At 40.7% G+C, this 464,973-nt stretch overlaps 6 protein-coding genes across 14 annotated transcripts; 3 read left to right on the forward strand and 3 right to left on the reverse strand.

Annotated features, from left to right (window-relative positions):
• Positions 1–5,802: 5,802 nt before the first annotated feature.
• Positions 5,803–39,836, reverse strand: GPAM (glycerol-3-phosphate acyltransferase, mitochondrial). 3 transcript variants are annotated; one of them, XM_035133273.2, is made up of 21 exons: positions 39,674–39,836; positions 36,860–36,990; positions 35,155–35,277; positions 34,178–34,251; positions 30,842–30,955; positions 29,603–29,752; positions 28,943–29,039; positions 28,188–28,324; positions 25,703–25,802; positions 23,996–24,208; positions 23,475–23,588; positions 19,492–19,583; positions 17,605–17,720; positions 16,428–16,498; positions 13,909–14,173; positions 13,423–13,565; positions 12,227–12,304; positions 9,401–9,538; positions 8,271–8,460; positions 8,094–8,152; positions 5,803–6,818 (listed from the first exon to the last, which is right to left on the reverse strand). In XM_035133273.2, exons 2-21 carry the CDS (start codon positions 36,959–36,961, stop codon positions 6,702–6,704), a joined length of 2,493 nt encoding a protein of 830 aa, XP_034989164.1. In that variant the 5' UTR covers positions 36,962–36,990; positions 39,674–39,836; the 3' UTR covers positions 5,803–6,701. The 3 variants fall into 3 exon arrangements, with proteins under 3 accessions (XP_034989164.1, XP_034989163.1, XP_034989166.1); XM_035133272.2 differs by having other exon boundaries at positions 9,401–9,541; XM_035133275.2 differs by lacking the exon at positions 8,094–8,152 and having other exon boundaries at positions 6,704–6,818; positions 9,401–9,541.
• Positions 39,837–62,368: 22,532 nt separating this feature from the next.
• TECTB (tectorin beta) lies at positions 62,369–76,239 on the forward strand. The gene is made up of 10 exons (XM_035132403.1): positions 62,369–62,444; positions 63,715–63,905; positions 64,758–64,900; positions 65,004–65,076; positions 68,333–68,436; positions 68,523–68,606; positions 70,168–70,330; positions 72,526–72,595; positions 74,609–74,641; positions 76,187–76,239. Exons 1-10 carry the CDS (start codon positions 62,369–62,371, stop codon positions 76,237–76,239), a joined length of 990 nt encoding a protein of 329 aa, XP_034988294.1.
• Positions 76,240–78,732: 2,493 nt separating this feature from the next.
• Positions 78,733–114,177, reverse strand: LOC118093896 (guanylate cyclase 2G). Its single transcript, XM_060274732.1, has 22 exons — positions 113,968–114,177; positions 110,201–110,549; positions 106,645–106,754; positions 106,023–106,208; positions 104,456–104,600; positions 103,246–103,381; positions 100,377–100,486; positions 99,406–99,560; positions 97,996–98,145; positions 96,376–96,459; positions 95,661–95,765; positions 94,967–95,038; positions 93,247–93,412; positions 89,564–89,719; positions 86,191–86,368; positions 85,577–85,717; positions 84,512–84,704; positions 83,743–83,917; positions 82,659–82,757; positions 81,811–81,902; positions 80,677–80,784; positions 78,733–79,036 (listed from the first exon to the last, which is right to left on the reverse strand). Exons 1-22 carry the CDS (start codon positions 114,160–114,162, stop codon positions 78,968–78,970), a joined length of 3,174 nt encoding a protein of 1,057 aa, XP_060130715.1. The 5' UTR covers positions 114,163–114,177; the 3' UTR covers positions 78,733–78,967.
• A 4,380-nt stretch (positions 114,178–118,557) lies between these two features.
• On the forward strand, positions 118,558–150,857 carry ACSL5 (acyl-CoA synthetase long chain family member 5). 4 transcript variants are annotated; one of them, XM_035132407.2, is made up of 21 exons: positions 118,558–118,616; positions 131,113–131,301; positions 133,161–133,269; positions 134,589–134,653; positions 134,736–134,837; positions 135,575–135,674; positions 138,818–138,996; positions 140,575–140,607; positions 140,711–140,762; positions 141,663–141,736; positions 141,867–141,944; positions 142,303–142,437; positions 142,801–142,935; positions 143,029–143,124; positions 144,025–144,097; positions 144,874–144,962; positions 145,051–145,167; positions 147,197–147,340; positions 147,985–148,086; positions 149,462–149,533; positions 150,673–150,857. In XM_035132407.2, exons 2-21 carry the CDS (start codon positions 131,146–131,148, stop codon positions 150,808–150,810), a joined length of 2,049 nt encoding a protein of 682 aa, XP_034988298.1. In that variant the 5' UTR covers positions 118,558–118,616; positions 131,113–131,145; the 3' UTR covers positions 150,811–150,857. The 4 variants fall into 4 exon arrangements, with proteins under 4 accessions (XP_034988298.1, XP_034988295.1, XP_034988296.1 ...); XM_035132404.2 differs by having other exon boundaries at positions 118,563–118,701; XM_035132405.2 differs by lacking the exon at positions 118,558–118,616 and adding an exon at positions 119,676–123,252.
• Positions 150,858–155,812: 4,955 nt separating this feature from the next.
• On the reverse strand, positions 155,813–166,043 carry ZDHHC6 (zinc finger DHHC-type palmitoyltransferase 6). The gene is made up of 11 exons (XM_035132409.2): positions 165,900–166,043; positions 163,139–163,617; positions 162,271–162,362; positions 161,932–162,091; positions 161,074–161,235; positions 159,586–159,639; positions 158,097–158,264; positions 157,766–157,807; positions 156,893–157,038; positions 156,763–156,803; positions 155,813–156,153 (listed from the first exon to the last, which is right to left on the reverse strand). The coding sequence occupies exons 2-11, from the start codon at positions 163,403–163,405 to the stop codon at positions 156,050–156,052; spliced, it is 1,236 nt and encodes a 411-aa protein (XP_034988300.1). The 5' UTR covers positions 163,406–163,617; positions 165,900–166,043; the 3' UTR covers positions 155,813–156,049.
• Positions 166,044–166,104: 61 nt separating this feature from the next.
• On the forward strand, positions 166,105–390,877 carry VTI1A (vesicle transport through interaction with t-SNAREs 1A). 4 transcript variants are annotated; one of them, XM_035132410.2, is made up of 9 exons: positions 166,105–166,704; positions 168,727–168,785; positions 175,199–175,309; positions 210,150–210,227; positions 216,142–216,162; positions 220,984–221,068; positions 305,718–305,788; positions 307,126–307,187; positions 387,533–390,877. In XM_035132410.2, the coding sequence occupies exons 1-9, from the start codon at positions 166,611–166,613 to the stop codon at positions 387,624–387,626; spliced, it is 675 nt and encodes a 224-aa protein (XP_034988301.1). In that variant the 5' UTR covers positions 166,105–166,610; the 3' UTR covers positions 387,627–390,877. The 4 variants fall into 4 exon arrangements, with proteins under 4 accessions (XP_034988301.1, XP_034988303.1, XP_034988302.1 ...); XM_035132412.2 differs by having other exon boundaries at positions 166,108–166,704; positions 307,126–307,198; XM_035132411.2 differs by lacking the exon at positions 216,142–216,162 and having other exon boundaries at positions 166,115–166,704.
• The last annotated feature ends 74,096 nt before the right edge of the window (positions 390,878–464,973 follow it).

The following is a 464,973-nucleotide window of genomic DNA, read 5'->3' on the forward strand; positions in this document are numbered from 1 at the left end:
GTCATTCTCTGTGGGGATGGAGAGGGAATTAAGAGGTAGTTTTGTTCAGAGATAAGGATATGCTCTTTTACACTGTTTCTGCACTTTAGATATTCGGATTCTCATTCTCCCCTCCCATATTTTTCAGGAGGTTGCTGTTATTAAATATGTATTATGTTTTATTATTGCACTCAGGATAAGTAGGTAATAACTTACGTTATGAGACTCTTACATTATGAGGGGTTGTGAAGTTTATTGCTGGGGTGGTGGTGTGTACAATTTGACATTGCTGCTTAAAATACGTTCATTATGTATTATGTACTCTTATGTATTATTTATTACTATGCATCGCTTATTATTATGCATTGTATTTATATAACTGTTATTAACTTTTTGTATTGTATGGGCATTGCATTATGTATGGGCATATATTGTTTATTATATTCTATGCTGTAAACTCCCCTGTGGTCTTTTGATAAAGTGTGGCATATAAATTGTAAAAGCAAACAAACAACTCTGCTTGCTCTCCAATTGCTCCCCCTCCCCCCCAGCGGCCACCCATGCAAATCACTCCTGCCTGTCCCAAATTAGAAAACAAGGGACTGTTTATATTTTACAGCTGTTTATTATTATGTATTAAATTTATTTTATTTAATACATAATTATAATAAACAATGAGAGCTGGGCCATAAAGAAGGCTGACTGCCGAAGAATTGATGCTTTTGAATTATGGTGCTGGAGGAGACTCTTGAGAGTCCCATGGACTGCAAGAAGAGCAAACCTATCCATTCTGAAGGAAATCAGCCCTGAGTGCTCACTGGAAGGACAGATCCTGAAGCTGAGGCTCCAATACTTTGGCCACCTCATGAGAAGAGAAGACTCCCTGGAAAAGACCCTGATGTTGGGAAAGATTGAGGGCACAAGGAGAAGGGGACAGCAGAGGATGAGATGGTTGGACAGTGTTCTCGAAGCTACCAATATGAGTCTGACCAAACTGCGGGAGGCAGTAGAAGACAGGAGTGCCTGGCGTGCTATGGTCCATGGGGTCATGAAGAGTCGGACAACTAAACAGCAACAATTAAATTTATTAGTCGCTCTTTTTTGCCACAAAGCAATTCAAAGCATGTTAAACACACACACACACACACACACACACACACACACACGAGACATTTAAACCAGCTTTTTAAAATAATCAAAAAAGACAATTTTATTTTAAAAAACAAATAAAACATCCCACCCACTCACAGATGCTATGGATAAGAAAAAACCAAAGACAAACGCAAAAAAAGGGTTATGTAACAATATCTTTATAGTTTTGAAACAAATCAGTTTTCAAATATTCTATGTATTTGAGAGGTCAGTTCAGGAGTTATTCAACTAGTACTTTCTGCTGAAAATACCAAAGTCTTGTGCCACCTATAACCCAAATAATAATAATAATGCAATGGAGCACAATTAAATAGCCAACTAAATTAACATGTGTTAATGGGGAATCAGTTGCTCTTCAGATGTTGTCAAATTCCAGCTCAGCCTCAGCAGGCATAGCTAGTGGGCAATTGTGATGGAAACTGTACCCCAACATCATCTAGGGCAGTGTTTCCCAACCTTGTGCCTCCAGATGTTTTGGGACTACAACTCCCATCATCCCTAGCTAGCAAGATCAGTGGTCAGGAATGATGGGAATTGTAGTCCAAAAACAAATGGAGGCACAAGGTTGGGAAACATTGATCTAGGGAGCCACAGGTCCCCCATCCCTTCTATACAATTTTTCCTGCAAGTCCACTCCATTGAATAGAATGTGGTTTGCTTCTCAATAGGTAAGCTTAAGATTGCCCTTTCAGTTTCACATGCTCAGTCTTGCACCAAGGGAAGCTCTCCAATCCACCCACTTTCCCCCTCATTGCTTATTTTATAGACAACACAACCGGCCTACTCCCTCCAATATCGTACTTGCACATGTCTACAATGTTGTTTCTCCTCTTCCCCCTCTGCCTGCTACCCACTCCCCTTGTCTTGTTTCCTTCTATCCCTTCTATCGAAGGTCCCTTAGGGAAAAGATAATTGTGCAGATCCTTTAAACAGACAGTGTTGCCATTAAGCTTAATGAGAAGCGCAGAATTAAATCCTTTCCAAATGGCTTTGAAAAATCTCAGCCATTGCCCTTCCATATGTTCCACAACATTCTGTGTTCTGTGCTCATTCATACAGCAAGGCAGCAAATACCACTGGCCTGTTTCAGCAAAACTACCCTCCCTTCTACATAGGTTTATACACCTTTAAAGGCATTTACTGATGACAGTTGCTGGGCGTTTTCTTTTACGTGCTTATGTGTATCTTTATTTTTCAATGTACTACTGTAGACATGAAAAGGGTGGGCTGAGCTGGTGGATGTTGCAAATTCCTCTCTCTGCTGCTGCTGCTGCTGGCTAGAGGTCTCCCTGTTGTAGTGAAAAGCTTCTCCACCATCATTCCCACCCCAGTGGTAGGGGATAAAACCAGATATTCTTGGGTGGGCAAGGGCACCATCAGCACATAGTCAGAAGCTGTGGAGACACAGCATCTAAAGCAGGCATCCCCAAACTTCAGCCCTCCTGATGTTTTGGACTACAATTCCCATCATCCCTGACCACTGATCCTGTTAGCTAGGGATCATGGGAGCTGTAGGCCAAAACATCTGGAGGGCCACTGTTTGGGGATGCCTGATCTAAAGCCTTCAATGGAAAGCAGAGGAAGAGAAGATAAAAGACCAAGTACAAAAAGAGAGGGCAAGGGTAATGACAGCCTTCTCTGCTCAGGCTACTGTGAGCCCAGCAGAGCATTGATTTCTCAGCCATGGACTCTCCACCTCCTCCCAAACCCCACAGGATTGCTCTGCCTGGAAAAGCCTCTGTGTCTTTCATCTCACCTGTCTTGTTTGCTCTAAGAGCCCAGATGCTATTAGCGCACCAAGAATCAGCACCAACATTTATTGTTCCCTGCTGCAGTGACTATTGTTTCCTTAGGAAGACCCATCTCACACTTTGAGAACCATGACTCTACAACACAGGTGAAGAAATGGCTCTAGCACATTTCAGTCGGCAGTGATCCAAGTATCATTTATTTTAAAGCTAAAATAGTCTCTCAATCGGTGATTTCAGGGTTGCCAAGGAGGGTGTCTTCCAGCCCTGAATTGCTTGGTAAACAGGAATGTTTTTAAATTCCACCTGATTAATAATGCTTTTAATAAGTGCTTTAAATCTCCTTATCTATGCAAATTCCAACAGTATGCTATGTGTCGGCCACTATATTCACATCACTGCAGTCGTAGATAGAAGGCTCAGTACCATACCATTCACCATGCTTCCCAGAAGAAGCATCATACCAACAATGGTACCCAAGAACAGCATCTTCTTCTGACTGATCTCAAACCCGTTTAATAAAATATCACGGAGAACGAAACTGAATTACACGAAGACTGGAAGATTAGAAGTTGCTTAATCTGACATCTTGCAGGCAAGCAGATTTAGAAAGTGCAAGATGTTGTCATAGAAGAGAATGTGCACTCACTGTCAGTTAAAAGGGGGAGAGGCTACGTAAGCCATTGGCAATAGTAGAATTTTCATTCTGTATCATTCCAGAATTATTGTGATGGATAGTGGATGGGTGCAGGCATAGCCAAAGCCTTCCAAAGCAAAACCAGTTGATAAAGAAGAAGAAAATCATGAGTCATTCACGACCATTTTCTCTCTGGCCCATGGGCCTAATTCTTCCTTGCAGCAATTCTTCCTTGCAGCAGAGTAGCAATGAGTGGTCTACAAGCCACTGAATGGGGACTGATTTTTCCCCCTATTAGACACAACTGGGGAGAGAGTATGCAAACCTATGCTTTAGAGAGAACCTTCAGAGATTCTCTTTGTAATCTCTTAAGTGATATCACAACAACACAATTTCAAACTGTTTATTAAAATAAAATTACTTTGCAGCTCTGTGCTTCTTACAAGAGGTACAGAAGGAAATGTTAAACAGAAAAAGAAATGTGTTAACATTCTTCAAGACAGTGCCTGGCTTCACAAAGCAAAATTATAGAGCAGCTACAGTATTTTACTCTTCTCCTCAAGCCTTCTATGGCTGAAAATGTCATGCAAATACTTAAAATAAAAACCTGTACAGGCAAGGCAATAGATTAAAAAAATGAAAGTGTTGCACTTCAGAATGTAAAGCATTAGAATGCAATAGTTACTGTGGCAGGAAAGCTGTATACCCTTAAGAAATCATTCATATGGGATTATAAAAGGTAATGTTACCTTTTCCCTATGGGGAACAAATTCTACATATTAGCCAACAAGCAAGAGTCCAGTGATGTAAATTGGAATGTTGGTCTTTATACTAACTTGTACAGCTACACTCCCCTAAGTACAAGTTGCAATTGTACTTGCGACAAAATGTAACTAGCTTTATTATAGATCCAGAATCAAATTATCTTAACTTTTAAAAACGTAATTAAAAACCTTGCCTTACACCTATCAGCAAGAAAGATTGTAGGATTAAACCCCAGAAAGGCAGAATTTTATTTAGTAGCTTTATTGTAAAAGAGCTTTGTGCTTTACCTTTGCGGAAAAGCAAAACCAGCCCACATGCAAGTAGGTGCATTGCCACGCCCCCCTCCTGGCATAATATTCACGGCTTGACATTTCCGCACATGCAAAGTCTCTCTGCTGATGAAGCCTACGCTGAAAAGCACCCTCTCACATCCAGCAATTACAATGTACTGCACATACCAACACAACTCAAATGCACACTGCTGTACCCCAGAAACATTTTAATAATGTAGTAAGTTATTATCATTAGCAACAACAAGCTATTTTACTTTCTAGTGTTTAAACTAATTCCCAGCCCCTCATTGCTTTAAAATTAGGCAGAACATTCTCATTAAAATTAGCCAAGCATCATCTGCAATATATTGCTCGGTTGTATTTATTTAAATACACAATCTTCATTCTAGCATATACCAAAATGTTTACTGAAGTGTGGTAAAAACAAAGTTATTTATTTACAAGCACCTACTTATCTGACCTTAAAATGGAAGCCATCAACAATTCTTTAAAAATTGCTACTCGAAGAATACATTCAATTTTAAACAAACAGTGCACATTAGCAAGGATGAGATGTAATTGCCCTAAGTAGCTTGTTGGCTTTATTAGAACAAATGGAGTTCATTTCAGCTGCTGTTCTACTGGAAATGGTAAAAGAACAAACTAATTTATTCACACTTGCTGCCTGCTGCTGTCACTGATATGATGCAACTTTGGTTCAGAAATTCATCTTTTAAAAAATTCAAAGCACCTATTTAGTGTCGAAACATGCATAGCAGTTCCTCTCACAGGAAATTGCGTGGGAATACTGACAAAAATATTGTGATCCATTAATTGTTTTAATCCATAAACAGAGTTATAGAAAACATTACTTTTAACAAACGGGGAGTAAACACGCAATCTGTGCTGGAGTTAATGTGCAGTGCTGTTATCACTTGGGCATGCTTTTTTTTAAAAAAAAAAAAAGCTGGCAGCTAAAAGGCATTTTCATGATCAAGCTCCCAACTTTAAACAGAAAGGGAGAAAAGGAAAGGACTGTACTACAAGGAGAAATGGGGGAGATACCCAGTTTCTCTTAATAAAAATGCCATGCTTATTGCTTATCAAAGGAGTGAATTTGGTGATAACCCACCCTGTGAAATGTCATAGCCTTCTATAATATTACCCAAGAGGATTCCAATCTTAATCTATCATAATTTAGACCTCCACACCCATGTTACGCAGCTGCTTGAGTAGCCTATGCTTTTAAAGTTCTATACTCATTCTCCCACTCAAAATTAGTCAAGATTGAGCAATGAGCTAATTAACTTATGAAACAACTTTAGTGCTATTTTTGAAATTTAGAGAGCTTAGACTATAATCATTTTAGAGATCAATATGCTAGCAAGTAGCGAAATGATGCAAACCTTCTGGTTCAAAGGAAAAGTCAAGTGTTTCTGCAATTTGGGTGCAAAATGCTAGTGATGCAGATATTTATTATTCTAACGTGTAACTTCTCTAATAATATATCTTAATAATACTCGTTCATTCTGCCACTGTGTCATTGGTAGTTATTCAACTGATCCTTAATGAGATACCGGCAGTTAGTCTTATTTTATTTAGCATGTTGCCATAGTAATCAACCACACACATCAAACACCTCTCCCCCAACAGAAAAAAGACAACCTGCATTCAATTCTCCTAAAATTCTCTCCGTTTGAAATAATGAGACCAATGGGTAGGTCTCGTTGACAAGGCTTTCCCCACATTACATGGAGTTTAAATGACATTCAGAACTGATGTATTAACATGACAGATTGCTGGTATATGTTTGTGCATTCGTCACAGCCATTAGTCTTTAAACAAATGTGACACTGGATACATGTAAAAACTTGTGTGTGTGTGTCTGTCTGTGTGTTTGCGTGTTTTCCCCATTAATGACTCTTCTCTTGCACCCAAGATGTTGTGTTTGACTTGGTTACCAAATCTTGTAGTCCCAGGCATGCATATGTATGAAGGCACTTGTCTTCCAGTGGTTTGGGTCAGATAAAGCCTTACCCACAAATGGCACTATACACATTATGGAAGCAGCAAAAGCCCCGAAGCTTTGTGTCACATTCTCCAAGTCTACCAACTTCTTGTCGGCAGACAAAGTCAACCCAAAATGTTCTACAGTACAACAAATCCCAGAATGAATTCTAGTAGTTTTTGCCGATTACAATGAGGTAGAAAAGTGCTGCTCAGCTCCAAAATAGAATCTCTCTTCTGCTTTGTCTCCTTAAATACCTAAAAGGGAAATGCAAAAGTGTGTTTCATCACTAACACCTTCCAGCAGCAAAGTTCACACCAAAGCTGTTCAGCAAAATTGTCCCTCCTACGACCATGTTATCTTGGGCTGCTTTTCCCATTCAGAAAAGTAATCCACTGCTGCAACAACAAAGTCTGCTGCCTAGCAGCTGACAGATATCAGCTGCAACAACTTTCCTGATCTGCAAGGCTATAAACATACGTAACAGCTCTTGCAAGTGATTCTCACAAATGAAAAAGCCCTCACATAGTCCAGAGTGGCCCAGTCATTAAGACTTTCAGGACTGATTCACATCCTTCTCAGAACCCCTTCGCAGGTGGATAGTAGGCTGGTACACGCCTCTAACATTGCATGTCACACTGGCCAGGGACATGTGGGGACACCAATCTAGAACATGACACATTCTTGCCACCACCATGACCCACACACACTTTTTGTGGGGTGGAGAGAGGATTGCAGGGGATGGATTTATGCAGGACTGTGATAAGTCATATAATTACATCCTCAAATGACATACTTTACTCTTGTGCTGATATTAGAAAGTAGCTGCTCAGGTTGTTGTTTTTTTAATTAATGTAGCAAGGTGTGTAGCAGGCAAGAGTACTCTTCCTGAGGCAGACACAGTGGCTATCACCAGACATCTAGATAGAATATCACTGGAGGATGTTATGGTATTTGGGTACTAGCAACAAGTGGGACATGCAGGAAGAGGCTGCGAAGGTCAAACTTTAATTTTCAAATAGCTCCGTAGCAGCATTTTTCTAAATGATTGATATGATAAAGGAAGAAGAAATCCAATGTTTAAATGGGGATGTGGACATCTGTAGAGATGTGTAGTTTGATTGTTGTAGGACTTGGTTATAGATATTTAAAAACTCAAATAAAATATTTAATGAAAAAATAAAATATTACAGGGGTTTTCTTTTTACGTATACCCTTTTGCATAGGGCACAGACTTTCCTCAAGCAAGGAAGTTAGTACTGCTGTTCACGTTGAGTGATGTTTAACACCGTGCACCTTGCTTATATCACAGAGAACATTGGGATAATACAATTTGGATATGATGGGCTAATCTCTTGAGCCTTAGTGCAGCCCTTTAGCCTAGATAAAGGTTAAATTACGATTTCACATCACATTATCCATTTAAGGACAAAGGTTACAACCCTCAATACACTTATTGAAGGAAGTCTCATTAACAGGAATACGTAAGTTTAGTTGTGCTGTAAGGCACCTGAAGCTAACAAAACACTTACCCCCATGTCCTTAAAGACTTTCACTGCGTTTTTTGCAAGGCAATAGGTGGCACTCTCAGCTGTAAACATGGAAAGGCAGGCAGATAAACACAGATCAGGCTGAATACAGGAAACTTTGATAAGAATATGTTGAAAGACAAGGAAGGCTGCTTCACAGAAAGCAGCTGATTGACATACCATATACTGCAACGTTCTTTTCTGTTCGTGTTATTAAGTATCTGTGTAATTTTTGGAGATATTCCGATTCCCTGACAGGACCGCTGAAGTTATGTATGAAGATGGCAGCAGAACTGTAGGCTTCCAGTAATGGTCCCAGAAGCTTCTGAAGGAAGGTGATATACTGCTGGTGCTCCTGAGACTGGCTCACCTGTGCAAAGTAAGAAAGGAAAGGAAAAATAAATGTCACTCAAGCAACCAACATCCAGTCCCGTCTCTCGCACTAGCCCAGGCAGGAGGCGGCAAGAAAAGCAATGGCTTTGTGCTGCAGCCAAGAGGCCTGGATTAGGCCTGCGATAACAGCTGAGCCTGCTCAAGAGCCAGCAGGTCTTTGCCAGCCCTGCTCTGTTTCAGGGTTTTCCAGTGGTAGCTTCTGCCTGCACTGGGGCATTTCTTGTAGGTGGGGCTTCCTTGCCAGTAGAGTTGGGAGGAGGGACACCTTGAGTTCATCCAAACCCCCTCCACAGCAGGGCAGGTCATAGAGGTTTGGATTGCTCTGCCCCATTTCTGATACCATTATTACTGAAGCATTATGCAATATTGCAGCAAAGCGGTAACGGATCTATTTCCCATTCCATATCCAATATAGCAAGGGGTGCACATTATCTATATACATATTAGTGAACTAATGTGCTCGATTATGGTGGCTATGTAACAACAATAAAGCAATGAGAAAGAAGACGGAGAGATGGTTAGAGGAACCCAAAAGGCTTGCAGAAGTAGGGAAAATCCCAAGAGGCCAAAAAGCTCAACAAGGCTCTAGAACAGGCATCCCCAAACTGTGGCCCTCCAGATGTTTTGGACTACAATTCCCATCTTCCCTGACCACTGGTCCTGTTAGCTAGGGATCATGGGAGTTGTAGGCCAAAACATCTGGAGGGCCGCAGTTTGGGGATTCCTGCTCTAGAACAACCAAATGAGGGTTGAGCATGCTCTGATGATGGACTGCAGACCACAGAAACAGGTGGCGTAATAAATCCCCTAGGTCCTTTTCAAAACCTGAGTTTCAAACTCCCTCATTCATTCTGTGCAGCGCAGCTATGAATATGAAGCACTAAGAACAGTATGTGCTCTTACGGCTTATGCAGTACCTTCAAGTAGCAATCTCGTTGTTCTTCGCCAAAGTCACTGTCTTCATCCTCCCCGTCACTCCTCCAAGATAATGGCTCTGGGAGTTTCTTTTCCCAGTGCTGCTCTGCAAGGCTAGGACTAATATCCTCCTGCTCATCCTGCTTAATAAAGGAACGCAAAGCAGTAAACATCAGGCACCTACTAAAACTACTGCATTTTAACCATTTTTTTTCACTTTGATGGCCCTGGAGCAGCTACTGTGTGGATTTTTAGAGCCCATACCGTGGCAAAGGAGCAAAGGGAAGGCAAGCCTTTATTTCCCCTATAAAGCGATCTCCATTTCCAAAAAAGGTGCCCAAGACGACAGTCTTCAAATTAATTCCCTTAACAATAGTTTTCACAAAAGCAAGTCCACACAACTTGTAGAATTACAGCTCCCAGAGACTTCTGTATCAGACCCCAAGGAACTCTGGATACTTTAACCACTGAGTAAGCACTAAAATACTATAAGCAAAGATGTTCATAATATTGCCTGTGGGAGGAAGCAATTCTCGTTTTCCTGCAACAAGCAATGGCAGTGCCGCTTCAAAGGGCATTTAGGAGCCCTCAGACTGTAGAAGAGAGAGCTCTCCTCTTGTTGCTTCTACCGGTTTTAGCTAAACTGCTTACTTGGTTTTTCTAGTTTGCTAAATTTAGCTATTACATTGTTAGCTGCCTTTGAAGGACCTTTTTGGCAGAAAAATATTAATCATTTAGTAAAGAGGAACAATAACACAAACATATAGAATGCATGAGCCCAAAGACCTGATATAAATTGTCATTTTCATGAATGTACGTTCAGACTTGTACCACACACACACACACACACACACACACACACACACACACACACACACACCTAAATGAATCTACCAGTAAGTTGATCTCAGAGTTAATTTTCTATTGTTTACATTGGCAAAATAAATAAATAAAAGTAAATCACACTGAAATGGCCATTTTCACATAAGAGAAACACAGGCAAGCATGAGTTGTATTCAATACAGTGGTACCTCGGTTGTCGAAAGACTGTTCGACATTCGAAAAGCGTTAGAAAAACGGAATTACTTCTGGGTTTTCAGCATTCGAAAACCGAAATGTTCGGTTTCCGAGACACTCGAAAACTGAGGCACCACTGTCCTTTCTGTATGCCAGTGGAACAGAGTTCAGTTTGCACCATGGGATTTAATCTTCCCCTCTCTTGCATACTCTCAGAATTCACTGCAGGGAATAGGGAGTACTCTCGAGCAGATTTTAGAGGTGTACATGAGGCAAGGGAAAGTATAATCCTTTTTTTTTTCCTTCATTCGTCCGGTTTATTAAAGAAAAGACAATTGAACACATTTATAAAATGAACAAGTTGCCCTCATATTTGAGAAGTCAAGACACCGGGAAGGTATAATTCTGTTGTGCAACTGGAAGTCTGTTCCATTCATACAACACTGGATTATTACGATTAAAATCAGCCTCTTTTTTAATGGAGCAAAATGCAATCACCTCTTCAAAATCTAAACAGCCACTTCCCCATGTGCTATCTTTGGGAGGTTTTAAGATATACTGTAGCACATTAAGGTACATTGTTTGGTGTTAGAAACAGTATACACAGCAAACCTCAATTATCTTATAGCACTTTTAAAAGCCCAAAAGTAAATATCTCGTAGTATAACAAGTTCACTAATCACAACAAAAGAGAATATTGTTTTATAAGACTGTTCCCCACTAATCATAACAAATAACAGAACAAAAATATATTGTAACACTTCCCCCATTTTTTTCAAGATTTCCCACCACAGATACAGACACACAAACGTAGATAGTAAAACAGAAAGGGGAAAAAACTATGAACCAATACCAAAGGGAACAGTGCCTTCTAGAGGGCCAAATTGTAAATGTTTTCATCAATGGCTTGTAATGAAAATTAACAAAGCTGCCACAATGAAAAAATATGAACATTCTATAATAAGGCAATGCCACATAATAAGAGGAAAAGAATCAGTGTGAAACTTAAATGAAGTGAATCAGGCAAATGATTTGATAGGATTCTGACCCAAACCAAAAGGTAACAAGACACATTTCACAATTTTCTTGGGGGTGGGGTGGGGGAACCCACTAACAATGTGACCCTATGCACATCTGCTCAGAAAGAGGTCCCATTACATACAAGGAGGCTTACTCTCCAGGATCAAGAACTGCAATCTAGTGTCATTGCTGACATATGCCAAGGTTGAGAAGAACTTATTCTAATAATAGGATTAATGATTTTGAGTTTTGCTTTTGAAAAATAGTGAGAACAATTACTACTTCTTCACCAAAAAGTTCCAAATTGAGATGGTGGGAGGTGGGCTATAGATTGTAATAAATGATGATGATGATGATGTTACATGTTTGCACTGTATTATATTGGTTTAAAAGCTTATTTCCCGCCCCCCTCAAATCCTGATTAAGATCTGAAATTGAAGATTCACCCACCCCACCGAAGGATTGGAAAATTCATTTGACTTCCCCACTAGATTTCATTAATGTCTGCCTGGTTCATGAACTAAAAATAAATTTAAGTTAAAAAGCACCCTGTGCATACATGGGTGTGCAGAACCTCCCCCCTTTTGTATTCCAAGTTGAAGAATCAATAAATACCCAGGAAGATGTGAAATTAGGATCTGTTTAACTGTGGCCTTGGTCCAGCAAGCTGCTTAGGATGCTAAAATTCAGTGTGCAGGAACACTAGGCTGCCTCCTTCTGTGTTATCAAGTCCTCAGAGGCAAGAGGCAGGATATTAACTATTGGAATAAAGCGAACCATCAGCAACTTACCTCCGCTACCAAAAGAATGCCATACTGTATGAACTGTTCAATTGCTTCATGACACACTTGGCATAACAGCTGGCAGGGCTAAGGAAAACAAATCAGGTTAATTATTCATAGAAACTCATCCACTCTATCTTCCCCCTCCCTGCCCCTGGCATTAAATGCAGTGTTCCAAATTGCCCCTTGCTTGCCTGTGGACAGCAGGACTTGCCCCTGGGTGACCCTTCTACTTCTAGAAGAGTTCTCTCTCCCATTTTTACCCCAAGCTCTCCAAGTACCCCAAATAATTAAGAGGTGAGGGGGCTGGGGGGAGGCGGGAGTTGTGAATATTTTTACAAGGACTGTCTTGCTTTTATATTTTCTCTGGCATTTTCCTATTTCATGGAATCAAAGCCACAACAACAATAAAATGCTGCTATGATATCCATTCTAACCCAAACACAGTCTTTATTCTCAAGTCCTCATTCCCTGCCACTTTTTACCCCCAAACAGGTATAATGTTCATCAAGTAGACGAGTTCATGGTTAATGCAATCTCCTATTTTTCCATACTGCACTTCCCAGTTTCTTCTATTCAGCTTAACATTTCACATATATACTCAGGGCTTCCCCCCCGGGGGGTAGGGGGTACTCAAGGGTACATAGTACCGGCACCCCTTTTAGTTGTTGTTAAAAAGTGTATGGTGAGTACCGGCACCTATCTTTCTAGAAAAAAAGCAATGTACAGTGGTACCTCTACTTACGAATTTAATGCGTTCTGAACGCACATTCGTAAGTCGAAAAAAATTGTAAGTAGAATCCCATAGGAATGCATTGGGAGAAAAAATTTGTAAGTCGAAGCAACCCTACCTAAAAATTCGTAAGTAGAAAAAATCCTATCTAAACCGCATCCAAGATGGCGGACGGAGCTCTATTCGTAAGTAGAAACATTCATAAGTAGAGGTACCATTGTATATATTCCACCATATGCAGCTGTTTTCAGAATTCTGCTTGCCTCCTTGTGCAACACGTGTCAAACTATCTTTGTTTACTACAAGGAGCATTAGATTTTTCCTGCTTTCATTTTCCCTTTCAGGTTTTCAAAGAGTTTTAAGAATTCAGATATACCTCTAATTGCCACTGAACACCTTAACACAGTATGAACGGTATGTGGCACTTGGTTTCTGACACACACACACACACACTCCTACACCCCAAACCTACCAGTGCAATAGTGCCTTCATTGGAAAGCAAGTAACACAGGCTGGCAGCTTTTCGGACCAGTTGTTCCTGACTGATCATGTTTGGTGGGATTCCGTTGATGCCATTTTTATGCCTTTTATTCTGTATAGCATGGAGACTACAAGCTGAAGGGAAAAGAAAAAACAAATCAACTCAAAATCGGCTTCAAACAATTAGTAAAATGGTAATTTTTAAATAAACAAAACAAAACAATTCTTGCAAAGTAAGATCAAAATACAATAGATTTTGAAATTAGGACAATGTGCAGACGAGGGAAGGAAACTAGGAAGAAAATGGCTATTCATGCCTTTAAAATTATTCATTGCCTTGAGAAGACACTACACTGCCTTTCAAATGACAGATAGATTAATAATCCTTGCAGCAGCAATCACTACAAGTATATGAAATGTTGGTATTGCTCTATCAAGTGCAGAACTCATAATTTCTTAGTTTGGCTTTGGAACATACCAACAATGGCCTCTTTGAAGAAGACATGCAGTACCCCGTTGCTGTAGAAGTTGAGTTCAAAGACAGTAGGAATGGATGTGCTGGGCGTGATGAAGAACTCGTTGTTTCGGCTGGTGTTTGTGATAGTTATACAGTTCCCCAGCAAATGGATGGCATGCATGACAACATCTTCAGAATTTCCTGAAAATCCCAAGTCATAGTCCCGAGCCAGAACCTCCTCCTTCATGGAAAAAAAATCTTCAACCAGCTTGGAAAGATCAATTCCCTGCAGAAAATCAACCAAAAGATCCAAGATCTTTTTATAAAATACCTTTTAAGAATATGGAAAACTCCATTATCTATACCTCAAGTTTTCAAAATCCATGTATTTGAATTACTAATTGGCTCCAACCTTCCAGGATTGGGTTTCCCCAACCTTTTATGGATTTGGGAGCACATTTCAAATTTTGAGAGTGTGCCGGGGGATCCAGTCACAAAATAGTTGCTAGTGGGGGGTTGTGGCACCACACAAAATGCTTCCCATAGAAGGGCAGGTGTAACACATAGTTAGAAACACAATCTTCCCAGAGAACCTTATGCTTACCATCGGAAGTCAGCTGTGCTCCCGATTGTGGAGATCACACAATATTGATTTTGTGCTTGCACACACACACACACACACACACACACACTTTTCCTGTGTAATAGCAGCAGGGAGCATTCCTCAGTGCCAGGAAAAATATACACAAAATGGCAACACCACACTCACTCTCATTTTACAGAAATCTCTAAGGAGACACCTACTCTATAACTTTCTTTCAGGGAGGGCTGGAGTCTGGCACATCTGCCCAGAGGCACCAGTGACAGCCTTTATGAATGACAAGGTATCAGTGAGCCCTGGTCTAGACACTTTGAGGTGTTTCCAAACCTTTTTCAGGCTGGGCTATTCTATACTACTGTAGCATATCCTTATCATAAATATAAATAAAAGGTCAAAATAGTTCTCAGCTCAACATTATGTATGAACTGGACTCAATTCTAGTACATACTTCATGTCTGCATTTTTTTTTCTGGTCACCTCTTTACTACAAGAAACTACAGTCACACCCAGTCTGTGTCACCATGTTAAAGAAACCTTTAAGGCTCCATAGAGTAGGAATGGGGAACATTTGGCCTAGTGATGATTGGAGCTGTAGCGCAGCAACATCTGGCAGGCCAAAGGTTCTTCACACCTGGCTTAAAGTAATTTCCAAGAAACACTGCAGCAACGATGCTTAATGAAGAAGTTACAGATAGATTCCACAGCACCAATGATACACCTTCTGAAATGCTTAAGAACCACTGCCCTGAACCAATATGGTGTGTTCCACCCCGGTCATAAGCAACTCATCATTTTTGTAATGGCCTCCACAGAAGTAACATTCACTTGTTAGCCTTAAATATCCGAGCCATTGTTACAAATGCCAGCAAGCTGACCTTTTGCGTAATCTTAAACTATTCAAATAGCATTTTCTCCTATGAGAATTGCTCCTTTCCATTGGGTCACCAAAACACACAGTTATTGCCCCTGAATATGCATTGCATTCTCCTTCACAATGTCTAAGGGAAAGGTAGGATGAGCAGATTACATGTTATACTATGCAAGACGGGGTAAGAAGTGAAAGAAATCAGAGTAGCACAAAATTTAACATTAGGGTGGCGCTGTGGTCTAAACCACTGAGCCTAGGGCCTGCCAATCGGAAAGTCGGCGGTTCGAATCCCTGCAACGGGGTGAGCACCCGTTGCTTGGTCCTGTCAACATAGAACTTCAAAAGCACATCAAAGTGCAAGTAGATTACTGTTCTGGCAGGAAGGTAAACGGCATTTCCGTGCGCTGCTCTGGTTTCGCCAGAAACGGCTTCGTCATGTTGGCCACATGACCCAGAAAAATGTCTGCGGGCAAACATTGGCTTCCTCGTCTTGTAAAGCGAGATGAGTACCGCAACCCCAGAGTCGTTCGCGACTGGACTTAACTTTCAGGGGTCCTTTACCTTTACCTTTTTACAGGATACTTAAGCTCTGAGGGCTAAAGTTGTGGATTGGGGCAGGATGCACTTGAAAGCCCCTCCGTCATTGCATGTTTCTTGAAAAGGTCTACAGGGGGGTTCTAAACAAATTCTGTGGAAGACTTAGAAACTTCAGGTTTAGAAACCCCCTGCAGACCTTTGCACTAAATGCACGAGGATCTAGAAAGGAACCTTTGCACATAGTGCTGCTGACATAATGCTGGCATCTAGGAACTACTAACAAGTTTGATCTTCATGAGATGACTATGACCAATTCAGAACATTCAAACAACAACAACAACAGAATGGGATTCCACAGCCTAACTAAATGGCCAGTTTGCATGGGACTCGGGTGAACGTTTTGACACCTCCAACCCTAGAGGTGAGCAGGGTACAGCGTGGATTATAAGGATACAGGATATGCTAAGCATCCCTGACATTTAAAAGCTGTAGTCAAGAGAGATGTTCAGATATGCAGAAGCACAGCAGCCTTACCTGCCTGTGTCGGTAGAGCAGCAAACAGGCAACAATGTGTGTTGACATCACAGCACATGACTTGTTAGCAGCTAAAAGCAAACAAAACAAAATAAAGCTATACAGGCACTTTTGTCATGCAACTGAAGTGCGCTGAAGGCAACCTGGAACAAAATGAACCACGAACAGCAAAAAATTGTGATTTTATATCGAAAGACTTCACATGTTCGACAGCGCAGTGCACGAGACTGGTCAGAAAGAAAGCCAACTGAACGTCAACTGTGACTTAAATGTTTCAAAGCTAGGAGCAGGCAGCATTTTCTTTGTCAAGGGCTGCATTCCCTCAGAGCTAATCTGCTGGAGGTGGGCAGGGCCAGAAGAGATGGGACCACTCCACTCTCCCTAATACTCTATGCCCCCCACTCTTCTGGTGGGGTGCCAAAAAAGGGGCCTATTGCTCTTGCCAGGCCTGAACCGATTACTTGCAGAGGGCTTTTCTCAATTCCTCTTCCTCTAGTTCTTTTTTCAACTCCACCCCACACTCCATTTCTCCCCTTCTTACCAAATGAAATTAGGCAAAGGGCTATGTCACAGGCTCCCCAACCCTGCTATATACAATTGGCTCCACTGACAGCTCCTTTCCGCACTGATATAAACTTCACTGTGGACATTTGTATAATTTACTTTTTCCAGCACTGATAGACATCAGGCAGAACCAATGTGTTTGGTTTTTTAAACAATCCTATACCCACTTACCTGGCAGTGAGCCCCACTTAATTGAATGGATCTGCAACAGGGTTGCAATGCACACATGAACTCAATTTCTTTTCTTTTTTAAAGGTATCTGAAGTAGATAATTATCTTCAGGGTTACTCTAGTTACCCATTACCCATTCACAAGTAATTCAGATGTGGTGTTCCCACAACATCTGGGTTGCTTCCTATAGTGAAGTATTGCAGGTGCAAAGTAAACCACCATAGCAAAAGGAGGTCACTATTTGCCTCAGGACTAGCAGATGAAATAGAAGCCTGACCAAAAGGGCCATTCAAAATAAGACCCTTCAAAAAGGAGAAAAAGATAAAATGTAAATTGTTTTTGAGGATAACAAGTGCACAGGGTACTGAAAGAGGAATGCCCTGCCATATATAAAAACATAATGGAAGCAGAGAGTCATATCTGAACTTTAACAGCTACTTACTGAACATTACGTGCTCTGCCAAGTTAGCGATTAACTGTCTTCTCAATGGTTCACAGGATAAATCCCTGGAATCAGGAAGTGCACCTCCTGTACCTTCTTCTACCACATAATTAGGTCTAAAGAAAGTAAACATACAAAGATGATTTATGTTTACAGTTATAAGTATTACATCTCGTAGGCTCAAAGCACAAAATCATTTCAGTAATGACGTCTTGTGTCTTTGAGTGTAGGCTACAATTCCTCATACTATTTGACTGCTAAAGATCATGTTTGTAAGATGCTTAGAAGGGAGACACCTGTAAAACTACCTGAAAGCTGCTTTAGGCTCCAAGAAGCATTAACAGGTAAAAACAAGCCACAGGATATGTCCACTACTGTCTGCCACTAGTGCTCTCCCAGTTCTCACACACACACATACAGGTGAATCTTTCGACAACTACTCGCATCTTTAAGCCGTTGCATGTTAGCCTAGAGACATTCTAGACTCTTACAGCAGCTCCAAGATTGTATCACAACTCAAAGGCATCATGATGCAACATTAAGGGTGGGATGACAGCTACGCACCAAAATTTATTTATACACATCTTTTCTCTCATATCAGCAAGTCTGCACAAGCTTGTCGTCTTTTAATACACGAGTGTATTTTTGCAACAGGTGCTGCAAAAAATCAAGAAAGAAGCTTTCAGTCCATCAACTTTGCCTATTATAATCCAGTACCTAACAGGCATGAATTACTGAAGATTAATGACTTGGAATTGCTTCCAACAAAATCATCTCCTTAGTGCAAAGGCTTCTCCTCTTGTGCAACTGGACTTCTTCTCCCTTTCCTCTCAGGCTCCCCAAACTGCTCTGGAGGATTGGACGAATCCCCAGTACAGATTTTGGACAGCATGCGGGACAGGCACTCAAGTTGCACAAGCTGAAGTCCAGTCACTAACAGGCCAACTTTGTTGGCTAAAACCCAAGTCTGCAATCCTATGCCCACTTATCTGAGGAAAAGCCCGATTGAACTCCACAGGACTTACTTCTAAGTAGAAATTCTAGGATTAACACTACAAGGAGCATTCCAGTGGTGGTGGGAGATTCCACATCCCAAACCCTGCTGACTAGCTAAGGCCAAAGCAGGCAATGATGGAGGCTTTCTATGCCTTTTTTTCATTTTTAAAAAACATCCCTTCCATTGACTCTTAAGGGAGGGAAATTACTACACTAGCTCCAGTGTTGAGTGTAGGAGGAGAAGAAACCTCTTTCAACAGAACAGTGCACAGAAATGACTAAGGAGCTTTACAACATCAACTCTTGGCGTTCCTTTAAGTAGGGAAAAGGAAAGGAAGCTGGTTTGGCTCAGCTGCTGCTGAGATTTACCAAAGAGCTCTGAGATCTCCTGCTCTGTTTGTGCAGGCAGGCAATGGCAAAGCAACACACTGATGACAGTACTAGTTCTCACAGAGGCACTCAAGAAAGTGGGTGGGCTGGGAAGAAACTTCTTTAATGAAACAAGCTATTGTTTGATTGCCTGTGGGACAACTTGTGGTTTCTTTGCAGTAAGCCTTAGCATTTGCTAAGCCAGGCTTAGCATGACATGTGAACCAGGCCACTACGATCTTGTGATAATATCTGTTTAAATTCAACCTGCTACAGTTCAACAAAGCCTACAAGAGAACATTTCAAAGACTTATAATCATTGGCTGATATAATTATTATTATTATTATTTTATACCCCGCCCATCTGGCTGGGTTTCCCCAGCCACTCTGGGCACCTTCCAACAGAAGTATTAAAATACAATAATTTATTAAACATTAAAAAGCCTCCCTAAACAGGGGGGGGGGGAGTTTATAAAATATAAACTTGTTCAGTACTGCTCAAACTCCGCAGCTCAGTCCTACCTTGAGGGGAGTACAGCTGGCAAGAGAGTTTGCTCCAAAGAAAGAGGGATAGGCATAGGCATAGGCTTCTGGCTTTGGCCATCCAAATATTCCTGCAAATACACAACGTTATTCATGTATTTCTCCCAGAAAAATGTAGCATTCGAAGAGCCATCTGACTCACCACTGAAAGTAGCTTTGGAAAGTAGGATAAAGAAAACATATTTGAGATTTCAAGGAAACAGATGCTGAAGCTGCAACATTTCTGTAATATACTTTGGCCCTCTGTGATGTCCTTAGCATTAACTAATCAATGCTATTCTGCTGTAAGCAGCAAGCAGAATTGAGATTGACGTTTACGCACTTTGAGGGATATAACAACTTTTGGGTATACATGCTTCCCTATGTTCTATCTACGTTAATAAGCACAAGTAGCCGATGGGACAATTCACCCGAGCATAGCTGTCAAGTTCTCCCTTTTTTTAAAGGGAAATTCCCTTATGCTGAATAGGCTTCCTCGCGAGAAAAGGGAAAACTTGACGGCTATGCAACCGAGTGCACCATTTTTGAAAAAAACCCGAACTCTTTAAAAAATCATTGTCATTAGCACTAAAGCATTTAAGTACAATCACGAGGTGTTTTTTTAAAATAAAATAAAATAAAAACTCATTAAAGTCTAAATATTATAGGAAGTGTTTGGGAGTAAATCTGTAGGTGGCAAGGAAGAGGAGGAGGAGGATGCTAAAATGACAGCCGAAAGACAAGCTATTTTAAAAAAAAAAATCTTTAAAATTAGTGGTCTTTAATTTGAATAATATTGCATGAATATTCTAAACTGTATGAGTAGCCCCGAGGCATTGTTGTGCTGATTAAAAGGTTGATTAGAAACAACATGGTGATAGGATGAAGAACAACAACCTGGTAATAAAAGGACTCCCACTGGAACGATAGTAGTCAAGATGCTCCAAATGATCATTATGTTTGTATTAAGTCACTGCACACACCAGAATCACACTTCTTTGAAAAGATGGAAGGGAAGTGCTACGGTGATCCACACCTGTGGTAACAGAACTACAGTTCTGTTCTCTCTTAGTGGTTCTCTCACTATGTATGCAAGCACAGTTTCTAACAACCAAAATGCCTCTATTATTGCTGCCTTTACTAAATAGCTTATTTAGATTTGTTCGCACAACACTGCACGTACTGAAGATACACATTCAAGGCCATATAATCTTACTCCAGATAAGGCTCCATAGCTTCATCCAAGTCTTGGGCATTTGAAGTATTGGTGAAAACACTGTCAAATATTTCTAAAGCATTAACCTTTATTGGAGAGTTTGCACACTTTAAACATCAACAGCTTTGATATACATCCTAGTTTAATTTCACAATGATGATTAACTTTTAAAGACGTTAAGCAGTTTCAGAAGTTAAATAGTTTCCAGATCCGAGTCCAATCTGCCACAGGATCTTTGCAGAGCTGACGGGGCAAAGGGGCATTTCCTGGTTCCTGCAGCAAGCTAGACTGAGTTGTGAGCTGCCCAAGGCAAAGAGGTTTGCCACTAATGACTGCTAAAGTTCCCATTTCTGATCAGAGAAGCCTGTAGTTACAGCTGGTGGTTAGCTGGGAAAGCTTTGTCCTCAATCACTGCAATACAAGGGGGAACACAGCCCTCAGTCCTGTCCCTGCTAGCAAATGACACTACAAATAGCGAAGCCACCCAGACTGTGGCATCTTTGGCTTCATGGAGAATCTGACCACAGTCAAATAATAGGCAGTAAACTAACTGGTTAACTGACAATATTTAACAAGTCAGTCAACTGATGTGCTAGCCATAACCCTTCTGCAAAATTTATTAAACCTACCAAGGATGAAAACAGGGATACAGAATTGGGAGTGGAACATATCTGGAAGTGATCAAAGAAAGAGTTAAGATTTGGGGCCTGCTTGTTGCTTGTTTAGTCGTTTAGTCGTGTCCGACTCTTCGTGACCCCATGGACCATAGCACGCCAGGCTATTTTGGCAGATTTTGGGCCAGGGACAGCTATAAGAAGAGGCTACCGTATAAAAGTTTACAGGTTACACTGAAAGGCAAGCAAACTGCAAAAAGACAAGTAAATCCAAGAAAAGTGGACATGGATATGAAGCAACAGTTACAAAGCATATCACCTGCAGAACTAAGTATTTTCAAACATAATATGATATTGGGCAGTATTTTATGAAGTAGTTCTGCTACTGCAAGGACTTTTGGGCTTTGCATCAGAACTTCCCCTCCCTCTCCTCCCCCCTGTGTCCCTCAGAATCTCTTCTGGGGTTTCAGCCAGTCCTCCAGAACAGATTTGGGGAGGGCACAAGGATGTGCAGGCAGAGGAGAGGGAAGGGAAGCTCTGTTGCATAAGAAAAAACTAGTGGAAGGACTTCATTGGATAACATCCATTATATCCAACTACACACATTTGGATAACATCCATTATATCCAACTACACACATGTTCAAACATACGTACAGCTTGCTGGGTGTGCTGATGAAGCCAATTTTAGGCATGGAGGAGTTGTGATATAATTAAGGCTTTCTAAAGTGCAGAACAAGTTATGAGAACACCTTTATATGAATAAAGAATAGAAAAGAATAAATATATAATAATATTATAGGATATGAGACCTTGCTATCTCAGTGAAATTGACTTATTTATGAACTCATCAAGGAAATAAATCCTGAAGCTACCCCTGTGTAAATGATAGGAGGTACTGGAATTAAAGCAATATGCACTTATTTCAAATTTCTGAACACAGAAGGGGATTATGTTCTACTGGCTTGCTGAATTATGCATACAAAGCTACCTGTCAGGAACACCGCTGCAATAAAACTTAATTAGAAGTGCCCTGCCTATTTCCACCAGCTGAAACAGTGACAAGAAGCAAGGTTTTTCTTAGCTCATACCACATTCCTTGGTGAGCCAACATTTCTCAGGCAGCAAAAGTACATGATGGCCTGACGGGCATCCCACTGATTTCCTTTTACTTAAGAATTCTAATTTGTTTATTATTAGCTCCCTGGAAATCCAGTCCACCGTTATATTTGTACAATTCAACAATGCACACAAAATTGGTATACGGCTGGAAGCGGAGAAGTAAGACCAACGGCTTCTGTGGAATCTCTCTGTTGGAAACTTGCTAAAGACTACAATACTAGATGTGCAGAACTGGTAATAATAGCACCTTTTTGGACATCTTCTTCTGTACTATTAGAGTTGGTACATCTTAAGTGCTGTTATCCTTCAGCTGTAAGTGAATTATATTTTAACTGTAGAATCAAAGATTTATCTCTGCATTCTTCAGCAGCTTTATTGCTATTAAAAACTTCTAACAGTTACACGTATGATGGAATCTGTGGTAGGGGTGTGACAAACACAACCAGTATAAACAACTCAACAGTTTTAGATCCTATGCATGCAATTACAAACCTTTTTAAAAAAACTGCCTGCTATATATCCTGACAAAATTTAAAGTATAAAATTGGACTGATCACGAGTTTCCATTCTGTCCTAGTGACGGAGAGAAATGAGTTCTCCTGTGCTCATAGGTAAGAAGACTTAAGCTCTTCTGAAATCAGGAGGCAAGCAATCATTTCTCTTCCCCACACTGAGACAATTAGCTTCAATCTGTGGGTCGGTAAAACTGCTCCATTGAAGCAACTTTATGGTGAGATACCAAAGCGCAATTAAACAGTATAAGTAAGAAAGGGGTGATGTGGGAAAATACATCCACAGGTAGCTCTGGAAGAAGGAACCAACAAGGCATGCAAGAAAACGGGACAGGTATCGCTGAATGAACTAGGATCCCCAGCTGAACAGACCGCTGGGCCAGGCTGACTAAGACAGAACGGAGGTTCACATGAAGTCCAATTTTTCTTTCTTGCCTAGTGACATATAGTCTTAAGAATATTCTATCACCATAGGTGTAATTCTGCAATAAGAAATTATGTTCATATTATATGAACTTACTTTCAGAGAAAACGGTTGAGCGAAATCTACCCTAACACAGCCGTAATTCTTCCGCAGCATTCGGAAGACTCCTCTGGCCACGCTCCAAAGGCTTTCGTTCTTCTTGGGCTTCCCCTGTGAAACGTTGGGAGAGCAAGGGAGTTCAACAATTGCATCTAAAAGCTACTTAATATTAAATAAGTTCATAAACCCAAACCACCTAAGTATGCTCAGAAATAAATTTGGGCAACAGCTCAAGCATCGTAAAAAGCATTGTGGTCACTTGGGCCATTTCCTCTAAGCCAGACATCTATTTGGATATTTCAAATGCTGTTTATGAAAATCATTATTCAGATGTCATTTTTCCTTGTACTGTATCTCAACTTGCTACAAATAAGTATTTGTGCAGATCAGCATGCAATTTATGTTTCCAATGCCCTGTTTTCTGACCAAAAGGGACACATTTTTATCACCAAAATGGTTACAACTGACAGTGATCTAAAAATCTGCTGAGCAAACAACAGCATTCCAAACACTTTTACCAGTTGTTCACTGTTGTAGTGGCCTTCAATGATTCTATCATAGGATATTCCCACGGGTATGATTAGGATGTCTGGAGTAGCATTTGAATACAGAGCGTCCACCACTACTGATAAAAGGCCTGCCCTTCCACAGGATGTCTTTCCACTCCGGGACCGCGTGCCCTCCAGGAATATCTCTAAGAACTGTTGCTGCCGAAGCAACTCTTGGATATGCTAAATGAAGAATGAACAACAACCAAAAAATCAGACACAAGTTATTTACGTTCCTCTTTTATATCTGTAATAATATCCTCCCTTACTGCATTTTTTTTATTTCTTCCTGCTGACACCCTCATTGTACTCAATAGCCACCAGAATTCCATTAATCCTCCAATCCAATAAGTATTTGTAAAACAACTATATTGTTGTTTTGTAATTGCAAACTATTATATTGCTGCATACCTAAAGAATCTCCCAAATATTCAGAAATCACTTCCTGTCTTAAAAGTAGGGGTGTGAGTGCTTTTTCACAGGAGCATCCAAACTCACTAGCCGGTTTTCAATCCTCATTTTCTTTGAAAGTCACTTTTTTCCAAGGAACAGAAGAAATAGTATAAAACACCCCCCGCCTCTTGAAACCAGTTTCTGAGACTTGAGACACTGGAGAACCTACACAGGATTTCTAGCAAAGTAGATGGCACCAAGCCCAGCATTGCACAATATAATTCTAGTCCATGCGCAGTGATCCCATTAGTTTTATTGGGATTACACAGTAACATAGAAGGACAATGAGTGCTGCAAGTTCATAGGTGTCCTTGACATCCGCTGAAAGGACTACCAATTAAGGGTATCCAAATGGGTGAGACAGCTTCAGTATCTGAGGTACAGTCAAACCTCGGTTCTTGAACGGCTCCGTTTTCAAACGTGGCTCCCAAACGCCGAAAACCCAGAAGTAAATGCTCCAGTTTTCGAACAATTTTCGGAACCCGAACATCCAACACGGCTTCCACTCGAGTGCAAGAAGCTCTCGCAACCAATCGGAAGCCGCACCTCAGTTGTCTAATGTTTTGGAAGTCGAATGGTCTTCTGGAACGGATTACGTTCGACAACCAAGGTTTGACTGTACAGGCATTTCTGCAGACGTTCCATACAACACACAACAATACTAACAACAGCGTCACAAACTTGTGTTAAATGTGTTTGCTTTGTATTGTATTGTTTTTAAAGAGGTTATTTGTTGTTATTTTCTGCTCTGTTTTTAACTGGTTTTATTTTATTTTGTACATTGCCTTAAGACATATACAGTATGTGGAAGGCAATTAATAAACAACAATATACAGAGTAATTCCCAATTCTTTTTCTTCAGAGGGGTATATCCCACCACCTACTGCCAATATAAAGAACACCCTTCTGATTATATTGGAACCTGCAGTCTTACAGATGCCCCTGGACCACAACTTCCATCATCCTTGATGGGTGTTGGACTCCAATAGCATATGGAAGGCCAGAGACTCCCCATCTGTTCAACTGTATCTTACACCACACACGTTTAGATGCAACTAATTCCTAACTATTAAGATGTTTAAAATGCTACATGTTCTTCTTTTTTGCTATTTAACCGTTGAACCTTGCGCAAACCTGCACACCCCACAATCAAGCCTGATCTGGTGCCCTGGCTCTTCAAATACTTTGCAGAGATAAACCTTGAATTAAGAAAAAGATACATACCACATACAACAAGGTTCTGTACAAAATATCTTTACGGCCATCGGGCCTCTCATCCAATTTTCTCCGTATAAAAAACCCTCCAAGCTTGTGGATCAAAGTGCTACGGGTAAAGAAATACCCATTTTTATTAAAAGGCTAAGAATATTAACACTAGCACAGGCTGTTGTGTCCACAGTGTGATATAATAACCGTACAACTCAGTGATTGGTCTCTCTACATGAGAAAGCTACACATTAAGTTATGTGGTACCGCAGACAAATGTCGGTTGTCCATATATGAGCACAAGCTCTCCTGTACACAAAAATTAGGGACAACAGGCTTCGTAGAAATCCTTTTATGGTGACTACTAATATTTACGTTTTTCAAAGCGGTATAATTTTGGCTCCAGCTGTTTTTAAACAACTTTACTTTCAGAACACAATTTACTAATTATTTCCTATGACACTTGTTCTTAAAGGCTAAATTAGGAAAAGTTTTGACACTACAATTTCGTTATTAAAATTGCCTTGTACTAGAGATCTTTACTGGTTCAGCCAGACAAGACTTATTTGGCCTGGCGAAGATTGCAATATTACGTATATAGAAATAAAACAAGCCTGAAGTCCCTCCTATGCCTTAGAATATAAACAAGGTGAAAATTTAAGGAAGTAACAAACAAAAATGTCAGTATGGTATGCATTGGGATAACAGAAAAATTTCACATAAAATTCTTACAGGGTTTGCAACTCTAACCAATTATTCTGGTCAGATCAATGAAAAAGGGGAAAGAAAATGATCAAGTCACACAAGTATTTGTATAAAGGCCCTCCCATCTAGCCAAAAAATTGTGGCCTAGCATTTTGTGACTTAAAATTGTGACTCCCTATTATTTATACCTAATAACAGCATATAACATTGAATAAAAGGCTACTATAGAATTTAGTAAAACTACAGTATTGTTCTACTGACTATATCATCTACCATTTCAGAGATTAAAATCCTATTAACACTTTCTTGGGTCCCTCAACTCACTGAAACATATTTCCAAATAAGCATGCATAATATTAGAGATAGTATCACCACCAGGACTCGCAATTGTATTTAGAAGGTGCCACATACATTATCTTGTGTTTTATGAATATACCAACATGAAGCAGCCTACAGCATATCTAAACGTGGCGTGTGACTCTCTGCTGATACAGCTTTTATCAAGGAAGTTACATTTGCCTCACCTTCTATGGCTGAAAACATTCTGCTCCATTAACTGTGTTTTGTGATAAACCTTCTTCCCATTAATAATGCTCGGCACAGGCGTCTTCACATGCATTGCAGAATAGGAGCAGCTTGATCATGATGCATTTGAACTCCTGAGGTGCCATTTTTACACAACTGGACTTGTGTTGCTGCCGCATGGCCTCACTGCCCCTGCAGCATGTGATCACACCATGCTGAAGCATATGAACTGACACATGCACACTGATCCAGCAAGGACAATACAAGTGGAGAAGTAATGCTTCCGTAAGCACAGTCAAGAATTACACTCTTTGAAGCTCACTAAATAACTGGGTTCCATCGTCACTGTAGATGGTGACAGCAGTCACGAAATTAAAAGACGCCTGCTTTTTGGGAGAAAAGCAATGACAAACCTAGACAGCATCTTAAAAAGCAGAGACATCACCTTGCCGAAAAGGTCTGTATAGTTAAAGCTATGGTTTTCCCAGTAGTGATGTATGGAAGTGAGAGCTGGACCATAAAGAAGGCTGATCGCCGAAGAATTGATGCTTTTGAATTATGGTGCTGGAGGAGACTCTTGAGAGTCCCATGGACTGCAAGAAGATCAAACCTATCCATTCTTAAGGAAATCAGCCCTGAGTGCTCACTGGAAGGACAGATCCTGAAGCTGAGGCTTCAATACTTTGGCCACCTCATGAGAAGAGAAGACTCCCTGGAAAAGACCCTGATGTTGGGAAAGATTGAGGGCACAAGGAGAAGGGGACGACAGAGGACGAGATGGTTGGACAGTGTTCTCGAAGCTACGAACATGAGTTTGACCAAACTGCGGGAGGCAGTGGAAGACAGGAGTGCCTGGCGTGCTATGGTCCATGGGGTCACAAAGAGTCGGACACGACTAAACGACTTAACAACAACCACAAAAATAACTTAATGCTTCTTTTGATGACCTTGGGGAAATGTACCAGGCGCCAAGTGTCATGTGCAGCTACAGATTGGGGCCAAAGCCTTCACTGGTTTGAGTGCAGAGTTTTTTGGTATGCTAATAACAGCATGAGAATGCAAGAATATGACCACTACTGGCATATTAATTGGATTCCTTTGCCAGTATAAAATTATTCCAACAATTGCAGGCCAAGTGTTAAAACTGGGGCACCGCAAAGTAAGCGCAAAATTTATTTGTCAGGATATGGAGGTACATTTAGCTAGGATTTTGATACAGTAATCCACATGGCCGAAATCAACAAAGTGAAAGTATACATGAATAGAACATTACCTGAAAATGGGGATATTCAAATTATTCCCTGCAGCAATGTACGGTGCTTTGATGTTATGACAGAAAAGAATGAACGTGAGAAGCAGGTAGTCAATATGAGATTTGTGAACAGGTAGAAATATAAGCGGCAAATTCAGCTGTAAGAAAAAGAAGAAAAGAAGCAATCATATAAAAACCCAAACAATCTGGTTTTAAAAACTGCATTTTTAAAAGTTTAAATGTGTTTTTGACAAGTAATGCAGGCCAGGTAGGTTAACTTTCTACTCTTTATGCAAAGCATCTGAATTGCCAGCATGGGGTGAGTAGAGGTGGGGAGCAGGTGGCATTTGCATTATAAAAAGTTATTAAGCATCCCCCAAATCATTCTGATTATGTGCAAGCTTTTATTTTCACTGAATACAGTTGTATGCAAACACTACGTAACATTGCATAGTTGAGAAAAGTGCTTTTAAGGATATTATCTATGGCTACAGAGTAGCTGGTTTTAGTAAATAATAAACGCACATATGTATTTCACAACTCTTGACAAATGGATTTCATTCCAAAATGAGCACAGTTAACCCAAGTAATTAGATATAAGTGAATTTGGCCCATATTGACTCTTTTCAGATTGAATTCCAGTGTGCTAAGATTGATTTATTTTGCCAAATTGTTAAAAGGGTCCTGTAAGCCCCAAACAATATTGGAAATGGAACAATGTCATATTTCTCCTCTGAAGTGTGTGTTGTTGTTTTTTGCCTGGGGGATTTTATTACCTCTGTTGCTGCTTTCACCATCTCCAGTTGGCCTTTGTGAATCTGGATATTCCAAAAAAAGCTGTTAAATAATTTCAGCAACACCCATCCCGTTAACCTAAAAGGGGCAATAAAAGTTGAGCCACCATATAATAGTATTCGTGTTTTATATGCATTTTTAGTTTCAAGCAGAATGAAACAATATAACAGAAACATACACACAGAAACACACTGCCTTTAAAACCCACGCTACTGTTAGAACCACAGAACACAAGCAACCAAATCAGCAGTCATGAAAAAAGGATAACTGTTGCAAAAATTCTATATGAAACAAACAGGTTGTTTCTTTTTTAAAAAAAAATCAGTTAGGCAACAGTTGTTGTAGCCTTAGTAAATGTAGCAAAAAGTTTACATCCAGTTTGAAAATGCAGAGAGTAACTTCTGGATGATAACATGAAATTCATTTATAACAAAATGTTATTTTGTTTCATGGAAAAGTCTGTATTAGAATATGAAGCAAGACACACACACACTATATATTCTACCAGGGCTTTGAGTTCAGCTTACACCACAGATAAGAGAAGCAGAAATCTGAGGCAACTAGAAACAGTTATCTCCATGTGAACACAGGTTGTATTTCAGCACCCCCTGACACCAGCAACCATGATCTAGTTTCATTACCTGATCAAAGCAGGCGATACATTTGCTACCATTTCCTGCAGAATTTTTCTAGCTTGCTTCTTGACTTTGTTGACGTTTCTGGGGTCTGGCTGACCAGAGCCACTCACAGCAGACATTTCTGAAGCTTCCTGTGCAATAGCATTCTGCACTCTAGGTGTTACAAATAAAGTAAGATGATTATTAAATAAGCTTGATATTTCACCTGTTTTTGAGATGCATCTCTCATAGACAGACAGACAGATAGAAGGTACATCTACAGAATGTAGGGGAACTTGTCGTGCAATTATATTTACTCATGAGTACTTTTTAAATTGGAGGGACCCAGGTGGCGCTGTGGGTTAAACCACTGAGTCTAGAGCTTGCTGATCAGAAGGTTGGCGGTTCGAATCCCTGTGACGGGGTGAGCTCCCGTTGCTTGGTCCCAGCTCCTGCCAACCTAGCAGTTCGAAAGCACGTCAAAATGCAAGTAGATAAATAGGAACCGCTACAGCGGGAAGCTAAACGGCGTTTCCATGTGCTGCTCTGGTTTGCCAGAAGCGGCTTTGTCATGCTGGCCACATGACCTGGAAGCTATACGCCGGCTCCCTCGGCCAATAATGCGAGATGAGCGCGCAACCCCAGAGTCGGTCACGACTGGACCTAATGGTCAGGGGTCCCTTTACTTTTTAAATTAAGGTTCCAGTACAGTGACACCTTCCAAGTAGAAAAGCACACACACATACACATACCTCAAATGCACAAGGTAAAATATCTCACTATAAAGCCTGTATAAAGCCTATAAAGATTTTAGAAGTTTTCAACATCTGGAGAGCAGTAACTAGTCACTGGAAACAGCCTTCCTCAACCTGATACCTGTAGATGTTGTTGAACTATAACTCTTATTATCCTTGACCATTGACCATGTTAACTGGAGCTGATAGGAGTTGTAGTCTAGAACTTCTGGACGGCAACAGGTTGGGGAAGGCTGGATAGAAAAGCTGGCGTACAACTCAAATTAACTTTACATGTCAGACAATTTGACACATTATACATAGATGCCTTCATAATGGATGCCTGCAGATTCCAAAATTGTGGAAACAAGTATCTAAGATATCAGGCACTGGGCATAAATAGTAGAAACTTGACTTCGTTGATTTAAAAATGGGATTTCTCAAAAAGGACAGTTCTTTTTCAAAGAAACCCAATAAATTGTCATGACAATGGAACTTTACAAAAAACAACGGTATTTTAATTTCTTACCTGTTGCTTTTCAGCACATTTTCTGTCACATTATTTGCAAACATACCCTTATGAACATCCCGTTCTTGCACGAAAAGAACATAACAGAGACGCCTGGCAAGCCAACCTCTGTGCCTACAACAAAACACAATAACTTAGCAAAACACAACAATGAGAAATATTGCATTCAATATTGTCAATCATGTCCCTATCAGAACTAACTTTAATTGGTTAATTGATTAAATACGTAGGGGTCAATCAGAAAGGGTAAATCTTAAATTGGTGAGGCTAAGATTTAAAGCAAACACTTTTTTGTTTTAAGGCTAGTTTGGTCAAAGTGTGTATGTATTACACAGCATGAAAAAGAAAATATTAAAGCAATCTTCCTTTCAAGCTTTTGTTTATTAAACTTGTTAAAATTATCCACAGATACTTCTCACTGTGCAGTTTACATATTGACCCCAAAGCCACACATTCTATTAACTAATCCAAGCAAACACAAATTCTCAACTTGGACATCATTGCACCTCAATAAAAATCATGTGCAGTGGTACCTTGACATACGAATGCTTCAACTTACGAAGGTTTCGACTTACGAAGTCGACAACCCTGGAAGTCTTTTCGTGGCTTCTGCCTGCGCAGAAGCACAAATTCGCACTTCGCACATGCGCAGAACAGGCACTTCGACATCCGAAAACCTCGACTTACGAAGAGCGCCGCAGAACGGATCATCTTCGTAAGTCGAGGTACCACTGTACACATGTAAATGATTATGAACAAGTCTTATGGGGTTTGAACTTTCCAGTTAGCAGACTTTTTCATTTAAAGGTCTAGGAGTTCTTTCAGATTATGTAATTAATTCAGAGATATGCAAGCAAAGTTCTGCTCCTGCAATGGATTTTACCCACTTCTCCTGCTGATGGCAGCATATCCCAGTAACTGCTTGAGCATAAGGAAATCTTACAGAATTGTGAGCAATGATGAAGAGGGCGGGACTGCAGTGGTTGTGGGGGTGGAATGTAGGGAAGCCACACTGCATGGTTGGAAGTGCCTTTCCACTCATCCATAGGTACCACTAGAAACAATCCTCTATCCTTTAATCCAGGTATGGGGCACTTGTGGCCTCTCACATATCGCTCCTATCATTCCTGAGCCTTGGCCGTGCTGAAAGTCGGAGAGTCACATGTCTGTCACCCTTGCTTTAATGCATGGCTAAGGTTCCTTTAAGAATAAAATGAGGACAATGTCTTCGAATCTAAATGGCCTTCAAAGCCATTACAATGTGAAAATCATATGGATGGCTGCCTTAAAATGTGATGAAATTCTGAGGATCAAATGCATTGCATTTGCAACCAACAAATGTTTTACAGCCCGTTAATGGCCAAAATGAGTTTGACCAAACTGCGGGAGGCAGTGGAAGACAGGAGTGCCTGGCGTGCTATGGTCCATGGGGTCACGAAGAGTCGGACACGACTAAACAACAACAACAATGTATTGATTTTGCATGTACTATTTTTAAATGTACTATTTAACAGACTTTCTCTGTGAATAGTGTCCCGAGTACATAAATCCATTTTTATATGACTAACTGTCTACTAAAGAGAACAAAAGAAAAATCTCAGTTGTGCTAACACTGCATTTTGCTGCTGCTGTTGTTTAATAAATGGCTGGAATTTTCAAAGCTACTTAAATTAGGTATTCAGCAATTTATTAATTCAAAAGTACTGTATGTCTATATTCTTACAATCCAACCGATATCTGGTTTTACCATAAGATTTGATTAGAAAGACACGAGTAGCTTTATTATGCCCTTTGGGAGGATCAAGTTCCAGCTTGAAAGAAAAATGCTATAGGCCATCCTTTGCCAACCTGATGCTTGCTAAAACTTGTAATTCTTTCCTCACTTCTGTTACGTGTTTTCTTGGTCAGAGAATGAGATATACATCTTACTCATCAAAATCTATTCTTTCCAACACTCCAGGTTTTGTACCAGAAAAATGCATTTTTTGTGCAGCATTTTAGGTTCCTTTTTTAATAATCACCATATATTCAGAGATGAAAGTCTTTAAAATGTGTAGATGAAAGTCAAAAGCCACATAATGAATCAGATTTACTATTCGGATTTACTAATGTGCAATTTCATCAAGTCTGATGAAAGCAGCATCTGTTACAAAAACTGTACCCAATATTGTTGCAGTACCGTGGTAGGAGTGGACTTCACAACTGGCTGGTAGAAAATTTGGCTGGCAAAAAATCCAGTTACATTTTGTGGATCCTGCTTTTTAGTTGACAGCAACATCTACTTATGTTAGTAGTGCAAGCTCAACCTGTACATTTGTGATTCCGCAATGAGTACCGCAAGTGAACTCATATTTTCTCATTACTGTAAGCCAGAGCTTTCCAAACTTTTCATGTTGGTGCAACACTTTTTAGACATGCATCATTTTGTGACATGGCAATTCAGTTTTATTAGCAAACCGGAGGTTAAACTAACTCCTTTCCAGCCCTGGGAGGGAGCGATTGTGCGGCACACCTACACATTGCAGTCGACACACTAATGTGTTGTGACACACAGTTTGGAAAGCTCCGCTCTAAGTCACTCTCACGTATGTGTGCATGAGCTGCAAGCCAATACGTAGCCTATTCTGGAAGTCAATTCAGTGAAAGAACAGTGTTAACACATCTTGGTTTTCATTCTTCTTGCTTATCCCCAACAATAATACAATACATATTGGCTTGGCTCACACATCACATTTAGCTATGTTTAAAACAACCTATGGTGTAATGCAGGTGTGAGGAACAGAATCCAAGTTGCATACCATATCCACTTTTGAGTGACGTCAGTCACCAGATGGTACATGACGTCAGGCAATTCAACTTCAAATGCAGAACCGGAAGCACATTTTTTCATTTAAAAATCTGGACTGAAGCAGGGATTCCTACTGAAAGCAAGGATTCCTACTGAAAGCAGGGCTTGCAATCTGCCTGGAATTTAAATTTAGAGCCAACTAATAAGACCCACTTTCTGCAGGGATCAGCTCAACTTGCCAATTTAAAAGGCACCAAATACAGCCTGTGCTTGCCAAGGAACAATTGAACAATTGAAAGTACAGTTGCAATATGTCAGGTAAGCAGCACGTGAGCATGGCTGGGGAAGTGGAGAGAACAGCCTCACCGGCCATTTCAGGACCCTTGATACTTGTGATGAGTAGGAGGTTCTCCATCCTGGGCTTAATATGAATGAACAGTGATATGAACCAACATAGTTTCTTTTATGCTATGGCTTAATGTGACATGCAAACTGGGCAACTGGGTTGTGAACAGTAACATTAAGTATACAAAAAGAAGAAGAGTTACCTTGTGTGTGTTTCATTAATATAGATGACATTTCGAAGGCCCAAAGAAGGGATACTAGCATTAAAAAGCTTGTCCTGAAAGTTAACAGAGAAACATGTCTTCCATTTCCAGTCATGGCTCCATAAGTACAGCAGAGTTTATATATTATGGTGCCTTTCTTTAAAACAGGGACATGGAACACAAACCAACTGTGACAAGGTAGAATCTGAACTGAAACAATTAGATGCCAGCTACTGTGAATGTTGACCCAGGTGGCGCTGTGGGTTAAACCACTGAGCCTAGGGCTTGCTGATCAGAAGGTCAGCGGTTCGAATCCCTGTGACTGGGTGAACTCCCGTTGCTTGGTCCCAGCTCCTGCCAACCTAGCAGTTCGAAAGCACGTCAAAATGCAAGTACAGTGGTGCCTCGCTAGACGAATTTAATTCGTTCCACGGGTCTTTTCTTATAACAAAAAATTAGTCTAGCAAATCTCATAGGAATGCATTGATTTATTATTATTATTATTATTATTATTATTATTATTATTATTATTATTATTATTATTTGCCCATAGGAACACATTAATTGAATTTCAATGCATTCCTATGGGAAACCGCGATTCACTAGACTAATTTTTCATAAAACGAATTTGTCTAGCGAGGCAACCTCCACTAGAAAAAAACCTTTCGTTAAGCGGAAATTTCGTTAAGCAGGGCATTCGTTAAGCGAGGCACCACTGTAGATAAATAGGAACCGCTACAGCAGGAAGGTAAACGGCGTTTCCATGTGCTGCTCTGGTTTGCCAGAAGCGGCTTTGTCATGCTGGCCACATGACCTGGAAGCTATACGCCGGCTCCCTCGGCCAATAATGCGAGATGAGCGCTGCAAACCCAGTCGGTTACGACTGGACCTAATGGTCAGGGGTCCCTTTACCTTTACTGTGAATGTTATTACATGGAAAGTGTGTTTCAATTAGTTACCAATGTAATCTAATTTACCCGGCTTTGAGGAGTGCATACGTAGCAACAGCGCCCCACAAAGGGCCGATTCCGACCAAGTAGGGTCTCTTTCCATTTCAGAGTGGCTGATCGGAAGACAGTAGGCCTAGAATTGCACTCTCCCTAGAAAACAGTAAAATACAGTAAGTGAAAATAGCACATTAAAGTCTATACACTCTTTCCTATATATGAAACAGAGCATGCCGAACCCTTTAAAAGACACACCGACTTCAACAGAGATTCCTGTGCAAGCATAATCCTCTTGCTGAAACAGATCAGACTCTTAAGTCTTGACCTAGCCAAAGTTTATTACCCAATTACACGACTAAAGGTTAATCTTTTAATAACAAGAGGTGATCCAAGGCCAAAACTTCCGTGCCTATAAAATCCCAAATTTCTAACCACTGTGCAAGAGGTATATATACACTTGTAAAATGCCAAATGTCCTAACATGTTACAACCCTATTGCACATTTATTAAATACTGTAAGCTCCATTTGGACAGCATTGCATGATGACAAAATGGGAAGTATAAGATTAAAAGTGAATTGTAAAAATTGATGATTGCTGTTAATCTTGTGCTTAAATATTCCATTTACTATATCTATCAATTTATCTTCCTGACACTTGCTTGGGTGCTTTTTTGTTAAGATTGCATGTAGGATTTGCAGGGGAGAAGTTACCACATATGGTAAGTTTTTTTTTTAACAAATAGTGCGATGGGGAAATGCATAAAAACATACAAGCTCTGCAATCCTATGTATACTTGCTTGGGAGTCCCATGACAATCCCATGGGCTTATTTCTGAGTACACATGTCTAGGGCTGGCCTCTAAATACAGCAAGAATTACAAGTAATAGGGGGACACAAAAAAGACTAGATCTAAATTGAAGAGGTTTTAGTAGACACAAAAGTCAGAAAGCCAAATAAAAGGTAAAGCTTAACCAGAAAAAAGTAATCATTCCACACCTTTATTAGTAGCATTTGACTAATATTCACCCAGATTTATTAAAATAAGCAAAGTGAAGACCCTCTAACAATCCTAGTCATTTCTTTTCTTACTATGATTTCACCAGGGACAGTCTGCAACACTAAACAAACTTTTAGCTCATCTTTCCAGCCTTCTCTTTTGTTTGCTCTGACCACGTCTCCAAATCTCTGAGTTTCAGGTTCAAGCTTCTCCTCACCCATCAATATTACATAATAGGTATTTTTCCTACCCTACAATTCTCATCATCTCCTTCATTTCATGAGTATCTTTATGCTCCACTCAGACATATCTGTTCACTACTCCTCATGCCCATTTCAAGTCCAGAGTGTGCATTTTCCGATTTTTTAAAATCTGCATTAGATCGCCCAGAAATCCCCTCCTCATATCTATTACAGTATTATTAAGACCACGAAGACCATTAGTCATGGTGTAAACCCATCTCTTTATGCATTATTTTAAACTCTTGATTTTCCCCGTTTCATATTTAACAGTTACAAATAGAGAATCTTTTGCATTTCAAGCAAAGATTATCACCACAGCAGAGATTATCACCAATAGAAAAACTTACTACCCTTCCTCATAAATGTATTGAGGTGCATTCCTAATTTTCTGAAATAAGCTGAAGTGTAAGCTGATTTTCGTAACACTGGGAGAATAATTCTACACTTAAGCAACAAGGTGCTTATGACAAAACTGAAAGCTATATCTTACATACCCATTCTTCATTGGAGTGTTTACATCTAGTCACAGTGCATTCCGCCAAGGAAGAAGAATAGGAAACATCTATTGCTCCAAGTGACAAAGCAGCGTCATCCATGACACAGAACTTATATTCAATATCATGAGCTAGAAAAGAAAAGAGTCAGTGTTAAAGAAAACAACTATGCAGCATGCCTGAGAAATTTTTCTCATAAGTGACATAGTTTGTTCCTCTTTCCAAAGAACACTTGCTTCTCCTCTTTTTCCCCTGAAGCTACAATCCCATGTACACACTCTGGTATTCACTTCCAATTAAACATGTTCACCATGAGGCTTTGTGGTCGAAATATAAACTTGTTCCCTTTCAGTAGCCTCAACTCATTTTGGAAGTCACATTTGGTCTTCATATCCTCTCCATTCACATATGAAGAGGGGAGTGCAAATTACTACAAGAGAAGTGAACATGAGTGAGCAGAGCTGAAAACCCACACCCTTCTCTAACCTGCATCCCTGCAGCCATATCCCACACTTTGGAACCCCCTGGCTATTGGCATCAGGTCAGCGCCTTCACTTTTTGTCACTTGCTGAAAACATTTTTCTTTAGGCAAGTCTATCCAGACATGTGGGACACGCGTAGCGCTGTGGTCTAAACCACTGAGCCTAGGGCTTGCTGATCAGAAGGTCAGCGGTTCAAATCCCCGCAACAGGGTGAGCTCCCGTTGCTCGGTCGCAGCTTCGGCCAACCAAGCAGTTCAAAAGCATGAAGTGCAAGTAGATAAATTGGTGGGAAAGTAAACGGTGTTTCAGTGCACTGCTCTGGATACACCAGAAGCACCTTAGTCATGCTGAACACATGACCCGGAAAAACTGTCTGCAGACAAACACTGGCTCCCTCTGCCAGTAAAGCGAGATGAGTGCCGCAACCCCAGTCGTCTGCGACTGGACTTAACTGTCAGGGGCCCTTTACTTTTTATCCAGACATGTACAAACTGTCATATGTTGTAAATATGATTTCAGATTTTAAATATTTTAATGTTTTAAAAACCTGTTTTTAACAAGGGGGTTACTTATCATTTTGTTGTTTCATTCTTTTTTCAAACTGCTTTGACGTTTCATTACAAACAAGTGGTATATAAATGTTGAGATAAAACTAAATAACAATTGTCATAGAAACTAGGATATGAAGAGGAAATCTCAAGACTTCAGTACTCAAGAAGCATGCCATTTTAGTATGCCAACACTGACACTGCATTTCTATTCTTAAACATTCACAATGCAATATACTATTCTGCAAAAAGCAAACTAGTGAACATGTTAATTCCCATGATCCAAGGGTGTATAATTTCAAACTGTTTATTTTCAATTCCTTTCCTAATGATCCCTAGCATTGAACTTGCCTTTTTCACAGCTACCGCACACTGTTAATTAGTATGGAAAAAGGTATGCTGGAACTCACCAACAGCAATTATCATCATCATTAGGAACATGAGGCTCCATGGCCAATGAAAAAGAGTTCTAAGGCCATTTCCAGGCTCACCTGGAACTAAGTCACACTGAACCCATTAGGACTTATTCCCAAGTAATCAAGGATAGGGACTGAGTGCACATTAATTTTGAAAGGGGAAATTCAGATGATCTCTAGATAAACAAAAGGTTCCTCTTTCAGACCTGCTCTTTGAGTAGCTTATAAATTATGGACAGTTAAAACCAGGTACTTTAGCCTAATTTGAAGCAGCGTCGAGTAAGGATACACAGCAGGGTCAAAAGCTCTGCTATAAATAAAGCACAACTGCCAGACGGTAGTATCAGGTGTTGAATATCTCTGAGTAGCAGAAGGCTACTGCCAAGGGATTTCACTCAAGCTATGTAATCACCAGGGGAACGGCACCCATCTTAGCCAAGTTGGCAAGATGGTTGAAAGGACTTTCACACAGGGTTACTCAAGTACACCAGTGACGGACAACTGCAGGGTCAAAAGAAAAGGAAAGAAGGAGAAGCAGCCCATATTAAAAAGGAAATTGGCTTTCCTTCCAGCATCTACTCTGAACCAGAGTCCAAATGCACTAAGCTGGTTCTCACAGCTGAAAGAACACCTTTCATCCACTTTTTGTTTCCGTCCACTTTTATGTTTGAGACAAAAGGCACCAACATAAAAACGCAGAGATGCACTGGTGCAAACGGGCCTCAAGCTGCTAGGCTTTTGCAAGGACCACTCTCCCCACCACACACACTTTGCTAGTAACCAAAGCAACATGCATACTTTTGCCAGAAGCCCATTACTCATAACTTTTGAACATTCTAAAGAGCTCAGCTATATGACTACAGAGGACACATTTTACAATGGCACTACCATGCTCCGTTTCTAGTACTCTTGCTTCCTTCCTCCCACAGCTCTTAGGCTGGCCAGAAAGAGGTCCATCTCCATATTCCCACCCCCTCCCGGTGCTGAATCACTGGGCGCAGCTCATCCGCACATGAGCCCATGCATGCTGGGCTCATGTGCTGCTGCCTCTGACCCTTGCCCACCTGTTCCTTATTTCAAGGCACTGCCCTTTCCTTGAGCGCAGCGGGCTCCTTTTCCTCCAAGTTCCTAAGCAATGCAATTCGTATTGTTCCTTGCTGTGTTGTCACCGGCTTGGGGCGCGCAGCACAGAGAGTGGCAGGAGGTGATGCTGCCTCGTTGCCCTTCTCTTGCCCCGAGCCACAAGCCGCTCAAACCGCGACCTCGCCCGACACAAGCCCCGGGCAGCATCCCAGGCGGAGGCAGCACTGCATTGGTCCAAGGCTCCCGCGCGACTCCCCTCCTCCTGCAGCGCCAGGCTCGCCTTACCCAGCAGCGCCCCTTCAACACGTTGCCTTCAACCCGCTACTTCCAGGCTCAGAGCCGTTTGCGGAGGGGACCCGTCCTTGGCGGCGGCGGCGGCGGCACCCAGGGCTGCCTAATCGGGCCGCAGGCGCAGGCTTGCCGGCAATCGCTCTGGCGGACTGCCCGGCTGGACTGGCTGCCTCGCTAAAGCGGCACCGGCAGGGGAGGGCGGATGCTGACGCGATTTCCGGAGCGCCCGTCGCCATGGCGCCGGGGACACGCCGACCCGCCTCTCCCGGGCCGTGCTCGCGGGGAGGCAGCAGAGGCGCCCGGCTGAGCTGATCGTGGGAGCTTTGGGGGAATCGTGCCCTGCTGTTTTAAGAAAGGGGGTGGGGCGGGATCAGCAGCTGCTGGTGGTGAGGAGATCAAGCAGGAAAGAGGGAATCGTAGAGTTGGAAGAACCCCAAGGTTAATCTAGTCCAGTGTTTCCGACCTTGGCCCCCTTCTGACCTTGTTTCCTTCCTGTGCCCCCCATGGATGTAGGCAGTGGGGCAACTGCCCCCCCCCCAAAAAAAATAAGTAAAAAATCAATACAAATCTGAGGTTCTGCCCTCCTAACAAAAACCTACCCCCTAACAAAAATCCTGGCTACTGGTGGGCATCCCTCTTACTCGCTCGTGATTGGTCAAGCAGGTAGCCTGCTAATCAGGGTTTTTTAATTTAAAAAATGTTTTTTACCCTTCGCGTCTTACTTTCCTCTGTGGTCCCCTAGCCTCATGTTATGCGATTTACTCGATTTTCACCTGTGGCCCCCTTGGAATATACTGGGGGCACCGCAGGGAGCTAGTCCAACCCCCTCCAATGGAGGAATAAGTTTCACATAGACATCTGGCTGGCCACAGTGAGAATGGGATGCTGGACTAGGGGAGCAATTGGCCTGATCCAGCAACCTGTTCTTGTGGACAGCTATCACTTTGCTCAATCCCTTGCTGCTGAGAGAAAGAAATGCCAAGCAATTGTGTGGAGACAGCAGCTGCTCTAATGGCCTACTGACAACAGTCTGGGTTACCAACACCTTCCAGGCCCCCACTGCCCTTGCCAGCATTGTTTCCAGCTACTAGCCACCACCACTGTAATTCCCATGCATTACAACCACTTCATGTGTCTTGGCAGTTTTGTGATCAAATCTGCCAGCATCTCTTATTTCTTCTAAAAGGAGCTATAGAATGACACTGATTTGTCATTGTGTTAGGTGTCAGCTTACTTTACTCAAGGCACACTTTTCTACATGTCTAGCATATCCATGCAGGAAAACAACATGCAGACCACGGCTACCCAATGTTGTTGGACAACAGCTTCCATCATCGTCCTTGACCCATGATGGGTGGGACTGATGGGAATTGTAGTCCAACAACTTCTGGAAAGCACCATGTGGGGTATCCCCAAGATGGGACATCATCTCATGAGACATCATATACATTTTTCCATGTGTGTTTTTTTTCATATATAAAAGCAATGGTATCCAAAGGGAAATGATCATATAGAAGATAGCCTTTACTGTGAGTGCCAGAGGAATGTTACTGCGAAGGATGCAATATGTGTTTGTGGAGATAGTGTTGTTTCTTATAACAAATTCTACTGGGGAGTTACCCAAGCACAAATGGCACATTGAGTTAGCTACATTATCTTTTTCTTCATTTTTTCACACTTTTATCAACAAAGTTACTGAGAAAACAACATAAAACTGTATGTGCCCTTGGGAAAAAAATCTCCAGAGCAAAGTGATCCAGCACCCTAAAAATAATATGTGTGCCTAAAAATCATAGGACCAGTACTTAAATATTTGAGTATTTAATAAGCATGCTCAGGATATTCAAACCCCCCCCCAATCTGCCTTGTTTTAAGAAATCATCTTACACATTAAAAGTTATTAAAATGCAATATGAAGATAATGATAACATTTGCAATTACATTTTACTGGCAGAATAATTACAGTTTAACGGCTGAGCAAAATTTCAACTCAATATATTCAGCTGCCAAATGCCTATACTATTTCAATTATGTTTTTCACCAGTTTCTAAACGAAACTTTGCCCAATGGCACCTGTACTGGTGATCCAACTCTGGGTATCCCGGGGGGGGGGTGTTTAATTTTTATAAAACTGTATGCACAAATAACAAGTAAACTATGCTGTGGTTTCATGTTTACATGAATGCTGGGTTAATGGTACACCCAAATCATCCAGTAATACATGGTTAGGACAATTCCACTATTGTACAAAAGCAAGGACAGTCACCCATTTGAAGAGATGTCAAAGGATCACATTCTAATTAGAAGATGGCCTAGATTTGATTGAAGTCAGGTTTAAAGATAAAGGACCATAGGAAGGGCAAGCAGTGACCTTGAAGTTGCCCATCAACAGTGAACACCCGGACAATAGCAAAGTACAGTACATAGATCACTTGGCCACAGTCTATGAAATTCAATTGACATTTACTTGTAAATTTGCATCTCTGCATATAAATTTGCACACAAACATTTTGGGCAAATCCGCACCCTCTTTTTTCCCTCTTTGGCAGTATTAAAGCAGCCACTCTTTCTGTAACTGAAACAACAATATATTCTCCCTGTTTACCACTGCCTGCTCTTCTGTCCCCTATTTCAAATTAAATTGTAAGCTACTTGGAGCAAGGATCTCTTTTCTGCTCTGTAAAGCACGTTGGTGGCACTATTTTGGTTTTGTTTAGTCGTGTCTGACTCTTCGTGACCCCATGGATCAGAGCACACCAGGCGCTCCTGTCTTCCACTGCCTCCCGCAGTTTGGTCAAACTCATGTTCGTAGCTTCGAGAACACTGTCCAACCATCTCGTCCTCTGTCGTCCCCTTCTCCTAGTGCCCTCAATCTTTCCCAACATCAGGGTCTTTTCCAGGGAGTCTTCTCTTCCCATGAGGTGGCCAAAGTATTGGAGCCTCAGCTTCACGATCTGTCCTTCCAGTGAGCACTCAGGGTATATAAGTGACAAATAATTAAAGGCAGAGAGATGATAAGTTATCCTGCCATCGTTAAGAATCATGAATGTAAGTTAAACAAAATGCTTTTATTTTCCTGATGTGCCTGTGTGTGAACACACCCACCAACTATATTTTAACTGGAAGTAGCTTTTCAATTGGGAGGATTTGATTAGATAGCAGATTTTGATAACAATGCCAGTTAAAGGTATGAAAATGTTCTTTTCTGTATAATATGCTACATTCAGCAATGTTCTAGTCTGTGAATTAATTTCTGTGAATTAATTTTTTATGTTTACTCTCTGGGGGGGGAGCATTCTTGTTGTTGTTGTTTTCCTTTTTGGCAGCTTTATTCTTGAATGAATTTCCTTTGAAGTGAATGGTTGCCAGCAATAGTGTACTTACAAAAGACGAAATCCATTAAAAGCTTTGGACAAGAAATCCCTCGGTGTATGTAAAAAGCTCTCCATTTTGTATTCAGAGCATGAGTGTGTGTGTGTGTGTGTGTGCGCGCGCACACACACACACACACACACACACACAATGTTGCTATGGAGTTGAGGAAATGAGAATAGTTTTAGAATGTGCCTAAAGGCATTGGCTTCTAGGACCACATGTTTTTTAAAAAAGAAAAATCAGCATAGTCTTTTGATGCCACTTGAAGCTGTATTCTGTTTTTATTGAAGTGATTTAGATTTTTGACACAGGTAGGTAGCCGTGTTGGTCTGGGTCGAAGCAAAATAAAAAAAAATTCCTTCAGTAGCACCTTAAAGACCAACTAAGTTTTTATTTTGTTATGAGCTTTCGTGTGCATGCACACTTCTTCAGATACACTTTTTGACATTAGCCTTGGTAGAAGCCATTTCCCCCTTCACCTGTCTTTTAAATTGAATATGTTTTCAGTGTTCAGTTGGTATATTTTGAGTTTTGTAGAAAGATTGCAATCTTTTCTGTGGTCATGTGGTGGCCATGTGTTTGCATGGTGACAGGCTATATATAAGAGCTAATGTAAGCATAAAATTGCAACTGATCTGTCTCTTGCAAATAAATTATTACACCTAAAATCTGCCACCTACTCTGTTTCTAGCAATTTCCATGTAACTACTTTCACAAGAAAAAACAAAGACACATTTAAAGAAGAATACTGTATGTTTGTTTGTTTGTTTGTTTGTTTTAAAAATGAAAGTTAAAAGAAATGTTTAAGCACTGTTCAGAAACCAAAAACCCTACAGAGAAGGCAAGTGAAGGAAGGAGTCAAATCCACAAAGGATGTTTTGTTTCCTTTGACCAAGTTTGCCCTCCCAAGAATACAAACAATCCAGTCTATTTGGCAGTAGAAAGCTCCAATAGCAATATTATTGCATTTTGTATCTTTTATATTAGGGACATTTGCAGATTTAGAGAGCTAATCTATGGCCTGATAAGGCTCCATGACAGTAATAGTTCAGCTATCTGTTGTAACCTCTTAGATAAATTATTTCCTTTCTACTTGAAAAAAATAGAACAATTATGAAGACCATATTCATTTTGTCATGGTTTAGAGGTGGAAGAAGTCCAAACATTATCTCAGCTCAATAATGATGGGAACAGAGAGCTCATTCAGGTTATGTTCTAAATGCTTTTATTTGCTGCTTATTTTGCATTAGTACAAAAGGGATTCAATATTACTGGGTTTTCGGATTTAACAGCTATTCAAACTTGCAATCACACCATTGTCTGCCTGTTAATTCATTACTACTAAAGCACATTTACAAAGTCCAGGACTGCAGACTTCTCCATAGTTACTGCTGGGAGGTGGTTGCTTGGAATATAGCAGGATTGGTACGAGATGGGGACCCTACCACCCATTTGAGATTTTCCAGTACAGTGGTACCTCGGTTTATGAACACAATTGGTTCCGGAAGTCTGTTCATAAACTGAAGCATTCATAAACTGAAGCGAAATTTCCCATTGAAAGTAATGGAAAGTGGATTAATCCGTTCCAGATGGTCCACGGGGTACTTAAACTGAAGCGTTCATAAACTGAAGCGAACTTTCCCATTGAAAGTAATGGAAAGTGGATTAATCCGTTCCAGATGGGTCTGCGGAGTACATAAACTGAAGCGTTCAAAAACTGAAGCATGGGTGTAATTGGTTCCGGAAGTCTGTTCATAAACTGAAGCGTTCATAAACTGAAGCGAACTTTCCCATTGAAAGTAATGGAAAATGAATTAATCCGTTCCAGATGGGTCCGCGGCGTTCATAAACCGAAAATTCATAAACCGAGGTGTTCATAAACCGAGGTTCCACTGTATACTGATCTTCCTTTTTTTAAAAAAAAACCCTATGTTTTCTGACTGACAGAAACACTTGGAAAAAACCAAATGTTTTTCAAGACAAGCCTAGCGGGGATCCACACATCGTTAATTCCAAGTCAAACTCAGAAGTATGCAAGGCATTTTGGATTTCCACATACCCAAACTCAACTTTGTTGACAGATGAAACTTCATGGCATAGCCTACATAGATATGGTAGTTGGAATTGTAGAGAGCTCAGTCCAAGCAACAGGGAAGTAATCAAACACCTTCTAATTACTTCCTGGCTCCAGTCAATGATACAAAGACTGCAATTTCCCAGCTGTGGATTGTGACCAAGGCAAAGTCATGGATTTGGAATCAGAGTACGCAAAGCCCTAAAGAAACTGAAGCCTTATCTGAGACAAGAGCTTTCTTTTAATTTTTAAAAAATATATTTCTATGCTACTTTTCCAGGTAAATTGGGCAAATGATGGGTCTCATTACTGAAGGACACCCTACTCCAATTGAATAGTGAATCATCAGAACCTCAGACCATCCAATGGCAAGCCAGGGCTCTGCCAAGAGTATCCAAAATCATACAGTGACCCATGCCATCACACCCAAGTTGGAAACAAGTCCATCAAGAGGAGATAGAATGCCATGATAATGCTAAATCCAAACTGAGCCAGGACTTGAGGTTGTTATGGTTACTGTCAAACTCATGAAACCACTGAAGCTTTCCATTCTAGATACTAGATGTTGGAGGGGTTTTGGATGGGCTAGATACTGTTCAAAATTGGGAAAGGAGTATGACAAGGCTGTATACCGTCCCCCTGCTTAATTAACTTATATGCAGAATTCATCATGCGAAAGGCTGGACTGGATGGATCCCTAGCCGGAATTAAGATTGCCGGAAGAAATATCAACAACCTCAGGTATGCAGATGACACAACCTTGATGGCAGAAAGTGAGGAGGAATTAAATAACCTTTTAATGAGGGTGAAAGAGGAGAGCGCAAAATATGGTCTGGAGCTCAACATCAAAAAAACAACTAAGCTCATGGCCACTGGTCCCATCACCTCCTAGCAAACAGAAGGGGAAGAAATGGAGGCAGTGAGAGATTTTACTTTCTTGGGTTCCATCATCACTGCAGATGGTGACAGCAGTCACGAAATTATAAGATGCCTGCTGCTTGGGAGAAAAGCAATGACAAACCTAGACAGCATCTTAAAAAGCAAAGACATCACCTTGCTAACAAAGGTCCATATAGTTAAAGCTATGGTTTTCCCAGTAGCGATGTATGGAAGTGAGAGCTGGATCATAAAGAAGGCTGATCGCCGAAGAATTGATGCTTTTGAATTATGGTGCTGGAGGAGACTCTTGAGAGTCCCATGGACTGCAAGAAGATCAAACCTATCCATTCTGAAGGAAATCAGCCCCGAGTGCTCACTGGAAGGACAGATCCTGAAGCTGAGGCTCCAATATGTTGGCCACTTCATGAGGAGAGAAGACTCCCTGGAAAAGACCTTAATGTTGGGAAAGATGGAGGGCACAAGGAGAAGGGGACGGCAGAGGACGAGATGGTTGGAAAGTGTTCTCGAAGCTACCAATATGAGTCTGACCAAACTGCGGGAGGCAGTGGAAGACAGGAGTGCCTGGCGTGCTCTGGTCCATGGGGTCACAAAGAGTCGGACACGACTAAACGACTAAACAACAACAACATCAACAGTAGTGGCTACTAGCCCTTCCACTGCCAGCCATGCATCTGGATTAGTAATGATCAGCAAATCCTGTAATCTCATGAATAGATGATATATGAAATGTGTCGATGCACTTCATGTATCTTTTTAATAATAATAATAATAAAAAAGTTAAAATGGCAACACAGAGGCCACCATTCAGGGAATGGGGACCATTGCATGGAGGGAAGGGAACTAACCACCACCGCCAGTCTGCCATGCCATGCCGCAGAATTGCCACTTGCGAAACGTCTGTTTGCTTAGGAAATCTGAGTGAGGGCATCTGCTGTTGGCTGTCTTTCCACTTTGTCTTCCTGAACAGCACTTCTCACAGCTGCCACCGTGCTGTAGAAAACGAGAGGCGCACATAAATAAGGAAGCAGGCAAAAGCAACAGTAATGTTGGGAAACAAACACTCAGGTTTGTAACCACAGTGGTACAGCTAGAGCTGGACCTTGCGGCTGATGCCTAGGAGCCAACAATCCAGGGGCTGCCTAGATGACCATTTGGAGAACAACAGATAATTGTGGAGGGGGGAGGGTATAGCATGGCAAACAGGCCCTGCATCAGCCCCTGTGCTGGGATGCACATCCCGGGGCACTGGTCATTACAGCATCATTATGATCCTTTTTTCAAAAACACATTTTATACTCATGGATTGGTCTGCCAGACATGTACATGGTTACAGATGTTCATTTTATTATTTTTATTTTGAGAATATATTATCCTCTTCCCAGTGCTATTGTTCTAGAAAAAGAGTTGCCAGAACTCACCAAGAACACCTCCCTTGTTCTCTTATAATGACAATTCTACCTACCTGAAAGGTGCCAGAACTGAGTTCCAGTGAGAAGAGAAAAAAGCCCTGCATACACATATAATATATATATTGCTATTCTGTGTAACCACCTGAACTAACTAACTAAAATTGCTTCTTACACCCTTCCCTTGCCACTGCTACATCCATGATATAACCTTATACAGCCAATGTTTTCACAGACAGTATTGAGTTGAGCTTTATTTTCTATATATTTTCGCTTTTCTGTCCCACACAACATTGGTGGTGCTTCTCTAAACCAGGCAATAGAATGCATGTGATTATCTCCATGGCACTTGGAAGGCTTCTGGCACTGATTTCATAGCACTCAATTAATTGCTTTTAATGCTTGTTTAGGCACAGATTTAAATGACACTGGAGGGAACAATCAAATTGATTAATCCTCTGAATCTGCTAAGCTTCTTGAATACATTACTACAGTCATTTCAATTTAGCAAAGGGAAAAAAGAAAATATCTTGGCATTGTTTGGATCTTAACAGCACATGCAGCTCAAATGTAGATATCTAATTACTAGCTCCACTTTCTATTCATTTTTCTGTCCCTTCAAATTTACTAAATTGCATTACCCCATGCTGACTGTTTCACATTCACAGTGTTAAACGGGATCCCAATTCAACCTTAAATTCAGATTCTCATTTTAGATACTGTTAAATTACAACTCTGAGTCTTTGTTTACAAGAATATGACTTGTTTTTCATTTCAAAACAAAATAAAAAAGTCCTTCCAGCAGCACCTTAGAGACCAACTAAGTTTGGTATGAGCTTTCGTGTGCATGCACACTTCTTCAGATACAGAAACAAACCCTAAAACAAACCCTAAAAACATTTTATATCTTTTATATCTTGTGTCATATAGGAATTATAATGGAAAGCATAATTCTTCTTAGCAAATTCATAACAAAAAGAAGGCAGATATAACATCATTAAATATTGTGATTTAATCTGAAATCTATGGTTTTCCCCATCATAACTATCATTAAATGTGTTTGGTATATGTGTAGGTCAATTTACTTCAATTTCAAAAAGATAAATTTATTTTAAATGGCCATGTCTGTTAGAAAAAAGCTAAAGGGTTCTGTCTGAGAATGAAGAACCCATAAAATAAAGACTCTGACTAGTGCATTCCATGTCCACCCAAAAGAAAGCTGTGTTGCTTTTCAATGGGACTTATTATATAGCAGAATCAGGATCCTCGGGCCTGGAGGTCAAGTACAGTCTGCCAAGCCTCTCCATTTACTCTTCCCAGGTCTTGCCCCAACCTTGACCACACATTGCTGCTACTCAATGGCCCTGCTCCATCATCTCCTTGAGTGCTTTCACATTTCTGAAATGTATCATTGAACTGTAGTGATGCCTTTTGCTTACTTGGATGGGTGGCGGATGGAAAGATATTTGTGTGTGGAAACCTCTGGCTTTTGTGTGGCTGGAATGTAGCCTCCTGTACAAAGGTAAGAATTACACCTGTTGCTCCACCCACTTCCGCCTCTGGCTCTGCTCATCGCTGGCGAGAAGCCCCTGGCAAGTTGTTCATGAGGAGAAGTGGTCTTCAAGCGGCCTCGGTCCTGTATACCTGAAGGAGCGTCTCCACCCCCACCATTCAGCCTGGATACTGAGATCCAGCACCAAGGGCCTTCTGGCGGTTCCCTCATTGCGAGAAGTGAGGTTACAGGGAACCAGACAGAGGGCCTTCTCGGTAGTGGCACCCGCCCTGTGGAACGCCCTTCCAGCAGATGCCAAGGCAATAAGTAACTATTTTACTTTCAGAAGACAAACTTCCCTGTTTAGGGAAGTTTTTAATGTTTGATGCTGTACTGTTTTTAATATTCAGTTGGAAGCCGCCCAGACTGGCTGGGGAAACCCAGCCAGATGGGCGGGGTATAAATAATAAATTATTATTATTATTATTATTTTATTTTCAAGCTGAAAAAAAAGGTTTCCCAGCCTTGGTGTATAGGTTCACAGTCTAAGTGCTTCCTTTATCAGAAACAACAACAACAACAACAACAACAACAACAACAACATGAAAATATATCCTTTTCGAAAGGTAAGGTAAAGGGACCCCTGACCATTAGGTCCAGTTGTGACCGACTCTGGGGTTGCGCGCTCATCTCGCATTATTGGCCGAGGGAGCCGGCGTATAGCTTCCAGGTCATGTGGCCATCATGACAAAGCCGCTTCTGGCAAACCAGAGCAGCACATGGAAACGCCGTTTACCTTCCCGCTGTAGCGGTACCTATTTATCTACTTGCATTTTGACGTGCTTTCGAACTGCTAGGTTGGCAGGAGCTGGGACCGAGCAACGGGAGCTCACCCCGTCACAGGGATTCGAACCGCCGACCTTCTGATCAGCAAGCCCTAGGCTCAGTGGTTTAACCCACAGCGCCGAAAGGTAAGGGCTACTAAAAAGGGAGGGAAAAGGAGCGCAAAGCAAACAGAACAAACCCTACTTTGTGCAATTTCATGGCAGAAGGTGACCATACAGTGAGGAGCTGTCCCATTCTAACTGTTATCAACAAGCTGAAAATCACACACACACACACACACACACACACACACACACACACACACACACCTGGGGCAAGAGAAGGATCCTGATTCTAGTGTGCCAATGAAAGTAGAGAGAAAAATTCAGTAGAATTTTGTGACTTGGGAAAACTAGACACCTTTTTTTCTCTCATCTGTAGCCATTCTTGGAACGAGTGTGAAAGTTGCTGTTCATATTTCATAGGAAAACTAACAGAAGATGGAAGTTTGTAGGAGGCGGAGGAAATGCCATTTCCAAAGCATTGAATAACTATGATATTTAAAACGACTGAGGGGAAGCATTATAACATTGCTGGATTCTTCTTTATTCTGAATTCCACTTTGTATGCATGAACAAATCCACTTGATATTTGGAATTTCGGGAAGTTACTTGAAGACTCCCAGTGCTCTTCAAGCTGTCTTTTCCACCCCTTAAGGGCCGCTGCATCACTCTAGCACGGTGTAGAAAAGTACAGCAGATACACCATAGAGATGGGAAGAGGGCAACCCTCCCCCCATGACAACATCTTCAGTTGCTGCTGCTGTTCTCAGTACAGTTTCACACAATTCTTCTGCCAGTCCTCAAGTTCATTTTATTTTATTTTATTTAAAAATCCGTAATTGGAGTTTTATTTATTTTACTCTAGGTATAGGCTGCTCACTATCCCACAGAGCTCAAAGCAAGAAGGGGGAAAAACCAAAATACACATATATGTAGATTGTTACCTGGACATAGAACAAACTAGAAATGTGATTGTGTTTTTTTAATTTATTTGCTAAAAGCCAAGCCAAGTCTCCTCCCACCTTCTAGAGTTACACGTAGTTAAGTGAAAGAGAGGGTTGTTACATTACACCAGTTCTATACCTATGTCAACAGCTCAGCTATACCCCACAGGCAACCTCGGCCTTCCAGATGTTTTGGGACTACAATTCCCACCATCCCTGACCGCTGGTCCTGTTAGCTAGGAATCATGGGAGTTGTAGTACCAAAACATCTGGAGGGCCAAGGTTGCCTATGCCTGCTTAGTCCAGGGGGGTTAGAGGCTGGGATTTAATCCTGCCTGAAAGATTACTGTTGACCTCTAGGAGGAGTATTGGAAAAGGGAAGCCACAAGCTACAGACTTCTAATGAATTTAAGCTCTTTGTTCTTCTTACTGCTTCTCCTTCAGAGAGCTCCTGAGCTGCTGCTGCCTCCCAGTGTTGAGCAGAAGGACCTTATAAAGACAACTAGGCTGCCCTTGTGATATACCGTAGTAACTTCCTTGGGATTTGTGCCCATTTTGCTGGCACGCCCTGCTTTTCCAGGAAAGGCTCACAAATCTTGGGTGTGGTTTGGATGCACTACAGCTGTCAGCATAGCTGCCAAGTTCTCCCTTTTTTAAAGGGAAATTCCCTTGTGCTGAATAGGCTTCCTCACGAGAAAAGGGAAAACTTGGCAGCTATGGGCTGTCAGGTGGGGAGGAGGAGGAAGAGACCTGCCTTGCACATAGTATTGTGCCCTGTTCTGATTCCCTAATAAATCTTACCTCTAATCTATTCCTGAGTCTGAAGCATATGCAGCTACATTGGTTGTCGTACCGCCCAATCCTAAACACTGAATTACTTAAGATTTAAGAACTGTTGTGTGTGTGTTTTTAGGAGTATAGCGTAAAATGTGCTGGTTTTATAAGTTTCTAATAAAAGTTATATTGTAGCAGGAGCAGCCAGGGGACCTGGGTTCCTGGGAAAGCTGAAAAATCTCTTTAGATTATGTTGAGATAATCCCGATTTGCCTATTTAGAGCCCATTCTCACAGAGGGGGTAACATTTTTTCCCTATTATGGATTAGGGTTTGTTTTGTTTTGTTTTTTAAGGTTGTTCCAGTTCCCTTGACATATGCCCAATCGCCTTCCAAATCTGGCCCGTGGACAGTCTACATGAGTAGAATGTGTCCTTTTATTTAAAATGCATCTCTGGGTTATTTGTGGAGCATAGGAATTCGTTCATTCCCCCCCCCCTCAAAATATAGTCCGCCCTCCCACAAGGTCTGAGGGACAGTAGACTGACCCCCCCCCCCCGCTGAAAAAGTTTGCTCACCCCTACGCTTTATCAACCTATATATCAGAAATGACTTATTCCCAGAATGGCACTCCCAGAATGGGCTACCCAGCATATTCAAAGGCTTTCTGGGTATTAGCGGCAGCTGGACTGGTGACTGGGAGCGCTGCCAAGACCACATAACACCAGTCTCGGCTCCCAGTATGTTTCCGAGCACAATTCAAAGTGTTGGTGCTGACCTTTAAAGCCCTCAACGGCCTCGGTCCAGTATACCTGAAGGAGCGTCTCCATCCCCATCGTTCAACCCAAACACTGAGGTCCAGCTCTGAGGGCCTTCTGGCGGTTCCCTCACTGCGAGAAGTGAAGCTACAGGGAACCAGGCAGAGTGGCGCCCGCCCTGTGGAACGCCCTCCCACCAGATGTCAAGGAAATAAACAACTATCTGACATTTAGAAGCAAAATTAAAAACATTCCTTCCCGCAGCACCTTAGAGACCAACTAAGTTTGTCATTGGTATGAGCTTTTGGGTGCATGCTCACTTCTTCAGATACATTTAGAAGACACCTGACATTTAGAAGACATCTGAAGGCAACCCTGTTTAGGGAGGTTTTTAATGACTGATGTTTTAATATATTGTTAATCTTTTGTTGGAAGCTACCCAGAGTGGCTGGGGAAACCCAGCCAGATGGGCAGGGTATAAATATTATCATCATCATTATTACAGAGTTGGGATGTGGATGAGGACAAGCAGGAATGTGAGTATGTGTTGGTGGGCAAGTGACCATCTTGAAATAGTTCTGCCCTAAACAGGATGACCTCAGGCTCAAGAGTATATCTGTATCATGAAGTGGTATTTGTCAGGTAGACCCAACACTGCCACCAGCTAGCTCCATCTTATTGCTCAGATACTTATAAGCTGTTTCACTCCTGCTGTGCTTTCTCTGCATTTTTCTCTTTCTTCCACCAGTGAAAAAGATTCCCCCTCCTTTTTTTTTAGCAAAGGAAAAAAGAAGGGAAAATGGGTCCTTTGTGCTATTCATTAGTCTGTCAGATTTCCTAAGATTGGCAGTCAGCCCTTGTATCAAAGCCATTGTTCTTGGTGTATTTCGTTGCTGGACATGGTCCCAGTAGCACTGGAAGGCTGCCACAGATATGGCCATGGCAGCAGCTTCATAACAGCGTCTCTTTATTCTGGCAACTCAAAGCCAGCCAAATTGTCCCTGTTCCATGGCTTTTAAGTAAAGAAATGCTGTGCCATGTTCTATGGGAATGAGAATACAAGACCACAGTACAGAGTATAACTGAAAATACTAAGAGCCAGCCACTTGGTTTTTGTAGATTGGGGGGGGGGGCAAAAAACTGCATTGCCAGGACAAAATTGGAACATGGCATCAACCTGGAAGATCAGATCTCTTCCCTGAGATATGATAAGAAATAAATATAAGATGAAAGAGACACTGAGCATGTGCAAAGTACAAAGTGCATTTCCTCCTCACTTGTGAGTAGCCAGAACCAACCTTCGTGTGCATCTGGAATAAGTGGGAAAGAAAGACTCATTTATTGACCCACATCAGACAACCTTTTCCACCTGATCACCATTTGTTGTTGTTTAGTCATTTAGTCGTGTCCGACTCTTCGTGACCCCATGGACCATAGCACGCCAGGCACTCCTGTCCTGCACTGCCTCCCGCAGTTTGGTCAAACTCATGTTCGTAGCTTCGAGGACACTGTCCAACCATCTCGTCCTCTGTCGTCCCCTTCTCCTAGTGCCCTCAATCTTTCCCAACATCAGGGTCTTTTCCAAGGATTCTTCTCTTCTCATGAGGTGGCCAAAGTATTGGAGCCTCAGCTTCACGATCTGTCCTTCCAGGGAGCACTCACTCAGGGCTGATTTCCTTAAGAATGGATAGGTTTGATCTTCTTGCAGTCCATGGGATTCTCAAGAGTCTCCTCCAGCACCATAATTCAAAAGCATCAATTCTTCGGCGATCAGCCTTCTTTATGGTCACCATTTAGTGAATGGAATTATAAAATTCAGAATGGGTAGCAGACAGGGAAGTGGTGAGCAGATTGGGCACAAAATTCATGACATGAGCAAAGTGGTAATCATAAGCCAGTGGTGTCCTCTTCTGCTCTGAAAAGAGCCATGCATATTAATAAACAAACAGATAAGCAATGATGCAGCCACCTAGTGGAAACTGCTTGAAACTATGTGCACACCCAGTTCACTACAGTATTATTGTGAGCAACAGCAATGGCTAGTACACAGTCTTTTTGTGAATAGTGAAATTTATTCCAAATAGAAAAACAAAGGCAGACTGCCACATCATGCTCAAGGCCACTAGTTAATCAGATGATGACTCATCTAGCTCTCTAGCGTGATTCCGTCTCCTTTTAACCCTACGCTCAAACACCTCCCTCTGCTTCCGTCTGTATTGCAATTTCCTCTTATCCTGTAACCCTCCCCTCCTGCGTTCTTTTAACCTTAAAGACCCAGGAACAGGCTCGGACAAACTCTCTTCTGAGGTTTGATGAGCTTCTGGCATTTGCTCACCCCTCCCAGCCAGTTCCTCAGCCCTTATCAAAACATGCCTCCCTTCCAGTTCCGGGCTATCAGCCAAGTCCGACAGCTGAGCCTCCTCACTTATCGGCTCTAACCTAACATCATCCCCCCCTCTAGGGGCCTCTTCTCCTTCCTCCTGCCTTCGTACTTCCTTACTTGGGGCGTTATGAGATACCTCCCACCATTCTCCCTCTTCACTTCCCCAATAACTGCAACCCGGTTGAGGCTCTTCTATTTCTTCCTCCTCTTCAGACCCACCATTCATTTCAGCTTCCCAATCTGCCTGTTCTGCCTGCTCCTCTACCCAACCCGGGGGTTTGGGTTTATTAGGGTACCTACGGTGAAACTCTCTCTGCAGCCTGGATGCATGTATATCGCTCGCATTCACCCACGAGTTCTCCTCTGGTCCGTACCCTTTCCAAGCCACCAAATACTGTACCCCCCTGCCTCTTCTACGAGAGTCTAATAGCTCAACCACTTCATATTCCGGTTCACCCTCCACCCAGATGGGCAAGGGTGGTGGCTCCTTCCTCTTCTGATACTGGTGTCTTGGCGTTACTGGAGATAGGAGTGATCGATGGAACACCGGGTACATCTTCATTGAAGCCGGTAAGCGTAACTTATACGAAACAGGATTAATTTGTTCCAACACTTCGAATGGCCCTACCCGTTGCGGCAGTAACTTCCTACAACGTCCCTTGCTCGGCCAATCTTTAGTGGATAGCCAAACTTGGTCCCCTACCCGTATCTCCTTGCCCACTTGTCGGTGTTTATCAGCTTCGGCCTTATACTGAGCCTTCGCCTTTTCTAGCTGTTCCCTCAGAATACTGTGCAGCGATTCCATTTCTTCTGCGAACTGTTCAGCTGCAGGCACTGCCAGACTGTCCCCCTGACCCGGAAACATCCGTGGATGTCGCCCATGGCAGGCAAAAAATGGTGTCTGCTGTGTAGAAGTGTGTACGGCATTATTATAAGCGAACTCAGCCAACGCTAGTTTCCCAACCCAGTCATCCTGTTGATAATTCACGTAACAACGTAGGTACTGTTGCAACGTCGCGTTCGTCCGTTCGGCCTCCCCGTTTGTCTGAGGGTGCCGAGCCGAAGAGAGGCACACCTCCACTTTCAGCAGTTGCATCAGTCGCCTCCAAAACTGAGAGGTAAATTGCGTTCCCCTATCTGACACAATCTTCTGTGGCAATCCATGTAATTTAAACACATGTTCTATGAAGAGTTGAGCGGTCTCCTGTGCTGATGGTAATTTCTTGCAAGGAACAAAATGTGCCATCTTGGAGAACAGATCTACTACCACCCAAACCACTGTCTGCTTCTGCGACTCGGGCAAATCAGTGATAAAGTCCATAGCAATACCTTCCCACGGCGCTTGTGGCGTGGGCAGTGGTTGAAGAAGCCCGGCTGGTGTTTCGCGAGGTCTTTTGGCCCGTTGGCACACTTCACATGCTCGGACATACTCCTTGACCTCCTCCTGCATCCGTGGCCACCAAAAATCCCTTGATACCAGACGTTCCGTCTTCCACTGCCCAAAATGTCCTGCTGTTGGACTGTCATGGCATTGTCTCAGCACCCTAGCACGAAGCTCTCCTTCGGGCACATAGAGAGCCTCTCCCTTGTACAGCAGCCCTCCTCTCTCAGTAAACTCCTTCACCTGGACTTCTCCCTTTCGTATTGCCTTCTTCTTCTCTCTAGCGAACCCATCCTCCTGCGTTTGTTGCAGAAAGTCTGACCGTTCTAGTGCTGTCATTGTTGCTAGCTGCAGTTGTTCGGGGCTCAGGATCAATCTCCGTTCTGACCCGGTCTCTATTCCGGAATACTCCGGTTTTCGGGACAATGCATCCGCCCCCTGGTTCTGAGCACTAGACACATACTTTATCCGGAAATTGAACCTGGCGAAGAATTGCGCCCACCTAATCTGTCGTTGGTTCAAGTGACGAGCCGTCTGCCAGTACTCCAGGTTTTTATGATCAGTGCGTACCTCCACTTGATGCTGCGCCCCCTCCAAGAAATGCCGCCATGTTTGTAGAGAATCCTTTATTGCCAACAACTCTCTCTCCCATATAGTATAATTTTGTTCTGAAGAGTTTAACTTCCTTGAGTGAAAGGCGCATGGTCTCAGTTCCCCTTTGTCATCTTCCTGGAGAAGCACCGCCCCAATAGCTTTGTCTGATGCATCTGTTTCCACGACCATCGGCTTGTACGGGTCCGGGTGAACCAAGTATCTTTCCTCCACAAACAAGTTCTTAAGCCTCTCAAAAGCCCTCTGGGCTTCCTGAGTCCATTGAAACGCTTTTTTGCCTTTCAAACAATCTGTTATCGGTGCTGTAAGTCCTGAATACCTTGGTATAAACTTCCGATAATAATTGGCAAACCCCAAGAATCTTTGTACATCCTTTCGAGTCTTGGGTCTTTGCCATGACACTACTGCCTGTACCTTTGCTGGGTCCATGTGCACCCCCTCTGGGGTGATTCTGTAGCCTAAGAACTCTACTTCCGTTACGTGAAAATGGCATTTCTCCAACTTAGCGTACAATCGATGATCTCTTAGACGCTCTAACACTTCCTTCACGTGTTGTACGTGTTCTTCCAGACTCTCCGAATAGATTAATAGGTCATCTAAATAAGCGAGGACAGAACGATCCAACAGGTCGGACAGCACGTAATTAATAAATGCCTGAAAGGTGGCCGTGCCTGACTGTAAGCCAAACGGCATCACAAGATATTCAAAGGTCCCGTACCTGGTGTTAAAGGCCGTCTTCCATTCATCCCCCTCTCTTACTCGTATCAAATTATATGCCCCCCTCAAGTCCAGTTTCGTAAAAATTTTAGCCGACCGCAATCTCTCCAGTAAATCCCCAATTCGCGGCAACGGGTAACGACTGGGAATCATGCGCTGGTTGATCTTTCTATAATCAACTACAAGTCTTTTCTCAGAAGAGTTCTTCTTATCCACAAAGAAAATTGGGGCTCCTCCCGGAGTTTTGGTAGGCCGTATGAAACCCCGTTCCAAATTTTTTCGCAGGAACTCCCTCAATTCTACCAACTCCGCTTCTGACATTGAGTATATACGACTGGCGGGTATCTCGGCCCCTGGCACCAGATCTATTTTGCAATCGTACTGGCGATGCGGTGGTAGCCGATCTGCCTCCTTCTCGCAGAATACGTCCCTAAAAGACTTATACTGCGGGGGTATTTGACTCTCTTCTCCAGTGAGAGGACCACAGTCTGTCGTACCGTTGGCCTCACCATTCCTCTCCGCCCTGATTCCCAAACAATGAAGTCGGCAATACACCGACGAAAAGGTCATCGATCTCTGGCCCCAGGAGATCATCGGATCATGACGGGATAGCCAGCTCATCCCCAAAATCACGGGGTAGGAGTTCAACCTGGTGATATGGAATGCAATGACCTCTCGGTGTCCCGGCAGTTCTAGACCAATTGGCATCGTGGCCTCTGACACACAGCCAGACAGTAACACCCTACCATCAATAGTTCTTACTTCTAAAGGTTCTTCCAATGATTGTGTCTCTATTCCCAACTTACTCACCAAGTCCACATCTATGAAATCAGTCGAGGCTCCAGAATCAATAAGAACTTCCACACACTCGCTCCTTCCATCGGGGAGTCGTAGCGTTGCGACTGCTGTAATTACTGGTAAGATCGGTCCAGGTGGAAGCCCTTCAGGTCTCTTTCCTCCCAACCCGAGGCCTCCAGAACGGGCTGGGTCATCTCGTTTCCCGACTGCTCCACTCTGACCTCTCCAGGTGTTGTTACATTTGTGCCAGACAGCGCACCTCGGTTTCTTCCTACAGTACACTGACGAGCCACGTGATTGGGGGAGCCACAGGTAAAACACAACCGCTCTCTCCACCTTCTCTCTCTCTGAGCGTGTGTAATACTAGGTGCTTTACCCCTTCTGATAGAACTACGTTGCATGGGTACCTCTTCCTCCACCCTTCGTGATTCCGGAGTCTCTAAGGGCACAAATGCCCTGTGGCTCTCTGACCTTCCTTGGCTCCTACGCAACTTGTCCAGCGATTGGAACCTCAGGTCTAGTTGTAAGGCGACTTGTGCCACCTCTTCCAAGGTATTCACCCTGGGATTTTTTGCCAACTCCAGCCGAATCTCTTCACTGAGTCCCGCGTTAAACAATCCAACCAAGGCCTTTCCTTCCCAGCCCAGTTGTCTAGCAAGCCTCACAAAAGAGGACCAGTACTGCGCTACAGTTCCCTTTCCTTGCTTGAGGCTCAAGAACTCCTGTTCCCACTCTGCCTCTTGTGCAGGATTCCTGAACATGCTATCCAAAAGCTTCAAGAAGGCTGATAAATTGGTGAGCACTCGGTCATTAGACATTAGGTAAGGGGCAATACACTGCCGCGCCTTCCCTTCCAAAAGCCCCACCACCAGGGCCACTCTGGCATCATCATCTCTGTATTCTTCTCCCTTAAGCCTTAAATAATACAAGCAGGAAGCCCGAAAGGAATCATACTCTGCACTGCTCCCACTAAAACGTGGGGGAAGGGGAACTAAATTCTTTGCCACTTGCCTTCCAGATAAATCAGAGAGCTGTCTTGCTTGTTCTGAGGTCACTCCTTCCAGCCGCGCTAATCTTGCCTTTAACTCTTGGTTCTCTGCCCAAAGCGCCTGAGTAGTATCTTCTACCTTCATCTCCATTGCTGTTGCTGGTGCTGTTGCTGATAAATCCCCAGCCGGTTCCTTCTCTTCCATTCTTGCTTAAAACTACGTGCTTCCTCTTCAGCAGCAAGTTAGATGAGTCATGCTGTGAGCAACAGCAATGGCTAGTACACAGTCTTTTTGTGAATAGTGAAATTTATTCCAAATAGAAAAACAAAGGCAGACTGCCACATCATGCTCAAGGCCACTAGTTAATCAGATGATGACTCATCTAGCTCTCTAGCGTGATTCCGTCTCCTTTTAACCCTACGCTCAAACACCTCCCTCTGCTTCCGTCTGTATTGCAATTTCCTCTTATCCTGTAACCCTCCCCTCCTGCGTTCTTTTAACCTTAAAGACCCAGGAACAGGCTCGGACAAACTCTCTTCTGAGGTTTGATGAGCTTCTGGCATTTGCTCACCCCTCCCAGCCAGTTCCTCAGCCCTTATCAAAACATGCCTCCCTTCCAGTTCCGGGCTATCAGCCAAGTCCGACAGCTGAGCCTCCTCACTTATCGGCTCTAACCTAACAATTATAGGCAGACCCACATTGCAATCCATTGCTCATTTAACTGCTTCAGCAATCTGCAACCCTATCTTGGTTTCCGCACATTATAAACAAAGCTTCAAAACAGCTAGAAAAAAGTAGTGTAAAGTCATTAGAAGAACACTGTAAGATATATTGTTGCTAGGTTGCTCCGACACGAGTGTGTTTTCTGTGAGAAGAGGTGTTTTCTTGCTGTAAAATACTGATTATATTATCTCACAAAGTGCCACTTTTTGCATGAACCATACAACAGGTGAACGGCAAACATTCTAAGTAATAGTCGAGACAACAAGGAGAAATTGAAAAGCCATTTCTTAAACAGCATTTTGAAGCCAAGATCACAAGAAGCCATTTATGCGCTTTTTGTAGATGATTCTAGAGATACTCAAATACGTAGTTAAGGTTTTTGCAATCTGCTTAATCTAAAGGGGGCTCTTGGGGCGGGTAATTAGCATCCACAGTATAATTTGCTATTTAGTGAATGCTCTTTTTTAAAATTTGCAACTACTCAGAGAAATACAAACCTCCCCCGAGCCCTCACCTTTTATCAGTGCAGATATCAAATGTTGTTTCACCTAAGAAAGTTTTGTTCAGTTCTTGTTTCTTATGCAAATAAAAACATCTAAAGACAACTCTTCAGTGTAGCAGAAATTGCTCTGATTAGTGCCTTTTGCCTAAGAGAGTATTATGTACTTAAAAACTACTTGCTTGTAATGAAACTTTGGGAATTTTATTTCCTTTGACAATTATAAAATTAAAGTAGTTTATTATCTGAAAAAAGTGGTGAATTTTTATTTAAAAACTGCTCTGTCGGGATTATCCCATGATGAGATTTTAGGCATCCCTTCAAAAAGAAAAAAATACTTAGACTTATCATAAACATTAGGGGCAATATCCAACTAAAATACTCAGAGTAGACCCATTTAAACCAATTGACTTATTTGATTTCTGTGGGTTTACTCTGAAGACTTAGTTGGACATGATGACTATAGGAGAGTTTCAGATTGTTTTAAAATCCTTTATAATTATGGACCAACCAGGTGCTTATAATATAAAACACACATTTTAATAGCTCAGTTGATGAAACTAGATCTGTGCTAGTTGCAATTTTCTTTAAACACTGCATGAAAAAATATGCACATTTTCGTAAAACCATGTCAGTCGCAATAATCAGATTTCTCTTTAGTCATTGAAAAATGAGTCATACTTTTGGTAAAGAGTCCTGTATGTGACACAACTTGACAGTAGAATACTGTACTGAATACTGAAAAACTTGGACCGCTTGTATTGGAAAAGTGAGTGATCTAACCTGTTATCCATCCAAGCCTGTTTCCCCACAAGGGCTAATCGAGGCTGAATACGCAGGGGCTCCTTTTACAAGATGGCCTATATAAAGCAAAGATAATGCCAGCTGGTGCTGTTTGAAAGGACACCTTGGGAAAAGCAAATATCTCACTTTAAACAGAGATAATGAACAGCTTGATCTACAACCTTGTTCCAATGCTGTATGTATGATGCTCTAAACATTTTCCTGGACATAGATAGGCGATTGAAACGGAAATGTAATACTAGTAAAATGTGTGTTTGAAAATATTGTGTAATATATTTTGAAATAAATGATGAGATTGATTGAAAACATCAGATAGATGCCTAGATGGACTACAATGTTAAAATAAAAAATGGTAATGCTAAAATGGCTTTCAGTGTCCAGGGTATGATTTGTGTAATATCAGTGACCTAATTTTTTTTTAGTTTGAAATACATAGCATTATGAGTAATGTATTATGGGTGGGTTTATAACAGGTGTTCTCACAGAAATATTAAGCTTCAGAATACATTGTTTTAGATTACAATTATAATTTGTGAGGTAGAATAGCAATAATTACACTCATGTGAAAGAATGTTTGGATACAAGGCACAAAATCATCCAGTTAACAATAGAAATTACAACTGCCAAATCAATGAATATGTAAAATATTTTTGTTACTTTGACTTTTCTCTTGCCTTCTAATGAGATCTTTTCTTTTCTCCAGTATATGCTTTCTCTCCAATCCCATTCACTGTCAGATTTAGTATTTCTCCTCCAGATCCCATTTCACCTCTGTTTTTTTAAAAAACAACAGCACCTTTGTTTAAAAAATAAAATGAAAGAAGTTATTAGTAATTAATTTCTTATGACACAGATCTCTTCTTAGATAGACGATAAAGGTTGCAATCCAGGACCCTCAAACCCATTGATCTCAATATGATCTATCTATTGAGTTGATAGGGATAAGGTTGTGCTGTAAGAACATGGAAGGGAAGATTCAAAATCCAGTAGATTTTATTAGTTTGTGTTGGGAATTGCACTTAACTCATTTTAGATAGAAGAGTTTACATTTCATGCTTCTGGTAATTCACAGGCACTTCAAAGAAGTTTGATACATGTGAATCCTTCTCAACATCCAGCAGCATTTCGGAAAATCAAGTCCTGGTTTTCTTAGTATTTGCATATCTTTGGAAAGATGATGATGGTGGCTTTCCTTCTGTGGGTCATCTTGGCTCGAGGCATTGTGGCACGTTGCAGTCCAAACAAAGCAGGTAAAATAGCTGCATACTATTCCAGCTATCTTAACCTTTTGCAGTTAAATACGCTTCAAACTGCTTAGTTTTATTTATCAAGAGATCCATTCATTACAACCTGTTTATTACAATGTATATATGGGCTTGGATTGCAAGTTCTCTGACTGCCAGTGCAAGGACTGTTGCATTAGCATAATATTGGTTGTTGCAGTATGAACCTAGTGAAAAATGGTCACACATCAGGTGGCACAATAGATGGTGCAACACAGAGGTGGCAAGCCTTGTTTCACCGCTTGAGGCAAAACGAGAATGTGCTGTGTGCTCCATGAGATCTCATGAGATTGTGATTAGATTGTTTGGACCGTGTATTGGCTTTTCCATTGCCATTGGTCACCTCATCACTGAAACCCAGTAGTGGAACACAAATTGTTGGATTTAAGGGCCTGTTGCTTTCATAAATGGTGGCTTAATGTGAGATGGTATCCCTGTTCTTGCTTTGGAAGTGTAATTTGGAGATTGCGGGGAAATAGTTGAAAGAGGCTAATATCTTTCCCAGCTTCTTTGGAGTGTGTCACACATAATAGTACCTGCAATAGTGCCTTTGTCTAGATAAAGGAAAGAACTTATCTGAATCACTGTCCCTAGCCCCTGTTAAGGGTGCCTGTTAAACTGGTAACGGCAGTAGTTAAACTGAAATGTTTAACTGATTATTATTTTCCTCTTTAATTCAGTGCTTTTTTTTTCCTGGAGGGACACAGAGGGAATCATACCCCTAAACATTTTGTGAATCTAATTTTGCCCTCATTGAGGGGCAGTACAGTATTTCAATATGAGTAGGAAAATGACAGTACCCCTAAACATCTTTTTGAGGGGGGGGAAGCACTGCTTTAATTGCAAACTGATGTGTAAATGTGGAAAATTGAATACGGGAAATGAGAAATTGAGTGAAACTGAAAGTGACAGATTCACCCAGCTGAACATTATGTGGCATGGACATACCTGGCAGGCATCCTAATGAACATTAGGGTTGGAGCCTGCTGCCTTCTACCACATGCATTTACTGTATTGAATGTAGTGCGAACGTCTGGAGAAACTACTAGCTGCCAAGCTGAAAACATGATTTGTGTCCAGGCTTACCAGAGCTAAGCCTTAGAACTTGTGTTTTCACTGATGAGGCCAGGCTGGCATTTGCAAAATAATGATAGAGGCGCATTTTGTAATCACTTAACCATGCTCTAGTAGTGCTTCCTCCCCCCCCCCTTTATTTTTTATTTTTTTTTACTTCTAGATGCCATTTTGGTGTACTGTTATCCTAAAACCATAATTGCAAGAATCCCCGAATGTCCTTATGGATGGGAAGTTAATCAATTGGCTCTTGGAGGAATTTGCTACAACGGGGTCCACGAGTCAGGATATTACCAGTTTACAATCCCAGATTTGTCACCCAAAAATAAGTCATACTGTGGAACTCAATCTGATGTAAGTAGCCAAAGTATAAACGCTTTCTTCCCTAAGTTGGATGGTGACTGTGTCCAATAAATGTCTGAAGCTCTCCATGCCTTCCTGAGACTTTCACCAGTTTTACAACTTTTTTATTTATAATTTGGAAAACAATAGATTCACAATATCTCTTATACCTTTTCAATATTGTTTTATATAGGTCCATTGTTAAAATTTATATTTGATCCCTGATAGCTTCACCCTGATAGAACACACACTGCTGGCCCTATCCATTCAGTGTACAAGCATTTAAAATGACATCTGTACAGCTCTGTGCACTAGGGAGATTTTCACAGTTGCGGCACATGCGCAATCATGGGTCCCACACCACACACCCCTATGCAGACCCTGTACTAAATATGTGTATACCTAGGGCTAACAGTGCAGCTCAACTCCTACTTTACACATTCCCTTGTACATGTGGGGAAGATCTGAATGGAGATTTGGGTGTGTGTTTATGTCTAATCCATCTGATAACTACTGTACAAGACATTTCAAAAAATAAAATAAAGCACTGCAAATCTATTTCACAGTTGCAGAGGGACTCTAGATTACAGAGGTGATATTTATTACCCAGCCTAAAAATATGAAGTTTGGAGCCGAAAAACCCACAGACTTCAATGACCAACTTATTTACAGGCCATGACTTTTTGTTGGCAGAAGTCTATTTCACCAGATCAGTCACAGTGTGCTTCCCGCATGCTCTCTCATGCGTGTTTACACTTTCGGAAACTTGAGATAATGTAGAAGTGAACTCTTGACGTGACTGTGCAAAACAAAAATGGTGTATGCAGTGTCACTGTTTACATCTTGATCTTTTCATGGTTGCAGTTCAAAAGCCCCATCTATCATTTCTACAACTCCATCGTCTCCAATGACACCTCCGTGATTGTGAAGAGCCAGCCTGTAAACTACTCATTTACATGCACATACCATGCAAACTATCTGGTGAACCACGCTGCCTTTGACCAAAGGTAACTCTGCCTCGATTCAATTGGCCTTCGTCTTCTAGCATATGCCTCACTCTGCATTCAACAGTGTATGATTCAGTCATGTGACATTTCCTGCCTCTTTTAGAGTGGCAACTATTCATGTGAAGAATGGCAGCTCCGGTTCATTTGAAAGCCAGCTGTCCCTCAACTTCTATTCTGTAAGTACCCTCTGTGTCTGTCTGCTGATTTCCACTGTAAATTTTTCAATGGGTGCAATGGTGAAGTGAAGAGGCCAAAAATATGCAAATGCATAGGTGACTGCCTCCATTTTACCAAATGTAAATGAAAAATTTGATTGTAGACAATCTGTTAGAAATATTACTCTTTGGGGGTACCATAGGCTACACAAACTAGCGAGCCGTAACAATGGTTTTTAGTGAGATTGCAGCAAATTTTTGCCATCAATCCAGTCATGCATTCTTCCATTCCATTTCCCTTCCTCCCACATTCCCCCCCCTTTTTTAACCCTCTCCAGCATTCCATGGCCTTAAGCATGCTCATCCTCACTGGACTTCCCATCCCTTAGTTTCCCCCTAAACCATTATTATTATTTCTTGTGCTTCCTCCAAGCCTATGGATACCTTCTCACCGGTGTGTGGTTAATGCTGTTTCGGCTATGTGGCATTCCGAAAATGTAGTTTGCTATTAGTATGCATAACAGGCTACAAGCACAAGGGTTTCCTATTAGTCTGTATAATAGGATGTGTGCATGTGCATTCATCACTTAAGCATTTCTTATGCAATATTATAAACAGCTTGTATATTTGGGTTAAATCAATAATTCAATGGAGTTCTGCTTGTGGAATGGCATGATTTCAGGCCTTGGCTCTCCCTGTGCCCCCCAAATCTGCCCGAGGTGGTTTGGAGTCCCTTTAGAGGGCCTGGGGGATGTAGGTAGAAATGGTGAAACTCCCCTCTTCTCCACTTCTGGTCAATGGAGCTTCACCTGTATCCAAACTCATTCTGCAAATGGAAGAACTTCTCCCATTCACAGAATGGCAGCTTTGCATTGTGTTTCTGGTACAGTGGTGCCTTGCTTAACGAATGCCTTGCTTAATGAAATTTCCGCTTAACGAAAGGATTTTTCGAGCAGAGGTTGCCTCGCTAGACGAATTCGTTTTACAAAAAATTCGTCTAACGAATCGCGGTTTCCCATAGGAATGCATTGAAATTCAATTAATGCGTTCCTATGGGCAAAAAAAAAATTCAATGCATTCCTATGAGATTCGCTAGATGAATTTTTCGTTATAAGAAAAGACCCGTGGAACGAATTAAATTTGTCTAGCGAGGCACCACTGTAGTGTGGTGTGGGCTCTGTACTATTCATAGTGTGACAAGAAGTTTCACTTATATAAATCATCGCTTGATGTTGTAGTCACTGGGTGATAATGGGCACGCATGTATCAACTCACTTAGTTTTTGCACCAGAGGCCAGAGCCACAATTTGACTGTAACCATGTAGATTTAAGATTTTTAATTTATGGGCCCCTTGGCTGGCATGGTGAACATATGCCTTGCAGCAAAACAATTCATTACTTATGTAAGCATCTGCTGTATTATAGGCTGGTCTGGTACCACTCAATTATTCTATGGGCTTGAATTATGTTAATTCAAATTTTGTAGCAAACGAACCCAGCATTGAGATTCTTCCCTACATGACACCACACATGCCCTTAGGATCCGATTGTTTATTGAACTGATCATGTAACAATGTACTATGCAGACTGCTTTCTACATCATCTGTATATATTTGCAGTTCCAAACCCCAGTCCAAGTACTGTACTCTCAGCACTAGTGCTGTAACTGACGCCATTAAACCCTCCCGAAAGCCACAAACAAAGGGCAATGACTATCTTGTCTTTTAGGTCTCGCTACGCATAGAAGTTCCTTTCATTCCCCCTGAAATTTGCCTAGCTATCCTCTGAATCGAGAAGATGCTCATTGTTCTCCTGGGATCTTTATTCCGCTTTGTGTTTGGTTCCTTGTGTTTGTTCCAGGTTATAAGGCTTTTAACTGAAAGTTCTAACCCCCTTTCAGCATTTTGGTACAGTATGTGTGAGCACACTCAGTGCCTGAATAGAAATCAACTCCAAATCTCTTTCTGTCAAATTTCAGACAGAGGGTGGCCCAGATTTTGCCATGAATAACTGAAGAGGCCAGACCTCAAGATACTCTAGCAGAGATTCTCTCCATGGGGTCAGGTGACTGACGTTTTCCCATGACCCTAAAGTAATAGAATGTCACGGAAACTGCACTGTGTTGGTGTTTATAATCCTTGTTTCAGCACACCTAGAATAAAAGACTGTTGGAAATTTGTCTATAACAGTTACTTAACTAGCTGTGGCTTGGGGATGAATTGTGCTAAACAGGAGAGGAGAATGCTGTTGTGTTTGTGGGTTTCCTACAGGCATGTGCCTGGCCACTGTGAGAATAGGGTGCAGGACTAGTTGAGCCATTGGCCTGATCCAGCAGCCTTACTTTGTGTTCTTATGGATTTATGCATATTTCACAAGCTTGTGTGGCTTGGCTATTTATCAACTTCTTTTTTCAGAATTAAATTTGTTGTGCCTGAGTTTTTTCTGTTCTTCTGAAAAACTGTTATACTATTAAGAATCGGCTGGAACCCAACAAGTGGTTTGACACTGACCGATGGAGCCTTTTTGAGCACTGAAATAACTAACATAGCTCAGTGTCAGAACACATACTTTGCCTGCAAACCGCCCACAATACTGAGCTAAATGGTCCGACTTGGTATAAGGCAGCTTCTTCTATTCCTAATTCAATGTAATTATCGTGAGAGAGAACCTGGGGGGAGGGGGGAGAGTTCAGTTGCAAAGTCATTTCACTATCTTTCTTTCTGACAATTTTCCACATCACAAATATCTTGCATAGCATGCATCCCTGAATCAATTTTGTACTTTTGTCATCTCACCCAGCACTTTTAGCATTGGAATTTGAGAAGACGTGTGATTTGATGCTTGATGGAGAATTTGTGCCTTGCTCATCTGAGAAATGTGTGGTTTTCCTCATTCAATGCTGCATGGCTGGCTATGGCGAACTGGTAGTTGGACGTTGCCAATAAATGGTTTCCCCCCCCCTCTGATATTGATAAGCTTGTTGCTGTCCTTTTTATGTGGCTGTGATTTGCATGGAATAGTTCCTTCTAAGCCACATTTCTTGAGCTTTCATTGAAGCATTACACCCTCGACTTCAAGGCATCCTGTTGTTGAGCCAACTTAGGGCAAACATCAGAAGAATGTTAAGAAAAACAAATGAAACACAGATACAAAAAAAGGGGGAAACGAAGTGGAAATTGCTGGTGACAGAGTAACTTTGCTGACATTATATCTAATTGTTAAGCTTTTGCTGTCCCTCCTTTGCATTACTAACCCATTCCTCCATTTTCCCTCTCAGAATGCCAAGTTTACAATCAAGAAGGAAGCCCCCTTCGTAGTTGAAACTTCAGAAATTGGTTCAGACATATTTGCTGGCGTAGAAGCAAAGGGATTAAGTAGCAGGTGCAACTTTTCATCAGTCAACTCCAATGTGAAATTATCATTGAAATTTTCACTCGTCTGGTACTCACATCTCTTTGTCTCCTCAGATTTAAAGTAGTTCTGACTAACTGTTGGGCAACCCCCTCATCAGAATATTTCTTTCCAGTCCAGTGGCCTCTGATAACTAAGGGGTAGGTAAATTTGTGAGAAGGTCGACATAAACATTACTCACATGAAATGGAACTGTTGTGGGTAAGCATATCTTAAGAAACCAATGCCACCCTGAAGTTGTTTTTATTGCTTTATTTAATTTTTTAAAAAAGAAAACAACAATTAAAAACAGTTCAGTACATATTCGAACATAGAAATCATAAATCATTTTACAGTTTCAATACCTTCCTCTCCCCCTCCCCCCTCCCCATGCTTCCCTTCACCCATGTATGATCTTCTTTGCCTATTATTCTTTTTGTTATTGTTGCGGTGCCCACTATCTTATTTACCATGTCATTACTCTTCTATTGTATTTTCTATCTCCTTGCAGCATATTTTAATTATAGCATATTAAATTTCAAACTCCAGCACCAACTTTTTCCATATATTCCTTTACACATTCCCACTCTTTCTTATTTTCTTGATTAGAGCACCCTCTAATTGATGCTGTTAGTTTTGCCATCTCTGCAAACTCAGACATTTTAATGCTCCATTCTACTACTTCAGGTGTTTTATCAGATTTCCAACTTTTTGCCAATAGGATTCTGGCTGCTGCGGTTGCGTACAGGAATACATTCCTTTTATCCTTAAGTTAATAGAATAAAATTTAGGCTAGACTTATTGTCACCTGAAGTACTTTTCTAGTAATATTATACAACTCAGGCCCCAAATATATCAAAGACCACCTCCTTCACTCTTGGGTGCTGAGATCGGAAGAGGGGGCCTCTTGGTAGTTTCTCTGTCCTCAGGGGCTTGGAGGATGGCAGCCCGGGAGAGGGCATTGTCTGTGGTGGCCCCTAAGTTGTGGAATTCCCTCCCCACAGAGGCACAACTGGCAGCTTCATTATCCAGTTTCTGGAGAATGCTGAAGACATACCTCTGACTTTTGACATTTGAGGTGCATGGTTTTAGGACCCACCTTATTGTTATTATTGTAGGTTGTTTTAATAATAATAATAATAATAATAATAATAATAATAATAATATTGTGCTTTAATGTTGTAACCCACCCTTGGACCTTAGGGTGAAGGGCAGGTAAAAAATAGTACATAGTGTTTGCCAGGTAGTATATGATGTAGTTTGAGCAAATCATTAGGGGTTTTGATCCAAGGTTTCACTTCCTGTAGTGGTGATTTTTTTTACACCAAGTGATGGCCAAGTTGATGCTCTCCAGATGTTGGACTACCATTCCCATCAGCCCCAGCCAACACAGACATTGGTCAAAGATGATGGGAGTTTCAGACCAACAACATTTATAGGACAAGGACACTGTTTTGGCTACCCTGTTCTCTGCAACATTACTACTGTTTTTAATCGACCAGAAATATATAGGACAGACAGTTCACTCTCTCATTTTTGTCCAATCACAGCTTCTTTTTACACAACTGAATCTAACATTCAGAGGTACTCAGTTTGTCATAGAAACCATGCTATGTTCTTGCAATAGCCGCAATAAATACAGTGGTAGTATTAGAGATAGTAGAAGAAGGAGTGCCTTATTGTTCTTCTCATTCTAAGAGTGCCTGTTATCATGTGACTCAGGTGCCCAACAGATGACACCATCATAGTGCATGAAAATGGGAAAGACAGCCGAGCGACCTTCCAGTTTAATGCATTTCGGTTCCGGAATATTCCCAAACTCTCCAAGGTGTGGCTGCACTGTGAGACGCATGTATGTGACAGTGAGAAGTTATCGTGCCCTGTGGTAAGTTTTTTGTGCGTCACAATTAAGAATGAAGTCTAGCCTGCAAAAAACCACATTTCCGAGGGCCTATTAAAGTGGTGATAAGGAATTTTGATTGAACCTAGAAGAAGAAGAAGAAGAAGAAGAAGAAGAAGAAGAAGAAGAAGAAGAAGAAGAAGAAGAAGAAGAAGAAGAAGACATTTCTCTTTTTGTTACAACAACTTAAGATTTTGCTGGACTGGGTAGACTGCAAGTTTTGGCGCAATCCCATGGTTCCAACCCCTTCCCTGCCTTAAAGGTCCTTGGGCCAAACAGTCACTGTCTCTCAGCCTAGCCCACTTCACGGTGTTATTGGAAAAGTAATATAGAGTAGACGTCACCATGCTTCCCCGATCTCCTTAGGGCAGGGGTTTAGAACCTTTGAGAGGAATTTAACATTGCACTACTATGGTCATTCTATTAGCACAAGCATTTCTGCTTGTCCAGTGCAATGCTCTTCTGGGGTTGTCCCCAAATATTTGGGGATGGACTGGGGGGGGGGGGAGAGGAGAGGGAAGTTCCACTGTGCTAGCAGGATTCATTGTCCTGCTAGCACATCAGTTTCATTGAATCCAACCTTGCGGTCATCCAGATGTTAGACTCCAACTCCCATCTTCTCCAGCCAGTATTGCCAGTACTCAGGGATTATGGAAATTACAGTCTAGAAATATCTGGATGTCCATAAATTCTATATCCTTGCCTTAGAGGAGGACAACTTCAATAAATGGAAATTAGAAAATTATGGTTCTTCTCACTAGGAGGAGCTAGGGCAACACACAGGACAATGTTTGTTTGTGAATAAATTGTTTCTAGATTCCAAACCTACCCAGGGCTCCTCTTGGAGGTGGATTTAGGGGAGCACGAGTCCAGTTCGGTAACCCTGGGCACTGCAACTACAATGTAGAATGGAAAGCAAAAGGGGGGAGGTAGCAAACTTTGGTGTTGCGCGAGGGAGCGGCAGGAAAAAATCCTGGCCATTACGATACCTGCATATGCAACTTCATTCCTCCGTATACCCATGGATACATGTGGCTAAATAGCAGATAATCAGCACACACCTTTTTGATTTTGGAAAGGAACTGCCAACAGTTTTCTTTGATTCTTCGTTTTGGGTCAACTTGAAACAAAAGCAGAACAGCCAAATCTTGTCTGATTGCTATCGCTACCATCTGGCAGCTGGCTAACCTGCTGGAAAAGTGATGGATGGAGGTATCACGTTGCAGCACATCTCTGGGAGAATTTAGAGCATGAAACATGTAATAATAATAATACTTCATTACCGGTATTTATACCCCACCCATGTGGCTGGGTGATAGAACATCAAGCATTAAAAACTTTCCTAAACAGGGCTGCCTTCAGTGTTAAACCATGTGACATTGGAAACTGAATTAAGACACTACTCATTGCCCAGAAATCACCAACTTATCTCAGGCCAGAAAATATATTTGGATGGTATTTTCTTTTATTACAATGAATTTGAATAAACCATGCAGGGAAGAATACTCTGATGTTCCATTAAGTACCCTGCAGTGCTTTGTTCTTAGGAACTATTTGTTCTTAAGAACTATTTACCTTGAACTGGAGTCATACGCCCCCCTCAGCGCTGTATGTTTAAACCCTGTTTTGAGCAGTTACCCTTGATCTTTTCTGACAAAACTGAACTGAAATGAGGCAAATGAGACTGCTGGTCTGGAGATCCCACCCTTAGCCCTGTGGTGACTCTTCCTTCTGTCTCCAAGAACTTGTGATTTAGGCTGAAACCTCTCTACATTTTCCTGGAAGTGAGCTCTATTGAACAACATGGGGCTTGGTTGGACCGCAATTCCAACCCCTGATCTGCAGCACTAGCAAGAGGCTGGTTGAAAGGTCTTCCTCCGCCCTGCCCAAAACAGATCTACTGGCCTCATCCCATGGTATGATGCTGACATCATGCTGGCATGGAACTCCTAGTTCCATCTACTAAAAGTGTAGGCAAGTGGAAGTACCATCAGCGGGACTCCCATTGACAGTAGCCTACAAAAAACTGCAAATAGGTTTGGGAGTGAAAAATAAGCTGGCCCCATGATCCATTGGACCCCAGGCCACCCCTGCTGTCTTCATTTGAAGGCACTGGGCACAGTTCAGGATTTTAGAAATAAATATTGATCAAGCAAATCGTTTTCTTTGTTACTTTTAAGATATGTACAAATCGGAGACAACGAATGGAGCCAACAGGTGGTGTTTTAATGGCCGAACTCACTGTGAACAGTAAGTGCAGAAGGATATTTTGATTTATAATTAGGGTGCTACGTTGTAAAACAGTTTATTCTTTACCTGAAAATGGGAGGAGGCACCACTATATTAATGCTGCCCTTAGATGAAAAGGTAGGATAATTAATCCACCTCTTCAGTAGAAATGCAAAAACTTACTGGGCCTGATTTCTGATGCAGGTGTTTCGGATTAACTGGTGTGGGCTGGTTTCCAATATCCTCCTAATAGATTACATCTATTACTAGGGAAATTCTTCAAATGTGGGGATGAAATATCAACTCTTTTTAAGTTGGACCCAGGAGGTGGGGTCGATCCATTCTGCCCCAGGTGTCATCACTGAGGGGGGTGACATTCTGTGCGCCGCCCACTCATTATTCCCGTCTACTGCGACCTGTCAGGGGAAGTGGGGAGCTGTGCCACTTTGCTGTTTTGAGAGCCCCGTGCTCCTGGGCTGCTGGAGGAGGCAGGCAGGCAGGCAGGGAGAGGACGGGAAGAGGCAAACAAGTGGAGGTTGGAGGGAAGGATAGAAGCTCCCTCAGCTCAGGACCCAAACCCTATAACCCCAAAGAAAGCTCAACAACTATGGTCAACCCTCCCCCAAAGAAGCTCAACAGTTTTGGCCAACCCTTCCCTTAAAAAAAGCTGAACAACTCCTGGCAATGACAATGGGTAGATCAGAGCCAATCTTTTTATACTGTGAGTAGATTGCAGTCTCTTGTGAGTCCAAATAGATTTCAATGTGTGTGTGGGGGGGGACATTTCTGCACCGGGTACCACCTGACCTTGCTATGCCACTGGTTGGATGCAGAACTCTTGGGAGTCCTGCTCCAAATGAAGTTTGTCCCCTTCCACTAACCATTACTCCCATGCCAAGCCAAAAGCAAATATATATTAATCGCGGTGGACTTTGGTAATCTTTGGTAGAATGGCACCCTGAATGAGGCCAAAATCTGGTGCCCCCAAATGAATCTTCTCAATGATGGATCTTCTCAATTTGGGACCCTCTCAGCTCAGCGCCCTGTATGGGGGAGCTGCCTGAACCACCCTAAATCCTGCACTGTATTAAACTTGCAAAAGTAGGAGGAGAGGTATTACTAGACACAGGCGATACCTTGCAGGTTTTATCCTTAGTTGGAAACGATACTTCTGGGCACGTTCTGGTATGTTATTTCCAGCCAGGGATTATGCAATTTGTAGATTCCCTGCAAATGGAGATGGAGAAGATTATACTTCTCTGCAGCGAGAAATTGTGGTCAAGGATGACCGGGGATTTGTAGCTTTCTTTGTCTCATTAATCAGTTCAGAAGAAATTCAGTAGAGTCATTTGACCTAAGGACACTGAGATCACAAAGAAGGGTGTTCCAAAGCAGCCATACAAGGTGTATGGAACATATAATGACATAGGTAGTTCCTATGTCCATCTAGCTCAGAACTGTCTACACAAACTGACAGCAGGTCTCCGAGTTCTACCTGGAGATGCTGGGGATTGAACCTTCGGCATTCAAAACAGATGCTTTACCTCTGAGCTGTGGTCCTTTCAGCAACAGTAGGGTTGGAGGCTAACTCTGAGATTTCAGTAACTCCTGGTGTGCCTCAAGACTTTATAGTCTCCAAGTTTTGAGGGGACCTACACATGTTGCAGGGCACACTTTCGATTTATAATTTTGCATTGCCCAGTGTTTTGTTGAGCTGAAATGGCCTTGAGTTTAGACCCCATTCCAGACCACTTTATTATTTTAACATAGAAATAGGAGAACACATCCACAGATACAGGGCCTGTTAGGAGGGCCCACTTTCAGACACTGATAGATTAAAGGCTAATGCAAGATATAAACATTTTAAAGCACATAAAGAAGTAATAAAATCAAGCTATTCCACCTTGCTGAATGGATCATTACTTTAGCATGTAGTATGTGGCAGTGTAATGTTAATCACATTATTGCATTGATTTATCTTTTTACTTATAAGTCATTTCCTGTGAGCATTCTAACTTTTCTCATTTCTCACAGACAGAGGATTAACCAGGAATTACAACCTTTCAGGTAAAAATTACAAATATTAAACTATCTAACATGTCAGTCAATGGAAATTTATCAGCATGAATGAAAATGCCATATAATAAACTTCATTATAGTTGAAGGATGTCAGAATTATAATAATATTAAATCAAATGCTTTCCTGGATGGAATTTGCTGCCATGTCCTTGTTTATGATAAATCAAGGAAATCAATGTAAACCAATTTCAGAAATTATGATGAGGGATACCATGGAAAGCTGGTGAGGAAGTAGAATGTGAAATGAATATGAATCGGGAAAGTATGTATCAATTTCTAAACTTCTGAAATTCAGAAATAAAATTATAAAAAGGTAAATCAAGGAAGCTTACAAACACCATAAATGTAGAAAAAGCTAATATAAAAACAATTGCAACAGAGGTGGGGGACCTTAGGCCTGGAGGCCAAATGCGGCCCCAGCCCCTTATTTGATCATTGGGACATCACATGCCCTTTCCCCTCCCCAGGCCACATATTTCACGGGCCACTACTCTGTAGCCACTAGGCGGCCTTATCTGGCCCTTAAAACTGTCCCAAGGCCACAACCCCCCCCCGACCCTGCTGCACATCCTTTGCAAGTGTTTTTCCCTAACTGGAATGTGTCCTACCTTGAACTATGATAATGCATACCTCTCAACTGCCCCAATTAAATTGGGACATCCTGTTTTTGGGTGCCATTCTCTCACACAAAATCACGGAGCCCCAAAAAGTGTGGGATCGGAACCTCACGTGAAAGCACAGAACCCCAAAGTGCTCGTTTTCTTGCCTCCACGCTCTCACACAGGTCACATGACTCACACAGAAGCATATCCGGGAACATGCACGTCCCCGTTTTCAGTCTCAACATGTTGGAGGGTATGGTTATTTAATGCCTCCTTCTTGCTTGCCTGTCTGGAGGACAGAGAGAGGTGTCTAATTTTCGCATGGCTAGAATGTGCATCCATTGCTCTGCCTGCTTTTGCTTTTGGCTCCACTCATCACCGGCGCAAAGCCCCTGAAATGTGCTCCTCCCCTCCCCCATGGGACTGTGGCCCTTGAGGTAAAAAAAGGTGACAGCAAGAAAAATATGAAATAATAAAAGTTCCAACTTCACCCAGAATCACCAACTTTTTTGGCTTAATACATACAGGGTGTTATTCAACTGAGTTTTACACACAGTAAACCCCTTGAAATCAATGGGGATCCAGCTCCACTTGTGGCCTTACTGGCATTGTGTGGGGAGTGGGCTATACAACTGCACAGCCCAGCCTGTATCCTAACTAAAACATTTCTGATCATGGCAGATGGCCAACCCAGGCAGATTCCACGATGCTCCTCATCTGGAACAGTTCCACCACAAGGCTCTGTATAAAAACTGAACTCAGCATGATCCAATAACTTAATCCCCATGGAAAGATGGAATGATAAATCATGGCATGGGCCTTTTTAAATGGTGTCAAAACTGTGGCTATATAAAATCTCAAACAGGGCAATGTAACAGAAATTCGCTGAGCAAGACTACTCACATTCTTCTTTTTTCTCTCTTCTTTGCAGCTATCCTTTGCCATTTATTCCTCTTTCTCGGAGTTCGCGCAGTTCTTTTATAATACTCAACCCAACATCAGCTGCTGCTGATCACCCCCATGGTCCTTTGCTGCTATGAAGAGATGCTTGTTTTACCTGCTGCCTTGTTTTACATGACAAATAAATTTCACTTGGCTTACTTCTTTTATTTCTGTGGCAGCTGAGAATAGCAATGGTGATTTTTACCAGCTGTGTGCACATTTTTCAAACAAAGTTTGAGAGCGCTAGAGGGAAGTCCGCTTGCTTCCAAGTGTTAGTTGAAAGACAAGGAAGTCCTCACTTCCTGGCTGTTTGCATTAAGGAGCTAAATCATTCTTGGGATTCTGGGAGCAGTCTTAGCAGAAGACTGCTGGCTTCACTCTCATGGCGGTGGTGTTTTTAAAAAGTACAATACTGTTACACACCACCCCAGGCTCTGAGTGGTGTGAATTCCAGAGGTCCCAGAGTTTGGTTTCCTTCAGAAGAAAGGCCAGTGCAGATTGTGGTATCTTTATGATATATGGTTTATTTGCAGATAATTACAACTTGAGCCTAGGATGGGCTCACAGCATTAACACGCCAAGAGGGTCTTGTTTCGCCCATAGCCATAGGCTTGGATTCTAGGAATAATGCTCCAAGCTTCTACCTCACACACCAACTCTCATCTCTGGCCTTTCTCTTTCTAACTACCAGCGACTTGAGGGGCTCCCACCCGTTTGTTGTCAGGCACAGAGCCACTTCCTTTGTTACCTTAATGGCCTATGCTTAGAGGGCCATTACCTCACCAAGAAGTTAGCCTGGCTATTCCAGGAATTGAATCTGTGCTGGATCCAGGAATTAGAAGCGATCTCAGGCATGCATTCTACCCCCATCAAACTCAAAAACAATACAGCACTATTTGGTCGATGGGCAGTTCTTTTCCCTAGAGCAGGCATGTCCAACAGGTAGATGGTGATCTACTGGTAGATCACTGGACGTCTGCAGTAGCTCACTGGTAGATCATTGGCTCCCCACAAAGAAACTGAACAACTGTGGCTTCCCTTTAAAAAGCTCAGCATTTTACCTCCTTCCTGAAAAAACTCAACAACTTTGACCCGAACCCTCCAAAAATGGGCCTTCCTCCTTCCTAAAAGAAGAAACGACTTTGGCCTGAACCCCCCAAAAGGGGGTAGATCACTGCCAGTTTTTAACTCTGTGAGTAGATCACAGTCTCTTGGGAGTTGGCCACCCCTGCCCTAGAGCATAGCTGTTCCTACTTCTTTGATACCATAGCAATTCTAGCATGCAGTTTTCCATATGGTAGCTTAGCACAAGAATATGTTACATCAAGCATAAATGATGCAGAATTTGCTAGAATGAAAGTCACATGAATTAGGTCACAGCATCTGTTAGCGGGAAGACTGTGTGTGCTGTTGCTTGGTGCTTGAGTGAGCAGCAGTGTTGATTCCATGTACAGTATTGGAACAGGATATCTATTTTTCCGAATCAAGGAACTCACGATGGCTAGCAAAGGTTGCTGCAGGTGAATAAGCACAACATCCACCCACATGATGAATGCCGGTATTGCATACAGTTTGGGAGCAGCCACAGAATGCATTGTGTTTAGTAAATTTGTGTTTGCGTGGATGTTGCATGCCAATCTATGGCGGTATGTCTTTGAAGACTAAAGTTTGCCAGCCTGTGAGAGCCACAATCCAAGAAAGTGTTTGAATTACAGCTGATCTCTGTGCTGTGACATAGCATCAGAGGCTTCCTTAGCACCTGTTCTCACTGTGTAACAGGTGTCCCTTTGACTATCATCATCATCCTTTTATTTGTATGCTGCCTTTCCACAGTTAATACAATGCTCAAGGTGGCTTACAATATGAAGAGAATTACATAATTACAAACATAGCAAAGTAGTCATACAAATAAATAAAACACATCAAAAACTACATAACCAAACTGAACAATTTCCACATAAAAATAAAGATACAAAAAAATTATATCAAACCAGAATAAACTCCCGACAAAACCTTTCCCCAAATACCGCAGTCCTTGCTGAGCAGTTCTTATGAAGCCTGTCAGGCCTCACCCTGGGCCAGGTGGAGAGAGGCAAGAACGGGGCCCTCAGGCTCCCAGCAGGCTGAGTAACCTGTGACACGCCAGATCTTGTTGAGCTATAGCTCCCATCATCCCTGACCATTGGCCATGCTGATTGGGGTTGATGGGAGTTGGGGTCCAGTAGCGCCTGGAGGGCCACAGATTGGGCACCCCTGATATAGTCAAACCACAGCCTGTCTTTATTGGATAGTATCGTTCATGAAAGAAAAAGCACATTTCAGGACATAGTAGAAGAAGTAATTATATGTTTTAATGTAGGTTCCTCCTCACTTCAGAACTTGATTTTTCAACCTTGAACATACATGCTACACACACTTTTATGGAATATGGAGAAAATGAATAGGGGAAAGTTAAACTCTGTTATGATGAAACTCTTTGATTCAACTGTTTTAACTAATTTTTACTCAGTTGTGTTAGGATAGAATTTGTTCACCTTTTTTTTTTTTTTTACAATTTTACCCCAAAGTTGTTGATCTAGGCTATACATCTAGGCAAAGTTCATAAAACAAAGTGTCTGATAACTTTTGGAAACATAATACTGTAGCCAACTAGCTACACCTTTGCAGACTCTCCAAGTGTCCCTGTTTTCCAGGGACAGTCCCGAATTTAGAGACGCTGTCTCGGTTTCTGATTTGATACCGGAATGTCCCACTTTTCCTTAGGACATCCTTATTTCTTCTTCTGAGAAATGTTGGAGGATATGGAGTTATCCAACTCCTGAGCCATCTGAAGGCAGCCCTGTATAGTGGAAATAATAAACGGGGATTTTAATTTAATAAATAATATTGAAAGGGGGGCTGTTTGAGAGTTTGTTCATTAATCCCACTTGCTATTCTCACTGTGGCTATCACTGTAGAGAAACAATCTTCTTACAAACACTTGTCCCCAGGACTGGAATGCATTTGTCAGCTCCCACACTCCATTTGAAAATGCAGAAGGCAACCGATTACACTACTCTGGATTAAGATCTTGTTGATGGTTATGACCATAAATGAGTCCCATTTATTCACTGTTAGGATATAATTTGTATTTGGGCCTTGGGCTAGGTACTGTGAGGAACTATTTGGAAACAGTTTCCAAAATACTACAGTGCCACTGCAAAGAATAACTGACACAACTAAGTACTTGCACAATATGGGTTGTACGGTATCCAGTTCAGCACTCAGTTAGGGTCCCGTTGGCACAAGCATTTCTGCTCAACAGGCCTTTCCCTCTCTCCTCCCTGCTCTGCACCCCCTGCACATACACAAACACAAAATCTGTTCTAGACATGCTGCCTGGAGCATATTGCCTAACCTAGCTTAAGGGATTTGATTCCCCCCCCCCACACACACCTTTTGTATCTCCAGAACTTGGGGGGGGGGGAGAGAGAGAGAGTAGGAGGAACTATGAATGTTAAGGTTAAACTCAATGAGCATAAGGCCCCAGAAAAGCCAAGCTAAAGGATGGTTAGACTAAAGAAGATTTAGCAAAGTTGGTGCCCTCCCCTCCAAAAGTTTGGGCCTACAGTTCTCGTTGGCCCTAGCCAAAACACCCATGTTAACATGACTAATGGGAGTTGTAGCCCAAATCATCGGGGGTGGGGCACCAGGCTGGCAAAGCCAGAACTAATGGAATACTTGCACACCCACTGGCAGATGGGGATAAGAAGAGGACTTATTGTGACAGGATAAATTGTGAAGATTCCCAGCCGTCAAATCAATTAAAATTACCAAAACAATTTCAGCCTTTCGTATGGCTCTATTTCCCCCAATGGTAGATGTCAATGGCTGGCAAGATTCCAAAAGGCGTGTTGAGGAGGCAAGGGAGCTGGAGGAGGATCTAAAAGAAGGAGCCAGTGACTTGTGGGGTTCTCTGCTACTGCGAGGCAGGAATTGGGGCAGAAGGAAGAGGAAGAGATGGAGCTGTCAGAGGTGCAGGAGGAGTTGCAGGCAGGATTGGGAGGAAGAGGCAGTCCCTAGAAGACTTGGGTCGTTAGGATCTCTTCCATCCCCTCCTCCTCTGTCTCCAAGGTCAAGGAGGGGCTTAAAGTGCCAGGTTCAGGGAAAGTTTCAGGTTGCTTGTGCGTGCCCTGTCAAGGGAGGGGATTTGCATTCACAAAGAGACGTGGTCATGTTGTTGCTCCAACATTCAGGACACAAGGCTAGGGAGTAAATGCCTAGCTAGCTATGTAGCAGAAGCGGTGTACCCTGGGAGATTCTGCAACGGAATGCTTTACCAACCAGGAATTCAGCTACCACCCATTTGTGCCCCTTGGGATGGGTGTGCTTGGCCTACACCCAAGCGCAAATCCTTTCCCATGCAAACGCTGCACTTATCACATATAATATTGTCCGATGTATGTTATTGCTTGCCGGGTCTAATAGCTACATGTTTACCTCAGCATTTCCCTTTGGGCGGCTTTCTACATCACTGCCAAACTCTGGTAGGGGCAGATGGAATCCAACCTTTCCTTTCAGCCAAAACGTTCTTAGCTGTCCTTTGCCCTGTCAGCCAAGAGAAATAACATGAAAGCAAAGTTGCCTCACATAACCACAACAAAACATATCCTCCAAATGATTGCACACACCTTGGGAATAGTTAGTGCTTTGAAAAATCAAGGTAAAAGGTAAAGGTGGTGTGGAAAAAAAACAGGGAAGATGGATTCTTGGAATTTTCCATTCTTTCTTCCAGTATCCACATCAGGGAGATTGCTAGGTATTTAGACTCAGGGCACAGGTCCATGACATAGATTTCTGGTTCCTAATATATATGTATAGATGCATATTTAGACTGACATTTTTAGGGGGTGGAGAACTCTGGCTCTTGCTGTCAAGACTTACTCAGAATCATGGGATGCAACAGGATTTTCTGGGCCCAGAACACTGTATGTATATTAGAACCTAACCAACAGGAATGGCTGCTTACGGATATATTATAAATAAATAGTATTGTCCAACATCTTAAGATGACCACCCCCGTCTCATAGTTCAGTGATTGACCTAAATTTGTTACTAGTCAAAGTGCCTGACAATTAGGGTTGCCAGACTCAACAGAGGACAGGACATCTGTTCCTTTAATTGCCCTGCTCTCTTTTGAGTCTGGAAACCTTAAAGAGAAACCAGCAGACCCTTTGCTTGGAAATTAAACAAAGGGTCTGTTGGTTTCTCTTTAAGGTTTCCAGACTCAAAAGAGAGCAGGGCAATTAAAGGCACAAAAGTCCTGTCCTCTGTTGAGTCTGGCAACCCTACTGACAATCCATCACCTAGTTCTGAGGCCAAGGTACCATGAAATTGAAAACTCAACATGCACAACTTCACATAATATTAAGCTACGGGCAGATGTATTCACAAGGTACACCTTTCTCCAGTGCATCTGCTCCTTGCTTGTGGTCGAGGACTGTTGTCTGACTTGGAATTTTAAAAATTCATATGACCAGAAGCCTGTGGCCTCGTGTTTGTGCTGAAGCTTGGACTAGATCACCACTGGGTTCTTCCCAGCTCTATGAACCCCTATTTCCATGAGAACTATACCTTTATTCTTATGGTCCCTCTTTCCTGCAAATCATAACCTCCAATCATTTGGAGAACATTTGCTGTGATCATAGAGACATGGATTTGAAGAGCTAGAGAGAGAGAAAGAGAGAGAGAAGAATTTAGCATATTGCATATTGATTGCCTATATTGGGAAGCAAAACTCTAAAAATGTTCTGGTAAAAAACAAATATGGACAGTTGCTTATATTTATACCAACTAACTCTTTCAGTGTTAGGACCTGGCTATGAGGTAAGAGAAACAGGTGGGCACAAGGAAACTGCAGCTGATTTCAACTAACAACTCAAGTGGCCTTACACCTGCCTGAGCATTGGTTGGAAGCTGGTTGTTAAGGACCACCCACTATAGAACATAGGGGACATGGTGCGTAAAAAGCAGTAGAATGGGGGCAGCATCTCCCAGTGTTGAGTACCACTGTCTCAACTGTGAATTCAAAGGCAAGTGTGGTGTATGGGAATGATGACATTTCTTGACATGAAATGTGCCCACCAACTTTTCATTTTTCTTCCCCTTGTAATACTCTAAAAAAAGAAGAAGAAAATTCCTACTCAGACTGAACAAAGTCCATTAACCTATTGCCAATAATGAGCAACCACCTGCCTTGGGGAAGCACACAAGGAGGGCATAATAGCTATGTGATTCTCTTGTTGCTTCCCAGAAACTGGCCAGAATACCTGCCTTCATTATAGATTGCTGAAGGTTCTGCTTCTCTCCCTGCTCTAAGCTTTCATTCATTGGCTTTTGAAGCACAACATGTTCTCTCGCCTTTTGCAGTTTACACCAACCTTTCTGTTACCTTCATAACATAACAAATACATGCAACGTACGTAAGCTGGTACTTTCCATCCTTGAAGCCACATTCACTGTGTCTCCAAACAGGCAGTAGCGTGGCCTTGTGATCCCCACCACACCTGCAACAACAGGGCCTAGAAAAACAAACACCAGGAAAGGCATTAGCCACGGAGAAAAGAAAGGCAGAATCCCATATGCAATGCTGCTTTTGAGAGTTATGAATCAATGTTTGGATTTTACAGCAATGTGACCCCATTTACCAGTAGTCTTTTCTGCTTCCCACAGAGCAGTCATGTTTTTTTGGGTTTTTTTGGGGGGGGGAGAAGTAGTCAAGTAGAATGAGTTACTCTGAAGTGTACTAACGTCAGACATTTCTGCAGCCATTTTCATAGATACACACAAATGAGAATGTGACATAGACCACATTCAAAAATACACTTATTGCTTTAACTTGGTATTAGAGCAAAGGGCTATAATAGAAACTATCTCAACACATCCCTATTTTTATGGTTCATCAATCTGTAGCCATACTTGATATTTCAGCACCAAATATCAAGTGTTGTGTTTGCAATATCACGCGACAAGATAATTTTTGTCTCAACGTGTTTGTATTTCCTTTAAAATGTGTCACTGCCTCCCCCAAAGTCCTTGGAACAGAGCTGCACACAAACTGAAGCTGAATATGAATAGTCCCTTCGTTATACTATTTAATTGGCACAATGACAGGATTTGACCCTGTAATTTCACTGCAATCTTACTTGCAGCTACGAGTCTCAATTTGTTTTACTAGTTGCTATCCCTCAGTCAAAATCTGGAACATAGTTGTGAGTGGCATTCAACTGAACTACCCATTTAAAGCAATCCCGGTTGTGGCTTCCCCCAAAGAATCCTGCAACCTGCTGTTTGTTAAGGGTGAGGAGATTGTTATAAGATTCCTATTCTCTCACATGGCTGCAATTCCCAGAGTGGTTTAACAATCAATTCCTCTTTCCAAGGAACTCTGGGACTTGTAGTTCTCTGAGGGGGGGAGGGTCTCATAGCAACTCTCAGAACCCTTACTTAACAAACAATGTAGCAAAAGCTTTAAAATCATGCTTAGAGGAAACCACTGCCTTTCACCTGTATGGATACCAATACGCAGGCTCAGTTTCTCCTTCGGCATGTGCCTAATCTTGAAGGAAATGATTGCATTGAGAAAGTGCAAAGACATGGTAGCAATTTCCTCAACATGTTTCTTCCCGTTGCGAATGGGGAGGCCGCTAGCAACCATATAGGCATCTCCGATAGTTTCAACCTGTAAGCAATCAAAGGAATCATTAGCGCTTTTTAAATTGAAAAGTGAGACACGGGAAAATGAAGGAAGCCTTAAGAGTTCAATTGCTTAAAATGGTTATACCCAATTCAGAACCCACATATGACACACACACACACACACACACACACACACACAGCGCTAGGTGACAGTAATCCCTCATTCATTTCTCGTTATTATCTTCAGAGATACTCTACTGATGGCAAGTGTCAAAACATGGGCCATTATTGATGTGTCCCCATTGGTACCGAGAGGAATAACTTGACATGCCCTTCCTTGAGGGGAACTTCATTGTTTTATTTTAAAATTTTAAGTTTTGGAGTGAGCTCATCCCACAGTGCATTGTATCCATGCTAGCCTGGCTTCCAATTGAGAAGGTCAATTGAGAAGGCCAGTTGAGAATGCCTGCCCCGAGGCACTTCAGAACTCCCCAATGGCTAGTTCTTTCCTCTGGGTGAAAGGGAGCCAAGTAAGTGTATGTGGCCAGAACTAGGCAGAGATTAACATCAACAAAAAGAGAAGAATGCCCTTTAAATCAACCCACTCACTCACTCCCAGGGAATGCTGTCTGCCTACCTTGTAGACATCGTAGTTTTTAATGATGTTATCAAACAGACTGTACAGGTCATTGAGGAGATTCACAACCTGTAATGGAGAGCTGAGAGAGCATAGCTTGGTGAAGCCAACAATGTCTGAGAAGAAGACGGAGACTGAATCAAAGCTCTCGGGTTCCACTGATTTCCCAGCAACAAGTTGTTCTCCAATGAAACTGGAAGAAGAACACAGGTAAAGGGCGGAGAGGAAGGAATCCATATGTTTTGGTTTCTCATTTTTCTGTTTTAAATTCAGTTCACATTTCTGCAGCAATCTGGGAAATATTTATTTTTTAATTCCCCATGAAAATTATTCAGTATTTTAGTGTTAATTTCTCCTAATGACCGCTCCCCACATCAAATAGGGGGCGCCTTGTGCATGGTCATGCACAGCCCCTCGGATCCCAGTGCGTCTCCTAGTAGTTCAGGCTGGCTTCATCCTCCCCAGGCTGGATACCTGGAGGTCTCCGCCTACCTCAGCTAATTGTCCAATCCCGCCTGGGGAGGCGTTGCCAGGGGATCGGCCAGGTAAGGGGAGGGACTGCCCTGCCCACACAACAGAAGGTGAATCTTATTCAGGATTTTAGTGTTAATTTCTCCTAATACACACCTTTATGCATAGCTTTGACTAATATACACATTTTTGAAACAACGTCTTCTAATATACTGCATGTAATACCTATATAACATTATAATATACTGCATGTTATACATATATCTACTAATATACGAATCTTTTGTACATATTGTTTGGTTTCCCACCGTGTGTGTGTGTGTGTGTGTGTGTGTGGTGGCCCAATTCAATCTGAGTAATCATATTTTAATATTTCCAAACCTATATCCATAACTATATGCAATAGAGACATGTTCTTTCTTTTTTAAGCTAGATGAAATGTAAGAAAACTGGGGTTCAAGCAAAGGTCTATAGGTTACACTAATGCACATAACTGCCAACACATTCTTGGAAAGGACTTATTCCAAAGGTGAAAGTGTTTCAATGCATCTTCTATTGGAGAATGACTTAGAAGCAGTGAAGGCTTTCCGTTACCCAGGTAGCATAGCAGATAAAAGCTTTTCTGTCTTCTTCTTCTCTGCCATCAGCTGAGTTGTCCTTGATTCAACCACTTCCTCCAGATGATTTGCATATTTTTCCAGTTTATTCACCATGTTGTCCAAGATACCAAAATGACTTCTGGAAATGTTAAAAATATATATATATATATAAACATTTGAAGGAACAGGTGCGTATCCATTTCTACCAAACTTCTTTCCATTGTTTGTAAGATCGTTGTCTCTGGAACTGTTTTGATGCATGTGTAGAGAATCTTTTCACACTCCCACATGGGCAACCTTTCAGGGCCCACATGCCAGCAGTGGGCATGGTAAGAGGCAAAAAATAATAATAATAATAGGCAGAGCAACAGATGTGATCCTTACCTTGGGCATTTGCCCTCACCCAGAAACTCTTGCTATCCAATTACTGTACAGTTTTCTGGCTTAGCAAATGGAGGCAAAGAGATGAGAATACTGAGATTTGGAAACCACACAATTTATGTGTGGTTTATTTTTTTATCTTCAGGAACAGAACCCAACATGAAGGTTAGCTTTCCGTCCTGAATAATAACCACACATACTTGGTTTCTCAGGAAGGAAAATAATCACCCTTCTGGACTGGCATCTCTCAGTGCTCTCTTGATGTTGAAGAATGCTGGCCTCCTCTCTGGATATTCATCCCAACATGCCTTCAAAAGTGCAATGATCCTTTCGTTACATTTCTGTGTCGAAACAGAAGGGCGCAGTGGAACAGGAGAATTAGGGTTCTGGATTCTTTTTATTATCTCTGGAACAAAAAACCAAACAAACAGTATTAGTCAGATTTCAGAATATTAATTCCCCCCCCTTTTTTTGCTTTCAGTTCCTTTAATTTTATATGCTTTCAACATTTGAGGAAGGACCATTGTTCAGTGGTAGAGAATCTGCTTTGCATACAGAATGTCTGAGGTTCAATCTCTGGCCTCTCCAGCAAGGTTTGGGAGAGAACCTTGTCTGATAATGACCGCTCCCCATATAAAAGGGGTGCACATTTTGCGCAGTCACACGTGGCACCCTGGGAACCTCAGGCAGCCCCCAGCAGTTCGGAGGCTGGCACCACCTTCCCAGGCTGGATACCTGTGGTCTCCGCCCACACAGCCATCCATCCAATCTAGCCAGGGGAGGTGTTGCCAGGGTGGGATTGGCCAGGTAGGAGGAGGTAACCATCCAGTGCCCACGGCAGAAGGAGAGACATACCTGGGAAGCAGTCGATGGCTCCAGAGCTTTCCCACCTTCCACTCCAAAAAATTAATGCTTACATTGCAGGTTAACCTTTTTTTCTTCCGCAGGCAAACACGCACGCAGGCGCTGCTACGACAAGGCCGCTGTTGAAGGGCCGGAAAGGACTTTCCCTGCATTGGCAGGTTTCGCCTTTCCTGTAGCAATTCGTCACAACTTTGGCGGGTGCAGGCCTTGGGCGGAATCCTTTAGACATTCACCAAAATTGGGGGGGCCGTGGAAGAGGTGCCCCCCGCCCCCATTGCAGCGGCGATACCAGGATTCCCGTTAAAGGGGTCTAGGGGGGAGGCATTGACCATTCGCCCAGGGGCCATCATTGCCCTCCCCCTCCAGCGGCAGCGAAAAGGGGGGCGGACTATCTGCTTGAAAATATGTTCTCCAGAGCTAGCCCAACCCCCACATATGCTGGATAACCCGGAAATTACCCAGACCCCCGGCTGCGGGGCTGGGAAGGATAAACACCCAATGCCTGTGCCAAGATCTACCTACATCTGAATCTTAATAAAGTTTTGGCCAATTTTAATCCCATAGAATGTTGTCTGGTGTTGTTATTCCGCTCGGGGGCTGCCTGGGGTTTCGAACATGAGATATGTCATAGTAATCTAAATGCATATTGCTTGCAGCCATAACCAATTGGAAATAGATCTGCAATATAGTACAGTAATTTATTCAAATAAATATGGAGTATATTTGGTCTACTGACCGCGCAAACTGGAGAGCTGATGCTTCTGAATGGCCCATGGTCTGGCACAGTATAAAGCAGCTTCCTAAATGTCACAATAAAGGTGGTGAACCCCATTCCTCAGATAACTCTGGGAACCCCTGGTGTGCACAGCCACTCTCCCCAAGAGAAGGGAAAAAGCCCAAAATACATCTCTCCTGTCTCTGGAAGTCACTTCGCAACCTTGCTCAAAAGCAGAGATGAGGAGAAGGCCCATAGAGTCTTTGTGTATGGACAACTTCATATGGAAGAAAACAATGCTCTTCTCAAGCACTGTAGGGCTTTGAATTTTACCCAGAAATGACCCAACAAGCCATGTAGTTGTTAAAGAAATGGCAATATATGTTCTTTTCAGCCAGTTCCTTTCGAACATGAGCTAGACTGAGATTGTTGTTGTTGTTTAGTCATTTAGTCGTGTCCGACTCTTCGTGACCCCATGGACCACAGCACGCCAGGCACTCCTGTCTTGAGACTGAGATATGTCATAGCAATCTAAATGCATATTGCTTGCAGCCATAACTAATTGGAAATAGATCTGCAATATAGTACAGTAATTTATTCAAATAAATATGGAGTATATTTGGTCTACTAGGCATTATGAAATTATTTATGGGAATGTTGGTTTTGGGACTGTGCAACTTAATCTTGTAGACATTATTTAGGACCCTGAGTTAGCCGATTAACTTGTGAAACTCTTGCTAAATATAGGATGAATTTCCATAGCCTGTATTTGCAGTAAACAGTTATTTAAATTTGGATTCTGAGCAAAGCTCGGTAACTTTTTAGATATGCACCCTGTTTTGGAACACTTTCACCTTGTTGACCACGAGCGCTATTTTAAACTTTGCAATTTTGATGAAAATATTAGTATTCCTACCTGTTATTGTTTGTATTGTTGATGCTTTTACTGTGAAATGGCTTTGAGATATTTCTTGAGAAACAATTAAAAAATGAAATTAAAAAAATAGAAAAGAAACCAAGGTTCTAGAACAGGCCCAAACTGCGGCCCTCCAGATGTTTGGCCTACAACTCCCATGACCCCTAGCTAAGTGGACCAGTGGTCAGGGATGATGGAAATTGTAGTCCAAAACATCTGGAGGGCCAAAGTTTGGGGATGCCTGCTCTAGAATATTAGCAATTGTATGGAAATTGTATGGAAATTGCTAATATCTAGAAATTGTATGGAATATAATTCGCTATTGATAGAAAACATGAGTGACTCCTTAAGGTAAAACTGAATCAGGCCCAGTCTTTCTACTAACAAGAGTTTGAGAATCATTTGTTAGATGAATTGCTTTTCAAAGGGAGTTGCATAATGCATATGTTTTCTTTAGTAGCAGTTTTAATTTCAGGGTTACTACTATCTGAATAAAGGGAAGTGGGTGGTGCTGTGGGTTAAACCACAGAACCTAGGGCTTGCCCATCAGAACGCTGCCGGTTCGAATCTCTGCGACGGGATGAGCTCCTGTTGTTTGGTCCCTGCTCCTGCCAACCTAGCAGTTCGAAAGCACGAAGTACAAGTAGATAAATAGGTACCGCTACAGCGGGAAGGTAAACGGCGTTTCCATGTGCTGCTCTGGTTTGCCAGAAGCGGCTTTGTCATGCTGGCCACATGACCCGGAAGCTGTACGCTGGCTCCCTCGGCCAGTAAAGCAAGATGAGCGCCGCAACCCCAGAGTCAGTCACGACTGGACCTAACGGTCAGCGGTCCCTTTACCTTTTACTATTTGAATAAACAAACCACAGGTATAGAATTTCCTAATGTTTTTTGATCTCATCTTCCTCTTCTTCCATTGCTCTATAATTATACTGTATATTGTTTGTATTGTTTCTCTGTTAGTGGACTGCATAATTTTGAGGAAGAGGACATGTTAGATGTACACACACACACACACACACACACACACACACACACACGTGCAGAGGACTTTGTTGCTTTTCCTACACAGCTGGAAGAAAAAATAAAGCACAGGTCAGAACAACCTTCTGCATTCTGGCTTAGATCATGGAATGGACCATCTTCATGATTGTATATCAGTTCTCTCATAATAATAGCAAAGCTGTACACATCCCCCTTCTGGGTGCCATGGAATGGATATTCTGCCATTCTTAGCAATTCAGGTGCTGTCCAGTAAAGCTCTAAAATAAGAAGAGAGAAAATATTGGAAGGATGAAACATGTATTTAAAAGACTCAACAGTCTGTTAAAATTACTGCTATGCTGTAGTTTTACCCCAGGTGAGTAATTACGAGTTTTGCCCATTTCCAAAGGGGGACAAAGCTATCCATTTCTGGTCCGTCTCATCACAAGTTAACCTATTGTTTCATTCTGTTCCGCATTAATTTGTACTTTTAAAATAAATAAATAAATAAATAAAATAGCTATTCATTATGAAACTTTACTCGTTCAAAATGCCAACAAACTGTGTCACTGCATCTCAATCTTTACTCCAAGAGGTGCAGAACAGATTATTTCACACAGGAATCCACAAAGGCAGAAATCCTCAACTATCCCTGTTTCCTTTTTGCATTCTCTACAGATGCTTATTCCTCTCCGTTTAGGCCATAGCATATGCTACATCACAGGGAAGTCCATGTAGATAGTTGTGTCCCAGACACATCCAGTTATGTTGCATGGCAGCAATGAATACCACAGCTTTGTATACAGTGGTACCTTGGTTCTCAAAAAATCAAGGCATGGCTTCTAATTGGCTGGAGGAGCTTCCTGCACTCAAGTGGAAGCCACGTCAGATGTTCGGCTTCTGAAAAACGTTCGCAAACCAAAACACTTACTTCTGGTTTTGCAGCGTTTGGGAGCTGATTTGTTTTACAACTAAGCCATTCGAGAACCAAGGTATGACTGTATATTAGAATTTGTGACAAAAAAAGGCAACACGTAGACCAATGAACGATAGAGGCATAAATTCATAAAGCATAACAACAAAGTATGATGCAAAACCACAATGTATTATTTAGAATAAGGTTCCTGACATAAACAAAGTGAGTACTATAGTCTCTTAATAGTAACTGAAATAATGTTCATCTGGCAATGCAGTCTTTGAAATGCCTGTCAATGCCTGTTGATGCACGTCAATACAGGTGAACTGGTGCCAAGGTGATCATAAGGACAATGATCCGGATAATAACACTGTTTCAACTCAATCTTCCTCAGCGTTAGCTACAAAAAAATAATGATGTCAGGGACGAGAACCCACATGAACATGAGTCCTGATGACCAAAATCATTTACAAAACATACATGATAAAATTGAACAAATTCCATTAAATTAAACCAAACAAATGCACACCTCAGGTTTTCTAGTACAGGTAGCAGTGGTTACATAGGTTTATGACCACTGCTCCTTAGAAGTTCACTTTGTTCATTGTTGAAGTTCACTTTGTTCATTGCATTTATGCCTTTATCGTTCATTGGTCTAATTGATTATTTGTATATTAGAATTTGGCATGGCCAAGCGCTGCCCACCTGCTAATAGGTAATTGCCAGCTTCGACCCCACCATTATGCAGACCACTTCTTGTGGGCACTGCTAACAACTTGAGGACATGGAAACTTGCCCCACACCCACTCCCCAGAGCCAGCCACCAAGGCATGAAGGTGCCATCTTTTATCATGTGCCATGATACAATGTATGAAAACAAGCACCAGGAGATTTCTGTAACTGTCAATCCTAGTTTCTCCCTCTGGGGTTTCCACAGAAGCTTACTCTGTGAACCAGCAGATAACCACAATTAATTATTATTTCATAACCCATCTGTAATTAATAACAACTGTTCATGTTACCAACTGCCTGCACATAATGCTTCCAAGATACTACACCACCCCTCAAAACCTCACTAACTAACATCCTGCCCAATTTGCTCTCCTGCCAGGAGACTTTGCCAGTTGGAGACATACCATTTTTTGTGTGTGTATAACACTCTCCCGTGACCCCTATTTTTGGGGACACCAAATTAAGGAGATTGGGGGAGATTGCCCACAGTTGTTAAGCTTTTCTGGGGGAGGATTGCCCAGAGTTGTCAAGCTTTTTTGGGGGGCGGAATTACCGACAATTGCTCACCTGCCTGACCGCCGCTGACAATCGCACACCTGCTGAAGCCACCAATCATCAATCTGCTCGCTGCCAGCAGCCACCAATCACCCGCCAAATCGCCGCTGACAATCTCCTGCTCGCGACTGACACCAATCGCCCTTCCCCCCCCCTGCACTATCCGTGTATAAGACGACCCCCAATTTTTGACACTTTTTATAATTAAAAAAACTGTTGTATACATGGAAAAATACGGTAATTGCAACATGGAAAGACACAACTTTGCTGTGGGAAAGTCATAAACCTCACAATCACAGCATTCAGCATTCTCAGAGATATTCTCTCTGCACCCACCCCCTGATATTTCACAATATCTGAATGCTATTCAAATCAGTTGCATTTTCAAATTGTTTTCTTTCCTATTTCCCAGTCCTTCTAGCATGAGTGGAGACTCTTGTATTACATACATTAAACAGCTGGGTAGAGAATCATATAATGACAAGATTTTGTATTTCCAGTACTCTGCAATGTGAAATGCAGGTATCTGCTGACTGGATATTCTTATTAAAATGTATAACTCGCCATTCAGCCCAAAGATAGGCCCTTAGCGCAATGAACATGCCTTCAAGCAATGTTAAACATTAGCTTACTGCAACACATTTTACGTGGGGCTGCCTCCGAAGATGGCTTGGAAACCTCAGCTGGTGCTGAATTCAGCATCCAGGTTACATACTGGGAGAAGAAGGTTTGCGCATACACCAACCCTGGCCCAACTGCACTGGCTGCCAGTCAGTTTCTTGGCTTATTACAAAGTGCTATTTTTGACCTATAAAGCCTTAAATGGCTCAGGACTGCAAGAACCGCCTCTCCCCATATGAACTGGACCCAACCCTGCGATCATCATCTGAGGCCCATAGCTCCTTCATGAGAGGTCTGAGTGTGGCAACATGAGAAAGGGCCTTTTCTGCTGTGGCTCCCAATTTGTGGAATGCTTTCTCTGGGGAGATTCACCTGGTGCCTTCATTACATATCTTTTGGCACCAGGCAAAAACATTCCTCTATCACTAGGCTTTGGACTAATTAAATAATCTACAGTCTTTTAAATCAGCCCTGAGTGCTCACTGGAAGGACAGATCGTGAAGCTGAGGCTCCAATACTTTGGCCACCTCATGAGAAGAGAAGACTCCCTGGAAAAGACCCTGATGTTGGGAAAGATTGAGGGCACTAGGAGAAGGAGACGACAGAGGACAAGATGGTTGGACAGTGTTCTCGAAGCTACGAACATGAGTCTGACTAAACTGTGGGAGGCAGTGGAAGACAGGAGTGCCTGGCGTGCTCTGGTCTATGGGGTCACGAAGAGTCGGACACGACTAAACGACTAAACAACAACAACAACAGTCTTTTAAATGTGTTTGTGGGAGGGGAGTTATTAGTTTGTTTGTTTTTGTGTTTTCATTTTGTATCTTTATTCTGTGAACCACCCTATGATCTTTGGATAAAGGGTGGTATATAAATTTAATAAATAAAAATAAAGATAAACCTCTACTAAAACATTTGGATGTAAAATGCTCTGGTGGGTGGTGCCTTTTTCTTGGAATGGAAAGTGCTTAATGTTCTTACCTGCATAATTGCTCTCTTCTGCCATTACCTGATATTTCCTTCCATACTTAAATTCCCACAACCCAAAGCCACACAGCTTCACCTGCATGCGACTGTCTACCAGGCAGTTGGTGGGCTTTAAGTTTCCATGAGAATTCAGGGGGCTGTTGTGAATGAACACCATACCCTAAAATTCAAACACACAGTGTAGACAAAGACATGAAATACATGTACCAAACAAAGAAAGTTAGCTTGGGATTTTGCAGTTTCCACAAACAAGAACTTTTTAGCTTTGTATTCCATTCATTGCATAGATTTATTTTAGCAGGTTACATAGGTAACACTTTAATTTTTTTACTTCAACTTGATTTCAATGTTCTGGATTGCGGCTTTTGTCTCTAGATCAGAGTTTCCTAGTTGTTGCCACCTGTAGGCTTTTCTGGAGGTCATAAACTCATCTTATACATTCTACTTTGGGAGAGGTCACAGTTGAAAAAATATACACACATACATACATCCAAATAAAAATAAGACAAGAAAAACAGAACATGTCATCTACTGAAAACCTAGCACAAAATGCAAGCCCAGAGGGAGCGTGGCTTCTTGGGAACCCACAATAATATAATTGTGGAGGGCCAGGCACACACAAAGTCAATGAGAAAAGCTGGAAGGCAGCTACATGGCTGCCTCTGAGAGAGAAACAGTTCAGCTCCACCCTCCGCAGTCAGTGAGCGAGGCACCCTTTATCAGTAGAGGGGAGCTCGGACATGGAAAAGGGCGTGTCGCTGGATGTGGAGAGGAGGAGAGTGTGCGTGTGATGTCACACGTCTGCATTGCAGTGGTGGGCACCCACAATACTGAGGTCGGGTTGGCAGCCCTGGTAAAAGGGAAGTTAATTCTACAACTGTTGCTAACCATGGAAAACCCTCTTCATTTGCCACTGATGTCTAAACATGGTACAGAAATGGCATAATCAAAAGTGTGTGGCTATTACCGGTAAGATCATGTAACATGCAAAGACTAAGCATGTTATTAGGTCATTGTAAACATTCTCATTAAAAACAACACTGTTCAAAGTGCCGCTTCTGATATTGAAACACTGGTGTGATACGCTCCAAACAAGCCACTTCATCAGATAATGAGCATCCAGCTTCGGCACCATCTGAAGATCCCTTAGATTTAGAATTAGGTTGCAAACTTCATGCAGTTTACACACACTCTCTCTCTAATAAACATCAATGCTTTAGCTACAAAAACAACAGATGCTTGTGATGGATATGAATCTTTCTGGCTTCTTTTCAGCAGTCAGTCACTACAATAACAGCATTTTTTAATGATTGTCCTAGTAAGGTAAAGGTAAAGGGACCCCTGACCATTAGGTCCAGTCCCGGACGACTCTGGGGTTGCGGCGCTCATCTCGCGTTATTGGCCAAGGGACCCAGCGTACAGCTTCCAAGTCATGTGGCCAGCATGACAAAGCCACTTCTGGCGAACCAGAGCAGCGCACGGAAATGTCGTTTACCTTCCCGCTGTAGCGGTACCTATTTATCTACTTGCACTTTGACATGCTTTCGAACTGCTAGGTTGGCAGGAGCTGGGACCACCGAGCAACGGGAGCTCACCCCGTTGCAGGGATTCGAACCACCTACCTTCTGATCGGCAAGCCCTAGGCTCTGTGGTTTAACCCACAGCGCCACCCGCATCCTAGTAGCCGACAGCAATTCCATTACTCCATACTTACGTTGACTATGTCATAGGCAAAGGAGATTTTGAATATCCAGTCCAGTTCAATATCAGAATGCATCAAAACATCCTGGAAAATACACATGTAGAAATATTTATTTTGAGATACAATTGCACTTGCTGCCTGACCACTCAAAGTAGGCATGTAAGTACATATCAGCTGTCTGAAGCCATGCTTAACTCATACTGATGGAAAGAAGACAAACCTCTTTGAAATGACTGAAAAGGCAAAACTATAAGTATTGTGGAAACATTACTGAGGTACACATGACTTTTATGGGGCAAACCCCACATTTAAGGTGGTATTCAACTACCGTACTACATCCCATTAGAGCAAGTATTCCCACTTCTGCATGAGGACTCCCCCCTCCTCCCCCCATGTGCCTTCCAGATGTGCTGGACCACATCCCATTATTCCTGAACATTAACCATGTTGGCTACCACTGGTCAGGAGCATATCTGGAGGGCACCTCCATTGGAGGATAGAAGATAGATAGATTGGAGGATAGAAGATAGATAGATAGATAGATAGATGATAGATAGATAGATAGATAGATGATCAATATAATATTGAAGAGAGCCAAAAATAGCATAATATGATTTGGCAACACATTGCTTTAGTAATCCTTTCTAGGGCAATAAGTACAATCTACTTTAATGTAATAATTGTTCTAAACTTTGATGTACAATACCTTTAGGCTACCTTTCTTGCAGTAATGCATCACAATGCACATGTTTGGAGCTTCAGGACATATCCCATAGAAGGCCACCAGATTCTCATGTCTCAAGTCTCTCATCTAAAGCAAAGGAATGTTGGGAAGTGTGGTATCCAGATTTGACACCATACAGCAAAGCAAATACTGTACTATCTTTTTCACCCTACTCTGCTTCTTCTTACTGGCATTGAATAAGAAATAAGCTATGGGACCACTCTGAGATATCTGGTCAGAGCAAGACAATGCCCTGTGCTGGTGACCTCGCTAATTAAATCTGTTTTCCAAAGCATATTGACCTATAGCCTCATTTAGAAATTTCAGTCAGTTCATGGTTTTTCTGCATTACTCGATAAGCTTCCAGATTTCGGTTGTGAATTTTAGATCACCTGCCTGTTTCAGAAATAGCTACAGTTAGTTTACCCTTCAAATGGAAATTTGCAATACAGTGGTACCTCTGGTTACGAACTTAATTTGTTCTTAACTTGAAACCGTTCTTAACCTGAGGTACCACTTTAGCTAATGGGGCATCCCGCTGCTGCCGTGCCGCCGCCGCATGATTTCTTTTCTCATCCTGAGGTAAAGTTCTTAACCCGAGGTACTACTTCCAGGTTAGCGGAGTCTGTAACCCAAAGTGTTTGTAACCCGAGGTACCACCGTACAGGATGTTAAACTATTTAAGAGTGAAACATACCACCCGAACCTCCTGGAGAACTGATCGTTTCCGGATCCAGGCATCTGTTTGATTATCAATGAATTTGAGAGCAACAACAATTCCCTGAAACAGAAATTGTAAGAGGCACAATACACTAAGATGGAAACTGTTGGAGGGAAATGAACAACGTAGTCTGGTAGGCATCTTCAGGGATACATTGAAGATCTTTCTGTGTGACTGCATCAATTACGGTATGCCACTCTAGGAATTTACAGAGGACTTGGTTAGCTGCTCTGGGTACATATTGGTAGAAATAATGGGCAGACAAATAAGAGGAATATATTACATAATCGTAATGATACATAGGCCCGGGTCATATGGAATGTTAAGCCCAACTATGGCTTGCATGGTGTGGGCTGCCAGAGAGGAAACTGTGGCCGCTTTCCTGCTCCCCCACTCCTGTCGCTGGTGTGTCACTGTGAGTTAAACATGGTTTGTCTTAGTCTGTCGCCCAAACCTGTGCTCATGACAAACCATGAGTGGTAAACTGTAGAACAATCATTACAGCTGATGGCTTTTGTCTGAGGCAAAATGAATCATGAGCTCAGATTCATAAACGTCTTAATAGGTTCCATCTTTTGCAAGTTCAAGAATTATAAAAACCCTAATAAGTCCACTAGAGGGTAAGATGGATGGGCTGAATCAAATGAAGTTATCCCACAGGTGGAATAACCTCTGCCAATGCAGCAGAACTTTGCATCTCTCTCCTCCCCTTTTCTCCATTCTAGCACAGCTGTAAAGCACAATTTTTATATATATATATATTTTTAAAAAGATACATTTAAAAATAAAATAAAATGGTGAGTGGTGCAAGTGGGTGTTTTATGAATTATAGCAACACAAATAATATCCAGTAAGGTCCTATGGTGTTCATGTGTTTATTTTCCTGACAACAGTAGCAAATGCAATAATTGAGAAAATTCTGTTTCCCCACAATTAAATACTGGCCTCAGGGGGTGACTGTGCCATTTAAAGGAAACAAATGTGCACTTGTTTAGCAATAAAAGTTAAAATATTAATGTGGAACAGATCAACATTACAACCTACATCATAATGAGAAACGTTCTGTATTTAAATTGAGAAAAGTGTCAACAGTACAAGTACAGCTTGTACTGGCAAAAGCCCAAGCTAATTTGTGATAAGTCAAGTGTAATATAATGATTAATACTTTTAGAAATATCACTTGCAGATATATTATAGTGCCTACTGTTGCTGTACTATACCATGTGATGCTACTGATAGGAACCAATGGGTCTGGTTTAGCACCTGAACATTCACAACCTTGGAAAACGTTCACAATCTATTACTTTACACCATGCCTACGTTATTCTAAGAACTTTATAAAGACAGGTACTGTCCATTGTGCAATGCTAAAACATATTATGGAAAACCTGAAGAAACTTAACACTGTCATATTTTACAATCCTACCTGTGAACCCTGTGTCTTATTCTGGCTTTTATTCTGTTGGGCAGTTTGTGCCCTGTTCTCCTGTACATAATAGAAATAACACAAAAAAACACAAAAAATGCACCATTAACAGAAGTGAACGGAACACAATTCCGTTTGGCATAATATATTCTGGGTGTTCACATATGCACCTGATAAAGTCCTACAGTGGTGTAAAATACTTTTTTCCCTTGCTTGTTCTTCGGTCCAGAATCATCATTATTAGAAATAAACAAATGGGAGCCAAAGCTCTCTGTTCCTTTGGACACTGGTGTGCTTGCTTGAGACAGACAGAAGTTTTCCTTTGAAAGATAATATAAGGTGCAATGTTACAAGCTGATATATTGACCTGAATAATAATAATAATTAATAACAATTTATTATTATTTATACCCCGCCCATCTGACTGGGTTTCCCCAGCCACTCTGGGCAGCTTCGAACAGAATATTAGAATACAATAATCTATTGAACATTTAAAATTTCCAAAACTGGTGAAGGCAAAAATGTCATTGTCAATGCCATGAGAAAAACTAAATAAGCAGCTTGGCATTTTTGATATGCTATTTGTTTGTTTACAAGATTTTTGAATATATGGTTCTTTTTGGAGACCTATGCCTTTATGAGGGACAAACAAATATTGAACATGCTACAGTGCTCAACTCAGCAACTTTGTATTTCAGTTTTGATTTAATTATTTAAGTTCATTAATGCCGAGATGCAAAAGTTTATTCCAAATGGCCACGTTAATTTTAGCCCCATTACTGAAATACTCAAAACCTGCCATTGTTATTAGCATTATTTGTAATAGTGGTGGCAAGTAGTTAACATGAAGTTCAGTTGCAACAAAGCAAGTACCTACAGTAAGTATGAAACACAGCCATAGTTCTTGTACAAAGAGTACAAGAGGAAATATGTCTCAACTGCACCACTTCACATCATAGGAGGGGGAAATACTCCTATATACAGGAAACTAGCACGTTAAGGAGAAGGCTGGGCCTCAACCTTCCACCCTGACATCTGCTTTTCTTTTTGCTGATACTAATGAATTATGAAATAATGTATTGTAGTCATATGGGATAAAGAGACCTTGTTCATCTTGTCAGAAAAAGAGAACTTCTTGTGGTTTTGATCTTATTGTTAACCACCCAGAAAACCTTTATTATTGAGTGATATTGTAAATGAAATAAAATTATAAAGTTAACAGGGCAAACCAGAGATGTTTCTACTGTCCCCCTTCTTAAGCTGAAGGGCGACTACGCCAAGTGAGGAGCCTCCCCATACGTTTTCCAGGGTTTCTAAAAAGTGCAGAAAAATATGGGAGATTTTCTGCTTCATGCAGTCAGCTACCAACCTGTGAGGGGTCCTGAGAAAGGGGAACAAGGGGGCAGAATGTCTAATGAAGGCTATTGAAAAGACTTGGCTTCAGATCTGTATTAGATCATTATGATTCCACATCCACCAAGTGCTACATGAATGCAATTGATCCCCTCAAATAAGCCCCTGGAGAACTGTATCCTTGGGATAAAAATTTGAGTTTCAGTACACAACAGCTCATCCTTTACCTTATTATCATTTAAAATGATGATATCCTCATAATTAATTCTCCACCATGTATCATTTCGAAGGTTTCCCTTGTGGTTCTTCATATACATTGCCACTCCAATGGCCCCCGATACCGATATTATCAGCAGAATTATCATAACAATCAGGGCTGAACCTTTTAACAACAAAAGAACAGTTCATTAAGGAACATAGAAATGAAGCTGAATCTTGGGAACACATCCAAAAGCAAAACAAAGCAAAAAAGGGCCAAATTCAAGGCAGCAAATCCATCGCACCAGTGCGAAAAGAATATAAAGGAGCTAGAAATCACACGGCTATTCATTATCATGCAATCATACAATGGGACATGTGATCACGGTCCCCGCCACAACTGTAACTTATGAAGAAAACTGATTTATTTGTTTATTTTTAACAAGAACATCCAGGTTTGACTTGGTGGAATGAAAATGGTCAGAACTGCACAGCTAGTTGTGTCAGACAAGAACAGAGCAGCTTTGATACAGCAAAAGGCATAGAAGATACATGATACTGCAGTATGTCCTACTTGCATGTTTTGTTGTTGTTTAGTCATTTAGTCGTGTCCGACTCTTCTTGACCCCATGGACCAGAGCACTCCAGGCACTCCTGTCTTCCATTGCCTCCCACAGTTTGGTCAGACTGATGTTGGTGGCTGTCTAACCATCGAGAACACTGTCCAACCATCTCGTCCTCTGTCGTCCCCTTCTCCTTGTGCCCTCCATCTTTCCCAACATCAGGGTCTTTTCCAGGGAGTCTTCTCTTCTCATAAGGTGGCCCAAGTATTGGAGACTCAGCTTCAGGATCTGTCCTTCCAGTGAGGAAGTGAAGGAAATCAGGGCTGATTTCCTTCAGAATGGATAGGTTTGATCTTCTTGCAGTCCATGGGACTCTCATGTTAGTAGTAATAATAAATTTATAACCCACATTTCACCGGCCGGCATAACATAATCACACTTACTGGTAACTGGAGTTTTGCAGTGTTCATTTTGAAACCCACACAGTGGTTTGTCCTTAGGTATTTCTCCATCTGTCCAACCGATATAGTCAATCTCTCTGGTTGGGCTATGGACAGAGACAATAAGTATGTCAGTATCTTGCATCAGTTATAAAGCCGGAGGATCTTTATTTCCAAAACTCATTAACACACATACTTTGTGATAAATGTACCCATACTACAAAAGATGAATGTATAAACAGCCATAATTTCCCATGTGAAAATGAATAGGAAATTGGTTTTAAGTTCTGACCTGAAACTAAAAGTGCATTGTTATTTAAGTTAGACATAAACTACAAACATATGAATGAAAGTATATAGAGGGATTTCAGGTAGCACATTCAGGTTCTTTCACTAGAGCAGTGTCTCCCAAACCTGTCTCTCTAGCTGCTGTTGGACTACAAATCCCATCATCCCTAGCTACCAGGTCCAGTGGTCAGGAATGATGGGAGTTGTGGTCCAAAAACTGCTGGAGACCCAAGTTTGGAAAACCCTTCATTAGAGTTCCCCTGGCTCTTAGGTCAGGAAAGCTCTTCACATCATCTTGGCTTCCATTTTCCTCCCAGTTTTAAGGGTGAGTTGATTGGATTGCGTTCTGCCATCATAACTAGAAACTGGGGACAGTAGGTTCTGCGGCTTATAAATACAAAATGTGTGGATCCAGAATTGGCCTCCACAGTCACTTACAGACTCACTATTAAGACCATGTTCATGGAAAACAATCTTACTCCGCTAAGAGTGATCGCCAAAGAAGAAAAATTACAAAATGGTTCAACAAACTGATCTGTTATGTTTGAGGATGGCCTATGCCAAATTTGGGGTGTAAAGGTTAAGAATGGCTTATTTCGAACAAGTCCAGTAAGTGACTTACTGAAGTTGACTGTTGGTGTGTGTTTTTCTTCCATGGACTTCGCTCAGCCTTTGCTATCTTTTGGGAAATGGGTTGTTGTGTTAGGTCAAGGTATGCGTTTTTACCCATGAGCTGTGTGTAGCATATCTGTATTTATTAAAAAGGGTACGCTCAGAAAAAAAATTGCTGATTGGGCAGCATATGGTCATGCTCTGGTATCCTACGTTGTGGGTAGCTCAGGCTTCAGCACGACCTTGGACCTGGATGGCTGTCAATAACAGAGGGGCAAACCTAAGTCCTAGATTTGTCTGTTCACTGGAATAGATACATGGAGCCTATGCAACTGAAGCTATCATGCAACTGCTCTGAGGCCAATCCCAAGTGTGATCCTCCTTTTTCTTAGCTGTGGTTTCTTAATCCCCTAATGCAGGCATGTACAAAGTCCATTTCGGGGGCCTAATCCAGCCCACCATTTGGTTTAATCCGGCCAACCAGGTCATTGCTGATATCACTGATAAGTTCTTTTAAAAGTTTGTTTAATATGATGAAATGTTTTTGCAATATGTTAAAGTGGAACATTTGATCAGTTGTTCTTTAGAAGTCTGCCCAAAAAATAATGATGGGCGGCATTCAACTTAAAATTTGCCCTAGGACAAGGATTGGTACTGGCACAATGGGATTTCCTCCACTCTTATCTCACCACATGTGCCATCCCCAAATCAGCCTGGAGGGTTGTCGAGAAACCTAGAATAGATTTAGGGAGGGGTCACAAAGAAGGAGAGTGAGAGAACATTCCATTGCACATGAAGAAATCCTTGCGCTGACAGAACTTTCTCCTCAATGCCACAGTGCATACAACCCATAATCATTATATCTGCTGGTATCAGAATACCACTCATCTTTAATTAACACAAGTTCAAATTAGTTCAAAGGAAGCCATGCAATGCTTATGCAATCAATGACACAGCGATCATGATAACAGAATGAATTTAACACTGACAATGGACTTTCTAGTCCTGCCACCATTTTGTTCCTGAGTGGCATCGAAGGCAAGAAACCTAGTAGTTTTAAATCCACACTTTTCATTTCAGAGATATTCAATGAAAATAGAATTTCAAGATTATCATAAAGAAGGAAGCATTGAATTGATTTAAGAAGGAGGAAGATGGCAGCTTTCCACACAGCTAGCATATGTTACTCTTTGCATGTAAGTAGGTGTCTTGTCCCTCCTAACCTGGTGCTGCCCATTTATGCTGAGTGGGACTATAGGAAATTGTAGTTCAAAATATCTGGAGGAAACCAGGCTGACTTCTGCTGACTTGCTAACCAGAAAAATAGATCACATGCAAAGTGGTTATCTTTGCAAGGCAAGCAGGAGAATTAAAAATGATTTTGTAAAGCTGAATTCAGTTTGCTTTTACAATATAGAATTTAAAGTTGCAGGTGGAAGCATCACAGTAGGGAACAGGGCTGCCCCACAAAGTCTAGACATGAGCAGATGCTGGAGAGTAGACTTCCATGGGATCAGGACATCAGAGTAACTGGGTGTCTCAATTACATGGAGGTCTATGTGTGAGCAGCTGCTTGCTCTCTTTTTGCAGACAACCACAATAATGCATGGATACATGGCAGCTGAACATGGGTCCTGGGTTCAAATATCGCCATACTGTAGAACTCATTCAAATGGCTTTGGGTGAGTCACTGACTCTTGGTCTCAGCTCTTCCCTTCATAAAACGGGCAAAAAGGAAAAGATATTCCTTCACACGAAAGCTCATACCAAAATAAAAACTTAGTTGGTCTTTAAGGTGCTACTGAAGGAATTTTTTTTATTTTGCTTCGACTCAGACCAACATGGCTACCTACCTGTACCTTCAAAGAATGAATACAAAGAAGATTATATGGTAGTTTACAAGGTAAATCTACTGTACAAAAGATTAAATTGCAAAGTACCCATGAACCACACACACAAATAATACCTGATCGTTTTCCTGACACTATCAAAGTTAAGAACTGGAATGAAATGAACTGAGTTGCCAAATTCCTGGAGATCATAGACAGAGTAATCCATGTTCCTCTCACCTAATTCGTCAATGTTGACTGGCCCAGTAATGCCTAAACAAAATATTAAAAATAAGAGCTTTAGCACATTCCCCACACTTCAGCGCACCTGTCCCATTTTGACTGAGGTTATTTTTCTGCCTCTTCCTCAGCATAGGAAGACACAATGCACTACATATTTATGTATCCCGTCCATTTTGCATTAGTCAAAAGCCCACTGGCTAAATTGCAAAGATTTCCAGGATAGCCAGAACACAAGAGCCCTGTTGAATCAGGCCATAGGCTCATCAAACCCAGCCTGTTCTCACAGTGGCTAATCACATGCCTATTTGTAGCCTGCAATAGGAACATGACTGAGCCCTCGCCTGCTATTGTGCTCAAGTGACTGGTATTCAGAGGAATACTGCCTTTGATCCTGGAAGCAGGACATAGCCATCATGATTAGTGGCTGTTGGTGAACTCCATAGCTCAGCTACGTGCTGTTTGAAGATGGCTTATAGGTGGCCACTTTTAATCAGGGGGAAGTTTCTGTGAATGCCAAAGTTGAATAAATGGTTCATTCTGTTATATCTATCAATGTTATTTTGACTGAACATGCAACCAACGTGGAGAGACAATACTTTTAAGGGCAACAGGCAATCTCAGAGTTGCACCCAAGCATTCTCTGTTGGCATCGCATGAGATCCTAAGAGTCACGTGGAAAAAGTTCCTAAGGCTCACTTGACAATAGTTAAAGCAGCTTCCTTTGCACATTTATTTAGAAGATCAATGGATCTACTCCAGATATGTGCTGCTTCATGAAGTACGCAGGATGGTCCTTCTGACTTGGTACTAGGCTAGCAGATGCTCTGTACTCTTCACCGACCTGATATCTTGGACTTTAACACCCATCAGCCTCAGCCAGAATGTCCATGGAGGCTGGGACAAAAGAGAGTTGTAGTCCAAAACATTTGGATAGTACCAAGTGAATGAAAGCTTCTCTGTTGTCTCAGCCCTGCTACTTGAGATGCTTTACCCAAAGATACATGGGAGGGGCATCAACATTCAGAGTATCTGCTCAACTACAGAAGTGTGGCTTCCCTCCCTCTCTCAAGTGACTGTTTTTGCAGTCTGAATCCACAAACTTACCATACATTGGAGTTTTGTTGTAACCTTTCAAACTGTTGACAAGGGCCTTTCCATCACGGAAGTCCTTTTTCCCTTCTAACATTTCTTTTATGGATAATGCATAAAGCAAAACAGCATCGTGTAGGTAAGCAGCATAAGAACTTACCTGGAAAACAGTTAATATAGAACAGTAAGAGTTTTGGCTTCTAACGGAAGAAGTTTCTTAAACTATTCTTTCAGAAGTTGTCTGACCGCATATTTAGCAGTGGAATCATTTGTTCCAAACTCAAAATCCAGTTGCAATCGAAATTATTCAACCCCCATTGCAAATCAGGTTTCTTATCAAAATTTACAGACTTTCCGCTGTTTGCAATGAGAAAATCAAACAAAAGCAATTGAAGTAGTTCGACACAAGGCATCCTTCAAGTGATTCCCTCAAATACAGTGATACCTCAGTTTGAGAACAGTCCGGTTTAAGAACGATTTAGTTTACAAACTGCAATACCGGAAATAGTTCTTGGTTTGAGAATTTTACCTTGGTCTAAGAATGGAATCCAAACGGTGGAAGGGCACCGGCGGTAGGAGGCCTCATTAGGAAAAGCGCACCTCAGTTCAAGAACAGTTTTGGTTTAAGAACGGACTTCCGGAACAGATTAAGTTCGTAAACCGAGGTACCACTATACAGCTGAAATTGCAACTTATATAGGGCTGGGCCTGGGCGGTGGCAGCCTCTTCTCCTCGCCCACACTCCAGCAGTCGCTGTGAGCTGCCCAAGGGAGGAGGCTGGCTGTGGCGGCCATGGAGAGACCACAGAGAGGCCATGGAGGGGCAACGGGATATCCGCTTGCAGTCACAACTGCCACTGCCAACTCTGCTCAGAACAAATGCTGGCTCATACTCCTCCCTGAGCTCGGTGGTGCTGGCACTGACAGAGAAAATAGGAACACTCTGGGATCAAATCAGAAGTTGGGATAGCTTTCATCATTCCAAGACTGTCCCTGGAAAATCGGGACGCTTGGAAGGTATGTGTTATCTGATATGGATGCAGGCTGGCCCATGCAGAGTGTGGTGGGGGGCAGCTGGGCACACTTGCCTTGGAGGGCTAAGCTGGTGGGGGGGCACTGTCAGGGATTGGCTACTTTCTTGTGTGAGTTTATAACTTTATTTTACCACGACTCCTGCCTTGGGCCTCACTGACAAGCTCTGCATGGGCCTGGTTGCAGGTCAAATGAGACTACACATGTTAGTAAATGAGTTGAAAGCCTCAGCTCCTAAAACTAATCAGCATGGCTTTAGAGTGAAGAAAATCTCTCGAGGAATGTTTTGATGTTGTCTACCATAAAAACCAACCATCTATTTCCTACACTTTTAACATAAAGTCAACAATCAATACAAGATCCTTATTCAAAATATTGGATCAGATGATCGTGCCTTTAGAAAATTTGACATATTTGGCCCTTTTTTTTCTATGTGGCATCACAGTGCCCTTTAGGATAATCCAAGTTAGGCAAAATTCAACCTGGTTTCCTCTCGTTTTTTTGTTATGCCTCCTTGGAACAAGTATCTAAGTTGTGGCTGTGAATATGACCTCTCTGTGTGAAGAAAACAAACTGTCCGAAGGCTGCTTCTCCTTCAGTTTGCTGTGGACCTCCTTCACAAAATCAGAATAGGTCTTGTATTCTCTGTAAGATGTGAGAGCTATGAGAAGCACAGGCTGATAGGCATCTAGGTCGCTGCTGTTCTCATTACTCCAAGTCTCTTTCAAAAAATTGTCCTAGAAGACAAAAGAGTGATTGATAGCACTGTTGGTAATAAATACGCAGCTTACCCCATTCCCATAATGCTTAGTAATAGGAATAGAACAATATAGATGCTTGGTTTTATCTTCAAGGTAGGTTAGATGAGAGATAGTGTCTAAGGCAATGGATGCTGCAAAATTTGAACCCAACTCTTCCCAGCCATAGTCTTGAATTCTAAATACTACAGCATGCAAATTTGGAGATACCCATTGCTTTTCTGACCCACCATACATACAACTTGTAAATGAGAACTTGAACCTGAGTTTGCTTTCCCCCCTCCTTTCCCTCACAATCCATTTTCCTGTTGTGTTGTGTCTTTTTAGTTGTAAGTCTGAGGACAGGAATGCTTAAAAACCATGCTTTTAGCAAGGTCATGAAGAAATACTCACCACATTGCAGCTATTTACTGACCTCAAACTGCTGCAGCACAAAGAACACATATGGTCCATTTGTCATACCTAGTTTCTTGGCCTCTAACAAAATAGATCTTGCATCCAAAGCACTGCAGATTATAACAATAACTGCAAAAGAAATACCGGCAGTAGAGATCAGTTCCCAGCGCATCTAAGAAGTCAAGTTTACCCACCAACTGAGCCAGTAGCAGCAACTAAATTAGAGCTGCCATATGTCCAGATTTTCCCTGACATTACCAGGATTTCAAAGGCAGAAATGACGTCTGCAGGGAATTTCCAAAATGCAGCGCATTGTGCTGGATCTTAGGCAAGTCAACCGAAAACCGAGGGTTTTTTTGTGTGTGGCCGTTTTGGGGTTCTTCTTTTTTCAAAGCAACTTTAGGGTTTGTCCTGGTTTTTACTTTTTGAAATATGGCAACCCTAACTAAATAGTTGGTACAACAGCAAACACAGTGGTACAAAACTCAAAAGGAAAAGAAAAGCCAAAACAATGTATTGATAAATGCACATTGGATAATGTGGTGAACAAAGTCGTTGTAAGTATTGGTAAATGACTGATTGTGAAAATGGAAAATGATTGTGCGTAATTCTGGGTGCATCACTATGAGGCAATACAAAATATCTTGGGTATTTAAAACCAATGTAACTTTCGATCATTTCCTCATCACCCAAATCATTTAATAAACTCCCAGGCCCTCAGACACACAAATGACCATCGGATCCCATTGAAATCAGTGCACATAACAAAAGATTAAAGTATTGCAGTCCAGAGAAGTGTATCATATTTCACAGAGAGAGGGGGGAAAGTCATTTATTTGGTCTTTGGAAGTCCCTGTGCATTAAGTGCATGACCAGAACACCTGAATGTAACCAGAAGCTGTACATATGAATACTCCTTAAGCAAAGAAGTATTCCCAACTCCAGTTGTTAGTGGTACTTTTTTTAAAAAAAGTATGAGAATGCTGCCTCCATTTATACCAAGTATTGTATAAATAGTTCTTGTTACAAGCGGGCATTAAGTAGAGCTCTTGGCCTTGTGTAACCATGTGACTTACACACCCATCACCCAGATTTAGACACCTCCACTCCTTTCTTGTCTGTGAAACAGAATGTTATGGAAAGGCGAGAGTTGTGAACATTACAAAGGTTTAGCAATATATAAATATGGAATGTTCTCCTCAGGGAGACCCGCCTGGTGGCTTCATTACGTATCTTGAGGCAACAGGCAAAAACCATTTCTCTATAACCAGGCCTTTGGCTGATTAAACAATCTGTGGCCTTTTAAATGTGTTTGGGTGTGGTTTGTTTTTCATTATGTATTTTGCGTTCTGATTTTTGATCTTCAGATGAAGGGTGGTATACCAATTTTAATAAATAAATAACCTTGGGGAAATCTTTCAGCATGTCCTTAGCTCTGCTCATTAAACGAGTTTCTTGGTTGAAACAGTTTTACACAGAGAAGCCCGTAAGAATTTTCACATAGGACAAAAAAAATCCACAATCTTTTTAGTAATATTTACCTTTTCCCTATACGTGGTAGAAGAGCAAGACCTTGCCTTTCTGCTCTGCCTGCCAGGCATGCGTCCTGGACTTCCATGTGCGCATGCAACATTTAATTAGGGCATATCTGGGTAATATGTATAAGATGAGTCAATAGGCGTAAACCCAAACAATGTGGCCAAATTGCCCCTCAAATCTGATCTTCCATCAGCCCAAATCCTGCAAGTGGTTGCATGACTTAAACCTATGTGGCGTAAGAACATAAGAGCCTGCTGGATCAGGCCAATGACCCATCTAGTCCGACACCTTGTTCTCACAGTGGCCAGCCACATGGAAAACCCTTAGGAGGGTCCTGAACACAAGAGCACTCTTCCTTCCTGTGTTTATTAGCAACCGAACAAGGAGGCACAGCAAACCCAGCATGGTGAGTAGCCTGTAGCAGACTTATCTTCCATTAATTTGTTCAGTTCCTTTTCTAAAGCCATCCAAATTGGTGGCCATCACTGCATCCTGTGGAATTTTATAAACTTCTACCATTCCACCTCTTCCTTGCTTTTCGTCTACGGTAAGAATCCCCAAATCACCGCAACCATATTTAAACAGGACACTGACAAGTGGATATTGAGGAGTGTTGCTAGCACAAGCTTGGTAGGTTGGAGAGAAAGGCGTCATCTTGACCTCTCAGCACATATAAGGAGGAGGTAGGGGGAAATATCTAGAGATGTGAAGCGTTATAAAATAGCTACTGAGAAGCAGTCTGTGGATTGTGACTTAATGCCTTCAGGAGAATGTAGGGTTGCCATACAACCAGAATTCCCTGGACATATCTGGAATACTGAAGTTGCAAGCAGTCAGTGGCTGGGTGGAAATTGGTAAAATGTCTGGGGGGGGGGGTGAAGCTGGATGTATGGCACCCCATGCTGGCAGTATTGTTTTTGCCGATTTCCCTCAAAAGTAGCTCAAAAACGAGGGATGCAGGTGGTGCTGTGGGTTAAACCACTGAGCCTAGGGCTTGCTGATCAGAAGGTCAGCAGTTCGAATCCCCACAATGGGGTGAGCTCCCATTGCTCAGTCCCAGCTCCTGCCAACCTAGCAGTTCGAAAGCATGTCAAAGTGCAAGTAGATAAATAGGGACCGCAACAGCGGGAAGATAAACTACATTTCCGTGTGCTGCTCTGGTTCGCCAGATGCGGCTTTGTCATGCTGGCCACATGACCTGGAAGCTGTACGCCGGCTCCCTTGGCCAATAATGCAAGATGAGTGAGCAACCCCAGAGTCGGTCACGACTGGACCTAATGGTCAGGGGTCCCTTTACCTTTAGCTCAAAAACGCAATTAAAGCTCAACAACTTTTCTTTCCAGATTTTCACTTTTTGAAATATGGCAACCCTAGGAATGCAATGTCCATTCCCAGAAGAAGTTAAAGTGTGACATCTTTTTGAACACAGGAGCCAGGAACACCAGAGAGATGAGGTACAGGTAATCACACAAGTTTAATACAGTTTTCTCTACCAGTAGACAGCACAGATGGCAGCAAGGCATCTTTGGCTGGAGAGCATATCTAGTGGGAAGGCACCACTAGTTGGATCTACTCAAAGGTACACACAGGCACATACAGGGAGAAAAAAGAACTGTATTGAGCTTCAATTTCTGATAAGTCGAGTGGCAGTGTGTCATATTTTGCAGAGGACAGTAAGAGTAAGAGGTGGGTAACTAGTAGTGGACCATGGGCCAGATACAGCTCACCAAGCCATGGGAAATGGATTGGGAAGTAAAATCCCTTTTGTAAGTCCAATCCATGTTTTTATGTGTGTTTCAGTTCACTAGGGTCTGGCACTTTAAGTACCAGGCCGTGAGGCAGCTGAAGACATAGATTTCTGCCAGGCTTTTCTGATGTCCAATGTTGGTTTGAGTTTGTTCCAAATAAAGTGTTTTGGTCACCTCCCTTCATGCACAGAGTTCATGGTGCTGAGAGACTTATGAACTCACATGGAGAATTGTCTCTTTACCTCCAGAGCTCAGAAACCTGTCATGAAAACAAAACAAAAAACTTACTTCTGGCAACTGATGATATATAGTTGAGCTTGTCTTGATGGAGGCTTTGATCTTTTGTGTTGTATCTCACCTTAGCAGTGATGGTGATGTTGCTTTTGAGTTGATTTTCTACAGAAGCCCACAACTCCTCTGTTTCAGCCCAAGTGAAAACATCACTTGAGCTTCCAAAGAGGCCAACGTACCTCCACCCAAAATACTGGAGAGTTCTATAAAGGACTTCCCCGATCATTTGCAGAGGGGTGACAAGGTTGATATAAGTGTCATAAACAAAGGAGTCTTCCAGCTTGGCCGTATGGCCAACAAACCCAAACATTGGGATGTTCCACTGAGAAGCTAGCAAACCAGTAACCTAGGTGGAGAATAATAAAAAGAACTGGATTTAATAGTAACATTCAAGAGGCAATAAGTAAACTTGGTTGACTGTCGCTCATAGCATTTTGTTCTACAAAAAGTGAAGGCATTTGTGTTGGCCCATAGGAAAAACCCCACAATCCATGCCAGGAAATATCTTTATCAGACTAAACACAATGTCACAGAATAGTGTGCAAGCTTTGGAATTCTCGAGAATATGTCACTAGGCAAGGTGGGAAATGAGGCAAGGGGTGGGGGAGAAGAAAAAGTTGGCAGACATTCAAAAAGTTGCATGCATTCAAATGAAGATCTTTTAGGTGCTCTATAGGTTTCAGATTGCATCAAGGCCTTTGGGGGGGGGTATGAAACTGAAACACATAATGCCTGATTTCCCATTTCTGGAAATACAAAAACCAGCTGTTAATCATTTTTCTCTATTCCACTGCCTGCAATAATGGTGCCCATAAGTAATCACAATAGGGTTTCAGTGAATAGGATTTCAATGCAATAGGATTTCAGTGTATTTATTTATTTAACAGAACTTATATACCACTTGACTGTAAAAAAAAAAAACCAATGAAAACCCTCTGGTTTACAAGAAATATCAAAATTATCAATCAAAAGGTAATTAAAAACAGTGGCAAACAAAAAAGAGATTCAAACACGTCCACATCCACATGCCTGGATAAACTTGCCTAAACAAAGGGGCTTTAATTAGACACAGAAAAGAAGAGAATAACACAACATAACGTAATCATAGAATCCTAGAATCATAGAGTTGGAAGAGACCACAAGGGCCATCCAGCCCAACCCCCTGACAAGCAGGAAACACCATCAAAGCATTCTTGACATATGCCTGTCAAGCCTCTGCTTAAAGACCTCCAAAGAAGGAGACTCCACCACACTCAGATGTGAAGTTGTTATATATTAATGCATAAGTAAACACGAGCTAAACTCAGCATTGTGGTGAGATCCTAACACCAATATTTCTCCCAAATCAATTGTGAGACCAGTTATCGAGACCACTGTGAACCATTTACTAGAATTATATGCATGAATACTTAAATCACAATTGAGTTGTACTGTCTCTATTCATGCATATCCACCATGCCATAGCTGCCAAGTTTTCCCTTTTCTCGCGAGGAAGCCTATTCAGCATAAGGGAAAATCCCTGTAAAAAAGGGATAACTTGGCAGCTATGCCACCATGCACTCTACGTTTGGTTTGCTTCCAAGCCCATCTGAAATGAATGCAGGTTGGGCCTTTTGTCATAGATAGGCTCTAATTTAAAGATCTCCATGAGCTCTAATAATATGTACAAATGGTTGCACATTTAACACAGACCCTCCAAGTGTCCCTGTTTTTCAGGGACATTCCCAGATTTACAGAAGCAGTCCCAGTTTCTGATTTGATACCGGTATGTCCTGCTTTTCCTTAGAACATCCCTATTTTCATCAGAGAAATGTTGGAGGTTATGGAGTTTTCTGACCCCCCGAGCCATCTGGAGGCAGCCCTGTATAGGGAAGGGTTTTTAAAATGCTTAATGTTTTATTATGCTTTTATATATGTTGGAAGCCTCCTGGAGTGGCTGAGGCATTCCAGGAAGATGGGTGAGATATAAATAGTAAAATTATTGTTATTGAATAGGACACCCCTATTTTCATTGGAGGAATGTTGGTGGGTATGAGCTGGAGCATAGTACTGTAAAACAGAGTAAGGTTGCAGAGAAAAGCTTTGCTCTCCCAGCTGCAGCATCTCCCCTCCCCAGCCTAATACTAGGGCTCTTTTTATTTATTTTTTGAACTCCCCATCTACTCTCATCAGCTCCAGTCAGCATGGCTAGGAGTTGGGGATGTTGAAAGCTGTGGTCTGGTTATGTATGGAGAACCACAGTTTCTCCACCTCTGCTGCAGGGAATTCAAGCAAGCCAATTCCTCCTCCTCCTCCTCCTCCAGGATCCGAGTTTCTTTTCCAGCTGTTAGTTTGTTTGTGCACCACCTGGTGGAAAGATGGGGTACAGGCAAGAGAGCTCGGGACCAAAAACTGAGCATCCCTATTTCAGTGCCAGAAATGTTGGAGGGTATGCTCATGGTGAGGTCCTGAGCCTCCTGACTGGGATTTTCCTTAGCTGAGGACAAAAGTAGATCAAATGCCCACAACCACTTTGTGTGGCAGCATCCACACTTTGCAAGTACCCTCCTATAATCATCACTTTTGCTGCACTCTTTTCGGAAGCCGCATAAAACATTTATGTTCAGGCAAGCCTATACAGACAGACAGAAATTACATGTTTTTAGTTAATTGTTCATTCTAACTCATTGTGAATCTTATTAAATACCCATTTTAATTGTCTTTTATTGAGAAGCTTTCATATTTTGGTTTTTTGTTGAAGTTTTATTATTGCTTAAGTGGCACATAATGTTTGTTAATTTCCTTTTTAAGTTGCCAAGGTTAAGTTCCCATCAAAATCAAGATTCCAAAAACCACCTCTTGCATAACAACCACAGGTGCCATGACATATTTAATCCAACAATATTTCAAAGCCAACAATATTTCAAAGAGAGAGGCAAGCTTCTCAGCACAGTTTTGCTCCTCATGCCATATTAGTTTACATGTGGCTGTGTGGGCAAGCAATAATTATAGCGATATTATCAGTCACCTTGCTTTTTTAAAACAACAACAAATGTTTTTGTGATTATTTTTTTTGCAGACACAATGAGTGCGGAGCACCAAGTACACAGAACTAATGGAAAGACTAGAAATTAAGATAGGTCTGAGATATAATCAAACTGTGTCCTAAAATACAGTGGAGGCACACAGCCTCCCACCCGCAACATCTTGGCTATGGTCCCTGCAGCTCCACAACTGCATAGGAGAGCACCTCTTTTAGATAAAATAGATTAGTGAACTCCAGTCTTTAAATACAACCTACGGGCTATTCTAGAAAGGTGAGAGAGGTTTGTAAACAGGACTATGCACAAGTGGAATCTGCTCACACAACAGGAATTCACCTTCTTTTCTTCCCTGCCCCCATACCTCACAGCTCTGTATACATCCTCAAAATCTGCCCTGAAAGATTGGGGGACACTCCAGTGAAGATTTTAGGGGTGCAGAGAGATCTGCAGAGGAGAAGAGAGGAATGTAAAGCCCGATTGCATGCATTTAAAGTACATTTAACACACATATAACACACATGGCTTTTCCCCAAGGAACCCTGGAACTATAGTTTACTCCTCACAGAGCTACAATTCCGAGAACTGTTAACAAAATACAGTTCCCAGGATGCTCTGGGGGAAGCCTTGGACTTTAAATGAGCATTGAATGTGCTTTAAATGCATGGTGTGGATGTGTCCTGGTTGGCTGCACACTATAACAAATTAACAAAACAAAAAAAGCAGGATGAATTCATACTCAACCTCCGCTGCCTCGGAGCAAACTGGTCCAAACAAGGCAGAAATGTGTTCTTTTTGAAACTGGTTGATGAAAGCATTTAGAGACTTCTTTGCTTCACACCCGGAGTCGGCATAAATAAACTCCAAGCTGTAATTGCCTAGGTAAGATGGATCCGCATTGACCTTATCGATGGCAATCTCGATAGCAGAGCTTAACATTTGGCCACTCAGGGGATGGGAGATATTCCAAGGAGCCTGAAAGGCTATTACAAGCTTGGACATCCCAAGACCACTAGCAGTGTTAGTGGAATAAACTGCAGTAGCAAATGAGACCACTGACCCATAGTAAATGCGGAAGAAATTCTGTGGGCATTTGCTCATGTGCCACTGCATCACTGGACGAAATACTAAGCTGCTCTCCCAATTTGCAAAGCTTATGTCATCCTTTTCTCTGTGTTACTTATACCACTGCTTGAAATGATTATATCAACACCTCTGCCTGTAGCATGACATTTCATCAACAGTTCTAATTAACAGAATCCTTGATCACCAAAACAGCTTCCTTGCAGTACTACTTGATGTGTCAAAAGGTCAGTTTAAAACTTTTGAAGAGGTTTTTTGTTGTTGTTGCTGCTGCTGACTTTGCTAAACCTTGCTGAAATTAACTGAGCCAACAGGAAACATCCAAGGGAAATGTTGGTGTGTATACTCCTTTCTGTAAAACGAGTGTTTACGGAACACCTTGTTTACAAAATGTCAGGATCTGGCGAAGTGTCAGGTATTATTTGTGTTCTGTTGTTAACGGCAAGTACAATCTAGAAGAATGCAATTATGTGCTTGCAAATAATAATGTCCCTTGTGACTTAAATAAGAGTTGAGTGCAAACCTCTGTGAGGTTCCCCGTCATGAGTAATCCAAAGAATGGAAAATAGTACCCTACAGCTTACTGGATATTCATAGAATCATAGAATCGTTGAGTTGGAAGGGACTCTAAGGATCATCTCAAGGCAGGAATATGAATGGGGATTGAACCTGCAACCTTGGTGTTAACAGAACATTCAGGGATTTAAATAAGTGCCAGCGCTCAGCCAATCCGTTTATTGCACTCTTCACATGGTTGAAACTGATCCCATGGTCATGGTTGACAAAGAGCGGTTTTCACACTGTGACAAAATGTTTTGGTAGAAAGTTTTCAAAACTGAGATGTCAGAGCAGCGCCTTCCATTTCAAAAATATAATGATGTGGAATCTTCTCACAAATGACACTTCTGCATTGCAGCTTAGTTTGAACTCAGTGTAGCTCGTGAATGTGTTGTAGCATCCACAGTATGTTGTTCTCATTGCCACAGTCCCTGAATGGTGAGCCTGGTGGCGGTTCTATGGAGGCTGCTGCTATTTTGCAATTGGTGGACCTCGGAAATGTTAAGCCTTCTCAAATGTGTAGATTTTTTATATGTAAGCTCATTTTGAAATACGTGCGATTAGTATCATTTAACTATCCACAGAAAGGTTCGGTATTTGGTGGGCACTTGTGGCAAAGTTTCTAAGCAGCTTTACTGGAGGGGGGAAGGAATGCTACATTTTTATTGCCTTTTACTGGTGATAACAACATGCTGACTTAGAAGCCTTCCGAATGATCTTTAAACTATTTGTGTCTGGCTGTTACATGTCCAATATTTGTTCCCTTTGAACCAGTTTTTTTTTAATCAATGAATAGTCCTAAAGTCCAAGTCCACTAAGGCAGATGCTTGGGTTCCACTTTAATGTCCCTGTTGAGTCTCTGATATTTAAAATCTCTTAGGGAACACTTGTCACTTCCTGTTGCTGACACTACCTTACACATGCTTTCCAAACATAGGTGGGGACATGTTTTTAGCTTGAGGGCCACATGCTTTGACTGCCACCAATGGGCTACCTGAGGACCACTTTGTCCTGAGGGGGCGAGAAAGATAAGTCAGAACAGCTCACGAGCTTCCCAGCACATAGCTCCCGGTGAGGTGGCCTTTTCTTCTCCAAACCGCCACCACAGGGCTACTAAAGGGCCACCCTGTTCTGAGGGCTGGAGTGTTAAGAACATAAAAATGGAGGCAAAGCCCTGATTGATCAGACCAGAAACCCACCCAGTGGCCAACCAGTTGCCTCTGGGGAGAGTAGTGATTGGTAGTGCAGACAAGGATGCACTGCTGACCTGACTTCCCAGTGCTGCATGTTCTGAAAGGGGTGGGAGGAGCTGAGCTTGGTGTGGTGCGAGTACGATGTCAGATTGTCTCTGCCACTGCACCAGCAGCAAGCTCCCCCCCCCCCGCCCCTTCCTCCTGGGTAAGCAGCAGTAGTATGCAACCCCTGGGAAATTACTATCTGAGAAGCCCACAAGAAGGGCATGAAGACACTAGCACTTTCCTGATTATGTTTCCTAGCAACAGAGATTCCTTATATATTTTTTTGGGGGGGGGGTTAATATTGCAAACAGGTCATTGAGATATCACGATTTGGACACTGGCAACAGGTGTTTTGTTTTTAATTATGGGATTTTTCTTCAAAAGTGTAAATCTGGACTAAATAGCAAAAATGTTACCGTTAAGTAGCCGTGTTGGTCTGCCATAGTCGAAACATTTTTTTTAAGAAAATCCTTCCAGTAGCATGCATGCACATGAAAGCTCACACCAATGACAAACTTAGTTGGTCTCTAAGGTGCTACTAAAAGGTATCCAAAGAAGTGTGCATGCACACGAAAGCTCAAACCGATGACGAACTTAGTTGGTCTCTAAGGAGCTACTGGAAGGAATTTTTATTATTATTTTGTAGCAAAAATGTGCAGTTGCTGCAAAAAACTTATATGCAGCCACAGTAAACGTTCCAGAAGCAGCTTCTGATACTGATCATGACTAATAGCCAATGATAAACTTGAATTTGGTGGTCTAGATCTACCTTTCGAAAAAGGTTTTGTGTCTTTGCTTTTGCTTATCTATGGAGCTTTATTGTATATATATATTTAGTGGAAGCTTATTAATTTCATTCTTTTATGTAAACTGCTTTGCAAAATTCAGATGGAAGGCATTATATAAATAACTTAGATCAAACTAATAGGAGCATAATGACTAGGAAATCCCAGTTGAAATCTTGCCCCATCAGTTGATTAATGAAGGAACCTTTATCCCACCCCTCAAGCATAACTCACATAGACACTCCAACTGAAATAATATTGACCTACTTTCAAGGGAATATTTAAAGATTGCTGAGATAATTTATGTGGGGCACACTGTGTGTACACACACATACAAATGTTCAGTAGTAATATATCTGGTGAATTCTGTAATATACTGTATCAGCAATGAAATATCTCACAAGGCTCAGTGACTCCTTCCCCTGGTATTGTACTGCTATCAATGAATGAAACAGAACCAGGCGGAAAGGGGGCATACTTGCATGACTCACTTAAGTTTTGCCACCGTGTTGGTAGAATCCTGTACACTCAGCATCTCTTTGCTGCCTTTTATGGTGGGACTGAACAGATAACAGGGTGACTGAACAGACTTGCTCAACTTGTCTACGTGTTAATGAGAAACTAATACTAATATGATAGCTGTGAGTAAATACGCATAGGATTGCTCTATGCTTCAGGAAAAGACCATTTTCATACGTACACCATACAATTGTAGAGTTGGAAGGGACCACAAAAGTCATCTAAGTCCAAACCCCCTGCAATTCAGGAATCTTTTGGCCTACATGGGGCTCGAACTCACAACCCTGAGATTAAGAATCTCATGCTCTACTGATTGCGCTATCCCAGTTACATAATTAAAATATGTTGGGCGTCCATAAGGAGCTGGACATTTTTGGCTGTTGTAGCAACATTTGCGAATCCTTGCCACCCTCAAAAGGCCCACCTAAACCCAACACTGAACGATTATTATTTTAGACAATCTGGCTTGTCAAAGAGGGTTTTTTTTTGGTGTGAGATGGTTTCAGTTATATAATTATCCTCTTGCTGTTACATTGAGGCTGTGACCCCTTTTACCTGTTTGTTTGTTCTATGATCAGGATTGGGCAGACTTCTGGCTGGTCCACCAGCCAGAATTAGTCACAGAATGGTGCCTTGAGGGTGAAACCAGCTGCAAGTACCTACTGCCTAGGATTGCCATACAGTACAGTATTTCAAAAAGTTTCTCTTCATGTGCAGTTACATCTTTCACTCACATCACCATGGCACTCATCCTTCCTCAGAATATTGGCTGTGATGCTACATTGTTCATAGGATTTTGCAACAGCGTACAGCCGTTGCTACATAGTTTGGATGAGGCTCTCCTCACACAACTTCCCCTGCTTTCTGATGAGAAAGATACAAAATTCACCAGTAAAAGCATGCTGGGTTACATACTTCTGCTTTAGGTGCTCTGATGAGCAACTGGCAAAAGCCAGCGCTGGTTTTTCAACTTCAGACATCCTACGAATTTGTAGAGCTGTTGCGTAAACATTAACTGCTTAGCCTTTTGCTAAACAGGCATTTTTCACCAGCTCAAATTATTCCATCTGTTTGATCACGTCAAGCCCCGCCCTTGAACCTACCACAAGGTAGGTTCAAAGATTGCCGAGTGTAATGCTGTCACTTTATTAGAGCCCTCTGAGCATGGATGACTGAAGCAGATCAGCTCCAGGAACTACTTGTGAGAGGAGTATGTGCTAAACTTCAGTGTGGGGATCGGGGAGGGGGGGACGACAAGCTTTCACTCACTTTTGTGGTTGATCAACAGGAAGAAGGTAAGCCTTGAAATTAACTCTCTCCCAGTCAACATCCAGTGATGCTAAATAGCTAGTTTTTGCTGTTTAAAGATTATGGGGGAACAAAATAGCTGATAGCTGTTAAACACTTGTAGTGGATTAAGAATTGGTATATCTAAATAATAAAAATACTGCTAGTGTCGGGTGAATACAAAGCAATCTGATGACGAGCAGGTGATCTAACAAACAAGACTGCAATCATAAATGAAAAACCTGATTGTAGACCGCACTGAACCCAAAATTTCATTTCTGTATCATGACATAAGTTTTTTTTAAAAGACTTCTAAGAGGGTATAACAACTCTATTAGTTTTTAAGATGCCATGAGACTGTCTGCCTCTCATTTCCTGTAATAATCCCCCGGGAATTATTCATTATTGAATGATCAATGGTTTATATCTGCTTTGTGAGCCAATCTCGACGGTAATTAATTCCTTTTTTAAAACCTCACTGTGTCCTTTTCTCGAGAGTGAGAGGAAGAGTTGTTCCACTTGTACCTTTCAGTGACTGTTTATTATTATTATTATTATTATTATTATTATTATTATTATTATTATTAAAATTAAACCAAAGCTACACATAGCAATTAGAGATATAGATCAAAATACAAATCGTACACAGCTTTCTCTTTGTACAGCGTTAAATGGTACCAGTTAACAATGTTATACAAATATGCAGGTCATATATACAATCGGTTAAACTGGAAAATTCTGTCATATATCACTTTACCAACTCTTTGATTCTCCTCTCATGTGTTGCACTGATGTTGTAACCTTCAGGTAACATTGGACATAGTACATTCTTCACTTTTTGCCCGATCCTTCTGAATCTCTTGCACTGCATTATTGACATAAAGGTGTCAGTCTGGAAAAGCTGTGAGGATCACAGGCAACAAATTTAATTATGGAAGTACAACTGCTTATTATTGTTTTACTGGGAAAGTTAGGTTTTTTTTTTAAAAAAAGTACTTTTGTACAATTTCAAATCCTGCCTTGCCCCAAGGAACCTTATGCTTTCACACGATGATGAATGAAATGAAAACTCATTGCAGTCTTGTTTACTGCCAGCAAGAGGCAAAGAGTAGCTCCCACAGCTGTTTGCAAAAGCACATGCTGTATGATGTCACAACAAGATAAAAAAGGATAGTGAACAGAATGCTTAGAATGATGGGAAGCAGAACCACTTTTCTTGCTCTGATTTTGATGTGTTAGCCTGAGTCAATGTACTACTGCTAGGGAAATGATGGTATTTAGGGTCACTACCAAGAACTTCAACAGAATTTTCTGGGCTCATTATGTCGACTGGACCCTCCAATTAACATGCAAAAGGGAATACCAACTGGCATATGTTTGGTGTTGTACACAAAATTGTATGCCATTTTAGTGGGTGGGGTGGAGGGCCCCCCAAATATCCATCAGAGACCACACAACAAACTATTAGATGTTTGACAGGCAGAATGTCAACAGGTGAAGCATTTCCCATAACGGAAATTGAATTTCTGCCTGCCACACAGCTGTGAAAAGCACAAGATGCCTGCTTTCCCCCAGTGCCAACCCTGAACAATGCAAAGAATTCAAGTTTCCTGAGCTGTAAACCAGTTACATTACTGTAATGTCTTCATCACTTTGCCTCTGGCTGGCAATACTGTATTCAGTGATGGCGTTTCAGGTAGCAGGTGTGTATGCATGCATCAAAAGAGATTTAAGTTTATCAGCAACCCAAGTTCAGGTGACCATATGTGGATCAGTTCAATATTAAACCATTACAGAACATTTGATGTGCTTCTTTGCGATTTAGACCTCACAGTAACTGCAGCAATGCTATCAACACGGGTCAGTCACCCTTTTATTTTACTTTGAGAAAAAAGGGTGGGTTGAGCCTTTGACATGAATATACTCATGATTTTAGAGTTTAAACCAACAGCAACCTCTTCCACCATTATCCTATTCCCCCCTCATGGTTGAGAAGGCAAATATTCCCCCTCCTCCCCATGTTGCTGCTAAAATCAATTTGACAAACTCCTCCTCTGTTTGTGTTTCCTTAGAGCTGTATAACAACACTGAATACAGAGTGGTAATTCACTACCCTCCATAGCTGCCAAGTTTTCCCTTTTCTGGTGAGGAAGCCTATTCAGCATAAAGGAATTTCCCTTAAAAAGGGGAGAACTTGGCAGCTATGCTACCCTCTCTTAGCCCCCCTGTTCTATGACATTAGTATAATAATACTGCACCACTTTGTAGGGCTGATTTAACCTATCCTTTCTCAACCAGAATACCAACCTCCCTACAATATGGATATAAGGTAAACGGACCCTTGACCATTAGGTCCAGTCGCGACTGACTCTGGGGTTCTGGCGCTCATCTCGCGTTATTGGCCGAGGGAGCCGGCATACAGCTTCCAGGTCATGTGGCCAGAATGACAAAGCTGCTTCTGGCGAACCAGAGCAGCACACGGAAACACTGTTTACCTTCCTGCTGTAGTGGTACCTATTTATCTACTTGCAGTTTGACGTGCTTTCGAACTGCTAGGTTGGCAGGAGCTGGGACCGAGCAACGGGAGCTCACCCCGTCGTGGGGATTCGAACCGCCGACCTTCTGATCAGCAAGCCCTAGGCTCTTTGGTTTAACCCACAGCGCCACCCGCATCCCTACAATACGGATATACTAATGATGAATTTTTGTTGTATATGCATTTGCAGAGTGTTTAAAACTAGAACAAAAAATGTACAGTATATACAAAAGAGAGGGGGAAACACATTGGGCTGATATGTGCATCAAGGAAGACCCAAAATCTGACTAAAAAGGAAATAGGAAGCTCTTCCTTCTCCGTTCAGAACCCCCCTTTTAAGTATTCTTTTGGGAACCCTCTGCATTTCATTCTAGCACTCACAGATCTGACTTCACTTATTGACTAAAAGTACTGAAAGGCAGGGGCAGATTCATAGCTAGCAAAGCAGTTCCTTTAAATGGTACTTGCATATTTTGCTTCACAACTTTTATTTTAAAGGAGCCAGAAACCCTGTGCAGTAACTAAAGTTCATGGACTGAACAAGGGAAGCCCTACATAGAGTGCAGTGCATTTATCCAGCCTTGAAGTTACCATTGCCTGAACTGCTATGGTCAAACAATATATCTTGCTCCAGGAATAACCGTAGCTGCTGTATCAGCCAAAGCTGATGAAGAGAACCTATGTCATTAACAGCCTGATAGGCTATCTATAATTAAGCAGGTGTTTCCAGATGTGGAGATAACAGGGATAGAAAAGTTTCACCTGCTACATTGTAGGTTACTCTTAAAGTAGCAGAGACAACAAACGAGCTGGCAACTTGGAACACAAGTTCCAATGAAGAGACAAAAATGACATAATAACAGACAGGCAAGTTTGGATACAACCAGAGTTTAGTATTACATGCATGTATCTGTTTTGGGTACTCCTTCTTTCCTGTCTTCTCCCACTATGCCTGCAGGGAAGAGATCAAAAGCTTTTGATTTCAGGTAATTGCAGCTTATTATTACAACTTACAACTATAAGTGGTAAATCTTAGATATGGTTTAAGGAAACAAGCCTGCTTGATAAACCATGGTTGGCTTGTTTCCCTAAACCCTAAAACTAATTGGAGTTTGACCAGGTTCCAACAGTCCACAGTTAATGAAAAATCACTGAACTCAAAGCTTGCAGTCTCTTTCTCATCGCTGCTGCCGTGAGCTGCCTGAGGCTCCTTCACATAATGCTAAATCAACCTTTCCCAACCCGATGCCCTCCCAGCATTGCTGGACTTGGGCTCCCATCAGCCCCAGGCACCAAGACTAATGGTCAAAGGTGGTAAAATTGCAGTCCAAAACAACCGGAGGGCATCAGGTTGGGGAAGGCAGTGCTCAGTCATTGTTTAGCATCATATTCAAACCATAACATAGCTGGGACAAAGAGGGCAGATGCAGATGATGGGGGCTGAGTTATACGATTCATGATCCATCCCGTGCAGCTGGGATTAAGCTCCATTGAACTCAGTAGAACTTCTGAATAAATATGCATAGGTTAGGGGGTGAGCCGCTTGGACTTTTACATACAAACCCAACCCTCTTTGCAGTGAAATTAAAAATTATATGTAAGTGAGTTCAGAATAGTTCTTTATCCTCTGCGGGAACTCTGTATTCCCTTGTCACAATTCTAGGCAATTATTTTTGTTTGTTTTTAAATGGAGATGAATGTCTTAAACTGGAAATAAAAGTGACCTGTGTACAACTTAGCTTATTTTCTGGTGCCTTTAGCCTGAATGCGGTTGCCCACTTCCCTTCCTGTTGCAGCTATCTGGAGCTACGTAAGGCGCATACAAGCAAGTCCCTCTGAGTGCAGAGCGATTTCCTTCTAAGCAAATGTGCACAGCATTAAAAAGCCTGAGAATAATTAGTCACTTCCTGCTTGAGAGGCCTCCCTCTCATGCGAGCTGTTCCCAGCACTTCCTGGAAGTGGCTGTTATTTAAGGCTGCGAGTCTGAGTTTGTTGCAAGCGTGTGGTGGGAGGCTTCTAGCTGGTAAGTGGGAGAAGCATTGTCAGATTTAGTATATGTTACATTTCTGTTCTAAAGCGTGCCTGGTTTTTGTCCTCCTCTTGCGCATACTGTTGATACCTTTAATGGTGGCTTGATAGCAAAGGGCTCACCAGATGTCTTTTTGTTGGCGGGGAATCTCGATTGCTATTGTTTTTACTCAGTTGTATTTGTATCTTGAGAGGGTGTTAAAAAGGTAGAGGGTGGTAATATTACAACTCTGCGATAGTGGGTTAGCAACAGTAATTTGCTCAAGACCCCTTTATGCTTCGAAACGTGGCCTTTGTTGCATAGATTTGTGTATCTAGATGAGAATCAAACTCAAAGGTATACCGTGTTTCTCATATTATAAGACATGTCTTATATTTATTTTTTCCTCAAAAAAACCATACTATGGCTTATTTTCAAGGGATGTCTTATTTTTTTCCTCCTCCTCCTGCCGCGGCCGGCATTGCTGCTGTGCCTATCACTATGTCTTATTTTCGGGGTATGGCTTATATTCCTTGAATGCTTAAAAATCCTGCTATGGCTTATTTTATGGGTATGTCTTAAAATATGAGAAACAGGGTAGTATCAGTTGCTTATTCAGTTTCTACGGCAGAGGTTAAAAGGTCAAGGCTTAAGTTATCCTGTTATGCAGCACAGACATGCTGATATGAATAGTAGTGTAGCTCTAGGGTTTTGGTTTGGTTTTGACTGACTAAAAAACGCAATTGAAGCTGAGTGAAAGCTTCCGCTGTTTTTTATGTTTTGTTCTGGGGAATAAGAATGGTCTGGTTGCTGCTGTACATAATTGATGAATAACTTCTAGGTGTTTGCTTGAAATCTTTATAGTTTAGTGTTAACCTTGCTTTGCTGAGGAACATAAAAAATGTCTCATATCAAGTTGGGCCACATGTCCCTCTAGCTCACTATTATCTGCTACACGGCCTGAAAGTAGCTCTTTAGTATTTCAGATAGGAGTTTTACCTGGAGATGGCAGGGATTGAGGCTGGTAATTGCTGCATGCTCTCTGCCATTGAACTATGGCTTGTCTAGTTGAATAAAAACCGAGTAAAGTTACTGAATCTTGGACAATCTTTGTCCTTATCAGACTTCAGATAAGTGGCCTTTCTAGTGAGCAATGAAAACACTTGTAATATACAAGTACTGTGTGAGAGACATGCTCGATCAAAAGGAGGTTTGAATACCTTCTAGAAGTCTTATATAATGGAGGCATGCTGAATGCATGTTCATGAGAGCAGAATTGGGAAAGTAAGAGTACTACGTGCAATGCCTATGGAATATGAAGTGGGTTGCAACAGTTAAAGTGGCTCAACAACATTTTTGCACCCATGAGCATGTTTGGAAACTTGGAAGTGTTTTGTGGGTGAGCACACCCACACACACCCTGCTCTTCACTGCAATTCCTACTCCACATCTCACAACCAGGAGTGTTATTCTTGCCCCACTGAATTGGAGACAATCCCCATCTCTTTGCTTAGCCCAACCTACTAGATACTGATGCAAGCAAGAAAGAAAGAGGCATGGGCCAATTTGCAGGATGATTTCTTGGGCAACACAGCAATGTTCAGGTGTTTCATAAGGCAATACTGGACCAGGACAATGTGGGGCAACTTTGCTCGTTCCAGATAATTCATTCCTCCCATCAGGATTTGCGCCAGAAAGATTAAGAAAAAGTGTAGGTGCATGTTGCAAGCAAGCACAATTTGTGGTGCTGCAAAACATCATGACATGCTTGTTAAGCCATAGTCTTTGGCATCTAGTTTCTTGGCTTTGTAGCGTTTGAGCCATCACGAGGGAACCTTAACTCCATTTTAAACTTACAGGGTTTTTCCATTAAATAATAGTTCATTAAAGAGAGCATTTCAATCCATATAAGACTGTTCTCCATATAGGTGGGGACAGGAAGCATGGGAAGAACTAGCAGTAGCTGGTTTAATAGATTACTGAATATTGTTGTTGATATCCATCTGTCTTGAGACAATGGACTGCGCCTCCTGGGCTGAAGTCAAACTGCTGAAGAATCTCACTTCCTGTTACTTTTGCTATGTTAGCAGCACTGAAGTGACCTCTGTGGGATGCACTTTTGGGCAGTGTGTATGGAGGGTCTGGGCTGCGCAGACAACAAGCCCCCTCCCTCGGCCTCACTAATGTGGTCCAAAGGAAAGCAGAGGAGCACATTTGGCACCAGCTGGGCTGCAGGAGTTACCGGAAGTAGATTGAATAGTATACTTGTCTATTTATTTACATATTTAGGCTGTGTTTATAGGACAAGGTCCTTGCTAGGCAACATACAAACACGCAACAATGTAATCAGACCAGTATAAAAATGACCAGAACTGAATAATTGGCCAACTAAGCAATGCTCTAATAATCAGCAACAACTTTAATAAGCTTCTCTTCATTATACACCAACTGGAATAGTAATGTATGAGATACTTTTTTTGCATAATACATGTGTGTTATGGGATTTGGGAGGCAAGAGTCAGAGACTTGTCTGCTTAGATCGCAGGAGTCAGCAAACTTTTTCAGCAGGGGGCTGGTCCACTGTCCCTCAGACCTTGTTGGGGGGGGCGGAGTATATTTTGGAAAAAAATTAATGGATTCCTATGCCCCACAAATAACCCAGAGATGCATTTTAAATAAAAGGACATATTCTACTCGTGTAAAAACACGCTGATTCCTGGACCGTCTGTGGGCCAGATTGAGAAGGCGATTGGGCTAGATCTGGCCCATGGGCCTTAGTTTGCCTACCCATGGACTCTAGAGTTTTTTAAAGATTTGCCCTCCACATAGTCCAAAACATTTGGAGAGCAGCAGGTTTGAGGATCATGCTCTATTGCAACATACACACACGCACTGGGGTTCTGGCTGGGGTTGATTGGAGTTCTAGTCTAAAGCATTTGGAGGGTACCAGGCTGTCAAAGGCCGCTTTAATCAGGGTGTGTTGAGTGTGAACAAGATTCTGCCTGATAACAGCTATCTAAGGTAACCTCCAAAATGAAAATTAACACACAAGGTTTTTTTTAATTAAAAAAGTAGCACTTTTTCCCTTAAAAGAGCAATATATTTCAGCCATCTTTTCTCTTTTTTTAAAGCAGGCATCCCCAAACTTTGGCCCTCCAGATGTTTTGGACTACAATTCCCATCATCCCTGACCACTGGTCCTCTTAGCTAGGGATCATGGGAGGTGTAGGCCAAAACATCTGGAGGGCCGCAGTTTGGGGATGCCTGTTTTAAAGTGTTCCCATTTTATTATTTATTAAATTTCAATACTGCCCTCCACCTGAAGCTCACAGGGCGCTTCACATTATTAAAGCAAAACAATGCAGCACCAGAATAACAAATCAAAACAACAACAGTTTAAAAGGCCATAGATTGTTTAACAAGATAAAGGCCCATGGGTACATGGAAGAGAACAAGCCCCCCCTGGGCGTAGAGCACTTCATTTGGAGTAGCTGGATAGGCTGCTGTTCCCGCCTCCTCCTGGCATTGTTGGAAGATGATGCCGTTAACTGTCCACTCTAGGCTGCAGATGTTACTGTTGGCTGTTCCAACTGCTGGTCTTCTGAGGTTCCGCAATGGCGACAGGGGAAACTAGCCCCTCTGCTATTGTGCCCAACTTGGCAACCCATTTCAGATAGCAGCCAAATGTGTCGTCTTCTTCGGCAGCTGGGTAAATAATCTGTGTCTCCTGACTCTTCCCAGCAGCAGCAGCGGTGACTGAAGCAGTGTTGGGAGACCGTGATATCTGCCTGCTTCCCGGGCCTTGCCAGGGATTGATGCAGTAGTAGCATAGGAAATGGGATGGAGGGATGTTATGGTAGACCCTCCTATCTTTAAAGGACTCTTGGGCAGGAATCTCTTAATAAATGCTTAAAGGCCCTTCTCTGTATATGGCTCCCCCTGCCCCAATGTCCTCTGATAATCAGAGGCTCTGCTCCAAATCCCTTGCCCTGACAAGGCTGTTGTCAGCCAGGATGAGGATGATATCCGCCATGGCAGACACTTTGTGGAATGAATTGTTGTAAACTGCCCTGTGAATGGACATTTGACATTAAATAAAGAATGATAAATAATGACAAATTGTTGAGTCAAGTGCCTCAGAGCCCTTTTGTTGTATTGCTACAGGTAGTTGGTAAAGACCTGACTACTGTATAGGGAAGTTTTTAATACTTGATGTTTTACTGTGCTTCATGTTTTAATTTGTTGGAAGCCGCCCAGAGTGGCAACCCGGTCAGATGGGTGGCATATAGATAATAAATGTTCATTCATTGAAATAATATATCATTTGCTGACATAGCCAAGTATGTCGATGGCCACCCTGCAGTTCTGAACGCTGTGATATTTGTTGTAGTTTTCATGCTTATATTTTGATTTTATGATGGGGTTTAATTGCGGGGTAGTTACTTTTTGTTTTATCCTTTATCTCATTTGTTAGTCACCCTGGGTACTTCTGGAAAATTAGGCAGGGTAGATTTTGTTTTTAAATTTTAGTAATATAGGTAACTCTCAAGTTATGCACATTTAACTGTGCATTCAGCTTTACAAGCTAGGATTTTTAAAAATAAAATGAAAAGGGAGCAGAGTGAGGGGGTAGACATTGAGGGGGGGAAGAGACTTTGGCAATCCCACCTGCCCTGGTATCCAATGTGTTTTGACTATACACAATTTTGATTTTATATGCTATCCCCAGAATAAGTTGAGAGTCGTCTGAATATAGCCCATTGTCTCTATACATCTACTAGTTCTAAAACCTGTTTTGTTCAGTTCAAATAAAAAAAAAGAAAGCTCTGATTATATGGATGTTCCTGAACTCAAAAGATAGAGTCCTTTTGATCTAGGACTATTCTGAAAACAAAGCAAACTTCTAATTTCTCTTCATAGCTGATCTAAATCTAGAATGGCTAGATTCACACTTGCAAAATGCACCAGCCAGAACCAGAACTTAATTAGATTTAGACCCTCTATGCAAGTAAGTAAGTAAAACTTTAATACGGTCAAAGACCAGCAAAAGAATAATACAACTCAATTCATAAGTTATCTTCCTATAACTTATAATATTATTGAAAACTACACAATTTTAAAATTTTATAACCTGTAACATATAACATGGCTGCTTTAAAAACAGAACCTCTATCGCCTCTCCATCTTCTATGGGTTAACTAGGGTCTTTATCTTTGGGGGTTGCTTTCATCATGGCTTGTCTTGTTCTCGCCACCATATAGCAATATTTAGCTACAGCACTAGTGATCTCTGTATCTGAGTCAGCTAGCAGATATTTAATGTAAGCTTCTCCTGCTTGGCCGGGTTGATTGGCTAGGAGCGGTTCAATTAGCTCTTTTCTCATCTCTCGGTATAATGGGCAGTGGAGCAAAACGTGCCCAATTGTTTCAACCTCTTTGTTGTTACGTGGGCATAGTCTTTGATCAAAGGGAGTCTTGCTGTACCTGCCAGCTAATAACGCTGGACCCTCTATGCAAGAAAAATCAGGAACAAATGAGTTCCATAAAATCACTATGTTGTGGTGGTGATTTGGAGGTTTAATTTGAAATAAAATTAGATTTAAGCTTGTTTAGGGAAGCTTTTAATGTTTAAGAAATTAGTGTATTCTAATATTTCTGTTGGAAGCCGCCCAGAGTGGCTGGGGAAACCCAGCCAGATGGGCGTGGTATAAATAATAAATTATTATTGTTGTTGTTGGTGGTGTCTGGTATTTTCTCTCACACACATCATGGATATTTCCTTATATTACGGATGAATGTTCTGTTTTTATCAATACTATTGTTACAAATTTGTTGAATTTGTTATGGCCTTTGCTTAGAAAAATAAACTTATAAACTAGAACTAGAACTTTGATTTCAATAATTCTGAGCTCAGGAATTTGTTTTCAGTAGGCACAAGTGAACGGAAACAACAGTCCATCTACATACAACCCCCTTTCCTGTTTTCTCCAAGCTTTCTTCATTTCAGTAATGTAATTTAGAGCAGGGAGGGAGTTATTTTATTGCTGTTGCTGAACAGTCCTTGACAATCAACTGCAAATCATCCATAGATCTACCAACAAATCCAGATCTATTGCCCCCAGTCGATATCAATAGATATCAAAGTATGGGACAGTTTTTTGTCTAGCAGCACTTACTTTGTAAATCTGCTTTTGTGTGTTGGGGGGGGATAGAGAGTGAGCTTAGAGGTGCATTGGTATTTGGTTAGCTACAAGAAATGGAACTGTTCTTGGGTCAGATTCAAGACTTCAGTGAGAAACAGACGTTGTCAGCTCACTTCATCGCTGTGTAAACTTTAGCATAGTTCGTAGTATAATGACCTCTCTTGATAAATGGGTGAAAAGGGCTTCCTGTACTCTTGGGTGTGAGCAACTCTTGAATACACTTAGAAGTCGGCAAACCACACATCCAAGGGCAAAAGTCAGTAGCTGTAGTATGTTATGCAATTTGTGAAAGTGCAGAGTCTCCTTCCATATCTCTTGAAAATGCCAGAAAAGTCCTTGCCAATGTTTGATAGAGTTGTCTTGGAGCTGGGAACTCTTTAAACTAATTTTCTCGCTAAGCTTTCCGATAGTGATGTGCCCAGAATGACAACTGCCCGTCTCTTGGGCAGGGGCTGTGGAAGTGGGGAACAAAACCATACAAGGAAACGTAAGTTACATGAACATATGAAGTTGCCTTGTAGGCAAGACCATTGGTCCCTCTAGACAAGTACTGCATGCTCTGACAGACAGTGGATCTCCAGGGTAGGAGACTTTTGCATCTAATTATTTGAACTGCCGATGAAAGGATTAAATATTCAAAGCAGGTGTTGCACCACTGAGCTACTTATGTGTACTTGGAAATGAGCTCTATAGACTCTGTAGGAGGATATGGAGTTAAGAATGAACAGCCTATTCTTGGGACTAAAAACATGACTACAAAGTAGAATATGTTGTTCTTCTTGGAGATGTTGCAGAATCTGCCACAACAAAAGTTAGTTATCTGATGTACTTAACCTAGGTTAACCTAGATGGTGGATTGTTTGTCTTCAGTTTAAATTAAGCCTTTGATAATAACTATCTTGGGAACATTTTGTTGCCATGCTACTAGATAACAACTTTATTAAGCTACTAGCTGGCCCGGCCACGTGTTGCTGTGGGTTTTTGTGTTAAATGGACCTTTTCATGTTAAATGGACCTTCAGAGTCTCCCTATAGAGTCCCCTCATCTACCCTGTCCCAACCCTGACTCCCACACTGTAAGTTTCAAAAATAAGACTCCCCCACCCACGCGTGTTCCTGAAAATGTCCCCACCCCCCACTGCTTTGGCTGACTAAGGGTCCTCCCCCCCCATTGCTATGTGTTTTCCCCCTCCCTTTGTTGTGCCTCATCCCTGTGCCCAGTTGTGAAAGGCCCTATTCTGTTTGTTTTTCCCTGCTTGGAAATGCTGTGGCCTATTGAAAAAGCTGGGCCTTGTTGCTGCAAAAGGACTGTTTTCAGTTGGTTGCTGTGGAATTTTGTGATGTCATCTGGCAGTGCAGCTTTGGAGGCAGCAGCGTGCGATCTGCCTTTCTATTGGATGCTGCTGGAGTCTTCAGAGCTTCTGGTGGTGACGTCTAATTTGGGCACCACTTTTTTGTGTTTAATCATTATTTTAGGTGTGAAAGGTATGGTTTTTTTTGGGGGAAATGATGCCAGATCCCTCCCTGATGGGCATGGAACGTTGTGGCCAAATTTGTTACATTACGGTTCTGCAGTTACGGAGAAAGGCTGTGACCTCTGCACACATAATGCCTATATATATATATGTATGAAAAGTTAATTGTGTTCTAATTGCTGTCTGCCTTTTGCTTTAGGCTTCACCACTTTGGCTGCACTGATCCAACAGGATGATTTGGATACTTCAGTTCTTGTTTTCACCACTCCCGACTCCTGCTTTGATTGGTCTTGTTACTTTCGGAACAACAGTCTTCCTATGGCTGATAACCAAACCAAAACCAATTGCGGCTCCTGTGGACTTGAAGAAGCAGTCGGTTGGCACTGAGGTAAAAGAAAGAAAGGTCATCAGCCACTGTTGGCAAATGAATGGGCTAGGTTAAATGTATGATTTGCTTAGCTTACCCTTCATTGGATGCTGTTGTGTGAAATGCACTTGACTTGCTATGGAAACTGCTCGAGATTTATGACCTTTCTCAGTGAGTATTGTGTGGTAGGTAGGGGATGGTGGGAATCTACATTCTCCAACAGCCGATATTGTTGGCATGTACAGTGGTACCTCTACTTACGAATGACTCGACTTACGAATGTTTCTACTTACGAATGGAGCTCCGTCTGCCATCTTGGATGCTGTTTAGATAGGATTTACGAATTTTTAGATAGGATTGCTTCGACTTACGATTTTTTTCTCCCAATGCATTCCTATGGGATTCAACTTACAATTTTTTTCGACTTACGAATGTGCGTTTGGAACACATTAAATTCGTAAGTAGAGGTACCACTGTATGCTGATTGTGCTGTGCACATCTGCATTCTTTTGTTCTGGGATTCTACTTGAGTGCTAGCCATGAACATTACAGGGAAAACTGACACACTAACCCCCAGAAACATACCTGGGATCAGGAAGAGTTTAGATCTAAATAGAGAGCAGCAGCTGCACAATTTCCTTGATTCTTGTAAATGTTCGATTCCATTGCATGCCAAGGCACCCAAGCAACAAAGTTTCCAGGAGAAGAGGCAAGGAAGAGGGAGCCGGCTGGTCATGCCAAAATTAAATGACCTGTGGCCATACCCATCCTGGCCGCACATTGGCTGGGGCTGTCCCCGGTACAGATGACGCGGCCGGCTGTGATGCAGGGGAGAAGGCAGCATACCTCCCCCTATGCTGGAAAACTGTTGAGGTTCGGCTGACTGGCTGCAATGCCGTACACCAGATAAAAGGTGAACACTCTTGTCAGGTTAATTGTTCTCTCCAAAGGCTGCTTGGTTGGGACAGTATTGTCACACAGCTGACAGCAGTCAAGCGGATCCTGCTGCAGTCATTGGTTAACCATCAGTACAACAGCTTCTGTATGTGTGCCTACAAAGCATCTTTTTGTGTCATGCACCATCTCACTTAACATGGAGCCAACTAATAAACTCTTGAGGAAATGGTGCTCAATTCATGAGGACAGCCAAATGAAACGGCTACAGATCTTCTTGACATCTAATTACTACTGTCTTAGAAACAGATGGCCTCTGAAGGAAATCTGATAGCTACCCCAATGGCCTGAGATGGATGAAGAGGAAGTACATTGGGGCTTCCATACTTGCTTGACTTCAATGCTACAACAGTGGCTCTTAAATCATTTGCTGGGCACTATGAAAAGTGCTATAGGGATAGTATCAATTCCACAATGGGAGGAGGAGAGTTGGAAATCCATGGTCCAGGAAGCCCATGCCAGTTAATAAGGCGAGTTTACTCTCCCCTTGCCTCTGAAATGGAATGAACTTTTCTTGGAGCTAGCCTTCACTGCTGCTGGTTTCCCCAAGCTTACTTTAAGGTGGTGGGAGGCAGGAAACATCCAGAAGCAAAAAGGGAGATCTAGGAGAGGACTATTGCAGGTGGAGACTTCTCTAGGCCTTAAGGCATGGCTTGGATCAAGGGAACATGGAAAGGCTGTTCCCATTAATTATTATTACTAGTGGTGGTGGTGGTTTAGGGGCATCATTAAATGCATTGCTGGTTCTTTTTCAAACTGGTGTAGCCATTTATCTTAGCACTTTGTGAGATGAGAAAACCCTATGTACAGATTGTGAGGAGAAGAACCTTGGGTAGCCTTAATCTGAGTTAAGCCTAATGTGGGGAGTGGGGCCTTGTGGTGCATCATCCACGTTGCCAACTAACCTGAATAATTTCTGAATGTAGGGAGGTGCTAGAAGAAGTGCTCTTGTGCCTGAAGGCAAGCTTCTTTCTTACTACCATGAGGATGCACAGACCTTATATGAAAGTTTCAGAAGAGGACGCTATGTCTCAGGTGAGTAGGGAATTGGGACAACTTGGATGGCCTGTTTTAGCATTGCTTCTTTGAACCACTGTTCTGGATGGAGAGGGTGTTGCCATAGTACTTCTCACCTGAGGAAGCTAATGAAGCTGAATAGGGAAAAGCTAACAGAATGATTTTTTTGCAGAGGCTTTTCCAGGGCTTTTTTCAGGTGGAACTTGCAGGAACTCAGTTCTGGTACCACTCAAGTGAGTGCCATCGCCATTATAAGAGAACAAGGGAGATGTTGGTGGTGAGTTCCACCACTTCTTTTTCTAGAAAAATAACACTGGGCTTTCCATATGGGAATATGGATTCATGGCAGTCTTTTTGTGTGTTTCTGGTCCTTGATATGAGCATCCTTTTCTACACACCGTGATTGCCTACTGAGGATATTCTTCAAAAATGGCTGGCTTGCTTTAGAGATGGCTTGAATATAAAATCAAATCCTCTAACACCACAAAGGTTGCAGGGCTCCTTTATAATTGCTGTGGAAACGAATGGTGTGAAATAGAAAGTCTGACTTTCATTTTCATGAGGTTGGAGCATAATGCTTGAGGCAAACCAAATAATGTGGTAGATCAATGACTCGATATCCTGAATTAAGGAGAGAACACTTCTTTAAAAAGAAGGCAGTGTAAGGCATCCAAACTTTGTCAGAGCAGCAACGCTACCAATTCTTGATCTGAACTGCCCAGCACCCCTTGTTTGGACCTGTTGTAAGAAAGGGAGCTAGACGGGTATAGATTCTTGTATTTGTATAATTCTACTGCTGACACTGATCAATTTCAGACTTGGAGCCTATGAACCTGTGTTGTCCAAATTAGAGATCCAGTCTGAATCTCTTGCATCACATGTGGTTTGGTCCTTGGCCAGCTTCTGATGCTATTTTGATGAGGGGGGTCTACATATCACAGTAATTTATGTGAATGCTGTATAAGAAAAGTATTTCAAACTTTCCCGTAAGAAGGCATTCTAATGCTTCTTGAAATTTGCTTGATTTTCTGCTCGAGTAGTATTTTTTTTTAACTGTAAACCATATCTAATATTAAAGGAAGGTAAATACAATGAATGGGAGGGCATCTCTGCACAAAGCTGTCTAAAGTCCTCTAACGTAGAAAAGTGTTCAGTTGCTCAAGATATTTTAAACTAAAGACAAAATTTAGCATCTAGGCATTGAATCTGGCAGGCAATGTCAGCAAATTAGGGAGGCCTTAAAGCTGTGGATTCTTGTTCAGTATCCTTCAGTTCACTTGAAGACCCTTCTATTACAGTATTCTGGCATATTCATAATCTCATTTTTTTTCTTGCAGAAAATGGTCCTTGCTTAGGATACAGAAAACCAAAGCAACCTTATCAGTGGCTGTCTTACCAACAGGTTGGTTAAAACACACGGAGCTGAAAAATTGACCTAAATCCCTTGCCAATAATGTCAAGTTAACTATCCTTGATATCTCTAGGTGCTGGACAGAGCTGAATACCTGGGATCAGGTCTTCTACACAAAGGATGTAAACCCTCAGCGGATCAATTCATTGGCATCTTTGCGCAGAATAGACCAGAGGTAACTTGTGAGAATCCTAGCTGGCCGTAGTATTCTGGTAAAACCATTCCTAAATGTGTACACTGTTTTGATATTAATGTTTGGAAGCAGCAGAGGAAGTGAATGGACCTGCTGCCAGTTCATGTTGTTGTATCCATGTTCTGGTCTGGTGCTGGGAGCAGTTTTGGCATGTTGCCTGTCTTGCTGGAATTAAGACGTGATGTGTTCACAATTTCCTAATGAGCCCCCCCCCCCCAATTTGCACGATGGCTTGCATATCTACCACAATTGCTTCTGCAGTTGGGCTGATAAAATCAAGCTTCCTTAACTTATTGTGCTCATTGCAATAGATGTGTCATATATACCCTGTTTCTCATATTTTAAGACATACCCATAAAATAAGCCATAGCAGGATTTTTAAGCATTCAAGGAATATAAGCCATACCCCGAAAATAAGACATAGTGATAGGCACAGCAGCAATGCCGGCCGCGGCAGGAGGAGGAGGAAAAAAATAAGACATCCCTTGAAAATAAGCCATAGTGTGTATTTTTGAGAAAAAAATAAATATAAGACATGTCTTATAATATGAGAAACACGGTAGTTCCTGCCAGGTGCAAGCCTGCAAGTTCACAAGCTCAACCCAATTAACACCTGAAGCTCTAATGGGAGGATTACTAGAATATACCTGATCCTTAAAGATGCTGTTCTATATATTGCCACAAAAGACTTACGTGTTTTTCATTCTTATCTCCTGTAGTGGGTGATCTCTGAGCTTGCCTGCTACACTTACTCAATGGTTGCAGTTCCCCTTTATGACACTCTGGGACCTGATGCTATTGTGTATGTTATTAACAAAGGTAAGCTGTTTTCTCTGGCCATGAAATACATCGTTCTGCTCTTTATATTAGGGGGGAAGTTATTTTCTTGACAAGTGACTACTATAAAGTGAAATTTGGTCCTCAGAGGGACAAAAGGTCCAAGAATTCCCCTCATATTTGAGTTGTTGTTGTTTGGTTGTTTAGTCGTGTCCGACTCTTCGTGACCCCATGGACCAGAGCACGCCAGGCACCCCTGTCTTCCACTGCCTCCCACAGTTTGGTCAGACTCATGTTGGTGGCTTCGAGAACACTGTCCAACCATCTCGTCCTCTGTCGTCCCCTTCTCCTTGTGTCCTCCATCTTTCCCAACATCAGGGTCTTTTCCAAGGAGTCTTCTCTTCTCATGAGGTGGCCAAAGTATTGGAGCCTCAGCTTCACGATCTGTCCTTCCAGTGAGCACTCAGGGCTGATTTCCTTAAGAAGGGATAGGTTTGATCTTCTTGCAGTCTATAGGACTCTCAAGAGTCTCCTCCAGCACCATAATTCAAAAGCATCAATTCTTGGGCAATCAGCCTTCTTTATGGTCCAGCTCTCACTTCCATACATCACTGTGCAGTCCCAAAGAGCTCGTGCTGGGTTTCTTGGAGCAGATTGAACAAGCTATTTGAGTTAATATGACCCAAATTCTTCTTAAAAGGCAGAAATGACTCAGAAAAATTATCCCCTGCTTCATTAGTCTGGAGAGGGGTAAGTAAAAGACAGGTGTAAAATCTGAGGATGGGGGAGCAGGTATCCCTGTGTGTCATTAATGGAAATGACCTCTCCTCCACCTCTGTAATTCCAGTCCTGTTGCAATGTGACATAACAATGTTGCTTTGAATAGAGCCAAATGAAAGAGCTTTGGTAGCTGAAGCTCTCTTATGTCAGTACAGCTGTCGGTATGCTGGACCTTTGACTGCAGAAAGCCCCAGAATCCCCATAAGACAAAGACCTTGCTTAAGTAGAGGAGCAAAGCATTTCTCAACCAACTTAAGTCCCTGATCAAATTTTCGGTCCTGCTCCATCTTGAGGTGGGTTTTCTGAGCCTGGCTTTGGAGAACTATTTCAGGCTGTTTGGCAAATAGTCAAAGAGTTTGCTTCTTAGCAAGATACTTGTGACAGTGTTGAACATAATCTGTCTTCAGAAGACTACACAGGGGTGGGTAACAGGGTATTTATTTCTGTAAAGAAATGAAACAATGCAATTATTTGCAACTAGTCTCATCTTGGCTTCAAAATGCTAAAATAGAAGACACCCCCCTTTTTATAGTTACACTTATGCTATCCTGGACGAAAAAAGGCATTATTGAAATGAAAATCGTGGCCATTAAACTCGATTTGCAGACCAAAAAAAATACAGGTGAGGATCATACACTCCATTGCTAGTATTTCAGTTATTAAGCTTTGAACTTCCTCAAAGTTTATTTTGCCCACTTCTTTGAAACCAACTTTTTGAATGCAAGGAGTTGCAGCTTCTTTGAATGAAACTCTTGGAAATGTCTGGAGATAAAATCTGTCAGTGTTAAAATCACGAATGGAATGAAATACAGCTAGCCAGTGATTTTACTGCAATTGTTATAAAGCCCCCAATGCATTTCATGAGAGAGAAAGCCACAAGCTTAAAATCCTAACAGGAAACGTTGTTGAGATTAATTCTCGGAGAAGTAATGTCTCTTGGGTAGCAGAATAGTAGTGGACTTTTGGTACTAGTCTGGACAAGTTGGGTGCTCATTTAATTGTACTCCATTAGTATGGCACAACTTCCAATTATAGCAGCTATGATCCAAGCTACACAAACCATGCAATGGTAGCCTTACTTAATTAAGTTGGTTGGCCTCAATCGGAAACAACAGTGGAAGGTGTTTCCCTTTTCTCCCCCCCCCCAACAGCTCTTTCGTTTCAGTGAAATGCATGATGTTGTAGCTAATGAAACCTGTAGACAAAAGCTTGCTTGGTGGCGTAACGTCAAACAGACATGATGGATAAAGGAGTAAATTCCCTAAATTCTCCTAGAATCCCCAAATGCTCCCTCCCAAAGCAACTGTTTAGGGTAAAGAGACATTTGGCATTTGCATGCAACATGCTTAAAGTGTTTTTACAAGCTAGTACGAGTGGCTGGAATAATAATAATAATAATTGTGTAGCATACTTAACAGGCTCTGAAGCCCAATTGAGAGGCCTATACTCCTCACAGTAAATTTAAGTGTCTGTGTCTTGATAGCCTAATTGCAAGCCACACCTGGCAGGCACACCTAGCATTTCTTGCAGCTCCCAGAAGCTTCTGGCACACAGAATGCTTGCACTCAATGCATTATTTCCACTTTCCACTTCTTAAATGATTGCCACACAGGGGCAGAGCAAGAGGGGGGCGGGGGGCGGGCCGCCCCGGGTACCACCCTGGAGGGGGTGACACGCCGGGCCCCAGGCCCCACCCCCGCGATCACAACTCCAAAGCCGGCAGGCCGAGAACTAGCTCAGTGCGTGGCGGCTGACTTGCTTGCCTGCTTGCTCGGCCTGCTGGCACCTGCTTTCTTTCTTTCTTTCTTTTTTTAAAGCATTTTTCTCGGCGGCAGCGCTGGGCCCTGGGCGGCAGGGGCGGGCCAGTGAGGTGTCATGCTTGTGGCGTGACGCCCCTCCTCGCTGGCCTGTCCCTCCCTTGCTCTGCCCCTGCCCAGTGCCGAGAAAAAGGCTTTTTTTTAAAAAAAAGCAAGCAGGTGCTGAGCGAGCAAGTCAGCCGAGCCACTGCTGCCGTGCACTGAGCGAGTTCTCGCTCTGCTGGCTCATCCTTTTTTGTTGTTTTCGGGTGTGCTGAGCCCTGGGCAGAGAGGCGAGGGGGCAGGCCAGAGAGGCGCCGTGACGCCCCGGCTCGCTGGCCCGCCTTCTATATGTCCAGTCTGCTGGCCTGCCCTGCTCACTGGGGGCGGGGCCGTGACATCACGACGTACACGTCATGACGTCACGACCCCGCCCCAGAGGTGCCTCCGCGCTGCCGCCTCGGGTGTCCTAGGGGCTAGCAACGCCCCTGTTGCCGCATGAAATGGGTATGAGGAGATGTCTGCTTCAGCAAGCTGGTGCTGCTTGTGTGTTCTGCGTAACCTGAGTCCAATGATGGAGCTTGTCAAGTGTTATGTGTGTTCCTTTAGCTGACATTGCTACAGTGATATGTGACAAACCCGAGAAGGCACAAGTGGTACTTGAGAATTGTGAACAAAAGAAGACACCAGGACTGAAGATGATAATTCTGATGGATCCTTTTGATGGCACATTAAAGGAAAAAGCAGCTTCCCTGGGAGTTGAAATTCTTTCATTACAAGAAATTGAGGTACAGGATCCCTTTTGCTTGACAAGTCTGCTCTTGAGAGAGGTTAAACCTTCTAGAAACTGCAAGCATGTATGTTTCATCAATATGACATCTTTTGGGATTTGGCTTTGAGTACATGCTTAAATAGTATCCCTTTGAGTAAATTTATCAATCTCCCTTTCCATGTGGGAACTGAAGCTTCTGAAAAGTGTTGAGCAACTTGACTGGGTGGATATTAAAGCATGGCCATGGTATTCCTCCCAAAGCTGCAGATTCTAATCAAATTACTTGGTATCTTGCCCTTCAGTTTCCACATATGGTTTGTTTGGAGAGCAACAAACCATGAGTGCTGGTAGGCAAATAACATGAAATTAACCTTCGGTTGGTTTGTTCCCCAGCATGCCAAAGGATAAAGGGGGAGAAGCACAGCAGGGACTTTGAGTAGTGCAAAATAAACTATGGTTCAATGCAGTGATGGGAAACCTCAGGCACAGGGGCCAGATATGGCCATCCAGGCCTTTCCATCTAGTCCTCAGGACTCTCCTTAGAACTGTCCTCAGGACTCTCCCTTAGAACTGTCCTGCTTTGCATTCTGCTTGAATATTTTTGCCTGGAGGGAATGTGTCCTTTAACTCCAACACTTCTTGCTTGCTTGGGTTGAGAGGTATGTGTGTGAGTGAATAAACTAGGTGAGATTACACACTTCATATGCTACCTATGTGGTCCTTGGGATGCAAAAGGCTCCCCAACCTTGGTTTAATGTGCCATGAGAACTTGGTCATTGACAATGTTTGGGACTGTGGCTTGGCTGGACGGCAGTGTATGTGTTGGGCAGGTTATCTTTGCCACAATATTAATATTTCAGTTTCACCAGTGATTCTGGCCTTACACAACTTCCAGTGTGGTCTATACACTACATTCCTCTTTCAGTGTTTTATCCTTAATACTCATGCTGATCCTTCTATTCTTGCCCTTTTCCATGCCATTTTTAAAAGCTGCTATAAGGGTATATCAATAAATAGCAGTGCCTATACACCTATATATTGCACAGCATTCCAGGGTGGAATTCTTTTTTCTTTCTCTAAATACATTTTTGTAAACCTTGAAAAACCAGTCACCAAACTTAAACAGAAAAAAACAGTGGAATTATTCATAACATAAATTGATTGATCTGTGTCCTGGGGTCTTAGGACAGACAAAAGATGGGAGATTTTGTGTGTGTATGTAAATTTGTTTTTTTTTAACACACACACACACACACACACACACACACACACCTGCATCTTGAGGGAATTAAAAAATGATTTTTCAGCTATATACACACACTCTCTCCCTCTGCTCACTCTCAAGCCTTGTCTTAATATGTAAAGTGCTATTGTTGGGATTTCTTTCTGCAATTATAAATGCTCCAAATGGCTCTTGTCTATCTAGATTAATCTCAATTTAAATTCAGACCTTCACTTCATACTCCCCCCCCCAACAAACCACTTCAGAACATCTACTTCTTGAGCTACCCTGTACAGTAATAGTTATCACCCCCCCACAACTGCCCCATTCCTTAGTGGCACTGCTTAATTGCTCTTGCTTGCTTCCCTACAGATGCTAGGAAAACACAACTTCAGCAGACCAGTTGTAAGTACTCACCCTCTATTTTACTCAACCAATGAGGTCTATTTACCATGTGTGATTTTAAGAGCTTGAACCCATTTTGGACTCAATTGTTATCTTATTTCAGCTTCCCAAACCAGGGGATCTTGCCTTGGTCTGTTTCACCAGTGGAACAACAGGTAAATATCTTGGTAGAACACCAATAGGCAGCATCTTTTGGGACAAGCGCTAATCCTATTTTTAGATTTTAAGACTTGCCTCAAATGTTGGAGATAATAGAGCCCATCCAATTACTGAAACGAAAAAAAGCTCCAGTCATAACCACCCATGCTGGAAGCATTTGAGGGGTTTTCATACAAATCCTTGCATTTATGCAATGTAATATGTTCCTGATGTGTTTTAGTATGCAAGGAACTGTTGGATTTTCTTTGTATTGCTTTATGCTGCCTGAGCGGGAACTTCAATTTCACAGGGTGAAATTTGGACTCTTCTCAAGGAATGTGGAGAGGGGGCAACGTTCAATTTCTGTGTCCCCTTGATACTTTTATAGGGAGGAAGAGACACAAATCCTATTAAAACTGATGGTTTTGATGTGAAACTGTTGACAGCTCTTCATAGAATAAGACTGCCACACAACTTGGGGGAAAGCAAGGAAAAAGAAGTAGCGCTTAACATCATTTTGAAGATTTCCCACTGGGCCTTCAAAAATGGTTATTTGATGCAGAAATTCAGGGGGCACTTGACTCTACACCACTTGTTCTAAAAGAAAGATTGCACGCTGTCTGTAATAGCTAAAACTGGCCTGGTTAGCAGTATTGCATGCCTGCCTCAAAAAGAAATCTACCGTCTATGGGTAGATTTTTATGCTGCATTTTATGGTTTTTAAACCATGAAGTTGTGTTTTTTTTTAAAAGCTGCTTTGAGTTCACACTTAGTGAAAAAGGGCAGCCCATACTTAAAAAAAGAAAAGAAAATGAAAGGAGTGTTCTTATTTAATGGTGTTCATGTTGGCTGAAACAGTGTGTAGTTCAGCTCTTAAATTCCTGGCTTGAGCTACAAATTTGTTTTTATGTGTGTAGGTAACCCTAAAGGAGCCATGCTAACACATGGAAGTATTGTTGCCAATGCTGCTGCTTTCATGAAGACTATAGAAGTAAGTGACCATATGCATAGGCCAAACTGACTGTTTAGGTTGGTCAGGCTGTCAACAATCGAACTCTACATTTTTGAATGTTTGTAGAACTGGAGCATCCTTGTGACACCGCCTGCTTCTTTTCTTGCAGATGACAAGTCCTTGTGTGCCATCGGATGTATCGCTGTCATACCTTCCTCTGGCGCACATGTTTGAGAGAGTAGTGCAGGTAAAACCCCTTTCTAAGTTCTTGCCGCTCGGAGCAACTGTGTGGTGCTTCTTGGGTCTCTTCAAAAGGTTAAGCAGTGGCATGTGAGTGGCTCTGTAAGCATCCCATCTGGCAATAGGAGTGTGGTCCTTCCTGCTTAATGTGACAACAAGGTGTGCTTGTATATCATGATAAATGTTGCAAGCAAGATCTTGAGATGTGGAGTGTGTGTGTGTGTGTGTGTGTGTGTGTGTGTGTGTATTTATATATATATATATATATATATATATATATATATATATATATATATATAGGGAGTGGGGTCTCAATCCTAATACCTTTTGCATTATAGTCAAAGTCTTCCATGGTTACTTTTTAGACCATAATGTACAGCAATGGAGCAAAAGTGGGGTTCTTCCAAGGAGATATTAGATTTCTAACTGACGACATGAAAACTTTGAAGCCAACTATCTTCCCAGTGGTGCCAAGACTGCTCAACAGGATCTATGACAAGGTAAACATTGTACCTAACGGAAAGCTGCCTCCACTTGAATCCTGTTAAGCACAATTGCAACTGGGTATATTACGCTGGTATTTAATTTTTCCATAGAATAGTTCGATTAGAATCCTTGTACCCTCCCAAGTTCCCACCCCACCAAATTTTGAAAACAGAAATGGCAAGCTCACCCCAACATGCCATAGGGCTTTCTCCTAAACTCTCCCATGTCACATCATGGCTTTAAAATCCATCTTAAGGTTAGGGGGCATAATGGCTGGATGTTTGGGAAGGGCAGAGAAATGGTGTCGCCAGAAATGAAGAGGTTATCTCTGGAGTTACTGTGCGCCTTTAGTAGTACAGTGCCCTGATCTCTTGCAGATTCAAAGTGGTGCCCAAACAAACTTCAAGCAGTTATTGCTCAGAGTTGCTGTAGCCAGGAAGCATGCTGAAGTGAAGCAAGGCATTATCCGAAACACCAGCATCTGGGACAAGCTAGTGTTCAATAAAGTCCAGGTACGTGCTCCCCTTTTCAAACTTCAGAACCAATGCCACAATACCTTTCACGGGGGTGCCTGTACTTACATTCTTCTCTTCCCTTCTCCACAGGAAATCTTGGGTGGGAAGGTGCGAATAGTAGTCACTGGAGCTGCCCCCATATCTTCACCTGTCCTAACGTTCCTCAGAGTAGCCTTTGGGTGTCAGGTAAGGGCAAAGCCCCCATATAATGATAATAATGAGAAGTACATTCATCACCAGAAAGGTTACTGTATATGCATCGGGAAATGATAGGAAGCCACAGGTGGAGCTGTGGTTTAAACCATTGTGCCGCTTGGACTTGCCGATCGGAAGGTCGGCGGTTCGAGGCCCCGCAATGGGGTGAGCTCCCGTTGTTCAGTCCCAGCTCTTGCCAACATAGCAGTTTGAAAGCATGAAGTGCAATTAGATAAATAGGTATCTCTCCGGTGGGAAGGTAAACGGCTTTTCCGTGTGCTGCTCTGGTTTTGGTGTTCCGTTGTGCCAGAAGTGGCTTAGTCATGCTGGCCACATGACCCGGAAAAACTGACTGCGGACAAACGGCGGCTCCCTCGGCCTGTAAAGTGAGATGAGCGCCGCAACCCCAGAGTCGTTTGCGACTGGACTTAACTGTCAGGGGTCCCTTTACCTTTACATTCATCACCAGAAAGGAAAATGATAGGAAGTCTATTCTATGTCAGCAAAAAGATAGGAAAAAAGAGATTGCATAAATTTAATTTAAATTTAATTTTTGTAAACATATATAAGATTATTAGTACATGATTGTTTTCATCTTGGTATATTGTGTATGTTATCTACGAATTTCAATAAAGTATTTAAACTGGGGGGGGGGGAGATTGTGGAACCACTTCACAAATAATCCAGTCCTATAGGCTCCACTTCTGAGCAACGCCACTAGGAAGTACCACCGACCTCAGTGGATCTCTGTCATGACAGAACCTGCCTAGGACTGGGCTTAAGTTCATTGAATTGTTCATGTAGACTCCACGTTGTCAAAAAACAAACCCATCCAAACTGGAACTGGAACTAAAGGGCGCCATCTAATTAAATATTTGTCTTCCAAATCAGATCTTCGAAGCATATGGCCAAACAGAATGCACAGCGGGTTGTACGTTTTCATTACCGGGAGATTGGACAACTGGTATGCTTTCTTAAAATTCTAAGTGAGGCTGATAACTATGATTTGGGCTTCAGTTGGCTTATATTCGCATATAATAGATGATCAGCATGAGTTAAAGAAACATCTTATGATGGGCAAGGTAGTATTGGACGAGTTGTATCTTCTGTGTTTGTGTGGGCCAGGGGGAGATGAGAGCTTTCCTTTGGCTTCTCTGGATCAGGCATCCCCAAACTTCGGCCCTCCAGATGTTTTGGACTACAATTCACATCACCCCTGACCACTGGTCCTCTTAGCTAGGGATCATGGGAGATGTAGGCCAAAACATCTGGAGGGGCGCAGTTTTGGGATGCCTGCTCTGGATGCTTTGCAGTTTACCCGGCTGCTTTCTTCTTTCTATGTAACTGAGCACATAAATATTGTGGGGGTGGTGGGTGGGGAGGGCAACAGATTTTTGCTTCTCCTGCATTTAAATGTGACTTATCCTTCCGTTTACTAGCAGAATGGGCTATACTGGCAAGATGAGTTAGACTTAAGACAACTTCTAATCTGATTATTCAGAGTTTGCTTTTCTGCTGTGGAGGTGGGAGAGACTTTTTTTTAACCGTTTAGGCTTATGGAAGTTAACAGTTACTTCGATATGTAAGTGGTAGCAATAAGAAATGGGTTGATACAACAGCCACTTTTGGCCCTTCTTCATACGCACCTCAATGGAATTTTGGCGATTTGAAACAGCTGCCAAGACAGGTAAAGAAGGTAAGATTGTACCAAGAAAAAACTGCATGGGTGTTCTTCTTTAGGTCACGTCGGACCCCCCCTAGCTTGCAACGTTGTAAAACTTGACGATGTTGCTGAAATGAACTACTTTGCAGCTAACGGTGAAGGAGAGGTAAGCTCCTTTTTTGTGAAGTGGCATTCTGTGAGCTGAAGTTTAAAATAGATGGGGTCTAACACCTATTTTTGTGTGCCTTCTATAGATTTGCATTAAGGGGCCAAATGTATTCAAGGGTTACTTGAAGGATCCTGAGAAAACTAGTGAAGCTATTGACCGGGATGGGTGGCTTCATACTGGAGACATTGGGAAATGGATGCCGGTAAGTTGGTGGTCACTGAGGCAGCTTCCTGACTACATTGCGTTTGGAGGATGGGTGGCGGCTAACAGATTGAGATTGAATCCTGACAAGACAGAAGTACTGTTTGTGGGGGACAGGAGGCAGGCAGGTGTGGAGGATTCCCTGGTCCTGAATGGGGTAACTGTGCCCCTGAAGGACCAGGTGCGCAGCCTGGGAGTCTTTTGGACTCACAGCTGTCCATGGAGGCGCAGGTCAACTCTGTGTCCAGGGCAGCTGTTTATCAGCTCCATCTGGTACGCAGGCTGAGACCCTACCTGCCCACTGACTGTCTCTCCAGAGTGGTGCATGCTCTAGTTATCTCCCGCTTGGACTACTGCAATGCGCTCTATGTGGGGCTACCTTTGAAGGTGACCCGGAAACTACAACTAATCCAGAATGCAGCAGCTAGACGGGTGACTGGGAGCGGCCACCGAGACCACATAACACCGGTCCTGAAAGACCTACATTGGCTCCCAGTACGTTTCCGAGCACAGTTCAAAGTGTTGGTGCTGACCTTTAAAGCCCTAAACGGCCTCGGTCCAGTATACCTGAAGGAGCGTCTCCACCCCCATCGTTCTGCCTGGACACTGAGGTCCAGCGCCGAGGGCCTTCTGGCGGTTCCCTCGCTTCGAGAAGCCAAGTTACAGGGAACCAGGCTGAGGGTCTTCTCGGTAGTGGCACCCACCCTGTGGAATGCCCTCCCACCAGAGATCAAAGAGAATAACAATTACCAGACCTTTAGAAGGTATCTTAAGGCAGCCCTGTTTAGGGAAGCTTTTAATGTTTGATGGATTTCTGTATTTTAATATTTTGTTGGAAGCCGCCCAGAGTGGTTGGGGGAACCCGGCCAGATGGACGGGGTATGAATAATAAATTATTATTATTATTATTATTATTATTATTATTATTATTATTTGAACAGAACAGTATGCTGGCTAATTCCAGGTTGCACCATTTGGAATTCTGATGCAACTAACCCACTTCCAACAAAATAAAATTGTGGACTAAAATATGCTGGAATGTGAGATAACAATTGCTTAACATGATATCCTATAACCTCCCCACAAACATACAGTACATGGACGAATTCCCAAACAGATTATCTAGCAGTGGCCTCCATTTTTGTCTCCAAACTTTTCTGCATCTGGCTGTAGAAAATGGCTCCTAGAAAGGATACTTGAAAATGTTCAAAATGAGATTTGCAATCATTATTCCCTTGCAAGGAAGGAAGCTATTCCTGCAAAGATTGGCACCCAAACACAAATCTGATGTATAAAATAAGATAAAACTTCACTGCGACTCTCGGTATGTTGCAGCAGTAAGCATTCCCCATGTGTCCTTCAAATAGCAAGATAAATTAATGTACCCCAAAGTGTGCACTCTATTACAAGTTGTGAAATTGGTGATGAAGAATACAGCCCAAGGGCATGCTTTCTTGCATATAGTGCACTGTAGATTAGGAGAGATGAGGCACTAAGAACTCTCCCCAAAGCCACTGATTGGGTTTGTTATCAATGCACCATTCAAAGATTGAATTGCTGAATATGGCACTGGTGCCTTATTCTTAAAGCATTCTACTTGGCCTATATTTACATAATGCATTTAAAACCCTATGGTATCGTGGGTTTCCACAAAGAATTCTGGGAGCGGTGGTTTGTTAAGGGGGCGAAAAGTTGTTAGATCCCAATTCCCCTCACATAGCTGCAATTCCCAGAGTTCCCTGTGAAGAAGGATTGATCATTAAACCACTCTGGGAATTCTAGGCCTGTATGGTGTAGTGGTTGGAGTGTGGGACTAGGAGCTGGGAGACCAGAGTCCAAATCGCCACTCTGACATGAAGCTTGCTGGGCCAATCACTGCCTCTCAGCCTAACCTACCTCACAGGGTTGTTGTGGAGATTAAATAAAGAGTGGGAGAACCATGTACACGACTTTGAGCTCTTGGGAGAAACATGTGGGATATAGATAGATTTCTATTCCTGTCTCCACACGTGTTTTTGTACTCTCCTCAGAGTGGTGCATTGAAGATAATTGACAGAAAAAAGAACATCTTCAAGCTAGCTCAAGGAGAATATATTGCACCTGAAAAGATTGAAAACATCTACACCAGAAGTGCTCCTGTAGCACAGGTGTTTGTGCATGGAGATAGCCTACAGGTAAGGGTGCCCTGTTCAGAGCTGTGTCTTCAGCCACTGTGCTAACTAGTTTCTAGGGCCAGGCAGTTCTATCAGAATGGTCAAGACACACACTGCTGCTGAGATGGGGGACTTGCGGGGACATAATGAAGACCTTAATGGATTGCATGATCATAAAAGCTGACTTCTTTATAGTATGACACGACATGTTGGCACTTTGGCCCAAAGATCCAAAGGAACTCAATGTGCCCAAGTGGAAATCTTTGGGAACGAGTACATACAACACCCGCCACACGGGTGGCACTGTGGGTTAAACCACTGAGCCTAGGGCTTGCCAATCAGGAGGTTGGTGGTTCGAATCACCGCGATGGGGCGAGCTCCCATTGCTCGGTCCCTGCTCCTGCCAACCTAGCAGTTCGAAAGCATAGCAAAGTGCAAGTAGATAAATAGGTACCGCTCTGGCGGGAAGGTAAACAGCGTTTCCTTGTGCTGCTCTGGTTCGCCAGAAGTGGCTTTCTCATGCTGGCCACATGACCCAGAAGCTGTATGTCAGCTCCCTTGGCCAATAGCACGAGATGAGTGCCGCAACCCCAGAGGGGTCCCTTTACCTACAACACACCCACACCCATTTTTTCCTGGAGTCTGAATGTTCATTCTTCCTACAGTCGTTCTTGGTGAGTGTGGTGGTTCCAGATCCAGAGACCCTTCCAGAGTTTGCGGCAAAGTTGGGAGTTAAAGGTTCGTTCGAGGAACTCTGCAAAAATACAGTAAGTGCCTTTCTCTCACTTTGTGAAGATCCAAGTTACTGAAGATAAAAGTTCATTTGGTGAACTTTTAAGGGGAAATTGTCTGATTGCAAACTGGATTTCAGAGTTCGATAATGAAAGGGCCTGTTTGCCTCTTGACTCTCATGTGGTATTTGGATATGTAGTTTTGCATGAGGCGATATGGGAGTCTTTTGTGCCATATTACATAAACTTGTAAATAGCTGCTTCATGCTAAAATTATTCATGTATACCCAATCCTACAATACGGTCTACTAAACTAGATTCAAGCAAGGTAGCTTTTAAACCAAGATGGGAGGAAATTGGATATGCGATTAGAACAGTTATTCTAAATTGTGTTTTGGCAACCTAGGCTGGTATAGTGGGTTAAGCGAGAGGAGCAGGCAATTATTATAATTGTCACTGCAGTGAAAGTCATTACTTTAGCAGCATTTTCATGTCTGAACTTGCATGTTAACTTCATATGTATCTTGAGCGTGTCGTTTGATTAGAAAGTTGTGCTAGTAAAACTCCCCATGTTCAAGCTTAACCCACACATTTGCCGAGGTGCGAACAACTGTGTGTTAAGAAATAGGCAGCAATCTTGGAAGTGGAATTTTGTGAGTGCAGTATTTAATTTGCATATAACCTCCCTTTGGTGTTTTTTAAAAAAGGTTTTAGAGGCAATGGTCCTTTCTTTCTTTTGCTCACAAAAGAAAGAAAGCCAAGTACATGGCTTTATGAGGATCTCTTCCCACTCCACCACCAAGCCACACAAATCCCTTAAGAATTAAACTGCTTCATGGTGTCAGGCTTTAACAACTACTGGTAGCGGATTGGGCAGCTGTGGGTGAGAAAGAATGTGTGTTTGGGGTCTGTACATTCCTCTCAGATTTCTAGAATCTAGTGCCTTCCTTAGCCTGAAAACAATCCTTGAAATGGTACTGCATACATTGAAATGCAGAGAACTGAACTCATTAAAAAGTTCCAAGAAACACTTTCTAGCACAATGTGAGATTTGACTCCTGAAAAATACTCCTGCAGAACAAATGTGAATTCATTCCATAAAGTTAAGATTCGTAGAAAGGGAAAACCATTGGCTAAAAAGATTCCACAACCATGCTGACTGGGATAGAGGGGTGACTTACACCAGTAACCTGCTTCTGGAAGTCTCTGTTTTTCACCTTGTTGCTACCATATATAGGTTAGTTACTGGTAAACATTAATCTGTTAAGATATTATGGGACTACTTGCATCATTTCCAGGTCTGAAATGGGTTTTCATTTATGTAGTCTTGGTCTCTAAAGGCATTAAGATAAACTTAAAAGTTTTTCAAACACCCTGGTTTAAATCCTAACAATATATTTTTTGTTTCTAGGCAGTGAAAAAAGCTATCCTGACAGACATAATCAGGTTGGGGAAAGAAGCTGGCCTCAAGTCATTTGAACAAGTGAGTATGTAGTTTGTTCAAGGCTATTGCTGTTAAATGGCTTCTAAGAGAATGAACTCTTAACGCAAAACTCCAGAAGTAGAGGGATGGGTTTGTGCATACTCCGACTGTGTTGGAAAGAAGCTTGGATGCATAAAAGGGCTTATAAAAAGATTTAAATCAGCACCATAATGTTTCCATAGTGCTCTGCCCTTAACCCTTTACAAAAGGCATTGAGTGTCTGTCATAGATACTGGAGGAATTACAGGGAAAGTAGTTGGTCTTAAATCTTTGGACTTCAGTAAACATGGAAATTTGTAAAAGTGAAAATTATAAATAAATAAATCTCTGGACTTCCAAGAGGTTTCAAAGGTATCTTGTCATCCTGGGACATGGAGTTCAGATTTCTATCTCAAACTTTGATCTCTGACAAGTCCAGAGATCTCCTGCAATGCCTCTATTGATGTGGGGCAGGCATCCAACAGCCAAGATTATCACACCAGAAATCTGCATGATACACTCCATACAGTAACAAACGGTTCTAGCACTTTGCTCCCAAGTACATGGGACATGTAAGGACATGGGAGGCGCTGTGGGTTAAACCACTGAGCCTAGGGCTTGCTGATCAGAAGGTCGGCGGTTCAAATCCCTGTGACGGGGTGAGCTCCCGTTGCTTAGTCCCAGTTCCTGCCAACCTAGCAGTTCGAAAGCATGTCAAAATGCAAGTAGATAAATAGGAACCGCTACAGCGGGAAGGTAAACGGCGTTTCCGTGTGCCGCTCTGGTTCGGCAGAAGCGGCTTAGTCATGATGGCCACATGACCTGGAAGCTGTACGCTGGCTCCCTTGGCCAATAATGCGAGATGAGCGCGCAACCCCAGAGTCGGTCACGACTGGACCTAATGGTCAGGGGTCCCTTTACCTTTACCGGGGCACTTGCTGTGTTGTGAAATGGTGGCTGTCAACAACTAGCTCTTTTGATACAAAAACAAAATAGGGGTGGGGCCTGTTTGAGGAAGCACTATAGATTTCCTTGATCCCAAGGGCTAGAGAGTATAGCTTCTCAAAGGTAAAGAGGGAACCTGGGTATAAGGCAAACTGTCCTACCTCAGACAAATGCATGAGGCACAATTATGACAGAAATATTGTCTCCACAACCAGGTGAAAGATCTCTACCTCCATCCAGAGATGCTCACAGTTGAAAATGGACTGTTGACCCCAACACTGAAGGCAAAGAGAGCAGAAGTATCCAAATTCTTCAGAAGTCAAATTGATGCCATCTATGCTGCTAATATGTAGTAAGGGGGCGGGGAGCCTCAGCTAATTGTATTTACAGTGAACTGTGAAAGCACTTGGTAGGCCCTGAACAGCCGAAAAATGAAGGACCTGAATCAACTAAGTGTCCTTTCCTCTTTAAAGAAAAAACATGTTTGGCTAAGGTGACAACCAGCTGTGGTGAATCTTATGTAATATACTATGTTGTTCAAATGGAACATGCCAGACTTGTATTCAGAGCAAATGGTGGAAGCTGCCTTCCTGCCTCATTGACTACCGTTGTCCCTTGTGATTTGTATAAATCTAAATTAAATGGGAAGAACTTGATGATAGTTACCTTCTTTGGAAGATAGTATGGGAAAGTATTGAAGACATCTCTTAAAACTATTGATGGTTCTATCTGCCATAATGAGATTGTATAGGACCAGTATGCTTAAACACTAACTTAATCTAATCTTACTGAAAGGTTCTGCCCCATGTAATATAGTCTTGATTTGTACAGTCATTTACTCTAGCTTTGTATATGCTTTTGGAGAAAAAGCCATGAATGTCATCCTTATGTGATGGGTACTCAAATGCATCACTGGCAATAAATGTACTTAATGCCTATTTTTTAACGTCTGGGTATCCAAATTCCACTAAGGTGCAAACTATTCCTGCTGGCTGAAAGTGTATGTGAAAAAATAAACTGATAGCACTTTCTGAAATTTGCGTCTTTTGACTTCGTACATCTTGCAGTTCTCTGAATTCCATGATGGTAAATGTCCCATTTCCAAGTACGTGGAAGGATACTTCCCTCAAGCATGTATAAAATCTATTCAAAATTTAAGGGTTGTGGGGTTGTTTTTTTAGGGAGGGGGACATCTTGGGGATCACCAAGATTGGTGCCTCATTTCCTGTACAGATTTAAGGTGCCCTTAATGTCAAGGTGCATGGTTATTAATGGGACCTTGACTCTTGCTGGTTACAAGTGCTCCAGCTCTCTTTGCAACTCCCAAAAGCAAAGTGCTCAAAGATGATTACAGGGACAGGACTGCAGATGAGTAACTAGAGTACCTTTGTTATAGGTAGCCGTGTTGGTCTGACGTAGTCAATACAAAATAAAACAAAAAATTCCTTCCAGTAGCACCTTGGAGACCAATTAAGTTTGTCATAGGTATGAGCTTTCGTGTGCATGCACACTTCTTCAGATACAGTGTATCTGAAGTGTGCATGCACACGAAAGCTCATACCTATGACAGACTTAGTTGGTCTCTAAGGTGCTACTGGAAGGATTTTTTTTTGTTTAGAGTACCTTTGATCTGTTGTAGCATAGACTAGTAACGGTAGCCTGTGGTGAGGAGAAATACAGGCATGTTAAACACAGCCTACAAATGGGGGCTGGGGGATATAGAGGGGAGATCTGTCAGGGATGTTTTGCAACTTTTGCTATCAAAGCACCTCTTTCCCATCAAATCGGAGCTATTTGTCTATATTCTTAGTAGATGCTGCTCATTGCATTAAATCGCTCATTTAACCTGAAGACCAAAATAAAACTGAGAAAACTAGTGTCTACAGCTGTACAACTAGCAGCTATCATGATTCTCCATGCTTAGACCACATGACTAAGCAGGGCTTTCAGAACCTGAACTGATGTCAACCAAATTTAGTCCAGCGGCATCGAGAAGTCCTACAAGTATGACGTGAGAAATGGGCAATGAGAAATATGCTATTCAGATGTCTCAATGCTTGGTTGGGTCATATTAGTTAGCGGGTGATCTGGGTAGGATATTTAATTTGCCGGGGGGGGGGGGGGGTTGCCATAAAATCCAACCTGCCATTAAAATTATTGAGGGGAGGGGGTTGAACCAATTTGGAGCAGGAACTGTTGGGAAATGAAACTAAGGAGCTGGTTTGGATGATATATCTGGGGTGGTTTGAAAGAGAAATGCCAAGTACTTCAGATGAGGAACAAAACCCTCTAACTGCAAGTTTGCACGGGATAATTTATATTTACAGAGGCAACTTTAGAATGTGAATATTACAGAAAAGTGCTGGGTGTTGTCTTCGAAGTCCTTAGTGGCTCTCAGAATTTGGCTGCTTGCAGGACCACCTCTACCATGGTTGCAAATACAAAGTTTTAAGTGTGTTTTAAGTGCAATATACAATGTGACACTAGATGGTGATGGTGAGCCTTCCTTATGGAAAAGACAATGTATTTTTTAAAACTTTTTTTTTAAGGATTTCCAGAACGTTTTGTGTGTAGATACACCCATGTGAATCTGCTGGGACTTTACAACCTTCACCGGAGGTCCTCCTGTTTCTCCCACCATCTGATGTTAGGAGGGGCACTGAGGGCTTTTTCAGTTGTTGCAACCTGTGCTTAGAATGCCCCCCCCCCCCGAAAAGCGCCACTAGTATAAACTTTGTCTTTTTGACACCAGAGAATTGTTTAGTTGTCCAAACATTACAACATCTTATATAAATGGCTGTCATTGTTGTTCAGTTGGCTTTTATTGGCGTTGATGTTTCTCCATGCATTTTATTGCTTTGATTATATTTTAACTGTAACCTGTCCTATGCTGAGGGGCAGCTAACAAATTTAGTGAAAAAAAAATAACACCCGTGGCCTATGAGGAAGAAGTTCAGACAACCAGAGGATTTGGCATAGGGAAGAGAAGAAAAGGAGGTCCTGAGTTACGACTGGCTCGCCAGAGAGGTTAAAAGCAACAAAAAGGGCTTTTATGGGTATGTCCGTAGCAAAAGGAAAAACAAGGAAACAGTGGGGTCACTCAGAGGAGAAGATGGTGAAATGCAAACAGGGGACAGAGAAAGGGCAGAACTCCTCAATGCCTTCTTTGCCTCAGTCTTCTCCAAGAAAGAAAAAAACGCCCGACCTGAAGAATATGGAGCAGATGATTCAGCAGGGGAAACACAGCCCAGAATAAGTAAGGAGGTAGTACAAGAATACTTGGCTAGTTTAGATGTATTCAAGTCTCCAGGGCCAGATGAACTACATCCAAGAGTATTAAAAGAACTGGCAGAGGTGATTTCAGAACCACTGGCAATAATCTTTGAAAATTCCTGGAGAACAGGCGAAGTTCCAGCAGACTGGAGGAGGGCAAATGTTGTCCCTATTTTCAAAAAGGGGAAAAGAGAGGACCCAAACAATTACCGCCCAGTCAGCCTGACATCAATACCAGGAAAGATTCTAGAGCAGATCATTAAGCAAACGGTCTGTGAGCACCTAGAAAGAAACTCTGTGATCACTAAAAGTCAGCATGGGTTCCTGAAAAATAAGTCATGTCAGACTAATCTGATCTCATTTTTTGACAGAATTACAAGCCTGGTAGATGAAGGGAACGCTGTGGATGTAGCCTATCTTGATTTCAGCAAGGCCTTTGACAAAGTGCCCCATGGTATTCTTGTAAAGAAGCTGGTAAAATGTGGGCTAGACAATGCTACCATTCAGTGGATTTGTAGCTGGCTTACTGACCGAACCCAAAGGGTGCTCATCAATGGCTCCTCCTCATCCTGGAGAGTAGTGACTAGTGGGGTGCCACAGGGTTCTGTCTTGGGCCCAGTCTTGTTCAACATCTTTATCAATGACTTGGATGATGGGCTTGAGGGAATCCTGAGCAAGTTTGCAGATGACACCAAATTGGGAGGGGTGGCTAACACCCCAGAGGACAGGATCACACTTCAGAATGACCTTAACAGATTTGACAACTGGGCCAAAGCAAACAAGATGAATTTTAACAAGGAGAAATGTAAAGTACTACACTTGGGCAGACAAAATGAAAGGCACAAATACAGGATGGGAGACACCTGGCTTGAGAGCAGTACATGTGAAAAGGATCTAGGAGTTTTGGTTGACCACAAACTTGACATGAGTCAGCAGTGTGATGCAGCAGCTAAAAAAGCCAATGCAATTCTGGGCTGCATCAATAGGAGTATAGCATCTAGATCAAGGGAAGTAATAGTACCACTGTATTCTGCTCTGGTCAGACCTCACCTGGAGTATTGTGTCCAGTTCTGGGCACCACAGTTCAAGAAGGATACTGATAAGCTGGAACGTGTCCAGAAGAGGGCAACCAAAATGGTCAAAGGCCTGGAAACGATGCCTTATGAGGAACGGCTTAGGGAGCTGGGTATGTTTAGCCTGGAGAAGAGAAGGTTAAGGGGTGATATGATAACCATGTTCAAATATATAAAAGGATGTCATATAGAGGAGGGAGAACGGTTGTTTTCTGCTGCTCCAGAGAAGCGGACACGGAGCAACGGATTCAAACTACAAGAAAGAAAATTCCACCTAAACATTAGGAAGAACTTCCTGACAGTAAGAGCTGTTCGGCAGTGGAATTTGCTGCCAAGGAGTGTGGTGGAGTCTCCTTCTTTGGAGGTCTTTAAGCAGAGGCTTGACAGCCATCTGTCAGGAATGCTTTGATGGTGTTTCCTGCTTGGCAGGGGGTTGGACTGGATGGCCCTTGTGGTCTCTTCCAACTCTATGATTCTATGATTCTATGATTCTATGATTCTATGACTGCCTGCTTTAACATAGATGAACAAATGACCCATTGTTAATTACTTCTCATCAACATACAACCTATTGAAGTCAATTTTCACGTCATTCAGCCCTCAGTGCAAACAGGAATAACTTAATGAAGGTACTACACATGCAATGTGATATTGTCTTTTTAGGCTCACGACAAATATAATACAACTTTACTACAAAAATTTACTGCAAAAATTATCCAGCAATTTAGCAGTAAGTTCACCTGCTACTATGCACCATAGAATAATAATACATACATAATACGTGTGTGTGTGTGATTCTGGGGGGGGGGGAATGCACATGATTTCAAAATTTAAAATAATCCTAGGTATCAAATCTTTCACCAGCATTGGCATTCATTAAACCAACTGTTTTTTCCCAGCTTCCAAGGTGGGGGGGTGAAAGGCCAATGGAATGTAACAATTATAGGCAGAGAAAGCAGAATATAAAACAAGCTACTAAAATTAAATACAAAGGAAAACAGGTCAAATGTTCTGTCCTGCAAAGTTTTAATATCAAAAGGCATTAATGGAATGGCTTTCTCCATTTTAGAAATGGCAAAAAGTATTTAAGATTATGGCACTAGGGGAGCCATCCTTGTGAGCACTCACACATACGAAAACACTTTGCTATAGATTTATGCACTGAACAATGTACAGAATATTTCAAGTAAAAGGACAGTGGTCCAAAAGGAACCTTTCCGTTTCCAAAAGCAAAGCAGGGAAAGGGCTATCTTGTTTTCTTCTCCTTGGCCATTGGCTGATCTGTTTCAGAATCATACAGGCATTTCTCTACGCACCTCCTTGGAAACCAGCCTCTGATTCTGTTGGCATCTAGCAGTGAGAGAAAACAGCAGAAATTAGCCATAAAACATAGCATTTCCCAGGCACCTTTACTTCCCTCCCTCCCCAAATCATTGTAGAACAGGGGGAGCCAAATGGGGTACTCTCCAGGTGATGTTGGCTGTTCTCTAACAGAGGTCCAGCAATCGCTAACCAAAACAACACAACACTTGTCAGTTTATGGACAAGCAGTTAATATTCTGGTGAAATCTAGCCTAGATAAGTCTCAGCAGATGGATGGTGAGCACATTGCTCTTGTTTGGGTCGCTAGTAGATGCTGTGTTGATCTGATTCACCTTTTCTGCAGGTTTTACATGCTGTTTGCAAGCTACTCTTAGGTTATCTTCGGAAGGCCTTGCCCTTAGAACTCGAGATCGCTGGGGCTGGCGAAAGCCCCATGTTTATATAAATCTTTAATTTTTTTATTGTATCAGACCCCTACACCTATTTCGCCGACCAGGACCTGATTCTGTTTCACACTTTCTGTGTGCGGAAGCATTGAAAAGTAATGAGTTTGGGGAATCAGTTTTGGATTAAATTATAAGACTGAAATGAAACACTATAGTTTAAAAAGTGTAATGCACACAAATGCAAAATTACCATCAGTTGCCGAGTCAATTTTGTCTCCGTACATCCAGTGTCTGAAAGATAATGAATAAATTAATTGGTAAGACTGTTTGCCCCAGGTTTATATTTCAATGGAACTTTGAATAACAAAGTGAGTACTAACTTCAAGCCTCTGGTGGCTAAAATCTGGTCCCCTTTGCGAAGCGAAATTCTTGGTTCTTCAGTGCATGGAGTTGTGATGAATGTCCTCAAGCCTTTTGTAAGAGGGCAACAGGCACCACTGTAGTCTTCTATTGCTTGGTACCGCACCTGAAGGTTTTGTCAGATTCTGTTAAAAATGCATTTCTTGATGCTACTTGCTGACTACAAAGTGCTTTATCCATGCTGAAAATGAGACACAAGCTCAGACTTCTGTTTCCGACTGGTGTTGTTCCTACCAGAGACCCACAGGAGTCGTCAACTTAAAAAAAAAATTAAATGTGGAAGACTTGGGGGCCACAATTTTTTTGGGGGGGGGCCTGGTAAGTCTATGAGTTAGTTACCCCTGCTATACACTATACCAGGGGTGGCCAACTTCCAAGAGACTGTGATCTACTCACAGAGTTAAAAACTGGGAGTGATCTACCCCCTTTTTGGGTGGTTCAGGTCAAAGTTGTTGAGCTTTTTTTAGGAAGGAGGAAGGCCCATGTTGGGGGGGGGGGGTTCATGTAAAAGCTGTTGAGCTTCTTTAGGGAAGGAAAGCCCTGTTTTGGTGGTTCAGGTCATTTTAGGGGTGCAGGGCACCAGTGATCTACCACAGACGTCTAGTGATCTACCGGTAGATCACGATCTACCTGTTGGACATGCCTGCACTATACACATGCTTTATTTTGTAATGAGACTATCACATGCCTAGCAGAAATGCTTCCCCAAAATATCACTGAAAATTAACTTCAAAATTTTACATTTTAAAAAATAAATTATATTAATAAGTTCATTCAGCCCAGGCAGATTTCAGTGCAATATGCTAAAACACCAGCAGTGCAGACATACTTACACTTCTCACTCGCTTGTCTGCTTTTTGTTTCAGTTGCTCTATCTGCAAAAGGAAACATATAGGAGAATTAAGATTGGCTCAGTTCTGTGGTATTTTTGCTGGAATCATTAAATGGGTTGGAGATTGTTAACTTCCTGCTCTGAATGTATATTGAGGCATTTGGGGTTTTCTTTAGGGGATTACATTTTCTTTTTTTCTGTTGTTACTGTTAGCTGATTTGAGTGTCTTTGGGGAAATAGCATATCACTGGAGCACAATTTCCCAGCTTTCAATATAGTTAAGTTAATCTCATAGTGAGGTGGGGGCAAGGAGGTGAAGAATAGTAGCTTACAGTCAAACTGTACTGATGGCAGCCTTCCTTTGTGGGCCACTCCAAGCCATCACCCTCTGGGTTTCCAGACCATGTGAACACTTGCTTGAAGTTGTTCCACTTGCTTCCCAGGTCATACGGAAAAATAAAGGTTTCTCTCGTTTGGTAATATTGGATGCGGTCTTTGGCCTGCAAGTACAATGCGACAAGAAAATCCTAAAGCTAGTTGTAGGCACAGCCTAGGGACTATATGTACCTTAATATATAAGAAGCAGGGGAGAGTGAACGGTGGCTCATTTGCCTCAGAAGAAATCATGCACAACTCCCAATGAAATGGACAGTGACCAGAAATAGAATTAAAAGGAGCTAGTACCCAGTGTACTTGTCAGGTGGAGGGAAAAAAAAAGAGAGAAACCCAGCACTCAAAAGTACATGCCAGGACATGGATAGCCTTCCACATATTGTGAACTCTTACAGCCTAAAATATCATGGCCAATGTTCTGGGATGATGTAAATTATAGTCCAGTAGTAACATGTGGTTTGCTACTCCTGTAGCAAAAGGAACCTATGAGGAGTCAGAAGCATCACTACAATTTGCAGGGTCCTAGGGGAAGACCCTGGCGTATTTAAGAAGCAGAGGGAAGGAGCTATTATATACTGTAGCTTATTGGCCTACATACTTAGATATTGCTTTCTAAGGCCTAAGCCTCCACAATACAGCAAAACATTACAAATTAAGTTTTAAAAGGGTGCTTTAAAAAAGAGTTCTCTCTCTATATATATATTTAAAAGTTACTTTAAAACATTTTTATTGTTACCCATTTTATTGTTGCTTTTGAACACCATGCTTTTTAAGACTTTGTATTTCAGACCAATAATAATAATAATAATAATAATAATAATAATAATAAATAATATAAAGAACCTCAACCTATAATAATAATTATTATTATTGTTATAGGTTGAGGTTCTTTATATAATGATGTAGAGATTAAATGAATCGACTTTTGCCCAGAGAGATGGCTGTGGAATTTTATGTGAAATATCAAAACCCGGCATTTTTAAAAGATGCAATAATAAGAAAATTTCCACTTCAAAACTGCTTCCATTTCAGAATCACACTAACTTTGGTTTTACTATCTTGAGCTGATTTTGTATACTGCAAATGTTTCACATTTGTACATCTTGAACAAATATTATCTAATACAAGTAAGCATTGAATTCTTTATATTATACTGACCCCTAGTGATACAGTCACAGTGAGGATTAAAAGACTATTTCCCGTTTCTGCTCACTTTATTGCCTGGATACACAACACATATATTGCTTAAGTATGGGAAACACTCGTCAATTCAATGAAAGAGGTAGCCTTGTCTTTATGGATCTTTATGGAGGGAAGCATCTGCAAAGGCTCCCCTCCATTGAATGAAAGGGGGGGGGGTGTTTCTCAGCTGACCGAGCAGCTCTAACGCAAAATATATTTTTAAGATGCATCAGAACGAAATCCTACCTTTTCTTCAATCCATGATTCTATTGAAGTTTTGTTTCTTAAAATGACTTTCATCTAAAAAAGAAAAGGAGAGATTTATCCGCAGAAGTAGATCAAACTAAAATCACTTAACAGGGTCTGCATTCAGAACCCTACAGAGAAACATTTTTGGGAATTATATTCCTTCATTGATGTGGGATATCTCTAGATTGCTCTTTCTTCAAAAAAGCTCAGAGTGATGTACAGCAAAATAATACAAGGAATATAAGAGTATATATAATGTAACATTGCCATATATGTAGGTATGCTGGCTAGAGTGATTTGCCATACCTACATTGCTGCTGAGGAGTAAACATTCTATTACCAGATTACAAAAACCTGTGCAAATAAAAAAATTGTCAGGTGACATCTGAAAACCATCAATGAGGGAGACAGACAAACAAACAAACAAACAAACAATTCGGGTGAGAGACAGACAAACAAACAAACAAACAAACAATTCGGGTGAGATTATTCCAGAGTTGGGGCTTACCAACTAAATCATGGGGGAATCACGAGTTGAGTCTCCCACCCCCTGCTTGATTTTAAGGAAGAAATATTTTATCATCAGAATAGCCATGGAGAAAAAGCAACTTTGTAAAAGCTCAAGCAGTTAGACTACTCTCTGTATTGTTCACCTCTATAGCCATGGTGGGGAACCCCTACCACATGGGTCTAATTAGGCCCAGGAGGGGTCTGAATCAGGCATGTGACCATTTTCCCCAAACCACTCTGACCTGCCCAACACTTGTGGGGATTGTAATAAAATAATAATAATAATTTATTATTTATACCCCGCCCATCTGGCTTGGTTTCCCCAGCCACTCTGGGCGGCTTACAACAGAAAAATGAAATAAAATAATCTATTAAACATAATCTATTAAATAATAAATAATCTATTAAACAATCTATTAAAAGCCCTAAACAGGGCTGCCTTCAGATGTCTTCTAAAAATCTGGTAGCTGTTTTTCTCTTTGACATCTGATGGGAGGGCGTTCCACAGGGCGGCTGCCACTACCAAGAAGGCCCTCTGCCTGGTTCCCTGCAACTTGGCTTCTCGCAACGAGGGAACCGCCAGAAGGCCCTCGGCACTGGACCTCGGTGTCCAGGCAGAACGATGGGGGGTGGAGATGCTCCTTCAGGTACACTGGACCGAGGCGACTGGGATGGGCTGCACCACTTAGCTGCCCCTCTAGAATTCCCGAGTGCGACTGATGAAGCCTATCATCTGATGAGTGCTGAGAACTCGCTTGCTGAATGAGTGCTGTCCGCATTGATCAGCTGATTGGGAATGACGGTGCACCTTCAAATGAACTCATCTCAGCACCAAAAGAAGACCCAGAAGACACAATGATTTGCAATATAACAAGGCTCAAAGAATTGTCGTCGTCCCCCTTAACATCAAGGGTTGGCGTCCTACCAAAATCTCACAGATTTTAGCCAGTTTGTAAGAAAAACCATCAGACTCACCTGGATAACAAACAACATACCAACAGCTATAGTTGTTCCCAATGCAAGCCCCAAAGCAAATAAAGATGCAGCAAATGCAGACAACCCAAATGGAATGATTGGGCGGGGGTCTCTTCTGGCGACACTCATATCAATCTTGACAGAACTCCAGCCAAAGGATACCTATGAAAGGAAACCAGGAGCAGCAATTCAGGCAAATTGCTGACTGAAGAGGCAACGGGTAGGAATCTTGCTTCTGCATGACAGTATTTTGGCAGTGCCTCAAAAGTCACTGAGAAATTTTACCATACACCTAAGCAAGTTGAGCATCTCAGAAATTATGTCTTGCCTGAAGAACATATTTGGTGCGGTCCCCATTTTTTAAAAAAGATAACCCAAGCTTGCACAGATGGCACACACACACTGTTTTGTGCTAAGTACCACTGGGGGAATCTGATCTCCCAAACTCAGAAATAACTTTTGAATGCATTGATTAAATTAAAAAGTCTCTCTCTCTTATTAATATGCTTTGGTTTGCTCTCCTTTTCTACTAAAGCTTAATTTCTTAATTGCTTTAAAACAGTATTAAGCTGTGCCTGTGAGATTATTTGCAGATAAGCAGAAAAGGCAACTTGTGGTCAGGTAGAGGAAAAAATAACAAAGAGGACACCGTCTAGACACGGGACAAAGCGAAAGTCACATGTTTCCGAAGAGACAGCAGCCGTATTGGTGCCAGGATGGCATGCGTTTGATCACACAACAAATGACACCTGTTATATCTGCAGATGTAAAACACGGTAGGGTTAAAGAGGGATGGAGCACCTATATTTCCAGACGTTAATTAACTCAATTCTGTAGATGTCAAGAGCTTTTTCTTACCCTGTTATAAAGCTGAGTGTACATGGTCATGACAAAAATGAAAGCAGCATGGATACATCCAAGAGGGGCTAGCAGAAGAAAGAGAGTGAAGGAGGCATGATTCTGAAACCCACAGCAGTTATTGATCCAGGGACAGTGGTGGTCCATCTTCATCACACACCTAAGAAGCAATCCAAGTTTAATAGTCCTGTTCAACAAACATACCACCAGCCAGTCCTTCTCACTCCCAATCACTAAAGCTTAATTAGTGGCCACTTCCAACCCCATTTTCAGCAGTTCCGGGTATTATACGATTATCAATCGGGCACTCGAACAATATACAGACATAAGCAGTTGTACCTGTTACATTTTCGGCAGTGATGAGAGCGGGGAGCCTTGTAAGACTGGCATATTTTACAGTACTGTAGATACATGCAGTCCTGAGAGTTTTCCTCAAAAACAGAAAAAAAGAAGGCAAATAAGGAGCAAGTCTAATATGCAGTCTATACTTTCTTTTGCTATTCTGTCTGGGTATAGCTTCCTCTCTAATTGGGTTGAGCAGTCATGAGATGGCAATCTCAACCTTCACTCGTAAAAAACCCCTGCACTACCAACTTTGCAGGATAATTCAGTATATTATATTCATTTGCATAATTAAGCACCAATACCCACAAGTATTAACATTTCCACTATGGGGCACCAGAAACTAACAGAAGATAAAACTGAAATTCCTAGTAAGTAAATACACATTAAATTAGGCTGTATGCCCCACTTTGGTCAACAGGACTTATTTACAAGGAAGTCACCAGAAACGAACCTGTTTCTAAACCATCTTTTTCCAAGGAAGGAAGATTTTGAAAGTTCCCCTTAGAAGAGAATAATTTGACTGGCAGCTAATGCACGGTCAGTACACCTTGTCACCTGGAGGCACTTTTTACTCACCAGAGGCCACCAGGTGATCACTGAATTTGACTTCACACATGTGGTGCTGATTTCATACTCAACAAACATTGCTCAAGATGGTGACTGAGTTATCAGTGAGTTTCCTATTGTGCTCTGGGAAAATTCAGCTCCCATCTTGATCCGATTCTACAGATCATGATAAAACTAGGTCCAGAGATCCTGTTCTAGGCTAGGATCTGGTAGGTTTGGGAAGGAGGCTGTGATCACCCAAAAAAAGTAAAAAAGAGAGATGGTGATGGGTTAAAAACATATTTCATTTGCTTACTGGTTTCCATCCAAAGGGAACGTATCCAGGCCCAATAAACATGGCATTGAAGTAATTGTAGAGAATCATAACAGTCCAATTGATGAGCATGATGAAATTGATACTTCCTCCTGTTGTATCCAAGGGCCAGTACCACAGAACAGCATCGATCATAGCCATGGCAGAACATATTGCTATCACACTGAGAGCTATGATGGGGCCCCAGTGGCACAGTCTCTTCAGTTCATGGAGATTTTCAAACCTGATAACTGAACAAAGCATTCCCATTTTGCAACAACGTGAATTCCTATTTCAGGTGGTTCCTTTCAGGTATATGTTTCCACTTGTCGTAAGTTTTCATCTCTATAGCAATGGTTACATGTCCAAATAGCATGTGCAACGTAGCTGGAGTTAAGCCTTTTGCGGTATCTGGTAGACTCATCAGGTGTAGAAGTTCTTCAGCATGAGTGTCTGAAGGAAAGGCTGCCTCTACCACACACCTAAACAGAGAGAGAACAATAGTAAACAATAGTAATAACAATACTTTCAAAGAGAAATTATTTGGATTGGAAAAACAGCTTGACAAATGTAGCGCTGCTTCTCACACAGGCCCAGTTCAGACGTAACAACACCAGACCAATAACCCCCAGTTTATTGGCTTTAAAATGAGCCAAGTGTCCTTCAGACTTCGTCCTTATGCCCTTCATTCCCTCTTCTGCTTATTGCCCAGCTCTCAGATTGTTAAAAAGCACCATTTAACATGAAATCTGATTCATCTATGGAATAAGAACAGTCACAAACTATGATACTTCTTTTGGTTGGGGGGGGGGGGGTAGAAAACCAAACCAGACAATAGCCCTCCTGTCTATTCTGACCAATCTGCTATACACAAAAACAGCTATTTAAGGAAATGAAGCACAATTATTTCACTAAGCAGACAGAACAATCTTCCTGTTTTTGAGTTACTCATCTCAGCCCATTCTTGAAAGCATAAGGAACTCATAATTCTGTATCCTCAGTACTTCTTGGCAAGGATTTCAAGAAACGTGAAACTAGAATCATGTGTCCAATGGGGCTATCTTTCTTCAAAGGGATTTTGAGACTCTGGTAGTTTGTGATGTGACTGTGAGTTCAGCTTTTCAAAGAAAATGAGACTTGGTAGCACACACCCCTTGAAGGTGCTTAAGCAGCTATTTGGATTTCAGCCACTTCTTCCAGTCCATTCAGCCAGCTATGTTTCCCTCTTGGTAATGTACAAAGAAAGAATAAGGTGTCCATCAAGCACCCGTACATTTAAAGTGATTTTGCATTATAACAGATGAGAGAGAAACAGCAGAGGCAACATTCAGCCTGCCATTAAATATAATCAATGGACGGAACACAAACTATTTCTTTTGCACAAATTATAAAATAAATATCCAAACAGAGTGATTTATTTATTTGTGGCCTTTGCAGAAAAATTGTGAAAGTTAAACTTCTTTTAAGCCCCAAATGCCTACTGGGAAATATATTGTTGTATTTTGTTACAGGATATTGCCAACTTCCAGTCAGGCAACAGAAGAGACCAAGAAACTATCACAACTCTACATCAGTTACATCTGAATCACATAATCTACTTCAGGGATTTACTCAACTTTAGGTGGAGCTTCCAGAACAGAGAGGGTGGTTTGCCCAGAGCAGGCAGTTCTTACAATTTTCCCACGACAACATATGAGAACATATGAGCTATGAGAAATTTGGAAAATACTTATTGTGGACCCTGTTGTGGAAAATGTCATCATAACTTGCTGCTACTATGCTCCCACATTCTGCTTGGCCTCGGGACTATCTACTTGGTCATTTCATACAAGCATCAAATCCACCCTTAGAAGCTTGCAGAATTTTTGGCTTCCAAGAGTCAATTTCACCGTTCCACTTGGCAGTATGAAAACACTAAAGGAGAAGCTACTTAGTTTCAGGCCAAGGGCTGGAACACAAAATAAAGGGAAATGTGACAGAGCTGCCTCCATTCTAGCTTACTAGCACTGAACTGCACAGTGAAGGAGAGAAGCCTGTAAAATGCTGGAGAGGAGGAGGAGAAGGAGAAATTATTACTTAGACCCCGCCCACTCTGGAGTCTGGGTGGCTCCCAACAGAAAATTAGAAACACAATAAAACATCAAACATTGAAAACTCCTTCAGATCAAGCAATTTGATGTGAGGAGCACAAACATAAAACTTTCTGCAAATAATTTAAAAAGGAAATTCTACTTAAGAAAGCCACTGGAAGGTTTCTTTAAGCCGCCAGAGGCTTTTTCCCCCCAGGGCTTGTTGCCATGGCGTTGGTCTCCCCATGGGAATTCTTTAATAAAACCCAGATAACCGGATAATAATTAAATGCATCCCTGTACGCGGTCAGAGAAAAAAGGGAGCAGGTCTTGTACCCGCTAACTCTCGGCATTCGGGTCTCTTACCGGCTGCGCAACAGGCAGCAGTTCCACAGGTGAAACGGCACCGCATCCTCTTGCAGAGGAAAAGCGCCACCTGTTGGGTGCCTGCCTGCCTGGCAGCAATCAAAGACCCAGAAAGAAAGAGGCGGAAACCTCATGGCCAAAGCAGGAGAGGAAGAAGGGGCTAAAGGCAGCCAGGAGAGCGGGGCGAAGGCAGATCGCGAGGCAGCCCCTCCGTCCCGCCCTCCCCAGGGGCTGAAAGGGGCTCCGGGATTCCTTTGCAGAAGAGAACGAGGAGGCTCCAGTGGCTCCGCGGCCGCCCTTCCCGCCCGGGGTAGAACAAGGCGCCTTACCCGCGCAGGGCGAGAGTCACTCCAGCCACAGGCTCCGCCGCGTCCTCCCGAGACGGCGCCCGCCAGCCCTGCACCGCGCGCCACCTCCGATTGCTCCCTCGCCTGCTGCTCCGCGCGGCCACTTCCCCGGGGCACCTTGGTAGGACCCGGACGAATAACCCTCCGGTTCCGCCCTCACTCCGCTGTGCCCTCACTAACCTGGCAGGTGCGCTCGGAATTACGTCCCTCAAACACAACAAGCGCACATTGCCCGTGCCGTCGAGATAAACGGGATCCGAAGAGGCCACCGTTTTGTGGCGGAGAGCGAGCAAGTGTAGCTCTCTGTCCATGCTCGGACTAACTTTCGAGTCCGATTCAGCTCGTAGCCCGCCGCCTGATTTAACAGGCTTCTAATTTTAGAAGCCGAGCAGCTTGCCTTGCCAGGAGAGGTTGGGAACCGGCGAAAGGCGGTCGGGCGGTCCAGCGCGCGGTGGGCGAGCGGAACCTTTCCCGGCGGCTCCGCGGGGGAATGTTGTTGATGGAGCGCAACCCGGAAGTCTAGCGCTGACAGGAGCAGCGGCGAGCGGCTGAGCCGAGTTTGGTTTCCTCGGCTGCCGGCGTTGGTGGAGAAGGAGGAGGAAGAGGGTCCCGCCAACTCGCCTCTGTTCCTCAAACGGCCGTTTCGCTTGGTTGTTTTTTCCCCCTTCCAACCCAGACTTCTCCGCTGCCACAATGTCCTCCGACTTCGAGGGCTACGAGCAGGACTTCTCGGTTCTCACCGCGGAGATCACGAACCGCATCGGGAAGGTGCCCAAGTTGCTCGGAGGTGAGCGGTGGCGGCTGAAGAGGGTTCGCCTCCCGGCTGTGGCACCTCTTGGTCTCGGGTGTGAGGCCAAAAGAAGAGCCCCGTGGGATCAGGCCGGTGGCCCCGTTTTAGTCCAGCAGCCTGTTTCCCCCAGCGGCTGACCCACATCTACGGGAAGCCCACAAGCAGGACATCAGCAGAATAGCTCCCATCTCTCATAGGCTGGGTGGGTGGGCTACTCCAGAGTCCAGACAAGGTGCTCTCTTTCTCTTGAGTCCTATCAGTGCCTGGTTTACGTATAAGCTAAACAAGCTATAGCTTAGTGCCCCAGTCACTTGTCCCCCCCCCCATCACTATTAATATACTTCTTCTTAATTGTATTTCAGTTCAACAATTACTTTGATAAAATACATATTTTGTTATGTGCAAATGGCTTTAGATACCTATTAGGTCCGTAAATTACCATATAGCATATATTCAACACAAAAAACAGCAACAATTTGTTGTTGACAAAGGACAGCTGGACATATAAAGGGCCCCATTACCTTCAGTAGCTTAGGGCCTCATCAAACCTAAATCTGGCCCTGGTTCTAGTTCTTGATCCATTTTGCTGCGTTTCATCAGTGTACAGTCCTTAAAATCAAGTTCTTTTTCAGATCTGTAGCCCGTCCGGTTGTTGCTAGTTGAACGCACTATTATAGAAAACCGCATAATGCCCTTTGTACACCTGTTTTGAAGTAAGGCCTTCTGACTTACTTACCAAGTAAGTGTGCAAAGAATTGCAGCCCAAGTGCCCATTTAACTACTTCTGGGACTTTTTCCAGAGGAGACCTGATGGCATCCTCTGCCAGAGCAGCTTTTAGGTTTGATTGTGACACATTAGCATGGGAGAAGTCATGCAATTTATTAGGCTCAGCATGATTGGAATCCTATACATGGTCTCCTGGTAGTAAGCTCCAGTGAACTTAGTGGTGCTGACTTCTGACTGCAAAGGCTTAACCAGAGCTTTGACAAAAGATCTTCAGCCAGCTGAAATGCAACTATTAGATTTTAATTAGAAATGCAGACAATCTTGCAGAGAGATGTTACCATTTGCATGAATTAGGAATGCTATTGGTCAGTATGGGAAAGAATAATAATAAAAAATTAATTTTAAAAAATAAAGCAAAAAACCTAAATTAATTTAATTTGGTTTGATTTGTAATAATTTGGAAAATTAATAAAAATAATTTGGAAAAAAGAAAATAAAGCAAAAAGGCTCTGTTGCTTCAACCATGTTTATCCCAGGAAACTATGTCCAGGATTGCAGTCTGGCTAGTTTTATCAAATTGGGTATTATGATATGTACTGCTGCTTTTTGGTATGTATATAATAATGGGTCAATATATTTGGACTCTCCTTGGGACTACTGTACTGTGATGAGCTCATGTACTTCAAAATGTACCACCACACTGCTGAATGAAAATAAACAATGTTGGGTTAAAGTAGACTTTCCCAACCTCTACCAGGCCTGCTGGTAGTCCAAAATACCATTCCCCCAGTGGCCAACCATATGCCTATGAGAAGCCTGCAAACAAGACCTGAGTGCAACATCACTCTCCCTACTTGTTAGATTACAAATTGCATATTCCCTGCATATTGGCTGTGTATTCTGGAACTGATTGGAGTTGTAATCCAAAACATCTGGAAAGCACAAGAACTTGGGTGTGTGGATTAAAGGCTTTAAAAACCCCCACAGTTGTGTAGTATTGGCCAGACTCTCACCTTATAAAAGACTCCAAAGATATGATCATTAACTCAAAAATCCATGGTTGATAATAGTACAGAGTCCCAGAAAATAAACACCACACTTTTCTCCAGGCACACACAAACAAAAACTTGAGTAGCACAAATGTACCCAAAAGAGACACCCACCTTTCACACGAGTTAAGCTGCAAGAGTCTGTTGCTCTCCAAATGACAGAGGAAGATGAAATTGGTATAGAAGTTCACATTAACAGAACTGTTTTCACTGGTGCTCCCTCTCCACCCCCTTTGTTTTCAGATGAGAAGAAGCAAATGGTTTCAAATGTGGAGAAGCAGCTGGAAGAAGCAAGAGAGCTGGTAAGTTCTCACTTCTGCAGAAGTGCTGCCATATGAGAGTGGGAGCAGGCTACAGTGCTGTGTAGAGGTCCTTGCTTTGGATATTCATTGCCTATTTATCATATAATGTCCATCTTTTATTAGAGGTGGGGAGCAGCTCATGGAATGTTCCAAATGTCAAGGTATGGGCAAGCAGATGAAAGACAACAAAAGTAGCTGCGGAAGGCTGAGAGGAGGTAAATTATCCAAGAAGCTTACTGGAAGAGGCAACAAGAAAATGAAAAGATCCTAAAATGAAAGAGTGTTGGAATATAGTTTTTGTAAACAGTTAATCCCATGCTGAGAGATGGGAGTGAACTCGAACTCTTTGCTGAGTTTGATGGCACCAGTGCACCAGGCTTTCTGCTTTCTCAGCAGTTCACACATTGAGTCATACAGGTTGCATCTGCTGGAAAAACTAGCACTGACTATACAGCAGAACTTTGTATCTAGGGAAAAGAACAATAGAGGCATAATGATATGGGGATTTCTCATTATCCTGTTCTTAATTTTGAGGGGTTTGGGTAAGCGTAGATTGTCCCACAAATGTGGGAAAGGGCTACAAACCTTAAAATTTTCCCCAGAGGGTGACAAAAAAACAACAACAAAAACCCAGGGAAGGTGTTTAACATTGTGCAGGCTGTGCTAGAACAAGCAACTTGTCTGCATCTCGTCATAGCTTGGCTAGAATGAGGAGTGGTTAAGAGATAATTGTAGGGAGAAAGCAATGATGGGTATGTGATCAGCTGTGGATGCTCTTTTTGTGTGAACTGTGCATGTTTTGTGCGTATTATAGTTGCAGTTCATGCACCTGGCCCTTTCTTCACTTCTGATAATGAACTACTGGTTCACAGATCTCTCCCTGGTCAAATCTGCTTCCTGACAGACTTTGGAGCACACAGATCTAACTGGAAATCTGTGTGCCACTGACTTTACATCAAAACTCAGTAGCTATGTAAAGCATGACTGTTCTTTTTTTTTTTGGTACCTGCTGTTTGTGTTTCCATGTAATCAGGGGTCACACAATGTTTGTTTCTCTTGACATGCTTTATTGCCTTGTCACTGACATCATACTGTGCCTCTATGCAAGATCCGGAACAATTCTCTGGTCTCCATCCCAGCTCCAACTTTGAAGCTGGAGCAGGTGCTGGGTTTTCTGATTTAATTGCTTTACATTAGAAAAGGTAGGAGGTGGTGGTCACTGGTTTGGCTGCAACCTTGAATCAGGGAGCAAAGCAGTGTGTATATGCCTGCTGCATTGTTGAGGTCATGGGCGTAGTAAATAACTAAACATACTCAACTAACTGACCAATTGCATTGCAGATAACTCGGTTCTGCCACCCCCTAACATAAAGCCTACCCCCCAAAAAAATAAATCCTGGCTATGCCAATGGTTGAGGTGCGCAGAGGCTAGTCAAGGGTCTCAGCTACACAGGTCAATGATAACGTTATAAGTGTGTTATAAAAATGTGACACCAGATGGTGCTATAGAGCTGCAACCCAAAGTCAACAGTAATTTGCATTGGGTTTTCATATATTTTTTAAATATCTCTGTAGATCCAGCCTAGGAAGCTCCCCCATCCCAGCTTTTTGACTCCGGAGTGAGTGCTGGCAGCTTCCTTTACCGCAGCACAGCTTCTCTGTATGGAGCATGTGGCTGTGGAGTGGACAAACCATTGTCCTTCCCACACACCTCTGGAGCCCAAAGATTGGGCTTGCCACACTTGTCAAAGGGCATTGGCATACTTGTTATGGTGAGCAAAAGGAGGCTAAGAGTAACTGACGGAGTGGGATCTGTGCCTGTATGTATCTGAATGGCTTTGTTTATACAAACATGTGCATGAAATGGTGGGTTCAGTTTGTGGGTGTGAAAGAGAATGAATCTCCTCACTTTCTTCCCATAACCTTCAGTTTTGTAGGGCTACTTCAGTTGCTGGCAGAATGATGAATACCACAGAGTATTGCATCTGTTCTTGGAGGTGCTCAGTGAATGGATTTGTGTGGTACTTGGGCTGTAAATAACATCTTCTGGGTCAGATGAGCTAGTGACTTTTGAAAGTATACTAGCCTCTGTTTGGAGTTTGCTACACATCCACTTGGCAGCGTAATGTGTGTGGGCTGTTCTCTTGTGGAGAGTCACCATGAAAATGCCATGCATTCTTGCACAGCACCCATACTGTAAGGAACACTGTATGTTCTTGCTGGTGAATGAGATGCCGTAGACATGCAGATCCTCTTTTCAATAGCTTCTATGCAGGGATTGTAATATGTCAATTGGCCCTGGTTGCAGGCATCTCTGGTACCACTTTTCCTTTTAACCATCTGGTATGCTATCACTTATTGGGGCAGCAAACTTTCAGCAGGGGGCTGGTCCACTGTCACTCAGACCTTGTGGGGCCCCCCGACTATATTTGTGTGGGTGTGGGTGGGTGGGAAATGAATGAATTCCTATGCCCCACAAATAGCCCACAGATGCATTTTAAATAAAAGCACACATTCTACTCATGTAAAAACACGCTGATTCCCAGACTGTCCACAGCCTGGATTTAGAAGGCGATTGGGCCTTAGTTTGCCTACCCATGACTTAGATAGATAGATAGACAGACAGACAGACAGACAGACAGCGATAGATAGATAGAGTTTAAATTTATTACGGGTAGGTAGCCGTGTTGGTCTGCCAAAGTCGAAACAAGATGAGTCTCATGCTCTACTGACTGAGAGCTTCTGGATCAGCAAACTTGCCTTAAATGTGGATGCTAAATCACAATACCTCTAAAACAAATACCTGTACTTAGTGTTAGGAAAGCTGAGCTATGGTACTCCTTGCCACATGAAAAAATGCTTTGACAAAGAACTTGGCAATTTCCAAAGATGGATTAAATGTTAAGATACCAAACTCTGCTTCCATCTCCTACCATTTTTGTGACTGATGGGCTTCAGTAAATTTGAATTATCTCAAGTAAGCCCTAGGGGTAGCACATTTGAGAATTTCTGTCCTAGGCATTCAGAAAAAGCTATAACCACTTTTATATAGTTCCAAAAGGAATGTTCACTAACTTCCATCATGTTTTGTGCACAAGACTCTTTTTCATCTGTATAAGGATTTTCAGTGGGGCAGTGGAGGTAATCAGATGAAAAAAGGTCACTGGCAGTTTAAAAATATAAGATATACAAGAATAAATAGTACAAGAATACATAGCAGCTAGTGATTTGGCATCAAAACAATCAGAAACTGTTGAAAAGCCTGACAAATGAATAAAAAACCCTTCAGTTGTTACTAGAGGGACATTGTATATATATAGTACCAGGTTAGTCTCAATGTGGGGAGGAAATTCCATAACCATGTAGAATTATTTCCATGCACTTCAAAAAGGAATCTAAGTTTATAGCCTATATTTTGGTACGTCGTAGATAATACAATGTGTCCAAATAGCATTTTTATATTCTTATGCTGGAAAGCTGGACCTCTACAAGACATATATATCTGTTTCATACCTGTATAGAGAAATAAGCTAAAGCATCATCATTAATGGTGTACAGGACCTGTCCAAACCTCCACAATGAACTTTACTTCAGGATATACTGTAGCTCCCTTTACATTTTCAGTCTCATCCAGAAGTGTATTTTCTTGAAGTTTTCTGAGCATTCATTTTATCATTCCTTAAAGAGCTCTCCCTATTTCATGATTTACCTTTAATTTCAGAGGTATGTAGGGTGAAGCTTCAAAGGGTGGTGATAAATGCTGAAAGTCTGATTGCAACCTATTTTTAAGAGCAATGAATGACCAGTAATCCAATAGCAGTCCAAATTGGATTTTGTACTATAGCTTAGATTCTGGTTCTCAATTTTACTATATTTCACGTAGAAAAATAGGTCAAAGCTAATTAAAGGAGAACTGATGTATCCTTCAGCTCTTGAGCTGTATAAGGGAATGTTTATCTATCACATTTTATGAAATGGTTAAAGCAATCCACATAAGGTACTCTGACCTTTGACAGATCATTTAATCTATGCTTCAGCTTCTTTGATCAACATGTAAGGATGACAAGGAAATTTCCTACCTCACGTAAGTGATAAAGGTAAATTATTAATTACAAAAGGCATTGATAACTAAATAACCATAGGACAATCTCTCCTTCACCATAGCTCTTTAAGAAAGAAAAAAGAAAAGCTCCTGTTCATGTTTTTTTTTTAAGGACACTGTCTCTTTGTGGTAACCAATCACTCAGTCTACTTCTTTCTGCAAAATAGTTCTCTGTCTTTTTTAATGTTGGAATGAGTAGAAGTTGAGCTAACAGCTCATTATTTTCCTCCTTGTGTCATAATACGAACAAAATTGGCTGACTTTTCTCTAAGATTAAAAAGAATATCCTGTTTTAACATTTCCATCCTAATGATGATCTTCATTTAATGTACTTCATTTTTTGTTCATACTTTTGTTTTCCGATCTTGTTGCTAACACTTTTAGACAGGTGCTTAAAGCAATTATTGACTTTCAGCAATTACTTAACGTGTTGGTGATTAATGTCAAGGCTTGCATATAAAAATCAATTTTAACAAAACTGGCTAAGGAATACAACTCATTAAAAGGTCTTCTGAACAGGTTGAAGTAAAAATCAAACTTGAAACATTGCCACCCAAAGCATGCAGTTTTTACATAGCAGTCCTATGGTGGGGTTGGGTCTAGGCAATCTAACTCTGCTCAAATCAGGTTGGTGATCGTTTGTTTCTTCAAAGTTAAACTAGTTTATCATTTTAATTGCTTCAGTTCATTTGTTCTTCTTGGACAGATTCATGATTCTTGTCATTGTCAGGAGCTACACATATGTAATATTGCCAGTGTGGGATCCTTTGGAAGAAGGTGTGGGATGTAAATTTAATTAATTTTTATTGTCTATGCTTTCCCCATATCTGCTAACATTTTACAAGGAATTTGTGGAAAGGGCATCTATGTGCACAAATCACCAAATGTGGGTTAATGGGTCCAGTGAATTTGTAAATGAGACAAATAGCAGTTTTATAAACTGATATTGAAGTACTTGACTTCCTTATACTCTCAGGATCTTACCGGTACTTTCTGTATCTTACTATCTGCACAAAGGAGGAACATACAGTGTTTCAGCCTCAATCCCTTATTTTTAGGTTGTTCAGCTATCAGTAAATTAGTAAACTCTGCACATTGCTCACCTGACACAAAGAATGTGAAATTTTTATATGATGCCTTATCCTTAGAGGAAAGAGGCGATTTCCAGTGTCTTTGATCTTTCCAGGGATTTTGTTGTCTCCTAACTTACTGCAACCTGTGTTTTTTCACCTTTGGGGAAAGATGTATAAAAGACGTTTGTGTGAAGGTGCCTTATATTGAGTCACCCGCATGAGCCACCTAACCTGGAACTGTTTTCTTCAACCCCCCAAAGCTCGACATAGTCTCTAGGAGCAGCTTACTCACCCCTGTTATCAGGGAGCTTTTGTTTGTAAAGCATACACATAGATACATCCTCCCCAAACTTCCACTGCCACAACTTTTCTGTGTATTGAAACTCATAACTGAGAACAGTATCACCTGAAATGACACAGTAAAGGAGTGTAGTTAACTGCATATTTTTTCTCATCCTTTCCCCATTTCTTTTATTTTAACGGGCATTTTTAGAACTGCTGGAGAGCAGTTTTTGCAAAACTGCTGTGTAGTTAAAGCAGCTAAATGAATGGGACAGGGAGAAGAAATTTGGAGAAAGCAGTGTGAATATGAAGCTCAGGAACAACAGTTAAATGGAGGGCTCTGAAGCAAAGGAAAAATGGTGTGCAAGTGGCTATTTCACAGGATCACATGTTTGAGAGTAACAGTTCAAGCTGTTATAGCCCAATGGAGTTTGTGACATTATTAATATTATTATATTTATTTATACCCTGCCTTTTCCCCTGATGGGACTCAAGGCAACTTACATATAAATATAAGAACCTCTAAAAACATAGGAAAAGGCTCATTAAAAAGCTATTAAACATCAATAGAAATAAAACTATACACATATATAAAAGCTATTAAAGCCACACCAATAATTACTGTAAAAATAGCATGGCAGCAGCCCTTTCATTAAAAGCTGCCAGTCCACCTAAGCCTGTTGGAACAAACAAGCCTTCACTTGCCAGCGGAAGGACAACAAGGAGGGAGCCAGTCTAGCTTCTCTGGGGAGGGACTTCCAAAGTCTGGGAGCAGCCACCTAGAAGGCCCTCGGTGCAGGGAGAAAAGTTGTTGTCAGGTTATCGCTAAATAGGAAAGCAGTGCCACTTCCCTCCTGTCAACAATGTAGTACATAACTGCCACATGACCCTTCCTGACTTAATTCAGCTTGTCTTTTCTCTCATACACCCTTCCCCTTCTTGTTTTTAATTATTAGCTGGAACAAATGGAGCTTGAAGTTCGAGAAATCCCTCCACAGAGCCGAGGCATGTACAGCAGTAGAATGAGGAGCTACAAGCAAGAAATGGAAAAACTTGAAGCAGATTTTGTGAGTTGATTCACGTACGGTGTTTTGTGAGCGGAAACATGTTGCACCTGCTGCAAACAAGCCTTATCTTCAGTTAGCATTCAGCTGCTGTAGTGCTGAGGTGGGGGACCTTTTTTTAGCCAAAGAGCTACATTCTGCTGTAGGCAACCTTCTGTAGGCTGTATGCTAGGCTTGGGCAGGAACAGATACAAAAATAGGCTGAGCAAAAGATGTGATTTTTATATAGGTTACATTCCGGCCTTGCCAGTGTCAGATGTTTCTACACACACACACACACACACACACACACACACACACCCTTCATTCATCATGGCCATTCTGGGGGGGCCTTTCTTAGGCAGTAATTACCATGTTTTAATCTTTTGTCATTCATTCCACTATATGAATGACATAAGTCTATTCATGGTACAGATACACCTCCCCAGTGCTCCCCCCCCGAAAAATGTTTAGGCGTTCTCTCATTTTGACTCAAGAAAATCACCATTTTATAGTTCAAATAAGGAAAAATAAATACAGTAAATGGACAAAAGTACAAAGATTCACAAAATGTTTAGCGGTATGCGTACCCCTTCATCCCCCCCCCATAAAAAATGCACTGCATCTCCCAATAATTAGCTCTACAATGGTGATCTATTTTCTTCATTTTGGCTAATACATTGTTCCTGTATTCCAGGCAAGAGGTATTAAAGAAGGTGTTATTTAGTACCATATGTATTTTGGTTTGCCTTGCCTTTTATTACACAGCAATAACATACTGACAGAAGCAAAACTGGACTTCAGAATAGCCATATGCTATAATGTAGCTTCAATTCAAGCTACAGGTTCTTCCTTACTTGTTCTTGAGATCTGCCCATGTATTCCAAGAGATAATGAGCCTTCCCGAGATACAGTAATAACAAATTAAGTTGTTAATGTGCCACAGTTATAATTAGGGGAGTCAAACAGATTATTTGGCATTTCCACATTCTAGAATAGTTGTGTAGGAGAAGCAGCTCTATTAGTTCCTGTTGCAAAATAAGGAACTATTTAAGGTACAACATCTAAAGTTCCCCCTAGAAGGCTTAGATGCCACTTCTGTGTGGATGAGTAAAACAGAGTTTATAAGTGCTCCCTTTGAACAGTCATGAAATAACTATTTTAGTACTGTAGTTGCATTGATCCCACAGAATAAAAAGCACAAAGCACACAAGAAAATACTCTGTACTTACTAGTTTTTAAAAGATAGCATGTACATATTGCGGGGGGGGGGGGGGACCAGACAAAAATGAAAGGAAAATAAACTTGTTTTGTGTTTTGCCTGGCTTATATAGTCTGCTGAGATGCAAGTAGGAAGCTGCAGCTAACATGATATAAAATCTTTAGAGCTGTTTTCACTGATTGCAGTTTAGAAAGCCTTATGGAGTTTATTATTGGTCAGGTTTTTTTTATCTACTTTGGAGGCTCAAAAAATACAAATGTGTGTTTTAAAATTGTTTCTTGTTGAGTGTAGTGCAGTTAGTGCTATCTTGTGGCCAAATGTGGAGTTGCAATTTGCTATTTGCCGAAGTCTTCCAAGTACTGTATTGTTTTAAAGGGAAATTGACAGACTGAAACAAGTTCATAACAGTTTTTGCTAACTTGGCTGCTTTTTGGGAAACCAGTGATTCTTATTTCAGTATTGCAGGTATATAAATGAGCATCCTCTTCTAATAATGCTGTGGAGAAAACATCACCGTTTTGCCATTCAAAAACCAATGTATTTTTCATATTATAAAGCATTTGTATGGATGGAACTGGATATAACTTAATTGTATTACTATTTGTTCCATAATGAAAACTATAGACAATACAATTTTTCTCCCTTGAGGACATTGCCTAGTAAAAACATCAGGTTCCAGTTAGTACAGGGGATATAGTCTCATATTTTAACAGAAAGATAGCAGATGATGCTCTGCACAAAACTGGGGGTGATTAAGGGATAGAGATTTCTATGAATTCTGATACAAATTAACCTGATCTGTGCTTCTCAACTATTGTGAGGAATGGAACATAGTTCTTTTTTCGGATTCCACACTTTTCCCAATTTTGTTCCACAGGGTCCATCTTGCCCTCCCCCTTGCTGTTTGACATCTATGTAACAACGACATAAAGCCACTAGGAGCTGTCATCAATAGAATCATCAATATGCAGATTAAACCAAGCTCTGGCTCTCCGTTGGTTCAGCAGTAGTAGTAAAGGTTTTTGATTGGATGTGGACCAATAAACTGCAGCTGAATCCTGAAATGAGAAAGGTGTCCTGAGATCTCAAGTCCAGGAGGTGTGGAGATGGCATGTTCTAGACATGGCTACACTCCCCTGGAAGGAACATGTCCATATCTTGGGGATTCATCACTGTCAGAGGAGGCTCAGATTACGTTACCAGCTAGGAGTGCTCTGGCTGGTTTGCCAGCTATGGCTCCTTTTGAACATAAATGGCAATGATGATAATGATGATGATGATGATAATACCGCTGCTGTATTGACATATAGACTGGATTGCTGTGATGTGCTATACATGGAACTGCCCTTAAAAACAAGTGAAATTTTAGTTGGTCCAAAGTGCAGCAGCCAGATTACTGGCTGAGGTTCCATTTAGAACTCATATAACATCTGTTTTAAAGCAACTGTATTGGTTGCTAGTTCATTTCCAACTTAGGCCTCAAATCTATGAAATACTGCCTACACACTCTCTCAGTTCAGCTCAGGGGGACCCTTTTGGTAGTTACACCACCCTCAGAAAATTGGGTTGGCAGCCTGGCAGAGGTTGTTCTCTGTGGCAGCTTGAAAGTTGTGGAAGTCCCTTCCCAGAGTTCCCATGTCTGGTAGTTTCACAAAACAGTTTTAATTGAATACTGAATATGCTTCTCTTTATCCTGATTTTTGTGGTGAATATTTTTAGGACCCGTCTTATTTTTGTGATTGTAATTTGTTTTAAACTGTTTTTAACATTCTGTTTTAAGCTGTTGTGACCTGCCCTGGGACTTCAGGATGAAGGGCAGGTAACAAATCAAATTAATTGCAGGTTAATATGAAAATGGGATGGAATGAACACATGTGAAATTGGCATGGGACAGGAATAGAGTAACATATCAATCCCTATCCACAACATCTCATAGCTTTTCATGAAGAAGGTCCCAGGTTCAGTCCTCAGTATATCCAGGTAGGCCTAAGAGACCTCACCAGTGCATATTGAGACATTTGGCCTTATTGTTAAAAGCAGCTGGTGTTTGTGTACATTCCTCTTTTTACATACTGATTTTCCTGTATACTCTCTAGGTGAAGCTGGAACCAAAGGGGTTATGCTTTTATGCAGGCCCACCCATGTGCCTGGAGGTCCCCCCCTTCCCTCCGCCCCCAAGCACTCCAGCAGAAAAGGACTATTCCAGGGGAGAGTGACTGTACGAAAGGCACAGGGAATCTCTGGCTCTCTAGATTTTATTGGGCTGCATCTCCCATCAGCACCAGCCAGCAGAGCAAATTCAAGGCTAATGGAAACTACAGTCCAGCAAAGTATGGATTCTCCAGAAGTGAGAGTCATTCATTCATTCATTTTCTTGGTATGCTGCTTTCCCACAAAACAAATCATGCCCAAAGCGGCTGACAAGAAAGAAAACAGGGATACATTTCAAACAACCACAAAAACAATTCAGAATAACACAGCAAATCAATAACATAGTAACAATTTCGTAGTAACATAGGGAAACAATAGCAAACATAATAGCATTTTTAAAAACCACATTTCAATACTATAAATATAACAAGATTACTTAAACAACATGTAGCATCCAATAGCAAAAATAATCAGGGAGCTTCACAATTTCACCTTAGTCCTAGAAACATGCTGCTCAGTGTCCCTCTCCTGCAGCCACTTGCAACTCTTCCAAGAGTAGGTTGTGGGGTAGCTGGAAACACCCCTCCACGATGTTACTGCTATAAGGGTCTTTCAAAATAGCCAAACACCTAAGGTGGCATTGAACTAGTTTTATTCAGAGTAGACTCATAGAAATTGATGCACCTAACTTAGTCATGTTCATTATTTGACTGGGCAATTATTTGACTGAGTATTTTTTTTTACATCCTCCCCCAAACCTGCCTGTTTATTTTAAGAGTATATTTGCAATATACAAATGTACCATGTAATTGTGCATTATATGGCACTTGGTGCCAGCAGCTCTGTCTGCCATTATGTCACAGAAAGCAATAATAAACTTATTGCAGGTGTATAACAATTTGCAACTTAAAGGGGCTCTGATTGTCTATAAAAAGTGTACTGTCACTCTGGAGAGTACTTCTCACAACCTGTGAATAAATAATGATATGTAGTTTTTAGGAGAAACTAAGCATTATAAGACAGCTAGCTGAAACTCAGTGGTATCCCAAGTTTCTGGCAAGCTCAATCCTTCTTCAATTGAGAAGGGCATATTAAATTTTCTTCTGTGGCTTGTATACATGACAGAATTATATCTTTATTAAACTTACCAGTGATTAAGTGATATCGTAGAAGGAAGTGTGAAAGACAATTTAACAATTTAAATTTATAATTAACCTCCAAGGCTATGGATGACTTAATTGAGATTCCTTAGGGAACATACCAAGTTAAGCTCACTTTATTTTTTCTCTCCTGAGCCTTTAGGGTTCTGCTTGCAGAATCTTGTACTATGCATGGTTAGTGAGCTGCATCAAGAAGGATTTTGAGAAAGGGTTGGAATAGCAAGTTAAAAGAGAAGGGTGGATAGGTTGATTAAGTAATAGCATTCCTCTCTAATTAATTTAGGCTACTGTCACTTTTATTCAGATGTATTTAATAAGCAGATAAGTAAATTGAAGTTTTCAATAACACAATCTGGATTTTCAGTGCTATTAAAAATTCAGAGGTGGCAAGTGATGACTTAGACTTCCCCTTCCTATACTGTTTCTCTACTGGCTCCTTTACCCCTTTTGTTCCTTTGTGTGGAGGTCCATTGGCTTTTACAGATGATAGATGAGTAGGCGCAAAAGGCAATAGTGAAAAAAATGAGGGCGGGCAGACTGTATTTCCCAGTGGCTTGGAATTTTTATAATTTTTTTATAAAATTTTATAAAATTTTATTTTTATAAAATTCCAAATCTCTTGGTTGTGATAGGACAATTCTCAGGGCACTTTACTAGCATAGAAGTTTTTTGTTTGGATTGTTATGCTATCTGAGAAGGGATAGATTAAAGATATAAGGTTCTTTCATTGACTGTATATTGGTAATTCTATCATCTATGGTTAGGGTTGATGAAGGATTGCATTCAGTTCTCATTTTTAATTGAACTGACCTAATTTGTAACTCTCGGACTAATACATGGATTGAAACATCATTATCTTTTAGATGTCACATATGTCTGAATTTTATAATAGTTTTTAGCTTAAAAATATTCCAAAATGCATTAAATAAATATATTTAGAAATGCAGACATTGAAATAAAATATGACTTTTATTTCATTTTTTAGTAGAAATATTTGTATGGTTTTTTAAAAGACAGATAGGAGGGAATGGAACAGACTTTTGATCGCACCTGAAATTGACACAGAAAGAAACCAATATTTTCATTTCTATCTGTGAGATACAAACTACAGTAGATACTGTTTTAGCTTAATACAGGCATGGAACACATTTTCTTATCTCTAAAGATGCTCTCGCCCTAGTGTTGGATTGATTACTGTTGTAGTTTATTCATAATTGTTGCTTGTCTATTTGAAGCTACAAGGAAACAAAATAAACAAAGAACCTTACTCGAGCAATAAATCCAGTGCTCCAAGGCTGTAAGTTAGGGATACCAAACTATGACCCATATCTCAGAAGTGGGGCACTTCCAGCCCAGAAACCAGATTTGGCCCGCCAGGTCTTTCTATTTGTTCAGCCAAGCTGCTGTCCAAAAACCATGCCCACCTGCCCCACACCTAATATATGTGGCGCAGGTACATATACAGTTGCATAAGCAGCTGTTTTCTGCAGAAAGCAGGATTTAACATTTTCTGTAGAAAGTAGGTGACCCCCCCAAAAAAATCTGGCTTAGTGACTCACTATCTTGCTCCACCTCTGCAGACCATTGTTGATGGGTGGGACCACCCACTTGTCAATCAGCTGACAATATTATGAGATTTGATGACTGACAAGTGGGTGGTCCTGTCCACCTGCCAAGTTGGCTTGTGAAGTGAAGGGAAGATATAGATCTGGGCATCAGTTAATTCCCCATCCCTGCCATGACTTATATATTGTCCATATATTGTCCCTGGACAGTTAAAAAGTAGAAAGCAAAAGACCTGAGGCTAAACAAAGATGCACATTTTGTATTTCAGCAATAATTGTGCGTGTATCCATAGTTTGTATCTATAGTGAGCATTTTTTGCTTTCTTGTCATATTGCTTTCTTTGCACCATAAACTGCATCCTTCCTGTCCCCCTTCATTTCTAATCCTTTGCCCAACTTCCTTCCATGTGACATTTGGACATAGTCTGATCTTTTTCTTAAGTCTTTTCTTTTTTTTGCGGGGGGGGGGGAGGTTTCTGTCTTTCACCAGAAGAAAATATTTGTAATAAAATGCATGGTGGTTCAACCCAACAACTCATGCCACATGCTGAGGGGAAGCTTACTCATTCCCTTTCTTTCTCTTCCTCTCCCCCCATCCACCTTTCCTGTCTTCAGGTTTGCAAACATTCCACAGGAAAACTCTTTTTTGACATTACCCTTTGAGACACAGATGAACATTTGATAAAAGTTTCTTTGGCTCCATTCTGTAAGTTCCCAGTTGATGATACAAAGGCTCCGTGGTAGAATGGAATATTGTTTCTGAACTTCTCTGTGTAACATACTCAAAAGAGCAGAGGCCACAGAGAATTATGTTGGATCTGCCTCTATAGAAATTAATCAGATTCGCAAGGCTGGGACTGTTTTGATAACCAAAGGGGGAAAAAAATCTAGCTAGCTCACCTAAAAATGTACCTAGCTGTGGTCTTCCTGTCTAAGTGTTGAAATGCACGTCTGTGTATTTGGAAGTTGAATGTCAGTCATTACAGGGTGCCTAGAAAGAGGAAAACCTGCCTTATTCTTTTATGGTACCTGGTAACTGGTCTCTTCTTTCCCTTTTTGTCCCCTCTTTCACCAGTGACCATGATTCAAATGTGTAAAAGGGGAGATAGAACAAGAAAACTCTTAAAAGCAAAGATGCTGGAAATAATTATTGAGCATTTTCAGACCAATTCATCTTGCTTTCCTTTAATATCGGCACTAGATGGCACTGTTTGTTTGCAAAGAAAGTTAGGTTTGTGGATTTTGTGGGTGTTTTTTTTTTTTTTAAAAAAAAAAGCTTTGGTGTAACTGAAATTACTGTTTCATGAATAAAATATTTCTGGTGGGATTTGCATTTCTATATTGGCTGAAGACACTGTGTTGAATGTTTTATTAACCAGCCCAGTGCAACTGTCAGCCTATTAAAGAGATCCAATGGACCCTGTTTAGCTAAATAAATCCAATTCGTCAAATTGTGTTCCTGGCTGTTTATTTTCCATTCTTTTGATGTACAGTTTATTTTAAGTTAGATCCACATAGGTTTAAAAATTAATGGGGAAAATAGAATTTAGTGTTTGGAACATGAAAAGTCTAATTGCCATGGTCAAAAATAGTGTTTCTTTTAAGGTGAAGTTGTGTGCAGGAAATGGACTTCGTACTGGGGGCTGATAAAGTGTCCTATGACAAATTATTTTGGAAAAGGAACAGTTAAACTATTTTCAACCACCTTTAATACATCTTCCAGTATTGTTTAAGAAACAGCTATATATTCACAGCTAAATAATGTTTCAAAACCTTTTGTTAAAGAAATCCCCCATTATACTTTTTATTGTAATTGCATTGTGTACTTATTATTATTATTATTATTATTATTATTATTATTATTATTATTATTTGTACTTATTATTAAAGTGTAATCTGAGTCAGCTCTTTGAGCTGACGAATCAATTGATCTTGTGCCATAAAGCTCAGCGGCTGGGGTATTTTTATGTTGAATCTTAAGTAATTTATTTTTTGTGTGAGTAAAGTTTGACCCCCCCCCCAGCACCAATGGGGGGGGTGACATTGCCAATGTTTGCCCAGTGTACTGCTGCTTTGGTGCCAACTTGGAACATACTCTTTTTGTTGGGTGTTACATCTAGCCAATCAGTTTGGTGTAATGGCATCACATAGGATGAATGAAGTTGTCCTATTGCTGACACTTTGAAGAATTAGGGGGAAAGACATTCTTTCCAGCTTGATAGCTGGATCAGTATTCTCTATGTTTCTGCCCTGCATGTGGTTTTGTTGTCCTATAACAGTATGGTTAGACTGTCCCACCAATCAGGCTCTAGTTGCATTTTTACATGCAGAACATGGGTTGCAGATATGTATTTACATTGCATCCTGTTGAAAATTAAGTGCTGGTGGTCAGCATCCACATTTGGGTATGCAATCTGGGAAGAGGTATTTTGCAGGGTAGGAGACAGCCAAAACTGTTCCCAAAATTCTTTGCTTCCATTTTTGTCCAGCACTAGTTTTAATTAATTAAGCTTAAAGAAGAGATTCTACGCTGCTTGGTTGACTCTGATATTTTGTCCAACTATTTTCTCTGTACTGACTGATAAGGATTTACCTGTTTAGCTAGATGGATTAAGAAAACCCAGTTGGTCCTGCCTTTGGCACTGTAGAAATATTTAATTCTGTTCTCTCTTTTTGCATATTATCATTTATTACTTCATCCTGTAGTTTGTAGCCTGGCTCATTTATTGAAACTGCTTATTTTGCTGGAATACTACTTGAGTGTGCATAACTTCCGTGTTACTCTTGAAAGTATATATAGAGAGGAATCAGCAACATAGGTTTGTTTGTCTATTACAATATACCTTATAGCGAATTATCTCAGGATGGGATGCACAAGTCATTAGAACAGAAATTCCATTTGCAGATGAATATAGTCAAACATCAGTTGTTGAACGCAATCCATTCTGGAAGCCTGTTCGGCTTCCGAAACATTTGACAATCGAGGTATGGCTTTTGATTGGTTGCACTCAAGTGGAAGCCGTGTCGGATGTTCGGCTTCCAAAAAACATTCGGAAACTGGAGCATTTACTTCCGGGTTTTTGGCATTCGGGAGCCGAAATGTTCGAAAATGGAACCATTCAGGAACCAAAGTCTTGTCTAGGAACTCAAACTTAGGCCAAAGTAGAAATGTTAATTTGTGATACGATAGTAAATGTGTGAATTGAAGAATATGGGATTTTAGATGTATACTCACCCATGATGAATATTGGTGAAAATGAATGCCTCACTTGTTAATTGTTTTTATATCTTCAAGGATGTTGCATGCCTTTCCATTTTTGTTTTAAAGGGCCTTGGCTATTCATTGACCATTATTCTTTACTATGTTAACTAAAGTATTGACTGCATATATAATAAAGAAAAGAAAACCTGCAATGTGTCTATTGACAAATAAGCCAATAAATCCAATTTCACTCAGGAAGCTGCAAAACATTTTAATAACTTTTTGACATTTTCCTGTAGTCCTTATTTACCTTATCAATAGTTGTGGTGACATCTGATTGTCAACTTTTTATATTAAACCAAACTAATAAATTATACATGTTGTGTTTATACATGATGAAAGCTGACGTTTTGGAGAGGTGCTAAAATATACTGACAGGTCTTGTTCATAAGCTCCTTTGGTATAAATATGTAGATGACATCTTTAGATATTGTTTGTACATAGGCTGATAGGCAGGAAGCACTGACATCGTAACAAATGCAAATGTCAACCCCACAACTTAACCTTTCTGTGTTGGAAGAGATGTTAGTTTTAAGTTACATGTTTTTTTTTAAACTTTTCAAAGTTTTTTTTTTAAAAAAAATCTGTTATCACTCCTTTTTTCATGTGCGCTGAAAATAATGCAGAAACAAGAAAGATTTGCACTTAAGAGCATCTCTCTAGTGCTTCTACTCAAATGATTCTATCCCCCCAAATGTAGTTTCCCTCCTCCTTATAATTCTTTTTATTTCTTATCTGAGAAATCTTCTTTCGCTTGACTCAACGAATGTGCAGTTCCTGGGAAAGTATGCTCGTGGGTTGCATAAAACAAGGGTTGTCTTTTTAAAAATGCATGCAGTGTCCTACATTAAGATCACTTAATGCTAGGCATGTTTCCTTGACCAAGTAATAAATGCTTGTTTACACTAAATGTAAATAGTGATTTAGACATACTGCTGGTGAACCCACTAACATGATACGGTGTCTGTAATTTTAACAGCTGCATAAAAACAAGCTGATCTTTTTTATGCATATTTTTTGTAGCTGGTTTGATTCTTCATTTCATTGCTACATTTGACACGTACCCACATCTGTGATTTTGGCTGTGTTAGAACAGTAGTACAGTGGTACCTTGGTTTAAGAACAGCTTAGTTTATGAACAACTTGGATGAAGAACACTGCAAACCTGGAAGTAGGTGTTTTGGTTTATGAACTTTGCCTTGGAATAAGAACATATTCCGCTTCCTGTTGACTGTAAATTGAGTTCCCCGCCGCTATGGGAAAGCACGCCTTGGTTTAAGAATGCTTTGGTTTGAGAACAGATGTCCGGAATGGATTAAGTTCGTAAACCAAGGTACCATTGTATCCCATCGTGAGTAAGTTGAGACGTGAATGAATATTGTACACCATCACATAGCTGCTTGGCTTCTCCCTTCACGCAAGTCAGGAAACAAGCCAAGAGATTGTCAGCCAGCTATGGCCTACTATTACACCTGAACCAGGAAAGTAGGATTAATGGCTTCCCAACAAGCCAGAATATTAAGTGAAGCTTAAACCATAGCTTCATAGCTTGGCTTAGTTGAATGCCATTAACCATAGTTGGTTCTGATTGTGGGCCACTTTGCCTTCAGCCACTTTAAACATGAGTCACATTGGGTCCAAAATGGAACTTTGCTTCAGAAAATTGAATGCTTTTACTATCTCCCCATGGAGTACAATGAGGAAATCAAACAACTGTAATATTTTTGACAGAACTGGATGCGAAAGATATAGTAGTGCCTTCTGAGAAAGTAATCCTGCCAAATTTCACATAGATGGTACAAGTGGTTTTGAGCAAGAGCAAATTTTGTTGTTGTTGTTGTGTTGTTGTTTTAAAAATGGATTTGTTTCCTTCCTGTTATTTTGTCGACATTATGGACTCATGGAATCATAGAACTGTAGAGTTGGGGGGGGTAATCTAGTCCAATCCTTGGTAAGTTCACTGTACAATTTCAGATCGCAAGGTCCAGGGGTTTGAGTTACAAATGAAAAACAATTTAAGGTGTTGCTATTTATGCTGTTTACTTGGCACCAAAGTCCCAGAAGGGGCTTCACTCTGATGGAGTAGATAGATGAAACTACTAGAAAGTAGTACCGGTATGTAAAAGTGTACTACCGGTATGTTAATACAGTGGTACCTCGGTTTATGAACACAATTGTTTCCAGAAGTCTGTTCATAAACTGAAGCATTCATAAACTGAAGCAAACTTTCCCATTGAAAATAATGGAAAGTGAATTAATCCGTTCCAGATGGGTCCGTGGAGTACTCAACCTGAAGCGTACTTAACCCGAAGCCTGGGTGTAATTGGTTCCGGAAGTTTGTTCATAAACTGAAGCGTTCATAAACTGAAGCGAACTTTCCCATTGAAAGTAATGGAAAGTGAATTAATCCGTTCCAGATGGGTCCGCGGCGTTCGTTAACCGAAAATTCATAAACCGAGGTGTTCATAAATCGAGGTTCCACTGTATAGTGGAAGGGAGCCTCTAGAGTTTGGCTGTGTGTGTGTGTGTGTGTGTGTGTATGTGTGTATGTGCGTTTTAAGGAATCCCCTTCCTTAATATTCCTATAATATTATTATTATTATTATTATTATTATTATTATTATTATTATTATTGTCTCTTCAACACTGAAAAAATCAGTGAGAGCACCTATTGAACAGGCACCTATTGAACAGAAAGCAATGGGCAGAGGGATACTGTGTACCCCAATCTCAGGCCATTCTCAAAAGCCCTCTTATGGGCACGTAATCACAAATTTCACTGAAAATGCTGGAACAGTTTCGGAACAGGTTCAGCATTCTTTCCCAAAGTTGTATAATAGGAAGAAAAAGGAGAGCCCTGGAAAAGTCCTTAGCTGTTTGGAAGATAACGCTGTCAGTTACAAAACTACATCCCTTCTTCTCTCCCTTTCCCTCCCCTCTGCCTGGTGTTTCCCTTTTATGAAGGGTTTGAGGTAAACTTGATTAGTTTTCAGTGTCTGTGCCTGAGACACCCTGTTTTGTGGACAGCCTGATTAGCTTTCAGTTACTTAGAATCATAGAATTGTAGAGTTGGAAGGGACCACGGGGGTTATCTAGTCCAACCCCCTGCAATTCAGGAATCTCCAGGCATGGTTCCCCCATCCAGTTTGAAACCGTACCTGCTTAGCTTTGCATATGTGCTGGCAGTTTTATTGCTGCACCACTAGATGAAGAAGCAGTAGAAGACGAGTTTCACTTTGGTCAAGGTTCAAATCTCTCTGAAGCAGGCAACTTCAATTCAGGCTCATCTGAAGCAGATGGTCACTGCTATTAACAAGCACTGATGCTATGACTGATCCTGTGTGCTTGTCGTAAACCAAGATGTTCCATACAAGATGTTCCATCTACAGTATCCTGCAGCTCACTATGTTTGCTTCAGTTTGAGTAGATGTGCACAATATCAGGCTGTGGGGGTGCATAATTGCAATCATATCTAGCAGCCTGGGCTGAAGCGGAAGCCTGATCACATTGCAAGCTGTTCTCTTCTACGTGTGTTTGGGGTGAGAGGGAATGATATGGAATGTCATGGAGGAGGGCACACCTAACTGACTGGAACATGGAAAAGGATCACCTTAGGCAGGAAAACCAGGCAGAGGGCCTTTTCGGTAGTGGCGACCGCCTTGTGGAACACCCTCCCATCAGATGTCAAGGAAATAAACAACTACCTGACTTTTAGAAAACATCTGAAGGCAGCCCTGTTTAGGGAAGTTTTTAATGTTTGATGTTTTATCGTGTTTTTTAAATTCTATTGGGAGCCGCCCAGAGTGGCTGGGGAAACTCAGCCAGATGGGCAGGGTAGTAATAGTACTAGTAGTAGTAGTAGTTGTTTAGTCATTTAGTCATGTCCGACTCTTCGTGACCCCATGGACCAGAGCACGCCAGGCACTCCTGTCTTCCACTGCCTCCCGAAGTTTGGTCAAACTCATGTTCGTAGCTTCGAGAACACTGTCCAACCATCTTGTCCTCTGTCGTGCCCTTCTCCTAGTGCCCTCAATCTTTCCCAACATCAGGGTCTTTTCCAAGAATTCTTCTCTTCTCATGAGGTGGCCAAAGTATTGGAGCCTCAGCTTCACGATCTGTCCTTCCAGTGAGCACTCGGGGCTGATTTCCTTCAGAATGGATAGGTTTGATCTTCTTGCAGTCCATGGGACTCTCAAGAGTAATAATAATAATAATAATAATAATAATAATAATAATAATAATAATTCAACATTTTGCTGCATATATTCTTTTTTGGACTTTATTGTGGAATAATTATATTATTGTGATGCAATTTCATTTGTGAAATTGTGTGTGTCACTTCCATTTCAGTTCTGGGTGTGAGTTCCTTATGGTAAGAGCATATTGCAAAGAACAAGGAAACATGGTAGCTTAGCCTGTTGTTCTAGAAGACACTCCAGAGTTGATGGAAAGGAGTGTGGAAGAAATACTAGTGGGAAGACAGGAGGAATAAGTGGTGCCATGGGCAGATGAACACAGTAGGCCTATGTGCCAACAGATTTCTCCAAATCATCCTAAACCTTAACTATTCAAAGTATATCAGTCTGGAATCTTCACTGGTGTTCCTCAATTCAGCCTTATGTACTTTCCCCCCATTGATTAATGAGGCTTTGTCTTCTAAATTTGCTGGATATCATTGTTTTCATTATTCCATTGTTACATTATTTAAAAAATGTGGTTACTTAGCTTTTTATTGCATGTCTATTTCTCAGCAGAATATTTGTTTAGTTAAATGATAAGAGGTTTGCATTTCGGGCAAGCTACTTATTCATCAGGGAAATTTTAATGAAATTGTAAAAATATAATTAAGAACACAAACAAAAAAATGTTTAACTTGCTGTAGGCATCTTTAGGTTGGAATGACTAGGAAGGGTTCTGGTTAATTAGAAGCAATTTGTTAGAAACCTGAGTCGTCTTTTTTTATTTCCTAGATTAAAACTCTGTTCCCAGCTGGATGCTTATAGGTGCAGGAAATGTAATTGTGAGAAGATTAATTGCAAAAAGACAGATAATTAGAGTTCATATGGTATGTCAAATATAGCTCAACCAAAAGCTTGTCTCCCTGTTGAAAGAAATCAGCTGAAATTGAAGTTGCATAATATTGTGTAAGAACATTTGTTGAGATGGATATGTGCCAGTTGGTTGATCTCAATAAGGTTGGTGTCAATGAGGATGAGCTGTAAATTCCCCAACTTTTTGTTCTGAAGTCTTAGTTTAAATGAGGAATCCATCACATTTTATTTGTTGTTTCTTTTTTTAAAAATGCACCGGAAGCCTCAGTTTGCTATAAATTACTCCAGAATGAGTACCATTTCCTTTTAGGTCAATAACTTGCCAGACCATTGCTTAAGACACGTTGTGAAATATAATGGGGAAGGGCCATAATCAGTGTTACAGTACATGCCTTGTTGAGTCAAGTTGAGTCCTGCATCTTTGAGTCAGGTGGGGGAACACCCTCGTCTGAAACCATGGAGATGTGCTGCTAGCCAGTGTGGACACTACTGATTGAGATGAACCAATGATCTGACCTGATGTAAGGCATCTTTCCTAAGAAAGTACACATAGCCAGGGCTAGTAATACTCACAGGTTAACAGCCCAATCCTAGCCATTTCTACTCACATGTCTGTCTTTTTGAATTCAGTGGGGTTTACTCTAGGGTAACTGGAATTAGGATTACAATCAATTTTTATTGCAGGACGGTGGCGGCTTGAATGCAATATCAATTCAGCAGTCCAAGTCTTTGTACTTAAGTATGGCTCACTCAAAAAATAAAATAAAAATTATAGCATGCTCTCTCATTTCCAAATACCGTGGCACCTCAGGTTATGAACTTAATTAGTTCCGGAGGTCCGTTCTTAACCCAAAACCATTCTTAACCTGAGGCGCGCTTTTGCTAATGGGGCCTCATCCTGCTGCTGCTGCATGATTTCCTTTCTCATCCTGAGGCAAAATTCGCAACCCGAGGTAACTACTTCCGGGTTAGCAGAGTTTGTAACCCGAAGCATTTGTAACCCGAGGTACCACTGTATAAGTATGCTTTCTCCCCCCCCCCCACCCAATGAATTTGACATTTTCCCCTACCCTTGGGTGGTTGTGCCAGTTGGCAAACAGTATGCAATTTTTCAAATAAATGATTTGAAAATTCATACCTGTGGCAGTTTAAATTATGCTTCTGGTGTTTTGCATTAAACCTCCCTGCATAATATTTAATCACACAGATTGTAATGGTGAAATGGTTTCTTGTTTTATGTAAATCAATGGCTTCTGCTTAACTTGCTTGTAGGTGCTATAAAGTTCTCAAAAATCTCTCCTGCTAATGGATGCTGTATTTTGAGAGGATGTCTTGAATTTTGGGTTGAAATCTTCACCTTGTCCTTACCAACCTGAAAAAACTTCTTGCCTTAGTAAAGAGTTGCTAACCCTGGAAATACTGCTTTACAAATTCGACTAATGACCCAAATACAGCTTGTTTTGTTGTGTACGAGTTGTATTAAAATAACGCACAGTATTTGTATTGTCATTAATGATATGCTCATTTTGATAATGGAGCTGCAGTCTCTTAGCATGGAGTCCTTGGGGAGATGCTGCATTTTTTTTTAACTAAGTATTGTTCTGGCTCCTTTCCTTGATTGGCCCAGAAATAGCAATCAGCTGGGGAGCAGGATGACATGCCTCTTAGCAATCCCTTTTATCTTTGAGATGCGTATCAACATTGTATGCTTCCTAATGGAAGTGTAATTTAATGAAATCTATTGGGTAAACATACTTCAGATGTTCAAAGGAGGTGACAAAATTTTTGCTGGCAGCCAGGACCTGGCTGGTTTCCAGCTTGCCTTTAGCTACTATGCATATAGCATAGAGAGAGGCATTTAAAATAGAAATACAAAGTATTATATCCATTGTTGTCCTCCACTCACATTTATTTCCCTTAATTTTATTTTTGTGCAGTGCTTTTTGTGCCAACGTCTTTTGACATATAGCCTTTTCTGGTGAATTGATAGATGTATTTGGTGAATGAATATATATATATATATATATATATATATATATATATATATATATATATATCTATATATATACTTTTTTTGATCAAAACCAAACACACAACACGCTGGTTGATAATCTGGAACGTAGCACTGAACTCAAGGGAGGCTGCTGGCACAAAGTGTGCTGTACACATCACAGAAGAGAGGGGGGAAGAAAAACTACAATGCCTTTAGTTAGCAGTCCCGTGAAAGAGAATAACTTTCTCTGTAGACTAGTAAGATTAAACATCCTGATCTAAAGATTAGGAGAGACTGGTTTTGTTTTATCAATAATAATGGCTGGTGCAGAGCTATGTACCTTATTACATCTATAGCAGATGGCTGAATGGAAGGAGAAAGCTATTTAGCTACTGCATTTTCATCAAGAGGGGATGGTTGCTAAAAGAAGGCTGTCGACTGTTGCCTGCATTGTGATTCCACCATTTTCCTCCATCCAAGTCATATGGCCAGGAGGGCTCTAAGATCAGAGCCACAATTTTGTCACTCTAAGCATGTTACATTGGACAATTTATGACTGTTTTTGCTTAGATGGTATAAGATTGCTAAACTCATGGGGGAGTATTTGAAGAGAAATGCATTAGGCATGAGACATTTTTTAATATAGTCGGGGTGTGTGCGTGTGTGTTAAGCATGGGGTTTCATCATCTAATGTAAGGTTTAGGACAGGTAACCTTTCATTAAAGGCATCCATACTCAAGAGAATCTGGGTATTGCTTGGCATCTGCTACTGTTTCAGATATTTATGCATCAATAATATACTGTTTATGCAGGTTCATTTTTTCCTTTGATACAAATATTGCCACATGATTTGATTGTTGTAAAAAGGTATCATTGCTGAACTAATTCTATAACTATGAAGATTGAACTATAATTTACTTCTCAAATACTGAATTGTCAGGGTGCAAGATAAAAACTACAGGAATACTAGATCTTAGTTGGCTACTATGAAAAATGAAAGGCCTTGGTCAATGAAATGGTAGGACTCAGCACTGTTTTCAGTTTGAGGTCAATCAAACTCAATGGATAGACAATTCATTTATTGCATTTGTATCTCAATCTTACTTCAGGGTGCTCAAGATCCCCCCCTCCCCATTTATCATCAGAATAATATTATAAGATAGCATAGGCTGAAAGGCAGTGGCAGGCCCAAGTTCCATGGTTTCAGTGTGAACTTGAACCCAGTACCCCTGGTTGAAGCTGAAAGCATTAGAAGTCCCACAAGTAATAGGTAGGAGAGAACTATATATTCTATATAGATTATGGAAAATAATCTACAACAGAGCAATTGTGATTCAAAGTTTACATTTGGATATTTTATTGAATTATGTTCATTACACATTTATTTCATTGTCATAAATAAACTTAGGTAAGTTAGTGTATTTTTCATGTATTTTATATCAACTGTGTGGTATTAACTTGTAAATGTATAAAGATGTTTCCTTAAGTCTTATACAGACAATGACCATTTTGCACACGGGTTGCATTCCTGACCCTTGCACATGCTGGTGAACCTTACGTAAGCCCACTCTGTCCCGTTATACTGTGCCCCCTTTTCCAGCCACTTCCGAATTGCAAAGTTGCATGCACTTGCAGTTACGTGTCAGTTGGATGTGTGTCAATTGGTTGTTGCTTGTACAGAGAGAGATGGTGGCACTCTCCCCCCCCCCCCAATAAATGGCATTAGCCAGGGTGACTAAAGCAGTTTCAGTCCCATGTCCAGACCTGAAGCCAGACAAGAATGGATTCAAGTATGTACAGTGGAACCTTGGTTCTTGAACTTAATCCATTCCGGAAGTCCGTTCGACTCCCAAAACATTCAAAAACCAAGGTGCGGTTTCCAATTGGCACAGGTGCCCTGGAAACAATAGTCAACAGCTGCATCAGACGTTCAACTTCCAAAAAACATACGAAAACCAGAACACTTCCGGGTTTTTGGCATTCGGGAGCCGATTTGTTCATCAACTAAGCCGTTCAAGAACCAAGGTTCCACTGTTATCAGCTTCCTCCAAACATGCCTGAAGCTGTGCCACCTCCACTGTCTCATGCACCTTACCCAGAAAGGAGTTATTTATCTCTGGGCAATAGTTTGCTAACACTTCTGAGTCCAGGGAGGTTGTCTTGAGAAGAGAGCACAGAATTTCCTCCTTTTTACCTGTGTGTCAAGACAACTTACAACTGTATCATAAAATTAGTTAAAAATAGGTTTTAAACAGTACAAAAATAGCTGAAAGTTTTAAAACAACACAAAATGAACATCTAAGATACAGAGAGACCCTTTCACCCACCTAGAAAAGCTTGTTGAAACAAATGTCTTCAATTGTTTCCAGAAATTACAGACCATCTTAGTTAGTTGTTAGTTACTGGCCTTTATTGGCATAAATTTAAACAATGAATTCATAAAACCATACAAAGTCATCCAAATACAACAAACATACAATATATAAAAGACTGCTGGTAGATAGCCACCATTGAATAAAACAGGCAACTTTAGATTTAGCTTTAAAAATCTCAGCTAAATACCCCGAAACCATCTTGGTAGTTTCAGGAGAATCGTCCATCAACAAATATTGGATTACAGACTCTTTGTAATCAATATTTTAAGTTGTAAAGGAGTCACATGGCCACATTTCTACAGGTACGTTTTCCCTCAAAACAGCGTCAGCCATACTGAAAGCCCTGCTCTGAGTTGCTGTGGAGTGGGCTACTGATATTTTGGAGACTTTATTCTCCTGCAGAACAGTGACCTACTGGGTATGCAAAGTAAGGCAGTCCCTCAGGCAACTTGTTTCTGAGATGCATAGAGGCTGATATGTTAGTACCAAAATATTGAACTTGGCCTGGAAGCAGATCAATATCCGTGTTGATATAAAATATTATTGGGCCAACAATTTCCCCCTCTCACACACCTGGCTTCACAGGATATCTCCTTGTGTGTTAAACTGTAACATCCAAAATGGCATTGTAAACGGGGATAAAACTCTGAAACTATGCTAGGCATATTAAGCTTGCTTACTCCTGCTCCAAGTTGCATCTGAGCTGCACCATTGTCAAGAGAGTTTTAAGAAGTATATGTCCCACATTTAGTAAGCAGATTTTGTCCTGGTTGGGGGCAGGGGATGCAGGAATTACTATGTGACAAAATTATTGAAAACATAGAAGGAAGACTATTGTTATGTAAAATTCAAATAGCATGGTAAATTCACATGTACATTTACTTAGTAGAAGTCTGTGGCTTTTTGTAGATTTGGTACTTTCTATCCCACACGTAGGTAGCACATTTACCAGTACCATAAAACTTTTAATAGTGCTTTTTAGTAGTGTATTGTATCTATATATGTATTTTACTTTTGAGAAAACATTTTGGACCTGTGACTTGATGTATGGTTTGGGCAGAGCATCATACATCTACAAAAACCCGTGCCTTTCCGTGTACGAAAAGTATGTGTAAATCCAACTGGAATGCATTGTGTTTGTATTATGCATAATATCTAACTATCATTGATAGCCTAAAAACATGTAAATATAGGGCAATTTAGTTGGTGTTTGCTCGGCTGTTGCATTTTATAGGATTGAGTTTCTCTGCAGCCCCCAAGTGCAATTGGCCATTAGACCCCCAGGTCTGTTACAAGTGTTGCAACTTGCTAAAGATTTCACTTCTGTCGCATCATTATAAATAGGGGTGCCAAGACAGCCAATGCATCAGATTCCCCAGTATACAGCATAAAAAGGAATATTTGTAAGAAAAAGAGTTGTTCTATTTCATCACTTGTTAATTATATGGTTGTTGGCCTGCCAAAATGTAGCAAAAATTGCAATTAATGATCTATCTGCTAGGTGTCAGCAAAGGTTCTTTTTTAAGTAACATTCATCCATGCATTCATATGGATTTGGTTTCAAGGGGTGTGGGGGAGTGAAAGACCTTTAAACTGGTTGCTAACTGTAATACTAGTCAAAAGCTCCTGCTCTCAGCAATGCTGGAGAGATCATTATAGCGTCTGTTTGACTGAACACTGGGCTATTATTTTTGTTTTATGGTTACTGTATATTAATAACTATAAAATACAGAATGAACCAGCAAACACAATAATAAAACAAATATCTCACAGCTGCAGCAAGTTAAAATTCCCATAGACTGTATTATTATTGTGATGATGATGATGATGATGATGCCACTCATCTGATTGGGTTGACCCAGCTACTCTGGACAGCTCCCAACAAAAAATAGTAAAAGCACAATACGTACAACATCACACACTAAAAACTTTTTTAAAACCACATAACTGTTTATCTGTTTGACATCTGCTGGGAGGGCTTTCCACAGGACGACACCATTACTGATTTTTTTGTTTGTTTATCGAGGTTGACAAAATGTGCTGAGAGTTGTGAAACTACAGCTATTAGTTGTTTCCTAACATTTTTATCTTGATTTTCCTCTCAGGAGCTCAAGGCTGTGTACATTGTCTTCCCCCTCCCCTTTTTATCTTCTTAATAGCCCTGTGAGGTAGGCTAGAGATGGTTGGTTGTTCAGACACCAAACTTGTGAAACTGCTCATACTAGAGTACTTTCTGCTTGTTGTTATTTATCAGCCTTGCCAAAGCTTTTCCTTATTTGCTTTGGTATTTCTCTGTAAATATCAGGACTGTTAAATGTTGCAGAGAAAGCAAGGAGGCTGCTTTTCTGACTTCCATGGGAAGCTGGCAAGCAGAGATACTATAACACAAGCATTTCTGTTGTACATATACTTTTCTGCTGTCACAGTTGCCTTTCTGCTGGGAGAAATGTGTGTCTACCTGTCCTGGTTCTCTCACTATCCTCCTTTGCAAAGGAACAGCAGACATTTAATCACTGCATCTAACTAGGTGTCTTACCTTACTTCAGAACTGCTGTCACAATTTCTAGTGTGGGTCCACACTGCAACAACCATACATTAGTCAGAAATAAGCCCCATTGAATACAATGGGGATTGTTCCGTGATCAGTATATACAGGATTGCAGTATGAATTGGTTACTCTTAAAGCTGCTGCATAGGTCCAAAAACCTAAATTTGCAGGCTGATGGGAAAATATCCCTCCCTCCCATACCTTATCTACTTATTTCCAGAGTATGGAATACAGGGGAGGGATATCAAGTGAATTAGGACATGGGATATCAGGGTTAAGTTCAAAACATAGCCACCAAGCTCACTGTATGACCTTGGGCCAGCCTCTGTATCTAACGTACCTCACCCTAACCCAGGCGTCCCCAAACTTCGGCCCTCCAGAAGTTTTGGACTACAATTCCCATCATCCCTGACCACTGGTCCTCTTAGCTAGGGATCATGGGAGTTGTAGGCCAAAACATCTGGAGGGCTGCAGTTTGGGGATGACTGCCCTAACCCATCCCCTGAACCACTCTACATTTTGTAGTAGCATATAAAGTGCTATGAAACCAATAACAACAGTACTAACATCTTAAAGATAGGAATAAAAAGATGGCATAAGCTTTCTTGCGCTTTCTTGAGTTTATTTATTAATACTGTATGTTTACTAGCCTTTAAAATGTTTTTAGACTATTGTTTCATTTTTGCTCTAAACCATGGCAAATTGGCTACCCTCTGATTGAAAGCGTATCAGAGGAATGTACCCATCACCATACAATAAGCTTGTTGCAGAGAGGATGGATTTTAAATCAGGTTTCAAGCTCCTTGGCTAGACAGGTTTGAGAGACTGAAGAGAGCACAAGTGTGGTGTAGTGGTTAGAGTGTTGGACCTGGGATCTGGGAAAACAGGGTTCAAATCCTCACTTGGCCTTGGAGCTAATTGGGTGACCTTGGACCAGTCACTGCCTCTCAAAGCCATGTACCCCACCTAGACCTCCTTTGAGAAAAAGGTGGGATATAACTGCAGTCAGTCAGTCAGTCAGTCAGTCAGTCAGTCAATCAATCAATCAATCAAGTGTGTGTAAAGACAAGATTCTTGACAATTGACTTCAGAGAAGGAAAATGAGCAGTGGAGTAAACTGTTACCACAACCAAATCTTCATAGCCACCACAGTCTTTTATCACATGTTTGAGCAGGAGGAATCATGATGAGAAACACTGATCCTCAAAAATAAAGGGCTTCAGCAAGAGTAGGCTGCATCTGTCTACTGAATCAGGAACCTCTTTTTTGTTATCTAGTATGTAAGATGAATCCACAACCAAACAGTAACTTCAGCCTGTATAAACCTCCTGTGAAGATGTGAGGGAACAGAGAACCATGAATCTCACCTTGAGCTGTTTGGAGGATGTGACATTCATGATTCCCATGTTATCCTAACAGCTTAACACAGGCATCCCCAAACTGTGGCCCTCCAGATGTTTTGGACTACAATTCCCATCTTCCCCCATCACTGGTCCTGTTAGCTAGGGATCATGGGAGTTGTAGGCCAAAACATCTGCAGTTTGGGGATGCCTGGCTTAACATAAATTCTGTCAAACCGGATCCATTTTGTAAAAACAAGAGTCACAATTTGTCCATGGTGCTTGCTCATACAAAAAGGCTGGAGGTCAGTGAAGCCATAGCAAATAAAACAGCAGGACTGCTCAGGAATCAGACCCGCTTCTGAGGCCCAGCTGTTTAGGTGTGGCTTTCAAGGAAACAGCACTGAGCATGATCTGAGATTATTTTGGATAGGTCTACCCCACTACTACCCTGCTTCTCCAAAAATAAGCCGTAGCCATAAAATAAGCCGTAGCAGGATTTTTAAGTATTCAAGGTATATAAGCCATACCCTGAAAATAAGACATAGTGATGGGCGCAGCAGCAATGCTGGCCGCGGCAGGAGGAGGAGGAGGAAAAAAATAAGACATCCCCTGAAAATAAGCCATAGTGTGGTTTTTTGAGGAAAAATAAATATAAGACGGTGTCTTATTTTCGGAGAAACATGGTAGGTCTGCCTTAGGGTTGTACTATAGCTGTATGCTAATTCTTGTGTCCTGATTGCTTGGAATGTCTTCATGGTCACAGGAGGGGGCAGGAACTTGTAGAACAGCTATGCCTAATACTAGTAAAATGCTGGTTTTTCACGTAGTTACTCTGTTTGGAGGACAGATGGGAGGAACCTCTGACTATAACAGTCGTTTTGGATTAGGATTGGATGAGCAGTGTAGAGAGCTGATTGGCCAGAGAACAGGTGATATTTTGGCCTTTGCATAATTCAGACAAAGCATCAAGCATGGTAGTAGATTGCGAACAGGCAGATATTGTGTCTTCTGGGTAGTAAAGGTTTTTGAACCTCTTAAATTCACCCTTGACACCTTCATCGTGTTTCCCATACCTCTCTTTTCTTATTCATGGGGCCCCTCCTGACATCCTTTATATACTTGCTTGTTGAATAACTTCTCTCATCTTCTTGTGTTCCCCAGTTTGTCAAGAAGAGGGGTGGTTGTATTATTTTACAGTTACAAAAGAAACCCTCTGGAGCATATATTTTTCAAGTGCCATATGGAGGCTGGAAGAGGAGAGACAGAATATTGTATAATATATGGAATGGGAAGTGTGACTTGCTGTCTTTGTTAATCTCTACCACTCTAAAAAAGAATGCTGTGGAGAGATGAAATCTCTCCAATAATGTGATTATAGTTATCAAACCTTATACATTACTTACTATTAAGATATTAAATAATTTTATTGGAGGTGGAAAATGCAGTGCCTTCTATTTCTTTGAAAAAAATTTGTACAACTTCTGTTAAGAGAAAATTATTTTATTTCTGTAATGGAAGCAGAAAAAAATCACATTACAAAATAGCTTGATTTTTGACCTTGTACACGAGCATGTTGATGAATGTATGATTGTTACATAAAGTTTATTTTTTTTAAAAAATCCCCATATTATCCATTAAGCAGCATGCTAGTGCTCAAGGTCGCTATCAAGAAACTAATGCTCGTGTGAAAATGTTTTAACTACGTAATGTTGCATTTTGCATTTCTGTCCCTTATCAGTGATTTATTATGACTTGGGTGGTGTCTTTCTATGTGCTGTGGATTTCCCCCCCCCCTGTATTATGTAGCAATATATCTCAATATTTTCTATTTAGTTATTTATAGAATTTCTATACCTCCCTTCATCTGAGGATCACAAATATTTCTATTTACGCCTGAAATAATGTTGTAGACAGTATGTAAAACACACTAGTGAAACACAGTGGATAATGGTAGATTATACTGGCTCAAGAGTTAACTTTGCCTTGTAAGAAGCTTTCTTTTGAAGCCAATAGATTGCTTGTTAAAATCTAATTGCAATGGGTGACAAGCAGCTTTGGGAGTGCGGGGGCAGGGCGGAGGGGAAGGGAGTCACAGCGGAAGATGGGTGATTTTCAGGTGAGTCACAGCCAAGGAGAGGAAGTTCACCTTCCCCTCCCAAGCTCACTTCTTTCTCAAAAAAAAACCACCCACCCATCCTCCACATCAGTTAAGTTTTTTATTGGCTCCCACAGAAGGCTGCTTTCAAGTGTAATTGTAGTCGTGTGTGTGTTTTCATTGAAGGTCACAGCTGAGATGGGGAGTTTTAAGGTTCTCACCACTGCAGTTAGGACTAAAAAAAAGCCCCCCTCCCAGCTGAATGTAGGATTGGAAAAATGTTAACTCTACTAGTCATATAACATTTTAAGAAGGTTCCCCTCCACTCTTTCTGGATATGAAGCCTCAATATTCCATAAGGTAGGTTTATATTGCCCTGTTTATTTTGCACATATTTCTAATCCAAAAAGTGAGATACTTCTGGCAAAGACCCTTCTGCTGTATAAAGGAATTGTGCATTCAGAAGGTGCTCTATTTCAGGCATCCCCAAACTGCGGCCCTCCAGATGTTTTGGCCTACAACTCCCATGATCCCTAGCTAAGAGGACCAGTGGTCAGGGATGATGGGAATTGTAGTCCAAAACATCTGGAGGGCCAAAGTTTGGGGATGCCTGCTCTATTTCCTGTGCTTTCCTGGACAGGGGCATTTCCACCTGGTTGGTAGGTGTAATAACTTTTTTTCAGGCTGAATGTTGCTGTCCATGTTGGGCAACTTTCCAGATGTAATTGGTGGGTGGGACCAGAGGCAAAAATTGTTGTTATTAGAGCAATAGGGGTACAGTACACTTCATCCCAGCCATGCAAAAGTGAGAAATTTCTAAATACACCCACATTTCTTCATTCAGGAAAGCAAGGGGCATTATCACCATTCAGGAGTATATAGGTTGTGAGCATGATGCATGGCCAGTGGACCGTCCCACAGCCTGAGGTAAAGTGCTGTGGAAGAGGAATTTCCTCATTTCAATGCAAAGCACCGTGGATGAAATATTTAATCATTTAAAGTCTTTGTCCCAGGTGAAATGGCTTCTGTGAAACTTGTCTGTGCCCTCATATCTTCATTTGGCTATGTGAGAGGAAAACCTGTTGTTGGAATGCATGCTTGTAAGCATGTTCACACTGATGAAATTCAGATGCCTAAGTTAAAGCTCGCTAATCTGTTTGGCAAGAGGAACCATAAATTTAAAAACACTTTTTTCATAATTCTGCAGTTTTTGTAAAATGTACAATTGGGATGGCATAGTACTTGGGACTAGCTGGGGTGGTAGTGGTTTTCCTGTCAGTTTTCCTCTTTTCCCCTCCTTTCCTGTGCTTGTCTCTTAAAAGAAAACAAACAAAAACAAACCTTTTATTAGGTGGTGGGTTGGGGTGTTTTTTTGGCCTTTTTCTGTAAGTCTTTCTCAATACTTTTGCTCTCAGTACTGTCGGGGAGAGGGTCAGGTTGACTCCTATGATTGGCCTGATTTTGTAGAAATGATGAAGACTCTCAAGGGCATGGAGCTCAATGGTTCCCATAATCAACACAGAATGGGAATGCCGTTTTCTTTGGTCCTGCAACACAGGATTTCCTGTTCTGCCCTCTCCCTCTCTTCTCATATTAGTTGGTGGTGTGTGTGTGTGTGTGTGTATGTATGTAGCTGGCGGAACCCTTCCAACAACCCAGCATGGCCGGTGGTGAGGGATAATGGGAGAACTGCAACATCTGGAGGTCCACATGTTCTCTATCCCTGCCCTAGACAATATGATAATAGAAAATAGGTGTTAGCAATTATAGTGCCAATGCACAACTGATGCAGAATTGTTTCGTTGTGCTGCTCTGCCATGGTGCTGGGCTCACAAGAAATATGTACTGAAAAATAATGATGGTCTTAATCCTATGTATGCTTTCTTGAGAGTAAGCCCCATCGAACTCTGTGGAATTTTATTCTGAGCAGATACACATAGGATGTGCTGTAAGTAAATGATTGGGTAGAAAAAGTCAATCTGACATATTCTTCAAGCATTTAGAACTTCAACTAAAAATGCTACGGGTTTTGTTTTGTTTTTAAACCAAACCTGTTGAATACAACTTCATTTTGACAAAAACATACAGCTGATCAATTCAATCTGTTAGAATTGCATCTCATCAATATAGAAAATAATTTGTGAAGAAACCATAGGTGAGTTATGGAATACTATATTTTGAAATATGCCTGCTTTTTTTGTATATGTCCCCTTCTTTGAGTAGTCATTGTGTGAATTGTATTAGCCAACTTAAGTTGAGATGTCATGAAAGTATACCATTCCTCAGTTATTTGGCTGACTGCTGAAAATATATTGAACCAAGATGAACGGGCTAATGCTCCGTCTTACTATTATGAACACTGCAGAATACCAGTGATTAATTTAAAGCATGTAATATGGAAACCTAGAACCAAAACTGAATAGAAATGAACAAGTCTGAAATTTGCTGTACAGATGTGGGTGGCTGATAATTTTGGGCACCTTTCCCCATCTACATCTCATTTACTTACTATGTGGAACTGGTCATGTGCCATGAAGATTGTTTCTCTTCCCATTGCTCTTCCCAGCTTTATGTTGTTGATGTAGCTGTATAGCTAGTAATTTAACAAAATACTGTCCACCAGGTGTGGGAAAGAGCTGATTGTATTGTAATACCAGATTGTTGCTTAATTCATATGGAACATAACCTAGCACATGGAAAGTATTATAAATCTATTTACCATGTGGCTGGTCTGATGATAACATTGTATTAAATTCCCAGGTGAAGCAATTTAAGCAATTGCTTTGCCATGTGTGGCCCATGGAAATTAACTTCTCGTATGATTTAGTAATAGGCTAACTTCATTGTTATGCTCAGATTAGTAGTTTAGCAGAATTCTTATAGTTGTGGCTACATGTACTCTGCTACACATGTAAAATTACACACTGGGGTGGTGCTGCAGATCACAGTTCTTAATTAGTTTAAGCTGAATTAATTCATTTCATTTCTAATTTGACTGTGTTTGCCTGTGAATATATTCAGTTCAGTTGGGAAATGTTAAGACTTGGGTCAAGCAGACAGATTGTTTAAAGCCAAATTGCCAGACAGAACTGAGCAAGTGTATCTGTTTGAACAGGGCTTTAAGAGAATCAGTATGCAAAAATCCTGTTCCTTTACCAAGTGATGTCTGCCTGGAATCAAATTGTTCCTTGGTGTAAGGTCTGTGTATTGTGGTACATTTAAAGTAGCTACTGGAACAGTCTTTGAACAGTCTGAGCCTGCTATCTGTGTTTTTGTGGACTTTTAAGGTTATGGATGATTATAAACCAGACTTTGTGGCTTCTTTGCTCTGTGTTCTGAACCTCATAAAAAGGTATAGTAGGTTTAGTATCCAGAATTATGAACTTCCAACTTACTCATCTGCATTAGGCTTGTTAACTCAATAACCATTTTACTTCCGGATTTGAGGTCACATCTCACCAGATTTTAGCCCACTTCTATTCGGAATATGAACTTGGTGTAAATTTTCTTCACCATTTGGTAGGATGGGTGCAAGAACTGACCTTATAAGCTATTGCACGCACATCATGGTAATGCTTGTAAACTTTTATGTTCACCAAACTAAACTATGCCTAGAACTACAAAACTCAGCCAGTTGACCAATCTATTCACTTGAGGAGAGAGAGCATGCCTACTTCTAGGTTGATTTCTTTTCTTTGGAAGGGCAGTGAATAATGTTTTGTATCGTCTAGATGGCACTGTACATTTGGTAGGCATTTGAGTTTGCAGTTCCAGAGAGTTGTCCTAAAGACTTGGCTCATTTAGCAGGTATCTGCTTGGTTTTCTTAATGCTTTTAAAATGCAGCACTCTTGTTAAGCTGAATTGAGATAACCTTGCCCCATTGCTGTGCAAAACTATACTGTACCTTTCTCTTGAACTATAAGCAAATCGTATGTGTATTTCTGTGGCTAGTAGAATTAAGCAGCACTTTTGTGAGCACAATGCATCTTGCGCATGCACACACACACACACACACACACACAGAGAGAGAGAGAGAGAGAGAGAGAGAGAGAGAGAGAGAGAGAGAGAGAGAGAGAGAGAGAGCTAGGATGGGACTTGTGTTTGACAGCCCTTTGCTGGGCAGAATCTGTATATAGGAACTTTTAAGCTCATATCGAGCTGCCCAGAAAAGGCATTGGATTACAGAATCTGTAAAGCTTCTGTCTCTTCCAGAAACATACATATAAAGTAGCAGTAGACAGTGGTAACTGACAACTAAGACTAAAAATGTTGACAATTTCTTGATTTGCCTGGTTAGCTTATGTATAGAAGTCATTAACTATTTATAAAATGCATTATGAATTGGGTTCCTTCAAACTGTAGCAGTGTGTGTGACATTTTCCAGCACAAACTATTATGCCTGAATTTGGCTACAGTACAAATTTACACTAAATACAGAATGGTGAAATTAGGAGCATAAGGCACCTTTTATAATTGTTACAATAAAAGTGAAATCCTATACACATCTACACAGAAGTAAGTCTAATTGAGTTTATCTGGCTTACTCGCAGGTAAGTGGGCATAGAATTGCACTGTAGAATGTGTTCTGCTGCTATTTCTAGTGATGATCTGTTTCATTTAGGGATGCTAGTAAGATTATTTGAAGTTATTATTTTAAAGACAAATGAGAGTACTGTATTGATATTTTAGCTAGATTCTGAGAGAACAAATGGGCACTTTAGTTCAAAGGCCTGGTCTTTTATGTGATCAATTCATTTTGGGATGAAATTGTGATCAAAAGTAGTATCAAATTATTTATTAATGAATATGGCAGAGTCGGACCTAATTGTAGTCAAAAGGTTTAGTTGTTCTATAAAACTGCTTCTTTTATAATTGAGAGAGATCATGATAATAAAGGGACCGTGACAATAAATGTTAGCTGAGCTATTGATGTAGATTATATTGAACTAAAACAAATTTACAACAAAATCTCCACAGAACACAAAGCTCTGTCAAAACAATGTATTTTTTTTCAAAGTGAACAGATTTCTATTTGGATAGATGCTGTTTTATAGACCCAGTGACCACCTCTAGGTTTTAGAAACTTGGGATAAGGCAGACAAGTGCCAAAAGATGCCTGGAGAATTACCACATACATTTTTTTTTAAAAAAAATACATTACTTATTGCTAGTGCTATGTGTTCTTATCTGTATTGCAAAAAGTATATTTCAAATCCAGGGGTCAATATATTCTGGTTTAGCAGCCAACGTTACTGTTCATAGCTGCATATTTTGTTGGCACTCACAGAGGAGCTCCATGACTTCATGATCTCTGTTGAATCACCATTGCTGCTCCCATATGTCTGTGTGAACTTTTGCACTTGGAAGCCTGCTCTACTTTTGTAGAATCCTGGTCAGGGTTTCAAATTGCACATGGAGTGAACCTGAGTAGAAAAGGCTCCCTGTTTGCAGATGAGGGAGGACTGATATTTTTTATTGATGATATCTTTAATTTATTAATTGCTTTCTACACAATCTACTCAAGGCAATGTACCATAAAAACTGGGGGAAAACAGCCAAAAACTGGGGGGAAAACAGCCAATGCAACTAAAACAATACAAAATAGACCCACTGGAAAGACAGATCCTAAAGCTGAGGCTCCAATACTTTGGCCACCTCATGAGAAGAGAAGACTCCCTGGCAAAGACCCTGATGTTTGGAAAGATTGAGGGCACTAGGAGAAGGGGACGATGCAGGACGAGATGGTTGGACAGTGTTCTTGAAGCTACAAACATGAGTTTGACCAAGCTGCGGGAGGCAATGGAAGACAGGAGTGCCTGGCGCGCTCTGGTCCATGGGGTCACAAAGAGTCGGACACGACTAAATGACTAAACAAATCCAGCTAAGCAAACATTTTGGAACAAACTTGTCTTCAGCTGTTTCCAGAAAGTGCAGGTAGTGGGAGCCTGTCATATCTCAACAGGAATGCTGTTCCACAGAACACAATGGCCTGACTAAAAGCCCTGTGCCAAGTTATTGTGGAGTAGGCCTCTGAGAACTTTAGAGCTTGCAGCAGAAACTTTCCAACCGACTGCAGTGATCTACTGGATATATAAGAGATATGGTGGTCTCTCAAATAACCTGTTCCTGAACTGTATAGGAATGTTAATACCTATATGTTAGCACCAACACCTTGGTCTGGTTGCAGACTGGGCGTTCAAATCTTACAAGCAAGGTGTGATACATTGGTGACAGTTTGTCCCCCCCAATCAACCTAGCTGCTGCATTTTGCATCAGCTGCAGCCTCTAGCCTAGAGTCCCACAAAGAACACATTACAGTAATCCAGCTGTGAGTTTGTCAGTGCATAAACAGTGGTCAAGCTATCCCATCCACGAACAGCCATAAATGCTTTAGCAAAAGGCCCTCAGAGCCACTGAGGCAGAAGTTGGCAAAAGGCAGTCCTAGCCACTGAGGTTACATCATTGAGTGACAGAGGTGGTTTCAGGAGTGCCCCCAAACTACACACTTGTTGCTTCAGGGAGAGTAAGACCACATCGAGGGCAGGAAATTTTTACTAATTTTTACTAATTTATTGGAACCAGTCCCCAACTGCATCCAGATACTCAAGGCCATTCCTGCTTCAGATGTAACAAAGAAATAGAGTTGGGTATCATCCCCCTATTTATGACACTTTGCTCCAAAATTCCTAATGGCTTCATGTAGATGGTAATATCCCCTTTCATGCAGTGGTAATCTCACGAGATGAAATAAGTACTGTTTCAACCTTCTCCAAAGCCCAGCATGATGAAATATCCCCCAACTCTTCTCACAGGAACTTGAAGAGGGCTGGGTTATTATTTCATGTCACAGTAAAATATACACCTGTCTGAGTTTTCTCCTGCTAATGCTGGGAGGTGTGTGAACATATGAAGCTGCTTTAAGCCTATTCAGACTACTGATTCATCAAGTGGCTAGATTCTAGTTCAATACCATCTACTCTGACTAACAGTTGCTATGCAAGGTATCAAGCTGTGTCCTTTCTAAACCTACATCCTAAGATTCTTTAAGCTGGATATGTGGGAAATTGAATCTGAGACCTTGTCTATGCAAACCATATGCTTTATCACTGAGCTACAGCTCCCTCCCTTTTATGGTGGAATGGCAGTGCCTCTGACAACCAGGTTCATAGACTTGGTCAAATCCCCATTAGTCACAATTGAATTTCCATGAGCTACCCAGTCACAATACTGAACCCAAGCTACATGGTTGTTTTTTTAAAGAGCCTGCTTACATGTCCAAAGCAGCCACAATGTAAGCCAGGGTCTGGCTTGGAATTCTTGAGCTCTTACTTACTTCACCAACCCTTTATTAGGAATTACAAATTCTTGAGCTCTTCTTGAGACAAAGAGGATGCTGGGAGGAAATTGTGGGGGGATGCACAGAGAAGAGCACACTGCCTGCTTTTCTCAATCTGTCTGGGGTTGTTTTTTAAAAATTATCTCGTGTGTAATTATGTTTACTCATCATCTTCTCAGTCCCTAGAGACAATTAGCTACTCAAGAAGAAATAATAAAATAGACAGGGGGCAGTTAGTGGCTTCTGCTTCCCTGTGTGTTTGCCTGTTATCCCCTCTGGCCTTTACTACTTTTCTCTGAGGGAGCTTTTGAATTCTCAAGAGACAGAGCCTGTTTTATATGTGACTTGCTGTGATCAATGTAATGTGTATTTAGGCTGTAAGCCTTGTGCACACATGCACACCTCATTTTCCTTGATGCAAAAAGCACTTGTTCCTTTCCAAACCTGGACAGTGAATTAAGAGGAAGTTAAACTAAAATCTTTCCCAGCTGTGTGTGTGTGTGTGTGTGTGTGTGTGTGTGTGTGTGTGTGATGAGTATACTCTGGTGCAGGCTTGAAAGAGCACACACAATTAGTCCACTTGCTTAATGGGCAATGCAGGCTATTTTCATATCATTGTGGTTGCATATCTGTAACGGCACAAATACCATTACTATTGGTAGCTATTGACCGTCTATGGTTAAACTTAATCTTAAACTGAAAATCTTAAATGGAAAAGAAAGATTGGATCATGTATTGACATGCATTTGTAACTTCTTTCCTTGTCTGATGTATATCAAACAAAAAATAGGATAATATCATAATTGAGCAATCTATGCCAATTTGTTGGCTTTTTGGTGAAAAAAGAGAAAAACAAAACCCATCTCCATATGATATTCTTGCATACTGCAGAGTGTTTTAGTCCCCCATAGTGATGAAATGAATAATTTAAACAGGCAGCTCTGATACCACAGCCTCTTTAAAGGTTCCCATTTCCTTTAATGCTGTAGAGACTGCTTTTACTTGGTTAATATGAAACTGCTGTGTCTGAGATATCCAAATAGTAAAAAAAGGGGGTAGGATATGCTATGTCCATTATACAAGTTCTATGGTTTGTATGACTGAGGCTTTAGTATATATACTCTGTTGAATACTAGGGGTTTCATAATGTTAAGGGTGCCACAAATAATTAACCATTGAAATTAAAAGAAATCTAAAACTTACAGTTTGCTTGCTAGGTGAAATATTAACTGCTTTCTCATTTGGCATTTTGTTTGTAAATTGATCGGCTTGAAAGTTTTTCTTTTGTCTTGAAAGTTGAAAATTGATATACTGTATCAGATTTAAATTCAATAAATTGAATTGCCAGCTAAATTTGCAAACCTGTTTTCAAATAAGGGAGAAAAATGTAAAACATTGGAAATAAAATTAGTTTACATGTTCAGGATTACATTCTGCATTTTGAATTCAAGCCTCAGCTTTAATCTTGCTTCCAAGGGTGGGGTGGGGGGCACCAAATTGTAACAATTAATGCAGTGTGGTAGCTTGAGCACAGACCGGTTCACATGAGGGCCAGGAAAGAGTGAGACCTTTCAAATATTGTGCTTGAAAGTTTATTTTAAAGCTAGCTTTCCCCCCAGTCATGTTATAATTTTTCAGTTTTTAAGTAATAGGTTTTTCATATGCTTGACTACTGAATGCTGTTACATGCTCAACTTTCATTTGGCACATTCCCAGAAGCTAGCTAGGTGTCTTGCATGGAAAGCTCAATGTTAGGATTCCCCGGTTGCCTCACACACCATGGGAAAAGACCAAATACATCAAAAGGATTTTGAACAAAGCTGCAATTTTTATCACATCTAGTTTAATCCAATAAGAATTGCCCGGTATGATGCCTTGCAATCTAATCTGTGTTAGTATCCCGGTGCAGGAAGGAGATTGTTTAATCATGGATGCCTGCCTCCAATTGAGGAAAAGGCAGTGCATCAGTTCTCCCCAAAGCAGCAGCTCATGAAGATCTCTTACAATCCAGTTTAGCTGAACCCCCCCCCCCCAAAAAAGCTAACCCTTGTTTGTCTGCATGCTTTCTTCCCTTTTGGAGCACTGAGTTCACTATGTGATTATAATCAACTGGATTTCAGGCTTTGTGTTTGGCCTTTTGAGACGTAACAGTTCTTTGTTTAAAAGTTTCTAATACAGTATAGGAAGGAAACTGAATAGGATAAAAAAAAATCTCCCCTGGTCTTATTGATTTGTTGTTTTGATATTTGCACTTCCATTCTTGGTATATCCATACCAAATATAAAGATTAGATTGTAATTCCTGCTTGCTCTCCAATATAAGATCACTTCTCTGTGACCTGGCGTATATCCAAGAGGTTCACATAATCAGACATTTGGTTAAACAGTGTTAGGGAAGTGTGAAATGACATAGGGCTCAGTTGGTTTGAGGGAGGGAATTCAGTGAATGAAAATCAGGATTTGGGGCTTGCTCCTATTGAACTTAATGAGAAAAACTTTTTCTGTGTATGCTGTGCTTTGCGAGCTTCATTTTGGGGAAGGGATTTAATTTAAATATCCCGCCAAAAGTGCTGGTAATTTCTATATTGCATTTGACATCCTGTTGTCAAAACTACTTTGTGATAACTTTCTTTAGAGATTTTTTTCATCAAATGGGTATCCATTAGAGGGCTCTCGAGGTTTTGAGATGATCAGCCTTGATAGTGATGACTCCGGAGCCTTGCTTGCTCACATTTTTTCCCCCTTTCTCTTTTTGTTTTACAGAAAAGGTCACGGATTGCCTACAGTGACGAGGTGCGGAATGAGCTCCTAGGGGATGATGGGAATTCCTCAGAGATCCAGGTAGGATGCTAATCAAGAAGCCCTAGTGGGTGGCTGGAGGGTGAAGGAGGTCATTGGCACACTGGGCTTCTCAAGCTGCTCCTTAACAGCATTAGTAACAACTCATGTGGAAGTGATACTGTTTAATGCAAAGCTGGGGTCTTAATCAACTTCAAAATGTTTCTTGGAGATCTTACAATTTAACCCTTTACCTTGTGATCGCTGTCTGCTGTCTTTTCTTTTTTTTAAAAAAAGCGGGGGGAATCTTTTCTTCTCTTCTTCTTTATTATTTGGTACTTAAGGAATAACTTGAAACACAATGTTTGCCGACAAAGCCAAGGTCTTCACCTCAAACACATGTAAAAGGAATAAAAAATTACATAATGCAGCTTTGATAAGAATGAAGCATAATTAAATCAACACTGGCAGGCAAAACAAATGAAAATGAGCTTTCAGAATCTGACAGTTTCTCTGTTTCTATGTAGGTTGTCTTTTCTGAATTGGATATTCTTCTCTTGAGTAAAGCTGCAAATTATGCCCAAAAGTATACCATTCGAATAGATACAGTATAAAATACTAGTGTTTTAAGGGAAGAACTATATGCCTGTTAATTAATCTTATTATGATCAGTGTTCATTACACTGTAACCAATGTCCTACGGTAGTAGAATCCCCCCCCCCATTATTAAAGAACAAGTATTTTCACAGCTTAACACATTATTGTATCTATATAAAGCTTTATCTATAGTTTTTTTAAGACCTGTTCACGGGTTTGCCTACTTTGAGACCTTCCTACATGAAGAAGTTAATTCAAACTTGACAGAATTAGATTGAAGTTTTAAATGCCTAATAACAAAGAAATGGTGTGTGAAGTTAGAAGAAAGTCTAATAATAAAGAAAGTTTCTTACTGATTTCAATTTGAACTTTCCTTTCATAATGTTTCTAATTCTAAAAACTTGGTAATGCTTTAATATATTTGTATGTATTAAATTATTGTTTCTTTTAACATGTGGTGTTAGCGAAGTTCTATACTTGCCATATGTTGCATAATACATTAAAATTAGCTCGTATACTTAGGATATAGTCTAAGGACCCAGCTACTGCTAATTAAGAACTTTTAAGTTTTATTGTATTGTGACGGAGTTATGCTTCATTCTATTGAAATCATTGGGACTATAAAGCATATAACTTTGGCTAGATTGTGATCCTGCCTTTATAGCCTACAGCTTCTTAATGTGCAATTATTTAATAAGGGTATTGTCCAAACTCCCCATAAGTTTGAAAGGTATTCTAAAAGTGGGCATCATTTTCAGACAAAAAAACATTGGACATTCAGATACCATGGACAAAGTTCAAACCTCAAAAAAGGAGGTTTAGGCTCCTGGATTCAAATTCCATTGCTTGTTTTCAGATTGCACAGTAAATTACAGTACATGTGACACCAGCCTTGAAAGAAAAGTTATGATAAAAACTCTAGTTTAAAACAGAGTTTATTATTTTGTAGAATACTTTTTTTACCTTTGATCTCAACCTTTAAGGAGAAACAAATTTTATCTCCTGAAAACTACTGGCTGATACTTTTTACATATGTCAGCAATATATTTGTAGATTGTGTATTTATGAAAGGAGTAAGAAACTAATTGAAATTAATTCAAGAAATATCATTCTGTGGCAAACGCTGGTCAAAATATATACGCAAGAAAATATTGTTTCTTCATTTTCCTAAATATTAACATTATATGTATATCCTAGTTTGCCAAAATTGACAGAATTGTCTTTTTTGGTGCTATTTTTCTAGAAAAAGAGGTGCTGGAACTAACCATGAATGCCTCTCTTGTTCTCTTATAATGGCAATGGCGCCCACCTGAGAGGTGCTGGAACTGAGTTTGGCAAGTTCCGGCTAAATAAAAGCCCTGGTTGTCTTTCCTGTCAGGGATATTGAACAAATGTTCTATAATACTTTATTTCTTGTTTCATGTTACTATACTACTATCCATAATGAGAAAGCACAATTATTAATCTGTATAACTCAGCTTTTTGGGGGCCTAGATTTAGAAAGCCTTATAGCTTTAGCACCCAAAGAATATATCCTTTGGGTGCTAAAGCTATAAGATTTTCTAAATCTAGGCCCCAAAAGAGCTGAGTGAAAAGTGTGAAGAATTTCAATATGCCCAATGCTCAGATTCATTTCTATAACACTAGTGTAGAACACCTTGATTTATATATTAAAAGTCGTGGATCTGTCAAATTCATTTGCTGCTGTTTGACCGTTTAATCAGGTTAAGGTTAAATTGCAGAAATGAAAGTGGTTTGTCCACCACTCTAATCCCCAAATGTAACATAAATCAATACATAAATCACTGAAAAGCAGATGCTGCATAAAAATAACTGTCTTGGGTTTTGGCAAAGTAAGAGTATTGACCTCTTCACACCACGTGATAAATATCTGAGTAGAGACTTAGCCAAGAGAACTAGAAACTTCTAAAGTCAGGGAGCTCTAGATCAGTGTCAGTAATATTAAACATATTCAGTTTTTGAGAATGTGAACTTTGTGTGTAATACATTTCAGCATATGTGATAGTGAGGAATATGTTACCTGTTGATTCACTCCGCCCAGTTGAGTTACAGAGGTATACTGGTATAACTTTTTTATTCTAGTATGTATACAGAATTGGATCTCAAATAATTTGCGCACGACTCTTAGTTGGAAACAATAAAGAATGTGAAATATTTGAAATTCTATATTGTGGCATTTTGGTTCTGTGCTGTTGACAACATTGTCTAAGATGATTTTCATGATTCGTTGCCTACTTTAAGGCAATGGCAGACCCAAGATAGGTATAGGTATTAATGTATGTAAAAGTTGCTATTCCCAGTCTGTGCTTCTTGTCTGTAAAAAGAAACATCCTTGATAGGGATAAATGGCTTTGGGCTCACTATATTCTGGATTTGGTTAATTTCTTGGCTTTGTGTTGATTAATTTTCTTCCAATTTAAATCGAGTGAAACATAATCAGATGTAGCACATTTTGCAGTACAAAGGCAGGAGGGAAAAACCGGATGGTTCATAGTTGGGTTATCTTTTCCCTCCAGGAGCACACTTTACTAATTTATAGTAAACAATTAAATGTTGTCCATTACACATCACAGAATGAGAATACACACACACACACACACACACACACACACAGTGTAGTGTTTTAAGCACTCTAGTATTTTCAGCTGGTCTTTGTAATTATGTCTGGCTGCATTCATCAAATTGCTTGAAAGGCCCAGTTGCTTCAATGCAGCAATACAGTACTAAGTTTTACCTTCCACTTAATATTTTGCGGTTACTGGAGAGGGTGGTGGGTCCGTTGTTCAGAAAAAGAAGCATATCATTCATTAATAAATCGTTTGCTTGCAAAAATATATTGGGTATATATTTGGTATTTACAAATTCCACCATTTGATATGAAACACTGTTTTCTTTCTGAAATTAGATTTGTTGGGCTAATGTGAGAAAATTCTTAATTAGACTTTTCCAGTGGGTCTAAAATGAAAAAAAAAGTACATCAAGGCAGCATATATGCTACCTATAGAACATAAATATTTTGTGGTGATATGGTTACCTAATTTTTGACAACTAAGCTCTGATAATGTAAGATTTGGACTTGCTGTGCATAAAGTGTGTCAAAACTCCAGAAACAGACCAGGGGGTGAAGTTGGTCAATTTAATTCCCCAAGATCTAAAGGAGGTCTGTATCACTTCATATAGCCCTGGCAGAGCAGATCATTACCAGTCACAAATCTGTTCGTTACATGCCGAGAGTTTATAGCAAAATAAATAGACTGTCATCACAAGTTCAGAAAATTGTGTGTTCGACCCACGATAATGTGTAAAGGGCGTTTAATAGAGTTCAGCATTTATTCGTTATCTGTATGCGGGCAGAGACGGCAGTAGCGTTATCAGCTTCTTGGGCGGGGGGGAATTCGGTAGTTCTCCATGTCACGTGACATGCCTCACAGACGTGCACGAACTCTGCGACGCAGATTTGATTCTACTCACAGCAGAAGGCTTAGCCACAAGAGATTCCACTGGTTCAAACCAGCGTAAACCAGATTTTTTTTTAGTCTACAAAGGAACAGATTACCGCTTGTATCAAATTGGAAAAAAGGAGAATCTTTGTTTCAGAAAATATGCTGATTATCATAACCTAAAATGGTGGCTACACACATTTTAATGCTGTTTGAATTTGACAAGCTTTATATAGTACATTTTTAAAATAGCAGTTGCAGAATTTCATCGAGTGCCATCATTGTTAAATGGGGGAAAATCTTTTGTTAATTTGAATGAATTTCTTTCAGTCATCATTTAAAAAAGAAAATCTGCCATTACTTAGCTTAGTTGCAAATTCTATGCAGAGCTTAAATTCAGCCATGCAGCACAAACAAGATAGAACATTTTTGTTTTGTTTGGGACCTATTGAAAAAACAAATGTGGAGCATTTTAAAACTCTCATTGACTGTGGCAGAGTGTCATGCCCCAAATGGTCTCTATTGCAAGAAAGTAGTTTTAAACTTTGGCCCTTAAAGTATCACAGCCAGCTGAGGAATAGTGACCTCAAGGGTGTGGGGGGTGGGTGGGAATAGTGCTGTGAGAAGTGAGGGGGAAGCAAGAAAGCAAATGAAAGAGTGATTCCTAGCAAAGGGCTTTAAATTTTAGGGCAGGTGGGATGGGGATGGAGAATGCCTGTGTGTTTACTTGATAGCAGGTCCTTGGTAAGCTTCTTTTCTAAAGAGCTATTAACTACAGCAGCTTCCTTTCCTAGTGATCAAGAAGCACCATCTCTTGATTTGTTTGGCAGCGATACATCTTTTAGTTTTAGAGTGACACCTAAGGGGGCATCTTCCGTTTCTTCTTTAATTGGAAACTTCCTGACTGTAGGGAAAAAAATGTTATCTATTTAAAACTAGTGCATAAATTGGTGTGGTCAGTGCAGAAGTGGCCACCTTAATTGCCAAAATAAGGTAGCCACAATGAGAGAATATTCACCCTTGTTTAGTGGCTAGCCATCATTCCTTCTGCATTTGTTGCAAATGAATAGGTGTGCTTCTTTGTACCCCAGCACAACTGGCTAATGTTCTAAATGAAGAATATTTTGAAGTATAACTGCCTAAATCAGTTGAAAGGATTCTTGCTACTGTAGTTTTGGTAAAAGTAGGCAACTAAAAGGGGGGTGGGGTTAGCAGTGATAATAACTTTTGGAGATATTCTGTAAAAGATAGTGTGGTCAAAATTATGTTATGTACATAATTCTGTCCCATTACATTAGTAAATTTGCTCATCCATTCATTTTTTAACTTAGGTACACAAGTAATATGCTATACTAAATTGCATAGGCATATTATTATTTTTAAAAGTAGCTGTGTTAAAGTAGAGCAGGCATTTGCAAGATATACACAATCTAACTGATGCCTCAGTAGCCACTTACTATAGTTATTCTGATCAAGATAATATATGAGAGAAATAAAAAGGCAGGTGTCAGTACTAAAAAATAGAAAAACATTCTGAAAACTTGTATATACAAAATCACTTCTACTGTACTATCTTAGAAGAGAGGAATAGTAAACTTGTTTTCCCCCTTTATATTATAGACTTCTATGAAGTCATTCCCCTTTATTTCATGATGGTGTCTTAGATGTGGTTTAAAAGAGAATTTCACACTATTCTCTTTGTTTAATGTGACAGTGTGAGAAAGTGATCTTTATTCGTTCAAAAAACTCTGCATGTAGTCTATGTTTAGGTTCTTTTAATGTGTTTGTCTGTGATTTTTAAATGCTAAACATGTAAACAGATAAATTGTCAATGTTAATTCTGTATCCTGTCACACAACTGATCTTTCTTTCCTGCCATTTCTTTCCTTTTTATCTTTTTTTGTGCGTTCATGTTGCAGTTGATAAAATTACGTGAAGAGGTGAGTACTTCCCTGCTTTTTGTTGTCTAGCTTTTCCTTTAAAGCTGGTTTTCCAAATCTGAAGTAGATCTTTTTGGTCATTGTTACAGGGAAATAAGTACAAAGCAAAAGATATTGATTACACTGCTTAAAAATGTTCCAGCACACACTCTCTCTCTTTTTCTTTTTTCTTTTTTCTTTCTTTCTTCCTTTTCTTTTTCCTCCTATAATAACTATACACTTACATGGGAATCCCTAGATCAAACCTTTAAAATTAACGTTCTTTGATAGCACAGAGAAAGGGGATAATTTATAGACACTGGAAAAAAGAAGAAAAACTACTATTTGATCTCTATTAGAATACCATGATCTAATCAGATCCTGTAATGATATCTGCATCACACAATCTTTGATGGAGTAAATACCTTTATATCCCAGCATTACTATAGAAGGTACTGTGTTAGGGGTGGGGGGAAAATCTCTGCTTGAAGCAGATACCAGCAATACAGCAGTATGTATACCTGCCAGCATACCAAACAGTATGAAAATACTGCATGCATGTTGAAAATAGAAGCCAGGTAGATGTACACTCAGTTGTGTCTCAGTATTTATTATTTATTTGTGCATATGCTGTGTAGAGAATGCAGATCAGAGTTCCTTTTGCTTGCGCCCTATGAAATGACCTGAAGTGGCAGCAATATGTCTAAGCAGATATAAAAAGCACCTGATGGTCATTTCCTGACAGCCATTAGTATTTATTTTTTTTAAGGTCCCCCCTCAGTCTTATTTTATAGTACAGCAAATGCTTACACTATTATTTGTGTTTTAAAAAAATCAAATTACTTTCTCTTAGAGGTTTGGTATAGTAAACGTTGCTAGGGAACCAGTTTTCTTAGGTGGCTGTGTAGTGACACCTCAGATTTCCTAGCAGCGAACGAGGGGACACAGCAAACTCTGCTTGTTTAGTCTTGCGGTTATGGTGGGTGACACGGTTGATACAATCTAAATGTGTTTAATTCAAAAGAGGTCAGAAGCAAGGGGCACTTTCAAGTGCTGATGCTCATACTTGGCGAGAATGTGGGATGTAGCGCAAGCAAAATTCAGGGGAATTTTTGGTCTAAAGATTTTCTTATTAGATTAAGATTATTTGATCAGTCATTCACTTTTAATTCCTGATTGTTATACAACTTGCAGTATAAAGGTTGGATGGGATGACGAAAGTATCACTGTAAAATGCAGCCAAACAAGCACGTCCTTGAGTTCTTTTCTAACTTCTTAATATTAATGTAGCATCATCAGTGTACACAGTGCTTTGCAGAATAACATAAGCAAAAGATAGGCTTCTGCCCCGAGGAACGTACAGTTAAAATTTTCATGGAGAGAGAAAAGAAGGAAGGAAAAAGATAGCAGAGGCAGAGAAGGGAGAGGTATGGTAATAGGAAATATATAATGGGTTTTGTTTCAGCTGTGGAATAGTCCGTAGACCGTAGTATTTGCACAGTTCTATTTTGAAAAAAACACTTAACATGGTAAGCAAGCATATGAATGTCATGATTTCTTACTTGGCCATTTCAGACTAGAGGTTCAACTTTCATAGAAGACATACATTCTATAAATAAAAATCTAAACTTTTTCCTGAGTATGTATGCATATTTTTTATAATATATAATTATAAGTTGTTGTAATATAAAGCATTCATGGAAATATATGTGACAAAGCTAATTGTAAAGGGAAAATCAAGGTTTATTAATAGATCTTATTATTAAAGTGGTTAATTAGATATAGACAATAATCCATTTTAAATTTTAGCAGACTCAAGGGGAAAAAGTAACTTTTACTGAATATCTGGACTACTTTTTTGTCAGTTTTTTAAAAAATGCCTGCCAATTACATGTATTCTGGATTGTATTTCCTTGCTGTTGGCTCACTTTGTAAGTCCTATCATTTTATCATTTTCTTGCTACAATATTTTGGGGAGCATATTAAATGCATAGCTAATAAAGGGAGTAGAAGTCAAGATCAAAGAGTAGAATGGGAAATGCAGTGCAAGCTTCACTACTGCAATTTCTAGTTACCATATTAGCTGTAGGATAAGCTGTAAAAGGAGTGGTGTTTTATATAGAGTATAAAATGCACATTAAAGCCCAAATGATGGCTATTGCAGTGATTCACCAAGGTTCTAAACTAGTCAAATAGTAAAACATCAAGGCTTTCCCAATTACAGTTCTCCTAAGGAGGTATGATCTTAAAAGCAATTGTGATTTTCCCCATACTGTTTGTTAATAAAATGTACAGTTCCTCTCATTACAAAGCTGTGTTCCAGCGCAGATGTCTTAGACAGAATTCTATGGAGGCTGTGCTGCTCTGTTTTCTTTTAGTTTCTGAGATCTCAGTTTGAATCCAGCCCACATGGAACGACTAAATCTCTAGCTGTAGCTTGCCACTTTGCAAAACTTCCGTCTGTAACTCCGTGGAGAAGCTCTTTGTGAAGCTAAAAGACAGCCTGAGTCACCCCGCACTACTTCATATACAAAAGGCAGGGGATAGGGTGGGGAAATGAATGTGGCGGGGGTGTGTGTGTAGTGGAAGTGTTGAAAGCACCAGCCGCTGATGTTAGGTCATTGCTTTTCGTGACCGAAGGAACAATATTTCTCCGAAACGGAAAAGTAAATGACACAACCACTTACAGGGGGGGGGGGGAGAGGTTTACTGTAGAATGACTTGAGTGAAAAGGACCTGAAATCAGTAGTACGGAACAGCATAGTATAATCAAATCCTTCCGTGCTGTGCTCTGGAGAAGCAGGGCATCTGATTGCTAACAGGAAAGCTAACCTGAACTTTGGATGTTCTGTGGTGGTTTTTAAATTCAATTTTGTCAATTGTGATCTTAGTAATGACAGATGCCATTTAGTAGTTGTGCTTGTGTAGTCTTGGGCAAAATATTTTTTTAAAAAAAACAATTATTAGTTTTAAAACATTTTAAAGTGATTTCTATGTGACTGGGCTGGCTTTTTAATGTACGATTATTTGCGCTGAGTCCATAAGATCTGTGTCACAGGAGTAGTAGAGTTTTTATTTTCTGTTTTGTTTTTTGTTTTTTGGTTCTCTTCTCCACCATACTCCCACCCCCACTGACCCAGCAATCTTCTTATTGGTTCTAGTGAAAGAAAGATGTCCAACTTTTGTTAGGCCAATAAGACTCAACATTTTGTACAAGCTGAGATGGTCAGCTTAATCTGAATATTTTTTCTATATACAATATTATTTTCTTATATAAGAAATGTTATTTGACTTGCTTTCAAAGACGTTTTTATACTTCTATTCTAAAATATAGGGATTCTGTCATTGTGAAATGTTCTTTTTCTTTTAAGTTATTTAATAACTAGTACTAATGATTTAAAATTGTTCCTTGGTCTTATCACACACGTCCTGTAACTTACATTATATAACGCTATTTTTAAAAATTATTTCTGCTCTTCCCTTTGTGCCATGACTGTTCCCCCTCCTCTTCCAAATATAGAATGATTTTTATTTTATTTTTTGCATTTTACTCTTAACCTATTCACTGTGTATTAGACGACTCTATTAATTATTATAGACTGTTATTGCAGCTTTCCTGACCTTCACATTGGGTTCTATCTGTGCTGATCTAAATGCATTGTTTTAATGATTTCTAAAAAAAAATAAAAAAATTCAAGGAAAGCTTTGATGTGGCTTTAGCTGCCTCCATCGTCTGGCCGCATCTCAGAGATGTGTCACCTGTGCCGGGAGGGAATAGGGAAATCACGTTTTGAATGGTAATGATAACATACTAATCACTTCCTTTCTTTGAAGATAGAAGCGAGATATTCTGTCAGCATCCCTGGCTGCTAGAGCTTGGAGGCACTGGTCTAGGTGTATTAGCTTAAGTGTGCATGTCAATACAGCTTGCATCTCCCAAGATCCATAGGGGCTCATTAGAGCAAGGTAGATCATTTCGGCAGACAGCCACTCAGATAATATGGATGGCACCTACTTTTTAATATTATTATTAGAAAGCATTCCTTCAATTTTTAAATGACATCTGTCAACAAGACAAAGTTCCAGGAGTTGTTTTTTGACATGCATCCAAACTGGGTTGTTTTTCAGGGTGAAAAGGAGGCGGTGGGAACATGTGTGCTTGTGTTCAGTTTCTGTATTTTGACAGCTTGATTAGAAGTATAAGTTCAGTATTTCAAAAGTAATTTGAAGAGATCAACATGCAGAAGGAAAATCAGTACAAATGATCCCCCCCCCCCAGTTCTTATCACAGGTCGTGGTGACATAATTATGCAGTACAATATATTTCTTTAAACCTAGTGTGCTTATACACTGTGTAGTATTCTGCTTAAAATCTTGGATCTATATTGCATCAATATTTTGGTGCTAAGCTTCAAATGAGGGTGACAGAATTATATCTTTATATAGCACTTTTAGCATAATACCATATGCTGCTAAAAATAAAAGTATTAACATTGACCACCTGCAAAACCTGGGATGTGCCCTAATAAATTGTTCTAGGGAAACAACTCATTGGTTATGGCAGAATTAGAGGATCCATGTATTAAAATACCTTTTATATGTTCTCCATATTATTGTCATTGATTGGTCGTATAACATCAGTGAAGCATTTACTTTTTGTATTATCCAAATGCTAGGTATAAATAATTTGAATGATCACATAACCAGCTTCCTAAAGTGCTTTTCTTGAGCTATTTCTTTACTGTAAAAGTAAAAATAGAGAAAAGATACTGTATGTGTAGTGGGGGGGGGGGAAATACTGTAGATGGAAGCCTGATTTTTCATTCCCGTTTTCTTTTTCAGAGGGCGCATCTGCTCGATAACACAGAGAGGCTGGAAAGGTCATCTCGGAGACTAGAGGCTGGATACCAAATAGCAGTGGAAACTGGTAAGAATTCTGAGAGTGAGCAAATTGTCTTGCTTATGCACAGCAGTCTTCACAACACATGACATTTCAGGGAAACTTCAAAGGCAAAGCAGAGACAGCAGCCCGAGATGTGGTTTACATATTGGGGAGACAATTGGGAGCTTATTTGCGCTTATCTTTTTTCAAGTTAAAAGGCATGACATCTACTGAAAACAGTTCCTGAGGTTTAAAAGTATACATCTGAAAAGAGATGGAATACTTTGTCTAAATTCTACATTTGTCTTAATATGCAGTTACATGTAGTCAGTTTACCCACCCGCAATGATTGGTAACACACACTGTAGACTCCAGTTATTTTGCTCCTTTTGCTTTTAGTTGTGTACCTAAAATTAACATTTTAATAAATTTATATTTGCTAAAGACAGCCTCTGAATTTTATAAGGTTTCCTGTTCAACCTTTTGCATAATCAGTTTTCCCAGTCATCATTCTGCTGCATCATTCTTTCTGCAATGGAACTACTTAGCAAATGAACAGGAAAAGAGTTCAGTCCTGAAAGGTTTGATTATTATTGATAACTCAGTCAGTACTTTTGAACATGTATTTTATGTTTCTGAGGAAGCACAGCTGTCAAATTTCCAGTATCTTTATATAAGTTTACCCAAAGTCTAGTATCATTTCATGTATTATGTACTTAAAAGTGAAGCAAATGCTGGGATGCAAAGAGACCAACTTAACTTTTATTCAAATCTTCAAGCTATGACCAGGCAAGCAAGCTCTAACAAAGTGAACAGAGACTTATAGCACCTGCCAGACATGTTGAACACACCTGGTGTTATACCATCCCAGAGAGGCCTATATAACACTTTAGAGATCAGCATTAACTGTGGTGCCTTTTCATTATAGACTTGGTGCAAAATTACTGTGTACTTGGACAACCTGTTTCCTTCTCACTTTTTCATAGGAAATTACAAAGGGTCTCTGATAACTTAAAGTGCTTTCTTTCACCTCCCCCATGGGTAAGGTGCTGGAACAGTGATGCTTGCTTCCAGTCTCTCCCATACCTGTATCCAGAGCTGGCCCAACCATTAGGCAGGGTGAGGCCACTGCTTCAAGTGGTAATAGCCTGCCAGGTGAAACATCTATTGGGGCCATGCCTGCCCTGCTAGCCACGCTGTCTGCGCCACTACCGATGGTGCCAATTTTGAGCTAGATCGCTTCCCTTTTGAGTGAGATCTTTCCCCAAATCAGTGCGCTGAGGCCCAAAATTGGCACCAATGGCAGTGCTGCTTCTCAACCAGCGCTGGATGTGACAGATCGCTTGGTGGTAGCAGATGGCTGTACCACATCCCAGATGCATATGCATTCCTTCTGGATTATGGTATGACATACGTTCGTAGCACTTTCAGTAGCCAGATTTTAGTCAGTGTGAGTCTCTGCATTGCAAAATTCACCATTCTGCCAGTGAAAGCACTTGGACTTTCAAAAAAACTTTTCACACCTCACCAAAGACAATTTTATGGTGCTACCAGACTTGAAATACTGTGTATAGTTCTGTTTTTCTCACCTCAGAAAAGATAAATTCAGGACAAACAAAAGAATGCACTTCTTCAGACAGCACTGTGGAATTCACTGTTACAACAGGCAGTGATGGACATCAACCTGGGTGGCTTTAAAAGATGATTGGGCAAATTCATGAATGGTAAGGCTATCAGTGGCCATGATAGCCATGATAGCTACGTTCTGCCTCCACTGTCAGAGGCAGTAAGCCTCTGAAAACCAGTTGCTAGAAATCGCAAGAAGTAGCTGTTGATCTCAGGTTCTTCTTGTGGCTTCAGTGCCCATGTGGCCACTGTGAGAGCAGGAAGCTGAAACAGATGGGTCTTTGGCCTGATCCAGCATGCTGCTAAGTTCTTAGCATTATAATACTATCGGGCCTGAAGTTTGACAACCATCGGATACATTGTTAAATAAGCAGTCAAAACATAAGTAAAACAATAGACACTTATTGCAAAGACCCATTTACTTAGCTGGGAAAGTGTATTGGAACCAACATACTGTTGATTGCATCCAGAAAGTGAAGGTAATGTGTGCCTGCCATATCTCAACAGGAATGTTACTCCACAGAACAGAATGGCTGCACTAAAAGCCCTGCTCTGAGTTACTGCAAAGAGGGCTCATGAGATATTTGGAACTTGCCGCAGGAACCTTTTCTCAAACCACAGTGATGCCCATGGAAAACCCTTAAGCAAGATCTGAGTTTATCGGCATTCTCCCTCCCTGCGGTTTCCAGGAGCTGCTATTCAGAAGCATCCTGGGTACAACAGCAGAAGTAGAACATAGTCATCAGGATTTGCAGATATTGCTAGCCTTACCCTTCATGTATTTGTCTAAATGCACTTTAAAGGGATCCAAGTTTCATAGAATCATAGAGTTGGAAGAGACCACAAGGGCCATCCAGAAAAACCGTTTTCATGCTGGATTTGTAAACTGCACTGATATGCAGAATGGTGCTCTCCTATGGCACATTCTTAGTTGATGTTTGCTAATTCTGCATAGCAGCATATGTATTTTTTTTTAAAATTTTTACAATGCATGACTTCTACCTACAAAATCTCATAACACAAGAAACCAATTAGTCTCTGAAGTGCCAGAGCATTCTTTGTCTGTGATGGGAGCATTGTTTCTGTGTGCACAGATTCCAGTAGAAATAGGCACCTCAAGATGTCTGTTGCATTATCATGTTTTAATAGAAAACCTCGATGATAAAAGGATGCAAAGGTCAGCAAGTTCAAACATCCACAGCTGGCTATGTTCTTAAGGCAAGATCCTCAACACATTAACCTCCACAGGTTAAGGCTGCAGTCTTAAACACCCTTGTAAGGGGTTGAGTCTCAATGAACAGAGTAGGACCTACTTCCAGGTAAACATGCTTGGGATTTTACTATAAGGAGTATAGCTGTGCTAAGATTTGGAAAGTACAGCAGCTGAAGCTTTGTCAAAGCTTGTTTGTTGCACTTATTAATATCAATAGGACCGCTATGGTTACTGCTGGAAGTTTACTTAGTAAGAATGGATGAGCAGCCCACAATCTGGTTCCTAGTATTCCAGCAGAGGTGGCCTCTCCCATCCCCAAATCCTACTAGAGGGTTTAACCAAAGGACTGTCTTTGCCCTATGTGGAGTGGGAAGAGAAGGAAAGGAAAGCTACTTGGGGAGCTGCCTCCCTCGACTGCCACCACAGGGCTTCTCAAGAACCTTCTTGAGACAAGTCTCAGCACACCCATTTTGGGCTTGTCTTTGCTGTTTTATTATATAGTTTTAATATTTTTTAATGTAAGCTGCTTTGGGAGGTTAGTTCAAAAAGGGGTACTTAGTTATCATATATAAGTAGCATGTCCGTGGAAGCCTCTGTATGAGACAACTCATTATTTGAAATATTAAGGAAATGCCTCTTTCATTAGTTAGCTCCATTACAAGCTAACATTTCTTGTGGTACAATAGGGTTTGAGCTTTGAATGTTAAGGTTCTTTCCCAGTGAAGGCCCACCACTCTCATGCCAACATTAGAGAACACCAAAGCAACAACACATGGGCAATTAAGTTTAAGTATTTGTGCATATGGCTTCTGACTGAGGGAGTAGAGAAGTGCCCACAGCATGCTCTGAAAAATCCAAGTGTGCTCACAGGCCCTAAAAATGGACAACCCTTGTTATATCCTATGTGTCCTACCGATAAGCTGTTGGAGCAGAGGAAATACATTTTTTTTAATGCACTGCCTATAACGGGTCAGTGTATGTCATTAGTAACGTAGTAATATTTAAACAATGCCATTAACTAAATATAAAATTTGGAAAGAAATTCCCAGTACTTAGTTACAGAATACCCTTTTCAAGTGGGACTTAATTGGGAAGCTTGGGGAAAGTTATTATTAACATGGGGAAGGGGGAACCAAGCCATTTTGCAAGCTGTTCATATTGTGTTGACTTTCATAATGTTTGCTAATGAGGGCTCAAACATTATGGCATTTAGAAGTAGTTACATATCTGAGCCTGCATTTTCAGAAGGTTGTTAAGGCTGCTTAAACTTCCATATACTTGCTGTTCAGCTTAACACACTGCAACACAATTTGGCTATTGAAAATCTGGGCCCATATTTCAATTGCCTAGTGCTTGGAAGCTGCTCCTATATTTGCACTTAATTCCTGTTTGATTCATCTGTAATGAATTATTCATGCATGCATGTGTGAATACTATATAGGAAGCATTTCATTAGTGAAACGGGACCTCTGAGATTGGGGTACATTCTGATATTTCTTCCTTGGGTATTTCTTTGATATGCCAAAGAAGGGATATCTCTGCTAAAATCTTAATCCAAATTTTTTGCATGGAGAACAGTTGTTAGGCAGCTGCCAGACACTGTCAGTTTTTTTAAAAAATGTTCTATTTCCCATTCTAGGTTAGATATTTTGCTGTCTGTACCCATGTTTCTCTGCTACTGTTTTATTTTAAAGCCGGTTTGTTTCAGAAATGCATATTGTCAAGTTCTAGATGGCATTTGTCAGCTTCCTTTTAATCCATAGCAGCACAATATGAGAGGGGTATAAGTTATACCTTTCTCTCTCTCTCTTTTTTTGCCTTCTCATGTACAGTAATAAGAAAAGTAGAATAACACTGTTTCATATTTTTTATTGAAAAAAACCCAGCCTATTTGGTAGGGGCAATTTAGACTGCTATCCTGTATTCATTTACTTAACTGGGAGTAAACCCTATTGAGCTCAATAAGACTCACTTTTGAGTAGCTACAAATGGGATTATGCTGCAAGTTTCTTTTATTTAGTGATCTATGGGTGCTTACAGACTGTCAAAATTTTCAAGTGGGATCACATTACAGGCAATGACCGATCTAGGCATGTCCGAATGACACGCAATTGTGCACATGCACATGGCGCCAAACCCAGAACTAGTCCCAAAACATCATAAAGACGTCATGAAAGGGGGCAGAGTAGGGTCAGTGCGGGCTTATGCACATTCCACCAACATGCACTGGGCTCTGGAACAGAACTCCCATGCAAAACGAGGACTGCCTGTACTGGCAAACTCTGGATTGCACAATTACAGTTGGTTGGGAGACCTTGTGCAACAACTCTGCTTCCTTCAAAGAGCTGGTTTTTAGCAGTAAGGAAGGTGACAGAGAAATGCATTAGAAAGTGTGGGATAACATTTGCTTGAGACAACATTGTCTGAACCAGCCCACAAATTAATAAGAGTTTTAGCTTTCCTTTCTTCTATTTTTTGAGAAGGGAGCACCTTCAGTGTTTTAGTTAGTAGGCATTGGCTCATATTTTTGTTCCTTTGGAATCTCTACTTTTCCTTCTCCGTTTGCTTATGGCAAAGTGGGGGTACTTTAAGAAGTGTTAAAGCTTGTGAGAGTGGGAAAACATTGCTCCACTCACAGAGGTGCCTCCAATTATTTTTGGCAATTGTTCCCGCTCACTACCTGCAGTTTTCTGGAATGTCCCCCAAAGCGTATCTGGATATTTGGGGGAAGTTCAGGGGGTTGCAGTGGCAAGGAGAGGTGGGATACTTTGGTTATGCAAACAACCTTACAACTTCCTGTTGGGCTAACAGGTTCCGCAACTGTTTTAACACACATTTTCTTCTGCAAATACTGTACACACCAAACTTGCCCCTCAAGCTCTCATATATGTCTGGACTTCAGCCAAGAAATTTAATTATTACATTTTGGATTACTAAATGCTTGTTATGCATATTCCTCCATGGGAAAAATATCCTAAGAAATCATTTGAAATAACAAGGAAAAACATTGCAATCATCAGACTTAAAAAGTCAACTTTTAAAAGTTTTATTTGATAATAAGTGTGTGATACAATGGGCACATTCACACAGAACACTAGTCATGCTTTAGCTTTATGTGCACAAGCCTTAGGCTTGCATACTCTCCTCTTCTCCCATACAGCTGTAATAAGGAGGAGGAAAAAGCCAGGTGCTTTTCAGCTTGTTTACTTTAGCCATTTCCTGGGTTGTGATCATTTTCAACCATGATTCCTGGTTGATACGAGACGAGAAAGCAGAAATCAATTGAAGTGCTGCTGAATCCTAGTTTGTTCTTCCTGTCCACATGTGATGGGGGCAGGACAGGCAGGGGAGGACCAAAGAAGTCCAGGCTTTGCATAGGCTCAGTTTGCTGTGGACATAGCACTATGGTATGGCTTAGTCTTATGTGCTGTCAATAGTACTTTGGGCATATTTGACCTATAAGTTGGCTGTTGCAACATCTAAAGGATTTTGTTAGGATTATTGATACTGAATACTTAGAGATATAGTTTTTGGAATACCAGCCTCTGAATTCTTTTGGTACACCAGAGGGGAAAGATCTGGTTATCCTTTTTAAACGTTCATAGTACATCTTGTAATAGGTTTTGAATTTGGTTCGACCAACTTTTGAGATTGAAATTTGGGACATATTTATCCATTCTTTGGCATTTGTATGACAGAAAAAGATAGTGAGCAGTCAAAGCAGGTAGTAGAATACAACATTCCAATTTACTTTCTGATACCAAACTCACGACCCTGTTGCATTGCACTTTACTTTCTTTAAAAAAAAATCAGCTTCAGATTTTCTTTTGAGTCAGACTTTTAATATTGAGGAATTCTTCTTTTACTTGGTGTTTATGTATTTTCTTAGGTGAGTACACAGAACATTCACAGCATGAGTTCTTGCTGGACTAGGACTTTGTGTACCGCTTTAGATCAAGTGGAAAACTTGACTGGCTTAGGTTAGAGGGGGGAAATATATTTTGCTTTTCTGTTCTTCATGTTTGAAGCCTTTAACCTCTGTTTCCTGTTGGGCTAACAATGTTTTCCTCCATTTGCACAAAAGAACAAAGTTTAGCATTAAAAAATTATTTGTATAGGAACACATCCTTTTCCAAGTGAAGCCTGGTTCAAAAGCATTCTTGTGTCATGGTGGATCATCATTCAAGTGCTGTACTTTGTTATGCTTTTGCATTTGGAGACTCGAAGATCTCAAGTTATACTTACTTGTGTACCTAATGAATAAAGAACAATGAAAAAACCCTCTTGTCTCTGAACAGCACAAGAAAATGGATGTTTGAGAATAATATAGCCTTGGTGGAACATATTAGAGTATTTCTGGTCACGTCTCCCTTGTTTTTCCTGGTATAATCTTGTCTATCTAGTGCAGATATTTAATTTTAAAGTAATAGTTGAAATGAACCATCATATAGACATGCACATACCATCCTGTGTGCAACCATGTTTTTTTCTGAAAGTGATACAGAAGGATTTGTTGCACAAGCTTCTTCACAGGGCTGCAGGGCTATTCTCTCTTCCCACCTCCCCACCCCTTAAAAATACCCCTTAAAATCAAACCTCTCACACCAAATCTCCACACTAATTCTTAAACTTGCGAAAGTGCAAGGAAAGTTTGTAGGCAAGAAAGAACATCAATAAAGAATGAATAAAATGGATTCCCACTGGATCTTGCCAAGGGGCATGTGGTACAATTTGCAATTTCTGTTACGATAGCAATATCCTTTCCCTGCTGTTTGCTTTCCTTCCAAAAATTGCCATGCAGTTTCTGAGCATGGAGGTCATATTTAGCTATCAATACCCATTCATGGGCATGTCTACTATAAATTTGTGCAATCCCCCTTTTAAAAAAAGAATCTCACTCCATGACAATGACCATATATTGTGCCATGTTTTCCTACCTCTGCAAGAAAATCTCTGGGAAGTCCTGCATGTGCCTATGGTGACCAAGAGATTAAGATCCAGCTGCTTCCATTAATGTGGTTCCAACTAACACTTGAAGATGGCTATCATATTTCAAACTCCTGTAGTTGTAAACATCTAACTGTTAATGCTTCTTTAAACTGTGCATATGTTATGGGTATTTTCAGGAGAATAAAGAACTGCCCCACATATTTAATCACCTAGAACAGGGTTGGGGGTGTTTTTAGCCCAAATACTACATTCCATCATGGCAGTGGTTCCCAATTAGCTAAATACTACAGACCCCCAATTTCTCAAATGCCAAGACATGAAGACATGGACCCCCTAATGCATGTTTTTGGGTGCCAAGATCTCATGCATTTTAGGGCACCATGCTGTCACATGAGAACATGCCCCCCATGGGATGTCCCGGACAATAGATGGGTGTGTGCCACGGACCCCCTGAGTGGGTTGTTCAGATGCCCTAGGGTCCACAGACCACCAATTGCAAATCAGTGCATCATGAGCAGCCTTCCAAGGTCTCCATGTCAATGGTGTGCAGGGCCAGAGGCAAGTGGACAGAGCAATGGATGTGACTCTTTCATTGTACAGTAGTCGACATTCCAGCAACGCAAAAGCCAGAGGCTTTTAAACATCCACAACTGGATGGAACAGGACCAGTGAAGGACTTGAGATGCCTCAAGGGCTGCATTTGATTCCCCAGGTCTGAAGTTGTTAGGTTTGATATACAACAAGCCTCATGTTGTAAGGTTCGATATAAAGGAACTTGATTTTGCCATCTACTGAAACGATTTACTCAGGTGGATGGAACACATCTTGCAATCCTATATTGCCTTCCTTGAGTTTCATAATGGAAGGAAGTGAGGATATAAATCAAACAAACAGGCATGGCAGTAAAACAAGGTTTATCTCCAAATATATACAACACAGAGCTGTAGACAATCCTGGCTCCATGATGAACCTATATGAAATATAAAAATACATGTTTCCAAATTGCAGTTTAGAAAGTATATCTCTGGCTTAGTAATACTAAGCTTCCTTTAAAAACTGTTAGGAAATAGATCCAACATAGTATTTTGACTTTTGCACCGTCTATTATTTTTGTATCGTATGGAAATCCTGTGGTTTTAAATGATCGCTGAAGATTAAATGTGCCCTCTTTTTACCTATGTCACATTTATGTATGGATACAAAATAGGCACTAGTATTCCAGAATTGTTGACCCTTGAGATCTAATATTGACCTCAGTCAGTATTAACTTTTCAGATCGATAAATGCTGTTATTGACCTCAAAGGAAGTCAATACTGCTTGTTAATTTGCAAAGTATAACTGCAACAAAATGCTACACATTTTCTTCATTATCACCCTATTTATATGCGTTTTTAACATCATCTTTTTCACCACCTAGAGAGTGTAATGTCGAAACATTTCAATTCCAGTTACAAGAAGGGTTGAAGAGAGAATTGTATTGCATAATATGGAACAAGAGAAGAGAAGAACATGTTCCCCCTAGCATGAAAATAATACCAGTTCTATAGCACTATGGTGTTTTCCCTCTTTAAGGGGAGTTCGGTTACTTTTTCTCTGATACCATTTAGAACAAAGTATATTTCAGCTGCCAAAACACACATTTCTTCATAAAACTATAATGGATGAGTGAGCTAATCCTGAACTAACTGGAAACAATTATTTAAATCATTATTGAATAGTAGATTTTTATCTGTTTATATAACAATGGCAGGTGTGTAGATGAAGATGTTACTATACAGAAGTTTGAAGGGAATGTTGTGATTCAAATTGTATTTAATTGCAATATCTTAGGTTGGTTTTAGTGCTGTGTCTCGTTTCGTTACATGCAAACATAAATGTTAAATCATGCATGTCTTGATGTATGTTAAATTTTATTCCAGTATTCAAATGCCCTAACAACATTATTTCACATTTATCAGTTTGCTATTTCAATTCTAAATTCTGATAAATGATTTATATGCTGATGCTAAAGTCAGCTACTTGGAAGCAAATGCTGTCAATTTCAGTGAGAGTTGTTTTCAAAAGTGCTAATTTCTAGATAGATATAATCTTAATCCCACTTCCTGTTTGATAGACTCTAACTGGCACACAAGACAAACAAAAATGATTCTGCTTTATAAAGTAATAAACCTGTGTGAAGGGTCTTGCGGGAACAGACTTTGCTTTTATACAATATTCCTTTCATCTGTTAACATGACACTAAGAAAGCTCAAACATTGCGTTGTTAAATTCCACCATGTAGGTTGATTTTTCATAGATACTGATTTCTTACACCAACCTCTTTAGCAAACAAGCAGATGCAAAAGGCATTGAGAAAGGGGAGCAAGCTCATCTCTACCCATTAGTTCCAGACACATTACAGAGGCCAAGCAAGGGTAATCTTAGAAGGCCTGGTACCAAATTCTGCTTCTCCATACTCCTGACCGGCTTTCTGCTTGGCACATTTGACAAGCTTGGATGGAGAGTTGGGTGAGGTCAGAAACGGTAATGCTTTATGAATTGGGGAGTGGGAGAATCATCACTAGGGTTTTAGCTCTGTAATTCTTCAACTTTTTTAGATGATTGAACACTTGCTAACATCTTATCCCAGCTTGCTTGCTGTATTGCCACTCCCGCCATGGACACCATATTTGTATTGTGAAAAAGTACCTAGTGGCCTTAGAACCGATTTTGGTGTCTATAAAATGCAGGACATCCAACTACTATCTCTATGCTGGATGCGATAAATGTAGAAACCAGTTGTGATCAAGACTGCCTAGTCATCTTTATGGCCCATCAAGAGTATTGTACTGCAATGGCAGCAAATAAGGTACAGTAGACACCTAAATATCTAGGCTTCCATATTTTGTCATAGGGAAATTTTGCTTTCACTTTTACTATATATAAATGCAGATGAAAAACAGAAAGGATGGTAAAGCAAAGCATTCCCTGTTGATGAACAGGTTTCTTCTTTTGAAGATCACTTACTCCAAGAAGGAAGGAAAAATATACCCTGGTATAGTCCACCTTTAACAAAGATCATCCCCACCCCCAGTCTCTTCATGCTAAGTTGAACAATTTATTCAACTTTTCAAGATAGAGGAGCAAAGCTACACGGCTTCCATTACACTTTCTATACTCTAAAGTGATTGAAATAATTTGTTTTCAGTCTGAAACTAATTAGCATTCAAGGTCAGGCTTACACCACTGAAATTTATTGCTTAAGTACATTTGTACTTTTCATTGCTGCTTCAAGAAGATCCTTTTTGGGATTGTAGGTTTGTATTCTATTTCACCAAGAGTAGCTGGCTTTATAAAGGTATTGGTTTGCTTGCTTAATAGGTCAGGTATTTATGTTGACAGCAATGATACTGGAAATGATGACATGCTTCAGAGACTTTTGAAATTACTTCAGAATTTAGATTATTAGTGGCACTTTTGCCTTTGCATTCCTTCTTGAGGGGAAAATCCAGTCAATTAATTTTCTCAAAGATGTGAATAATAAAACATGGATGTGAAGTTTCACTGAACTAGAAATGAGCAGTACCTTTTGGGTCATAGTTTATAATGCGCAATTTAGTACTCTCTTCCTTCTTCTGCACTGGGAGATTAGTGAAAAATAAGCTGTGTAAATTAAGTTTATTGCAACATTATCTTCAGATGTACAGCAGTGAAGATTATATTGAGTGATAGCAGTTGAGTGGATTTTGTATAAAAAGAATTATCACATAAAACCACATTCTGAATAAAAATATTGCTCAAAGTTCCTCTTATATTATTTTATTAAAAGTTCTAGTCAAACACATTGCAATAATTTGGGAGAAGGAGCCACACTTAAGATAAATACAATCTATTAGCTAATGGGAATCCTACACCCATCCTGTGCAGATCTTGTACCTTGTGTGCTTACAAAGGTCTGATATAGTTGACTCCTATGCTGCTTAAAAGCTCCGCATTCACATTTGCGAAGAAAGGGCCAAAACTGGCAACAACGTCACCTGCATTCACATGGCACGCAACATCCTTTCGTTCATCAATACATGTATAAACAGAATGGAACCCAAGTGAATGGTAGCCCAGAGGAGCTTGCTACCGTTTTGTTACCTCTCCACTAATCCTGGCTTTACTATGTCTTATAAACCAACTGTGGTTTAAAACAAACTGGTTGGCTTCAGAGTAAGCCAACTTCAAGCCGTGGTAATAAAGCTGGCTTGATATCTGGTTCATATGATGCAACAAGTGAGTGAGAAGTGGGATTTGGAAGTGTGAAATCAATTTTTTCTTCCAGCTACATGGGATGAGGAGTGGGGAGCACGTGTACAAGCAAAGCCTCAGGCTGTCCTTCCTGCTCTTACACATAGTGCTAGGCCTCTTATGTGTTAACTGAATGAGTCAGGAAGTTCATGGCTATTCTCTAGTCTAGCTGTTGAAGCTCTACAGCAGGCACAGGCAAACTCGGCCCTCCAGATGTTTTGGGACTGCAACTCCTATCATCCCTAGCTAACAGGACCAGTGGTCAGGGATGATGGGAGTTGTAGTCCCAAAATATCTGGAGGGCCGAGTTTGCCTATACCTGCTCTACAGAATAAGGAATCAATGGACACAATCCAGAGCAGGAATAAAAGTGTCATGCCTTTTTAATTTGGGCTGTTTCTAGTTCCCAAATTCAGTTCCTAAGGCTTTTTCTCCCACAGCAGCTTCAAGCTCCTGTTCAAATATTAACTATTCTCATTCTCTCTCTCTCCCTCTCTCCCCCCCTCTCTCTCATATGCAAATCTTATTTACAGTGTTTGTGTGCCACCCAATAGAGACTGTGCAGGGCAGTGGTTACAGTGTCCGACTAGGACTCGACTGAAATGTCCATTCACCCATGAAGCTCACAAAGTGGCCTTGGTCCATTCCCCAACTCTCTGCCTAACCTACCTCACAGGGCTGTTGTGAAGTTAAAATGTAGGGGATGGCCCTGTATCTTGTCTTGAGCTCTTTGGAGGCAAGGCAGGATATACGTTAAATAAATATATTGACTCACTACAAAACATGAAAACTCAACTACAATAAAGAATATTAAAAAAAACTTTAAAAATCAGCAGCAGCAGTTAAAACAGCATAAAACCAAAGGAAGTGTTACTAAAAGCAGGTGTAAAATTGAGTGGATTGTTGTCTTCTTGCTTTGTTCTCATTGACATGGTAAAAGCCATTTAACTTCAGTGCAATGTGCTACTTAAATGACATTAATCAGTTGCGACCCTCATGACCTTCCCTGACTTGGAAACTTGGAGGGGTGAAAGAAAAGTGAGCCTAAGCTTCCTTATATGGAGCTTCTATCCTGGTAGCAGCAGCTCTCCAGGTTTTCAGATAGGATAATTCCCCACCCCCTCATGGAGATTTGAGAAATTGACCCTGGGACCTTGTGGATGTAAGGCATGTGCTTGAACACTGAGTGGACCTGACACTAAAGTTGGCATGTGAAATAGTTCTGTGTCAAATCACTTAGATATTTAACAACAAATTTGAAAAAAAAAGTTCTTTTGATGAAGGTGGGAGGAATTGTTGAATTGTTTTGATTAATAATTTGGATGGAAATTGCCATTCTCTGGGGGTGGGAGAAATCAGGAAATTAGTCAGGTATTCATTGATCAAAGAGCTGCTGGTGAGGAAGGTGAAGAATGGATGAACTAATACAACTTGATTAAATTGTCTTTCTTTGCATAAGCTATGAATGTCCTGTTGGTGTAAAAATAATAATAAAAAGACTGAAAATAAGTGTGGTTAAGGGTTGGCAGCTCCTGAAGTCTCTTCCTAGGGAGTCAGCTGTGATTGCTCCAAAATCTTTGCAGAAGTTCATGGGGAACCTCTTCCAAGTTGTGCATTTTGTTAACAATGCTCAATTCTTTACTAGTCTTTTGATAAGGAAGTTGCTTCTTCTCTGGAATGACTTTGATTTGCTTTACTGTTTCTTTTCCATCTTTGTTAACCTATTTGAAAGATTGGAATACTAGGCATAATATATGCAATGTACTTCCCTACACAATGGTTATTGGTCCCTCCTATCTTCACTGGGGCGTGGGTGGCGTTGTGGGTTAAAACCACAGAGCCTAGGGCTTGCCGATCGGAAGGTCGGCAGTTCGAATCCCTGTGACGGGGTGAGCTCCCGTTGCTCGGTCCCAGCTCCTGCTCCCAGCTCAAAAGCACATCAAAGTGCAAGTAGATAAATAGGTACCACTCCGGTGGGAAGGTAAACAGTGTTTCCGTGTGCTGCTCTGGTTCGCCAGAAGCAGCTTAGTCATGCTGTCCACATGACCCGGAAGCTGTACGCTGGCTCCCTCGGCCAATAAAGCAAGATGAGCACCGCAACCACAGAGTCATCTGCTACTGGACCTAATGGTCAGAGGTCCCCTTTACCTTACCTTCAGTTACCTATCAGTTGGAAGACCAGCCGTAGTTCATATAATCTGAGTTTCTTTAGTTGCCTTTCATGAGCTATATTGGCAAATTCACACGACCATCTAAATTAGTTACAGGTAGGTAGCTGTGTTGGTCTGACATAGGTAAAGGTAAAGGGACCCCTGACCATTAGGTCCAGTCGTGACCGACTCTGGGGTTGTGGCGCTCATCTTGCTCTATTGGCCGAGGGAGCCGGCGTACAGCTTCCAGGTCATGTGGCCAGCATGACTGGACTGACATAGTCGAAACAAAATAAAAAATTCCTTCCAGTAGCACCTTAGAGACCAACTAAGTTTGTCATTGGTATGAGCTTTCGTGTGCATGCACACTTCTTCAGATACACTGAAACAGAAGTGACCAGACCCTTATATATAGTGAGAGGGTGGGGAGGGGTATTACTCAGAAGGGTGGTGGGAATGGGTGATTGGCTGATAGGTGTGGTAAACCTGTTGACGATTGTTAATGACTGCAATTGGTCTTACAGGAAAAAGCAATGGGTGAGATGGCTAAAAATACCTTTATCATGTAAAGTGATGCCTCACAAGACGAATGCCTCGCGCAACAAAAAACTCGCAAGACGAAAGCATTTTGCGATGTTTTGGTGACTCGCAAGACGAAGTTTTCTATGGCCGTGCTTCGCAAGACAAATTTTTTTTGCAAGACGAAGCGACTCGCGGAACGAATTAATTTCATCTTGCGATGCATCACAGTATAATGAGATAAGAATCCAATGTCTCTATTCAGACCTGCTGGCTCATATTGAAGCCAAAATGACATGAAATGAATTTTAATCTGCTGCTATATATTGTCATGTGAATTTACAGTTCGTCAAAAAAAATTCTGACAATTCAAGTATAAAATGTTTATTGGATCATATCTGTCTAGGTGCCTGGTGACCCATCTTCAAATAATCTTAAAACGTTAGTGAGGCAAGATTATTCATTCTCTCTCTCTCTCTCTCTCTCTCTCTCTCTCTCTCTCTCTCACACACACACACACACACACACACACACACACACACACTTGAAAGTTTTATGTAACGATGAAGAATGACTTCAACCCAAACTTGTCTTGAATTACTAGAAAGATATTTATTCACCTGATGCATATGCAATACAAGGAAATCAACTCATTTAGATATAAGTATTCAGTCTTTCTTATCAGTTCCCATATTACAATGTATTTATAAAATAAAAAAATTAATTGATGCATTCTATGGCAAATTTGCATAATCTCAAAATTCTGATAGCTATTATAATAATAATGCTAAATATATTTAAATGATTTTGCATTTATTCATCATCTCTCCTTTTGACTATCTCAATGTTATTCTGGATGGGTTCACACATAAGGTTAAACTGTGGTTTTGTTAACAATAGTTAAGAATCCACACCATAGTATTTTTTTAAAAAAAGTTTTATTTCCCCCCCAAAATAAACAGAAAAACCACGCCTTTGCTGGTGGTACTCACAAATAGAGTAATCTTGCATAGATTTTGACACAATTAGAAAGTTGAAGTTCTAGCTAGACTCATGGGATGACCTTCGAGCATCTGTTGGTATGTATCGACTGCTTGAGTTAGACGCTATCATAGTAGAATTTTAGATTTGACATTCCCAGACTACCATTCTTTCAAAGCCTATGCTTCCCTTTATTCATAAATTCATTAAGGAGTCTCTCCCATTTGTTGAGCCACTGATCAGATATAAAGATAAGGAGGGTCTGGAAGAGATATAGGAATTTGGGCAGAAGGTTCATTTTAATGGCTGCCACGCAACCCAGCCAACTTAAATTTTAATGTCTCTAGCTTAATAGCTCTATTCTTATGAGACAATGAATGTGACCAAATTTACATTCCCCCCCCCCCCAGCTGGCCCAAGTCATACCCCCAGGTTTAGAAACCTTCCATGGCAGGGACACCATGTCAGTGTTAGGAAACAACCAGTGCTGCTCTGCAACTGGGAGATACACAGTAGCATGATAACCCAGTTTAGAGCAGTCCAGTTTAGAGCAGTATGAAACTGCTGTAGTCTGTTTCAGTGGAACTGTGGCCTCCCTTGGTTCACTCAGAATCAGCAAAAGATAGCAAAGAGGTTCATCTTGTGCTTAACCTGCTGGACACACCTGCCTTTAATTACACTGAGTTTCGAGATGTACCATAGGCTAACATTGTTTTGAGCTCCTGCTCCTATCTGCCATCTGCTCATCACTCAATTTTTGTAGGCCCATTCTCTCTCCATGGTGCAACAGCTTTTTGAGGCAGGTAACAGGCTCTAACTATGACTTTTTTGTGGTCTGTGAATTCAAATATAATAGGAAGCCACAGTTAGCATGCTACAATTTGCAACCCAATTTCAAACTGGTATCACATCCTAGTTTGTTGACCTCACACAAATCATGGCTTGTGAACAATTAACATCCACACACATAACAGGCTCATACATTCACATGAAACCATATTCTGTTTTACAGCTGAACCCCCAGCACCTCTGTGAGCCTGGTACTTAAATCCTGATCACTCAAACCCAGCTCTAGCAGTCTGTCCATGGGATCTCAGTGGACTCTTAAGTTTTGTCTCAGTTTACATGTTTGTTTCATTGGGATTCCTGCCTTTTGAACTTGTTTAAAAATTCTCTTGAGGTTCGCATAGTTGTTTCTGTCTCTCAAGCTTTCTGCTGCTGGTGGAGTACCAACTTTATTTGTTGATTTAAAATTATGTTCTTGGTGATCTCTAATTGTGCTGTCTTGTACAGGGGATTTTATATCCCAGTTTCATCACTATAAGCAGGAGGTTCACAGGTGAAATTTCCCACAAAACGCCCACAGAGAGAAATGATAATGTGTACAGTAACTCCTTTGAAACTGATACAATGTGAAGTCGAGAAGGGTTCAGAAATCTGCAACTTAACACGCGCTCTCACTGTAGATAAATAGCACATTGCTGTGGTCTTTCCTAAATCTCCAACAACGCCTCCAGGAATAAAGTCAAGTGGCTGCAGACTTCCATTTTTTCCCAGATTGATTATATTGAAAGAGCCCATTAGGAACTGATTTAAGCTAGCTTGGATGAGCGGAGTCTTAGTTTCAGCTCTTAAGGCTTTGGCTACTAAAAGTTCACTCTGTCCTGAGCATATACCAGCTCCACAGGCTATTAACTTTATTAGTGTGGAGATAAGCTGATTAGACCTTGTCAATCAAAGATGCCAATATCTCAATTGAGAGTCAGTCCGTCAGTCTCCCTCTCCCTCCCCCTCCCTCGCTGCCTTTTTGAGCATTGGAGCAGGCAACAAAGAGAGATGTGGCTTGCATCCCCATGGTTGTTACCATGCAGGGTGCACGGGTCCTGTGATGATGTGATGGCTATATTAAAGAGTACATCAATTTGTTTTTAAAGTGTTTTGATTTTTTATGGTGGCATTAAGAGAGAACATTGTGGTTGCAGCTTTACTAGAAAGCAAAGAGTTCTAGAAGGGGGAAAAAGTGTTTCTTTGAAGCCTACAGGGACTTTGAGTCTTACTGTGCCTATGGGCGCTGAAATGTTCCCATAACCGGCATACTCTGATCCACCATCAACTTAGGTATGATTCTTATGTTCAAATTATTCAGTTATGTCAAGTGAAAGCATGCTTGCATTTTTTTTAAATCTTTACAGATGTGTGTTTATTAAATAGAGGCATCCCTTGAGCTCCCCCCACTCCTGCTGCCCCCAGTGACTGCACAGTGAACGTTTCCCTGACTGTTTATAGTCAATAATCTGGGAAGATTCATTTTAAGGAAAGGTCACTTATGACTTATGAACTGTGACTGAGCATCTGGAGATACATTTTTGGGTGTGGGATAAGTAGTAAGTCGCAGGTATTTGCATTTCTTATTAACAGGAAGCATTAGAGAAATAGAACACGATCTTTCAAACGTTCTGCAGTATTTCCGCTGTAGTCTTCATCATCTAGTTAGTAAAAGAAGTACAGAGAGAGGGGGGTGAATCTGGGCTTTTGTTCTTCACATCTGTGGTTTTGCGCTCCCCATGTCTCCCTCATACATCAAATGCAAACAACAGAAGCCCATCCTTTTCTTCTGTCGCCTTATACTCACCACCCAATGAAGACTGGAGCTAAAGTGCTACTGAACTACATAGCCACAGTGGATTATCTCTTTACCAGCTATTCTTCATCCCACTATATCAATTTTTCCACTAACCACTCAGACACTTCCCTTCTGAGAAATGGTAATGGAGACTGTATTTTAGCTAGATAAATATATTATATTGCACAAAGGCACATGCATCTGTCTTGTACCTCACTACATATGCTGGTGCTGCTTATCCTGTCTAATTGCCTTGGAGATCACCCCTTTTCTCTTTGGACAGCCCTAGAGAAGAATCTTACACCCTGTGCTAACAAGTTTTTAAAGACCTTGCATCCTTTCCCATAAGCACATTGGTTGCAATCCAGAACTGTACACACATATCTCAGGCATTTCATTCACTTTTATTATGCTCCACCCCTTCTAAGCTGGAGAATCTTAAACAGTGGTTTGTGCAGAAGACTCCTGGCTGTGAAAACTCTTTGGATGGGCACTATAGACTTTGCTGAATCACAACATTTTTACAATATTTATTTCCAAACATGTCTCAGAATGTAAATTCTGTAATTATTCAGTTTGCTATTATGTTGTACCATTCAGTTGTATTACAGTGAAAGATCCTATGTCCTAGTTCTTTTGGCGAAGTATGCAATACATGATGCACATTTTTTTCTGCCTGCATGCTGGTAGTAAACAGTGGGTTTTTCTTCTGATGGCTGCTCTTGAGTAATTAGCTGGGGATGTGGGGTGGAGAGGAAGTAGTAGCAGGCACCTGACACCTTTAAGCTTATTGGATTTTCATAAGTGTATTCACAGGCTTGAATTTTCCACCATTATTCCTTGGCTAGCTGTGTGCAATCTGGCACTTGGAATAAATCAAAAACAATTGACAATTCATGAAATGGTGATATTTTTCTTCAAGGTATTTCACATACTGAAACCACTAAGTTATTTTAAAAAGTTTCCAACACCTAAGGCTAAATGAAAACTTTCCCTGGGACTCATAGCTGCCAAGTTTTCCCTTTTCTCGCGAGGAAGCCTATTCAGCATAAGGGAAAATCCCTTTTAAAAAGGGATAACTTGGCAGCTATGCTGGGACTAGGCTTGCCTTTTACTGATAACCCCTGCTTTCATTGGTTCACTTTCCTCTTCCTGGTTTTGCTTCTAAGTGGCTCTGTAATCTTGTTGCCTTATGACTTTGTATTGTAGTATGTCTTCCTACTAACAATATTTTATTACACCTGAATGAGGAGTATCAAGAAGTGGTAATCATCAATAGTAATATTGATTATAGTAATATTGCAGGCTGGTTAATATAGCAGAATATATAATTTCAATGGTGCTTAAATATGGTGCAGATTAGAAATCGTAAAATATGTTTTTAAAAAAACTTATATCATTAAAATGTTATTGGATAATTTTTCCAAACTGTGAATAAGTATACATCATGAATTTATTTTGGTTCTTGAAGTTTGCTCATGAATTTTTTCAGTTTTTATTTTAAAACTGAAGTAGATATGGCATTTTATAAGAACTGAATATGGCATTTCGTAATGTGAGAAAGTCACCATATAATAGAATATAAATTCCTTTTAAAATAGCATATTAGATTCTGCTAAGTGAAAACATGGAATTTACATCTGTAAAAATAGTTTATGGGAGCTGGATGTCTCTTGAAACATGAAGTGACATATAAATTAAATGAATAAAAATATTTGAAAAGAGGTGGGGACAAACAAGCTATGTCTGAACTCTGTAGTACAGTCCCTAACTGTTAATTTCCGCATTACGTTTGAACTTTCACCCAACAGACAAGCCACTTCCAGAAATACAGTAGAGTATAGCACAAGTTCAGCACTCATTTCACATTTGCAAACAGATTTTTCCCTGGGAAAGCGGAATCTGGGGCCTCATGCTTCGTTCAATCCCATGCAATTCCCTTGTGGGAGACAGTTCCACTTGGGACTTTATTCTGAGTAAATATGCACAGGATTGTTTGTGATATAACCTTTGCCATTGAAATACAATATAGCATGTTGCTAGATGCAGCCTTCAGATGGCTCAATATGTAGGTGGTCATATAGAGCTTGCATGATTAATATGAATACCCCATGCTAGATACATATTATGGTGTTTGATTTGTTTTAAAGCTGATAAAAATGATTAAAAATATTTTGTATTACCAGCCTTCAGAGTATATTGTATGTTACAGAACTCTCTCTCTCTATCTCTCTCCCCTCCCCTGACCAAGTTCAAAAATGATCAAGATGTAATCCTCATTCCAGAGGCAAATTAGCTCTCATTTTTTTGTCTTCTGAGTGTTTTATTCACTGAGTTCAAACTCCTCTATGTGAAATAACTTCTAGACACAATGGCCAATGCCTATTAATATACAAAAATGCACCACTCATGACACTAGAGGCCAGGTTAACGGTAGCCTCTGTGAACTATCCAAACACAGAAGCAAAGATGTTTTAGTAATAAAAAAAAGAAAATCAATATTTGTTTTATGTTCTTCCTTGGAGCATTAGTACATCTTCAAGCATTAGAGGGCCACAAGCAGCTGCTTTCCCCTGTTTATTTTGCAGCTTTTTAGCTTTCTAAGCAAAAGGGAAGCATAAGTGCACATTGGAAAATAAGCTAGTCTAACCTTAGCTTTCCTTTTATTCTTGATTTCCGTGACACTCCATATATATATAACACAACTATTCTTAAAATGTTATGATCATTTTGCAAAGTATAGTGAAGTACTTTCACTATTGTAAGCACGTTAAAGGATCGTTTTTTATTCATAAGGTTTTATCTTACAAATCAGATGTTTTCAGTAGAATTCTTTTTTGCTCATCAATATTAACAGACACAATGACTTTAAGAGGCACAACGGTTGGTAGAAGTACACCCCCCCTCAGAAATAAATAAATAGAATGAGCATCTTTTTTGCGTTCTACCCTGAGGCTGAAATGTTTATCACTCCACCCTCATTCTACAGAAGTGAATTTTATTATAAAATTTCCCCTAATCGGGCTCTGTCAGTGAGGTGTCTTATCGTTGGGAGGAAAATGACACCGATCCTATCGAAAAACAGAGACGATGTCACTGTGTCTCCAATCACAGCTTCTCAGCTTCCATATCTACCTTCTCCACAAACACCAAGCGCTGCTTTTTCTAAGAACATCAAAACCCAGCTAAGTCATTAAAATTGCACCCGCGTAGAGTTGCAGGGATCAGCCACACTGGCGCAAAATGGGATGTGGGAAAAGAGACTCTCTAAATGTGCTAATTCCATTGTCACATGTTTACGGCTTAATTTTAATCAGTTAAAAAAGCCACAGATTGCAATAAATTGGCATTATCTTCTGTGACACCAGAGGACACAGTTGGTTCAAGGATTTAGAGGGTCTCTGGCAGCAGCATATAGTGCTGCAGACAAAGTATTTTTACGCTTGAACTACGGTAGCTAAGGTGCAATCCCCAGTTAAGACTGCAAACAAAGACTATAACCCGCACAGTGCTAAGTTCAACATGCAGACCACCTTCAGTTTAGAATGCTAAACCAAATACTGCTGGAGAACCCTTTAAATGAATGACCGACTGAGTTTTGGTTGCTGAAATTTTTAGGGGGGAAAGTAAATACCATTCTCCTATGTGAACCCTCCAACAGATTACCAATAGCTCTTGTCTAAAAGACCTGTTCCTGGTTTTACCCCCCATTTCAGTTCCCAAATGTTGTTTGAATTAGTTATATTTTTCTACAGGACATGCATCTGCAATTCCCAGATTGTCTTGCGCTCACGTTCAAGCACTAAAAGATAAACATAAATTAGCCATCAGGAAATTATGTAATGTTTCTTCAGAAAATGCAAGAGATTTTGAGTGTTGGTGTTCTAATAAGATGCAATTACAGGTCATACTTCGATTGCAAATAGTATCACTTTCTGATTTTATAAGCTTTTCTCTTTATCTTTGTTTAGTGTGCTTGTAAGTTGGAGGAGGTGACTGACATCTTGTTTTTGACTAACAAGGAGTAAGCAATATAGGAAATATATTTAAAATTGGAAAATGCATATATGCATCTTCAAATATTTTTTTTAAAAGCCACACAAAGCAGAACTAGAACATTTTCTTTGAGGTAATGAATTAATCTCACACTGGAAATGCATGGCCACTGCAATGATAAAAACTATGAGAAGCTGAAGTAAAAACACCTTTGGAGCAATCATTCAACTTTCTATTCAGATATGTCTAGGTATTTAGCAAAACAAAAGTGTTTATTTGAATTAGCATTATATTGCAAGCTATCATTTTTTCAAAAATATGAATGCATTTAGTGCTATATCAGTCATGCAGTTTCTAAACATTGTATTCTGGCTTGTCAAATTTGATGGCATAGCACATAATTTCAATGTTTCATAAACCATAAAAGTGGTTAAAAATGAATAGAAAAGATGGCTCACACCACTTCTCAAGCTAAGTTGTTGTAAAAAGATCTGCATAACAAAATATGAATAAACTCTTGAAAAATCCCCATTGGACAGATTTGTTCACTTTGCTTATATAGCAATTCCTTCCTATAAATAAAACTTGGAAGCACTTTGTAAGACTAGAAGTAAAAAAATATGAAGTTTCCTGATACTGTTGGAGAAGAGAGCATTTGATGATCTAATTCTTGTTTTTAAGCCGGTAAACCCAACAAAAAGAACAATATGGTTTGCATTATATGCATCTTCCACCTCACCCTGAATTTTCTTGTAGAAATGAATACAGTCTCTTGCCAAACAGATTACAAAATGCATCTCCATTTTTATATACCCATATCAATATACTTTAATTCTGTTTTATTGACTGTTATAACATTATGCTGTTTAAACCATATTGTATGTTTACTCAGCTTGAGTAAATTTGTGGGGGTCACTTTTCTGGAATAATAGAAAAAAGGAATTCAGAGCAATTTTTGAATACTGTTCTTTGCACTGTCTGGATTAGGATGTTGCTCTGCATAACAAAGAATGAGACTTCTTTTATATTAGTATTCTCAGCTTCTATAAAGGCTAGTGTTACTTCAGTTCATAAAAGAAAATATACAAAGTTAACTTTATGGAGAAATTTAGAATACAACATCATCTTGAGAAGACAATGTCTAAAGAAAGGAATAAAAGTGTTGAAATCGTTTTTTTTCTTTTAAAGAGGATTGGGCATGTATTTTGCCATTCAATATTTTTAACTGACATCTCATGAGGTTGTGATTAAATAGGGAAATATTTGTTCCTCTCCCTTGAATTAATAAGTATATATTTCTTGTACCTTAGTCCTAAATCCATTAACATGGAAGTAACTCCTATTGATTTCATTAGAAGCTACTTCCAGGTAGGTTTACCTGTACTTGGGGCACTAGATAAGCTTTAAGAAAATGAAACACCATACTTAATTTATTCTTTTTATAATGCTCAACTTTATGATGTTAAAAAACCCCAAAAACTTCTGGATTTATATCAGTGGTGTGCAATTCATATTTCTCTGAGTGCCATACTAGAAGCAAGTTTGATTCATTCATAACCATCAGGCTTAACTAATATCTCCTCAAAGGAATGTATCATATTTTGACTTATTTTTAATATGAAGTGAAGCATAAAGAGCTTTCATGCAGCACAGACATATGCAAGTGAAAACAAAAGGGTCTGTTTGCTTTTGCAAAGTACAATGCAGAACGCTTGGAAGGAAAATGCTACAAAATATAGATGAACTTTCTGATGGTTTTGCAAAATAGAATCACAGTGCTTGATTGTTGTTTACAATAACTTGTATAAACTGGTCCTATTTTAGTTTAGATAGCTTGTAATTTGCTGTTGAGCTTTGATTACTAAGCTGGAAACTATATGTTGAAACAGTACAGCAATGTAATTATTGTCAGTACCTGTGGTAACTTTGCAAAAGCTTTCTGTAGTTGTCTGTAGTTATGCTATAGTGAGATGCCTTGACTCCTTGCAATACTGTACATTTGGAGTGTGTTCTGCTTTTCTACACATAGGCTGCGCCATTGAGCCACCAGTCAAATAAAATGTTTTCCTTCTTAACATTGTATAAGGAATGAAGTTGAAAATGCACTTAAGGGAACTGGCTATCAGCATCTTTTTGTGTTTGTTACCATAATGGAATTTGGAAGAAATGCCACATGTTTTAAGTACCTAATTGTAACTTTTGTGAGTGTATTATAAGTTTGACCCTATTAAGTCCCCCCCCCAGCTGTAAATATACTATTGTTACTTTTTACTACAATATAACACAGTTGTTCTTTTTGAAATGTATATCAATTTTGTATTAAACATTTATTCATATACTGGGGATATTAATAATACATTTTATAGAAAAAGTAGCATCTGGATTATTTGACAGTTATGAATAAAGTGGTTAATCTTACAAAATATAGTTTAAAGGTGGTATGATGAACAGGATTTAAACTTGATTAATTTAGAAAAAAAGTATCTGTAAATGTATTTAAAATAAGTTGCAGTATGTCAAGATTATTATTTTTCTTTTAAAGTGTGCTTTAATTTTGGTATTGAATTTTACTGTGCAGTAACAACCAATTAACCTTCTGTATCTGTGAAAGGGATTTGTCGAAGTCAAAGTGAATACTATTACTGTTCATCTAATGGAAGATATAAAATGTTCTATAAGTCTAGGGAAAAGCTCCTTTTGTTCTGATTAATGTGTGATACACATTAGTACAATATTTGCATAAACACTAGCTACATCTGATATCAGGGTCTCTAAATTAGTGGCTTTGTGGTATTCTGTATTTTGGTTTCTTTCTGATAAATGCTAGATAGTTTGACTCTGTCATGAGTAGGTTATATTGCATGTAAAATAGCAGAATGTTCACATAAAGTTTTGACTCATTTAATGAACTGAAGAAATCAGGAACATGCTTTTTAATTTAACTGTTACTGGTTCGTGTGATGATGGGACAGGTAGACAGCTTCCACACATTGTAATGTTTAATATAATGCATTCAGGCAATTACCATTCATGGAATAGACTTTAATGTTCTGGAATGTTCACTTTTTACATATGGATTACCAAGCTGTTTGTTACAGAGATTTACTTTTATTTTTGATTATATAAAATATTGTTTTTGCATAAACTGTGTACAAAATATGAATGCCATTTCAGAAAGAATACAGATGTGTTTTTAGCGCAGTTTTTCTTTAAAAATGATCTTAGCATGTATATTCTGTCTTACATGTAACCACCTATTTAGTGATGCATCTGCAAAGGCAAGAGTATTTTATATTTGAAATAGCCATCTCATTTGGACATTATAATAACGCAAGAAAGTAAAATAGGCTGAGCACATTTAGCACACCATTTATTTACTTTATTATAATACCAATGTACTATAGGGGCTCAGTGCACCCCCCTTAGAAAACTAGTTGGAAATAAAGTTAATTTTAAATCACTGGATCATTCCTGTTTAACATAGCCTTTGTATGATGAATGTAATACTAATAAAATCAAACACTAAAATTGTTGGCGTGCATTTGACCCCCATAATATTAACTTTAATTTATCAGCTGCATATTTGATAGTCCCAAGTGAGAAAAGAGAAGAAGAAAGCAAAACAAACTTAAAATGCCTGGTTGAAATACTGAATTTATAGTAGATAATAGAAAGGACCCAATACCCTATATCCCAATAGCTTAATGAGGTCCCTCCCCCAAAGAACATTTCAGAAAGGACTACAATGTTCCAAGTTTGGAAGATGAGTGTATTAACTCCTGTATCATGATGCATCCAACTTGGAGCAGAAAGCATGGGAGAACTTGTGGATAAATAGGTCCTGGGTCCAACAAACCCCTGCATTTCATTGTAATGTTTTGGTGTTTTTGCACGCAGAAAATAATCAGGAAATCTAAGTTGTGTTACAAAATCTATTTTGAAAAGTTGCTGGGGATAATAAGGGCTCAATTAATGTGGGTGTTTGGTAGTTTCACTTTCCCATTCATTGAACTCCTTATCAATAGCTTAGAAAGTTAAATGTCAGTTTCCCCCAAAAAAGATTGAAAAAGGAAATATCGCAGGGTAATTTTTAAAGTGTAGTGAAACAGCTTCCGCCACTAGTTCATAAAGGTTAAAATTCATTGCCAAAAGAATATTTGCTCAATATGCCATAACAATGTCATGTAATTTATTTGAAACATTCAAGTAGGATCTTTGACCATTAATACAAGTTGCTTTGTACTTGAGATGGACTTCTTTAAATAATAATATATTCTGGAAATGCACTGTCACCTAAATAATGTATGTGCTTAGTTTGGGTAGGAGGCGCACGTCTTTGAAAAGCAGAAAAACAGAAATAAGAAAGTAGAGAGAATAATTTGTTCTCTTTGGAAAAGGCACTAGGAAACAATCAACCCGGCTATATTGAATGAGAGCATTGGTAAACAATATACACATTCGGATGATCAGATTAGAATCTGTATCTTCCATGCACATTTTAGTGTTTAGGAAGTTGTCATGAAGCCTGGTACATGCACTGCCTGAAATCTGCAAGAGTAATGGAAGATAATACTTCTCCAGTTTACTTGACTGTGTGGCATGATAGCGGACGAAGATGTGTTCCAAATAAGGCTGATAGCTATATTCACAATTAATAAAATAGGTATACCTGATAAAAAAAGAAGAATGGTGGTGGTCAGATGGTATACGAAGTCATGTTCACTGTATGATTTTTTACAGTGCGTAGTTGTAACTTGTGTGAGGACCACTTACAGTTGGCCACATACTGTTGGTCAGTCACCACTGGAGAGATGAGGGGCTTAACCAATCAGCAAGTCCACCTTATAACAGTTGCGCTGCTGTGGTCTCTCTGCCTTCCCATTTTATGGCCAATGGGTCTCCAGTTCTGCACCATAGCATGCCAGGGAAGAGGGAGCATGGTGAGCACAATGTACCACTCCTGAAGGAAGGATGGTTGGATGGATGAGCAAGATCAATGAACAGGGCAGACCTACAATGGTGCAGGAATTCATCTGCCTAGAAATATTGAGGTTTCCAGAAACGGAAGCAAACCTAGTATATCTGCTGCTTTTATCTCAAGTGTTTTATGGGGTTTTTAAAATTAGGGCTCTGGTCATAATTTGTTGTTATAATGTGAATCTCCCAGGAATCAAGTGAGGTCAATATAAAAATAGTATCTCAGTGTTACCCATCTCACAGGACTGTTGTAAGGATAAAATGAGGAGGGGAGAGCTGCGTGTGCCACCATAAGCCACTTGGAGGAAAAGTGAGGCATAAATGTAATGACTAAATGAAAATAGTTCATTAAAATAAATAAATACAGCACAAAAGAAGTAATGGTAAATTCACAGCATGTCTTAACCGAGTACCTATGTCAGTATTGGAAAAGCAATAAGAGGATAAATTGTAGAGGTAGAAAGCGTAATCTGTAGGGCAGTGAAGAAGCTTCCAGCTTCCAGCTTAGTTTGGAAGTGTTCCCCACTCCCCTGAATCTTTGAAAAGTCTCATGTTGATTTCCCACATCATTGTAAAATCCTCCAAGATTCTCTAGATACTCCCTCAGGCACTGACAATGTAATGATGGTGCTTGTTTCAGATGGCTGAACTTGCACTTGGTGTTTCTGTTCTCTACTTACTGAATTCTCAAAGTGCTGTTCACTTGGAGACAATCCTTTCAACAACCCTCACTGCTTGCACTGAAATTTGTCATTGCAGGGTCTGTAACACATGAGGGACATAACCCAAGATTTAAAAAAACAAAACAAAGAACATTGCTGTGTTTTCTGTCTTCACCCTTTGTCTGAAGCTTCTTGTTTAAACCTGATTGTTCACCTAGACCTGTTGTCCTGAACCTTTAGGTCTTGTCTTCTGTATTTCACTGTGTTTTTCTTAGAGTAGCTAGGCCAAGGAGATACTGCCTACATAGCCTTCAGCTGGAATTTGAAAACACCTTCATTCTTGATCCATATACATATCCTCAAACATTACTTACAATTTATTCAAGGCCCAATTTATGTCTTCTTATAGGGCTATATTTATGATGCGATGTTAAGGGTGAGCTTGTAATGATGAAAGGGTTAGGCGTTGTGGCTTATAATTAACATCAATTTGATATTTGCCAGTGTATGAGAGGGACGTTTTAGGATGATCCATGTTGAATTTGGCGTAGAAAGTATAAAAAATGTCTTAGGTTGAACACGTTAAACATGCGATAAGTGACTAGGAAGTTGACAGGTGGTATACATTTTCTTCCATTGAATTTGATGTGATGGTTTGGGGAGAACTATTTTTCCATTTATACTGCACCTTTTGGGAAAGTGTGTTAGGTCAAGGAGAATGTTTTGTATGTGCCATTATCCATAAGTTATGTAATATGCTTTTAGTTTTAATTTTAAAAAGGTATTTTGGTGGCCAAAATGAACAGTGGGGGTTCATAAGGGTGGCCTGGCACATGCTCAAAATAAAACTGTTGTGAGTGAAAGTAGTCGAATGAGGGGGGCGGAAATAGGTAAAAGCATTCCCAAACGTGGCCTAAACCTTGAAGGGTTTACAGTTCAGGTAGGTCAAAAGATTTAGAATTTAGGTACGAAAGGAGACAAGGAGAAGAAATCACAAGAGATCAGCAAAATCAAGAGAAAGAGGCAAGTGTGGAAGGAAAACATCTCTGAGGTACCCAGCAGCTGGTTTTATTGTGGGTTGCTTTTAAAGGCACAGGAGATAACTTGGGGTGGGGGAGAGAGATTTAAGGGGTTTGTTTGCAGAATTTCCTCTTTTTCTACGGTAACCTTTTAAGGCCAGGTTTGCCAATTAGTCTGAAAAGCCCTAACCTAACCTGTTCCTACCCGTTTACTGTAACTACAGTTGGTTCAAAATAGAACTGCAAGTCTATTAAATAGGATTGAGCATTTTGATCATATTTTGCTTTACTGACTCCAGATCCATTTCCAGATCCATCTTAAAGTGCTGGACTTCACATATAAAGTGCTGTGCTGCTGGTTTTATAATTGAAAAGGTCTAAAGGGCTTGGGACCAGTTTGCCTGAAAGATCCCACACATGCCTAGCTGAACCTTGAGACTCTGTAGTTCTGAGTACCCCTGCCAAATGAAGTGACGTGAATAGGTACCAAGAAGAAAGGCTTTTTTTGGTGGTGGCATCCTTTGAAATAGCCTCTCCAGAAAGGTTCACATGGTGCGTTCTCTTTTACTTTTTGGCACCAAATGAAAACTTTTGATTCACTTAAACTTCTTAATTTAATTTTAACTTCACCTTTGACTGTTGTGGCTTAGGTTGGTTTCAGTCTGATTTGTAAACTGCTTATGCTGCATCTGTTTGAATAAAAGTTTTGTTGCTTTTTATTGCTTATTCTTGATTTTAAATACTGGGGTCACGTGGGCCTCTAGTGACAAAGCTGGATCCAGGAGAGCCCTCAGGCTATGTACCTGTTCCCTCAAGGGAGCGCAATCTAATCCAGAACTATTCATCTTTCAGGATGATTGCAAGGATTGGAAGAAAAACAACAAGTACACTGTGCATACTGTATATATATTACAAGTACATATGACTACATGTGAGTTTTGTTTTTTAGCACTGGGTTTTTTAAGAGTATTCCCTCCCCACTCCCAAAGAAGCCAGCATTGAGGGAAAGGCCAAAAGTTCAGCCAAAAGCTACCAACATACCTGATTTTGACTTGCCTTCATTAAACCTGGATAGCTCAGTTTTGATCATGGTGGTGATAATGCCAAAGGTTGCACCCTTGGTGCATAGCTGGTATGAGACACCTGCATATTCCTTCATTACAGAGGGTTGGACTAGATGATCTGCAGGGTCCCTTCCAACTCTACAATTCTATAATTCTAAGAACATGGACACGAGCAGCTGTAATGGAGGATCCCGCAGAGGCCAACAACAGCAATAATCTGTAAATGTAGCTGTAGTCTTGGGAAAGATTGGCAAGCATTTCTTTTACAACTGTTCGAGTTATTTTCTTCACAGTATCCAATCCTTCATAACGAAGGAGGAAAACTAGGCAAAGTTATGTGAGTAGCTTCCTCTTGTGAATAGTTCGGATTTCTCAGGTGATACACCCATATGTATTTTCTTTAAGCATTCTCATATTATTATTTAATGTGTTTGCATGTGTTCACTGTATTGGGAATGTGGTACTATTCACTTTTGTTGTCCTAAATGCTTTTGTTCATACTGCATTCCATGCAGTTCAGCCTTCATACCCATGTATTTACTAACCATTCAACGCCTCACAGTATTCACACATAGATTATGTAAAAAAAAAAATTATTTTTTTTTAAAAAAACATTATTAAGGCTGCAGATGCTGTGAATGGATGATTACAATTTGCCTATCATGGTAATAGCACCTGTTAGAGGTGTGATACAAAAGGCAGTGACAGGCGGTGTAATTTAGTAATTGTAGCCATTGTACTGCATAGCTGGTCAGTTCACCAGGCAAGTACAAAGAAACTAGTGTTATGGCAGAGCAGGGGTGGGTAAGCTTAATAGAGAGAGCTAGTTGTGTACTGAAAGAGACTGTTGGTGGAGGCCTAAACTCCCAGGGGGCAACTTAGAATGAGTTGAAAAGAATGAACAAAAATGTGCAAAAAAGTACAGGTTTTCCTGTTTCACTTCTTAAAGTGACAGACATCTTTTGCTGATGAGCCTTGCTGACATTTGTTTAACTTGCTGGGGGGAAATAAAGGATAATTGAGAGTTCCTTTATTGCAGGGTACCCTTAGGAAATGTACGAAACATAGACGGTAGGTGTAGCTTAGTGGCGATTAGGTATGGGCTTGGCAAGATGGTAATTTGTACAAAAAGAAAAGGGAGGAAAAGCAAAACTAGCTGAAAAGAGAACAAAACTTGTAGGGGGAGGTAGATGTGGTATTAAGTGAAAAAGATAGGCTTTATATAACAGGAAAGTGAAAGGCAATAAGTTAAAAAAACTCAGTGTCAGAAAATTTTATTGTGGTTTTTACCACGTAGCGGGGAACATAACTATCCCCTTTCTCACTCTCCATGCATTTCAAGAATGTGTGGTGGGGGCTGCGTGCATTAGCCACCCCACCCATACATTTCTTTCCCACCAACTGAATCCCCAGACCTTCTCATGTTGGGTGGAAGATGTGAAGGAGAAATATTTGCATGTTTTGGTTCCAAATCAAGGTTCCCGATCATGTGGAGGACAGGTTCCCTCTTTAGCTGTTTCACCCAGCATCTGGTGATGCCGCTAACTGTAGGTGGGACCAGTCAATGTCGCCCTTTCATGTGTTCATGGAATGCAAAGAGGGTTACATCTAAAGGGAGCTTTTAGTTTTAGGCTTCTACTCTTTTTTTGCTTCTACGTAGCAATGTTCAAGATGCCATAGTGCTTGAAATGCAGATATAACAACTGCAACTTGAACATTTGCATTTTCTTTCTTAAGTGCCTCCTAAAAATATACTTTGAGTCCTTTTGTTTTTGAATTTGAAAGACAGTTTCATAAGTTGTTGTTGGGACTTGTCTGTCTCGAAAGACAATGGAGTGCACCTCCGGGGGTGAAGTCAAACTGCAGCTTGCTGTGGCTGCAGAGACTAGTAGCTTGTAACTGCTGCCTCCCACATTGTTTTTGCTGCATTAGCAGCACTGAAGTGACCTCCCTGGGGCAGTGTGTATGGAAGTCCTGGGCTGCCCAGATGACAAGGGCCCTTCTTGGCCTCGCTGGTGTGATCCAAAGGAAAGCAGAGCAATACATTTGGCGCCAGCTTGGCTGCGGGAGTTGCCAGAAGGACACATACAAGATGCCACACAACCGCCTTAGGGACTCCACTCCAGATTTGTGTAGGGTTTACCCGTTAGCTTTTGATTCTCCCAAAGATATCCCGGAAGGCAGCAGGTATGGATTTTTTTGTCAGGGTTTACTCACAAAACCTTTCTCACGAATGAGTGCAGCTGCAAGGCAGCAGAGGTTTAGGATCAGAGTTTTCCTGTATAGGTTACCTTCCCACGTATCAGTAGTAAGCAAATAACTCAATATATCCGCAGGGCTTGATTCTATCCCCCCATGTTGTTTAAGATCTACCACTGGGTAGGGATTATCCGGAGGTTTGGAGTGCATTGTCAGCAGTATGCTGATGACACTCAGCTCTATTTCTCCATTACATCTGCAGGTGAGGCAGCGGAAATGCTGGACCAGTGTCTTGTCTCAGTAATGGACTGGATGAGAGCCAACAAACTGAAGCTCAATCCAGATAAGACTGAAGCACTGTTAGTGGGTGGTTCCTCAGACCAGATGGTTGGGAGGTCGCCTGCTTTTGATGGGGTTACGCTGCCCCTGAAGGAGTAGGTTCATAGCTTGGGGGTACTCCTGGATCCTTTGCTGTCGCTTGAGGCCCAGGTGGCCTCAGTGGCCTGGAGTGCCTTCCATCAGCTTCGGTTGGTGGCCCAGCTACACCCTTATCTGGACAGGGATAGCCTAACTACTGTTGTCTATGCTCTGGTAACCTCAAGGTTAGATTACTGCAATGCGTTATATGTAGGGCTGTCTCTGCAGACGGTTCTGAAACTTCAGCTGCTGCAGAATTCAGTGGCCAGGTTGCTCACCGGAGCAAGACGGTTTGAGCATATTACACCAATCCTGGTCCAACTGCACTGGCTACCAATTAGTTTCCAGGCCCAATTCAAAGTGCTGGTTTTGACCTATAAAGCCTTAAATGGCTCAGGACCACAATACCTCAAGGATTGCCTCTTCCCATATGAACCTACCCTGATAACATCTTCTGAGGCCCTTCTTCATGTGCCTTCTCAAGATGTCTGGAGGATGGCAACACGAGAACGGGCCTTCTCTACAGTGACTCCCCTTTTGTGGAATGTTCTCCCCAGGGATGTTCGCCTGGCACCTTCACTATACACTTTTAGGCTCCAGGCAAAAACGTTCCTTTTTAACCAGGCCTTTGCCTGACCTGATCTACACCCTATACCCTTTTAAAAATGCTGGCTCTTTTTAGTGGGGTTTTATTGGTGGTTGTTTGTATTTTGATTTTATGTATGTGATCCGTTATGTGAACTGCCCTGAGAACTTCAGGTATAGGGTGGTGTGTGTGTGTGTGTGTGTGTGTGTGTGTGTGTGTGTGTGTGTGTGTAATCTCCATCCATGCTCAATGTATTGCTTGCTCATCTCCAGACCCTCCTCTGTTGATCTGATCTCCATCTCTTTGATGTCTATCATATAAAACACCTCTTTTCTCTTCCAGTCTTAAAAAAACTTATTTAAACTTTTTATCTTTCCCAAAGGCTCATCAGGACCAGAACAGTATCAGCAGCACACTTTGCTGATAGTTTGCCCCTGTTACTTCTACTGTTAAATCAATCACTATATTTGCTTCCTCTCTGCTTCAGTTTACAATCCATCTTTATAAGTTCTTGTTGACAGCGTAACACATTATTCATGCTAACTCTTATTGTTAAATAGCCCAGGTGTTAAAGAAGCAAAAGTTGTCAAAACTATTACAATAAAGAAATAATTGGTGCAGTACTATACTGTATTACATCTATCTTAGAAAGGCGTGTGGTGATTTGGAATACTGCAGATAAAAGGGGTTTGTTTCCCCCCTCAAATGGACAAGGAACTGGATCAAAGTTGACAACACCTTAGCTGGAGTTCAGCTTTCTTTGCCAAGGTTTCCTAAGGACTTGAAAGCAAGGATGTGGCTACAGACCTGCTTGTGGCCACACCAGGCCTTACTGGAGTCAGACTCAGTGTTTGTATACAGTATTTGAAGGGTAATAGAGTTAAATGCTGCTCTCAGAAACCACAGTAATTACTTCTATTGCTGAAATAGACCCAGGCCGTGCACAAAAATATCGTTGGGAAGCTATTTCTAACACTACGGCTGCCCTTTACGGCTAAGTGGCAGCCATCATTATTTTTTCTAAATTATGTGTTCTTGTTTCAAGCATTTAGATGATGCAAAACAGATTTTTGTGGCAACGTGTTGCTCCAAGCCAAAAAAGCATTCAAGGAAGCACTGTGTTTCTCCTAAATTGCCTTTTTATTGAGAACCCTTTGAGTTGTTTATCTTCTTTTACTCTCCTCACAAATCAAGTAGCAGCTAGATCCTTATTTTTTTGGCGTAACCAGTCTTCTTTTCTTTTCTTTTTTTGTAGAAATACAAGCTTTATCATTCTATCAGTGCATTTTAAAATAATTAAATGGGTGGTGGTTGTTTATTTGTTCGATCAGTTGGTTTGGCTTGTTCCCAGATGAAATCCTTCAAAAATAAACTTTCCAAGCTAACTGCAGAAATAGTGGGTGAGAAATCCCATGGCTCTGTTCTAATCCATGTCACTATGTACTCGGATATTATGGGAGATAAACTGAGAATAAGTTTGTTCTTAAATATAAATAGTTCAAGATAGCCGGGTCACACTTCATTTATGGATTGGCCACCCCACTCTTCCATTTGCTTGTTTTTTTCAAAAAGCCTATTTGCAATTCAGTGTAACCATATGTGAAGTGATGCATATTGGGGGTGGGGTCCTTTATTCCACATACATGCTCATGGTACCTAACCGGAAACAAGACCTGGGGATCATAGTAGATAACTTGATGAAAACATCGACCCATTGTGTGGCTGCTATGAAGAAGGGCAAGGAATGCTAGGAAAGGAATTGAAAATAATAGAAAATAAAACTGCCAATATCACGATGTTACTATACAAATCTATTGTGTGATTATATTTGGAATTCTGAGTACAGTTCTGGTCACCTCACCTGTAAAAGGATACTGTAGTGTTGGAAGAGGTTCAGGAAAGGACAACCAAAATGATCGAGGAGATGGAGCTTTGGGACTTTTTAGTTTAGAGAAATAATGAGTAAGATGTGACATGATAGAAGTTTATATAACAAAATATTAAAAGGTAAAGGACCCCTGACCATTAGGTCCAGTCGTGTCCGACTCTGGGGTTGTGCGCTCATCTCGCATTATTGGCCGAGGGAGCCGGCGTATAGCTTCCAGGTCATGTGGCCAGCATGACAAAGCCGCTTCTGGCAAACCAGAGCAGCACATGGAAACGCCGTTTACCTTCCCGCTGTAGCGGTTCCTATTTATCTACTTGCATTTTGACGTGCTTTCGAACTGCTAGGTTGGCAGGAGCTGGGACCAAGCAACGGGAGCTCACCCCGTCACAGGGATTCGAACCGCCGACCTTCTGATCAGCAAGCCCTAGGCTCAGTGGTTTAACCACAGCGCCACCTGGGTCCCAAAATATTAATGGAATGGAAAAAGTGGCTAGACAAAAGTTTTCTCTCTCATAACGCTAGAACTTGTTGATATTCAGTGAAGCTGAATGCTGGAAGTTTCAGGACATGTAAAAAAGGAAGTGCTTCTTCACACAGAGCCTAATTCAGCTATGAAACTTGCTCACACAGGAGAGTTTAGATCAGGCATCCCCAAACTGCGGCCCTCCAGATGTTTTGGCCTACAACTCCCATGATCCCTAGCTAACAGGACCAACGGTCAGGGATGATGGGAATTGTAGTCCAAAACATCTGGAGGGCCGAAATTTGGGGGTGCCTGGTTTAGATAGTCCTCTCCTCTGTCAATTCAACTAATCCTCTTAAAACTATCAGTGGCTGCTAGCCATTATGACTATGCACTGGTTCCATGGTTGGAGGCAGGGATGCTTCTGAATGCCAGTCACTGAAAACCACAAGAGGGGAGAGTGCGATTGTACTCAGCTTCCCATAGGCATTTGGTTGGCCACTGTGAGAACAGGATGCAGTTTTGAAATGAAGCCATTCATTTGGTAACTTGTGCTATAATGAGTTTGGGATTAAACACAATTAATTTTGGGGGTCCCCTCCAATTTGATTTTGTTTCCACCCCTCTGGTGATTTTATAGCTGTAGGATATGATTCTGCCAAAAAGAGAGAGAGAGAGGCTGCTAAAACTTCCTTTAATTGAATTTCTAGCCCAATCCATTAAGTATCTGCTTTGTGGTGTAAGCTATGGCAATGTGTTGTTTCATAAACTAATAGCTGGAGCCCCTTCTGAAAGGAAAGAGGAAGAGGGCAGACTCCCACACACAAGCTGGAGGTGGTTCAGAAAGTTGTCGGTGTTTGAAAAAGAACAAAGGACAGTTAGTTTTGGGACTGGAATTTGAAAAGAGTCGGGGCTGACTTGCTTTCTATGTTGGATTCTATGTTGATGTTATGAACAGCTGTATGACCCCCTTGAGTTTTTAATTGTTCCTTTCCGGGCAATTGCGATATAACATTTATGGAGTGTAGGATCACATTTATCAAATGCATCAATGTATCAAGGCAAACGTACTCCTTGATATCAGCTTCTAACTCTGCTTCCACTGAGTGAGACATAAAGTTGTCCCACTACTACTGGTAGGACAATTAGTGGAGGATCCAGCAGAAGGAACACTCACAGGTGAAAATTGTGAAATCTCCCCCAATCTCTCAGTTGAACTATGAATGTCTTTACATGTTTAGAAAAGGGTAAATGTGTGTGTGTGTGTGTAAGTGAAACCACAATAAGAGGCTGACTACGGTATATATGTCGCAGATTAGGAAAGCCACAAACAAATCTAAAAGGATGCCAGTGTGGTTAATGAGGCGCGTCAGGGATGCTCTAGTCGAAAATAAAAGAACTCTTTTTCAATGAGGATTGTCATTGTGCTTCACATTTCAAACCTCCTGCTGCTTGAAGCAACAGCAGGATCGTTTGGGCTTTACTTTTGTTTGTTTTCTTACTGTAAAAATAAATGTGGACTAAATTGCTAGTCTCTACTGCCTTGTATTTTCAGATAAGTCTCCTAAAATCTTGTCCCTTCACCTGAAAGTACCCCCCCCCCAATGTTCTGTTACTTTGGTAGGAAATGAATGGCCCTGCGAAAGGGGAGAATTTTTTCAGCCCAGCCTTAAAATATGGTACGTTTGAAACCATTTGGGCTGACATAGCAACTGTTCTTTCTGTTTGTCCTGTGTTGAACTTTTTACCATCTTATCTAATCAACTATAATAAAGCTAAATTTATAAGAAGCCAACTTCTACTTAGCTTTCTCTGACCCATAATTGTGTCTGTTTGTGCATGTGCTTATTTATTAGGAAATGAGACAGGATTTGTTTTTATGGGAGCAGAGTGTGCTTCAAAAAGGATAATGATTCATGTTTTTCTTCCTTTTTATAGATTTAATGTGTACAGTGATTGAAGAGCAAAACCTTAATGTTGGTGTGCTATTTATGCATAGATTTATAGTATTTATTAAACAATATTTTTGCACGCAGGCAAGTGGATGAAAATAATTTCTTATTCCCTGTGAGAACTGTTTAATATTGCAGCTATCTAGATGCTCAACTAAACATGCTTCCTAAAACCTCGGCAGACCAAGGCTCAAGGAGCGATTAAGGGTCATTGCATGCTTGTATTGTTTGGGAAATGAGTCCAAGACATGTTTGTATAATGCGAATGGCTCATAGTGCTTATCTAGAATGGCAAGCTCTGTAGAAAACATCCATCTTCTTTGACCTACCTTCTTTCACTCCAACTTCTGGGGTTTAAACCTGCTAGGCTGTGGGACCTTGACCTACCTAAAAGTAACTGCAGTGTACCACCTTTTAAAATGCATCTAATTCCAGCAAGGATACAAAAGGAATATACCTGCTACTGAAATATTAAGCAAGCATGTATTTCATTATAATGATCAAACTTTCTGTTAATAATAATAATAATAATAATAATAATAATAATTTATTTATACCCCGCCCATCTGGCTGGGTTTCCCCAGCCACTCTGGGCGGCTTCCAACAGAAAAATGAAATAAAATAATCTATTAAACATTAAAAGCCTCCCTAAACAGGGCTGCCTTCAGATGTCTTCTAAAAATCTGGTGGCTGTTTTTCTCTTTGACATTTGATGGGAGGGCGTTCCACAGGGTGGGCGCCACCACCGAGAAGGCCCTCTGCCTGGTTCCCTGCAACTTGGCTTCTCACAATGAGGGAACCGTCAGAAGACCCTCGGTACTGGACCTCAGTGTCCGGGCAGAATGATGGGGGTGGAGACGCTCCTTCAGGTATACTGGACCGAGGCCATTTAGGGATTTAAAGGTCAGCACCAACACTTTGAACTGTGCTCGGAAACGTACTGGGAGCCAATGTAGATCTTTCAAGACCGGTGTTATGTGGTCTCGGCGGCCGCTCCCAGTCACCAGTCTAGCTGCCAGTTAACATTGTTTGGGTGCTTTCTTATCCCATTCCCCCCTTTCTTTTCAAATAACACTCTGGGAAAATTGAATTCTATTTGGCATTCTAGTTTAAAATATGCACAACCACTAGCACAAGACTTGCACAGCAAAATATCTGGGACTGCTATATGCGAGGGGATTGTGCAGCTAAATGTATGTGCATAGTGTTTGTTCAGTTTGTCATTACAATGCAGGCCCTAATGGCAGGGGTACAGTTCTTAACTCAGTTGCCACACTGTGCAATTACACTAGCCTTCTCTGGATTAGCACCATTCTGTAAATACAATGTATGCCCACAAGTAAGTACTACCGGTATATATGCTTGTGTGTTATTTCGTTGTTTTATGAATGGGTTTAATTTGGGGTTTGCTTTTATTCAGTATATGAGTTTGGTGCTGTGGCTTGTTAGCCACCTTGAGTGTAGTGGGTGTAGTGTGGTGTAGTGGGAGAGCCAGTGTGGTGTAGTGGTTAAGAGTGGTAGACTTGTAATCTGGGGAACCGGGTTCGCGTCTCCGCTCCTCCACATGCAGCTGCTGGGTGACCTTGGGCTAGTCACACTTCTCTGAAGTCTCTCAGCCCCACCCACCTCACAGGGTGTCTGTTGTGGGGGAGGAGGGGAAAGGAGATTGTTAGCCGCTTTGAGACTCCTTCGGGTAGTGATAAAGCGGGATATCAAATCCAAACTCCTCCTCCTCCTCCTCTTCTTCTTCTTCTTCTTCTTCTTCTTCTTCTTCTTCTTCTTCTTCTTCTTCTTCTTCTTTGGAAAATAGGTGGGATATGAAGGCATAAATATATAATACATAAAAAACACATCCATGAATACATCTAAAATTCCTTGAAAGTCAACAAAATAACTGGTGTAGTCTCTTTACAGAAGAAATCATGTAATAAATGTAAATGGATTGTTGTTGTGCTTAAAATACTGTGAACTGTTATTTTACCATGTTCATTTTTTTTATATTGTAAAGTTAATTTTTTTGAAATCCATTAAAATAGCCCATGGATACTGCAGAAGAGGTTATCTTTGGGGCTCTACCTAATTAATTATGATATATTTTTCCTCCATGTGATTTGTCATTACCAGTCCTGAAAGCTCACACATACGAGAGAAGGAGGGGGGGGAACCACTTGTTTAATCTGACTGGGACCTTGTGGCATTTTAATTGTAAGCATAAGTGTGACAGAATAAATCCAAATGAATTTGGACAGTGATTAACAAGTAGCCCCTTGATATGGTAATGAGATTTTTTAATAAAAAAAAACCCCTGATCCCTAAATGTTTCTAAGGGTTTCATTAACACTTGTACAACTAAACCATTTTACAGACCTAAGCAGTTAAGGGAAATCCTCCTGCACTAACAGAGCTTAGCCTATTTAGCAAGTAGGTGTCAAAACAGGCTAATGAGAGATATTGCTGTAACTCTTTGTATTTCTTCATCTCCGGGGCTTGCATGGTGGTACCATTGATGGAAATTTACCTAGCAGGTACATTTCACATCACTTAGCCAGATTATCCATTTTTAGACACTCAAAAAGAGCCTTGTGGCCAAACCTGGTATGATTTCAGCAGATGTGTGGGTCCGAATCAAGTTGATGTTGATGCCCTATAAAGCAAATATGGTCTGTGAGAGTGGATATACAGTATATTGCGGATGTGGAACCTGTAGCTCTCCCACCATTGTTGAAGTCCAACTCCCCTCAGACTAGCCAGCATGGCTAATGGTCAGGGATGATGACAGTTGTTCTCCAGCAACATCTGGAGGGCTGGAGTCCCCACCCTAAATTTAAAGTTACAGGTAGGTAGCCATGTTGGTCTGACGTAGTCAATTTTTTTAAAAAAAATTCCATCCAGCAGCACCTTAGAGACCAATTAAGTTTGTCATTGGTATGAGCTTTCGTGTGCATGCACACTGTATCTGAAGAAGTGTGCATGCACACAAATGCTCATACCAATGACAAACTTAGTTGGTCTCTAAGGTGCTGCTGGAAGGAATTTTCCTAAATTTAAAATAAAACATGAATGAGCTGGAGAGGTGCGTCTAAACCCTTCTCAATCTAATACTTACTTAATTATTTTGATCTATTTACCTGTGCTTCACCCTAAGTCAACATTCACCAGAAACTGTATAGCAAAGTTGACAGACACACCTCTGTGCAGAAGGAGTTTACAACTTGGGGGCTGCCACAGAGAATGCCCTCTCTTACTGCATCACCCCTGAGCTTCTGATGGCAGAGAGAGCCCCACCCACCACACTTAACACCAGAAGGGTCTGTAGCATGGGTAGGCAAACTAAGGCCCATTGCCTTCTAAATCTGGCCCGCGGACGATCCAGGAATCAGCATGTTTTTACATGAGTAGAATGTGTCCTTTTATTTAAAATGCATCTCTGGGTTATTTGTGGGGCATAGGAATTTGTCGTCGTCCCCCCCGAAAATATATAGTCCAGCCCCTCCCCCCAGGTCTGAGGGACAGTGGACCGGCCCCCTGCTAAAAAAGTTTGCTGACCCCTGAGAGGAGATATGATAACCATCTTCAGATATCTAGAGGGCTGTCACATTGGAAGATGGAGCGAGCTTGTTTTCTCCTGCTCTGGAGGCTAGGACCTGAACCAATCATTTCAAGTTACAAGAAAGGAGATTCTAACTAAGCATCAAAAAGAAATTTCTGACCCTAAGAGCACCTAATTGATATTTACCTACTTTAGGAATATAGGAACCAGAAGCATTGGAGAGTAAATCAGTCTGAATTACTGAACAGTTTAAACAAGTGAAAATACTGGTCTTAACAGAACAGGGCTGGAAGGGCATATGATTTTTTTTAAAATGTAGTTGCCAAATTCCTCTTTTACTGGAAAAACAAGGGGTTTGGGGTTTGTTTGTTTTTTGAAGAAATGTGGGTGACAGTTATATTCTACCCCAGATGGCTAGTTCCTTTGACAAGCAGAATCTGGGTCCCAGAGCTAATTTCTAATAAGGGCAGGTGGGGGGGGGAATCCAAAAGAGTGAACTGCTTAGCATATCCAAGGAAGGAGAATTAAAATGCATTTAATTACAAGTGGAAGCCACAGAACTAAGTAGGATGAGTGATCAGGGGCTGCTAGATCAGAAATCCGAAAATGATGTGAAGGAGATAATGATGCGGCATACAATAATTTGTTAAGGGAACCAGAATGCCAGGGAGTGGGCAGTATGAATTTTATAGTAACTTTTCTGTCTCTGAAGGTTTTGCTGTGTTTACCATTATGCTGAAGCATAATGAACATGGTAGCCTTAGTCAGCAAATTGATAAACAACCTAATCACTTATTTTATTTCTCTTATTTTATTTCCTAATCACTTTTTTTGTTGTTGTGACACCTTTGTATCAGGTGAAGGGAAGCATGCATTATCTTGTGCTCTTTACACCTATTATTTCAGTAGCTTCCCTAAAACAGAATTTGATACTTTTTTAAGCATACTTTGTTTTTTACAAAACAAGAGAAGATATGGACATGCCAATCTTTATTATCACCAAGAGTTAGACTAGGTTGCTAGGTTAGACATATTCTTGCACTACCACTGCCAGAACATTCTGTGAGTGGTGAATCTTCTTTGCCATTGTTGTTAGTGATCTGCTAGGGTTGTTGTTGTTGTTTTTTTGACATTGACAGAATTTTATTTTAGGTGACTTAATTGTATGTTCTCGGTGAGAGCAGGAATAACAACAGAATGTGGTCTGTGACCTTGTCCTGTCAGTGCTGATAAGCCAAACTATACAATCAGATTTAAAAGAAATGAAAGTTTCTGTCAATAGTTCTGGGGATGGTTTTCTAAAACTTCCTTGACATGAATACCAAGAATCTTTCTCAAAACCTCTCTTTTAAGAATACTGAAAGGGAAGGCTGTCTTTACCCTAGCTATTTGTAACGCATGGGCCTCAGCTCGGAAACAATGACAGGTGCTTGCCCTGAACAGAAAACAATGGTAGAAGAATGTCAGAGTGGTTTACCACAAGTCGAGTAGAGTCAGCAATGGCCCGTGAAAATGAATTCTGTGTGCTGAGCTAGTCGGGAATTGTTAGATTTGTGTAAAATGTTTATTTGCTAAGCTTTGTGGCCAACATCATTACTCTTCATTTTATTCATTATTATGTCACTGAGCAGTAACTTGTTAAAGATTAAAGGTTCCAATTGGTTGCTCATGCTTAAGGTATGTAAATGTCTTGGAATCCTGACAGCAATTTACTGACTGGTTCTGCCAGCTAGCATGGAAATAGCGATATTAGAAACCATGAAGTATAATATCCGGCGCTTAAAATGACTGGTCCTGCACATACAAATCCTATTGATGTCAATAACATTTGCCTACTAAAAAAAATTAACAACCACAACAACTTTACAATGGGTCATGAGAGAGAAAACTGTCCTGAACCTTAAAACATAGCAGTGACCTTACAGATTCTAGTATTATTACAGTAAACCCTGTGTGAGGAGACACTCTGAGCTAAACAGATTTAAGGCAATGTAAATAAGGTCCTGTTCTGATAACACTTTTTCAGTGCAAATCTCAACCTTATAAAAGAAGATTCAAGCTTCCATGTGCCAGTCCCTTCCAATGCCATGTTACAATGCAAGGAAAGTAGTGAGCAAATTGTACATTCTTGGATGACAAAGATTATTTAGTTCCATTCCAGTCCGAGTTCACACCTGGCCATAGGATTATGTTGCCCTGATGGGAGATGTTTATAGAGAGTGTAACAAGGGAGTGAAGCCTTGCTCCTGCTTCCTTGTCTCTCTGCAGTTTTCTGCCCCATTGACTATGGTATTCTAATCAGCAGTTGCATGGCTTCATGGAAAGGGATTTGGAAGCACTGTGTTAAAGTGGCTCTTTCTGGTCCTACCTTTGGGGCTGAGATCAGAGAATAGCACTGGGAGAATGTGTTTTCTGTCCCCTGGCAGTTACATGATGGATGCAACAAGGCACTGTCCTATCCACAATGCTACACTTAAGAGCTCAGATCTAGTTTACTTGTGGGGTTGCCTTGCCGCATATATATCCACTCAACCACATGTTACGGCTTTTATAGCCAGCACGGCTTTTATATCCAGTGATATAGTTCAGTAGCACCTACAGTTTAGAGTTCCCTGCCTATTGACCTTAGACCTTACAGTAGTTGTATTATTTTTGGTGCCTGCTTAAATCATTTCTGTTTAGGCATAGATGCAGATTTAAGGCAGCACAACTGGTTGTGCTGCACTAGGTGCTGAGCTTAGGGGGCACCCCAGGGCGTCACAATTGTGATATAGTGGATTGAGCGGAACGGAAGGCAAGAGGCAGAGAGGCACCAAATTTTGGCCTCACACAGGGCACCACTGAAATTTCCAAAAGCAAAGTCGGCCCCTCTTTGGCAAACCTCTCCAAACATGTAGAGGTTAATGTGTTTTATCTCTTTTTAGCTACTAGTGATTTTAAAAAATCTTTTAAATGTTTGTAAATGCCTGTTTCTAACTGTTTTCATAATCTTAATATTTTGCTTTATCTTTGTAAGCCATTCAGATATTTTCTTACAATCAATTTCGTTTAATAAGTAAATATGCTGCATTTCTATTTCCCTTTTAGTATCTATCCATCTTGAAATATAAATACAATACAGCACAAGTTGTTTGCTACTTTCTCTGTACAGAAAGATGAGAATGCTGGGAGGGTGGAGACTCTTAAGATACAAAGTGCCATCTGGACATTGTTTGGAGTTTTGCTCTACCTTTTCATATTCATATTTCCATAATTATAAACAATACTAGCTTTCTGTTTGAGCTTTATAGTAGCTCCTAATAAACATTCCTTGTCCATTAGCTCACTGCAAGCTTCTATATCACAGGACTACTATGAAGTCTGCCAACTCCAAGAAGTGAGCTTGCAAGTGCTAAATTTGGAAATTCCATCTTAGAAGCCAAGATCAGGTGTCAAACATTTATAGTATGTTACCCATCTCCTTAGAGATTAGATATTTCCTCCTTCAGGCCTGTGAAACTGTAACAAACTACATGAATTGAGTTAATGTGGGGCATGTAGGAAATCAGACTATTCCCCATAAGTTGAAATCACAGACCTGCCATAGAAGCAGATTTTTGGAGCTAATAAAATGAGTTTATGCCATTTGTTTTTCCTTTATATTGGCTGCAGGTGTTCACCTCTTCCTCCCAAGTTACAAAAAAGACATTCTGGACCATTTTTAAACTAAGTAAACTAAGACCTGGGGCCACATCTATTAAGCATTTATAGAGATTACAAAAATATACAGCAATTTCCACCCCCTAATGCAAGGGTTAAAACTGTTAAATATATTCCCTGCAGAGTTGCTTGCAAGCAAGGTGAGTTAACATTTTCTTTTTAAAGAGGTACACACAAATACCTATTCATGCAGCTAGCCGAATACAAAAGCACATGCTTGAAATTAAATCTATGTTTATTATAAGTGAAAAGTTTCCTACTCTCCTCCCCCTGTAAGCCCTCTAAATCTGTTCTGGGGGTTCAACAATTGCAATATCGGAAATTATAATACTGACTTAAAACACAGGGTTATTGTGCGAATTACAACTTGATAACGCATGTGAATGACTTTGAATACTTGAAAGCACATTACAAATGTTAAGAATAATAAAATAATAGTAGCAATATGGCATAATGTTAAAGACCAGAGCACCTGGTACTACTACTTATTCATGCTGAAGTATAAAATAAAAAATCCTAAAAGCATTTAACATTTATTCTCTATATTCCTGCCTTTATTACTTTATATTGGTACTTAAAAAAATCCCAGATAAGCTAAAGTCACACAAAAAAGAGCTGAATATTTTATCATGTCCAAGTAATTGCATTTACAATGAAGCCATCTAAGCTAAAATTTGGACAAGAATAAAAAGTTGTTGTAAAATGGTGCTGAATTTTCCTTTTAATACAACTTGCTTCATTTTTATTTTGTTCTGTTTGTGATTATTATATTAATAGCACAAAATTAACTGATGGTGTCCTGGACACTTAGAATCTTAAGTAGAGCAAATTGACAGGCTAGATCAGGCATAGGCAAACTCGGCCCTCCAGATGCTTTGGGACTACAATTCCCATCATCCCTGACCACTGGTGCTGTTAGCTAGGGATGGTGGGAGTTGTAGTCCTAAAACATCTGGAGGGCCGAGTTTGCCTATGCCTAGGCTAGTTAGATGGCTAACATCTTTAGCAGGGAGGCTGAATTCTTCCCAGTCAAGCTTGGAGTCTAGAGACAACTGCCTTTGCCTCAACACAATATTCTTTATGACTCCCAGAAATTAAACCAACTAGTGAAAATAAAAGTGGTGGAACAGATTTTCTCCGACTGGCTGGAATTCCCCAATGTAAGGGGGGTGGGGTTATTACCTGATTAAAAACATGACCCTAGGCTAAATTTTCCCTCAGCTCAATTGTCCTAAAGATGGTGATGGGCACTTGCCAGCAAGCTACTAGTTGGCCATTTCTCAGCAAGATACTGAAAACTGACCCCCTATCAACTGTTCAGTTTGAAATCTTTGCACATATGTTCATGTTTCAGTAATGTTTTTACTCCAAAAGTGAAATTCATTGAGGGAATTTGATGGGCAGTTTGGGAAACCTGGCATTGCTCTTGTTCTGAATTTCTTTTGTGGTTTGATGATAAATGTCTAGAACACAGTCTTCTTTTCATTAAAGTGTGTTTTTATTCATTTATGCTACCCACTCTCTTGAAGAGAGAGATGGGCATTTTAGCACTTCTTACAATTATGATTAGAAACACACACATTTTTCCTTACTCCTTCATAGCTTTTTAGTTTCTTTCTTTCACAGAATTCTGGGCACTGCAGTTTAACCCTCACAGTATTACAATTCTCAGCTATCTTTAACAAACTGCAGTACCCAGAATTCTGGGAATGAATGTGATTCAAATGTGCTTTGAAGGTATAGTGCATACACAGCCTTCATCTATCATTTTTTGAAATAAATTCTTAATCTGTAATGAAAATTTAATTGCAGAACATTTAATTATCTTGTGAACTGCCCTGAGATCTTTTGATGAAGGGTGGTATATAAATCCAATAAATAAACATATAAACAGTAGTTGTAGATATTTGTCAACTGTTAAGAAATACTTCCCTTCTTAATGCCTAGTTAAGTACATTACCACCGTATTTCCCCCATACAAAAAAGTTGTCTCTATTGCAGTGTAACCCTAGTTTATATGAGAGAAGAAATGTGAATTGTTCCAAGATTAAATTTTGTGGATTTGGCTTTCAGCATTCTTGTTGAACAGTTAAAAGATTTGATAAAGTTTCCATAAGTAATTTTAAACTTCAATGGAGATAAGTATGTATATGCATGAATCAGGGTCTCAAAAATAATGTCAGGTAAATTGCATGGCATGAACCTTTCCCCCTGAAATCAAGGATCTTCCCTACATAATGTTGATAGATGTCTTTCTTTAGCTGACTTTTATTCTTCCTTGTTTCTTTGCAATTAATAAATGAATAGCGCTATGAATTTCTTAACTATAGTTGGTTAATTCTCTATTCTGGGCTCTCCCCCCGCCCCCAGTGCCTCACATTGTTCTCCTCTAACACATGCATACCCACAGAGCTACCAGCTTTTAGTTGTCTAACTTTAAATTGATTAGAACACATTAATTTTTAAATAAGTGTCACATATCCTTAACCAAGCACTACAAGGTTGAGAAGGCTTCATGGTGTTAAAGTCTGAACCAAAACTAAGTGAGGAGAATTTTAAAAATATGGGCTGCCCTTCATTAGCCCTCATGATATCTCCTGACAGGCAGTGTGCGCTGATGTTGCCATGCCAGGCAAGGGCAAGACCGGCTGCCATGCACCATTTACCCTCTGTCAGCAGCTTCAGTCAGTGCCTGGGCAATACCGTACACACGAGTCTGTCATGCGTCAGCCTCAATTAGGCTCAGTTTGCTGCGCTTGGGAAAAGCAACAGCCCTACTGTTAACCATTTTTGTTCTCTCTGTCACTCTCATTTTCTTATTTCATTCAACTGTCTTTGCAAACTGTTTTGGATTTGACAGTAGTATTCCTGTGGTAATTCCTGCAATATAGTCATAGCAATACAGTGTGTAGTAAAATGAAGTATCTGTAAAATCCCACTATGCTCTGTGGTGCTTCCTTCCTTCAGTGGAAATATTTCTTTATGACTTTGCCACATGGCAAAGACTGGCTGTCATCTGAGTGGATCAATGTATCCTGCAGCTTTAGAGTGTCCCAAACCTTTAATCTGCCAATACCTGGGAATGAATGGAACGGAATATTAGTCTATTTTATTGGTTGTCATTTGGATTGATTTTCTTACCATATTTTTACTTCTGTTTTGTTCAATGCTTTGAATATACTTTATGCAGAAAAGCAGCCTGCACCTTTACGTAAGTAAATAAAGGGCTCTGAGCAAGTGAAAGTAACCTTCTTCCAAATAACCACAGAATCAGCAATGGGGGCAGGCAGGTGGGGGATAAACTGGGATTGGGTAACTTAAAAATAATTCATGACTCAAAAATCAATTTTAAGTGGTTTTTTTAAAAAAAATTATATTGAGGAATCCTGTTCACTTCAGTGGGTCTACGTCAGTTGGTGGTCTGTAAATTTCTCCTAGGTTTACTGTTGCTTAGTCAATGTGCTCATTGAACATTATAGAATCCGGGAACTGGAAGGAGCAACCTGCTGTTCAGTGCAGATAGGGGGTAGCTGGGGTGAAGCTGGTGGAAAGCACTCCAGGCCACCTGAGCCTTGAGCAACAGCAAAGGATGCAGGAGTATGCCCAAGCTACGAGCCTGCTCCTTCAAAGGAAGAGTACCGTAACTCCATCAAGAGCAGGTGATCTCCCACCTATCCGGTCTAGGGAACCACCCACTAACCACCCATTATGTTCAGCCTTTCCACATAGTTCTTATTTCTCATATTGCTCTTCTCTGAACTCATTCCATTTTGTTTGCATTGCTCTTAAAGTGTGATGCACAGAAGGAGACCCTCCATATATCTGACTAGTGTAAAATGGAACTGTTACTTCTCATGACTTGGACATTATGGTTCTTCTAGTGTAGGTTAAAATTGCATTCGCCATTTTTGCACCTGCATCACCCAGCTGACTTATCAGTTACAACCAGCTTCTGATCAATTACAACCCCCAAATCTTTTTTGCATGCACTGCTGCCAAGCCAGATGTCCCCCATCTTGTACCTGGATTTCATTTTGTTCATTTGCTTTAGCCCAGTTTTCCATCCTCTCAAAGTCATTTTTAAGTTTATTCTCCTGAGATGTTAACTGTTGCTCCCAGTTTTAAGCCATCTGTAGATTTGATAAGGATTCTCTCTATCCCTACATCATTGACCGAAGACAGTGAAGCATACTGGGCTCAAACCAGAGTCCCATGGTACTTCACTGGAAACCTCCTTCCAGTTTGATGAGGAATTGTTATGGTAGTTTTAAATGTCTCTTTTCTTTAAGCACAGGTAAAAATTACTAAATCGTATAAGAAAATTTACAGTTGTGGGCAGTACCATAGCTGCCAAGTTTTCCCTTTTCTCACGAGGAAGCCTATTCAGCATAAGGGAAAATCCCTTTAAAAAAGGGATAACTTGGCAGCTATGGTCAGTACAGTATAGCAAACTCCTCATTGTGAGGTCTTCCCATATACAGTGGTGCCTCGCTAGACAAATGCCCTGTAAGATGCATTTTTTGCTTAACGAAGATATTTTTCTAGCTGAGGTTGCCTTGCAAAACAAATTTGTTTTGCGAAAAATTCGTCTAGCGAATCGCGGTTTCCCATAGGAATGCATTGAAATTCAATTAACGCGTTCCTATGGGCAAAAAAATTTCTAAATTTTTTTCAATGCATTCCTATGGGATTCGCTAGACGAATTTTTCGTTATACGAATTGACCCATGGAACGAATTAAATTCGTCTAGCGAGGCACCGCTGTATGACAGTAGTAGGGAATAATAAGACCACCACCATGGGTTCTCTGAAGTAGGTTACACGGTGACCAAGCAAGATTTGCTGATATGAAAAGTTCATTAAAAGTAGTAGAAGCTTTTTCAGCCTCCCCAAGCTCCAAATGTGGAACACACATGACTATTTATGTAATAAAAAGGGGGCTACTGTGCAATTTAATGGACAGTGAGACATTTTTACAGCTCTCTATCCATGAGGGATTTATAGAGCCTTGTGGACCTGGTCAGTGTGTAAAATCACGCCAGCCCAAGAGACTGTTGTCAGATGTTGGTAACAAGTCAGTGTTTGAAAGGAATCAAAACAATATAAATCCTGTGAGATGTGTGGCAGCAGGAAGTGTTTTAATGGGGAGGAAGACGGGGTCGACCACCACACAAGAGAACAAGGAGAATAAAGTGTTTTCTCCCCTTTCATGCATACAGCGCCAGCAGGGGTAAGCAGGTTTCTATAAAGAATCTCCTCAGTGGATCAATCCAGCAGAACAGATGGAGTGCGTCGATATTGTACATCAGATTTCCATAGCATGTGGCAAAACAATACAGGAAGGCAACTGTTTAACTGCACAACTTTTGAAAGCAGCCATAATTATCAGGAGTTAAAAAGATTTGTGGGTGTAATGATTTCCTAGTAATAACTGTGTAGATTTTGGTGCATAGTACCTTCCCCTAGGAATACATTAGCAGGAACCGTACAGTTGTTCAACATCTTGGAACATAACTTTTAACTACTGTACTAATAAATGCTTGGCACAATTAATTTTCATAAAGAAGGGGTTTAATTCCCACAAATTTAAAACCCGGTATAGTTCTGTTTTTAAGTCAGTGTCATAGGTACAACTTCTATCATTGGCAGGTCTGGCCATGCAGATAGATGGTTTGGGGACAAAATGGAAAATTTACCTAAGATCATTCAACTGTCCAACTGCATCTTAATCACATCCTTCTGCTGGATGTAATATTCTAAAACATTTGGTTGCCTACCTGTTTCTATGAAAATTCAGTTTCTATGAGAATGAGTTGCACCTAATTCAGACTTTCCCCTTTATTAAAATGGGGACAATATTCAGACTTTCCCCTTTATTAAAATGGGGACAATACAAATGTCCTCCCTGGAAGGACAGATCGTGAAGCTGAGGCTCCAATACTTTGGCCACCTCATGAGACGAGAAGAATCCTTGGAAAAGACCTTGATGCTGGGAAAGATGGAGGGCACAAGGAGAAGGGGACGACAGAGGACAAGATGGTTGGACAGTGTTCTCGAAGCTACGAACATGAGTTTGACCAAACTGTGGGAGGCAGTGCAAGACAGGAGTGCCTGGCGTGCTATGGTCCATGGGGTCACGAAGAGTCGGACACGACTAAACGACTAAACAACAACAACAAATGGTTAACCAGGTGGTAGCTTTAGGAATATGATAAACATTGTCTAGAGCTATCATCCTGAGTGTTTGTTGAATCTTTAAGGGGGGACGTAGCTAATGGATTTGCTTTTAGAAGGTCAGAGGCTTTTGTTCACTTAGGAAAAAAGCATTTGGGCAGATGGGAATTGTTTATCTATTATTGGAAGTTGTTGAAAAATAATTATTCTATGGCTTGGCTAAGTCTAGGAGCATGAGGCACTTGGATCAATTTTTAAGGATAATCCTGCTATGATACGGAAGTAACAGGAGCCCGTTTGTCATAGAATCATAGAATTGTAGAATTGGTAGGGACCCCAAGGGTCATCTAGTCCAACCCCTGCAGTGCAGAAATCTCAACTAGATTGTACATTGCAGGTGGCCATCCAACCTCTGCTTAAAAACTTCCAAGGGAGTCTACCACTACCCTGTCAGGCACAGGGATTTTTTTTACCGGTATATAATATATATTTTTGTGGCGGATGCCGAGGGGAGCTCAAGTAAGCATCCTGAATGCTTAAGCAATTAAAGATTCCCATACTTAAGGACATACGGTGAGCTCCCGATGTCATCATCATGCATACATTTGCAGAAAGCCTGCCATTTTTAATTAACTACCCACATTTAAAATAAGTTATTTAATTTTCTCTAAAGCACTTTTTATTTAGTTGCCATTGCAGGTGAGAGAGCTGGCATGAGGAGAATGAGCTATGACTCAGGAAGTATTCAATTAAAATTGCTCTTCCACTATGAACTCACTGGATGGCCTTTCTCTTAGCCTCTCCTCCTCCCACTTTGCAGTGATAGAATAATAATCTTGACTTACTTTACCTTACTCTGATTAAAAGTTAGTTGAGTACCACCCAAAATTACCCCCTCAGTAACTTGAACAGTCATTTCAGCTCGGGAAATGGGAGCTGCAGTGGAAATGTGGGGAGGAGGCTCAACATCCTCAATTCAGCCCCTACTCCATGGATACCTTTAAGGGCTTTACAAAATGGTAGCTCTAATCACGCATATGCCACATCATACCTGTTTTGGAAAAGTCAGATATACATACAGTCATTAAAGAGATATAGTTTGTGGTGTTTTGAAGCAACTGTAATAGAATCTTATATAAAATGTACGAGAACTGAAACACTGCTCATGGCATTTTAGTTACAGCTTAGTACTTCAGAGAAATCTCCAGTTAATATTGCTGCACCAGCTACTGTTGAATATCTCCAAGCTGCCAGCAGCTAACTGGAGGCCCATGGGTGGGGCATAATGTACACCCAAAGAGTTTTAGATTAAAATGGGGAGGTGTCTCTGTATTCTAATGAAGCAAAGTCTAACTAGAGCACTGCTTATGAGAAGCTCAGGTACAAAGTCATGTTCCTCTATGAAGCTCACAGTGGGTTTAGACAGCTATTTCTCTCTCAGCCTAACCTAACATCGGGATGTGGTAAGGCTAAAATGCCACTCGAATCTCTTAGAAGGAAGGACAGGATAAAAATAAAATAAATAATGGATCTGTATGATCTGTTAGCCCTTCACCTGTCAGTGCATGATTATGTACCACAGATTGCCAAAACCAACTAAATTATGTGATAGTTGCACAACATAAACAGAGATGCAAAATGTCTAAGTGCTGGATATAGATTTAATTTCCAGACAGTGGTTTGTAGCCCATAGAGGACCTAATGTTGTACACAGTGTTTTGTGGATTTATATTTTGCATATGCCCAAAAGAAAACAAAGTATATTGTGAAACAACTTTGAGAGGTGGCGCCATGATATTAAATACATGTTGTTGTTTGGTCTCTATGGATCTTTGGTTTTGGAGTTCTTGTAGAAAAGGGTTCTTTCCTGCAGAACCTTTTACATCCCATAGCTGCAACATATATTCAACATACTGAGTTTAAATTCTTAGACTGCAATCCTAAGGATATTTAATTGGGAACAAGCTCCATTGAATTCACAGGAACTTTTTTGCTTAGGATTGATTCCTTAGTGAACACAAAGTTAAAGAAAACACCCAGTAAGCTGTCAGATTTCCATCTTTCGTTGAGTGGGTAGGGAGTGTTGAGGGACTAGAGATACTTAGCAAAAATGCACTTAGGTAATTTGTAACATTATGAACAAAGAAGAACAATTTACAATAAAAAGCATAGGCAGTGAGTAGGTACAGGTCCTGTGTACAAATCTACTGAGAGTGTTTAATATCACTTTAAGATTTGTATGACAAGACCATTTGTCTCCAGTGCAGAACTATACTGTAGAGGCCATATGGATTGAAGGCCAGGAGGATCATGGGTGACAATCTGTTCCAAGCCACTGACACTACATGACCCCGGGCAAGTCACTTGACTTTCTTGTGCCTCTCTCAATCCAGCTGGAAAATTGGGTAACAAAAGCAGGACCTCCCTGAAAACCAGATGCTGCCTTAGAGTTGAACATGTCCGGGATAAACAAATTATAAAAGCACTGATAACTGCTGCCCTAGAACAAAAGCGAGTTTGCTGACTCAGTATGAAACTAATGAAAGATCAACCTGTAGCTCAGGGATCTTGAAGTGGTAATTTGTCTTGGATTCAGCTGAAAGTTCTCTAGAAGAGATACACTATCTGTCATTATGGAAGAGGCTTGAGAGTGTCAGTATTGGGAAAGAGTCAGATTAAGAGAAAACATGGAAGGTACCACAGTAGTCTCAGCGTTGAAGCAGAATGTGTAATATGCCCAAATCAAAAGAGTGAAAAGTATAAGGTATAGGTCCAGCCATCTTCCACAAGAGAATTTCATATAGAGTCACAGAGCCAAACAAACAGTATTTCTGAGTGCATATCCAAACATCTAACCATATACTGCATATTAAACTAAATACCCTAAATATTACAGTGTTTTGGGGGGTATATCTAGCAAGTCACTTGAAGAGTGATAAAATATTGAGCAACTGTTTGCATTAATATTTTAAGGCAACCTGTCTGAGACAGGTTTTGTTGCAGGTGGGGCAGATGAAGGCACCTGGTTTTTATGCTACAGGTGCACCATGGTGTTTCTGCTCTCTGCGCTCTTCCCAGTGCTGGTCACTGCTGGGAATACAGAACCTGACTGGCTGCCTCCAGGCACTGTGGTCGTCTGCAGGGGATTCCCACATGGCAGGCTTGATGTATATCCAGCAGTTCACTTGAAGAATGATAAAGTATTAAACTTCTGAATTATTATGCTATTATATCTCATGTGTGTGTGTATCTCATGTGTGTGCGTGTTCCCCAGTCTGAGAGGTGTGAGGTTTCAGCGATTCAAGGACATTTTCTTGGAATGAAGGTCACGGCAGACTCACAGCAGCAACATTCTGTCAGATTCTAGCTTTGGATTCTCACAGAAAGCAAGACAGGCCTCTGTGTTTCTTTCAGTCCCAGTTCGAATTGCCTGAATTGCTTCTCTCTCTCTCTCTCTCTCACACACACACACAGAGAGAGAGAGAGAGCAGGGCCGTCTTAAGCCCACCCAGCGCCCTGGCGCTAGGTCCCTCCAGCGCCCCCCCCTCCAGTGCCTCTGCAAGGGCCCGGGAGTGCCAAGCGGACCGTGGCAGCAACGGGAGGCCACCTCTGAGGACTCCGCGCTGCGCCTCCTTCTCGTTTCCCCAGCGCTGGGTTCTGCTCAGTCAAGCTGCACCACCAGCGCGCACACCGCGGGACCAGCAAGAGCTGCTTGGGCGCTGTGCGCGCGCTGGTGGCGAAGCTCGACTGAGCAGAACCCAGCGCTGGGGAAACGAGAAGGAGGCGCAGTGCAGAGTCCTCGGAGAAGGAGCGCAGTCCTGGCCAGATCGCCGGAACCCTGCGCTCACTTGGCGCCCTTCCAGCGCCTCCAGAGCCCGGCGCCGTGGTTCTCCGCGCCACTAGCCTCTATGGCTAGGACGGGCCTGAGAGAGAGAGAGAGAGAGAGAGAGAGACCTTGATGACATCACTTCCAGTGGGGGAGACATGTCCCCTTCTGCTCACTTTTCTCTGTCTGCTCTTTAGAACGCAGAGAAATCTTTAATCTCCCATTTTAGCACTAATCACCACAGAGCTAAGACCAGAGATAAAGACTACCTGCTCCTTAAGAATAACATACAGCATTTTCACCCACTCCCACCTCAATGCTGGAGTGGGAGTGAGGAGAAATCCCATCTTTTACTGTCAAAGAGTAGGCAGAGGGGTAGTCTCCAATCAGAGAGCCCTCTCCTGCCCTTTTCTCTTAAAGAGAGATTCTTTCCAGTCATAGCATTAGAACAACCATAACTGTCCCATGCCTGGTGTTAGGTGAATGGCAGGTGGGCATAGTCTGATCGCAATGTCTTTGCAGACCAAATGCAGTGAGACCTAGACTGGAGGTTTCACACCACTACCGTACCTCATGTTACAAAGTAAATCCTCAGCAGACCCGGCAGGGGCTATTTACTTAACTAAAGAACTGGTTTGGCCATTTTAGCAGTCTCCTTATTCTTCAGAATCCCATAGATACTCATCACAGTTCAGAGATTGTAGGCAGTGCAAAATGCAGCTGCTATGTTGTTAACTGGTGTAACATATAACACCGGTCCTTCAAGATCTGCACTGGTTGCCTATTGGCTACCAGGCTCATTTCAAGGTGCTGGTTTTGATGTATAAAGCTCTTAATTGACAGAGGTCCTGTTCTGCTCCTGATTTGGTTTACTTTGATTTACCTTCTTCATATGTATCTGTGTGAACTTGTGTTTAACTTTGTTCTACTCCTGACAAAAACCAGTGATTCAAATATATTTGGTCAAAACACCCTTTGCTTTTTGTTATACACCAATCCTTACTATGTATCAACATTTGTTTGTGTTGCCTATACTCCATGTGTCAAGGCATTTGTTTCTAAATCATTATGCTTACAACATTTGAAATATTTAGCTCCTGTGGGTTTTTTGTTTTGTTTTGTTTTTGAGGTTGGGCTATATACATGTTTCTTTTGTTCCCATTTAGGTTATACAATTGCCAAGCATAATCCTGTGTTGTGAAATCTGAAATAAGTCTTGTTCAGTGGCACACTTCAGACTCTCCCCCATCAGGCTGGCACTTTTTAGTTTTCTGTATCGTTTTTGCTAGGCCTTCTGAGTTAGCAAGCAGCAGCCATTCAGCAGTCTGTGACAGATAGAGACATCTGTATACTTTATTGTGGTTTGTAATTGTAGGTTTTTAATTGATTGGTGTTGTGCATATTTTGGTATCTTATAACCTACACTAAGATTGCTTTTTTGTAATGAAGGGAAGAATATAAATTTTATAAATAAAAATAAGATTGGGAGTCTTCTTGGTAGGAGAAGATAGAGCAGTCTCTAGTTTCTCTTCCAGAATATTATCTAATCTAAAATTGCTGTTTGTGCATGCTAGTATGGCGAACAAGAAGCCTTGGATTAAGTCCTGGATGAAGAAACATACCGTATTTTTCCGTGTTTAAGATGCCCCCATGTGTAAGACACCCCCTTTTGGGGGGGGGACTCCAGATTAAGAAAACACCCCTCAGCACTACCCATGTATAAGACAAGTCCCAATTTTAAACCTAATTTTTTGGTAAAAAACAACAACCTAGTCTTACACACGGAAAAATACAGTAAGTGGCATGCATCACCAAGACCTGGGTAGATGGTGGACAAAAGGCTGAGATACAAATATTTCAAATAAATTAATCCTTTTTGAAGAAAGCCCTCTGAGCATTTCAAGCATTGTATTTTCTAACAAGAGGGTTAATTGTTGGGGAAAAGAAAAGAAACCCCACACATTTATTTAATGTATGGAAAGACACCACAAGTGTGTGTTGAGCTGGGGATCCAATTGCCAAGCAGTCGGTGCACACAGCAGCCTCCCACACTTTGTGCTCACAAAGGAAAACATTTGCCACTTCCTTCATATGTAACAACATGCATAATTCTTCCGTCACAACTTTTCCACCATGGAAACTAATTTAAGTATAAAGTGGTCCTAAATACTTTGTCTAATTAGACAGTGTGAGGTGATTTAAGGAAATGGTATGGCTCCCTGTTTCTGAGACAGTTTTGTTCTGTTGTTGTCTGGCATTCATGACCCTAAATACATACTATTAATGTTGTTTTAGCACAGTTCGTTTTATTTATAGCTATTATAAAAGTGGTCATAGACTGAACGTGGGGCTGCTTATAAACACACCAGACAACATTTTTTTAAAAAAGCAAATGGGACAAATTAGGGAATATTTATGAAACAGAGATGAAGAAAGATCACATAAGATTTCAGGCTGGAATGGCTGGTTATCTAGGGGAAGAAGAAACATAATCACTAGCTTAAGTTGATGGGATAATGATAAAGTATTTGGTTTGATTGTTACCTTTACAGCTAATTCCATCTTTTGCCTTTCATCTCTGTGCTCTTAGCAGCAAGTTAGGATATCAACTGTTTTGAAACACTTTTGGGAGGCTATATAAAAATGTTGTTCAAACATTAGATCTATTTTTGGTTGGAGTAAATCATTGTTTTCTAGCATGAAAAGCAAAAGTGATTAAAAGTACTAAGTAAATGCTGTTATTAGAAGCTGGTTATGAGCAAAGGAATAAGTGAGAATTATAACTAAGATCTCTTAAAAAGCCGGTTGTAACAATTGAATGTATATAGTGATGCTGAGCTAATAGCTCTTAGAGTTTATAGGCAATTTAATAAAGAGCTGTATAGCTCTTTAAAAAGAGATGATAAATTGCTACTAATGGCATTATGTATATACACAGAGGCTGTTTCTTCACTTCATTTAGGTCTAGCAAATGGGTGGTACACCTGGAAAGACTTGCATTTTAAATGGACCTTTTTTAGCACTTCTTTGCTTCATATGTATATAAGATTATATAAGATTGATGACTTGAAACACAGTGGTATGGAACACATTGAGGTCTTAATGCTTTTAAACCATTTGCTTCCCAGTTTGTGTAAAAAGATCTTTGTGTTTGGGGGTCACTGTTTATCCTTCTCAAGTAAACACACTCATAGTTCCGGGGGTTTGCCTATTAACTGTGTAAATCCAGTACACTTTCAGGAGAGAGTGTCAAGTGTTTTTTTTTAAGCACTTGTAATAAACATGTACTGTTTAGTCCTTGGACAGGCTTAATCTTTGTTCACACACTACATCTTCAGTGGTATTTCACAAATAGTCCACCAGCCAATTTTAAACATATGAAATGTGTACTGTGACTAAGGTTCTCAAAGTATTAAGGATCTGGCCCTTTGCCTCATTGCAAAATCTATATATTTCTCTATATTTTATATAGTCAATTATAAATAACACCTTACTAGCATGACCTGGACAGCCATATATATATATAAGTGTGTAAAATGCTAAACTGCCCAATTATTCCTTTTCATTTCTTTTTAATGTTTCCCATGTTTTTGAAGGTAGAAAGTTCAGCCTTGCCTAAGGTGGATTGTTGCAACAGTTCTGCCACTATACCAACATTAAAAATGAGTTCCTACCCTATGTTTGTGTCAAAGATGGATTCCTTATTTTGTAATTCATACATTTTCCAAAATAAACATGCTTGCTAACTGGTTCTTAAGACAATCCATTCAGTACTTTGGATACAAAGCATGTTCTATTCTCACACCAAGGATCATTTTCTGTTTAAGCAGGTGTTATGGGTGCAGCTCAGTCATAGTTTGCTTTGGAAGAACTGATAAATACTGTACCGTACTTTTGGCAAGCCACCTTTCCATCAATTGAACAATTGTGGTATTGGGGGAGACTTGTGTGCCCTCAATACTTTCCACTCCATTCAGAATTTAATATGAAGCCTCTTATGTAGGATTCTGTGCCTTTGGTTATCTCCAGAAGCCAATGTGTAAGAAGCAGGAATTGTATTCACTCTATAAGCGAAAGTATGCGCTTGTCTCAGACTTCAGACCAGCTCAGTTCTTGCCTCACCAAGGCATTTTGTCCAGAGTACTCTGTCTGAATCCTTTCTATAAAATGGACCAATGCTGATCATCCTTACAGAGTGGTTGTGAGGATGCATCAGAAAGGAATAATAAATCGCATTACAATCATGAACGAAGTTTACAATAACAGGTAAGGATGACAAATGTATTAAGGGCTTATCTTCTGAGCCACATATTTTGAACATATTCACCTTTTATTATGCTGCTGGGTCAGGTGATGATATGTACATTTTCAATGCCCAATTAGCAATTGGAATCAGATACTTCATTTAATCTTAGACTCAAGATTTGTGTTCTGAACTTTCCCATTCTGAGATACTATTTGTCCCTGCTGAATCTGTTGTATCTTCCATTCTGAGCCATGTGAGGTTAAAACTGTAAAAAAAGAATCTATTTTATTCACGTACCAGTGAGAGAGGCCTCTGTGTAATAAAGAAGCAACTTTATTTTATTTTTTTTTGCTTAAAGGGTGTTTCAGGTTGTTGTTTTTTTAAAAAAAATTCCCACTTAGCTCCCTATTGATCAAAGGATAGAGGTTTAGTCAGCATGATGGCTTAGAGGGATAAGATCTTAAAACGGTGAGATAGAATCTTGCTTCTTACTGCTTTTACTGCATAGGCTGTGGGGGATTCCTTCTAGTGATTTTTTAAAACTTTATTTTTAGATATATAATTTGTGAGAAGTGATAGCAAAGAATACAGTTTTAGAGAGATACAAAACTGAGCAGGGAGGACAGTTTTTGGGGAAACTTTTGCATGTATTTATCAGTGCATACGCCTCAGTATTGACCAACAGCCACATACTTTTTGAATATGTAATGAAAACATTTGACTCTGTTGTGGGTGTGAACAACTGTCAGGAGTGAGCCAGCAATAAATCACACAGAGTAAGTGAAGTTAACTCTTACAAAGAAGAAACAGGATCTGCTCAGGAGTACCAGATCCACAGCCACTCTTTTTCAGTAGGTCTTGCCCCTATGAGGCAGTCCCTGCCCAGGTCTTTCCCAAGCAACCTGAGACTATGCTGGTGTGCTTGCCTTTGCTCCTCCTGCTTCATGCCTCTCCTGGTCCTGGGAGACCAGTGGGGGTGAGCTTGTCGCAGTATGAGGGGAAAGATGCCCTTGCTTCTTCACCAGCCTGATTCATCTCTGCCTCTTGGCCTCCAAATATTTCTGTAAAGCTTTCTGCTAAACTATTTCCAGGGAGCTTCTGGCCATTGAATATTGGCTTGAAAATGGAAATTATGGAGGCCCATGCCTCATAAGAACTTTATTAACAGATACATTTAGGGTGACAGGAGAGAATGAAATACCCTTGGAATAAGAAATTCATTGGCTACTGATATTTATCATATACATAACATGGACGCAACTTCACTTCATCTAACAAGAGGATGTGATATTTATATTTTATCCAGTATGACACTTTTGTTTCTAAGATTTAGTAGTATAGCAGAAAAACAGGATCTTGATGTCTCTATCTTCTCTATGGTATGCTTTAGTACGTAAATTTCCTTCGGCTCCCCTTTAGCACCGTAACAACTGCAGCACATTGGCTCCCATCACAGTATTTGCTACACTTGTTCCATATTTTATTTTTGAACCCACTATGTGAGTTCCTTTGCCTTACATCCATGTCTCCTCTATGCCCAGTCCACTGGGTGTCATTACCTTCTACATTAGTTTGCCTCCTTCCTGAAAGCTGGGCTGTTAAATAAGCCTCTCTTTCTCTTTTTCCCTGTAACATGTAATAAAACAAAAAGATATCGTGTGATATCACTGCATGCAAGGCAATAGCAGCCAATGAAGTGGAATGGATATGGTAAAACTCCGAGCACAATGATTACAACTTTAACGCACTTTTCAAAGGAGGGGGGTGCTCAGAGGAGGAAGGTGCTGTTTTTGGGTTGTAGCCACTTGCATTCAATAATGCTTGGCTTTGACTTTTGTATATACACGAGCTGCAGCAACTCCTGATGCCACCATGTGTGTATTGTCTCCATTTTAAAAGCATTATGAAATGCACCAGACCAAACACAAAACTGTGCTGTGACTGTTTCTGCTGAACTATGCAAAGAACTGCTCTCAGCAGCTGCAATAAGGGTTTATATTAACAAGGTCCACCCTCCAAAAACAGTTGCACTAAATTTATTGTGGTTCTTTGAAAACATTCTTACAATCTTGGTATGTCATGAGAGTAAGGCCTCTCTCGCACACACATGCATGCATGTACACACACCAAACAATGTGAGAGCTATTTCTGCAGAGTAAAGCTCTGGAGACATTGGGCGGTTTCCAACTACCACAAGGAGTTTCACTTGTGCAATAGAACTTCTGCTTCTCTCCTCTCCCCAGTGCCTCCCATGCCCTTCCCAAATCCGCTCTGGAGGGTTAGGGGGAAACCCAGAGCAGATACAAGGGGTCCCCAGGGAGAGGACAGGGAAGGAAAGTACAATTACACAGTTGGAAGTCATTGTGCTAGTGGAAGCACTTTGCCACATGCTCAATATTCCAACCATGTGGCTGACCACATGAATATTTTCCATCCAATTGTTTTCCTTGAACTTGGGAGCGTGCCATTCGGCAGTAAAGGCCCTTGCAATTTGACCTCACCCATGCATATGATATTCTAAATTGCAACCACACTCACACACGTGCATTGAAGAATGACCCACCCACCCACATATGAAAGCAGATGCTCTGCTGTTCAGAAGTACGCAAGAAGGGAGCCTGTATAGCATAATTTAGTCTGAAATCTGCCCCACTTGTTCTGCAGGTGTCCAATACAGCTTCCTGTTTGTCTTCCTAACTCCTCTCATCCATTAGCTTGAGCCTTTTTTGAAGCAGGACTGTCAAATCTCTTTTCAATCATTATGCTATGGCATGCTTCTACATAATGTCTGTTTCTTTTTACTGATTCTTTCCTCGTATATTTTCTTATCCTATGCCTACCTGCACTGAATAACTTTTCAACAGCCAGTTATCTCAATTAATGGTGAAGGTAAAACCACAACTAAAAGATTTGTCCTTACATTTTTGCTCCATATTTCAGAATGCAGAAAATACAACAAAAAAGGAGCATTTAGAAAATATAGCAAGTTGTGTGTGTGTGTGTGTGTGTGTGTGTGTGTGTGTGTGTGTGTGTGTTTAGAACCTCAAAATCATCTTAATTTCTTCATACTTCTATATTCTCTCCCCCCCCCAATAGCATGCTAAGAATAGCATTAGTTTCCTTGTAGCAGGATGCCACCACTCACTGCATTTCTTCACAAGTGGGGGGAAATCTTGCGATTCAATTTATATTAAGGATAAAATGTAATAGGAAATTAAGATAATCCTACATCCTAGGGGAGGCAAGTCAACATCCTTCAATGGCTACACCCAGTCAGTTTGGTTTAAAACATTTAGCATAAATGCTAATGTGTAGCTATTTTCTGAAATCATCATTAACACCACATGCAATTTCTTCTGAATGACTTTCCAAAAGAAGACAACACAAGAGTGGGCTGTTCACAAGATTTTGCAGGAGACATTTATTTCGGAACTCTATTTACTTTTATGATGTTTATCCATCGCCCACTGAGGGGTGTGAACCTTACTGGTTTTACACTCCCCAAAGCAGTTACCTATTTTTATGTTGAGCATTTCTTTTTCAGACTACACAAAGCTTTCCTTTAAGTAATCCCAAAAAACATACAAACAATGAAGCTCAACTCAGTGCTACCCAGAATTATATATCTATAGCAACCATCTTGGAATTAAACATTAACCAAGACCACAGTCTATAGTATTAGAGAGAAAGTGTGGGTAAATGAAAGGTTTTACATACATATGACATATGTGCTCATCACAGACAGCTGCTTTTAGCTGCCTTATAACAGGGAATCAAATTCCAGTACTGATCAGATGTAATTCAGTACTGTACCTTTGGATAGGCTAGTGGTCTTCATTCTTACTACTTGCTTTGTGCCCTAGTTAATGTATTTTTGGATCTTTCAATACACTAAGCATCTTTTTTCCCTCCTTTCATTTGCACCAGTACTTAGCAAATGTAGTCCTTAGTCTTGGTACATTTTTTCTGCACTTTGCAATTCACACACTGCATTCATTGACAATGTTGGCTGGGGCTGATGGAAGTTGGAGTCTCAACAGCATCAGGAAGGCAGAACATTGGCTATCCCTTACAGTAAAATCTGGAAAAAATTAAACAAGACCTGTAGCTTGCATTTGCTGGTGGAAGTCAGAGCCATGTCCACCAGTCTTCTGGTTAACACACACACACACACACACACACACACACACACACACACACACACTTTATCCCTGTTTCTCAGACCAACCTTTTGATCAATTTGTATTTAATCACAAGGACTCATGTGTTGGTGCTTTGCATCATATGTTTATGGTTCCACATTGTGTGTAATGACCAAGGTCTCCAAGTAGACACCACTTTGACACACACACACACATTATTGCTTCCTGGGGAAAAAAATAAGAAAGTTGGGATGAGAGGAGGTCAATTTTTGATATCTAGGTCTCCAGGGATTGTATTCAACTCAGGGGGAATCTTCCATTGGTGGAAGGTTTTTTCCTTGCATAACAGGAAATTCTCAGATGACTAACGGATCTCTTAGAATAGTATGTATAGCTAATTTCTCACTGGCAACATTGAGTGCCATTGTGAAGATGATGCTTCTTCAGTAGTGGGGGAGCAGAATCTGGTCATAAGTTATCTGGTCATAAAGACACTTTCGCTTGGGAACGTCCTGGTGAATTGTACGCACAGCTTTTTTAGTCTGGTATGTACATCATGTACATCACTTGATTACACTTGATGGTGCTCCGCTTTATATGAGAACAGAATCCAGGGGAAACATTTGCGTTTGAGTTGATGTGACATTTGATCTGTGTTGGCTCATTCTGAGGTTTGTGTGTGATGAATGTACAGGTATGACTCAAACCCATAGTACACTGTATTTCACCTTGTTTTTTGTTAAAAAAAAATCACTAGCTTCATAAACAAACAGGGAAACTCTTTAATCTCTTCTAAAATACCCATAGTTTGTAAGATATTAAACTATACAATTGTTATGTTCTTTCATGCAGAAGATGTATGGATGGTATAAAATTGCCTTCTAATCTTCCTTGTTGAAATAAGAATTGAGTTTTCTCTTTGAAGAAGAATTAGCAGTAGTATTGAGGTTGCAAGAGATGTTGCTACTGGAGGGACAGTTCTCTGTGTTCTGTGCTGTTTACCTGAGGTTATATTCCAGATGCTCTCAGAACAGCTGGGCTGATTATTAAAAATGCCTCATAGTAACTTCCAGCCAAAGTTGATCGATACTTAGTGCAAAGCTTTACATGTGAGAGAGTTATTTAAACACTGAGTGCCCCCAGGATAACAGGGAATGAAAAAATAATGCAGAACAAATATGTTGAAGGGTTCAAAAGAGCGGAAGAATATCTTTTTTTTCTGTATGTGTCTGGGGGAGCGGAGTTGTTAAACTCTAAGGCACTTCAGATACTTATACTGTATAGATATTTTTTTCCCAAATGTGCAAATCTTCAGTTGCAAAACTAATACAGAGTGGGCATGTATTTCCAACTTAAGCATATGTACCAAAGGCATGTCTAATCCAGCATCCTGTTTTCACAGTGGCCAACGAGATGCCTATGGAAATCATGCCTGGGTCCTGCTTGTGGGACATGACTCCACACTTATTATGATCTGCAGCAAATGGTATTCAGAAACATAGTATCTCTGAAAGAAAGCAGTATGAAGCCTTTGGTCGCAAATTCACTTTGGTGATTTATTTGACACCATCTGAATTGTTATTGCATTGTTGAGTATATGCAGGGCTGTCCCATCTATAAAGCAGGGTGAGGCAGCTGCCTTGAGGTGGAAGCCCTCAAGATGACGCCTGACCCGCTGCCTCCAGAACTGGTGTTGATTTCCGGCAGGATCTTGCAAGATCTCGCCAAAATCTCATGAAGTCTCATGGAATCTTTGTGAGATTTTTTAGCAAGGACTTGGTGAAAATCAGTACTGGCGCTGCTTCTCTGGCAACAACAGAGGTGGCACAAGTGGCCATGCCGGTGGAGATGGGTGGCACGGTGGCTGAGGAAGACGGTGCAGCAGCAGAGTGGGGCAGCGCTTCCTGTTTCACCGCAAGCAGCGAAATGGGACGCATCACCCCTGAATATAAACATAGTGTTCGACATACTATGACTGGTATGATCTACCCATCCTTACAACATCCCTCTTAAGTATTGGGAGTTGGATGGGGCTTGAAGATAGAAACTTGCCTAAGACAACCCAAAGTCTTTGGCAGAAATTTTGCATAGAACCCTGCTCTCTTAACACTACTCTACTTACACTACTCTACCTCTTGGATGTGTTTGCTCTTGTTATAAATGGCTCTTCAGTCAGTACTTATGCTTCACTTCTCAGGTGTGCCTGTCAAAACTCTACATACCTGTAACGATGACTCTGAAATGAAGAGCATTGTATTACAGGCAGTGCTTTTTTCTCGGGGGAGGCACAGGGAGGCATACATTTTGTGAATCGAACGGAAGAAGAAACTAAAAATATATATTCATTTTTAGCTTCTTCTCTAGCATGGTGAATCGTCAGTTCCGCTGCTACCACCGATTGGCAGCCTCATTTCCTGTCACGGTGTTTCCTGAGTCTCTGACGGAAGCGAGCGTTTAATGTGTGAAGTAGGAGTTGGAATCAAGGACAGCGATTGGTCAGTTTCGTTGTTACTACCTCCAATGGCGGCTCCATTTCCTTTCCCAGTAATTTTTTTGAGTCAAAATGAGAGTGCCCCTAAACATTTTTTAAGAAAAAAAAAGCAGTGTATACAGGCAATGACCATTTTACGTGTGCTCAATATGTGTATGATTGCACATGCATGCATTGCCACAAACCATGATGTTAATAGTAGAAGGGCAAAAACAGTCCTAAAATAGCACCGAAAGAGCAAAAACAGTGCCTAGCAATCCCACAAGCCTTTGCAAGTGCAAACCCACGAGCTCTTGCCCTGACCTTTGAGGCCTGTGGAAACTTGGCATTTGAGCAAGGAGAATTGGAGGGAGTGATTGTGGTGGAGTTTGGTGGATTTTTGGTTTTTAAAGGGTTTTTCAGGGGTTTCCGGAGGTTTAGCAGGTATTTCCCAACTGTTTCAATGGTGCGCCCAATATACATGATTTCACTTAAACGTGGTGCTTCTGCGTAAATGAGGAGTTGCGTGTGCATTTTAAAACCTTGTCATACACCATGCTATGTGAAACAAAAATGTGTAGAGTTGCACCAAGATTTAATTCCCATTTAGCTGGATACCGCCCATAGTATTTAACTCCTTTGACTTCATTTTTTTGAAATACCATTGTGAACCCTAAGGTTTTAATTTGCCTCTTTGTCTGGAAAAACAATTTCCCTCTTAGATTGTATTATAAACTGGTTAGATATGTTGGCATTTGAAGCTCCTGATTTTTGGTTTAAAATGATGCTTTATATGATGGTTCAGCATTGTTAGCATCCCACCACATGGAATCAGTCACCACATTAAGCAGTGTGTATGAAGGGATTCAGCCCTTTTGAAACATCTCAGTATATGTAAAATGATTTATCCCAATGTATACTGCTTAACAGTTTTCTATTCTGATTTGTTGCATTTTCGTTCTTCAGTCATATATTATAGGAAGGCCCTTCTCGTGTTCTTCATGGTGTGCTTGTGTTTTTGTTGTTCTTCTTGTTGTTTTTATTATGTATTTTGTGTTATTATCTTGTATTTTTATGTTGTGAACTGCCCTGAGATCTACAGGTGAGGGGTAGTATAGTTATTATTATTATTATTCTTATTATTATTAGCTGAAACACTACAAGATTTTTGTAAATATCCCAATCTTATGAATTAAGTATGATGTAATTGTTTTCTATGGCTCTGATTTGCACTTTTATGCAAGACTACTCTGAAGCAAGTAGACTACAGAAATGTTTAATTAATTGTGGGCATTTTGTTGTTTTTAGATAATACATAACCTACAGGTAACATTCTGGTATACTCACAGCAGTCTTTTTGTACCCAGAATGCTGCTAATTCAGATATTCAAACCGTAAATCCTCTGTGGGCATGCAAGCTATTGAGTACATGGTTGATCGATATGAACACAGTGAAAGATTCTGTTAATTAAAGCATCTCCCATTAATTTCTAAGGCAAGAAGAATTGAAAGAAATTTCAGTTACATCTTCTCTTTTTCACCAAAACTGTTCGCAGGTCCTAGCAAGCATCTGTTCATAAACTGTGGAGAGCAGGTGTGGGGTTGCTGAACTATAACTCACATCAGCACCAACAAGCATGGCAAATGGCCAGGGTTGATGGGAGTTGTAGTTCAGCAACCTCTGAAGACCCAAAAGTTTCCCCCACCCTGTGTATAGTATAACATAACAATATAGATTTAAGGTTTAAATTGTCACATAGAATTAAACTGCATGATATAAATGATATGCTATATTATTGGTTGGATCTTAGACACTGTTTCCACAATGGCACCATTTCTAAATAATTTCACCAATATTTTCACTTTGAAATTACTGTAACCCATCCATCATCTCACCCAAGAAGAAGTGGGACTGAGACCATGCTGGCTCTGGTTGGGCCACTGATTTTGAATATTTTAAAGTTTTTATAGTTAGCTCTTTGTACTTTCTTAAACTTCCCCACTGATACCAATGTCATGTGTTGCTGCTAAGCTAATGTTGGTCTTCACACTTCATTAATAGTATTTGAGGAGACTAGTGTATATGATTCTGTGATTCTATGTCTTCAAAATGGGGCAGATCTTTCTTCACTGTATATTGTCAATCAGATAGGCATAGAATGGAGAGAGATTTTTTCCCTAAGGCCTAGCTTCTCTCCCTTCCAGTGCTTGAAACTTCTTACATGGGCTGCAATTTATACCACTTTCAAGTTACCCTCAGAATCAGTATACACCTCTCAGTTAATTTAGAGGTGCCATGATGGTGTGAGAATTCTACTTGGTATGTTTTAAACTATTCAAATCAAATATTTTCTCTGCCACCCAGATTTATTTTCATGCAGCTTTAATGTTAATTACGGTGGATTTCAAACATAAGTGAATAACTAGGCAATTGGGGCTGGCAGCGTCAGCATCTATTGTCACGAAGCTGTTTGACAATGGGCACAGCCAAATGCGTCACAGGCATTCCTGTGGCAATGTTTCTCACAGACCACTCCCTCTGGGGAATTGAAGCAAAAACATACTTGTGAAATGAGGGGGAATTTCAGGGGCAGATGAGCCTGAGACGTGACTCAGAGTGGACATCAGGGATCAAAAGTGGACAGAGAGGATAGGCTGTGCTCTGTTCCACACGGAGTTGCTCAAAATCCATAGTCGTTGGCATCCATCTGACTGCAGAGCCAATGGAGTGTGCCTCTGGGGGTGAATTCAAACTGCTTTGAACATCAGTCCTTTACAGTAATGTGTTTGGTGATTAGATAACAACCCTGTATTTATGAGATTTTGAAAGGATGGGTGGTTTCATACTTCAAATTTAAAACTATAGATACTGAACAAAATCTTTTCATGAGAATTGTTAAATTTCATGGTCTAGCTTCAGCTACTTCTGGAAAAAAGTGTAATATCATTGTCATTCTGTAGTTCTCAAAAGTGAGGTGATTGCTTTGAAATCTGACCCATATTTCTTCCCATATAATGTACTATACAGTACATATAATGTATCTAGAATTAACAAATAAGCATCTCTTTATATCCATTTTTTTAAATGACCTGTAGAACTCCAGCTGCTGCTCTTCTGTTTCTAGGAACTCTCCTGGTCTAATTGTGACTATCAAATCAGTACATTGTACGACAGAGAATTTCTGACTAAATCAACAGATGATATTTTAATGAAGGAAGAATTGGAATTGATGCATTCTTTCTGTTTGTCTGGGGCAAGCTGATCTCTCTAACTGCAGTGCTTGATTAAGTTTAGAAAAAGGCAGGAGTCAGTATCTGCTTATTATATTGATATCATAGTTTGCTTAAGTATTAAGAATACCTTTTGAAATATGTTGTTTTATAGTGGATTAAATTTTTTCCTTTTGGCTTATTTATTTTCTTTCACATATTTTATTTCTTCCACCATGGAACCCAACGTGGTTCCCAGGAGGCCTCCGATCAAGGCACTGATCAGACTCCCAACTTGCTTAGCTTCTCCAAGGTGGAGGTCTCACATGGCTTCAGACCCATAGCACAGCTATATCTCGGTACTTTCCTTCCACATCCTTAATGTTGACAGCTACTGCTAAGAAGATCACATTTTTAGCATTGCCTCAGGAACAACTGAATTGCCACAAGGGTTGACTGATTGTTACATAATCTGTAAAGAAGAAGAAGAAGAAGAGTTTGGATTTGATATCCTGCTTTATCACTACCCGAAGGAGTCTCAAAGCGGCTAACATTCTCCTTTCCCTTCCTCCCCCACAACAAACACCCTGTGAAGTGGGTGGGGCTGAGAGACTTCAAAGAAGTGTGACTAGCCCAAGGTCACCCAGCAGCTGCATGTGGAGAAGCAGAGACAGGAACCCGGTTCCCCAGATTACGAGTCTACCGCTCTTAACCACTACACCACACTGGCTCTCAGTAAAGGCATTGTTACACAATCTGTAAAGGCATTGTTAACCATCAGTGGGTAACCACCAGCCCATGGGCCAAATTAGGCCCAACACATCCCTAATTTAGCCCATGAGGCCGTTTTCCCCAAACCCTGTCCATGTAGCCTACACCTGACATTGTGTGTGACATCAGGTGTAGGGCAGTGGAACTGCAGTGGAACTCTCAGGATCCTTAACGTGCACTCCTGATTGTTCCTTGGCAAGCAATTAGCACTTACAATAAACCCTGCAGGGAAACATTTCCTTCGCTTACATAGTTTGAGGTCAACCACTGCAATTCTCACTTTCTTTATTGTTGTTGGCGTTGCTTAAAATATTGCCTAAAATCACAGATCTCTAAACAATTTACAATGGAATGAAATATGGATTAGCATGCATCCTTAAAAGTGATCAGATGAAATTAATATTTTGGAAATGCTTGCTGGGGGGAGAAAGTGTTTTCATGTCAACACCATGCAATGCTGGCATCTGCCTCATCTCTACTTGGATGTGTTCCACAATACAGGACTACTGCACTGATTGCTCTCTTCTGAGTGTAGAGACGTTTGATTTCTGAGACATGAGGAACCTCTGAAAGCTCAGTCTCTGACGATCTGTGATCTAGTCTGATGATATGGATTGCATATATCATGTATCAAATACTGCACCAGATATTACTTACTCTTGGAAAACCCTTTCCAGGGCATGTTTTAGACGTGCAGCTAAGAAATCATTGCCATGTGATTTTTAAATACAAGTTGTTTCCTTATTAAATTGTTTAAAGATAGTTCGGAACATATCCTTAATGGCGCAGAGTTCAATCCTATAGTGCCATCAGAGCATACAACTGAATTCATGTCCCTGGTGTAGCACAAGGTGATTTCTTGTTTCCTTGGTCCAATGCCAGCCATCTTCTCTGTGGTGTAGAAGAAATAGTAGCTACCGTAGTTTGGTGCACTGCTGGTGGCAGGCATCCAGAAAATCAGGCAGACAACTGAAGAGCCTTCTGGGAGAGTGGCCCTTTCCTGGTGCATAGCTACCGTATATCTTCAAGAGGGTATGCAGAAAAGGGACTTTGAGAGGCAAGTGTCTAACCTGCCAGCACTGACTAACCTGTCCCACATAGGACTCAACTGTAGGTGTTGCAGGTCAAGTTTGAGGCTAGGACAGTGGCCTCTCTTGTATGCTTATATAAAGCACCACTGATGGTGTACATTGATGGCAATTTATAAATAAAAATAATTCTGATGAAAAATGGCTGTATGCATTCGTAGGATCAGGCTGTCCCACCCAGCTGCGACATCAGAACCTGAAAAAGCGGCATACAGGCTGTGGCATTAATCAATGTATCTATGTGCATCTACTGTCAGCGGGGATTCTGTAGGCTCTCATTTGTATCAGGTAGACTTCAGATGGTAAAGAATAGGTGTCAGCAAAGTACAGAACTGATATGTGAATTGGTTTTGTATCTCCTTCCTAGGATGGAAACCATGGTTGACTTTGTTTGACAAAAATGGCAAACAATTTCATTTCCCATCATTACTAGTAATAAAACTTATTTAATAAATTATTTACCTGTGACAGCAGGATTTATTATTTGTTGATGAGCTTCCAGGGGATAGTACTTGCTCATAAAAAGGCAAAAATGTGACACTAATACAATCATACAGTGAATATGTATGATTATATGCATACTGCACGTATGCTGTGTTAATAAGCATAGCAACGTTAAGTAATTTGTGTTTCTTATGACATCTTATCACTGTTTCAAAACTAATATAGAAGTACTCTTGCTCCTATTTGCCTATCATAGCTTATCATCATCATCATCATTTATTTCATGCATAAATTTTTAAACAACAGCACAATTGTTTTTTTTCAAATCATGCCTAATACTGAGATATATTCAATATTCTTAGAAGAATTTCTGCTCTCATCATTCATCCAAAAGTAAATCAATATCTTAGATGATAACAAATTATGACCATGAATTTGTGTCTGATTGAGATCTAATAACAAATAAAGGCAATTATTTTTTAAACATTCTTTATTCTTTGGACGAATAAACATTGGCTGTGAGTCCTGCTTCCTGCCTTGCAGACCTTTTTCCACATGGCCTGGGAGGGCATGGCCCTGACTGACTCCAGCTAAGCATTAAAATTCTTCTGTCTCTCTGGAAATTATGGCAACCTCTGACAGGGATCTGTCAGAATTCCAACATAATGAGGGTTGTGTGAATATTGGGTTTTGGTAGCATCCATATGCTGAGTGTGGCATGAATTGAGATTATCTGGAGACATATCAGGAGCTTCTGGGTTGCTGAGTCAAAAGATTCCTAGTGACCAGTGCCTATCACGGTTTCTCTCAAACATTCTGGTACAGGCAGCAGCCTGCAAGTTTGACCAGTTATTTGCCAGTCTGCTTTCTTTCTAGAATAGACATCACCAGTCTTGTTAGACCAATGGGCACATGTGAATTTTTCAGAAAGGGACCCAGGTGGTGCTGTGGGTTAAACCACAGAGTCTAGGGCTTGCTGATCAGAAGGTCGGTGGTTCGAATCCCTGCAACGGGATGAGCTCCTGTTGCTTGGTCCCAGCTCCTGCCCACCTAGCAGTTTGAAAGCACATCAAAGTGCAAGTAGATAAATAGGGACCGCTCCGGCGGGAAGGTAAATGGCGTTTCCGTGCGCTGCTCTGGTTTGCCAGAAGCAGCTTTGTCATGCTGGCCACATGACCCGGAAGCTGTCTGCGGACAAACGCTGGCTCCCTCGGCCTATTAAGCGAGATGAGCGCCGCAACCCCAGAGTCGGACACGACTGGACCTGATGGTCAGGGGCCCCTTTACCTTTACCTATCACAAAATGACTATGGGGGGTGACTAATACAAAATGGCTGCAACATATAAATAAACAGAAAACAAAACAAAATGTTGTGGGCATATTCCTTTATCAGCTGCCACTGCACTTGTTCATGGAGAAAGGCTCTTTGAACCTCTCCTCTTTTTAGAACAAGAGGGAGGGAGGCTGTCCAGTCTTGGCATACAATGAAATGTGAGCATGCTTAATATAGGAAACTCTGAGCCAATGCAAACATGAACTGAGCAGGAAGACTGAGCTTGTCTTCTCGCCACTAGCATCTGGGCTGAGGTCCAGTCTGTCTGAGCACTAGAACAGAAACTCTAATTATGGCCTATGCTTACTCAGCAGCTTACAGGATCAGTCTTGTAAATATGTGCATTTTGTTTTGCTAAAGGGAAGAAGACTCGTTATTTTAAACTGATGCATGAAATTCTTCCCCACTTTTCTGGAATAATCAAAGATTATTTAATGATATGTAAAATATTCATAACACAAGGAGATTGTTACTCCTGAGACCGTTATACAAAGCAGTAATATGTGTTAGACAAATGACAGAAACCTCTTCATTTCTTTTTTTTTTAAAATGAGTGAATGAAAGCAAGTAACTGTTGTTGTGCCAATTGCAGTCCAAACTGTCTTACTATGTATCATGGACAAATCTGATCCCTGATGGTGTAATACGAAATGAGTTGAATAGTGCATAAATATTGCATTTTGTTTATGTGTGTATGAATCATAATTGTACATTTTTATTTTATGTTATTATCATAATTTACTGGAAATTCCTCTTTGCCTTCCAGTTAATTTTAAGAATTTGTGTTTTACACCTTAATGTGGCAAAAATGTTGCCATAAACCTGACTAAATGCTACTTTGGTTATTCATCCTTTTATGAAGTGTTTGGTAACCCCTATGAAAACATTTTACAAAGCACTATTTTCACTACTGATTGTCATTAATTTTGCTAATTGCTAAAGAAAACCTGAAACCTGGGATGTACAGTCTTTATCTGCTGCTCATTATGTGTCTGCAATTATGAACATAGATGCATATGTATTTGTGTAAACTTTTCTTAAAAAAATCTAGCCTGGCATTGTAATCATGACTTAAGCTATTGTTACTGCCCGCAGGAGCCATGCCAGCAACTGAATGTGGCAGTAATATAAAATACAAGTAAGAATGTCTAGAGTCTTGATGGTTGTCATTTGATTAAATATATGTGAATTCCGTTTGATCTTGTCTTTTTATAATTCAGAGGGGCTTCGTTGTATATGTCTCACCTTTCTATAAAGTGTTTCTGGCAATCAAGTCTTAATTTCTCTTCTTATCTACATGCTTGCTATAGGCACGTAGCGCCTATGTTTTTTGTTCAAATGTTATGGTTGTAAACTGTTCTTAATTTCTACTATTTGTTCTGCAGATGTAAAAAAAAAATCCATCTTAAGGTGGGGGGAAAGAAAAATCCATTATATTTGAAGGAATTTGATAATTTTGTTGTAGTTCATTGCATGGCAGGTGGTAATAATGTCTATGCCAGCGCTGTCAAAATATGAAAATTAAAATGACGATGGGTTTTAATGAAATCCATTTGACAAATATAATTAAGGTGTTTTAATATGAAGGCCTGTAATAAAGACTACCGGTGGACTCCCTGAGGTCCTGACTAATTGTGTAGATTGCTTTTAAGCTTTGAATAGTTTTATTGGATAATGAACTGTTAAGAAGTGTTAGATCTTTCTTAAGCAGAATTTGGTTTGAAAAAGAAGAGGAGAGACAGGCCTGAGGTGTGGCATTTTAAACATAATTAGAAGAGAGTTTTAAGTTAACATCTTTGATCTTGCTGTCAGGTTTTGATTAGAGCTGTAAATGCTTTAATCAAGTGCAGTGTAGTCATTACATTTCTAACTGTTTTAAAACTGTGAAATTACTGAGATGCTGACATCAGTTTAACACATTTTGAACATTTGCAGCAAAGTTGTGTTGGTAAACTCTTGGTTTATATTAATATGTCTGCTGAGTGGCCCCCAGTGTCAGAGTGTTGTGATTTTCCAATGTATAGTGTACGTGCATAATTATAATATGATGAACAAATAATTTTGTGTTTTAAAAATACATCTAAACAATAAAGGAAGGTTCATTGTATTTGATGAGACTATCATTCACTAAATTTTGTAAGATTTGCAGTTGGACTATATATAAAGGCTTGCTGATTCTACTGTTTGTGTGTGTGAAGCACAGCCATGTGCAAGGTTTTGTATGTGGAAGTACAGGGTGAAATCTTACATTTTGAATCACCCCTTCATAAGGAAAAATGAAGGAAAAACGAAGAACAGATTGTTAGTGTAAGAGCTGTTACAATACAGGCTATGTTTTCTTGAAGACTGGCTGTATAGATTCTGCCATTATGCACCATAGGTGCAGTTGGTACTGGGTACAGAAATTAAGTATGCTGAGAACTTTGATTTTCTTTTCTGTTTAAGAAAATAAGCTTCAGGCTTGGAAATATGTGAATGATCTAGAGAAATATCTGGACCTTGAGGGTGCAGATGGAAGAATGGATGGGAAATGAAGTGATCAGGGCATATAATAGTATAATAGTACTACTTCAATTATTTGTAAAGTTCTTTGCCTGAGGATTAGCAGAAACAAAATACATTTTTGGGGAAGAAGAAGAAGAAGAAGAAGAAGAAGAAGAAGACGAAGAAGAAGAAGAAGAAGAAGAAGAAGAAGAAGAAGAAGAAGAAGAAGAAGAAGAAGAAGAAGAAGAAGAAGAAGAAGAAGAAAGCTCTGCAACTTTGTCCTTTGTCTGGATTTTCACTTTGGAGAATATGGCAACCCTAGATAAAAGAAAATGCTTTTTAAATGTGGCTCATGGTTAAAGTATGAAATTTGCTCTCACATGAGGCAGTGGTCGCCACCATCTTGGAAAGCACTAAAAGAGGATTGAACAAATACATGGAGGATGAGGTTATCAATGCTTACTATCCACAATGGCTATTCTTTGCCTCTGTGGTCAAAGGCTTCTGAATATCAATGAGTCTGATCATTTTCAATGCTGCATAATTAAACTGTAGTTCTGGTATTGTTGCTGAAGTGATAAATATACAAATATTTGTCAAAGGTAGTCAAAATATGAATGGAAGAATCATAATAATAATAATAATAATTGTATTTTTATACCCCACCCATCTGGCTGGGTTTCCCCAGCCCTTACAGTACTGTATATCTAAAACCATAATAAAAACATCAAGCATTAAAAAACCTCCCAATACAGGGCAGCCTTCAGATGTCTTCTAAATGTTATGTAGTTCTTTATCTCCTTGACATCTGAAGGGAGGATGTTCCACTACTAAGAAGGCCATCTGCCTAGTTCCCTGTAACTTTGCTTCTTGCAGTGAGGGAACCAGCAGAAGACCCTTGGAGGAGGACCTCAGTGTCCATGCTAAGCGTTGGGGGTGGAGACGCTCCACTCCCTGCATAATTCTTCATAATACTGCATAATTCAGGTATAAGCATAATTAAAAATCATGATCAGGCCTAAATATTAATTCTGATTATAAAAAAAAAAACTTTCCCCTGTTTTACTGTAAATTTACTTCTGAAATAAACAACATCCTGTTGATTTTTTTTGACACAAAGTACTTTTTTAGGAAGAAGTATTACATTTTCATACAGTGCTGAAGGCTCATGAATAATTTTGAATTCATTTTCATTCTTTTATGTTTCCACTTTTAAGACATCTTTTTTATGTGTGCTAAGAACCTTGAACAATCTCTTTACTCAGCAGTCTTCCACATTTTGTTTTCTCTCTTTTTTTAACCTTAGAACTCTGTGTCTCCAACTTTGCAATACATTTTTTATACGTGACATTTTGTTTTCAAGCAAGAGTTCATTCTGGAAGGAAGAAATCGAAGCTAGTGAAAGGATTGGCTAATTATCATTTTTCTCAGGACAACAGAAACATGCTGTTCTGTTGACTTGCAGTGTTTGTAATTTATACCCATTAAATTGATGTTTTATCATCTATTACTGATTCCTACGCTTCTGTTTGCACTTATTGGTTGTAACAAGCATTTTGTTTTTATACAGGAGAAAAATGGTCTCAGTCACTTCTACTGTATCCGAAAAGGAGAATGGGATTTGTAAATGATAAATGGGGAAGTTGACTAGCTAACTAATAAAGATTTGTCTTAATCAAGTATGATTTGTCAGAACAGGAGCGCGTTGAGGTCAGGGCACATGCAATGAATAATACAGCATTCACAGGAGAGGAGGACCAGGCAAAAGGCCTCATAAATATGCTGTGATTACCCAGTGCTAATTCATATTCAAAGAATGAGTGGCATTGAAGCCAGCTCCTAGGTTTCTGAGCAGTTAACCTGTGCTGTGGTGTGTTTTTTCCCCAGGTCCTCTGGCCTTATGAAAACTTTAGCATATTTTCTATAAGTATCATGTTCGATGCAGCTCTCATTGTATTGGATTAATGTCATTGTTTGTGGTTGCTGATTTGAAGCCTCAATTATTATACCCCCCCCCCTCTTTATTGCTCTCAATTTCAATAACTTCTGTATATTGTTATTTAGTATGAGTATTGGTGCAACAGGGAATGTGCTGCCCTTTCCCATTTTGCATGTATTTCTAAAGCCTGGATGTTTTGTTACAAAGTTCTCTTTACTACCTTGAAAGAATGTAGAATAAAACAGAAAAAGTAGTTACCTATCTTTCGCCACATTTTTGAATATCTAATCAGATGCCTAAGTGTAGTTACCTAAAGTTAAAACTTTGTGCAGTTTGGATTGTTGGGTACTTGGTGGTCAAGTCCCTTTGGAAGTATGTGGACCTTGGGGGTTAGTGCAGCTTGGAGTAGGGCACAAAGGAGCTCCAGGTTTTGTAGGTCCTTGGGCAAGATCACCTCCAGGAGCTTCCCACTGGCTCTTAGTGAGTCCTCTCTTTTCACTGAGCCATTATTGTCAACTGCTGCTACTCCTTTTCAAATTCCCACTCTTTTAGAGCCTCTGAATAGAGAGCAGAGAGATGATAACTGCAGAATTGTAAAGGTTTCTCAAGATGGTCAGCCTTATGTATTTATTTACAAATTTTATTAGTCCAATTGTCTGCCCAAGCTAGTTCTCTCAGAGAGAGAGAGCGGGGGGAGAGGGAGAGATGCATAGCCGAACTACCCTAACGCAAATGTGTTGGCATCATCTGGAGCAGAAAAACATGTGGGAAAGACATAATCACTGTTACCATATTTATATTTGTATAGAGGAAATTGAGATTGAAAAGGAATGAATAGTTCATGTGTGACTGACATGAAATGCATACTGTGCAGATTTTAGCCAATTTTAGTGACTGATAGCCTACTAATGAACATCCAAATAAGTTTACATATTGTTCAAACTACCTCACTTAACTTGTTTCCTCTAAGCCTCTGAAATGGCTTTCCTTAAATTGTTGTCAGTGGGACGGACTACTCCAGGAGTGAACAGTTGAAGGACATCAACTGAATACTTTAATCTTCATCTTCCTGCACTGGTTTTAGACTGAGAGCAACAGTTTCTGATTCTTCTGCCTGGTTAAATCAGGGGTGGGGAACAGTTGATCCTCTACACAGTAAGCGTGGCAAATAGCCGGGGATAATGGGAGTTGTAGTCCAGTAACATCTGGAGAGCCACAGGTTCCCTACCTCTGGGTTAATAGATTCACCACACTTGTCCCACCATGAACTTTGGACATAGCCTTGGGATTATCTACAACTTGCAGTTTCCAGGGTAGGTTATTGCAAATCACATATGCATGATGGTTTTTCAATGTAGCAGCTATAATGGTCAGCACATGTGTTGTACTGTGTAGCTCTAATTTGAACATTCCTGTTGGTAGCTGGTGCTGAGTGTCCATATAGTTTGAAGTATCCACATGATTGGCTGTGGTCCAGACTGGAGCATGACAATGGTTACTAAATAATGTGGGTGTGGAGGGGGGGGACACAGGTGTATCGCTCAGTATGTATTGCTCAGTCGGTAGAGCCTGAGACTCTTAATCTCAGGATTGTTTGGCAAAAGATTTCTGAATTTCAGGGGTTGGACTAAGTGATCCTTGGAGTCCCTTCCGACTCTACAATTCTATGATTGATTGATTGATTGATTGATTGATGCATTTCTATCCCGCCTTTCCTCCAAAGAGCTCAAGGTGACACACGGCTTTCCAATTCCCCAGTTTATCCTCACAATAACCTAGGCTTAAAATCTGTAACTGGCCCAAGATCACCCAGTGGGCTTCATGGTTGAGTGAGAATTTGATTCCTGGTTTCTGAAATCCTAGTCCAGCACAACACTGGATTTCTTCATTTTTGTAATTTAAGATAAAAGCATTAGCTGCTTTCAATCCTACATTTTAACCTATTCTTTAATTGAAGCTTTTAGCACAGCCATGTAATTCATTTTGTGTTGAATGTTGTTAAGCTGTCATTTTCTGTGCAATGAATGGTGGATAATATGCTCCATTTTGGAAACCCACTACATATCTGTTTTATTTTGTGCAATTTCTCAACTGCTTATTTATTGCACAAGCTCGATAGTAAAGTTTAGTGAGTTATGATAACAACTATTTTACTCAACATTCTACAGTTTGCTGTGTATTGGCATGTAGTCATTAACTATTATTCTTTTTAGCCATATAACCACCCCTTGTCATCTAAGAACTTCATGATCTAAATACTTCTATCTGTTAGCACTAGTTTCCATATCTAAATATGTCAACTGAAAAGCTATAAATTACAGCAGTTTCACTTGTGCCCCAACACTTAAGATATGTCAGCACTTCCTTTAATTAACATGCTGTTGTCAGAAACCTAATAATTTGGCTCAAACCTGAACTTTTTTGCTTCAAACTGTGTATTCCCAAGTCTATAAATCCAAGTTGTCACTTCAGTAATACTTTACATTCAGTCCTTTCCTAAAAGCACCACTCCCTCTTTTACCCCCACCTTTCTAATCTCTCACTGATGTGATCAGCTTTTAAAAAATTTCATCTGTTACCAAATTTAGCCTCTTACAATAGAGTAGTTTAACTTCAGCTGAAAGACAAAATCTCATTGACAAAAAAGATCCTTTACTTAACTTTCAAGCATAAGTCGCTCAAATGTTTTAACTCATTTCTTATTAATTTGTCAGCTGAATAGATAGATCTTATAAAACATCTGTTTCTATCCTTTGCTGTCTTATTCTCATTGCAAATAAAAACGTTATAATACCCAGTGACAAAGATTCAATCAGACTAAAGAAAGTTGCTAGAGAGAAAAAGACCTACTGTGAGACTGACTTTTATTTATTTCATAAAATGCATATACCACTTATTTTTTTATTTTAAAAACCCTCAAAGCTTAACCATGTTGCATTACTTCTTCGAATCTTCGAATTGTTGAGTTGGAAGGGACCACAAGGATCATCTAGTCCAACTTCCTGCAATGCAGGAATCTTTTGCCTATTGTGGAACTTGAACCATGACTGAGATTAAGAGTCTCATGCTCTACCAATTGAGCTATCCCTGAGACTCTTAAATCCTGATTCTATACATTTGAGCAGGCATTTCATTTGCTTGTGGTGTTGATGTAGCATAGCTATAAAACCTTACTCTGCCATGTTTTGGGACACTGGTTTAGTAACAAAGCTTCCATTACTCTGACAGAGGAGAAGGGGTGCCCTCTGATGTCAGAACTCCTCCTGCTGAACAAAGGCAACCTCTGGATCCAGTCCATTGCTTTCATGTCAGAAATTATATAGAATAATTCTAAGAATTTGTTTCTCATCCACCTGAACATTCTTTGAAAATAAAATCATTTAATCCAGGAGAAGTATGCAACTCAGAGTATAAATGTAGTAAATTGTGCAATGTAGGATTGTGAATTGTGGAAAGGATACTCAGTCTCTACCTCAGTAAATTTTCTGTATTGGGGATGTACCAAAGGTGCAGCCAGTCAGCTACAAATTCACTCTTTAATTTTTAGGATTGGACAGCAACTATGCCACTATAAATGGTAAATGTAGAAGGCCTCAAGCTAGTTAATCTAATGTGAAAGTTTCCTATATCCACAACAGAAAAGAAATGGGAAGGGGAAGGCATGTGAGCCTATATCTTGCTGGGGCTCATTCTTATAACCCTAAACTGTGGTTTAAGTATTACATTTAGTATGGCACTCTTCTTTGCTTAGCTGTTCAACTTCCCAAGTTATCTAACAATATGAAGACAAGACAATTCTGGATTTTAAGAAGCTTGATTCATTGTCCCTCTAAGGCTTGTACTAGGACTAGGTGATAAATTTACACTTGCTGATGTGTTATCATTTCATTGCAGCGTAACTCAAGAATGAGATAATTTGTCTGTTGAATGTTCATGCTTTTTTCAGGCAGCACATAAATTATACTGGTGGCTGTGAAAGTATTTGAACTTTGCAATTCTGGATATTTTATGTATCTTATTACAATAAAATCTTAGTCCCTTTATGGAATTCTACACAGCAATGTTTAATTATATCATTGTTTAATTGTAGTGAAGAAATAGATGGATGGAGCCTTTGTGTATTAGGGCTCATTATGATAAACAAATGCTTTCATTTGTTTCTAAATGCCCCTAGAGTTTAGAATATGTCTGGATTTTGTAAAGGGTTTGGTATGCCCAGTGTGTCTTTGTTTTTCTTTTCTTTTTCTTTTTACAGCAGGTCACCATGCTGCATGGAAAACGGTGTATGATCTAGTGGTAGGGGGAGGATGTAGCTGTTCAGCTACTTTAATCATAAGCACTATTCTATTCTTCAGCTCTCTGAATTTTGCCCTGAACTCTAATTGTGAAGTTCACCATACATTTTGTAAACCTGCTCCAAAGTTCCCAACCACCAATATTGTTTGCTGGGGTGAATTATTTCTAATTATTTAGAGAATCTAAGCTTAATCATTGGATGCAAATAAATATACCAGAGTGCACATTTTAAATAAAAATGAGTTTTAGGCATTGCACCTTTCACTAAATGTAATAATTGAGGCCAAGGGTTCTAGACTAGAACATTACAGTTTATCTCCCAAATGCTGTTTGAATGATTAGAAGGATCATTGCTGGAGTTCTGGAAGATGGCCGTTTACTGCCAGGAATTTATTCAAATTCGACTGCAGGTAGCAAATCAGGGTTAGCCAACATGATGCCCTCCAGATGCTGTTGGATTACAGCTCTCATAGGATGCTCTGAAGGCATAGGAGCTTTAGCCATCTGCTAAAGCTAAACAGGTCTACATCTGTTCAGTGCCTGGATGGATGACTGATTAGGGACCAAGTGTATGTTTCCTTGGGTACCATGATAGAAGAAAGGTGGAATATAAATGTAAGGAAATAAATTCCCATCAGTTCCTGCCAAAATAGCCAATGATCAGGAATTATAAGAATCTCAGTCCAACGTTTGGAGGGCATCATGTTGGTGATTCCTGTGCTACTTCATCATTTTGGACCTGATGACCGTGGAATCCTGCATAAATATATTTTTAAGCAGTTGTATACATTATCGTACCTAGTACAAAACTCGAAGTCTCAATGTAAGCAACCATGTAAACAGTGGTTGATTGATCAAATTTGAGAGATTATGATTATGTACAAACTAATTCAGCAAGTACAGCAAGCAAATGATGTTATGGCATCCTAGTTTCCTTTTATTTCCTGTGGGAAAGCTCTTGAGGCTTCTCATCAAATTCCAATCAAGGACAGATGTCTATATATTTTTTCCCTGACTATAATCTCTCTTTCTCGTTTATATGAAACATAGATCCCATCTTTCAATAGTTAGTGAGCTTCTCCTTAGGCTGTTTTACTGTAGTTGCCCTATAGGCATGTACAGGATAGTCTAAGGATTGTAATCAGTGAGTTTCTTTATTCCTTTAATGGTGTTTTAGTATTTTATGAGTGTTGCTTTTTGTAGATTTCTTTTTTCTAAAATGAAATTCCATAAAACTGTGATTGAAAGGAATTTGCTATGAGAAGAGAGTCGTTAATTTCTGCTGAATCCCATCCACCCTCCATCTTTGGCTGCATCCTCCTGCACCATAGTGCTACTATATCAGCATGACCCTCAGGAGTGGCTTTTCAAAGAACTGCAGAAGGAAGGAGACCTCCAAACCTCTATTGCCCAAACTCTTTGGATTTAAGCCTGTGTTTCAAGTGCTGCATAATTAACACTGTTAATTTAACTTTGGTTTACTTTGGTGGCATCTCTGAAATTGTTTTTGGATGAGAATGTAGCTAGTAGTAACCATTTCAGCCCAAAGGTGTTTGAAGCTCTTAACACCTTTGGGCTAAAATGGTTACTACTAGCTATATTCTCTTCATAAAATACTGAGCCTTCTCTTTAGTTGTATATGTTTGCTAGGAGGCAATGCAGCTATTTCAGTTCTTTGAGTTTTCTGCCAGGTTGAAATTCATGGCTGAAAGTATTGGCCCTAAGTGACGTATCAGCAATTCATTTTCTGGTATTCCAACTGACATGGTCTCCATCCTTTATTTATTGATATCTTCAGTCATTGGCAATGAGAGGAAAATACACTATTTGTCAAAGCTGACAGCGTTCTACTCTTGGTTGATGACACTGTTGTCTTGATCAGTGGACAATAAACTTGATGACCATTGGCAAAGTATCTTTCTTTTCGAAAATGTGATAAAAAGTGATTTTTTTTAGCTCTGTTTGCAAAACATCATACTTCAGCATCTTTATTTAGTTTTTTAAAGGAAAGGGTCCCGTTCCCCCCTGTTTTAAGGATTGGTTTGCATTGTATACAAGTGAGATTTCATAGTGTGGTACTCAACTGAGTTTTACTCAGAGAAGACCTATTGAAAGCAATAGACCTAATTTAGCCATGTTCGTTCATTTCAGTGCATCTACTATGAGTAAACCTTAGTTGAATACCACCCATTGCTTTGAACCTGGGTAGGTTGAAGAATAATATTTATTAGATGTATAGCCTTGAAAGCTTATGGCAAGTACAAACAGCAACAAAACTAGAAGGAAATTGAATTGACTCATATTCACTGAATTTTCTCTCCTTTTTCAGCTTAATCATGAGCTTCAAATGATTCAGTATTGGTTTATGTCATATAAGACGTTGAAAGAGGATGAGGAATAGATATGTCTTCAAATATTAATGCTCATTTCCACAAACAATAGACTAACACAATAATGGTACAAAAGATTAAAGAGTTTCAGAAATACTTATACTGTTCTTCCATCTATATACTATAATCTGTCCTTGTAGCATATATTGTACCACCTTTCACCTCTGGGAGGCATTATATATGCAGCTAAAAATTAAGTCAAGCCAGAAAGAAACTGAGAACACTATGGCTGTATAAATTCATGGTTAGCTCTCTGAGGAAGTATTCATGTTTATATTATTCTATCAGGGACTGCTACCAAAATATAAACTCCAGTAACTTATAAAATGTATACCATATTAAGGTGAAATATGTCAATTTAACTAATAATAGCTAAAAGAACTATCTGGGTAATATGCATCTATGCACACCTCATCAGTTTTGATGTATAAATTCAGTAGATATAAATCACTGTAGTATGCTGTTACTGGAATAATCCCGTCTCCCATCAAATGGGTGTGGTCCATAGTGGCCCGTAAGTGATCATGTGAGACAATGGATATTTTGTTTTTTACTGGATATCAGCTCTCACACCTTGGAGGGGCCTACTCCTGTGGGGAAGCTCCAGCTTCATGGATGCTTTCCATGTGTATGGCCTGTTGCCAGAAGGGGGAGCTTAAAAACAAAACAAAAAAATGCCTATGTTTATGCAGAATTTCATCCATGATACTTGGGATCCTGACTACTGTGGTATGTGTTTTGCCCAATACAGTATATCAGTTCTGCATCGGTTTTCAGTGGTATATGGACTGCATGTTTTTCATTTCTGTGGCTTAAGATTGTTCTTAGGATTTTATTCAACTAACATACCCAGAGAAGACCCATTGAAATTCAACACTGACTAACACTGACTAATGTTAATGAGTCTACTCTGAGTAAAAGGTGGTTGAATACAACCCTGATTATCACATTTGGAGACTTAAGTTTCATAAAGTCTTTGCTAGATTTTATCCTTCCCTTGCCGTTTAAAGTGATATTCTCTATTTTTCATGGTTTGTGACGTTCCCACCCTCCTTTTTTATTTTCTCCATGCAGAACAGATTGGCCAGGACATATTGGAAAACCTCAGCCATGACAGAGAGAAGATTCAGCGTGCTCGAGAAAGAGTAAGTTTGATAATGACAAACAAATTTGCTGCTCCAGATGTATTTAGGATCATCACCAGAATAAGTTTATTATGGATATTTTGAGGAAGGGAGTGAGTGTTACTGCTCTTTCTACAAAGCTGGATAAAGATGGAAGTTCTCAAATGTTTCATGCCTCCCTTATCAGACCATGCTGCGTTCAACTATTTAAATCCAAGTTTTCAGGTAGTGTTCTTTCCCAGCCATGCTACCTGAGATCCTTTCAACTCGAGAAGCTCTGGTTCACCTGGGGTCTTCTGAATCCATAGTGTTTGTTCTGCTGTAGCTTCTCTTCTTACATTTTTTTAAATTATTTATTGATAAAGTCCCACTGTAGGTTCCTGGTTCACCAGACAGAATCACCAGACAGGCGTGAGAAGGATTCAGGTGTGAAGCCCCAGAGATCTACTGCCAGCCACTGTTCACAATACTGAGCAGATGCCCTGACTAGATATAAAACAGATTCCTACATTTACCTAAAAGTCTACCAAGTCATTTTATAGTTTCACCATATTAAAGGCAAACCAGTAAGAATTAGGGGTTCCCAATGCAGAGACTGTGGGCACCACTGTGCCCACCAATACTCATATGTTATTTGTGAAAAGTCTCAGTAAATATTCCTTCATCATCCACAATGGATGAGAGACTGCTTACTCTCCCTGCTCAGTTCCTATTATCTCAGCCTGTGCTTCTTTGAACATGTTCCCTTAAACATGACCATATTTGATTGGATGCTACAATCAGGCAGCCTCCCATCCTTCTGTTCTGAACAGAGAAGAGGTGGAAATAACTTCTCTCAGTAAGCAAGCAAGCAAGCATAGCTGTTACTGTAGTTCCCTTTCAGAGCCGGCTCTTCATAGACCCCCGGTGGCGCAGTGCACCATGGCGCGGGGCTGGTAAGCTGGGCACCGGCCTGGCAAGGAGGGCGCGCCATGCGGAAACCAATTGCGCCCTGCGAGGGCGGGGCGGGCGGCGGAGCGATCTCCGCCCCTCAGCACCAGGGCGCGTGATCTGCTCAAGACGGCCCTGTTCCCTTTTCCCCGTTGATAGGGAAAGCATGCTGGCACAATTTTGTGGCCCTTTCCCATGTTCTGTTCTTTGAGATACACAAAAATGCAAACCACAGTAAGAAGCAAAAAGAATAAACCCCCCCCCCTACTCTCTTGAAACTCAATTGTTTTTGAAAAATGTGAAGTTTGAAGCACCAGCATATTTCATTAACATGTAAATAGATTGCTTTCTTTTTTTAAAAAAAACACCCCACAAAGGTCTCTCTACCTATTGGATTATATACAGTTTTACAACATTTCCCCTCACAGCTCAGAGAAACAGATGCAAACCTGGGCAAGAGTTCAAGGATCCTTACAGGAATGTTACGAAGGTAAGGGCAAGGTAGGGACCCTCTCTCTTTTCCTTGCTTCATATAAATTGTAAGTTAGATAAAATCTATTGACGTTTGTCATAATTTTGAATCATTTGGAAATCAGCCAGCTTGGTGTAGTTTTGCTAAGGGCAGTTCCTCTGACAATTAAAATTATTTTGGTTGCTGTAGATTTCTTTCTCCCACCACCACCAGCCTGAGATATAGGCCTATAGTTGAAACTTTTTTTTTTTACTGCTGCTTGTTTATATGGATGGCCAACCTTCTTCGCAACACAACAGCCACCTGTACATGAACGATCACCCACTGTCTTTCCCCTCTCTGATCAGGGAAACAGGCTTCAAGCTCCCATGCCCTGACTGAGCAAGGAATGGCAGACTTGATCGGGAGATTTCCTATTCACCTTAATGACCTGAGATACTGCCTGCAATTCTTCACATATATACACGTGCAGAGCTCTGTTATGTGATAAGGAGATCCTACCATATCTGTGTATGACATGTGTGAGGAAAATCAAATACGCACGTTTCTTCCATTAGCTAGAACCACCCACCCCTCCAAAACGCAGGGACCTAAATAATTATTTCATCCAATTCCAAGGATAACTTTTAGCAGGATTCTTATCATTTGGGTCTGTCAGATCTTTATTTAGTATGATTACATGAAAAACCACACAAGAGGAAGCATTTTCAAGTTCTATTTTTTTGACATTAGTCAAGCTTTTATGAAGGAGAGGCTGGATGGACAACATGCTTGACACTGAGAAACTGTTGGCGTCGTATGTGCAAACTTTTTGGACCATGAAAGATGGCCAGTGGTCAAAGCTTAAGGGAACTGTAGTCCACAACAAGTGGAGGGCACCAGGTTGGGGAAGGCTGCTTAAAGTTATTTGCGTGCAGCCGCTTGCCATGCAGATCAGACGGTCGTTTTCATGCTCCCACAAATGGGCAAAGGTCTGCTGTGACATGGAGAAAAATTGCCTGAGCCATATGGCAAATTACTGCACATGAGCAACTTCCCATGTGGAAATGGCTGCACGTGAAGTGATTTAAACTATACACCAGTCCTTAATCTCCTCATGAAAATAGCTTGGGTTTGTTTTGCTTCCCCCCCCCCTTCCTTGTATATCCAGCTGACAAAGGGTAAGATAACGGCACCTCTTGCTTCCATTTCACAAACTTCTCACAATTCAGACTCTGAACCGTAGCATACAAAATTTTCTGATTAAGAGTAATATGTAAATGACACCAGCTAAATTCAAAATCCATAGAGAAAGGAGGCAGCAATTGAAAGAGATGGTTCAGCGCCTGTAGACAATCAAAATAATAATAATAAAAACTCCATGACCAAACCTATATCCTCCCCAGGAAGGGCCCTGCGACATGAGCTGTAACGAATATTCTGCATATGTCTCCGTTTTGTCAAATCTCATTAAAGGGTTTCCTTGCTTTATGTCAATTGAGCTGTCCAAAAATCATTCATCATTTTAGTGTAAAAAAAGTCATGCAGTTATTTAAATAATATCATATTAATGTTAAAGTTCAGCTGTCATTTAATAGTATGGCTTAATCAGACATAGCATTTAAGAAAAATAGTTTTTTCAGGCTTTACTTCGCTTTCAGGTTGGCAGATTCAAATAAGGATTTATGGGTTTCTAAACCAATGTATTTCTTCCCCATGTTTATGCTTGATGTACCTCAGTTTTTATTTCAGGCGAGTGCAGTCTGTTATTTTCAGTAAAATAAAATATCATATTGTGTTTGAATACATTTGCAAGTAATTTACTGAGGGTGAAACAGAAACACATTATAACCTTTGACATTGCTGTGTGCTTTGGAGTAGCAGTTAGACTTCCTAGTTTATAAGTGTTCTGTAAGCCAAATAAAAAAGTGACCTTTGTGAAATAATCATTTATTCTCAGACAAATGAATTATGTAGTCATATGTTTAAAAGGACATGTATTGTGTGTGTGCTTTTGTATTTGAGAAGGGCATTGCTTTTCTTTTTCTTATACACCCCTCCCCCAAACACACACTTAGGAAGATTTACCCATCAGGATATAGAGAAATTAACGTTTCAATTCAGCAAATGATTGATTGGTGCGGAGTCCTATAGATTTGCATGTTTCTGTCCTTGGGTTCACATGTTTTATATTAAAAGTGGAGTGCTTGGTCACATTCCAGAAAAATAATTCCCTCTCCTGGACAGGTAAATACAAGGAGTAATTTACATTTGTTTTACATATGTAAGGAAAAAGTTGAGTAGCAATTTTCAAGAGTCAGCAGTTTCAAATGAGAATTGTTCAGAAAGCAAGCCAGAAGGGATAAAAATAACTTTCAGCAAAGATCTAGATCAAGTACAATTTCTGCAAAACAATAATTATCAGAGAGTTTGGTTTCCTGATATTGCTCATTTCCAGATACCATGCAAATAAGCATTTAATTGCTGAATAGAGTGGCTTTATTCCATCTAATTACTATGTGAAAATAATGTCACTAGGTTAAAGTGGAGAACACTCCCTTGCCACATATTGAATCTGCTGGTTTTTTTTTTTTTTTTAAAAAGGCATATGCAGTATTTACCATCTTGGTTAAGGCATGATATTCTGCAGTGATTTTCCATTCTAATTACTGAAAATATTTATCAAAAGCATGGTGCCTTTGTTTGGGGTTTACCTTCTGTCCTGAAATTCCATATCTCAGCAATTACTTCTTTCCCTCTGCCCGCAAAACCCGCTGTGAAACTGACAAGAATAAGTTTTTTAAAGGAGCTTGCTTGAAAACAGGCTTGGGTTTTTGGGGAAGGTGGTGTTACAGAGCTTCATATTATAACTTCATATTATTATTTTTTCCATGTTTATGTGTGTGATGCATCAATATGCACTAGATCAGTTGTGTGCAATCATCACCTAATCTGTGCATGCTAGTTACTAATGTAGCCATCCAGTTTATGACACATCCTCAGTCTCCTTGTGACCCTCTGCTGAAGTCACAACACATCGTTTGGTAATCATTTAGGTATTTGGAGAAAGGCTAAGTCTATCCTGTTGAGTTTGAGCAATAATATATTATGTGCCTATACATATTTGGCACTGCATCATTTAAAACAATATCATCCCCCCCCATTCCTATTTCTTAAGATCAAAATGTGGTCTAGAGAGCCTTGATCTTGTTTCTGTAGTTAGATGGAAGGGAAGTGTGCTGCCATATAACATAAGGATCTCTATACTGCATGGGTTACAAGACCTATCAATTATTACTATATGACCATTTTCATTGTAATTTTTGTTGTCATAGCTTCCTACCAAGCCCAATTGGTAGAATAAAGTCAACTCTTCAGGGCTTTGGGAGCAATAATTTTTTTTTCACCCACCGTTACTGTTACTGTTACATAATGAGAATTTTGACATCTTTCCAAAATGTAATACAATAAAATACAAAGTAGTTAATGTAAGGCTCAGCGACATTTACAAATGTCTCCCACTCAAGATAATAAAATTCTACCTGGTAAGAAATTCTGAAACATCACATTTAAATTTATTTCCTCACTCTCCAACCCCCATTTACAGTTATGAAAGACCATCAGAAAATACAATATCGGATTAAATCCATGTTTTGAGGGAACCCATCAAATTTCCATTCAGTAATCATGAAAAGAACTTAATATGTTCAGTGAGTTTCCAAGGAATAGATAATAAAAGAAAACAAAGCTTTATGTTTGTTAGGTGTATATCATCACACACCCTAATATGCCCAATGGCTTATGATCTCAACTAACTTTATTTGGGAGAATTTGCAAAGTCCAAGAAGCAAGATGAAAAACAACTACATCTCAGCTAAATGATGTTTCCCCATAGCAGAGCATCCCACTTTGGAAATACCCCTAGCTTTTGAAAAAAATAATCTTGAAAATTGTTACACATGAGGTGTTAGGAGACTGATGAATGCATTTGCCTGTATAAAAAGACCCCTTTTCAAATTTAATTTTAAACAGGATAGGGCTTAGAGCTCTGGCTGATGAAAATAGGGCAATGTACATTCAACACGCTGGTGATAAATTGGGTGATTTGCCAACACCTTCATAACAACCACTAATATATGCAAGAATAAAGCCTGCTTTATCCAGCAGTCTAGCTGGTTAAAATCCTTGTTGCCAGTGATTGGAATGAGTTCCATTCCTGTCTAGGCTTCCAACCATTTTATTTTTTTTACATATACTTAGCTTTTCTCCGTCGCTGTTATTTTTATTTTTATTTTTATTCACACACACACACAAACACACACGGCAGAGACAGTGTGATTGGGGTTACAAATAAACACAGAAAACATGATATTCTATAAAAAGTTTTGACAAAACAGGAACATTTATGTTGGAAAATTATTTAGGAAGAGGCATCAAAAACAATACATTAATTATCTAAAAGATCAGAAGTTTTTCAGCATAAAAAGCTGAATATTTGTGCTATAATTAGGAAAAATAGAAAATTTATGCTGCAGTTTGGAAAAATATTTTATTTCCTTTTTCTGAAGTGATGGACAAAACATCTGGAAAACTTAAATGCAATCTCAGTACCATTCCTAAGGGTAAACATATTTCATTATTTGTCATTCCAACAAGTAAACCTTTGATAAAGTTCAAATAAAAGAATATAGTTATCTTGGGGATAAAGGAATATATCAATTGCATTTAAGAGGATGAATTTCTTTAAAAATGGATCTCATATACTGGATCTCAGATTTCCTCTTTAAAGACATAAAATTATTTTTAAAATATTTTAAAAAATTCTATTTTGTAAAACATAAAGTAGTTTTGTAAAGTGGAACAAATAACTTTGCCTCCTTTATATATGCAGAACAGACAATATTGTTTTAATGTAATTGAGCACAGTTCCTTACATTTTATGGTTGCACATCCAGGTTTGAGACTGTGTTTTTATACACTTAACTGGCTTTCACCATCAGGGCAGATTACGACAACTAAAGATTTAATTTTAAAAATCGCTTAAGACAAATTACAGTCGCAGGGATGGGGTGGGTCCTGAAAACATACATTTCAGGTGGCAAAGGCCAGAGAAAAGGTGTGCATCTTCAGCATATGATGAAAGTGTATAGTGAAGGTGCCAGATGAACTGTATTGTGTGTTATGGCTGGAATGGGTCTGGGGTGGCAGTTGCTGGAGGATGAGGAAGAGGAGGAGCACACAGAGACCACCATCAGTGGGGAGAAACCCCAGAGGGAGGGAAGAAGGCCTGTCTGACTCCCTATCCTGCTCCATTCATGGGGAGGGCATTGACCAACCAGGAGGGAAGGCTGGACATCTAGAAGAGAAGGATCCAGAAGAGCTGGCCCCCCACCCCCACCCCTTGGCCAAGAACTCAGCACCACTTCCACTGTTGGTAACACATTCATACCCCTCAGAGAAACATTCACCTCCAAGGGCACCTATCTTGCAGGGCAAAAGAGTCTTACGAGTGAACAGGCAAAGTCTTGCCTTTAAAAACTGGTGTGAGGGGCATGATTGTTTGCTGAGACATATTTAGTAGTTTTCATCTGGTCTCAGACTCCCAATGAGGTTCTCATATTCTCTAGCTATGCCTTTGGCGATCTGTACCCATAGCCTGACCGTACCATTGTAAGCCTTGAATAAAGCTTTATTTCTTACACATAAGAGCCATTTGGGATGGGAGCCTTGACATAGTGAAGGTGCCAGGTGTCTGTATGTTTGTTCCAAATAGCGTTCATTCATCAATTACAATTTTTGGTGCATACTTCAAAACACTTAGGTGCAGGCTTTAAAAACAGCAAGACAAATATGTGTGAAATAGCAGTGCTAGCTTTATCTGCACATTTCTGGGTATTGATAGTGGACCTCAGGTAGGATCTTAGCACTGGACTGTGTTAGGCTGTCATGTTCATACAGTAATAATTGCAACTTGAGGGATACTGTAGTTCTAAAGGTGCCTTCCTTGCAGGAATAAAAAGGAACTTATGGTCATGGCCCCTGTGAATTCTGCTGATTCCTCTTCCCTCTGTTGTGCCCCTTGCATCCTATCATTTGCTGCTCTCAACTGTATATTTCTGACAGAGAGGGAAGAAGAAGGAATGCCCCATAACATTCAGTCACACTTCTTTTGATTCAAACCTTATAAGTGCTTTCAAATAAATAAACCTGTAGTGTTATATTTTTTTAAAAAAATAAGGTATGTAAATAGCTATTTAGTGATTCTGCTGAATTCATATTACATTCATAACAAGGTGTGAAACCTGATGTTTGTTTGGACCGCATGCTTGGTTTATTCCTGAAGTTTTGTTTTTGTGTGCACACATGTTTATGATCTAAGTACATCTCTTCATCTGTTTTTACATTGTTCTAAGAGTGTACAATATACTTGTTTTCATTATTTTTCCTTTCTATATCGTCTGGAATTATTTGCCCTCCTCCATCAACCTTGACCATCTGTACAGCTGGAAATACCATTATCCAAATCACAGTTATGCTCCTACAAAAAGAGTAGGGTCCCAGTGGATACTTTCCTGTGCTAGTTCATTCAGACAACATGTAGAAAGAATGTGATACATCACACTGGGTTAAATATCCTCTAACCCCTGTGGTTGCACTGTTCATTGAGACATGCTTAGTATCATTAAAAGGTTAGAGCCTTCAAGAAGATTGCAGTTTGCAGCCTCAACATGTCAAAATGCACAGCAATATGCCAAAGTAGAAATGAACGTCCTAAAGCACATCTGCATGCTTCATAACAATGTGGAAATAGGTGCTAAAAAATTGTTTGCAATTTGAAGAAGGAATTTCAGCATAGGAGGATTTGTCCAATAGTTAGTGCTTTACATGGTGATACTAAACTGAGCTGAAGAGCAATCAATTGCAGTGTCTTCATTAAGTTTTGCCAAACCAAATCAACCATGAATTATATGTAATGTCTTGCTAAATGTCTTGGAAGAAGGGCTGCAATTTATCTAACTTTAGCTGGCTACGATTAGAACAGTAATCTATGTCTCTGTAGACATAGCCTACCATTTCAGAACTTGCATTTTGGTCTGGAAAAGGATGCATGTGGACAGATGACTAATTTAAGACTAATCAAGCACTGGACTGAAAGAAGGCTTCAAGGATGAAAGGCAAAATGAACTCTCTCTTTTTTCTTTTCTTTTTCTTTTTTTGCTGCTATGCCAGGCGAGGAGTACGGCCTTGGTAGAGAGAGCCTGACCTGGGGGGGGGGAGAGATTTGAGGGCCAGATAGATGGACCTGGAAGACTACATGTGGCTCCCAGGCTTGAGGTTCCCCATCCCTGATTTAAACGTTAAGAACCAGATTCAACTAACCTGCCACTCTAGTAGAAACCGGGGCAAGGTGTCTCACTACTACAACAGAGCTTACCCCCTCTCCTGCCCCCATATGCCCCCCATGTCATCACCAAATTCACTCTGGAGTGTCAGAAAAACCCCTAGAACACAGTACTCATCCATACAAAGCAAGTTTTTTGTGAAAGTACTTACCCATATGTGCTATCATTCACAATTTTTATCAAAACATGAGTACAGTGGTGCCTCGCTTAACGAATGCCCTGCTTAACGAAATTTCCACTTAACGAAAGGATGTTTTGAGCGGAGGTTGCCTCGCTAGACGAATTTGTTTTACGAAAAATTCGTCTAGCGAATCGCGGTTTCCCATAGGAATGCATTGAAATTCAATTAATGTGTTCCTATGGGCAAAAAAAAATTAAAAAAAAATTCAATGCATTCCTATGGGATTCGCTAGACGAAATTTTCGTTATAAGAAAAGACCTGTGGAACGAATTAAATTCGTCTAGCGAGGCACCACTGTACTGGCATTCTGATCCTGAGAGAATCCCATCTATTTCATAATGCATTATACTTTCTGTATGCAATTATACTTTATTTTTTTTCATTATAGCTTTATTATAGCTTTAAAGACGAAATGTCATATATGTTTGGGTATTTATAACATTAGATCATTTGTACGTTAGCCTTAAGCAAACGAGTCCTGCAATAAGTGGCCTTTCAGAGTAAATACTTGATGAACAATTTAAAATACCAATCCTGCCATTGTACCACATGATTATTCACATGAATCCTTTTTAGCACAAACTATTACACTTTATGCAGGAGGGTGAAGACCTTTGGCCATCTTTTCTGTTTAATGATATAATCAGTAAACAAAATATACATGTTACATGCTTGACTATTAAAGGAGCCTATATTTTTGATTGAACATTTGCTCTGTAAATTGGTGCATTCACATATCAACTTGTTTCTTGTTTAAAATGCCTGCTGTGTTCATAAGATGGTACAAAGCAAGCTCAGTAACAGCTCGTATCTCATGCAGGTGGTCGAGCTAGTTGCCTCACAGATCAAAAGTCAAACTACTGTGAATCTTCCTTTGAAATGGCAGTTAGTGAGACAAGGCTGATCTTATCTCCACAACAAAAAGAGTTATAGATATCCATCATGAATTTCTGGGAACAAAGGGCTATTTCATAATCGTACAGCATCAGTACTGCTGGAATTTCTGAACACATCATTGGAATATGCACACTGCCCTATTACATGGGGTAGAGCTAAATAAATATTTTAGTTATTACATATGAGATAGCATCTCTATCACTGAAAGAATCAGTGATATAAAGTCCTTGATTAGACAGGAAGTTGTTTCCCTTCATAGTGAAGTCACTGGGCAGGAAGAGGGGACGACTCCACTCTAAATTGTACTGTAGCCCCATTATCTGACACTGAGTTATATGACTTCGTAATGGGGAAGGGCTGAACTGGTAAACCTTTTTCTTCCTGAAGCTGGTATTAGTACCTGTCAGGGAGTTGTTGCGGCTACTCTCGAGTAAATACGCTCCAGTCCATTGTGTCTTTAAATGTTTTATTGTGCATACTATTTACAGTGCAGAGATAACAGAAAACATGACCTCCTAGTCACTTTCAGAATCCGGCAATAGTGCCCTTCTGCTTCGGGGCCAGCATAATAACCTGGGCACCCCGAAATGCCGCCCCCTAGCCCTGCGTTTGGGCGCGTGCCTCAATTCGGGCGCCGGAATGAGCTGTGCCCCTTCTTCCCCTTGCTGGCTGGGGCAGTGCCTGGGCTCCGACGCCTCCCTGAGCCGTCCCTCCTCCACTTGTTGGTCAGAGTGGTGCAGGGGCTCTGATGCCTCGCTGAGCCCTTCTTCCACCGTCTGTTCCCCAGAGCAGAGCCAGGGCTCTGATGCCTCACCGAGCCTTCCCTCCTCCATTCCGCTTCCCCCTGACCCGCTACTAGCGCTGTCGCTGGGCGAAGTGCTGGTCAGGATGATGGGGGGGAGGCTCCCTGTAGGGAGTCCCCCTGACAGTAAAGGATGGAGGCAACATGACCAAGTGTCAACATGCCTTGCTTTCACTGCATATGGTCCACTAGCCAGCTAACTGCAACCCACTTAACCATGTGCCAGCAACAAAATAATTTTTTCTACTTATTTTAAAATGAGGTTGCTAGAGGTTAGTTATGTAAGGCCAGGAATGTACAGTAAGTGTTAGGGGTGGGGTGTACCTGCTGCTGCTGTGCTGCTACTAAATAATAATAATAATAATAATAATAATAATAATAATAATAATAATAATACTGTTATCTTGATCATAATGTTTGCATGACACATATAATAAGAGGTGGCTGCTTGACTTAGGAATAACCTACCTGAGGATGTTCTCCTCTTTACAATCATTTAGGTGCCATGCTAAAACATTTATGTTTTCCTAGGCTTTCAAGGACTGTGAGCATTTTTAACTGTGAACATTTTTAACATTTAAAACACTTTGATTTTACCATATTTGATTAGGCTATTGCTACTTTATTTATTGCTACTATTTGCTGTACAAGTGATGACCAATTTACACACATCTGATTGATGCACCACTGTGTGCACATGCTTGTTTCCTCTCAACATAGCAGGAACCCAGTGGGCCTGAGTTTGAAGGTCTGGAAGCCACATTAGCTGGTCCTTGAGAGTGACCAGGAGGCCTCCCTACCTTCTCCCCTAAACTGCCTTACCTGGGTACTGTTAGGGAAGGAGCAAGGGCACTTTTGCCACTCGGCTGCAGTCCACAGCCCTTGAAGGGCACCCTCCACTTATTTTAATAGAGCGCAGCTGAGACTCCAGTAACTTTCTATTCCCCGGTAAATCTGTGCATCAGATCCCATGCCTGCTATCAATATTTACTTTATGTTCGAGCTTTATGAAAAGGGAGAAAAACAGTTTCTCAAAGTAGAAGTTTCTAAGAAAGCCCTCCGCTGAGATAAGCTGTTCTGTTTTGAGCAAACACTTTGAATAAGACAGGAGGCAAAAGCTATATTGAAGGCAAATAGGTTAAAAGGGTGGAATTGTTGGCTTGCTCATCCTTATTGTATTTTTAGTGACTGAACTGCACAATCAAGGCAACATTTACTAGAATTCTGTGTGTCTGCTTTTGGAGGCTGAAAAGGTTGGAACCTGCAAAGAGCATTTGTTTTGATACACTGCTTGCATTATCTATGTGTGAGGCACTCAGTGTTGTTATGAATGGTTGATGCATTAGTGTATAGCTGTTGAAGCAATTAAAAGGTCCAGTATTGGAAATTATTGGGTTGATTCCATTAATACTAGAATAACTAGTAAGAAATTCATTGAACAAGGCCACAAACAAGTTGAATGAGGCCACAGACATTCCTGCCTTTAAATGATGCCTAATGCTTCCCCACCCACCCAAGCCTGTAGGAAAACCCTTGTCGAGTGATAAAAAGCTTTGTTCAGTTAGTGGTGTCACTTTGTTTTTTCACCCCTGTAATAGCTGGGGTTGTTTTGCTCATAAAGTTAGAAGCGATGCCATTTGAAGAGGTAATTGCTCAGTACAGTTTCAAGATATTGTGAAAGTTCTCATGTTCATTTAAAGAAAAGGAGGAAAGGCCTAGCTTGGTACTTCAGAACTGTTTTTCTTTTCTTCTTTTAATGTTTTCTGTCTCTTCCGCCATTTGACACAATTGGCAATCTTAAGAGCCCTAGTCTGAATGAACATTCAGAGTGAACATTCGGAGCTTGCACAACTTGGGTTTACATTTGGGGGGATCACTATATCCTGAAAGAGCAGAAGGGGCCGATCTACTGCAGTATGTTGCCCTATTGTAGAAGTGCAGAAAAAATGTAATTGAAATAGCTCGAGCAAATGGTATGCTTAAATATTCCTTTTCATGAGGTAAAATCTGTGAGCTGTGTGAGAAGACAAGGATTCCTATTGAGACCAAAACTTGAAGTCTTCAAGCTGAAGGAGTTAGGCCATTCATTCCATGAAGTGATATATAAGAGAGTCCATAACCAAAGGATTAGTTCACTGAAAATTAATAGGAATCCATGGATAATCTTAGATACAAGGCTGTTCAGCCTGAATCATGGCTGAAGTTGTGCAAGTTTGACAGAGGAATATTCTTGCCTTGCCTTATAGAAGCAGAATAATTTTGTCATTGTCAATCCATTGCTGAGTGTTGTAAACAAGGATGCATACTCTGAACATGTGTCTCATCTCCTGCTGTGCTTTAACCCAGAAAAGTGGCATTGTGAGTGTTGGGTCTGGATCAGGCAACTGACATATTTAAAAGGCTTTCAGCGACAGGGATAGTAGAGAGGCACTGAGCATTCTAGCTTCTTCCTTCCCGGTCCTCTGCTCCAGAAATTAGAAGATAAGTTCATTTAGTGCTGTAATCCATTTAACTTTTCTCCTACCATTGTGACTTCAGTCATGTTTCATAGTTTTTATTTAAAGCTATATTACATTTTCTGTGGTCTCACGTAGAAGTCTGAGAATTCTTCTATTCAGTTACCTTTCCTTCTCACTCTCCCCGACTATGCATACCACTAGGTTTGAACCAGGGCTGTAACTCTCAAGCCATGATTTCTCAATAATCACTTCAAAAGGAACAAGTTTTCTTTGTAGATATCAGCTCCACAGTAATGGTTTGTCACCATATTTGAGAGAAGGAAGGAACCTCTGGGCATATATTTTCACCTTCTAAACTGGCATGTGACTTTGGCAAATTTAGACCTTTTTCTACAACTTGTAGCATGCTTTTCATGATCAAACCTGAGCATGGCATATTGCTTGTTCTGTTGCGGCCAGGTGCATTTTGTTCTCTCCTCTTTTCTGTTAACCATTTGGGTTTTCTTCTCTTTTCTTGTATGGGCAGATCTGGTGGGATATTTATGGAAGATCATGCCTTAGTACAGGTCATTTTACTAGGTGTGTTTCATTCCTCCTCCTACCTGTTCCTATTATAGTATTCTGTTGGTTTTTTAATTTTTTAAAAAAATCCATCATGGGAAATCTCAAAAAAACCTGATTAGCAGGAAAAAATATTGTTTTTAAAACTAGCCAACATTAGGACATTGGACCTTATTTCCCCCCTGGTTACTCTCTAGAGATAACTACTCAAAAATATCATGGGTCAAAAGTAAAAATAACATAGTGGTCATGGTATGTTAATGCCTTGTTTACATGAGCTTCTTATAGATGTTATAGAAATGTCTTCTTCATGAACTGATCGTATTGCTGACAAATACTCAGTGAATTCTCTCTGAGTTGGAAAAGTATGCTTGTTTAAGTTACACAATTTAAAATATGCCTCTAATTAAAAAGCATAAGGAGCTAATTTTCAATTTTCAAATCTTATTTTGAGTTATTATGGGGAAACAGTATAGCAGCCCTGACAGAACTGCAAGCTTTCTTGGATGTAAGTCCCAAGTCAGCATTCACAGGATTGCAACAGTGGAGTATAATCCTATGTAGGTTTACTGAGAAGCAAATCCTACTGAGTTTAATAGTGCTTAATCCAAAGGATGCATAATCTTACTGTCTGCCTCGAGGCACTGTGGCACAGCCAGATGCCTTCATCTGCCCCAGCTGCAACAAAACATGTCTCTCCAATATCAGCCTCTGCAGCCACTGCAGGCACTGCAGCCTTCCAATGGTTTGACTTAACCCGAAAAGTCACGCTCCTCTAGTCAACAAAGTACAACTGCAGTGCATGAAATATGGCAGTGTACTATCGCTCCAACAGTTTTATAGAGTTAAAATAATAGCTGTCCCAGTATGGAAAGAAAGTTGGTCATTGTTCAAGCAGATCACTTTGCTTAGCTGCAGTTACAAGGGAAGATCCATTGTCTTCAATTAGTTTTAAACATTGGCTTTGAGTTAAACATGTAGATCAGGGATAGCCAACATGGTGTCTTCCAGATATGTTGGACTACAACCACTATCAGCCATGGTGAAAATAGGAATTGTAGCAAATAACATTTAGAGGTTGTATTGCTGATTAAATACTATCTCTCATATGCTTTTTCTGTGGGACATGATAGCATTTCACTAGTTACCACTGGTCTATGATTCCAGTTCACTAGGCTGTTGATAGATTATATGGGTTGTTTAACAAAGTAGTTAGTATTACATACGAGTCATCTCTTGGTTCTACAGACTGTGTTAATTTAAAATAAAATAAAACAAGGCATCACCCTTCCCAAAAGAGTTTTTCAGAGTTCAGATAAATGATCCCAGTAATGATATTTATCAATGGCCTTTAATTGAACTATGATACTGGACACCATCTCAGCATTAATCATTTAAGTTAATCAAAAATTATATTCAAGTTGACATTGCTACTAATCCTGCCTAATGATGTTTCACTTACATTTGACAAAAAGATAGTAGAGTCGCCTACTTGGGAATAATTTACTGGATTTTTACTTAATTGGGCTGGGGCAAAACATACTAAATTTGTCAATGAAATATTATCTATCTATATGTTACATTTATATCTCACCCTTCCTCCCAAAGAAGCCCAGCAAGCCAACAAGTGATAAAAAAATAAAAACATATTTAAAATAATTCCAGTACAGATGCAGGCAAAAGTTATTCAAGATGTGCAGTCTAGATCATTTCCAATTAGTGCTGAGGTCTTGAAGGTCCAGTCTTGGCTTTTTATTAATATGTTCAGTTTATTAATGTATTTTTGATATATGCAGAATGTGACTGCCTGGTATATCTCATGATGTAACATAATTACAGTCCTTTTAATTTGCTTAAAGCAGGCCTGCTTTTGTTGCTTAAAATTCAGAAATATTTCACAGGATAATAACAGAATAACTCATTAGAAAGCCATGGCATGTACTTGAGGTTATCTCAAAGGCTATCCATATTTAACAATAAACTTGAGATAATTCCTTGACTATTTGACTGTCATTGACCAGTTTAAATATTTAAGCTTTTAATTTGACCCCTTTGTCTACATTTTAACCATGTATAGAAATTGAAATGAGTGCATAGAGAAATGGAATACCTTTTAAATCAAGTTTTAATTTTTAAATAGCCTACAATTTAAATTTCTTTTGTGGATTAATAACATAGTGTAGAACTACAGTGCCCTAATTATAAACTTAAATAATTGAATGACTTTAATTTCATAATTAGCTAAAGCCAACTTTCCTTCTACTTTATATCTGATTTATTTTACCTCTTCCTCAACTTCTCCATTGATCCAAGCCATTTTCCAATCAGCTTTGAGAACCTCTATTGGGTGTGCTTGTATTGCAATCTTCCCATTACCTGGGTCAAGTGGTGGCCCCACTATCAGTGAGGTTTCCATACAAATGGACCTTGGTGGACAAGTTCTGGTAGAGTTCAAAAGTACTTACCCAAAAGTTTTAGAAACTTGATTTAGACATTTGGATTATTGGAAGCTGAACATCAGCCAACCAAAGCAAATTTACAAGATTTCTGAAAGATGCTTAGTTTCATACTGTAGAAAGTATCCAAGGACTACGAAGTTCAGGTCAGTAGTGCCCTTGCCAAGTAGATTTGGTGTACAGCGGAAATGAGCAGTGTGTGAACTTCCCATAAGGAAGTGACAAGAATGTTAAGTCTGCTTAAATACTATTGTGTTAGAGAGGTATTTTCCTTTCACAATATTAATGGTTTTTAATTTATAATGGCCTGTATTTCATTTTCTTTAAGGTGCAGAAGAACAAACCTGCAAATCAGCAGATAGTGATTATAGTTGTTTAGTATTCAAGGTACCATAAGATTCATTCTTTTTCTTTATTCAGTTCTTAAATTCAGATACTTTTCTTTTCTTCTGCCTTCTCTGTAAAAAAAACCTCCCTTACAGTGAAAGGGTGTACTTTTAATCGAGCCATTCCTATCACTTTCTTTGCTGTTACTTCTCTTCCAAAATCAGAAGCATCATTATATTCCTGTTAATGCTGAATGCAAAGAAAAGAAATGAAAAGTTTGCTGAAATATTATAGTCTTTCTCTTCCCATCTATGGCCTTTGGAGAGGATGTAACATGAATGCTCCAGAGAGGAAGCTGTGAAACCACTTACAGTCTTAGAGCCCTTGGTAGTTGAAATGCTTACAGCTGCTCTTGAATATTTGTTTCAGATACTATCATTTCTTTTGCAAAGGGTTATATGTCGCATATAATCAGGATCAGAATGCATCTTGAAGGGCTATTAGAGGCCTAGTTATGGTATGCATTCGCACACTCTTACCCTAGTGAAATATGAGATACCTCCAAGGAAAGCTTTAGGACCTCTTCATTCCCTCCGTATAAGTTTCACTAAACCCTTTGTGTACCCAAGTTAGTGTGTTCGGCTTTAAATGGTTTTTTTCCCAACTTCTTCAGTTACATACGAACATAAGGAGAGCCCCGTGGATCAGTCTGAGGGTTCATCTATTCTAAATTTGTTTCTTTGTTTTGTTTGTGTGTGCAGTATTTATACCCTACCTGCTAACCAAAGTTCTCGAGACAGCTTACAGAGTGTTTAAAATACACCAAGACAGACAAGAGTTGCCGGGATAGGGCCATGGTGTAAATAAGTTTCCCACTCAGATCTTCTGCTGCCTTTTTGCTGCTAGCACTTTTTGCACTAACTTTATGTTGAATTTCCCAAAAAGGTGCACAAAATGGCTGACGGGTTGCATGCCTGCACACCACCAGCTTTCCAAAATACTGCTGAATCCAGATTGTAGCTTATTTTTCAGATAAATGGTGTTTTGAGCCGAGGGAAGAGACCGAAACAGTCAACAGGACACACAAAAATCAACAATAAAAAAAAATTAAAAGTGTGAATTAATATTTTCTGTCCAATTTGTAATATTTAAAATTCCCTTCTTGAAACAATAGAATGGTATAATGCTATCAATTCTTTTTCAAAACAATTTCTTCTCAAAAGATAACTCAGATGTTAAAGCATTTTTATCATTTTCTCTTAAATTGCGTTATAAAAACATACATCCTAGCCTTTATTTACTTCTTGGTAACTTAGGTGATAGTCCTTGTCTGATTACTTTTATCCACAATGCTCAAAGGACATCAATTATTATTCCTCTAATGTTACTAAGGTGAAACCTCTTTGAACAAGCAGCTTGCGGTCAACTAGAGAGTCAGAGATAAGTGCTAGAATCCAGATCTTCTGTCGCCAGCCTCAGTTTCTATTCTATTCTGTTCACTGGGTATTTCGTTTGCAGGATAATATCCACCTCTTTAGGTTTCAGACAAGACAGGAATACTACAGAGGCCCATTGTAAATAACTTAACATTTAACTGTGTAGTTTTAGATACATAAATGTGCCATCTTCATCCTATGTAAGCACACCATAATATTACTTTAACATTTTAATAATTTAAGATATACATTTATTTATAAAATAGTTTTGCTCACATAATTACAGTATGTACAATTAATACCTTTGCATCTGTACATATGTACATAACTTTATGTACCGTATATGAGTATTTTTCTTTCTTTGCTCTGTTTGCTGCATGTTTCTAGCACAGGCTTGTAGACAAAGATTCCTGCTGTGTGAGTGAATCTAATTTTTACCTTGTCTGTGAAATAGCCCCTCCCCACCCCCAAAAATTCCAGTGAAAACTGGCTCAAGAGGTATGGGAGCAGGAAGTTGGGATGATCCCTCTTGCACAAGTCTAAGTGTTTTTTTTTAATTTAATTAATACAGTGTGTGACAGGATTTGCTCAGGGATTAATGTCCGTCAAACCTTGCATATACTTTTCTGTTCTCTAACAGGCAATAGCAGTAGAGCCCTAACTAATTTCATGAAAATATCTGTGGCTAGTGGCATCGCTTGTGCCACATAGCAGAAAGCTTGTGACGCCTAGATCAGATCTAAAATGCAAGTAACACATATTTATGTCTTTGGTGACATTTGTGAGTTTGGTTTTTTTAGTTGCCCCTTGGCTTGCTATCTCAGCTGCTCTCAAACGGCAGTAAAAAAGGCATAATTCACAGATTGCTGAAGACTTGCTTGCTTGCTTGCTCCCTCCCTTCCTCTGTCCCAAGTTTTGGATTGAAATAACTAGTTATGCTCCTTGTACTAATGATGTCAAACTTAAGCCAAATGGCTAATGTCCACCAAGTGTATTTGAAAGATTTTAGGACATGGTGTACGTACAATTCAGTTGTGAAAGCTGAATTCAGGCCATGGTTTTTTTTTCCATTATAAAACTTGTGCTGTACTGTATACAACACTATGAGTTCTCAAGTTATTTAGCATCACCAGAGGGCGCTGATCTTCCAAATTATTTTAACTTGGGTTTGAAGTCTGGTCCTGGAAATGCACATTAGTTTATTAGAGTCTGGGGCAGTTCTCCAGTTATAAAAGGGTAGAGGGGGTGCCCCCTTTTTGTGATAGCCCCCTTAGCTGCTATCTTAGAAGACTAACATAGGCATGGTTTGGCTAACACTGGGCAAAGTCTTAGTGAAAACTGGTATATCAGATGGTGGGGCTTATGGATTTCATTAAGGCCCATGCACACACACCTCCCCCCAAAAATTCAACTCCTAGGCTAGGGCTGGAAGGGATCTAAATTCTTCTCACTCAATCCATACCAATCCCAAATTTCCTTCTCCCTCATAATTTACTCCACTGTGTGCCACAAAGAGAAGGGATAAAAGCAAGGTTTCTCCTCTTTCATTTACTGCATTTTGAATAGCTCAAGCAAATAAGCCCAGGCACGGACTAAGGGAACAGTGGGGCGTTGCAGCAAAGCAATGTCACTAAGCAATGCTGAGAACAATTGAAGAAGAGAAATACATACCTACAGTACGTTTCCGAGCACAATTAAAAGTGTTGGTGTTGACCTTTAAATCCCTAAACGGCCTCGGCCCAGTATACCTGAAGGAGCATCTCCACCCCCATCGTTCTGCCCGGACACTGAGGTCCAGTGCTGAGGGCCATCTGGCGGTTCCCTCACTGCGAGAAGCAAAGCTACAGGGAACCAGGCAGAGGGCCTTCTCGGTAGTTGCACCCACCCTGTGGAACGCCCTTCCATCAGATGTCAAAGAGATAAATAACTACTTGGCATTTAGAAGACATCCTGAAGGCAGCCCTGTTCAGGGAAGTTTTTAAGGTGTGACATTTTAATGTATTTTAAATCTTTGTTGGAAGCAGCCCAAAGTGGCTGGGGAAACCCAGCCAGCTGGGCGGGGTACAAATATAATAATAATAATAATAATAATTACATATATGCAACTGATAGCCAGCAGTGCCGTTGTGCTTGCCCAACAGACTTCTGCTTTCATAGCAGGACTTCCCTTTCCTTGACTTCCCCTGCAGCGCTCAAAATCTGTACTAGATGGTTGGAGCACCCTTTGGAGCAGATTTGGGAGGGGGTATCAGGCTACAATGGGTCAGAGAGTGGGAAGGAGAGTCCTGCCACATCTGCTGCCATGATAGTGGATAGGGCGCATCCCCCCCCCCAAGCATGGACACACCATACAGAGTTCAGTAATATGATTGTTTGCTGAACGATGTGCAGAGAGGAGAGTTCCAATCACAAAGTGGGACTTCCCAGCCTTCCTTCCTTTTCCTTCGGCAGCTCACTGAACATCCCCAAAATTTGCATCTGAAGAGGATGCCATGTGCTGCAGGATTGGTTTTGCATTAAACAGAAAACCACTACCAGCCCGTATGAACATTCCTCTTGTGTAGGAGCACATTAGGATTCAAGTCCATATCTTTACTTTGGGGCATTATTAGGCAATCAGATATTTCAGTGCTATATGTGAAAACACCTTAGCTCAAATTTTAAGTATACCAGTTTCAATTCTGATGCAACATTTTTTCATAGAGATCCTCTCTTTATACTGTGGTCTGGACTGAAAAGGTTAATATTTAGGGGATGATGGATTGAACCAACCTGAAGAATGTCATTTGACTTCCACTTTGTGCTACAGGAACACCTTAATGCAGTGTATTTTAGTTGGTGTTTGGAATCACATACCACATTACATTTGTTTGCTAATAAGGTACAGGAAGAAAGGCATGGCATACTATGTCATTTCTCCTTGCGGTTGTGGATTGATATTTGCAAGAAGTTCCACAATTACTTTTGGTCAAATATAACCTTTTAGCCTCCGGCTGATTATAAAATTACAACAGCATAGTAATTTTTTTTAGCAGTTTTAAATTACTACCTTGTCTGTTAGTCATTCAAAATTAGCCAATTAGAAAAGCAAAGATAGTTAAACTATAGCACTTGTTCCTTGTTTTGATCTGACTACAATTTTATTCAGGCCTACTTAGAGATTGTAGAGTTTATTGAGCACAAAAAGATTCATAGCTAACCCCCTTGAAGCAGGATTAACAGATAAAGCAACCCCATTTAGCAGCCACATGTTCCAGTCTAGGAAAAGTCCCTGTGTGTTTCATTACATTTTTGTGCCACAGATTAATATTTTACGGCAAGTATATCCAATTTTCCTAGAAGTTATGTGATTTTCCCTGTCTCTTCTATGCAACCAGGCAATGGAGGCCTGAATTGGTGTTTCCCCCAGTGTTACAAAAGTAGAAGGGACCTGTGTAAGAGGCTCCTTTCCTGTGTTTTCTCTCTCAACGATATTCATTGTCATTTGTTGACATCTGTCTGGCTTGAGAGGCAGTAAATTTATACAAACAATATCACCGGAATCTCCCATACTATTTACAACCAATGTATAATGTAGCTCATTCATCCTGTTCCTACAGATAATGCTTTGCTGTTGTGAAATGCCAAGCGACTTGTCTAAACATAACAGCCTGGCATTGATGGATAGGTACGTAGTGGGACCAGATCCATTGAGTTCCTTCTAAGTAAGGGGTCAGCAACCTTTTTCAGCCATGGGCTGGTCCACTGTCCCTCAGACCATGTGGTGGGCCGGACTATATTTGGGGGGGGGGTGAACAAATTCCTATGCCCCACAAATAACCCAGAGATGCATTTTAAATAAAAGCGCACATTCTACTCATGTAAAAACACGCTGATTCCCGGACCATCTGCAGGCCAGATTGAGAAGGCGATTGGGCTGCATCCGGCCCCTGGGCCTTAGGTTGCCTACCCCTGTCCTAAGTCTATGCTGCTTTGCACTGAAAGAAAGACACACACACACACACACACACACACACACAACTCTCAGAGTCTTGGTGAGACAAAGGAACACATTTTGTGGATGATGTGTGTTTTATAAATATCACTGTAGATATCCCCTACCGTTTCTTATCTGGTTTTCCTTTTAATATGCCATATTATTTGATGGAGACATTGTTTTGTTGATTGTTGTGTAAATCACTTTGTGATCATCTTCGCTGAAAAGAAGTCTATAAATATTGCAAATAAAATAAAGTAAAACTATACTGTATATTTAACTGCCAAGTTGTTGCTTTTACAGTTTTGGGTTGTAATTTTAAAGGTTGTTTTAAAGCAGAAATGTAGAACCATAGCATGTCCAGACTCTGTCAAACCTTATCCTCCAAATGAAGTATAAAATAAATTTGAAACTGCAAGAAAAGAAATTCATTTTCCCCTTAGCAAGCAGAACATATACAGAGAGTATCCACAGAATACTTGCATCTGTATTATGCTTGCAGATGGAACTCAAATTCAGTAAAAGTAAAATTAAATAAAGGATATCTGTTTATTTTTAAATGGGGGTCCTTTTTTCTTTCTTTAGCAAATAGCAAGATGTCATAATAAAACTACCATTTTAAGCAAGTCTTATAAAGTTTGTTGAAGTAAGTGTACTTCATTACAAAAGATAAAAGTTTCTCCTTTCTCACAATGAATACAGGTAATTTCAGAAGCCAGCAGCTCATAATTATTCACTGTTGAAAAGCCTTTAAACGGTCTACAATGAATACAGTGACCTCCAGTTTTCTCTGTGAATGAATGTAGGCACAAATTCTCATTTTGCTAGAATGTGAGTTGATAAGTGAGTTAAGCAAAACATGCATTTCTTCATTACACTGCCTGTGGGTTCATTTAAATAACAATATCTGGCATAAAAGTCACAAAAGAATTATCTAACAATTTCAATATGTAGAAATGTATTATTAGCGTTGACAATAGAAAATGGGGTAAATAAATGAATACCTTTTTGTGTGTGGCATTATTTCAATTTATTTAGCTTTATGGAATGTCTGGCTTTGCATTTAACATCTTGGTCAAGAGTATTAGCTTGCATAACTTTTGACCTTGAAATTGACATTTTAAAAGTCTTTACCATATTCCCCCGCCCCCAGAACATTCCTATATACAGACATAGCCCATGAAATGAGACAATATAGAAGACATTTGAAGGCATGCTTGAATGTTTAAAATAAAAGTAATAAACAAAGAAATATATTAGTGTGACAAATCTTGTCATATTGCACAGACAGGTGTACTGCAGACTCGGAGAATCATGAATTAAGACAAAATCTCTTCTATTAACTAATAAATTAAGCATAGTGTTTCTAATCATCAGCTGTTTGGTTATACAGTACCTATAATCTTAGATACATTTATGAAACAAATGTTATAAAAAAGTACATTTTTTCTAAGGTGATTAGTAGCTATTCCATTGAGAGAAAATGTTCTAGTTACATTATCCAGATCCACTTTTAATCCATTATCATATGCTTTTAGAAATTACAAAATCAAACCAGAGCAAGTCCATAATAGCCTCAATTTGTAATACTCATGTATTTTTTCCTACATTTTTTCACATAAATAAAATGAATAAAAGGCTAGATTGACTAGAAGATACTTAAAGTATATGTATCTATTTTGTTCCACATTAGAAGTGGCACGTTTCAGATGAAAATCCTTGCCATTGGTTGAGAAAATGAATCAGGTTCACACACCTTAGACCTGCTAGTAAGAAATGTGTTGTAAAAGGAATGGTCAGGTGGCAAAATGACCTTGTTACAATATTTAGTGCAAAGATTGCTTTAGAATTTTTGGATATGGCTGAAATATGATATAAATAGGGGACTATGATTCTTATTAAATTGGTCCATTTTAGTCCATTTAACACAAAGATTCTATTAAGTAACCATGTGTTTTAATTTTGCAAGGTGGAATATTCCTGTAAAGCAGTACAAAAGATTGTACGGGCTGAATAAGTTCATTGTCTGAGGAACCAATTTAGGGTGAAAAATATCCCACCATCACCCCTCAATGTCATTTTTCTTTTAAAATATTTGTGGTTCACCATTGCAGACTCTGCATAGCTCTAAATCTAAGGCAGTCACCATGTTATCCATTGTTTGCTAACTGTGGTCAGCTAATTGAAAAAACCTGACGCATGGCTGCTAAAGGTCCCCACAGATTTATTCTCATATCAAATATAGTATTGTTGCTTCAGCCCCAATCCCCTCTTGTGACAGAGTTCATTAGAACATTTTCGTTTATAATAGCATTTGAAATGCTGTACATAGAATATTGTAATTGTAGAATTATTTTTTTCAGTTTTAAGTTTTCCCTTGTGACACATGCTGATACTATTTTACATGAGCTGTTCAATGCTTCTTCCGTGTAGAAAGCTATATTACTCCCATAGTGCAACGAAGTGGCTACCCAGTTTGGAATCCACCACTTTTGATTTGTTGGAAATGCTAGAATGGATTGCACAACTTCATGAATTGCCCAGCCAAAGTGTTTCAGGTGGTAAATGGGCTGGTTAAGTCCAACTTACAAATTGAAAACGTTGTTAACTCTGTGGCCTACAGGAACAATTTTTTCCCCCAATTCACCCTGAACTTGAGGCCACGGTTGAAGCAAATCCCGGTGAGATCCTCAGAGCACTCTAGTTGGACTTTGTAGGATCAATCTGAGTTGCTGCAGCCTGAGGATGTGGACAGAACATTTGGAGGTGCTCAGTCAACCACTTGCCTTCTCAGCCCATGCTCAACTTGGTTGCGCTGATTGATTACTTTATCAGGAGAGAATCAGGAGAGTGCTTCCTTGTTGAGTCTCATTGACCTCTTGGTGGCTTTCAGTACTGTAGACCACATTATCCTTCTGGAGGTGCTCTACAATGGATGGTGTTTCCCATCATTTAGATTTCTTTGGAGCAAATGAAACTAAGCTGGGGGAGGAGACATAAGAGACATTTTTCAGGAAATGAAAGTTCAAACATCAATGATGCCCCCCCCCAATTGCACATTTTGATCCCGGATGGAATGCACACTGCTACATTTTGGGAGTTTATTAACAGCAAAGTGTGTGTCGCCGTGATAAAAAAAACAACAGCTTTCATATTACAGCTACATCAGGAGGAGCACATCGGTGTGTGCTGTGTACGGAGACCTAACCCTGCAAGGTCTCTGTTAGAGCTAGGCCAGCCAGTGTTGATGTCAATGTCAATTTTATTTATATACTGCCTTTCTATATGTATTATACTCAAGGTGGTTTTCATCAAAGCTAGCTGTCAGAGCTGGAAGGCAAGATTTGCCTTCACTGAAAGTGTGGCACTTTACTTTCCCCCATAGGAGTAAATGGAAACCATTTACTTTGCAGGAAAGACTAAAGGGATTCACTCAGGTACACCACCAAGGGGAGTGCTCAACCTGCTCCCTGCCCTTCATGATCCCAGCCATGGTGCTACCCTGTTTCTCATATTTTAAGACATACCCATAAAATAAGCCATAGCAGGATTTTTAAGCATTCAAGGAATATAAGCCATACCCCGAAAATAAGACATAGTGATAGGCGCAGCAGCAATGCCGGCTGCGGCAGGAGGAGGAGGAAAAAAATAAGACATCCCTTGAAAATAAGCCATAGTGTGTTTTTTTGAGGAAAAAATAAATATAAGACATGTCTTATAATATGAGAAACACGGTAACTGAATAGCTCTCCTTCATTGGTACTGTTTTTTTGGTATCCTCAGATGGGGCAAACTGCTTTTCAAAGTGTGTTGGGTAGTATGTTGGGGTTAGGCTTTATCTATAGGCAATGATGAGCTGATATTTCATGCAAAATATTGGGATATATTAAGTCAACAACATGTGGAATGTATAAAACCTTTACACTAGAGGGAGTAATTATTTTTTTAAGAGAGAACCCAGGAGCTCAAGATTGTTTTTGTTCAATGCTTGTGTGAACTAGAGAAAGGGGGAAATAAACATAGAATCAGTGTAGACTTTAAAACTAACAGAATCCTGGGATTGGCTAAGTGTCTCTTGCAGTTTTTATTTTCATGAAGTTAAAAACTACCAAGGGGCAAACAGAATGTTTTACAGCTTAGCATTCCATAGGAAATCTGTATCTGATAAGAAAATCTACAATATATATTCACTGGGAATGCAGCTTTCTCTGTATTGCAAATTTGTAAACAAACAAAGCAGTTTAATCTCTTCCTTAAGCATAGTTTGAGAAAGGAATGCACAAAATTTACTGGTTTCTTACCTATGTAATTGCTGATTGCAGCTATCCCTTCTGGGCTTGAAAGATTGTAAAGAAATCATAAATAAGCCATGGCGTAGTTCTAAAGGAGATGAGAGTTGTATTGGCAGCAGCGGGCAGCATGGTGGGGTTTTGCGGCTCACGTGACCTCCACCTGGCTGACCCACTGCAACATACCAGGATGAAGAGGTGGAGATGTGCAACAGTTGCGAGGTTAGGGCTCTGCAAACAGGCTGGCAGGATTGGCGGTTTGGCTGGCACTTTGGCACTGTGCCTACCTTACTGCCACCCTACCCCTCCCACCTCTGTACCTGTATGCTGCAGCGATTCAGGTGGATGAAGATCAGGTGAGTGGCACAGCATCATCATGCCAAGCACTATTTCAGGGTTTCCGAGATTTGGTGTAAGGCATGGCTCACATATCACCCTAAGCCAAACCACGTCTTAGCATGAACACACAGGTTCACAGAGAGGAAACCACATTTCGTCTTTGAGGGCTTCGGACAAAACATTTTGTATCCTGAAAGGTGAGGTATTAATAATTGTGGTAAAGGTAAAGGGACCCCTGACTGTTAAGTCCAGTCGCGAACGATTCTTGGGTTGCGGCGCTCATCTCGCACTATAGGCCAAGGGAGCAGGCGTTTGTCTGCAGACAGCTTCCGGGTCATGTGGCCAGCATGACTAAGCCGCTTCTGGCGAACCAGAGCAGCGCACGGAAACACCATTTACCTTCCCGCCGGAGCAGTCCCTATTTATCTACTATTCTACTTGCACTTTGATGTGCTTTCGAACTGCTAGGTTGGCAGGAGCTGGGACCGAGCAACGGGAGCTCATCCCATCGTGGGGATTCGAATATATTCACTGCTGAGTGTGTTCTCAAATTGCAGAATTCCTAAATGTGCATCAATAGAAAATGAGTTTGTTTAATTTTAAAAAAACTTCAAAATAATTCTTTTTGCACAATAATTTAGAATTCTAAATGATTGCTGGTAAGACTTGGGAAAGAAGAATGATGCTTGCCAGATCGCCACTTACCAGTATGTTGTGAATATGAGTCCTATTTTTGCCATTCAAAAACCTGCAGAACATGTTTACTCTAAAAGAAACATGGGCACATACTGTGAAAAATTAAACTTTATTAAATACTATTGCTTATTGCAAGTCCAGAAGTGATGAAAAAGATGCTTCTCTAACTACTTGTAATAACTTCCTATCCACCTTTAGTAGAGAATACACAGACACACACACCTCAAATTTAGCATACTGTATTCAAGTTGTAGAAACAGAATGGCTGCCTCCTTACTTTTAAAGTACCTTTAAAAATTGAAATTGATCATAAGTTATATCTTAAGTTAGACCTTGATACCTAGTTAAGCTTGATACCTAAGTTAAGCTTGATACCTAGAAAATACATCAATACCTGTAGAATTTGGTCAAGGGAATTTCGTTATCTCTGTGAATTGGAGGGTAGCAATTTTCCTGTATTTGGTGGTATATCTTTTGGTTGCTTAGCATCTGTCTGTCCGGGAAACAATGGAGGGGCGTGCTTTTTGGGGTGAAAGATTATATGGGCTCCAGACCAGGGACTGTGTTTCCTTTTGGAAAATAAGGCACGGTGGAGACCTTTTTTTGGGGGGGGGGGAAGGAGACCACTGTGTCTTTATGATATATGGTTTATATGCAACCTGAGCCCATGACAGCATTCACACACCCTCAAGAGATTTTAACTTGTCCCATGGCCACACCAGCCTTGGATTTAAGCAGACCTCAACCACTACTCTCAAATGTTGGTCCCTGACTCTCTCTCCAGCCTGTTGATACTAACTCTGTTGCATAACTCCTAGCTGCATTCCCTAAACTCTCTCCCCTGAAATGCTGCCTTTGTCTTTAAAACTAACTCTCAGTTGAGGGGGAACCAGTCCAATCATTTGCAAATGAGATTTGCCATTGATCCTTTGTGTTTTCTTAATGGCTTATCCCCAGGTTATCACCTCAAAAGGAAATTAGCCAGACTTAATTAGCTTTTAACACTTGGTGATTCTCTGGGATTAAAGAAGTGTCTGACACACAGCTTAATGCACACAGGTCTTGATTAGATTCTAACATGGGAGTCTGACACACAGTTTTAACCAATCATAGGCAAACTCGGCTCTCCAGATGTTTTGTCACTACAACTCCCATCATCCTAAACCACTGGTCCTGTTAGCTAAGGATGGTGGGAGTTGTAGTCCCAAAACATCTGGAGGGCCGAGTTTGCCTATGTCTGGTTTTATCACACAAGCCTTAATTAAATTCCAACACTAGCTTGATTCTGAATTTAGGATGTCTTGCACCCACAAACTCATAACATTTGTATTGTGCATGTGTATTTTGTGTGTGTGTGCGCGCGCGCATGGTGGGAATGTTTAAAGAATTTAGCATGGGACCTGGTGTTTAACAAAAAAGTTTGCGTATACCAATCTCTACATAATATTTTACTGCTGATCTTTCTACTGAATATCTGATCTGGTTAATGCATGTAAAAAAGTGTGTATGATCATACTTGCACACTTGGAAACATGTGCCATTATATTAAGTAACCGGATATTACTGAAGAAGATGTAGTCTTCAGATTGACATAAAATCAGTAGATTTCACAGCATTATCATTGCTTTGCTAATTGACTAATACATCGAGCTGTTTTGACATGTGATCTGTTGCCTTTGGCGGCTCATTTCTTCACACTCAATTATATCAACTGTGTTTGCTCCCTAATTATAACAGCCTCCACCTTACACAAATACCATTTTTTCCTGCACAGAGCTGGCTTTTTCTCTCTGTAGATATGTTAATGTATATTCATCCAACGAGAGAGTCCATATTGTTTGTGGAATCTAAATCTAGGTAGCGACGCTCTAATGTTCATTGTCCTTCCAAGTTTGCATGAACAAGAGGCAGTTGCCCATGTAGAAAAGTGCTGAGAGGACAGGGGAAATAATCACTTGACATTGTGGTTTAGTATCTGCGTTGTTCTTGTTGTTGTTGTTGTTGTTGTTGATGATGATGTTTAGTCGTTTAGTCGTGTCCGACTCTTCGTGATCCCATGGACCAGAGCACGCCAGGCACTCCTGTCTTCCACTGCCTCCCGCAGTTTGGTCAAACTTCATGTTTGTAGCTTCAAGACCCCTGTCCAACCATCTCATCCTCTGTCATCCCTTCTCCTTGACTAATGAGAAGGAGGTCTTTAAGCAGAGGCTTGACAGCCATATGTCAATAATGCTTTGATGGTGTTTCCTGCTTGGCAGGGGATTGGACTGGATGGCCCTTGTGGTCTCTTCCAACTCTATGATTCTATGATTCCTTGTGCCCTCAATCTTTCCCAACATCAGGGTCTTTTCCAGGGAGTCTTCTCTTCTCATGAGGTGGATCTGCTACAAGTCTGCTATTTGCTGCTGCTCCAAACTACCTGTCCTATCTACCAGAGAAAACTCTGGGGATCTGCCTTCTTTATTTGGCCAAAACAGTACCATCCATACAAACACAAGAAGTATTTGTATCATCAGACTTAGAAAGCCCCAAGGTTTGAAGTACAGTTTGCTTTTAAAAAATGCTGGGGAGGGGAGAGATTTGCCAAACAACCTAATAAAAATTAAGCATGGGATACTAATTTACTATGAGGGGGGGGGAATGGCAGTGGGAAATGATAGATAGAGGGAATGCTGTTGCACTGAATTCACTGCCATTACACTAAACATGTTATTCACAGCAACCAGATATTGTTTCGTATTTGAACTTGGAGCACTTGTTCTAGGCGTTCGTTCTTATGCAAGCTTCCAACGCTGAGGTTTATTTCAGCAGAAGTGAGCTGCAAGTTTACTAGACAATCCTAACTACAGTTCAGGAGTGTCTCCACTTGTCATGAATTACTTGGGTGTTGCGGCAGACTTGGGTCTGCAGCAGTTCAACAAGGGGGAAAGATATTATAATGGGTTTCCGTGGTCCCATGTTGCATTTGTAGGGTGAAGTTTTGTTCTTTACTCCCTTGCAAAGCCTATATTGAATATTAGAAAAGCTGTTCCTTGATCTTGGGAACTATCATGCAAAATTTGATTATATCTTAAGAGGTGTCCAAGGCATAACAAACAGACAAGCAACTTTCCAAAATATATAGCGGATGTGAGCATGTATGTGTATGCCAACCAAGATAACCACACATCCTTGTGGTAGAAGGTGCTACACTTGTCTAAAGTGAGAATACATAGAATTCACTTTTTAACTAATTCCAAGTAATCAATCAAAGTTAATATTACAGTTAAGGAAAATACTCCAACTTTTTTCTTCATATACATCCAGTTCTCTGCATGCCAGTCACTCCTGCAATACATATTGGAATTATTTCCAGAGTGAAGTCCAATCTGCAGTAATCATGCTTTTATGAAATATAGAAACTTATTCTATCATATCAGGTGCCAAAGGCAGACATCAATGATAGAATCGTGCATGAAAAATTAAATATAAATTAAAAGACTATGCCTTTTTTGTATATTGTTTCACGTCCATCTTGAGTAATAACAAAGTATTAATTTATTGCATTATCAAGCTATCTGCTAAATATTCTAATGTGTATTATTATAGATAATTACCAATATATATTTTTTTCTTAAAACTATATTTTTATTCTATTTAGAAGTTAGATTTCAGTTTTTATCTCTGTAGGGAGCTGATCCAAGGTAGTTTTATGTAAATGACTTAATTAATTGGTACCCTTCAGTTGAAACGGCAACTCACAAAGACTGTAATCCTTTTCGAGTGGCATAAGCTGTTTTAAAAAGACAAAAAAACAATGCCTTACTCAGGCACCTTGTCACACAATTAAAAATTATTTGACAGAAGTAACAGTAATAATGAACAGTGTCTTCCAAATTATTTTTTTCAAGGTAATTAAAATAACATCAACTCTGAGCTTGTTTAGTAGTTGCAATAAAATCAATATATTTTGTACAAAAAGGGAGACGGGTGGCGCTGTAGTCTAAACTACTGGGCCTCTTGGATGGCTGATCAGTAGGTTGGCGGTTTGAATCCCTGTGATGGGGTGAGCTCCCATTGCTCTGTCCCAGCTCCTGCTAACCTAGCAGTTCAAAAGCACACCAGTGCGAGTAGATAAATAGGTACTGCTCCAGCAGAAACGGCATTTCTGTGCACTCTGGTTTCCGTCTCAGTGTTCTGTTGTGCCAGAAGTGGTTTAGTCATGCTGGCCACATGTCCCGGAAAGCTGTCTGTGGACAAACGCCAGCTCCTTTAGCCTGAAAGCGAGATGAGCTCCACAACCCCATAGTCGCCTTTGACTGGACTTAACTGTCCAGGGGTTCTTTACCTTTTACTTTTACCTTTATGTAAATATACTGAACTTTATGATGACTTGTGCAGTATGTTGATGGAAAAAACACTCATCAAGAAACCCTCCCTTAATTTGGAAAATCTAAGTACCTACTGGCCCATTGCCGATCTCCCCTTCTGGGGCAAGGTTCTGGAGCAGCTGGTTGTGGGTGAGATCTAGGCACTCTTGGAGGGAAACTGATAATCTCGATTTTCTAGATCCATTTCACTTCGGGTTTAAGCCCAGTTTTGGCACAGAAACTGCTTTGGTTGCCCTATGTTGGGAGAGACACAGAGGAAATGTGTCCTAATTAATTCTCCTCAACATCTCAGCGGCTTTCAGGACCATCAACCATGGTGTCATTCTGGAAAGGCTGGCCAAGTTAGGGATGGATGGACATTTCCAGAAGGTGGTGTTCTTCAGCCCTGTGCAGCCTTCAGTGTGAGATTCCTCAGGGTTCTATTTTATCTCCTTTACTGTCACTTGAAGCTCACATGGCTTCCGTGGTGCAGAGTGCCTTTGATCAGCTTCAGCTGGTGGCCCCACTACATAACTATCTGGACAGGGATATCCTAATTTCTGTTGTCTCTGCTATGGTAACCTCTAGGTTAGATTACTGCAATGTATTATACCTAGGGCTGCCTCTGAAGATGGTTCGGAGTTCAGCTGATGCGGAATTTAGTGACGAGGTTGCTCACTGGGACAAGGCAGTTTGAGCATATTACACTAATCCTGGCCCAACTTTATTGGCTGACAATTAGTTTCCAGGCACAATTCAAAGTGTTGGTTTTGACTTATAAAGCTTTAAACATTCAGGGCTGCAATACCTCAAGAATCGTTTCTCCCTACATGAACCAACCTGAACCATGAAATCAACATCTGAGGCCCTTCTTTGTGTGCCTCCTCTACAAGAATTCTGAAGGTTGTCAACACAAGAACTGGCCTTTTCTGTGGTGGCTCCCCATTTGTGGAATGCTCTCATCTGGTGTCTTCACTACTGTACATATATGTGTCAGGCAAAAACCTTCCTCTTCAGGCCTTTGGCTGATTAACATTCTATGTCCTTCTAAATGTGTTTGTCAGAGGGAGTTACTGGGTTTTTTTAAATCTTGTTTTATTATGTATTTTGTGTTATTTTGTATTTTTATCTTGTGAACCATCCTGTGATCTTTGGAAGATGGGTGCTGCTGGTGGTGGTGGTGTTGGTGGTGGTGGTGTGTGTGTGTGTGTGTGAGAGAGAGAGACCAACTTATTAAATTTGTAATAGTTAGAAAACAATTAAGGGATTAGCCACATTGCTTAAGTGCTGTTGATGTAACCTCTAGTTAAATGTAGATTTGAGATCTTGCACTGATTCACATATTTATGGTCAGCACTTGTTAACACTCAACCACACTCAGTTCAAGAAGAAAGTATTTTTTGAACTGACATTAGAGGAGATGCGACTTCTGGTAATTAATCTGCAATGTCTGAGTCACTATGAAAATCACCACAACGTGCTTTGTTCCATGAGTAGTGAACATGCATATTGATCTGGCTTTTTGTGAAAGTAAATAGATTTGGGGGAAAATATTGCCTCACAATGCTAAAATTTGTTTCTCAATTAAACTCTTGGTCTGTGGAGAGTTTGTGTGTACAGTTCAGGACGGTACAAAAGCAAAGTAAGAAATCATCAGCATTTAGGAAGATCTCTGTACAAAAGTATGTAATAAAGCTAATATATGATGCAAAATTGTGGCTTAACTGGTGACAGGACTGAGGAACCCTCCAGCTGTTGTTAGACTCCAGTTCAATCTACCTTAGCCAGCATGCCCGATGGTCACGGAGGATGAGAGTTCAGTTTGGAAATCTAGTTCAATTTCAGCTTCATCCTCAGGAGGCTGAGGGTGTGTTCGGGCAAGTGCGTATGAATTTAATCTGCAGATATCCTGACTCTTGAGGATCAACTGAGAAAAGTGGAGTTAATTGGTGTAAAGGGATAGCAATGTGATAGAAGGTCCTGTTTGGCCTCTGCTCAATACATATATATATAGTGGTGCTACCTTCCAAAATAGTTAATAGTTCTCTCCAATTTTTTGTAGGAAATCTTTCTAAGAAAGTCATTGCTCTGCAGCTTCAGGTACACTTGGATAGCGCTAGAATTTAGGATCCCTACCACATTGGTTTTTAGCCTTGGTTACAACTGTACATTTAATTCCATTTCAATTTCTTCTCTTAGAAAACAAAAGGATCACTTGCAATTTCTTGTTCTGGCAGATCCTCTGGAAGCATTGTGGGGTTGTGGTATCTGTTGGACTTTGTGGGCATTGTTGAAACTGGTTTAATTTTTTCTCCTTGACTAGGAAGTCCTAGAGCGTAGTGATGGATAATTGTCCATGTTTTTTCTCAGGATGTCCTTGTTTGATGGAGGGTAGTATGAATGCTCTGGCTGTTTGACGTTTGACCAGCGATGACCGTAGTTATGTACACATTATGAAGTTATCTGAAATGCACACAAAAGAGAGTGTATTCTGTATACAGTAGGGATGGTAGAGGAAGATGCTTAATACATTGATACAGTATTGTGAAAACAGTGCCAGGAAAAAACAGTAAATCAGCAAACTAATGCATCATAACATCTTGCATAGGAAGTCTGTCTTTCATGCATCTGAGAGTGCTCCTGTGTATAAGAGTTACAAGATGAGATCTATAAATATTGAACTAAAAAAATGCATCCAGGGTATTTTCATAAAAAGTTAATATGGATCACCAGGGAGGTCGAGTATAGGGGTTAAAGCACTGAGGGAATGGAGAGTATGAGTCATTTTGTTCAGACTGAAAAAGATCTTTTAGTACGAATCACAATATAAAATTTTAAGGGCTTGATCCTGCCTTGGGGTGTGCTGGTACATATTGTTACATATCTCATAAAATCAGCTACTGTTACAAGTCATGTGACACTGGTTCACCCTCTTAGCTCAGAACTGTTCTGTTTTTCTTTTATAGTCTGGGTGTGTGTTTTTAAATAAATAAATAAATAACTATTAAATGCTGTACCACTTGGCTCTTTTCAGAATATTGAACAGATGCAGCAAAATTTTCCTACATTACTTTCCCATTTATTAAAAAAAAAAAGCAGTTGATGTGTGGTATCCTTCGATAAAGACTTCTTTAGAGAGCTACTCAATGAATGAAGCCAAACAGAATGTGCCATTGTTGCTGTTGCAGGTTTTGAGTTTATTTGTACATTATGTGTACTGTAGGCTACATAATAATGAAAAGCTATATGCTCTGGTCTGCTGGTTCACTACACAGTCTGTGTGATTACAGATTGTTTGAATAACAGTGGCCTATTGAAAATCCATCCAGATGTGCGTGTTGCTAACTGTGGGAATACCCACAAAGAAGGATTATCTCTTTTGTTGCCATTTCCAAGCCCTTTTAAAAAGTGGAAAAGTGAAAGCCATTGAGGCAACCAATGCCGAGGAGGTGGGTGTGCTGGAATTGAAGAGTTTTCATAATGAACTCCCAGCAATCTTATAACCCTGCAAGATTTCACTTCTAAAGGCTAAATAGGCACAGTTTAAGGCAGACCAAGAAAGCCCAAAGGGGCCAGATTGCTATACCATTTCACAAACTCATGAATACCTTATTCCAGACTTGACTTTGCTGAGCAAAGCACCAAGCAAAACTTAGTATCCAAAAAGCTAGCACCAATTTAGTATTACATATTGGAATATCTTTTAGCATCACTATAAAAAGAGATGGGGAAGAAATTTTGTTTAGTTTGCATTTGATCAATTTGATAATTTCACAAAAGTAGGTTGAAAAAGATCCAATAAAATAATGATACCTTTTCCCCCACAAAAAGAGGGCATGGTACAAACATATGGATATTCTTGCTGACATCACTAAGTACTAAAGGCATGAAGTGCAAAATCTCTAGCAAAACCATCACAGTTGATAAGCCCTCCACAGCAGGCATAATGCTCAGAAGTCCAGGAACATTCGCTACTAGCTTTCTACAGCAAAACTTTTATTTTCCCATTGAACTCTGGCATAATGTGGGTACAGATAAATACCACTGTTCAATTAAGATGGGTTTTGTTTTGCTGGTTCATTTTATTTTAAAGTTCATTGACTACTTCTCAAATAAAGAGTTCACAATAAACAACAACAACTATAACTGTTAATACTAAATTATGCCTTCTTCGATTAAAACAAACCAGAGCATAAAAAATTGAAGAAGCCTGCTAAACCAAGTAAACAACAACAACAACAACAACAACAACAACAACAACAACAACAACAACAACAACAACAACAACAACAGTTCATACTTGATGTCTAAAAATGGGTAAAGAGTTCAGATGGACCTCTTTATTGAAGGTTTCCAAAGTGCCAAAACAGAGAATGCTTGAAAAAGTCTTACCCCTTGTTGGTGAGGATTTGGATAGTGCTGCCTTTTCTACATGGACCCGTTTTCTGACTGAATTAGCATACTCTCGTCATTCCCTTGTGGAGTAGTTACAGGCAGGTAGCCGTGTTGGTCTGACGTAGTCGAAACAAAATTTTAAAAAAAATTCCTTCCAGTAGCACCTTAGAGACCAACTAAGTTTGTCATAGGCATGAGCTTTTGTGTGCATGCACACTTCTTCAGATACCTTGTGGAGTAGTTTGTCGTGCAGTAGTCCAACCAATTTTCAACAAAGACTGGATGGATGCCACAAACCTAGCCAGGAACCCATCTTTTAGCCTAGTTTTTCCTCAAACATTTGTTGTGAGGGGAGAAGCACATATACTGTCTTGAGCTCCCCAAAGAAATGATGGTATATAAATGTAATCAATAATGACTATAATTTAGGGTATTTATATTTTACCATTTCGGTATATACAGGTTGATCTCAGGTGGAGATCAGAGTTTTGAGTGCCTTGTAAAACTTAGATTTGTCCTTAAGAAGCCTGGTGCTTCTTAAGAAGAAGATAGAGTTTATAAACAATTGTTTGCAAATTGTTGCTTGCAATTTTAGGATGGTATGTGTCTACTCCCCAAATACATGATTTTGTGACATGATTTTGAAGAATATGTTTCTTGATAACAGTGAAGTGTAAGATATCTTTCACATACAGTTTCTTAGGAGTGGTGTGATTTATTTTCTCTTATTTTATCAGCAAAGTGACCATTAATTGCCCAGTTTGGTTAAGGCATCTATATAGTTCAGATACAATGTACATGTATTTTATATGGAAAAAGATAGGTGGTGGCTGCTAATTTCCTATAGAGAGAGCTATCTGTTCTGACCAGTTCTTTCAAAATACAGAGTACTGTACTATGGCAATATCTGAAGTTGAAATAGCTTGTTACTTTTTTTTTGTTTTATTTTTATTTATTTTTCTTGCTCGCTTTTTCTTGCTGAATTATATTGTGTAATGCCATTTTTTTAATCCAGGAGCTACCTGTTCTTTATTAGAAAATGCTTGTAGAGAGGTGAAGTAAATACTAGATAAATTGAGCTAAAACTGGCAACTGCAATTTTAATGGTATTCAGATTCAGCTTTAACTCTACTGTGAACAATTTAATTTAAGGAGGAAAAATGTTGAATTTTCTCTTGAGTGATTAATAGTTAAGTGAGGCAAAATACAGGAACTGTGAGCTTAACCTTCAAGGTAAAGGCTAACAGCTATGTTAAAGGTGATTACACAATTTCCTTCAAATAAACTGACAAGCAACATACACATTTTCTGTGACTTCTGCCCTCTTAAATGCGTACTTGCAAATTATTTGCCTGTTTACCTAAAAGAAGTTTGACTTAAACGTAGCATGTGCTATGGTCCATATAGCCAACTGGTGGTTTGGGAATTTATGAAGTAAAAGCCTGATCAAATTTCTGATCTGCCAGATGATCAAAAATCATAAAATATTCCACATGCTAATCCAACCTTTTTATGAATCCACCTTCCCAGAATTTCCTACAAGGAAAAGCTAAGAGCACTTTTCTTTGCTGTTAGTGCACACAAACCATGGAGCAAATGTTGTTTCTTGCTCAGCTGGAGGATGCCAAGGAGGTGTGAAAGAAGACATCAAAGCTTCTCCACATAAAGTATTCATAGATGTTTGTAAGGAAATTTGAACAGCTTCTAATAGCCCCAGGTAGTTAGATTTGGGTCCTCTTACAATTCTTTTTTTTATCAGTTTTCAAAGTATACAACAGTGATAGAAGATAGATAGATAGATAGATAGATAGATAGATAGATAGATAGATAGATAGATAGATGATAGATAATTTATTGCGGTCAGAGACCAGCTTACAAAACACACTTAGGGGTACAATCCCAGAAGGAATACAAACATTTAAAACATTGTACAACAGTAAATTTAAAATTTATAAATGCGATAAGCGTATAGACACTTAAAAACTTTGAGCTAAGATACCGCAGAGAAATCCCCCAGAATCACACAAGGAACCAAGTTTGGGGGTTTTCTTAACATACTAGTTTGGCTCTGGTGGTGGTCTGCGTCTACAGATCTGTACACAGAATCTGGCGACCATCCAGGTCATCTTTTGATCTTTGCCTAACAGGAGAAGATCGAATTTTTGTTTTTCCGGGAGGTCAGTGAGCCTCACCAGCAGGGGGATCAATGGTCTCTCGTGCCTCTTCATAAAAAGGACATCTAAAAAATAAGTGCTCTGGGCTTCCTTTCTCCCCCAATGAACAAGCGCAAATTCTCTGAGCATATGGGACTTTTTAAAAGGATCCTTCCAGGACCGGCGAGGGCAGAGCCGAGCTTCTGGCAAGAGTAAAAGCCCTTCTTGCATTTTTGGATATAAGAAAGAGGAGATAAGTTGCCGGTGCGACTATATCTCTCTCGATTTCTCCATTTTTGTAGTTGGGGCACCTTGAGCAGTCCTGTTGTCTCTCGGTGTCTCTGATTCTTTGCCTAACCGTAACTTTTGCTTGGCCCAACCCCAGACTTAGAAGGGCTTGAGGGGCAAAACCCAGTTTCTGAAGGGTGGGGCTATTCCACGGGGGAGCAGATTCAATGTCAGCCATTTGTAGATTGATGTTAGGCAGATATAAGCCTCCACTCTCATCATCCCCGTTTCTAGTCTGACCCATGCGTTTGAAATGCATCTGGGGACATGAAGGAGAGCTCTAAGGAGTTTGGATTGAACTCTCTCAAGGAGGGGCAAAGGAAGGCGGGCTCAGAAAGGATCCATAAAGGAGCTGTACCAAAGTTTTGGCCTTGTATGGCTGACCTATGTGCTCCTAGAAGCACTAAAGGGTCTTCAATATTTTCAAAGAAACGGTGCACAAGCAAACCAGCCTTCGGGAAATTGTCTTTATTTGAAAGGGTCCGTTTAGTTGAGAGCACATCCTTAAAAGTCACTACAGACCTATTTTGGCTGTTTCATGTGGGAGGAATTTTACATTGATATTTTTCGGGAAAATTTACTTTTCTTTGAGCATACGATGGGCGACCTCTATTTGTGGGTAGAATTGAGAAGGCAAGTTTGTGCTTATTTAACGTTAGCTTCCAGCAAATCTGTGTTGTTTTGTCTTGAACCTTTTTTGTTGAGTTAGGATAATCAGGATTTCCTTGTGGCGCTGTGAGAAGGGTTGATTGCTTGGGAGCCGAGATTTCCTTCAGCTTTCCCGTTACCCCACTAGAGGGCGGTGTGTGTTCTACTAGGGCGTGGGGCTTTTCCTCAGAGTGCTTCATTGGTGCACATGAGTTTGTGATTTTCTTTTGGGTTGTAGAAGCCGAGTTCTTTGCTTATCTGTGTAGAATGGCTTTTGAGTAACTCTTCATACATCCCTGACAGGTAGAAGATAAAGTTGTCAGGTGCTGTAACCTTGGGCTCTTTGGCCATTCCTCTGTCTCAGTTGGCTCAGTCGGGGGAGAGCGCCTTAATTTCTCTCCTGATCATAGCTGTCAAGTTCTCCCTTTTTAAAAGGGAAATTCCCTTATGCTGAATAGGCTTCCTTGCGAGAAAAGGGAAAACTTGACAGCTATGCTCCTGATAGGGAGGGTAGGGGAGGCTCGTTTAACCTGGTTTCTAGGTTTTACAGGAATAACTCCTGTTCCAAACTTGCCTCGGGGCCCTCTTTGGCTAGCTCAGCTTGTTTTAATTCAGTTGCCAGGTCCACTCCTTCTCCTCCATGGATAGTTTTTTCCTCCCTTCTAGTCCAGGTGTGGTCAACGGACCACTCATGAGAATGGAGGTTTCCTGGATTATTTGCTTCATCAGCCTTGGGTTGAAAGTAGGTTGAAATTTTGGCATGTTTTTTTTCTTTGGGGGAGTTGTTACAGGTTGTGTTAGTGAAATTCCCTGTTCTTTGCAGCATTGTCTTGTAAGTACCATGCTCAGACTCGAAAATAAGTAAGGCCCACAATTTTAAGGGCTTTGCAAGGGTTGTCAGGGGGAGAGTTCAAAGTTGATTTAAGTAGCTTCAAAAGGGAGGGGAGATTTGAAAGACCACCTGACAGCTCCCAGAGTCTTTTACTGATAAAAGTTGGTAGTTATTTTCATAGGATGAGCCTTTTTATCAGTTAGAGCTCCTACTCATGCAGCAGAAACTCAGTAGAGACTTGACCCGGCGCCGTCATCCCCCGGAAGTCTACAACAGTGTGTAATGGCTGGTGTTCCTTTATTTGGAAAACAAGAGGTGTCTTGCTGGGTAAGCAATGAGCCTTTACATTCAACTTAATCAATTTGCCCTTATGATACACATTCAGGAGTAGAGAAAAAAGCTTTCCTCTAACCTGAGATGGGGTATTTTTATCCCCTGTTGAGATCTACTACTTTTTAAAAACAGGTATATGAGGAAAAGACCACAGAAACAAATTCTAGACATGCTGCACAAACAGGCAATGTAAACTATTTTTCTATTTAAAAAAAAATCCTTTACAACTACAAGTAAAAAATGGCCACAAATTTCCTACAGGCATCACATTTCATAAATATGGCCGCACCACAGGGGTGAGGAAAAGTTGTGTGGGAGAATATCCCTTATTGCAAACTAGTCAATAACAAAATTCAGGGCTCTAGATCCCTGAACTGGTGTCAGTTTCAGATAAAACACTTTCTAGATCTTTTTCATCCTTGCTGGTTCATCAAGTAAACACATAAAGGACTGCAAGAGAATGTGGCATTTGTTTGCATTGTGATTAAAATGTGGCTGACTGATGAAAGGAAATAATTCAAGCCTAAAGATTTGTTGGAAGGATGGGCTCACATAAAGTCCCACCTTGCCTTTGTCAAAGCTGTTAGTTTCATTGGGAACCACATCTGACTTTCTACTCTGTGGAGTTCAATATATTTTAATATTGACAAAGGAGAATCTGGTAAAGTGCACAGTGTTGTTGTTTTTTGCTATGACTTCTACCTATCTTTTCCATGTTATCTTCAGTGTTTTCTGTGAAAACCTTGACATACATACCCTATTTTTATTCCATCCATCCAAGTTATTCAGAGTTATGTAAAGGAGTACAACCTCACTGTTCCCACACCACAACCTTGTGAGATTAGTTTCTTGTGTTGATCTTACACTCAGGGTTTCTTTCTACATCTATTAACTTGGAAAAAGTACTTTACTAGTCTCGAGTTATCAAGCAAATCTGACATTATTCTTTTTCAAGTTGCCCTAACTCCTTTAGTAGCCAGTGTGGTATCCTCCATATGTTGTTGGACAACAACTCCCATTGTCCCTGGCCTTTGGCCATGCTGGGTGGAGCTGCTGAGACTTGTAGCCCAACAACATCTGGACAGTGCCACATTAGCTACCACTGATTTAGTGGCTATGAACTCTTGGAAAGTATACACCCCTTCCTCATACCTGGGAGCTACTTCACGGTGGAAAAAATTGTCCAGGAATGAAAGTGAAACTTTCAATCCATCTGGTGGATTTACAGTGGTACCTCTAGTTAGCACTTAATTCGTTCCGGAGGTCTGTTCTTAACCTGAAACTGTTCTCAGCTGGAGGGGTGCTTTCGCTAATGGGGCCTCTTGCTGCCGCTGTGCCACCGGCAAACGATTTCCGTTCTCATCCTGGGACAAAGTTCTCAACTCGAGGTAACTCTTTCAAGTTAGCGGAGTTTGTAACCTGAAGCGTTTGTAACCTGAGGCATTTGTAACTCGAGGTACCACTGTATTTCCAAAGTCCCTCTCTGAAAGAATTTCCTTGTTTAGTGTGTTCTGCCCTGGGGGTTGTGAGCAAGGTAGTCATTGTGGCTACCACGAACTTTGCTATTCAGGTCATTCCACTTTGTGTCAGCTCTGAGGAGCATCTACCAGTGAGCCAAAATTACTGTTGCTAAGTTTTCCAAGATCAAAGGCGAGTGGTTTTATTTTCCAGTGAACGTTAGCTTGAACAAAACATTTCTGTAAAGAATGCAGTTTAAACGCTGCCTATTACCTCCAGAAGGGAAGCAGCTGAGCAGAGATTCTTGTGTGATACAACACTCAGTACAGCAGGATGATTTGTCCTTTCCTTATTGCTAAGCATGACACTGGAATCTTCCGTTGTTTGTATGTACAGTACCTGTGAATAACTATCTTCAGCCGAATAAATGTTTTTGCTAAAATGACTAGTGAAGTGCCCAGCAAATCCCTTCTTTTTTTTTCAGCCGAGAGGCAGGACAATGAAAATGGCAGAAGGAAAAATAGAAAAAGAGGTTTTGGTATTAACAAGTGCAAGCTGATATGCTGGACTGGTATCAGAGATGTTTGAGCCCTAAGTGCATTTATCAGGTCAGATTTAATTGTGCTATCTAGAGAGGTAGGGTAGGAATAGTGGGGGAAGAAACCTTATTTACCTTCCTTTTCCAAGAAGAAAATAGCTACCTGAATAGCCTCTCGTACTCTGAGAGCTTAATTTCGAGTGAGTACATTTTCTAATACAGCTGAGTAGAACCAATAAGCTGTGTTGTACAACCACATTTTACAGAGTTGTACAGAGGTTACTCAGTGGGCGAACTGGTCTTGTACACCAAGGCAGATTCTTACTGTGTACCCTTATCCCTGCATCATGCAGAATGTGGAAACAGGAATAACTGAATGTTCATTTATACTGCAGCACAATTGGTTTTGGTTTTGGTTTTTTAAAGTATATGATGAGCAAAAAAAGGGGGAATGCAGCACACTCATTAAAAAAAAACCATGAACTTGCACTTTGACAATATCCTAAAGGGTTAGTGAAATACACAGTTAAGTGGCATGGAAGACAGAGGCCTGGGAAAATAGAGTGTTCTTTTATATATAAAGGAGTTCCTGGGTGTTGAGGTGAGGCAGAAGGGCACACTGAAACTGATAATAATGTCCTTTGTAAGCCAATCTCAAATACCTCCTGTGGGGAAGACTGTAAGGAAGTCACTGGGGCATACTGCTTCCCCAGTTGGCACCAAGGTTTCCACCTTAAACCTGTGATACATGTTCCAACTAGATCTCAAAGCTCCTACATTTTGAGGATGGCAATGAAGATAGGGAAGGTTCCAAGGGGTGTGCTGTGAGTCAGTATGTTCTCTATCACTCTGATCACAATCAGACGAGCAGTTGTTTGGAGAGGAGACTTAGAGGCAGCTTGGCTGAGAGTGGAAGTCAGTGGAATATGTTTCAGTGTATGTGGAAGTTTTCCATGCTGCTAGAATTGCCTGCAGATGCCCTACTCTGTTTGGAATGCTTCTATCATAAAGACTGTTGCCCTCCTTTGGGGGGCTGAGAGGCAGAGCCTCACTTGGAGGACGAGGACTGATACCATGAAGGGAACTGGGCTTGAGACTAGATGAAAATGCTGTTTGTATGACTGAAGGAAAGAGAAGCCCCTCCTGTATTGACTTTGGGATGCTTGGCATTCCTTTTGTGGTCAGAAGGCTTTCTTTTCCTTCTTGGTTTTGATAAGAATATATTTCAGAGCCTTCTTCACAAACAGGCATAAGTCCCTGAAACATACTGAAGCTAGGTTGAAATGGTAAGCTGTCTGTATTTCGGTGCCACTTCATTCAACCAAACAACAAAAGTAACCAAAGTGGTGCATAGGGGCAGAAGGACAGAACAAGCATTCCTCATAACTTTTGGCACAAACAACTTCATTGTTCGGTGAAAAGCCAAAGTAGAAGTGTGCACTAGGGTGATGACTTTTTTACAACCTCATTTCCCTGTATCATAATTTGATGAGCTTTCATTAAAGATTAGATAAAATCTTACTTTTGATTTAAAAAAACCTCACGCACAAAATGATTTTAAAAAAATTATTCATCAGTTTTTTTACCATTTTTGAAGTCACTGTAAGCAGATATAAAATTGAACCCAAGCTTTAGAGTCACATATATACAACATTATATAGGGTCATCAAACACACAAGGAAGCTTTTTTTAGCTGCAGTAACAGTATAGACTCCGCTAGAGGACGATGTTTTGCTACCTCTCCTGTAGGTTCTTTTCCCAACATGTCTGGCAGGGTCTGCTGGCTGAGTTTTGAGGATCTAAAAAGGGGCTTTTACCTTGTGCAGGTGTGACATTTGTATACCCTATGTTTCTAAGAACACTCTCCATTGTGGAATGTGGTGTTGTGTCCAAATTTGATACAAAATATATATAGAATTGTTAATACAATTTTATGAAATGGTAAAACGGCATACAAAATAATTAAAAATGGTTTGTGCGTAACCTTTTTAAATATTTCAATGGAATATACCTCATTTTAGTCATTAATAGGCAAATGTTCATCCATTTGTGCTACAGGAAATATTTTTTGAGAAAAAAAATTAAAAAGTAATCACCCTAGTGTGGACCTTTCCAGAAACAAACTTTAAGCTTGATTTTCAGGGCCAGTGCAGCCTAAATGCTAAAATATTGATTGGCAAGGACCAAATTAGGAAATTCTCCTTCCCCTTTCAGTCAGATTATTATCATGGAATTAAAGGAACAGGTTGTAAGAAAGTGTGTATGTTATTAAGGCTGCAGTCTACCTACTTATCAGAAAGTAAGCCTTATTGAATTCAGTGGATTTCATGTCCAAGTAGAGCTGCATAGTATTTTACTTTTAGTTGGTTAAATTAGGATTTGTGTGGGGCAGCCAGAAATTCTGTTTTGTCAAGTCTAATTTTATTCAGGTGCTTGGGCAGCGTAACTTGGTAAAAAGTAAATACTGTATATAGCATGGTAATGGCAGTATAGTGAGTATAAACTAAGCTGTGGAGAAAGAACTCCTTTGTTTTTTTAGAGACTAGCACATCAGATTGTGCTTTTATACAGGCTATTAAAGAAAAACATATCCCTTTATAATTTTCCCCTGAAGTAGTATGTTTCTACTATCTCTTTTCGAATCTCCTGATGTTTTTACTTTAAGATATATATAATCAGGCAATAAAAGATGAATATCTGTACCTGTGAGGAAAAAAAGCATAATACTTTGACATCTGGAACATGTGTGTCTAATGCAAAGCTGCTTGCCTGTCCCTGTTTTCATCTTTCTGTGGGACAGTAGCAAAACACAGCTACAGTTACTTCACTGAATAAGGGCCTTGGGGAAAAAAATATGTTCTGGTGAACACACAAAGCACATCTTTGTTTCCTAAAATGGTGTTTCTAGACAGTATATCTGATTTCCATAACTCCACACCAGCTCTGTGCCAACCACAGCAGTTACATGTAACCCTGTTTAATTCCTCACTTTTTCTTCTCAATTTGGATAGTGGACACAAGAAGAGCTTTGCCTGCTGTGCTATCCCAGTGCAGCACACTAAGGAGTCTACTGATTCCGCTGTTAAGTAAAGGGGGGCAAGCTTTGCAGATGCCCAAGTAGCTCTTGATTTTAGTTTGGCTTGCTCACTCTGTTAGCTTATCCAAATATTTAAGGCCACGTGCAAAAATCCATCCTCCCCTACTCTAGATATCTATTGCAGCACCCTGAAAATACTATGCTATGTATCTGGATCTCCTGAATGTTCAGTTCTCCTGCTTTCAGCCTAGTGGCAAAGAGTGGGAGTTTCCTACACACATCTTTTTGCAATGCCAAAGCTACCTTTTTGTAGATTGATGTAAATATGCAGCCCTTGCATATGCAGCCAAGAGTTTGCTGGCCAGAGACAAAAGTTTCCATCCAGTCTGCAGTAGATGCATGTCAGCTAGCTGCACTGATGTATTTATTTATTATGATGCTGATGATTACATTTGTATCCCACCATTTTTCCCAAATAGCTCAAGGTGACGTACATGGATCCCCGTGTTCTACTTTATCATCACAACAATTATGTGATGTGGGTTAGACTGAGAGACAGTAACTGGCCCAAGGTCACCCAGTAAAATCTGGTTCCTCAAGTCCCAGTGGAACACTCTTAACCACAACAGCAATAATAGTGGTCTCAGGGAACTCTTGACCTGAACAACACTTCACATGCTTGCATCGGCCATCCAACATGGTACACATGAGAGTATTCTTACTCTTCTTTAATATTTCCCATCAAAACAGTAGTTCCAGACAGTAAATACTATAGCTGCTTGTGCACCTGGTGCCAATTTGTTACATGATAAGGCTATCCCTTATCATTATTAATTTTAAACTACAGTCTCACCTACTTGGTTGTCTAAAATGAGAAGAAGAGGAATAATTGGAAACATATATAGTGGACACATTCCAAACAGCAAAAGCCACATACTCATTTAAATTCTACCATTTTGTCAAAGCTTCCCCAACATAATTCTCTATTGTTCCTATTATCACTTGCCTAATGCAAGACAAAGTGTTGGGAAATTCCTGTCTGGCACTTACAAGGTGTTTTTAAAAAGAGAAAAGCAAAAGTCAAGAGGATGCAGAGAGCAGAAGGAAACCACGAAGGGGGAGAAGTATTTAAGAGAAACTTGAGAAAGTTGCAGAGATAGGGTGGGCTGGCAAAAGGGATTACTGCTAGCGTTGGATAAAGAAGAAAACAAGTTTTGGAACAAAAGCAGTCAGCTGTGTACCATCTCACGTTCTAAACTCAAATTAGCAGGTTAGAGGAATGACTCTCATAGAACTTACAACTGTCAAAAGTGATTTATTCCACTGGGATGAGAAAAGCAAATGGAATTTTGTTCCCATCCAGGACATATTGCAGTGCTGTATCTCCACCGCTCTAATGTAATGAATGCCAAATTCAGATGAAAGCAATGCCTTGGACTTAATAATATTATTTGATATGAAACATTCTGCATTAGATAATTGGAACTAATCCTAAAACTTCGGGAATCAATTGCCTATTTTTAGGATTGCAGCTGACATTAATTACTCATAATGCAATATGCCAAGCAGGCAGTTTACACTGTTCTCAGTATAATGTTTATAAAGTTTAAGAACTGACTTGCAAAAGGCAAAGAGACAAAAAAGAGATGTCAATCAATGAAGAATGAACTGAAGATAGAAGGGATTGCTGGGTGAGAAACAGTAACCCCACCCTCCCCCAGATTACTGAAAACCTTCCCTTTAGCTTGTCCGCCTTCAAAAGCTATACCATTCACACACTTCCCAACTGTTCTACACAGCCACATAGATTAGCAATTTGCTTCTTAAAGCCAATTATATGTGAACTTTTCAGCTTAATTAGACAAGCCTTTCCACATTTGATACCTGAATATATGAAGTACACATAGCTCTTTCTAAGAGGATATCAAGGCTTGATCTGAATTCAGGGATTTTCCTCTGAATGGCCAAGTCCTGTACCACCAAATTCTGTACCAAAGATGAACCTCTTCTCCGCATCATCTAACTCAGCAGAAGAAAATGATGTGCTGCCCTGTCATTTCTTAATAACACTGTATTTTTCTGTCATACAATTAGAAAATACATTATGGCCTGCCTGCTGGCTGTTTAGCCTTATTACATTTCCACATTTTTTCATATTTCAAGCAAGCTGACCAGATAACATTAATGAATAGGATGTAGATGGGGGCATTTGTAGAGGGAAATAATAAACATACTTATATATTAACAAGTTAATTCAGTCTGGAGCCAAACAGGTAATTTTCTTAGTAGCATTTTCCCCCTTCTTTTTTCTCATTCAGCTAAGACAGGTTAAACTAGGAGTGCAGTCACCCTGTCTACAGAGCTTGACTTGGCTTGCATACCAGGGGCGAATTTTCCTCAGACAGACAGCAAGATGATCTGATTGGCTTCATTCCAGAGCATGCTCACAAAGGCTCCTTTGATGAAGGGATCCTTGGTAACCACTGTACCAAAAGCTGCCTACCACCCCCTTTTCAAAGATGCCCATTTACAGTAATACAGAAAGGAGGTGGGGGAGATTTACAAGAGAATAATTATGCTGCTCAAGTTAAAGATTGGGAGAGAGAGGGAAGGGGAAGTAAACTGCTGAATGTTGAAGAAGCTGGCTGGCAACAAAGCATGAACATCAGGAATGTACAATTAAGCTCATTAAAGCATCATCATTTTGCTTATCAAAGAAGGTAGAGTGAGAGTATGCTCAAGCTCAGCAGCTATTAGAGATAAGGAGGCATAACTATCTATTTGGCCTCCTTTTTTTTTGCACCGCAGAATGATACACCCAAACTAGCAACAGCACACTTGATTATTTGACTTAACTGCCTTCTGCACTGGAGAACGTGTTAGTGGTAGCTCATTACTGTTTCTATGAAAGGAAAGTAGTAGATAGAGCAAACCGTGGTCAGTATGGTTTTGCTTTACATCTGCTGATATCTTCCTGCCTTTCTCGAGCTTGCACCTCTTTGCAATCTCCCGTTTTTGTTCTCACCACAGATGTCTATCAGGTCAAGACTTCTAAGGCTTTCCCAACCTGTGGGCAAGGTGGCATAGATTGTTAGAGTTTCCTCTTTCCTCAACATCTGCATGAATTATGATCTTCATTGGTATCAGTGATTTAGGAAAGCAACTAGGCTGCCTCCTCAGCTTACTAGAAATGGGGGGTGGGGTGGGTTTGCTTGAGGAGTAGTAATACATGACATAATAACTTGTGTACCTGAGACATTCAAACTCACCCACATTTACCACTCTCCCTTTCTCTCTAGCCCAAGGTTTTACCATTCATAACTTGGCAGAAGACAGTTCACATCAGAGTCCTTTTGGAGCTTAATAGCAAGAGGAGCAAAGTAAACAATGACCTATTGCTAGTTATGGCGGATGGAGTTCTGTATACATGCGGGCTGCAGTCTTTGCCACAGGGGTGAGGAAACCTTTTCAGCCTGAGGACAGCAGTTTTTCATGGGCAACTTTCAGGGGTCCACTTGCCAGTGATGGGTGGGAAGGACCAGAGGTAGGCTAGGCTATGATTGGCTCAGTATTTACCAGAGGCAAAGGTGGATAGAGCAAGAACTGCAAACCTTACCATTCACAGTAGACAATAGTCAACTTACGCAAAAGTCAAACATTTCTGACTTCTGTGGGAACTTTCTGACACCACACCCAACTCTCTGTCTAGGCAGGCAAATGGCATTATCACAATTCTAGGGCCCAGTGCTGCCCAGCAAGGGCATTTGAAGAGGGCATGGGGCAAGGCTTCTGAGGGGCATAGCCTGGTGAGAGTCCAAAGGGCCAAATAGAGAGGCCCAGAAGGCTGCATTTGGCCTCTGGGCCTGGGGTTCCCATCACCGCTTTACATAATGTCTATCAAATGTGTGGTTCATCAAAATGTGTTTTTTTTTGGGGGGGGGTATATCTAAACATGACATAAAATGGTTTTCATGTCTTGGAATTTCCAAGATTCCACACTCCATGTTAGCCTCCCTCTCTACATAAATCCTAAGGTCTGTATTTATACCTTTATAGCAGAGTTGTTAACTTCTGCCTTTTGCATGGCTGGAATGTAGCAAACTGTGCAAGATAAAAGTCAAACCTACTTTTTTTCTTCCAGCCCCACCCACCAGTGGCAAGGGGCCCGCAGAGGGTTACCCATGGGAAAACATGGTCCAAATCTGAAAAAGGTTTCTCACCCCTGCCTTATAGTTATAAAATGCATTTTTACCTTCAGAAGTTTCTAGAATTAATTAGCAATGGATCTTAGTTTCTCCCCTTTGTTTTACTCTGTTGTCAATATTTGCCTATTGGTGTGTGGTTGCGTACTTGTTTGTTTTTGAATAATTTTTGCTTTAGCACATACTCAATTATTCCTTCTCTACATTTAATTAATAATGCATTCTCTCTCTTTCTTGTTAAAAAAATAATTTTAAGTTGCAATTCAAAGAAAGGAAAGGAATATTGGATGAACTATCAGTAAGGAGTGCTTGTTGCAGGGCCATTAGCAAAGCATATAGGCTGTTACTGCAAGACTGTAAATCAGTTCGTTAGTGTGTGAACCTGATTTAAAAAGTATATCCATTGTCAGAAGCTTTTTTCACTAAAATTCTTGTTTTGATTACATATATCTTACAAATATTGTGCTGAGTGTGAGCACAACCCATGTAGGCTAACATGCATATTACTAGATCAGGTGGGAAACCTGTGTTGGGATTCATTCCCCATCTGCAGTCATAGGGTTATTGTGTATCATATGACTTGTATGTGTTTTCATTCCCACAGAGTGGAAGTGACGTAGACAGGATGTTTGTCTTACTGTGTTCCTACATGGGACTGTTGTTTTCCTTTTTTCTTTCTCTTTACTGGCTGTGATGCCAGAGAAAGGGAGCCATGATGTAGAGCTCCCAGTTTGTATATATGTAAATAAAGCAGTTAAGCCTTACTTACTGACTTGTGTGTTGTTCATCACGTTTGTGAGAGCAATCGCATATTTGGCCTGTGGGACTAGTCTAACAGCTGGCCCCCGGGACGGCCGAATTATTGACAACCTGTGACCTTTTGTGGCCTTGGCATTCCCAGGCAGGCAGAAGGAAGAAATGTTTTATTAAACCCTAATCATATGTGGCTGGTAGACAGCATTCAGCATGGCATGTTGCAGATTGTGCAGGCCTGAAGTAAATGATGACTTTGTTGCTTTCCCTATCATGGGTACCCACCTGTATTGTAGGTTTCTTTTGATCAATGAGATAATGTAGTGCCTCCCATATTATTGTTTTGACTTATTTATTTATTTATTTGAAATTATATACTGCCCTATACCCGGAGGTCTCAGGATGGTTCAAATTTAAATTTAAATGCTGTTCCAGGGGGGGGACCTCTTCTCAAAGCTGTTTATGAAAAATATATATACACCCAAATTAAAAGCAAAAAAGTAATATAATATAATAACCTGCAAAAAACAACCATTTCATTTCAGAACAAAACTAAAAAGTGCAAAACTCACAACATAATATAACCCTACAAAAACACAGCACTGTTTCTACAACACATTTTAGTCACTGAAAGTCACTGTAAAAAGATGAGACTTTTAATGCCTGTTTAAAATGCCTGAAGGATAGTACTTACCTAGTTGTGTTCCACAATAGTGGATCCACAACCAAGAAAGCCTGATTCCTGGATGACCAGTGGTCAGGGGTGGTGGGTCTTGTAACCCAACAAAAGCTGTTGTTTACGGCTGCTCTAAGTTGTAGCTAAGCAGTGATGTTGTAGAAGAAATCAGCTCCAGTCCAGGAAAAACAGCATTGTACCTCATTTTATGAATGAGACATACAGCAGTCCACAGGAGTTACAGATTAGCAGCAAATTAGAGAAAGGTGAGAGTATGTAGGGCTTGGGGGGGAGAGAGAAGGGAGTCTACTTGGTGCCAAATTAGAAACACTTAAACTGGGGTGTGAGGAAGGGTGTGTCAAACTACTGATATTTCTGAGTAGTTGCATACATGTATTATCCGCCAACCTTTGAGGCTTTCTTGCCACAATTCATCTTTAGATATTGCCTTCCTCAAAAATCCCATAATACCCATCTAAAGCTCTCAAGCCTTATTTAACTCGCATTGTTCTAGAAATGTTCACATTGAATACAGCAGACTTGTTTAAACGTGTGTTCTGAATACTACAGTGAAAGGTGTGTGTGTGTCATCATACAGTGCTGTTTTATCCTGATGTCTATATGGTTTGGAGACAATGGTAGCCTTCCTTAACAGCACTCCCTTTCCATTCCATCAAACCTTCCTGGTATGTTGCTACAGAAAATCAGTGAGTTACATTCATATCCTGGGAAGCATGTTGATGTAGCCAAAATTTTGAGGTCTTGATGTGATGTGTCACTAACACACACACACACCATTCTGTTTGAATAGTTTCTTCTAAACAGTTAATACAAATCTTCTTTTTAATGAGATATTCATTCATTCATTCATGCCCATGTGAACTGCCCAAGCAACTCTTCAGCACACAAATTCCCCTCCAGCACTTCATTCTGCACATAGCTTAAGACATGTAAAAAGGGTGCTCTCAGAAGATGGATAAAGCCATCCTCATTTTCCTTTTTCATGGTTTAAGATGCAATCTTAATTCACAAATGTTTTGCATTGCACGTTATAAACTGTAGCAATGGCAAGATTTAAAAATGAGAGAGAGAGAGAAGATATTCATACTTTCCAGGCCTTGCAAGTTGGCTGGCTGGTTGAGGCCTCTCTTTTTTTTATATTCCAAAAATACTATATCCTAGTCCAGGACAACAGCAGTTTCAGCATCACACGTTTTTACGTTGTTTGCAGAATTGTTGCTCAACGTGGTGGTGATGACAGGCAGCACATCCAGCTCTGCCTTTTTACATCCTGCCTGAGCAGCACAAACATTGTTATGATTATATTTAGTTATTAGCTAGCTGGTTGATAGAATGCTACAAAAAACGCATTCCATCTAGTTTTCATTAACATTTCACACTCACAACACTTCCGTCAATGTAAACGTAAAGAACAGCTTAACATTTATCAAAAAAACAAACAAATATATTGTTTGGATTCTGGATGGAACTTTAGTTCAAGTGGTATAACCAAGAAACAGTAGCTTTTAAAAACCGTATATCTAACATGTTTGGATATCTTCATTAAATAATAAAACACAACTCTGTCTTTTGAATAAAATTTATCAGTGTCCCTTATACTATATTCCTGATACTGTCATGTTTATTTTAGTAAAGGGTTTTCATGTGGCATATACATTGTAGAAAAGGGGGGGGGACTCATTAGATAACACTACTGTTGAGGAAATTAATCAATTTGCAAGTAACATCTAGCTTAATTCTGTCATTTAAAGCAAGCTTTGAGTTTCTCATCCCATATTACCCAAAGACCCGAAGGTAAAGCAATTTCCATTGGAAGAGTCTGATTCATTTGCCCCCATGCTGTGCAACAGAGGTCATTTAAACACAGTGCTTGAAAGCAGCTGCCTTTTTGTGCCAGTATCTAATTTTCCACATTTGTAATAGATCAAAACATTTAGATTAGGTTGAGCCACTCTATCATGATGAAGGAGGTTTGGAGCAAACTACGTAAAGAGCTGACATAGCGGGAGAATAGATGACTTCTCAAAGAATCCAAAGACTTGTTGATAGGTACCACATCTACCATCACTCTAATCAAGCGAGCAAGGCACATGACTTTTCAATGGAAGTTTGTAAAAATTAATTAGCCGCAGAAATGCTTGATGGAGATTAATGCTTCAGTGAAGTCTCTGAGTAGAATGACCTCACAATTTCCCCCCGCTGCAATGTGACTTTCCCCAATCATAACACATAGGGTAGCCACATGAAATGGGTTCTTGCCAATGGATTCAATATATGTGATAGATTTGTTGTTTATGTGCCTGGGTGTAGCAGCAGCAGCAGCCAAAGCAGCTGCCACTCCACATTAGTGGGCTCCTCTCCTCGGTCCTTCGCCAGCCGTGAGCTCTTGGGACACCAAGGAGTAGCAGCTGTTGCATCACGGGCTACACCAGTGGGGAGGCAGAGGGAGGAGGAAGAGGTGACTCATGTTTACCCAAGGAAACATGAGTGGCATCACCTTCCACCAATCAGGTTTCTGTGTCTCTTTATGTCGCCATCTTCAGCTACGCAGCATTAACAGCAGCTTCCCCTTCGCTTTTAGGATGACACTTTAAAGATGACGCTTTTAGGATGACGCTGATTCACTTTTAGGATGACGTTGGACATAGAGTCAATCAGTGCTTTGCTCGCACAGCCATCCTTCCTCCATGAGCTACAAGGGGTGTACAGAAGAGTTTTTATCAGGGAGCAAATGAAACATCCTTCTTCCTCATTGGCTTCTTCTCTACTGTGTTGCTATGCCTACGGCCCCTGAAACAGTGCGTTGATTGGTCAGGCCACTGTCTTCTTAGGAGGCAGGATGGTGCGAGCCTGTTGCTGGGTCGTTCCTTCTGTTTGACTGGAATTTTGCACTGGCTGAGGCCAAGTTCATTATTATTGCTGTTATTGTTATTTTGTTGCTTCCCTCCTCCCTCTCTCAAGCCAGCCTCCTTTTGATTTAAGATGACAAAGCCAGCGAAGAAAAGGTAAGAAGCAAAACTTTGAGGGGAGGAGAAGGAAAAGGAAGGAAATGGAATCCTGTTTGTACTGAAAATAAAATGCCAGCACCAAATGAAGTACATGATGCTGCTGACATTTTTCTATAATTTTGAAGGAAAATGTAACAATCCCTTGCACATTTTTTCTTTACAACAATCCTGTGAGGGAGGTTAGGCTGAGATGTTGTAATTGGCTCAAGGTGACAGGAGTATGAATGTATATGAGATACACGTGTGCAGGAGATCAAACATGGGAGAAGCTTCCCAAAGTAGAATAGATAGTCCCTATTTTCATCTGAGAAATGATGAAGAGGTGAAATCCAACAAATTCATATGACGTTGATTATAAAGTTTTGGCAAACCTGGGCTTTCTGGATAGTTGGCTCCCATTGCATGTCCCCTGCAGCTAGTACCATTATTTCAGTGTTCCAAAGCTCCGTTACAAAAGCCAACATTTCCAGGAATAGTACAGGAGAAAAATACATTGGTGATCTTAAAGAGTGATAGACTTCACTGGCATCTGCACCCTCACCTTCTCCTGACAACATTTCTGTAACTTACTATGTTTCATCCAATATATGCTGAAAAATATAAACCCTCAAGTAATGAGGGTTGTTAGTATAGTGTTTGTATCATGGTTTACCTATTCATTTGGACCTTCAGCAGCTAATAGTGTTCCTGCACTGAAAGTTGTGTTGCTACCTGAGAAGTGCAAGTAACATTTCCTTTGTCTCCAAAAAGCCCGTAGTAGAGTACGTAACTGTAATGAGATTCGGAAACAAACATAGAGTCCACCAACATTTTGTACAGCAGCCTCTGGCTTTTCTCTGTTTTAGCATCCCAGTGTGATCTTAGGGCAAGTCTGCAAAATACCAACTTTTATGAAAAGGTTAACCAAATAAAGCAGGGACGTCCAACTCCCAAGAGACTGTGATCTACTCCGGGGGGGGGGGACTAGCAGTGATCTACCCATTTTGGGGGGGGGGAGGCAAAGTTGTTGGGCTTTTTTTTAGGGGAGACAGCTTTTAATCAAATAACGAGGAAATCCCAACAGTGGTAACTCCATTTTCCGTTCTTCAAATAATGCGTGAATACAGGAAATAGCGAGGAAAATGTGCCCGTGATCGACTTATATCAACCAGGGGTCGACCTATTGATCATGGTCAACCGGTTGGACATCCCTGAAATCAAGGAATGTCTCTAAATTATAACCTATTAGTACGGTACGTGTCTTCTGTCACCTTTGATTTGTCCATTCACCTTTTGCATAATAGAGTTCTGAGACTGCTTATTGTTAAACAGGGCATTCTAAGTATATCCACTTCATGAATGTCCCAATAGTGCTAGAGGGTAGTTTTTCCCCCTCTGGATTATGTAGTATCTAGCCCTACCACAGTTGGAGAGCAAACAGCCAGATACTTAAATAGGGGCACCAAGAACTCTAGTATCTCTAATACTTCCTAATACCCGGATAGGATGCTGGTGCTGAAACAAGAAGCACTCTTTGATGAGGATTTTTCAGAATAAAACTTCCCCAATGGAAATGAAAATTAAGGCTGTGTAAATGTGCATCTCTACACGTTAAATAAAATAATTGTTTAGCTCTAGGGCTGGTAAGGTAAACTTGAAATTGTGCGTGATCAATGCCTGATAAAATGGTAATGCCCATGGAGTGGGTGTTCTGAGAGAGATTTTCAGTGGTCAGTGGGTTGGGCTTCAGGAACCATCACAGCTGTTCACTCCTGTCTTTGGCCAGCAGACGCAGAAGAGATTAATAATTTGGCATTTCCCTGCCATTGTATTGTAATACCAATGTTACGTTCTAGTATTACGTAGGCATAGATACATGTCCCTGGCTGTATAGAAATACTTACCAAAAAAGAACATCCTGGATTAGACCCCTCACTCTGCCCCATCTAACAAACCATCATGGCAGCAGAAAATATAGCATTTAGGTTATCATCATTGTCTCATTAAGAAAAACAAATGGAAGACCCAATGAATTAAAATTATTGAGAAGCATTGTAACTTGATAGCAATCAGAAATTTTGTAGTTCCCCCAAATAGTAGCAAACTAAAATTAACAATAACAAAAAAAATAATGCCCAACCACTGTTAATAATATTACTCTCCATCAATTTCTTTTCACAGCTACAACTGCTACTATTTTATATTAATTAAGCACCAAATGTGTGCTGAGCATTCAACTACTATTTCCAATGATCATAAGCAGGAGGTGCACTTATTAAAGCCATTATATAAATGGAAGCTTCACAGGCATTATGCCTCAGGATGCCAGTTGCTGGAGGGCCATTGCATCCTGCCATGCTTTCGAGCTTCCTAGCAATATCTGAGTAACTAAGTGTTGGAAACAGGACAATGAAGTAAATGGAACTTGATCTGATCCAGCAGGTCACTTCCTATGGTTATAGGATTTCATTGTTTGATAGCCATAATGCAGCCCACATTTATGAGCTGAGGTACAGTAACACAGTAAGAAGAGTTTGCTGGGCATTTTAACTCAGAACATTCATACCTCATAGAGATGAATCTGCAGACTTAGTTAGTACACAAAGAAGTGTCTACAAAACACTAGCCAGTAGTGTTTCTTTAATTCTACAAGACACGAGTTTTTAACCTCTTTAGTTTTTGTTTTAATTATTATAAGACATGCAAGATTCGGTCCTGGAAAATTTGGAAAGCAAATATATAAGGATAAACATAAACTACGTAAATTGAAACATTTATCAGTCCCCAAAATAGTCCCAGATGTTTACAAGTTGTCTGCTTTCAAAATCCAAGCCTGAAATCATAATAAATAATCACAATTAAAGAATAACTGTGTGGGGGTTGGTTTTTTAAAAAAAGAAAGAAATCCAGCCATTGAAACATTTCAACAAAGCATTCTATGGCAAAGGGAACTTGTTCATTTTGCTTTACATCAGGCCAATAATATTTTAAAATTAAAATACAAAGCTTAAGTTTTTGTTCTGGCTGCGGTTTCCTTAATAAAGCTAAATGATCATTATCATCATCTTAAGAATCAGAACATTTGTTGTTAATTAATTTATACAGCTGTCGTTACAACTCCTCTGTTATTCATACTTGAAGTGTTTGACTGCCATAGATTTTCTTCCCCTTTCTGGCAAAGCTCCAGTGAAAGCCTGGGACTTATTAAGCTGACTTGGTGCAAAGTCTATTGATTGTGGCCTCAAGGGTAATAACTAAATAGAGCTGGAGCAACAAGTCAATAACACCATTGTTGCTACAGACTCGATTCACTTGAGGAGTGTGATTGTTTTACAGTGGCCAAGAGTAATCATAAGCAGATCAGCATGTTCGACAGGCTCTGCACCATGTTAGTGCTGTGGCTTGTTTTAAAGCTTTCAGCAGGATCACTGGAGAATCAGGGTGGGGTACAGGGATTAGGAACCTTGTAAAATCCTTCATTACAGCTAAAAGGTTTCAGCTTTGCTTTTAACAGTGAACAACTAAAGAAAATACCATGCTGTTGCAGTGTAAGCCATGCTAAACGCATTTGATGATCAAATCTACAATGGAACGGCTCTCCCTCACCCCCTCAAGTTACTGTGATTGCACAGTGTAGTAATATGCACTCTGCTTATGGTTTTGTGTTTTCTTTAACCTGTTGACCATACAACAGAAAAGGGAAAGAGGAAACACAAAACAGGGGATGGGAGTGCTGATTTCTAACTAATTTTATTAATACTTAGTTCCAACTGGAATATCACAAAAATCTTCCCTGTTGTACAAAAAAAAGAGAGAGAGATGCAAAAAAGTATAAATAAGTTCTGCTGTAAGAGTGCAGTTGTTAAACATGTGTCTGAGAAGGGTACAGCATGTTGGCTACTTGCATGTTTTTGGCATTATTCATTATGCCCAAAGAAGAACAAACCTTGACTACAGCTCATGGTTAGTGAGGAGAGAGCTTAACCATACATCCTGGTTCAGATGACACACAAAGTCTAGCTTTGGCTTAGGTCAGTGTGGCACAGCAGTATTAAAAACCAAGTACTGTAGGAGTAAATCAAGGGACGCGGGTGGCGCTGTGGGTTAAACCACTGAGCCTAGGGCTTGCCGATCAGAAGGTCAGCGCTTCGAATCCCTGCGACAGGGTGAGCTCCTGTTGCTCGGTCCCAGCTCCTGCCAACCTAGCAGTTCGAAAGCACGTCAAAGTGACCTGCCTCACTTTTGAGCTCCAAAAATATTTAGATGGCTGTAGGAAGTTTTATTTGCCTTTACATTTATTTAATAGTAATTGAGCAACACTAATTATCTATATCAGAGCAAGGAAAGGAAAAGAAATACTTTACATCGCATTAGAAAATTTTAATAAATAGTAAATTTATATAGAAATAAATATGAAGAGAAACTGTGCCCACTCCTACTTGGCACACAGTCACAGGAGCAATTTTCTGTCAGGTTAATGTAGTTTGAATGAAGGTATTCTGTCTAATCTACATAGGTTCGTTTTTGTGATCCAAGCAAACTTTGACATATCAAACCAACCTACAGCTTAATTAGCTCTGACATAAGATGCAAATATGTAGGAGAGATTCTTCTGCAGTCTGACATGTTTTCATTTTTTAAAGTTGATTTTGGGGATAATTTTAATGTATGCAAATGATTATTATATTGGAGCCCGTTTTAAAAACTCAGCTGGGGGGGGGGAGAAAGACACTTTCAAAATATGCAAATCAGCATTTGTTTTGAGCACCTTCCCCCCTTAGAATTAGGTGAGTTGGAAACCATATAAAGACTTACGTTTAAGCTTTACTTTCCAATGTACAAAGTAGGAAGGGAGAATGCTTTTAGAAATGGGAGGCTGCATTTATAAACAAACTCCCCCGTCCAGAGATCCTGCAGCCCTTGTAAGCCAAACCCAATCCTCCTCTAAATGATGTCTCAGCTTGTTCAGTGCCAGTCCTCTCTGCCAGTTTCCTGCCCACCTTTGCCTGTACAATGGTGTGCAGGAGGGGAAAGCTAAAGCAGAGGGCATATTCCAGACATTTTGCACATCGCTCAACTAAATTTGAGGCTGCATAGTTTTATTCTTCCTGATTCGTTAACAAGGATGATTTCCCCCCCAAAAAAAACTACTTTCCAGTGATTGTTCTAAGCAGTTCCTTATTCCACAGAAAAGGCTTCTTAGAATGCTTGCATCCTGCACTGACATGTCTGGGGAAAGTAGTTTTGGCTCCTGGAATTGCCACCGTTCTGCCCTAAGACTTTCTTGGAGGCCCAATGTCATGTTTTGAAATAAGCTCTAACATTATCCTCCCAATTTTGTCACCAGCAAATAAAGCAGTCAATTTCATGTTGTTGTTGTTGTTGTTGTTGTTGTTGTTGTTGTATTGTGTTTTTTTTTTTGTAGAGCAGCTTACAATTCAGAAGGAGTAATTTTCACCAAGTTACTCCTCGCCTTGCCTTAAAACAACCTGTGCCCCCTTAACTACCCCTAGCTAAGGGCATAGGAAGGGGGGGTGCCATCCTTGGGTGTCATCCTTGAGGGGGGTGACAAAATGGCACATTGCGGGGGGCGGTACTTACAGCGGGGCCTGGCCTGCAGCGCACCCGAACCACGTGTCTCTCCTGGGAGTGACGCAGTGGCTCGGGGCCCCGCACTGCCCAAAACAGCAGTGTGGGGGTGGCGGACTCCGTGGGAAACTCGCCGCGGCTCCCCCTGGCCAGATCACCCTGCCCCCACTGCTCCGGGTGCCGGAGCAACTAGCTTCGCCCCTGCCCCCAGCTATTGGCCAAGCTGGCTGGGAGTTGGAGTCCAACAACATGTGGAGGGCAGTTCATTAGGAGCCAATGGGATACCATCCACCAAAAGTCCAAGTTCACTCTACCCACAACCCAGCCTATTTCCATGCTATATGCTCTCCCTTTCTTAGTTTGAAGTCTGTTTTGGATGTGAATATAGCATAATGGCTGATCTTTATTACTTGGGGGAGAGAATCCCATTTAAACGAAGGAAGCAATTTTCACTGAAAACAATAGCCTGGTGTGGCATAAGCAGGGCTGGCCCTACCATGAAGCAGAGTGAAGCAGGTGCTTCGGGGCAAGTATTGAAGGGAAGCAAGTGGAAGGAGTGGTGTGTGTGTGTGTGTGTGTGTGTGTGTGTGTGTGTGTGCACATGCACACCTGTGCAACCTGCTAAACTAAGTATTGCCCTCAGAGTACAGTAGCTGATAAAATGTAATGATTGAATTACAGTCTCGTTCTCGTTCTCGTTCTCGTTCTCGTTCTCTCCTTACTTCTCCCTGCCATGTTTCTCCCCTGCTTTTATGAGTATTTTCCTTTCTCTCCTCCCTGCTATTCCTCCTCCTCTTTCTCCCGATGTTTGCTGTGGGAACTGAACAATGCATACAAGAATGCATTTTGACCTTTGTGATCTTTTATGTTCTTCTTGTCAACATTTTTTTAAAAGGCAAATGCCTTGTAAGTTGACTTTGCTGGCCTGTGTGTGGCCTTCTTTTAATTATATAGCAAGGTTCCTTGAACATCCAATATAAACTAGGATTGTTTTGTGCTGAATAATTAGCAATCTTTTTTAATTGTGAAATTATTGATAATTACAGAGGTGTTACTTTTGAGAATTTAACAAATACTCCCATGTGAGCATTTACTGGATTGCAGCCTTAGGAAGAGGAGGAGGGCTGAAATAGAATCAGGAACTGGTTGTGAGGAAGAGGATGGCTAGATGCAAAAGCAGACATAGCTACATAGCTGCCAAGTTTTCCCTTTTCTCACGAGGAAGCCTATTCAGCATAAGGGAATTTCCCTTAAAAAAGGGAGAACTTGGCAGCTATGCATAGCTACTGCAGCATTTATGGTTGTGCAGAAGAGGTGATTTCGCAGATGAAACTTGGCCTCAGATCTACACCTGCTGAAACATCATCTACACAGCTGCAGTGCAGGAACCCTGCTGCTTTTTGTAATGTTTCCACCCATATTAAACATATTTAAATGATACACAAATTTGATTTAGATTGGGGATATCAGTGTCCAAAATCATGCTTTGAGTGTTTCTATAATACGTATATGCCTTCATGTTAACATTGAATCAGAATATTAGCACTTACTACAGTTGGAAGCATATTACTTAAAATGTTAGACAGTATTGCATTTTTTCATGCACATTGATTCGTATTTTTCCCCACTGCTTCCCTACATGTTTTTTTCTGTGGAGGAGTTGGCTGTGAGAGAGAAATGCCAATGAATTGTCTTTTTCGAAGATACCACTATTATCATAAAAGTCATTAGTTTTGTAAATTATTTGATTGGAGGGCTACATTTTGGAGTTGTCCCAAAAGTTTATTTCTCTTATAAAAGCATTTAGTTACACAAAATAACTTTTTTTTTACTTAAACCTTCCAGAGGACTAGCTGTCTGGGTTCTTAGCGCTCTCTCAAAGGAAGCAGTGAGCCATGCAGGAACTTGAGAGCATCACCAAAGTGCCCAGCTAGCTGCACATGAGGTTATATTGGAGGGAGAGGAAGTGCCTGAAAGCAATAGCTCAGATCAGGGCCTGATGGAGAGCTAGTAAGGGGTTGGAGCTCTCCAGCTCCTATATAAGCTGCCAGTCTGAAGTGCTTTATTGCTGAAGCAACATCTCTCATCCCACGCTCTACCTCTCTAACCTGAAGAAACAATAATATGTTTAGCCAACTCAATAGTGTATATACAATCTAGGCATAGTATCCAACTAACGTCTTCTATCGGCACAAGGATTTTCACTTCTGCAACAGGATTTTCCTCCCTCTCCTCTGCCCAGGTGCACCCCATGGCCTACCCATATCTGCTCCAGAGGATGAGGAAACTTCAGAACAGATTTAGGACAGGGACAGGGGATTCCCATTGTGCTAGTGGAAATCCTTGTGCTGACAGAAGGCTTACTTATCCCTTGGATATAACTCTTAACATTCCAAGGGGAGAGAGTTCCACAGTCTAGACACCATAGCCAAGAAGGCCCTACTTCTCATCCATTTAACAATGAATCTTAGGAAGCACCATGAACAGGGCTTCCCCAGGAGATACTCAAGGCATTATCTGGAGGTTCTAGGGCCCCAAGCCATTTTCAGTTTCAATGCCAAAACCTTGAATTGGGCCCAGAAGCTCACTGGCAGCCAGTGCAGTGCTTTTAAGATTGCAGACATATGCTCCCATTTTGCCACCCAGTTTAGTAGCTGGGCAGCAGCATTCCACACACACTACAGCTTCCCCTACTGTTTGCAAAGGCAACCCCCACAGAGTGCATTGCAATAAATCAGATAATTATGGCAGGAAATTATATAACAAAGCAGTAATAGCCTGACCAGGGGAAATACTCATTTAAAGACAAAGTGCAAAAATTCATGTCAAAATAAATGAAAAAAATTACCTGACACTGTAAAGAAATCACAATGCCAGGCAAACCTCTGGGAAGGGTTCTAAAGGTGAGGCACCATTACCTATAAGGCCCTGCCTTTATCCACAACCCACCTCACCTCTGAAGGCAGTAGAAGCTGGTTGAAGGCACTCCAAGGCAGAACTTTATAGGCACATTAATGTGGAAAGAGGCTGTCCCCGAGGTCCCCAGGTACTAAGGTGCTAACACATGAGAGCAGCACAGACTACACAGGCCGGGGGGGGGGCATAATTAAGCCAAATGAGTTCTCGTTCTCATTAACCTGGAACTGTCTAGTTGCAATTGTGGTTGTGAAGCATCATCACATCTTCAGAATGGCAGTTGAAAGCTGGCATGCATTAAGGTTTCAATTGCTGCTATTAAAAAGCAAGGAGGCAAAAGGAGGTCAGTCCCCCGGGCACACCACAGTTTAAAAACTAGCAGCCACACACTCCAGCGATCCCGATTGGTCAGCCGGGGGACATGATGCTGCCGGGAGTCCCTATGATGCGGGCTGCATCCCTCTGCCCACAGCCGGGTCACTGGGAGGTCCTGGATGCCCTCCCACAATGCTGCTCCCCAGGAAAGGGGAGTGGACTTGCTGCTATTAAAAAGCAAAAACATGGTTATGCCCTTTTTAAAAAAAATCTACTGAAAGCAATACTATGTGCTGAATATAGATCTGCATTTGTCATTTATTCATTTTGAAAAGGAATTTATTTCTCACTTCCCAACTTCCCAAGGAGTTGCTGGTATCAGTGAAAGTGTTAAGCAGCAACAATGTTCTTCTATAGCACTCAGATGGAAGCAGGGAAGGAAGAAGCATGTATCATTCATCTATAATGGGTGAAGAGAGCTTGTCACCTTTTCATCACCACATTGCACATTACAAAAGAAATGAGGAAAGAAAGAAAAGTGCAAGTCAGTTGCTCTTTCCCATCTTCAATGTGCATTTACATCAACCAGCTCTTATCCTTCCCAGACCCTGAGTTAGCTAAGGCCGAGCAAAAACTTTGCTTGGAAACTTTTTTGACTCAGAAGGTGGATTGGGGAGAGACCAACATTTTCATGAAAGTCCCCCTTCAACTTTTCTGCCACCAGTTTATGGCCTTTTGTGGTCGCAGAATTCATACTCCCTACTGTGGGTACCATTTTTAAAATATTATTTTTTAAAAACAAAAACAAAACCAGGACAGGAACTGTTCCTTCATTTTGATTTGGCTTCTCTTGTCATCATGAAACCAAATTTCATGGGCTGTGCGGCACTGTCATCAAGCTAAATCAGAATGAGGACCAGAAGAACTGCCCTCACTTTGATTAACTGATGAAATATGCCTATGTGGTACCCTGTTTCTCATATTTTAAGACATACCCATAAAATAAGCCATAGCAGGATTTTTAAGCATTCAAGGAATATAAGCCATACCCCGAAAATAAGACATAGTGATAGGCACAGCAGCAATGCCGGCCGCAGCAGGAGGAGGAGGAAAAAAATAAGACATCCCTTGAAAATAAGCCATAGTGTGTTTTTTTGAGGAAAAAATAAATATAAGACATGTCTTATAATATGAGAAACACGGTATCTGAAGCCAACTTGGGCTTCTCACTCTGGCATCTTGTGAGTAAAAATGCTTTAAATGGTGTCCACCAGCAGTGGATGGTAAGTTTGCAGTTGCAGTGAATGAGGCAAACAATTTGTCCCTGTTTGCATTGTCTCTCTCTACCTTCCCCGCGGGCTGCCATCAAATTTGACATTATAGTAAAAGGAACAAGTTCAGGGACAGGATGCATCATCTGAAGCCAATCTGAATCAATCTCTAAAGGGATCCTTGAGAATAAAAGGAATGATTTTACTGTAAGGTATGATTATGATTATCTGTCTAGAGCAACCAAAGGGATTGAAGTCAGCAAAACGTTAAATTGCAGAATACAATGTAGAGGTAAACCAGGAAATGAGTGAGCATTTTAACATTGTAATAATTTCCATAATCACTTCAGCTGCATAGTTACTTTTTATTTTAAACTTAAGGTACAGTTTTGAAGTAGATATTTTGCTATAATCTGTAGAGTTTAATGAAAGCTAATTGGAGGACAAATTCTAGTCTAATTAAAATGTGACTGTATAAAATGTGAAGGATAAATGAAGGAAAATGCTCTATGGGGCAAAGAATTTCAAACAATTATTATTCTGAATACTGTCAAGTAATGCTTTTGTACATAATGATCATAGACATTGTTAGAAATAGAACAACCTTGAGAAAGTTATTTTAAATTAATGTTTTAGGTATTTTGTTTCATAAGTGGACATTTAAGTAACAGCTGTATAAGGGTTTTGTTTAAAAATGAAAAATAAAAAGCAAATCCCATTCTCATCTGAAACATACCATGTTTTGTTCGCATGGTACATTCCATCCATGTTCTTTCATGATCAGCAGATGTAAAAGTTTGACTTATGAGTTCTAATGAGATTTCAATACTGAGCAAACAATAAAAATGTATGCATTGCATACTTTTATTGGGCTTTGGTTTCATGGTTAGTGTTACACCCTTTCAACAGCTTTGGTAATATTATATCCAGCAGGCTTTAGAGACAAGGTGAATTTTAGTACTGGGTTGAATTGATGGAAATTAATTTGATGACTTTGTGAAAATAATGACTTTTTATAGCATAATTATTCAGCATAAACTTTGTCTATAGGTATCTACAGGCAGATACGTTTTTCACCTGCTACTAATATATGAATAGTATGTTATGTTCATGATTCCAGTGAAGACTGTTGGAACAAGATCAGGGAGAGCTGACTTCAAATCCTAAATTATCCACACTTACCTCAGATCATTTAAAACAAATTATCTTCACTTTTATTTCCTTAACTGATGATGCACAAAATAATGAGGCACCTTATACTAAAGAGACTTTATATTTTCCTTAAAAGTAACTAGAAAAGTACTATTCAAGTATTCTGGCTTGATTTTTTATTTTCCTTCCTCTGTTGTGGTCATAGTAAGACCCAAAACAAGTGTATTTTATGATAGAAAAACCTACCCTCCCCCCGGGTCAGTGTGAGCAGAGCCTAGGTGCCTTTCTTTGTTAATTTTGACCCTACCCTTCTGCCAGGGAGCTGAAGGCACCATACATGATTGGCTGTCTCCCATTTGAACTGTTTGCACTCCACCTAATAACTGACATTTTCAAGATGGCTTATACAGTCGTACCTTGAAAGTTGAACAGAATCCGTTCTGGAAGTATGTTTGACTTCCAAAATGTTCAAAAACCAAATTGCGGCTTCTGATTGGCTGCAGCAAACTCTTGCAGCCAATCAGAAGCTGTGCAAGCCCCACCGGATGTTCAGGTTCCGAATGAACGTTTGCAAACCAGAACAATCATTTTCGGGCTTGCGGCATTCGGGAGCCAAAACGTCCGAGTTCTAGGGTGTTCAGGATCCAAGGTATGACTGTAATATATTTAGAATACAATAAACCAGATGACAGTAACTGGGAGAGAGAGAGAGAGAGAGAGAGAGAGAGAGAGAGAGAGAGAGAGAGAGAGAGAGAGAGAGAGAGAGAGAGAGAGAAGATTATCTAAGTATTGCTCTAGTGCTCAGATGGTCCATCACACAGTCATGTTAGGACAGCTAGTTGGAAGGCATTATTGGTCTAGAGAAGTTACCCAGTAAGTTTCATGGCTGAGTAGGGATCTAACTGTGGGCGTCTCTGAACCTCGGAGTGAAGCTCAGCCTTTTTGCAGCTGCCTAGCCTAGAAGGCAGCAAATTGGGCACAGGGGAGACAGCGAGGCCTTTGTATGTGCCATGTTTCTGTGTGGCTTGCAAGCATCTCCATTGTGCTGACATATGAGCCACCCCACTTCGCTATATAAAAGGGGTAGGGAACCTCTGGTCCTCAGGCCAAACTCATCCCACCAGGAGTCCCAATTTAGCCTGCAAGGATGTTCCCCCAAAACCATAGATACTGCAAAGAAACCAACAGAAGTTTAAAGTGAGCTCCTGGTTGTTCTTTTGCTGGAGCCAGGTGTTCTTACTCTAGGAGAGGGAAGCTGCTATGAATGGATTGTAATAGTGTTTATTTCATAAAGTTAATAAAGATTATGTTTTTAAAAAGGGGGGGAAGGGGGGGAAAAGAGAGGGAAGCTGTTCCCCTTTTGCAGACAGCCCAGGGCTACTCCTTCCCCCTGTTTTCTTTTTTTAAAAAAAAAATATTTTTTTTATTAATTTTCCAATTAAAACCAATTATATCACATTCAATATTTCAAATTATACACATATATATATCAATCAAACCGAATGTTATGCCAAATCATCTAAAGAATTTTTTATTTGGGTTCCCATGCTTCAAGAAATTGGGAATTCCTCGCAACTGTCCACTGCCGTCTTTTTTCTAAAGTTCAAATCGTCCTCCAAGTTCATAATAATCCAGATCTTCCCCTTACAGTCACATAGATGTTTTCCACTTTCATCCGATTGTTTCCCAGCCGCTGAGATAAATATCAAACAAAGTTTCACAGATGTTCTTTCTCCTGTGTGAGTTAATCAGTCCAGTCTCCCCATAAATCTTCTTAATAGAGCTCCTTGTTGCGTCGAAGCAGCCCGAAGCAGCGCCATCTCAAAAAGCTCAAATCACTTTCGCTTTCTCTCATAGCCATGAAGATTCACGATCATTATAGAATTTACAGCTTTTTCAGGCAGGAGACCCAAACATCAAACCATAAACTCTTGGTAAATTAATGGATCTCCTTGCCCTATAGCTGAACTTAGCTTCAGGTCGCTGCTCCAATTTAAAGTGCGTCACAACTCATAAATCCTCCGAGCGCGTCCAGAACTCCTTCCGCCCGACTAGGGGGAGGCTTTTCTCATCGGCAACTCCACATCTTTAAAAAAATATGCTCAGTAACAACAGTTAAATAGTTCAACTCACACAGTCTTTTGCTTCTCTTTCACTCCAAACAAGCCAGGACATCGCGTCCGGGAAGGTACGATGCAGCAATATGAAGGAAAAATAAAATAAAAACTCACTTCCCTTATCGCTCCGTCCCCATCAATCCTTCTTCCAGATGCAGTACAATCTTTGACTCCTCTCCTTTCAGCAGCATAAATTTCTCAGCAGTAAACAGCGCTTCTTCCCCTCCTTCTGAAGTATGTCCATAGATTTAAGCCTAATTATCTTCTTTAACCATGGAAATCCCCGCCATGCAGATTAGCGTCCGGGAGTCCTGGCCCTCGTAAGTGCTCAGCCCAAGCTCCCCCCACTCCAAAAACAGTCGGAGTGGGTCTGGGGGCATCGCGGGCCAGCGGCCCCTCTCCGTAACCCCCGGAGAGGGTAGGGGGTTGCCATTTACTCCCCTAGCAACCGCCAAATTCCTTACGAAGGTCAGAGAGATGGAAAACAGGTCCGCCATTCCTGTTTTCATTTCCTGACCACTGCAATACCACAGTAGCATCCCTATTGCCACACTGATCTCTCTTTTGCAAGTAGGAACATTTTAGTAAGTCTTGCTGTTTATGGCTTTTGGGTGGCTAAAGCTTATATCACGAAAATCTCATGGCCCTTTAGCTACGTGAAAAGGCTTGAAAACATGGCTGCTCACAGTATTCTACATACTGATAAAGAGTTTATTCTATAAATATGGCTCCTTATGTAGCCAAAACAGCATCACTCACACACAAAAGAAAGGTATCAGCAGACTCAGAACAAAACAAAAATCAGGGAGGAAAAAGAATGGTCAGAAAAACCTCCCAAACGGCCCATTGAGGACTGACAGTGTAATAAAAGGCTGACTCAATGGGGTGGTGGGTAGGGATCACACTGACCACTGCAAACTATGACATTTTGTTGCAGCTCCAAGGCATGCCGACATTGTACAGAAATGCTTCCTCTCAGAAAAGTGTGAGTAAGATCCATTTTAGGGATCTCATCTTATAAACCACCTAGAATGAAAAAACAGGGTTCACCAGCTGCTTTTATCTCTGTCCTGGTGAAAACGTACCCTTTGTGCTTCCAGCTGTATTAAAAAAACTCCATGTCTCTTTGGGAACAGGTATGCTACATTGAAGCTACATTAAGTTCATCTAATATAGCTACAAATATATATTTAGTTCTGTATTTTGTTTGATCTCATGAAGCCTCTACATAGTGTATCAGATACATACATAGTATCAGATACAGATACACAGTATCCATAGGAGGAGACCAGATACTGTATCTATTTTTACTTTGTGTCAAATTTCCCTTATCTGAGTTTAGTTTATCTCTGAAGCAATGGAAAACATGTCTGAAGGTGTTCGCAACACTCTATATACAGTACTAATAAAGAACTTATTGTACAAGAGCAGAACCTTCTGTAACAAAACAGCCTCATCCATGCACAAAACAAAGGTATTTGCAGACTCGGGGGAAACCCCAAGGTTTGTAGAAGTACAAACTCCCTTATAGGGCAGAAAATAAGGAGCAGAAGAGCCCAAAAATTATTCAGTAGGGAAATGCTATGGAATGATGATTGGCTACTGAGAAGGGGAAATAGGCTGTGGAGAAAGAATTTCAACCGTATGGATAATTCATATCTTTGTAAATAGCTTTTCTGTTTAGCCAAACAGTTTGTTATCAGAACCTTGATTAAAGCTTTTGGGGTTTCAGATTTTCCAAGATGTGATGTTTTTATGTATTTTTAACAATAGATTCAGTAGTTGATCTTGTTGCAGAAATCTATTTTGCTATTCTGTTTATCATCCGTCCACGGACTGACCCAGGTAGCTGCACCTGTGACCAGTTTTTGTAGCAATATCTGAAGAAGGGGGAAAAAATACAAAAGTAATCAGTACATTTTTGCCTTTCATTTATCTCTGTCATCTGGGAATCTGATTCTGATAACATCAGGAGCAACGAAAGACACATCCTGATATTGTGGCTGTGGGTTTTTTTGGTTCTTTCTTTTTGTCTAGACATTGAAGAGCATCCACTTGTATCTCTGGAACACACATATGAGAGAGGAGGGGGAGATGGATTCTAGGCTGGAGGCCAGAGGGGAGTGGGAGTAGTAAGCTGTCTATATTTTCTAAAAAAAGAAGTTAAAAACCACCACCTACTCATCATGTGGTTGGAGACTGAGGTTGTAAAAATGTGCTGCAGGCAGAAGTTCTGAAAAATCCCAGAAAGTGTTGAAAACATCCCTAAACAAGGTATTTTTCTCCTGCACCTTTCTTGCTAAAGGTCCCAATTGCTGCCAAGAAAACTAGTGAGAATGTTAGCTGCCAAATAAAAAATTTATGACAGTGTTTGGCAAAGGACTGTATCGCTGCTTGTTTTATATATTTCCACAAGGCTATTGAAAGGCTTTTTTATTTTATTTTTATATAAAAAAACATACACAGTTCACTGATCATTGTGTTCTCTAATGGTAAAAAGTAAACCCAAAGAAGGATTAAACAATATAACTTTTTTATTATTTAATAACTGCCTATAAGTATTTGCCGTGGTAAGAAAATATTTTTTTTCTCTCCAACATTCCTTGTATATCTGTTATATAAAACACCTGACAGGCATCCTTGTGGGGTGAGTCAAGTCTTGCAGTAAACATACATGAAATCATCAATTAAAAATGTATTGCTATAGCATTTTTACTTGTTATACATTTATGTCTGGGTCAGTAAACTGCCTGTTGGGAAATATAAGGGGGCTCATTCACAACTACTTTTGCATGGTATTTATAGTTGAAAAGCAAGAGAAATAATAGGCTGCAATTGTGTGGCTCACCGATATCTATTACACTTTTGGTCTATGCCATTCAATTAACGGTGTGGAAGGAAAAATATTTTTGTGTGTATTGAGTTGGGAAGATGGCATATTTGTAATACAAAGATAGCATATTGATGGTACTAATTAAGCTGTCTAACGATCACGTTAACACCCTTTTAGAAGTTACTGTGCCCATCTGAAGCTATCAGATTATCTCTCTACTGAACAGCAATCAGACTGAGGTTCAAATTGATTATTAGTTATGTTCATGATAAACTTCATCTTGCTTGACACTAAAGCAGAGTTTCATAGCAATCCTCAGGCCCTGGACTTTGGTAGAAAAACCCTGGAGCCTAAAAATTGTTTTCCATTTCTGATGCAGTGTGTCCCTTGGGATGCAGAAAGCTTACTCGTATATACATAGCCCAAGCTTAGCTCCCTACTAGTAGGGGGGGAAATTCCCTTGCCCCACCCTTCAGCATTGCACTAAGGCGCAGTGCTTTTTTTCCTGAGCGTACTCAGCAGAATGCAGTACCAGCACCTTCCCCCCACCTCAAATCTTATGATAAGGTAAATGGAGGGTGGGGAGAGCAAGCAAGCAACCATGGCTAAAAGGGGGATTGTGAAAAGCAGGAGGCTGAGGCGGCAAGGAAAGGGAAGTCTTTGTTGGGGGCTGCAATTGCTGCTGTCAGTCAACAGGTGGCACCCTGCAATGCATGCTCTCCCCCTGGACTCGGTCTCTGCTATACCGCTGCCTCACTGCGCCATGAGCAGCAGGGCGAGCATGAGTGCCATTTCTCTTTTGTCTCTGCTTCCATGTCTGCAGGGGGTGGGGAGGGAGAGAGAAGGGGAAGGAGGCGGAAGCTTCTGCTGTCAGTGCCACCGCCCTCCATTTTGTGGCTGGGGCAAACCATAGAGGCGAGCACAGACTATGCAGCTGGTGGCTGGAAAGAGATGAAGGAGAAGGGGTTTTGTGGGAATGACCTATTTCCATTTTCTCTCATACCTTAATCAAAAATGACCAAGAAATATTATCAAAGGCTTTCTCCGCATCTAAAACTATTAATGCAGCCTGTTTTTCATTTCTCACTTCCAAAGTTCATGTGACGAGCAGGCGGGGCAAGGTAGGGGGAGAGGTTGAAGAAGGCAGAGGGGCGCACAAGGTGGGGTTTTAATTGAGGGGGGACAGGAGAGATTGGGGGGAAGAGAGGGAGAAATGGGGTAAGAGGTTCATGGTGAGTACCAGCACTGGGTTTTTTTCTAGGGGAAAAGCACTGCCAGTAAGCAACAGGGACTCCACCGTTGGTCCTGGCTGCTCTTAGAGGTATAGTCATACCTCGGGTTAAGTACACTTCAGGTTGAGTACTTTCAAGTTAAGTACTCTGCGGACCCGTCTGGAACGGATTAATCCACTTTCCATTACTTTCAATGGGAAAGTTTGCTTCAGGTTAAGTACGCTTCAGGTTAAGTACGGACTTCCCGAACCAATTAAGTACTTAACCTGAGGTACCACTGTATTTATTCACCTTGTGCATAGTTAAACTCTGGAATACACTACTACAAGTTGTGGTGGGGACCGCTGACGTAGCAGATTTTAAGAGAGGATTGGGCAAATTCATGGAGGATACAACTATCAATGACTACCAGTTATGATGGCTACTGCTACATCCAGGATCAGAGGCAGGCACTATGACTCTACATAGGAATTACTGGGAAGCAACAGCAGGAGAGGGCTAATGCTTCATGTGCTGCTTGTGAGCTTCTCATGAACAGTGTTGGATAGAATCCTGGATATGAGCACAAAGGAATCACAGGTTTGCATTTCAGCAGTTGAAACCTGCGCATATATTAATGGATTATTCAATTTTTAGAAGTGTGTGTGTGTGTGTGTGTGTGTGTGTGTGTGTGTGTAGTATCTTCAGTATAGCCCCGAACTTCTTTTCCAGTGGGAAAATATTTAATTGAGCAGATACCTCACATTTTATTCCTTTCTTGAGGAACCAAGTACCTTCAGAGTGTATTGGACTAACACTAAGTGTTTCCTGCAAACAGTGAAAGAATAAGCCATCACTTCTTCCTCAAATTCTCGACTCTGATCTCACTGCCCCTCAGAGACATGGGGTCTATAATTCAGAAACTTCCTTATACTACCCCTGAATTCCAACTCCCCACCCTGTGACTTTTCCCTATGTATACAGAAGGCTAGTTATTTTATTAAAGCACTGCGTTTATAGTGAACATTTCTAGTATTTCTGTCTCTTTAACAGCAATATGCAGTGAGAGAATGACTTTAATAGTAGCAAGTATCTCCTGTCAGCTAATTCTGCCACGTAAACCATTTGTGAATACATCGATCTTTTTTATTCATTTCTTTTGTGCCAATCCCATATTTGCTATTCCCATGATTTCTCTGAATCAGTTGGTCAAAAAAAATGATTTTTATTTGTTCCGCTGGCCTTCTGCAATATTAGCTTGTGAACTGTTTTTTTTTTTTACAGGGAGGCTCAAAGCACACAGCACAGGTTGGGGGGGGGGAGCCTATAGCAGTCAAAATTGTTGTCTGAAATGTCTTCAGACGGGAAGGCTGAATTTATTGCACAAAACAAGTCCTAGCAATGTGGAGGTGTGCAGTCCTGCTCATTATCCCTGGAAAAATGGGGGAACCAAAAAGCACAGTAAAAAAATTAAATTTTAATAATGCTAGTGATATTTTCTAAATCCTTCTTGACAGAAAGATTCTCATTATTTTTATCTGTCTCAGAGTAGGCTCCTTTAATGCCATCTTCACAAATGGCCTTAGCCATGATTGTTTTCTTTTTCTTCAGAGCATTCATTGGAGGGGGGTGGAGGATGAATATATACGATACATACTAAAATGCTTTTCTATCACTCAAAAAGTGCCATTGAGTACTAACATTTTGGATAGCACATTTTCAGGAACAGTTGCTGCAGATACCTCTGCAAAGGGAGTGGGGTATTTCCACCCCCCTCTCTTTTGCTCATAAGAGGGTCCACACACTTAAGACAATTGTAGCCTCCTATGGAAGAAGACACGCAAACACAGAAGGGAAAATAAGCCTAAAAGTGGTGTTCACACGTAGTTTGAAATCACAATTAAAGCAGAAGTAGTTTGGTTTTGTATTGGAGTTCTTGGATTTGTGCTAATAGAGGAAGATTGCCCTTCTGGCTTAGATCAAGCTTCTCTGAAACTGTTCCTTTTGTTTCCTTAAAATTTGTGGAATGTAAATGAAACCATAGTTACTACAGTAGCTAAGCCTCCGTCGTGTTTCTTCTTGTTGGCTGTTTCTGCACATGCTACTGCCAGTGAAATAATTGTTTTATCTAGATGAATGCTTTTCTTTATCACTTGTTCAGAAACCCGTGTGTTTACACACATCCCAGAACCAGACACTTTCTACAGAGTTGACTAAAGGAAAATAAAGGAAAGCCGCCCATCAGCTTCCTTATTTCTAAGGAGCAACTCTTTAGCATATTGTTAAGGGGGTCATCTTTCAAGCCTACCTGTGCTGGTCCTTCTTGACACTTCACTAGGTAGGTTGACTTGAAGTTCAATATGTGATTTAAGTGAGATGCCAAGTGGTTCTGAATATCTGTGCTCACATAGAACACAAGTGTTGTGTTCTAAACACCTCAGGAGGCATCCTCATAGTTACAGCACAAGACCCAGAGCTTCAGAAGGTCTGTCAAGCAGTAGCCCATTTACAAAGTTTGTCCTGGTCTCTGAAAAGACAAATGAAAGGAGGGAGAGAACAATTTTTAATGCACCATTATTGTGAAATTAGCTGTATTTAAAATACTTGACTACCTATGATTTCCTTAGGAGATATTGGGCTACTAGTCATTTAAGCAATGTTGCATTTAGCTATACAGTGGTACCTCGGGTTAAGAACTTAATTTGTTCTGGAGGTCCGTTCTTAACCTGAAACTGTTCTTAACCTGAAGCACCTCTTTAGCTAATGGGGCCTCTTGCCGCCGCACGATTTCTGTTCTCATCCTGAAGTAAAGTTCTTAACCCGAGGTACTATTTCTGGGTTAGCGGAGTCTGTAACCTGAAGTGTCTGTAACCGGAGGTACCACTGTGGTTGCTTTTGTGTGTGTGTGTGTGTGTGTGTGATATTTGTAATTCAAATGAACTCTTAAGTACTTTTTATAGGAGACAATGACAGACTAGCACAGTGATGGTGAACCTATGACACGCGTGTCAGACGTGACACGCAGAGCCCTCACTGCTGGCACGCCCATTCGTGCTGTTGTTTTTTCCCCCATTTGTTCTCCTGCTCCTCCTCACATTACAGCTTGTCTCTGGTTTGTGCTGTTTTTTCTGGCACTTTGGCAGACAATGATTGGGTGTAACAGTGGTCGTTTTTTAACCCGTTCTGTGCTGGGTTTTTTAGCGCTTTGGCAGACTATGTCGGTGCTGCGTGTTAGTTCCAGCGAAGGTATTATTCGTCATTTATTTCTGTTCTCTTCCCCCCCCCCAAAAGCGCAGCAGCTTTGGGGCGCCCCCCCAAAAAAAGCAAAGCAACTTTTGCACCCCCCCAAAAAAACCTCCAAAACTTTGGTCAGCAGCTCCCCCAAAAAAGCTCAACAACTCTGGGCACGTTGTCATAAAAAATGGTTTTTGGGAGGGTTTGGTTTGGTTAAATAATTAGTTTTTGGTTTATTACAGTTATATATTACAATTATACATTTTTGTTATTTAAACTATAAATATCGTGAAATTATGGGGTTTTCCTCGAAGTGACACACCACCCGAGTTATGCTCGGTTTTTTGGCGAATTTTAACACACCAAGCTCAAAAGGTTGCCCATCACTGGACTAGCATAAATGCTCAATATCCAAAAGAGAAGGTGAGTACCTGTAATGTAAAAAGAACTATTGGTCCTTGCTATCTGTTTAGCTTATCCTAGTTGTCATGTGGTTCTTTTGGACAAGATGAAGCACCTGTATTAGATCTCTTTTTGCCATAGAGAAGCTACTTGTATACCCCCTCCCCAGCTTTACCTTTCAATGTTCTATCCCAAGGCCAACATTTACATTTATACTTGAATCATGTCATCCTGTTTTCTGTTGTGCTCCAGCTAACCTTTACCTGAGGACTATGCTTTGCGCCAGTATACTTGCGTAGTATAAAGGCCTAAATAGCCTTTTTTCCTAAGGGAGGCAGAGAACACTGCCCCTTTAACTATTATTACATCTGAATTAGCTGCCATTGTGGCAGAATTAGGGCTGCACTTTGTCTTTTCCAGAGCCTCACAGGTGTAAGTCCCAACTTACACTGTATTTCCAACAGAATTAGTGTGTTCAGAATGCATAGCTGCCAAGTCTCCCGCTGAAAAATGCGGGATCAGCAGTGGCGCTGCACCGGAAGTCACTTCTACACATGTCTGGACATGCGTAGAAGCAACCTCCAGTGCCGGCGGCGCCCTATTTCCGGTTCCCATACATGGGTAACGCGGCACTGGAAATCGCTTCTATGCATGTCCGGACATGCATAGAAACAACTTCCGGTGCCGCTCTGCTTGATTTTTGGTGCCCAGGCATGGTACCAGCACCCAAAATGGAGCCCCCCTGGCAGGTATGAAATCCGGGGGATTTACAGGATTTTTTCCAATCCGGGCTGCCAGCGGGAAACGGTTTAAAATACGGGGGTTTCCTGCAAAAAACGAGAGACTTGGCAGCTATGTCAGAATGGGCATTCAGGTACACCACAATGGAGAGCAGAATCCCAATTTTTGATGCTTGGATTGTGTGGCTCACAAATTCAATCCTTGCCGTTGCCCTGGATATTCAAGAGTCTGATATTCCTGTGCTTATTGTGTCCGGCCATTTTTCTGCTTCATTTGCATGTACCATTTGTTTTATTTTGTATGGGTGCATACATATAAAACTTCTAGGCTTTGACTATCTGCAAAGATAATATTTAGTGTTGCTTACGGGGCTGCAATTCTTTCGTCCAAAACTTCAATTAGTTTAATGCTGAATGCATAAGTTTACAGAAAGCCATTTTGTATTGTGTATCATTAAACTTGAAATATTTTTTCATTAATCTGTCTGTATTCTTGAGAAGACTGCTTTCCCCCTGTACAGTTCTTTGAAAATAAAGCCCTGTGTTGTAATAAAAGCATGTTAACTGATTCATGATAGCCACTTATTTTTCTTGTATTTGTACTGGTGTCAGAGCAGAATGCTTCTTAGAACTTTCTTCATTATTGTAAGCAAAAACTTACAAAACAAGTTTGTTGAGGATTGGTAATCACTTAATTTATATAAACAAAATCCTTCAGTAGCACCTTAAAGACCAACTAAGTTTTTATTTTGGTATGAGCTTTCGTGTGCATGCACACTTCGTCAGATACCTTAATTTATATGATGTTACTTCAATTCCTAATTTTCTTGGCAATTGTCATTGCAGCCATTAGTGCTTAATGTCAAGGAATCATTATCCAGCGCTGGTCAGTCAGGCGCTAAAGCTTGTACAAGACATTAAGATGGACTCTAAACGTTCACTTTCCTCACTAATGAATGCAGCTAGGGAGGGGGGTGTTTTCTAAAGAATTTTAACGCAGTTGGCAATCTTAGTGCAAGAGTAGCTAACATGCTATAATGTAAGTAGTCGTCTCTTCTGAAACACCTTCTGTAACTATGCTACAAATCTCATCAGAGCCATTGTACGCGCAGATTTCGGGAGAGGTAGCTCTAACGCAGCAAGGTCATGCAAACAATGGTTTTGGGAATGGCTCTGAAGGGCAGGCTTGATTTCTGCTGGCCTTGAGATCATTGCAGAGATGATCTGCTTGACCTCTAAGATGGAAAACTGGTCCTGTCATTCCTTGTCTCGCTGAATGAAATTGGCATTGACTTTGGAGAGGAGCTACTAGGAGGTTTATTAAGGAAAAGTGAGGCACTATGGCAATACACAGGAAAAGCAAATCTTGACCGCAAGACCTGATGCTTTATATCGGGGCGGACTTTGGTAATCTTTCATAATATGGCGCCCTGTGTGAGGCCAAAACTTGGCACACCCAAATTATGTACTCAACTTTGTGCCCCCTTGGATCAGCACCCTGTGCAGGGAAACCGCTTGCACCACCTGGAATCCTGTGTGCTAATACAGTAAATTGCATTTCCTTCATTTCTATTTCATACGGTGCACCAACAGCAATCCCCACCTAATTTCAGGTCAAAACTTTTCTAGCCTGGTATGCCTTTCTTCATATGGTGGTTTTAGTATTTTAAGAGCAAACAGAACGTAAGCCTACAAGGCTTCTGAACAGAAGTATGAGTTATTAGTGAGAACTGGTGTGTTGAAATGGATGGAGGGTTGAAACTGTATCTAAGAGGCCACACGTAAAATCTCAGCATTCACTTCACCCCAGTAAGTCATCTTGAGCAGACTACTGTCTAAGCTTTTCCAATCCGTTAAATACATGTAGTGGAAAATCCTTTGTGCATTAAAGTCCTGTGTAAATACCAAATTTGAATATGATTCTATGCAGACATTTTTTTCAGGAGTAATAGCTCAGCCATAACTATTCATGTTGTGTGGTGCAATCATGTGTAGTACTGTGGAACTTATAAACCTTATGGAACTGCATGTAATTCTGGCTGTGGATCTGTGGTTGATTCAGAGATTCACAGAATCCTTTAAATCAAGATGTCCATTAGAGAATCCCTCTTTAGATGAAGGGTAGAAATCCAGCATTTATTTACAATAGACTTTCACAAAGAAGAGCTGGTTCAGAAGCTCACTTTTTCCCCCTGTGCAAGGTGTTCCATCCATCTCTCGTGACACATTTGCACATAGAACTTAATGTATGATCTCCAGCCCTCCATGGACAGAGAGTTGTTACCACAGTCACTGAAAAATGAGAAGGGGAGATTCTAAATGCCTCATCCAGCCCCATCTTATTTTTACAACAACATATAGATTTGTGGGCAAAAACTTCTGTAAATTCGGTACACAGACTGCATCGAATAAACAGTTAATTCGTCTTAATATCAGCAACTCTGTGATTCATAATGCAAACTGGAAGCATCCTTGATGTTTTAGTCACACATTCCTTTTAATTTGGCCATGCATTCTTTTAAAGCTACAGTGTGCTAACTTAATAAAATGCAGCATGCAAATGCACAAGTTTTTGCCTTCAGGCACTTTAGCCATGGATGTTTCAGTGGGTGTCTCCTTTCAAGTATATATTATTTCTTAAATTATTTACCCTGTAAACATGCTTTGCATTTTCAAAGGAGGCTCTGGGTTGCCTCTCTGGGAGATTTAACTGAATTTTTTAGGTAAAAAGAATCCAAAGTTACAAATACCATTTGTGTTTTTGTTGGTGAGTTAGCCATGTGGCTTTTTTGCAGAAGATGCTGAACCCCACTTTCCTCCTTTCCCTCCCACCGCTTGAAATTCCTTGCTGCTTTGCCTGGAGCAATACCCACTGGCAGTGTCTGGCTGTGACAGTACTAGAGGCCTCTTTACAGATGGGTCCTGCCAATGCCAACCATTGTTCTGCCACTGTGAGCTGGTTTGATTACAGAATATTGCTGAAATCCCCCCCAGCCCCCAGCCCTCTTTCTCCATTCTTTCTTTTAGTGCCCTGGATTGTTGACTTGAGATCTGAAATGTGCTGACACCAGAATCCAAGTTCTTTATGTACCATTCCATCCTATCACCCTTCAAAGTGGAGCTCTGCTGCTTCAGAAACTCATTCTGAAGTTTCCCTTGCTCTGCTCCCCTGCTTGAAAAGCTGTAGACTCAACATAACTTTTGCTGAGATTTAAAGAGCATGTTTGTTTTAGGGTTAAATATGAAACAGGGTAATAATTCTGCGGAGGAGCATGTTGATAACATCCTTCCTATTTCATGATTAATTTGTTCTGTTCAATATTGTATTCTTTTGCTGCAGTGGGCAAGCTAATTCAGATTCCTAGAAGTTTGAACTTTGATATGCATAGCCTACATTCGCACTTTAATGGAACATTTAATTAGCAGATACAGGTGGGGGTCTGTACTGCGCCCTCTTTTCCTGATGAGGATTTTAGAGACGAGTTTGCAGATTAAGTAATCATCCAATCAAGTGTGCAGCCAGAGAATTAGAAATGAAACATTTGGAGGACTCGTTTTATTTATTCTTTTTTTCTTACTGTAATTTGGGTGTGATGAGACACTAACTAGGTCAGATACGAGGCGATGGCTTAACGATTCAGTGTGTTAGATGTATGCATTTGCCTAACTATGTGTTCGACTGAGCAAGTTCCATCCACAGTTAATCCTTTGTAAATTAGCATCATGGATGCCTTGGGGCCTTCATCCCACAAATAAAATGGTTGTCAGCACAGTCATATTAGAGGAATATTACTGTATGTTACTTAAGGCTGAATTTTTAAAGAGTTTTCATGCTTTTTAATCTGTTTCTCTGCTGAATTTCAATTTTCCTGAGTTTCTTTTCAGGATCAATGAGGGTGACTGAATAAATATGCACTCTCCTTTTCATGCATTCATTTGGGCAAACAGTTTGCTATCAGGTGTTGTTTTGCTAGAAAATGCCCCAAAAGAAGAGGGAAAGAAAGAAAGAAAGAAAGAAAGAAAGAAAGAAAGAAAGAAAGAAAGAAAGAGTGGTTGAAAGTTCAGGTGTTAATCTGCACTGCAAACTAATAAGAAGCAGAAGCCTCTTTAATTAGCTTTAGTTTGTTAGACCATTAAACATTTTTCCTCTCCAAGAGAGACAGAGTAGTCCGCTCCCTTTGGCAGAGTAAATATTGCCTGTTAAGTTTGAATTAGCTGTCATCGTGGGAGAATTAATGCTGCGCTTTATCCTTTCTAGTGAGGAAGGGAAAAATAAACGAGACAGATCTTAGTTCAGCTTTAAGTGATAAATGAGGACAAAGCAGGCCATTCATCTCCTGCTAGCAAAGTGGACACAAGCACTAAAGCAGTTTTGCGGAAGACGTGTCAGCAAATGTGATCATTTTGTAACCTGTCAGGAGGATAGAGAGCTAGTCCTTTTAAAGTGTCACAGGGGAGTGTGTTTGTCTGATGTGACAGTTTTCATCCATCCATTTACTTTTCTTTTTTTTTAAAGGTGAATGTTGTAGCAGTGGCTGGCATTGTGAAAAAAGGAGGGAGGGATCTGAAGTTGGTTCAAAACTGCATCCTTCCACACTTACACTTGCCTATGCAACCAGACACATCTAGTATGATATCATTTATTTAACCAGGAAATTCTCATATGTACAAAGACAAACAAGCATCCCACCTTACTATGAGCTCAGCCTATTGTTTTTCCTTCTGCCATGCATTGTTTGAATAGTGTTTATGGTTTTATTTTCCATCTTTTGTCTACAAACAAGATTGAAATTTCAATTGGTTTTTTGGGGTGGCGTTGTTGGGGTTTTTTTGGTGGAGAGGGCGCTGTCAATCTGATTTTAATGATGCTATTCTGCAAATATGTTCCCACCATGTAAAGGTCAATATTCCACAAGAGCCTGGTTAAATACTTCCCTGGAATGAAGCTCAGGCGTTTTCTTTAAAAAAAATAATATACTCATTTTTAATAGTTCTGTACAGATGGGTGTCATTCATACTCTGACGACTGATCGTTTGTATGCTGATGAAACAGGAGGTTCATTTCCACAAGTGTTGTGTTACCATTACTCATTTCTATCTGTTCAGTACACAGGAACATAGCATTTGCCTGATTACCATAAATGAATCTATGCAAGTGAGGCAAAGAAAGGTTTTAGAACATAAGAGTCATAGTTTGACACGTCCTTCTATATAGCATCCTTTTTCTTCATCACTATCTTTTATACTTCTCCCTTGGTATTTGGTTCAAGTAAGTACCTTGCCAACATGTTCCCTACCCTTGAAATCTTTTACTTTAATGCACAAATTAGAGACTGCTTTCTCTCTGGAATTAAGAAACCAAAATAAAATTATTTGAAAATCTCCATAGTGGCTTGCTTGGGTTACTGTGGGTTGTATCCGCCTAAAATATGCTCAGGGTAGATGCAATGAAAATGAAATCCATTCGTTCCAGGGAGTCTACTCTGAGTATGACTTAGTTGGTTAAAACTTGATGTGGTGAGCCCCTTTCCAGTATGAATCGCCATCAGGCTTGTTTTACATGTTTCGTTTAGCAGGTTTTAGACATTTCGTTAAATTATAAAATAAAAACAAACATTCAGGTATTAATTTAAATATTAGAAGGCCCAGCCCCTTAACAAATGCTTTCAACTACAGGAAGTGCGGGACAAACTAAACATTACATCATTTCATGTGTTCAGCCATTGCATAGCTTTTTAAAAAAGCAGATATGGACATCTCAGATTTGGACTGTGACATAGCTGCCAAGTTATCCCTTATTTTAAGGTATTTTCCCTTATGCTGAATAGGCTTCCTCGCGAGAAAAGGGAAAACTTGGCAGCTATGCTGTGAGAGGGTTAAAGCTTCCCCCATACCTACCTTTAAAAACAACAGCCACACAATGCTAAAGTCACATCTAGTTTGGCTCTCAGTGACACAAATAACAATCAAGACCAGTACAGACAATAGTTTTAGAATCTAGGTAGCTGTACTCCATGGGTTACTCACATGGAAAAGAAAAGTTAGGTGCTTTACATTACGCTTTTATTGTCTTATTCTCTTTCACCGCTTTCTTTTCTTTTTATTCCCCTAGGATCATTCAAAACCGGATTTTGTTAGTTATCTTGGGGATCATCGTCATCTTTGCAGTCCTGATGATTATTTTTTTCTCTGTCAGGAAACACTGATATCTTTGTTCTTCACTGACCAGCAACAAACTGCTTCAGAGTAATTAAGACAAAGTGGTCACATGAATCATTCTCTTGCACTGAAATGGTTCTCCCTCTCAAAGCCTGCGGTTCAACTCTGGTGCAAGTAGCATAAGCATATTTTGTCTTACTGGCTGCATGTGCATTTGATATTTTTCTTTGTTTTAGGGGGTATGTCATAGTATGACTCTTCTGGTTTTCCCATATTAGCATATGCAATGAACATATTGTTATTAGTATACAAGACCACATGTGTTAGCAACTTATTAAATTCCATGCCAGATTTTTAATGCTGACACTTGCAAGCATTTAAACACTCGACTTGGCTTGAGTTGGTATTAGATCTATGGCAAGAAATTCCCTCTTAGGATCTTGGAATGGGAGCAAACAGAATTTTTTAAAAAAACATAGTGTGACATACTCAGGCTTGAATAACAATCACAAATGTAACCCAACAAAGCCAGAGGAGTCATTGCTTCTAATAAACATATTGTCCTTTTGACAGGATGGCGTAATGTCCACTGTGAACCTAGTATTCAAATGTGATAGGTTTTCTTATTTCTTTCAAAATTTATTTACAGACCATGTATATATGTACATCTCCACCAAGTCCTGGATTGTCAGATAAATTTATTTTGCAGTGTTGTCCTATAACTGTGTTGTTGTCATGCTGATAATGTTGCTTTCCAATATTGTGCTTTTAATGAATGCAGATTCCAAAGCAAGAAAAGACTGGCTAGCAGATTCATAGAGATCCTTTCTGAGTCACTTCTCTGTTTTCTGGATTTAGATTCAACACAATAATGAGATTTGAAATCTGAAGTATCATGCAAGAATAAATATGATGAGATTGTGTGCAAGTAATATTTTGAATGAATTCTGTATGCAATAAATATCTAGAACAAATTGCATACATACTTCCATTTCATTTAAACAAATTTGGTCTTAGCTGGAATGCTGAAACAGTGGCAAGAAAGCAGCCAGTTGACCTTTTTCTGTATGTCCAAGAGAAGAAGGATGCACTTCAATTTGATGTTGTTTCAGCAGCTATTGCTTGTGCTCTCTCTTCTCTGGCCCAGCTTACCACACATTAATAATAATAATAGTAATAGTAATATATTTAGACACCATGAATCAAGTTCTTGTCATCCCTCCTACCATCTTCCTTTGTGCAGCAAATAGAGGTTGATGGCATAGTAAACAGGTTATAGAAAGTTCTACCCAATTTTGGTCTCCTGAGATGTGTATTAAGACAATTACCGGTACAGTGGTACCTCAGTTTAAGTACTCAATTAGTTCCGGAAGTCTGTACTTAACCTGAAGCGTACTTAACCTGAAGCGAACTTTCCCATTGAAAGTAATAGAAAATGGATTAATCCATTCCAGATGGGTCCGCGGAGTACTTAAACTGAAAGTACTCAAACCGAAGCATACTTAAACCGAGGTATGACTGTACTTGAAAACACGTATTTCTCTCAAATCCCACATTCCTGTGTCATTACGTGAAAGGTTTTTACGGTTATCCCTTCAAAATTTAATTTATGACGCAGTCTTCCATGATGAGTAGACACGTGTCCATACTGGACGCAATTGGAATTGTCTCCACCTTTTTGCCAAAATAATATGGGCCCCAAATTGGATCTGGTGTATGTTTGACCCTCATTGTGGGACCCCAACACAAACACTTCCCCACCACTGTCCCTTTTTACCTGCACATGTAGACTGTGGCAGGACTTAAAGTGGGCTCTGCAGTCAGTGGCAGACTTTGGGCTCTCAAATTTCATGGGTGCCCTGTGTGACGCTAAAATTTGGTGCCTCCCTGCCTCTCAGGTTCCGTTCTGCAGCATTGTTGTGGCGCCTCCTGCAGAGTGGTGCCCAGTGCTGCTGCACCAGTCCTGTCACCCTGAAACCGCCTCTGCTGCATAGAGCATCCCTTAGGCCCTAACTGCTGTATTGCAGCATCCAGAGTCAACAGGAATTATGGTTCCCAATGTCCAGTGCTATTTTTCTGGGAAAATAGGTGCTGGAGCTCACCATGAACTTCTCCCTTGTCTTAGAATGGCAATGGTGCCCACTTGAGAGGTGCCGGAGCTGAGCTCTGGCTGGGGGGGGGGAGGAGCCCTGCCAATGTCCCTGAATGTTGGGAAACTTGTAAATTACAGTTCCCATAGTTCCTATAATCCCTTAAAAACTACCCATGAGCTTGCAGAATCTCCTAGGACCATACTGCAGCGCACTGTGAGCTGTCTCTGCACCATTGCATCTAGGTAAAGAAAGGAAAGGGTGGGGAGACAAGGAAGGCTGGACTTAGGTAGTGGAGCTAATCCTAGACTTTGAGGTGTCTGGGTCTATCCTTAAATGCATCTGGGGGTAGGCCTGTCAAATCTGATGTCCATGCCATTCCATTTTCTGGTATTCCCTTTCACTAGACCAATAACTAAATGCTTGCCACTTAGAAACCACAGCATAGCCACTTTTAGCTGTAAAACATTGTGTCTAACAGGCTCCTTCTATTACCTGTGTATGCTAAAGGAGGAGGATGCAGTTGCTTAATAATAACAATTATTACAATTTTATCATCCATTTGCCCGGAGATGAGAGCAAAAGATTTTCATAAGACCTTTTGAAGTGCGTTAATTGGAGTCACTTGCACAGATTATGAAACCAGAAATTCTGAACCCTTAGGGAATAGACTAAACCATAAAATAGTTGAGGGGCACAAGCAATCTCTTGAAGGTTGTAAGAATTTTGTAGCTTTATCCTACCTGGATACTGAGTCTTTATTGACTTCCATGGTATCCCTGTTCAAACACCCAGGGATGGAATTTGGCCCTAGACCTGTTTACTGTCCAGACACAAAGAACTGCATGAAATCCAAGTTGATGTAGCCGACTCAAATCAGACCTGTATAGCGTAGTAAAGAAATTCATGATGAGGAGATTCACAAGAGAAATGCTGTTTATTGAAAAAGGTTAAGGCATGCATGTCTTCAGATAAATCATTTAAGTTGTGTAAACAGAACTATAGCCTTTACCATCATAATAATACGGAGAGACTGAGTTCATGGGATCTGGGCAAATGGGGATGAGGGAGAAGACTGCCAGTGTTAAAAGTATGTATCAAAGCAGGTCAGAAGATGTGCATTTTCATAAATACTTTGTTTCTTCTAACAACTACTGTAAATATAAACCTCAAAGGAAAAATTAATTAAATTCTGTTAGTTTACTGGTTCTTTGTTGTTGTTTTTCATTTATTTGCCGTTAATGCCAATGGTAAAAATCTGCATAATGCCAACTTGCCTTCTGTTCCAGCCTCCCTAGCCACCGTAATACTGAGATTCTCTTCCCCAATATTCAAAAAATCCAACTATGAAATACAATGTCTCACCTCAGCAAGCCCTGCTGAAAGATGCCAGATGAACCACTGTATGCCTTAATTCTAAAATCCACAATGATTTCCATATCACATTCTTTCCTACACTGCAGTTTCTTCTTTCTGGCTACATAAAAGGGGTCTGTCACAATGACATCCACATACTTTGATGATCTGATGATGCAGCGTGTAGCTTCATAGGGCTGCTGTATTTTGCATATGCTTTAGAATACTTAGTCGATGCTCTGTCCTTTTCCTGAAGTTCTTACAAACAGCAACTCCAGGAACAATTCTGAAGAATACGTAGGGTTTCTACCAGGCTTGTAATGTGTCCAAGTATGTATGCAGGCAGTGGTTCACACAACCTGGTTTATAGATGATGGACTGGTGTATGCATGGGTATCTATTTCCCCACTAAAGTGTCCATTTAGAAATTCTCACTGCCATCAGGGTTTCTGCATGACCTATCTCTAGCTGCCAGAGGCGAGACTAGTGGCAACCTATTTAGTCATGAAGGGTCTAGCTCCTAGGTTGCTTTCTATGGACTTAGTAGTAGATAGCAGGGGATGCGGGTGGCGCTGTGGGTTAAACCACAAAGCCTAGGGCTTGCCGATCAGAAGGTAGGCGGTTCGAATCCCCACGACGGGCTGAGCCCCCGTTGCTTGGTCCCAGCTCCTGCCAACCTAGCAGTTTGAAAGCACATCAAAGTGAAAGTAGATGAATAGGTACCGCTACAGCGGGAAGTGGTACAGTAGGAAGGTAAACGGCGTTTCCGTGCACTGCTCTGGTTCACCAGAAGCGGCTTTGTCATGCTGGCCACATGACCTGGAAGCTGTACGCCGGCTCCCTCGGCCAATAACGCAAGATGAGCACCGCAAACCCAGAGTCGGTCACAACTGGACCTAATGGTCAGGGGTCCCTTTACCTTTACCTAGTAGATAGTTTGGCTAGGCACTGAATTTAGCTGCTTTGACATGCAATAACCATAGGAACCATCTTGCAGCAGGAAAAGAACTCCAATGTTCAGAATAAGACTCAGTTTAGTTGACTTGTGGTGCTGAGATGACCACGTGGTGGCTGTGGTAGTTTTCCATTTGTTGACATGGAATGCTGCTCCTTCTCCCACCCACCTACCTCAAAGGAGTCCTTAGTCTTAGCATGAGGCTTACACCAGCCAAATCAACAATGCAGTACCTGAACAATTAGATGCCTACAGGTAGGCGAATTACCACTGCCATCCCCATCACAACACAGGTTCTGACTGCCACTGAACTCATTTGTCACATCTGTAGCAAGTCGGTGAATGAATCAAATGCATCCAAATGTAACCATCAAAAAAACAAAATGTTCTAACGCTGAGAAGCCTTTATTGAATGACGACGAATTAAAGGCACGCACATTAACATGCTCTTCTACAGTGTGTAAAATTCATATTTGCTAAACAGTTCCACTATGCAGAAGCACCAGACTAATTCTGCACTGATGCAGAATCAAACACAGTTTAATTAAAGACGCTTAAGTTTTAAAGAGTTTTTAAATGCTCTACGTTTTGGGGAAAAATATCAGAAAAATGTAGCCTGACTGACGTCAGTTCCCATCTCTGGGATAGAAGGCCATTTGGTATTCTGTTTAAGGCAGGCTGGATTGTCTTATTTTGCAGCCAGCTTGGTGGGGGGTTTTCTTTGCTGCTGCTTCAGAGCACAGAGCTTCAAAGGCTGAAATTAATGGTGAACAAAATTGTGCGGCTCTGACCATCCCATGCGGGGCAAACCCATTGAGGGTTATCATTAAGTAAAGAAATAAAGAAAGAAAAAACCCTGCCAGTTCCTAAAAAAAAACACCTCATCAGATAATGACCTCAATGATTGGGTTTTCATTACCAAACAGCATCCCGAGATTGTCTGCCCCACAAAAAAAAAGCAACTGTGTGTGTCTCCCCTCTCTTTCTCTTCCCCCCCTTTTGCACATCTTTTCTTTAAACCTGTCAGATCATTTCAGTATTTCAAATCCGAGGAAAACAGCCTGCCTGCTGCTGTATTTGAAGTTGTAATGGTGTCAAAAAGTCACGACTGACTGACAGCCGTCAGTCCCAGAGGAGCTCATTAAATCATAAAAACTTGACAAGGAAATAATTGAGCATCACTGGCAGCTTGGCGCCTGTTTAGACGTTTTTATTTTCTTTCATTATTAGTCCCCACCATTACGTTCATTAACAAATTGCATTAAACAAATGTTAAGGGCTAATGATTTGTTTATCGCGGTTTTTATTATTATTATTATTATTTAAACATTAGCTGCGTCATGTGGTACCTCAGCAGCTTCATGCTATCATCTGACTGAATATTTTTCCACTCAGAGCTCTGGGTACTGTTGGAATATGAAATAGATTATTCATTACCCTCCTCTTTGCCACTGATTTGGTTTCATGTAGCGTCTTCCACAGAGAAAGATGAAAACTTGTCAAAAATAGGTTATATCTTATTCTAAGGGCAACAATAGCAGCAGGTACAGGCACACTTTAATATTTAATTAAGGTTGATGTTAACCCCTTTAAATGACTTTAGCTGTGAGTTATATTCAAGTGCAGAAGAGAAAAATAATTGTACTTAATTTGCAACCTGTACAGTAGGCATTCATCCTAGACTTGAGCAAAAAAAAAGAATATTTTTTTTTGTAATAAAAAATTTGAAGTATAAATATTTATACCTTTTTGTCCTTACCCTTGAATTACCCACTTTGGACCACGTCCGAAATATAAACTACCTTGTCTTTCCCTCCCTTTTCTTTTAAACCCACCCAGTAAAAATCTGGAGAGCACTCTGATGATGGAAAGAGTTACATGTGAATCCCTGAGAACTTTGTGGCTGCGGTAATAAAATCCTGTTATTCACGACGGCCTGTTAACTGCTCGGCATGTGTTTTTGAACAAGGAGAGTTTTGTTTCAAGCAGCTGCAAATAAGTGCCTCTTTTTGGGGGGGGGTTGCAGGGAAACATTTATTTTTAATTGTGTATCTTCTTGCATTGCCTGCTGATGGTAGAACTCTAATCCTATTTTGATACAACAATCTAAGCTGGATGACTTGACAGGTCTAGCTAAAATTCTGTTCACATTCTTTGAGAAGGAAGGACATTGTGCAGATTGCTCTCTGTGGTCTAAGTCTCCCAAACTTCAGTAGAACGTGCCAGTGGTCCAATCCCAGTTCTTTCAGCAGATATACCAGTGGGTGACATGGGAATCACTCATAATTATCAGCCTTCATCCTTCTGGAATTAGCAAATATGTCATGTGTACCTCGTGACACACTGCTGTTTTTTCTCTCTCTCTCGTGTGCCCTCCAGCTATTCAACCACACCAGTTCCACAGCTCTTCATGGGAGGCGGCTGAGATGCTCTAGAACTGTGAAGATTGTCCCTGTTTGAGACAGCTTTTTCAAGGCTTCGGTAGAAAGCATTTGGGAAAAGATGCTGTGGTGAAGGGAACACAGTGATGAGGGGAGAGCAAGGGGCAAAAATGTGCCGTCCCACTCAGCTGTTTAATGGTAAAAAAAACAGCCCTTCCACACATAATAATTTGGCTATTCTCTTTGGAAACCCATTTCAGTTCAAAGTATATTTGGAGTTAGGGGCTCCAATCGAACAAGCTACCCGAGGCTTGCTTGCCCAGTGGAACTTTTAAAGTGTTTGGCCATGCAGCTTTGGAGGTTGTGCTTCCTGAAACGCTAGTCTAAAACATCCTGGACATGTACAGCCGATTGAATGACTTTTTAGATTTGGCCGGGAGATGCAATCCATGAGACTTTGCATTGCGCATACCCTTTTCTTTCTATGAAGTCTTCTCTTTCATCACTCTCCTTGCCCAACCTCAAATGGTTTTTAAATGCTTACACGGAGTAGTTTCTGTGTTTGCCAGGATTCTTCTAGCATAGGACAGTGGGGGTACGTGGTTCTTTTCCCTTATGGTGCATCTTACACCAGACCCCATCTTACACCCCCTCCACCTATGGCTTTTAAAAAGGCATAGGAATTTTTAAAAGGTGCCCAGAGGAGACAAGAGAACAAATCTGGTTGAAATTAGTTAGCTATGTTCTACCTTTCATTAGAAAAAAAATTCAAAGCTGTTTACAAAATAAAACCAATGAAATTACATATGAGATATAAGGATTAAATAACATATATAAAACATAAAGAAATCAAAATCCCTAAAACAGAGTTCTGCTCACTCAATATCCACAAAAAGGCATATCCACCAATAATAATAATAATAATAATTTATTATTTGTACCCTGCCCATCCAGCCGGGTCTCCCCAGCCACTCTGGGAGGCTTCCAGCAAAGATTAAAATACAATAAAATGTCACAGATTAAAAACTTCCCTAAACAGGGCTGCCTTCAGATGTTTTCTAAATGTCAGGTAGTTGTTTATCTCTCTGACCTCTGATGGGAGGGTGTTCCACAGGGCGGGTGCCACTACCGAGAAGGCCCTCTGCCTGGTTCCCTGTAGCTTTGCTTCTCGCAGTGAGGGAACCGCCAGAAGGCCCTCGGCACTGGACCTCAGTGTCCAGGCAGAACAATGGGGTGGAGACGCTCCTTCAGGTACCTCAATGTACACATGTACCTCAATCAACCTACATCTACACACATTCCCCTACCCTTATACACACAACAACAATTGCCAATTCCCAAAATTCTCTTGGTCCATATACTACAACACTGGGAGTCTGAGACCAAATTTAATCTAGGCTCCATCAACCCCAATAAAAACCTCATGCTATTCAACCAAACACTCATTCCATAGGGTTACTAACTATGGCCAAGGTATCAACCTCTCACCCTAGTCATCAGCCACCAAATCCTACGCTGCAGCAGAGAAGTGGTTAGTCTTCCAATCCCCAACTGTCCCACATCTCACCACCACCACCCGGGACAGCGCCCCACCCACCACACACCCCGTTCAGCCATATGGAGTGTAGTGACCCAAAGTCATGGTGGCTTTTCACAGCTCTATGGGCCAAAATGTATACTTGCCGCTTCAGGATTTATTTATTTATTTTATCAGGGGAGCATGGGATGCCGGAATAAAAAGGGTATTTCCCTGACCACCTAGTGAGATGATGGAGGAACCCAGAAGAAGACCTCAAATGATGAATTCCAATGTCCAGGCAGGCTCATGAGCCAAGTAGCTGTTGTTTCGTAACCTAGCCCCCAAAGTCATTTATGGAACAAAGAACTGGCAAACTATGTTGTATAGTTTCCAAGAAGTCTCCAGAGGCAACAGCACATGCAACACATTGCAGTAGTTTGACCTACAGTGTTAGTGGGGAACCCCAGGCCTGGGGCCCGAATGCTTCTGGCTTCTCAGTCTGGACATTGGTACTCTCCCCATACCTTACCAGCCTCACTCCACACAATCTTCGAGTGGTTTTGCCTTCTGAAATGTATTCTTGAACTGCAAAACTACCTCTCACTTGCCTGTAGGAAGAGGTGTGCATGTAGAACTACCTCTGACTTCCGCCAAATGTATAAAGGTGAAGAGTTGCAAATGTTGCTCCACCCACTTCACTCTTGGTCTTGCGCATCATGCGCCCCCTAAAATGTTACCCATGAGGCCATACCCCTGACCTAGAGGTTGACAGTGCGTTGATAACAGTGGCCAGGCCATATCTGTCCTCTGCATTGGTGAACTTTCAGGCTGGAAACAGACTTTGCTGGAGATACATGGGTGTCATGAAAAATAACTTTTTCCTCCTCTTTCCTTAGCAACAAGTAATAAATAAATGACAGGGCATCAGTATGCTCAGCATTTCACATCCTTCCTTCATTTAATGGGATGCCTGCTACATGGATTGGGGCAGGATACAAATACGTTGCATCACACATTTTGTTTTACTACTACACATTGAGTCAGGAGGAGAGATGGGTCCCTGCAATAAATAAAATAAAATACTGTAGTCTAGGAAAAAGGGGCTTTCTAAATAAACAAACATACCTGGCATTGGAAGACAGCTCTACCACTTTGGTTGATCTCATGACTGAATCGTAGCAGATCTAGGTGTCATGAACTGGCAGGACAATTGGGGGGGAGAGGATCCAAGTGAAGAATGTAGCCACAACTGGTACACACCAAGGGAAGCTGGTGATGGAGAAGGGGAGGTTAGGAGCATAGAAAGTACTCATGGGGCGACAGAGGGCAGCGAGAGGATGGGGGTCAGTGCACAGGAGCAGAGGAGCAGGACCCAGAGCCAGAGGGGCCTCCATCTACTTGAACAGGCTTCCTCAACCTCAGCCCTCCAGATGTTTTGAGACTACAGTACTTGAACATGGCAGGCTCTGATGCATGGGGAGCAGTGGGAAGGGCACTTTAGGAGGCAGGCGAGGGCCCACAACCTAGATGACCAGCTGTGGCTCATTAGCTCTGGGAAAAGGCGTGAGATTCCTCAGCTGCAGTAAGCTCACAGCTGGTGAGGGTTACCTGCCTCGTCAAGCCCAGAAGCTGCAATCAACATGCAAGGCATAAACGGGAAGCAGAGCTGAGGTGCTGGGACTGCTCAACTTCCCTTGATGGGCCTTGACTACTCCAGGAGCTCTATGGGACTGTTCTTTTTCGGGACAGTATACACCAGTGGAGACTTGCTGCCAGGACCCAGGTGGCGCTGTGGGTTAGGAACCGCTACAGCGGGAAGGTAAACGGCGTTTCCATGTGCTGCTCTGGTTTGCCAGAAGCGGCTTTGTCATGCTGGCCACATGACCTGGATGCTATATGCCGGCTCCCTCGGCCAATAATGCGAGATGAGCGCGCAACCCCAGAGTCGGTCACGACTGGACCTAATGGTCAGGGGTCCCTTTCCCTTTCCCTTTATACACCAGTGGAGACTTGCTGCCAGGTACATTGGGGGTTCAGAACACTAGGCAGATCTTCTGAGAAAGTTGTGTTCCAAGTCTTATGCCTTCATAGTTTCTCAATGGCAAGGACTGCTGCCCACGTGCTGTTAAGTCTGGTACCAAGGCCTTCTGGCAGTTACAGGGAACCAAGCAGAGGGCCTTCTCGGTAGTGGTGCCCGCTCTGTGGAACACCCTCCCATCAGATGTCAAAGAAATAAACAACTACCTGACTTTTAGAAGACATCTGAAGGCAGCCCTGTTTAGGGAAGTTTTTAATGTTCGATGTGTTTTTAATATTCTGTTGGGAGCCGCCCAGAGTGACTGGGGAAACCCAGCCAGATGGGCGGGGTATAAATTTTATTTATTTATTATTATTATTATTATTATTATTATTATTATTATTATTGCTGCTGCTGAAACCCTCAGTCCTGACTGTGTTTCCCTTGACCCCCTGCAATCTTTAATTAATTGCAGTGGTGCTGCAAACAACTTCACAGTTCCCATATTGCAGTTCCCTAAAACATGCTCGCCAACAGGCCGCTACACTAGACTACACTGGGCTCAAAAGTTGTCATGCACTACTTAACAGCATGTTTTGCCTCATATCTTGGGTTCTACAAATGCTAAAAATGGGCTTTTTGAAAATGAACACGCTGGGAATCTGGGGGTCACCCCGGGGTGGGAACTGTCACCATTGCTCTTCCTGCAGACACACCCATGGAAGTTGGTAGCGGCCATGCCGAAAGGGTGAGCACCAGAATATGGAGAAAGACAGCTTTCCTGTGCCCCCTGCCCCCCCCAGCCAATTTCTCTCATGCACTAGTTTGTATTTCTTGCTAATGTGGATCATGACCTTGTCAGTTCTGCTCTCTTGTGAATGGAAGGCTCACACAGTCAAGCAGGATATGGTCACTGCGCAACTATTGTTCTTGATCAGCAATGGAGATGTTTTGCACTGTGGGAGGGCCTTTTCGATGGTAGCCCCGAGCCTGTCAAACACCCCTCCAAGGTGCCTATTGTACTGACATTATACAGCCAGTCAAGATGCATCTATTCCTCCAGATTTTTGGAAGGGTCAGGTGAGATGATGACTTAGTCGTATCTGCTGCTTTGATATCCCACTGTGCTTTTTGTAACATTGTGGTTACAAAGCTATATATAATTTTTATCTGACCCAGCCTGGGATTTTTTTGATGAAGGGATTGTAATAAGCCCTATAAATATATGAACAAATAAATATAACACTCATTAATATCCCTGTTAGCTGTTTCTTCTAAGCGATATCTGTATCCATGTGTTGCCAAGTTGAATTCACATATGCACTCTGTACATGCAAACATACAGAAACTTCTCGGAGCTCTAGAAATAATAAAACTGCATTGTATGCCGAGAGATTAAATTGGCTGATGTTTTTGTTAAGTAATTTCTGTACACATGTATGGCATATTAACTTACAGGTGCAAGCAGATTAAATGTGTCCAGGCCCTACAGAGCTAAACAAAGTATATCTCTTACCGCGAATGCTGAGAGAAAACCACTACAGTAGCTGAAGCTGTTGTATTTGTTGCATATAAATAATGAAGGCATCTAGAGGAGTTAAAAAACCTGTAGACTATGATACAGTGAACTTGTGCACTCAGTCATTCCCTTCATCCAAACAACTGCCTTTGGCGTGAATAACAGCTTGGCTGATATGAAGCACAGTATTGATCTGTTGCTCAAGAAAGTCCATTGATAGTTCTTTGGACTTTTCCTGAGGTATGGCTGTAACAGCTGAGCACGAGAGGGATCTGCTGCTTCTATCTCTAGCTCATCCCAAATGAATTGAATAGGAAGCCGATCCAGAGAGGGCAGTCTGCTCTCAATCTGTACTGTTCAGTCTCACTTAAACACACACACACACACACACACACACACACACACACACAAACAAGCAAACTTTCTCCCTACATTTCTCTCTTTCTGTTACTTAAGGCCGATTTACACTTCAAATTTTAAACTTCAAACCCATAGAAGTACCGAGACGTAAATGGCAGAATAAGTGTGGGGCCATCAAATGGGAAACTACACAGAGCTGTTTAAAGTGGGCAAGGGGAAAGTCTCTCCAATTGATTTTGCCACTTCGATTCAGGTTACTCCCTGTGCCCTTTCAACTGTCAACTTTGAGTCCAACACTTAAGAGCAGCGGAATTTGGTTTTGCTCTTTTCAGATTGTGAGCCTGTGGGCAGGGACTTGCTTTTTATTTCTGGACAGCCCCTAGTGCATATTAGGTGCTTGATAAATAATAAATTGTGTTGATCCTGTGTTATTTTTTGTGCCCCATAACTATTCTTTAACAGGTAACCCAAGGTATACAGACATATATCCTCTGGATACCTTGTCTCAGCCATGTTCTGTGACCATCCATTTCCACATATTTTCTAGTGCCAAGGGAGAAGAGGAGGAAGAAGCAAAAGAGAGAGAAGAAGGAGAAGGAAGAGCTGGTAAATGTGAGTACCTGTGTGTTTTGTGCCCACAGGGCAAACAGTAATTTAGCATTCCTAATCCAAAGGCCACACCATAGCTACTTTGAACTTTAAAAAACAAACCATGGGAGATTACAAATCTAAGAAGAGTTCTGCTGCATCTGACCACAGGCCTATCTAGTCTAGCAACCTGTCTCCCGCAGCGGCCAACCCTCCGGAAAAGCCCAGAAGGAGAACGTGAGGGTAATAATTCTCCTTCCTTGCTCCTTAGCAACTGGTATTTAGTGACATATGACCTTTGAACCTGGACCTTCCTCCTCCTTCTTTCTTCTTGAATCTCCCATATCATGTCTATTTTGATTTGATATGTTTAATCAAGTGCATGCATGGAGAGAGAATACATGGAGTGGTTTATTTGGGTATTAATGTATGTGTAATATATGTAGACTGTCTAAATTGAGCATAGCGTGAAGCAAGCCATTCCATTAGCACAAGGATTTCTCCTCACATGATAGCATGCTATCTTCCTCTCCTCCCCCTGCATGCCCCCTAAATCTATCCTGGGATTTTCCCCAACCCGCTGGAGCAGATTTGGGGACAGGACAGGAGGAGAGGAGGGAAGTCCCATTCTGGTAGCTCCAATTCTAGCTAGTGCAATTGTTTAGCTGAATAAAGTATGGGTGTGTTTGGTAAGGGTCAGTACATTTCAGCGAAGAGAGCTGTTACCAGCAAGGCAATGTTGCAGGAGAAATGACCATGGATGAAACAGCCCTTATCCCCAAATGCTGAAAGATGACTGAGGTGGCCATGTGGTTTGGTAGCAAGGTAACACAGAGTTAATAACCAGACATGAAGCATAGCACTGCCATATGAACATGACCTTCTCACAATCCTATATATTTACAGAAAGGCTAACACAGGTGTTTTGTTTTATTTTAGTTCTGGAAAACTAAACAGCATCCTATTTCTTGACCCAAAAATATGTTGCATTCAGGGAGTTCTTTTAGATGCATGGTCCTAGTGGGAGTCTGGCTGAACCCCATTGAACTGATATGCAACATCAAAAAACACTGTGGACTCTCACACTTTGGCTAGAATAAAATATAACCTGCATCACTTTTAAATGCTTCAACGTAAGGATTAAACAGTAAATAACCACTATTTGAAATAGGAAAATAAGCGCACTTATTCTGGGTTAATGACCTGGATTAATCACAGTGTGATAGTAAAGAAACCAGCCTGGTGAACCACCTCTTTCGTATCTGGTTGTTCATCCTACATAAATGTTTACATATGAGCTCCTGTGCCACTGTGATACTTGCTTTGGGAACCTCTAGGCTGGACTACTGTAATGCATTTATGTAAGGACTGCCTCTGAAGAGCATGCAGAAATTGCCTTTTGTGCAGAATGTAGCAGCGAGGTTTGTTGACAGACCTAGGCCTCGGGGATCACGCAGCGCCAACTGCCGTCCAGTTGTGTGGGTTGTCTACATCTTATCAAATGTGCCTCCACACCATGAGATCATCAGGAGTTGCCCTGTTGCAAGTCCCTGGCATCTGAAATTTGGCAAGTGAGTATTTCAGAGCTCCTCTGAAGCTCTGATCCTAGGAAGCTGCCTAGCCTCAAGGTTTTAGGAGAAGGCTTCAAAAACTCCTCCAAAAAGGCTTTTGGTGATTAATCTGGCACTGCTGATGATGGCGCCTATTGGAACTGGTTTGTTTTTCACTCGTTCAGTTGCTGCAGATAGTCTGTTTTTTAATGAAGTTTTAGTGTTCTGTTTAAATCTGTTTTCAAATATTTCGAAGGTGCCTTGGGAGCCAATTTTGGTTGAAAAACAAGGTATAAATATAATAAACAAGCCTCATTTTCACATTTAGATATGACATTAGAGCATTTTAATTGTCACAACACATTTTGCTCTCAAATAGGTTTTGTGAATTTCAAAAATCAGTTCCGATTAGCAAGTTGTGACATTCTGTTCTCAAACATGTCAGCATTGTGCCAGTCAAAATAGGTGCATCTGGCAGGTAAACCTACAATCTTAGGTACAAATTCAGTATATATCAGCAATTTGTAAACACCACTTAAAAATAGGTACCATGCCCACAAAATAGGTACAGTACACTGGGAGAGTATGTTGTTAAGGCTGCTTCTCTGCACATAGAATTATTTTTTCCTCTACATAAAAAGAGACCCCGCTACAAAGAAAATGTCACTAGATGGCTCCCATTTTCACAAGCTCAAATCCAGGCGTCCTTTTTTAGTGTTATCCCAGCACAATTCTCACTGAAATCAACAGCCTTGGAAATTACCAAGGATACTCATAGACAACTCCTGTTTAACCAATGGTTTAAATTTCCCTTTATTCTGCTACTGCTATAATTGGAAGCAAGCATGTTTGAAACTTTCTTGAATCCTGGATTGTTGTCAACGTAATTGTGCTACATATGTAATATTGGGGTGCAGATTTTCTTCATATTATTTCTTTAACTCGCCTTTTCTACACCTTCAGGGTTGGCTTGTACTAAAACACCACCACCATGCTGTTGAAAACTGTGTTCATATCTCACCCTTACTTTTGCAAGCAGAATCAATAGTTTAATGTGAGGAAGACATACACCCCTCACACACAAACATAATAAAGTTAGCTTTAATCCAGTACTAAATTATAACACTCTGCAACAAACAGTGAGCAACACCAATTGGAATTAAGTACAAGCAAGCCCAGGGGTTCCCAAACTAAGGCCCGGGGGCTGGATGCGGCCCAATCACCTTCTAAATCCGGCCAGTGGACGGTCTGGAAATCAACATGTTTTTACATGAGTAGAATGTGTCCTTTTATTTAAAGTGCATCTCTGGGTTATTTGTGGGGCCTGCCTGGTGTTTTTACATGAGTAGAATGTGTCGTTTTATTTAAAATGCATCTCTGGGTTATTTGTGGGGCATAGGAATTCGTTCATTATTTTTTTTCAAAATATAGTCTGGCCCCCCACAAGGTCTGAGGGACAGTGGACTGCCCCCCTGCTGAAAAAGTTTGCTGACCCCTGAGCAAGCCTATGAGATAGGAAATTTCCCCTACCATGTTAATAGGCAAATCTACCCTGCTCTCCTGGCTCTAGATCAGACATAACTTTGATTCATGCCTGTCATCACCTGCATGAGGTAAAACATGCCAACATACTCCAATCCCTCCAGTATTGATCAGTACTCATTGGGGGGGGGAGCTTATAGTCTCCCAAGAGCCATGCCTCCTTGCCATCCCCTCAAGCCAGTTGGCAATGAAGGGAAGGCTGGAGACTGGTCCTTCACCATACAAGGTGCCTCAGGATGCTTGCCAGGGGCACCCTTGATCCATAATTCCTGCCAGAACTTGCTGCCAAGCAAAACAAGCCCAATTAGCCAAATAAACATAGCAACTCATAGCTAACCCTAAACTGTAAATGCAGGACAGGTCACCTGGCAGCCGTATGAAGCTCCGCAGAGGCTGGGTGTTGTTGTTTAGTCGTTCAGTCGTGTCCGGCTCTTCGTGACCCCCATGGACCAGAGCACGCCAGGCACTCCTGTCTTCCACTGCCTCCCGCAGTTTGGTCAGACTCATGTTGGTGGCTTCGAGAACACTCTAACCATCTCGGGCAGCCTTATATAGTTGAGTGCTGCAACCAAGCCAATTGGCCAATGGGCTCCACATGACAGGGGAATGATAACATGCATCCCCATTCCAGCTTCAATGGAGATGAGGTGAATCCTCACCTGAGGACATTTCAAGTGCAGAGATTCTCCCACTCCTTTGGTTCAGCAGTGAGCCCTTTGGAAGTCCAACCTTATTGGGAGGAAAGAGAAGCTTCAAACTTTGAGCAAGTTAAGGAATGCCTGTGTTTAAGCTGTTAGTAGACCAATCTGCACCCAATAAAAATGGATTCATTGGAAGCAGATAGGCAAAAGCAAGTACGCCTTTACATATAATAGGCGTATGGAATTCAAAGCCAAAAGATGTGGTTACGGGCCGCAGCTCAGATGGCTTTAAAAGGGGATAAGACAAATTCACAGAGAACGATTCATTCAGTGGATATTAGAAATGCTAGCTACAGTAGTTACTGAACACCAGTTACTTGGGAAGCAGGGTAGGGGTGTAACAATAGGACAAGTTTGTCTGCTTCCTACCCTGTCTCTGAGCTCCCTGAGACTTGGTGGATTTTTGGACTGACCCAACATGGCTTTCATGATCCCAGGTAAATACACCCCTTTCTTCCTTCACAAGCATTTCCATGCTAAGATTACAGGAGCATCTCTGAAGATGTTTTGTGGCCATCCCTAAATACATTCTTTGGGAGCACGCCAGAGATTCAAAGGAGGCAGTTGTACACTCCCCCAGATCCCATGGGATGCCTTGTGCCTGCTTCCCCGCTTTGCTTATCTGGTATCTCTGGTTAAACATTATATAAAGAGCCCTTTTCTTTGCTTCATATGTTTGGATGAGAGTTTTGTGCATAAAAATAGTCTTAAAAAAAGGCAATTTTCTCTAGTTCATCTTCCATAACATCCTGAAATGTCAGCCGAAATACAAGAATGAGATGCAGAACTCTAGAGCAAAGTCCAATTCTGGACATTGTGACCACAAGAGATGGACTTGCTATTGCCAAGGGGTTTTTTTAGAGTCTCTTCTTTATTCCACACAGCTTGTCTTTCCACCTTTAAAAACCAAGACTTTGCATACTAAAGATTGTAGAGGCAGCCAGAAGAGAGCAGCATATACACAATACATCTCTAGAAAGGATTAAAAAATCAATGAGTTAGTTGTTTTCAAATTAGAAAATCAGGTAAGAAGCCTTTCTCTTGCTCTGTCCTTATTATTTAGTTTTAAGGTTCCCTAGTCTAGGGCAATAGCTACTCGGCCTAAACACACACAGGCAACCTGCTCAGAGCAGCTTATGCCTCCTAAATAGTTGAGGTGGAATCTGTCTGAAACATTTGCTGAACAGGGGCCCAAAGTCTGTGAATAAACATTCGTCTTGCTTTTGCAACAACCCCCACCCCTATACACACACACACACAAAAAAAACCCCAGCCCACTCCCCTGCAAGGTTTTCTTGAAAGTTGGAGGTTCTTTATAGAAAACGTACGTAACTTTTTGTGAGATGCAACTGCAGTTTGTTGGTTTATGAAACAGGCGGAGTATGACTTTTGGCTGGCAGGGGCTGGTATGGGGGCTTGGCAAAGCACTGTCAGGTTGACCCTGGTGAGCTTGCCTAGCAGAAGCAGTAGGTAGCAGCGCTGCATGACTAGGGAGGCAGCCGTTGACATTCCCACAGGGGATTGAAAATGGCAGCTAGATTGAGTGTCCCACTGTGACTGAGAGAACATTTTTTTAAGGGATAGTAGTTGCTAGTGTTGCAGTCCTGGCAGCTTCCCAAAGATACCAGACACTAGCACTGTCCTCGGTTCCTTTATTGTGAAATAAGCAACACCATTTCACAAGTGTGGTTTAAGCAGGCCCGTTGCCCAATTAAGTGGAATTAGCTGAGCCTTGTGGCTTCATGGGACAAATGAACCCATTCCCCAGCTGCTGCTTCTCCCTTTGCCTTCCCACTTCCTTTCAGCAATGTAGCCAGTTTTCCCTTCTGATTCTCTTCTAGTTCTATTTTCTTGCTAGCTCTTGCATGTTCCTGCCTCCATTATCCTTTCTGTCTATGCCACACATACACACTTCCTGCTTTTCAGCACACTGTCTATGTTACCCCACTTCTGCTGTTCTCCATCCACCCAGCGTTAAGCCTCTTCTTCTCCTTTGTGCTGTGAAGCATTGCAGTGCATCTGACATTCAGTGGAATTGCAGCACTAGTAGGTTTTTTCTCGATTTTAAATGGTATTGTGAATTTAACCGGATCGCTGTTCTGGTTTTAATTGTATGTTGCTGGTTTAGTTATTTATTTTATGTTGGTTATGCCGTACATCTCTTTGAGCACCTGCTTGGGTGCAAGAGTCGTATTAAAAAAAAAACAAAGATAAAAGGAAATTACTAAAAGGCATAAGCAAAATTTGGAGTATTGTGCACATTAAGTGGAGTCTGTCTAATTCACAAACTTAGACTTTATAGTGGGTGGCCAAAATTCCCTATTATTAAGTTTACACCCACACCATGTATTTAAAGCACTCCTGTAGTTTATTAAGGAAGCCAGGAGCGGTAACTCTTTGAGGGGTGTCCTAATAACATTCGGCAGCCTTAACATACCACAATTTCCAGGTTCTTTGGGGGGGGGAAGGGTGGTATGTGACTGTTAAAATGATATGAGTGCTTTAAATGTGTGGTGACCTATGGTTTTTTAATCTTTCCACCAATCTTATGTGGGGCAAAGATCTCTTCAGCTGTAGCAAATTGATGCCACTGAATGGAATCAAAATAACCTGTTGAGATCAATTTGGTGAGCAATTTGGAGACACCCTGTGAATGGAATTCCTGGCATTCCTCAGAATGAGAGGTTCCCTCTCTGTTTCTATGCTCTCCAAGTGTGTTGGGGTTGTACCTGCTGTACCTGTGTGGCTCCCCCCCCCACTTTAATTTTTAAATTATCAGATTAATCGTTTTTTCAATTGATGTAAGCTCCTTTGAGACTGCAGTTGTGGGGTATACATAAAAGTCTGAACTCTTCTGTGAGCTTTGGCTTCTCTGTTATGGAGGATTCTGCTTCTGGGAATGAGCCCTGCTTATGTGACTTCCTGCTTTTCCACTCCCCAGTTTGGATAGTTTGCTCTTCTTTTTTATTGTTTTAGTTTTTATATTAATTTTAGGTCTGAAGATGTTTTATCGCTCTATTTTGTATAGCGCTGTAGAGCGGCTGCCTGAGATCTGTTCAGCAATCTCGTTAAATAAATATGTCCACTGCTGGATTAAAATATCTGCCATGATGGATGGGAAGCTCCCAAAAATTATATCTGCTTGATCAGTTAGCCAGCTGTTCTGACATTTTGGCAGAACTTCACTTTTAATTTCTTCTGATGTTTTCTTTCTGAGGGATTTGCGCAGGGAAGAAAATTGACCCCCTTGAAAGCAGAGATTACTGAAAGGGTTGGGGATACTTTTTGGAGCTGGGCACAGTCTCAAGTTGGGTTCTTGGTATGATCAGTCGGAGCAAAATCTTGGTTTGGAAAACTGTAAAAAACTGTAAAGAAACTGTACTCCGTTTTAAAATGCATTACTTTAAGGCTCCTGTCCTATAACCATTTACCTGGGTTTAAGCTGTACTGAGCACACCTTCTGAGTAGGCATGCCTAGGGTTTGTAACTGGCTGACTGACCGAACCCAAAGGGTCCTCCTCATCAATGGCTCCTCCTCATCCTGGAGAGTAGTGACTAGTGGGGTGCCACAGGGTTCTGTCTTGGGCCCAGTCTTATTCAACATCTTTATCAATGACTTGGATGATGGGCTTGAGGGCATCCTGAGCAAGTTTGCAGACAACACCAAATTGGGAGGGGTGGCTAATATCCCAGAGGACAGGATCACACTTCTAAATGACCTTAACAGATTAGACAACTGGGCCAAAGCAAACAAGATGAATTTTAACAAGGAGAAATGTAAAGTACTACACTTGGGCAAAAAAAAAAAAATGAAAGGCACAAATACAGGATGGGAGACACCTGGCTTGAGAGCAGTACATGTGAAAAGGATCTAGGAGTCCTGGTAGACCACAAACTTGACATGAGTCAACAGTGTGATGCAGCAGCTAAAAAAGCCAATGCAATTCTGGGCTGCATCAATAGGAGTATAGCATCTAGATCAAGGGAAGTAATAGTAGCACTGTATGCTGCTCTGGTCAGACCTCACCTGGAGTACTGTGTCCAGTTCAAGAAGGATACTGACAAGCTGGAACGTGTCCAGAGGAGGGCAACCAAAATGGTCAAAGGCCTGGAAACAATGCCTTATGAGGAACGGCTTAGGGAGCTGGGTATGTTTAGCCTGGAGAAGAGAAGGTTAAGGGGTGATATGATAGCCATGTTCAAATATATAAAAGGATGTCATATAGAGGAGGGAGAAAGGTTGTTTTCTGCTGCTCCAGAGAAGCGGACATGGAGCAATGGATTCAAACTACAAGAAAGAAGATTCCACTTAAACATTAGGAAGAACTTCCTGACAGTAAGAGCTGTTCGGCAGTGGAATTTGCTACCAAGGAGTGTGGTGGAGTCTCCTTCTTTGGAGGTCTTTAAGCAGAGGCTTGACAGCCATATGTCAAGAATGCTTTGATGGTGTTTCCTGCTTGGCAGGGGGTTGGACTGGATGGCCCTTGTGGTCTCTTCCAACTCTATGATTCTAGGATGGTGCTGCAAGAATCTGACTGCTGCTTTCAGTGGCCCTAAATCCAACATCAATTTGTAAATGTATTAGTTGGCTAAAGTAGCACTTCTCCAAGTATTTGGTTAGGTATTATTACCATTGCTGTTACTTTTATTATTATCCCATTTCTTACCCGGTTCCAAACGGGTTAAAAACAAGAAAATACGCAGGGTCCTAAAATATGGTGTCAGGTATCAAATGCCATCAAAAAGAGGCATTTTTTCAGCAATCAAGGGAAGCAACATGATGGAGGTACCATATGCACCTCTGTAGGGAGGGAATTATACAACTTACTTGAGAGTTAAAAGAGTTGAATGATTAAATGATAGCCCATTGTTCCGAGTCTCTCTTGCATTGCCATTGCTTTTCTTCATATACACACATTTAACTGCAACATTCATATTTATTTGCTTGACAATTAGCTAAATCCAATCTAATATTCAACAAAGGTTTTATTCATAAGACAGAGAGAGAGAGATGCTCCGTGATCATAATCAAATCAAGTTACTTTGTATCTTTTGTGGAAGCTGCAAGAATAATTAGGCAGATAATTTTTTTTAAAAAATAATAATGTTTGCTTGAAGCATTAGACTCTGGATCAAGCCTACTGCAGATGCAAGAGCTCTAATGTATACAATGAGACTTCTGCATAGCTCTGTGAATTCCTCCCTTCTGCAGAAAGTGAATTTGCCTCTGATACAGCACTGAACAAGGAGCCCTGGTGCTTGCAGGTTCCATTGCAAACCAAAGGAGCAAATTACATGATTCGTGCATCATTGAGTTATTTTGCATTTGTAATTCAAGAAATTGCAAAGGGGTTACATCTGAACTGAAATCAATATATATTATATAAAAAATACAAACCCCACATTCAGCACAATAATTATGGTTACTATTGATGTTGTTATTATATATTTATTTATCAATACCCCCACTTTTTCCCCTGGTGGGATCCTGGGCTCAAGTTGTGAATTGATCATACTGTAAACTATACATCTATACATGCAAAGGCTGCTGGATTAACATTCCCAGTATAATTCCACACTGAAGAGTTAAGAATTTGACCAGGAAGTGTGCATGTGTTGTCGTGGGGGGGTGTACAACAATCTTTGGGGAACCCAGTGGCACCCCGGACCCTATTAAAATAGCTTGCTGAAGATACTGATATTTGATGAAATCTTGCCTTCACTGGCCTCAAAATCAACCACTATGTATTTGATTGGAGTTTCTCCCAAAATTCCTTTTGCTCACAGTTCTCGTAAAGCTGTTATTCTTATAATTTGGGTGTTGGAATGTGAGGTTGGAGCAAATCTGTGTTCACAGCAAATAAAAGAATCCACTTAGCAATAGATTTCCTTGGAGTTGCTTCTTTTGGCCCCAGTTACACTTTCTTTGGATTATTGGCTGATCTAAATCAGCTGTGCGGTGGTTAGATTTTAATCAGCTCTCGTACGCAGTAATTTTAACTGCTGAAAAAGCTACTAATTAATCACCTTTCTGGATGTAAGAGAGAGATAAATATCCATCCCAGAGGAATTATAATTTCATGGTTTCTAATGATGGGCAGATTACATTTATCTGGATAAATGCAGGGACAGAAGGGGGAGGGTGTTGTAAGTATAATAGTAAAAGGCATTTAGACCCCATTTAAAATCTTCCCTGCCTTAATTTCATTCAATGATAACACAATTTTCCCAGTTTGAGTGTGGAAACAACTACATACATGCAAAGACAGACAAAAGGAGACAGAATACCAGGAATGATAAGTAAAACAAATCACTTGAGACTGATTAAAGTTAAAACAGACTAGTCAAGATTCAGCACAGTACACACTGGATTTAATAAAAATATAATTTTACAGTAAAATAATATTGTAAAAATAACAATAATGGTGATAAATGAAAATGGCATTGTGTGTGCCTTTGCTGCTTGCAATAATGAGCATTACTACTACCCTATTGTCCAGTAACCGTGTGTGCAGAAACAGCCACATGCACACAGACAAGGGTAGCCATCACGGCATCCTCCAAATGTTTATGGACTACAATTCATGGGAACATAGGAAGCTGCCTTGTACCAAGGCAAGCCATCGGTTCATATACTTCAGTTTGGATTTCACACTGACTGGCAGTGGCCCTCCAGGGCTTCAGGCAGAGGTTCCTCCCAGCTCTACAAGGAAATGCTGGGCATTGAATCTGGGCCTTTCCTGCACGTTGAGACAGTACACTAAGCCGTGGCTCCCTAACCTAACATCATCCCTGATCATTGACAATTTTGGCTGGGGCTTGATAGGAGCTGGAGTCCAGAAACCTCTGAAGGGTACCACATTGGTTGTCTAAAACAATAAAAACGAACAAAGCAAACAGTATCAAGATTAAATTGAGTTGGAATAAATGAAAAAGGAGGAACTGAGACAGAACTTGCATAAGAATGAGAAGTTGGGAGAACTGGGTGTCCATTGCTTCCAGTAGCACCTTAGAGATCAACTAAAGGGACCCAGGTGTTGCTGTGGGTTAAACCACAGAGTCTAGGGCTTGCTGATCAGACGGTCGGCGGTTCGAATCCCTGCATTGGGGTGAGGTCCCGTTGCTCGGTCCCAGCTCCTGCCCACCTAGCAGTTCAAAAGCACATCAAAGTGCAAGTAGATAAATAGGGACCACTCCAGCGGGAAGGTAAATGGCGTTTCCGAGCGCTGCTCTGGTGCGCCAGAAGCAGCTTTGTCATGCTGCGGACAAACGCTGGCTCCCTCGGCCTATAGAGCGAGATGAGCGCCACAACCCCAGAGCTGGACACGACTAGACCTGATGGTCAGGGGCCTTTACCTTTAAGTTTGTCATAGGTATGAGCTTTCGTGTGCATGCACACGAAAGCTCATACCTATGACAAACTTAGTTGGTCTCTAAGGTGCTACTGGAAGGAATTTTTGTTTGTTTGTTTCGACTACGTCAGACCAACACGGCTACCTACCTGTAACTGGGTGTCCATTGGTTATATAATTTACCCAGTTGCCACCATGGCTTTCCTTGCTAGGCTTTGCTGCTTGGCTTGGGTAGAGGAATTTCTTTTCAAATGTCAGATTATATCGTACATCTGCTTGTTCATACCATGTCTACAGGTGATGAATTTTAGAAGTCTCTTTGAAATAAATGGGATTGATAGAGAGTCTGTGGGGTTTTTTTTTGTTTTAAGTGGATCAAATAAACTACTGCCTTTCATTTTTATTTATCTGTATAAAATGTGTTCTATTGAAAACAGCTTAGTGTATTATTACTTATGCAAATGTCCCTGGGGCATTTAAAAAACATTTTCATATGGCCAGTTGCTAAAGAAGTACCCTGCGCACAGGGTATGCGCACAGAGGCGTCTCCTGCCCCACCTCACCACAGCTCCCAAATGCAGGCATAGGCAAACTCAGCCCTCCAGATGTTTTGGGACTATGTTTCCCATCATCCCTGACCACTGGTCCTCTTAGCTAGGGATCATGGGAGTTGTAGTCCCAAAACATATGGAGGGCCAAGTTTGCCTATGCCTGCCCTAATGCCTACACAGAATTTTTAGTGGAGTGATGGACCTAAAAACCAGGTTTTCCCACATCTAGCAATGTTGGCGGCTATGTAAATGCTACAGTCAGTGTCTTCAGGCATTCCTATCTCCTGATCCATCATAGACTGCAGATGCGGACTACCCAATGAGCAGAGCTCTGCTTCTCCAGATGTGGTCCCAGCCCTTCTTTATGGGGCTATTGGAAGTGGCTTGCAAAACCTCAATGTTCATTGACCAAGAAAAGTCCAAACTCTGCTTTAAAGGGGGAGGGGATGAGAATGTGGGAACTAGCTCACAGAACTCAAGTCACATCAACACCATACATTTAAATCCTTCTTAAAGTGGTGGAAGAGCATTTCCAATGTATGGTGTGGGTGTGACCTTAGATACCAAGGCATTTCATATAACCAGATCCAGGGATTCAAACTATGGATTACCAGGAATGTGAGACAGTACAGGTTCCGGAAGAGTAGCTTGCAGTTACTAGTTCTTTTTACTTCCATACCACACTGAGCTAAGCCAAGGTCTGGTTTAGTGTGTGCTGCCATGATTAAGCTCTCCCTTTGGTAACCATCAAACCATTACAGTTTGTACTGTAACCTAGTACAAACTCTGAGGAAAGAGATTAACACCAATCTGCTTCAAACAGCATGTTAAGCCAAACTTTGGTTTAGTTCGGCATGGCATGGCAGTAAAAAGGCATGGGAAGGAGCAAAGGAGCTGTGAGCTCCGCTCTGGAAACCTCCACAGTCGTGGTAAGCCACAGTTGTAGCACGTCATGCAAACCAGGCCATTATATGCTGTTTTGCAATGCATAAAAATTGGTAATCTGTAAGCACTTCAGAAATAATTCCTGTTCCCCCTTTTTTTTTGTAAGTTGTGAAAGTTAAAACTTGTAGAAGGTGCATTTACACTCATCTGCATTGTTTTCTATAAAAAAAGTTATTACTTTGTACGTCTGTGTTGTTGTACTTGCTTTCCAAACCCCAGTTTTATAAGCGTGTTTCATTTCCTGTCTTTCTGTCTCATTGGTTCTCAGTAGAGGGAAATGTACAAATTTACTGTTTTCATATGGTGTACAGGACAGTTCCATATATATATGGAGATGATATAGATAGATAGATGATAGATCTTCAAGTGAGAAGATCCCTGAGGACAAGGATGATCTAAAGAAAATAATATTTTCAAGAGAAAAATTGTTATCCGTGAACTGAAATTGCTTCTGAAGCTTCACTAGAAACGATTTTACATATCTAATTTGGTGGCTAATAGCCAGTGCCAAGAGGAAGGAAACATAGAAACTTCAGAAGGTTTGCTCCATCTTGTTTGAATGCAGAGCACAATGAATTTGTATCCGCTGAGCATTCGGCACTTACATTTCAAAACCTACAGCACACTAAACGTGAAACTTTTGTTCAAATTTCAAGGATTTTGATAGCCCAAGTGAATAGACACTGCCTATTGATTTTTCCCTTACAATGACTCTTGGATAACCTATTTTCTCATTTATTTTTAACGACAGCTCATGAGATTTTACAGCAATTCTGCCCAACCTCCTAATATCAAAATCCCTCCTTGACCCTGAAAATTGTAATTCTGCTATAGATCACAGCTGCTGAATATTACCTTTTACTAAGCTGGTTAAATAAAATATGTCCAAATCACTAGATCCCACAGGCCATGACTGAAATTCTAATTATACTGGGTCGGTATTTTTATGCTGCACTACACAGGAAAAAAGCACAGCACTTATTCAAAGTCCACACCAAAGAGGGAGAATCCAGAATGTGGGTTCTAGTTTTGAATTTTAAGGGGGGGAAATTGTCATGCAGCTCTTCGGTGATCCTCCTCTCAAACCTTTCCAAGAAACTGAAATCCTTTTGATGCATTTTATATAATAAAATGCTGAGCACAGTGACTGTATTCGGGGTTTATGGTGTATGTGTGCGTGACACACACAGAGATTTGGGATGCGTACATTTGATATGTATCAGTTTTGATATCAAAAAGAGGCTCATACATCTGTTGGTAAAATATGCACATAGAACACAATCACACAGGAAAACCAAAGTGGCTTTGGAAGTGTGTTTGGGGATTGGGAGGACAGAAAGTGCACCTGCGTGGTTTTTTGCCTTGTGCTTCTTTGTTTGGCACCCTCAAAAATGAGCTTTTGTGTTACTCTCTTCCTCCCTCACACTTGGATACAACATGTGTCTCACCAAGAACTTGTCCATCTCATGGTTTCTTTTTTGCTGGGGAGGGGGTTGTAAAATGCCTTCAATTCCAAAGTCACAGAGAAGCATGAGGAAACAGTGGGTCATTTGTGCTTCCTGTTTCCTTTATTCCCTTACTCTGTCATTCCCAATTTGACTAAGGTTTCTTCTTCTGGATCTAGTAAAACCATATTGTGGGATTTCAGGTCACTGCTGGGCCCGCCTAGACTGAAATCCTATCATTCTTACCTAGGAGTAACTTCCAATGATTGGGGCTTACTTCTGATTGCACTGTTACCCTCCCATACCTGCCTCTTTCCAAATACCTGTAGATCTTAAACCTCTGTGACTGTTAGATTTCAGTTATTCTTTTTCGCAAGGTTATTTTGCATTTTTTTTAAAGTTATATTGGTTTATGTGAACCATAGTTTTATGAGCTTAGAAATCTGGTGTCTAACAAGTAAGTAGTCAGGGAAAGTGTGCACTCCCTTGTCCCGCTTACAAGTACTTTCAGCTACCATGAGACATCAGAGATGGGAAAGATCAAAAAGGTCTTTGCACTATTACACTGAATGTACTTGGGGAGCTCCAGAGACTCCAGGCGACTGAGACCGAGAACCAGGCAGTGGCTGGACTGGCGCCTTCCAGAAATTGTTAGCCTCCATCTCCATCTGCCACAATCAGTAGGTCAAGGGTAATGGGGGTCATAGTCCAACAACATCTGTAGGGTGTCGGGTTGCAGAAGACTAGTCTAGAATGGGTTTCCCAAAGCAAGGATTACAACTCCCATCATCCCTAGCTAGAAGGACCAGCGGTCAGGGATGATGGGAACTGTAGTCCAAAAACAGATGGAGACCCAAGTTTGGGAAACTCTGTTCTAGAGTATTGAGTTTGGCGATGGGAAGCAAAAGTTCAAATCCCTGGTCAGCCATGAAACTTACTTTGGATGAATCACTCTCTCAGCTGTATCTCCTGAAATACCCTGTAATATTCAGCTATTAAAACTGTCCTATTTTGTATCTGGCCCTCCTACTGCTGAACATTGTTGCTAGGCTTCAGTGCTGCAAGGTAAAAAGGTAAAAGGTAAAGAGATGAGCACCCTATAGTCCAGTCAAAGGCTGGACTATAGGGTGCTCATCTCGTTTCAGGCTGAGGGAGCCAGCATTTGTTCACGGACAGCTTCCAGGTAATGTGGCCAGCATGACTAAACTGCTACCAGTGCAATGGGACATCATGACAAGTGCCAGAGCACACAAAAACACTGCTTACCTTACAGCAGGGCTGGGCCTGAGGGCATCAGGTGGCCCTTGGCCTTGTTCAAGAGCTGTTGTCCTGCCACTGGATCTGCCCAGCCACAACTTCACTGCCCTGCCACTTCACCTTTCTCAGTAAGCAGCAGCAATTCTCCACCCAGCCTGGTTGTATTAGGACCATCTCCACCATTGTGGAACAGGACTGGGGAGCCTGAGTCCCTCCAGATGTTGTTGGACTGTAACTTACATCATCCAGTCATGACCAGTGGCCATGCTGGTGGGAGGTTGAGTCCTAGAGCATCTGGAGGGACACAGGTTTCCCACTTCTGTTGTGCACATTTGTTTGCCGACTTGGTACAGCATAAGACTCTTAATCTCCGGGTCGTTGGTTTGAGCCCCACATTAGGCAAAAGATTCCTTCCTTTGACTCGGGAGGTCCCTTCCAGCAATACCATTCTATGATTCTAAATACAAAGACAAGAAAGGAAAATGTGAGGATGAAAAGACTGATGAAAACAGAGAGAGGAGAGAGAGATTTGGGACATATTGGGGAACAGTTAAGTGTATTCTGGGTTAGGAGCATATGGAACTGACTCATACCAAGTCAGAACTTTGGTTCATTTAGCTCTGTATTGTCTACACTGGCTTGGAATGGCTCTCCAGGATTTCAAACAGGTTCCTTCCAGTCCTGTTTGAAGATGCAAGGGACTGAACCTGGGACCTTCTGCATGCAACACAGATGTTTTTCCACTGAGCAGCAGGTTGGTGTAGGGCAGCTATATGACTTACTTTACAGAGGGCAGTCCTCTAATTTAAGGGCTGCCTTGCCCAATCCTAATCTATCCCCTTAAACTGCATTCGACGCAACCTTCTTTCTCTCAAATAATTCTTTGCACTGTAGTCTACACCTCACAGGGTTACAATATTCAGCAACCCTTTGCAAGTGACAGTGCCCAGAATTCTTTGAGGGGAAGAATGTGCTTCAAATGTGGTTTAAAGTTATTGTGTGTACATAGCCTAAGAAGGGAGAACAAAATCTTTGAAGTAACCCATCAAGAGTTAGGATGTGCAAAGCAGGTTGAACTGGTCACAGTCTTCCTCACTATGGTGAGAAATATCGTATTTAAATTCATGGTGATTATTTCTAAATTTGCACCTACAGGTATAAGTTAGCATATGTGCAGATTTGAACAATATTTTGCCCTTCTCTTAGGTGTTGCAGTTCCACGCTAGGTGGTTGTTAAAAGCAGATCCTAGATCTGAAACAATTCAAGGCTATGGGTGGTAGTCAATGTTAATTCCACTCAGAGTAGACCCATAGAAGTTAATAAACCTGACTAACTTAGCACCATTAATTTTAATTGGTCTACTCTGAGAAAGACTTAGTTGACTACAACCCTCTTGTACTATCTTAAAAAAACCAAAGAGATTCCCCATTTGGAGTAGAAAAAGACCTTTCAAGACAACTTACCATTTGAAAACAAAATAAAAAAATTCCTTCAGTAGCACCTTAAAGACCAACTAAGTTTTTATTTTGGTATGAGCTTTCGTGTGCATGCACATTTCTTCAGATACACTTGGAACAGAAGTCAGACCCTTATGTATATACAGAGGGTGGTGGGTGGGAATGGGTGATGGGCTGATGGGAGTGGTAAACCTGTAGATGGCTGTTAACGACTGCTGATGACTGCAATTGGTCCTGCGGGGGGGAAAGCAAGGGCTGAGGCGCTAAAGAAAGCTTGATCATGCATAATGAGATAAGAATCCAATGTCTTTGTTCATCCCAGGTGGGCCCATGGTTTTAAGCTTGATAATGAGTTCCAATTCAGCAACTTCTCTTTCCAGTCTGTTCCTGAAATTTTTCTGTAATAAAACAGCTGCTTTGAGATCTTGTACAGAATGTCCTGGGAGATTGAAGTGTTCTCCTACTGGTTTCTCTGTCTTGTGGTTCCTGATGTCAGATTTATGTCCATTTATCCTTTGAAAATTGACATTTGAAAACAGTTTAAGAGTAAATGGGACAATCCAACTCAGGGCTCATCCAGGCTTCTTCTTCTTTCTTTCTTTTTGTTCTGGCACTTTCTCCAGAAAAACGGATATTTTAGTGCTGAATCTCAGCAAATAGTATTCAGACATGGAGCTTTAGGCCATGAACTTGTGCCCTGCAAAGCACTGGGCAAAAGGAAGTCTGGATGAGCCCAAAGTCATGCACACCCCACCCAAAGAAAGTTAGTTGCCAGCAACAATGCTTTCTTGTCGTGTAAGAGCCTTGTGTCACACCTGCTTGATTCCTGATTGTGAGCCTGTTATACTTGGGCTCATGTGCCAGGAGAGTCAATCACACTATAGCCTCTCTCCTGCAGAATGTTGAATGACCTTTGGGTTTCATCCATTTCCCTTGCAGTGTGCCAATACCTTGCAATGATGATTCCACATAACTGAGATAGGAAGGAAGCAGGATTGGTCCGCTGATATCTTCCTTTCCCGGTTTTAAGATAAAATAATAACGGATGGTGAGTGAAATAATGTTGTTACTTAATTGTGCGGTGGGGGAGTTTTCTGTGTGACACAAAGGAAATTATATGCACAATTACTGTTGTTAACAGAGCCTTGGCATGTAACTCCCAGCACCGCAGGCTGGGAAATCTTCCCCATGCATGTTTAATGGGGTTTGGGTTACTCTGGTCCTAGGGCTGTATCTCTTTTCTAACGTGTTGTGTCCTGGGTGAAACAAAGGAATAACTGAATGTATGAGCGATTATATCTGTCGCCACACAATTTTTCTTGATCAGTATTAAAAAATAAATAAATCCTCTCAACATTGTGTCAGACAATTTCTGTCCATTGTCAGCATTGGAAACAATCAGTGTATTATTTATTTTGTGTATAATTGCCTATCCCAATACCACAATGATGGGTTAGATATGTGAATGACAATTAACATGTTTTTAAGCCTAAGTGATGCCTGTGTGGTATAGCCAAACAATCCAGAGGAAAATAAATAGTGCATAAATGTTTCAATAATCTTCTCCCTTCTCCAGGGGCCGCTAAGATGGTTTTAAAGTCTAGTCCAATAGGTAGGTCGGTAAATCTGCAATTGTCTCCTCCTTTCATGCTATTTATTCATTGTATGTACAGTAATTGTTTTCCTTTTCCCTTGACTAAAGAGTGTTATCTCATGCAAAGAAGATCAATTCAAAATGGACTTTAATTATCTTCAATAAAAAATAAATTACTCATCTCAACTAATGGTTTGGCAAATAAAAGGAGCTTAAATTTACAGCCGCACAGTGCTATTGATTAAAGTTTTCTCCTCCATTTCTCTTTCTTTTCTTTTCTTCTTAAAAAAAAGAAAATTCTGCCCAAGGTAATGTTTCAATCTTTCTCTTGCAGGAAGATCAGTATGAATAAAATAGGGGAGTGTAAACTGAAAGGAGAAACAGCAATGCAAAAGAAAAAGAAAAAACCCTACAAAAACCACCACATCAAATGTTTAAAAGAGGGTGGAGGGAAGAGGAAAGGGAGAGCAAGAACATGCATCAAATGCATATACAAGTTTCTAAAAGGTTTCAATCATTCTAAAATTGCACAAGATTGCATTATGGCTCCCCCAAATGCTTTCATCTATGCTGGGGAAAATATGTGGCTTCCTCAAATTTTAAAAGCCCTGTTAGGGCATGGCTAATAGATTTCGTGCAACACTATGGTTTGGTACATGTGGCTTGGTTGCTTGTTTTATCTGTTGTAGAGATCTTGGAGTTGCAAACACTTTTTATTTTTGAAGTAAGCAGCCTATTTGATAAGTGCTTAATGAAGCATCATACCAGCAGTATTTAATGTGCAAATGTTCAAAGTACTTCTCAGGGTCTCCTTTTGCCAAAACAGGCTTTCATTTTCAAACCTGCTCTATTTTAGAAAGACGTAATCCCTGGGAAAATGGTACTGATGGTGAACATACTATCTTTTGTGTATTTTTTTTATGTTTAACGCTCCTTTGTTATTATCTCAGTAGCAAGGCTCTCCATACTCTCTTAGACAGCAAATCAAAATATGCCTGAAAGCAATATTATTTTAATAAGTATCAAATGTCTTCAATGAGACAAACGTGTTCTATAGTCTTTTATATCTTTCAAGCTTTAGTTAAGATCTTTTTTTTGCTGTTGTTGTTCCTGTAATATTAATGGGGGACATACGTACATGCTTGTACTTCATTTGAAATTGGTTAAAAGGTTTCAGGGAATAGCAATGCCCTGTGTCTAAACTTGCTTTTGAAAATTGGCTTTCACTTCACTTTTTTCATCCAGATTAAAACCCTGTAGAGCACCACTTTGGATTCAGAGACTGAGTTCAATAGCATGCCTTAAAAAATTAATATTGACCCTTCAGCAGGAAGGGTAAGAGAATATCAGTATTATAAAAATCTGGTATTAACGTTGGGCGGGCGAAATTGACATCAGATTTTGCCAGGTCTCAAGTTGTATAAATTGTACTCAAGCATAGCGGCCATTTGACTTGACTGTTTCTTGCTTGTCATATTCAATAATGTGGATAACCATGGTTTGGAGCTTTGTAAGCATGCCTGAAATGAAAATTTGGCTCACATGCTCATTCTGCTTTCTCCCTCTTCACCTCAAATGCTGCTATGATCACCATTCCTTTCTGGTTTTCAGCAAGCCATAGTTTATCATTCTATCCAGAGTGGCAAGCTGTGGTTTGTGCTTGCCAGTACTGTAAACAAAGGTTTGCTACAGTCTTGGAGGATAAGGGCAAGCCATAGTTGTTGGTTAAGACGAGACTAAGAACCCTGCTGAATCATCTAGCCTAGCATCCATTTACACAGTGGCCAACCCAGCTGTCTATGGCAGGCATGTCAAACCTGCGGCCCTCCAGATGTTTTGGACTACAATTCCCATCATCCCCAACCACTGGTCCTGCTAGCTAGGGATCATGGGAGTTGTAGGCCAAAACATCTGGAGGGCCGCAGGTTTGACATGCCTGGTCTATGGGAAGCCCACAAACATCAATAATAATTATAATTTTATAATTACCTGACCTTCACCCTGAGGTCCCAGGGTGGGTTACAACAATTAAAAATACCCGATAAAAGCTATTTAAAGCAAATTATGATCACAAAAATAGGGTGAGTCCTAAAAACACATCTCGGGTATCAAAGGCCAGGGTAAAGAGGTGCATCTTCAGCATCCAGAGAAAACTGTAGTGAAAACTATTGTTCCACAGCTTAGGGAATGCGACAGAGAAATCTCTATGTGGGACAAGAAGCTACAATTAGAGCTGGATATGGAACAACTGATTGGTTCAAAATCAGGAAAGGAGTACAACAAGGCTGCATATTCTCTCCCTGCTTATATGCAGAATTTATCATGCGAAAGGCTGGATTCGATGAATTCCACCACCCTTCTGAGTAATACCCCTCTTACTATATATAAGGGCCTGGTGACTTCTGTTTCAGTGTATTTGAAGAAGTGTACATGCACACGAAAACTCATACCAATGACAAACTTAGTTGGTCTCTAAGGTGCTACTGGACAGAATTTTTTTTAGCATCTTAAAAAGCAGAGACATCACCTTGCCGACAAAGGTCTGTATAGTTAAGTTATGGTTTTCCCAGTAGTGGTGTATGGAAGTGAGAGCTGGTGGACCATAAAGAAGGCTGATCACTATCTCATGAGAAGAGAAGACTCCTTGGAAAAGACCCTGATGTTGGGAAAGATTGAGGGCACAAGGAGAAGGGGACGACAGAGGACAAGATGGTTGTACAGTGTTCTCGAAGCTACGAACATGAGTCTGACCAAACTGCAGGAGGCAGTGGAAGGCATGAGTGTCTGGCGTGCTCTGGCCCATGGGGTCACGAAGAGTCAAACACGACTAAACGACTAAACAACAACAATGATCCCTAGCAGGGAATTTGCCATTTTCACAGCTGCCACACACTGGGGCGACATCATCACAGAGCTATCCATTATTACCTCGGTGTATTGTCCCTGGTCAGTCTCTGACAGTTCAGGCCCCCAAAAGCGTATACAGTATGTGAAATTTGAATCGCTCTCCCCTTGTACATCACTTTACACTTGCTTACATTTGCCATTTGTGTTCCCATTTATCTAGTTTGGAGAGATCCTTTCGTAGCTCCTCACAATCCCTTTTTTGTTTTAACCATCTGAAACAATTCTGTATCCCCAGCAAACTTAGCTACCTCCCTTCTCATTCCTAACTCTAAATCATTAGTGGACAAGTTAAAAATGACAGGTCCTGATGCTGATCCTTGGGGAGCTCTACCTTCTACGTCACTGCATTAAGTGAACCGCCCATATATTGATACTGCTGATCTATTAGAGAATATGCTCTTTTATCCCATGACTGCTAAAGCTTAATCAGGAGTCTTTGGTGAAAGACCTTATCAAATACTTTTGAAATTCGAAGTGCACACTGTCAAAGTGGATCACTCTTATCAATAGGTTTGTTGACACTCTCAAGGAACTGTAAAAGAGTGGTGAGATGGGATTGGCCATTGCAGAAAACATGCTTCAACAAGGCTTGTTCTTCTGTGCTTGGTAATTCTAACCCTAACTATGTTTTTCGTCAATTTTCACCCAGTCTCTGTGAATGTTTCATTGATCGCATTCTCTAGCTCAAGATCACCCTGGGAATTTTGAATGGGGAGATGGTAATACGTCCTCAGTACTAAATTACTTTGGGGGCCTAGTATTAATACTCACAGAAATCATGTGGACAAGTTAGCCCTTTTTTGTGATTTCTAACTTATTGCACCTATATCTACCTCAATGTACATAATGACACCGCACTCAATACAGAATTCCCTGACCTTGCTGTAGAGTTTGTATGCAGCAATAACCATGTGCCCCTGGTTTTTCCCATTCCACTGGGCTTCTCTTGTATCCACAAAATCTACGCTCTGCTTTAAGATCAATATTTACCAGTGGAATTGGGTTTTTTTTGATTGTGCAAATGCTCTTGGTTCAAATCAAAGTATTATTACTACTGCTACTACTACTACAACTACTGCTGCTGTTGCTACTACTACTATCTTTGGCAATGAGTGTGCTTTTCCTTCCACCTTAAGAATAGCTGTTATGGTTAATGATAGTTGCACTGTAAAGCTGGTAGTATTCTAGTGGTGGCATGGATACTGTAGAAATGGCTGCTTATATGAAGCTTTGAGGTGTGTGCCTCCACATACGTGATAGGACTAATTTGAGTTCTGAATAGATGTTGCTAAAATATCTGCATGTTAGTGTTGCGATGAAAACACTTTGAAAGCCTTTTATGTCTCCATCTCCTGCTCATTAATTTACTTAATCCTCTGATCTTTTACTTCTTTAAAGTTGTTTTTAATAAACAAATACAAAGGTGAAATGAGAAGTTTTTATGTCATCATCTAAAAACCATTTAAAGTGGCATATGATAACAAATAATTAAGAGAATATAAGTATAACTTTAAATATTACAAATAAATGTTTTTGAAAACACATGTTCAAAATTATACACTACATGAATGAAACCCAGAAGCTAGAGCTGGAAGTCCCTGAATTATATTTGAAGCGCTGCCCCTTGGACATACAAAGCTTAACTTTTTTAAAATAGATGGACCACTTTTTTCCTAGCTCTTAACACCCCACCCCCATTTTTTATTTATTTTTTACAGTTGATAATTTTGGTTTTAAATTTACAAAAGAGGTTGTGGATCAAGCATCACTTGATGGTTCCACAGGGACCATGATTAGTGTATTTCTCTGCCCCTTCAGAAATTCATATTAACACACACTGGGAGGGGGATAATGATAAAAGATGAGTACAATGTCAGAATCTTGAATATATTTAAAAAGAATGAGTCTTACAGGATCTGCCGCAGTTCAAACCATGTTCAGGGAGGCTTGCAACATGTGGAAAAAATACGTAACTACAACATTAAAAAGTAGCCGAAAACCATGAATAAAACAAAAAGTACGAAACCAAACTGAACAATTTCCACATAAATTGCAAAAAAATCTAAAATAAAGATACAAAAACCATAAACAAAAACAGCCCTCAGCCAAAGAGTCTGTTCAGCAGCTTCAGCTTTTGCAGTTGGAGTCAGTGACTGCCACAAACTCCCAGGCCAGGTTCAGCAGCTTCAGCTTTTGCAGTTGGAGTCAGTGACTGCCACAAACTCCCAGGCCAGGTGGGGAAAGGCCCACAAAGCAGGGAGCAGGTCTTCCAGGACCCACAGTCCAGATGTGGCCTAGTCTGAAAAACCAGCAGTGCAATGTCTCTGAACAAGATACACTGTAAGAATTTTGGTTCAGCATTAAGTGATGTCGTAGAAATGCCCATCTTAGATCCTGGAGTGTATCATCTCTCTTTTGTCAGTCAGTCAGCCAGTCATTGGACCTCACAGAAGCCTCCTTCACCTATCACATTTTTGCAGCTTTGTTGTTGGCTGTCAGAAATTATCTTTCATTCGGCACCTTTTTCTGAAATAAGGTTACTAAGTTCCACTGGGCAGTTACAGTTTACTCATATGCCACAACTTGTCTCCAAGAGATACCACAAACCTTGCATGTTCATATTCATCCTTCTTTCTGATAATTAATGTGACTCCTTCCTGCTCTGCCCCCTCTCCGCTGTAATGCAGCAGCAATTTATTCAAGGGCTTTGTACTTCGGTTATATAAATATATTACATAATTATGAAAAATAGGATTTCATTCTAATGCAGTATTTTAAATAGCTCGTTTTAGACTCAAGGCCACTCTGCACATTATGACTTTCCATGGACATTACCTGGAACATTGTAAAGTGGCTTGCTATAATGAACCCCTCCTATCATGTGATGAGTCTTCAAGGCATCACCAGCAGGAAGATCTAGAAGTGACGTAAAGAATCTCTAAGCAGTTTCGGCACACTGCATCCTGATACACGGGGGGTTTCTTTTTTCTGCTGAAATGTTACTACCATATGCACAGTTTCATAAAATTAATTAGTAACAGAATCAATGAATAAAATGCAAGTTGCATTGGGTTAATTTCATTGTACACAGGTTGTACATTGACAATAAAGGCATTATTATTATTATTAAATTGGAATAATTTAGAATTGGAATTGGAATAATTTATTGGCCAAGTACCAACATACTTGGAATTTTGCTTCGGCTACATTGCAATGTAAACGTATCTTATACAAACACTGTTCCACTCACAATACAATAGCACAGCAAAGGAACCCCACCCATAACTGGCCTCCCCTTCCGCTACACAACTGTGAATTTAACAATTTGATGGCACAAGGGGAAAAACTGTTCCTGTGCCTAGCCTAAATAGACACAACACAAGTCAAATCTGAAACCAAAGGTTGGAATTACCTTTTTAACACCCTCCTAGTGTTTACTATGTTGCCCTTCCTTTTGTGCCTATATGTGGTCCCCCCCCCCACCTTGAAACACAATTACAGTGACAGCCAGCCAAGTATGGACTGGCAAATGCTTTTGAAGGCTCCTGTGCCTTTAATTAGAAGTTTTCTCTGTGTTGCTTATAGAAACACAGGGAACTGCCTTTTACGGAGGCAGAGCCATTGGTCCATGTAGCTGAGTGTTGTCTACACTGACTGGCAGCGGCTCTCTAGGGTTTCAGGCAAGCACCTGGAGATGCTGAAGATTGAACCTAGGACTTCTGCAAGCAGATGCCCTACCACTGAGCTTCAGCCCTTCCTCCTGCCTCTCATCTTCCCATTTGACACAGCATTACAGAACATCTTTGATTAGTTCTTATTTAGTTTATGTCCCCCACAAGGAGAGGCTTTAATCATAGGCATAAACTTGGGATGGAGGGGCTCGGGCCCCACTTCAGCATCAGCCAGTACCAAGCATATTGACAGGCTTCTGTGATGGACTTGATTCCAACAGCAGCTGCAATACAGGACTACTAGGTTCCTGTTTGCCAGTATTGTGTGTATGTCTTAAACCATCAGGTTTTGGGATCCAGGAATATACTGATGTCTAGAGTGGTTGCAACACTTCTGCAGAACCCCAATATTCCCAGATAAAACTTGGGAGAATGAAGAGATTTTGTCCCTTTCCCTGTTTTTTCACTTTCCTCTCGGGATATTCCATAAAATATGTCACACATCAAGGATATGCAGAATTGGGTCAAAGGAGGGATGGTAAGTTTTTTATATATAAAAGAAATAGGGACAGAGTGTGACAGGGAGAGAGGGGAGGGTGGGAAAGGCCTTTAAAAGTGCAGCATAATTTATGGACAGCACTGAAAGGTAACTAGAGCTGAAATTTTAGGAAAGCTTTAATGGTGGTTTAACAAGCTTGATCCTCAATCAGTAAAGGTTAGTAATATTTTTAAGGCTGCATTTTTATGCACGCTTAGTTGGAAGCTAGTCCCACTGAACAAGTGGACCAGAGGATTCATTGGATCAAGCTGCTAAATGGAAAAGGGAGAACTGGATTTTCTAAGTTAGATAGAATTTACTTGATCAGGCTTGATCAGGGAGGTTTAGCCGGCGCTTTCATTATACACCTTTAAAGGTAAAGGGACCCCTGACCATTAGGTCCAGTCATGACCGACTCTGGGGTTGCAGCGCTCATCTTGCATTATTGGCCAAGGGAGCCGGCGTACAGCTTCCGGGTCATGTGGCCAGCATGACTAAGTCGCTTCTGGCGAACCAGAGCAGCACACAGAAACGCCATTTACCTTTCCGCTGTAGCGGTACCTATTTATTTACTTGCACTTTGACGTGCTTTCGAACTGCTACATTGGCAGGAGCTGGGACTGAGCAACGGAAGCTCACCCCGTCACGGGGATTCGAACTGCCGACCTTCTGATCGGCAAGCCCTGGGCTCTGTGGTTTAACCCACAGTGCCACATCTTTAGGCACCAGGTAAAGATGTTTCTCTTAAACAAGGCCTTTGGCTAATTGGCATCCGATGCTCTTTTAAATGTGTTGTTGGAGTGGGGGTTGATAGTTTGTTTTTGTTTTTGTTTTTATTACTTATTTTGTGTCTTCAATTGTAATCTTATGTTGTGAACCACTCTAGGGGTATAGGGTGGCATACAAATGTTACAAATGATTATGATTATGGCAGTGGTGATGATGATAAAACAAATAATGATAATAAACTATTTTTAACCCCCCACCCATGAAATATCAAGATATGTTATTTTAAGCTTGCCTCACACCAAAGTTTCATGGCCATAGTCACTCTTTGAGACCACTTGTAGTAGTAGAAAGGAACTCTCTTGCTGACCAAGAAACATGCTTGGTCTCTGATGATGCTGAGTCCAGACCCTCCAAGTGTCCCTATTTTCCAGGGACATCCCTGATTTAGAGAAGCTGTCCCCATTTCTGATTTGAACCTGGAATGTCCCCCTTTTCCTTAGAATGCCCCTATTTTCATTGGCGAAATGTTGGCGGGTATGGGGTTATCCAACTCCCGAGCCGTATGAAGGTAATCCTGTATAGCAGAGGTTTTCAACCATTTTGAGTCCACGCCTCCCTTGACCAACTACATTATTTCTGCAGCACCCCTGTGGGGCTCAGGAGCCCAGTTATGTCACCCCTTGCCTGCTGAGCTGGCAGCCTCTCACCCTTTTTCAAACACCCTCCCTGGTGGAGTGTTCCCTCAGCCTCCTCTCCTCTCCCCTCTCCTTGGGAGTCCTCCAGGAAACTGCCACAGGGTCTCCCCGCGGTCTCTAAGCCACGTCAATTCCTGGCAACCAGCATCCCCTGGCCAACCCCAGAGGCACCATTTTCCTGGGGAGCTTGTAGGCAAGGCTGCTGCAACAAACAGCTGTGCAAGCCTTTGGGAAGCAGAGACTTCGGAGGGCATCAGAGGAGGTAGGGAAGGAAATAGGGACAGAGGCCAATGTTGCCCGCAGCACCCCTGACCATCATTCAAGGCATCCCAGGATGCCATGGCATACTGGTTGAAAACCAGTGCTGTATAAGGAAGTTTTTAAATATGTTTAATATTTTATTATGTTTGTATATATGTTGGAAGCTGCCCAGAGTGCGGGGGCAACCCAATAAGATGTGTGGGGTATAAATTGTAAAATTATCATTATGGAATGGGACATGCCTATTTTTATTGGGGAAATGTTGGAGGGTATCTGTTCATATATTGTCTGTGGATGCTGAGGATGGACAACTTGCAAATAGACACCCACACATGGGGATTTTGAAATCCTCTTTACAGAATCACGGTGGGTGGCAATGCCAATGATCATGCAGGTGGTAACTTCATCCCATTGGTTCCTCACCCAAGCACATGCATCCAAATGGCTGAACATAGTTGTTTCTCTCACCCTGAGAAGGATTGTCACTGCAACTGTGGCAGGGTACATACTATGCCGTGCTTCCAGCGTTGCAGGCAGTATGTTTCCGAATACCAGTAGTTGGGGAACATGAGCTTCTCGGGGGCTTCTAGTGGGCCACAATGAGAACAGGATCCTGGACTAGATAGGCCTTTGGTCTGACCCAGCAGGCTTTTTTATGATAATGATCGGTTTCAAGCTTTAAAAAGAACAACAGACCCAAGAAATACATACAGTCCAATTACTCAGGCAGCCATCACCAATCCAATCCTGGAAAGCAGACTCTCCCTGCCTGCAATTGGCCCTTAGCTTGTGAAGTTGCTAAGGAACCTCAGAACACTCTAGAGGTGCTATTTTTACTTTCATCATAATGCTGACTATGCCTTTGAAAAAGCCTCGCCTTTCCTCTTTTTTGTATTTGTGTAAATAATCTGAAAAGTAAATTTGCACATTCTCATTTAGACCACACTTGATTTGATGTTGTTGTTGTTAATTTAATCTGAACTTTGAATGCATTGAATTATTTGAATATACAAGCAATTTAGCATGAAGGGGAGTGGGGATAAATTACTCTCAGAATAGTACTACTCTGACCACTGTGTGAGCCTGAATAGGTATTGATTCTAAGTGAATATTCTAAAGTTTTGCATTAGCCTTTGAAAAGTGCTAATGTAGTTCTTGTCACTTTAAATTAACTTTAGATAAGAGGGACTGACAGAAACATGAAGATGTGTGAACTATATTTGACTGATATTCTGTCAAATATTGCATGGGGTTATGATCCACAACTTTTCCCATCTGCTGCTCAAACCTGAATCCTTGAATGCACAATGGATTAATTACCATATTTTGTTCTGATTTCACTTAGTAATATAAAAGACTGTGAATGTTAAATGTACTTTCAGAAATGAAGGGCAGGTAAGAGTGACTTATGTGTGTGAATCTGGATAACATTTTTTGCACTGGAGTGTATACGTGTGTGTGTGTGTGTGTGTATTTAATTATTGACTACGTATATGCAGTCCAAGAAGAATTTCCAGAAATCAATTAAAAAACTTAAGAGCAACAAAGAAACTAGTATTTTATTAACAGATTTGTAGAAAATGTAGAACAGGAAAGATTACTGAGATTTAAACAAGGTAATAACTCTGAAGGAAAACTGATTTTCAGCATACCAGCACCAATACATATTTTTCATGCTAGTCAGCCATTTTACCAGAAATAATTATGGAAATGCCAGGTTGTTGTTTTTTAAATTTCCAGTATTCAAACTTGTATATCTGTAGTACCTATTGTTGCTACAGAATTCATCAATATCATCATATACTAATAGCAAATTCAATTCTCCAAGTGCCTGTCCTTATGTAGCCAATATGCACAAGAGAGAAATTTTGTGAGGCTTGAGGAAGCCCCAAGGTTTGCAGAAGAACAAACTTCAGAAAAATAAACATCACAATAAAGACTGGGCATGCTCAGAACCACAAGTTGATTGTTGTGGGTGTGGAAAAATAGGGGAAGAGTATGGAATTGAACGTTCTAGAAGAGAGCATGGATGGTTTGCGGGTGCCCTAAACACAAACACACCAAACAGCAACATTTTTTTAGCAGGTCCCACTGTTTACTGTACATTATCAGGAATGAAGGAAGTACTAAATCAGCAGGTGGAAGACTTGTGGTCCTCCATGTTGTTGGACTACAGCTCCCATCCAGCCTGACTGCTGGCCATGCTGGCAGGGTCTGCTGGGAATTGGAGTCCAGCAGCATCTCTAGTGGGCCACAGGTCCTCCACTCCTTATCTAAACTGAACTGCTTACATTTATGTACACTGAATCATCTTTCCACAAGTGCCTATCACCCACATTGTCCACCAGTGTTGTTGTTTTTACTGCTTGGCTTTCAAAATAGCCCACCACAGCCATATAACATGGCCAATCTTCCTGGGAGTGGATGATGTAAATCATGTCATATTCTGCTGGATTCTGTCCCAGCAGCACTTACATAAGATCTATGATGGGGTTTCATAACACACTAATGAGCAGTGAGTGCCTTCATGCACATCTGTTAGGTGTTCTTATCCAGATTTAAGATCACCATTGCCAGCCTCCAAGTTGCAAGATACTTCTCTGTGTTCAATTAAACTTGGTGATATATGCCTAGATCTCAATTTTCTCCCTCTCATTCTTCATGTATTCTGTATTTTTATATTCTTTTATCTTCTTCTTCTTCTTCTATGTGCTGAAATTTCATGGTCCTTTCACTGGTATTTTGTATCTTCAGAGAAGAGGGGAAATAGGAGACCTATAAATAGGATTGGTTAAATAGTTAAAACAAGCATCTCATGAGACTGGAGAATTTGGAATAAGATTTGCTTATATATTTTTTCATATTGTGGAAAGTGGATAAATGCTTGTTTACATATATAAAAAATGGCTGAGTGCAGACAGATGTTGATTTAGGTTAGAGTTTCCAGGATTTGCAACACATCAGTAGAGTAATGTTTTTATTATTGAATAGATATAGGTTAGGCCTAATATGATGCATTCTACTATCAAGGGGACACGGGTGGCGCTGTGGGTAAAACTACAGAGCCTCTTGGGCTTGCCGATCAGAAGGTCGGCAGTTTGAATCCCCGCGAAAGGGTGAGCTTCTGTTGCTCAGTACCAGCTCCTGCCAACCTAGCAGTTCGAAAGCACGTCAAAGTGCAGGTAGATAAATAGGTACTGCTACAACGGGAAGGTAAACGGCATTTCCATGCGCTGCTCTGGTTCGCCAGAAGCGGGTTTGTCATGCTGGCCACATGACCTGGAAGCTGTACCCCGGCTCCCTCGGCCAATAACGTGAGATGAGCGCGCAACCCCAGAGTCGGTCACGACTGGACCTAATGGTCAGGGGTCCCTTTACCTTTAATATCAAACAGCATATTATAAGGGGCGTAGAATCTCAACCTTGCTGTAATGTGTTTCACCCAGAAGCAGCATCAAACCAGTTTAAATTTGGATATAAAACCTCACAGGCAAAATCCTTATAAGCAGAATATACTGAAATGGAGGATCCAATTAGTGGGAATGATTGTGTGATGTTATCTTGTGACATCTCATCCTATTTTCTAGGCATCAAACTGAAGAGCATAGGGACAACCTTTCTGGTTATTGATTACTGTCATACTGTATGAAAATGCTTATTGTGTGGATCAGGATCCCATCGAGAGTCTTCACAAACCCATCTGCAGCTACCTGGAATGTGAACTGAGAATTTGAACACTCGTAATATAATGTAACACAGTGTAATATAACGGCTGTGATACTTTCCAATGTTGTAAACAGGGAAGATTGTGTGGAATTTTTATGATCCATTACTTATCTGATCTACCACTGCTTGGTTCAGAAAGTGAGGAGATTCCAGGTTTGCATCTTCAAGCGTTGCTGTAGGATCCCTGTTGGAGAGTGTGGAGGTCACATTATCAAATATCTCATAAAATCAAATGGGTATAGTTGTCCCCCAAAGGGATGGCTTGTTTTCAGCAACAAACATAGCATCTGTTTTGGTCCTAACGCTGACATTCAAGGATAGTGTAAGTACTGTGGTCAGTTAAAGGTAAGCAGAAGCTAATATCTGGAGAATGAGTTTTGTGCTAGCACAAGGCACAGTTATGAGGGACAGCAGTTGAGGGCTATGGAAGAGAATCTGGTAGGTAGAAAGAGGCAAGGAATTCTCATTTTGCTGTTGACTGCTTATGACTGGAACTGTTTGAGGTTTTCATCTCCAGGTCTAAAGATTCCAGTGTTCATGCCCCATTTCAGATGGCAAAGTTCCACAGAGGCCTTTTCCACATGACCCAATTTTTTTTTTGGGGGGGGGGGGTGTGCAACCTGATTTGTTTGCACAAATGTTTATGTTGAGGTTATACAGTGGTACCTCGGTTTATGAACACAATTGGTTCCAGAAGTCTGTTCATAAACTGAAGCGTTCATAAACTGAAGCGAACTTTCCCATTGAAAGTAATGGAAGGTGGATTAATCCGTTCCAGGCGGGTTCGCGGAGTACTTAAACTGAAGCGTTCATAAACTGAAGCATGGGTGTAATTGGTTCCGGAAGTCTGTTCATAAACTGAAGCGTTCATAAACTGAAGCGAACTTTCCCATTGAAAGTAATGGAAAAGGAATTAATCCGTTCCAGATGGGTCCGCGGCGTTCATAAACCGAAAATTCATAAACCGAGGTGTTCATAAACCGAGGTTCCGCTGTACAGTGTTTGCTGCTTATTGAGTATTTGTCCTGATTTGTTTGCGGGAAAAGCATAAAACGTTCTGTCAAGCAAGTGTTATTCCACAATTTCCACTTCATTTCCCCATTACTTTACTAACTGCAAAAAGTCCTAGATGTCTGTTTGTTTTCTGGAAGCAGCTTTGTTGCGCAAGAGTACCAAACCCATTTGAACTGCGCGGTCTTGATGGCATACCTTTGAGGACTGTTTGCTGGAGATCGTGAAGGAGTGAGTACTATTGTGCTGCTTGTGGGCTTCCCAGAAGTGTCTGGTGGGCCGTTGTGAGAAACAGAACTACGTGAGCCCCCGGTATGATCCAACAGGGCTTTTCTTCCCATCATCTAAATGTGGCTCCACAGCTGCCAAGGTCATATTTTGCTTCTGTTTGGTGTGGCAATTTCACCTAGTGGCAACGGGTGGGTTTTGCATTAAAGAAAACCAACAGCAGCAGCATTGACAACAAAACCCTGGCTTCTTTCATGCAGAGCAGTCTGGCTTGCTTCTGTTGTGCTCAGGAGATTTTTATTTTTATTTTTAAAAAAAACCTTACCATTTTCCATGCTGTACCTCTTATTTTGATTGCTTCCGCCAGCATGCCCTTTGGAAGGTACCCTTTTCACCCCACTGCATCTAACTAGCATCCCGAAGTGGTTTCAACAAAGGTGCTGCAAGGAGGTGGGGAATAGAATGAGGACCGACTTCTTTGTTCACCTACAAATAATGCACTTGATTAAAGGGATATTTAGCATGGCATATTATCTTTTAGCATCATCAGAGAGGAAAGCTAGAAATAAAGAAAATGTGTTATTAAATGTGTGGGGTTAACATCATTATATCTAAAGATTTTTAAAAAAAAACCCTGCCTGAAATCACCTTTGAGAGATACTGGCTGAAAGCAGCTGCCAGTTCGGACGATGGTTTAGAGGGATATTCTATTGCTAAGCTACTAAATAAATCCCCTTTTGCCCTGCACTGCCTCCAGCAAGCCCTTAGCCTTTCCCACTCTTGCTTCCCCACACAGTTCCTCTATTTTCCCTCATAATCTCAGTCCTGATTCTCTTTTTCCCGTTCTTGTGAATGTTGGAGTCATGACCTTTGTGGTTTATAGGCCACTAGAGACTGAGCTAAATATGTTAGCACAGAGTCAAAACAAGTAATAGCTAGCCAATTAAATTAATAATCCATATTGTTACAATGTTTAACCACGGCTATTTCCTCAGTGGTCTGTTTAAATCACAGCCAAGTCCTGACCTATTAAAATGAATAACTGGAATTATGAGAAACCTCCATTTAATAAACACAGCAAGGAACGCAACACAATCAAGTATGAAATATTTATTACAGCTTTTAACCAGCAGTTATCGAAGACTGGATTAATGAAGAAGGTTTAATTCCTGGTGAAGGCTTGGCAAAATGTTAAAACCCTTTATTTCCTTGTGAAACCAGTGTGGTGTAAAAAGAAGACAGGCAGAAACAGGAGGTTCACAATTTCTCTCACAATGCTCTCCAGAGCACCAGGGGATCAAAGCAAGTGGAACTCTGGGGAAATGAGGGCTACAGCCCTGGTTGTGATACAAATTGTCTCTCTTTTAACCATTACAATTTCTGCCAGTTGCCATTCTACAGAGAGCAATGTTGGGCAGAATATATCAAGGGTGAGATCGAGTTTGCGTGTCAACCTACTGCATTAAACCATAACCTGGAAAACCTTTGGGGAATAACGGTTTTTAAAGTGTCTTCTTGTTTTCTCTTCATGAAAAATAATCAGGGTGTGTTTATTTCATTTACGCTTCAAATACAACTTTTTAATCTGTTCTGGAGCAGTTTGGAATCGGCAATGCTTGCCTTTTCTTTAAGGTGAACATTAAGAGCCACCCGATGTTCATACAGTATCTAGGTTGTTCATATCTAGGTTCAAGTAGGGGCATAGCTCCCAAGTTATCCCCTTTTTTAAGGGATTTTCCCTTCTGCTGAATAGGCTTCCTCGCGAGAAAAGGGAAAACTTGGCAGCTATGAGTAGGGGTGCCAGACTCAATAGTGGACAGGACTTCTGTGCCTTTGCTTGGAAATTAAACAAAGGGTCTGCTGGTTTCTCTTTAAGGTTTCCAGACTCAAAAGAGAGCAGGGCAATTAAAGGCACAGAAGTCCTGTCCACTATTGAGTCTGGCAACCCTAGGTTCAAGTCCAGCAAGCTTTACTGGTATCTCTGAATCGTCTCCAGGTTCCATGCTTTCCTTTTCTTCTTAGGACTGACTGACAGCCAGGCATCTTTTTGGGTGGGGACCCTCTGCCTCTGGTAATCCCAACTATCAAGAATCAAACCTGCTCCTCACACTGGTTCAGTTAGTCCAGAATTTGCCAGTCTCCTGCCCTCCATATGCTTTGCACAGCAACTCTCATCAGCTCCAGGCAGTGGAACCAATGGTCCAGTAATTGCCCATAGAATCTGGATGGCATGAGGTTGGCAAAGGCTATGCCCGTCTATGGTTTTTTTTAAACCCTGCATAGCAGTCTCCTGCCCTTCAAAAGCAGTCTCAGGTGTGTGCCAGGAATCAGGGATGTGAGGAGACATAGAGTCAGTGCCACAGAACAAGCTAGGAGTAAAGACCCAGCCCAAACAGGAAGCCAATCATAGCTGTTTTGATCTAGGAGTTCCCAATAGCTAGTCTGGATGGGCAGAACCTCTTCAGAGCCTGAGAATATACTGCCAGGAAGATCATAGAATCATAGAGTTGGAAGAGACCACAAGGGCCATCCAGTCCAACCCCCTGCCAAGCAGGAAACACCATCAAAGCATTCTTGACATGTGGCTGTCAAGCCTCTGCTTAAAGACCTCCAAAGGAGGAGACTCCACCACACTCCTTGGTAGCAAATTCCACTGTTGAACAGCTCTTACTGTCAGGAAGTTCTTCCTAATGTTTAGGTGGAATCTTCTTTCTTGAAGTTTGAATCCATTGCTCCATGTCCGCTTCTCTGGAGCAGCAGAAAACAATCTTTCTCCCTCCTCCATATGACATCCTTTCATATATTTGAACATGGCTATCTTATCACCCCTTAAACTTCTCTTCTCCAGGCTAAACATACCCAGCTCCCAAGATGATCCAAGCCACAGTACTGATAGCTCTCAATATGTAGCATCTGTTTCCTAAACAATTAGTCTTATCAGTATTGATTTTATTATCTGCACACCTGATTTTGTTTGCATATAGACTGCAAAAACTGAAATTAAAATCCCAAATTTTAAGTTCCCCTGAAGTCTGTTAGAGTATGTTTTCCCCTTTATAATGAAATTTTAGGAATAGCAACATGCACATGTTTTAATTTATATGCGAAACATTTGCAAGGGTTCTAGTTAGTGGCAAGATTTCTGTTTGAAGTTAATAAATTGATGTCTTTTGAAAATAGGAATGCCAGGTCATATTAACTACAGATTCCAGGCGACATGCAGAAAAGGCCAGGGAATAAGAAAAAAATCTTATTAAATGCTACCAAATATGTAGATAACATATATTAATATTTTTATTTATTTCTGCTTTTTCATTTGCCATTCTCCTCCTTTGAGATGCAATAAAACAGATGTTGTTTTATTTTTAAAGTGTGGAAGATGATGTCCTATTTAATTTCCTCCCAAACAAGACAATATGACTCTCCAAATACAGCTTGACAGAGAGGGGGGGGGATAGAAATTTGCAGATCAAAGATCAAAGTGTATAGTGCTCCACCTTAAATCCCTCCCACCCTATTAAGACCCCCCTTTAGATGAGGCTCAGAAACAAATTTCTCACACATCAATGATACCTCCGTAATCAATTTCAAATAGCCCTTTGCACAAGGATGCAAATCTTGGCTTTCTCTTAATAAAGCATTTTAGAAGATGGATGTACTGATCTGATATTATTAAATGAAAAGTGGTCCCTTTTTAATCTAGAGATGCAGGGGCGTTAGTAACAGAGTGAATCAAAGGCCTGGTCTATTTCTCTTCCTAATTATCAATAGTGTTTTATAATCTTATTAATATTGATACACAGTATACTGAAGATCTGTTAACGTATAATGTATGTGGAGGATAATTAACGAGATCCGAGTCAGATCAATCGCCTATTTGACAGCAAACGGTGTGTGGCTTATAAATTATACATATCCTAGGTATGGCTAGAAATGTTTAAAGTTTCAGTCCAATCCTTCCACTTAGAGCACTGGGGGGAAAGTGATGAACTTAAAGGCGCAATCCCTTGCCTGCTAGGTTTATACTGTACACTCGGAGGAATAAGTCTTATTTAAAAATCAAAAGAGCTCCATTAACTGCCAAGATCTCAAAGCAGCCCGGAAAACACACCTTCTCCTTGTGAAGTGCAGCAAAACAAAAGGCAAAACCTTGTAAGAAAACGGCTGATTAATGAAATTGAGGGGATTTCTCTCCCTCTCCCTCTTTGATTTAAGAGAAGAGGCAGCAGGCGGGATGTTCCAAATGACAGATCTCATCCCATGTCTTTCCACTGGCCTTTAACGAGGTTAGACTTTGCCAGCGCAGTAAATACAATTAATAATCCCAATTAATATTGCATGCTTTGGTAAGTCTGAGAGCATGAAAGCTTTTTTGCAGATTACTGTACATTCCCCAAAGCGCACATGTGGAGTGATGAGAGGGGAAATGGGGGGATGCAACTTCCCTTTGTGTGAGTGTGTGTGGTGGTTGCTACTAAGGTAAATGGGCTGAGATGAAAGGAAATGTCAATTTTAACAAAAATAACATTATTACTATTAATAATTTACCTAAGGGATATGACCCAATGTGTTAATAACACTTCAAGGATGTGAAGTTTCACCAAAGAGTAAGAGATGCCTCAGATTTCCTTTGCTGTTGCACATCAGACCCAAGATATGGTCCATGTATCATATACCCCATAGAATCAATTCTGTCCTTTCTGTAACAGCTTGATCAGACATTGCTGAAATGTAGGATAAGGCAAACCAAACCCCATTCTATAGGTGGGAGGAGGCAGGTGAGGTCTATCCTGTGGCTACCAGAATTCATTGCAAAGGGTTGAAAGTGTCTGAATGAACTGGGGCACTGAATGACAGCTAAGCAGAGCCAAGCATGGAATAGCGGGAATTAAAATCAAAATCTGCAAAGGACTGCTTTCAAACATCAAATCAAGACAATTTGCTAATGTTGGCAGGATTTATCTCCGTGACCACGTTCATGATCCTGAGTTTTAAAAATCTTTTTGTAAAATATATTAAAATATATATTAAACAACTCAATGTCATCAAGCTTAGACATGCTTATTTAATTTGAATCAATTTAGGTTAGCAATGAGCATTGCACAGGGGAATATTTATTCTTCATTAGCCCTACCAGCTATGAAGAGCTGATAGCATGAAGTGAGTCTGCACATCTAGTTGTGAATCAACATCACATGTGCAGCACCCGTTTAAATATGCAGTTCACAATTCAATTACCATTGCTAGATTAGGAGGGGAAATGTTATCGTTAAAAAAACTCCCTTGGAAATGTATTTCTTGGCTACTGATGAATACCTACTAATAGTTGTGCTTGGTAGGCATAGTAAAATATTATAGTGATCCTATACCCATTTACCTCTTGGTAAACCAGATCGTGAAGCTGAGGCTCCAATACTCTGGCCACATCATGAGAAGAGAAGTCTCCCTGGAAAAGACCCTGATGTTGGGAAAGATTGAGGGCACAAGGAGAAGGGGACGACAGAGGACGAGATGGTTGGACAGTGTTCTCGAAGCTACCAACATGAGTCTGACCAAACTGCGGGAGGCGGTGCAAGACAGGAGTGCCTGGCGTGCTCTGGTCCATGGGGTCACGAAGAGTCGGACACGACTAAACAACAACAAACCTCATTGAACTCAATGGGACTTATTTCTGAGTGGGAATGGGATGTACAGTGGTACCTCGGTTTACAAGCACAATTGGTTCCGGAAGTCCGTACTTAACCTGAAGCGTACTTAACCTGAAGCGAACTTTCCTATTGAAAGTAATGGAAAGTGGATTAATCCGTTCCAGACGGGTCCGCGGAGTACTTAAATTGAAAGTACTCAACCTGAAGCGTACTTAACCCGAGGTATGAGTGCAATTGGTTCCGGAAGTCTGTACTTAACCTGAAGCGTACTTAACCTGAAGCGAACTTTCCCATTGAAAGTAATGCAACGTGGATTAATCCGTTCCAGACGGGTCCGCAGAGTACTTAAACTGAAAATACTCAAACCGAGGTGTACTTAACCCGAGGTATGACTGTATTGCTATATATCACAACCATATCCATTTCTAGATCATATTATGGGGTGTATGAGGTGTTAGGGGTGGAGTGGTAGCTCTGATACATGATGCTCCTTCTCAGGTTGTTTGTCCATCTTTAGTCCCTACCCTGCAATCACCTCTCACTGGTGGTTCCTAGAACAGGGTGGTTCAACACATGGCCCGAGGGCCACATGTAGCCCTCAAGGCCTTTTTTGTGTGTCCCCTGGCAACATTTAATGCATCCCTCAGCCTTTACAACTGTCTTCCCAAAGCCTGGCAAGAAAGGTGTTTTACTTCCCAGAGTCCTCCCGCCTCCTTCCCAAAGCCTAGTTAGCATTTTCCCAGCTTTGGGGAGGAGGTGGGAGGGCTCTAGGAACCTGCCAGAGGAAAGGGGAGGGGCAAACGGAAATATGGGTGAGCTCTGAGTATCAGTGCATTGAGTGCAATTCTATGCCATGGAGTTTGATGTATATTGTTTTGATGTTTTCCATACTGCAGGTAATTTTTTGGCATTGTTTTGCATATTTTATTTTATTTTTGCTTTCACTCTGTAAACCCCTTTGTGAGCTTTTGTGATGCAAAGTAGTATATTATTATTTGTATTAACAGTAAAGGGACCCCTGACCATTAGGTCCAGCTCTGACCGACTCTGGGGTTGCGGCACTCATCTCGTGTTATTGGCCGAGGGAGCTGGCGTACAGCTTCCAGGTCATGTGGCCAACATGACAAAGCCGCTTCTGGCGAACCAGAGCAGCACACAGAAACGCCGTTTACCTTCTGACTTACTAAATCACTTTCTAATGCACTGTATCAAGGTGATACAGAAAATAATTAAAAAACAGTTTAAAACATAAAAGCAACAAATACTCTTAAAACAAACTGAAACCTTAACAAGTAAACACACACACACACACACACACACATATTGCACAAAAGAATGTTTGTTGTTTAGTCATTTAGTCGTGTCTGACTCTTCGTGATCCTATGGACCAGAGCATGCCATGCACTCCTGTCTTGCACTCCCGCAGTTTGGTCAGACTCATGTTGGTGGCTCCGAGAACACTGTCCAACCATCTTGTCCTCTGTCGTCCCCTTCTCCTTGTGCCCTGCATCTTTCCCAACATCAGGGCCTTTTCCAGGGAGTCTTCTCTTCTCATGAGGTGGCCAAAGTATTGGAGCCTCAGCTTCAGGATCTGTCCTTCCAGTGAGCACTCAGGGCTGATTTCCTTCAGAACGGATAGGTTTGATCTTCTTGCAGTCCATGGGACTCTCAAGACTCTCCTCCAGCACCATTATTCAAAGAATGTTATAGATATTCTAATACCACAGAACTAAATTGCTCATCATTGTGGTGCTCCATCTAGTCATGTGGCAAAAATATTAGTTGTTCCCACACTTGATAAGGTATATCTATCTGTATGCACCTGATATTTGTAGCTGCAATTTTGAATCAACTCATTGTGTGATTCATTTGATTTCGGCAGGGATACTGTACTTGCATGTAATAATTTCAGAACTGTGTTTGCTGGAGATGTTGTTGTTGAGGCATGATTGCTAAATTATAATTAGTAGTACAGTTTTGGAGGCACTGCAGTCCAACAGTTTATTCACCTTTGATTCATACACCAGCCAGTCCACTTATCTATCATCTTCTGAGTGCTTTTGAATAAGTTTCCTTCCATACTGTCTACTTGCTTGCTTAATGCAAACACTAAAAGTATTCAAAAGTAATGTTAGTTAGATGAGGAACGGACTTCCACGTCTGCAATAAGAAGCCTTGGCCTCATCTACAGGAACCCTTCAATTTCAGTGGGGGAGAGTTAAGCACATCTTTAATTTTCCCACTGAAATATGTGAGATTTAGATTATCCTGACATCTGTATTGAGTCTGTATTTGTTCTTGAGATGACCCCTCTGCATTGTGTAGGGCTACCCAAGCTAACTGAGCCAAAATGAAGCTACATCTAAAAGTCGGTCCTTTTAGGGATGGATCAAAGCTCAGCAGCAGAGCACATAAATGCTTGCAAAAGGTCCCAGTCCCACTCCATGGTATCTCCAGGTAAAATGGAACTGGTAGCAGATTGTGGGAAAGTCTCTGGAGACTACAAGGCTCTGAAGAAGCAGGGAAACACAAAGCAGACAATAGTGGATCAGGTGGGGGAGAGGGGAGTCTGATCTGGTGTAAAGCGGCTTCTTCCTCTCCTGTCTCCAAACTAGTTTGAGGTTTGGGTGAAGGAGAGACATGATAGAACATTTCCCCTCATCTAAATTTATTTAAACCACTATGCACTCATCTGGGAGGAAAATGTTCCTGTCACAGGCAATCACATCTTCTAAATTATTGAGGCTGGTGTTGTGGCATCTTTAACTGGAACAACTTTTAGTGGGTAGCTTGGCTCCTTCACAGAACTCATTCTCAGCTATTTGCTCTGCAAGAGCCTTCCTGCAATGCTTTCTCTCCCTGCTTGGTCCACATCACAGACTATAAGGATTTTCTAGTCTACTGTACTAGGTTAGATAGCCCTTTTATTCTTTTCAGCTGGTTCTATGATGATGCACGGTTCCTTTTATTGAGATTCATAGTCCACCCTAGTCTAATAGCAAAGGCCAGTGACACCAACTGGACTTAAAACAGATATTGAACTGATTTTTATTTTCTTCAAGAGTCTGGGTGGGGGATAATAAAAAAGACTGTCCTTACAGCAGGGAGGGGGAATCTACAGCCCTCCAAATGTTGTTACACTACAGTTCCCATCATCACTGACCATTGACTGTGCTGCCTGGGGCTGATGGGAGGTGGAGTCCAACAATATCCAGAGGGTTAGCATTCTCCATCCCTGCCTTACAGGGTTGTTGGAAGGATTATAACAGGCATCCCCAAACTTTGGCCCTCCATATGTTTTGGACTACAATTCCCATCTTCCCCGACCACTGGTCCTGTTAGCTAGGGATCATGGGAGTTGTAGGCCAGAACATCTGGAGGGCTGCAGTTTGGGGATGCCTGGATTATAACTACTGTAGTTATTGCATGAGATGCCCTCAAAGTATTAGTTGAAGAGCAGTAATATCCCTTTGTTGGTAATGCTGGGGTTTTTTTTAGTCCTAACATTTGAGAAAAGTTTTTTTTAGACACTAGCTTATTGGTGTTGACCCATTTATGATTTTACCATTAGTGGAGAAAAATGTCCATTTGGGTCTATGTCACAACAGAAATACTATGTATTCCTTCAGGTATTGCATTCTCTATAGGCACAATCTTGCAAACTACCAATTATTGTGGACTCAGTTGAGCAAATTAGTTATCTCAGTAACTCCATTAGGGTGTTTGTGTTCTCTTACAGCTCTGCTGATTCAGCAAGAGTGCTCAGACTCAGCTGCTTCTAAGATTGAGGTTTATAATCCACCATCGAGGGAAGGGTGGGGGACATGCGCACACACAAAATCTTGCAATGCAAGTACAGAATGTGCTTTAGAAAACAACCACAATCATGCACAGGTAACTTTTAAGAGGGCTAAATAAGCTGTACATCTTTTATTAAGACATATAATAAACAAAAATAACAATTTAAGTGGGGAGGAAGTTCTAGTAATGCATCAAACAATTTTTTCCCTGTACAATTTTTTCTCTGTATTAATATCATATCTCTTATATTCTCTAGAGAAGTTCAGCAGAATCTCTGTTCCCAACCACTCCCAACTGTCTAGGTAAAAGTTCACGCTGATATTGGTATTGGGAGAGTTCTTGGTATTGGGAGAGGCCTTGAAAGGAAGGTCATGTTGTGTTTTAATAGCTGTCTGAAGATAAGTTCAGACAATAGGAGAAGCAAAGAGGCAGCTGTATTTGTTGTCCAGTGCCTGGGTTAACTTCAACATACTGTGCTTTGGGGTTGAGGTAGGGAGTCTAGTCAGATCTGAATCCAGCAATTAACAAAAGCTAGAATTAACTACACACACACACACACACACACACCACTTGCACTGGACTAATGGACAACTAGAGCAAACTTTCTCAGGCTAGCATAGTTGCATTTATATTTGAATAGCAAAAGCCGTTTATACCTCAGGCACAATCCTGCAGATCAAATCTGTATGCATAATTGGAACTTCCTTCTTGCTATTTAGAACCAGGAAAAGACTGAGTCCCAAGTGCTAGGAGAACTGTACCTAAAATATCTGGCTCACAGTGGGCTCTGTTTTGTGGCCTTTGCCCTACGCAAAGTGCCTATTTGAGGCAAGCCTGATTGACAACCCACAAACACTTGTGTGCCCTGTAAACGTCTGAAGACTCTTTTGGTTCAGAGTTTCCTTGCTGGAAATTATGCTTGCCTGGAGTGGGACAAATTTCTTTGCTTTAGTTAACTATGGTTTTAAAAGGTGTGTGTGCACAGATAGATCATAGGAACACAGGAAGCTGCTGTGAATCAGACCAGCACAGTATTGCCCACACTGAATTGCAGTGTCTGTCCAAGATTTCAGCCTGGGGGTTTCTCCAAGACCTATGTGGAGAAGCCGATGATTGGACTGGGATCTTTTGCGTGTTTAGACCTTTAAACCTCCCCCCTTAAATAAATTCAGACAAGACTCAAATTTTGGTTTGCTTTTTTGGCAGAATTTAGGCCACAACTTTATTGATTACAGCAAGTGAGTGGTTGTATAGGCTCCGGTTCAACTAGCTCTCTGCGCTGTTGCAGGTAGCACTGACCCAGGGCACCAGCACAGGTCAGCCAAGGGTGAACACCCCCATCCCTATCACCTGACCCAGAGCCTATCCGCAACCTTACAAGTTGTGACAATTTGCTATGCGGCAGGCGGAACCCAAGTGGCACTAGCCAATCAGCCAAGTGGGGAAAATTCCTGCCGTGCCCCTGTCCCAACGACAGACAACACACGACGGCATAACAAGGTCAAACGCACAAGCCCTAAAAATAGGGAGAGGTGGGCAGGTGTTCCAATGCACTGACCAAAAGAGGAAGCTCTGGGTCATGTGCATGGGTATATATAGGTCCCTTGATTGGTTTGGCTAGCATCCCATTGGCCTGATTAAACCCACCATCAAGAGACCTACCAATAGGGTGTTGTGGCTATCCAATTGTACCCACCCGCAACACATGCCCTCTTTAAGGGAGGACACGATTTGTGTGCATAGCAGCTAATCTGCCATGGAGCTCTGGCCCCATTGCCTTGCTTCCCCCCAAAGTTTGTCTGCTGCCACTGGCTCAAGAAGTAAGGTTTCAAAGTGGTAGACCATGGGTAGGCAAACTAAGGCCTGGGGGCCAGATACGGCCCAATCGGTTTCTAAATCTGGCCCGCGGATGGTCCGGGAATCAGCGTGTTTTTACATGAGTAGAATGTGTCCCTTTATTTAAAATGCATCTCTGGGTTATTTGTGGGGCCTGCCTGGTGTTTATACATGAGTAGAATGTGTGTTTTTATCTAAAATGCATCTCTGGGTTATTTGTGGGGCATAGGAATTCGTTCACACACACCCAATATAGTCTGCCCCCCCCCACAAGGTCTGAGGGACTATTGAACTGGCCCTCTGCTGAAAAAGCTTGCTGACCCCTGTGGTAGACTATATTTTATTCCCTGCTTCAAGTATCCCACAATAATATCTGTTAATATTTTAAAGTACTGCAATGAAAAGAGACAACCACATATACCAGTTGCTGAGACTCACAGATGGGGGCAGTGCTTTTGCACTCAGGTCCTGTTCACAGGATTCCCATAGGTTGACCACTGTAAGAATAAGTTGCTGGGGTAGTAGAGGGGCGGCCTGTCCTGTTTTGCCACCTGAGGTGAAACGGGAAGGTGCTGCCCTGCACTGCACATGCGCCACCTGTTGCTCACCACCCAGGTTCCCTTGCCACCCCTGCACATGGTTGAGGCTTCGAGCAAATCTCGTAGGGATCTTGCTGGAGCCTGAAAGATGCTGCAGCCGCTTCTCCACACTTTTTTGGCAGCAGCAGGAAGCCGCACCTGTGCCGCTGTACATTGGATTCCATCACCTGATGCAACTGCCTCGATCTCCTTCCTGGACGAGAGGGCCCTAAGTAGATGGCTTTTGTTCTGATCAACAAAAGAGCTCTTCTTGCGTTCTTAATTTCTATTTATGAAAGACAGACACAACCTGTCTGTAGCCCTCCATTTTTGGCTAATGGCCAAATGCCCATCCCCTCACCTTTACAATCACAGGACAACTGATCAACTAGCGCAGCCAAGTTCATTCTGGAAGCAAAGGGGAGCGGGCTCCTAGCAGCTGCTGTTCCTCTGCCTTATGTCTGGGGCAAGCTCATCTTGCTGGGATTTTGAATTAGTTTCTCCACAGTGGGAAAATAATCCCCTTTTCAAAAGATACCTATAAACAATGGCGGTCATGATGAATGAATATTCACAATCCTATTGGTTGGGTTGCTTTACTCCCCTTTGATTTTGGCTGCAAGATCAGATAGCAGAAGGGCGTGGGTGCAGCAGCAGCAGTAAACAAAGCCATGATAGTGGCAGCAAACTGCAATGAAGATGCAAAACATGGAGACAAACAAACCACTGATTTGGATGCCTCTGAAGATATCATCACCCAGTTTGGTATGGCATTGCCCAACTGGCTCAGTTCTTAAAGTGCACCAACATGGATGCCTCTGAAGAGAACATTGCCCAATTTGACATGACCGTTCCTGAGACTGAGGAGCAGGTTTTGGTCTATGCTTGGGAATGTTTGCGGGTGGCAACAAGTGGGGCCTGAACCATGCTGAGCCAGGAAATGCGGGAGGGGGGCATGAACTGACGTGATTGGTCAGTTAGTTAAGTATTTCTATTGTTTTACTTGATCGGGGGTGGTGGTGGTGTGCAGAATGAGGAGGCTAAGCTGGTCTGACACGGCAGCCAGGCATGTACAGCAGCCCTACAGTACCTCCCGCAAACTGGGCCAGAATCAGGTCAGGTTAGGAACCTGAGTGGGAGGGACTGTGCAGAGCCCTAAAGCCAACAAATCACGTTATCCATTCGTGTGTGGTGTGTGTGAACAACAACAAACAACAACAACAACAACACTTTATTACAGTCGTAGACCAGCACAAGGAGGGAGGGGTACAATAATTTAAAATCTTTAAAAATCTAAAAACAACCCACTTAAAAAAAAACTAAAACTAAAAGGTGTTGAAACAGATATAATGTCTTTTTAAAAAGTCTAAAAGAAGACAAGAGTGAAAGAGCAAAAAAGGCTTGTATATATAAGACCACAGCTATCAGTCTACAGAGCACTCCAATACGAGTGTATTTTAACCACATTTTACATGGTGGTTCCTGAGATCAAGGAACAAGTTTTTCTCTGTTTGAATATAGTTGTATGCCATTATGAACCAAGATGGTGGGCTGAATCTTTCAAAAGTGTACTGATTTCAAAATTGATTTCTAGGTTTCTTAGAATTCCCATATGTTTATGCTTTGATTATACAGAGGGAAGAGAAATATTTAAATCTGCACAGCAAAATACAGCAGTGCAAAATGTCCTATTAGTTTATGAGTGTTTATTCAAAATTCTAAGATCTTGCTTAATAAAGGCACTATATAAGACAGTTAAGGAATAATTATTGGATCTGCTCCAGTCAAAATTGAGACATTTTAAGTCCAATTTATTTCAGTGGTTTCATTGCATATATACTTAACTTTCATCAAATTATTTTGTTGGAAAAAGAGTTCAGCTCATGATTAACCCTTCTATGAGTTTAACTCCCTTCTACTGGAATCAATGGGACTTAAAAGTGCTTAACTGTGACTGGATCTAGTTCTAAATATATTGTTGCTCCTGAAAATATCATGTGACTATATGAGAATTTGTATTCCACAAATTGTTCCCTCTTAATGGGCATTCTGTCTTTCTTGACTGCTTGTCTTTTGCTTGAATGGTCCTGATGAGACCATGTAGAAAGCACCTCTTGTTCTTTCGAGTGTACCAGGTACAGCCCGTCCAATTGCTTCAGTGGAATGTTAATAGATGCCAGCATCAGAGCAGATGTAGTGAAACAGCAGTGAAAGAGTCTATTCAAAGGGGATTTGGGGTTTTTAAAGTTTCCTTTGTGCATCCTGCCTTGTAGATGTAGTATGGTTTAGACAGGGTGCTCACAATCATAGTATCTATCTGTTCCAGGTTGTATGTGAAACATCTACAAGATGGAGTGAGGTGCCTTTCAGATACCACCAAACTCCAACCCTTACAGGCAGTCCAGAAGGAGGATATAGTCCATGGTATCAAAAACCACTGTGTTAGGACCATCCATGTATCAGAGCTGTTGGAATCTGTCTGTGGCGAACCATTGAAAACACAGGAAGAGTCTGGTGGATCAGGCCAGTGGCCCATCCTGTTGCCACAGTGGTCAACCAGTTGAAGGTGGAAAGGATGTAAGCAGGAATTGAGTGCAGCAGCAGTCTCCCCTCCTGTGGGTTTCAGCAATTGGTGTTCAGAATCATCAGTGTTGGTGCTGACCTTTAAAGCCCTAAAGGACCTCGGCCCAGTATACCTGAAGGAGCATCTCCACACCCCCCCCCAGTGCCCGGACACTGAGGTCCAGCGCCGAGGGCCTTCTGCCGGTTCCCTCACTGCGAGAAGCAAAGCTACAGGGAACCAGGCAGAGGGCCTTCTCTGTAGTGGCGCCCGCCCTGTGGAATGCCCTCCCATCAGAGGTCAAAGAGATAAACAACTACCTGACATTTAGAAAACATCTGAAGGCAGCCCTGTTTAGGGAAGTTTTTAATCTGTGACATTTTATTGTATTTTAATCTTTGCTGGAAACCGCCCAGAGTGGATGGGCGGGGTACAAAGAATATTATTATTATTATTATTATTATTATTATTATTATTATTATTATTCTGCCCCTGACAGTGGCATTAGAACATAGTTATCAGGGTTAGTAGAACAGGCGATGGCTGTCCTCATTTGGAAGATCCTCTTCCCCCCCCTTTTTTTAGTGAAGACCCTTCTGAACTGATTCCACACACCCTGGCTGAATCTTTCTAAGAAAGGAGGAGTATAAGGGGCTTCCTTTTTCTTGATGAGCTTTGCTTGAGCAACAAGGTCTTCTTTAGCTCTGGTGTGTTACTGTATCCTAGTATGTTCTTTATGCTATCTGGTTTGTTCTCCAGTCCTGACTTTTCATTTCATTCTGATTTGTTGCTTATTCCTTAGTCCTACCTCTTGCGTTGTTCTTCCTATGTGGCAGGGGTGCTGAACCTGTGGCCTTCTAGATGTTATTGGACTCCAAGTACCATCAGTCCCAACAACTATGTCCAATGGAAAGGGATGATTGGAGTCGTAGTCTAGTAGTATTTGAGGGTATTCCACCTATGTTGTATATTGGATTATAAGGGGTGTGGGGTATGCGTGTGATTCTGTATTTATTCATTCATTTATTATCCTTATACAGTCATACCTCTGTTTAAGTGCGCCTCGGTTTGAGTACTTTCAGTTTAAGTACTCCGCGGACCCGTCTGGAACGGATTAATCCACTTTCCATTACTTTCAATGGGAAAGTTTGCTTCAGGTTAAGTACGCTTCAGGTTAAGTACAGACTTCCGGAACCAATTGTGTACTTAAACCGAGGTACCACTGTATACTACTTGCCTCTGAGGAGCTCCTCTTTTCCCCATGTTCTCATCAGAACAACCCTGTGAGGTAGGTTAGATTGAGAGATGGCAACTAGCCCAAGGTCACCCAGTGAGCTTGATGGCTCAGTGGGGATTTGAACCCTGGTCTCCCAGGTCCTAGTCCAATGCTCTAACCATTACACCACACCAACCCTGTTAGGTAATGTACACATAGATCATCCTATATAAAAATAAGGAAGCATTAGTAGAGGAAAATTTAATAAAAATAAAGATCCAATCTTTTTTGAACATGTCATTGTTTACAAACTTTACAAATAAAATTTGTACTTGGGTTTCACGGATACTACTTTCAGAAAGCTAAGACTGAAGATTTGGAAATGAAATTGCAGACCTTTTCTCTCTGCTGAAGTTCTATTTCTTGTTCCTCAAGTTGCACTTTTCTTAATGAGGTAAAGCAAGATTATGGAGATCATTTTTAATGAGAATTCAGGGACATTCCTGGGTTAGCTGAGAAGTATGAAAATACTTAACCTCAGTTCCATGCACAGCCCTTTATTAACATTTTCCTACTACAGATGTTCATATAATTGCAGTTTCCAGAAGTCCCATCTCAACTGTTTGGTCCATATATTTGGTGTTAGCCAAAACATGCAAAACAACCATGGAATACAAATAAATTTCAATCATCATTTCTTCTGACTAAAAGATTCTGCAGAATGTATCCTTGTCATTTCTGAGTAAAGGGCTTTGATGAGCTAAAATATCGAAACTTTTATTGACATTGTTGTAAAGACCTTGGAGTTGGAGAAGAAAAAGTTAAGACAACAGCAGTAATTGGCGGCAGCAATTTGGAGGCAAAGTGAAACAAAATGGTAGTTTGAGAGGGAGGATGGACCAAAATGTTGGAAGCCGTGGCACAACTGGTTGCAATTGGGCAATGGTGGGGAACAGTAGTGGCAGCTGCCCATTTGGATTGGTAAGCGGAAATGCAGGGAGCCCAGCAGTAGGTAAAGGCATAGCCAATGACAGGCAGGACCAACTAATTCTACTTTTGTCCCCATCTTCTTCCTTTATGGGTTCTATGAAGGCAACATTGAGACTATGGAAGAATAACTTGACAGGCAGTACTGCCTCTTGCCTCTGGACATTGTAAATAAGAAGGCAGGCAGTTTGGGGCAGACTGAGGGCAGTGCCCAAGTGGGTGGGAAATCTGTGTCTCTCCAGATGTTGGATTCAAACCATTTGGTTCCATTTCATTTACTACATTGTCATAACAGGATGGAAATAATACTGATATTTCTTCCCCCTGGCTCCTGATCTCATTTTCCCTGTTCCCGCCATTCATATCCACCAGGCAGTTTGTTAATCAAAGGAACTCAGCACAAAAATTGATTCTTCTGTATTCTCAGCTGTTCTTCACAAACTTCCTTATTCCCAGGGCAGGAAAAGACAACATGTCTTCTTTAGCCTTTTTTATGATCTGGCAGGTTTTCCTTAGCTTTTAATAATCCCCTTCTCCAAACACTTTACAGCTGATTGCTACAGCTGTCGTCCTCAGACTTGTGGAGCCTGATGACCCCAGATGTGTAGTGCCATTCCTGTTCCATGCCACTTTCCCCTTCCTTCCCAGTTTATGGCTAGTATTCAAAGTTTTATGCAGCAACCTAACTGGGTGGTGGAGATTCTATTCCTTCTAATTGCCACCGCTGCCCAACAACCTGTGTCCAAAACGATAAGGGAGGATAATCAGGAGTCAACTCTCTGATGTAGTGTTAGCAGCTGTGGTCAGAAAACTCATCCTCACAAGCCTTTGTTGTTAAATGTTTCTTTCAAATATGGCCAAATCCACTTGATAAGATAGATTTCATAGATTAATATTCCTCAGCACAAGGAGCCATATATCAGCTATGAGCTGAGTGTTGAGAGACGTGAGAAGTATTTATCAAAAGGTGTTAATGTTAGTGTAATTGTTTTATTACTGCTTCAAGCATTGGTAGATAACCAATATATTATGGACCAGAATAAAATTCATCAGTTAGGTTGCTTCTGTACACTTTGATAGGAAAAGTGCAGAACAGCTCTAAAATCCCTTGTGTTAACTTGATTACATTCTAGTCTATTAATAATTGTGCAAAGCTAGGCTCTTAAGTATCTATTTAAGCACTCAAATAAATGCTCTATCTTCAATGCTGCTGTTGAGCTTCAGCTAGTTCTTAGTCACATTCTTTTACTCCTTTAAAGGAATTGGTCTGATAGCTGAAGATCGACATCTCTATTTATGCATCTAATTTTCAGGTCATATTCATTTAAAGGAATAACACTTCGCAAACAGTGCCAACAAAGAGATTTCAGAATGGTAATCTCCAACGATTGGCTCCTGTTTCCCAAGGAGCTGACAGTCTGGCTAGAGTGGAGAAATTAACAAATGCTGAGGAGGGGACATGAAAAATTATCTGAGGGAAAAAGCTTTACAAAACAAGTATTTTCTGTCAGAAGTACATCCATTGTGCTGGAGTTACATAGATTCAGTTCCTCTTCCTTTGTTCCAAAAATCAGCAAAATATGAAATTAGGTTGCAGTGATTCTCTTGATCTGTTATTTTTTCCCCTTTGCCAAGAATAAAATACCGAACAAAAGAACTTGTAAACAGTATTCTACACTGATCATAGTGTACGAATTACCATCCATTAGCATATTCTTTGCTAATATTTTTTCCTGCTATGCATATCATGCTACAGGAAAGAGCTTTGCTATCTGGATATAAATCCTACACTTCATGTGAAAGATCTATCCATGGACTGATAATATAATTATGTGTTTCTTCCTTTCCATATAGCCAGACTGAAAGCAGGTCAAAACGTGGATTCTTCTTCTTCTTCTTCTTCTTCTTCTTCTTCTTCTTCTTCTTCTTCTTCTTCTTCTTCTTCTTCTTCTTCTTCTCCTCCTCCTCCTCCTCCTCCTCCTCCACCACCTCCCAACTAAGAAAGATAGATAATTTTGAATTCACACATCAGAGCATAACTGTAAAGACCAGGGGGGCCAGCCTTGCTATTCCACCAAGACATCTTTAGCTAGGACTGGGATACTGCACAGGGATATCTGCTCTTTCTGAAAATATAAAATTTATCAGCAAAGGAATATACTGTATATACTTAAAGTTACATCAAGTTACACCATAGGATTAAAGGCCTATATAAGTTAATATAGAGAATTTGCCTTTTAAAGAAGGTGTGATAGCAACACTTGTATTATATAACACCTTAATATTTCCCTCCCTGCTTTCACCCTAGGTTAGTGGCCTTCAAACTATTCTGCTGAGCGCTGTGGTCACTGGAATTTATCAGTGGGGAGGATACGTACAGTGGTACCTCGGTTTGTGAACACAATTGGTTCCAGAAGTCTGTTCATAAACTGAAGCGTTCATAAACTGAAGCGAACTTTCCCATTGAAAGAAATGGAAAGTGGATTAATCTGTTCCAGACGGTCCGCGGAGTACTTAAACTGAAGCGTTCATAAACTGAAGTGAACTTTCCCATTGAAAGTAATGGAAAGTGGATTAATCCATTCCAGACGGGTCCGCGGAGTACTCAACTTGAAGCGTACTTAACCCGAAGCATGGGTGTAATTGGTTCCGGAAGTCTGTTCATAAACTGAAGCATTCATAAACTGAAGCGAACTTTCCCATTGAAAGTAATGGAAAGTGGATTAATCTGTTCCAGATGGTCTGCAGAGTACTTAAACTGAAGCGTTCATAAACTGAAGTGAACTTTCCCATTGAAAGTAATGGCAAGTGAATTAATCCGTTCCAGATGGGTCTGCGGTGTTCGTAAACCGAAAATTCGTAAACCGAGGTGTTCATAAACAGAGGTTCCACTGTAAAAGAAAGCAAGTGTGAAGCTTCAGGGGAAGCTACAGCTACAGTGTGACGCTTCAGGGGAGTGTTGAGTACATTTTAGGGTGCATTCTCAGATTACATAGAGCCACAATGAGTTTCAGAACACCTGAACAGTGAACGAAGTGTGGATTCTACCAGCTGTTTCATAATAATTTATTTGTAGTGTCTAGGGGATACATAGTAGATAGTTTGGGGTTTCCTTGAAAACAAATTGATGTCAAAAGCCTGGGTATCACCAGTCTAAGTACAAAACCTAGACTAGGAATTATGGAAGTTGTAGCCCAAAACATCTTGAGGGTACCACATTGACAACCGTAAATGATTGACCTACCATATTAGCTGAAGCCATTGTTGGAAGTTATGTAAACAGGAAAGCTTCCTAGGAGTTAATTCAACTCTTATTTATTTCTCTTTTAGCACACAGTTTAATGACCACTGTCAACCCTGCTACATCAATAAATGAAGGTAGGTTTTTACAAATAAGCAAGAATAATCTAGGAATTAAAGTATTATTGAGGAAAGGCACAAAAATCTAAGCCATCCTGCCTGGTATTCACTTTGTGTTTCTGTTTATTTGTGCCTTATTGCTTTATTTGAAATTAATTAGATATTTTCCCTAAGTATCACAGCAAAACCTGCTATCATAACCACATTATCTGGATGCCGAAAAGTAAAGAGAGTCATCATTCAAGCCCTTAACAAATGAATCCAAAACTGGATCTTTCACAAGTAGGTTTGCTACCAAGGCTCAGGCAGGGGGTGACTTAATATGCTCCCTAAAGTCCATGATGTTATCCTTGTCCAGGAAGATATTTGTGCCCAGACTTTCTTGAATCAAAGCAAAGCCTGCCATTCCTTGACTGCAAGCCTGCTGTTATAGCTTTTCTCCCCTCCCCTTCCCGGTTCCTGGCAAAGAGATATCTGGCTCAACTACATGCCAGATTGATGCTCTTTGCGACAGATCCCTTAATAATATTCAGGTCTCCTAGGCCCGGAACAGAAAAGCTCAGCAACAGCAGAGATTTCTATCTCCAGTATTTTGCTGATATATGAGAACACTGTTATTCCCCTCCCTCCCCCACTTTCCCAATGAACACACTCACAAAAAAACATTCACACACCCAAGCCCTCAGGCCCTACGATAAGATTATTTCTGCCTTTGCACAGGACAAGCAACGAAGTGATTTATTTTTAGTTTTATCAAATTTACAGTCAGTGAGAGAAAGTTTACACTTGGGGCTAAATTACATCAGTGCAATATCTTTTAATACATGTATTCAGATGAGCTATACTGTACATGTCTATAGTGGGGCCTCCGTGACAACTGGAGCTACTTCTCCAGGTTCAGCATATTGTGTAAAACCGGCTTTCAGTTTTGAATTTGGGTATCGTGGGCACAATTAATAAAAGAAGTTCACAGGGATATGCTGCAAAGACCATAAAATACTCCTTGCTAGCTGAAAGCCTAGAAGAAGAGAACAATTCATAGCACAACAATGGGAATGTCAGTGGGACAAAGTTGACTAACTACTTCTCACTTCATATACAAACAATGTTTGCACAGGGAGGATTGCCTATCCCATTGCCTAATGCTCCACTGTATGGGCCAATAACACAGCAACCTTTTTTTTTTTTAAAAAAAGGAGGGGTTTTGTCTTCTTTGCTATTGATCAGTACACTAAAAAGTATGAAGCAACGAACTGCAATCCTCTTCTTCTTCCCACTTATCTGCACAAGTTGCACCACAATTTAACCCCACTACACAGGACCCCGTATAAAAGTCAAATTCTGCCCACTATTTAGTCTTTATGGAATCTAGAATAATATCTGAGAACCTATGAAATCCAAACAAATTCTGTACCACAACAGCTTTTTTTTATTTGTGATGTTCCATATTCTGAAGTTCCCCTTCTAGTGCAAACATGTGCTTTGAGTGGAACTTCATACAATTTAAAATACAGTAGTCATTGTGAGCTTTTGCCACAACTATATAGAGAAGTGACATTGCACAATCATGAGTGCCTTGAGATCTGCAGAAGCTCTGGCCGCAGCTTTTACTAGCATAAATATAGGCAAGAGAAGATTATGGGAACTTCAGACATATATGAATATATTTGTATCCCAAATTCAGAAAGTGTTTCAAGCAATTCAGAGAAGTATTAAATGAGAAATATTTTGTATTTTTAAATATTGTAGATCAAGAGTTTTAGCATTCTGTTGCTTAGCCTAAAGTACACTTACTTGGGAGTATGCCCTGTTAAACTCAATTGGATTGACTTCTGAGTAGACCTGTCTTGCACTGTTAGTCTGCCATTGTCCTAATGGAATCATCACACCTATTAAAATACTGTACCATTTTAGTCATGCTCAGTTGCAAATGAGATCTTTGTATAAGTTTTAAGAGCCTCGCCTTTAATTTACTGTGCACGTTTAGTAATATGTCTAGACAAGACTCCCTCCCCCACTTAAAGCATATTACTTAAAATATTCTAATAAACATATACCAGGCCTCAAAATCAAATGTTTTCTAAAAGCACAGTGTTTCTTTTTAACCTTCACTGCAGGGCAACAATGCAAAACCTGATTGTTTTATTTATATATATTTTTTCCTTATGTGGTGCACCTTTAACAGACTGAGCCAGCAAATAATTTCTGAGGGTGTCGGTGGTTTATGTGTCTTGGTCTGCAATTCCACAAATTGCAGAAGAACAATGGGTTTTTGTGCATCACATTTTGTGCAATGTGTTATACAACACATTTCATATAAATACAGTCATGGACTGGAAAAGCTTACATTTCATGGAGTCATTATACTTCATAAATTTCAAATTGCTATTGTCTGGAGAGTGTCTCATCCTTGCTTTACTAGCCAAGAAAACTGCAGAGATTTGGGTTCTGAATCGTTGAGCCTCCGAGATGCTCGAAAACCAAAGTTCTGCTGTATAATAATAATGATGATGATGATGATGATGATGATGATTATTATTATTATTATTATTATATGCCAGGAGTGCGGGTAGTGCTGTGGTCTAAACCACTGAGCCTAGGACTTGCTGATCAGAAAGTCAGCGGTTCGAATCCCTGCGACAGGGTGAGTTCCTGTTGCTCTGTCCCTGCTCCTGCCCACCTAGCAGTTTGAAAGCATGTCAAAGTGCAAGTAGATAAATAGGTACCACTACAGCGGGAAGGTAAACGGCGTTTCCGTGCACTGCTCTGGTTTGCCAGAAGTGGCTTTGTCATGCTGGTCACATGACCTGGAAGCTGTACGTCGGCTCCCTTGGCCAGTAAAGCGAAATGAGTGCCGCAACCCCTGAGCCGTTCACGACTGGACTTAGCTGTCAGGGGTCCTTTACCTTTACCTTTATTATATGCCATCCATCTGACTGCCCCAGCCACTCTGAGCGGCTCTTGACAAAATATTAGATGCAATAAAACTTCAAATATTAAAATTACAAGAGTGTTTACAGATTGGTGCTCTGGGGTCATCATTTTCTTCCGATTCAAGCTGGACGGACAGCAGCCCAATCCTAGCCATGACTGCTTAGAAGTAAATCCTATTGAATTCAATGGACCTTATTCACAGGTAAGTGGGTTTAGAATTGCAGCCTAAATTTATATAGTTTGCAGCTTTTCTGACACAAGGACTTTGTTTTCTTTATGGTAGGGTCTATCTATATAGCCTAACGAATGACAACCAGAGCACTGCTTCTGATTCAAGCTTCTGTATTCTCCCAAGATAGATAAATATAAAATAATAGAAATTCTCAAAGGTACTCTTGATATTGATCTCTCTGGGAATACTCTAGATGTTGTTACTGTACATATTACTTGGATAGCAGATTGACACTTAACTGTACTACAGGAAGGCCTGTCCATTCTATCTCCTCTGCTTACTTATGCCCTTAGGCTACACACATACTGAATGTGCCTGAGACAACAGCCGAAACCAGAAACGTCTCCCTTGCCACTTCTTTTTTGTATGCAGGAGCTTCATTTCTCAGCTGCAAAGAGAATCATGTATCTGAGCATACTAGTGACAGTCTGCTTTAAAAAAAAGCAAGAAGCTGCTAATTTGACTTGTGTTTGTGGATGCACTAAAGAGCAGATAATGTGCGCACGTGCACACACACATATTATCTTTTATTTTTATATTTTATTTTATTTTATTTTTAAGCAGTGTAGGGGGAAAGGGTGGGTAGCTTAGGGCATTAATCACTTTCATGATAAAGGATCTGGTCAGACATTAAACATTTAGAGAGAGAGAGATTCAATTGTGCAAAAGGATCTTTGCCTAGCACAGTAGGACACCCGGTGGTTCCCAAACTCTCTAGAGAAGATTTTTGCGGGGAATGTGGTGGAGTGGGTAAAAGGAGGGTAGACCAGCTCTGTGGCACTGGTGAACATCTGCTGCGACTGCACTGTATCTCATCCTTATGCCTTTGTCCAAGTATAGTAAGTTGTGAATGAGTCCCACCGAAAACAACGGGTGGAGTTCAACTTTATCTTCTTCCCAACAGTCCATTTGTTGCAAGCATTTCAGCTTCTCATATGGAATCACCCCCACTCTCTTCCTGCTGCATGCTGTTCCTGGCTCTAAGGGGCCAATTTCAGTGGGTGCACAGGAGGAGGAGGAGAGGAGGAAAGCGCTGTTCCACAAGTGGAAGTCCTTGTGTAGGGCTGCCGCTGGCAGGGTGCTATAGGTGAATCCAACATAATGGGACTTAACTATAGTAGTGGCTCACTTGTTCCGTTCGTTTCAATGTGCTGCACCCCTACTAGACATACCTCCCTTTATTATATTGCATTTTTATTATTGCAGGTGTAGTCAATGCTTTTTTCTGGGGCGGAGGGGTGCAGGGGGACGCATACCCCTAAACATTTTGTGAATCTAAGTTTGGACTCATCGAGGGGCAGTATTTCAATATGAGTAGGAAAATGAGAGTAACCCCTAAACATTTTTTGAAGGAAAGAAAGCTCACTGGGCGTAGCTAAGTGTGGTTACCATTTTCGGTCTGGCAAGTGTCCCAGTCTTCGAATGCAAAGGACATAATCCAATGGAAGTCGCTCATGTTTAAGACCCATTGAAACATTTAGCTGCACACTAATTCAGCTGATAGGATGCTAACATTTGCTACATTGCATCCAGCAGAAAGAAATCCTTGACATCCCCTTTCTTCTCCTCTTATCCATTGTGGTGATAAACATGAGATTGAAAGCACCTACTGTATAACTGTTTTAAATGAACTGGAACACTTTGCTGCCAAGTGAGACACATGGCACCTCATCTTTGCATGTTTTCTCTCTGGCTCTTTTCTAAGTATCTCCTGCTTGCTGATAATAGTAACTCCTTTTGTTTATCTATGGGGAATTTTACCTGGCTCTGTTATTACTCTCTTAGATGTTACTGGGTTTTCAGTAAGGTTTTTGTTTTTTTAGATTTGTGTTTTGTCACATTTTTTTATTGTTTCGTCGTGGTTATGCACTGCTTCAGGCACCATTTTCATTGGTAGGGAATGTGGCACATAAATTCCAGAACTGTATCTAAATAAGCTAAATATATGGAAGCCTTAGAGTTGTCCTGTGAAACTGGATGTCAGAATGCATGCAAACTATATATCAGTACAGTACAAATAAATCAAACTAAAGGAGCCCAATGCTTATAGACGGGCATTAGGATAAGTATATCTTAAGAAAGTTCTTATTCAGACTTGGCTTCAGGCAATGAAACGTCATAGATGTAGAACTCTAGTGAGTGAAATTTCTAGGGAGCAAATTAGGCTAAAAACATCTTCTGGAGACAGCTAGAAAAGAATCACACACCACTTGAAAATAAGGCAAGTTATTCAGTAAATGTTTCATTTATTGGTCTTCTTCCATTGCTGTTTAGGGTTAAAAGACACACTGTCAATAAAAATGGTAAATTTATGGATGGTTTGGCTTTTCAGATCCTCGGTCCTTGTTACATACATGTATAAAGCTTGATATTTCCTCGTGATAGTGTGAGATTACATTTCGATCCTTGCCCCTTTCTTTCAGACTAATTATATTTTTGTTGTCTGGTGAAACTTATTAATAAACCTTGGAATTATAGCAGAAAATAGGTTCAAAGAATTTAGTAGTCTACATAGGCATGGCTAGTAAAAAGAAGCTTGGCTTTTAAGAAGTTAAGTACCAAAAAGGCTGGGATTTGTTTTTGTTTTTTAAATGGATTCCTTTTAATAACGTTCTTACAGAAACACTCCAGTGTTCAAGCTTATAAAAGAAAAACAAACAAAGAATACTTTTGATGCACACTCTTGGGAGTATTTATCCATCCATCCCCAATTCTCAGATTTCACACAAAAATTTAAAAATGCATAAAATGTAGGGAAACACGATTGCAATGTAATTTCTGTTTGCTCAGATAGGGACGCAGAAATGCACACAGGTTTAAACTAACAGGGTTGCAGATAGACAGTGTAGCATAGTGGATAAGGTGAGGACTTAGAACTGGGTTGTCAACAGAAGCTCTTCTCCTAGCATCCCTCCCTTTTCTGAGGGAAGGCCTGAGGCCCCAACAAGGCTTGTTATTGGATGTGCTGCCGCACATCCTGAAAATGGTGTCATCTTGAGTGGGCTAAGATGGGAGAACAAGTCCAGTTTCTGGGGAGGGGACAGCGTGGATTTTCTTCCTTTCATTCCCTGATGCTACTGTGAATTCTCCCACTGCCAAGACGCCCGAGGTACCACAGTTAACGGGCAATGCAGCTTCACCAAGCCAGGCCAAGTGAAGCTGAGAGGCCAGGAGATAGGAACCTAGCCTAAATAATGCCGAAATTGGAGGCAGGACACTCAAACACCAGCAGCTGTTATGAAGACTGTGCTAATGGTGTGAGGGATTGCATTTGCACAGTAGCCAAACCCTTTCCATGTCAGTTGTATTGCTCATATGTGCCTGTATGAAAGCATTTTAAATAATAATAATAATTCAAATGAAGGTGACATAAATAAAACAAATCTGTTGAAGGGTCCCCCAAACTGGTTGCTCTAGTCAAGAACCAACTGGCTATCTTAATATGAGATTAACTGAAAACGTGACATCAGTCTGGCGAACAGAAATGGGAACATTTGGAAATTGGAACAGCAGCATTTGATAGGAACTCTGTTGTATTGGGGTGGTGCTTTGGTTTGTTCAGTGGCATACCTAAATGGACTTATTTCTGAAAACATATTACTCATTGATCATATATTTTTGAAGACTGGTATCTTCAAGACACAGGGCTCATAATTGGAATGCACTCGCTAAAATCCCACTACAGACAATGGGGCTACTCTTGAATGAATGATTCAGACAGCTAAAGAAGTTCTATTGACTTCAGCCACCTTACTTTGGATAAGATGGCTTGAAGTCTAAAGCATATGTTGTCTAGCTCAGTGAGGGTATGACCTTAAACTCATTTATGCAAAAGTGGGTTGACAGAAAATATGGCTTATTTCCATGTAAAATAGTAAGTGACTGATCATGGGTTTACAAAACACCTTACAACAGCTCAAGGCTCCTTATCTTGCTGAGATAGTTAGCTTGTGTGCATTTTCCCAAGCAGTTCTGCAAAAAGCAAAGGTCAGGTATGCTAGGGGATCCAAAGCAAATTTAGCAGACCATTTTAAGCATACATAAAGAATTCTGGCAGAAATCCCAGTTATCTTGAGGTCAGTGGCAAAACTCCAAGCTATTTGAAAGGAGACAAGATTTACCTGCAATATTACTTTTCATAGGATTTGGAGGGAGCTTAAACTGGTACCATTGTTCAAACGTCCTTGCTTGGCTCCTTCTTATAATGAAGTCCAATCTAAATTATAGGTGTAGATGCTTTAATACAAAATACATTTATCTCAGATCAGTTATTATTATCTGCGTAGCCACCTTTCCTGCAAGGAGCTCGGGGACACAAATATTGAATCCACCTTTTAAACCTCTCAGTAACTTGTAAGCATAGCTGCCAAGTTATCCCTTTTTTAAAGGGATTTTCCCTTATGCTGAATAGGCTTCCTCGCGAGAAAAGGGAAAACTTGGCAGCTATGCTTGTAAGGCAGGTTAGGCTGAGTGGTCAAAGGTCACAGGCTGAAATCCTACCCATGTCTACTCAGAAGTAAGTCCTGATGAATTCAGTGTGGCTTACTCCCAAGTAAGTGGGTTAAGGATTGCAGCCTAAGTCAGTTTCACAAACTTGATTCAGGTGAGCCATGGTAAATCTGCATTAAATAATCATATTGATTTTTAATTGCTGTTTTAGTTTCTTGTATTTTATAGCATCACAGTCTGAATTCTGTGGAGGAGTCAAATTGCAACACAATATTAGAAATAAAAGAAGCCACAAAAATAAAAATCATACAGCACATAGTACAATTGATGCAACAGGATTTTTAAGTGGTCCATGAGGGGGAAGTTTGGAAACCACTGCCTTATGGAAAGTATTCACATCACTTGATTTTTTTTTTTAGCATTTCATAATACGTGGATGAAGCTGTAGATAGTAGATACTTTTTAAAGTTGCCTTTTATAAAAAGACTTTTTGAAAAATAGCATTGCAGGAAGGAGGTTAGCGTAAAACATTTCTCCCTGTCATGAAATTGTAATTGTTTGTATTTTCATAGAATCATAGAATTGTAGAGTTGGAAGTGTCCACAAGGGTCATCTAGTCCAACCCCCTGCAGGAATCTTAACATGTGGTTCCCCATCCAATGTGAAACTATACTGGACCCTGCTTAGGTAGCTTTGCAAATGTGCTAGGAGTTTTTATAGCTTCACCACTTTTATGTATTATGTATTATGTCGCATGTTGCTTCAGCTGCGACTTCAAGTGGCAGACTGTGAGTTGCAGAAGTTTACAAAGAACTAAACAAATGCACAAATAAATAAATGAAAAGTGCTAGCTTCCTTCTGCCAGGAAGTATGTTTTTACAGGGAAGAGCATTTAAAAATGGCATTCCTCCAGCAGTAATCTAACAGGTACAGTCCTCTCGGTTGTGCTGCTTGTGTCATCATTGCACTGCCAGACATCATTTAAAACTTCAGTAATTGTGCTTTCTGTGGGAAAATTAGCGCTTAGTAAGCCTTAAGATAGCCCTATAATGCAAGCATAATTCGTGGCTCCACTGGTTACAGATTTGCTGGGTGTATGGTGAGTCCTTTTCAGCCTGACAGCCATGTTCCCTTCTGAGCATGACACTGGGTTAGAGGCAAAAACGAGGGGTGTGGGTGAGCAAAAGCATTAATGTGTGATGTCACATTCCTTTGTATGGAGGCTTTCTAGACGCTCTCTAGATGACACTCTAGACACTCTCTGGACGCCCTCTCTCTTCATCCTCCATCCAGGCAGGCAAGAAGCATAGTATATGTGCTGCTGAAGTGACCACGGCAAGAAGCATTATCACAGTTGAATAACGTAGTCCAGCCAGGCAAAGGATGTGGAAAAGGACCAATGAGAAGGGAAGTCTCAAAGCGGGAGGGGAGAGTCCAGGAGGGCCACGTTTGGCTTAAGTTTAGCCCCTGAACCACAATTTGCTCCTAAGACTTCCTGTCTCAGAATTTGTGCAATTAAACAGCACACTGCATATCAGTTTGTGTCATGCGGGGTTTTTTTGGGGGGGGGCTGGCACTGTACCTTTGGGAAATCCTTCCCATAGATATTTGATTGGCACTCTACTTGCTGTATTTAAGGTGCCTGCTGAATGCTATTTCATTCTCTCATGTGCTTTTTGTTAATGTTTGTAAATAGCTGTTTTGCTTCTACCTTTTAGTATGTGTTGTTCAATATTTTATTGTTTTTTAAATCTTGGTTTTATGATCTATTTGAAGACTGTAAGCTGCTTCAAGCATTGCAAGGAAAGCAAGATATTAATGCTTTAAATCAATCAGTTCATTCATAATCACAGATGCAATGCTTCAATATGTCTATCTTTGGGCCTGGAACAGAAGTTCCAGCTGATGCAGAAGGCAGAAGCCAGAGTGTTGATGGAACTGCCTGGCCAACAACATGTGACACGATTGTTAATACAGCTGCCTTGGCTACCCATCTACTACTGAGCTACACAAAGGTGCAACAACCATGCCACCTGGACTTCAGGCTGCTATATTAATTGACTACGAAAGCACTTTGGTGGTCCAGACAGGGTCACTTCATCAGTTTTAAAAGGCAGCAGTCTACCATATATAGGAAGAAGTTGTTGAAGTCCAGGCCCCAAGCACTTGGGCTTGACATAGCAGCTGCTGGTTAGAATGTGCTTTTCAAATCATATATCACATTGCTCACAAAATGGATTAGTCTGAATTTCCCCTGGAATATTGTATTACTTTGGCTATAGCAAGTTATGCATTTGTTTTCATCTAGGATACAACCTGAGAACTTTGAGCAAACAGGTGTTTCTGATCTTGGTAAGTTTTTGTTTCCTTGTATTAAAAAAGTGCTGCAAACCTAAGTGCATTTATTTGGAAGTAAGTCCTACTGAAACCAGTGGCATTTGCTTCCAAGTAAATGTGGTTAGATAAGAGTTGTGAAACCGTCAGATACGTAGCATATGTACATAGTTTTATATAATACTAAAGATTTGGTTGCTTCTATAAACTTGTCCCCATTGCAGACGTGAATATGTACGGATTATTTCCTTAGGGTTATTTTCAAAATATGTTTACAAAAGTCATTCTTATCCCACAGTGCTAGTCACAACCACAATGTAAACATGTCTGAAGAATACTGAAAACCAATTCACTTGGTGGAATACATTTTTCAAAAACACATGGGTTGGTCTTTCCCAAGTTTCCTTCTGTCCTGTAGTGACCCTGACATCACAAACTGCTTGTGTATGCTTTTACTACTCTTCCCCTTCTATTAGGTTAGGCACACCCAATGAGCATAGTGCAATGTGTGTATATGCACCGACAATTCTGATCTTTTGTTAGTAGCCTTTGGAGAATGCAGTGTGCATTTGGAGATGCCATTGTGTGATTCTTGTGTGAGCGGGGAAGCTCTTCAGTAATAAGCGACAACGATAAAACTTCAGGAGAGCAGAAGCTTGTTAGTCAGGTGTAGCAAAAACCAAAAGGCCTGTGGCAATTGCAGAAGTGTAAGGCCTACATGCATTACCATGCCATACTGGCAGCACGGTTACCACTTTTGTGGAGGATGCTTGAAATATTTTGTTGGGGTAGCTCTGCCCCCATCTTCCCTGGGCTACACAAGGCTTAAGCGCCTTGAGGGGACTACCAACTAACTCCTGAAGGGACTACCAATGGCCTGAGAAATCCTAGGGTGGCCCAACTTCCATCTTCCTACATCTTAAGGCCCAGGCTTCAGAGCTAGTACCATCAGCTTCTGAAGTCAGACTGCAGACATTTGTAAATTTTCTTTGTGTTAATAATTGGGAATTGCCTTGGGTGCCTTCACAGAAAGGCAGCCTATAAAGGCAATAGCCAACTAATGTATAATAATAAATGGGTGACCACATGGCATTCACAGAGCATATGGGAAACTCTCACACCCCAACCACTGATCCCTGGGGCAGTTTAGTGAGTGAACCTTTCCCAAGCACTTAAGGGAATGATGGCATCCACTTTCGGTCAGGATTATGTGCACTCAGAAGCCCTGAATTGATACCATTATGTTTAGGATTGAAATGCCATATGAAAAGTGCTTTGTGGGTTGTGTGTCTAGTGCTATCCTGCCCTACTAGCTGTGTAATAACAGTGACATTGGTTTGCCACATTCAGACCTAGGAGCATGCCCCTTTCAAAGAAACAAGGCAATTCTATTGATGATGCTATGTCTACTCAGAGGTAAGTCACACTGGAGTCAATAGGACTTACCACAAAGTATTAATGTGTATAGGGTTGCATCCCCAGGCAGGTTTTTAGGATTGTGGTGGTTATAATGAATGCTTCCTCTTAGGGATTTTTTTTTACATGTCTCTCTGTAATTATGATTTTATGTATGTTGTATTTTTTAAACTCTCTCTCACTTTGACAATTCCCATTGTGGGTAATAAATGGGTAATAAATTTGTGGGTAATAAATTTGTATTCAGCTAAGGTTGATTTCAGTGGGTTTAAGTTAGTCATGCTTATTAACTACAATGGGTTTGCTCTGAGTAGGACATTTCCTACCACCTGTTGTAAAGGTACCTATCCCTCCGTTTAGCTAGAGCACATGGCTCCATACAGCCAATAAAATATTCAGCATTTGATTATTTTTCTTATATTATCCTGGGGTTAAAAGGTATTTAGAAATAAAACAAAACAAAAAGCAACATTGTGAGAAACACTGTCAGTTAAACCCACTTGTTAATATATCAGGTTCATCATACTAATTAGGGGCAATTGACTAGTATGTATCCCAAACATAGTTATTTTTCAGAATGTCTGAAAGCAAGTTGGTCAAAAACCCAGAAGAAAAAGAAACTGTTAAATCCATTTGAACATTGATTTAACAGAGAAATATTTCATTCTTCTTGTGTTTTTCTTTTTTCTCTGGGTGTCTTGAAATAATCCTTTTTCTGTCTCCATCCTCCCACTTAGACATTGTTCACAGACTTACTTATTTATGAAGTCTGAAGGTTAGTTCCTACCTGCTGAGAGTAATTAGCCCTGTTCTTTGTGTCCTATGCAATCCTGTCTGATTAAATGTACACATTTGTTTTACTTCTTTTCATGTCCCTTTTCTCTTTACTCCTGTTTTCCTGATTGTAAGTTGCCGTGATTCTTTTTTTTATTTAAAATATATATATATATATATTGCCTGCATCTTTCCTTTAGTATGCAAATTTCCATGTGAACTTATGGTATATATATATGCCACGTCAATCGCTGTTTTATTATTTTTCATTCATGTTCCCCAGAGCAGACAGTTTTAGGGAATATCTCCCGCCCTCTAAACTC

The sequence above is a fragment of the Zootoca vivipara genome, chromosome 5, assembly GCF_963506605.1.
Source record: "Zootoca vivipara chromosome 5, rZooViv1.1, whole genome shotgun sequence".
NCBI classification, from domain to species: domain Eukaryota; kingdom Metazoa; phylum Chordata; class Lepidosauria; order Squamata; family Lacertidae; genus Zootoca; species Zootoca vivipara.

Bases quoted from the DNA above. Each gene is read 5' to 3' on its own strand.
- TECTB (XM_035132403.1), top strand. From the start codon at position 62,369: ATGATGATGGTGGCTTTCCTTCTGTGGGTCATCTTGGCTCGAGGCATT. The intron at 62,445-63,714 runs GTAAAATAGCTG...TTTTACTTCTAG, and splicing joins TTGCAGTCCAAACAAAGCAG to ATGCCATTTTGGTGTACTGT. The intron at 68,607-70,167 runs GTAGGTAAATTT...CATGTGACTCAG, and splicing joins TGGCCTCTGATAACTAAGGG to GTGCCCAACAGATGACACCA.
- ACSL5 (XM_035132407.2), top strand. From the start codon at position 131,146: ATGATTTGGATACTTCAGTTCTTGTTTTCACCACTCCCGACTCCTGCT. The intron at 135,675-138,817 runs GTAAGCTGTTTT...GTGTTCCTTTAG, and splicing joins TGTGTATGTTATTAACAAAG to CTGACATTGCTACAGTGATA. The intron at 140,763-141,662 runs GTAAATATCTTG...TTATGTGTGTAG, and splicing joins TTTCACCAGTGGAACAACAG to GTAACCCTAAAGGAGCCATG.
- LOC118093896 (XM_060274732.1), bottom strand. From the start codon at position 114,162: ATGTTAAGCTCTGCTATCGAGATTGCCATCGATAAGGTCAATGCGGAT. The intron at 110,550-113,967 runs GTTGAGTATGAA...TTCTCCACCTAG, and splicing joins TTTGCTCCGAGGCAGCGGAG to GTTACTGGTTTGCTAGCTTC. The intron at 103,382-104,455 runs GTAAGTTTGTGG...TATTTTGTTTAG, and splicing joins CAACAAAACTCCAATGTATG to GCATTACTGGGCCAGTCAAC.
- GPAM (XM_035133272.2), bottom strand. From the start codon at position 36,961: ATGGATGACGCTGCTTTGTCACTTGGAGCAATAGATGTTTCCTATTCT. The intron at 29,753-30,841 runs GTAAGAAATTAA...TGTAACACCTAG, and splicing joins AATGTGCTGAAAAGCAACAG to AGTGCAGAATGCTATTGCAC. The intron at 14,174-16,427 runs GTAAGGCTGCTG...GATTTTCTGCAG, and splicing joins TGCTCTACCGACACAGGCAG to GGAATTGATCTTTCCAAGCT.
- VTI1A (XM_035132410.2), top strand. From the start codon at position 166,611: ATGTCCTCCGACTTCGAGGGCTACGAGCAGGACTTCTCGGTTCTCACC. The intron at 221,069-305,717 runs GTAAGAATTCTG...TTCTCCATGCAG, and splicing joins CCAAATAGCAGTGGAAACTG to AACAGATTGGCCAGGACATA. The intron at 307,188-387,532 runs GTAAGGGCAAGG...TTATTCCCCTAG, and splicing joins CTTACAGGAATGTTACGAAG to GATCATTCAAAACCGGATTT.
- ZDHHC6 (XM_035132409.2), bottom strand. From the start codon at position 163,405: ATGGGAATGCTTTGTTCAGTTATCAGGTTTGAAAATCTCCATGAACTG. The intron at 157,808-158,096 runs GTAAGCTACTAT...TTCCTTTTGCAG, and splicing joins GCCATCAGTACAGTTTGACT to ATAGAGCAACTGAAACAAAA. The intron at 156,804-156,892 runs GTTAGTACTCAC...ATTATCTTTCAG, and splicing joins TTAGCCACCAGAGGCTTGAA to ACACTGGATGTACGGAGACA.